This window comes from Furipterus horrens, unplaced genomic scaffold (assembly GCF_987537825.1).
Source record: "Furipterus horrens unplaced genomic scaffold, mFurHor1.1.pri manual_scaffold_7, whole genome shotgun sequence".
Classification (NCBI taxonomy): Eukaryota; Metazoa; Chordata; class Mammalia; order Chiroptera; family Furipteridae; genus Furipterus; species Furipterus horrens.
Genome location: NW_028327177.1, coordinates 21,612,159 through 22,188,874, shown reverse-complemented (window position 1 = coordinate 22,188,874; position 576,716 = coordinate 21,612,159). Strand labels below are relative to the sequence as shown.

The following is a 576,716-nucleotide window of genomic DNA, read 5'->3' as shown; positions in this document are numbered from 1 at the left end:
AAGGGGTTAATATCCAAAATTTATAAAGAACTCTTAAAATTCAAAACCAAAAACAAACAATTCAATTAAAAAATGGGCAAAGGACCTAAATATGCACTTCTCCAAAAAGGACATACATATGGCATATAAGTAAATGCACAACATCACTAGCCATAAATAGACATATAAATAGATGCACAACATCACTAGCCATCAGAGAGATGAAAATTAAAACCACAATGAGATACCATCTCACACCAATCAGAATGGCCATCATCAACAAATCAACAAACAACAAGTGCTGGTGAGCATGTGGAACAAAGGGAACCCTAGTGCACTGTCAGTGGGAATGCAGACTGGTGCAGCCACTGCGGAAAACAGTATGGAGACACCTCAAAAAACAAAAAATGGAACTGCCTTAAAACCCAGCAATTCCATTTATGGGTATGTATTGAAGAAACCCAAAACATTGATTCAAAAAAATACATACACTCCTATGTTAATTGCATTGTTATTTATAATACCTAAGATATGGAAGTAAACCAAGTACCAGTCAATAGATAGATAAGTGGATTAAAAACAAACAAAAAAAAAACTGTTCTACATATATACAATGGATATTACTTGGCCACAAAAAAGAATGAAATCTTATCATTTGCCACAGCATGGATGGACTTAGAGGGCATTATGCTAAGTAAATAAATCAGTCAGAGAAAGACAAATGCCATATGATTTCACTTATATGTGGAATCTAAAGATAAAAATAAATGAAAAAACAAAATTGAAACACACTTATAGAGAACAGACTGATGGGTGCCAGAGGGGGTTTTAGGGGACTGGGTGAAAAAGGCGAAGGGATTAATAAATACAAATTGGTAGTTACAAAATAGTCACAGGGATGTAAAGTACAGTAGAGAGAATACAGTCAATAATATTGTAATAACTATGTATGGTGTCAGATAGTTAGTTGAAATATTGAGAGGAAGGAGTTATAAATTATATGATTGTCTAACCACTATGCTGTACACCTGAAAGTAATGTAAAATAACATTGAATGTCAACTGTAATTAAAAAATAAAATTAAAAAAAGAAGAACCCACCTGTCTTCGATTAAGGAAGACATTAAAGAATTTGAAAAAACCTAAAACAATGCTACTTCTTTCACTAATTTTTTGTTTTGAAAGACATAGTTTATTGCTCATAGAAATGTTATTTATAATAACATAATGGATTTATGTCATTACATTAGAAAATTAATAAATTAAAATTTTCTCAGCTTCAATTTTTAATATGATAGATACAATAACATAACTCATGTCAACAAAAACTCCTTGGTGCCCTCCATAATCCCTTAAGTGTTAAAGGATCCTGAGAACTGCTGATCTAGGCAAAGGGAGCAACATGGGCAAAAGTTCAAAGCTTAAAAGGATATCACATCATTGCAAGAACTGGGAGAAATTCAGTTTAGTTTAACCACAGAGCAGGCGAAGAGAAGTTCTTTCTAAGAGACAAAATGGAAGAGGTTGGCAAGAACTGAAGAAAAGCATCCGTCAATATGACACAAACTTATCAGGGAGCTTAGCATCTTGTGTTTCACCATGAAGGCCCATTTTTATCACATATTTTAATAGTTTTAAACATTTTTTTTGTAAGCTCTCATTGGTTATGAGTCAATGTCATTATGAGGTCTGCATTTAGTGATAGTATAATAATAATTAATAATTTAGAAGAATTCCTTTGCCCTTTCCTTCCAATGAGAGGGTCTTGGTAAAGGGCAAGAGGTTGAATAAGGCAGCGATATCTGCTGCCTGCTTAACAATAATCAACTCGCTAACCTCATGAGAGTAGGCTGCATAACATCAAGAAACGTGCTGTTAGATTTGACATCCTCCAAATGCCGATTTAAACTATTTAGATAACATTAAGTTTCACTTGAATAGTCTGATTTTGCCTTCAACTTGGGCAGGCACAGGGTTTCTCCCTAAATAACCCGTGAAGAGACAAACTGAAAGCTCAGCACCTCTCTAAAAAGAAGTAAACAGGCTCCTCCATTTGAAGATGATTTTTATATGGAAATGTGAAAATATTTCATTGCTTCACAAAAAAAAAAAGCCACCTAGTTTTTTCATAACTCAACCTAGAGATATTTGAGATTTGAGCAATTAATTTTAGTCATAATCCATTTTTATCCAGGAAAACCACATCATGAGTTTGTTATAATTGCTGTTTTTATATTAAGGGGCATGACATTAAACCTGATAAGAAACCAAGATCTATGAAGCTAAAATAGCTCACATGACGAAGCAGCATGACCTTACATACAGAAAAAATCACTACAGGAGAAAATGTTGCAGATAGAATTCATCAGATATTAACTTATACAGCATTTAAAAATTTCTTAACCTTTATGTCCTAAAATTATTCTTACATTTATTACTCTTAATGGGAAAGATACACCACACAAAGATGCATTAAGATTAGTACAAACCGAATTATCTGAGAGATATCGGACAAGTGATTGCCACATTTTTGTTTAGAAGCTACTGATTTAAAACATACACAAACTGATCTCCTTCCACTGGTGCCTTTTCCTCCTTGCTTTAGTTCTCAGAACTGTTATCATTTTAACCAAAGCTAACCCCAATACTCTTGTGATAATTCTCATTAATCTTGGGAGAAAGAAAATAGCTCCTTTTTTCACAGCAGAAAATGAATTGGGGCAGTGGTTTTCTAACATGTTCCACATTAAAATCACCTAGGAGCTTTTAAAAAAGACCCATGTTTGGGTTCTACCCAGAAATTGTGATTTAATTATTCTGGGTAAGTGCTGAAGTATCAGTTCTTTTGAAACAATAGTTGTCAGCCCCCACTTACTATGTTACATATTACTTCATAATGTTATGTATTAGAATATATTTTGTTATCTATTTTACAACATTATATATTAAAATCACCTGGTGCATCTAAATTTGTAAAGCCATGCCCAACTGGTCCAACTCTCTCAGTGACATCCAATGATAGTAGCATTTAACAGCTCACAGGGCTTCTTACTGGCAGCCCAGGTTAAAAACTTCCGAAAGAATTCTACAAAACTGATGAGATCCCAAACTCGCCTTTAGCAGATGACCAGCTCTCAAGCCTTGTGTTGGCAGAACACGCCGTGTGCTCTGTGGGTCTGTCCACATGACAGTTTGTCAGTTATACAGAAAACAGTGGGGCTGCTGTATCTGAGGGATGGGATGAATTACAAGCTCAGAAGATTTTAGCAACCTAGTCCTGACATGTATGATTCATTTGACTATTGCCATTTTGAAAAGAATTCACTAAGAAGATAAAAAAATTTTCAAGGAAAGGGCAGGAGTTGCTACTACACAAAAACCAAATATTAAAAAATAGTAATTCAAGAGATAACTAAGATGATTATTTATAAGAGGAATGTAGTTACAGAATAGTAAAAAAGTTGAAAGCTCAATCAAAAACCTTGTGGCTATATGTCAGTATCAGATAAATTCTCTTAGCCTCTATTTCCTCATCTGTGCAAGGGATTAATACCTACACGTAGCTATTCGAAATTTCATGTAAATGTTTGAAGCGCAATGCCATTGCTACTCAAAGTGTGGTACTAGGACAGGAGTATTAGCATCTGAAAATGCAGAATCTCAGGCCCCATCTGAAACATACTGAATCAGTCTTTTTTTTTTTTTTTTTTTTTTTTTTTAAGATTTTACTTATTTTTAGAGAGAGGGGAAAGGAGAGAGAAAGAAAGGGAGAGAAACATTGATTTGTGAGATATATCAATTGGTTGCCTCTAACACACCCCCAACTCTGGACCTGGCCCACAACCCAGGCATGTGCCATGAGTGGGAATTGAACCAGTGACCTTTTGGTTCACAGGGTGGCACTCAATCCACTGAGCTACACCAGCCAGGGCTGAATCAGATTCTTTTGTCACAAGATCCCCCAGGTGATGTAAATGAACATTCAAGTTTTAGAAACTCTTCTGTGCATCATCACTGTTTTTAGTACTAGAGGAGTCATTGCAGAATGTCTTCAGTATGGATTTATATACACAGACAAAATAAATTTATTTGTGTTCCTCAGATTTTTCTGAAACAGTGAGCACCTATGAATTGCTGAGTTATCTGCAAACACATACTATAATATTGCAACCTGGTAGTGGCGTTTCTGTTACCTGGCCAGTCAATCATCAGGAACAACTCCTATTTTGAATCAGCTCTGAGTCCTGCACACATGACAATGATTCCTAGTGGACAGGACAGCTTATATTCAAATATTTTACACTCAGTTTTCCAAAAGAAAAGCCCATCTCCACATCCCAGACAAATACACAAGAAAATACAGTATATAAAAATATATAATGAAATACTCAAACTTTAAACAGAAGAAGTCCAGCAATTTGCAATAATACAGATGACCCTGGATGATAATGTATCAAGTGAAATAAACTAGACACAGAGAGACAAATGCTGCATGATCTCACTTACATGTGGAAACTCAAAAATTAAACTCATAAAAATAGAGAGTGGATGGTGGTTTTCCAGAGGCTGGAAGGAAGTGGAAATTGAGAAGACGGTGGTCAAAGGGCTCAGAGTTTCAATTGTGCTAGATAAATACATTCTGGTGATTAGTGTACAGCATGGTGACTATGGTTAACAACACTGCATTGTGTACTTGAAATTTGCTAAAAGGGTAGATCTTGAGTTTTCTCATCACAGAAGACAAAAAAGAAGGGAAGAAGGAATGGAGGGAGAGGGGAGGGACAGAGGTAGGGAGGGCATAACTGTGTTAAGTGATGGGTATGTTAATTAGCCTGGCTGTGTTGATCATGTCAACAGTGTATGCATATATCAAACCAACAAGTTGTATAATTTAAATGTGTAAAATATCAAAATTGTTTCTAAGGTTATTTGGAGAAAGAAAACAGGACATAGGGCTGAATTCCATCGACTTTAAAAAAACAAGAACTTGCTCAAGAAAGGAACAGATAGGGGATTTTGAACTGCCATAGAAAATAGAATGCTTAACCCTTAGCCATATAATGTTTCTCTCTTACCCAGGAGCCTTTTCTAAAAATTATTTTCGGGCCAATTACGTGGACTATAGTGGTTATGCATTGTTTTGGTAGGCACAGCCTATCTTCTGAATGGAAGTTTTTTCGGTCTAATAGAAGTTGTTTTTCTGGAGATTTGATATGAAAGATGAAATCGGCTACACATACTCTGTGACCATCCATCGTTCCTCTGGATAGGATGAGGCAGAGAGAAAAACACACAGACACACAACTCTCTGTGAATCAGATGCCAAGGCAGTGAGTGTCAGAAGAGAAATAAGTTATTATAAATTGTCAATATGTAATGGTTTTTTAAAAAAATATCTTTTTTTATTGTTCTATTACAGTTGTCTCAATTTTTCCCCTGCTGCTCTCCCTGCCCTGCCCACAGTCAATCCCTACCCCGTTGTCCGTGTCCGTGGGTCATTTATACCAGTTCCTCCACTAGACCCGCCCCTTCTTTCACCCTTTCTCCGCCTCCCCCTTATGACCACTTTTACAAGTCCCAACTGCAAAGAGGACATGACTGGGGGAATAAAAAGCTAAAAGAAAAATACATATAGTAAGTTAACAGCACATTAGTGGAAACTAAGTAGTCTGTGAATGTTCTCAAGACATATTTTATGCACAAACATTTTCCCAGTCCCCAAATAAAATGATAAACACTCTTGTTAAAGCCTGACTGGTCACAAATCTGGATAGCAGTGTACACTCTGCCTGGCTTGCAGAGAAGCTTTACTCCATTTGACCAGTCCACGGAGAAAGGAAATCCAATTACACACAGAATGAGAAAAATAAACTCACTCTGAGCAGGTTCTGATTCAAATACAGCCAGCTCCATTATGTATAAAGGTTTGAAGTTTCAGAGGGAAAGAGAAAAACAAAAAGGTAAAGACTGAGGAATAAGCTTTTGTTTAGGGCTTGGGATTTAGATCTCAAAGTATATAAAAAATGTAACCCTTTTTCATTGGCAACTAATAGGAGTATCTTTGTGGGTAGCATTTAAATGTTTTGCTCCCAGGCTGACACTAGATATATTCAACTGTCCAATACAAAGCTCTACTTCTGATATTAGGCATAGTTTCTTCGTTGTCGTTCAAGGTTACTCTATACTTAACTGATGTTTTTGACTGTTGCTTTTACCAGGTTCTGAAAGAAGTATGATGCAGTCTCCCTATATGATGATGAATGTTTCCATTTCACTTTGTTTTTTAATTTAATTTTTATTTTTTTGTTCTGAGGAATCAGTTTTTATTTTGTTTTGTTTACATTTTTAAGTATATTTTATTGATTATGCTATTATAGTTGTCCTAATTTTTCCCCCTTTGCCCCCCTCTGCCTTGTACCTCCCTTCCCTTCAGTAATCTCCCCCCAACCCCGCTTGCCCTTAGCTCATGTCCTTATTTTATATATTTTAGAAGCTATAATTCTAGTTTAGAATTATTATTTCTTCTGAGTGGATCAAACATTATTTCTAATGAAATGATTCCATAAAATAAGTCATCTTTTTTAAAGGTATTTTTAAAGTCTTTTTTTTTTTTTTACCTTAAAGCCTGTTTTGCCTTCTATTGTTGCAGCTATTTTCACCTCCTTCCTGTCAGTACCTAACCATATTTTTCTATTTTTTTCATTCAAATTTTAGTATCTTTTTTTTTTTTGGCCAATTTTCTCATAAATATCATAAAGCTGGATTTTAAAAATTTGGTCATACAGTTAATATAATGTAACTGGAGGGTAAATTTACATTTACTTTGACTATTGATTACTTTTTACTTATTTCTATCATCTTATTTGTACATTCTCATTGTCCCGATTTTCCTATTTCTTTTTTCTCATATATTGTCTTCTTTTGATTGATTATGATCAGTTATTTTTCTTTTTCTTAGTCCATTTATACTTACTTGTAAACTGTACACTTATGTTATTCTTTTAAATTAGTTCTATGCATAATTAAATCTAGGGCAAAGTTATTTAAGATCCTTTACTCTTCTGCCCAAATTTAAGAATCTTAAAACATTTCAATTCTGATAGCTCCTATAACTCATGCCATTATTTTGGTTCTGCCTTGTTATATTAACTCCACCAGTACACATTGTATGATGTGAATATATGTAAGGCTGTATTCCACTAACATTATACATGTTAGACTATATCTCACTATCCTCCTCTTCTCTTTCCCTCTCAGAGCTTTACATATTTTTCTGTCTATAGTCCAAAAACTTTCCATTATACTTTTATAGATTGTTTTTCACAACAAATGTTTGTTTAGATTTTTCTTACATAATTAGTGACATCCTGGTTTACCAGCTCTTCTCATCTATTACAGCTTTCCTGCAGCATAGTCTTTGTTCTGACTTAAGTATAGTCTTTAGAATATTCTCTATTATGGATTTATGAGTGATAAGTGTTCTCAGTTATTGTTGTCTAAAAATGACTTTATTTTACCAATATCTGAAAGATATTTTTACTATGAAGTTTCAGGGTGATATTTATTTTGTTTGGCAATTTGAAGGTATTGACTTTTCTTCTGGTTATGCTATTAAGAATTCAATGTCCATCAAATTTTCATTTCTTTAAAGTACTTTTTTTCCATTTGCTTTTCGCATCTTATTCTTGCTTTAAGCGTTCTATAATTCACTCTTCATTATCTAAATTATTATGATTTCTTCTTATTTAACCTATTTAATTTTGTGTCTTATCTTTGTATTTCTTTAATTGAAGGGTTAGTATCTTTCTAAAAGTTCTGGAAAATTCTTAGTATATATCCCTTTATCTATTGTTTTTTTTCCCCAAGCTCTCTGATTTCTTCCTCTGGAATTCTAATTAAATATATGTTAGACTTTATCTCACTATAATTTTTTTGTCTTATTCTCTGTGATACATTTTCTATTTTTTTGTGTATGTGGCTCCCTCAAAATTCAATTATTCTCTTCTCTTATTATTTCTCATTAAATTTAAAGTGGTTATGCTTGCCCTGACCAGTGTGGCTCAGTTGGCTGGAGTGTCATACCATAAACCAAAAGGTCACAGGTTCAATTCCCAGTCAGGGCACATGCCTAGGTTGCAGGTTCACATCCCGATCAGAGCGTGTACAAGAGACAATCAATCGATGTATATCTCTTGCATTGATGTTTCTTTCCCTCTCTCTCCCTCCTTTCCCCTCTCTCTAAAATCTCATGTCCTTGGGTGAGGACTAAATAAATAAATAAGTTACGCTTGACATATTTTTGGAATAGATCACATGAATCCAGATAGCAAACCTGCAAGAGGATTAATTTGTAGTACAAATAATCAAGGGACATATTGTCCCCTTCCAACCTCTGCCAAACGCATGTCCTCTTCTGTGCTTCAGGGATGTTGTTCATTTCCCATAGCACTGAAGTGTGAGTTTTTGAGGTGGCGGTTATAGCAGAATCTTCTATTAGATTCTTCACATTGAAGCTCTCTGGAACTTTGAAAATTGGGGTTCAAGTCTCTTCTCCCCTTTCTCTTTTTAATTAAAACCATATTGACTTCCTTCTTTTCTTCATCAACCACCATTAGGTAGTCCTGAACGAGGTGCCAAACTAGGAGAACAGTCTCTACAGGAGGGGATTAACACCCAGTAGAAGAGAACACTGGCTACACACAGGGAGACAGAGAGAGTAGGAACTAGCTTTCTCCTCAGAGGAGGAGGTGTAAATGTCAAATGCGGAAAACCTGGAGTAAGTCGTGTGTTGTTGGACTGGAACTGGAGATAATGATGTGAACTCATGGCTTTAAACATGTATCTAGTGAAAGGAATACATGTAAAGATATGTTCTTTGTGAATATATGTGTGTACATAAATACACAGGTATGTTTTCTAATCTCGCCACTGCTGGAACTTGGGAAGGGTGACGCCTCAGGAGCACCATTCACAACTCCCACCCAGATCTGAGTTTCTAAATATGACTCTCCACTAAATGTAACCAGGAATTTTTGGAAAATGAGTGAATCCGAGGCTGAGGCACATGAAAAGCAGGATGATCCTGAAATATTTTGTCCCAGATAGTAAGGAAATATCAGATAAGGGGGGTGGCACAAGCACTCAAAAGCCAACTTGAAGGCACTCCCATTGACTGAATCTGGGAAAATTAAAGCATCAAAACAAATAGTGATAGCAATGGGTCATATCCTAGCTAATAAAATAAGAACCCAAAAGTTCACCATAATATAAATAAATATAAAGAAAGAAATTTTTTACTCACTGTAGAAGCCAATTAGTATCATAAAAACTGAAGGGATGCTAGATAGTATTAGAAAAATTATCATTCAACAACCATACTAGTAATAATTCACTCAAACAAGAAACATTAATGGGTCCTAAAATTAGTTGGTGAAAGTTAGCTAAAAAAACAGGATTTGTGTTTAGTCTTCAGGTACTTCCTCACAAAATAATTATTGAAAAGGGAGGAAGATTTAGAGATATCTGGCAGGTATCATCTAAGTGAAGTGTTCACATTTAACACAATCCACCCACATGGATTCAATGATATATGGGCAAAAATACAAAATACATAATCTGGTACTGATGGTAAGGAAACACCTGACTAACTGAAATTGATGAGAAGTCTACAAAATGATTGGTCAAGAATCTGTAAAACTGCCAATGTCATGAAAGGACTGAAGTACTTAGTGCTTAATCCAGGACTGGCTCCTCTACTATTAAAAAACATTATGGGGACAATTAGCAAACTTAAATGGGGTCTCTAGGAGAATGATAAATAGGAGTTTTTAGTGCTATTCTTGCATTTTTCCTGTAGTTTCAAACTGGGTGGTAATAAAATATTGAAACAACCACTCTATCTCAAGCTCAGGGTTACTTTGGGTACAGCAGGTACTTCAGGACAAACTCTCACCTCCCAGTGTTTCTGGTTTCACTTTTTAAAAAATCTCTATGGATTTATTTTCTTGTCAGCTCAGTAATGCATTGGAAAAGATATTTATTATACTTTTTCAGTCTTTTCAGTTGTTTTCAGTGAAATATTCAGAGAATCTAATCCACAATGCTGAAGGAAATTGTAGCTTTATATATTTTAGCATATTCTTTCTTTTAAGGTTTATTTTATTCTCACTCAAGGGAGAGGAGAAGGGCATGAGAGAGAGAAACATCGATGTGAGAGAAAAATATTAGTCTGTTGCCCCCTATGTGCCCCAACCGGGGATCGAACCTGCAACCAAGGCATGTGCCCTGACCAGGAATTGAACTGGTGACCCTTTGGTTATAGGACAACACTCCAACCAACTGAGCCACATGGGCCAGGGCTTAATATATTCTCATTCTATTTTTTCCATTTTGTTCTTAGGAAATGTCAATATGTCTAAAATCTGCTCTCACTTTCTAGCACATTCTTTTTATTCCTTTTTTAACTCTATGATCTTTTTTATTCATTTGTTCAATTTCCTCAGACCTGTTTTTCATACCCCCTATTTCATTATCAGCAGTATCTAATCTTCAGTTTTCTTTTTACTAATTCTACTATTTCCCATTTCCAATGTACTTTTGTTTATTCCTCATGTTTCTTTCCTAAGTTCTGCTGAATTAATGTTTTTAGCACCTTCTTTTGTCTTATCTCTACTTTGAGCATTTATTTCAAGGTAGCCCTATTAAACTAACGTTACAAAAAATTTTTATCCTAATTTTTACCTGCTTCATGATGAAAAAATTTCCCATCTGTACCAATTTTCAGTCCTTTGATGGTCACATTCCTGCCCAGATTTTTTTTCTTAACACTATTTTGAGAGGTTCCATCTTAGTTACTTTCTGGTTACTATTATATTTTTAGTGCCAGCTATGTGGTTGAAAGATAGCACAGGGCAGAGCCTTAGAGAATAAAATAGTAAGCAGCTTCAGTTTCAGCTAGTTGTCCCTGTACATTTACTTCCTCATCAGCTCTCTGCCAATGAGCAAGTTTCCACTCCAGGAGAACAGAAATTTTCCCTGGCTACAGTGACACCCCTTATCCCATAAGCCATTACATAATGATTTAGTCCACTTCTCTTTAGATGACAACAATCTACAGCTACAAAATTGATTACAAGCAGCAGTTTACTGATGTGGCAGAAGAAAATAGTAGTAAAGAGGCATGGCACTGTATCTGCTCCTTTATGCCTGCCCCCAAACACTCTTCAGGGTCACAGTGAGTAATTCACACAGCAGAGTGGATACACACAAACACATCTGGATCACACTAACTCGCTCTGTTCAAGAAACAGCAGGAAGGCTGGAGTACATGGAAAGTACCAAATGTGCATGAGAGGAAGTCAGAGGAATGGATGGCACCTAGATTACACAGGACCACAAGCCCTAGGGAGTTTGCATTAAATTCTAAATAAAGTAAGAATTGATTGGCAGGTTTGAAGTAGAGAAGTAATATGATACATCTGACTTCACCAAGAGGGAATAAGAGAAGAAGTAGGTAGAGCAATTAGAATGGCATTCTCAAATGTAAACAAGAACCTGGATTAAGATGGTGGTAGTGGAGGAGTGAAATGGACTGACCGTAATTGGGGGAGTACATCTAACAAGACTTGTTCTTGGGTGAGGTATGGGATGAAAAGAGAACACAAAAGAAGATGCAAAGAAGCCTTGCAGTACAATTTCTCTAAACAAAAGGGAAAGTGTGTGGGTTATGAGTAAGAATAGGAGTAACTTTTTCAGGGGAAGGATCAGTACTTAGAATTGGAAATAAATTATTAAATAGATAAATAAATGAAGACACATTAGTTTCTGCCCTTGAAGAGCAGATAACTCAGAAGGGAAACAGAAACAAGCATGAAGAAACTTTCAAAGAAGTGTGGCGAGTGCTATAATTGGAAGTACATAGAGCACTACAGAAGGACCTACGAAGGGGACCTAAACTGTTCTTTGAAGATCAAATGATGAGAAAGAGCTTAGTACTTTATGGAGGCTGCAGGATGGCTCAGACAGAGAGCAATGCAGGAAATAGTGAGAGAAGGAATGGAGAGGTGAAGCAGACAGATCATAAAGTGTCTTAACCCATATTCAGAGTTTGGAACTTACCCTGAGGGCATCAGTATGTCAGGGTAGGCTCCATTAGCAGGGAAACCCAAAAGCAGATACTTCCCTCTGCTTATATTTCATTGGCAAGAACCAGTCACATACCTCACACGACCCAGGAAGGAAGAGGAGGAAGTCAGTGAGCAATAGTAAAGTCTACCACACAGGGAGACCAATTATTATGTAGATCATACGTACATTCTGTACCAAGTAACCAAATTCGTTCTTCTTTAGTGGAAAAGATACAGGGTCAAGAGTAAAAAAATGATCTCTTAAAATGAAATTTCAGTCAATGCATATATTTGCCTACTGCTATGGCACGTGAGTCAGGACATGCAAACTGTTGTTACGTTTGTATGCTACATTTGGGATGCGGGACTTTTAATGCAGGCTCTGCACCAAATGTACAAACGGCTGTGAGTGAGCAACAGGGAAAGCGCATCATGGAAGAGATTTGCTGAATATGTTAAGACACCACTGAGAAAGAAAACATTTGTTTCGAACCTGATCTGCAAACAGAGAACCCCCGGGGTGGATATGTCAAACTACCATGATGGGGCACAAGTCACTTCGCCCTGCGCACTCTGTGCATATGTGGGCCTTGGAGGAAACAGGGCAGGAATGATTTTGAACAATGGCTGTGATTCTCCTTGCTAAAAGTGCAAAAGCTAGCCACTTCTTGATATTATAAAGAAAGTTCCATCTATAGCTGATATGACTCTCTGCTGGAGCTATTTGATGTTGCATGAACTACATTACTTTTGCCTCGTGTTTAGGTGAGGGCATATGGCATGTGCCTTGGTTTGAACAGAATCCAAATTCACCCTGGGTTTCATCACCTACCACTAGCTGTGTGGTCTTGGGCAATAAACTCAACCTTTGTGAGCCTCAGTTTCCTCATCTAGAGTGTAGAATGGTGTGTATTTTACTATGTTGTTAGAAGGATTAATTTTAAGACCTGGGGACCATGTTTGCCAGATGGTGAAGGCTCAACTGATAGTGCTCCGATGACCTCATTTTTCAGTTCTCTGTGCTCAGTTGTAGTTTTTGGATAGAAGTTACTTTTTTGAGGTCGCTTATATTCAAAATAACATCATCCTTATTTTAAATGTACAGCATAATCATTATAAACTGAGGAATTTTTATAAAATTCATTTTAACAAACCAATTTTGTTATTTTAAAAAACATGAAACCTATTAAGGTCAGATCGCTTTTGTTTTTCATAAAGTGCTGGCAAGTAAACTCAAATGTTCGCCACATGTTCTCCCATCTGCTCGGAGCTGCAGATGTCCTGGCATGCAGTACAATGACACCCATGGTCATGCCCACAGGCTGCCGGGCTTAAAACGTCCAATGTATGGAATCAGAACTCAACTGTGCTCTGTGGCTTGGGAAGGTCTCCAAACATACAGCCTCCAGCGTTGGCTTAAGTTCATTGATGGACGCCTCAGGAACCCCCAAAATTCAGCACTGTTAAGTATAAACGCAAATAATATGTTTTGCAGATTCCCTGTGAGAGCTGATGTATTTCAGGGTTCATGTGGTAAACAGGTTAGAGAGGAAGAGATTCAGAATTGAGACGTACCTGACATTAGTGCTTACAAAGTAGTTCCAGAAAACAAGCAAGGGTAAATATAAAAGATATGTAGTGTCAGAAGGCACTACATCAGGCCTAGGCAGTGACCAGCTTGCCAATGTTAGCAAAGAGAGAGCAGAAGAGAACAATAAAGGGAACTCATGTACTGAAACTAGGGTTCAAAGAACAGTGAGACTGAATTAGATTGAGTAACACAATCTTTGAAACAGTGATGTTTGGCTAACGAGTAGCTTACTAACTAGTGCACTTTTGGTGGTCCTTTCTTCACTCTCTTCCTGTTACGTCGGCGTATGTGCAGGGAGAGGGGCAGAAAAGCCAACTTCTAAAAACAAGCTGAAGGGTAAAATTTACCTTTTCTTCTTACTTCCCTCTTTATTTGTAAAGATTAAGACTTAGCTTCCCTTGCAAGGTGAGCATTGATATGTGTAAAAGAGGTAGTGGGAAATGAAGGTATATGTGCAGGAGACAAAGACACATATCAGTTTACCAAGAGCTGGGTTTTCCTCCTCCCTTGGTGCCTGATGGAATGTGTGACTTCACTATTTTGAGATCTCTGTGGTTTTGTTTCCTAACATGTGCCGTGAGGTTTGCCTCGTTGGCATCTTGGTAAGTGACGATATATCCCAGGACAGTCCCAGTTAACACCTGCTGTCTCATAGTGCCAATAGCATCTCCTCTCACACCGAAACATGTCCTGGTTTGATTGATAAGTAATATGGTCCACCCTACCTCTTAGGTTGTCTTTTTGAGCTCTCAACTTCTATTAATTCTACTGCTTATTTATTCTTCTACCTCTAGAGCATTCATACATAGCGATGCTCTTCCCAGAAAAATAACTGAAGCCTATTTACCATTCTCAGTGAGCATGTCAAGGTAACTTTTCCTTCCACGTAGGTCCTTGCAGCTGGACTTTTGTTTTACGTACAAAATGTCATATCTGTCCTATAGGATTAAATTCCGAAAAACCTAAATCACTTGAACTTTTCAATGAGGTAAACAAATGCTATTTATTTATCTTCCTGCTAGTAAAATGCATCTTTATATATCCAGTGGCCTTTCACAGATTAATAAACTGTAAGGATTAGAGTCTTAATTCTTAGGTCATGCCTCATTTCCTATTTACAAGTAGTTAATTTACTTTACAAAGGTAAGAATTTTCAGATGCTAAAAGTCACTGAAATTACACCATTTTCTGTGAAATTAAAGTTTTCAAGAACACATTAATCTCAAAAGTACTTTGACCATAAATATATTTAAATAACTTTATAGTTTTTTCCCAAGTTGAAGAATATAATGATTAGTCACATATGTTTTAATGTGTTAACAAAACTGTATAAGTTAAATTTTCTGTCTGGACTTTTTATGAAAAACTAAATCTCAAACTTAGCAATTACAAACAATTTTAGTATCACATAAGCCAAACAAATCTATTTCTTGGCCATCTTATGCATAATTGATTATCTTCCTTGAAAATACAGACTTCCTTTCTTCCTTTTCCATGTCCTTGTCAGCTGTGGTCATCTTTTGGGACACTTCTCCCTCTGTCTGAGCCTCCTCCACCCTTCTCCTGACAAGTCACCTCTGGCTTGTCTTTCTGCACCCTTTAACTGGACCTGCTGGTAATTTATAGAAGTGATAACTGCTTTCAGAAAAGCTGAGCATCAAATATTAGCACAACAGTATTGGGGAACATCTATAGGCTGTCTTTTGCCATAAAAAGGAACTACGATGAATTAATTGATTAATCAAGGCCACTTCACCATTGTACCTTGTACTCTCATTCTTCTCCCACCAATTAATCTTCACACTTGTCACCATTCCAAAAAGAGACTCAGATACAAATCTTAAATTCATTTTTCATCCAAGGAAATCTACACCTCCAATCCGTAACTATTTATTACTAATAAAATAATTTCCTGTAATGATTATAACCTTTCTTCATCCCATATATGTTTCAGGAATATTTTTAGGGATTCATTTTGTACTTCAAAGTATGGAATATTAACAGGGTTTGATGAGTTATATTTCATACTCAAACATCAAAATACTTTGGAAAATCTCATAGTTGAATAATAAATAACAGAAGAGAACAAAAAAGTGAAACAAATGCTTTCAGATATGACTACAAAAATAGAAAGGAAACAAATATTTAAATAGTCAAGGCTTATAATAATTAGATCTTATGTTTACCATCAGTTTCTATGTGCCAGGTCTAGATCTAAGTACTTTGTGATGTATAATCTAAAATAATCACCACAACAACCCTGCAAGTTAACTATTTTGTAGATGAGGGAACTAAATCAAACAGAATGGGAAAAACTTCTGACAGTTCCCACAGCAAACAACTAATGGAAATGGATTCACTCCCGGGACCAGCTCTGTTATCTTTGCTCTTAAATCATTACACTCTTCTACATCGATCAGTGGTCTTCAATTCTATTAAGTTAAATACCCATTCTTAAAAATACATGTTATGTCACTAAAACTTCACCATTCTAAAATAAAGTGTATAGAAAATATAATCTTCCTACAGATACAATTAAAAGAAACAAAAATCCATAGAACTTCCTGGCTGTTATATAAAAGAAAACCAAAACCAAAACAATTTATAGTGAAATAATAACTAATTCAATATTAAAATACACTAGAAGAAATAATGATCTGAGGAGCCAAAAATGCAGACTGGCACGGGTGTGTTGTATTTTGACTCAAATATCACAAGCAGCTTTGTCATCAATGATGAGATTTAAAATAATGATGACAACTCTTGGTAAAGTTCCAAATGACACAAAATAAAATCTCTACATAGACAATGGTTGCATTCTAGCAAATTCAGTTGACATGAAAACACCTTGTGCTTATATGTAAAAAGATAACTTGGTTCTGCCTTCAGACCATTATAAATAGGTGCTTTACATATATGAACATCTGGTGGGAGTTCTAAAAGTCAACATTGTTAGATATCCTGAACATTGTCAGATCGCCAGCCTTCTGAGTGCCCACTCACAAAACACCCCCCACAGGTTTCCAAAATGTGCTTAGCAGCGGGACTGCTCCTAATGAGTAGTAGTACTGCCGTAGATGAGAGAACAAGCAACATGCTTAAAGCAGCGACTTTCAACCTTTTTCATCTCATAGCACACGTAACCTAAAAATATATTTTTTGCCAGCCTGACAAAAAATAGGTATAGTTTTGATTCATTCACATCAGACAGCTATTGTTGTGTTGCCTGTTGTCACTTTTTAATTTGACAGTCTAAGGGAAAAGAGGTCAGTGCCCCTGACTAAATAGGTATTGAGTGTTTTAAAACTTCTTGTGGCACGCCGGTTGAAAATTGCTGGGGTAGAGCACAGAAGACGCCACCTCTGTGAGAGGAAAATAAAGCACGAGACCAAATAAAGTTGGACGAGTTTACTTTAGAATGCATAACCTAAGACAAACTTACCTTGAACTTTAAATGGATACAAAAACACTCTTTCCAGCATTTTGTTTCCACACTTTCTCCATCCTGGTGACACCTGGCACAACTGAGAGTGGGCCTCTGGTCTGGGCTCAGTCTATTCTGTAAAGGGACATAAGTTGACTCTTTTTACTCTCTTGCTGTTAAACAACATTGCCTTCCCTCCTCTGACTTCTCTTTTCTCATCATTCTTCCTTGAGTCCTGGCAGGTACCCCTAAGGAGCAGAATGGGATAGAAATGAGCCCCAAGAACAAATATTTTAGTGATAAAGAGCTTAGTTGGCATAAAAGGAGACTATAATTCTTCTAGAAATTATTTCATTCACTCAACAATATTACTAAGCACCTTAGATATGCCGTGCACTGGATTTGGTACATACTGACCATCTAAGAGGAAATTGCATCACAGTAGGAGAACAGATAACAGGCCATTTCAAGATATTATAATAAATACCATGGGTAAGCCCAGAGTGATACTGATAACATGGAGGCACACAGAAGTAAGTGTAGTAGTATCTACAGAGAGACTCAAAGTCAAGATAACTTGATGGAGCCTGGAAATTGCAAGTAACTTAATGCTTCTAGAAGCAGAAATGGTGAGAAATGAGACTAGACAATGTTAGAAGAGGCCAGATCACACTGGGTATTATTTGCCAAACTAAGAAGATTGGACTTTATTTACTCTGAGGGCCATGGGACGTCTAAAGCTTTCCTTATGAGATCTGCATTTTAGAATGACCGTTGTGCTCCCTGGTGGAAAATAGATTCTAAAAGGGCAGTGATGGAGGCAGAGAGGCCAGTAACATGGATCTTGCACTGCTATGGGCCTAGATGAGGGTAGCTGAGATAAAACTAGTGCCAGTGGGAATGGGGAGTAGTGGCCAGTTTGGGAGGTTATGATGGACATAGGAGTGGAGAGGACTGAACGGGAGGGGTGAGGACAGGTCTCTGTGTCCGCCAGCTCAGTGGAGGACATTGCCATTGACTGATAGAGCCCACAGGATAAGGAGAAGTTTGGACACAGTGAAATTGCTGAGGGTGAATTTTGAGGTGCTATCCAATTGCTGTTCTGCTTTGTTACTAACATACCTAATTTTCTCAGAGATCAACTTTTCTGTTTAGAACTACTGAATTTCATAATGATGAAACCAAAGGAGGCTTTGGTTATCAGACATCTAACCTCTTCATTTTTAACATAAGAAAACTGAGCACAGACTAGGAGAGAAAGCAACTTAGTCTCGTACAACTAATTAACGAAGGCATAGTGATATAATGAAAAAAAAAAAAAAAAAAAAAAAGAATCAACCCTCTGATCTGCTACCTGTCAGCTATACAGTCTTTATAAGTCTCCTTCACTGTCTACCTAGTGGTGTGAAACAAATATAGTCACAGTTGCAAAATACAGCATAATGCTGGTTTTACAGAGCAAGATCTCAATGATATTTTCCTCGTTTCTCACCTCAGTAAACCTGGTCATTCCCTAGGTAAAGGGGCAAAGGATGAGTTTGCTAAAATTTAGTCTTCATCAGACTTTTACTTGAGCTTTGGATTTGGGGCAGAATAAGATTTCAATACAGATTCTGACATTCTACTGGATAAGTTACCTAAATGTCTTAAGACTTGATTTTCTTATTTGTAAATAGCATAAAAATCTACCTTATAGGTTTTCCAAAGATTAAGTGAGAGAACATGTGAGCACACATAAAGTAATACTAGACACATAGTAGATGCTCAGTAAATCCTTCCAACTAGATACATATGCTTGAAATTTTACTCTAATAGTTTAAAAAGCAGATCAGGATGAGATATCCAAATTAGCTCCTTTAAATACTGTTGTTGATATAAGACTGAGATCAAGAGTAGTTACCAAATTCCAGCCAAGATGGAGGCCTAGACTGACACGCTGTGTCTCCCCCTACAACTAAGAAGGACTACAACTACTGCAAAACCAGAAATAACCAGAAGTTCCAGAAAATAAAGCTACATGGAAGTCCAATGTATGAAGTTATAAACAAGTGGTGCTCATCCAGATGGGTAGGAGGGTTGAAGCCGGGGCAGAGAGGTCAAGCTGTGCTGGTGGCAGCAGCAGCAATGACCAGTGGCAGGACTGCGGTAAGCACAGACACCCCTATTTGAAGGGAGGCGAGAAGCACCTGGTAAGCACCCCTAGCTGCAGATCAAACCCATCAGCTCGCGATTCCAACACCAAGGAAGGTAGACCCTCATTGCCTCGGACTGTGACAGCCCAGAGGGTGTGGGAACGGAGGAGGAGGCACCTGGCCTCTCAGCAGAGAGAAAATAGCAGAAATCTATCTTGGGGTCCCGTCCCAACAAAAATGCCACAACGTGGTGACAAGGGTCACCTGGTAGTGACGAGTGCACAGGGCTCTGCCCCCGATAGTGCAGGAGGGATGACAGCCCTGCCCAGGAAGCAAAAAACTGCCAGGATGGCAGGAATAATGATAGAAATCCCAATCACACAGCTGACCAGAAAGCAAATACATGAGTTAACGGATGAACAGTTAGATAACGTTTCTGAGGCTCAGTTCAGAGTTATAGTTATAAGACAGCTTACAGAAATAACAGCAGGACTTAATCAATCTGGGGAAGGAATAAAGGCTAGTCCTGCTGAAACGAACAAAAACACGTAAGAAACAAGTGGTGATGGAAGGAAAACCAGGGATCAAATCAACAAATCAGAACATAGGGAAGGAACAAAGAGTCAACCAGTGTAGAAAGAGAAAAAAAAGTGAGGAAAATGAGGAGGAGCTCAGAAACCTCTAGTACAACTGTAAGAGAACAAACATCCGAATTATAGGATTGCCAGAAGGTAAAGAAGAACTAGAAATTGAAAAATTATGTGAAAAAATAATGAAGCAGAACTTCCCTGACTTGGAGGAGGAAATAGACTTACAGGTCCAGAAAGCACAGTGAGTTCCTAATAAACTACAGAGAACCACATCAAGACACATTATAATCAAAATGTCAAAAATTAAGGATAAAGAGAGAATCTTAAAAGAAGCAAGAGAGAAGAAGAGAATTATGTACAAAGGGGTCCCAATTAGACTATCAGCTGATCTCAGAGGAAACTCTGCAGGCAAGAAGGGACCGGCAAGAAATATTCAAAGTAATGAAAAGCAAAAACCTACAGCCATGATTACTCTATCCAGCAAAGCTGTCATTCAGAATAGAAGGGCAGAGAAAGTGCTTCCAGGACAAAGTAAAACTGAAGGAGTTCATCAGATCCAAACCACTGTTATATGAAATGTTAAATGGACTTGTTTAGAAGAAGGAGGATCAAAACTATGAACATTAAAATGAAAACTGTATCACAACAATCAACAACAGAAGCTAGGGAATTGAAACAAAGGCAAACTAAGTAGGCAATGAGAGAGGGAAAAGAATTATAGGTATGGGGAACATATAGGGGGGAGGTCAGCGGAAAGGGGAAAAGGGGAAAAGGAAGGGAGATGATGCAGGAATTAAGAAGCATAGTAGGAGGGAGTGTAGTAAACAGGAAGATGTTGAGAAGAACTAAAAGCACAACCAATGGGCATGAACTAAGGGGGGGCAACTGGAGGGAGGGGGGTCACTGGGGGGGCACAGAGGGAAAAGAAATTGGGACAACTGTAACAGCATAATCAATAAAACATATTTTTTTAAAAAAGTGGTTACCACATGACCCAGCAACTTCTTTTTTGGGTATGTAACCCCAAAATTTGAAAACATTTATTTGCAAAGATATATGTCACCCTTATGTTCATGGCAGCATTATTCATGGTAGTCAAGGAATGGAGACAACCAGTGTCCTTCACTAGAGAATTAGATAAGAAAGATGTGGTGCATGTACACAATGGATTACTACTCAGCCTTAAGAAAAGATGAAATTCTGCCATTTGCAACAATATGGATGGGCCTTGAGAATATCATAATAAGCAAAATAAGTCAGACATAAAAAGCCAGGAACCATATAATTTCTCAAATATGGGATATAAAACTAAAAGCAACAAATGAACAAACAGGACAACAAAAACACATAGACACAGACAACAGTATGGTGGTTCCCAGAGGGAAGAGGAAGAGTGGTAAAAGGTAAAAGGAACCAACTATCCAGGGATAGAAGGAGATTTGACATTGGGTGATAATCACACAAGCAATATACAGATGGTGTGCTATAGAATTATACACTTGAAACCTATAATTTTATTAACCAATGTCACCCCAATAAATTTAATTTAAAAAGACAGATTGGGAAAGGACACTTAAAGGAGGCACCTACTGCTAAGTCTTAAGGAAAACTTACAGTATTTAGGAAAGACTGGGGAGCAGGTAGTCAAAGAAGAAAAATAAAATCAAGGATTACAGCATAAAAACTAATAGAAGAGTTTAGAAGGTAAGTAAGGATTAGCCAAGTAGTAAATACACCACGGAAGTAAATAACAAGATAAGTCAAAAATACAATGAAGCATGCAAACTGGATGTGGAGGGCATGGGACGTCTAAGCCAGGAGTTTCAAAGTACTTTCGGGCTACAAAGTGAGGAAGTCAGGACACATGGACTGTTCTTTCAATAGTAGTCTCCAGGGTGTATATATGTGACTGGGTGGGTTATTTTTTGTTTTGCTGATTGGTTTTGGAGTGTGCACCTCTGTTTTATAGTCAGAGAATATTCTGTACAATTTTGCTTTTAAAACGTTATTGTAAATGAATGGAGCAGTTCCCATACAAGTCTATTAGTGAAGACTTTGACCTATATTCCCAAGACATATGATCGTATTACATAGTTTCATTTTCATAAAAAATATATTTATATATTTTGAAGTTAAAGAAGTATATTTTATACAATATATACACCTACATATGTCTTTTAAAGGTGAGATAATAAATAAATACAAGTAGTAGTTCCAAAAGCTCATTTTTTACCCTAACATTGCTTGGGATTATATCTCATTTTCCCCCAGATTCTTGGGCTAATTCTGAATAATAAAATTTCAAAAATATGCCATGAATACCTGATTGTAAATTATATTCTCAATGGGTGAAAAATGTGATCAGTATTTCAATTATCTATATTCTTTATTTTTTACATGTTTGATCAAAGTCTACTAGATGCATTTACTACACCATGGAAGGGACAGCCACAATTTCTCTATTGATGCTTTCATTTTACATATGTTGAAGTAAGATTATCCCTTGCATACAAATATATGATAATTTAACCATTCATTTGGATAACTTCCCTCATCAAAATAATAAATGTGTCTGTTCACTTCACAATTTACTTCATATGTCCTGTTTTGCAGAATGTTGATGTTGCCATGACTGCTTTTAATTTTTATGCTCTTGATCTCTCCTGCCATTTCTTTTACTCTTTACTGCTTCTTGTTATTTTAGTTTGTCCCTTGGAAACAGCATAATTTGTATTTGGGATTTTTCCTCTATTTTTAAATATAAAAGTGTAATCTATATTTATTAAGTTATAGAAAATTTGTTATTTAAGTTCTTTGTTTATAATTTTTCTATAACTTACCTTGTTTCTGTCTTCTGCTTTGTGGACTATGGCTATATATTCTCTGTTTTCATCAAGCAGAAGTTACCTAAAATGTTTTCAAAACTCAAAATGTGTATGAAGTCATCTTCTTCAATTATTGACGTTAAGAATGTAAAAGACTCTCTTGACTCTCCCATGCAAATAAGAAACAGCATGTTATTGCTTTCCTTAACTCTCTCCCACTTACCTATGTGAAATGTCCTTTTGAGGCATGCATTATTATTATTTTGTATATTCTGTTTGGGTATATTTTAAATTTGCACTATTTTTGTATTTAGATTTGCAGAAAGAATTTAGACTTGTATCCATGTGTCACTGGCATCATGTTTAACACTAATCCTTTTATAGCCTAATTTGTCCTTCTTTTTGAGTTTATTACTTTACATCCTGTTTCAATGTATATTTAAGTTAAAATTTTAAAGATGGATAAGTGATACAATTTTGAATCTTTAATTTTATGTGAATTTCTTTCCTTCATATATTTTCATATTTTATATAGTCACTTCCAAATTTCCCACATACCATGGAAAATGAAAGGAAAGCTGGGAGTGACCTCAGCACACAGGAGCGTGAGTCATTCCTCTTATCTCTCCCCTGTGATTAATAACTAACTGGACATCCATACCCAAACAAAAGGGCCTCTGCACCTTGTACCAGGATACCCAGGAGGTTTCTACCACCTGTGCATCCAAAAGTGGGCAGATAGGACCTCAGTAGGGCTGTGGATATGAGGGAGTCCATGCGCCTGCCCCACCCTCATCTGCCTCAATTCAGACAGAAAGGAACCTGTGGAGTGTGAAATTAGGTGACACCCAAAGGGGAGAGAGAATTTGTGGAAGCCCAGCCTGCCTAAAGAAGAATCTGGCCGTCAGAGTGGGACAGAGATGACTTCGGATGCTGAGGAGAGGGAAGAACTTACTAAGCCCTGCCCCCAAGCCCCCACCCCCACCAGTGGCTGGGCTCTTCTCGTGGAGGACATGAAAAGCATAAGTGGTGACTTCGCTACTGTTCCAGCTGTGTAGGTGCAGCTGGAAAGATCCATCTCTCTCCAGCAGCACCTGGATTTCTGAGGAGGAACCTCTAAGATTGGGTGAAGGGAGAGAGAGGGGAAGAGGGCGGATATCAAAGAGCATTGAAGGAATGCGTTTCCACCTTGCAGCTTTGGGGTTTATGCAGGAGGGCCAACCACAGACCTCTGGGAGTGACCCAACTGAGGATCCCCTCGCCTGGTCCATAGGCCCAGGTGCTGAATCCGCACTTCTCCCCACTCTGCTACTGGCTTTTAAAAAAACTTATTGTTGTTCAATTACAGTTGTTCCAATTTTTCCCTTGTTCCTCTCCTCTGCCCTGCCCACCCCCTCAACCTCCCACCTCCGCTCTTACAGTCAGTCCCCACCCTGCTGTGCATGTCCACGAGTCCTTTATACTTGTTCCTTGAATAGACCCTTCCCCTTCTTTCCCTCGCTATCCCCCTCCCAGACTCCGCTGATAGCTATCTGTTTGTTCCTTTGCTTGTTTGCTTGTTTTGTTCATTAGGTTCCACTTATAGATAAGATCCTACGGTACTTGTCTTTCGCCACCTGGCTTATTTCACGTAGCATAATATTCTCCAGTTCCATCCATGCTGTCGTGATGGGTAGGAGTTCCTTCTTTCTAATTAAAACCACAATGAGATACCACCTCACAGTAGTCAGAATGGTCAGAATGACCATCATTAACAAATCAACAAACAAGTGCTGGCAAGAATTCAGAGAAAAGGGAACCCTGGTGCATTGCTGGCGAGAAGGCAGACTGGTGCAGGCACAGTGGAAAACAGTATGGAATTCCCTTACAAAACTAAAAATGGAACTGCCTTTTGATGCTGCTGTCTTCTTGGGCACAGTCTCTAGTGAGTCTGAGGTAGGAGAAACCACTAACTTGAGCTATAGAGCCACCTTCTGGAATACAAAAGAAAGGTTTCTAACAGCCAACCTCTGTTGAATAAGAACTGAGGGAGAGATAAAGCTTTAATTAAGGAGTGGTCTGTTACTTTAAATGCAAAAACAGAAGTGTATACCTTCAAACACTACAAAAAATAAAAGAAATATGGTACCACAAGTAGAAAAGTATAATTCTCCAGCAACCAAACTCAAAGGCATAGAAAATTATAATCTAAATGATGGAGAGTTCAAAATAGCTATTATAAAGAAATTCAATGAGCTACAAAAAAAAAAAAAAAAAAACCCTCAAAGAATTCGATAACTTCAAGAATAAAATTAATGAACAGAAGTTCTTTACCAAGAGATTGAAATCATTAAAAAATAATCAAACAGAAATTAGGGAGCTAAAGAATCCAATAAATGAGATGATGACTGCAATAGAGAACACTGGCTAAAGGGAAGATCAGATGGAAGAATGAATGAGTGCCTTGAAGGACAGAAATACAGAAATAATTTAATTACAAGAATAAAAAACTATTTTTTTAAGTGAAGAAACAAGAGCTATTGGATTTGACCAGAAAGGCAAATATAAGAGTTGGTATACCAAAAGGAGAAATGAGGCAGAAGGGGGAAAGAGATTATTTAAAGAAATAAAGCTGAGAACTTCCTAAACCAGGGGAAGGACTTGGGCATCTATCCATAAAACTGAGAGTTCATTTTGGTATCTCTATTCAAAGTGACCTTATCCAAGATACATTAAACTGTGAAAAGTCAAGCTAAGAGGGAGAATTGGAAAAACAGCAAAAGGAAAAGAAAGATAATAACCTACAAAGAAACCTCAACTAGGCTATCAGCAAACTTGTCAGCAGAAACCTTCAGATCAAGAAAAAGTAGAATAATACATATATTCGGTATTGAAAGATAAACATTGCCAGCCAAAAAACTTTATCTGGCAGAGTTACCCTTCAGATATGAAGTTAAATAAACAGTTTACCAAACAAACAAAACTGAAGAAGTTTACCACCACTAGGCCTGCATTGTAAAAAATGCTGAAAGGAGTTTTTCAAGCTAAAATAAAAAGACACTAATCAATGGCATGAAAGTACACAAACCTCTGGTGAAGGCGAAGAACAGAACTGGAAACCCTATATTACAATGGCGTGTTAACCACTTACCTATAGTATAAAGGTTAAAGGAAAATAACACTTAAAATAACTACAGTTACTATAATTAATAACTATAGAGCATAAAAAGAGATAAACTGAGACATAAAAAATATAAAAGGGAAGGAGTAAAAGGGTAGAACACTTATAGGTGAATAAAGAAAAGTTGCTACAAGCATAAAATGTACTGTTTTATCTATGAGATGTTTATCATAAACCTCATGGTAACCACAAAGGAAAAATCTGCAGTAGATTCACAAAATACAAAAAATGAGGAGACACAGCATACCACCATGGGAAACCATCAATTTACAAAGACAGATAGAAACAGATGGAAAAAAAACAGTGGAGATGCAAGCCAACCAGAAGGCAAAAAGTAATATGACATTAGTAAGTTCTTGCATGTCAATAATGACTCTAGGTAGATTGAATTCACCAAGTAAAAGGCACAGAGTGCTGACTACAAAAGATTCATTTCAGCTCTAAAGATACCTATAAACTATGAAGTGAAAGGATGGAAGAAGATATTCCAGGCATGTTAGTGAAAACTAAACTAAAAGAAAACAGGGGTACCTATACTTATATAGAACAAAATAGACTTTAAGCCAAAACATTAACAAAGAACAAAGAGGGTTATTACATATATATGTAATTATGATATATATATATATATATATATATATATATATATATATACACACATACACAATGAGATATTATTCAGCCACGAGAGAAGATATCCTGCTATTTGAAACAACATGGATGGACCCTGAGCACATCATGCTAAGTGAAATAACAGAGAAAGACAAGTACTGTACAATATCACTAATAAGTGGAATCTTAAAGAAAAGCAGGCTTGTAAAAACAGAGAGTGAGATGGTGGTACCAGGTGATAGGTGGTGGGGAGATAGGACAGATGGTATCTGAGAGTACAAACTTGCAATGAGTAATAAATAAGTCCTAGAGATCTAATGCACAGTGTAGTGAATGTAGACAACAATGTTGTATCATAATCATCAAACTTGCCAACAGCCTAGAACTAAGTTACTCCAACCAGTAAGAAAAGATAATTATATAACTTGATAGATGTGTTAACTATCATTACAACGGCAAACATTCTACAATATCTAAATTCATCAAAGTAACATTTTGCATACCTTAAATTTAAACAATGTCATTTGTCAAATATATTTCAATTAAAAAAGCAAAAAATAAAAGGTTTTAAATAACAAGAAAGAAAATTGCATCACAACTTTTTCCAGGAGGGCATACTGTTGTGCCCTTAGAATCTAATACTAATATTGTAAAGTGTAAAACCAGTTTCATTTAAATTCATTTGTTGTTACCCTGATTTGCTTCTGTTTGTTTGTTTGTTTTTTCCGTCTGAACACTTAAATAGAGTGCTTTCTATTATAAAACTTATAAACACTTCATCAGGTTATGTCCAGGTCTCTTCATCAATTTTGCTGGCTACTTGGTGGTCCTACCTTACTTACAACTGTTCTGTCTTAGGCCACTAAAGCTTCATATATGCGGTCATATATTCAATTCTTACCACCCTTCACTTTTCTGATTAGAAACATCTTTTTCCAAATCGGAATTTTGATTATGCCCTGCACTGCTTCTATTAAAGCTGAGAATCATGCTAAGTCACTTTAGGTTTTGTACCAGGTTTTTCTTACTTTTACTTGCACAAAGGTCACTCCTTTATCATATTTCTTGTCATTTATATACATATACACATATGTATATATGTTAGTCATCTCTTATATATAATTTTTCCTGTATTTTATTGAAAGCCCAAGCAGACGATTTATAAAATTTACTTTTGTTTTGGTGTCTTAAACAATTTTTACAAGTTAGGTTTTTCTCTACAACTTGAGGAAAAGATTCCCATTTTTCAGATTGTAGAATCTTCTCATAAGTCCCATGTTCCTTCCACCTGATTTCCTATCTTTCAGTGAGTGAGGAGAGCTCTATTCAGGAGGAGTGTTTCCCACAAAAACAGCCTGAGAACATTCTCCCTGAGCCCTGGACTAGGTGCCCCGGATGCAGGGCACAGACCCTGCCCAACACCCTGCTGTCTAACATTCACTCTTCTGGTGCTAACGTGCTAAATTAACTAGAGGTTGCTGGAGATATTAGATCATCCTGAAACCAAGAAAGCCCCAGGTGGTGTTCACCAGCAGGAGGCCTCTTGATAATCAATCACAGTATAACACATCTGAGTCCAGATTCTAGAGTCGAATGGTCTATGTTCAAATCCTGGCTCCACAACTCAGGATTCTGTTACCTAGGTACCTGCTTTGGAGAACATCATCTGAGGATATGTTGGAAGAAGTATTTTATAAGCTTTAATTGTCTCATCTCTAAAATAGAGGTCACAGTTTCTCCATCATGGGTCTATTGTAAGAATAAAACAAGCTAGCATATGTAAAGGGCTTAATGCCTGGTACATAGTTACTGTTACATAGTTACTGTTACATAGCATGTTTGCCACGCACAGGAAACTTTAGCTTTCAAAGGGACTGTGTGGAGACTCGCAGGCTCGGCATTTGCACGGATCTATGCACTCTATCAAATAAAAACAGAAACAACCAGAACAATAGTAAGACAGTTATAGACACTTGCCCCGTGTGAGCAGAAATCTCCGTAACTGTCAGAGTCCACTCCACACTGAGGGAACTATCTGCACAGAACCAACTCCTTTTTGGGTGAAACACCATGTTTTCTCAGGTTGTATGTGTATTCATGCCCATGACGATCCTCATGCAGAAAACATGTCCATAATGACCTACATATTCTCATCACCTGGCCGGTAATGCACGACGAGGAGGACAAGATGACTGTGTTTCGGAATGTGAGACATCTGGGAGGACAGAGCAGAGCACTAAGAGGCAAACAAGTGGGAGGTGAAGAGATAAAGGACTGGGGGCTGAATAACAGAACAAACTTGAAATGAAATGATTATTACAGAGAAAAATACCTGTGATGTTTCCAAAAGACAATAGAGAGAACACAGGTTACAAGAGGATAACAATGCAGAGGACGGTGACAGCGCGGGCGTGGGTGCTGCCTCACTGAGCCCTCACACAGGGCGCCCCTGTGGCGCGCCAGACAGCTGGGAGAGTCAAAGCAGTGCCACACAGCATCCCCCGTGAACGAGAAGAGACAGGGGCTGTGCCTTGCACATATAAAAAAAGATTCTGCAAGGGAGGAGAATTAAGAGAGTGGTTCAGATTTGTGGTGAGGCAGAAGGACAAAGAAGGAAGAAAAGGTATCATACTGAGATCTGGTTAGCCACAAACACAGTCCACCTTATTCTTCTTGTGTTACGTGATTATACGCAGGTAAAGATGCCAAGGATCACGACCATATGCAGAGCAGCTTTTTGTTTCTTTGCCTGATCTTCTTCCCCTTTGCTCCTTCATTACCAATAGTCTTCTTTTTCGTTTCCAACCTAAGCATCATAGATTTTGAGAACACAACTTAGTTGAATAAAATAAAATTTGAGCCATGCCTACTGAAGAAGTCAAGAAAACATCACAGATTCTTTAATGTGCTTCCATTACAACCAGATCAAGTACAGGACACACAGAGTTTTCTGGTAATTTGGTTCAATACTGCTTCAATAATTGGCACACTTCAGGTGAAAACTCCTTTTCGTCTTAATAAATAATTGTCCCCATTCATGTTGCCTTAAAAAACAAAACAAAATAAAACTGCAGTGCTTCCTGCTGGGCTTAATAAATGGCCTTGCTCTCCTAGGCGTAGTGTAGACAGAACTGGTGCAATTCTCACTGTGCCCTCAAGATGGCAGGCAGGGATTTAGACTGAGCACAAGTTCTCCTGAAGACTTGACAGCTTCTTTTTTCCCCCCTGATTCAGGTCCCCTATTATTGAATTCATCAACAAATCCTTCCCCAACTTTATTGAGGTATAATTAAAACATTTAAAACTATATATTTAAGGTGTACAACATGAGTGGATACAATATATATATACTATACATTGTGGAATGATTACCACCACGAAGCCAAGTAACGTGTGTATCAGCTCACATAGTTTCCTTTGTTTGGGGGTGAGGACACTTAGATCTACTCCTTAGGAAATTTCAAGTGTACAATATGATATTATTAACTAGTCACCATGCTGTACATTAGATTCCCAGGCAACTGAAACTCTATACATCTTGACCAACATCTTCCTATCCCTCCCGCAACCCTTACCACCTCTCCAGTACCTGGCACCCATCATTTTACTCTCTGCTTCTATGAGTTTGACTTTTCAATAAATCTTTTGGGGGATGCATATTATGTGCCAAGAATTATGCTAGATTGTGTTGGGCAGTATCATCCAGTTGTGTTTTTGTTTTTGTTTTTTTCAAATTACCTTTATTATATTGTTTAGAAAACAAAATTCACTGACTATTTTGATTCAAGGAAAGGGACACATACACTAATATAATTACATAGTAAATAGGAGGCCCTAAAAAATGTGGGAAAAAAGTAGCGCATAAAACAATAATCAAAGTAGAAGACTAAGTGACTCTGGCAACTTTTAAAACTTCAGGATTACCACAGAAAAATCTGAAGTTTAACTAAAAAATCTCAATCCTTTTTATTTCTGAAAGTATTTCCTTTGGAATTTAACTTGCTTACAATAATAAAATTGTCAAATACATGTGTTTCAGAAACCAATGTTAACCTTGCCAATTGAGTTGAGTTTGAATTATTAACACTGAGAAATAAACCTTTGCAATATTACAAAAGTGGATAAATAGAGCTATATTTAAAAATAAAGGGGATTAAAAGGTCAAGAGATACCAGGGGAAAACATTCCCTTTCCAGAACTTGAAATTTAAATCTGATAAATTTCCTTTCTACCACACTGACTCCAGGCCAGAATCTTGCCAGGGGTTCAGACTCCTGAATCCTGCTTTTTCTGAGGCCCAGAGAATTCCTGTCCTTGGGCTACATGACACACCATGTGTTCTTATAGTGAAATTTCTTGCTGAAATTCATTTTAGTTGTTTCTGTTCTTTTCAACCAAAATAATCCTAACTAAAACATAGCTCTAAACCATTCTCTGTCTAATCTCTTACATCTCAGTCTCTTTGTGTGTAACTGATAGTTTAACAGAAAACAATTAAAAGCAATAATACCCTTACTGATCTGTATGGGGAGAGTTTTAACCACAGCTACAGCTAGTTGGGTTTCAGGTGGGGCTAGGTAGGATAGTGCACGCAGTATCAAATACTTTTTGTGTAAATTTTATTACCTGGGCCACCTTTGATAATGGTGATAGCTGAACCATGAAGAGGGTTGGCTCAGATTATATCAGGGTCCTAACTTATCTATTTGGAGAAAGAGTTTTTGGATGAGGCAGGACATCTTTCCTTTTATTATTTTGTTTGCAGCTAACAAAGAATAATGGTTTTTAGGGATGAGTCCATGTCTGAAGTAGTACTCAGCCTGCAAGGTTTTCTCTTCTTGCCAATCACAGGGGTCTCCACAATCTCTTGCTATGGTACAATGTTATCCAGAGAAGTGACATCATGCAGTGCATACATTAACGTGAGCCAAATCTCAGGATTCAATGTTTGCACATACTTTATCATGACCAATAGGAACAGAAATATCCAGTCATACAAAGAGTCATTGAAAACAACAGTCTGAAACATGCCAGTTAGTATGTCACCTACAGTTCCAGAAAGAAAAAATAGCAGCTTATCAGAGAGATGCAAATAAAAACCCCAATGAGATACCACTTTACACCAGTCAGAATGGCCATCATCAAAAAATCAACAAACAGAGAAACAAGATGGCGGAGGAGTAAGTGGAAGCTACACTAACTTCCTCCCAGAACTAGTCTGGATTTACAACGTAATTTTGGAGACATCATCTGGAATAACCAACCGAACACCAGCTGGAGAGAAGTCTTATAACCACAGAGAGACAGAAAAGGCCGCTACATCACAACGTGACCGGTAGGGAGTGCGGAGATGCGGAAGGGCTGGCTGGGCTCCCACGGGTGGCAGCTGAAGGGACTGAGAAACAGCTCAGCAGCTGGGGATTCCCCCTGAGAAGGGCAGGGTCTAAACCCCCAGCTGAGCGTCCCAGCCTACAGCAACAGAGTGGAAAGTAAAATAGTATCCAGCTGAGAAAAGTGAAAAGCCACAGGGTTTCTTGCTAGCCGGAAAGAAACAGCTGGAGAAAAAGAGCTCTTAAGCAGATCACATATGAAAATATTCTGCCCCCACTTACCCTGGGCACAAGCAGAGGGAAGACAGAGAGGACTGGAGATGCTTGGGGAGAGTTTGGTGTGGTGGCTTTGAGGGGAGAGCTGGGGAAGTGGCCGGCCAGATCCCAGTGCTGACTCATCCCCAGTACTGCAGGCAGACCATTCCCGGCCAAGTGGCGTCAGCCTGAGAGGAAGCGAAGGCCCTGCCTACAGGAATTAAGCTGCCATACCCATGGTCCTTAAGCCTGACGGCTAATCACAGATTGAATAGATTAACAACTAAGAAGCCAGACAAAGGCAGTAGATCCCTGGAAGTCTCCAACAGGCTGCCTAGGCCCAGACTGGTACAGGATCTGACGCCACCAGGGGCAGATCCAGGAAGTGCAGATCATTCTAAGAAGCACCAACAAACAACAGGAGTCACAAAAATGGGGAGACAGAGAAACAACCCCCCATCAAAAGGAAAGGTAGAGTCCCCAGAAAGAGTGCTAAATCAAATAGAGGGGTGCCAACTATCAGATATGGAATTGAAAGCACGGATTATGGAGAAGCTCAATGAGCTCAGCAGAAACTACAAAGAACTCCAGAAAAACTACAGTGAACTCCAGAAGAACTATAAGGAACTTACTGAGAATTATACCAGCATCAAAAAGGACATGGAAGCTATCAATAACCAGGAGGAAATGAAGAATACGATCTCTGAATTGAAGAACACAGTAGAAGGAATTAAAAACAGGCTAGAGGAAGCAGAAAATCGGATCAGCAAGCTGGAGGACAATGTAGACAAAAACTCACAGACAGTGCAACAAAATGAAAAAAGGCTGAACAAGACTGAAGAGGCTCTAAGACAGCTGCAGGACAACATGAAATGTAATAATATCCATATCATAGGAATTCCAGAAGGAGAAGAAGAAGAGCAAGGAATAGAAAACCTCTTTGAAAAACTAATGACAGAAAACTTCCCTAACATGAAGAGAGAAAGAATCATGCAAGTCCAGGAAGCACAGAGGGTCCCAATGAAGATGAAACCCAACAGGCCCACTTCAAGACACATCATAATTAAAATGCCAACATTCAAAGACAAAGAGAGAATCCTAAAAGCAGCAAGAGAGAAACAACTAATAACATACAAGGGAGCTCCAATAAGGCTATCATCAGATTTCTCAGCAGAAACACTACAAGCCAGAAGGGAATGGCAAAATATATTCCAAGTAATGAAAAACAAAGGCCTACAACCAAGAATACTCTACCCAGCAAGGCTCTCATTCAAAATGGAAGGTGAAATAAGGAGTTTCCAAGACAAAAGAAGGCTAAAAGAATACATCTCCACCAAAACAGTATTGCAAGAGATGCTAAAGGGTCTGCTTTAAGAAGATGAAGAAACAGAGAGACAGAGAGGAACACGAGTACAAAGGGGGAAAATGACAATGAATAAGTACTGAAAGAAAGAAGGAACTTCTACCATTTGCAACAACATGATTGGAACTAGAGAGAATTATGCTTAGCGAAATAAGCCAGGCAACAAAAGAAAAATTACCTTATGCTATCATCTGTTAAAGGAAACTAATGAACAACACAAACAAATGAACAAAATTGAACCACAGATACCCAGTCTCACACCCTGTCAACAACCAGCTTTCCCTGATATTACACCCTAATGGAAGAACACTTTGGAGAAAGATCATGTATTGGTAGAGGATGGTGGATTGGACATTTTGACCGAGACAACCTGATAGATGTAAAATACCTGGGTGAACTGTGAGACAGACCTAGAAATGGTTAGGTGACTGACCTTCAATCAATGCATAAAGATGGTACGAGCCAAAATGGGGAGAGCTTCCACGGAGCTCATAGGAGGGCAAACGCCCTGTCAAGTTGAGCAAATAGCATGGAGGAAACCTGACTCCAACCCTCAGACTGGCGCCTGGATCCAACAAGGTCACGCTGGCCCAGAAAATGTGCAGTTGGACTGAAGACCTGTGAGCAAGAAATAAAGCTCAATAATTCGGGAAAAAAAAAAATCAACAAACAACAATTGCTGGCGAGGATATGGAGGAAAGGGAACCCTACTGCACTGCTGGTGGGAATGCAGACTGGTGCAGCCACTATGGAAAACAGTATGGAATTTCCTAAAAAAACTAAAAATAGAACTGCCTTTTGAAATAGCAATTCCATTGCTAGGATTATGCCCTAAGAATACTGAAACCCCAATTCAAAAGAACTTATGCACCCCTCTGTTCATAGCAGTGCTGTCTACAATAGCCAAGTGCTGGAAACAGCCTAAGAGTCCATCTGTAGATGAGTGGAAACTAATTCTAAAGGGCAAAAAATCCATTTATCAACATGAGAGAGGTCAGTATATGGAAGGAAAAGTGAAAATTTGAGGCTGGAGATTTCTTTATGAACTCTTTTTTCACAGAAGAGCAGCTCTTTTCCAGCTCCTTTAGCAAGTATTTAAGTTTTTTTGACAAGCTAAAGAACATTGCTTTTATACAACTAGAAATGTCAGCTTGAGTTCTAGAGTTAATATTCTAGTTGATACTCCACTTTACAGAAGACAAGATCTTTAAAGATTCTTTCTTTGCAATGTTTAATCATTATGTTTGGAAAGCCCTAATAAAATAAGACCTTAATATTCTTAAGGGAAATAAAATAAAATCTATTTATTATTATAAATGATAAGACCACAGATATATTTTGTTCTGCTTAAACCCTAGGCTGGGCCTTGACAAACTTTTTGAATAAATAGTAAGATAGTAAATATTTTAGGTTTTGCAAGCCAAATGGTCTCCATTGCAATAGGGTCACAAGTGACATTTAAACAAATGGGGGTGGCTGTGTCCAATAAAACTTTATTTTCAAAAACAGGTGACAGACTCAATTTTGCTCACAGGCCATAGTTTGCCAACCTCCAACTTAGAAAATATAAACGTCACCAAAACACAAATGACTCCACATTCAATATTCTATTTGCATATAAATCAATCAAATATTTTATACTAGATTTTATGTAGAATTATTAATATACTAGATTTAATTAATTTTTTTCCTAGAAAGTTTCTATATTTTATAAATTTCAGCCAAACAGAGACGATGATCAGGTATCATCTTTAGGTATCTACATATTTCTAATTTTAAATGTAATAAATTTTTTCCAAGGGCCTGTGAGATGTATGCTTCTCCCATGAAGAGTCACCTTGGCATTCTGTGTAAATGATGACCTCTTCCCTCCTCCCTGGCTTTTAGAATCTATTGAAATTCCAACCATTTCCAATGTTACTTAAGGAAACTACCTTCACACTTCCTCCTATTGCTAATATGGGAGACTGTGGCAGGCCTGGGGACACCTTCTCTTACCAATTCTTCATCCCACTCAGGCCCAAGAGAACTTCAAGACTCCTCCCATCATTCTCTGGATCACTGAGAAACCCCGGGGAATAAGAGACAGGGCAGTCTCTGTCCCTTGGATGCACATTGTTTCCATTTTCAGCTCCCCACACCACCATGAACTTGGTGGTACCGGGCAGTTGGCATGCTGCTACACTATAAGATCTCAAACAGGGCATACCTGAACAGGCAAATTTCAATTAATAAGGAAATATGTAGCTATATAAACATTTATACTGGGCAGTTGTCTATGTATAATAGATAAGTTTTTAATTACTAAATGTTTGAGGTGAATAAGTACCCACTTAAAAATAATTGTTCACTGATGTTGTTATTACTTTTAGAAATTGTGTTTTAGAACTATATTGTCTAATGTGTTTTCTAGATAGCTTCAAGTACTCAGATGCAGTTCACAGCCACCTGAAACTGGAGGAAGATATATTCCTCACTTGGTCACAGGGTTCCCAAATTTCCTTAAGTGTTACAGAGCATAAAAGAATAAATACTTAAAAATAAAAATAAAAAAACCAGATTTCAGTTTTCATGAGATTCCATGCTGTGGTCAGCCTAAAGCTTTAGCTAAGGATACAAAAAAATACTATTGTCTAGAACAGCAAGAGACTAGGCATGAATCTGAAGTTCTATCAGAAGCAACTCCTTGCTTTGGCTTTCAGGCACTCAAAACAATGGGCTAGGACCAGCTTAGTGGCGAGAAAGATGCCCAAGTGAAAATCCCTTGCTAAACCCACCATACTCATCAGAAACATCAGCCATGTTGACAGAATGGGAAGTGGGAGAGCCTACTGGGACAGGAGCATATGGAAGGAACAAGAGCCAGTCAGTTTGCAGGTGGCATTTGTAAATAACATTGCCTACATTCTTGTTGATAGAGGATATGTCTATTGGAATAGCTTCAGATGGCCAAACAAGGGTTAGAGATAGAGAGGACTGTGAGTCCAGGCAGTATATATATATGGTTTCATCCTATAGAATTTCCAGGTTTTTGGCCCTAGCTTACTGCTGTGAGGAGGAGTTCACATGGCTCATCACCTCACAGCTTTCTTCGTACTTGACAGAGTGTCTGTTGGATGAGGCAGATATCTGACAGGGATTCACTTGGAGTTAAGCTTTGGGTGGGAACTGGGTGAAACTGTGCTCCCAGCTCATGTTCTACTTATCACATTCTCAGGCCAAATGAAAAACACCCATCCCTTCAAGGCTGACATACAACTGGGTTTTACTTCACATGGTGAGACTGGATTTCTGAGCAAGGACCATGTCCCTGGGGGCCAGTTATGGGTGAACTTTCACTCACCTCAAGTTGTAGAAGAAATCTCGGCAGCATGAAAATGTTTAGTGAGACTGTCAGCTCTCTTCTCAGAATGCAGGTCCTGTTTGAGATTTGTTGTAGGATGGGTACTTGTTCCTTAGGACTTTTGCCTTGGAGATTACAACAGTGAATGGTTTTCTTCCCTTAATAAGATACCTTCAACAGAAAGAATTTGATTCCTTAATCAAGGTGCATTCAATGTTATTTGCCTAACCCTCACTGGCATCAAATGTCCACATTAACTTAATTTACTTACAGCTTAAGGAATTTCTTCTAAGGAGATTTTCACATGATGTAGAATATATTTACTTGGCGTATAAATTTTTATTTAATTCTAAATTTGGATATAAATGTTTATATTCTTATTTTCTTATATTCATCACCACTTTTGTATATATTAATGCTTTGTGGACAAGTAGGTTTGACACCCATTATGCTGCCATTCTCTTATCATACATTGTTCCTGCCATGTAGGACAGGCATGGAAAATACAGTAAGCGTTTTGTTTTGTTTTTTCACTTACAGGTGTGCATCTAAGAGTGACATGTTTTCTTTATGGGGCTTATGAAGTCAGTTTTGGGATCTTGACAAGTCAAGCAAGTGTTGTGAGGATGTAAATTTTAAAAGTAGCCATATCAGTTCAGGGATCAGGTGGATTAGCCACTGAAAGGGCCATTTTGGGGCAAGTGACCGTCATCATGCTGTCATAGAACCATCTCTTGGCGCTCTGCAGTGTGGAAAATGACTTCTTTCCTAACATGTAGCCCTATTGTGATTCCTCAGCAAATACCTGCGTTAGGGGCCTGTAGCCCCTGCTTGGGCCAAGGTTTGACTGAAAATTGGTAAGAGTGGTTGCTGCTTCTCTCTCTTGGCTGCCGGCAAGACTAGCTATGTTAGAAAGTTGATTTTAATGTATTTTCCTCCAAGGGATAAAGGTGCCTCACCAAAGGCCAGTTCTTGACTTGCGTTTATGGTCACTATTAATAATTATGCTGGTAGACAGGTGTAACGTAAGACTGTTCCAGGCAAACTAGGATGAAAGTTCACCCTAGCTCTAAGGCAGTACAGGTGGTTTCATCCAGTGCACTGACCAGAGGAGAAATGTGCTGTCATAAGGTACACCAGGTGATGAATCAATGCCACACCCGTGCAAGGACCTCATCAACCACAGGTCACCAAGAGCAACAACACAAGAAGAAATTCACCCAACCTTGGTTTAGAATGAGTTCCTTGTTGTGTCACAGATATTTTTTGAAATATGCTGAAACCTAACAAAAATCTTATCCAGAAGGACACACAGACATGTCAAATTTGGCAGTTCCATAAAAGTCTCAGTTTCCTTGAAGCCACTTATGGAAATATGAACCCTAAACTTATCAGCTCTTTAAGGTGTGAACTACACAATGTATTTTATTATTTTCATCAAAGTGTTAAAAACAGTTTAGGAGCACCATGGCTGGGTGGCTCAACTGGTTGGAGAATCATCCCATACACTGAAAGATTACAGGTTTGGTCCCTGGTCAGGGCACGTGCCTAGGTCACGGTTCCGTCTCTAGTCAGGGCACGTATGGGAGACAACTGCCTGAGGTTTCTCTCTCTGATCACTGTTTCACTCTCTCTCTGTCTCTCCCTTCCTTTCTAAGATCAATAAACATGTCCTCAAGTGAGGACTAAAAAATAAACTTAGGAGCACATAACTTATAGAATTTACTGACATAGTTATGATCAGAAACCTTTGTGTATTAGGTAATTAACAATATGTGTATGAACATAATTCATGAATGGTTACCTCAAATTCACTTCTGCGAATACACATCTCTGGCACCTTTGTACTAATTGGAGGACCATTAAAGAAAATCATCAGAATTTAGTTTGCCTGATCTCAAGATTACTCCATTAGAGGTGTTAGTTTATAACAAGAATCATCATTTGGTAATACTCTTTTTTATTCATCCAAGTAAATTTTTTAATAAAAAAAAAAAACACTTGCTAATAAAGAGACTACATATTTAACAGAAAAAAAATTGTTAAAACTAGAAGTTAAAGGCACATTGAGGGCGAGTGCTTTTTTAGTCCAAATTTTTTGTCTACTAATTTGGGTCTGGAGGAAGGTTGTGAAATTCCTGAAAAATGTTTCTGCCCCACCCCGAACCCAAAGATGCCTCACACTCTGACCCATCTCTTCGCTGGGTGTGAAGGACCGCACACATTTTCATCCAATTTAAGGAATTAATTTAACATATCAATTAAACCAATTTCAATGAAATTATTTTAAAGTTTTTTTATTAATGATAATTTTAAATTGATCAATGGTTAGCTATCAATATGTCATAAATTTAAAAAATTCTACTCTCAAAATCTATACTATTCCTAGTTCTATTCAAAAGGCATAAATATATCACATGTCTAGTAAGAAAATGTAATAGGGGACCTAAAATATAGTAAAGTACTTACTACATTTGACATTAAGTAATCTTATCTTAGAACGTAGGGTGTTGCTAGGGAAATAAATAGCACAAGTACTTTAAAAAGACATCGTTGCGAGATTTTAAAAGCTTTTCATGTGTTTTCCTTAAAAAAGCAAAGGCATTCAGCCACCTCACTTATTCTGTGGGTGTTTCTTCACATTTTCAAGAGTTGACATAATATGCGTCCTCTTTATTCTCTTTCTTTCTCAATTTACTGAAACGAGCTAACGAAAGCAGTACCTAATTAAGAGCCACACAAGTACCTAGCATTTTGGCTGGTAAAAAGCATGTGATCCTTCACCCTAACATTACGTTAGTTGTTTTACGGTAGCAATTAGATCCAATAGCCTTCCTAACCATGTATATGAGTAGAGACCCAAAACACCAGAATTAATTTGTAAAAAGTTGTGTATCTATTCTCACATATATAAACTTCGAAGTACTCTTCATTTGACGCAATACCCCTATTGAGACATTTTCCCCACTACTCAAAACAGTTTTTGAGCCCATCAGTTTTGATGCCTTTCAGTGCTGCTGCCATGTTTTGTTTCACTCCTTCCTCATCAGCAAAACTTTTCCCTTTGAGAACTTTTTTCATCCAGAGAAACAACAAACAAAAAAGTCACTTGGGGCAAGATCAGATAAGTAGGGAGGGTAAGGTACTGGGGTCATGATGTTTTGGTCAGAAACTGCTGAACACTCAGAGCAGTGTGGGTGTTGTACTTTTAAATTACCCATCATAAAATAGGCTAATGCGTTGATTCTTAAAAAAAAAAAAATGAAAATCACTGAAGCTGAATGCAGCCTCTCACAACGACGCCAGCTGGTACACTGATACTAATGGCGTCCTAGGTCACCTAGAGGAGGAATCACATACTATAAGGGGAGTGCCTTCCAGAAGATAATTCTGTTTGTTGTCCCAGCCCTTCTTCCTGTGCTCCCTGCACACCCTTCTCCCTCAGGCGATCCCCACACCATTGTTCATGTTCTAGCTACTCCATTTCCTATACTGTACTTTACTTCCCCATGGCTATGCCATAACTACCTATTTGTACTTCTTAATGTCTCATCCCCCACACCCTCCTCCCACATGGCAACCATCAAAATGCTCTCTGTTCTTCGTTTGCTTATTTTGTTTTTTAGATTCAATTGTTGATACATATCTATTTTTTTTTTTACCATTTTATTGTTCACAGGTTTTGTAAATTTAATTTTATTGATTTTCAATGACAGTATCCTGATTTTTCCCCCATTGCTCTCCCATGCCCTGCCCTCCCTCCTCCACAGCCTATAGTTTTGATCTTCTTTTTCTTAAGTAAGTAACTTTGTTACCTTTGAATGAGTATCAGAAGGGAAATAAAGGCAGGACCCTCACCATTGAAGCAAAGGAAGACATGTCTCACCCGTTGACCCAGTAATCCTGAGCCTGGTCCGATAAGGCTGCCAGGCATTCTGAACAACAAAGGCAAAACTATGATAGTACAAGAGGGGGTTAGCCCTTGAAAGTGTGTGTGTGTCATCTCCACTAGCTGGTAAAAGGAAAGCCTTGAGACTGTGTATTCATCCCAAGGCCTGGGAGGCGTGGAGGATTATAGTGCCCAAAGAAAAGTCCCTAAAACAACTTTGGTTAACTGCCTGCCTCCTGTCACATATGCAAAATGAAGAAATAGTCTAGAGAAAGATAAGAATTTGGGATAACAGAACCCCACACTATACCTACGTTTCATTAGTCATGTCTCTCTGGAAAAGCTGGCAGCATCTTTACCCATCAATCAAAATGTAACTTTTTCACACGCGCCCCCCACCCCCCCTCCATCACTGCCAGCCAACTATATAAATCCTCAAACAAAGGACTCGCTTCTCTTTTCTCTTGGCCCTTTTGTCAGGCAGGAGGCCCTTGGCCTCCTGGCCTCTGGCTACTCTCTTGTCTGGACACCTGGTCTCTGGCCACATAGGTTGCTAGTCACCCTTTGGCCACCCTTGCTTTTGCCACCCTTGCTTTGGCTGTCCCATTCACTAGTAAACTTTACATGCACACTGAGAGGCTCGCTGATCTGTATTTCTTTACTGTATCGACAAGAAGGACCAGGGTTTTCTCTGATAACACCTTTAACATGATGATGAACTCCTTTAGTTTTTTTCTTGTCTGGGAATATCTTTGATGGGTAGAACAACACCCACTCTCCATGGGGGATCAGCTGTGCAGGGGCAGGATGATGATGCTCCCATGTGATCTCTATCTATCCACTGGGTAGGAAGGCTCTGGGGTTTCCTGGATGGTGCAGGCCAAGGTCAGTCCCATAAAACTATCTGAGATGGCTGCCACTTGTGCTGGGCTTGGACATGGCTGGCTGCTGTTAGGGCCAGGCCTGTGGCCACGTAGCAAGAGATACTGGGGAAAGTGGCTTACTGAGGCTGCCTGTTGTTTGATAAAGTCAGGAAGTTGTGAAACACCAGCCATAACCAGGCATTCATATGATTAACAGTTTGAGTGGCTCTGTATGTTGGGTGGGACAGAGTCTCAGGGTCTATTCAGGGCGGGACAAACAGTGTAGCCATTTTGATTGTCTCAGATATGGCACCTGCCTTGTGGCTCTGTTGGCTCTGTGGTGGGAGGGCTCAGAAAATGGACAATAGCCTCTGTCTGCCTTTCTGTCTGGGACACGAGGGACAACAGAAGACAGGAGATGAAAAGGAGAGCCCAGGCAAGAATGTGAGTTCTGCAGAGACATGAGCCCATGTCTTCCTCTGTTGTCCCCCAGCTCCTGCCTTGATGCCAGACACTTCCATTTCTCCCTGTATGACACTGATGCCTTTCCAGCTGCTATTCCTGTGCTGGAGTTCAGAGGGAGTGAGTCTGGGTAAGTCCATATGTGGGTTCTTAAGGGGAATGGAATGGAACTCCAGATGTTTCTTCCACCAAGTCATTCCCAATGACTTTTGTAGCCAGAATTTATGGGGACTTATCTTGCTGGCACTGGAATCTCGGGCTGAGGGCCTGGACTGGGGCTGGCTCCCAAGATATCCCCCCCTAATTTTTACCTATTGCATGTGGGTGTGGGACCAACCTGTTCCGCGTATCTGTCCCTTCTCCCAGTCTGGTTGGACATGATTTCTTTAATTCTGTAGTCATCAGACTTCCCTTAAACTTCATATGTGATGGTTATGAGTGATGGTTTTGCTATATTTCGGTTCTAATTTTGATGTCGTGTGAGAAGGCAAGCTGTGTTTACCTGTGTAGCCACCTTGACTGGAAGTCTACCAATGGCTTCCCCGTGGCTATGCTCTAACTACCAATTTGTACTTCTTAATGCCCTCATCCCCCACTCCCTCCTCCCAACCATCAAAATGTTCTATGTTCTTCTTGTTTGCTTACTTTTTTTAGATTCAATTGTTGATACATATGTATTCTTAGCCATTTTATTGTTCATTCATTTTTTAAATTTTATTGTTTTTCAATTACAGTTGTCCCAATTTTTCCCCCATTGCTCTTCCGTGCCCAGCCCTCCTTCACCCCACAGTCTACATTTTGATCTTCTTTTTCTTAAGTCCCTTTAATACGATCATGGTGAACTCCTTTAGTTCTTTCTTGGGGTATATCCTTGATGGTAGCTGGTGGATCAGAAAGGTGGTGAGTGGCTGGGTGGTTGTTCAGGGTAGGGGGCATCTGGTGGATTACTCCCGCCTATTCTGGCGGAGGGTACTGGGTTTGGGGATCTTGGGAGGGCGAGGATGGAATGTAGTGGGGTTGCCCTCCAACAGGAAGCACGGGTACTGCCGCTGATGGTACGGTTGCTGCAGACGGCTTGCATTTCTTTCCTCCGCAAGGACTAGGCCCTTGTAGAGCCTCTGGTGTCTTGCCGTGATGTCCTGCCTCTGCATTGCCGCAGCCATGGCCTGGGCTCCCTTGGTGTTATGTGCCATGACTGCTGGCCGCCCCTCCAGCCCAGCTCCCTGTGCTGTTATAGCTGGCAGATGGAATGGCTCAGCTAACCGGCTGCTGGAGCCTGGGCCTTCATTGGGAGCGACAGGCAATGCAGAGGTGTCATGCAGCCTTCTGGCCACGGTTCCCCGTGGTGGTAATCTGGGGAACCGGGTGGCTGCTTTAGGTGTTATAAAAATACGGCCGTTGCCCGACAGCTCAGTTCTTCCAGGGACCGCCCTGAGTGGCACCACGCTGCCGGTATGGTCCCAGCGGGGCGTGATGGTACCCTGTGCCACCCCCTGCTGTGGTCTGGGTGGTGCAGCCCTGGCACTCCGCCTTCCGGGCGCAGAGCTCCCCACCTCCCAAACACCATCAGGTGGCTTCAACAGGCCCTTCCCAACCACACACAGCTCTGGCCCCACAAAGGCCTGAGGCCTTGGTTGTGTAACCTGCCACATAGCGTACTGCCTTCTCTTTTTGTATTTTCTGATTGCTTTCCCAGATGGGAATGAGGAAACTTGAACGCCGGCCTTTCTTTTATAGTCAGGGCTCCATTGTGACCCTGCTCTATTATGACCCAGGCAGTGGGAGTAGAGCCAGCTGACCTCATAGTCAGCCTTGGCCCAGGCATGTGTGTTAGTGTTGGGGACGTATTTTCTTCAAACCAAAAATATTCAGAAGTTCTATAAGGTGGGCTTGTCTGCTATTATAGTCAGCTCCTGTAGCTGGGCTTGAGGTGCAAGTTCACATGCAGCTCAGTGAAGGCCTAGGAGATGCTGGACTTGGACTTGCCATTGAGCTTTATATTCTGGGCACTGAATCTGAGCTTTCTCATGCTTTTGTTAATCTTGCTTTCTTCTCCCCTTCTATAGCGGCATCTTCAATGGCTCTCCATACCACCCAGACAGTCTCTTTCCTGTATATTTATTTATGTATTTATTAGTGTTTTCTTATTTTTTAAAAATATATTTTATTGATTATGCTGTTACAGTTGTCCCAATTTCCCCCCCTTACTCCCTTCCACACATTAACCCCATTCCTTTCGGCAGTACCCCCCACCCCCACTGTTAGTTCATGTCCATGTGTCGTGCATATAATTTCTTTTGCTACACAATTTCCTGTACTGTTCTTAACATCCTTCTCTCTGTTCTCTATCTACCAATTTGAACTTCTTAATTCCTGAATCTTTTCCCTCATTCTTGCACCCCCCCCCAACTGATAACCCTCCATGTGATCTCCATATCCATGAGGAAGTTCTGCTTGTTTGCTTAGTTTGATTTCTGATTCAGTTGTTGATAGTTGTGAATTTGTTGTCATTTTAATGTTCATAGTTTTGATCTTCTTTTTCTCAAATAAGTCCCCTTAACATTTCAGGTAATAATGGCTTGGTGGTGATGAACTCCTTTAACCTTAGTGTCTCATTGTTGTTCCTGTTCACCTGAAACTTCCAGAAAGCTGCTAATCAATGCCTTTCTTTTTAGCTTGACAATAGGACTCCCCTCTGTTAGTCTTACACATATATGCTTAATGGTTCTATTCCAAATAGTATGTTTCTTTTAAAGTTTAAGTTCCTTGGAAGTTAATCCAAACTTGTGGCTCTACAAGACTTCAAGAAATAGTTTTAGGTCTCTGGCCACATAGGTTGCTAGTCACCCTTTGGCCACCCTTGCTTTTGCCACCCTTGCTTTGGCTGTCCCATTCACTAGTAAACTTTACATGCACACTGAGAGGCTCGCTGATCTGTATTTCTTTACTGTATCGACAAGAAGGACCAGGGTTTTCTCTGATAACACCTTTAACATGATGATGAACTCCTTTAGTTTTTTTCTTGTCTGGGAATATCTTTGATGGGTAGAACAACACCCACTCTCCATGGGGGATCAGCTGTGCAGGGGCAGGATGATGATGCTCCCATGTGATCTCTATCTATCCACTGGGTAGGAAGGCTCTGGGGTTTCCTGGATGGTGCAGGCCAAGGTCAGTCCCATAAAACTATCTGAGATGGCTGCCACTTGTGCTGGGCTTGGACATGGCTGGCTGCTGTTAGGGCCAGGCCTGTGGCCACGTAGCAAGAGATACTGGGGAAAGTGGCTTACTGAGGCTGCCTGTTGTTTGATAAAGTCAGGAAGTTGTGAAACACCAGCCATAACCAGGCATTCATATGATTAACAGTTTGAGTGGCTCTGTATGTTGGGTGGGACAGAGTCTCAGGGTCTATTCAGGGCGGGACAAACAGTGTAGCCATTTTGATTGTCTCAGATATGGCACCTGCCTTGTGGCTCTGTTGGCTCTGTGGTGGGAGGGCTCAGAAAATGGACAATAGCCTCTGTCTGCCTTTCTGTCTGGGACACGAGGGACAACAGAAGACAGGAGATGAAAAGGAGAGCCCAGGCAAGAATGTGAGTTCTGCAGAGACATGAGCCCATGTCTTCCTCTGTTGTCCCCCAGCTCCTGCCTTGATGCCAGACACTTCCATTTCTCCCTGTATGACACTGATGCCTTTCCAGCTGCTATTCCTGTGCTGGAGTTCAGAGGGAGTGAGTCTGGGTAAGTCCATATGTGGGTTCTTAAGGGGAATGGAATGGAACTCCAGATGTTTCTTCCACCAAGTCATTCCCAATGACTTTTGTAGCCAGAATTTATGGGGACTTATCTTGCTGGCACTGGAATCTCGGGCTGAGGGCCTGGACTGGGGCTGGCTCCCAAGATATCCCCCCCTAATTTTTACCTATTGCATGTGGGTGTGGGACCAACCTGTTCCGCGTATCTGTCCCTTCTCCCAGTCTGGTTGGACATGATTTCTTTAATTCTGTAGTCATCAGACTTCCCTTAAACTTCATATGTGATGGTTATGAGTGATGGTTTTGCTATATTTCGGTTCTAATTTTGATGTCGTGTGAGAAGGCAAGCTGTGTTTACCTGTGTAGCCACCTTGACTGGAAGTCTACCAATGGCTTCCCCGTGGCTATGCTCTAACTACCAATTTGTACTTCTTAATGCCCTCATCCCCCACTCCCTCCTCCCAACCATCAAAATGTTCTATGTTCTTCTTGTTTGCTTACTTTTTTTAGATTCAATTGTTGATACATATGTATTCTTAGCCATTTTATTGTTCATTCATTTTTTAAATTTTATTGTTTTTCAATTACAGTTGTCCCAATTTTTCCCCCATTGCTCTTCCGTGCCCAGCCCTCCTTCACCCCACAGTCTACATTTTGATCTTCTTTTTCTTAAGTCCCTTTAATACGATCATGGTGAACTCCTTTAGTTCTTTCTTGGGGTATATCCTTGATGGTAGCTGGTGGATCAGAAAGGTGGTGAGTGGCTGGGTGGTTGTTCAGGGTAGGGGGCATCTGGTGGATTACTCCCGCCTATTCTGGCGGAGGGTACTGGGTTTGGGGATCTTGGGAGGGCGAGGATGGAATGTAGTGGGGTTGCCCTCCAACAGGAAGCACGGGTACTGCCGCTGATGGTACGGTTGCTGCAGACGGCTTGCATTTCTTTCCTCCGCAAGGACTAGGCCCTTGTAGAGCCTCTGGTGTCTTGCCGTGATGTCCTGCCTCTGCATTGCCGCAGCCATGGCCTGGGCTCCCTTGGTGTTATGTGCCATGACTGCTGGCCGCCCCTCCAGCCCAGCTCCCTGTGCTGTTATAGCTGGCAGATGGAATGGCTCAGCTAACCGGCTGCTGGAGCCTGGGCCTTCATTGGGAGCGACAGGCAATGCAGAGGTGTCATGCAGCCTTCTGGCCACGGTTCCCCGTGGTGGTAATCTGGGGAACCGGGTGGCTGCTTTAGGTGTTATAAAAATACGGCCGTTGCCCGACAGCTCAGTTCTTCCAGGGACCGCCCTGAGTGGCACCACGCTGCCGGTATGGTCCCAGCGGGGCGTGATGGTACCCTGTGCCACCCCCTGCTGTGGTCTGGGTGGTGCAGCCCTGGCACTCCGCCTTCCGGGCGCAGAGCTCCCCACCTCCCAAACACCATCAGGTGGCTTCAACAGGCCCTTCCCAACCACACACAGCTCTGGCCCCACAAAGGCCTGAGGCCTTGGTTGTGTAACCTGCCACATAGCGTACTGCCTTCTCTTTTTGTATTTTCTGATTGCTTTCCCAGATGGGAATGAGGAAACTTGAACGCCGGCCTTTCTTTTATAGTCAGGGCTCCATTGTGACCCTGCTCTATTATGACCCAGGCAGTGGGAGTAGAGCCAGCTGACCTCATAGTCAGCCTTGGCCCAGGCATGTGTGTTAGTGTTGGGGACGTATTTTCTTCAAACCAAAAATATTCAGAAGTTCTATAAGGTGGGCTTGTCTGCTATTATAGTCAGCTCCTGTAGCTGGGCTTGAGGTGCAAGTTCACATGCAGCTCAGTGAAGGCCTAGGAGATGCTGGACTTGGACTTGCCATTGAGCTTTATATTCTGGGCACTGAATCTGAGCTTTCTCATGCTTTTGTTAATCTTGCTTTCTTCTCCCCTTCTATAGCGGCATCTTCAATGGCTCTCCATACCACCCAGACAGTCTCTTTCCTGTATATTTATTTATGTATTTATTAGTGTTTTCTTATTTTTTAAAAATATATTTTATTGATTATGCTGTTACAGTTGTCCCAATTTCCCCCCCTTACTCCCTTCCACACATTAACCCCATTCCTTTCGGCAGTACCCCCCACCCCCACTGTTAGTTCATGTCCATGTGTCGTGCATATAATTTCTTTTGCTACACAATTTCCTGTACTGTTCTTAACATCCTTCTCTCTGTTCTCTATCTACCAATTTGAACTTCTTAATTCCTGAATCTTTTCCCTCATTCTTGCACCCCCCCCCAACTGATAACCCTCCATGTGATCTCCATATCCATGAGGAAGTTCTGCTTGTTTGCTTAGTTTGATTTCTGATTCAGTTGTTGATAGTTGTGAATTTGTTGTCATTTTAATGTTCATAGTTTTGATCTTCTTTTTCTCAAATAAGTCCCCTTAACATTTCAGGTAATAATGGCTTGGTGGTGATGAACTCCTTTAACCATAGTGTCTCATTGTTGTTCCTGTTCACCTGAAACTTCCAGAAAGCTGCTAATCAATGCCTTTCTTTTTAGCTTGACAATAGGACTCCCCTCTGTTAGTCTTACACATATATGCTTAATGGTTCTATTCCAAATAGTATGTTTCTTTTAAAGTTTAAGTTCCTTGGAAGTTAATCCAAACTTGTGGCTCTACAAGACTTCAAGAAATAGTTTTAGGTCTCTGGCCACATAGGTTGCTAGTCACCCTTTGGCCACCCTTGCTTTTGCCACCCTTGCTTTGGCTGTCCCATTCACTAGTAAACTTTACATGCACACTGAGAGGCTCGCTGATCTGTATTTCTTTACTGTATCGACAAGAAGGACCAGGGTTTTCTCTGATAACACCTTTAACATGATGATGAACTCCTTTAGTTTTTTTCTTGTCTGGGAATATCTTTGATGGGTAGAACAACACCCACTCTCCATGGGGGATCAGCTGTGCAGGGGCAGGATGATGATGCTCCCATGTGATCTCTATCTATCCACTGGGTAGGAAGGCTCTGGGGTTTCCTGGATGGTGCAGGCCAAGGTCAGTCCCATAAAACTATCTGAGATGGCTGCCACTTGTGCTGGGCTTGGACATGGCTGGCTGCTGTTAGGGCCAGGCCTGTGGCCACGTAGCAAGAGATACTGGGGAAAGTGGCTTACTGAGGCTGCCTGTTGTTTGATAAAGTCAGGAAGTTGTGAAACACCAGCCATAACCAGGCATTCATATGATTAACAGTTTGAGTGGCTCTGTATGTTGGGTGGGACAGAGTCTCAGGGTCTATTCAGGGCGGGACAAACAGTGTAGCCATTTTGATTGTCTCAGATATGGCACCTGCCTTGTGGCTCTGTTGGCTCTGTGGTGGGAGGGCTCAGAAAATGGACAATAGCCTCTGTCTGCCTTTCTGTCTGGGACACGAGGGACAACAGAAGACAGGAGATGAAAAGGAGAGCCCAGGCAAGAATGTGAGTTCTGCAGAGACATGAGCCCATGTCTTCCTCTGTTGTCCCCCAGCTCCTGCCTTGATGCCAGACACTTCCATTTCTCCCTGTATGACACTGATGCCTTTCCAGCTGCTATTCCTGTGCTGGAGTTCAGAGGGAGTGAGTCTGGGTAAGTCCATATGTGGGTTCTTAAGGGGAATGGAATGGAACTCCAGATGTTTCTTCCACCAAGTCATTCCCAATGACTTTTGTAGCCAGAATTTATGGGGACTTATCTTGCTGGCACTGGAATCTCGGGCTGAGGGCCTGGACTGGGGCTGGCTCCCAAGATATCCCCCCCTAATTTTTACCTATTGCATGTGGGTGTGGGACCAACCTGTTCCGCGTATCTGTCCCTTCTCCCAGTCTGGTTGGACATGATTTCTTTAATTCTGTAGTCATCAGACTTCCCTTAAACTTCATATGTGATGGTTATGAGTGATGGTTTTGCTATATTTCGGTTCTAATTTTGATGTCGTGTGAGAAGGCAAGCTGTGTTTACCTGTGTAGCCACCTTGACTGGAAGTCTACCAATGGCTTCCCCGTGGCTATGCTCTAACTACCAATTTGTACTTCTTAATGCCCTCATCCCCCACTCCCTCCTCCCAACCATCAAAATGTTCTATGTTCTTCTTGTTTGCTTACTTTTTTTAGATTCAATTGTTGATACATATGTATTCTTAGCCATTTTATTGTTCATTCATTTTTTAAATTTTATTGTTTTTCAATTACAGTTGTCCCAATTTTTCCCCCATTGCTCTTCCGTGCCCAGCCCTCCTTCACCCCACAGTCTACATTTTGATCTTCTTTTTCTTAAGTCCCTTTAATACGATCATGGTGAACTCCTTTAGTTCTTTCTTGGGGTATATCCTTGATGGTAGCTGGTGGATCAGAAAGGTGGTGAGTGGCTGGGTGGTTGTTCAGGGTAGGGGGCATCTGGTGGATTACTCCCGCCTATTCTGGCGGAGGGTACTGGGTTTGGGGATCTTGGGAGGGCGAGGATGGAATGTAGTGGGGTTGCCCTCCAACAGGAAGCACGGGTACTGCCGCTGATGGTACGGTTGCTGCAGACGGCTTGCATTTCTTTCCTCCGCAAGGACTAGGCCCTTGTAGAGCCTCTGGTGTCTTGCCGTGATGTCCTGCCTCTGCATTGCCGCAGCCATGGCCTGGGCTCCCTTGGTGTTATGTGCCATGACTGCTGGCCGCCCCTCCAGCCCAGCTCCCTGTGCTGTTATAGCTGGCAGATGGAATGGCTCAGCTAACCGGCTGCTGGAGCCTGGGCCTTCATTGGGAGCGACAGGCAATGCAGAGGTGTCATGCAGCCTTCTGGCCACGGTTCCCCGTGGTGGTAATCTGGGGAACCGGGTGGCTGCTTTAGGTGTTATAAAAATACGGCCGTTGCCCGACAGCTCAGTTCTTCCAGGGACCGCCCTGAGTGGCACCACGCTGCCGGTATGGTCCCAGCGGGGCGTGATGGTACCCTGTGCCACCCCCTGCTGTGGTCTGGGTGGTGCAGCCCTGGCACTCCGCCTTCCGGGCGCAGAGCTCCCCACCTCCCAAACACCATCAGGTGGCTTCAACAGGCCCTTCCCAACCACACACAGCTCTGGCCCCACAAAGGCCTGAGGCCTTGGTTGTGTAACCTGCCACATAGCGTACTGCCTTCTCTTTTTGTATTTTCTGATTGCTTTCCCAGATGGGAATGAGGAAACTTGAACGCCGGCCTTTCTTTTATAGTCAGGGCTCCATTGTGACCCTGCTCTATTATGACCCAGGCAGTGGGAGTAGAGCCAGCTGACCTCATAGTCAGCCTTGGCCCAGGCATGTGTGTTAGTGTTGGGGACGTATTTTCTTCAAACCAAAAATATTCAGAAGTTCTATAAGGTGGGCTTGTCTGCTATTATAGTCAGCTCCTGTAGCTGGGCTTGAGGTGCAAGTTCACATGCAGCTCAGTGAAGGCCTAGGAGATGCTGGACTTGGACTTGCCATTGAGCTTTATATTCTGGGCACTGAATCTGAGCTTTCTCATGCTTTTGTTAATCTTGCTTTCTTCTCCCCTTCTATAGCGGCATCTTCAATGGCTCTCCATACCACCCAGACAGTCTCTTTCCTGTATATTTATTTATGTATTTATTAGTGTTTTCTTATTTTTTAAAAATATATTTTATTGATTATGCTGTTACAGTTGTCCCAATTTCCCCCCCTTACTCCCTTCCACACATTAACCCCATTCCTTTCGGCAGTACCCCCCACCCCCACTGTTAGTTCATGTCCATGTGTCGTGCATATAATTTCTTTTGCTACACAATTTCCTGTACTGTTCTTAACATCCTTCTCTCTGTTCTCTATCTACCAATTTGAACTTCTTAATTCCTGAATCTTTTCCCTCATTCTTGCACCCCCCCCCAACTGATAACCCTCCATGTGATCTCCATATCCATGAGGAAGTTCTGCTTGTTTGCTTAGTTTGATTTCTGATTCAGTTGTTGATAGTTGTGAATTTGTTGTCATTTTAATGTTCATAGTTTTGATCTTCTTTTTCTCAAATAAGTCCCCTTAACATTTCAGGTAATAATGGCTTGGTGGTGATGAACTCCTTTAACCATAGTGTCTCATTGTTGTTCCTGTTCACCTGAAACTTCCAGAAAGCTGCTAATCAATGCCTTTCTTTTTAGCTTGACAATAGGACTCCCCTCTGTTAGTCTTACACATATATGCTTAATGGTTCTATTCCAAATAGTATGTTTCTTTTAAAGTTTAAGTTCCTTGGAAGTTAATCCAAACTTGTGGCTCTACAAGACTTCAAGAAATAGTTTTAGGTCTCTGGCCACATAGGTTGCTAGTCACCCTTTGGCCACCCTTGCTTTTGCCACCCTTGCTTTGGCTGTCCCATTCACTAGTAAACTTTACATGCACACTGAGAGGCTCGCTGATCTGTATTTCTTTACTGTATCGACAAGAAGGACCAGGGTTTTCTCTGATAACACCTTTAACATGATGATGAACTCCTTTAGTTTTTTTCTTGTCTGGGAATATCTTTGATGGGTAGAACAACACCCACTCTCCATGGGGGATCAGCTGTGCAGGGGCAGGATGATGATGCTCCCATGTGATCTCTATCTATCCACTGGGTAGGAAGGCTCTGGGGTTTCCTGGATGGTGCAGGCCAAGGTCAGTCCCATAAAACTATCTGAGATGGCTGCCACTTGTGCTGGGCTTGGACATGGCTGGCTGCTGTTAGGGCCAGGCCTGTGGCCACGTAGCAAGAGATACTGGGGAAAGTGGCTTACTGAGGCTGCCTGTTGTTTGATAAAGTCAGGAAGTTGTGAAACACCAGCCATAACCAGGCATTCATATGATTAACAGTTTGAGTGGCTCTGTATGTTGGGTGGGACAGAGTCTCAGGGTCTATTCAGGGCGGGACAAACAGTGTAGCCATTTTGATTGTCTCAGATATGGCACCTGCCTTGTGGCTCTGTTGGCTCTGTGGTGGGAGGGCTCAGAAAATGGACAATAGCCTCTGTCTGCCTTTCTGTCTGGGACACGAGGGACAACAGAAGACAGGAGATGAAAAGGAGAGCCCAGGCAAGAATGTGAGTTCTGCAGAGACATGAGCCCATGTCTTCCTCTGTTGTCCCCCAGCTCCTGCCTTGATGCCAGACACTTCCATTTCTCCCTGTATGACACTGATGCCTTTCCAGCTGCTATTCCTGTGCTGGAGTTCAGAGGGAGTGAGTCTGGGTAAGTCCATATGTGGGTTCTTAAGGGGAATGGAATGGAACTCCAGATGTTTCTTCCACCAAGTCATTCCCAATGACTTTTGTAGCCAGAATTTATGGGGACTTATCTTGCTGGCACTGGAATCTCGGGCTGAGGGCCTGGACTGGGGCTGGCTCCCAAGATATCCCCCCCTAATTTTTACCTATTGCATGTGGGTGTGGGACCAACCTGTTCCGCGTATCTGTCCCTTCTCCCAGTCTGGTTGGACATGATTTCTTTAATTCTGTAGTCATCAGACTTCCCTTAAACTTCATATGTGATGGTTATGAGTGATGGTTTTGCTATATTTCGGTTCTAATTTTGATGTCGTGTGAGAAGGCAAGCTGTGTTTACCTGTGTAGCCACCTTGACTGGAAGTCTACCAATGGCTTCCCCGTGGCTATGCTCTAACTACCAATTTGTACTTCTTAATGCCCTCATCCCCCACTCCCTCCTCCCAACCATCAAAATGTTCTATGTTCTTCTTGTTTGCTTACTTTTTTTAGATTCAATTGTTGATACATATGTATTCTTAGCCATTTTATTGTTCATTCATTTTTAAATTTTATTGTTTTTCAATTACAGTTGTCCCAATTTTTCCCCCATTGCTCTTCCGTGCCCAGCCCTCCTTCACCCCACAGTCTACATTTTGATCTTCTTTTTCTTAAGTCCCTTTAATACGATCATGGTGAACTCCTTTAGTTCTTTCTTGGGGTATATCCTTGATGGTAGCTGGTGGATCAGAAAGGTGGTGAGTGGCTGGGTGGTTGTTCAGGGTAGGGGGCATCTGGTGGATTACTCCCGCCTATTCTGGCGGAGGGTACTGGGTTTGGGGATCTTGGGAGGGCGAGGATGGAATGTAGTGGGGTTGCCCTCCAACAGGAAGCACGGGTACTGCCGCTGATGGTACAGTTGCTGCAGACGGCTTGCATTTCTTTCCTCCGCAAGGACTAGGCCCTTGTAGAGCCTCTGGTGTCTTGCCGTGATGTCCTGCCTCTGCATTGCCGCAGCCATGGCCTGGGCTCCCTTGGTGTTATGTGCCATGACTGCTGGCCGCCCCTCCAGCCCAGCTCCCTGTGCTGTTATAGCTGGCAGATGGAATGGCTCAGCTAACCGGCTGCTGGAGCCTGGGCCTTCATTGGGAGCGACAGGCAATGCAGAGGTGTCATGCAGCCTTCTGGCCACGGTTCCCCGTGGTGGTAATCTGGGGAACCGGGTGGCTGCTTTAGGTGTTATAAAAATACGGCCGTTGCCCGACAGCTCAGTTCTTCCAGGGACCGCCCTGAGTGGCACCACGCTGCCGGTATGGTCCCAGCGGGGCGTGATGGTACCCTGTGCCACCCCCTGCTGTGGTCTGGGTGGTGCAGCCCTGGCACTCCGCCTTCCGGGCGCAGAGCTCCCCACCTCCCAAACACCATCAGGTGGCTTCAACAGGCCCTTCCCAACCACACACAGCTCTGGCCCCACAAAGGCCTGAGGCCTTGGTTGTGTAACCTGCCACATAGCGTACTGCCTTCTCTTTTTGTATTTTCTGATTGCTTTCCCAGATGGGAATGAGGAAACTTGAACGCCGGCCTTTCTTTTATAGTCAGGGCTCCATTGTGACCCTGCTCTATTATGACCCAGGCAGTGGGAGTAGAGCCAGCTGACCTCATAGTCAGCCTTGGCCCAGGCATGTGTGTTAGTGTTGGGGACGTATTTTCTTCAAACCAAAAATATTCAGAAGTTCTATAAGGTGGGCTTGTCTGCTATTATAGTCAGCTCCTGTAGCTGGGCTTGAGGTGCAAGTTCACATGCAGCTCAGTGAAGGCCTAGGAGATGCTGGACTTGGACTTGCCATTGAGCTTTATATTCTGGGCACTGAATCTGAGCTTTCTCATGCTTTTGTTAATCTTGCTTTCTTCTCCCCTTCTATAGCGGCATCTTCAATGGCTCTCCATACCACCCAGACAGTCTCTTTCCTGTATATTTATTTATGTATTTATTAGTGTTTTCTTATTTTTTAAAAATATATTTTATTGATTATGCTGTTACAGTTGTCCCAATTTCCCCCCCTTACTCCCTTCCACACATTAACCCCATTCCTTTCGGCAGTACCCCCCACCCCCACTGTTAGTTCATGTCCATGTGTCGTGCATATAATTTCTTTTGCTACACAATTTCCTGTACTGTTCTTAACATCCTTCTCTCTGTTCTCTATCTACCAATTTGAACTTCTTAATTCCTGAATCTTTTCCCTCATTCTTGCACCCCCCCCAACTGATAACCCTCCATGTGATCTCCATATCCATGAGGAAGTTCTGCTTGTTTGCTTAGTTTGATTTCTGATTCAGTTGTTGATAGTTGTGAATTTGTTGTCATTTTAATGTTCATAGTTTTGATCTTCTTTTTCTCAAATAAGTCCCCTTAACATTTCAGGTAATAATGGCTTGGTGGTGATGAACTCCTTTAACCATAGTGTCTCATTGTTGTTCCTGTTCACCTGAAACTTCCAGAAAGCTGCTAATCAATGCCTTTCTTTTTAGCTTGACAATAGGACTCCCCTCTGTTAGTCTTACACATATATGCTTAATGGTTCTATTCCAAATAGTATGTTTCTTTTAAAGTTTAAGTTCCTTGGAAGTTAATCCAAACTTGTGGCTCTACAAGGCTTCAAGAAATAGTTTTATTTTTATATCTGGGAGACAATTTTATCCACAATACATTATCACATCATTTTCTCAGAAAGTATTTTGATTTCTTTGGACATGACTTCTTGAGAGTTTTCTTATTTGAAAATACTTTCAAAGATGGTATCTTGTAAAGTTCTAAGGGAATGTTATATTGTGTCTACTTTGCAGATGGTAGAACTAAAGTTTTGAGGAATGAAGCAGCTTATTATACAACATTACACGGCAGATTGAAAAGTAACATTTCTTCTGGCTCCTTGTCCACAGTGCCTTCTGTGATCCCTTTACACATTACTTTCATCTCTGTTATATCACTTGCTTCTTAAAATAACAACATGCAGCAGGAACAGACTTGGTTCTCCACTTGTTTACACATGAAAATTTTGAGCCTTGAAAGGATTTTTGCCCAAGGCTGCACCACGAGAAATCTTTTGCTTCCAAGTTCATTTTCATTATAATTTGCTGGCTTTCCAACTTTAATAAGTCCTATATGGGTTATTTAAAAATTCTGCAATCTCTTGGTTTAAAAAAAATCCTTTTATTTTTCTTATATTTTAAAATACATATCTTACAAACTAAGGAAGCAATACATTATGTAGAGTTCCAACCTGAACTGTCTAGAGAACCTGAACTGCTCTTCTTAATACACTAGCAAATGCAGCAGATAGCCTTTAAAAAAAAAATTATAGTTGACATGCACTATTTTGTGACTTTCAAGTATACAGTATAGTGATTCAATAGTCATATACCTTACAAAGTCATCACCTCAGTAAGTCCAGTAACCATTTGTCACTGTACACAGTGACTAAAATATTAATGACTATATTCCCTATGCTATACATTACATTCTCAAGACTTATTTTACAATTACACTTATAATTGTACTCCTTAATCCTCTTTGTGTTTCCTGGTAACCATCAGTTTTCTTTTTCTATGAATTTGTTTCTGTTTTGTTTGTTTGTTTTGATTTTTAGATTCTATATATAAATGAATATGGTATTTGTCTTTCTCTGACGTAATCACTTAGCATAATACTCTCTAGATCCATCCATATTGTTGTAAATGGCAAGATTTCATTCTTTCTTTATTTCTTTATTTTATTTTTTTGATTTTTCAATTACAGTTGTCCCCTTTTCTCCCAATTTCTCTCCCCCACCCAACCCACCCCCTCTCCTGCAATCATATCCCTCCCTGTTGTCCATGTTCAGATTTCATTCTTTTTATGGCTGAGTAATATTCTATATATATATTCCATATATTTATATATATATATATATATATTGCATCATCTTTATTCACTCATGTATCAATGGACCTAGATTGCTTCCATATCTTGACTATTGTAAATAATTCTGTAATGAATATAAGGGTGCATATATCTTTTCAAATTATTGTTTTCATTTTTTTTTTTTAATAAATACCCAAAGTGGAATTTCTGGGCCATAGGGTAATTCTACTTTTAATTTTTGAGGAATCTCCATATTGTTTCTAATTTAGAAATCCACTACTGCTGCACAGGGTTCCCTTTCTCCACATCCTTGCCAATACTTATTTGTAGTCTCTTTGATAATAGCTATTATGACAGGTGTGAGGTGATCGTTCATTGTGGTTTTGATTTGCATTTCCTTAATCTACATCTGTTCTGTTGCCAATCACATGAATATTTCTTAGGTGATATGTGTGAAACAAAACTTTTAAAAATGTGGAAATTCTCTTCATCTGTCTAAGCCAAAATTAAAAAGTTCTTATTTTTTTCCTTAACAACTAATTAGCATTTGTTTAATACCATCATTATTACTGGTATTTTTTCAGAACATCTGATAATTTGCTGAATGTCCATTAGGAAGCAGTTCAATGTTTATTGCCAGGAAAATATAGGTATGTTCCAGTTTCACTAAGAGTAAATCGATAGAAAATGGAATCAGTGTTCCAGCCCCAATGTTATCCCTAAAAGTTGTGTGACTCTGACAAAGTTGCTTCTCTACCCCAAGGTCTTATATTAATTTTTCTATTGCTGTCATTACAAATTGCCACAAAATTAGTGGTTCACACACACATTGTCTTTTATTTCTGTAGGTCATAGTCTATCCCAGGTCCCACTGGGTTAAAATTAAAGTCTCCATAGGCTGTGTACCTTTACGGAGGCTCTGGGCTGGGATCTTGTTTCCTTGCTCATTCCACCTGTTTAGAGAATTCATTTCTGAGATCCCCATTTGTTTGCTGGCTGTCCACTGGTGGTTGTTCTCAGCTTTTAGAGCTCACCTGCATTCTAGTTTGTAGGCTCTTTTGTCTTTAAAGGTAACAATGACTGGTTTTTTCCTGCTTTCTCTCTTCTGCCTCTTTGTCTGCCATCACATCTCTCTGACCGCAGTTGGGAAAGGTTGTCTAATTTGAAGAGTTTATGTGATTAGAATAGGCTCATCTTAAAAATCTCAAATAATCTTCTCATCTCAAAATCCATAACCTTAATCACATCTGCAAAGACCCTTTTGCAAAGTCCCTTTGTCTCAAGTTTATATCTGCAAATTACTACTTTGACTTCAGAGAAATAAGAAATATTAGGAGTATTGTGGATCCTGTTTCAGGGGGATACAATCTTTCAGTTTAATCACATTAAAAATAACTTCCTGGAAAAATGGACTCTGTGTTCTTTTATGTCAAGTATGTAAAATAAAATGTGATTTTTGTTAATCGAGTCAGTTAATGCAATGAAAACAATAATACTCTTCTTTGTTTAGTAGCAAAATGACCAAAGGTCTCACTCACTTTCAAGAAGGCAAAACTGTGCGTAATCACAAGTATAAATGAACTTAAATCATCCACTGAAAGACAACATCAGGCTATAAAGAAATGTTAAATAATAAAAGATAAATTGTTGGTTTCCGTCCCTGGTTTCTGGCACACAGTTCCTAAAACCCTTAGAATCTCCAGTGACTAGAGTGTCTTTTGAATGCTAATGAGATGTCAGCTGGGGGCCCATGGAGAGCTTCAGGAGGGGGACCAGTGGCCAGAAAGACAGAAGTATGACCCAAGGGTTGGAACCTTCAGCTCCATTCCCTGACCTCTATGTTTTCTTTCTCTCATTTATTTATTGATGGTTATGGAGCCTTCATATTTCAATGTATATAATATCATTATTTTTATTTCTGTAAATTAGATTTTTTCAGTTCTAGCTGCTTATATCTCAGTTTGACAATATACTAATTGTAATTGCACTTTCCTTTGCAAATTTCACACAGCTATTTTCTAGTATGTCAAACAGTTTCAATATCTGCAATTCTTTCACTTTAAATCTTTGTTTTTTGTCTGCTGATACATTGTAGCTTGTTTTTTTTTGTTTGTTTGTTTGTTTGTTTCTGCAATAGGTGATCTTTATTTGTCAGCTCATGCTTGCTTTCAGTCTGTGCAAGACCTGTGAGCCTATGTTAGGGAAGCTTTCCTCCAAGGAGAGTTTGCTTCAGCCTGAACTGGTGAGTGAGTGAGTGGGCTATCCCAGGTACGCATCAGAAGAGGTATCTCAGACTCAACCTCCTTCTGGGTGCTATTGCTACAACATTGTTGTAGAGGCTGTGCCTCTCTCAGCCCCTGTGGATCTAGCCCAGCTCCCTGTCTGTCTAGATGCCCACTCCTCCAACTCTCTACTTTAGCCTAGACTCTCTTCCTCTGTGGGCCTTGTTCCTGGATGTTTTCATCTAACCTTTCAGGCAGTTCTGCTTTGTCTTCCGCCCGACCCTGTCCCCTGGAAGTCCTGGGATCAGCTTTCCTTTGTTTGTCTGCTTTGTCTTGGAGCAGGGGGGCTGTAGGGGGGAGGAGGAATAGGACTTCAGAAACTTTTGTGACACCAGTGTTGTCTCCAAGAAGGTGCAGTATATGGGTCTACTAGTGACCCTGAAAGTAAAAACCGGCTGTGGCTTCTTGACACTGGGATGCACAAGTGGGAATCCCAGAATACAATGGTATAGATTTGTGTACCTGGGAGTGAAGGAACTGTATTTGGGAGCTATATTTTTGAGAAGAAAATGTTGGGAACAACTATTTTACTTATATTTGTGACCCAATATTTAATATCTAATAACAATACACAGCCGGAAATTGGAAATGGGAATACTTCAGTTCAGTTCTTTAAATCATTTTCTGAAAAAAATGGAGAACACTTTGTAGGAAAATGAATGAATGCTGTTGTTGAATATTATACGTAAGATTAGGTTGACTTTTCTCCAAAATAACTGTATATTATCACGTTAGTACCATGCATAGCATTTTTTTGGTATTCTTCCCTAAAGAAATATTTTTCCAAGGGTGGAAATCCAATGGTTTCTTTTCTTTCAATTGACATTTTCTGTTTACATGGGACCAAAGCAGAGCACATAAGATATAAATGGATAGGGCTGAGACAGAAATATTTGGCAGTGGGGGGCAGGGGAGAAGAGTTGTATGGGAGCTCTTTCCTTGTGTTTAGGGGGCATAGGCATAGATGCATGTGCTGGAATAGTGTTATAGCACTAGAAACAAAGCCTATCACTGAAGCACTGTGTGAATTAATGTTTCAGAAAAGGATAATTTCTTCCATTAATTGATAACCATAGATATATTTGGTTTTTATTTCTGATCAGTTTTTAACAATGTGACCCAATTTTCCAACCTTGAAATTATCTATCTTCTATGTGTATATACAAATTGTAAGGTAAAAGGATGCTATATACTTTATTACCTTGAGGAAGTGGAGTGCTTTTGTAAAACAAAATATACTGTTTTAATGTTAGTGAGATTCCTCAGTTGATCTCTTTTCCAAGTTGGTCTTTTATATAGGGGACCGCCCTGCGTGGTTTCAGGAATTGTAGCCTAGCCACAAGCTAGGCCCCCCTGGGAGGCCTATTAAGTCTTGACCGAAGACCAGGAAGGCTGGATGGAGACAGACATGACCTGAAAACGCATTCAGGGGTTTCCCGTGGGAATTGAATTTCAGGAACGCATGTTCTGCTTTGAAACTTGCTCTGTTTTTCTTGTCTCTTAAGTTGGCTACAGACCCTATGTGACATCAAGTACCCGGAAGGTGTATGAAGCTTTCCATCTGACGTCCACATAGTGCCAGGATGCCTAATAGATCGTGACCCAGAATACTCACTGTGTTTCCTATGTTGTTATCAGTAATCAGTGATTGTTAACAGCAATCCAACTGTTTGAAATTGATTGATGATTTGTGTATCCTGACTCTGTATCCCCTGGATACCCTCCTCAATAAAGGGAGCTTGGAAGGCATGATCGGGGCTCTTCTCCACTAGAGATCAGCCTCCTTTCCTCCTCCCTGACAAAATACAGTGTTTGCGTTACCTATTGTCTCTCACGCGCTATCCTGAGACCACTGCTGGACAGTAAGTTTCCACTGAGCCGTGGGTGTTGGGGAAACCCACCTCACTTTTAATATTCTGTCATATGTTGTGTGTTTTTTTTTTTACAAGTGAATGTATACTGAAGTTATTTGTAATGTGAATGATTATCCAGTAATTTTTCTCCTTGGGAGATATAGACCAATTACATGTTCAATGTCATGGGATTCTGGGTGGAGCAACACATCTCTGGGATTAGGAATGTCTGACTCTGAGGACTTTGACCAAAATGACATGTCCCGTGATGTCAGTGGGGGCATAGGGCTCCACAGAAGTCCCACCCACCTTGTGAAAGGGAGGGCTTTCACCTTTTCATGCCCTGGTTCCCATGGTAACTTGGTATATTATTTGCCTTTGGCATTAATAGTGGCATTGTGACATATCATGTTAAATTAGAGCCAGGGGACTCAGCCGCAAATGCTTTTTGGTTTCTGATTTATGAGAAATAGCATGATTGAGAAAAAAGAATTTGTAAGTAGCGATTAGAGGAGCAGAGGTAAAGAGTTGAACTGAGATTTATTTTTTCCACTTAAGAGCAGTTAATGGTGCATGTAAATGGAAAAGACTTTCCATCCTTAAGCTAGCTGGTACATTCCCTGATTTAATCAAATGAACTGAAGTGAGCCTTTTACTTTCTACATAGTCTGACAAAGGTAATTTAGGATGGAGCTTTTAGATGAGTGTCAGCTGCTGCTGCCAGGACTTATGTCTTTATGAAGAAAATACAATTGCAGGTGTCTTCTCAGGCTGATTGATAGGCAATAAGAAAGTGAAACAAGAGCTCAATCTCCAGGATACGAGAAAAAGTTGTGTTTGTTAAATGGGGCAGAAAGATATCTGCTGTCCTCTTGTGATTTGGGGGATTAATTTAGGCCTGTGCAGGAATATCTGTGCTGCAGCACATGAAACCAATATATGACTGTTGGAACATGCTTCATTTGAATCATAACATTTCCACTGAACTGTGTATCCCTTAATGCTTCAGAGCCAGCCCAAAATTCTTGACTGATTAGAATTATTTGTGTTTAAGGTGTGTGTTACATGTTGTTGAGTCAGCTCCGACTCCTGGACACCCTAGGAATGAGTCATGTCCACAACGTCCTGTCCTTCACAGCCTTGCTCAGCTCCTGTAGACTCCATGACATAGCAGTTCCGGGGTGAGGGGGATTGGCTGAGGAAGGGGCTAACACCCAATTAAGTTTAATTACACATAATGGGAAATTTGTGAGAGGTTTTGGGGAAAAACCTTCTGATAGACATCCTTCTCATTCTGAGAGGTGTGGTGCGTTCATCTGAAGTTTGGGAATTGTTAAAAAAACAAAATTCAACAGGTAAATTTGAAGCTCTGATTGGCTTTATTAAGTAGTTCATGACTCAGGCAGCATTTCATCAAGCATAAAAGACCCTCTGAGGAGTTGTACAAAACAGAAGGTTTTTATAGGAAGAAGCATGAGGCAAGGGAGCTATGACCAAAGAAAAGAAAGAATTCATTTTGGACAGGGACTTCTTTTTTGGGATGGGGAGAGAAATGTTTTTATCATGCAGATTGCCTCTTCTTTGTATGGGGGTTGGAGAGAATTCATGTGATACATTACCTTAGTAGTGTTTGACCAGAAAATTCCAGACTGGTTGACTAAGATTATGTTTCTTGAGAAGTTGAAATGCAGTTAGGTCAGGTTTAGGTTCATGAGCTTTTAGCACGAGTGACACCATTTGGGGCCTGTGGTTTCCTGTTTAACAAACTGTTACAGCGTAGGATGAAACCAACCCCAGAGAATCAGAATAGAAGGAAAGAAACCAAGTTGTTGACTCAGTTGCCTAAATAAATTGACTCTGAAACCTGCACTTTAACTGAGTTTTTCTGTTATATTAATTTATACATTGTTATTGTTTAGGCCAATTTTGGTTGAGTTTTTCAATGTTTGCAATGGAAGTCATCTTGACTGACACCATCACATTACGAAATCAAGGTGTCAAATTTGGCAATTACAGTTCATCTTTACTAGAGCAACTCTGAGTGGAATGGTGGAAGCAGGTTTTAGTGGGTAGAAGAATGTATGGGAGATGAGAGAATGAAGAGAGTCAGCTCAATAAGGCTAAGCAGTTTTGTCTTTTAAAAGTGTTTATGACACACAGTGCACACCCAACACATACTGGCGAGTAAACAAATGTGCAAACACTCATGGCATGTTTCTCATTTAAGATGTGTGAGGAGAAGAGAATAGGGTGTGTGAAAAGGGGGTAAGAGTATGTGAAAAATAGTTTAAAACTGAAAAATATTTAGTTTGGCAAAGCCTTAACTGAGTAATTAGAAAAAATTCAAGAAAAGGGAAAGATGGTAGAAAAGGCTGTAAAATGTGAAGAATAGGCCTAGAAATTTTTGAGAAGATGGAAAATGCAAAGAGAACATCTTGTGAGTTTCCAGATCGAAAATATAGTTATCTATATAGACTACTTACGGTGGAAGAAAAGTGATACTGGCGTCCTGGAAGCAGGAAGATCAACGGCGGACCACTGTAGGAAAAGGACTGACATGAGAATACCGATAGAATTCCTCAGCTAAGGGAAAAGAAAGGTTTGTGGGTTTGTGAGGATTCAGGGAATATGCCAAAAACACACCCCAAAGGAAACCTTTTCTCGTACAAAACCTTACATCAGAAGAAATCTCCAAATAGGTGAAGAGAAAGAGGAGGAAAAAATGGGAAAAAATAAACTTAAACATTTTATAAGTAAATGTAAATATGTAAATGTGTGCCAATAGATATCAAATGTATGTAAATGATAGTGTTAATGTAACAAGCCATGCATCATTTAAGTGCTAAGTACAAACCGTTAACTCAGAAGGGACATAAAAAAAGGGAAAACTGCAGTTACTAAATGTTTGCCTAAAAACATAGATTTTAGATATTTGTGGAGTGGGGTACAGTAAAGAATGGAGAAGCAGTCTACAAAACTCATCACCAAGAAGTAGAGTAGGAAAGGTCTTTAGTGACCTTGTTGGGGTAGGAAAAGAAAACAAAATGGAGAAATAGCTCATCTCGGTTGGAAGGAATAATGTTTATTTTGTGGTTCCATGTAAAAAGAGATAAATAAGTGTTTGATTATGAGTGTTGGAAAAGAGAAGGTATGTACTGGTAGAATGGAAAACTACAGAATTTCAAGTTAATACAGGGGAAAGAAGGAATAACTAGTGTGAGAAACACTCACAATAAAAACCGGGACACAGGACTTGAGCAGTAAAGCGAGGCCTTTATTCACAAGTCTGCAGAGCCGGGCACACCCTCACAGTCAGGAGAATGTGCACACCAAATAGACAGAGGAACCTGGTTTTATAGTCTTGGCTTCCCCACCCTGAAATTGCCACCCTAAAGTGAGAGCGATTAGCTTCCCCGCCCTAACGCAACTAGTTTCCCCTCCCCTCTCCTTCTTCCCCATTTCTCCATGACGGAATACTCCAGAGTCACAATCTAATTAATGCATTCATCTAAATGCCCCTATTGTGACTTGTGAATATGCTAATTCTGTCTACTCCCTTCTCAGAGATCCTTTAATTACATTTACCCTTAAGACCCTTTAATTACATTTGTCCTTTGTTACCAATGACTTTTTACTGGTTTGGGAGTCACTATGTCCTTGTTTCCAACACTAGCAAAAGAGCAAAAGCAAGAAAAAAGAATGAGTAAGCAACAACAGAGTAAAAATAACGAGTAAACAGAGTAAGATGTAAGTAATAAAATAAAGTATATAAATTGTTACATTAAATATGACTTGGCTGAATTCGTTTATGGAAAGATAGAAATGAGGCTCGATTTTAAAAAAGAGAAATTGGATACATTAAATTTAATGAAATACTCTTAAAGTGATAACATCTGGAAATAGAAAAATGGAAAAAGCAAACAAAGGCAAACAAAAACAGAAGAAAGTAACAGTATTACTAGTTGAGGCAGAATTAAAGACTAAAGCATCAAATATGTGTGTGACCAAAGAATGAGTTAGAGATAGGTCAGCTTTCTGGGTGAGATTTCCATATGTAAGTGTGTGGTGCTTAAACTACAATACGAAAATCATTTGTATAAAACAGACCCCCAATCCTAGGCACGTGTGTGTGCACATCTGTCTGTGTACATGTAATTCCATGATCATGGGAAAAGGGGTAAAGGATGCATATAAGATATTTAATATCAGTTATCTAGAAAGGGTTGGGGCAGGTTGTGAAGGATTAGGTAAAGGTGAGGTTGAAGGAGGAAAAATCAAGATTCAGTAACATCTGACCTTCCTCAGATGCATTGGTGAAAACACCACCACCACCAGACCCTGCTAAGAACTCCAGAGTACATACAGGGCTTGGATAGAGGAGGAGACCTTGGAGAATGAGGTCCACAAGGACAGACAGGTTCTAAAGCAAAGGTTCTAGAACTGACCCATAGCTACCTGCTTAGGAGGGAAATAAACTCTTCTCTTATTTGGTGGTACAGAAGCATACAGTAAAACCTGCAGAGAGTTTACATTTTAAAAAAGTGTAAAAACAAGTGCTTAATTCTAAGACTGTTTGTGTTGTCTGTGTGGCTGCTTAAGCCAATACACATTAACGTACTCCTACATTATTGTCCTAGGTGATTACATAGGAAGGAGTGGTGTTCATTTTCCAGAGTCCTGATGTCACAGGGCTAATTTATGTCATAATGGTTAAGCATAGGAGAGCAGGGTACACCTTGAATCTCTCGGTCTGTACTCCGTCCTTTCGCTGACACTTGATACAGGCAGACTAGTGTTGAACAGACAGACTTAGACATAAGGATTTTCTTGTTGTTCCCTTGATCTGAAGGTCTGGAGTCACTTATTTGAGTGACTTAGATTTTAAGGAAAAGAATATTAAGTGTATAAAATCTCAATAATTCAGAATTTTTCTATATGTTTCAAAGACCAACGAGTATAACCATGACATATAAATATCAAAGGACACAGGTTTTCCAAACAGAACATAAAAACATTACCTTGTATGAATAAGCAAAGTAACTTTGTGTTAAGTTTATATAAATTTGTCAGAGATGAGATTAATTTTTCTTTCTAGAGCTACAAGAGGAAGCTAGCCAAAATGCTTTCTGTGCTTAAAACAAAATCCACATGATGAATTCATGAGTACAAGAAGGATGAGTTCATTAACAAAAGGCTGGATTGATTATAAGGTTGAGGTTGGTGAGCACATTTATAACTTTTAGTGTAAATTTAACTTCTGATAAACATTTTTTATTTAAGTAACTGAGTGTGGTTTCCTATAACAAATATTTCATAAGGTTTGTGGTCATCAAAAGCTTTACTGTTAAGTTGCATTCCTTTGTGATTAAACCAAAGGTAATTTAAGCAGTGGAATATTAAAGACAGGAGCTTTAATCATGCTAATAAAAAACAGCTTGTATAGGTTTAAATTTAAATAAGACAATTACTCCTTCTGGCAAAACTCTGTACTGCAGGCGAGCTTCGCTTTGTGTGTTTCATTGAGGTTCCACGAGGAAAGGCAGAGGCAGGGGCAGGGTATGGGAGACTGGGAGGAGAGTGGGCTGGGTATTTATTTTCCTAGCTCCCTCCCTGTTTGACTGCTACACATTGGCCGTGTTTGTCTCTGGAAGTCAAGGCTGTCCCATAGCCACTGAATAGGCAGTCCTCTCTGGGTTCAGTAAACACCCTTTCCCCTTGCACCCTCTGGCCTGGGTGTGGTAATAATGGCTCCCACTATGACTCTGTGCTACTGCAGGCGGCCCAGAGCTGTGCTTAGGACCCATTCTTGAGCAATCCTCAACCCCTGGTATGACTGTGCAAAATGTTTGCTTTTAGGTGACTAGTTCACAAACTCCTTGGGAACTTCCCAGGCATAATCTGAAATGGCCCCTACGTTCAGGGCACAGAGAGAAAGAAAGAAACAAGCAGGCCGCTCCAGACTGGTAGATGGCAAATTTAACAAGCAAGGGAATGTATGAGGCTTGTCTTGGGCAACTGCAGCCTGAATAAGTTTCTGCACCTGGCCACCAAATCTTGAAAGTTTGTATATGGGCCTTAACTGGGTTCAGTGATGTCCGCAGGGGGCCTTCAGCAGGTTCAGTTATGTACATGGGAGGCCTTAACTGGGTTCAGTCATGTACACGGGGTGGGGGCTTAGCTGGGTTTAGTTATATACCCCGCCCAGATAATGTTACTATCTCACGGCTGTGTCCTTGGAGCAGCTACTGGGAGTGCGGAAGGTGAATGAACACATGTTCCGAAGACATGAGATGGGGTGGGGAGCCTCTAATTTCCCAGGCCCAGCTTGCAGGTCAAACCAGAGGTCACATCTTCTTGATGAACTTTCCCAACATAGGCCCCTGGCCTTGTATTCTAATCTTCTCTTCTGCATCTTATTCAGAAGTGCAATTTCAATACAATACTTTTATAAAAATTTACATAAACAAGATAGATCTCTTCCAAATAATTATCAATAAACACAAGTGTACCTTACATTTTCACAATCAAGGCCAGCCAAAGAAATAAAAGTTTACTAGTCCCAATTTTCATAGTTATATCCTGTTTTAAAAATTTCTAATCAGGGGCCATCCAATTATGATGTGGATACTACGATCTATGTGTTTTATTACTGTATATGTTCCCAGGTTCACTACTGTGTCTCTTTAGACTGCAGAATTAACATGTTGCCATTTTTTGCTGTGTCTTTAAGAGAATCCTGAGAAGATCTAAGTGACAACAATGTATCATTGTGTCCTTGTTTTGGAGACTGGAAGGCTGATCGGTAGGAAACAAGCACATAGTGACTCCCAAACCAGTAGAAAATCATTAGTAACAAAGGGCAAATGTAATTAGAGGGTCTTAAAGGACACCCTGAAGGGGGAAAGATAGTCATCACCAGACAAAGGGAAAATGGGAGAAGGGAGTTGACAGTTATAACATATTTACAAATCACAATAGGGGCATTTAGATAATCACATTAGATTGTAACTCCGGAGTAACCAGTAATGGAGAAACAGGGGAGGGGGAGCTAATCACATTACTATAAAACCAGTTTTCTTCGTCTACTTGGGGCGCACATTCTCCTGGTTAAGGGTGCGCCTGACTCTGCAGACTCGTGAATAAATGCCTTGCTTTGCTGCTCAAGTCCTGTGTCCTGGTTTTTATTGTGAGTATTTCTCACAGTCCCTCTCAGGGTACAGAAGAGGATGCATGTGGATCCAAACCCCTCCACGAAAAGGCTGTCTGAGACTGTGAACTGTGGGTGGTGGTGGAGAGTGACTCTTCGACCATTCATTCATCCAGTTAAGAATTCCTGAATGTGTGGAAGTTTGAATCCCTACATAGTGAACTCTAGAGACATCTTCTTGCTGCAGATGCTTTAATCTAGCTGATTGTAAGAGAGTGGGCAGCAGCCTCAGAATTTGGGGGATGGGACTCAGTGGAGTACAGCCATTCTACTGAGAGATGCCATTTCTCAGTTATGCAAATAACTATGGCCACACCCATCCCAAGGAGTGGGAGGGGCTTTGACCATAGAATGGTGAGGGAAAGCTTATGGGGCCTGCATGAGATTCCTGGCGATGGTCACAACTGGTCATCCTACCCACTGCATCACAGGCCACACGGTTAGTATTTAAATGAAGGGCAGCAGCCATTCGGAGAGCAGAGCCATGTGGTTTTGAAAGGAAAGAGCTGGGCCACACGGTTTGATAAGACTGCAGAGGCATCGCACCAGCCTGCCGTGAGGTCTGGTTTGTAGGAAGAGAGCCATGATGTAGCAGCTAGGCAGCTTTGTAGTGAAGCTGGTTCACCATGGGAGAGGGCTGTGCAGTCTGGGCTAGGAAGAAAGCAGGCCTGCTGCTGTTTTGATCATGTCTGCTCCAGCTGATGCAGAAGCCACCGAAGACTCTGCCTTGCAAACCCGGACCCTATCTGGACTCTTGGAACTCAGGACGTGAGGAGAGGGCATGCTCAGGACTTGTGCCTTTAAGGGACTAGGCCATATTTTCTGAACTGTTATACGGAGGCTGATGACATCGTACCCCAGATTCTGAAGTAGAGAGATGACAGATAAGGAATGGGGAACTTCTGGGCATGTTTTGGCTTATAGCCTTTTGGGGAGCAAAGGAAGTGCTGAGTCTCGTGAGAGAACAGGGTTACCAGCCGAAGTGCTCAGAGCCTACCACCTACCCTTCCCCCATTCGAAATATTGTAAATAAAGACCTGTTTTTCTCAACACTAATTTTTTAATATGCTTTATTGATTATGCTGTTACAGTTTTCCCAATTTCTCTTCCCATTGTTCGCCACCACCCAGTGACCCCCTTCCCCCCATTTGTCCCCCCTCCCTTAGTCCATGCCCATTGGTTGTGCATATAGTTCATCTCAACATCTTCCTGTCTACTCCACTCCCTCCTACTATGCTTCTTAATTCCTGTACCATCTTCCTCCCTTTCCCCCTCCCCCTTCCCCACTGACCTCCCCACAAAATGTTCCCCATACCTATAATTCTTTTCCCACTCACATTTCCTACTTAATTTGCCTTTGTTTCAATTCCCTAACTTCCATTTTTGGTTTTTGTGATACAGTTTTCATTTTAATGTGCATAGTTTTGTCCCTTTAACATTTCATATAACAGTGGTTTGGATCTGATGAACTCCTTCAGTTTTACTTTGTCCTGGAAGTACTTTCTCTGCCCTTCTATTCTGAATGACAGCTTCACTGGATAAAGTAATCATGGTTATAGGTTTTTGCTTTTCATTCCTTTGAATATTTCTTGCCAGTCCCTTCATGCTTGCAGAGTTTCTTTTGAGAAATCAGCTGATAGTCTTATTGGGAACGTTTTGTACATAATTCCCTTTTTCTCTCTTGCTGCTTTTAAGATTATCTCTTTATCTTTAATTTTTGACATTTTGATTTTAATGTGTCTTGGTTTGGTTTTCCCTGGGTCCAGTTGTTTTGAAACTCTCTGTGTTTCCTGGACCTATAAGTCTATTTCCTTCCCCAAATTAGGGAAGTTCTGCTTCATTATTTTTTCACATAATTTTTCAATTTCTAGTTCTTCTTCACCTTCTGGCAACCCTATGATTCAGATGTTGGCTTGCTCATAGCTTTCCCGTAGGTTTCTGAACCTCTCCTCATAGTCCTCACTTTTTGTTTCCTCTTTCTGCACTGGTTGACTGTTTGCTCCTTCACTGTGTTCCAATTTGTTAATTTGATCCCTGGTTTTCTTTCCCTTACCACTTGTTTTGTATGTGTTTTCATTCATTTCAACAGAGCTAGCCTTCATTCCTTCCCCATCTTGTTTAAGATCTTCTGTTAGGTCTTTAAGCATTCATATAACCAAAGCTCTGAACTGTGCCTCAGAAAGATTTTCTATCTGCAGCTTCCTTAGATTAGATATTTGCTGTCTGGTCAGCTGTGTCACTGGGATCTCTATCATGATCTGTGCCATCCTGACAGATTTGTGTTTACCTTTGCTTCCTGGGTGGGGCTGTCATACCTCCTGTGCTATAGGGGGCAGAGCCCCGTTCACTTATCACTACCAGGTGAGCCTTCACACCACACTGTGACGTTTTGTGTTGGGGTAGGGGTCCAAGATGGATTCCTGCTGTTCACTCTCCGCTGAAAGACCAGGAGCCTCCTCCTCCATCCCCATGCCCTCTGGCCCTCATAGTCCAAGGCAACAGGGGTCTGCCTTCCCTGGCATTGGAATCATGAGCTGACGGGTCTGGTCTTCAGCCGAGGGTGCTCCCCAGGTGCTTCTCGCCTCCCCTTAAATATAGGTGTCTGTGCTTACTGCCATCCTGCCAGCGTTGCTGCAGCTGCCACCGCCAGCACAGCTTGAACTCTCTGCCCTGGCTTTGCCCCTCCTACCTGTCTGGACGAGCACCACTTGTTTATAACTTTATATGTTGGACTTCCATGTAACTTTATTTTCTGGAACTTCTGGTTATTTCTGGTTTTGTAGTAGTTGTATTCCTTCTTAGCTGTGGAGGGAGATGGAGTGTGTCAGTCTAGGCCTCCATCTGGGCCAGAAGTTGTCTCCTCATCTTGACAGGCTCCTGTGTTTCTTTGCCTCTGCGTCTTAGGTCTCTAAACGCTAATTTTTTAGTCTTACACCAAGGCACCATGATAATGAACCCCACTTTGCTTGGTAATATAATGACAGTGAGGTATTTTTCAAACTGAAAACATTCTATAGGATCTGATGGAAGATAAGCAACTCTTAATGACAAGTACCCTGACAGCTCAACATCCAAATTGCTAAGGAGTTTTTGTGACTCTTAATCGTCAAACTTGGCTTGCATTTAAGAAAAACTGCTGCCAATACAATACACTGTCTGAACTTTGATGGTCATGTAGCCTCTTCCTGACATGAAGCAGATGTTGAAAGGTTTCTGGATAGAAGTTTTAATCACCTGATCAGTACTGTATGGCTCAATGCTGGCACCTTTTTCTAGGGGCCCTGCCCAGAGATCAGAAGGAGACAGGATGTCCCAGCCCAAAGCCTGGCTCCATTCAGCAGCATCCTGGGAAAGCAATGGTGCAATGAACAGGAGAAATTTGGAACCCCAAGGCAATTTCCCTCTGGGGGAAAAGACAGAAAGAATGGGACAACTTTGGAAGATAGTTGAGTGGTTTCTTATAAAACTTAGCATACTTTTACCATGACCCTGCAGTCATATTCCTTGGTATTACCCAAGTGAGTTGAAAATTTATGTCCACATGAAAACCACACAAATGTTTTATAGCAACTTTATTCATAATTGCCAGAACTTGGAAACAACCAGGAGTCTCTCAGTAAATAGATGGATAAATGAGGTATGGCACATCCAGACAATGAAATATTACTCAATACTGAAGAAGTGAGCTATGAAAAGACATAAAAGAAACTTTAATGCATATTACTAAGTGAGAGAAGCCAATCTGAAAAATGCTTCCATATAGCGTGATTCCAACTATAGATAGGGCATTCTTGAAAAGGCAAAACTATGCAGACAGTACAAAGGTTAGCAGTTGCTAGGGTTTGGGTGGTGGGGGTGTCAAGGAGGGATGAATAGATGGGACAGAATATTTTTAGGACAGTGAAACTCTTCCATGTGGTGCTCTGAATGTCAGATACATGTCATTATACATCTGTTAAAACTCATAGACTGTAAAACACCAAGATTGAACTACAATAAATCTGTGGGCTTTGGATGATAGTGATTTGTCAATGTGGGTTTATTGATTATTACACATGTACTGCTCTGGTGCAGGGTGTTGATGGGGGAGGGGGGATGCTGTGCACGTATGGGGGCAGGGGATATGTGGGAAATCTCTGTACTTTCTGCTCAATTTTTCTGTTACCCTATAACTACGTTAAAATATAGATCTATTTTTTAAAAAAAGAAGTCAGGCTCAGATTTAAATGTGAATTGAACATGTTCAATAGAGTTTCTGACTCCCTGGTCACATGTAGATAGTGTTGGCATGACCTCAGTTTAAGCCCTAGGACCCGTCCACAGTGTGTGCCTTGCTAACAGAGCAGAGCATATGTCATTCAGCAGTCATGGGGTATACCTCCCCTGTCTTCTATTGAAGCATTCTACCACCATGGGGAGCTCAGCTTACCGATGGTGGAAAGATTAATAAACACACTCAATCTGTTAAAAAGTTTCTTTGCTATTGGTGGCATTGAGCTTCTTTATTTTCTAAAAATACTTCCTAAGTTATTGCTTGTGGCCTGGAAGTACTTGGGACTGTCTTATTTGTAAAAATAAAGAATCCATACTGCACAAGGTTTGTTTTTTTTAAAAAAAAAGAAGAAGAAAGTGAATTTGTATTCACATCCAAAACCCAAGTGAAATATTCTGTGCTATGATTGTACATGTTTGGAGTGCTGAGGTCTTTGACCAATGTTTTCTGAAGTCCTTAATTTTTTAGAACTTGTCAATTGGCTAAGAAGAAAATAGCAGGTAGGCACATTTCTGTATATTATTATTCATAAGGGTTTTGGATATTTCCCCAGAGAAATTGATGATCCTTTGGCAGATCATAGATAATTAACCCATCATCACATCCCTGCAGAGGAGTTAAAGAACTTTCCCGATTTAACAGATGAGGAAACATGAATAACAGTGAAGAAGAGACTGACCAAGGTCAGGGCCTGCAGGGAAAGATCACAGACCTTGTTTTGTGGTCAAGTTGAATAACTTGGACTACTGTATACTCACAGTCCTGCTGGCTGCTGCTGCAGTTTCCAAAAAAAATTGGCTTGTCTTGACCTTCTTGTTTATGTATAGGACAGCATAAATTTGGAGTAGAAGTGTTCCAACATATCTCATGCTGTGCATTCTTTCATCTCTCGTGAAAATTCAGCACATGCATTTATCACATTAGTGGTTGGAGAAAAAGTCCTAATTACCTTCCAAGTCATCTGATGTATGTCAGTGGGTTGGAGCAGGGCTGGTGATGCATTCTTCTTGGCTTAGGCTGTACATGTATTTAAGGGTTCTTGAAATCTAAAAATCACTGCACTATAAGCACTATAAGTAGTGCTACTGCTCAGATACAGATTTCTAATTTAAACAAATATCTTACTCCAAGCTGCAGATCTATCAAGAAGGAGATTATGGCAAATTCTACATTAAATTTCAGATTGTGGTGGTTTGCCTTGATTTTACAAGTTTAAATTGAGGGTAAAAAATTAAAGACACCTCTATCACACACACACACACACACACACATACACAGGCATAATAAAAACATCAACAAATCTAGCTAATTTTAGCTTCTGAGCTTTTTGTCCCATAGTTTTGTGTGACTGCTAGCAAGATAGTATGAGAAATGTGGACAAATGTCAGCAGCCTACTGGCAGGGGAACATTGGGATAATTTTTCACATATGGTCTGTTTTCCTACTGCATAATGACATTGGGAATAAAGTTCTATAGACTATCGACTTATGTCCTCTGTCTCCTGTCCTAGTTCAGCCTAAGCTAACTGTATTTGGAGAAATGGTGGAACATGGCCCTCTGATGAACTGCTTCTGACTCTAAAGACCCTACTATGGACTGAATTTTGTGTCCCTCCACACCCCAAATTCATATTTTGAAACTTAATCCCTAATAGGATGGCATTGGAGGTGGAGTAATTAGGTCTTAAAGTTGGAAGCCTTCATGATGAGATTAGTGCTCTTGTAAGAGAGGCCCCAGAGATCCCCCTCCTCGTTTCCCCTTGTGAGGATGCAGCGGGAAGACAGCTGTCTGTGAACAGGAAGTGGGCCCTTACCAGATACTGAATCTTCCAACCCCTTGAGCTTAGACTTTCTAGTCACCAGAACTGTGAGACATAAATTTCTGTTTTTTTTATAAGACCGCCACCCATGAATCTATAGTATTCTTTTATAGAGGCCAGCCTGAGCTGACTGAGTCCCAAATAGTAGATTATGTTTATGGCAACCATAGCAAGATGCAGGACATTGGAAAAGTATAGAGTGTGGACTATATAAAAGGTTTTGGACTTTTGAAGCCCATGACTTGAATGTCACCTCTGATTTGCAGTTGTTGCATGATTTTGGGCAAACCTTAATTTTTTTCTTCTGTAAAATAGTTTCAGTAAGAGATAAATGTAGATAATGCACTTAGCATAGTTGCTGGCCAATAATGAACAGTTAAAGTAGTGTGCAATAATAATGATATTTAATACTGGAAATAGATTAACTTGATTTTTGAATCAGAATCCTGTAGGCATTTCCAGAACTATCTATAGAGCAAGAGAATCTGAATATCTGAGATTAGGATCTAGACATCTGCATTTTAGAAGGTTCTATAGATGATTGTGTAGGGATTGGATAGAAAATTGCCCTTTTTGGGGTTGGGACAGTCTCTCTCAGTTTGGTCTCTGAATATTTGACTGAGATAACTTTATTTAATATTCTGTGCAGCTAAACTCAGCATTTCCCTGTTACTATACAATCTCTGCCTCATCCCAGAACACCTCCCTACAGGGACTAGTGAGAGGTTCCTAGGGAGACAGTATTTGGAAAAGAATGATAGTTACACTGAGGTAGGACAGGTCTTTTGTGTAGAAGATGCAACCTATGAAAAGATGTTAAATTTAGGAGTGGTACAATCATATAATATGTGATGAAGTTGCAGAGACAAAATTGAAAAGCAGACTTTTCTGATACATCTATATTATTACTGAAATAATTTTATCTAAACTCCACAATTCCCTTGTGTCTGGTGTGCAAGAGGGAATAAAGTAAAGTCCTTGCCTGGAATTTGCTGTGTTAACTCTGTTAGTTGTTTAGGGACAGTAGGCATTCACATATCCTGTTCACCTGTGTGTTTAGGGAATAGTGGTCCTTCCTGTTCACCTGTGAGCAATACCAGATAGAGGGCGCAGAACTGAGACTGAGTACAGGTGAGGAAAGCATAGCTGTTCACAGAGCATTCAAAGAAACAGATTTTCAGAGTCAGTGAACATCATGAAAAAGTGAAGACAATCTCAGAGACTGGAGAATGTGACCAAGGATTGGAGTCCTTGGTGAGATTTCTAGAAGTGGAACTTGGGATCAGAGGTCCAATCATAGGAATATGGGTATATTTCTGTTAAGTAGGCTCAGGAACACGGACAAAAGTGCCCCAGAATTAAATAAACAGACACCAAACAACAGTGAACAGGTTGCAAATCAAGAGAAATCCACTTGGAGGTACCACCTTCTCAAGTTAGGGACTAACTTAGTACTATAACTCATGCTTAATTTATCCCTCAGGATAAGGCATAAGTACTTCCTGTTTCAGGAAAACATGAGTCAAGGTCAGTAGGTGTAACTGTGGGGAAGGTGGACAAAATGAAGCCAAAGGCAGTGAGGAGAGGGCTACCTCCACTGGAACTTTCCAACTTTGAATTTCTGTAAATGAAATTTGCAAATTGCTATTGCAGGTGAGGATCGCCACCACTTAACATTTATTAAGCACTTACTCTGTGGCAGGAGCTGTGCCAAGTGTTTTTCATGTATCATCTCTTTATTCTTCCCAGAATCCCTGTATGTAGATTTTTTAATCACTGAGGAAACTAATTTTTGGGGAAGTAATGTGCTTAGATCAGAGTTGTCAGTGAAAGAACTATAGTTCAAAAGGAGGTCTGTTTACACCTTCTAACTTTAGCTCTACTTTGTTCATCTGCGCTAAATCACAGTTGTCATTCCTTAAGTAGTTGTTTTTTATTGCTCTCCACTTGTAATTACTCCAGTGTACCCAGAAGGAAGTGAAGGGACAGGAAAACTCCTAAGGACATGCATATATTATTCTTCTCTCCCCTCCAGCTGTCTTTATCATCTCTCTCTCTCTCTCTCTCTCTCTCTCTCTCTCTATATATATATATATATATATATATATATGTGTGTGTGTGTGTGTGTGTGTGTGTGTATATATATAATTTAATCCATATTATAGTGCTTAAGCAGCATCAATTATTAAATTATACAAAACTGAGGTCAAATTCAGTCTTAAACATTTAGTAAGGCAATATGAGAGATTCAGGCATGTAGGAAACATTGACCCTGAGCTCAAGGAATCTATAATCCAGTTAGGTCGATTAAACAAAGGTCATAATAACACGATGACTGTCATATGTATCACATGTTATGAGGTCAAGCAAACATAATGCTATAGGAATCCAAAAGAAGGAAGATCCCTTTGATCATTGGCATTGGCTTCATGGGCAAGGTGCAATTCAGTTAGTCCTTCATAGTATTCTGTAAAGAATCTGTTGACTCAAGTTAGGGGCTTTCTGTCTATACCAGGAGTATCTAGCCTGGTGCCTAGACATAGCAGGAGTCAATAAATATTTTGCATTAAAAGAATAAGTCAATGAATAGTATCTGTTGATCATTCAGCTCTTTTACTTTTTGCGACATATTTATGGCTGCATTCAAATAATTCCCTTTGTACAACTGTGTGTATTATTTAAAAGATAATTACATTTATTGTTAAGCCTTTGAATTTGATCATTGTCTAATATTTGTGTTATTTTAAGGAGTTCTTAAAACAAGTTGGAAATGGAAAAAAAGAACAAAAAACCACTTTGACCTGGAAAAGGAACTTAAAGTGTTTTGAATTAAACTTGTTAAATTGTGCGTGTCTGTATTTTTCCTCAAGTGGAAGCTTGCAAAATCTCGTAGACAAGCAGTTCTTAGTTATTGAAAGAGACTCAATCTAAAAATATTTCTTTTGTCTTTAGGAAACTAATATTAGTATGTTATTCTCTAATAATTACAAATAGCTTGAATCTTCTAAGTTTTTATTTCCCAAGGTAGTTGCATTAGTTACCTGTTTCTGTGTAACAAATTACCCCAAAACTTACCAACTTAAAACAACATTTACTATCACAGTTTCCGTGGGTCAGGAATTTGAGAACAGCTCAGCAGGGTGGTTCTGTGTCTGCATCTCTCATAACTTTGCAGTTAGGATGTCAGTCCAGGCCGCAGTCATCTGAAAACTTGTCTTGAGCTGACGGATTTACTTCCAAGCTCTATGATGTGTTGATGGGAAGCCTCAATTTATCACTGTTTGTTGGTTGGAGACCTCAGTTCCTTGCCTTGTGAACCTCTTCATAGGGCAGCTCACAACATGGCAACCTGGCCTCCTTCGGAATGAGTCGTCCAAGAAAAAGAGGGAATAAGATAAAAGCTTGCCTTTTTATGATCTACTCCCTGATACCTCATCATCACTTTCACTGTGTTCTTTTATTAGAAAGAGCAGGGAAGCAACAAGGGAGGAGAAGCAAAGAGTTTGTGGAGATGAGTTTAAAACCACATAATCACATGCAGATTTTGGTTTAAAAATTTATTTATTTATTTATTTATTTATTTATTTATTTATTTATTTTTTAGAGAGAGGGGAAAGGAGAAAGAGAGGGAGAGAAACATCAATGTGTGGTTGCCTCTCACGCACCCCCAACTGGGACCTGACATGCAACCTAGTCATCTGCCCTGACTAGGAATTGAACCAGTGATACTTGACTCGCAGGCCGACACTCAATCCACTGAGCCACAGCATAGATTTCCATTTGTCTCTATACATTGTCATCCTATTTCAGAATATGAGAAGATTTTTTTTTAAAGAGTAATAATGCATTTAGATATATGTCGCCTCTGTACTGCAAATGAATTGAAATGATGGCACTGGATTATTTTGAAGGCTATTTTAAGAAATGGACAGACCTGTGCGAAACTAATTGTTTATTATGCTGAGTAAAGAATAGTTTTGCTTCATCTGAACAACTAATTTTTACATTTTGGTCCCTGATGTTCTTTCAGATTATCAGGTTTCCCCTTCACGCTACCTGCAAGAAGATTCAAAGTAAAATTTCTGGCCTAAGTTTAATAAAATTGAAAATCTTTTTAATGTATTTTGAGAATTAATTTCATACCTGACTTCCTCTTCTTTTCTTACCTTAATTTGCCCTTATTCCCATTTTTAACTTTCAGTTTTGTAAATTTATATTATTGCTAAGCATGCAGTTTTGAAAATGCCCTCTCATCCTTTTTGGAACACAACAGTCTATAAATAAGTGCGTGTGTGTGTGCATGTGTGTGTGTGTGTGCATGTGTGTGTGTGTGTGTATCATTCTAAAATACAGCTATTTATGAGTGCTTATTATTTATAAATTATTTTACAGATATTATTTAATGTTAAAATAGATCCTTTGATGCAGGAAAGATTATGCACATTTACACATAATACAGCAAGGTTTTAAAAAAGCTAGTAATTGAGTAATTGACAGGATCAGGATTCAAACCCACATCTCTGATTCCAAAGCTTCTCACACACAAAAGAAAATGGCCAAGAGGCCTGGCCCCTCTGCCTCAAGACTCCCATGCAGCTGTCTTGGCAGTCACTACTGATCAATCCTGCTTGCTCAAAAGACATTAAGTTGCTGTTGTCTCTGGGTCATGTGCTTGAACTGAAGCCCCCTTTCTGTGTTATGAGGAGTTTACTCCCCAACTAGTTTCTATTTTGTACATCCCTCACCCCCAAAGAATATAAACAAAACAAGATAGCACTAGTGGAATATAGACTAAGAATTATATTTGGGAAAGGCACAAACAGCTTTGTGGACTTAGAATATGTGAAAATTATCTTCGAGGGCTCAGTTTAACTCTATAAAAATTTTTTTTCTCCCATTTATGTGTTTGGACTTTGAGATTGATTAGTGTATCACTTGATAGTCAGTCCTACTGCCAAAATAAAACTATGGCCTTCTTCCAGACTTTAAAACCAATCTGTACAAATGACTAAGCCATGCAGAGCTTCTACCTGTGTTAATAAACTGAAGATCTAAATTCAATAAGAAGGGAGACGTGGTGTCTACGGATTTGATCCGTTGGCTGATGAAAGCAGAGAATCAAGTTTATAAGATGTAAATTTCCATTTTGCTTTCAATCTATCTTTTTTAAAGTCTAGAGGAATATTGCTTTCACTCTGAAGTTTTCCTCATGAGTAGATTTGGAGTAATCTGTGTAATCACTCTATGACAGTTGACAGGGAGGAAAGTCCTTGATAGACATAAATTCTCTGAGCCACACATGGTTGGTAACATTCATCCACTGCCTTGGCCGGGAGGACTCAATGTAGTCAGTGTCGGGGTGTGTGCGTTGGGTGACTGTGGTGTGTTTCTTTTGCTTCATGTAGAGTTCGTTCTAATTTAGACCCTGGAATGTAAGTGCAGATTTGAAACTATTATACAAATAATTTGTATTTTTATAGCAGTCATTTTTATGTCTTTGGGACAGAATTCTTTTAGAAGATAGATTTCATAGAATGCTAACATATCTTAGGAGTTGAATACAGCAGTCAAAATGAGCCTCAGGAATTAAAGTAGTATAATTATTAGACTTTATCTAAAATGAAACATTCTGTCTTCAGAGCTCTAAAAGTGTAAAAGAAACAGCCTTCTCAGCAAATGACTTGAAAATTCTAAAAAATTCTTAGGGAGGATTTAGGAAAAGTGTTGGTGGGATGTTGGTTTTTTTACATTTTTTTTTTCTGGCACTAAACCTCTGTTTAAATTAGTAATTTCTGAAGAAATGAGCCCCAAAGGATTTTATCTGATACAGCCAAATAATTGAAGCCAAATTGGAATCTTGAATTAAATTAATCAAATACTTCCTTAAATTTCTCTTGTCACTCAAACTAACATCTAGGAGAAAACAACTATGTATTGGAAATGGTATAGAGTTCCTGGGATAAAAAAAAAAAAAACAAAAAAAACCAATGTCAAAGATTTTGGAAATTAATCAATCAATTAATTAATTAATTCAACACTTTTCTGTCTACCTGCTGTGTACCAGTGTTCTAGGGACTGGGGATTCAGCAGTTAAAAAAGTAAATAAGACAAAGACAAAAAAGATTGGTTTTCCTGGAGCTTACATTTAAATTAGGGAATGACACAATATGTGATATAAGTAAAACATATAGTTTGTTAGTTAGTGATAAGTGCCAAAGAGAAAACAGCAGGGAAGAGTGGAAGGAATGTTGGGGGTGGGGAAGATTGGAAGTTTATAGCCTATGGCCAGAGAGGTCTTCAATGAAAAGATGGCATTTCAGTAGCAACAAACCATGTTGAGATGTGTAGGGAACGTTTTCTAGGCAAGTGAACAGCAGTGCAAATGTCCTGGGGTGGCCGCCTTTCTGCCTATCGAACTCAAGGCAAGGAAGCCAGTGTGGCTAGAGAAAAGTAAGGGAGAAGAGAGTAATAAGAGATGAGTTAGAGAGGCAACTGTTTGGGGTAAGAGGCAGATGCTGTGGCTGTTATTCTACGCCAGGGTTTTCCAACCAGAGCACTTTTGATGGTTTGTTGCAAAGTTGTCCAGTGCACTGCTTCATGTTTTGTAGCATCTCTGGCCTTTGTTCATTAGATTACAGTAGAGCTCCCCCAGGATAAAAGTAAAAAATGTCTCCAGACACTTTCAAATATTTCCTGAGGGGTAGGGGGCAACATAACTTCTGAGAACACTGTCTTAAATATTATGAGAAGCCACTGGAAAGTTTAGAATGGAGGGGTGCATGATCTGCCTGAATATTTAGTAAGATCGCTATGGCTGCTATTTTGAATATAAACTTGAGTGAACAGGAGACTGTACCATACAGTCACACCTCGGTACTTGTCGGCTTCTGGACTTGTTAAACCCTGTACTCATTGCATTAAAAAAAAAATGCATATATACATTTATTTATTTTTAAAGTATATTTTATTGATTGTGTTGTTACAGTAGTCTCAATTTTTTTCCCTCTGTTCCCCTCTGCCCAGTACCCCACTTCCCTCCAGCAATCCCTCTCCCCCTTAGTTCATGTCCATGGGTCATGCATATAAGTTCTTTGGCCTCACCCTTTTCTATGGTATTCTTAACTTCCCCGTTTATCTTTTGAAACAAACAATTATGCTTCTTAATCCCTGTGTCATTTCCACATTTCTCCCCCTCCCCCCTTCCAGCTGATAACCCTCCAAATGATCCCCATACCTATGATTCTGTTCCTATTCTGGTTTGCTTAGTTGGATTTTGGTTTTATTTTTAGATTCAATTGTTGATAGTTGTGAGTTTGTTGTCATTTTAATGTTCACAATTTTGATCTTTTTCTTAAGTAAGTCCCTTTGACATTTTATATAATAATGGCTTGGTGATGATGAACTCCTTTAACTTTACCTTGTCTGGGAAGCACTTCATCTGCCCTTCCATTCTAAATGATAGCTTTGCTGGATAAAGTAATCTTGGTTGTAAGTTCTTGCTTTTCATCACATTGAATACTTCTTGCTGGTCTCTTCTTGCCTAAAAAGTATCTTTTGAGAAATCAGCTGATAGTCTTATAGGCATCCTTTTGTAGGAAACTCTCTGCTTTTCTCTTGCAGCTTTTAGAATTCTCTCTTTATCTTTCACCTTTGGCACTTTAATTATAATGTGTCATGGTGTGGTCCTCTTTGGGTCTAGCTTGTCTGGGACTCTCTCTGCTTCCTGAACTTGTATATCTATTTCCTTCACCAAATTTGGGAAGTTTTCCTTCATTATTTTCTCACATAAGTTTTCAATTTTTTTCTCTTCCTCTTCTCCTTCTGGTACCTCTATGGTTCAAATGTTGGCCCACTTAAAGATGTCCCAGAAGTTCCTAAGCCTCTCCTCATTTTTTTTTTCAATTTTTGTTTCCTCATTCTGTACTGGTTGACTTTTTTTCTTTCCTGTGTTCCAAATCATTGATTTGAACCCCAGTTTCCTTCCCTTCACCATTTATTTTTTGTGGATTTTCATTAGTTTCATTTAGCATAGCCTTCACTTCTTATGCGTTTGCCATACTTAAGCGTATCTGTCAAGCCTGTGAGCATCTTTATCACCAGTGTTTTGAATTCTACATCTGTTAGGTTGGCTATCTCCATATTGCTTAGTTCTCCCACTGGAACCTTGATCTGTTCCCCCTTTTGGACCATACTTCTCTGTCTCCTCATCTTGACTGGCTCCTGTGTTTGTTTGCCTCTGTGTCTTAGGTAGAGCTGTCAAACCTGTTATGTTGTAAAAGGCAGAGCCTTAGGTATTCATGAGTACAAGGTGACCCATTTCACCTTGTTGTGGTACTATTTGTGGGGGAAGGGCCTGAGAGGGAACAAGGCTGCTTGCTCAGCATTCACCCCTTTTCCAGGCACTTCTCCCACTTTCTTTGAGACTGGCACCTCTCTAGCTGTTGCCCTAGTTGGCATTCCCAGAGTGGGTGGGTACATGGATGTTCTAGCACTGTGGGGACCCTTTAAACAAGCAGACTCTGCTGAAAGACTGGCAGTTTCTGCCTCCATCCCGACCCCCACTGGTTTCCACAGTCAGAAACAATGAGGCTCTATTTTCCCCGGCACTGGGACTGTGAGCTGTACAGTCTGGTCTGGTGCTGGGAGTGCTCCCCAGGTGTCCCTTCTGACTTTTTAAAACATGTCTTTGCGTTTTCTGCCGGCCTGTGACCACCACCGCTGTGCTGCCACCACACTGTATCCTCTCTGCCCCGCCTCCGCTCCTCCTACCTGTCTGGATGAGTATTTCTTCTTTGTATCTTTGTTTGTTGGACTTCCACGCAGCTTGGTTTTCTGGAACTTCTGACTCTAGTTTTTAGGTAGTTGTATTCCTTCTTAGTTGTCGAGGAAAATGCAGTGTATCTGTCTACAGCTCCATCTTGGCCGGAATTCCGCATTTTGATGAGACAAAAATGTTTCAGTACTTGGTGCTTACTCAGAACTCGTCGCACTTGCTAGAACTTGTATGAATCATGACCTCACCCCGCAAAGAAAAATGCTTTACTGTTTGGTACTCATTGGTTTCCACACTCGTCAGGAGTTCTGGAACAAATTAATGGTGAGTACAGAGGTACCACTGTATTTCTGTAATTCAATAGATCCTGAATTTTAATACTGGTTGTTGCCCATGAGAATTCTGTTACTATACTAAGGACCCCTTCTTCCTGTATAATACCTGATTAGCTGAATAGTTAAAGCAAATTCATATCAATCATAGGAAATCCAAGTATGACATCCCACCTCTTCATTATGAAATAGAAATTTAAAAATTTTCTAACTATTAGAAAGAAATCTCTTTCAGATTTCCAATGTATCAGTAAACTAACGTTAGAAGACTTTGAATTTAACATAAAAATTTTAAAGCTTTTCTATTGCAAAATAGTGCTATAAATATAGTAAAATAAGGCAATTGACAAACATTTTGTATATGTAACAAATTTTTTAATTTATATTTGTATACAGATTTGTATATATTTAACTATATTATTTATATATTATATAATATACACACAATTAATATATAATCAATGGAAATGTGCCAAATCTTATTTAACTGAATTTGAACTTGTTCAAGCAAGCCATTGTGGCATTCTGTGGGCCTGCACCATACCTGGAAGGAAGGTCAAAGTTGCATTACATGACTTAAGACCCCAGTATTATGCATTCTGAGAAGTAAAATGAATGCCCTCGTCACTATTAATAATGTCTGAAACTCTGAAGAGGATAAGGAATGTCTTGGTGGGGCCTTGTATTTTGTCTTTAGTCTGTGTAAAGACATACGTGACCTTGATTTATACTTTGGGAATCTGTGAGGCAAGAAATTTCCAGGCTTTTTATCCTAATGGGAGCAAACTCTGATAAGGAATTGCTATTGCCATGGATTAGAACAGAGAGCCAGACCATTGTAAAAATGTGCAGGCAGGGCTGATTGTTGTCTAGGTCATCCTCCAGTGCTAAGACAGCTGTCTCAAGTCAGCCAGCAATGCCAACCTTTGGGTGTCATCTTTTATCAGGGATGTCCCATTTGGAGGATGATTGCTATGGGTTTCCCAAGTGGCCAGTGGGTCTGAAGAGGGGTGACCTCCTCTGGTGCTATTGCTTTTGATGAGGGAATGAGAATAGGAAAAGCCACTTCCTCTTATAGATAGAATGTACCAGAATGTCCAGGTTTGGCTTTATCTGTAAGTATACTTTTTTACTTTAATAAAAAGGTCTCTGTGGCCATACTGAGCCTTTGGGGTTCTGCCCCCATGACTCATGGCATAACAGTCAGTTAGCTATGGGAATTCACAGGCTTAAGGCTTGCAAGAACCTCCATCTACAGAAGGGTCCAGCATGTGGCAGAAGTTGTTGCTCTAATGGACTATAGAACGAGGCAGAGGAGGGCAGTTTCTTGTACCAGAAACACATGGGCAACTGTAGCCATTGTGGATGTTCCAGCAACTCAAGATGGCATGGAAGGAGACTGCTAAAGCCTGGACAGTGACGAGTTTCTGGGACATCAATGAGAGTACCTGTTGTATAGCAGTTTGGATAGATTCTAGAGCTTTTTTGGCACAGGGCACAATTTCAAGTGGGTCAAATTGCAGGTAAGAGCACAACTGGCCCTTCCATCAGTTACAGATGGTGCTGGAATTGAGACATATGATTCAATCTTGAGTCACGAGGATAGGTCTTGGCTAAGACACACAACCCAGGACCACTTTAGGGGGAGCCCCAATCCCATACTCTTGTCCCTAGTGTCATTTATTGAAATTTGTGACCGAGGTAGGTTGAGTCTGTAGTGAAGGCTAGGGTAGGAGTCTACAGATGCAGCAGAGTGTGTGGCAGCTCAGAATGCAAGTTCAACAGTGGGCAGGAACAGCTAGTTGGTAGACAACAGCTCCCACTATGTGCTTGCTGCAGACAGGTGATCCAGTCAGGAAGGCAAAGGCAAGAGAACAAAGAATCCCAGGTGCCGGCATCATCATCTAGGCTGTCCTGCTGACAGCACCGACTCTAGAGTGGTGCCCTATGAAGGGCGGGGTCACCCCTCACTCAAATTTGGCTCAGGTGCTGAGAAGGATGACTCCACACCAAGAAGAGAGGAAAAGATTTATTACTCAGATGATGGGACCATCCAGAATGACACAAGTGGCTTTGGTTTTTATTGGTGTTGGGGTTTGGGGCTGGAATGAGGATCCCTGGGAAGTTTGTGGCATTTGAATTCCACTCTGGCTCCAGAGGTTTTCTTCTGCGTTTACCCAAATATTGGGCAAAAAGGAGCAGAGGAAGGGCGGGATTTGAAAGCAGGGGCTGAACATCATAACTGAAGTGAGGTGACTTTTCATTATAATGTATTCGTCATTGTTTCATTTATATTGCAAGAATTAGAAGTAACCGAAAGATCCAAGGAGAGGGTTGTTGTAGATTCATGCAATGGAATACTGTGATAACTCAGTCTTTACTACATTTTTCATCCTAATTTTATTTATATTCTCCTTTAATGTATATTATGTCTGTAATTTTTTAAAGCAAGTTTCTTTATTATTATGGAGAGTTTTTATTTCCTTGAAACCTTTGGTTTATGTCATTTCTAGCAATGAGGCCACACATCTAGCTGAGGTGTGGGCCGACTTTGAATGTGTCTTGGGTCCTTCTGCCTGTGTGCTGCATCGTCTTGTTGGTCTAGCTTAAAGATGATCCAGATGCCAAAAATGCTCTGTTGTGTATATAGCTTTGCTACATGGTCCACTTAATTCTGATTTACCATGGTTCAGAACATCTTGAATTACTTTTGTATTTATTTTGTAACTTTATAAAATGCCCAAATTTTGGAGGTAGAAATATAAGATTATTCAGAATTACTATGGTAAATTACCTTCCCCTCGACTTTTTCAGTGCCTTGCCTAGAAAGTGATAACATCTTTATAATAATATCATTGAATTCTGATGATTGAATAGAATGGGAATTTGGTCCATTACAATGATTACTTCATTAGTAAAGCAAATGATTTGTAGGAGACATGAACATTTCATAACACAAATAAAGGATAATAAATTAGTTGATTAAAAACTACCCTGTGTGCTTGAAAACAGCATTGCTTTCTATTGAAAATGAAATACTATTTTTTAAAATGAAAGCTCATTAAACATTTATATTAATGCTTTTTAGAGTGGTAATACTAATTTACTAGTCATAATTACTGAAAAAAGAATATGTTTAACCGTTGTTTTAGTGGGTGATTCTAAAATTAAGAAGTCTTTATTCTGTGACATATACTTTCATATGTGAAAGTATATGAATATTAATTAAAGATAGAACAGAAATTTTTAATGAGTAATACTATAGAACCTTCTAAATCTGAAAAGAAAGGGCTCATTGGGTTAAAAACTCTTTGACAACAAATGTATTTCATTTTAATTATTTTAAAATTGATCATTTATATAGTAAATATTTACCATTTAAACATAGTAATCCATAAATCAGAAAACTTATTCTTCACTTGCCAAATATAAAGAATTTATATAATATAGTTTCCAGAGAGGTGAATGTCATAAGACTAGGAGAAGAAAATACATTCATTATTTGTCTGTTATGTGCCACACAACCTGAGTCTTTACCCATATTGCTCATCTATTCCTTGCTTTTTAACAATGAAATGTATCACTCTTACAACTCTTACTGAGAATCCATCCTATGCCAGCTTTAAGTTAGAGGTCACAGTCTCTTCCTTGTTAGAATTTATACCTGTCTGTATAATTTCAGCCTTATTACAAGTCTTCAAAAGAAGTATTTGTAGTTACACAATGGGCAGAAGCCATCTTCCACTTTCTTTTCTCATGCTCCCTCATAGCTAAGCTGTGGACATGTTGACCTCAGACTATGAATGAGAAAAGAGTATCCTGATGAAGCAGAAGCAACGAAAAAGTATATGCTTGATCTTGATTGTCTGGTCTTCCCTTAGATCCTGTGCAGCATCCATTATCCTTTAAATAAAGCCTCCCCTGCCCCCTAAAACTCAGCTAGCCTTAGTGTCTGTTGCTTACATCTCAGAATATAAGTCAGTTAACATAATTAATCTTATTTTATTGAGGAGGGAACAAAATCAGAAAAGTGTAAGATCCATTTGTCAGCAAAGCCAGTGCTTTGTTGAACATGCCATGCTGCCGAAATGGCTTCTGCAGCCAGCAGAGCTGCCTTTGGGTCCAATTTTACCACCTGCTGGAAAATCATGGGCAGCTTATTGTAGCCTGTCTGCCCTTCTGCAGTGACACCTTTCATGTGAGCAGGACAAGCTTTGTCATCCTAACTCAGGTTTTGTCTGTGGTGCTGAAACAGTCGCCAGTTCAGTCCATTTAGTGAGAGAAACAGAACAAAGGAACGGCTATACAAATAAAGCTCAGCGTTGTGGAAGTGGCTAGTTGACTTACCACTATTCTAATTTTCAGGGCATTGTTTTGCTATCAAGTATGAAATAACAGCTTAAGTAAAAGCTGGTCACTTTCCATTAGAGAGGGCAAGGCTGAAGTGTTCCAGCGCTGGCGCTGGGGCTGTGTAACAGGGACCTTCCTGCACTTGCCCCTGCTGTTATGTAGAACATGCTCTTAAGATTAATGTTTGTTTTGAAGGTAATTAGCCCAGTGTTAACCTTACATGTTTTTGATTAATTAGTTTCACACTGGCAGACTCTGATATGCATGCATGATCTCCGCTGACACAGAAAAGGGACAGCGTGGGGAGCTGGGGCAAAGCGAGGACTGGCCAACCAGCATGGAGTGGGTGGGAGGTCTTTCCCTAAAACGCGCTTCGTTCTCTTCGCTCGCAATTGTATCCAAACAAAATCTTGAGCACACTTTACACTCGCAGAGAAAAAGTCTGTGCATGACAACCCATGTATGATTTCACAACCTATTGCATTTCATGTCTGAACTCATTTCTGACAGTTACAATATGCGTGCGTTTTAACCTTCTCGGTATATGGTTTGCCACCTTTTGATGGTTGTTATATCTCTTTTGTGTACCAGAGTCCCTTTTGAGAAAATGCTCAGTTTCTCAGATTCTGTCCTTTCCCCTTTTCCTTTCCTAAGTGACTACTTGGCCTTTGGGGCAGTGTATCTGCGGCAGTGGTGGTGGGGGTTGGGAGCATGGAGTGGTGGTAGGGAAGCTTTCAAATCTGCATGAAAATCCCATATTTGTTTTCTGGTCGCTTATTGGTATCTGCTTCTTGGTGACTCTTGTCCATGAGGTCACTGTTTGTCCTGCTGGCCCTACTGCTAAAGCCAATGGCTGGAGCATGTATTAAAAGAAGTGGTCACTGCTTCTCCCCCTTTTTCCCCTCCCCTGCTTCTCCCTTCCCTTCCTCCCCTCCACTTTTCCCAGCCCTGCGCACCTTCCTCCTGGTTTCCCCTGCAAGTCCTGCTCCCCAGAAGGAACCATTCAAATTCTGTCCTCCACAGGGTACATGAAGACCTTTGGATACCCTTTGCATCATATAAGGGCAGCAGGCAGGAGTTCTAGAAAGATGCACTGCTCTCCTGCATTGCACCACTCCATGTGCTTACTGTGCGGTGGCCACTCCATGTAGGTCTCTTTCCATGGGACAAAATGGAAAACCAGGCAAAAGCCCTCTCACATCATTTCCCTTCACTCTAACAAATGTGCCTCTTGACCCAGCCTAAGATTTCGGCTTAAAGTAGAAAGCAGACTTTTGACCACTCATCACAACTAAAATCTTTTCCTCTTTATATAGTCTTCTAGGCTTCTAAGAAACTTCTTTCTCCTTCCCAACATGACATCTGTCTTGTTACCATCCCTGGATCATAGTAGATGGTCAAATTGCAACAAAAGATATTGGCTTATTTTAAGAGACATTTCAAAAATTTTATGCCTGATGTGTTTGTGCAGTTAGTTCTAGTGAAATTAGACACGTACATTGTATTTTTCTGCACGTTTTAGTTGTATCGTAATAGCATATCTTGCACACCAGTCTCTTGCTGAAATATGTATACATAAACACTTCAAACAGTTTTCAAAAAGAAAGGAGACTGGCTTCAATAGATAGTGAAGCAATAGTTACTTGGCTTTCTCTTCCCTATTTCTCCTCCTGTACTGCAGAAGGAACCATTTTTTAAAACACAATTTCTGTTTACATTTTTCTAATAATTATCTCTATATCACTAGACAGTACAGTATCATTGTGAGGAGGGAAGTTGTTAGCCTAAATGAACTTCTCATTTCACCTGGAGACGAACGTAGAGGTGAGTCCAGGGGTTATGAGTTGATGCATCAGTTGCATCTGCTATGCTGACTCTGGCAGACTTATAGCCATTTCTCACTGAGAACTCATTACATACTAAATATATGGGTATGATTAAATTTACTATAGCATTTAAATTAAGCATGCCCAATTATTTGCAGATGTCTTAAAAAGTGAAAACCACAACATTTATAATAAATATTACATATATATATTAGGTATGTGTAACAGATAAAATGAATGTATGACTCATGGCATGTGATCAAAGCTTTGTCTCCCAAAGGTTCTTTCAAACTTTATTCAGTGGGGGAAGACTTTCCTTGGCTACTCAGTAGAGTTACTGAAGCAACAGTCTATCCTGAAGTCAATTTATGTCACAAAACAGTCACAATTCAAAAAATTAAAGCATCTAGTCCAAGCTATTAGTTAATGCTTCAGTATTTATTCTAAGATATGTCTTCTCACCTTCTTCCAACTAGGGCCTGAGGTACAGTGATCACCTACACTCTTTCTTTCCTATTTTATCCTCCAGTGGATGTTCTCTACCACACCAGTGAGGAGGCATTGGGAAAGAGGAAAGGTAACGGGATATAAACTTAGCTGGGTGGCTTTGTGCCCTCTGGGCTCAGCACAGTTAAAGCTCACTTATTCTATTATGGTTCTTTATGTTGGCTCTTTTGAGAATTCCAAACTGGGGACTTTTTACTTGCTGTTCCCTTGATGAGATGTTGACTGTTTGTCTAATCTCCCTAGTGACATGAGCCTCCTTCTAGGTTCTTGCTGCGAGATCCCTGCTCCTTCTAGAACGGGACCCATGATGACCCCTCACCAGATCTCAATTTATTGAGGCTATAGGAACTTACCAAATATTTGCCAAGTGGACTTACAGGTAAAAGAGTACATATCACATAGATCTTGAGAATGTATGTTCTTGCAAGTTGAAGTAATTTCTAAAGGAACAGAAAGCTAACCACATAAAGAGAGGGTGAGAGAAAGCTAATTTTACAGAGAACATTCTTATTGTCAAAGGAAGTAGACATGGATTGTATGGAGACAAGGCAAAGTAGTGTCTTGGAATTGAATGAAAATGATACTCTGGAATTATGTGTTTTTTTTTTTTTTTTCTCCCCTCCAAAGCTAGTCAATAAAGGAACCAGTAAAAGTATCATTAATAATTTTAGCTATGAATAAAATCATTAAGCTCAAACAAATCAATAATAATGTAGGACTTCTGGTCAAGATGGAGGCATAGGAAGACCTGGCTCACCTCTTTACATAACCACATCAAAATTACAACTAAAATGGGTGAAGAGGTGCAGGGATTAAGAAGTACAAATAGGGACTTCTGGCCAAGATGGAGCCTTGACAGACATGCTGGGTCTCCCTCCACAACTAAGAAGGAATACAACTACCTCAAAACTGGAGATAACCAGAAATTCCAGAAAATCAAGCTGCATGAAAGTCCAACAAACAAAGATATAAAGAAGAAATACTTAACCAGACAGACAGGAGGGGCGGGGCTGGGGCAGAGAAGACACAGTGTTGTGGTGGCGGCAGCGGCAGCAGCAACAGGCTGGTGGAAAGCACAGTCACACATTTTAAAAAGAGGGGAGGGACACCTGGGGAGCATTCCAAGCTCCTGACAAGACTGCGCAGCTCACAGTCCCAGTGCCAGAGAAAAGCAAGCCTCATTGCTTTTGATTGTGCAAACCAGTGAGGGTTGGGGTGGAGGCAGAAACTGTGGGTCTCTCAGGAGAGTCCCCTTATTTAAAGGGACCCCATGGTCCTAGAACATCCGCAGACCTACCCACTCTGGGAATGATGGCCACGTAAACAGCTAGAGAGGCACCAGTCCCATAGAAAAGTGAGAAAAGTGCCTGGAAAAGGAGCAAGTGCTGAGCAAGTGGCATTGTTCCCTCTCTGACCCCTCCCCCACATACAGCACCACAATGTGGTGAAACAGATTGCCCTGTACTGAAAAATACCTAAGGTTCTGCCCCTTACAACATAACAGGTGCGACAGCTCTACCTAAGACAAAGAGGCAAAGAAACACGGGATCCTGTCAAGATGAGGAGACAGAGAAGTATGGCCTAAAAGGGGGAACAGATCAAGGTTCCAGTGGGAGAACTAAGCAATGAGGAGGTAGCCAACCTAACAGATGCAGAATTCAAAACACTGGTGATATGCTTGACAGATATGCTTGAGTATGGCTAATGCATCAGGGAAGAAGTGAAGGCTGTGCTAAATGAAACTAAGGAAAATCCACAGAAAATCAATGGTGAAGGAAAGGAAATCAGGGTTCAAATCAATGATTTGGAATATATGGAGAAAAAAAAACAGGCAGCCAGAACAGAATGAGGAAATAAGAATTGAAAAAAAAAACACAAAAAACAAAAAACAAGCAGAGCCTTAGGAACTTCTGGGAAAACTCTAAATGTGCCAACATCCAAATCATAGGAGTGCCAGAAGGAGAAGAGGAAGAGTTGGAAATGGAAAGCTTATGTGAAAAAATAATGAAGGAAAATTTTCCAAATCTGGTGAAGGAAATAGACATACATGTCCAGGAAGCACAGAGAGTCCCAAAGAAGCTAGACCCAAAAAGGACTACACCATGACACATCACAATTAAAATGCCAAAGGTGAAAGATAAAGAGAGATTCTTAAAAGCAGCAAGAGAAAAGCAGAGAGTTACCTACAAAAGGGTGCCGATAAGACTATCAGCTGATTTCTCAAAAGAAACTTTGCAGGCAATAAGGGACTGGTAATAAGTATTCAGTGTGATGGAAAGCAAGGACCTACAACCAAGATTACTCTATCCATCAAAGCTATCATTTAGAATGGAAGGGCAGATGAAGTGCTTCCCAGACAAGTTAAAGCTAAAAGAGTTCATTATCACCACATCATTATTATATGAAATGATCAAGGGACTTATTTAAGAAAAATAAGATCAAAACTATGAACACTAAAATGACAACAAACTCACAACTATCAACAACTGAATCTAAAAAAAATAAAAACAAAATTCTTCTAAGTAAATGAGAATAGGAACAGAATCATAGGGGAGGGGGAAGGGGGAGAAATGTGGAAATAATGCAGGGATTAAGAAGTATAATTGGTTGGTACAAAATAGACAGGGGGAAGTTAATAATATAGGAAAGGGTAAAGCCAAAGAACTTATATGCATGACCCATGAACATGAACTAAGGAGGGTGGGATTGCTGGGGGAAGGGGGATACTGGCCAGAGGGGAGCAAAAGGAAAAAAAACTGGAACTTTTGTAACAACATAATCAATAAAATATTGATGGCACTTGATAGTCACACTGATTACAAGGGCAGCTCTAACCTCACCTTTGCTTTGAAGCCTGTGTTCTCTGCTTCTGGGGACACCTATGGTGTGACCACAGGAAGTGTGAGGAGTTAAAGGAGTAACTTTCCCCCCTTTGCAATTTATATATGGGTAGGTAGCCCCAAACTTCTTCTTAGAACTGTTGCAGGAAGTGACTGCTTGTCAAAAAAGATGGCAAAATTATTGTACATCCTCTTGGTAGGAAGTCCTAAATTTAAGAAGCCTCTGTAATCAGGGTATAGACTGAGGAGAGACAAACATGCATCTCTTCCTGATGACCTTTCTTTCTCAATAGCTGGTGGTGATTCAGCAGATCTCTCATGTGAAACTTCTGCAGGCAGTTGGCATTAGAGAATAGAATGTTTCTGGACTTTTGGCCAAGATGGAGGCCTAGACTGACATGCTCCACCTCCCTCCACAACTAAGAAGGACTACAACTACTGCAAAACAGGAAATAACCAGAAGTTCCAGAAAATAAAGCTACATGGAAGTCCAACGTATGAAGTTATAAACAAATGGTGCTCATCTGCACAGGTAGGAGGGGTGAAGCCGGAGCAGAGAGGTCAAGCTGTGCCAGCAGTGGCAGCTGTGGTGATGGCGGTGGGATGGCGGTAAGCCCAGATGCCCGTTTTTGTTTTTTTGGTTTTTTAAATTATTTATTTGTTTGTTTATTTATTTTATTTTTAGAGAGAGGGGAAAGGAGAAAGAGAGGGAGAGAAACATCACTGTGTGATTGCCTCTCACTCACACCCCCAACTGGGGACCTGATGTGCAACCTAGTCATGTGCCCTGACTGGGAATTGAACCAGCGACCCTTGGCTTGCAGGCTGATGCTCAATCCACTGAGCCACAGCAGCCAGGGCTCAGATGCCCAATTTTAAGGGGAGGCAAGAAGTGCCTGGGAGCACCCCTGGCTGCAGACCAGACCCATCAGCTTGTGATTCCAATTCCAGAAGAGGTAAATCCCCATTGCCTCAGACCACCTGAGGCCCAGAGGGCATGGGGACAGAGGAGGAGGCTCCCCGTCTCTCAGCAGAGAGAGAATGGCAGGAATCCATCTTGGACCCCTACCCCCACGCAAAGTGCCACAGTGTGGGGAGAAGGGTCGTCTGGTAGTGATGAGTGCGTGGGGCTCTGCCCCCGATAGCATAGGAGGTGTGGCAGCCCTGCCCAGGAAGCAAAAATCTGCCAGGATGGCAGGGTTAATGATAGAGATCCCAATCACGCAGCTGACCAGAAAGCAAATACATGAATTAACAGACGAACAGATAGATAACCTTTCTGAGGCTCAGTTCAGAGTTATAAGACAGCTTACAGAAATAACATCGGGACTTAATCAAGACGGGGAAGGAATGAAGGCTAATCCTCCTGAAATGAATGAAAACACATATGAAACTAGTGGTAATGGAAGGAAAACCAGGGTTCAAATGAACAAATTGAACATAGGGAAGGAACAGTCAAGCAGTGCAGAAAGAGGAAACAAAAAGTAAGGAAAATGAGGAGAAGCTCAGAAGCCTCTAGGACAACTATAAGAGAGTGAACATCCAAATTATAGGGTTGCCAGAAGGTGAAGAAGAAGAACTAGAAATTGAAAAATTATGTGAAAAAATAATGAAGCAGAACTCCCCTAACTTAGGGAAGGAAATAGACTTACAGGTCCAGGAAGCACAGAGAGTTCAAAAAAAACTGGACCCAGGGAGAACCACATCAAGATACATTAGAATCAAAATGTCAAAAATTAAAGAAAAAGAGAAAATCTTAAAAGCAGCAAGAGAGAAGAAGAGAATTATACAAAGGGGTCCCATTTAGACTATCAGTTGATTTCTCAAAGGAGACTCTGCAAGCAAGAAGGGACTGGCAAGAAATATTTAAAGTAATGAAAATCAAAAACCTACAGCCGTGATTACTCTATCCAGCAAAGCTGTCATTCAGAATAGAAGGACAGAGAAAGTGCTTCCAGGACAAAGTAAAACTGAAGGAGTTCATTAGAGCCAAACCACTGTTACATGAGATGTTAAAGGGACTTGTTTAGAAGAAGGATGATCAAAACTATGAACATTAAAATGAAAACTGTATCACAACAACCAACAACAGAAGCCAGGGAATCAAAACAAAGGCAAACTAAGTAGGCAACGAGAGTGGGAAAAGAATTATAGGTATGAGGAACATTTTGGGAGGAGGTCAGCAGGGAGGGAGAGGGAGGGAAAAGGAGGGAGATGGTACAGGAATTAAGAAGCATAATAGGAGGGAGTGGAGTAGACAGGAAGATGTTGAGAACTATATGCACAACCAATGGGCATGGACTAAGTGGGGAGGGGGACCACTGGAGGGATGGGTCACTGGGTGAAGAGGAGCAGAGGGAAAAGAAATTGGGACAACTGTAACAGCATAATTAATAAAACATATTTTTTAAAAAAGAATATTTCTCTTGCCAGAAAGACTGAATAGGATGGTGATCTCAGCTCCTGTTTATTTCCTTTATACATGAGTGATGTGGCAGGAATTGAGGTCCCATTCCAGAAGCACAGTGTGTCTAGCCATGGCTGATTCTAGCACACCTCTCTGTGGTGGTGGGAGTGAGACAATACAAGCTGAGTCCTGGGACTTCTAAGTTTTTATGGAGTTGGTCTTCATTCCTTGTTTGATGATGGTCTTGTGGTCCTTCAAAGTTTTATCTGGAAAGTGAGAAACAGGCCATTTTCAAGTCCTGATTTCATAAATCTATCTGGGATCCATTTGAAAGTTTCCACATTTAGTTCCTCTCTGTCCAGATCTATCTCCCTAAAGTCTAGAGTCTTCATATGGTATGGCTAAGTGGAGGTCAATGAAGGATGTCCTATTCTCATGACACACGTTCCTAAGTTCATGCTAGAGGCTCTCAAGTGGAAACATGAGAGCTAAATCTGGCCTTTTAGAGTTAATATATGATGCTTAATTTGTTAAATTTAAATTTGCCATCATTCAAAAATTAGTACATATCATACATAAATCTGGATATCTATTTGTATGTGTTTTTCTTTAAAAATTCGTGAGGTCCGATAATTAATTGAAGCTAAGCAGTGGCTGAACATTTGATGAAACATGTCCTCTCTAGGTTATTATAGGCCCCACATGACACTATGATTGCCATATATTATCACATATGACCGAATATTTTTCTTATAGTCTGAAAGTATCAGAATCAATAATTTTAGCTGTAATTTTAATAAAGCTGAATTGAGTGCTTCAGATGTTCCGTTGAATTTCCATAGGGAATTAAATGATTGGCAAAGAATTGAATATTGGGATAGAATTAACATGTAAAGTTAAGCCTTATTATATATACTTTAAAAGAGCTATGAAATAGTCATTTATTAAAAAGGGTAAAGCAATTAGTTTAGTTGTAAATTGCCACAGTAGAAACCAATAACTATTGCTAAAATGTCTTCTGATTTTTTTCTTTGAAGAACACTGTTAAAGGACATGTGAGAAATGCCTGAATCCCTAATGTTCCAGATACAACTATGGCTCATTTCTCATCCCCTTCAGTTCTGCCCAACTATATTATCTTATCAGTGAAGCCTTTTCTGACCACCTTACTTAAAATTACAGCACTGTTTACCCTTGGGCAGACTCATTTTGCCTTCTCTGATTTTTCTTCAAAGCATTTATTACCTTTAAAAATACCATATTTTAAAAATACTTGTTTATTATTTGCTCCCCTCTCACCCTAACTAGGATGGAAGTTCTGTGGGGGCAGAAATTTACACTTCTTTGGTTCATTCTCATCAATATATTTCGAATGAATAATTGTTCAACAAAGAATCAGTATTTGTTTAAGGAATAAAGAATGTGTGCCTCCATTTAATCAATAACCTAAACAAATATTTTCCAACATAGACTTTTCTAAGATTTGAGAGCTCTGGGGTGGGGAGGTTGGGGGAGTGGAGGGGTCAAGCAAAAAAGAAAAGACTAACGGACAACAGTGTAGCGAGTGTGGGGGTGGAGAGAGGAGAAGAGGTGGAGGTGGAAGGGAGTAAGAGCGGGATAAATGGTAATGGAAACAATACAATAAAAATAAATATTAAAAAACTAATGGAACACAAAATTGTGATTTTTAAAAAGTTGTAAATTATTTAAATACAAATCAGTTGTATTTTACTGTATTATTTTTGCATTGTTTAAGATGAAACAAAGGTTATCTCAAGGGTGATTATAGAAGATTTGTGCTCCTGTCATATTTTTTGATGTAGAATTTTTCCAAAGCATGAACATTCTTTCTATGATCAGAAAAAAATTCATAAATATGGGTTGTAGTGATTATTTTTAGTGTTTGGAATTTGTAATATTCAGACTAAGGACAGATTCTGAAGGTTGTTAACAAATGGGCTTCAATTTTACTAATTTAGAGTCATTGGAATCTCAATATTCCTCATTAATTGTGTGCTGTTTTGCTATGTATTTACTAAGGCCAAGAGTGAAATTGCTAAATTCAGAAAGCATCTGCACCCTAGGAAAATTCTGTATATATCCTCAAAGATTATTATAAGCAAAAGTAAGCTAGTCAGAATGAAAAGGAAATGGCACATTTAAACTTCTATTTCTCTTTACTTAATTCAGAACTTTGGGGTTTTTCCTTTCTAAATTGATTTTTGGCATGCATTTATTTTGTTTTTATCTGTGCTTAATGTTACTAAAAATGTTGCTTAATGTTTGTTCTGATTTTTTATGACTTTCTTTTACTCTATTTTATTAAAGCAAGAGAATGCTTAAGATAACACATATAATAACTCATATGAAGCCTGTTTAGAAGGAATTCTAAGGTTTTTATAAAAATTGTCTTGGCCCTGGTTGGGTAGCTTAGTTGGTTAGGGCATCATCCTTATATGTCAAGGTTGTGGGTTTGATCCCCATTCACAGGGCACATACAGGAATCAACCAATGAATGCATAAATAAATGGAACAACAAATCAATCTCCCTCTCTCTCTCTTTCCTTCCTCAGCCTCTCTAAAATCAATTTAAAAAACTTTACCTGGCTGCTGTGGCTCAGCGGATTGAGTGTTGGCATGTGAGCCAAGTGTTGCTGGTTCGATTTCCAGTTAGGGCACATGACTAGGTTGCACGTCAGGTCCCCAGTGGTGGGCGCGAGTGAGAGGCAACCACATGGTGATGTTTCTCTCCTTCTCTTTCTCCTTTCCCCTTTCTCTAAAAATAAATATAAATAAATAAACAAACAAATTATTTTTTTTATCTCATTATATTTAATGATAAGATAGGATCTATTTGTACATTCTCAGTTCTATTATTTTATATTATGCTTTCTGATCTTTTTTATTTTTATTTTATTTTTTTATTTTTTGGTTTTTCATTTACAGTTGTCCCATTTTTCCCCCATTTCTCTCCCACCCAGCCCATCTCTTTTCCCACAATCATATCCCTCCCCGTTGTCCGTGTCCATGAGTCATTTATACACGTTCTTTGACTAAACCCTTCCCTTACTTATCCCCCTTCTCTCCCTCTCCCCTCCCCCCTATTGACTGCTATTCTGCTCTTTGTTCTATTTAGTTCCTATGTTTGTGTTGTTCTTTAGTTTCCTGTATTAGGTGATATCATATGGTATTTTTCTTTCTTTGCCTGGCTTATTTCACTAAGAATAATTCTCTCCAGTTCCATCCATGTTGTTGCAAATGGCAGGAGTTCCTTCTTTCTTTCTGCTACAAGTATTCCGTTGTGTAAATGTACCACAGTTTTTTGATCCACTCATCTACAGATGGGCACCTGGGCTGTTTCCAGCACTTAGCTATTGTAAACAGTGCTGCAATGAACATAGGGGTGCATAAGTTCTTTTGAATTAGTGTTTTAGGATTTTTTGGGTATAACCCTAGCAGTGGAATCGCTGGTTGAAAAGGCAGTTCCATTTTTAGTTTTTTGAGGTAATTCCATACTGTTTTCCATAGTGGCTGCACCAGTCTGCATTCCCACCAAAAGTGCATTCTTTCCACATTCTTTCCAACACTAGTTATTTCTTGTCTTTTGATGATAGCCATTCTAATATATAAGGTAATATCTTATGGTTTTTATTTGCAATTCCCTGATGATTAGTGATGTTAAGCACCTTTTCATGTACCTGCAAGCCATCTTTATACCTTCTTCAGGGAAGTTCCTGTTTAGATTTTCTACCCATGTTTTATTTACTTATTTATTATTCATTTTTGCTATTAAGTTATATGAATTATTTATATATTTTGGATATCAGATATATGATTTGCAAATATTTTCTTTTATTTGGTGTATTGCCTGTTACTTTTTGGTAGTTTCCTTCCTGTACAGAAGCTTTCTAGCTTGTTTTAGTCTCATTTATTGATTTTTGCTTCTGCTTCCTTTGCTTTTGGTGTCTAAAGATATTTTATTGATTTGAATAATAGTGTAGAAAGTAGAACTGTCATATTTACATTTTACTTGTTTAGATTTGACTACATCTGATCAATATAAAAAATAATCATTTATCTATTCCAAGATGGACTTTATATGTTAGCTAACTACTTTGTTTTTATTTAATGATCAAAAACGAAAACAAACTAAAGCCAAGAGCGCAATTCAATCCCATGTTGGAGGCAAAGTGTGCACAAAACCACAAGTGTAGTTTGTGGAGATTTAGTGGTTACTGTGGCTAATGTTTGACAACCTGCAGTTTTCTCCTTGTGCACTTATTTTAGAACGTAACCCACGTTTAGACGGGATTGAGTATTAACGTAAATGGTTTCTGTGAGTTAGATTAATTTTGCATAATCTAATTCATAGATTTGTGTCAGTGTTTTACATTCTGCAAAAAGCTTTAGTACAGAATTGAATTTCTTTACAGTGATATGCTTATAAGTCTGTTATATAGTTTGCACACATGTGAGATTATTCATATATTATATTCACATGTATATAAAGACATTATTATAAATGGTGGTTACTGCTCCCCCAATCCCAGACACTGTAATATACCTGAAATATATCCTCTACATTTATAATAAAAATAATATACTACCAACTTGAAAGTGAATTACCCTGGATGACTCATAAAGCAAAAAACCTACCCATAGAAATGTTTTGAAAGTATTGGAAGAAGTGTGCCATCAAAACACAAATATGTTTTCATTTAAAAAGAAAAAAAATTCTCTCTGGAAACTGGTTTACATAGCATTTAGAGTTAACATTCCAGTTTTTCAACTGATTGAAACCATTGGCTGTTTTATTTACTAATGTTCTTTGGATTTAGTACCATCTGCTGTTCATTGTTAGGGCATGCAAAATTCCTGGGATTGTATATCCTCCAGCAGATTTCTTTGTTATGGTCCATTTTGTTTAACCTTTATTGGTAGCTCCAGTATTCTTTTTACTGAAATCTGTGTTTGGTGTAGTTCTTCCATGACCTGAACTACAAATTCGTAATTTCCAGAAAAGAAAACAAAGCATATGTAAATTATAATAGCTTAAATTATTCTGACCCTGTAAACCACATTTTACTTTTTTGTTTTTAGTAACTAGATTTCTCCTTCTTCTCCTCCTCCTCCTCCCCCTCCCCTCCTCCCCCTCCCCTCCCCCCTCCCCCTCCCCCTCCTCCTCCTCCTCCTTCTTCTTCTTCTTCTTCTTCTTCTTCTTCTTTTCTTCTTCTCTCCTTCGCCTTCTTCTTTTTCTTCCCAAACTCTCCCAATTCTTTGTCTTTTTCATTGTTATTTTTTAATTCATGTGCTTCCCTTCTTTGACACCCATATATTCAAAATTTGCTCAAATGCCAGATTGTTTATAAAATTTTATAAACAATAATGTTTTCATGAAATTAGGGACATTTTCCCCTTATGTCCCATTTTAAGATTTTTAGTTCAATCCCAAAGGGCTAACAGAAGATTGGCTTTTTATAACCACAGTAGACATCAGGGCATATGTACTGGGAAGGTTTGTTAAATGAGTTATTGGAAGAAAACATGAGATATTCACATGGAAACTGAAATGCACAGGTGCAATGCTCTGGGGTAGGTGAAGAATTCCAATTTATGGGGAGATGCATGGTGTGTGGGGAAATTCTCCCTATGTAGTTCTGCCCCAGGTATTATAGCCAATGCAAAAATGTTATCTAATACTTTATCCTAGTTCACTTTTTTTTTTAATATTTAGACTTTGTATATGACATTTATTGGGGAGTCAGTGTGACTTAATTTATTTTCTACAAGTTTATTTTTCCCAACTCCATTTGAATAGAATGATCCATTTCTTCATCATTGTGCAATAATTCTTTTATCATATATTAAAACCTTAATGTCAGGAACATATTTATTTGCTGATTGATTTTGGAGTTATATTTATATTATTTTATTTATTGTAACTTCATAATAAATTTGAATATTATGCAAAGCACATCTATTTTATTAACATTTTTTGCTTGTAAAACATGTGAATTAGATGTTTACTACTCCAGATAAATTAAAATACATTTTTTATCTTTGAGTTTAACCTAAACATTTATTATAGTAAAGTGACATCTTTATAGTATTTGGCATTGTCATCATTTAAGGTCAATTTTTATTCTTTAAGAAAATTGTGTACTTTTATTTACACAATGTATTTCTTATTGAGATCATTTATAGGTACCTTTATTTTATTATTTTTCCTTCATTATATTAGGGGAATGCTTATTCACTTGGGAACATTTCATTTTTATATACTGAAGTAATGTTTCAGTTCTAGTAGCTCTCAGTCAATTTCCTTGAGTAGAGAATTTTGGAAATAAGACTAATTTTTATTTTGTTACATCTATGTTTTCTGATTTGTCTTTTATTATAATTGGCTAGAACTTATGAAAAACAAGAAATGATGATCAGAGTGGGTGTCTTGTTTGAATGAAAATTTCTTTAATGGTTGCATTGAACAGGAATGGGTGTTCTTTCAGCTGCTTTTCAGTTTCTCATCATATGATTATACAGTTTTCCTTATGTGGTTTATTGTTTTGATGTCTTACATTATTAGATTTTATAAACTTTAAAACCTTCCTTGCCTTATAGATGAAATCTAGATTAGCATTTTATAAAATTCACAAAATGAAATAAAATATTCTAGGAAGTATCTTCTATATAGATACACCATGGCTCATCTATTCACCCACTGGACACTTAAGATGCTTCTGTGTCTGGCTATTGTAAATAGTGCTGCAACCACCACCGGGTTGAAGAGATCTTTTTGAGTTAGTGGTTTCATTTCCTCCAGATGCTTAACCAAAAGTAAAATTGCTGCACCCTAACAGTCTCTCAGGATCCTTTGAGTTTCTGTGGTATCAGCTATAACTCCTTTGTTTCTGATTTTAGTTGATTCTTCTTTTTTATTTTATTATTATTATTTTTTTGTCTAGTTAAAAGTTTGTCAGTTTTGTTTATCGTTTCAAAAAACTAGAACTTGGTATTATTGATATTTTTCTTTTTTTAATTTCTGTTTTCTTCATCTCTGATCTTTGTTTCCTCCCTTCTACCAACTTTGAGCTTCATTTATTCCTTAAAGGGAAAAGTTATGTTATTTGAGTTTTTCTTCTTTTTTGTTTGTTTTTTGAAATAGACATTTATTGCTACAAACTTCCATCTTAGAACTGCTTTTGCTGCATCATAACTCTGGTATGTTGCGTTACCATTATCATTTATCTCAAGGAATTTTTTGATTTTTCTTTTGATTTCTTCTTTGAACCATTTGTTGTTCAATATCATACTGTTTAATCTCTACATATTTGTGAATATTCCACTTTGTTCTTGTAATTGATATCTGGTTTCATACCACTGTGGACAGAAAAGATGCTCAGTAGGATTTCAGTATTAAATTTATTAGGACTTGATTTATGGCCTAACATAAATATGATGTATACTGGATAATGTTCCATGTGTGCATGAGAAGACTGTGTATTCTGTTACTTTTGCATATAATTTTCTGTATTATATCTGTTAACTTCATTTAGTATAACACATCACTTAAGGCCAATGTTTCCTTACTGATTTTCTATCTGGATGGTCTATCTATTGATGGAAGTGGGGTTATTAAAGCGCCCTACTATTATAATGCTGCCTGTTTCTCCCTTTAGGTATCTTAATATTTGCTTTATATATTTAAGTGCTCTTGTGTTGCATAAATATTTACAAATGTTATAGCCTCTTGTTGACCCCTTTATCATTATCTGATGACCTTTGTGTTTTATTACAGTCTTTGTATTAATGTCCATTTTGTCTGATAGAAGTATTACTGCCCCAGCATTCTGTTGATTTCTATTCACATGAAATATCTTTTTTCACCCCTTCATCTTCAGTCTGTGTGTGTCACTATACCTGAAGTGCATCTCTTGTCGACAGCACATAGATAGGTCTTGTTTTTATTCATTCAGCCACTCTATGTCCTTTGATTGGAGAATTTAGTCTTTATTTTTAGTAATTATTGATAGGTATGTACTTATTGCCATTTTGTTAACTGATTCCTGGCTGTTTTGGAGTTCCTTTGTCCCTCTCTTCTTCTCTTGTTCTATTCCTTTTGGTTTGATGATGTTCTACAGTGGCATGTGTAGATTCATCTCTCTCTTTTTTTTGCTGGCTAAACTATTTATTTATTTTGCTTTAGATTCATGTCTCTTTATCTTTCGTGTATCTCTATAGGTTTTTGCTTTATGTTTATCACAAGACATGAAAAAACTTATAACGGTCTATTTGTAGGTGGTTACAACTTAAGTTTGAGAGCATTCTAAAGCTGTGCATATTTACCCCCTACCATGTTTTATGTTTTTAATGTCATAATTTACATACTTTATCTATTTTATTATAGTTATATTTACTACTTTTCTCTCTAATCTTCATATTAGCCCCATAAATGATTAATTTACCACCTTTACATTAGATTATTCTGAATTTTACTGTATATGTACCTTTACCAGTGAGTTTAATACTTTCACATTTTATTCTGTCACCAGTAAGTGCCCTTTTGTTTTAGCTTAAAGAAGTCCTTATTACATTTCTTGTAAGGCTTGCTCAGTTGTGAAGAATTCCTTCTTTAGTTTTTGCTTGTATGGAAGATCTATTTCTCCTTCAGTTCTTACTGAAAACTTTTATTCTTTCTTTTTATAAGTACTAGCTAAAAGTCTTTTATTGTTTCATTCCTCTTAAATAACTGATGAAATTTGGGATACAAAGTTACTTATTATATATCTTTGTCATTCTATACCATTTGATAGATACTGTCATTTTTATTACTCTATAGATTTTCCACAACTTTGGTTTCAGATTTTTCTTTGTTCTTATAGGGAGAGAACTTATTTTTAGTTTTCATGGTTGGGTTATGCTTTGTTTTATGTTTTAATGTTTAACATTTCCATGTTATGGTAAATTATAGATCTTAAGTTTTCTGTTTAAATTTGAGGAGCTGATAAACTTTAGTAAATATGTCATAAAAATGAGTTTTTTTTTTTTTTTCTAGAATGGGACGTTAGTCATATCTCTTTGTTTAGTCCAGGATCTAAACTACAATCATGCATTACACTTAGTTTTTATGTTTCTTTAGCCTCCTTTAACCTGGAATGGTCCACTAGCAATTTCTTTGCCATTCATAACTTTGGCATTTTGAAGTATTCAGGTCAGTTATTTTGTAGAACATCCCCCAATTTCATTTCGTCTGACGTTTCTTTATTATGAAATTCAGATTATGCAGCTGGTGTAACAATGTGTCACGAACTGGGGGGTTTGAACAACAAAAACGTATTGTTTCACAGTTCTGCAGCCTAAAAGTCTGAGATCGAGGTGGTGGCTTCTTCTGGGAGGTATCAGGAAGAATCTGCTGCATGCTGTCTCCTACATCTGATGGTTGGCTGCCATTCCTTGGCTTCTACTCTGTCACCCTGCTCTGTCTGCCTTTATCCTCACATGGCGTTCTCCCTGGGAGTATAACTCTGTAATCAATTTTCCCCTTTTTATAAGGACACTAAGCACCGAATGTGGGCCCAACCCACTTCAATATGACCTCATTTTAGTTAATTTCATGTGCTATGACCCCATTTTCAAATAAGGTCCTATTTGACGTATTGGCGGTTAGTACTTCAACATGAACTTTCAACCTGACTTTTTTCCCCCCTGAATTTTGGAGGAGGACACAATTTAGCCCATAACACTAAGTATTGCCAGGTATGTGGAGTGGTGCAAACTCTTGGTCATTGGTGGAAACATAAATTAGTACTATTGATTTAAAAAGCAGTTGGACAATATCATTAAAATTGATTATATATAACTATAAAATTTTACATCTAGATGCTCTTCCTAGTGCCACTATTACACATGAACATAAGATAATGTGTTTGTTTAGCATTGATTGAAATGGAGAAAATAGGAGACTGGAGAAATGAACAAATGAAAATGAAAGAACTGGTACTTCATGTTTCAACAAGGATAAGTGTCAGAAACAAGAGCTGAGTAAAAAAGCAAGTTATTTAATATTTATGCATGTGGTCTATAGCTCTCTGCACATGTAGGAACAGGTAATAGATCCAGGATTAAAACTGTACATAGCATCTTCAGGAGGAGAGAGGGAAGGTGTTCAGAGCCATTGGTTGGGCTGCAACTTTATTTGATGTTTGGCTTTCTTAAAAACATAATAACCTAAAGAAACTATAGTATCATGTTAATATTCATTGTATCTGGGCTTGGGCACATAGGCTTTCATTATGTTAGTCTCTCTAATTTTCCATATGTTTGAAATATTTTATAAGAAAAATATTTTTACAAGTCTCAGCAGGGTTGAACAGTGTGCTGACCATAACAAGATAAAATATAGAAGAAATGAATGAAAATATTCTAACCTCAAATCAAATAGGAACCCCACCAATTGGATGTATACACAGTAGGGGGGCATGTGGGTTAAATGAAGAATTTGTTTAAATATCTATGATTTGATTTGACTACAGTTTCATGTACCAATACTGTTAAGGCCTGCCAACAAATATAATTTTCCATAAAGCCGAACAGTATGAGTGAAATGTCTAAAACAGAAAAATGACAGTAGTGTTCGACTTTGCTTTAGTCAGAATGTGTACTCCTCAGTTTCATAGAAATTGGACGATGTTTAGAGGACAGTGACTAAAATTATGAGAGCTACTCCAAGCCGTGTCATGTGCAGCACCAGCAAATGCTTGGCTTAGGGAAGACAGAGTTCAGGGTGAGCACAGTGACTGTCATTGTTATTCCTGTTCTGTAGAAGTGGGTTTTGGCTCATTGGCGGTAGCCTGAAGGGTAGCACAAGAGTCAGGAGCCAAGAACTTGCAAGGAGAGAATTACAAATGTTATGTTTTACCCCTACATAATGAACTCTCCAACAGGACTGGCCAAATATGACATGGTCTTCCTCAGAAAGTGGTCGATTTCTCACCATTTCAGTTGCTTAAGTAAAGACCCTGATTATTTGGTTTTGAATTGTTGGTTGTTGGCTAGGCTAGAAAAGTGGCAGAATTTTGGGTTCCATGTACCAGTAAAACTTCAAATGAATAACTGGAGAACCAGCAAAGTTTCCTAGCATACTAATTTGTTAAGGAAGATTATTACAGGCAACTGAAAAACATACACAGACATTACTTATATCCACTGTACTTTAACACCAAAACTGATTAAGCACATCATCCCAGAATATATATTTTTTTCTTTTTAAGAAAAGAACATTGGCCACTTTGCAATACTGTTTAAAGTATGTATTTAAATATTTTTGAATAGAGGAAAATTTTAACATATTTTGGTTTTGTTAGATGGCATTGCAGTTGTTTTCTTGATTAAATATATCAGTCCAGGAGTTCACACACATAGTTGTATACTATGAAGTGGAATTCAAATATCCAAGCTATTCTCGGAATTTATTTTATTTATAGTCATTGTCAAACATACTGCTTGGCTTAGAGGTAGAAGCAAATTCCAAATGTCAGTTCACTCAATTTAGATTATCATAGATGGGCTGAGAAAAGCCAAAGAACAACAGCTAGCATAGCTCTAGCCTTCCCACTCCACCTGCCCCACTTTTCCTGTGTTTTTCTGAAGGACAAAGCAGGTCAGAATCTGAGAGCCAGGTCTGCTGGAAGGAAAGAGTAGGGCTATAGGCTCCAAATAATTGCTTGCAAGTAGGACCTCCCAGGTCACAAATAGGGAAAGATATCGTCCCCTACACTTGCATGCATACACAGCAGGGACAATGTGGCTCCAAATGGCTGCTTACAGTGAGGAACCCAAGGTCAGAAATCAATAAGACTGTGCTTCTTCCCAAATTGGGATGATCCAAGGGACATTTACAGTTCTCACCCTCTGCACTTGATATTTTGGGCCAGAATGCTTTCTTCTCAGGGGCTGTCCTGCGCTTTATAGGATGTTCTGTAGCATCCCTGACCTCTACCCATTACCTGCCAGTAGTGTAAGAAACAAGGAATAGTGACTCCCAAACCAGTAGAAAGTCATTAGTAACAAAGAGCAAATGTAATTAGAGGGTCTTAAAGAACATCCTGAAGGGGTAAAGATAGTCACCACCAGACAAAGGGAAATTGGGAGAAGGGAGTTGACAATAGTAACATATTTATGAATCGAAAAAGGGCATCCTGAAGGGGGAAAGATAGTCATCACCAGACAAAGGGAAAATGGGAGAAGGTAGTTGACAGTAGTAACATATTTACAAATCACAATATGGGCATTTAGATAATCGAGTTAGATTGTAACTTCGGAGTAACCAGTAATGGAGAAACAGGGGAGAAGGAGAGGGGAGGGGGAGCTAATTGCGTTAGGGAGGGGGAGCTAATCACATTACTATAAAACCAGTTTTCTTCATCTATTTGGTGCGCACATTCTCCTGGCTGAGGGTGCGCCTGACTCTGCAGACTCGTGAATAAACGCCTCGCTTTGCTGCTCAAGTCCTGTGTCCCATTTTTTATTGTGAGCATTTCTCACAGTAGCATGTCCCCCAACTCCAGTTGTGACCATCAAAAATGTCTCTGGGTATGCCACATGTTCCCTATAGGACAAATTGCTCCCAAATGAGAACCATTTGTTTAGAAGATCTTTAGACTTCCCAGCCTGGAAAGGTTAGGATCAGTCTTCTTTAACTGCACTGACCTGTATCAAAAATGGTTTCTAATAGTAACCCTAGAATCACTCACTTGCTTTTTTAATTTATCATCTTTAAGCACAAATGAAGATCAAGAGGGGATGAGGGTGGGCAGTTTTATGAGCCCTCTCCCATTTAGATATCTGTCTTCTTTTGGACATGGATTAAAAATATCTGGGAACAAGTTTCAACTGCACTTGAGTGTAGGGAAACTGGTGAACCTTTACATACCACAGCTGCCCCCTGTGCATTAATCAGTCTTGATGAAGGCTGTGGCCCTTTATCATGCTGTTTCTTCTTAAAAAAAAAAAAAATTACCTCAAAGTATTTGGAAACCATTTTTAAACTTTTGTAGTCTGACCAGTACATTTCCATCATCCTCCAAAAATGATCAAAAAGTTAACTTCATTATTTGGGGGAAAAATCCCTACTTACGTAGGCAGCGTTTTCTCAAACACATACATATGGCCTCTCTTATTCTAGGTTTGGCTTTCTGCCTGAACTGAAAGTAGGACCTGATCTGCGACTGCCTTTGAGAAAGGGATTTGTAACCCGACTTTTGCTTTTCCTGTGTCATTTTAAGAAACCTGCAACTACATACCACGCAGATGTAAGTTGTGACTTTTGTTCATTCTAATGGAAAATTATACTTTGTATGGAGGGACTAAAATGGTGTCTGCTAGACACCACTGGGACTTGTGAGAACAGCGAAAGGAATGAAGTACTGTGCCAATTATGTGCATATTTTCAGGGATTTAATTATACAGAGTGAGACAGAAATAAAGAACACACATGTTGGTGCAAAGCATTATTTGCATGAAGATACATTATTTGGTGCTAGAAAAAGCAGATCATAGAAATAGTTTCATGCAGGCTAAAATCCATCTTGATTTCTCGATAGAGCTGTACCTGGCATCCAGATCCTATGCTTCCCAGAATGTTGACTCTTGCTTGTCCTCAAAATCCCATTTATTCTAATAGGAGAAAGAAACCTAAGGCACCAATGAATGTTAGGGAGAGGTAGCTCAAAGCAGGTACATCCAGTAGCCAAAAAATTCCAGGATCTCCTAATCCCATAGTTTGAAATCATTAAGTGCTTAGAAAACTGGTATAATGGGAAACAATTAGAGTGGTCGTTTTTTGTTTATGTGTTTTTTGTCTGTGAATGGGGCAAGACCTTTATGTTTCAGATGTAAATATTGCCAGAGGCAAAAACAGAAACAAAAAAAGCATTTGTAAAACAACACTTAACATTTAAAACCTTCCCTGCAGGTCCCCCCTCCCCCGCTTTGAGGTGCTTTAGGATGAGGAATGGCTTTTCAGGAAGGTCAGTGTCACCAACTGAGGTTTGGGTTGACAGAGTTCTTACTCTATATTCTCTCAGCCACTTTCCCTAGGAAATTATAAATGGTTATGATCTCATCTCTTGCTTTTTTGCTTATAATTTTCCAATATCTATCTGAGTACATATTTGTCTCATTCTATTTTTGATGCCTTGCTCACAGTTGTAAGAAATTTTCCAAATATGACTTGTGCAAATGTTTGACTTATTTTTCATTCCTTTTCTTTTTTGTAGTTCTTTTCAGATGCGAAGAATTTAATGATCATTGTCTCTATGTTTGTTTTTTTGTTTTTCTACACAGTTGGTTTCAGGAAGGTTCTTTGCATGACACACAGCTGGGTTTTTTTTTTTTTTTTTGCTAAATATGAGGGCTTTTATTACACTCCTATAAATACCCCATATACAAATTTTGTTTTCATAGAAATCATGCTGTTATCATATTTTCATTGTCTTTCTTTATTAGGTTTTTCTTATATGAAGATAGAAACCTTTTCTGCTCTCAAACTAGCCATGTGCTCCTTTGATGCAGATGTTACTTTGGATTAGATGGTTGTTGGTAAACTTACCAGACTCAGTGACTGCTTGAATATCCAAGAGCTCAGTGGGAGCATGGCAAAAAGAGAAAGAATCAGACCTATAGAGAAAGTGAAATAGGCAATTAGGAAGGGGTAAAACTATGATTCTGATGTCTGCAAAAGTAAGATGAGAGGAAATGAATTCTCTTTCTGGTGACACTGGGGGAAGTTTAAGCAAGTGAGTACGTTACAGAGCAGGGGTCTCCAAAAATCCACAGAGCCTCTGGGTTGGGGGATGGGGAAAAGGGAACAGCTTTGGGATGCCTTTGCATGACTATGGCTAGTGGCTAGTGTCTTTGTTATGCAAATGGTGTGGTTCTTCCAAGGCCCCAAGAAGATGGGAGAGGTTTTGACCATGGAATGGTGCAGAAAGAGCATACAGAGCCTGCGTAAGGTTCTGCGAATGGTCAGAACTGGTTACCACGCCCAATGCATCACAGGGCACAGTCAGGGGTTTAAAAATAGGTGGCAGACATTTTGGCCAGGAGATCTCCGTGCGGCTTGGAAAGGAAAGCAAGAATTCCATGCAGCTTGGAAAGGGGCAAGAGAGAACCATGTGTGATCCAATGCAACATAGCACATGTTTTCCTGGACTGTTATATGGAGGCTGATGACATCGTACCCCAGATCCTGAAGGAGACAGCTGACAGATAAGGGATAGGGAACTTCCGGGCATGTTTTTGGCTTCTAGCCTTTTGGGGAGCAAAGGAAGTGCTGGGTCCTGTGGGAGAACAGGGCTCTGAGCTGAAGTGCTCACTGCCCTCCCCAGGTTGGAATATTGTAAATAAAGACCTGTTTTCCTCAACACCAGTTGTTGGGTTTTACACCAAGGTGCCACATGAAAGAACCCCCTTTCTCTCTGTAACAGTTTGGTGACCCCAGATGGGACTAATGGAACCTGTAGGCAGGTTTGCTCTGTAACAAGTATACATGGGAAAAGCACATAGCTCAGGCAGTCAGGGATTATTAGTTATAATGAAGACTTCTCTACAGAGTCAGTCCCTTGTACACTAACTGATGCAGCCTCACACCATGAGGAATTTGATATATTGGCAAAAGAGCAGATTGTTAGCCTCTGAACAAACTAGTTAATGCCCTACATTAATATAGTTTGCTAGTAGATGTTCCAAATAATACTCCTTAGAGTTTGTATGTATTTTTAGTCATTCGACTTCCTTGCCAACAATAGATATTCTCAGAATTTTAATTTTTAAATATAACACAAATAATAATCTCATTGTGATCTTAATTTTCACTGCTCTGATTACTATGAGGCTGAGCCATTAGTATTTTCTTTTATTTGAAAGGCCTGTTCAGTCACTTACTAGTTTTTTCCCCCCATTTTTGTGAGTTGTTGGTGGTGGGAGGTGTTTGTCTTTTTCTTGTCTTTTTATTGCTGGTTCATAAGAATAATTATACTTACTGGATACTAATCCTTTCCTGAGTCTATATGTCACAAATAGTTTGTATTTCCACGTTCTATTTTTTATTTTTAATTACATTTTATTGGTTATGGTATTACAGTTGTCCCAATTATTCCCTCTTTGCTCCCTTCCCTCCAGCAATCCCTCCCACCCTTAGTTCATGTCCATGTGTCATGCATTTAAGTTCTTTGACTTCTTCATTTCCTATACTATTCTTAACATCCCCTTGTCTATTTTGTATCTACCAATTATGCTTCTTAATCCCTGCACCTTTTCCTCCATTACCCTCTTCCTCCTCCCTGCTGATAACCCTCTAAATTATCTTCCTATCTATAGTTCTGTTCCTGTTCTGGTTGTTTGCTTATTTTTTTCTTTCCTTTTTTTTAGATTCAATTGTTGATAGTTGTGAATTTCTTGCCTTTTTGATGTTCATATTTTTGATCTTCTTTTTTTTAAATAAGTCTTTTTAGCATTTCACATAATAATGGCTTGGTGAAGATTAATTCATTTAGCTTTACCTTGTCTGGGAAGCACTTTTTCTGCCCTTCCATTCTAAATGATAGCTTTGCTGGATAAAGTAGTCTAGATTGTAGGTCCTTGCTTTTCATCACTTTGAATACTTCTTTCAAGTCCCTTTATGCCTGCAAAATTTCTTCTGAGAAATCAACTGACTATCTTATGGGTACTCCTTTGTAGGTAACTCTGCTTTTCTTTTGCTGCTTTTAAGATTCTCTCTTTGTCTTTTACCTTTGGCATTTTAATTATGATGTGTCTTGGTGTGGTCTTCTTTGGGTCCAACTTGTTTGAGACTCTCTGTGCTTCCAAGACTTGCATGTCTATTTCCTCTGCTAAATTAAAGAAGTTTTCTTTGGTTATTTTTTCAAATAAGTATTCGATTTTTTGCTTTTCCACTTCTCCTTCTGACATCCCTATGGTTTGAATGTTGGCACGTTTGGAGATGTTCCAGAGGTTTCTAAGCCTCTTCTCCTTTTTGTATTCTTGTTTCTTTTGTCTGTTCTGGTTGACCGTTTATTTCTTCTTTATGTTCCAAATCATTGATTTGAATTCTGGCATCCTTCCTTCCATTGTTGGTTCCCTGTAGATTTTTCTTTATTTTACTTAGTGTAGCCTTCATTTTTTCCTTTATGTTTTTGTCATACTCAATGATTTCTCTGAGCATCCTGATCACTGGTGTTTTGAACTCTTCATTTGATAGGTTTGCTATCTATTTAATTTAATCTTCTTCTCAGGTTTTGTTCTGTTCTTTCATTTGGGCCATATTTCTTTGTCTCAATTTGGCAGCCCCACTGTGTTTGTTTCTGTGTACTAGGTAGAGCTGCTTTGACTCCCTGTAAAAGGCACCTATAAATTGTGTGGGGCAGAGCCTTAAGTAAAGTGCCAGTGTGGGGCAACCTGCTTCATCACTACTGTGGTGCTGTGTGAGGGGAGAGCTCAGAGAAGGAACTGTGCTGCTGCCTGCCTTCTGGAGATTTTCCTGGCACTCCCATTGCCAGTCACTTCACTTATTCCTGTGTATTCAACTTGTGCCCTCCCAGCTGTTGCCCTGGTGTTGAACATGAGAATGGGTGGGTTCGCATCTCTTTTAAGACCTTGTGGGCCCTTTAAGTGAAGTTTCCTGAAAATCTGGCAGTTTCTTCTGCCACCCCAACCCCCACTGATTTTTACAGCTAGAAGTTATGGGGCTTTATCTTCTCGGTGCTAGAATCTTGGGCTGTGCTGTCTGACTTGGGGCTGTAATCGCTCACTCCCAGGGCATCCCTCCTGATTTTTATCCATCACACATGAACGTGGGACTGCCCGTTCCAGCTCCACCACCACCTCCTGCATCTCCTAGCCTCTCCATCTCATCTCCTCCCCTTCTACCCATCTGGATGAATGTGGCTTCTTTAAATTCTAGGCTGTTAGACTTCCATACAATTCGATTTTCTGACAGCTCTAGTGTAATTTGTTTTGAGACTTAGTTGTAGTTCTTCTTCGTGGTTGTGTGAGGAGGTAAAGCATATCTACCTACACCTCTATCTTGACTGGAAGTTTCCATCTTATTTATGATATCTTTTGATAAATAGAAGTTCTTCCTATGAATGTAGTTAAGTTTAGCTATTTTCTTCACTTAAGGTTAACATTTTCCCTATTTTGAGATCATAAAAATTATCTTCTATATTTTCTTCTAAAAGTTTTAAAAGTTTCCCTTTGGATTAAAAATTTTAATCTGCCTGGAATTTTTATATATGTGTCATATAAACAAAATATAAATTTTATTGTTTATATTATAGTTTAGGTCTTTTCTCCAGTGATCAGTAATATTGTCTTTGTCACTATCAAGTTCTGTTATGCATAGGTCTATTTCTGAGCTTTTATTGAGTATTCTATTCCAATGGTCTCTCCTTGACTTAATTCACACTGTATTTTTGACATAGCTTTATAATGAAGCTTGGTATATGGTTGCACAATCTTGCCCACCTTATCCTTCTTCAATTATGCTTTATCCACTATTGGGCCTTTGCTTTTTCAAATAAATTTTAGAATTGATTCATTAGGGCTTTTGCTTTTTCAAATATGTTTTAGACTTGTCAAGTTCCTCAAAAACCCTGTTAAAGTTTGATTAACTTTGTAGTTAAAATTTTAAACTGACACTTTAATGATACTGAGTTATCCCATCCATGAATATGGTCTATTTCTCTTTTTATATTTATATTTTAAAAATTGCTTTCAATAAAGTTTTAAGCTTTTCTTTCTTAGTATTTTGCATATCATCTTTTAAAGTGTATATTTTATCATATTTTTATTTTTATATTATAAATAATACATACTAAATATGTTTTCTAAATTTGTAACTGATGTACATTGGCACATTTATATTTTAATGTTGTTACATTCAGTCTCCTTGATAAATACTAATTCTTGATTTTGTTGGTAGATTCTTTAGGTTTCTATGTAGATAATCATATCGTTTGTTAATAGTGACATTTTAGTTTCTTTCCATATTTATAGTGACTCTTGTTTTACAAACTAGATTGTGGCTATTGAGCATCAGAAATGTAGCTAGTGTGATTGAGAAACTCAATTTTTAGTGTAATTTTATTTAAGTTTAAGTCTCAATTTGCCACAAATTGCTTTTAGTTAGAAAGTTTTAATTTCAGACCATCCTTTATGGTTACTTTAGGTCTCTGAGTTTGTAAGGCCACCATGTAGGCCATCCCTGAGCTTGTCAGGTTAGTATGTGGCCCATTTTCTTCCACATGGCCCATTTCATTTATTGTTAAGTGATTTTTAAAAAGTAATTGTGAGTTTATTTTAATTTTTGAGAATTCTGAAGGTCTAATATAGTTTGGCTTTCTGTCATATAGGATTTGATTTGCACCACTGGAGCCAAGGACACATGTATCTATAACCACATTAGTGTCTATGGAGCATCCTTCCTTACTCAGCATTCTCACCTTGGAGAATGGCCTCAGGGTCCCCTGAGCCTAGTACTGCTATTAGAATAGAGAATATTGACTTATATTTGTTTACTGGCACTAGTCAGGGTTTATCTCACTGTTCTTTCTCTTCTTCCCCCACTTTCTCTTTTCCATGTCTTCATCTTTGGAGACTTCCTTAAGCTTTATAATGAGCCCAACTGCTTCAAAAAAAGCAGTATCTTATAATTATGCAGGATCAATGTACATTCCCATAGGAGGACCATTTGGAACATCTATCCCATAATTCTGCTAACATAGACAGTACCTTTCTTTGATAGACATAGGCCTTTTCTAGAAGCCTGCAGCATTTCTGGATTATAAAGTACTTAATATAAAACATCCGGTATTGGAATTGGTTTGATTCACCTTATTTTTCTTATATGCCAGACTTTTTTGAACTTTATGAAAATCCAGTTATGTTACCTATCGCATAATTAAACTAATTATTTTCATTAAAATGAACAAAACAAAATACTAAATTATATCTGAAAAGAGGATATAGGTTTTACATTTATGGATGTCTTTGGAAAAACAAATTTCAGAATGGGTATACAAATATTTTCATTTCCCCAAATTCATCCATCTGGCCTATATTATCTAAGATTACAGGAAAAGACAGCTTGTGGAAAGAGTACTAAATTTGTAGTGAGAAAAATGACTGTAATCTCAGTTTCATCAATAAGCATTTGATTTTCGACAATGCAGTTAAACTCTAAGAGCCTAGGTTTTCTCATTGTATAATGGAGATTATTTCTATTTCACACAGTTATTATAAGAATCAAATCAGTTAAACAAAAGAGTATATGTGGAATTATCCATTATGGTGCCCAGTAAAGAAAAGCAGAATATGCCACCCCAGAATATGCCTTTTTGGCTCAAGGATTATCTTGAGCTGGTTATTTTTAAAAAAACAACAAACACAGGAGAAGCCCCAAAAACAATGCAGAAGTTGCCCCTTCTATAAGAGACATTTACATTTATAAGGGGACTCATTTCTCCCATATTAAGTGTGTTTCCCTCCCTATACTAGGAAGAGAAGGATGACTATCAAGAAACTCTTATCATTGGAGAAAGCATCAACTTAAATCTGCATAACAACTATACCCTTGTTTACTGTACTTTGCTTGAAAGTACATAACTGGTCCTTCCCCCTCCCCCACCCCATCTTTTTTTTTTTGTATATATTTATTGAATATGTTGTTACAATAGTTCCAATTTTTCCCCTTTGCTCTACTCCATCCAGTACCCCCCATCCCCCAGCAATCCCACCCCTCTTAGTTCATGTCCATGGTCATGCATATAAGTTCTTTGGGTTCACCATTTCCTATATTTTTCTCTTTTTAATTAATTAATTAATTTTTTATAACAATAAAAAATATCAATTCCCCCCCTCAGACTTAAGACCCTTTATAATCTTATAAAGGACAATGGTCAAAGGTCTCATGCTCCTCTAGCTGCTTCAAGCTGGACATGGTCATCATCCTACCTACCCTTGGGACCAGAAATCCCTAATAAGAGTAGGGGTGTTGAGGGGAGGGTGACCTTCCCACATGGGGAAGGATCTTGCAGACTCCAGACCAGTTGGCCGTCCCCGACCATGGCATGCTTGGTTTAACAGGCTGGCATCCTTATTGTATTCTGGGGCAACAGATATGGCAACAGGGTTAAAAGGCATCATTCAATCCATAACCACTAGATGACAAAAGGCAGGGATTAATTTTTCAATGTCCCATATTAGGAGGAAAAAAAGGCTCTTTGGAGGAAGGTGTGCAAGGCACATCATACCTGTCCAAAACCCTTTTGCCCACTATACTTAGTTTGGACTGCGGAGAATATTTTAGGTTTCCCCCATCTCAGACCACTGGGCCCTTTCTGTCCAAGCCTTTAGGATAGAAAAAAGAAACCAGTTTTAAAGTGAAGCCCACAGACCACCCCATACTTCACCAACCCAGCCACTTAGTTCAGCCAAACCATTGAATCTCAGGAGGCAGTGATGCAGACTAGATTAAGTGAGGCCTATATGTACAGATATTCACTCAGGTAATGAGATCATAGGCTTATGGCCTATAAAAACAGAACACACATGTTAATTTACACAACATAACCCACAAACCAGTCTCTATATCTGTAAGACTCTCTTATTGGAAAGACATCTAGTTGCAAGGCACCTGACATTCTTCTTGCCTGTAAATTAAGCATCTTTGATGATGTCACAGACTTAGTTTAACTTTCAAATGAAATCAAACTAAATTAAAATAAACTTTAAAGACAGTTAGCTGCACTACTTTATAGTCTACCATTGAGCATTGTGGCTCCTTGAATCACAATTTTTCTCCTTAAGATTACCCTCCTTGTCATTAAAGAGACCGCATTAAGTCCAGTTTTAATTTATCCTGTTCATTTGCATAAATAAAACAAGAGCAGCAAATGATCACATATGATCTTTACATCTGCTTTGCTAGAACTTACACAAGGAACCTTTAGGATGGCTTTCAGTCTGCCCTTCAGGGCACAGGAACTGAGTCACATACCTGCCATTCAGCCTTGCCTGTAAACACCTGTCTTTTCCAAGTCCTTCGAGTTTTTAATTGTGCTTTAAGTTCCCTTCTAGCCATCTTTCAGGAACGCAACCTTGGTTCCTTCCCTGGAAAGATTGCCATGGACTGCACAACCAACCAAAAGGTACCAGGCCTTTTTTCTCATGGGCTTTTATTACCTTCAAAAGTCAATCCCAGTTCCTCAGGGCTTTTTGGTAACAACCAGAGCCCAAGCATATCTTCTTTAGGCATGACATTCCAATCAAAGTCAAGGTCAACAAAACCCCTATTAACAACTGGTTCCTCCCCGATCTTCCTTTGTCTTTTATCTAGAGATGGTATTTAAGGTGATAGGTAATTAGGTCATGATTTTGAGGAGTTACTCAGATATCCTGGATACAGGAGGTATACATGCTGTTAAACCTCTGCCTCTCTTGTTAATCTATATTTTATGATGGAGAAGGTTGGGGGAATTCAGCCAAGAACCTAGAAGGGGAGAGAGAAAATTGCTTTTCTTTCCTATATCAGCACATATAGACACTTGGACAGTATTAATTTTTCTTTCCTTTCTACAGGATCTTTGAGCTAAGGTGATTAAATGTGTGATTTCTAAAACATTTCTTGATTTTTAAAAATATTCACTTCTTTATATGGCCAATATATCAGCCTTATCTCTGTATTAAGTTGAGTTAAATTTTAAAAATAGCACAGAGCAAACTCTATCTATACAAATTAAGTTACTTTCAAGATATGGGAAGTTGGTTCTGATTGTAGTTAAAAATGTGAACAATGCTTATGTAGCTTTAGTTAGGCAACATCTGGAACTGATCTCCAGAACTTTGATTAACAGAATCAGCCTGATGAATCCCAGATGTTGAAACATGGCTGTGTTTCTTAGGCTCACTGGATTATGAGTGTGAATACATGGAAGGAAGGAAAACATTTATAAGAACTAGGTGTCAAAGTGGCTGAGAGGGTATTTGGGTGTTAGCTTAGTCACAGCGCTAGGAGGAGGCCTTTCTAAATGAATAATCCCTTTAAAGTTTTATGCACATTATTAAGAAAAAGGTCCAATCTTTGATAACCTCAACAGTATGTCTTAATAACTTCACTCATATTTTCTCCTGCAAAAATATATTTGAGCATCTACAATATCTATAGTCCTGTGGTTATGTCACAGATGGGTACAGGTAACCAGGTTCTTAGTGATTGTGAATGATGAATTGAACCAAACACACAATTTATAGCAGAAAGAGAGAGAGCAGATTTATTAAGCAATAGTACACTCCACAGAACATGGGAGCGGGACAACTCTGAACAGAGATTGACCCTCAGTGGCTGGAGGGATTTCCTGGCTAGCTTTGATGGGCTTTTATTATGTACGTACAAGTAGTTATATTACTTTTAAGCTACTGTGTATGTGGTCTCCCATGATTTTCCCAGATTGGCCACCAGGGGAGGGGGACCCACATTGTTAATTTATTATAATGCTATTATAATGATGCAGGGGTCATGCAGCATCTTCTGAGCAGTCATGATTCACCATGATTCAGTGCTTTTCCAGAAAGCAGGGGGCAATGTGTCTTAGAACAGGGTCTCTGTTCTGAATCAGTGTCCTTTGTTTTAGCCCTAGGGCACCTCTGGAGTTTCCTCACTCTGATCTCCTGCCTCAGTTAGAAAGACAAATACTAAATTTTCCCTGCCTTTGAGTCACTCAGTTCAGTGAAGGAGGCAGGCATGTGAACAATAATTACAATGAACTGTAATTGCTGTATTAAAGGGCTGAGTACAGAAAGTAACCAGGGCTGCCAGGGAAGATAAGAAAGTTTACAAAAGAAGAAGACATTGGTGTAGATGTAAGAAACATCCAAACAAGTAGAGAATTTTTATGAGCTTATGTGAGCCAAACTGACAACTGCCAAGATGCAAAATCTCAACAGATTGAAAAAATGCTCTGGAGAATGCTAGTTTTATAGCCTATTTTATACATTACAATCAAAGGAGGAGTCCTAAGGGAGGTTACATGAAATTCATTGGTGGTAGATCAGGGAGGTGGAAGAAAGCAAAGTAGGGGGAATCTCTGAGGTTGAATAAAGAGTAAAATGGAAAGACACAAACCCCCTTTACATTAATGGATATAGAACAGTTAACAATGAACATTTACAGCACAGAGTTGGTATTTGGGGAACAAGGTAACAATGAGGGGTTCTTTGGTCTGGTGCATGGGAGTGTCCTGAGGGGTCTGGAAAAAGGGGGTTATCTTAGAAGCAAAAAGATAATAGACAGGCTTAATTAAGGTAAAGATTGACTTTTGTCAAGATGGAGGCATAGACAGACATGCTGCGTCTTCCCCCACAACTAAGAGGGAATAAAACTACCTCAAAACTAGAAACAACCAAAAGTTCCAGAAAATTGAACTACATGGAAGTCCAACAAAAAAAGATATAAAGAAGAAATACTCATCCAGACAGGCAGGAGGGATGGAGCCGGGGTGGAGAGGATGCAGTGTGGTGGTGGCAGCAGCGCTGGCAGTGGCAGGTTGGCAGAAAGCACAGTCACACATTTTAAAAAGTTGGGAGGAACACCTGGGGAGCATTCCCAGTTCCTCATCAGACTGCGCAGTTCACAGTCTCAGCACTGGGGAAAATCAAGCCTCATTGCTTCTGACAGTGCAAACTAGTGGGGGTTGGGGTGGAGGTAGCGGTCTCTCAGCAGATTCTGCTTGTTTAAAGGGCCCCCACAGTTCTAGAACATCCGCAGACCCATCCACTCTGGGAACGACCGCCAAGGCAACAGCTAGAGGGGTGCTAGTTTCATACAGAAATAGAGAAGTGCCTGGAAAAGGGGCAAGTGCTGGGCAAGTGGCATTGTTCCTTCTTAGGCCCCTCCCCCACATACAGTGCCACAACATGGTGAAACAGGTTTCCCTGTACTGACAAATCCCTAAGGCTTCACCCCTTTCAACATAACAGGAGTGACAGCTCTACCTAAGACAGAGGCAAACACACACACAGGAGACGTCCAGCCAAGATGGAGGCCTAGACTGACATGCTCTGTCTCCCTCCACAATTAAGAAGGAATACAACTACCACAAAACCAGAAATAACCAGAAGTTCCAGAAAATACATGGAAGTCCAATGTATGAAGTTATAAAGAAGTGGTGCTCATCTGGATGGGTAGATGGGGTGAAGCTGGGGCAGAGAGGTCAAGGTGTGCTGGTGGTGGTAGCAGTGGTGATGGCTGCAGGACGGTGGTAAGCACAGACACCTGTATTTAAGGGGAGGTGAGAAGCACCTGGGAGCACCACTGGCTGCAGACCAAACCTCTCAGCTTGCGATTCCAGCGCTGAGGAAGGCAGACCCCCATTGGTTTGGACTGTGAGGCCCGGAGGGGGTGGGGATGGGTGAGGAGGATCCCGGTCTCTCAGCAGAGAGTGAAATGCAGGAATCCATCTTGGACCCCCACCCCCACAGAAATCATCACAGCATGGTGAGAAGGGTCGCCTGGTTGTGAGAGTGCACGGGGCTCCTCCTCCTATAGCATAGGAGGTGTGACAGCCCTGCCCAGGAAGCAAAGGTAAACACAAAACTGTCAGGATGGCACAGATCATGATAGAGATCCCAGTGACACAGCTGACCAGACAGCAAATATCTAATCTAACGAGCAGCAGACAGGAAATCTTTCTGAGGCACAGTTCAGAGCTTTGGTTATAAAAATGCTTACAGACCTAACAGAAGATCTTAAACAAGATGGGGAAGGAATGAAGGCTAGTCGTACTGAAATGAACAAAAACACATACAAGACTACTGATGAGGGAAAGAAAACCAGGGATCAAATGAAGAAATCAGAACATAGGGAAGGAGCAAACAGTCAACTGGAACAGAAAGAGGAAATGAAAAGTGAGGAAAATGAGGAGAGGCTCAGAAACCTATGGGACAGCTATAAGTGGGCCAACATCCAAATCATAGGGTTGCCAGAAGGTGAAGAAGAACTAGAAACTGAAAAATTGTGTGAAAAAATGATGAAGCAGAACTTCCCATTAGGGGAAGGAAATAGACTTACAGGTCCAGGAAACAAAGAGAGTTTCAAAACAACTGGACCCAGGGAAAACCACACCAAGACACATTATAATCAAAATGTCAAAAATTAAGGATAAAGAGAGAATCTTAAAAGCAGCAAGAGAGAAGAAGAAAATTATGTACAAAGTGGTCCCAATAAGACTATCAGCTAATTTCTCAAAAGAAACTCTGCAGGCAAGAAGTGACTGGCAAGATATATTCAAAGGAATGAAAATCAAAAACCTACAGCCATGATTACTCTATCCAGTGAAGCTGTTATTCAGGATAGAAGGGGAAAGAAATTGTGTCTAGGACAAAGTAAAACTGAAGGAGTTCATCAGATCCAAACCACTGTTATATGAAATATTAAAGGGACTTGTTTAGGAGAAGGAGGATCAAAACTATGAACATTAAAGTGAAAACTGTATCACAACAACCAACAACAGAAGCTAGGGAACCAAAACAAAGGCAAACTAAGTAGGCAACAAGAGTGGGAAAAGAATTATAGGTATGGGGAACATTTTGGGAAGAGGTCAGCGGGGAGGGGAAGGAGGGAAAGGGAGGGAGATGGTACAGGAATTAAGAAGCATAATAGGAGGGAGTGGAGTAGACAGGAAGATGTTGAGAAGAACTATATGTACAACTAATGGGCATGGACTAAGTGGGAGGCAACTGGAAGGAGGAGGGTCACTGGGTGGAGGAAAACAAAGGGAAAAGAAATTGGGACAACTGTAACAGCATAATCAATAAAGCATATTAAAAAAAAAAGATAGACTTTTGTCAAGGAAGCTGCAGGCCTAGATGTGACTACCTGCCATGACTCTTTTTAGTTACAAAATTTTACCCTCAGACCATCCAGTGTAGTTACTTTCAGCCTCTGAGTGTGTACGACCCACCACGCTGGCCTCCCCTGAGCTTTTCAGGTTTAGTATGGCCACTTTTTCATTCACACTGGACTCAGGATTTTTATATATTACTTCTACAATCTGTATTCCACTGTGCTAATATAATATGTGGGAGCAAAATTTTCTCTACCCGCTTTTGGCTGGTCTAATAATCAAATAGACATGAGGCAGATTAGCAAATGAAAATATCCAAATTTAATACATACATATGATAACCCTGCATTCAGGAGTCAGAGACCCCCACATTCAGGAGAGGCTCAGAGACAGAACGGGGAACATGAATATGTAAGACATCCTGAGCTAGAGATGAGGTAAGGCACCTTGGGGGCTTCAAAGGGTCATTGCAGAATAAGAAGTGCAGACACTTAGTAAACAGAAGTTTGTTCTGCCTTATGGATAGATCAAAAAATGTTCTCTCTCATAACCTCTCCCTATGGGCAAGGCTCCTAACTGAAGTTCTTCTAGGTAGTCAAGGGGGGTGGGTAGGCAGATGTTTCCTCTGGGCCTGCAGCTGAAGTTGCCCTTAGCTCAAAACAATGTGTACCACAGAAGCACATCTTGGGGTGACTCTGAACCCCCACAAAGACAACTTTCATATACTTGTATGTTCCATAGATCACAGGACTATCTGTCTTGTCATAAATAATATAATTAAACAGCAGTTTCTGAAATTATAAAACCAAAGTATTTTGGTACTCCAATCTGGTTTTACAATGGTAACAAATGATTAATAACTATATAGACTTCCCATTCTTTGGTAAAGCTTCTAGAAAAACAAGTAGTTTAGTCTTTCCCTCAAAATTTTTTTTTTAAGTGAAGGAATGTCTTTGCTTTTGCAACCTTTTTCTTGCTCTCATGCATGTCCAATATTGTGGACAGAAAAGGAAAACCAGAAATGTTTGAAGTTCAGAATTATTTTAGAAGATTCTGGGGGGAAAAGTGTGACTGTTTTGTGACATACTTTAGTTCTTATAAAATCTCCATTTTTCTCCAAAGGAATTTTCAACTTGGAGTGAAAAGAAATACCTTCCCCTAAGGAGAGAAACCCAATTGCCCTATTGACAGCAGTTTGGAAAATAATTAAATGTATTGTTATTAGATGTTAATAGATGCTTTCAGAGGTAGAAGAGGGAGATTAAATATTAAATATTAACCCGATGACGAGGAGAAAAAGGCTAGTTCTTAAGCAAAGTTTCCAGCACATTTGATCCATGACGGTCAACTCCTTTATCCCTCCATGACTAACAATTCTTAGCTTTTGTTTTGTATTTAATGTCTCAATACCACCTTTACTAATGCTCAGACATAAACTGCTCACTTACTTCTGTAACTTCTTTCTCTGAAGTAACAAAAATACCTGTTCCCACCTCCAGAGAGCCTCCACCAACAGACCTGGGCTGATCCCTCTTCTTAGACAGTCTTCTGAGCCTTCAACCCTTCACCCAGAAAACGCCTACTTACCTTTTAAAACCTGGTTTAAATGTTATTTCCTCAGAAAAGACTCCCCCAGTCCTTCTAGGCTTGGTAAAATCCACTTGCTACATTTGCTGATATACCCTATCAAGTGGACCTCATTACATCTGTAATTGCAAGCTCAATATCTGTCTTTCTCACCTAAATGTAAGTTTCATTCATTATTGTATCTCTGCTTCACTGTATTCACACAATAGATACTTGTTTGAAAGAATACACTCAAAATCTTTACCACTGTCACAGTTTGTGCCCTTATAATATCTTGTCTGACCTTTCTGGAAGGTATGTCTTTAACACACTGCTCTCTTTGTCTGGACCAATTTTCTCATAAATGATTATTTCTTTACATTCAGATCTCAGCTGAAACCCTCCCTCTTCCTGGAGATCTTCCGTCACCACTATGAGTGAGTTATTTTTTATTACTTTACCTCATTTGTTGTCTTCATGCTGCTCATCATGATTTAGAGCAATACACTAATTTTTTTTTTCTTATTCATTAGCTACATTGAGGGTAGGAATGTGCACCCACTGGCTAGCCAGGCACATGGGTGAATGATTGGTGAATATCGGTGAGTGTCTCTTAAATATACTGTATGCTTCTTAGGCACAGAGGCTGTAGCATTTTGGTATCTAACATGCTTCTTAATATATATGAGGAGTTCATACACTTTTAAAAATTAAATCAATATATAAATGTTTTAGAGTCATCAAAAAGAACTTTTACAATGTTTTATTATATAAAGCCTGTCATTTATATTCTGTACCTATTAGAAAAAAAATCCAAGTGAGGGGAAGGGCACATGTAAGAGAATTACCAAAACAACTATGTAACTTTTGTTCAGTAAATATTGACACTTGATGTGCAAGGTGCTGCTGACCTTTCTGATTAAGACAGAGACCATCTACTCAAGCCATTTTATTATTGTAACTGGGGTTACTATCTCCTCAGGATTTTAGGGGTGTTACTATTGGGTTTTAACCCATCATGAGATGAGATGATTGACACTTCTCTCCTCACCTGTTATGAGTAGTAGCAAATCCAAAATAACCCTCTTTCCAGAGCCAGACTCTTAATGCTGCCCTCAGGAACAAACAGGTACCTCCGATTGGCAATTCTGATGTGCAGAGCCTGAGGTCCCCAGGGAAACTAAGGCCCATCCTCTGCTGAAGCTCTTGAGCAAGGTCATCAGACATTTGTAAGACACCAGCTAAGCTGGGTTCTCTGTCAAAGGTGCTGTTAGGTGCATTGGGCTGATGCCCCTTTAAAGGTATTCTCTCTTCATGTGACTGGCACGGTCACTTCCCAGGCCAAAGGGCTGTGTAAGGGAAGAAAGATAATTTTATCCCTACCGTTCTAAGTTCCCGGTGGAGACCCTGCCACCCCATAATAAAATACGGACGAACAGGAGAAAAACAAACAGAAATTTAATAACATGTATTCTTCCTGTGTACATGAAAGTTACCCAGGGAAATTCAGTAAAACTACCTAAACTGGCTTCACCAATCATCTTAAATATCATCTCCAGCTTACAGACAAAGGAAGATACTGGGAGGGAAGCCATTTATCAGAAGTTATCGGACAAAGCATGGTAACATGGGTAAGGTTTGTTATGCAGATTTAAATGGTTGCCTTTTCCATTGACAAGTTTCTGGAGATTGAGGGTACAATGAGAGAGATACCCTCACAAATAGAGATTTTCTTTCCAAAAGTAAATGTCCCAACAAAAGGACAATTTCTCTGTTTTCAGAGATTCTCCTGCGTCTGCTGTTTCTCAGAAATAATCAGCTCAAAACAATTCTTATGCCAAAGTGGGCGGCACAGTCTGCTCCCATTCAGCAGCTTCTGAGGGGTGGGGCAGGAAGACATGAGCCTCTGCCAACTCTCCCAAACCTGGGCCTGCCCTTATTTCAAATTAGGAAATGTAAAAGCTCAGCTTTCCTCCCGTGGACCATGGAGCCACTCAGTATCACAAATCTTTGTTGAGTAAATCAACTTTTAGTAATTCCAAGTATTTTTCTCGCCTGAGGGTAGAAATGATGACTCGTTGTTTGCAAAGGGGATCCCCACCTCAGTCACCCACCTAGTCTCCTCTAAAAGAGGTGGGCCACATGCTTTTTTTTTCCCCCTTCAAAAGTGTCTCTTGTTGAAGCAGAAAAGGTCAAGATTCCAAGTTTAATCTGTTAGTATAATGCAAATACAGTAATGTGAGACAAGATTAGATGTTTATAGACAAAGAATCATGCATGCTGAAGGTACCCATTTATGTCACCCCAAGTGGCATATGGATTATTTTGAGCTAAAGATCATTGAGAATGAGCAGAAGAGAGAGAGAGAGAGAGAGAGAGAGAGAGAGAGAGAGAGAGAGAGAGAAAAGAAAAAAAAAGAAAAGCTATAAATATAAAAACAAGGCACACATTTTCTTTTTGTAACGGAAATTTATATTTATAAATGCAATTTCTACATGTAGAGAGGTGTCCCTCTCTAGTATCAGGAAGAGAACTCTTAACTTCTATCAGCAGAAAAGGCACCATGTTAAATCTGCATGACAAACCATACTAAACAGTTAGTTATTTACCATATTCTCCCTGGTTGCCTTCCCTTAATTGCCTCCTTTGCCCAGAATCCCCAAATCCATTAACCTCTGTTTAGCTTAAAATAAGCCTCAGTTCTAATCACTCCTTTGGGTTACTCATTGTTGGGTGCTACCTTATGTACATTCTTGATGCAAATATGAATAAACTTCTCTTTTCTTTTCTCTTGTTAACCTCTCTTTGGCCAATCTAATCTACAGAGTCCCAAACTGGAGAATCTAAGAAGGGTAGAGAAAATCATTTTTCCTCCTTTACAGTGCCATAAAATTAGTAGAAATGTATAAATAACATCTGACAAGCTCATGAGTGGGAGAAATAACATTTACTTGCAGGAACCAGGATAATGATGAAGAAAATGTCCTTGGAAGTGTATCTGGAGATCAGGATGCACTTGAACCTGTGGAAAGGTGTCAGAACCTCCAGGGGAATGTAGTAATAGATGGATATAAAGTCACCGTGAGGAGAAAGCATGGGACATGACCAGAGAAGAGAGAGCTGCAAAGTTCCTGCTAGAGACAGATCCTGACATCCTTGACTGACAAAGTAAGAGATTTGACTTCAATTGGAAAATAAAAAGACTGTGAAGAAGGGCTGTGGTGTGGTTGTAGAAACGATGGGTTCAGCAGCATGGCTGCAGACCTTTAATATATTCCAGGGAAGGAGTTAATGAGAGCTTGATTTAGAGTAGAAGCAGAGGGACAGTGACACACAGCGCTGGGTGTGCTGGAAGAGCCGAGTCAAACAATCCACCGGCTCCTGATGGGAGATCAGCAGGCATCATAGCGTGACTCAGCCCAGGGGTTCTGGTTCCTGTTCTGCCCCAGGAAGCAGTCATTTTTAACCTCTTTTCCTAAAAATTTCCTTAATTTTCTTTCAGAGCTAAAACATAACTTACACAAAACTACTTCACCTGCTCAAACGTCTTTTATGAGCTTGCCTTTGGTGCTGTGTTCTTTCCCAACAAGCAAGAGTTCATCTCTCCTGAGGAGTCCTCTTTGTCCTTTCTTTATCAGTTAGGGAAATAATAGCTCTTAACATGCAGTCGCTGTTAAAAAGACACTTAATAAGTGGGATGTGTGTACCTGTTCTCATTTCTTCCTGGTACGAGCGCCATGGTAAAGGCTTTGCCGCTCTCATAGGTGAGAAGTGGTAGACTTTGTTCAGAGGTCACACATGTATCTGTGTGACAAGCACCGCTAGCATGCTGTGTCAGAGTCCAGGTTCGTAGTTGGATCTGGGAATCTACCTTTTTGGGCAATTACCAGCTGCACGACCTTGGGTGATTTATTGAGCTTTTCTGAGCTGTAATGCTGTTACAGAGTCCCAGCCTATGCTGTTCTGAAACAACTGTGGGGTCCGATTGCCTGCCCCGAAGAAACGTGACTCCAATACAAAAGTGGTGAAAAAGTAAAGGGAGTTTTATTTAAAGGTTAAATACAGACTCAGAATAATGGCAGATTTCTGCCATTAAGTCCCACTCCCTTTAAAACACCCAAAAACATATAGTCCTGCCTCTCCTTGCCGAACCAGGCCAGTTTCAGAATATGCCAGTTAGAGGTACCATCTTTCAGAAAAGCCAAAATCCGTGGCTCAGCATTCCTGGTGACAGTTCCGCATCTCAGGCATCACTACTCTGTGCTTTGTTATGCAGGTCCCCGCAATTCCAGCCTCATCAGCCATGCCTCCGTGTTCTCCAGGAAGGTTTCTCAGTGGGTCTCTTCTTTCTTACTCCAACTCTTACTCCATGTGGCACCTCTCTTCACACCAGACCTCACAGTGGATGTGGGGACTGGGGGGTGAGCTTCTACATCTTTCAAACCTCGTGGCCCCCTTTCTCATGGCTGTCCTTTCTCATGGCTGGCCGCCCCAATTTTAAATGCTGACCCCGAGCTTCCTACTTGACCTCATACTCAGCCCTACATATACTGAAAGTCACGTAGACCTTTTTACCTGGGTGGCAGCACAGCTTCCCTTCAGGAAAGGCTCAGCTATCATCTAGGTATGGTTATGAAAAGTATCTTAAGCTGCGTCATCTGCTTCTTCCCTTCCCCCATCCTCTAACCATGGGCTCTGGGGAAGATCTGTACCCCATTTCAGTTCCCTCATCCATATAATGGGATTACAGTAAGCATTCTCATTAAGTGAAAAAAGAAATTCTAGTATCAGTAACACCTTGTGCTGAATTTCTCGTTTACTACGTGCCAGACAGTCACTAAGAGTTTTACATGTGATATCTTAGTTCAGTTTCAGAATAGCCCTGGGGCAGATACTAGCAGTATTACCATTTTATGGATGGAAAATTGAAGACCTTTTAAATATGAATTTGCCTAAATTACAAAGCTAGTGAAGTGTCTAAGCTAGAATTTAAATCTATGTTGGCTGATATTAAATTCATGTTTTTAACTATTATTCTATATTATCTTTGTATGGTACTTAATACAGTGTCCAGAATGCAATAAGTACCAAATATATATTACTGTTATTCTCATTATTTTCTTTTGTCTTAAATCAGATTACAACTTCAATTGTATATGGACTCTGCACACTGTTTAATTTTAATGGACCTAAAGTTTAAGTGAAAATGTCAAGCAGGGCAGAATTAGATGAAAGTAACAAATAGCATGAGAATGCAAAATGGATTTTAGAATGGATTGGTGAGTGAAAGAGAAAAGTGATAAGAAACCCTGAAAAGAGTGACTGAAGTGGGGGGAAGACCAGGAAAGGAACACCATCAGGACAGCAATATCACCATCTGCCTTAGTGAATTGGGAAAGCAATGGCTGCAACAGACCCATCTACAGGCACAAGAGTCCACACTACAGACAACAGATGATTGCACCACCACCAGATGGCCTGTAGCCAGCCATCTTACTGTGCAGACTGGGGAGACGGTGTGGACTGCATGTAAAAAAAGCAAGAACCTCTACCATTAAAATGGTAATTTCAGATTCTGTGGGACTCTTACTTAAGTGCTCCACACCAAGAGGCTCTGTGAAGCAGGCAGCGGCTTGAGGGAAAGCGTGGACTGGAGCTGCCCGCATGCTGGAGAGAAGCCTTAGCTTGTGAAAGGGAGAGCTCTATCATGGGGGATCTTGAAGGCATTGGTGAGAAATTCTTCTGAGGGCTTGAACTTGCTGTCTTGAAGCAGTGCAAGGTTCTAAGTGGTGTTGGCCCTCAAGAGTGGAGCAGATTTTATAGCATTTCCCTGTAGTCTTAGCTGAATCAATAATCCGAACAGGGCAAGTAACCAGGTACTTAAGGCCATCATGGAGTGACATTAGTGCCTTATTTCCTGATTCCAAATAACTTCAGAATATCTTCATGAAACTTCATTCTGCATTAAGTTGGACTTCACAGTTGAATCTGTATCGCCTGTATTGGCTGCTGACATCTGAAGTGTCTGGGGCTCATGGCTTCCCCAAGCAGCATTATACTCCTAAGCCCAGCTCAAGACCACTGTACTTTTCACACCTTCCTCTGGCTGACCAGAGTCAATTTTCTTATAGAAAAAATGGCATCAGATGGAGATTAAACTTTATGGAACATAGTCATTTCTAAAAGGATAGTTGAATTCACACTTAAAAAGTTTATAATAATCATCTAGATATTATATTATTTTGATATATATATTTTTAATGATGACAATTGATTAGAAGATTGTAAATTTGTCTGCACACAAACAAGTTTGATTTGCATGGCAAAACAACTGTGCTTTAGTTTCACTGAACAGACCAATATTTCTATTGATTAAACTAACAAGTCGTTTTTGTGCTGTAGAATCTACATGTGTGGACGGGGTTAGTGTACACGAAGTCATGGCACAAATAAGCAGAAAATGTAGTTGCTATCCTCAGGAAGCTCACGTTGCATGTGCTTTAGTCAGCATTGTCCGCGTTCACAACGTTAACAAGAGCGTAAAACCCCACACTGTGAAGCTCTTTCACATTATGAATTCCAGTGAAAAAAAAAGATGCAGCTGCTTTTTAAATGATATGTATGGACAATCCAACATGATTAACTTTATACCAGCAGCATCTTATAATTTTGTTTCTCTTCTCCTACCTCCTTGCATTCTAATAACAAATATGTCTTTACTTTTTTCCAATGCTACTTCAAATCATCAATTTGAGCCATAAAAAATACTGGAGCATTTCACCTCGAAAGAAGTTTTTTGGCAAGTTTTGAGTAAAAACAGAATTATAATAGAAACCACTATGCATACCTCTACTGCTGAGAGCAGCCCTCCTGTTTTCATAGTCACCCAGTGCTAATGCAGCAGGAGGGCCCTGTCTTAGATTCTTTGTGGCTCCAGACTACTTTATTTCCTTTCTTCTCACTGCAGGAGAATGTTTTCTTTTCCCTGTGTCTTGGGGCCTATGAGACAACATTGGCCCTTCTGGCTTTATATCTTGCAATTTACCTTTTTTGCTTTCTTCTGTTTCAGTTCTTGGATTTTATTCTTTCTGCTTCTGTGTGAATAAGAACTCACTATTAAAAGCTGAGGAAAGAATAGTTTATTACCACTTTTGAACACCTGTTATGTGCCAGGCCCTGTAGGTGCTTTGCATACTTTAATAAAACAATCCTATGAGCAAGGTATTAATATCTGCATTTTATGGTTGTGGAAACTGAGGTTCAGAGACTAAGGCAAGTGCTGAAGGTTATGCAGTTGGTAAGTGAAATTGATGCAAGACCTCAGGACCGTTGCCTTCCAAAGGCTGCATGCTATCCTTGAGTCTGTCCACCTCTCCTAGCTTAGCATGGGTTTCCTTCACAGGCATGGGGCCCTAATCTTCCAGTGACCACTCTGGCACTTTTATCTTTATCTAAGGATTAAGATTCTTCTTTGATTTTGCTGCCTTTCTTTTGCCAGTCTATCTGTAAACTATAGCTCTTACTGAGACCCTACAAGATTGTATATTCCTGTCTGACTTCAAAGGCTCTTCTCTTTGCATCTTGCCAGACTTCCCATCAGCGTGATTGATCAGTTATCACCCATCCACCAAGGGCTGGAACCTACAACAAAGTTTGAACTTTAGTGGCCGAGTTTCTTGGAAATGCTTTCAAACTTATAATGGAAATTTTCTGATTTACCTTAAACACATTTCAGCTGTTCTCCCCTCAGTCTTTCCTGAGATGGTATCAGTCAGGAGAGATTTATAATCTAGGTATTTGAAGCAGAAAGTGATTCAAAATAAGGAAGCAATAGCCTCCAGCAGTAACCCTCAGAGTAACAATGAGGTCTCCCCAGTCAGAAGAGCAGCTTCTGTCATGATCAAGGGCTAAGAAGAATAAGACCACCTCTGCAAATGCTCCTGGGCATGCCCAAGGCAGCAAAGAGGCACTGGATGCCAGTTCAGAAAGACCCAACAATCCTGACTGTGATAGCCCACAGAAAACAGCAGTGAAGTAGGTTATTGGCTTCCAACCACTTCCATCTTCTGCACATAGCATGAGTGCATCTCATTGGGTAAACCCTGCCTGGTATCTAGAACCCTAGCTGCAAGGGGGATTGAAATACAATTTTTAGTTTTCCAATCTCTGCCACACAGACACATTTTACAAGACAGATGGCATAGAGGCCCAGGAAATGAATTATTCTTACTCAGCGGATGGGTAGTTTGTAAACACTGTTTGTTTCTTTTGTATTAAAGTAAGATAGAGAATTTTTGGCAACTAGTTATTGTTAGGTTTCGAGGGTTGGCGGAGATAGAGAAGGCCAGTAGCTGAATGGTGAACAAGATGGTTTATTGAGTATGTGACACAGTGGGCTGGGGTTGGGGTAGACACCAGCAGCGAGGGTCAGGGAGGAGTGAGTTTTTAAGGAACTCTGAGGCCTTGAATGCATAAACAGTACAGGATAGGCTAAGTTGTCCCCTTATATAGCCAGCAGGTTGGTGGTTGGACAGTTGCCATCTCCTGAAAGTTGATTGAGGGCAGAGGTGGGTAAGGTGAGCTGCCTCATGGCAGACTTTTGTTTGTAATGGTGGGCTTTTGAATGGCAAGCTTCTACCTCACATTCTAGACTTTTTTTATTTGTTTCTAGGGGTTATGGAATGGTGGTCTCCTTCTTCTATAGCTACTTCCTGCTGGGAAGGGGCATAAAACTGTCCCTAAACAGGGTCTTAGGGTACAGGTTCCTATGGAGAGACCCAGAGTTAGGAGCATGTCGCCGACAGCTTGATTTGTGGCAGCCTTCACTGTCCTGAGGACAACACTTATTAGAAGGTGTAGGAGACAGGGACCTATTAAGAGAAAAAAGCAGACTGTTATTATTGGAGTTATTAAAGGCATTAGTATGGCTCAGAAGGGAGAGGAGAAATAGAAGGTCTCAAGCCAGTAGGGGTCACTGGCAGCGTTAATTTCTGTATATTTGATGATGTCAGTGTTTTCTTTTAAAACTTTTAAATTTTCTACAACTTGCCCACTAGTGTTGATATGAAAACAGCCCATTTCATTTAACAGAGCGAGCGCATGTTCCACCTGCCTCAGTAGCAAAGGAGGAGAAGCAAGGCTGTCTCTATACAAATACTGGGGGGGGGGGGGGGGGAGGTGAGCTTAGAAACAGGCTGACCTGCCCTAGAATGGGGGGGGGGGGGGCAGCAACCAGCTGTTTCAGAAGCCAGTAAGGAGTCTGAGTAGCGAGCTAGTTACCCTATTGTTCCTTGGAACTAGTAGTTCCTAGGTTTAGAATTTACAGTGTTTTTTAAGACTTATTTCCTTGTTTGACAAAGCTTTCCACATATTTTAAAATGTATTAAGCCTGATCTGTCTAAAATTTTCTTTTTCTGTAAAAAGAAAATAATAAATCCTTGAGATATTTCAAGGGCCTTTTGAAATAACCCAAAGCCATAAGGAAAAGTCTTATAAATTTTGAGCCCCGGAAGTGTTGTCAACCAAGGAATACATATTATGAAATTATATTTGACGATTTAAAGCATGTGACATCAATAGAGGCTGACAAAACTTCAGTTCTTGGTATTGAGAGACATGAACGTTTTTTGAAAGGTAGTCAAGTATCTGAGTGACATACCATGACACAACTATTTTACTAAACAGAACCTTGGTTTTTAGGCAGATAAAGGAAAAACCATTTTATAGCCTTCCTGTAATATGCGGTTCATCATAGTTTTCTTTTTATTTCATTCAGAAATAAAAGTTCCTCTTCCCTGTTGAAGATTAATGGCGTAACGGAATAGCCTTTGAAGATGTTACCCTGATGCTAGAGGTCAGAAGGGGTGGGTCTGAGTAAGTCCATGTGTGGGTTCTTTAAGGGGAACTGAATGGGACTCCAGAAGTTTCTTCCACCAACTCAATCCCTACTGGTTTTGGAGACAGAACTTATGGGGTCTTTTCTTCCTGGCACTGGACCCTGGGCTTGGGGCCTGTTGTGGGGCTGGGTCCCAAAATATTCGTCACTCCCTAGATATTTCTCCCTAACTTTTACCTATCACATGTGGGTGTGGACACAGCTTATTCCGCATCTCCGCTCCTCCTACCAGTGTGGGAAGACATAGTTGACCTCTTCAGACCCTATACTATGCAACCCCTTACCCTACCTGCAGCGGCCTCTGAGATAAACAGGACGTACGTATCAGGCTGAAACCACATCCTGTCGTGAGGAGCCTGTCGCACCCACAGCTGCCAGAAAGGCAGACTGCCTGAGAAGGCTCACAGAAAAGGCCCCCTCTGTGCCCACCCCCTATAAAAGAAACCCCCTTCTACATTAGAACGGCGGAGTCCTGACCCCCTGCGTCAGGTGTTCATGCTTGCTGATTTTTCTAATTAACTGCTGATTTCCAGCTCGTTGCGTCTCAGTGGTCATCTGAGCTATTCCGTTCATAAAATGGTTTCTTTAACTCGCTTGGTGGTTGTTCAGGTTGGAGTCGTGTGGTGGATTACTGATGCCTGCAGTGGAACTTGAAGCTGAGGGTAGTGGGTTTGGGGATCTTTGGAGAACAAGGATGTAGGACAACTGGGTTGTCCTCTATCTAAAAGACTGGGTACTGCTGCTGGTGGTACTGTTGCTTCAGAGCCGGTACGCTGCTCTTGTCTCTTCGCTGCACTAGCTCTAAGCCCCTCTACAGTCTTGGGTGCCCTGCAGTAATGTCCTGCGTCTGCATTGCCACCGCCATGGCCTGGACTACCATACTCTTATATGCCATGACTGGTGGCCGCCCCTCCCGCCCAGCTCCCTGTGGTGTTACTGCTGGCAGATGGAATGCCTCAGCGAACTTACTGCTAGAGCCTGGGCCTGCACTGGAAGTGACAGGAAATGCAGTGGTGGTGTCATGCAGCCTTCTGGCCATTGTTTGCCGTGGTTGTAATCTGGGGAACCGGGTGGCTGCCTTAATTTTTAAGAGCTCCTCATTGCTCCAGAGATCAGTCCTGCTGGGGCTCTCCTGAGTGTGAAGAGCAAGCTGCTTGTTTGGCCCCAGCAGGGTGTGATCTTACCCTGTGCCACAGATGTTTGTCGTGTAGCCCTGGCACTCTGGTGTCTGGGAGTACTGCTCCCCACTTCAAGGACACGGTCAGGTGTTTTCCACAGGCCCTTCCCAATGACACACAGCTCTGGCCCTTGAGGTCATGGTTGCCTGACTTGTCTCCTAATAGGTAGCTCCCATGAATGTTTGCTATGTCTTCTTTCTTCCTACTCTCTGATTGTTTTTGCAACTGGGAATGAGGAAACTTGAACACCGGCCTGTCTTTTAGAGCCAGGGCTCCATTTTGAGCAGGCTCCATTTGGACCCAGGCAGAGGGCGCTGAGCCACGGTTGGGGTCTGGGAAAGTTGTGAGCTTCTTCACTCTCCAACATACCTGCTCCCGTTCATAACGGAATAGACTTTTAAGATGTTATTGTGGTCCTAGAGGTCAGAAGGAGTGTGTTTGAGTAAGTCCATGAGTTGATTCTTTAAGGGGAACTGAAAGGAAAACTGAGGTTTCCTGGGGAAAGTTAAACTTAACTATATAGAAAAGTGAACAAGGAAAGGTATAAGGCATGAAGATGCAACTTTAGTGAATATTAGAAGGATAAGAATTTTCCTTCACATTGTATATTTTTCTCTCTACCTGATTTCTCTAGAATTTGGCGTTCTGAAGAAGTAAGTAATTGGCATAAGGTTTCTTTGAATGAAACTAATAAGACCAGCTGTTAATAGAGGTTTTGTCAACCAAGACTTTGACTGGAATGTTATGCCTAAAGGAGGCTTGCCTGGGGTCTGGTTGTTACCAGAAAGCCGTAAGGAACTGAAATTGACTTTCAAAGCTAATGATAGCCCACGGAAGAAGGAGCTTGATACCTTGCTTGGTTTTATAGTTCATGGTAATCTTTCCAGGGAAGAAATGAAGGTTGCTTTCCTGAAAAATGGCTAAAAAGGAACCTTAAGGCACAATGAAAAACTTTAAGGACTTAAAGAAGCAGGTGTTTACAGACGAGGCCAGATGGCTCAGCTTCTGTGCCCTGAAGGACAGACTGAAAGTCAACTTGAATGCTCCTTGTGTGAGTTCCAGCAAAGCAGACTTGAAGATCATCTGTAATAAATTGCTGCTCTTGTTGTGCTTATGCAAACAGTCTGAATTAAAACTGGACTTAATACAGTCCCTTTAATGACAAGGAGGGTAATCTTAAGGGGAAAAATCATGATTCAAGCAAAATCACAATGCGTAGTGGTAGACTATAAACTAGTGCAGCTGCCTTTAAAACTTGTTTTCATTTCAATGTTAAACTGAGTTTGTGACATCATCAAAGGTGCTTGATTTATAGGCAAGAAGAATGTGTCAAATGTCTTGCAACTGGATGTCTTCCCAATAAGACAGTCTCACAGGTTCAGAGACAGGTTTGTGGGTTGTGTTGTATGAATTAATACGTGTTTTCTTCCTTCTGTTTTCATAGGGCATAAGCCTATGACCTCATTACCTGAGTGATTATCTGTATGCATAGGCCTCACTTAAGAAGCCCATCTGCATTGCTGCCTTCTGAGACTCAATGGTTTGGCTGAACTAAGTGGTTGGGTTGGTAAAGTGTGGGGCAGTCTGTGGGCCTCTCTTTAAAACTGGTTTCCCTTTTCTACCCTAATGGCTTGGACAGAAAGCGCCCAGAGGTCTGAGGGGGGAAACCTAAAACAGTCCCCTCAGCCAAAACTAAGTATAGTGGGCAAAAGGGTTTTGGACAGGTGTAACGTGCCTTGCACACCTTCCTCCAGAGAAGCCAGTTTTTCCTAATGTGGGACATTGAAAAATTCCTGCCTTTTGTCATCTAGTGGTTATAGTTTTAATTATGCCTTTTAACCCTGTTGCCAAATCTGTTGCCCCCAGAATATGACAAGTATGCCAGTTTGTCCAGCAATGCCAGCCCTTGGAAACCAAGCATGCTGCTGCCTGGGGACAGCCAACGGACCTGGACTCTGCAAGATCCTTCCCCACATGGGAAGGCCACCGTCCCCTCCACAGCCCCACTCTTATTAGGGATTTCTGGATCCAAGGTTAGGTAGGACGACTGTCATGTCCAGCAAAAAGCAGCTAGAGGAGCACAAGACCTTCATCCATTGTCCTTTATAATATTCTATAGGGTCTTAAGTCTGAAAGGGAGGAATTGTTACAGAGCGGGGTCACCCAAAATTCCCCACAGCCTATGGTCTGGGGATGGAAAAAAGGGACTCAGTGGAGCACAGCCATTTTTCTGAGCGATACCTAGTTTCTTAATGTGTAAATAGCCATGGCCATTCCATGTGCCAAGGAGACGGGAGGGGCTTTGACCGTAGAGTGGTGATGAAACGCTTACGGGGCCTGTGTCAAATTCTACAAATGGCCACGACTGGTCAGCACACACTGACTGCATCACAGGCTATGGTCAGGCATTTAAAGATGCATGGCAGCCATTAAGCAAGAAACACCTAGTGGGGTTGAAACAGAACAGAAAGTACCTTACCAGCTGGCCTTAAGGTCTAGTGGGTAAGAAGGTGCCACATGGTTCTGGATTAAGAGCTGAAAAACACCACAACACAGGCAAAGCCTCCCCAGTCAGGCACAAATAGATTTGGAGCTGCTGGTAAAGCTGAACTGTGTCTGGGAAATACAAAGCCATGTACTTCGGTTTCCCTGGAGGGAAGTGGTACCTGATTTTTCTCTTCTAAAACTAGCCTGGTTTGATGGGGGCAGGGTGGGGGAGGGGGAGAACTATGTGTTTGTGGGCATTTTAAAGAACGTAAGACTTAATGGCAGAAATCCGCCATTAACCTAAATCTGTAGAACCTTTAAATAAACAATTCCTTATCTTTTCACCCTGGTATTGAGAGTTATGCTTTTTGGTGGTGGGCAATCAAGCCCCTCATAACTGAACAGCCCATGAGTTCTGTTTCAAATATTGATATAACTACTAAGCCTGTTACGGTTCATTTAATTTCACCACAAACTCATGCACATTATTTCAGCAGGTGAGTTAGCAAGTTGTATATCTCCATTTGAATGGCAGCATGTCGGAAATCAAAATAGAATCTGAACTCTGGATTTTAAAACATAGATGCAAGTTATTACTATCAGAAGTTGATGACAATCACTTATTTTCAAGAGAGTTACAAAGGATGCTTAGTTTTTATTTAACAGTTTTCATGTTACAATACTCAGATGCAGAGCCTGAGAGAAGAATTTAGATTCAGATTCTTTAAAAGAATGCTCTTAAGATAAAATCTGTAACAGGGGGAGTAAGTCAGGCTAAGGAAGGGGGACAAGAGCAAAAAGGGCTGTAGCCTGTGGGGTGACACATCTTCTGTTAGTTGAGGACAGTTCCCAGGAGAAGGGGGACAAGTACAAGGCTTTAATAGCCACACTCACAGGAGCTTGGAGGTGGGAGCACTGACTGGGGAAGGAATGTGGGATGGAGACCACAGATTTATTGCAGGAACTACAATTAGCATGATTCACAACAATCCTAATGGTTGCTTCCCTCTGACACGATCTAAGCTGAACTAAGCTGTTAGCAATGGCCGTGAAAAGGGGTGAGTGTAGATGATCATCTTTGTACCAGAGGATCATCAGACTATAGGTGACTGGAAGACCAGGGCTAGGCCTCAAACAAAGAGCATCAGATCTATATGTTGACCACGAGCTATGATAAGACAAGACTTCCAAGGTGACCAGGAGTGGTCCACTTTTTTAGAATATTTGATGTAGGCAGTACTGGGATCAGAATTTGAAAAGTCAGAGAGATCATGTTATAACATACCTGTTAAAGCTGCAAAGGAGGAAGAAGGTATGAATAAGCAACAACCATGAGGTAGAGAAAAGGCACGTAGCATGGACTGAAGGAACCATTTGCTGGGAAATGCAGAAGGGGAGACAGAGTGGCAACATCCAAGGTAGCTGACTCATATTGGTAGATAGAGCTCCAGAGCAAAGAACTGCAAACTCTGATGCTACTTTTATTTCATCAGACAGGGGAAGATTTCATAGAACATGATCAGGAGACACTAGACTGAATAAACTGTCCTCTGGTGAGGCCAGTACTGTTTTCTCCGTGACCTTGTTTTGCCAAACACTGAAATGCATCTGGTCTGCCTGAAAGCAGAATTTTTCTGTATGAGACAGACAAAGAAATCGAGGCCAGGACACAGCCAGAAGAAGAACGTGAAAGAAGGTGGCTTGAGAATATAGACGCTTGAGTAGGACTTGACAGTTGTTAATGGTGGAGTGTGTGATATAAACTGACTTATAGTGTCTTTTTTATTTTTTATTTTTTAAGTGTGCTTCAACTATGGGGAGAAGAAATTGGGAATCATTGACATCTGGACTACCCAATGTTATTTGGTAAATGTCCTGAGAAATGGATAGAGGGGCGCAAAGAATTCTAATAAACTCATAGGAATAGCACTTCCCAATCATGAAGGAATTCTAGAAAAGCAGGAGTCAGAGACTGGCTCAAAGATGGATGGTGGCTGGCCTGGTGAAGAGGAGAGTACAGGTCATTGTTCCAGACAGTAATAAGAAATGTCAGCCTTGATTATTTCTACAGATTTTGCTAACTTTGAGTCAGTAACTCTCTATAGCATTCTACTTCAATATAAGATCTTGGGCATGCTGCCCTACCTGAGCAGGTAGAGAAAAGAGCTTGGGTGGTCTGGGCCAGAGTTTAGTAAGGGGAGTCATGTGTACTATGCTGTGAGGTTTCTGAAACGGTGATACGGTAAGGAGACTGGAGTCTGATTAGGTTATCACAGTTTATTCCCTCTCCCCTAAGGGAATGTCTATAAGAAGTATTTAATATACAAACTTTTAAGTCAAACAGAATGAAAAAACTCAAGGAATTGTTAGATCTTCCATAGCATTTGAATTATGAACTGTTTGACCCAAGAAAACAATTTGCATGTATGTGCGTGAGCATGTAAACATACCCATATATTCACTTTCATGAGGTTAAGATAAACTTAGACATACTTTGTGGTTTCTGCATTTGTGATTTGAGTTTAAGGTTTGGTCAGTTGATCCCCGATATGCCATTAAAATGATCTCATGGTAAGAATGAAGAAGCTACAAAATATACAATAACATGAAATAATAAAACAACAACAAAAATGATTAGGTGTATGAATTGAGAGCCAAGTTCATAGCATAAGGAGCCTTCCTTATGTATGGTGGCGGTGTTTGTGTGCTAGTGTGTGAGTGTTTGTGAGTGTCTAATTCTGTGGTAAAAGAACACAACATTAATTCAGCAGAAACATTTCAGTACTGTAATCTGTTTAGCTATGAAATTCTTGGGTTCCTTTTGGAAACACTATATAAAATTGCTGCAGAGCTTTCCTCCACCCTACTTTCTAGAGCATATCTGAGGGATAATTTTACAGTTTTTGGTGCTAATAATGCTTGTCTTAAATACTTAAGAGTCCTTAATTATAAATGGAATATTTTCTATGTTCCCACTGAGTGTTGTAAAAAAATGAAATACCACCACTACAAGAAAAATAACTAATCAGACCAGTTCAAGGTCAGAACTTAAGTGAACTTAAAAATCAAACTGTATGCCCCTAATGTGATAATATGTACTTATACAGAGCTTTGTGGTTGATGCGATCAACCACTTTTCCAAATCTTGCCAATAATATTATTGCCATAAAAATTGGAGAGTTGATTAGTGGGTTACTTAAAACTGTAATCTTAGCCTTTAGAGGATTTATTTAAATCTAATTTAAAAAGTTTTTTTAATATTTATTTTAACAGAAGTTTACTTAAGAATTTAAGATTAGAAATGGTTTCAAATGAGTTCTGTTGAAACTAGAAGAAGTTGGATATGTGCCTTTTTCCCAAGGTGATTATATTTCCCTTATGGCCAATTTGTCATTGATAAAACATCTGTCCAAAATCATTCATGTGTATTTTGAGAACCCATGATCAATCAAGCTCCCCGTCTGGATAGGCAACTATTGTTTTCTAGGGAAAGATGAATGATGACAGGGGGACATGATATTTTTAGGCCAATTTCAATGATGTCTATTTTTCTGAAATTGGTAAAATATCAGGATGCTGTCTTGTGCTTACGCCTTATCTCACAATTAAATTCTTACTGGAAACTCAGTAAAGGAAACAGTTTAAGGGTACTTAGAGGTCTTATGAGATTTTAAATTTTGTGCTAAAGGCACTTTCTTATGGAAGAGTTTGAATATACTGCCAACAATGGAACTGGATATTTATAAAAATAAATAGATTTTTTCCATCTTGAAACTTTGTTATTTTTTGAAGCGCCCAAACCATGATGCCATTCTACTACTTGAGAGTCTATATGTTCTACTTCCTGTCTCCCAGCTCTCCCCTTCTCTATTTTAGCCACAGCACAAATAGGTATATGGTGCTGATATTTACATGAATTGGAATTTTAAATCTTTGCTGATATAGGATAAATGATAACTTTAAATTGGAATCTCTAGAAAGGGACATACTTTATAAGTCAAGCTTTACACTTAACCATTACTTCATTTATTCACTAAGTGTTCATTGACCATCTGTTCTCAAGCACATTTTGCATTGTACTGTAATTAGTTGTTTAGTGATTTATCTCTTTTATCAGACTGAGAACTTTTATCTCAGTGGCTAGATTAATGGCTAACATTTATATATTTTATACTTGTCAAACAAATAAATGAATGTGAAGATCCAGGAATGATTTTTTTTTTTTAATGAAGAGAGAAGAGACGCCTAACATTTATTTAGCATGTAATATATGTTAGATGTTTTGTGAATCTCTTTGCTTACATTATTTTCTTTATTCAACTCTTACAGAAAATCTTTGAGGAAGTATAAAGATAAGTAGAATCATCAGGTTATGAATTATTTTAAAATTGAGGGCCTGGATGAGCTCACTTAAGGATTGAGTATAGAGAAGAGAAGAGGTCTGAGGGTTGAGGTGATGAAGAGGGTCCAAGAAAGGATCTTGGGGAATAAAAGGCTATTGAAATAGGAGACTTAAGTGTCTTATGTCCCAAAAGTCAAGAAGACAGTATTTCAGAAGAGGGAGTCATTAACATTGTGAAATAGTGACATTGGGTTAGAAAGGAAGGGGGTTAACGTTGGATTTATTGATGAGGAGGCTGCTGATGTCTTTGTCAAGAGCATTTTTGATACAGTGGTGGCAATAAAAGTCCATTTGAAATGGACCCAAAATAGAACAGGAAAGATATGGATAGACTAGATATAGTGAACTCCTGAATTTTGTTCTAAAGACAATAGCTGATGGGAACATGTAAGATTAAGGGAGCGATTATCAATATGCAAGATATAGCATGTCTATGCTCATGAGAATAATTCAGTAGAGAGGAAAAATGTATAATGCAGGAGAAAGAGGATCATTTTCTGGAGTAAGGTTTTTCAGTGAACAAGAAAGCATGCAGTCCAGTATATAAGTAGAACATTTGATTCCATGAAAAAAAAAAAAAAAAAATATATATATATATATATATAATGCATTTTAGACATTGTAAGAGGAAAAGTGACTAGCATATGAATTAGAATGTGGAGTGTTGATAAATTTGGATGTTGGGTTAGGTAGAAGTTCTTTCTTGATTGTTTCCATTCCTGCATAAAGTAAGGAGCAAAATCATTTACTGAGAATGAGGAAAGGGGGTGTTATGGGTGGAATTATGTCCACTCACCCAATTCATATGTTAAAGCCCTGTCCCTTAATGCGGGGGACAGAATTTGGAGATAAGAACTTAGAAAATTAGATTTAGATGATGTCATCAGAATGATGCCTTTGTGATAGGATTAGTGCCCTTATAAGAAGAAATACTAGGAAGATGGGTTCAAGATGGAAGGATCTTGAACTTGCCTCTTCTTATGGACATAACAAAAGTATAACTCATAGAGCAGCTCTCTCTGAAAAGGACTTGAAGATGACCAGAACAGCTATTCCACAACTAGGGATGACGAGAAATGGCAACATCAAAATGGGTAGGGGTGGCAGAGACAAAGGCTTGTCAGGACGCACACCCCAGCTTAGTAACCCACGAGCGGGAGGTATCTCACAAACTTGCAGCTCCCAAGGAGCAAGGGGTCCAAGCCCCATCATATCAGGCACGCGAGCCCTGAGGAGGCCTGGTATGACAAGAACACAGAACTGCCAGGTGCTGCACCACGCTTGGAAACGTTATATAGTTAAATTATATGAAACATTTACAGCTAAAACTCATAAACTGGGAACCAACCTTTTCATTTCAGGTGGTAGGAATTAAGTGGAATAAAATAGTAGTTATAGCTTGCATACATGTGGTGCTCTGTGTGTGAGACACTCATTTTCTAAGTGCTGCATACATACCAGCTCATGTAATCATTACAACAGCCCTGTGAGGCAGGTACTATTCCTAATTTCCAAGCAAGAAAATTGAATCACAGAGAGATTAAGGACTCGCCCAGAGTCATAGTGGATAGTGACAGGTAAGGTCACACCAGAGATTAGTGGAGGTCAGAACTTTCATTCTACCCTAGCCTCTTGAATTACCTCAATGTGGTGTGAGCTCTGCTATCTGAGAACTTCACCCTGGAAGATACGGGCAGGTGACAGTCGGGACTAATACCTACAAGGTTCTCTGAAGAGGAAGGTGGCAGTAATTCATCCTGTAACTAACTGAATGCATCTGAATTATTGAATGTGGAGAAAATCAGCTCCATGAGCTAAGTAAGAAAAACTGACCTTGTCATTATTCTTGTGGATTGCTGGGTTGTTAGAATAAGGCTGACCGAGTGGCCCAGGGATAAATTGTTGAGTGAAACACGTTGTTGAACATCCTGATCTTATGAGCAGGGCATTGTAGTGCCCACCAGCACGACACTCCTTCAGCTCCCTGTCATCCAAGCTGGCTCGCCTCACCTCACAGACCCACAGTCAGAATGAAGTGATGTCGTGTTGCTCCAGACCCATAAGCTTGTGTTCTCACAGCCAAAAAATAAGGTGGCAACAGTGGCCAGGCCATGTTCTGCCTCTGGAGAGAAGGAAATGGTTGATGTATGTTGGTGGGGAGGGAAGGATTTGAAGGATTACTGTTTTTCATAAAAGGCCTTGTAAGGATTTTAAGTCTTTATATACATGTCTGTCTGATATAGAAAATGCACTAAGAACTATAATGAGATCCGATGCTTCAGAGTAATTGCACCCCTGAGAATCCACCATAATGAACTAATCCCAAATATAGAAAAGGGCTCTACACTAACAGAAGTTCATAGGATCATCATTAATAATTGTGAAAAGCTGGAAACAGAATATCCAGTCATAAGGAAAGGATTAAATGAACCGTGGTACATTCACTCATTAAAATATTATTTACCACTAGAAGTAATTATGAAGATTACATAAGAACATGGAAAATGCTAATGAAATAATGGTAAGCGAGAAGAGTAGGATATGAAATCATATGTACACTTGTATTTGTCTTCTATACTTTTGACACACATTTGTGTCAAAGGCTCAGAAGACAAAACACCAAGACAGAAAAAATTGTTGAAGGTAGCTGGTAGGACAATTGATTTACTCCCATTGTTCCTACTTGTCTGGATTTTCAAATGTCTGTTCATAAATGGTTTTGAATGAAAAAAAGTTATATGGAATAACAGTAGTGCACCCATAACAATAAAGTTAACCCTTGGAAAGAAAGGGGAACTATAATATACAAGCCTGAGTCCGTTAAGTCTGTCATCGTTAAAGCCAAGGGAAGTCCCAGCATTTCAAAAATGTAATTTAATGTTCCCGTTATAGGTGTTACAGGAATAGCTTTCAAAGTGAAGCTCATAATAGAACCTAAAATAAATAAATGTTCTAGATATGTGGCAGAGCTTGATTTATCCTGAATCACTTGACTCAATAGTTTTGTTTGGTTAATGTGCACAGGTAAGCTGGAATTAAACTTGAAACTTTGGTTATATTGTGTCCATCTTGCTTATTCCAAGGAAAAAACTAACATCGTGCTAGGAAATGTGGGGGTGGGAAATGAGGAGAAATTACAGACAAATGTGTTTTAGATCAGAGGTTTTTCTAGACTCTGGCTCCAACGTGAAATTAGTCACTGGCATGAACGCTCCTTTTCAAAACTGTTCGTGGTGCAGAAGCAATGGCGTGGTGTGTGTGTGTGCCAGGTCCTCTCATGGTCTCTCACATTTCTGTGTAATCAGGTGAACTGGGACTGGGTTCGGAGATGGCAGCCAGGGCTTCTCATGTGCAACCCACTAACATAGTACTTTGTCCTTTTTAAATTTCTTCTGAGGAACTGGTTGCTATTAGTACACAGCTTTTCCAAAATGTTTAAAAGTACAATAAATAGCATTTCTTGTTTATTGCCCTAAAACGAGGGTTTTAGTATAACTATACAACGCAGCTAGGACAGGCTGCTGATTGCCAGAAGCAGAGGCTGTGGGTAAAGTGGGTCAAGGTGTTCAAATGGTACGAAGGCGCCAGCTTCCAGTTACAAAATAAAGGTCCTGGGATGTAATGCACAGTGCAGTGACTACAGTTAACAACACCGTATCATATATATGAAAGTTGCTGAGAGTAGACCTTAAAAGTTCTCATTAAAAGAAAAAAAATGAAACTGTGTAGTGATGGATATTAACTAAGCTTACTGTAGTAATCATTTTGCAATATATACACAGGTCGAATTATTATTATGTACACCTAAAACTAATACAATGTTATAGGTCAATTTTATCTCAATAAGAAGATAAAAAATTAGAAAAACCAAAATAAATAATGCTTTTGGATCTATAAATCTGAATAACACCGATGGAACACCAGATACTATATATATAATTTTACTTTTGTTAAAAGTTCTCCTTGTCCTTCTTTTTCAAATGTGGCATTAGTTATTATTTATTATGAAGATAACAAAAAATATATAAAATAGGTCCTTTTATGTATTTTGGACATTTGCAAACTTTAGAAAATAGACATATATATCAGGTCACTACATTGTTCCCTTCTCTCTCTCTCTCTCTCTTTTTTGCACTCCCAGTGAGATAATTATATTACAGGAATTTGTACATTCTGTCTGACATTACCTACTATTTTTACAGCAGAGCTGACTGCTGCCTTCAGCATTGTGCAATGTTTGGATGACATGGTTCTGGCTATGTCAGGAGTTTCTTGTATTATACATTATTGCAATAATTTTTTTTATTGAGTCCAGATATGTTTATATGTGTCTTTCTTGTTCTCAGTTTCTGGAGGTTAATATGTCTAACAGTGTTGCTTTTCTTGTAGAAAGGAATCTGGGAAACCTTGACATCTGGATGAAACTGACATTAACAAGGAGAAAAAAATAACTGAATGAACTTGTTGAAGAGAAAACAGCTGACTGACTCAAAGGAGGTTTGAAAAATCTCAAATGAGAAGAACTTTTTTTTTTTTAATGTAGAGTTCCTTCTTCACATTCTTGCTGAGTATCAGGAGTAAAAAAAAAGAAAAAGTGTTCAATGATAAGTTCTTAAATATGAAAAACATTGTATAGGTTTCTGAAATGGAAACTAGCTTCATATTTGACCAGCAGTGTGGCAAAGTGGCTGGGGCAGTAGCTGGTGACACTTTTCCTGGTTCAGCAATATGATGAACAGGTGAACACAGATGAATCTACCTTGAAAGCTGTTCCAGAAACCTGGTTGTCATAGAAAGGGCTCCATTTTGAACTCTATTCCAATATAATCGATATACAGAGAGGGCAAAAGAAGGTTTACAGTTTTTTTGTGTGGAAAATAATACAATAATTCATAAATAATACAAGAATAAATTCTGTTTCATGCTTTCATGGACTCACAACTGTAAACCTCCTCTTGCTCTACCCTGTATGAGTGCTTATGAATCATGGGGTATAATCTAAACAGTTTTATTTTTAGCTCTTATTGCTCCTTTAAATTTTTTGTTGGGGAAAGATTTTCTCTGTCTACCAGTTGAAAACTTAGCAGATCCCAAAATGTTTGTGCTCATTTTGCAGTATCATTACTTTAAGAGACAAATTTTTAAAAATCATCTAGCATAAAAATTGATTAGACTTCTGATTCTTTTTTAATCCAGAAGAAGAGGCCCAGGCAGGGGCATTTGGGGAGGAGAAAGAGAAGCTGGACTTGGACTCGTTGGGCTTAGATCACACTATGCTTGTACTGGAAGAAGGAAAGAAAGGGCTGTAGGAAGGGGAAATCCTTTCTGTGCTCTATCATTGGAAGCTGGCATCTCACGGGGGTCGTGGCAGGTGTTTGTAGCTGATGCTCTGCCCTGGTGGTACTCTGCAACGCCTGAGTGGTCTTTTCCAGTGAAAGTGCTCGTAGGATGGGTCATCTCCGTCCTTCTGCCCATGGCCCTGGTGCTGTGCCCCGCGTCTGGCTGATGCACCCAAGTCCTTGTGTGCTCCGGACCAGCTGCCTCCTCCATAAGCCCACATTTGTTCCATGGGGATTACACACTTCTTGACTTTTACTAATGGAAGTATAGTTACATTGCAAACGTAGTGCTGTTCTCACTTCATTGTCCTGAACAGGCCACTTTCACTTTCTCCCTCCATGGTGTCCCCTGATCACAAAGAAGAGCGGGCCCTCCAAGAGCTTCGGCTAAAGTCCTTATTTTCATTGAGGTGCCAGTGACAATCTCCCCATTCCCCTTGGGGAGTTGGGGTGAATCTCAAGCCCAGCTTCTTCCATTGAAAGGTTCCTCACAATATCTTCTTTCATTATCTGCATGTTCTGACCTTTTTACATTCTTTATTTTTTTAAATCCTCACCCAAGGACATGCTTATTGACTTTAGAGGAGGGGAAGGGAGGGAGAAAGAGAGGGAGAGAAACATTGATTGGTTGCCTTTTCTCCATGCCCCAACTGGGGACTGAACTGCAACCTAGGCATCTGCCCTGGCCAGGAATTGAACCCATGACTTTCTGGTTTGTGGGACTTTTCCCAACCAACTGAGCCACACCAGCCAGGGCCTTTTTTATATTCTAGATCTGAATGAGGAGCCCAAGAAGTATGAAACCAATTTTTGTACATTTTATTTGTGAATTCTGCATTTTGTCTGGCCCCTAGCTTTGGCACATAGTACCTTTTATATTTTATTCCCTGCACCAAAACTTCAGTTAACATCTGTTATACTGATGTGGACTCTAATGGTAGTCATGTTACTTAGGTCTTAGCCTAATATTGCCAGATAAAATACAGGATGCTGATTTAAATTTGAATTTCAGATAAAAAATAAGTAATTTTCCTTAGTTTGTGTATCTCCCACACACTGCTGGAAGCATATGTAAATTAACAAAGTATTCAATGTTTAAATTCAAATTTAACTGGGCACCCTGTATTTTACTTGCTAAATTTGACAAGCTTCTCCTAGCCAATATTCTTTAAATGCACATGAAAAATAGTTTAATTAACATTTCATTATCTGCAGGCGTGTATGTAAGTATCTATGTTTCTGATGTCCAGTTTGAATACTTGGGTATGACCTGTACTAGAGGTATAAAATAACTGTTCAGCAGTCTGTTTGGGTGGCAATCTGTATGGTTCTGCTTCTGGCTACATAAGGTTTGCTAGCTTCCCGACTATTAATTTGTTTTCTACCTACGCACATGTAATAAATGTTGGGGGTAGTGCAAAGCCCATTTTGCATGTGAGGCCTGTTTTTAGGGGATTATAATACAATGAAAATCACCTTGGTATAGGGAATGAGCTGTTGGTTCTGCTGTTAAAACACTTCTTAAGTGCTTGCCTTTATTTGCTCTTTAACTCATACTCTATATTTATAATGTGTCTTGTAAGGACATTACATTTGCATTACAAATGTCTCCTATTAAGGCTTTCTGATTCCATCGTTGATGGTATTAGATACTGTTCTGTGATCATGCTTTTCACGATAAACAAATGGGTTGAGCAATGAAGTTACAAAAATCGTAGAACAAGAAAGTGATTTACCAAATCAAGTGTTCTACCTAACGTTTTTAGGTCACATCATGAGATTCATTTAATAACACAGTCTTTGTGAGCAGGACTCACTTTCTAGTTCTGTCTGTCCTGGAGATCCTGGTTGGCGGTAGATGGAGAGACAGGATTTCTACAGTAAGATGGCTGAGGTGTGTTTAGAGTATAGAGTGCCTAAAGCAGAGTGTGGAAAAGCATCTCATGGAAGATAGAATTCTCCTTCTCTGCAAATTCTGAAAATTTTAGCAGGAGATAGTGTGGTGGGCAAAAGAGAATTTATGGAAATTACTTAGGTGATACTGTAAATATGTAACAAATATTTCTAATTTTTAGATGGAAAATCTTATTTTTCTTTCATAACCTGAGAGCTTTAACATTACCACTGTAATATTTCACTATTTTAATTCTAAACTTCAAAGGGCCAGGGTATCAGTGAAGTTATATTTGTGAGAAATGTATCGAAGGGAAGAGGAGACAACTACTTTCGAGGAAGCTAATGTTGAGGAAGAAACTCATAAATCGTAAACATAATCTGGTAATTTTATATGACCACAAATCCAACACAAGCTAATGATGGCATGGCACTGGATAAAACATGGATGAAGACCTGGTCTTAAGCCCTGGCTGCTGTGGCTCAGTGGATTGAGCGTTGGCCTGCAAACCAAGTGTCGCTGGTTCGATTCCCAGTCAGGACACATGACTAGGTTGCACGTCAGGTCCCGAGTTGGGGGCACGAGTGAGAGGCAACCACACAGTGATGTTTCTCTCCCTCTCTTTCTCCTTTCCCCTCTCTCTAAAAACAAACAAACAAGTAAATAAATTAATTAATTAAAATAAAAAAAAAAAGACCTGGTCTGCAACAATGGAAATATGCGGGTGTGGCCACCTCTGTGTGCCTGCTGAGTGTAATGGAAGAGGTGTAAGGACCCAATGCTTACGTGAAGAGAAGATTTAAATGGGACACTCTAGCTTTCTTACAATATTCAGAATGCTTCCTTTGAGGGCATTGGATGGAATTAGTGTAGTTACAGAATAAAACCACAGAGTCAATGACTGAAACTTACCAGGAGACACACTTTGCTCTCACTGGCTAACAAAACGGAATGATCTAAAAATGAAAGTGGCTGCTCTGGCAGCAAATGGCCTATTGAGAAAGAGTTTACCTGAAGCTCAGATGCTCACCTTTCAAAAATATAGTTTAAACAGGGGGTTAAATTTATTTTCAACTCTATGATTCCATGATTCTATGACATTCTCACAGAACATGAGAATATTTAAAATGAATATAGCACATGCTCTCATCTTCAGACACTGTCCTAAGCACATGTACTCATTCGTTCATTCATTCATTCATTTAGAAATTATTACATAACTACTAGGCATTGTTAAAGGCCCAAGAGTTATAATCAAATTCTTGTCTTCATAGAATCATATTCTAAATAGCATAAGTAAATAGCTTACATAGTGAGTGAGAAAATGATACAAGTTAAAGAGAAAATTAGAGACAAAAATGGGATGAGGGGTCCTCGGGGAGGATTTATAATTTTAAGTTGGGAAGGCCTTGATGAGAAGATCATATTTGAATGAAGGTTTGAAGGAGATGGGGGAGCAAATCATGTGAATATTTAGAGGAAGAAGGATTCATGTAGAGGGACTAGCAAGTGCAAAGGCCCTAAAGCAAGAACTGCCTTTTGTTCTGGATGAAGAGCGGGGTGACCTGTGTGGTGGAGACAAGGGATACAGAGGGGAGTAGTGGAGTTAAGGTCAGAGGTTTATTCCCAGCTTTTGCACAGTCTTCCATGTCTTGGTTGAGAGGACGCTTTTTCCTCTGAGCAAGATGGGCAGCCATGAAGGGTTTTGGCGTAATGTGGCTTACAGTGTGATTTGCAGCAAACAGCCTGTAGAGACCAAGGGAGAGAGGGGGCTGTTGCAATAATACTGGGAGAGATGGTGGCATCTGGCACCGAGTTGTGGCAATAAAGCAGGTGAGAAGAGGCCGGAGCATGCATTTATTTTAAAGAATCATCCCTTTAATCACCTTAAAACCCTTTGAGGTTATAATCCCCATTCTATATACGAGGAAACTAAGATAGAAGCTGAAGAACTGGGCATCTTTCAAAGGGCCAAAGATTTAAAGAGGCACCTGGCTTAAGACTTGGCTTCTTAACAGTGATGTTACGGTGCCTCATAATAAACCTGGTTACAATGTGGCCTCACATGCTCCTCAGCAAGGAGCAGACGGCAGACTTCAGTGACAGCCACACACTGACTTGTAGGCAACGGTAGGAGGAAACATAAGGTACAGAAAAAGGAAAAGACTGGAACTCCAATTCTGAGCAAAGACAGTGATTCCTGTCTCTTACCAATTATTATTGTGGAAGAAAAGCAATTTGTATAAAGAGACTTTTCCTTTTAGCTCATTACTGAATTTAAAAGAACTGTTTTTATATAATCTGAAATTGATTCTCTCATTTATCTAAATTGAGATCAGAGGTCCTCTTTTTTTCCCAATTAAATGCTTTCATTTTTATTTTTAATCATTATGGCTATCACTTTCATTATAACAAAACTTTTAGATTTGTATTATATACATAGCCATGTTCCCTTTTTTAATAAATATGAAAGATAATGTGAAATGTAAAGCAAACTATTAAAAACATAATCATGGTCACATGAATGATCATATATGAATGATCTTTTAGTACATTTCCTTTTAATATATTTTCCTTCAGTATTTTTAGCATCCATGTGTATAAATGTTATACATGGTAGATATTACACTATATATGGAGTTTTGTACTACGCTTTTTTACTGACATGATAATTATGACATCTCTCCCATTCATAATTCTTTTAAGACTCTCTTGTTGAACTGACACATAACTTTGTAATGCCTTTTTAAAAAGACTTTTTTTTTATACATTACTAATATTCTCTAAATTCAACTGTTGGTGTTTGGAATGAAAAGATGTTATGATGACTGCACTGTCTTTGATGTGCTAATGTTGCTGTAATGTTCTCTTTGATGGTGAGAGAGAAAGTTTGCCAACTGATAAAGCCACTTCACAGGGAACCATGCTTCCTGCTCTTTGACAATTTGGTATCATTAAGCTCTTTTCCATGTCAATAAACGTTATCACAGGCATCTCTTAAAAGCTAGCAAATAAGCGATGTGCTCCCTGCCAATATTTGTAATTTTATTAGTCTTTTTGGGATTTTTATAAGAAGCAATAAGTACAAGCCTCTCCAAATAACAATGTGAACTACAATTTTATTTTAATGATATCTTTCCCCACAAAGTGCTGAAGTGTTTAATGTCTTTAAGGGATTAAAAACTAAGCTATTGCTAGTCCGTGATGAGCACATTAGGATATATCTTAATTTTGAAGTTTGGGGAATTAAAATTTACTTTGTGCTCAGGAAGTAGTCTCCTGTGTTTCCACATGTCTAATGAATATATTCTAATATTGATCTGTTTCTAATTAAACAAAATTTTAAATCAAATATAAAACAACTTCTATAACTTAACGACCAACCTATAAAGATGCCATGTGCCTCCTTTATTTTTACATATGTTATTTAAATTACACCAACTTTCATAAAGTGTTTTTAGAAGCTCATGTTTAGGTCAAGTCTATAACATCAAAAAATAAATAAATAAATTTTAGTTTCTTTAACCTGATTTAATAAAGAGGTATTTAGTCAACAGCATATTATATTTAAGGGGAACACCTATGTAATAAGTAGCTGGCCAATTTTTAAAGTTAAATATGAAAAATATATCTAGAATTAAGATTATTTTGAGTAGAGATAAATCTGATCATTTATACATGGGTATTTTGATTATAAAAGATTTAAATTATACACATCAAATGCTCTTGTATTGTGGATATTTTGAAGTTTACTAAGAAAAACCCAAGAATATTGGAGTTGAAAGGGCCTATTGATTAATCTAGTAAAAACCTACTAATAAGTTTGAAGAATGCAGAGCCAGAAATAACCTCCAGGATGTCTAACGTCTCATTCATAGGTTCATTCCGTAATAACGCTCTCCCTTATGAGGCACAGGCCTTTACCGATGACTTAACATTAGGTTAATAAGCTTTCTTGTCCAAACATCCTGAGAGAAGAGTGATGTTACTAAGATGGTGACATAGATTGTTCCTAATTTCACTCCTCACAAGCAAAACAACTAACAACTATTCAAGAACAACACATCACATAGAGAATCCCAGAATATGGGGGTGAGGCTGAAGCAACCCATGAACCACAAAGACCAAGACAGACTGCATTAGAAGTGTAAGAGGCGTGGTTACAAGCTAACCACATTGCCCCTCCCCCAGGCCAGTGCAACACCACAGCCAGAGGTCTCCCCTGAGCCCATGGTTTCTCCAGTGGGAAAAGAAAGCCTCGGATGGACATCCAGCTCCCCCCAGCACAGTGGGTTACTCCTTGGGAGTCCCCACTTCAGTCTCACCCCATGAGATTGTAGGGGAATCAGCCAAGGCTCAATCACTGAGAATCTAATTGTGATAGAGAGGTGGGGAGAGAGGGGCTTGCAATACCAGTGTTCAGATCTTGGCAGACCAAGTTCCTATCTGCAGTGCCCAAGTGGTAGTTCAAACCAGTGTATTCCCACATCTACAGAGCCAAGTTGGTGATGGAGTGACTGGGGAATTTGGCAGGGAATATGTATGTCTCATTAAAGTCTTCAAACAAGAGCCTTGCCAGCCCTGAAACTTGGTCCAGTCCACAAACAAAGAGCCTTTCTGGCATTGGAGCTGGTTCTCCCTCTTTGCCTAGGCAGGTAAGTTAATTTGTAGCATTGTGTATTGCTGCATACAGCCTTCAACCCACCCAACCAGAGAACTTAACCAGAGCACATGGGAAGCTCTATAGCCCATCCAACAGCCCTTTGTACAGTGGCTCTTGAACAGACACCAGTCTGTGGCTTTCCCTGTCTGCAGAGCAAAACCAGTGGCCTTATCTGGCCAGGGAATTCAATGTATAGTCTGTCATGATTTTGGTCCCCTAACAAAATGGGCCAGCCCTAGGACCTATTTTGCTCCCTTGTCAGCACAGGGAAAGAATTCATAGCCCCACCTACTGTTGAGAATAACACCCAGTCCTGACATCTAGGAAGTTTCAATAGAGAACTCAAGCAACTGAAGAGCCCATCCTTCAGCCTTTTTAGGAAGGAAAGCTACAGGTTAATATCAATGATGAATATAGATGTAAAAATTCTCAGTAAAATGATAGCAAAATAATTCAGCTGCACATTAAAATGATCGTTCACCATGTTCAAGTGAGATTTATCCCTGGGATGCAAGGATGGTTCAACATATGCAAATCAATATACCTGATATATTACATTAATAAAATGAAAGAAAAATCATATTATCATCTCAATAGAGGCAGAAGAAATATTTGACAAAATTCAACATTCATTGATGATAAAATCTTTAAACAAATTAGATATAGAATTAACATGCCTCAACATAATAAAGACCATATATGACAAGCCCACAACTAGCCTCATACTCAATGGTGAAAGGTTGAAAGCTTTCTGGCTAAGATTAGGAACAAACCAAGGGTGCGCACTCTCACCACTCTCAACACTCCTATTCATCATAGTGCTGAGAATCCTAAACAGAGCAATCAGGCAAGATAAAGAAATAAAAGTGCATCAGAATTGAAGAAAGAATTAAAATTATATATATTAGTAGATGACATGATTTTATGTATAGATAATCCAAGATTCCTCTCAAAAACTGTTAATGTAATAAAAAGTTCAGTAACATTGTAGAATATAAAATTTACATAAGAAATCAGTAGCATTTCTATATAATAGCATAAATTTTCTGGAAAAAAAATAAAATGATTTCATGCACAATAGCATCAAAAACAATAAAATACTTGAGAATAAACCTAACCAAGGAGGTGAATCATGTCTGTAATGGAAATTATAAGACATTGACAACAGAAATTAAAAAGAACACAAACAAGTGGAAAGGTATCTATTTACATAGGTTGGAAGAATTACAATAATATTGTTAAAATATCCATATTACCTAAAGCCATCTATATATTAAGGCAATCCATATGAAGATTCCAACAGTGTCTTTTACAGAAGTAGATAAAACAATTCTAAAACTAATATGAGACCACATAAATCCCTAATAGCCAAAGCAAGGCTGATAAAGAAGAACAAAGCAAGAGGTATCACACTTTCTGATTTCCAGCTATATTATAAAGCTATAGTGTTCAACACAGTATAGTACTGGCATAAAAGCAGACACATTGCCCAATGGAACAGAACTGAGAGCCAAGACATGAACCCATTCATATACAGTCAACTAATAGTTGAAAAGGGAGCATAGAATATCTAAAAAAGACAGTCTCTTCAATAAGTGGTGTTGGGAAAATTGAGTAGTCATATATAAAATAATGAAACTAGGCCCTTATCTCACCCTATTCACAAAAAATAAATTTGGGATGGATTAAACACTTAAATTTAAAACTGGAAACCATAAAACTCCTTGAAAAACACAACAACAGGAAACAAACTCTTTGACATGGGTCTTTGCAGTAATTTTTGGGATATGATACCTGAAACTCAACAAAAAAATAAGTGAGACTCTATCAGACTAAAATATTTCTGCACAAAAGAAATGTTCAGCAAAGCTAAAAGGTAACTTAGAATGGAAAAGTATATATGTAAACCATACATTTGACAAGGGGATAATATCCAAAATATATTTTAGAAGTTTATAAAACTCAATAGCAAAAACCCAAATAATCCAATTTAAAAATGGGCAAAGTACTTAAATAGAAGAGCTAGAATATTTTTCTAAAGAAGGTATCTGAATGGCCCATAGGTCCATGAAATGTGCTCATCATTACTAATGGTTAGAAAAATACAAATCAAAACCACAATGAGATATCTGCCTCGTACCTGCTAAAATGGCTATCATCAAAAAGACAAAATATAACAAATGGTGGAGATAGTGTGGAGAAAAGGAAACCCTTGTGTGCTGTTGGTGGGATTTTAAATTGGTACAGCCACTATGGAAAACAGGATGGAGGCTTCTTCAAAAATTAAAAATAGATCTACCATATGATCCAACAATTGCATTTCTGAGTCTTTTTCCAAAGAAAATGAAAACATTATGTTGAAGAGATACCTGAATCCCTATGTTCAAAGAAACATTATTTATAATAACCAAGATACAGAAACAACCTATGTGTTCATCAATGCATGAATTAATAAGAAGTTATGAGATTATATACACATATACACACACAATTGAATAGTAGTTAGCCATAAAAAAGAAGATCTTGCCATTTGCAACGACATGGTTGGACCTTGAAGGCATTATGCTAAGTGAAACAAGTCACACAGAGAAAGGCAACTACTGTTTGATCTCACTTGTGGAATCTGATTAATTAATTAATTAAAACCAAACTCATTGCAAAAGAGACCATATTTATGATTTTCTGTGGTGGGCAATAGAGAAAGGGGGAATTGGATGAAGGAGGTCAAAAGGTAAAAACTTCTCGTTAAGTTAAATTAGTACTAGAGATGAAATGTACAGTATTGTAAGGACAGCTGTGTGGTATATTTAAAAGAATAGCATAAATCCTAGGAGTTTGCATCAAAAGAAAAAATTCGCTTTTTCTCTCTTTTGTACCTATATGAGATGATTTATGTTAATTAACATTATGATCATCTTTTCATAATATATGTTCTCCACCTTAAATTTATATGGTACTATACATTAATTATAGCTCAATAAAACTGGGGAGAAAGATCTTGAGAGAAACATATATGGCTATAGTTTTGATGATATTATCAAACTACTGCCATATTCCCCCAGTTATAAATGCCATGTTTGATAAAATTGGTCTAATAACAGTAGTTTGATAAAATTGGTCTATCTAATAACATTACTGATTCCAGAAAAAGTAAAATATATATCTTACATTCAAAGGTGTAATCACATGTGCCTTAGGGGATACTTGTGGGCTTTTATATGTTTAGGCCTTGTTGAGACAATTTAAAGAGACCCCTTATTGACCTGTCCCAATAGGAGTGCCCTCTGTTATGTGCCTTTTCTTTAAATCTGACTGATTCAGCAGAGTAAATATAGCTGCATGTGGGCCTCTTCATCTACACGCTCTTCCTTAACAGTGTCTGAACAGGTTCTTTTACTTGATTCTTTATAAGATTAACAAAATAATTACTTGAAACTTCAACTCCACTCTTTACAATATTCAATTTACGTAAGTCAGGCAGAGAAAGACAATACCATATGATTTCACTTATATGTGGAATCTAAAGAACAAACTAAATAAAGAAACAAAAACAGAAACAGACTCATAGATGCAGAGAACAAACTGAGGGTTTCCAGATGGGAGGAGGGTTAGGGGACTGGGTAAAAAAGGTGAAGGGATTAAGAAATACAAATTAGTAAATTACAAAACAGTCATGGGGATGTAAAGTACAGCAAAGGGAATATAGTCAATAATGTTGTAATAACTATGTATAGTGCCAGGTGGATACTAGAACTATTGGGAAGGGGTCGGGAATCACTTCATAAATTATATAAATGTCTAACCGCTATGTGTACACTTGACATTAAAATATTGAATAGCCACTTTAATTGGACAAAATATTCAATTTACAATTCACAGAGGTTGAAGACAGTTATTTCTTGCAGTTGTTTTCTAAGTTTTGGATTGCAAATCCATGGCTCAAGTGCCACTTCTTATGGCTCTTCCCCTATGGACAGGCACTGAGCTAAAATGTGGAGCTTATGTGGAATTAAATCCATGAAACAGAACTGTAGCAACTGCCACACTATGATCTGAATTGGCTCTTCAGCGAAAAGCTGTTTATCAACCCTCTATTGCTACTGGTGAAGCCCCCTAGCTGGGTGTGCTTAGAATAATGTATTCGCCTAGATCCGTTCTAAAGCTTTCTTCTTAGGTCTGTTTCTGCCTCCAGCCCATACGGTTTGCTTCTATACCCTACATCTGGGCTTCATTGAGAGCAGCAAATGTTTGCCTGCCGTTGTTCAAAGCTTCACTTGTAACGGACAGATGTCTGAGCTCCATGGATTCTGTCAACTGTAATTCGACTGCTTCTTCTCTCTACTATTGCTCAAATCAATAAAAAGGGCAGTTTCAGGAAGTGCCGTTCTCTTGTGAAACTCTTTCCAAATGCTCTCAAGTAATAAGAATGACCAAAATGCTTTAAAAATAAGTTTTGGCAGGAAATTTAATATCGCCTGTACCAAGAGCTGCCGGGATTCATTCTCCCATGGTGGAAATCCTTTCTAAATCCTATTTCTTTCATAGTTGTTGGCTCTTTCACTTAAAACCAATATAAGTAAAAATAAACATGCAAAAAACCCCACAAAAAATTGTTGCCCTGTGGCTCTGTATCTGCAAATGGCTAGATTAGAGTTTTGCTTATAATAACATGTGAACTACGTTAGGGTCTCCAAAACACACTCTTTAAAAAAAAAACTTCAGGTTATTTGCAACCCATGTAGAAAAGAGACTACTCATAGAAAACAGTTGTTTCCAAATCTTTGAAAAAATGGCTTCATGGTAGTTCTCAGTGATTCCAAGATCCACAGCTGTTTCTTCAGCTGAATAGATTGCAATAGAAAAGCAAAAAACAAACAAACAAACAAAAAACCAAGAAACAATTAGCAACATCTTCTTCCTGATAGTAGGCCAAAAAAATCCACAGATATAATTTTCCCAAATTCAAGTTAATTCTGTTTTTTTAATCTTTGGTGTTTGCTACTGTTAGAATACAGTAGGGCAAATGAGAGACCCAATGAATGAGGAAATTGCAAATGAATGTGAACAGGATAAAATTGATCATACCTATTTTGGTCACTGACTCTCCTATGGATTTGTGCATCATGACTACTTGTATTTTATACATTTAGAGAGAGAGAAAAAGAGGGGCAGTTGTACTCTGGTGCGCAGGTGTGAAGTTTTGTTTAGAAAGTTATGGCCCAGCACTGATGGCTTCTGTAGACATTCAGCCTGGCTCGAGAATTTGGGGTGGCATCCAATATCATTTAACCTCAGCCTCTTTCCTCCCAGTGCTGTGTCTGTTCTCCATCTCATAACGTTCAAACAACATGGGCTTCTTTCTTCACCCAATAAACTGAGGTTTTGACAGTACCTTGTTAACATTTTCAGAAACTACACCTGACTTAATAAAACAACTGCCTGTTTGGAAACAAGAAACTTGAAAGAATACCAGGCTTCTAACTCTCCACTGGTCTTGAGTCATTGTCCTCAAAACACAAGCTCATTGTTGATGGTAAATACTTGAAAAACAAAACTAGTCTGTGCATACTTAATTGTGAGCTCAGATTCCATAATTATGTTCATTAAAGGTAAGGTTTTCTAATTATTTTGAGCTAAGAAAAACAGTCAAATGATACTGAGTTTTAGTGTTACTGATTCACATTATCTGTAATGACTAATAATTATAGTCATCATTACAAGTAGGTAAGGTTTTGTAGGACTTGAATTTCAATTTAGAAACTCTCTAAGAAAAAGAATATGTACAATATTACAAAGACAAAATTAGGTATTAAAGTAAAAGTAATTTTAATAAGCTAATATATTAAAGCAAAATTAAAAAAATTAAGTTGACATACACCACCCAATCACACAGTACTAGGGTTTGTCTCAGAATCTTAGAAGGGGTCTCAAACAAACGAAGTGACCAGAAACATATATTTTATTAACTTCATGGTAAATCCCACACTGGGAACAATTTTTGGGCATTTCCTATATGATAGATATTGAATTAGACACTTTATATTTGTAAAGTCATATTTGTTGTATCATGCTTCAAATTGTCATTTTATCTGGAGGTTAGGAAGGTAAAGCTCAGAGAGGGCAAGAAACTTGCCTAGGGTCACACAGCTAATCACCGAGAGCAAAAATTCTAATGTATTTAAGTTTGATTCATTCCAATCCTTTAATTGTTTTTTATAGTACTTACTTACATTTTTATTAATACATAATTTAAAATGTTACTTTATGTTGTGTTAGTTACACTTAAATGTGAAGAGGCAGACATATTTCCTTCCTTCTTCACCCATCCTTTCAATTTACTTCACATGTAAATTAAATCTTGACCACGGTTATATACTTTAGTAGCCAATAGTTTGACAAATATTACATTTGTACTTAGATCATGAGAACAATTATATGTACTATAGGAGATCCTGGGTAAAAGTCAGGCTATGTATAGCACTTATAAAACCTCAGTAGTGCTAAAAAAACTTAGGTGAATGACTACATTCCACTTAATGATCTGTTGAAAGGTGAAGCTCTTAACATGTTTGTTAGATTTGTCCTGGAACTGTATGTTCTGGGGCAAAGAATCTTTGAAAATATTGACTTCAGACTTACTTCTTTCAACTGAGTCCCAGCTCTGAGTCTTGTAGAAACACAGAACACCATAATTTTTTTCTGCTCTTTGATTAATATCTTTTCAGGTTATTGATTTGTGTGTTTCTCTTCTAGCCTTGAGTTTGATGTTTATTATGCCTGGCTATATGACTGCAGAATTCTTTAAGTTCCAGGCACAGGGTAACTTTCATTTGGTAGATTTATAATTTTTCAGACTTCTGGGTGGGTTAAAGTCAGAGGTGAAAAGAAAAAGAAAAATAATCTTCATAACATACATATATATGTCGTCGTCGTCGTCGTCGGCAGCCGTCCGTCTCGAGAGACGATGGCGTAGCTTCTTGAGAGTCTATCTGCACCGCCGAGAATGGCTGTGCAGTCCGATTCGGGAGTGACAATCCCTGCCGCACTTGGTACAGGTGAAGGCAGATGGCCGTTGTTGCTGCTGTTGACGCTGCTTCCGCCTCGATCTTTTCTGGACCGCCTCCTCGTTGCGCGCAGCCTCTGCACGTGACGTACCTTGCCTGACCGCGAGCCTCCAGGCTAGGCGGTCGTCTGCTTGAACTTCCCATGTGTTGAGATTGATGGAGCATTGTGTCACGTCCTTTTTGCAGATGTCTTTGAACCGCAGTTTTGGGCGCCCTGTCATCCTCTTGCCTTCTGCTAGCTCGCCGTAGAGGAGGTCTTTGGGGATACGGCCTGCATCCATTCTTTTGACATGGCCGAGCCACCTGAGGCGTCTCTCGCTAAGAACTGCATGCAAACTGCTCATATTGGCTCGCTTCAGCACCTCGGTGTTGGGGACCTTATCCTGCCAGGTGACATGCAGGACGCGTCGCAGGCACCTCATGTGGAAGCTGTTGAGTTTCCTTTCGTGCCTTGCGTAGGTGGTCCACGTCTCGCTGCCATAGAGGAGAGTGCTGAGTATGCAGGCTTGGTAGATGCGCAGTCTGGTTTTCTCAGTGAGGCTGGAATTGTTCCACGCTCGCCGGTTCAGTCTGGCCATAACTGTGGCTGCCCTGGCGATTCTCCGGTTGACCTCCAAGTCGACTGACAGAGAGCTCGAGATGGTGGACCCGAGGTAAGTGAAGTCGTTGACAACCTCCAGGGTGTATCCGTCGATGGTGATGCATGGGGGAGTCCCCGTGCCTTGAGCCATAACATTCGTCTTCGTCAGGCTGATGGCTAGTCCGAACTCTTTGCATGCGTGGGAAAGGCAAGTGACTAGCTGCTGGAGTCCCTCTTCGGAGTGTGATGTCAAAGCTGCGTCGTCGGCGAAGAGCATCTCACGGATGAGCACCTCTTTGACTTTGGTCTTGGCTCGTAGACGGGCCAGGTTGTAGAGCTTGCCATCGGATCTGGTGTGAATGAAGACACCCTCGCTGCAGTCCTTAAAGGCGTATTGGAGGAGCATGGAGAAGAAGATTCCGAACAGCGTAGGCGCGAGGACGCAGCCCTGCTTTACTCCGCTGCTGACTGGGAAGGCCTCAGAGGTTGCGCCGTTGTAGGACACCGTGCTGTGCATGTTGTCGTGAAAGGACATGACCACAGCAAGCAGATGTGGTGGACAGCCAATCTTCCGTAGCAAGCTGAAGAGTCCGCTTCGACTGACCAGATCAAACGCCTTCGTGAGGTCAATAAAGGCGAGGTAGAGTGGTTTATGCTGCTCGTGACACTTCTCCTGCAGCTGGCGTAGGGAGAAGATCATGTCCACTGTTGATCGGTCAGCTCTGAAGCCACACTGGGACTCTGGGTAGACGCGGGAAGCAAGGGTCTGCAGGCGGGCAAGAGCAACCCGGGCGAATCCTTTGCCGACGACGCTGAAGAGAGAGATGCCCCGGTAGTTGTTGCAGTCGCTGCGGTCTCCTTTGTTCTTGTACATGGTGATAATGTTGGCGTCTCTCATATCCTGGGGGATGTAACCCTCCTTCCAGCAGAGACAGAGTAGATGGTGGAGCGGCTGTAGCAGGACTGGTTTCCCGCTCTTTAGGATTTCTGGAGGGATTCCGTCGCTTCCTGGTGCTTTCCCGCAAGCGAGGCGGTCGATGGCTTTGCCGAGCTCTGCCGCAGTAGGTGGGGTGTCTAGCTCCTCCATGACTGGTAGGTCTGGGATGGCTTTAAGAGCAGTGTCTGTTACGGTGTTCTTCGTTGCGTACAGCTCGAGGTAGTGCTCGGTCCACCGCCGCATTTGCTGTTCCTGGTCAGTGATGACCTCACCTGTCTTGGACTTAAGGGGGGCGATATTGGAGGGGATTGGGCCTGTTGCCTTCTTGATACCCTCATACATTCCTCGTGCGTTGCCTATATCGGCGGCTTCCTGAATGCTTCTGCACAGGTTTAGCCAATAGGTGTTGGCACAGTGGCGGGTGGTCTTCTGGACTTTGTTCCTGGCAGCCCGTAGAGCTTGAAGTGTACTGGGAGTGGGCGTGACCTTGTAAGCCAGTAGGGCCTTCCTCTTAGCCTCGATCACGGGTTCCATTTCTTCCCAGTGAGCCTCGTACCAGTCAGCGTTCTTCCGCTCTTTCTTCCCGTAAGCAATAATGGCGGAGTTGTATATGGCGTCGCGGAGACGTGACCAATTGGATTCGATAATGTCATCTGCCGCCACTCCCTCGCCGAGTGCATCTTCCATCTTGTTGATGAATTGCTGGGTCTTAACTGGGTTGCTGGCACAACTGGTGTTGATGCGTGGGCGACCCTTCATCTTGGAGTGGTGCAACCTCTTCGGCATTATGTGCACCTTGCTTACCACGAGGGCATGGTCCGTGTCGCAGTCTGCACTGTGGTAGCTGCGGGTGAGGAGGGTGCTGCCAATATCCGTTCTTCTGGTGATGACGAGGTCAAGCTGGTGCCAATGGCGGGAGCGGGGGTGCCTCCATGACACCTGGTGGATCTCTTTGCACTTGAAGAATGTGTTTGTCACGCACAGGCCGTGGTGACACAAGAGCTCAAGCAGTCGCTGACCATTCTCATTGATCTTTCCTCTCCCAAAGTTTCCAAGGCAGGTGGGCCAGGCCATGTGGTCGGCTCCTACTCTTGCGTTGAAGTCTCCAAGGAGATAGAGAGCGTTACTTCTGGGAATCTTGGATAACGCTTCGTCCAGTGCATGGTAGAACTGTTCTTTCTCTTCGGTGGTGGCGCAGAGGGTTGGGGCATACGCGCTAAGAATGCTGACTGGGCCGAAAGTTGTTGACAATCGGAGGGTAAGTAATCTCTCTGTGCCTCCTGTGGGTGGCTCTATGGAGTTAACAAGCGTGTTCTTCACAGCGAACCCAACACCGTGCTGTCTTGGTTGGTCCGGAGACTTCCCTTGCCAGTAGAAGGTGTAGTTGGTTTCTCTGATAGTTCCGTTGTCGGCCAACCGGGTCTCCTGTAGAGCCGCAATGTCGATGTTTAGTCGTGCCAGTTCCCTATCGATGACAGCGGTTTTCCTGGCACCCTTGATCCACGGAAGGTCTGCAGTAAGTCCGGGGCACATGGTCCTGATGTTCCAGCTAGCGAGGCGAAGAGCCGGAGGCTTCTTTCTTGTTGTTTGCTTGGAATTAACTGGTGCGGGTGTTTTGTGGCCCACTTTTCGAGAGGCGCCTCTCTGATCCCCACGCACCCAGTGGGGCAGGCGAGCCATGGCGAGACAGTAGCTGTCCAGTGAGGTGCGATGACCTCTCCCACCGTCAGAGGAGACCCCTGGCGCTCGTTTCCTTCACCAATCGGATGAGCTGATAACCGGTATCTGTCTCCTCCCGTGTTGAGTCGACATCTTGCGATGACGCTGGAGTGTCCTCTCCAGTGAAACTGAAGCTACAGAGCCTGGGCAGGGTGATATGGAGGGTCTGCTGTTGCCCATGCAGCAGACCCCCCCTCTCTTCGCAGCTGAAGGATCCAAGGGAAAGACAAAGTCAATACAGCTTGGCTTCAGGTGCGCCGCAGGAGTTGCCGGTGTTGACTACAATGTCAAACCGCCTTAGGGACTCCGGCTCCGGATTTTCTGTCGGGGTTTACTCCCTTAGACATATATATGTATACATAGAGTATTTATATATTTACATATTGGTAAAGGTTATTTGTGTTCAGATGTGGTTGTTCTTGACATGATGATCCATTAGACCCTTTCCAGTGGAGATGTCATTGCTTCAAGGGCATGTCCTGGTTTATTTGCTGCTTTGGGTCCTTTGGCTGTGTGATCCTTTGTTTTTACCCTTCGTTTCATGGTAGATCTTCCAGACTATGCCGTAACTTAGTTCACATCATCTTGACTTAACTTTAATATATCACAGATCAAATATCTAATTATAGGCTTTCTTGCTTCCTATGACCTCACACTACTGGTCTCCTGTCAACACTAGGATTTTAATTGAATTCCTTTCACAGCCGTGCCCCTGACATTTATGTGTATACACACACACACACACACACACACATGCATACGGCATATGTATAATATACATATAATTTTCCCTGGAGTTTGGCCATAGATTTTTCAATATCTGGGTTTTAATCAAGATTTTAATTTTGTTTTCTTAGTGACTTCCAATGGTAAATTCACTACATTTCCTGGGCAGCACTTTGGAAAGGGAGACATAAAGGGAATTTTGAATTCTTATTAGTGGAAATTATCGATGTAATAGATGAGTGATATAGAATTTTTGCCCCTTAAAAAGGGTAAGATGGTGACTGCTCCTTAGGTAAGAGTGGGGGAACCACACTTTTACAGGATAAATATTTTTTTCTTTATTTGATGCTCAGTAATGAATTTTCTCAGAGGAAGGGCATAAAGCAAGCAACGTTAAAAGGAAATTAGAATCCCATTACATTACATTAGTATCTCAATTTTTTATTTTGTAATATTACTCTAGAAAATGGTGTTATTGAGATTGAGAACCGAAAGTGATTTAAAATATACATGCCTGATACAATTGTGTCTTTTTAAAGCCTTTTCAGAAAATTGCTTGCCTCTTGCTAAGAGTATTCAAACCTAATCATTTCTGATAAGCTTGAAATTGAGAAAATGTGAGATAACTCAAGTTTAGATTCCAATAAACAATTCTTGAAAGCCCACTGTGCAGCAGAAAACATGTTCAGTTCTAAGAATATGCTAATGTGGGCCCCCACCAAGGGCTCACTATCTGTTAATGATGAAATAAACCAGTAACAAAAAAGGAGATAGACTGTTTGTTAAAGAAAGGAGACATGATGGCATAATAGTTTTATCTTTCAGAAACTGCAGTAAAAGTCATCTTAAGAAAACACATTAACTGATTATATCTGTTCAATTACATTGCATGACAAAAACCAGAACAATGCATCTCTACAAATTTATTATTTCAAAGGCAACAGTGAGGAGGGAGTAAAACGCTGTCACCTGCTGTCAGGCAAACCTCTGTATGAATCTAGGTTCTACGTCCTACCTCTCTACTTTGTTTTTATATCTGTAAAAGGAGGGTAATATCACATATTGATAGGTTATATTATCATGAGATTATCTACTATATAATGTTTTGATAACATAAGCCTCCAAAAATATTGTTTATTGATTTGATCACTATTACTAGTAACAAATGGTTTAGAGACCTAAGACTGCTAATCAAAGTAGCCAGCTCTGGTCAACAATGGGTTGTGTATATGACAAGTGGTCACATAAGACTATAATGGAGCTGAAAAATTTCTATTGCCTAGTGACATCACAGTCATTCAAATGACATAGGCAATACATTACTCATGTGTCTGTGGTGATGCTGGTACAAATATGCACTGCCAGTTGTGTGACAGCACAGCACATACAATCGTACATACTACATATTACTTGATTCTGATAATACATGATTATATTGCTGTTTTATGTACTTACTATTTATCATTATTTTAGAGTGTACTGTGTGTATATACTTAAAAACATGTTTGCTGGAAAACAATCTGCTATGTTATGCTGGCAGCAGCCTCATACTCGTCCATCTCATATTTACTGCTTCTTTTGATCACATTATTTGCTCTTGTGCTTGATTTAGTCTCATGTTTTTTGTACAGTAACAAGCTATCGGCTTGTAGACTAGAAGCAATAGGATATACCAGATAGCCTAGGTGTGTAGCAGGCTGTCCCACTTAGGTTTGTGTAAGTGACTCTCTCATGTGTGTGCAGTGATGCGATCACCAGATGATGCATTTCTCAGAACGTATTCCTGTCATTAAGTGGTGCATAGCTTGTATGTTTTCCATAAGCTGACCTTTATTTTTAACTTGTTTGGGGAAGTAAGTGTGTTCTATCCTAAATGTTTTCTTAATTTGGTAGGAAAGATAAGAAACATTCATAAATATCCGTACTTGAATCCATACTACAATGAAGGTTGCTTCAGTGTTTGAACGCTGTTTAATACAATTTTGCATTCATAGTATCTAAAAATATGCTTGGTATATGCAAGTGTTCTATAAATATTAAAATCGCATTAAAATTATTACAATAGAACAAAGTCAAAGTGACCAATCTCATAGATGAAATAAAGATAAAAATAACCTAAGATTTCATAGAAGAGAGTGACTACTTCTAGCTGGAAGACTAAGAAATATTGTACAATAAAGATGGAATTTGAGCTAATCCCTTGAAGAATGAATAGAATCTAGACCTGCTTGGATGGAGGAGTTGGCAGTATAGGGAACTCTAGGCAGAGTAAATAACATTTTGCAATATGCAGAGACAGGAAGTGTGGGATATGTATACGGAGCATCATATAGTCCCTTTTTACAAAAAAAATGATAGAAAAGAGTATAAAAATTTTTGAAGATATACCATTGAAGAATAACAAGCCTTGAGCCTAAACATATTCTATGAGTAGTATAGAACCACTTTATGTTTTGGACAGGAACTGAATGCTTACTGCTAAACTCAAAGAAGAGCAATTTGCCAAGTATAAACTATATTGATGAAAGACCCAGAGAATGTGGGAAGAGGAGGGCAATCTGGGCTTGAGAAAATTAGAAAAAATCAATTAATAGCTATGAGTATGTTTAATGAGGTGTGACCACCAAAGAATGATAGAGAACTGTCATTTAGATTTAAAGTTTGACTTATTAGGAGAAAAGCTCATTCAAAGAAAAGTTTAGAGCAAGGAGCATGAAGCAAGTATACCCATTCAAGTTTGGAGAAACCCCAGATAAAAGCAAGATCAATGAAAAGTATCTCCTCCCTGAAGGAACTGCTAAAGACTGGAGGAGTTAATTGCTACTTCAAATGCAAAATCAATGAACAAAACTCCAGGGAACATCAAGAATCAAGAAAACATGACATCATCAAAAGATCACAATAACCTTCCAGTAATTAAACCCAAAGACAGAATTCTGTGATTTAACCAATAAATATTTCAAAATACTTATTTGAGAAAGCTCAATGAGCTACAAGAGAACACAGACAATTCAATAAATTCAGGAAAACATTACATGAAAGAAATGTGTAATTTAACAAAAAGATAGAAATCCTAAAAACAACCAAGCACAAATTTTGAGCTAAAGAATTCAATGAATGAAATTAAAAAATGCAACAAGGAGCACCATCAGAATAGTACAAACTATTCAGTGAGTTAGAGAACATGAATTTTGAAATAACTAGAGGAGAATATAGAAAAAGAATGAAGTAAGCCTATGTGACCTAGGGGTTAACACTAAAACAAATCAAAATCATTGGAGATCCAGAAGGAGAAGAGAGAAAGGAGATGGAAAATATATTTCAAGGTAATAATAGCTGAGAACTTCCCAAAACTGGGGAGAGACTTAGACATCTAAGTTCATGAAGCTAATAGTTTACCCAATTATTTCAACTCAAAATGACCTTCTCCAATATACATTAAACTCTCAAAAATCAAGGAAAAAATAATTTGAAAAAGAAATGAGATAAAAAGATCTTAAGCTAAAAAACCCCGTTGGGCTAGCAGCTGATTTTTTCAGCAGAAACCTTACAGGTCAGGAGAGTGGAGAAATATATTCAAAGTGTTGAAAGAAAAGAATTGCCAGCCAAGATTACTCTCTCTGGCAAAGTTATCTTTCAGAAATAAAGGATAAATAAAAACTTTCCCAGACAAACAAAGCCAAAGGAGTGTATCACTAGTAAGCCTTCCTTATAAGAAATGTTGAAGAGGTCTTTAAGCTGAAATAAAAGATGCTAATTAGTAACATGAAAACATATGAGTGTATGAAAAACACTGGTAAAAGTAATTACACAGTCAAATTAGATAACTCTAATTTTGCAATACAGTGGTATGTTAACTATTAACTATGATATAAAGATTAAAGGAAGTGTACTAAAAATAGCTATAACTGCTATAAGTTAATTAATACACAAAATAAAAAGATGTAAATTGTGACACCAAAACATAAAAGAGGTGGAATAAAAGGGCAGAAAATTTGCATGCAATTAAGTAGCCTTCAGCTTATATTGGACTATCTTATCCGCGAGATGCTTTATGTAAGCCTCATGGTAAGCACAAAATAAAAGCCGATTGTAGATACGTAAACAACAAAGAGAAAGGAATCAGAGCATACCACCATAGAAAATCACCAACTCACAAAAGTAGGCAAAAAGAGAGGAAAAAAGAGTAATGGAACTACAAAACAGAGAACAATTGATGGTATTAATAAGTTTTTACACATCAATAATTACTATAAGTGTAAATGGATTGAATTTACCAATCGAAAGGCACAGAGTGCACCCATCTAGTGGATATATTGATAAAAATATAAATGTACAATTATATGCTGCCTTCAAAAGTCCACCTTCAGCTTTAAGGACACTTGAGGATCCAAGTGAAGGACAGAAAATGATATCTCATGTAAATGGAAACCTAGAGAGAGCTGGGATAGCTATACTGATATCAGACAAAATAGACTTTAAGCCAAAACAAACAAAAAACCAATAACAAAGACAAAAAGTTCACTATATCATGATAAAGTTGTTAACTCATCATATAGCTGATGAGTTGCATATATGCATCATAAATACATGCATACCCAAGGAAAACTCTGACTCCAAAAAACCTCCGCTGCCTTGCGGCATACCTCTTCAGGGGAAAGGCTAAGGGAGTAAACCCCGACAGAAAATCCGGAGCCGGAGTCCCTAAGGCGGTTTGACGTTGTAGTCAACACCGGCAACTCCTGCGGCGCACCTGAAGCCAAGCTGTATTGACTCCGTCTTTCCCTTGGACCCTTCAGCTGCGAAGAGAGGGGGGGTCTGCTGCATGGGCAACAGCAGACCCTCCATATCACCCTGCCCAGGCTCTGTAGCTTCAGCTTCACTGGAGAGGACACTCCAGCGTCATCGCAAGATGTCGATTCAACACGGGAGGAGACAGATACCGTGTCACTCCCGAGTCGGACTGCACAGCCATTCTTGGCGGTGCAGATAGACTCTTAAGAAGCTACACCATCGTCTCTCGAGACGGACGGCTGCCGACGACGACGACGACCCAACACTGTAACACCTAAATTTATTAAGCAAATTCTAATGGATTTTAAGGGAGAAATAGATAATACAATAATAGTAGGTGATTTCAATACCCCATTTCAGCAATAGGTAGAACATCCAGACAGAAACTCAACAAGGCAATATTGGACTTGAACCATACTTAGACTAAATGGGCATAACAGACATATTTAGAACATTTCATCTAACAACAGCAGAATATACATTCTTCTCAAGTGCACATGGAATATTCTCCAGGAATACTATATGACTGGCCACGAAGTAAATATTAGCAAATTTAAGAAGACTGAAATCATACCAAGTATCTTTTCCAACAATGATATGAAACTAGAAATCAACATGAGAAAAACTAGAAATTTCATAAACATGGAAACTAATCAACACAGACCTGAACAAGTAATTGTTCAAAGAAAAACCCAAAAGGAAAAAATAAATTTTTAATCTCAAAACAAATGAAAATAAAAATGGAAACACAACACACCAAATTCTAAAGTATATAGCAATAAATATATATATTAAGAAAAAGAAAAACCTCAAGTAAGATAACTGCATACATCAAGGAAGCATAAAAACAAGAACAAACTAAACTTGATGTTAGCAAAAGGAAGAAAATAACAAAGATCAAGGTGGAAGTAAATAAAAAGGAGACCAGAAAAACATAAGTCAATGAAATTAAGGGCTGGTTTTTTCAAAAAACTAACAAAAATGACTAATCTTTAACTAGATTAAGAAAAAAGAGAGAAGACTTAAAAAAATGAAAGAGGAGACATTACAACTGATAACTATAAAGGCTTGTAAGTCACTACTATGAACAATTATATGCTAACAAATTGGATAACTGAGAAAAATGAAGTTAGAGGAACAGACAGCTATTGAAGTCAGTTCTTATTCTAAGTTCACTGCCTTATACTCCTTCCTTAAAAAACTGGAGGCACCTTAAGGTCTTTTGTCTATACTTATGGACAAGAGTGGACAAAGGAGTGAGTAGGAGTGAACAAAGGCAATTTAGAATGCTTTCAACAATTCAAGTTGAAAGCAAAAGGACTAAATCTATTAGCAAACATAACAGCAAACCCAATTATGCACATTACTGGGGTATTCTGATAGAATACAATTCTACTTCATGTAGTTAAGTAGGTTGTGAGCACCCTCTTCATATCTCTATGATATCTAGTGCCAGTCTCGTAATTATACCTACTTAAAGTTGAGGAACTGAAGCATAGTTCCTCATTTCTGACTGAAGACTTTGATTAAACCAATCATCTGTACTTGCTCTTTTGGGAGAAATATTTGGTGTGATGCACTCAAGTGAATGCATTGTTGGATAAAGGACTGTGGATTTCCTGTGGGTTTTGGACCTTAAATAGCTATGTTCTCTCCAACCCTTAAAATACTGACTCCTGCCTTCCTCCAATATTAGTACATATTTACCTTGTGAAAGGACAATGTACCCACTAAGCAGTTTCAAATTCTTTCATTTGTAAGCATATTTACTTTTTGAGAAGATAAACTCTAAAGGAAGCAAATTTAGCTGTACAAGAGATTAAGAAAATTTAACCTACTTATATTTCAGTTGAGCTGATGGTAAGGATTAACTCATGGATGAAAATTCCAAGTTGAGCCTGGCATTCTATCATATCTAATACAATGTAATGGTTGTGAATATGTGACTTAGAGCCAGATTTCTGGTTTTGAATTCTGGCCCTATGCTTATTAGCTGGGTACCAGGGACAATATTAACCTCTCTGAAAGTCAATTTTCCCATCTATAAATTGGGGATAATGATAGATCAATTTCATAGAGTTGTTTTGAAGATTTCATGGGTCAATATACAAGGTCTGGAAAAAGACCAGCTATTGTTAATATAACAAGAATAGTTTACATTGATGTAAACTGGCAGTCGAGGAGAGTGGACTGGAATGTGTATGTGTGAACAATGACAACTTCATTGTACTAGTCCGTGGGTGATAGATGCCATGAGTGAGCACATGTACTGTGTGGCTGTCGCATTCAAGATAACTAAGTAGAGCAACAAACCTGCATCAAATTTTGCATTAAGCTTGAACATTTCTCCATGTAAACTATTGGGATAATTCAGAAGGCTGCAGCTATGGGCAACTGGTGATTGGCAGCTTCATCACAACAATGTGCCTGCTCATGCTTCACATCTCTTGCAGAGTTTTTTTTGGTGAAACATCAAGTCACCCAGGTGATTCAGCCCCCTACAGCCAGATTTGGCACCCTGTGACTTCTGACTTTTCCCAAAACTAAAATCACTTTTGAAAGGGGAGATATTTCAGACCATCAATAAGATACAGGAAAATACACCGGGGCATCTGATGGCAATCGGGAGACCTCTGTGAGTTCCCACGGTAACTACTTTGAAGGGGACTGAGGCATCATTGTCTTAGGTACAATGTTTCTTATATCTTGTATCTTTTTCAATAAATGTCTCTACTTTTCATATTACATGGCTGGATAGCTTCTGGACAGCCCCTGTATGCCAGGAAGCTGATATATAAAACAGTGCCCATAAATAATTTAAAAAATTATCTCCTTGGAAGTGTCAATGCAGAGATTCATGATCAATACTATTTATGCCATAAATCCTCTAGTAATAAGCAAATACTCAAAACTAGATCAAGCTTCCCTGCCTGGGGTATGTGTGATTGTGATCAGAGCATTCATGTACTCCTACTGAAATGTATGGAACCTGAGCTACTGCCAAGGGGAGACAGGACATGAAAGATAGCCATTAAGAGGGTAGAGCTGGGAGCCCTAGCTGTAACCTGAGTCACACCATGAAAAAGTTGAAACAGAGGCAATGCATGCAAGAGCAAATTCCTGGCGAACAAGGGAGGAGAAAGGTGTCACCGAGGGCAGCTGGGTGGCCAGGCAGTGCCTTCTTGCAGTCTAGACATCAGTTTTGTGGAACTGATTTACTCCTTTCACTTTCTAGGCTGAGATCCCCCAAGGAAACAGTTACTGTTATTATTTTACTTAAAAAATATCGTTATGCTTGGCCTGTGAACAGATGCTTAATAATTAAAGTAAGCATATGATCCATTTGCATGGGAAAAGCTTAATTTTTACCTATTGTCTCAACATAATTAATAGCATTGCAATTTCACTCTCAAAAGTAGCTCAACTTGGTTAACCAATTACACATTTTTCCTATTGATAATGGTAGCTGAATAAACAAGTATCCATACCTCTGTCTTCTACAACTAATTTGCTTCCCCACCTTCCTAGCATTTTTCCCTACAAATAATTAATTAACAAAGGAAGTGTTATATTCAAGCAGAAATAAGCCTTTAAGGTATTTTTAGTTTTCTTTATTTTTCCTTTTTACAGAATTGAGAGAGAATAGTGGAAAGTTTTACAATGTGTTATTTAATGTAAAATGCCATAACCTTCATGAAAATTAAGAAATATAAAAAGAAAAAGCGATTTCATAAAAATTATGTGGAGAGGCAGTTTTGCAACCTTAACAAAATCATATAATTATCAAAATGGAGTAAAAAATAAAACACTTAAGTTTTCTTGATTATATCTCCACATACTCAAACTATCTGTGGACAGTTATTGTTTCAAATGGGTTTTAAAAAATTCTCACCCAAGGATAGGTTTATTGATTTTTGAGAGAGAAGAAGGAAGAGGCATAAGTGAAGAGAGAGAGAAAAACATTGAAGTGAGAGCAACATTGATCAGTTTCCTTTCCATATGCATCCCAACTGGGGATTGAACCAGCAACCTATATATGTGCCCAGATCAGGAATTGAACCTGCAAACTTCTGGTGCATAGGACAATGCTCCAACCAACTGAGCCACCTGGCCAGGGTATGAAATAATTTTCTCAATACAAGAACATTTTGAAGAATGTGCAAGCACCAAACTGATTTGAATATAATAGGAGTTTTCTAAAATGTTTGCTTTTAAAAGGAATGCAATAATTAGCTCCAAATTGGAATGTCCATAATTTCATGAAAGCAACTAAAAAACAACACCTATAAAAATTTTGCTAGTATAGTTAAACATTGTACAATCACATTCACTTCTTTATCCATTCATTTTTACAAGTTATAATTTGATCCAGGTATTTTACCGTCTTTTACATAATATCAGTTGAAATTCAACCAACCAGGATATTGCAATGACAGACACAGTTACCAGTTATTGAGAACATTGTTCAGACTAATTGTGCCAATGGAAGCAGTTAGAATCCACCTGGGGGCTTATTTTCTCTCTCTCTGTCTCTCTCTCTGTCTCTCTCTCTGTCTCTCTCTCTGTCTCTCTCTCTCTCTCTCTATATATATATATATATATGTATGTATGTGTGTGTGTGTGTGTGTGTATACACACACACACACACACACACACAAACAAAAAATAATCAAACTAACAATATTGGTGGAGGTAAGGTATGGCCTTTCCTCCTCCAAATTCTCTCCCCATTCTCTAGCTTGGTTTATTCTATGGAGAACTTCTTATAATATTTGTGTAATTTAATTTCAAACAAAATTACATTGATTTAAGTGAGATTAAGACCACAAATATTAGTCCAGATATGTTCCTTTGCTTTCTATTTCTTTATCCTTTTCTCCAAGCAATGTAAGCAGCAGCTCCAGTGTTTACCTAGTTTGTAGGTTAAGTTACAGAGGTGAGTATTAGAGGAACATAACTGCACAATTATTAGTTTCAAAATATCCACATATTTTAGCCGTTAAGTACTCTCAAATGACAAGAATGCTTTTATGTGGTATTCCAATGTATATTTTTAAAAAATTACTAAGAAAAAATTCAGGAAAATATTTAAATTAACATTTAATCACACATTTGCTACATATAAAATGGGGTAGTACTCAAAAAAAAGAACAACAGGCCCACGGTGGAGTTACTCATACCCAGGACAGCTAACCAAGATTTAATTGCAATTTCAGACCCTCCCCGGTATGTGACCTTAAACCAATGGTTCTAGAATTTCCTGATCAACACTAGGGAGGTGATCTGCCTGATAAGATCCCTGTTGTCCTTCCCCCAGAGAAAGGTGACCTTGACTGAAACAATCCCTTCACTCTTTTGTTAATAACTTTCTTGGGCCCCCCCAGTTTCTGCCTATAAACAAAACCTTCCATTTTGTATAACTTTGCAGAGCTCCCTCCTAGTTGCTGGTTGGGATGCTGCCCAGCTCATCATTATGCCAACTAAATCTCAAATCTCTCAGCTGAGTTCTGTTTTTCAACAGCTCTTCTGCTTTAAATTCCTATTTTAAAATTCTTTGCATCATGGTTGTCTAAAAAGTTTATAGATTTTAAACAGTATATTTGTTCATCTTTTTACTTCACAGAGTTTAAAATATAGTGTGTCATAGCACTGACATTATAAACCACTCTTGACAACATATTTAAGAGGCATCTTAAATTGGCAATTCATTTTGATTAAATTATAGAGTAATGTGTTATAGATGAACTGACTTATTGGTGGCTAATTTTCTCCATGTTATAAAGCCTTACTTTCTTATATTTAAATTTTTCTCAAGATAAACAGGCAACCACTGCTTGAAAAGCCTGACCAACTGATACACAAACAGAATAATTTCTCTACTATGTTTGGTTACATCATGCAAATCAGGGTGGAAAAAGTAGGTTTCCCTGGCCCCAGGGATGTCTGAATGCTATAATACTGTAGTAATCATCTGATTACTCACCCCTTTTGTGTTGTCAACATGATACTGCTTTGCCAGATTGATAGTTATTTTCTAGCCGAATAGTAGATTCTGCAAACAGATGGGTGATCTGTTTGCTGTTCACGAAGGCATAACCTGTGACCAGCTAAGCTTTACTGAAGAGAAATCATAGAAGTTATTCTCTGAGACCTGGTTTGCTGATTAACATTGTAAGGAACTTTATGTAGCTATGCATGTAAACATCTTTGTGGGGAGTACGATCTGAGCTTTTACACAACCCTCAAAGTAGTTTGAGACCCCAAGATGCCTGAGAACCAATGCACTGCCAGTTTAGCCATGAAGCACTCTCCAGCAATTGCCTGTATTATGCCCACTGTCTGCCCAAAGGTTATTTGACGGATTTAGTCACTCTATGAGTTTTGAGTTTCTACAATGTGCCAGATCACGAGGACAATAATGATTAAGTATAATGGACTTTCTACTTTAGCAGCTTATAGTCTCGTAAGGGAGACAGAACATTAATATAATAGAATGTGATAAAAACCTATGACACAGGTATCTTCAAAGTACTGAGAAACCATTCAAAGCAGGCTGGGGTTGATAGTGTGGAGGCATGAAAGTCTCCCAGAGAACAAGCCATTGGCCTAGATCTTGATAGGTGAGAATGGACACAAAGGAATTCCAAGCTTTGGAAACAGTATAGGAAAAGGGTAAAAGAGTGAAAAAATTGAGGAACAGCAAGAGACTGGAATATAGTGGTGTGGGGGAGGGGGGATAATTAGGACAGAGGCAGAGAGGGACGCAGTGCGAAGGGTTTACATGGCAGGTTAAGTATCTGCACATCTATTTAGTAAGATAGTGGTTCACAATTTGAGGGCTCATGTAACCTTTCTAATGAAAGGAATCTAAACACTACTGTCAGTATTCCAAAAAGCCCATAGAGATAGATGTGTGCTTAAAATAAAAACTGTTAGCCTCGTGATGAGGTTTTATTTAAAAGGTACTGATTATTAGGTAATGTATTTTTAGGAAGCAAAATGTTTCAAAATATGGGGCTTGTGAAGGAAAAAATTTAAAGACATCTTTTGCAGAGTTTGCAAACTGTTGCTTTTGAGTCATTAAAGCACATGAATTCTATATTTAAGTATTTGTGTCTACTTAGATGTGGAGATCAAGAGAGAGTGGATAAATTATATCAATTCCCATCTTTCTAATCTATGTATAAATAGATAGATAGATAGATAAATAGATAGATAACACACTCAGAATAAAAGAGACATTCAGTGTCCACTGCTGGAGATTAAGGCTGGGTGTATCGTTTTAGTGAGTTATTGGGAGAATATACAATAAAAAGAAAATCCTTGGTGAATGTTGACATTTAAAAGATAAGTAGACATGTGAGCTAAATGCAATGTGTGATTTTTAATAGATCCTAGATGAGGGGTGGGGTACAAAGGATATTATTGGTCAATTGGGGACATTTAAACATGGATTATGGATAATAAAATTACACAATGTTAAATTTCCCAAGAGTAATAATTGTTTTCAGGACATTCATGCTGAAGTATTTAGGGGGAAATGTCAAGATATTTGTATTTAGCCCTCAAATGATTTTTTAAAAGCCCACTATAAATGTGTATGATATGTGTATGTGTAGGGGGAAAGTGGAATTAGGTAAATGTGGAAAATAGTAACAATTAATGGTTCTAGATGGAAGGTATCTGACTATTCATTATAAATTCCTGCAACTGTCCTGGCTAGTGTGACTCACTGGATTAAGCACCAGCCTGCAAACTGAAAGATCACTGGTTCTATTCCCATGCCAGGTTGTGGGCTAGGTCCCCAGCTGGGAGCATGTGAGAGGCAACTAATTGATGTATCTCAAAAAAACACGTACATTGTATTCAAATGTTGGTAATGGAAACATTCACCACTGATGCTCTTGGTAGGAAATTCATCTCTGAAAGGAAAGAGAGAAACAGTATACAGGGAAGAGACCATTTGCAGGAAACTAGTTGAAGGCTGATATGAAACATTAAAGAAAGGGACTTCCGGCCAAGATGGAGGCTTAGACAGACACGTTTGGTCTCCGTCTACAACTAGAAAGGAATACAACTACCTCAAAACAAAAGATAAACAGAAATTCCAGAAAACAAAACTACATGGAAGCCCAGCGTATGAAGTTATAAACCAGCAGTGCTTGTCCGGATGGGTAGGAGGGGCGAAATCAGAACCAGAATGGAAAGGTCAGGCAGCGCTGTTTGTGGTAGCCGCAGGGATAGTGGCAGGGGGAGCAATCCTGGCTGCAGTCAAGCCATGGCAACTCGTGACCCCCATGCTGGGAAAGGCAGCTTCCCCCATTGCCTTGGATGGAGAGGCCCAGAGGGCAGGAGGACGGATCCTGGTCTCCCAGTGGAAAGTAACAGCGGGAATCCATCTTGGACCTCCAAGTCCACACAAAGTGCCACAGCGCGGTGAAAAAGGTTGCGACCGCCGCTGGTCACTGGGTAGCGATGAGTACACTGGGCTCCGCCCCCTATAGCCTGACCAGGAAGCAAAGCAAAACACAAAACTGTCAAAATGAAGCAGACAACTATTGAAATCCCCATGACGCAGCTCACCAGACAGCAGATGAGGAACCTGACAGACGAACAAATAGGAAACCTTTCAGAGGCTCAGTTCAGAGCTATAGTTATAAGGTGGCGTACAGAATTAACAAAAGATTTGGAACAAGGCAGGGAAGAAATGAAAGCCACTCATACTGAAACAAACAAAAACACATACGAGACAAGTGGTGAGGAAATAAAATCCAGAGATCAAATCAACAAACCAGAACATAGGGAAGGAACAGTCAACCAGTGCAGAAAGAGGAAACAAAAAGTAAGGAAAGTGAAGAGAGGATCAGGAACCTCTGGGACAGCTATAAGAAACCGAACATTCAGATTATAGGATTGCCAGAGGGCCAAGAAGAAGAACTAGAAATTGAAAAATTATGTGAAAAGAAAAATGAAGCAGAACTTCCCGAACTTGGGGAAGGAAATAGACTTACAGGTCCAGGAAGCACAGCAAGTTCCAGAAAAACTGGACCCAGGGAGAACCACTCCAAGACAGTATAATCAAATTGTCAAAAATTAAAGATAAAGAGAGAATCTTAAAAGCAGCAAGAGAGAAGGAAAGAATCATGTACACAGGGGTCCCAATTAGACTATCAGCTGATTTCTCAAGGGAGACCCTGCAGGCAAGAAGGGACTGGCAAGAAATATTCAAAGTAATGATAATCAAAAACCTACAGCCATGAATACTCTATCCAGCAAAACTGTCATTCAGAATAGAAAGGCAGAGAAAGTGCTTCTAGGACAAAGTAAAACTGAAGGGGTTCATTAGAGCTAAACCACTGTTATATGAGAAGTTAAAGGGACTAGTTTAGAAGAAAGAGGATCAAAACTATGAACATTAAAATGAAAACTGCATCACAAGAACCAACAACAGAAGCCAGGGAATCAAAACAAAGGCAAACTAAAAAGGCAACAAGAGTGGAAAAAGAACTATAGGTACGGGGAACATACTGGGGGGAGGTCAGCAGGGAGGGGAGAGGGGGAGAGGGAGGGAGATAGTACAGGAATTAAGAAGCATAGTAGAAGGGAATGGAATAGACAGGAAGAGCTTGAGAAGAACTATATGCACAACCAATGGACATGAACTAAAAGTGGGGGGACAACGGAAGGGAGGGGGGCCACCAGGTGGAGGGGAGCAGAGGGAAGGGAAATTGGGACAACTCTAACAGCAAAATCAATAAAACATATTTAAAAAAATAAAGAAAGGGAGAACTGGAAGGAAGGAGACTAGCTATAAAATCTAGCTGGAAGGCTCAGGGGAAGATTCAACCAGAGTTTAAAAGCAGGCCAATATTCTGAAGGAAAACTACAAAAACTAGCTCTGCAAATTGTGTTAGTTTTGATGGATTTGCTGAAGGCAAAAATCCTTTGATATTTTTCCTTGATTTTTAAAATTTTAATGATTTGAGACTCTTTCAGAGTTCATTAGTTAATGCTTATACAACTCTTTCAGAAAAAGCCATTTCTTTCAGAAAAGATTATTTCAACATTTTAGTGGCAATAATAATAATATAACAAATAATAATTATACCTTTTGAATACTATCTTCTGGGTACTGGGCAAAGAGCTTTGGTTATATAACCAGATTTAATTCTTACAAAATCCTCTTTGCAGATGTTAATCTTATGAATATTCCAATTTTACCAAATTTACAAGGGAACTAGATAGGAAGATTTAATTACATATCTAAGGTCACACAGCTTGGAGAATGCAGAGCCAGGACTCAAAACAAAGTTATCTGACTCAATGTTCTGAAATATAGAATATTTATTTTGTTTGAGCACTATTAAAATCCTAAAGAGCATTGCCAACTCCTCATTGATTACCTATCATAATTTCAATAGCTTATTTTAGAATTACAATGATTTTAAATCTCATGTAATAGGTTTACAAACTTTCCTTCCCCATTTTTTAACTTGAAGCATTTTGCAAATTAGATTTTCTATTCATTCATCCACTCACCCATACTTTCACTCATATCCATTTATTGGGGAAATTGCTGTGCCTGTAAACTCATAACTGATAAGGTGCACTGCTATAAAGTCCCGGGGGAGGAGAGAACTGGGGAGAGCCAAGAATCCCAATAACTGGCAAAGGGTGCATCTTGGAATAGGGTGAAAAACGTCCCCATTTCTCCTTCACTCCCCTCCCCCAGAACACAAAGAGCCACCAATTTCCAAGTCCGGTGGGCCTGTCTCCCCCAGCCCACTCTTGTTTATCAAGGCTTCTTTTGAAGAAACAATGAAAGAAAATAAAAAAAGAACTCTTTGTTGTGGAAGGATCATATTAAATCCAAAGGCACTGAGAATTCACTCTTTTGAACATGAGTACTCCTGAGAATTCATATAGAATAAGAGAAGAGATGAAAATGTTGGCACGATTCCCAGCTAACCCAGATTAAAGCCCCAGCAGATGAAGCACAAGGGTGACAGTGTTGGTGAGAAATGATAAGTTGCTCCTGGAGGGTACAAAGCCCCAGAGATCAGTTCTCTTAGAAGAGACCTCACACTGATTATGGAAAATCCTAGTGGAAACATGAGTAAAAGAACAACCTAAGGGGAGAGCAATGGGGGAAAAATGGGACTACTATAATAGAACAACAATTTTAAAAAAAGAAAAGAAAAAGAAATCAACAATAAAAATGAGACATTTCAAATACGTGATTAGAGAATCTTCTAATCTATTTTATTGGCCAGATAATTTCATGTGACTTGTCACTCACCAGTGGAGTGATGTAATTACAGACTTATTGTTTCTGCCTTATTTTGCTCCATGGAAGATGAGCAAAGGTGACACCAGAGTTGTAGTCTCAAGTGCCTCACTGATTTAAATGTAAATGCAGATATAACATTTTGTAGTTGAAGAGGATCTTTGCAATCAACAGATGATAGATCTGAGACCCAGAAAGGTAAAGTCATTTGCCTTAAGTTATAAAAACAGATAGTTCCAAGATGAAACACATGTGAAGATTTCTGGGTTCTTAGCCCAGTGCATTCATAGCACACCATGAAGGCATCAGAATTTGTTTTAATTTTGTGAAGTAAATATGAAAGTATTAACATTGCAATGTTTAAGACTCTTTGTGTACTTCCATAGGACATGTTTTCCAAATGATTTTGGAAACTTAAAATTAATATCTGCTGCTTTTAAGTAAATGAAAACATTATTATTCTTTAAAAAAAAACAACCTATATGGGGTCAAAGATAAATATTTTTGAAATGGGAAACAGATACCTTGATTAATATTCTAAAGGCATGATATTTTCCATAAACTGGGCAGAAACATATCAAGAGGTTAAAAATAATTACCAGTGAAAAATCAGGGCCAAACATCTTTTGGTTGAGTAAACTCACATGTTTTCACCAGGGCTTTTTTCATTTCTTATATGAAATTACTCATTTAAGAGCAGTTTCAATTTCTTATATAAAACTACACCTGTGCAATTAGGCCTTATTCCAGGCTTTCAGGAATGGTCAGGCTAGTGATAGGCACTAAGGAAAATGGTAATTCAGCCATGGTCCAAAAATGGACTCAAGGCAATAGGATGAAGAAGTAAGGAGGGAGGAATACTTCAAAAGTCCTCCAGAGAGACCCAGGAGACTGTTACATGTATTTACTTGACCAGTGGATAACTGGCCAACAAGTCAACATTTTGGATAAATGTTTTTGTACAATCCAAATAAAACTTACCCATTACTTGAACGCATTCACTACTTAAAAAATTAATTTAAATGGTGTGATGACCTTGGAAAACAATCTGGCAGTTCCTTAAAAACTTAAACATAGTTACCATAAAAATTAACAATTATACTACCAGAGCAATGTACCCAAGAGAAATGAAAATACATATCCACACAAAAATTTGTACACAGAGATTCATAGCAACATTATTAATGATAGCCAAAACATAGAAATAATCCATCACTTCAAGAACAAAATATGGTATATCATGGAATGAAATAAAAGGAATGAATTATTGATACATGTTACAGCATGGATGAATCTTGAACACATATGTCAAGTGAAAGAAGCATGTCACACAAGACCGGATATTTCATTATTTCATTGCCATGAAGTGTCCAGAATAGGCAAATCTATAGACAGTTTAGTGGTTGCCTAGGGCTAGAGTGATGAGGGATGGTGGGGGGTAGGAGTGACAGGTATAAAGTGCATGGGTTTCTTTTAGGTCTAATGAAAAAGTTCTAAAATTAATTGTGGTGATGGTTGTACAACTCTGAATTATTGAAAAAACATTGAATTATACACTTTAAGTGGGTGAATTATAGGATCTGTGTCTTATCTCTCCAGAAAGCTATTATAACAAACCTCCTAATTTAGCTAACAGAGGCAAAGAAGAATTTTTTTAAAACAGCAATTATTTCCCTTGTCTACGATTTTCTTTTTACTGGTGGCTCTTCGTGAAGATGAACCAAGTTGATCTCTCATTAGTGGACAGTGGAAGAATAAAAGCTGTCGATGCATAGCTTACATTAGCTCTGGTTGGGAAACGGCAAGGATTAATAGAGAAAATACAAGACTTGGAATCAGGGAACCTGGTGTTGAAACTTGACTCTGGTTAATTATCTGGTTGACCTTGAAAAGATAAACTAATCTATCTGAGCCTCAGCTTTACTGATCTGTACAATTCAATTGAAAAACAGCAGCAACAAGAACCTTATATAATTGTAGATGAAAAGAGATAATAGGTTCCTTCATTCATTCAAAGTTATTAGCTGGTGGCTTCCAGGGAAACCCCTGGGGAGGTTGTGGAAGTCAGCTCTAGATGCTTTGAGAACAGATGGAAAAGTCACCTGACCCAGATTGGGGAATCAATAAGATAACCTTCCAGGAGAGGTAATGCCTCAGATGACTTTTGAACAGGCAGTATGTAGGCAAGAAGGCATGATGGTGGGGTTAGTATTTAAAGAAGAAGCTGAAAAAAGACTCAGAAGTGCATCTAAACAGAGTGCTCAAGAAATTTCATGTAGCGAGATATGATCTGAGCAGTGGTTCTCAAACTGTGATCCCCAGACCACCATCAACATCACACAGAAACTCATGGGAGACACCAATTCTCAGTTCACATCACAGACCTGCAGAATCAGAGACTCTGGGTGGGACCCAGAAGTCCAGGTTCTAACTGTGATACCCCAGTCAAGTTTGAGAACTGCTGGTTCTTGTTCTTGATTGTAGCAAAGATGTGTCTACACTAGGTGGATATATTTATATACACAAGCAGTTTTATAAGTAGATTTATAAACTATATAAATGATCACTTTAGGCTATTTATCAGAAAATACAGAAGAGGTTAAAATATAGTCTCTTTATCTCATTATGCATTTTGTTAATATATGGTAAATTATATAAATATATCTTCTCTTGCAACATTGGGCCACACATACATATTTTTGTATTCTGTTTTTGTTAATATTTTATGAGTATTTTCCCATGAATTCTGAATTCTGTCAATCGGTTCTAAAAATTCATGAGAAATATTTTTAATGACTGCAAAGTATTTCATCATGTGGATAGACCATAATTTAATTTACCATTTATTATTATTGGATATTTAGATTGTTTCAATAACTTTTATAAATAATACAGTGACGGAAAACATTGAACATACCATTTTTTCTGCATTTCTATTTTGCTATAATAGTCTTTTTAAAGTAGTGTTACTGAGTTTAACTGTGTCCCTCCTTCTTCTAGTATCAGACCCACCCTCTCTGGCTATAGGACTGGCAAGTGTCTTAGACTGGGCTAGTTAGGATGCCCATTCCTCTGACCACATAGCCTAGTTCAGGGACAGTTATGTGACTCAGTCTGGGCCAATCAGCTAAATGACTACATATTTCAGGGAAGCCATGCCCTTCTTCCTCCCGAGAGAATGAAGAAAGCTGTCAGCTGTGGGAAGTAATGAAATTAATTGGAAAACAGGACAGAGATGAGAGATATAGAGCATGCAGATTTTTAAAGGATTCTAGCTTATTTACTCTTCAGGAACAAAATCACTTAAAAACATCTAGGTCAGGTTGGATTTATTAGTCCTCACAAATGTAGAGCCTTGAAGAGCAGGAATGTGACCGCATTAAATCTGCACATATGTCTGAGATCATTGAACACCTATATAGTATTTAGCCTTCCTATTAGGAACCATATTATGTTTCTCCAGTTATTTGGATTTTATTTTATAATTTGCCACACAATTTTGTAATCTTCTTCACGTAGGAGCAACACATTCCTTATAAAGTATAATCTTACACATGTTATTTTTGGTTGCTTTTGTTATAATGAGCTTTACCCTGGTATTAGATTTCTATTGCTGCTCTAAATGATTACTACAAACTTAGTGGCTTAAAACAACATAAATTTATTATCTTACCATTCTGGAGGTCAGAAGTCCAAAAAGTGTCTAAAGATGCCAACTGTGCTTCTTCAGGAGTATTGTGGGAGAATAGATTTCCTTGCCTGTCCAGCTCCTGCAGGCCAGCTGCTTCCATCTTCAAACCCAGCAACGGCCAGCTGAGCCCAGCTCACAATACTGTCTCCTTGCTTCAGGTTCCGCTGCCTCCTTCTTCTGTATTTAAGAATTCTTATGTTAACATTGGGTTCACCTGCATAATCCCCTTATTGTAAGATCACCTGATTAGCAACCTTATTCCACCTGCAACCTTACCCTTGCCACATAACATTTTCACAAATTCTGGGGATTAGGATGTGGATTTGTTTGGGGGACTGTATTATTGTGTATACTGCACCCTTCATTATACATATCCGTTGGCTACTGATTTTTTTATATACCTATATATTTCTGCTTTTACAGCAAAACTCCCCAAACAACTGTATCTGTACATTTGCTCTTGACATTGACTCTTGGATGTATTGCGATTGTGTTTTCATTCTCACTATTCTACTATAAATTTATTTCAAGGGTTTCAGTTACCTACACTCTGCCAACCCAAGGGTAAACTCAGGGTTCTCGTCATGGAGGTTTACTGATGTTCGCGAAATCTCAAGGAAAGTTTACTTCTTGCTCATGTCAAATGAAAGTTGGAACTGGGAGACACCTGGGATCATTGTATGACCCAAGTCGTTTCCAAATAATGATTCCTTCATCCCCAGGACCCCCAGAGTCCTCCCCTGAATCCTTTACATACAGCTGAGAGAAAATAGAAGAAAAGTGTGCAACGTTTATTTTCCTTAAAGGATCTAGCACTGGAAATGATGTACAATACACCTTCCCCACCCCATTTGGCACAATCCAGTCTTGTGGCCCCACCTAACTGCTGGCCATCACGGGAAATTGGATCTAGTTGTGTGGTCAGGAGGAGAGGACAGTGGGGTCAGGGGACACACAGCACAGCATTTGCTGCATAACCAGCCATGTGCATTCAGTGCAGATGGTTACTTGCTTCTGGAGCCTTCGCTGCTTCCCCGAGACCAACCCAGATAGTGCCTGCAAACCTCAGCCAGTTCCAGGGCCCATATAATTTGCACCAAATTGAAGCACATGTGCGATGATATAATTCTGTACTTATTTTTCTCTCCCGAAACTTTTCCTTTACCCTACTTTCCATTTATTTTTGTGCAAGAACTGTGCTCAGATCTTCCTTACTAGTGAATTTTTTACTTCTCCCCTGACTGTGGCAGTATTTTGCCATTTTCTACATTTTTTTGAATCCATAGTCTATTGTGAATAGTTCCCCCCAACACCCACACTCATTGATCCCTTCAAATAATTTTCCTTTTATTTTGATTTTTAAAAACTTAAATATGGGCATTTCTCTGTGAGCCTCTGTAGTGGACAATAAACATTTCTTTTAATTCACATTAAAGGTCCAGAAGGGGAAGTTGGCATTTTCCTTAACAAAAACTCTGCTTGTTTTTTTCAGGCCCACATCCTCAGTAGTTTTGTTCTAAGCTTTGGCCATACAGGATTTAATATTACCATTACTACTAATAATACTAATGAAGATGTATAGCATTCATTACATTTGCCAAGCAGTGAAGTAAGAATTTATATATGTTCATTTAATCTACAAAACAAAAAATTCTTTTCCCCTTAACTTAAAAGAAAGAGCTCTCTCTCTTCCTTTAACATGCCAAATTTCATTGTATTCCACCTTATCATTATTATTGAAAGTTCTTTTCTGATTATTTATTTTCCTTCACTTTTTTCTTTTATTTTCCACTTATTTTTTAAAATTGTATTTTGATTATGCTATTACTGTTGTTCCAATTTTTCCCCCTCTGTCCTCCTCCACCCAGCACCCTTCACTCCCTCAGGAAATCCCCACACCTTTATTCATGTCCATGGGTCATGTGTTTAAGTTCTTTGGCTACCCCATTTCCTATACTGTACTTTACATCCCCATGGCTAATATTCAATTCTATTTAAAAAAAGCCTATTTGTAATGACAATAGCTAACATGTATTATGCCAGTTATGGACCATAATGTCAAGTGCTTTCTCACAACTGTCATATTTAATATTTCAAGACATTAGTACTTTTTACCCCATTTTACAATGCAGGAAATAAAGATGGAGAAATATTCGGGAACTTACCTGTGATTATGTGGTTTCACAAGTGGAAGAGCAAGACCCAGATGGAGACCCAGGTGGATTCTAGCCCCTGCAGATGTAGGCAGTTTCCCAGGTGTTGGTGCCTTTTACATTTGGCCCTTGACTCTTCCTCATGCCGACTGCTCAGCCTTGACCCTCATGCCTCCTCTTCGCAGCCATGACTCTTACCCCTGGATAATCTCCTATGCTGGATCTCTTTTTCCTATGTTGAAAATAATAATTTATTAAAATTAGAAATGAGGTGGGGATTTTTGTAGGTATTATTTTAAAAATAGTTGTGTTTATATATTTTCTTTTTTACTTTTGAATTTGCAGAATGTCTGTGGTACAATTAGGGATAGTTTTTACCTCTTTTTCCTCTTTTTTAATTATTTTATTGGATTTTTTTATTATCATTTATTCCACCCCCATACCGTCTTCTACCTCCACATACTGCCCTCTCCCCTGCAATCACCACAGTAGAGATAGGTTATGACTTTCATTATATCATCAATCAGCCAAATTTTAAAATCTGTACTTTTATTTATGGAGTGAAACTTTGCTAAATAAGATAAAATTCTGGCAGTTAAGAATAAAATACAACAAACAGATGTTTAAATATGCTAGGAAGTAATGAGGGTGACTTTTGAGAAAGATTTTAAATTCAAAGTTTAACAATAATGATGATGAGTATGATAAATAAAAAGGAAATTAGAAAACCAACATGTGTATGCCTGTATCTGGACAAGTTCACTAGTCCATGAATTTATTGCATGTATTCTAGAATGTAATAAGCACAAAAATTGTCTCATCTCCTTCTTGACTAATGAAATGCTTATAGTAAACTCTGTAGTAATGAGATTATACACAAGTGATTGTAAATCAAGTGGAATAAAACAGGCTATGAGGTAACTTGATCCAGAAAATCTCCTGGCTTTTCTCTGAACTCCATTCAATAAATTCTGATAATTCTAATTTAGACAATTTATGTGCCCAGATGAAAACTAATACAGATATCTTTTCCAGTACCTTTGTTGGGGAAAAATCTCCCCTGTTTATTAGTAGTTGAAGAAAATTCAAAAGATTGAGGGTGTGTTGAAATATCCGTAACTAAAATATCCTAAAAATGTTTATTAGGCTTTTGTTATAAGGAATGTAGGTTGCATTCTTATTTAAATACCATTGTTGACCCCAACCCAAGGACACTTGTCAACTTGGAAAGTGAAGAGTGTAAAACTGCCTGGATTTCCATGGTGATTTAACTTTGCTGACCCTTTTCGTCAGTTCTTATATTTGAGGATTTGTAGTTCAAAAAAAAGAGCCCACTGTTTAGCTCATGACAAAGTAGCATATGCTCAAATCCATTTGAAATGCACCAAACATTAACCTAGCTTTAGTGGATGTCTTTGGTTTCCTAAATAAACTGCTGCTATTTAGCAAATGCATTTTAGATTTTCTTCTACTTCCCCTGATGTATGTATAATTACATATCTATATGCTATTTAAATTTTTCAACAAAGGCCACAAGAATCATGTGAAATCAAGACTAGAACAAAGTCAAATATCCTAGTAATGCAAATAAACATAATTTTACCTTTAGTCCTACTACCTGTTAATAAATCCTGGAAGTTTGCTCTTCCATTTTGCAGAGTATTGTTTAATCCAGTCAATGTGTTGGTAACCAGAATATGTTACTGTCACAGTATAAAATTTTCCTGTAATTTTTGTTCTACTCTTCTAACCCCAAGATATTTTATGTTTGCATAAGTTTATATTAAGTCACAAAATGTTTGCATGTTTTTAAAATATGATATTTCTTTACCAGCGGCTGCACAAGTATCATAAGACCTTGAGCTTTAATAATTGTAGCATTTAAACTCTTCTGACCAAAACAGCAGTAATGCAATAAAGATATTTTCTAGTGTCAGTCACAAAAGTTTTGAAATAGAAGGAAGGTAGCTTATTTGGGGAGCATACTTCCCTTGGGTCTGATGCTGGTTAATTTAAAGCTTATAGCTAATGGGTCTTATCACCTCTTATGACATAGAATTGGCCAGAGGCCCAGACCAGGAGCATGTAATTGGATGAATGACTATTAATTCTGAAGATGATATAAATCAAAGGATTTAAAGAATGGGGTTGTTGTGTTCATCACAACTGGCATCTTTGGCAAATGGATAGCTCCTATCCTCCCAGCAATGGTAGAACAACTCATGCTAATCTTGGGAGGATTTCAATATAAGAAAAGTTTCAGTCTAAAATGATACCAAGCTCTGTGGCTCAGATTCCAGGCAAAGTTGATGTAACATTATCTGGGAGCCACCAGATGTCGTACATACATTGTTCATTATTTGGTTTTCGAAGCACTTGTAGTAAGCACTGGAAAGGAAAAAAAAAGGTTCTGCAGCTGTTAAAAGGTTAAGAGGATTCTATCCAGAGGAGTGTTGAGTTCACTGATAAAACGTCCTTCCTTTACTTTGGTACATGTATTGTAGTTTATAACAGAACTCCCATTTATTCATGGAAAGTATTTTAAGTTAACATGAAGCATAATCATTATTTTTATGATGATTCAATTTTCCTGAACACATTGATTTCTTTTACTTTCAAGCTGACCCCTTGCTTTTTTCTCATTCATTCAATGGACAACTCCTGATGGTTTTCTATTTAATCACCACTTGCTAGCTGCTGGGGATACACAGCTAAATAAGATTTTCCCTGTCCTCAAGGATCTTACAGTCCAGTCAGGGAGCTAAATAGAGAAGTAAAAAAATAGAACAAAGCTACAGGGCAGTCTCAGGGTAGGTTCTCTGGACACAGGTACTGAGATGAAGTTTGGGGTGCAAGATGTTTATTCAGAATGAATGCTAGTGAAGGATGGAGGAGGAAACAGGACTGGGAAAAGTCAAACTGATACAGGTCTGACAAAGCATGGGCCAACATGTTGGGACATTCTGGAGCAACTGCCTTTGAGAGGCAACCCATGTCAGGTTGGTTTTCATATCTCTTACTTTGCTCAGTGGCTGGAAGAAGGCTACCCAAGAAAGGGTAGGACCTTTGGTGAGGTTATTCTCTGAGGCTGAGGCAGACTCTGAAGCTGTTGGATGAAGGCTGTCTGATGGCCATACTCCCTGTAAGCAGGGAAGCCAGGCCTTTCTTGCGGGAGCATATGGGTGGCACATCTCTGTGTGGACCATACACCGGATGCTAGGGGACCCCAGAAGGAAGTCAGCTCAACCTTGAAGGGTAGTTCATAGATGGTTTAAAGTGAGGCCATGATGAGTCTTAGAAACAAAAATGACCGATAATAGTTAAGATTTATTAAGCAATTAATGTATGCCAGGTATAATATAAATTCTTTGCATGGATTATCTCATTTAATATTTACCACACACTTAGGGGATAGATATGTAACTACCATTCTTAGGTTATAGATGAGAATATGGCGAATGAATGGTTAAATAACTTCCTCAAGGCTACAGAGTTGGATTCAATCCCAGGCTGTGTGACTTCAAGACCCTTGGGTATAAGAATATATACTCAGGGGTGTGGGCTAAGCTGTTACTCTAGGGAAGTAGTGCATAAAGACATGAACTGCCTATCAAAGTTCCTAACCTAGAATGTGAATGTAAGTATTTGTTGAAGAAGAAATACTTAATAGAAAGGGAGGGAGAGAGAGATGAGGGGATGAAGGAAGGACCAGAGAAAGGAAAAAACTCAACTTTAAAGGATGATAAGAAGATGGATATTGTCAGATAACTGAGTCTCAAGTCGGGTTAAGAAGCTCCCAAATTTTTCCTAAAAAGAATCGGATGGGTATCAGGCATGTTGTTGTCTGTGTTCTGAAGAAATGGCATGTCAGAAAAATCAATTTTGATGGTGTTGGAGGATAGGCTTCTGGACCCCTAACTTCCAGCAGCATTTAAACTTGTACTGGAAGTCCATTTTTAAAAATGTACAAGAATCTCCATAAGAGAGAAGCTGGACCTCTGTTGCAAGCCAATGCCATTGGCCCAATCAAGGCCCTGTGGATGACTGATTTTCTGCTGAACACTGGTGCTCTAGACAGGCACCAGTGTGACATCTGAGACCAGAGCAGGAGTTTTACCTGGAGTGAAATTTAAGAAGCAAGACTGGAATAGTGAGTGCTGGGGGAAGCATATGCTTAGCTTCAAATACAAGGTTAAATGAGGGTTAGTAGACAAAAAATAAAGGCAATCAAGTACAGAACTGAAAATAGTGTTGGCCAGGGCAGGGGGAGCAGATGGGATGAAAAGTCCAGGACAAAGCTATTTAACAGAGGCAGGGTTTGGGGAGTATCTCCCATCCAGTTCAGGGAAGGGGTCTGTTTACCTGCACAAGGTATTAATAATGGCTGTGGAGCGTGGTTATGTTGACAGGCGCAGCAGGAGAAAGAAGGGAGTTATGTGATCTCAGAAGGCACATTCTACTTTATTTTCCGTTTTTATCTGATATATTTACATATATAGCAGTGATTTTCAAAGCACTTTTATTTTACTACTGGAAAAAAAGTCCTACACGAAACCCACATTCAGAGAGAAATAAACGCAGAGCACCGGTGGTTGAAATGGAGGCGTGGTCGGGACAATGCCCCCTCCTCCCCTGAGAGGGCCTCCAGGAAGACCCTGTTAGCGGTTTCTGTTAGCGGTTTCCATTAATGGTTTCCGACGGTTTTATGGTACTAGGGAAGAGATGTGGGATTGGTTCAAAGTGAATTAAAATTCTAGAATGTTTTTGTGTAGATATTTTGCATGTGCTATTGATTAAATGTAGTTATTTTAGTAGTCTTTTTCTTTGAATGGAATTAAATTTAATTTTTTTGGTAGTATTAGGTCATTTATGTCATAACATATAGGTTGAGCGAGAATAAGTCTAAATCCAGACTGCCTGGGATTTTGTCCCAGTTTCACCACTTACCTTAGACAAATTTCTTATTTTTTCTGTGCCTCGGTTTCCTCACTGGTAAATTATACCTACCTCATAGAGACTATTAATAGGATTAATACATATGAACCACTTAGGATGGCCCTTGGCGTATGGTGCATGTTATATATAAATATTTTCTTGTTTTTATCATTACTATTGTTATTTTCTGTCCCTTGTATTTGTAGTCAAATTGCAAATGTTATGAAATCAAAGCATGATTTATGTTTCTGATCTTGAATTACAAGAATAGTATTCTGTATGTAACAGATGTTTAGAAAAGTAATTGATAAAATAACCAACTATTAACTGTAGATTTGCTATGATACAAAGGCACTTTTAGGGTTTGAGAGCATAAAGGTGAATAAAACAGGACTCTTGAAAAACCTGCAGTCTAATGACCCTAATTAAGTAAAATACGACAATTAAATATAATTAATTAAATTTAATGTAAATTATTGCAATAAAAGAGGTATAATAGAGGTGTGTAAAAACTTTAAAAAACCCTTTGGGAGAGAAGACACTTGGATGAATTTTTACTTTGAAAACAGTGCCCTGAATTTTGTTTGAGTTAAATGTTGAAGAATGTATTAAGCTGCTAGATCTAAAAGTGTGAAAAAAGATGTTTGCCCCAAAGAACACATGTATGTAAAGTTATAGAGGCAAAAAGCAGCAAGGTACTGGAAATGACAAGGCCCGTGGGTCCTGAAAAAGTAAGAAATTGTTACTTGAGTAAGATGTAAAGATAAGTAGGAACCCAAACACAGACACCCAAGTATGCCAGTCTAAGATTTAGGACTTAATCCTGGACTTGTGTAATTATGCAGGTTTCTCTGCGTAAGCATTTGTGGATACTGATGGTTTCTATTCTGGATTGAACAACTCTGCGGAACTCCCTTTGTGGCTTTTGGATCTTTATATGTACAGACTTTTTAAAAAAAATTAAAAAATTAATATGAAGGACTTTGCTCTTTAGTGGCTCCAACGAAGTGACATTTAAGGTCATGACAAATAACTGAAAGATTGTAAGTTTTAAACTATTCACTCTTCCAGGTTTAATTCTGAAATCCTGTTCTGTACAGAAATTTGATTGTTTTCTTTTTATTTAGTAAGACGTCAGGAACATAATTGTGGGAAGTTTTCACTTGGACGAAACCATTAGTTCATGGTCTACTGTAATTTTGTAGGAGGAAGAACAAGAGCTGTACTTGGCCATAATGCATTATTCTAGATTTAGGAGAATGAAAGCCATCAAAATACATGAGGTGACCTGTGGGAGATTTTGTTAATTTAGATGAATTTTGGTCTTTCCTTTATTTATCTTTATTACTGGTTTATATATTTATTGTTTCATTAGGTATTTTATAACTTAGGTTTCTTTACTATGCTTAGCCATAGTAAAAATTCAATAAATAGTTGTTATTTAAGTGACTAACACAGTTTGACTTTCCACACCAATTAATTAATATAAAATCCATGACAAATAATAAATTTTCCAATTATAATACATAGAGAAGAAGAAAAATCCCACCAAATCTCCATCTTTTTAGTATTATGATAACAGTGGAAAAGGAAATGTTCCTTCTTAAGCTCATCACCAAAGGCCTTTCCCATTCTTCTTGTGTCTTACAATGCCAATGACCTTGTAGTCTTTCTTAGACCCATGCTTCTGGATCCCAGGAATGGGTCACTTTCTCAAAGTAGACCTCTAACAGGTAATATGTCTTTTTTTTCTTAGAGGAAAGGGAAATGGAAATTTTAAAAGAAGGCAAGAAAACCTCTACCTTCTTTGTCAGGGCACCTACATTTTCCAGATAAGAACATTATCATGCGTTGAAAAGGAGGTGGTTTTCAGAGTTAGATCTGGGATCAAAATTGGGCTCTGATTTTGTGTATCCAAGCTTGTGACCTAGGTCACTGTACTTTCTCAACCACGGAATGAGGAATAATAGCATCTATCTCACAGGGTTGTTTTGAAGATGGAAAGGGAAAGAGGTGTGGTCACAGGTAGCACAGTGAGCATCGTCTGTTACAGACAGAAGGCATCCAGTACCCCCTGAGTGCCTGACTTCCGGAGAACACTCTCCTTCTGGAGATCTGAATCATTAAACTTGTTTAGAAATAGTTATTGTAAATAACAATCTACTGAATTCTTTATTATAGTGTACACTGAGTGGCATGGCAGACCTTTCCAGTATGAGTAGCACTCTTTCTTGCAGACCTGTAGTTGAGATAACCCTACTCACTCCATTTATATATTACAGAGGTGGCCACACACCAATCAGAGTATTCCTTACTTTAGCCAAAGAGATTAATGGATGGGCATGTGACATGTGATATCAGTCAGGACGATTCTTCCCTAGGGTTTCACCATAAATGTTAGTAGAGCAATCTCTTTTTGTCGGGCTTGATAAATTGGCAAGATCTGGTTCTGAGGGTGTCATCAGGCCTCTTGAGTACCACATGAAGAAGAACGGTTTGAAGGGGGTGGGGAGGGAGCTGGAGGAAGAGAGAGAGAATATCTTATGGTATTAGTTGAATCCCTGAATACAGACATTCCAGAAGCCATCTTATCCCTAGACTTCTTCCCTTTAGTTGTAAACTGTTTGAGATGGGTGTCTGTCATTTGCAATGAAAAGAATTCTGAAAACACAGTTTGACTCCTAAAAGACGTGACTTCGACTAAATAGATAAAATATATCAATTAGCCCTTTCAATGCATCTATAATTTTCTAATGAAATGAAAATTATATATTGGAAAAGATATATACAAAAATATTTGATATCTTTAGGTCCCTAGTATTAATAGCTAGACTAAGGTTTATAAAGAGGAATCAGCCTTGCTTGTGTTAAGGGAAGTATATTAATATTAAGTATGGGTGACTAATTCTCATATTCAAATGCACCTCAGAAGCCACTTGGTTTAAGTATCTCAAGAAAAGTGAACACCAGCATGAAAAAACAAAACCACTGACATGCTGAGAATATTCGTAGGTGTTAATCAGGACAAGTGCTTGACTAAGCTGCTGGATACAAGCCCATGACAGCTTCTGTAGAAACTCAGAAGTATCTACAGTGTGGTACTCTACACCTCGCCACTCTCAGGTGACGAGGGTTTAATACAATTAAGGTGGAGATATTGAAGAGAGTAAATTTTTTTTTTAAATCAAGAAAAACAACAGATTATGATGATATACAAGACTAAACATTTGTTTTCCCAAAGTCACAAAATCCAGGAACTCAGTCTTCTTGGAGACTCACCATCAACTGTGACATGCTAGTTAATAATTATCCAGTGTTCATTTACTCTTCTATTCAACAGATATTTACTGACTTCCCAGTAAGTGCTAGTAACTGTTCTAAACACTGGGGATACAGCATTGTACGAAAAGAAAGAAGCCCCTGCCCTCATGGGGATTATATTCCAGAGGGCAGACAATTTAAAATAAAAATAAGTAAAATATGTAATGTGCTGAAGGGTCTAACTGCTCTGGGCAAATCATACTATACAGGGGTGGGGGATTTACTTTGAAAAGGATGAATGGAAGAGACTTCACAAAGAAGAGGTCAGGGAGCAAGCCATTGAGATATCTGGGAAGAGGATTCAACAAGGTGGGAGGGGCAGGTGTGAAAAAAAAGCCAGCAAAGAAGTCAATGTGGCTGGTGAGAAGTGAAGGCAGGAAAGGTTATAAAAAAGGAGGCTTGAAAAGTAGGCAGTCTGAGCATGGACTTTTTTATTCCACACAGAAGGGAAGTCACTTAAGAATTTTAAGCAAAGGGGGCTCATGATCTGAGATAAATTTTGAAAGGATCCCTCTGGCCACTGTGTTATAAGGATATCTGGTGGGAGAGGGGCAGAATCTGGGAAACCAGTTAAGAAAACAAGGCAACAATTCAGGTGCATTATTGGTTTCAGTAGAAGTGGGGATGGGGAGAAATATTCAGATTTTGGATTTGTTGAGTAATTTTTAAAATCTGTAATGGTGACAATATTATAGATTCAATAAAGATTAAATTACGCATAATGAGTATAATAAGTCTACAGTGTTTATCAGTATTAAATATGTAACGTCTAAAGAATGTCTTACCAAGAATTTCATGAACTAGAGCTTAAAAAAGGAAACCATTCCAAGCTGAATAGTCACCAGAGAGAGACTTTGGGAAGTAAACTTCCTTCCTTGCTCTGCCTTTGGGTGTGTGCCCAGGGGATTTCTAGACCTCTCTCTCTCTGCCTTCCTCCTTCTTTTCCTGTCTTGCTGACACTCATATATGTAAATATATATATATAACACACACACACACACACGCACACACACACATGTGTGTGTGTATCTCCAGGGCCAGCAACATAATTTGTGACAACAGTGAAAAATGAAACCACAGAGCCCCTTGTTCATAAAAGCAGGGAGAAAAGACATTAAAATATAAAGATACTAAAATATAAAGCTTTTCCTTCTTATCTGTAGTTTCTCTCAATGTGTCATGTGTTTGTTTATTTTAAGATTTTATTTATTTATAGAGGGAGGGGATGGGAGGGAGAAAGAGAGGGAGAGAAACATTGATGTGAGAGAGAAATGATGATGGGTTGCCTCTCAAATGCCCGCAACTGGGGACCTGGCCTGAAACTCAGGCATGCGCCCTGACCAGGAATCGAACTGGTGATCTTTCAGTTTGTGGAACAATGTTCAACCTACCGATCCACACCAGTCAGGGCAATGTGTCATAGTGTTTTTAAAAATTTATTTATTATTCTATATAAATAAAATTAAAAATTTTAATTAGAATAAATATTAACTCTGCATCTTTGCATTGTGCAATACCAGTTTTAAATGCAAATATAACAGCATTTTCTTCATATGTAGAATCATTGAAATTATATAATTTGAATTTGTGACTTTTATAGGCATATATTTTGAATTACCAGAACAATGGAAACTAACTCAACTTTTTATTTCATTTCTTGATATGTGAACATTCTACCAACATTCCTGGGCCCTAGGCTTACTGATCAGTAGGGAAGAACTGAAAGAAAAGGGAACTATAGGTCATCTTACCTTTACCTCCCCTTCATTGTTAACATTTTAGTGTTACTGGTGGGCTAATACAGAGAAGCAATGCACATAAGAAGACACATGACAGGATTTCTTGGTGATTCATGCTTCTTAGAAAGCCATTGCTCCTTTCTGCATTGGAAGGAAGTTCTGTTTGAACTGAAAGCGAGTTTTCTAGGGGCTGCCATGACCCCGCTTACTCAGTAGTAGATGACATGCTGAACTCCCCCTCAGAGTAGGTCTATGGGATTTCTGGGCTCATAGAACATTGAGACCCTATATGCAAATGAAGTGCCAAGAAATGACAGACATGCATATTATACATATCTCCTCTGCTCACAAACATGCTCCATTGTCCCATTGGACCCCGCTTGCAAAATACTCCTTTGGAGGTTATTAAAAATTTCAGGACAACAACAGCAGAGCGCTAAATGAAGTATGGAGTGACCACGTGGGTCCCACACCCAAGAACCAACCCTGTCTATACCTTACATTTCCTTAGGACCCTCACCCCTTTCTTTTAAAATTCAAGATGAAAATTCCTGGATTCTCACGTATCAGAGGACAAGGCTCACAATATTCACTAAACAGTTTCCCCTACTTGTCTGTCTCTCGTTTTCACTTCCCTCACTCTCGGATTTGCTTTTCAGTCTTTCCTGGAATTGCATAGCGCCTGTCCTCATTGCCCCCTGCCAACCTGATCTTTGCCCAGCCCAGACCCAGGCACTGGAGGGGAGCACACTCTTCCAGCCACATCTCTCCTCAAATACACCTGCAGTAGATTTGCTTCTTAATATAGTAACTTGCCTAAGAGGGAACTGACTGTCATTTAAGTTAGTTTTCTTCAGCTCGTTATCTCATTACTTCTATATAAATGTATTTTTTCACTTTTACACGTTCTTGAAAATGTGATACAACTTAAAATCAATGTGTACATTTAATATAACCATGTTACTTGTACGTTAAAATTTGAGGGGGGGAACTGTGTAACCTAAGATCCACTTGAGAACATCATGTGGCCATTGAATGAACTACCTGATAGAGAACACATTGCATCCACCCCCTGCTCCTGACTAGGAGTTCATATATACCTTCATGACAATACTCGTCCCTCAAAGTTACAAGTATTTACACTGTGTCTGTCTCTTCTACTGTACTGTGAACACTCTGAGGACACAGATTGTGTCATATGCAGATGTACATCCTTATTTCCACCTACAGTACTAATTTTAGGCTCCTAATAGAAGGTATTTGGCACTTGTATCCTGAAAGAATTAAAGACTGTTTCTTACTTCTGGGGTTATAATTTTAGTTGAGCTTTCAAGAATATATTTTAATATTTATATGGCATTCTTTATAAACTGCTCTAATCTATTTTGTTGATTTATGGGGAAAACCATACCTAGGAATGTGTATGGTTCAAAAATATACAAGCACAATATCTTAAGCATTTTGCTGCATTTTTACATACACCTTTAGTCTCTCCAATCTGTGGAGATTTTTTCCCAACATTAACATTAGATAAAAGGTTGATGGCTTGTGCAGCAAAATTACAGTCACCGGGCTACCCTATTCCTTATTTCTGGGCACTGCCCAGTGGAAGTGTGTCTCCATTTAAAGGTATATTTTCCTCTGACTTTCAAGGTCACTGACAAGACACCAGGACAAAAAACTAAATGGACACAAAAGAGGAGTATATAATTCTATGACCACCCACATTCATATTTATTTTATAGAATCCTCAAATTGGGAGCAAACTTGAAAATGATCTAAGTTTGACTTTTTTCTTAATGTAGAAATCTAGTGTATATCACTTCTGACAAGTTTATAAAAATTCATCTATAAGTTCCAGGCTCTGAACCAAGCTTCAAAAGTGTGTGCCTGGAAGAGAAAAAGAATGTGTTTCTGTCTTATACTTAGAATGCCTCTTTAAGGTGGCATTTCTCAGTCATCACCATAAGCTACATGCCTTTTGATTTCATAAGACCTCAGCTTTCAAAATATATTCCTCTTCAAATCATAGTTTTAGGAAATTTGAGACCTTTCTTTTTCTTTCTTTCTTTTTTTAAAAAATTTACTTGACTCTAAATGACAAAAGTTACAACTCTGAATATAACTATGGATTTCTTTTACTTATTAAATATGTACTTATACCTAAGGCTAGAGTATGTGACCTGAAAATCCCCATCTACTCATTAATTAATAAGTACTTAAGGCACTACTAACACTTTTTTTTAAAGATAGGAAATGAGTGGGAGAGAGAAGGAAAAAAACATCAGTGCAAGAGAGAAACATCTATTGGTTGCCTCCCGTACATGCCCTGACAAGGGACCAAACCTGCACCCCAGGCATGTGCCCTGATTGGAATCGAATTCGCAAGTGTTTGGTTCACTGGATGACACTCCAATCAACTGAGCCAAACCAGCGCGGGCGAGGGCCTACTAATGCCTTTTTCTACGTCCTGGAAATAAAGTGATGGTCTCAAAGCTGTGCCTTCTGTCTTCAGAAAGCTTATAGTTTTGAGGGTAAATAGTAATTAAACAATTAATCCTGATGGACTTTAGGGAGCTTTGTGTTGTGGGAGAGTATCTGTTAGAAACACCTACCTAGTTCAGAATGTTCAGACTTTGCCTGGACTGTGAATGTTTATGCTGATACCTGGAGAAGCAGAAGTTGTCAAGATGAAGAGAGAAGGGAACCACATATTCGCTGGCCCAGTGACCAGAGGGATCATGGTAAGTTAGGGGAACTGAAAAAAAATACAGTTGGTGTGTGATTAAAGGAGGGCATCAAATGAGATTGGAGAGGTGGGCCCGAGTCGGAGTGTGGAGAGCCTTGTCAATTCAGTGGGGGATTTAGCACTTAGGGCTCAGGAGAATGGGAGCTCTTGAAGGTTCTTAAGTGAGGTAATGGCAGATGACCGGCCGCGTGGAATAGTGCATGGAGTCCATGGTGGGCTTGTGCCAAGTCGCGATGGTGCAAGGCAGCTGATGGTTAAGTATTCAGGAATTTTACCACCTGGTTGTTGCTAAACTGTCCATAGCCCGAAAAAGGCCATGGCGGGAGAATTTACATATTGGAAATTGGCAAACACCACAAATACGGGTTTTGTTGTTTTTGTTATTGTAGGAAAGCTGGGTTACCAGCCCACTGCTGGACAGATGTAAGCAATGGGTAACGTGATGGCCTAGACCAGGGTGGTAGCAGTAGGAATGAAAATCTGTAGTCACCTCTGAGAAATATTTAGGTATGATCTGTCTATGTGGAAGGAGACGGAGAGATAGAAGAAATGCAGAGCAGGCACCAGGCTCATTTCCAGCCCATCTGTGGGCTTCTAACTTGACACCCTTCAAGTAGCTCCAACTCGAAAAGCAAAGGTCAAACTCTTTGGGCATTCCATTCCACATTCAGTCATCCCATTTGTTTCTTAAGAAAACGTGCATTAAATATCTTACCATAGGTTTTCATGAACAAATTAATAACACTATACTTCAGTTTTGATAATACTATCAGTTACACAGAGCATACACCTTTTTTCTATCCAGAGATTGTTGAACTCATCTGGCATTTATGGCTGATGTTCTCCAAGCCCTCTCAGACAATGCAAACACCAAATGTGGAAGGCAACTTGCACATTAAACTGTATGTTCTTATGTGATTTGCAGGATTTGCAAAGATGACTTTTCTCCAGGGTAAGGCTGAAGCAGATGTTACAATTCTGTGAAAGTTTTATTTGTAATTTTCCTTTATTGGCATGCACAAAAAGCTGTATGGCATGTTCTCATTGGTTTTCAGCAAGAATTACACATTGTACAGAGAGGTAAGAAACAGAAGAGAAAATATATTTATTTTGGCCAATTCAGTTGCTAAGTAGATTCATTTGTATCCTGGCTCAAAACTATCACATTTTGAATGTGAATCAGAATATTTATATTTTTTTGTGTCGTGTCAGGTTACAGGGGTTGAATTGCTTCACCCATAGTTACCCTTTCTGTGACTGAAAAATCATATCCTGTCATTTTTATGCTACAAAGATGATTCTGTTTAGATAAAGGGAAGTGTCAGGAATGAAGCTTTCTGACAGCAGGGTGAAACTCTCTCACATTGAAAGAATTCTCACCAGAGGTGTTTGTAATCTCCCCCCAATTTTCCCTTCCTCCTAAAACCTGTTTGAAGATAAAGCAGAGTGTAACCTGTGCCCTGTCAACTTCCTGCAGGGTGTTAACTCAAAAACCTCCGTCAGTCACAGAATGCATCATTTAACAAGTTCCTGGTGATTGGGAATGAATTCCAGATCACTTTCCATAGCACTGATTGTCCATTGCCCCAGGCCACCGTAGCTATTCATTAAAATTTCAGAAGGCGGCATCTAGATTCAGGATTAAAGAATCTTGAAACAAGGCACAGCGTGATTCCTTGTCTGTAAATCCATCTCATGTCCCCAAAGCTAGTAAGATGGGAAATAGTTTCTGAGAATTTGATAGCTTTTTAAAAATAGAGTATGAGAATACCCTTGATATCCAGGATTTGTTGCTATTGTTGTTTATAGTCATAATTTTAGTTTTAAGATATAAGGATGAGTCTAATTCATTTTCTTTTTTAGTTCAATTTTTTAAAAAATCCTCTCATTATATATTTTACCTGGATATTAGGGCTATCTTGGTGAACAACACAAATCAATTCTTTGCCCCAATGGAGCTTTCACTCTAGGAATACATGATAAACTAAGTGAAAGAATGACGTGTTGCCTGCTTGAAGGCAGGGCGTGAACCAACTTTTCACTTATGATTCTTTCCAGCTCTTTAAAACTTTTTCTTTTGAAATAATTTTAATTTTAATAAGAGTTGCAAAGATAGTATGAAGAATTATTCCCCTAAGGTTAACATCTTACATCTTGAATGGTAAGATGATCAAATCCAAGATAATAATATTAGCAAAACACTACTCAACAAATTGGATTTTATTCATATATCCCCAGTTTTCCCTAATGTCTTTTTGCTGTTCCAGTGTGTAAGTCTGGATATCACACAGCAGTTATTGGTCACGTGTCCTTAGTCTCCTCCCATTTGCCATCGTCCCTTAGTCATGTCTTTCATGACCTTGACACTTTAGAAGAGTTTTGGTCGCATATTTTGTAGTATATCCCTCAATGTGGGTTTGTCTGGTGTTTTCTCATGATGAGACAGTGGTTATGAATTTTAGGGAGGAATACTGTACACAGAGATGCAGACTCATCCTCTGAGAGGGTTCTTGATACGAATATTTTATTATCCGTGATATTAACCTTGATCACTTGGTAAAGGTGGTGCCTGCCAGGTTTTGCTACTGTGAAGTTACTATTTTTCCTTTCACAAACTCCGTTTTGGGGGATTGAGTCACTAAGTCCAGCTTACACTGAAGGGGGGGAGGATTTAATTCACCTTCTAGAGAGGAGTATCAAAGGACTTGTGGATGTATGTTGAAACTACGCAGTAATTAATAATTAGGGTGAGGGAGGTACTTTGAGGCTATGCAGATTTCCTACTTCTCTTTAATTTAACACTCATCTGTGGACATCGCTTGCAGTAGTAATTACTGTGGTGTTCTACTAGTGATTTCCTATTTCCCTCATTAATTCAATATTTATTAATTAGAATTTTTCTGTGAGAAACAGCTGTCCCTTTTCTCATGTTTGTTTGCATCGTCATTTATTTACATCAGTATGAACTCATGAATTTATTTTATTCTTTGGGCTATAATACAATCTTATCGTTATTGTATTGCTCAAATTGTTCAAGTTTTGGTCAATTTGTCTTTGGTTTGAATGCTCTGCTTTTTACAATTGAGGGTTGGTGCTGTCAACTTTTTTTTTTAAATTTCCTGTATGAAGTAGAATTTCTCACCATGAGTGGCAATTGTCTGTAATTCATGAGCTTCCGAAAGAAAACTGAGGTTAAGAAAATCTCCTCATTAAATTTGAGAATTATTCCCACATATATTTGAAACATTCAACTGCATTTGGATTAATAGAAGTAATACCATAACAGGAAAGAATAATAAAAACATATATATTGTAGGTTTGTTTACCCAATATTACAATAGTCACGCCTTTCCTTAAGTGAGATACCACGTCTTGAATATAATTGTTGATCCTTGAAAGTTTGGTCTGAGCCTAGTAAAGTGTCATGCAGGCAAAGCTAACTCTCATTACTTACTGAGCTTCATCTTTAAATTCTTCACTGTTCCTTCTGGCATGGGGAAAGATAGAAACAGACGTGCTTGTTGACTGAATAAACACTGACTAATTCCTGAAGAAATGTAATGTCTGACAGTGATACAAGATGAAAAAATGTGAAGCAATTAATTCAGAGCACACTATTACATATATAGGTAAACCTACATTAAATGGAACAGATAATAAGGGATGCTCCTATTTGGAGACATTACATTTTCCTTTTTATTGTTATGATTAAGCTATATTAATTGTGGTTTACATTGAAAACTGGAATGGTTTTAAGATGTAGTTTAGTTTGATTCGTTTGTCTATTATAAGAAAGCAGACAATAATATGTTCCAAAATAAAAATCAATTTCTTTCCTGTCACCTAGAGGCATAATTTAAAATTGTTGTGAATAATATTTGTAGCTTTAATATTATAATATAATATAGTATATTTAAGGAATCTCTGAATGACTTCTTAATTTAAAAATTTTATTGATGACATTGAGTAAAGAGCAAAGTATTTCATTAACTTTGTTATTTAGATTCTACAAGTAAGCAAAATCATATGGTATTTGTCTTTCTCCATCTGCTTATTTCACTTAATATTCTCTAGGTCCATCCATGCTGTTGCAAATAGCGAGATTTTATTCTTTTTTATGTCTGAGTAATATTCCATTATATATGTACCACTTCAAAAGTGAAGGGATTGAGAAGCAAAAATTGACAGATATAAAACAGTCATGGGGCTGTAAAGTACAGCACAGGGAATAAGGGCAATAATGTTGTAATAACTACATATAGTGTCAGGTAGGTACTAGACTTATTGAGGAAGTCACTTTACAAGTTGTGTGTCTAATCACTGTGTTGTACACCTGAAACCAATATAGTATTGTATGTCAAGGATAATTGAAAATAAAAATATAAATTAAAAAATTATAAATAAATATCAAAGTGTTTCAAAGGAGCTCTGTTAAGATATCTGCAGTGTACTTCCTCACTCTAACTTGGCCTTATCCATCTACATCACATGAGGATGGATGATTATTATTCCATGGGGACCCCCTCCAGTGTCCAGATTGAGGAATAGCTTACTTTAAAGTGTAAACACAAAGCCTCCTGAAGATGTGTGTGCTTGTGGCTGCTAGGCTCACTCACTCAGTCACTTACTCATTCTGCATTGAAAGCTTATATCCCCCATAATAGGTTCAGGAGTCAGCCAAGGTACAAAGACACAGATACCGTGTATCTGGGTGGGATCACTCAGGAATACTCAAAATGGTAACTTTAAATCTGAGAATGCCAAACATGTAGTGCTCCTTCAAGGCAATATTTAGAGAAAGAATATTTTTCAATGTCAGATTTAATTCTGTTACCAGGTTCTCATGGTCTTTACATTTTGCTATTTTGAGATCCCATGGTTGGGGTTCTGTATTTTCAAGGGAATTTGACCGTCAGTGAAAGATTACAAGCCCTTTCTTAGTCTTAGAGTAAGATCTTTCTTGAGATATAGGAATTCAGTTTGGGCAAAACTAGCTTTTAAAAACAAAGATTCAGGCAGCTGCTCTACATCCATGATCTGATGGAATCAAGCTTGTGAAGAAGGGGTAACGTAGGGGAGTTTCCCTACCAGAGCCTTTGAGAATGTGCTTCCCCCACATCTAACAATATATATTAGCGTGTAATATAGTATGGTATAATAAATCTCATTTTATCAACTACCATGGCTGGCCAAACAATTCTTGTATTTTAGAACAGAGCACCATAAAGATAAGCACCAGAACTGAATAAGTTGTAGGTAAGATTAGGAAAAAAATGATATGAAGAAACTGTTTTCTAGAGTCATTGTTGGATGAGACAGATTAAAAATTGCTGACATAAAAAATCTTATGTTTCTCTTCTAAAAGGTGAGGGATTTTCTCTCAACTCATACATAGTTTTAGTCTCCTTTATGCTCCCCAGTCAAAATGTAACACTCCAGTGCTGTTATTGGTGGGATATTTCACTGTCTCCTATCTCCTCACCTCACTGACAGTACTTACCTCTTTCATTCAATAAATTTCAACATCAAATATACAGGGTGGGAAAAATGTTGGCTTACAGTTGTGAGTCTATGAAACACTGAATTTATCCTTGTGTTACTATTTATTAACTATTGTGTTATTTTCCATGAACAATTGTAAGCCTACTTTTGGACCCCACCCCCATCATTGTCATTCATCTTATTACCAGTTGTTTTTATGCAGAATAATAATGGGTAAGAAAAAGTGACAAGATTTTTTTTTTTCAAGTCCTAGGCTTATATACTTAGATGTTAGCTATTTTGGATGAGTGGAACCAGGTGATATTTCTCACTTCAAAACTTCTAAAAATTACTTGTATTCCCATTCTAATATGAGAAATACCTTTTGGCCATGGTGATCATTAAACAAACAAACAAACAAAAAACCAAAAAAAATCTCAAAACAGAAAAAAGAAAACAAAACAGAAAATTCTACCACCAACATCAATGAGGGAATTACTATTAAGAGCCCCCTTTTTCCTTTCTTAAAAATGCTGGTGTGGGAGGTCTAGCTTCTAAGTAGCCTGCTTATCTAATGAAGTAGCTCTACATAAATTGAGACTTACCACTACCCAGCAATTCGACTAAGTTTTGTTACCAACACTCATCTTATTGCCCTTGGGTGAAATTTCAAGGATGCAGACATTTGCCTGTTTCTGATCATGCAGCCTCTGCTCTGCATAGTCACGTTTAGATTAGAGAAGTTTACATTACAAATCTTATTTAAAGTGTGAGTGCCACTATGATAAGAAGCTCATAAATAAGAACAGGAAACACATTTAAAAATATGGAGCCTGAGCTTTACAAAATAGATTCATTAACAGCATCTTTTTACAGAGTGAGTTATATATGGAGAAGTTCTCTTGATAATGAAAATTACTACTGCATTCAAAAATCAAGATTATTTGTCTTGTGGTAGCAAAGTGAATGTTAACACACAATTTCACATTGTGAGTCAAAGAACCCACTTATTATTTCATCTGAAAATCCTGATGTAACATTATTTAGTTGACATTATAGAAGTTTTAAAATAGGATCACATTTTATAGAATTAAATGTCTGTGACATGGGAAAACAAGAATCCTGTGTGGATTACATTTTTATTTTTAAAGTCTGATGATATGTATTTTTGTTGAATTTAATATCAGTACATGACATTTACCTCTAATGTCCTTCCTCTAAAACATCATTAAAAATGGACCCTTTTCAAGGATAGCTAAATGTTTATAACAAAATAAAATTGTAATAAAGCCTTAAAAATAGGTTTTAGTCTACAATTACTTCATGGTTAGCATAACAGATCATTATGTGTTATGAAATCATTATGTGAAACATTCAATTAAAAAATATGGACTCATAAAAGTGCTTATGTTAATTTTATACCTTTAAGACTAGTCCATGGATTGTTATCAAATTGAAGATGCTTGTCTAAAACGTTTCACGTGTTCCTCGACTTTTTTTTTTTTTTTTTGCCGCTACCATTCTATCCAGGCCCAGCTTCCTAACTGCTTCTCTTTTCCCTGTTTCTTTCCCTTTCATTATATCTTGCACGTCTACTCCATGTCATTTGTTTTTACTCACAAAGCTTCAATGATTTCCTATTCTTTACTGTGTAGTGTCTAAATTACTATTAGCTCTTAAAGTTTTACATAACCAAGCACAGTTTGACCTTTGGAATAGAATCTGGCACTATTTCCTTTCACACTTTTCCTCAACTAGTGCAGGTTTTTCACTGCCTCTTAAAGGAGACACACTCATTGTTGCTTCTATAACATTTCTTTTAATTATCTTTTGATTAGAATTTGTGTCCCACTTCTTATGTTTTTATTACCTTTAATTCCAGTTACCTTTTCAATTACCCTTATTTCTAGGTCCCATTCAACTCCCACCATCTTTTAGATAATTTCAAGCTGTACTAACCTCTCCTCCCAAGAATTTATCACGTTGTATCAATCTCATTCATTTAATCTCATGATGATGTTTGGCATATCTTATGCTTTTTAAGTCTGCTATGGTTTAGTTCTTGGGATGTCATGTAAGTGCTTTTGATTTAATTTATGTTATAAAGAGTCCGTTAGAGAGGCACTGCATATGTTTGCCTTTGGAATGCTATGCATAGAACAATGCATTGATTTTAGAATAGATGATCCTAAGATTTGAATCTTGCATCATTACTAAATCAGGGCCATTATTTAACTTCTCTCAGCCTCAGTTTGCTCATCTCTAAGAATGGATGAGACAAACAAATTCATAGGATTGTAGTGAGTATGGCGATGATTGTATAAAGCACTTAGCGCTCAATAAATGTTCTTTTCCCCCTTATACCATATACAATATAGTTGTTCCATAATTACTTGTCAACTGCATTGAAGAAGCATTTGATAATGGTTGGTTGCCTCTATCTAATTATTAACTTAAGAATTAAATTAAATCAAAATCTAAGCCCAAAAGAGTGGAGAGTTTCATGGCTCTCTGTGGAAAATTATTTGTGGACAGTTCTTCCCTAAAACATTTCATCAGCATCAGCTCTATTCTGGGCTCAGTTTCATGTAAATAGGATGAGGTTACCAGAAACAAAAATTGGGAACAAGTGAGTCATCAGGATGCTCAAAGCCAGCTCTGTTAAGGTGGCCACATGGAGAAGACAGATGATTGCATGATTCCCACATAATAGCACAAATATTTTGACATGAAGTTGACTATGCAGCAAAATCTGAGAATCACTATATTAACATACGGCAAAGCACTTCAAACAGAGCACCATAGGTCAGGTATTTTAATAGTTAGAGCAATGGAGATGGAAGAATTTATATTTAACTCTGTGGGTCTGTCCAGTCTATGAAACAATGAGGAGGAGCCCAAACCATATCAAATTGTTAGCAATACCTGCATAAACATGATAATGATATTTATTATTATAGAAAGTAATAAATTAGAGGGCTTTCATTGATCTTTAGAAACCACACTTGTATATGTGAAGTACTGTAATAAATATATCATATTTAGGAATATATGTGTGTAATCTAAAGAACATTGAAGTTATTAATCAGTAATAAATCTCATATAAATCAATTTGTGCTCAATACGTAACTTGTCCAGCAAATGATTAAAAGGATGTGAGAATTCAATATGGTACACAGATGAATAATATTTTAAAAATCTGTTTTGGCCACAGAGATATCACGTTAGAGAATATGATCTACCAGTTAAAAAAAAAAAAAGAAGAAAGGAAAGCATTTGAATTGCAAGGGTGCTGATGCAACAGTGTTATATTTATTTCCTTTAAAAAATACTGAGTTGTTCCTAACATGTTTTCAAATTATTTCTATATCAGGAGTGAGTACTCTTCAGAATGCTTAGAAATACTTCAAAAGGTGTCCATCATTACTGTTGATAAATGTCATTACATTGCTACTGGTAAATAATTTACCCAATTCATTTAAAGTTGTAATTATTTTAAAGGATTAAGAAAGCAAGATTATCTTTTTGCTTCCAAAGATTTTGATAAAGTAAAATGTTTAGTGTTCAACCTTCTGGGTAAATTTTTTTTCCAACATACTTTGCTGTCCTGGTAGCACCTAAGAACATTCAGCATATTCTGACTTCACAACCCAAGCAAGGATAAATTGCACGGGCATTTATCTGTCTTTTTCCCTAGTAAGTTCAAATAATGACTTTCAGACTTTATTTTAGAACCTGAAGCTCATGATAACCTAACTAAATGACTAGGCCAATTCTCTGAGCAAGAATCACTTAAATAGTTTTATGTAGTGCTGATCCCAGCTGATTGATAACTGAGTGATTCTCCTCTTTAACTGGCTGTCCCGGCCTCATCAAGATACAGAAAGAGAGAGGCTCCTTGGCTTTTGATCATTTGCTACTGCAGTGGTGTGGCACTAGTGTGTCTGGGGCTCAACCACATTGGCTCAGAAACCAGCGGCAGTGACGTCTGGACATTTTGTATACTTTTTAATCTGACCCTACCTACTCTTGTCACTGGGCTGGAGTAGACAGGCATCTCATTGGTTCTCTTCAGAAAGGACTCTTATGGATGGGTGGGTTGTGTTTTTGTTTTTCTGCTTTTCTTTATCTGTAATAGCAGCTCAGAAGACCTAATTCATAATGTCGGTCTGATTTTTTTAAACATTACCGTAGTGAATAGAAAGTGCACAGAAGAAGGAAAGGTCAAGCCTTCTGTTTGTCAAGCCTTTACCCAAAGGAAGTCTGTCGGACAGGAAGTTTTCCGTAAACTGACAGGTGGTTAGCTGGGGGTCACTCTAGATCAAGGTTTGTTGTTGTCGGCATGCTACTTGAGGTGTTGTGGTTTGTTTTTTTCTTAAGAAAAAACAGTAGTTTATAATATGCCTTGAGATATTTAATTACACACATGAACCAGTAAATTCTAAAATAATAAAATGTCTTTAAATAAGGAAGTTTATAAACCAGGATAGCAATAGAAGAGATGGTAAATCTCCCCAAAGACCCAAGCCATACCAGGGAAAGTAATAAGTTATTAAATGTTATGTTTTTGAAAATACTTTTGTCCTAAAATAGATATATGTACAATTATGTATGTATATGTAGATATACACACACATATGTGTATATTTACATAAACATATACCAACACACTTCATTAGAAAACACAAAGTTCAGTTTCTATTTGCATCTTTAAGATATTCAAATACATTTTGTCCATTACATTTAAGTACTGTCTTAGTTATTCAACACTCTTTTCCTTGATCTTTAAACCTTTCAGACAAGCCAGGAACCAAGAATGAACAAGCCAAAGACTCCAGTGAAGAGCAAGAGGAATCCTTAGAAGCTGAGTGAAAGATGCTAAGATGCAGGTGGAGCTTAGCCTACTGGCCAGGAGATACAATCAGCACTTGGTCACAGCCAAACCTCACTCATGCTAAGTAGAAGATGTTTAGAAAAACATCTAAAAAGCAAAGAAAGCAGCTGCACCGGCAGTGTGTGTTGGGCAGCGAAGCAGCAGAGAGCAGCTGATGTGATGGTGATTAGCAGAAGTCACACGGCTTGAGGAAAGCTGAGAAAAGTAACATCAGTGAACAGATCTGTAGGCAAACACCTTAACTTCTCTGACTCTCAGTTTATTCATTGGTAAAATTTGGATAATAACAGTGTCTATCTTATAGGATTACTATGTTAGTTAAAAAGATATTTATGTAACAAATAAAAAATGTGTTTGGATCATATTTACCGAGTTCTTACTGTTAACTCTATAACATGAAGTCTTCAAAAATCAGCGTCTCTCCTGATGTTTCATGTCTGTCCACCTACCTGTGGTTTATGTTGATTGTATGTATTACTTGTTGGTGGGTTGGGTTGTGCATTATAATTTTCCTATGTGGCAGGCTAGTTATTCCAGGTCACATCCGGTATTGTGATGGGCACAGTGTTATAGATAAATTAGTGGCTATGGAAGCTAAGATTTTAAAGAATGGTATATTCTCAGAGAACTGTAAAGAAGTTCAATATAACACACATATCAACTAAACAGACCAGATGCTGACTCAATTTGAAAAGATATCAGTTATACATAACTGGAATAGATGTACCACTGTGTACCAAGAGAGAATCAATCTTGCTTCTGTGGTTCCAACTTCAGTTAATGTGTTGAGAGGCAGTTTCAGGGAGAGAATTCTTGTGGGTGGAGGATCCTCTGCTTTCCATCCGGTATTGTGGCCTTAAAGCAGGCATCTACCTAGTCATTCAGGGTCTCTAGCAGAGAAGAAAGGAGGGAAGAGAAAAGGGAGAGAAAAAGGGAATGAGGAAGAGAGGGAGGGAGGAAATGATAACAAAACCAAAGAAAAACACCAAAAAAATAAGTTTCTAGGTAAAAATTTTAGTTTTAAATTTTTTGATTTAAAATCTAATGATTAGCTAGCTTAAAATTGAAGTCTTTTATGAGTGTTTGATTTATTAAAGCCATAAAAATAAGTAATACAAAATAATTAAAATTAGGAAGATATTCTTTCTTAATTTGAGTAATGTGTTATTAAGTTCCCAAAGATTAAAAAAAAGAGGGGTTGCCTCCAAGGGGACACAATATTGTTTTGATTATTGAAATCCTGCACATATTATAAATATTTATGAAAAAAATCAAGTAAATGTAAATTTAAACAAATTGGTTTTTTTAAATCTTGAAAAGTCTGTGTGAAAAACAACAAAAGGAATGAAGACATTCAAGAAGATGCAGAAACACTCAGAAAGGCATTGATCATAAGAGATTTGATCACTGGGTACACTTCTCATTAAACTGTTTCTAGGGGAAGGGGCTTTAGACAACCTAGACTGAAATAAATGAGCCAAGATCTACTTGATCCAGCAAGGGTGTCATGTCACATCATAGGAGAAAGACTTCCCAGGTTCATCAGACCTGCTGCACACCTGATTTGAACGTCTAAACTGTGAATGTGGTGTGATGCAGGTGGGCTTAGGGATCCTGTAAGAATATGCATTATCATATCTAGGACCAACTTCTTATAAACTTAGGTGATACTTGGGTACTCTGTTACTATGTTCCACTAATGAACTGTCCCTCCTGGCAGTCCATTTTGAAGCAGTTCATTAGTGAAACATAAAAGGCAGAGGAATGAAACTTATACTATCTGGAGTTTTGCTGGATGTTGATGCATGAATGGGACAAGTTATGCCCAGGAAGTTCACTGCTTGGATGAAAACATGACCTGGCATTAGCTTTAAATGGTTCTGACTGAGCTCTATGTAGATGAAGGATCTGCAAGAAAGTCTGAATGGTATATTAGCATATCACCCAAATATATTACACACTAACTCTAGTCTTTCCGAGGGAAGGAATTAATGGAACAAACCATTTAGTAACTAATGTGACACAGCATTACACATGGCTTACAGGCATCATGAAGTTTGAGTTGGCTGATATGCACACCCAGAGGAGTCTATAGCTGCTCTAGAGGACCAGATTGTTGTAGACACAGGATTCTCTAATACAGGTAAAGATACCTTTTATTAACTATAATGAATCCAAGGAAGACCTATAAGGCCAGAGGCTCCATTCTTTTATTTTTGATACTAGGTTGATTGCAAAATAACAATTGTGGTGTGAGTCCCAGTTTTTAGCTTCCTAATTGAAAAGTATCCTTGGTGTATCATATGTTTAGATGAAATCTAAAGTAAAGGACAAAGTGGAGCTGCAATCACAATACTAGAAATAAATGCTTTGGAAGTATTCTGTCAGAAAATACAGTAAGGGCAGGCAGTCCTCATTTGGCATGACACTGTGTTAAATGACACATGTGTGGATCAAAATAGTTTCATTGTTTGTGTGGTTCTGCTATACAAAGCCATGAAACCATTCTGACATGTGTAAGTTGCCATTAACATAATACATGCCAAGTGAGGACTACCTGTAGTTACTCTGGAACATAGTGGGTCACAGGTAGGTGACAGTATAATTTATTATTCAAACTGGAATGGGTTTGAGAGTGAAATTGGGGCCTATTTATTATCATACAGGGACAACAGGTATAACCCGGCCTTATTCTAGGCAAAAATATGGTCACTGTGATCTTAGGTTTATAAACCAGGTGAGACCAAGAACAAATGGGCAAGAAGAGGTGATAGCGCTGTGGTGCCAAGAGCTCTGTCTGTCCAGACACAGGGCATGGTCTTGAGATGATTACTAAGCCAGAATGCCAAACCGCCATTTCCTTGACATCTATTATATTGTGCCTCCAAAAGCTGGTCTTGACCTGCCCTGTATTATATTGGCAGCTGAACACTCCCCCAGTTGGGAAGAGGTTTAGCATTAGTGGAGGTCAAGCCTGAGCTTGCACTGTCCCTAACACTGATAGAGTGTGGTATTTACTAGAAATAGGTGTGATGTACAGTGGATTTGCTCTTCCTGTTGTGTATGGTTATAATAATTCAGTATTCTTGGTATGTGAAAGACATTCAATAAATAAGCAAAAAAATAAAATCCAAGGTGCCGTCCTACAATTTCCTTGACAAAGTCATCTAAACTCTGTTAGATCTCAATAGAGCACCAACTGTGACAGAAAATATACAATTTCATAAGGAGTCAATTTCATTGTGAGCCAACTCTGGTTCTAAAATAGTCTTTCTTAGATTATGTTGATTTTTAAATTTGTCTTTCTGTACTTCCTTCACCGTCTGTCTTCTGAATTAACAAAGAGCAAGATCCTTTCTCTTCCTGATACTCCTATGTTATTCTTTAGATGATTACTTTACTTCAGGAAAAAAAAAATCCCCATTGCTTCAACCATCATTATATGATCTGTTTCTAGCTACTTAGGAGAAAAGTATATTAGAAATATCATGGAAAGACGCATGACATGTTCTTGCTTTGTGTCAGAATTAACAGATAAGGCATACTATTTGTTTTCTTTATGATATAGGGCATTAACATCTTGATTCATGAGCTGTACTTATTACTGGTGATAAATTTTAGTGTCCTGTGCTGTTAGCTATTATCTTTGCTTTTTCTCATTTATCACTTTTTAATCTACTTTGTGAACAGTCAGATCTGTCACTAAAATTTCAAGAAACTATTAAATAAAACTGTTTTCTAAGAAAATATACTGTCTTTGTCACTGCATTAAAAAGGTTTTGTTTTCATAAGGTTTACAATGTCCCTGCATCACCATTCTGCTCCCAATTGACCATTGCTCCAGTGTTATTAAATGAAGCTTTGGCAGATATACTGATTCTTTTAATCAGTCATTATTTCCACGGATTTTTTAAAAGAGTATACACTGTAGATGCACACTTGGCATATATGTTGTCAAGTTTCCGGCGGGGAAATAAAGTTAAGTCTGGATAAAATTTTTTTTTAAATTGTGTGTGCAAACCACAAACTTTTCACATGGTGATTAGAGACCTAATGAATAATTTAGGTTTGTAGAGGGGACAGACATTTATAAAATGCCTCAAGGGTTAAAAAGCATTTTTGTTAATTTTATGTTATGTGGTCCTAAACAAAATTCTGGAAGTCTGAAATAAAGGAAGCTCTCAGAGCTATTTGAAATCTGAAGATGTTTTCCAGAATATATTTCTAATGTTTGAAATGCAAAGTTATATGACAAATAAGAGGAGAAAACCACAATTTAGTGACCTGGGTAGGCACAGGAAGGTTCTGCTCAGCATGTGCACGCGGACACACACACACACACACACACACACACACACACACACACACACAAGCCATTCTTTGAAATTAGCTACTCTGTGATTTCTGTTCTTTAGAGCATATTCCCTTTGCCTAGTTTTGAACCAACAAATTTTCTATAAACACTAGGTGTCCACAGCAGGATTCTTCGCAGGTATTTCAGAAGCAGGGTAGACAAGAGCCATTGTGTATAGATTGAGGTTATTTGAGGATCAAATGTTAGTAAGTTGGAGACTTGAAAAGAATCAGATCATAGGAAAGTGCATTATTCCAAAGGCTGGGTGTCTCACTTCTCCCCAAACACTTTAACTGTAAACCTATCAATTTTTAAATGACTCTGGTTTGTAAGAAACACATATTTAGCTCTAAGACAGTAAAGGGCTTGAATTTGCCCCTAGGTCAGCAGTTGTGCTCTAATTGCTGCCATGAGGTGAATACTAACCAGCTAAATCACGGTGGCTCCAGACCATTTTAAGGAGCTGTGTCTGCACAGCATACAGCCTCATGTGCAAAATAGCAGGTCGCTTCTGCGAGCAGAAGAGTGCACGTGCAAATTCCTCTTTGTGTTGAGAGCTGCTTATTTTGTACAGATAATTACCAGGCCGCATTCCCACTAAATATATTCTGCTGCTTTAAATTGGGAGTCTTAATTGTGAAAATTGATCCTTTGAAGAGATGAAACCCTTTGAAGGTTTCTTTCCTGACTGCAAAACTTTATGGGTTTTGTCTATAAATTGAGTTGTGCAGGATGACTAGGCTGATGGATTCTATAGATTGAGGCCCAGCGGTGTCACATTACCCATTTTCTACCAGAATACTATCTCTGGCACAAGGGTCCATGGGCCATGAATTGATGGTGACCTTAACTCTCCAGGAAGTCAGGTCTCTGCTTTTGGACATTTTCCTCATTTGGATAGTCATTCATTGTTGGCAGCAAAGGAATTGGAAAACATGGTTCTGTCTATTAGAATAAGCTATGATATTAGGTAGTCCTAATTGTTATATGAAGATGAAGGGGTATTAACATTAACAAATGATTATATTTATTACTTGTGTAAAAACTTTGAGCACTGGAAAGAAATGTCTCTATCAAGTCTAAGGCTTATACTTTTCTTACATGGCACTTCTGAGAGAGATGGTTGACAAGACTAGCATCAGATCCCCAGATGTTTCCATAGTGAAGAATTAAAAGTGATTTCACATGTAGGTGCTGACACCATCCACACAGACAGGCATTGTTTGCAGAGTTACCTTTAAGAACCTTAGTTCAGGCCCTGGCTGGTATGGCTCAGTGGATTGAGCATTGGCCTGCGAACCATAAGGGTCACCAGTTCAATTCCCAGTCAAGGTTGTGGGTCAGGTCCCCATTTGGGGCTGTGTGAGAGGCAACCACACATTGATGTTTCTCTCCCTTTCTTTCTCCCTTTCTTCCCCTCTTTCTAAAAATAAATAAATAATTTTTTAAAAAAACTTAAAAATAATCTTAGTTCAGCCTTTATGTGGAGGGCTTCTTTGTGTATTTTCATTTCTTTCTGTCTCTGCTCTTCTAGTGTTGTCCTATAGGATTTAAACATAATCCTAAAAGTGATAGTACTCACCCAGCTGGGAAAAAGAATTTTTTAAAATGAACATGTGACTACTAGAAGCATGTAAGGTAGGCATAAATAGTTGTTTGTGGTCTGCACTCTAAGTCAGGGCTGCTGCTCCTGCTCTGTAACTGTGCTTCAAACATGTCCCGAATGAGACCCTTCCTCATTGCCATGTGCCAGGCTGCTGTGCTGTGGCCTGGAAGCCCACATCTATGCCGTGCTGTGAAGGTGGTTCACATTGTGGTTCCAAAAAACTTTTTAACATATGTCATGTGTGAATTGATGCAACCTTTCTGGAGGGAAATTCAGCAGCAGCCATTCAAGGACTTAAAAATACCTACATGCCATGACTCAGAAGCTTGACTTCCTGGAATTTATCAGAAGAAAAAAATCAGTTGATGTGTGTGAATATTTATGAATATAGCTGTTCTTCAAAGTGTTAGGTACAATTTAAAATTTGAAATTTATTATGCTGCACAATGTCAGATTGTTCATATAAATTCCACAGAATAGATTGGATTGGAGACATTAAAAAATGGCTGCTGTGGCTCAGTGGATTGAGCGTCGGCCTGCGAGCCAAGTGTTGCTGGTTCGATTCCCAGTCAGGGCACATTACTAGGTTGCACGTCAGGTCCCCAGTTGAGGGCGCAAGTGAAAGGCAACCACACAGTGATGTTTCTCTCCCTCTCTTTCTCCTTTCCTCTCTCTCTAAAAAATAAAATAAACAAACAAACAAATAAAAAAAATAAATTATTAAAAAATATCATTACATAAAGGAGTGTGGATATTAAGAAATGTTTATAATTGTTTAAAAATGGAAAAAGTAATTTTGGAAAGTCTGTTCACTTTGAAACTATTACTTTTTGTAAAAATAGAGGTAAACATATAATCACAAGCATTAATATATTATATAATATTTGTGCGTATGTGTATAATGTTAAACATTATCATCATCATGTTATTATTATCATTAATCTGAATTTTTTTAATTTTCTTTTTTGTGCATTTTGGTATTTTACAAAAAACTAATAATGATCATGTATTAATAGCACTATAATTAAGTAAACAATAGTTGTTCTATTTCCCCGCTCATATAGAATTTCCAAGGGTAGAAGTGGTTATGGAGGAGCCTAAAGGATAAACAAGAAATAAGTAGGTCTTCAATTAAACAAATCCTTTATTACTACACAAGTAGTCTAGCTAACATACCCTCTCATCTGCCTTCTCCCTTCCTGTGTGCAATAAAAATGGATGCAGTTTGATTCTGAAATTATTGTCCGTTCCTTTCCAAACATTACCAGGCTGCAACACTACATCCTCCAGCACCTACTCTGCTGTGAGCCTGAAATCAACAATGCAGCCTCTGCAACCACAGCAAAGACCACACACACTTCAGCCCTAGAGGGGGTATGCTTTGATGAGGCTGTTTCTGTTACACTAGAAATAGAGGAAATGGGACAAAGCAAGTTCGAAGTCCAAGTTCCTGGTTTGGGCAACTGGTGAAACGGGGTGCCATTATCCAGCCTAGGGAGAAAGGAGGAGGACCAGGGTGAATGAAAAAAAAAAAAAAAAGAAGGATTTGATTCCAACCATTTGTAGTATGAATAAAACAGCAATGCCACTTGCAAGTAAATGTTGCAGGGTGATTTTTGCAGATGGACACTAAAGCAGTTTTTCTGGTAACCATACTGCAAAAAATAAAAGGGTCCTCTTGCCACTTCCATTGGAATTCAAGTGCCTTGTATTTTATACTCCAAGTACTACTGCGCTTCAATACCACGTTCCATCATTGATGTATCCACTGGTTAGCATGCAGGGTCTTGGGATGCGGAGATGGCTAAGGCACTGCTCTCCACCCATGGGGATCTCAGTGTAGAAGGTGAGAAGCAAATAGTGTAATGCAGTGTGGCTAGTGTATTAATTGACATGTGTACTCTGTACTGCCAGCTCAGAAGAAGGAATAATTGCTCTCTGAATACTAAAGCTCTATTTAAGGTCCAGAATCAGGGGGATACTTGGTTTGGATCTTGAAGATTGAGTAGGCATGGAAATGTTGAGTTCTTGCGAATTATGAGTACCAACAAATTATGAGCGGTGACATGTGGCCATGTAGTCCCCATCACTTAAGGTTTTCTTAGGCTAAAGCAAAGATCAAATTTGGTTCAGTCAAGCAAACCATTAGTAAAGGTCATTTTGAATTACACATATACAGCCTTCTCTCAGCATACCACCTAAGGAATGCCAAAGGCTGCACAGCTGTGAGAAAGGACACAAGTCTTCTACATCAAAGCTGCAGGGCACCCCTCCCTACCCCCACAGTCGGTGAGTAGTTTGTAAAGCATAAACTTCAGAACAGGAACAGATAAATGCTGGGGAGATGAACTTTCAATCATTTCACCAATTTATCATAAGTCTCAGTGTTTCTCAACTTAATTTTTATTGTCACTTCCCTGCTGAGGAGATTTTTTAAGCTTTTTAAAAATTGTCTTTCTTTCTCCTCATGAAATTTAAATACCACAGATAAACGTTATCTGTTTTTCCCAACCACATGCCATTGTAACATCTGAGAGTCCCTCCCTGCACTGAGAGAGCTCATTTTTACCCCATTGGGATTCACATAGCCCCATCACTTATATGTGATTTAGTTGAAGATGTTAATGTAAAACTGTCCTAGGTTGCTTGGGGCCCAACATTATTTTAAAAGAGATCTATATTTTGTTTTGTTCTTTACAGCCTCAAGCATATAAATCACAAGATAAACACTGATTGATATCAAACCCTTTATGTGACTCCAAACCCTCATTCAAAGCAGACATTTTGTTCAGATTCCTTATGAAACCATTTTCAATTCTGAAGTGTAGTTCACCCTTGAAGACCTTGACTGCTTCATATTTCTTAGATTTTCTAACAACACCTCATTTTTGTTCTCACAATATCATGGGCAATAAATAAAAATAGAGAACACAAATTCTTCATATGGACAGTCCTCCTTTTTCTGGACATAAATTTCCTCTGGCTAACCTCAACTATACAAAATAACAGCGACAAGCAGTTAGAGCAATTTCAAAGAACACACACACTCACAAACTAAAAAAGAGGCATAATTTCACTTGGCAAACACAAGCTCTGACCAAAATTGTTATGTAAAGTATAATGCTTCAGAAAATAGCATACCCGCAACTATGCAGTAGGGAGGCTCCTCTGGAAGAAAGCAGAGATCAGCTGGAGGAGAAAGGGACCCCCAATGGAAGATGGAAGGGACCCTTTCTGGGCTTGGAAAAGTTCCAGTGGACAGGAGATGGGTTGAGTACATCAGGTGAATGGAAAAATGTCCCCTCTTCCCTGGACATGTTTAGAATCTGAGGAGCAAAGGGCTTTAGATCTTTTCCTAGGATAGATAACCAACCTGTGCTTGAGGACAGGGGCATTTTAAGGTCAGTTGAGGCCCCGGGCACAGAAGAAAATATTGGGCCCCTTGAAAAAAAAGAGAGAGACAGGGAAAATAAAAATACATGTTAATCATATTTTATGCAGCGTAGTAATGAATCCAAACTTGGTGTCATTAGAAAAAAGTGTAAAGTTGGGGTTTTGCGGGGCCCTTCAGAAGTCGGGGCCCAGGTTGCATGCCCGGTGCATCTGCAGTTAAATCTGTTTCTGCTTGAGGGGCCTCAACCAAATGCAGATGAAACCCATGGACCCCAAAATAGGACTATCCTAGGGACCAAAGTGTGAATTTCAGAAAAACATGGCGGAAACCAGAGGAAGACTTCCCGAGATTCTACCATCATAGTCTGACTCACATGCACCAGAATTTTGGAACATCAAGCAAATGATTTTGCTAGTTCCACACATTAATCATGAATGAAACATTATTAAAACCATTAATTAGAAACTATGAATAAAATATTTAGACATTTTTCCCAGGAGTAATAGAAATTGGGATGAAGGGCTGGGGAGGGATGGATCTATGTCATCTTGTCATGTGTGGGAGTGTTTACATGAGAATAATTCAGGTGGGAATGACCTGAGATGGGATCTGTACACAAAGCACGCCAAAGTCCTTGTCCCTTCCCTTGGTTTCCCCTTCACCTGTGGATCCCTCTATCACTCCCATAAGCCCTCAGGTGCCTGTTTTCTTTGCTGCCGCTAGGCGAGAGAAGAGTTACCATCTCAGACACAGTGAGCTTGCAGAGTTCTAAACTTTCTGTTGGTCTAGGGCATAAAGTTCATAAACTGCTGTCCCAAAAAGATAATAGATGCACATAAATAAAATACTCCATGGGAGAGTAATGTTGGGAATCTAGGATGAATAAACTTGAACAGCTTTACCAACATGCTGACAAGCACTTGATTCTTCAAGAGGAGCATATAGTGTATATAGTTTCCTAACATACATTGGAAGATAGTCTGAGAAATGCTAAAGTATAATTCTGTTTGGCTTTCAGATTGATGAACAGAAACAAATATTTGTCAACGAAAATTTTAATTTTAGGTTAGGAATAGAAGTAACTTTTGGTGAGAAAAAATAACCTTGTAGTTATGTGATATCTGAACTAATATTCAATTAATTAAATTTAACACATTTAAAAAACTTAAAACTTAGCTTTCTTTTAGCCTTTTAATTTGACCTATAGATCTTGACTTTTTATCAGTATAGCTACTATTTATAACATAAAAATAAAATCACTTTTCATGCATCAAAAGAGAATCAATTAACTCAATTTGAACAGGCTAAGTGATTCAAATGTATGACAGTATATACGTATGACCTTCACTTGCAAAACTCTTCTAAACTCTTATAGTCAAACAGTTACATGGTGCTTACTCTATGCCAGGTACTGTTCTAAGCTTTTTACATACATCAAGGTATTTAATCCTCAGCTCAATTCCATAAGGAAGGTAACTATTCTGAGTTCTATTTTAGTTGAAGAAACTGAAATATTAAAGTATTGAGCAAATTGGTAAAAGTCACCCAGATGATAAGTGGCAGGCAGAGGTCTTATTAATACCTTAAACTTAGTGTAATGAAATCATGTTCTCTTAGACATTCCAATACTCCTGACTAACTAAATTCTCTAATAATGTTTACTTAAAAATTACAAAACTAATATGTTAGATTTTCTCAAACATACAAATGCCTTATTTGGAATTTCACATAATCTTTTAATACTAACGAATGAGTTTAATTTTTATTTCTAAGTCTTCCTAGAGCTTAAAAGGCCCAGATAAAGGAGAGTTACAATCTCAGATTCACTGAGGTTATGAACCCATAAAATCAGGACCACAATATTGTTACTTTTCGATATGAAATCAGAACCTGGGGCATGGGACCAGGAAGCAAAAAGCTTCTACACGATGCTCCTAGAACCACATTGGGAACATTAGACCATTGATTTTAATACTGCCTATGAGGCATCAAGTCTATTATGTTCAACTGAAATGGTAGCCTGCTTCTGAAATTAGAACCAACTTCTCCTGGTGCATGCTCACCCATGTGTATCTAAGGAATGCTTGGCTGAATTTATGTACTTTTATTTTACTGTCTCATTGAGTTCTGTACATTTTTTATGTCTTCCTTTTAGCAACAACTAAATAGTCCTTCTAATGATAAATTATTATCAGTAGTTTGCAAACAAGGAAGCTGAGAATCTGAGGATTAACTTGCCCTGAGTCCAGTAGAGTAGTAGATGAATGGTAGAGTTGAGACTCAAGCCAAGTCTTTTATATTTCAATCTATTGCTTGCTCAATGATTATAATTGGTCCCTTGTCCCCCTGTTGTGGGTGCACAGGTTGAACTTCCCACTGGTCATGTGACAGCTCTGAATCTCATGTTGAAATTACATTCTCTTAACTTCTTTCTGTCATCAGTGCCTTTGAAAATATTCAGTTACTATTAGGTACTACGTTCTTTCCTCAGTCAGTCACGAAGTATTTACTGGATGCCTGTCATATGCTGGGTACTGATTTAGGCACTTGGGATTTTATGAAGATAAACTATTAATTTATACCGAGGGAAGGGTTAGACTTTTGTTTAAACAGACCCCTCACTCCAATATTTGTTAGCCTTCCTCTACCCCAAGTAAAAGAAATACAACTTAAATTTAGAGCAAATGTATTGATTTGTGTAACTGCAAACTTTATGAGCAGAAAGCCAATCCTTCCCATGTGGCAGTATCCAGGGCCTGCAGGATAGGAGGTCAGAAAGCCCACCTTGCTTCCTCTTACAACCCATTCCCACACAGTCTCTGTCTCCAGGTCTCAATCTGCTATCTCATGAGTTTTGGTTTGATTTTTTCCTGCTGCTGAATATTTCTTCCATGTGTCAAATGAAAATGACTGCAAATTCTTCATTTGTGTTTTCACCTTGTGATTTAAGAGAAAACAAGAGCATCTTTCCCAAAAGCACTCAGAAGGGAAATCTTGGAGAGAATTTTAATTGACTCAGTTTGAGCCACCTGCCCATCTCCGAATTATAAGTCACGGTGAACAGGGATATGGAGAGCCTTGGACCGCTTGGAATGGTGTGGGTGGTCATTTAAAGAAAGGAGGGTAGGTAGGCAAATCTACTGACTCATATGTGTATTCATTCTCTCTCTCTCTCCCTCCTTTCCGTCCTTCCTTCCTATATTGTGTATAGAGTCAGGAAGAAGACATACATAGCCCTGCTTCTATGAAGCTTAGTATACCAGTAAGGAAGATAGAGATCAAATGACTAGTTAATTACTCATCTTATTAATTTGAATTGTGATGAATGTTAGGAAGCAGAAGTGTAGGATATCAACACAGTATATAGTTAAGAACATAGTCTGACCTGGAGGGTCAGGAAGGCTTTCTTAAGAAAAACATGACTGAGATATTTGTTGAGCTCCCAGTAAAAAAAAAATGGTAATTAACTAGAGAAAGAAGAGAATGGAGAGCACAGCAGGGAGAAGGAAGAGGGGTTGTGAAGACAGTGAGGTGGGCAGAACAACGGTGATTCAATGAATGAAGAGGCTAGGATGACTGGGCTGTGCTAAGCATGGGGGAGAGAAGCCAGAGATGGAGTCAGGGGGGTAGTGACTACATCCCCCGGTGTGTGGCCCAGTGCTGAGCACATAGGAGGTGATCAGTAACTATTTATGAATAAACAAATAATGACAATATGTCTGACTGATATTCACTTTTCCAGATATATCCTTAAATCTGGTGATATCTTAAAATTGTACTTGGTCTCTGCTTGAAAACTTGCTCATAATGGGCTCTCAATAGGATTTGCGGAAAGGAATTAAATGAAGAAAAATAAATCCAGGCTGTTTTTAGAATGGCTGAGCCATGTAACTTTTTTTTTTACACATAATTTGATTAAGAGATCAAAGCACAGCAGAACTATCCAAGTAATCTCCTATTAAATTCCTCCCCATGTAGAGTCACACATTCATGACCTCTGTTCCTGTCTCTGAACGCCACTATCACAAGGATGCCTGCTGCTGCTCCTGGTGGGGGATGAGACACGCGGAAGAGGGGACAGAGACTCTGGGCTAAAAATAACCTCATCTCCTCTGGCAAATACTTGTACATAATATTCTATGGCTCAGCTCTTGTCTGTCAAAATCTTCTAAGACATTTTAATTTATTAACTTTTCAGTATTTAAATGCTTCTCAATGGAAGAGTATTAAACACACACATGCACAAATATACATTTCTCATTTGCTGAAGACGCCTCTCGTGTTTAGTTCCTGTGCCAACCAAAACTCTTGAAATTTTATGTTATCTGTTAACTTCCAGTTTTCTCTTGGATAAACATCACGTCCAGGCCCCCAGTAGTAGCTGGTTATAACTGCTCTGTGGCCACCAGATGAGATTTCAGTGATACTAAAATATTCATGGCATTTGGACTCGTGACTGCTGTACTCGTCTAGAAGGGGAATCTTGAAGATGAGTTGACATAACTCCATGAACAAACATCCCACCGGATGTTTTCTTAAGCATTCTGAACAAAGTTCAACTGCCTTTTGGGAGACAACACACATTTCTTTCTAATTTATAATCTTTGGAATGGCCCCAACCAAAAAAATCTGAAGAGTTCATTAGAGGAAAAAAAGTGTCCAAATATAACATAGTTGTGCATTATTTCACAGACCCATATAGCTCTTCTTAAGTATCTCAGCAATCAATTACTACCAGTTCTTATGGAAGAAGACAGGATATACTAGCCTCATTTTAAAGATGTTTTAGAAGAAACAGGAAAGCTTAACTCTTCTGAGATTAAGAGCCTTCCTGGAAGATGGTTAGCTTCTTGGAGAATGTGTTAATAATTTTAGATCATGCTTGAGAAGCAATGCAATGCATTACTAATTTTAGCTCTGCACAGGAACAGCGGAAGTAAAAATGATCTATACAGACTTATTTTTCAAATACGGGTTGTTTTATGGAGTTTGCTTTAAAACATGAAGGACCTAGTGATTTAGAAAACCTGTAATATTCATGTACCTCTGTGTGGAAAACATTTATGCTTGGTTTAATTACATTTGCACATTTATCTTACATTTCTTTAGGCCACTGTAGCCAGTAGTGCACTATAGACCAGAAACAAAATAAAATAATATTTTCTGACTATAGCCCTTTCCAGCAATACCACTGAAACCTGAGTGGTCTAACACATTTTCCTCCAGTGTAAGCCATGTAGCCATGTTTGGTTTTTCCTAGGTATTCACTTTTTCAATTTCCTGACAATCATCCTTGAACTTTTGTTTGTTCTAAATGTTCACTGATTAACTCCCTGCTCCTGAACCAATGCCATTTAAAAATTTATGGATGTTTCTCTCACTTCTGAGCTGCTCTCTACTCCAGCAAGGGCCATGGTGACAGACAGCCACTGGGCTTCATCATCGCCATGTTGAGGAGGGAGAGTATGATGGACTCTCAGGCAGTTTTTAAAAAATACAGAAACTATATTATACATTGAATACATGTATCAGTTCAAAATTATATATAATATATAATATAATGTATATAACAGTGAGTATAATATACTTGTATACATAAACCGCAAAAACAACAATAATCATAGAATGACCATGCAAGAACCCACCATCCAGCTTAGAAAATAGAAGCTTACTAACATCTTTAAACCATTCTGTGTAGCCCATCTCATCCCTGCTGCACAGTAGAGGCAGAAACCACTAGCCTGAATTTTCCATTACTCATTGCCTTGTCTTTCTTATTATTTCCCCACATATATGTATATCTCAAAAGAATATGGTATTTAGTTTTGTCTGGTTTTGAAGTTTACATACATGAAATTACAACCTATCTGTTCTTCTCTGACTTGCTTATTTTGCTTATTATATAAGATATATTTTAAGACTATTGTTTTCAGAGCCATTTTAGGTTCACAGCAAAATTTAGGAGAAGGTGCAAAGATTTCCCATATACCCCCTGCCCTCACACAGGTATAGCCTCCAGTTATCAATATCCCCCCATAGAATGCTACATTTGCTGCAATTGACCAGCCTATATTGACACATCCTAATCACCAAGGATCATAACTTACATTAGGGTTCACTCTTGGTGCTATACACCCGATGGGTATGGACAAATGTAGAGTGACATGCATCTATCATTATGGCAGGCGGAGTATTTTCACTGCCTTCAAAATCCTCTGTGCTCTACCTATTCATCTCTCCCCCTACTCCAAACTCCTGCAAACCACTGACCATTTTATTGTCTCCATAGTTTTGCCTTTTCCAGAATGTCATATAGTCAGAATCATACAGGATATAACCTTTTCAGATTGACTTCTTTTGCTTAGTAGTACGCATTTAAGGACCCTTCATGTCTTTTCATGTCTTAATAACTCATTTCTTTTTGGTGTCACATAATATTCCACTGTCTGGGTGTACCATAGTTTATCCAATTTACCTACTGAAGGACATCTTGGTTGGTTCATTCACATTGGTGTGTATAGCTGAGGTTTATTCTTATTGCTGTATAATATTTTAATGTATGGATTGCCACTTTAAAAATAATTTCTCTTCTTGATGGACTTTCAGGTTGTCAGTACTTTTTTTTTTTTTTTAATTTTATTTATTTATTTTTAGAGAGGCAGGAAGGTAGGGAATAAAGTATCAGTGTATGATCCTCTCCTGCGCATCCCCAACTGGGGACCTGGCCTGCAACCCAGGCATATGCCCTGACTGGGAATCAAACCAGCGACCCCTTGGTTCACAGGCCAGCACTCAATCCACTGAGCCACACCAGCCAGGGCTGTCAGTAGTGTTTTTAATAATATGAACAGAGCCATTGCGAACATTTGTATTCAGTGTAATTTTGTTATATTCCTTATGAGTGAAACAGCTGTTGTAGAGTTAACACAATTTCATTTCAACATTACTAGGTAAGGCTCATTTGTCTTCCACAGAAGTTGACTCTATTAATATATTACCTAACAGTGAATGAAAATGTATAATCTCATCAATGTTTAATCTGGCATTTAAAATGGTTGCAGGTCAAGTAAGTGTGAAATATTTTATTATTAGCAAAGCTGAGTATTTTTTTACATTTTTATTGGTCACATTTCCAGGGAAATGACTCTCCATGTCTTTGCTCATTTTTCCTTTGAGTTGTCTTTTTTGGATAGGCTTGTAGAAGTATTTTATAGTTTGCATATTTAGAGTCTTGTTAAAGAAATTCTTCCCTAACTACAGCTTACAAAATTATTCTCCTTCATATTTTTCTTAAAGTTTTAAAGTTTTCTCTTTCAGATTAAAGGGCTGATTTAATCCATGTGGAATTGTTCTGTGTATCTTATGTGGTAAAGGATCCATCTCAATTTTCCCCCACATATATATTTCATTTTTAGTACCATTTATTGAACAGTAATCCTTCCTTTTCCCAGTTATCTGCATTGTATCTATGCCCGGCATCATATTTCCATGGATTTTGTGTCATTTACAAACAGTCTATTTGGTTTCATTAGAATATTTGTCCCATTTTTCACTATCACATTGTCTTGTTAACTATAGCTTTGAAAAGTTCTGATGCCTAATAAGTCATTTTCCTCTAGGCAATTATTCCAGAATGTTTCAGCTCTTCTGGGCCTTTTGATATTTCACATAAATTTAATATTCATTAATGTTAAAATTTTACACATTTTTATTAAATTATATATTTGTATATATTTACAACTTTCTTTTCTCACCATTCATCACGTATCACAGGTATTTGTCTTTAAGGACATCATTTAGAAGTTACTTTCATGTAAATCTTTGTGTAATAAATCTCTCAGTTTTTGTTCACCTGAAATTGTCTTTATTTTGACCTTATTCTTAAAAGAAGGTTTGATTAGATATAGCAGCTGGCAAATATTTTAAATGCCACTTATTTTTTTTCTCTGCACTCTAAATATGCTTTTGCACATTCTATGTCTTCTATAAGTTTGAATCATAGCCCCAGTTCTGTAGCCTGGTCTAGTTTCAAACCAAGGCAGGGTTACCATTTGTTGAGAAGCATTTTTTTCTCTGGCTCTCGTTGCACCAATGAACATCGTGGCAATTGAGCATCTCCTTCAGAGTCTCTATTCTATTCTTGGGAGTTCCTTGGGGATGTCTCAAGTAGGCCCACAAAGAAGCCACTTCTGCTCTCATGCGGCAGGTGCCATCTTCTCTGCCAGGTTCTCTGCTTTGGCCAGGCCTCATATGCCTACAAACCCTCATGAGAGGATGAACCACTTATGGATGTACCCACCTCACAGGACTGATATTCGTGCTGTGTCCGGTCTCCTGATATCCATGCCCTTGCTGGTCCTCCTCTTATGCCAATGACAGACTGTGTTCTCCAGAGACCTGTGATGGGTTATTCATGCAAGGGAGAAACAGATCTCTCTGTCTTACAAGGTCTTACAAGGATAGGGGCTAAACATCTTTTGGTTCTTGTTTTGTTTGCTGCTTGTTTTTGGTATGATCAAACTGCTTTCCCTAGGCCTCAGAAATACATGGGTGGAGAGGAAGGGAAAGAGGGCAGGAGGTCTGGAGGATGATCTTCTGCTGCAGCGGGGGCAGGGGCCGGGGGTAGGGTGGGTTGTGGGCGAACTCAGTATATGGCAGACGTTGAATGAGATACCAAGCTCTTTTCAGATGGGTCTGAAATGGCTAATGTGTTGTTACTGGCTAATTCTAAATCATGTTCTTTTCTTCTATAAGATGAGCTCTTTCCCAGGTAGCTCTTTCTCCAATAGATGAGTAGCCTTCATACCCAAGCACACCTGAGTCTCAGGTTAAGGATGTGGGTGTTAATTTAAATTGAAGCCTCCTGAACAGCATAAATGGGGTGATTGGTATGTATATATATTTTAATATGACACTCTCTCACTGATTCTTTTCAGCATCTTCCTTAATTTGCTTTACACTGACATACAAAGACTTGTATTGTTTTTCTAAAATCTCCCTACTGAGGCACATGCCCTTTATTTAGCTGGCCTCAATCTCTGTCCTTCAAATAAAATTAAGCTCCTCTTTCTTCTATTTTTTGGTGGTTCCTTCTCATATTTAAAAAAAACAATTTCTCCTATTTTCTTAATTTCCTGTTTTCTATTTGTATATTTTCTAATTGATTGTGTTTTTGTGTTTTGAAAGTTTAGTTTCTTGATGTCTATTTCATCTTTTTCTCCTTCCTTCATTTGAGTCTTTTCTGCATTTTTTATTCTTTTTCCAATGTTGTTAAGACTTCCTTTGATGATTTACTCCTAGTCCTCTTCATATATTTAAAAATTAATCGAATAAAGATTTTTTCAGAAGAAATTTAGTCTATCTTATTTTATATGTATCTTTATTTCAACTTTCACTTAAACTTAATTTGAAGCTTATAAATATCATTTAATCTAGTCATTTCATTCATTTCTATCATTTCATTCTCAAATGAAAATAAGAACCATGCTCATTGTATTGCAGCTAATGCCTGGTAAGATGAGGCTCACCTCATTGCTCAAGAATGCTGGCCACACTGGTGATACCCCAGAAAAAGAACAAAAGTGAAGTCTCTACTGCATAAAAAACTTGGCTGGAACTTGCAAAAATACAAATGTTTGTTCTTTGTTCTCACTTTAATATCAGAGTTCAATAGTAAAGCTCCCTGTTTTAAGTTATCACATTTATCTTCTGTGCTCAAAGCACCCTCAGAACAAACATGGAACATTAATAATCTCCGTTAGTGGAATCAACAACCCTTAAAGGCAATCATAGTATGTGTGTATGTGTGTGTGCATGTGTGTTCATGGGAGTAGAATCTTAGCCACTTTTTGTTTTAATTCTGCCATTCATTGAGCTTCTTATATTTCCTGGAATTCTATGTATATCTTAGCATATATATGTTGATATTGTGTAAAGTGATTTAGAATTTTGCCTCAAAATATGCATGTATCTACAAAGAACAACTGAATACATTTATTCCTGAATGTACCTGGTTGCAGGAGGTCTTTGGTTTAAGCTTTGTAAAAACCTCTTTACTCTTACCTAAACATTGAAAGTGTATTAGTGCTGGCTCATCAGTCACATGCAAGTCCTCCACAAGAAAGTGTAGAACAATCTTTTCTGCAGAACAGGCTGCTCACAACAGTCTTATCTGGTGGCCACCTGGAGTTTTTCTACCCATGTCTCACAACCATGCTCTCCTTTGCACAGTCTTTCCCTCCCATGGAGTCCATTTCTTTGTGGAGGGTTCCTCTTCCTTCCACCCTTCACCATTGGCCTTCTAAGTCAGCTTTCAGAGAACACCTTCCTTCTTCTCCCATAGTCCTACTCTGCTTTCTCCTTCAGCTGAGGATATCAATCATATAGTTCCCATAGTTCCCCTTCCCACCCTGAATGAAACTAGAGAGGCTTCAAATCCAAGGAGGGCTTGGGAAACTGAAGGAAGCCAATTAGAAAAACTCTTACTGATCTTACCTCAGTGCCAAATCTCTACAGGACTAACAGATTGGGGCAATAGCTAAAATCTGTCTCTTGCCGGAAACCTGTGCATTATTTAATTAAAAAGACCCTCTGTCTCCTCTCTTGCTCTCAGGTTCAGGAAAAAGAGTCTCCCTTTTGTTGTTCCGGCTTCCTAAAAGCACGTTCCAGAAGAATGAGGCTTTGTTTTATGTTCCAGTTGGGAGTAAGGAGAGAAAACCTCCTACCTCCACAATTGCTGAAAATGAATTTGAACACATCAACAAACCCATCACAGATGGTGTTGGGCAAACCATAAGTGGAAAATTGTAACAATCCTCTGTATGTTTTGCTTTGCAATCTGTTGGCTTAAAATGAAGTTGGGAAAGTAGATCTAGATGAGCAGAAGAAAGAAGGGTGTCAAGTCTACCGAAGACATTTTCCCAACCCGTCCTTGAGCAAGCCATGCATGTGTGTGGTCAGAGAGGAGTCTGTGGCTTTTGAAAGAAAGTTGCATTTGTGGCAGACTTCCAGCTGGTTGATCAAATAATAGTTCACTCTACACCTGCTCAGCTTACTGGACACTTTCAATGCTTTCTGCACTCCACTGTGCTCTGGAGTTAGGGACATGGGCTTGAAGATTTGATTGTTGATGTGTGTGGTCATTTGAAATATTACTGGATTGTCTCATCTGTTTTTAGCAGAGCTCAGTTAGAAACTTAAGCTCAAACTTCTTAAGGGAAAGTAATGCAAGTGCCAGTTTTAAATGCTCTTTGGAGATTTAAAAAATACATTCATATGAAATTTTCTATATTGGTAAAATAGACATTTCAAATGTAAATGAGACATGGCTAAACTCATTACCATTGAATTTTTAGCCTATTTTTTATATGAACTCTAGAACATACCCTGGGGTAGTATCTAATTCTTATAACAATGTATTTGACAGCCATTATCTAATTTAAGGGATGCCTAAAAAAAATCTGGGACAATATTCTTCAATAAACAATGAGTAATTTCTTTTTGTTGTTGTTTACTTTTTATATTTTTACCTTTTTATTGAATTTGTTGGGGTGACACTGGTTAAAAAATTATATAGGCTTCAGGTGTACAATTTGATAATAAATCATCTGTATTTTATGTTCATCAACCCAAGTCAAGTCTCCTTCCATTACCATTTATCCCCCCACCCATCCTCTTCCACTTCCCCTCACCTCCTTACTCTCTGGTAATCACCATACTATTGTCTGTGTCAAGTTTTTCTTTCTCTTTTTGTTTTTGCTGAATCCCTTCACATTTTTGTCCAGCATTGTGACACCCCACCCCTCTGACTGCTGTTAGTCTGTTATTTATGAGTCTGTTTCTACTTTGTTTATTAGTTTATTTGGTTCATTAGGTTCTACATCTAAGTGAAATTATATAGTACTTGCCTTTCTCTGAAGGGGTTATTTCACTTAGCATAATTATCTCCAGGTTGATCCATGCTGCTGCAGAAGGTAAGATTTCCTTTAAAAAGAAATGTATGGCCAAGTACTGTTCTGTTGTGTAAACATACTACAGCTTTATTATTCATTCATCTACTGATGGGCACTTGGGCTCCTTCCAAGTCTTGGCTATTGTAAATAATGCTGCAATGTACATAGAGGTGTGTTGTGGGAGAGTGACTCAACACTAGTTCTTTTGAATTAGTGTTTTGAGTTTCTTCTAATATATTCCCAGAAGTGGAATCACTGGGTGATAAAACAATTTCATTTTTAATTTTTTTGAGGGAACTCCATACTACTTTCCATAGTGGCTGCACCAGTCTGCATTCCCACCAACAGTGCACAAGGGTTCCCGTTTCTCCACATCCTCACCACGCACTTGTTGTTTGCTGATTTACTGATGATGGCCATTTTGATAGGTGTGAAGTAATATCTCATTGTAATTTTTATTTGTATTTTTCTGATGATTAGTGATATCGAGTATCTTTTTATACATCTATTTGGCCATCCATATGTTCTCTTTGGAGAAGTATTTATTTAGGTACTTTGCTCATTTTATAATTGGATTTTTTTGGTGTTGAATTTTATAAGTCCTTTATAAATTTTGGATATTAGCGTCTTATCAGTTGTCTGAATCTGGCCACTGGGTGTGTTAATTCTGGGCCTCTTGGGAGAGACTATGGTGCAGGTCAATGTCAGACTCTGCCTGTAAGTGGCCCTGGGAAGCCTGTTTAAATTTACAAGGGACCCATAGTTTATGGCTGCCTCTTCTGGGCCTGGGTGTGCACAGGAAGGACCAAGTTGTGCACCAAGGCCAGCTTTTACAAGCACCAGACCCCAGGGGTAGATCAGCAAATGGCTTAAGACATCCCGAGATGCACCTTCACCTGCCTTTGCCTGCTGGCTGCCTATTAGGCTCAGTCACTGAAAGAGTCTATAGAGGTACTTGAGTTGCATGAGGTAGGTAATCAGTGAGTTCCCAGGTAGGGACAAGTGGTATTCACCAATTGATACAGGATCAAACTTGGTGTGAGCGCTGGGTCTAAGGCTACTCAGCAAATGTCCCTTGGTATACCAAGTCTAGCTGCCACCTGCTGGGTGCTTGCACACCTCTGTGTTGGGGTGGAATCTCAGGGAGTCTAGGGTGAGGCCAGCAGAGTTTATCAGGCCCCAAAAGACCATGGTTTGGCTGTGCAAATGGAGAGCTCCACTCTGGTTGTGCATGTGAGGGAAAAATGGCCCCTGTCCTAGAGCCACACAACTCAGACTATTCCAAATTTAGCCCCAGTCTTGGCACAGCAGAGCCACTAGGAGTCCACTAGGAGTCAGACAGGTGGGGCTGCCAGAGCCCTGAGGGTGGGTCTGCAGGAAGCCTGAGGGTGGGGCTAGTAGATCTCCCATGAGGAGGAAACCCCAGTCACGTTCACAGGAAAGTGGGGGAAAGGGCCCCCACCTCAGAGTCACACAACTAAGTCACTGGTAACCCCTGTGTCTGTCCAGAACTCCTTACACCCTGGCCAAGGTAGCTGACTCCTCAGCAGAACATAAGCTCTGCAGGGTGGGGCTATTTCTTCCCCCCAGGCTCATGCCCTATTGAGGGAATGCTCTACCCAAGCAAAATGACATCTATGGTGTGGGAGATTAACTCAGCATAAGGATCCTTTTGGCTATCCCTTTAGCTCTCTCCCCAGAGCCACAAACCCCACTCCCCTTACTAGACTCTAGTCTGCTCCCTCCAGGGTTTATGGCTATGAACAGAGTTTTGTGAGTTGGCCTTTTAAGAGGACACCCTTGTCTCTAGCAGACTTTTACCTCTTCCTTATAGACAGAAACCCACTGTTTTTCAAAGCCACACATTACATGGGTAAATCTTCCAGGCTCTGGTGCTCTAGGCTGGGGAGCCCAGCTTGGGTTTGAGACCCCATACTTCTCAGGGGGAACTCCCCACCACCACAGCTGAGATATCCCTCTGGAACTTCATCCACCACCCAGGAGAGAGGAGCCACTCCTTTTCATGTCTCTGCCCTTCCTACCAGTGTGGCTTCTTCTGTATATCCTTGGTTATAAGACTTCTCTTCAGCTACTCTTCATGGTTTGTTATTCGGGATGATTGTTCTATAACTTAGTTGTAATCCCAGTTTTGTCCTGGGATGAGATGAGTGTCACTTCCACCTACTCTGCCACCATCTTGGATTCTGTAGTAATTTCTTTATCTAAGGAGTATGCACTAGTCCTTTATAGCCTAATATCACACAAATGTCTATGCTGATGATACTTTAAAATTCTCTCCTGAAGAGCAGCTTAGGAAAAGTAACATATACATGCTACATAAGGTTCCCTAAAACGAATGGGATTAGTGGCTCAGATACCATGGTTGACATATCTCATTAGGCCTCTGAAGCTTAGACTCATCCAGTGCTCATAAAAGTATATGTGAGGCTTTTAGACATGAGTCCTTAAACTACAGATAACCTGAATAATGTAAAAACTGTTTTTTGAAATGTGAGCTATAGAATAATAGTATCTAGGAATACTTATACATGTTAATCACACAAAGTTGAGTTTTTAAATAAATTTGAGAAAGTTCAAATGAATTTGGATCAAACAAATTCAAACAGAATTCTTTATGGAAACCATGTAATATGCTAAGATGCATCATGGCTCTAGATTGCATTCAGGCAATAAATATTCATCCAGTTCCTACTGTGTGCCAGGGACAGCACCATGCATTGGTCAAAGAAATGCCAACAACTCAGACATGGTTTCTGTACTCAGTGGGTTTCCAAAGTAATGGGAAGAGAGAGTTAAACAAATAGAGACATAAATATTTAGATAGCAGGATATTGCATTGTGCCATGAAGAGAAAGAATAAGATGTCATTAGAATAAAGAAAAAGAGATACCAATTTAATTGGAGGATGGATTTAGGAATGGTCTCTGATAAGAAGTGAAATTTAAGCTGAAGCCAAAAGAAGTATGAATTAGCCAGGTAAGAGGAGCATCCCAGTCCAGTGAATGGCAAATCCAGAGCTGTGAGGCAGGAAGGAGTTTGCTACATGGGAGGGAAGAAAAGGTCGATGTGGTCAGGGTGTGGTAGACAAGAGACGCAAGATGGAGCAGGAGAAACAGTGAAGGGTAAATTCCTGCAGAATCTTCTAGGCCAAATAAAAGATGGTTTTTATTTTAAGTGCAAAGGGTTTTAGTGAAGGGATTGGGGTTTAAAATACCATTTTCCTGAAGAAAAATATAGTATTTGACCATGGAAACAGTTTGATGAGAAACTTCTTGGGAGCAATATCTTTGGAAGAAGACACACTGCCAATGCTTTAAGAAACCCAGAATGCTGTCTCAGTTAGGGCTCTTAGATTATAAGTGACAGAAAAGAGTCAAAGAGACCTTACCACTTCAAATGCAGTTGTCAGTACCAGAAACATTCAGAGGCAGGGCCATCAACAAAGATGGATTTGGGACTAAGTTACTCTTCATCTGTCAGCCCCTCCTGTTCATTTTGGTTTTATTCTAGAGGCTCGGTAATATGACTCGAGCAGCTCCAGGATTTTCCACTGTGGTGGCAAGTTGGCTGAATCACCTTCTCATGTGCCCCCAGATTGCATGCCAGTGGGAAGGAAAGGGAAGCATCTTTCACAACGTTCCCAGAAAAAATTCCCTTGCCTCTTGTTACCTCTCATCGAGGTGTCCATCTGGGAACCAATTACTCAAACAAAAGTAACAGGACATGCACATCAGCTGCCTATTTGGATACCCAAACATAAATCTAGGAAGACTCCTACGAGAAAGAATAGTGTTGGGGAGGCAGAGAGCAAAACTCCAGTAGAGATTTCTTCTTTTAATTTTAGTGTTTTAAGTTATGTGGATATATTTGGGATCCTCATGTTGTATTTCCAGTTGAAGTATAAAAGGGAAATGCAATAAAATTTCTAAAAAAGCACAGAACATTGTGTTTTTGTTGTTTCTGGGTGATTATAGAAATATTACAGAATAATAGAAGAGGATACCTCAGTTATTACTACTGCTAACAATTCACCTCCATCTATGACATTTTTGTTGTTCCTTTCATCTACATAAATTTTTTTCTACCTAGATAGTAAATCACTAAATAAATGTTATGTGCTTCATGTAAATTACTGGCTGCAGCTCTTCCATTGCGTCTTCCAAATACACATATATACACAACCACACATATACCTATATATGTATAATATATATATGTATATATGTGTGTGTGTATAATATATATGCCTTTACAACAACATAAATCCTGAAGATTATAAAAAATGATGTTATGGTCAGATTCCTTAACAAAAATATTCTCTAGAGTACTTTTAAGACAGTCATAAATATTGGAATTTATAGTAGGCAGTGAGTCAAACTCCTGAGAATGTAAAATAAATTTCAGAGGCATAAAAGGGGAAAATGCTCTTTTATGAGAAGATAGTAAGGTCTGAGAGATCAAAATAAAATTAGATAAACCATGGAGATTGCACTAAACCACAGGTCAAGGAAAAGCTATGACCCTTGCAATATTAACTAGCAATATATTTTTAGTCTTACAGATGGTGGTTAACACTTCTGTTCCTTATTTTATGACTGTCATCTAAAAATAGTTGTGGCCTTAACAGGGCAGGAATTGTTAGGGAAGGCTTTGTGGATAAAAGGAGACTTTGGGGAATTTTTTGAAAGGGGGTGCTGGAAGTACATGGTAGAGCACCTAAAACGAAGACAAATAGAAGGGGAAAGCAGTTTGGCAAATGGAACCTCACTGTTCCCATCTCAGATTCTGTTTCCTTCAGATCTCAAGGACAGCCTATAGCAACTTTTTCAATGCTCTTCAGACTAGTAGACAACCCAGCCTAGATTAAATTTTCTGATTTCATCCTAGATGGTTGTGTGCCTACAAATTCTCCTCTAATCTTAGAAAGAGAACTGAACTGGATTTGCCTTTAGAAGTGAAAGGAATGGCAAGTATGCTCTTTTCTTTGTCCTTTTAATTAGATTTTTGAAACTCCTTTTGAATTCTGTACTTAGGTACAAATGTTTGAAAGCAGGTGGGTTTAAGCATAAATATTGTGTAATTGTACTTTATTATTTAGCAATCATTGAGTATTAAAACACTTAGTATACAACTTATAGCTATCGGTTGTACTGTGACATTTCTTTTTTTGATGTTTATTCCTAAATATCTTTATCTTTAGACTTAAAAAAAAAGGAAATTAATTTACTAATTGTCACACAGCTCTGTGAAGTAAAAAGAGCATCTTTGAAAAGAGTATTAGAATATGTTATTAATGTAACTTTTACAACCATTCCCCGAATCATACAAAATCCCATGCATAGTATTCTGGAGCTATAATAAAAGTATTTTAAGAATTTATCAAGATATATTAATTCAAGCCATATATGTAAATGCATAATTGTTCATTTTATGAATAATTAATGGAAAATTAAGTATTATGCGTGTTTGTACCATCTTTGTTTCAAATGATAGATTTTTGCATTCTGTATAAGAATATTAACATTAATATACATAGTTAACTAAATTATGCTCAGGTGCTGCATTAATGTAAAAATATTTTAAACAGATGCCAGCATATAAAAGCTTTGGCAATGCCATATACTATTAGTCATCAGATTATTAAACTATCAGCATTAAATTTTTTAAGGAGGATTTTCCCTTGAGATTAATAACCATGAATCTAGCTGTTTAGAAAAATGACGTGTTTTTTTTGGTTTATTGAACTATAATTTACATCTAGGAATGTATATATATTGTATATATATTAAGATGTATGACTTGATCTGTTGATATATGATATGTGAAATGATCACCACAATCAAGCTAATTATCATAGGTATCAGCTCACACAGTTACCATTTTCATTTCTTTTTTTTTCTGTGATGAGAACATGTAAGATCTACCTTCTTTGCAATTTTAAGCATACAACACAGTACTGTTAATTGCAGTCACCGTGTGGTGTTTTATAAGCAGAGAAAAACTGTAATGTGATACATTTTGCATTGAACACATGCCTGAGGATTTTAATCTGCCACATTTGGAGTGTGGGGTTCTTTTTCTTTTAGATTCTACAAATAAGTGAGTTTATACAGTACTCACCTTTGTCTGACTTATTTCACTTAACATGATGCCCTCAAGTTCCATCCATGTTGTCACAAGTTCCACATTATTTTTAAAACAAACAAACTAGGAGGAGATTATGAAAAAACTTTGACTGATATAATGGCCAAATTCACAAAATAGAACTCAAGAATTCTGATTTTCTTTCTTTTAATTTACATAGTATTGTGAGTGGCCTCTTTTTAAAAAAATTATTTATTCATTGGTTTGTTTATTTTATTTTTTTAGAGAGAGGGGAAAGGAGAAAGAGAGGGAGAGAAACATCACTGTGTGGTTGCCTCTCACTCGCGCCCCCAACTGGCGACCTGATGTGCAACCTAGTCATGTGCCCTGACTGGGAATTGAACCAGCAACACTTGGCTCGCAGGCCCGACGCTGTGAGTGGCCTCTTAAAACACAGGCTGTGCACTAGAACATTGCTTTTAGTTCATTTTCCTTGGCCTCATTAAATGAGTAAAACAGAAAAAGATGTATCCTTCTCCACTTTACCTTCCCTACCTTAAGATTCCACATGGCAGGTTCTATGAGCACCTACCATCCCAGCATGGGCCTGTGTTCTCATCTCTGTAGGCTAAGACATAACTAATTCCTCCTATTCTTGTTAAACATGACACACAAATGGACTTATCTACCTATGGTCTGGTTCCCAGGATTCTCAAACTGTCTGTTGCCTTGGTGCTAAATCAGAGTGAACTCAGCAGAAGTTGAACAGTGAATATTTTACAGTTGCCCCCCCTCACCCCCAAATCCTCCCTGGCCTTCAAATGCACTGAATCATGCTACCTATCACCAAAAGCACAGAAACTGAGGAGAAATATCATTATTTTACCAAATGCTGATGTTTGTTCTCTCCAGCATCTACATTGTACATTCCTTCCTCTCCATCTTCATTAATTAAGGTGTGATTATGTCCCATCTTGATTCCTGTAGTCTACTTTTTAAACATTCAAATTCTGGTATCAACCCATTTTTATTAATTTTCAGTCTTTTCATTTTGGAAAACACAACATTTCCACTCTGAAATCTTGCACTGTTTTCAATTACATTTTTCTTTTTTTTAAAAAATTTAATCTTCATTGTATTTTTTCCATTACCAATTAGCCCTCTTATACAACCTCCCCCCAGAAAACACCACAATGTGATTCATGTTCATGAGACCTTTTTCCTTTTCACTCAATTCCTCCTTCCCCTAACCCCACACTCCCACTATGATTTTCAATGAATACCACTTTTCTAAAAGTAGGATGGCTACAGTAAGTAGATTTGTAAAAGAAGTTTTGACATATAATTGGTAAGGATTCTTCTCTCTATGATAAAGATTATTAGAACTGTCTTAAATAAAAAAATAAAAAAAATTAAAAAAACCCTTCATGCATGGTTAGATCCAGGGGCACAAAAAATGTCAACTGAACTTCACCTTACTCTAATTATCTTTGTCTCATCCTCGTCTCAGTTTGGCTTTCTTCTGTGTTGGCTCTACTTTCCGAAAGACTCTTTTCCTGGGTGTTGTCACCAACTTCATCTTACAACTTATCCTTTCAGCATTCTATCTAATAATTATAATAAATATCTTAAAACTCAGTCTCATTGGCTCTGATTGGGTCACATGCTTATTCCTGAGCCTGTCACCATGGTCAGTTGACTCCAGGGCTCCGACAGGCTACGACTTGGTTACATGTCAACCTTTGGATCTAAGGGGGGAGCCATCTTCTATGGAACCACATGGACTAAAGTGGAGAAGAGGTGACTTTTAAAAGATTAAAGTATTATTCTGAGAATCCCAAAACAAATAGGCATGAACTATGTATGAGAGAAGAAAAAAACATATGTAGTGTATCAATAGAAAGTATATATAAAATATGAACAAATAATCATGAGGCTCAGTACATTATAACATAGTCTTGAGAATATTTGACTTTAGGTGGTAATTATAGAGTAATCCTCACATTTTCCAAATACATAATACTTTGGCTTATTTGGAGAATCACCAAAAGGTAAATGAAAGAATTTCCCTTTACATCCTCTCTACAAGTGTTTAAATTCTACACCCCACCTGGCCTCCAGAACCAGAGATCCCTTTCCCTTTAGAAATGGGCATAAAGGGTGGATTATCTCAGAGTCACAGACACATTTACAGTAAGTCTCAGGATGTTACCCACAGTCTTCAATGTTATACTTTTTTTTCTGTCCTCACCTGTAAATACATTTCAAAACTGATGTTAATGAAATTATGAATATATGTATTAACAAAAGATGCGAACTGTAAAGTGCCCAGCTAGTGACCCACATTAGAGAAGAAATAAAAAGAGTATTAGAAGAAAACAGGAGAGAAAGAACATTTGTGAATTGCAGTTGTCAAAAAAAAAAAAAAATAGCCTAGCTGGCCTTATTTGTGAAGCATAATTGCTTTTAGCATATGGAAGTATTTTTTCACATTTTCTTTGTATAAAATTTGTATTAAACTTAAATATCTTTTTTGAAAAAAAAATGTATTAACAACAAGGAAGTTAAGAAAAAATGGATAAGAAAGATAATTATTATAATCTATAATTTAAATTCCTTTTAGGTATACTTCGTTGCCTTTGAGGTAAAAGCAAATAAAGTTCACTATCGTGGGCAGCAGCTGTTTTTTTTCTGAAGCTGGATATAATCAGCAAAGTTATAATTAGGGTAGGCTAGGCAACTACTCGTATCAAAGAACAGTGCTCCAGACCCAGAAACAACCGTGTCATGTGAAGAAAGAATTGGATCATAGTAGTGATTAGCAATCACGAAATATCCACTTTAGTTCAGGAGGAAGAAGACTTGTCTTCAAGTCCAGAGACCTGGCTTTTGGTCCTGACTTATTAACTTATTGTGTGATATTAGCCAAGGACTTCAACTATATGGGCATTAATTTTCTTATTTTTAAAGTGTGTGTGTGTGTGTGTGTGTGTGTGTGTGTGTGATTTCTGTTTTCTAAATTCACTTTCAGTGCCAAGATCCTCTAATCCATGGGGATAAAGAGAGATGAAGGCACGTGGATCAGATAAACACTTTTGAGAACCTGTAGGATGTTGCTGTGTTGCTCCAGTAAAGACTGTAGAAGGGTTCCATGCCTGGGTTCTGAGTGACATCAACAACAATGGTAGCCAGAATCACCAGGAAGTGACTCAGTAAAGGGATCATCTCTCCTGACTGCACATGTCCCAACATTAGAAGAGAGCTGGACAGACAGTTGTAGAAAGCTGGCGAAGTTCATGGCCATCTATGCAATTCCTTTCCTAGAAACTAACGTGTTCCTTCCTACCACTAACCCCTTCCATCAACAAGATTGTAGCAAGAGCAGTCTGGCCTCAGTTACTGGTCCAGCAGCGGGCTCAGGAGCCAGAGTGGATTAGTGAAGCTTTCCCTCAGGGATTTGGATGTGGCAATGAAAAAAGAGAAGCAATTTTTCCCTCTTGAATGGCTGACCTCATAACTCTTGGGTGATATTAATGGTCATGGCTTCCACCATATGGTACAGAAAGGGGAAGAAACTAGAGAGGAAGAGAGAAGGATCAAGTGCTTATTCAGAAATGTGAGTAGATGAGAAACAGAGAGAAGCCTACTGGTTGTAAAATTTCTCTTCCAGTTCTTCCTGAGACCCAGTGGCATTCTTGTTCTGGGGTTCTATGAGACACCCCAGATTTATTTTGAATTATTATCAATGAATTTTTAAAGTTAATTTGAATTAGTTATAATTCTTTTCAGCTTGTGGAGCTGGAGCCAAATATGTGTTTGATTATAAGTTAAGGTTTTAATATTTTTTGTAACTATATTAGAGTTTTTTTGTTGATAAATGTTTAGGTACTAAGAATTAAACATAGATTGTTATCTTTAATACCCCTAAATTCTGTGAAATAGGCAATGTTATCCCCTCTGCACAGATGAATAAACTGAGGTTTAGAAAATTTTTCTAAGGCAGCCCAAGTTTGACAACTATTAAGTAGTGAGGCTATTTCCTTAATAGACTTCCAAATTGGATTCCAACTCTAATCAGTTTAACCCCAGGCCCATGTTTTTAACAACTATTTTGTAAGACTTGGTAAGATAAGCGTGGCTAGTGGGAAATCTAAGATAAAATGTACAAAATTCCGATTTTCTTAACACTTAGAGTTTTCCAGAAAAGGAAATCAATATGGTTCTGAGTCAGGAATGAAGCTATGAGAAGAGAGTAGATGGTGTTTAGGGGAGTCTGGTATCAAAATGTATCTTTTTATGTCAGATACCGTAATTCTAAAAATCAGAGACTTTATGGAGTTTTTAAGGAAAGGACATTATGTAAGGATTAGTTATTTAGAAATGAGGCCTGTGAATCATTTGGCTGGTATTTACCAGTGCCAGAGGTCAAAAGCTACCACTTGAAGCATTAGTGGATACTCCCTCAATGAATTTCTCCCAGGCTGCAGGACCTTATAACACTTTTCAAGTCTGGCAGTGGTGCCTTCACAAGTATTTTTAATCACAGACATGCAGTTGGCCACAAACACATTCCTGTACCATTCCTTCATCGGTGTCTTCTTAAGAGTGAACTGAACTGTTAACTTACTTTTAAACAAAACTGAATAGTTGAAATGTCTGACTGCTTCCTATCAGTATAAAAAATATGAATTTGTACAACAGCTGCAACTTGTTTCGGTAGAATTAAGTTTTACCCAAAGAAGGACCAAAAAAAAAAAAAAAAAAAAAAAAAAAAAAAATGTGGTCCGTAACAAGGAAAGACTAATGTTCTCAATGGAAAGAAATGAATATGCCCACAGCTTTTTAATGTTGGTTAACATAAAAATGGCTTTGAAGATTAAATGAGGAACATCCTTTCTATTATAATTCATCTCATTGCCAGACAATTAGTGGTCAGACAATAAAGATGGTAAGTTTATTAAAGAAAACAGAGGAGTAGGATTTGAAGTATGCTACAAAAATTCAAGATCAGTCACTAAAAATGGTTGAATAAACTTTATAAAATGTCATGGCTGCTTTATACAAAATGGTAAAAATATGCCTTCGTGCTCTTTCCTCATTGAGAGCCCTTGTAATCTTTTCCCATGAATAAAGTAATTGGTATCTTTTCAACTGTCCCAAGATATATAACAATAGTGAAGAGATGTGAAATATTGTGCAAGTGCTTATAACCCACCACTGCACATTAACAGCTCTCCCACACATGTACCGAGCTGTAGCAGTGAGTGAGGGGGGATCCGCAGTCACTGTCTAGAGCCTTTAGAGCTAGTATCTGAACTGAGTCATGGATTCATGATCACGTCTTGCTCTTTAAATTAAGAACTGTGAATTCTCAGCCAGCATAGAGATGATCAGGTTTTTAGTAGCCACCGTGTTCACCAGATCGTTCAGTAAGTCATTCAGAAAGCATGGCACAGACGACAGGAAAAATGTACCAAGGGCAGCTGTCAGATGTGAATCATACTTAGCTTTCCCACTTGGGTTATGACTTAGCCATTGTGTGGCTCAGCTTCATGCACAGCCAAATGGAGATAATACTAATTTCAACCTCACAGGATTGTTATGAGAATTAAAGATATTAATAATTAGGAAAACTGTAGGACAGTGCCTGGCATATTGGTGAGCACTATGCAATTGCTGAATATAAAAATGAAATTCATAGATTGGTTCCAGCAGTATTTCTTGTGTGCTTACCCAAGGTCAGGTGCCATGGGTTACTCAAGATTGATAAAGTACCTGCCCTCATAGGGCTCACATTCTGATTGGAGAAGGCAGACAATAAAAAAAGTAACCTGTGTCCCTACTGCTCCCTTCTCAGAATCTTCTCTTGGCTCAGCCGTGAGTTGTTGTTTTAACTGTTGGGTTTTTTTTTTTTTTTTTTTAACAATTGTAGGGTAGAAAAACTAATTCTTATATTACATGCATTCTTCTCAACTCTATTTGTTATATACACCAATTTAAATTTTGGTAATCAAAAGCCAGACTTTAGGAACTCAAAAATACTCTATCTTAACCCAAATCATTTGCTTAGTGATTTTGTAATGTATTGAATTTATTGGGATGTCATTAGTTAATAAAATTATATTGGTTTCAGGTGCACAATTCTATAATATATCGTCTATATATTGTATTGTGGGTTCACCAACCCCAAGTCAAGTCTCCTTCTATTTATCATTTATCCCCCCTTTACCCTCTTCTATCTCCCCTCTGTCCCCTTTACCTCTGGGAATCATCATACTGTTGTGTGTATTTATGAGGTGTTTTTTCTTAATCCCTTCACCTTTTCACCCAGTCTCCCAAGCTCCTTCCTCTCTGACAGCTGTCAGTCTGTTCTCTGTATCAATGAGTTTGTTTCTATTTTGTTTGTTTGTTTATTTTGTTCATCAGATTCCACATATAAGTGAAATCATATGGTACTTGTCTTTCTCTGACTGGCTTATTTCACTTAGCGCAGTACTCTCTAGATCACCTATGTTGCTGCAAAGAGTAAGATTTCTTTCTTTTAATGGCTGAGTAGTATTCCATTGTGTAACCGTACCACAGCTTTTTTACCCATTTATTTACTAATGGACATTTGGGTTGCTTCCAAATATTTTTAAAGTTTTGTTTTGTTTTGTTTTGTTTTTTTGAGAATTGACTTTTCTCTTCCCTTTTCTGGTGTGCCTTTGCTTCCCCAGAGAAGTGAACCCAATCCACATTGGCTGATGTCTGAAGAACCCTCTACAGATAAAAACACTGTGTGTTCCAGATCATTCTCCTTCCTAATTACTCATAGAGTCAACAGGCTTAAGTTCGATGAGTCTCTATGTTTGGCTTAATGTTTAGACTTTATCTCAAGTTAATTAAGTTCCATATGTTCTTGCTTGCTATCACTAATGCCAGCACTTTTTGCCAATATTTCTGTTTTGTTTTGTTTTTAATAATAAAAATAAAATGCAATAAAATATATAATCACATATAATTTTAAAAAATGTCTATGCCATGTCACTAACATACTTATAAATTACACAACAAGTATTACCACCAAAAAGGTAACTTATTAGATGGGGTACAAACTTATAAATATAGGACATAAAAGGCAATTGTAAGCTTTTCAAACCTGATGTCTAAAAGTGAGGGAAAGGTTTCAGGCTCAGAGGTTATTGATGAGGAAACATGGGGGCATTTAATATTTATTGTTTGTCTGATCTCTCTGCAGATGTCCGAAAGCAACCAAGGGAAACATGAATAAATTGTAGAGACTTGGCAAGAGACAGCAAAATCTGCATCTTTATGAGTAATGAGACCCCAAAGTGACTATGGCTTTGTGAACTCTAGAACCACTTTCAATACACAGATGATCTTATCTATATATACAAGTTGCTTTCAAATTATGCATTATCATTTCTCTCTTAGATGTTTAAGAAAATGGAACTCAGAAATAAAGAACTTACTCAGGACCAGGATGTTTACAGGTAGCAGAGCTGGGTCTCAAACAGCTATTTCTGACTTGAAAGTTTACATTCTCTCCACTGTGCATACTGTCTTCCTGTAATGATTGGAAAAGGAAAGAAAGAAAGAAAAAGAAAAAGAAAGAAAGAAAGAAAGAAAGAAAGAAAGAAAGAAAGAAAGAAAGAAAGAAAGAAAGGAAGGAAGGAAGGAAGAAAGAAAGAAACCAAGCTATTGTATGTGCCGTGTGACACATACAGGCAAAACATTCCTTTCTCAGTACTTGCGTTTCTCATGACCTAGATATTAGAATTCATTATTAATAAGCCTATAAAATGAAGTCCCTAGTGAAGAGTTTTATTCTCACCCAATTTAGATAATCCTCAGTATGCTGCTAGAGTCTGATGATTTTCGATGTGGTTTTCTTTAGAAAGTGGGAGTTCAGATGTAGCTATCACTTTCAATGTGTGAATAAATGCATATGTGCACCCCAGTTGTTCACCACCAGTTCATATGGCACACAGATGAGAGCAAAACCCTACACTTCCCACGGCGCACAGACTACTAGCCTCTTGCAAGTATTTTCCTTAATGTTTACAACAAAATGTGTTTCCCGAGAAATTATATTCTTCGGAAATCTGGACATTATCCTACTTAAGAAATTTTATGAATTTCGTCCTTTATTTAAAAAAAAAAGAAAATCGAGTCTCAAAAGTAGAAAGGAGAGAGGGTGTTATAATATTGCAATAGAAATACATATATCTTTGGTGAATTGAATTACATGACATTCAACTGATACATGTATCAGTTCTGATGAAATTAAAAATTTGATTTTTGTTGGAGGGAATGTGATAATGCATTAGGTTTAATTCTGAGTAATTCCATAAATCATTAGAAAAAAAGGGAGGGGGCATTGATTATGGGCAAAGTTAACAGTTTTACAAAGAACCTGAGTTCAGTTGCCTGCTACTTACACGTGGGCCAGGCAAGCATAGCTAATTCATTTGTACACTGCATCTGAGGGTGTGAGTTTCCCGGGGTGGTCTACTGTAATCTGTGTGTGCTTCTGTGTCTCTCTGAGCCCGTCTGAATGGCTTGGGTCGATGTGGTGAAGGGATGATACCCCCTTGCACTTATTCTGACTGGCTAAAAAAGTCAGCGAAGTTTCAGAAAATAAAGCCCCCTTACCGGAATTAAAAATTTTAATCTTCGATTCCCAGTCAGGGCACATTACTAGGTTACACCTCGGGTCCCCAGTTGGGGGCGCAAGTGAGAGGGAACCACACAGTGATGTTTCTCTCCCTCTCTTTCTCCTTTCCCCTCTCTCTAAAAATAAAATAAATAAACAAACAAACAAATAAATAAATAAATTATTAAAATTTTTTTTTAATCTTCATGCTACACAATTGGGGTTTTTATTGAAATGCACAAATGTAACAGATGCATATTTATATAAATGTATAATTTTATAAATGATATGCATTAGCAGAAGGGAAGGAAAAAGACCCAACTATGTCTGAGAGTCACTGCCTTATAGTTATGAAAACTTTTCCAAACTAATGGCCTGAAGGAAAATGAAGAATAAATTTTGCCAAGAATTTTTCCCTCTAGTATTTTAATCCCAATAAATTCGATGATTCTCAGAAAATGAATACATTCTTTTCTAAGATTAATTTGTTAATGCTCCTGATTTTCTCCATATTAATTTGAGTCAAAGTGTGAAACGCAAAATTAATTCCAAAAAGATGCACATTGAGTTTTGTACTTGCTTAGAATCCAAATAGGTTGTTCTAAATATTTGAGGTTTTTCTTCCTCTTTTAACAATCATGAATAAACTACTGTCTTGCACAATGTGGATGATTAAACGATAAAACTTGGAAGTAAATTCAATAACGGAATAACAATGAGAACTGGTGAGGGTGTGCCAATGCTAGGCCCTGGTATTTCATTGAAATGGTTGGTGTTTCTTAACAAATAATGTGTCACTGCTGTGTGGGAGGCCGACTGACTGCTTACAATTTAGCAAACTGTTAGAGTATTGTAAGAGAAGAAACTTGTTGAAACAAATCTTCAAGTCAGCACTAGAATCTAAAAATATTGCAAAATAAATTCCTGTCCTGTTCTCTTAGCTAGGAATGCGTTACCCCCCCACTTCTCCCACCCCTCCCTGCCACCTCCACTTCCAGATGGTCAAACTCTTTATATTTCTAAATCCAGTTCAAATACCACCTTCTCCATACATCCCCCCATATCCTCCTCGCTCCCTTCAAGTCAGTTCTCTTCTTTAAATGCTCACATTATTACCTGCATCTTTCTGAAGGCATTTTACACCTCTTTATTGTGTTCATTTGAATCCGCACCATATCTCCCCTACTTGATTCTAAAAGATCTTACAGTTCAGGTTTACTATCTGAGTCACCTTTGAATTCTTTGCTGGGTTTAGGGAGTACTTTACCCAGGTTGGGAATAACATAAAGAGAGCTGGCATTTATTGAGAGTTTCCTATCTGCCAATCAGCCTGAAAGGTGTCATTTAATCCTTCAAAAACCATACATGGTAGGTAATAGTATTGCTTCTATTTTACAAGTATGAAATCTAAGACTTCAAGAGAATGAATAAGTAGTAAGTATTCAAATATGGGGCTCTAAGCCAGGCAGTGTGACTTCAGAGCTAGTGATGGAATCAGTACAAAACAGAAGTTAAGATCGTGTTTTTCCACCTTCTACAAGATCATTCAAATAATTCACATCCTCCTTTTCATGCTCTAACCCTCGCTGAGCCATGATGAACACAGCACTCCACACTTACCCTCTATCTATGATTTTCAGGTCAGTTTTATTCTAACCTGGCAGAGCCAGCATCTAAATCCAGGCATACTGAAGTCCAAAGCCCGGTGTTATCAGCCACTGTGCTAGGGCTTGCTAATCCCTCCACACCTTATCCATAACTTCTGTTGTGGAACTCATCTCTGCTGTGCTCCCCTGTTGCCCTGTTGACCACGTTCTAGAACCTCTCCCTTTAAAGCCTGTCTTATATACTCTCAGGCTCCTCATTTCTCCCCCAGCCTCCTGTTTCCAAAGTCAAAAAAGTCACCTTTTCATTCTTCTCTGAAGGTCAAAATTTTAGGCCTTGCAACGTTCTTGCTGCTCCTCTCTGTGCCCGCTTCAAGTTACGCACACATGATATTAATATTAAGTGACTGCTTTGAATTACTCAGTTGTTGATGTAATAATTTTCATGTGCATTTTTCTGAAAACAAGAATTGCACGGCTGATTCAGTAACTCTGCTGTCATGAGCATGAGTATAAAATAAACACAAGGGAGCAGATGAGAGTTGGGGGAAGTAGCTGCCAGCTGGACCTTCAGAAAAGAATGATGTTCTGTAACCTCAGGAGCCATTGAGCACATTGAACCTTGTCTATTTTGGGCAACATATTAAGGATACATGTAATATTGTGGCTTCCCTTCCCTGCCTATCCTTTTGGGGTATATGGAACTGATCTGGGGTATAATGGTAAGCAGCCTAGTAATCTTGGTTGCATGGCACTTTGAGTTACTGTGTAGGTCAGAACTATTTTTGGCATTTTCTTCCTATCAAAATTCATAATGATATAGCAATCCTGGACACACATCTTTTCTATGTTCCAACATTTCTGTGCTTGTGCTATAAATATGACCCAACATGATTTTTCTTGTACATAGGGCACACATATTTTATGAGGTTTTTACATACAGTTTTAGCACTTAACTTAGTTTTCTTTTTAAATTAGCCTCTGTCAAAATACATGGGAGTAAAGAAGAATTTCTACGTTTTCTTCATGTACCATAAAATACAACACCATTCCCTCCATACTCTTAAGGGTTTTACCTTTAACTTGACCTTCTCCAACAGAAAAAAAGGATATAAAAACAAGTACTGAGTAATTATAAAACACAAGTCTTAGCTATTGTCATAACTGCTATTATTATAGTTATTATTTTTTCATTATTAGGCAGAGAAACAGTCATCACCAGCATTTTCTTATGATTCTTCGCGATTTAATAATTTAATTTTTTTATTGTGGTGATAAGTTTCCCTAAGAAGCCTCACCTAATTACATACTCAAGTTCATCTTGAATAGGTCCTAATCCATGTATAATGTAAACAGGTCCCTGCATTTCCTCCTTTTGGTTTTGATGTTTTGCTTCTAATCTGCTCTCTTACCATTTTTTGTACCTCACCCCCAATGTTGCCCTTCTTTGGGACACTTCTCAAACTTTAATGTGCATATGAATCACCTGGAAATCTCATTAATAGTCCCATTCTTAGTGGGTATGGATTGTGGCCAGAGATTTTGTATATTGCTAACAAGTTCTCAGGTGATGCTGCTGCTACCGATGGTCCTGTGGACAAAATTTTGAGTAGACAGCAACCTTATTAACTTCTCTATTAAACCAATGTAAAAGGTATCCTTTATTCTTCATTCTTACTAAATGTAGAACTAATCAGTCATTCATCCAACAAATAATTATTGAAGCCCATTATGAGCCGGGTAAGTCAAATAGTCTTCATTCAAGTGCAGAGTCATTTACATTTTTCCATTTCCACTGTTATTACCACCCAAGGTCACACTACTATTATCCTTCTTCTGGATTTTTGCAGTAGCTGCTGAATGCATCTCTTTGCATAACATCCTTACTCCCTTCTTCAATTCACTTAATAGTAAAAAAAAAAAAGAAAAAAAAAAAAGGATTTTAATAAGTGCATTTCTAATCATAGAATTCCAGTGTATCAAATAGTTTAAAACCTTCCCATTGACTTTTAAGATAAAATCCCCATTTTTTAACCTAAAAAGTCAGCAAGATCCTGTTTACAGTAACACCTTCGTTTTTCTTCATCTCCTTCTGGCTTTTTATGCTCTAGTCACTTTGGCTCTCTTTAGGTTATTAAATTTGCTAAGCATCTTCCCATCCCAAGTCTTCTGCACACACTACTCCTTTGCCTGGAATGCTCTTCCTTCTCCTCTTGATCTAATACTGTTTATCCCTTGTAACTCAGTTACATGTCACTTCATCAGAGAACCCTCATTGGTCCGTTCAGATTAAGTCAGGATGTCCTGTTACAAGTGCTTTTAGTGCCACTTACTCCTTATTGAGGGCACTTTTTACAGACAGAATTACAATACTAAACAAGCAAATTAGTTTGCTTCCTCTGATAACCAGTTGTATGAAGGCATGAATCTTGTCTTTTTCTTATTTTATGTATCTAGTCCCAGACACAGTGCCTGGCAGATAGTAAATGTCAACAAATATTTCATAAATAACTAAAACAATTGAAAGAGTTGAAACATTTCGGTCTATCTGTATCCCTCTGTGAAAAACAGAAGTAGTTTGCCAATTTTCAGCGAATCACTCTGTAACAATATACACCTCATTAAAATGTTATCCAGTCTCTTAGATGTGTTCGTAAGGTGTTTCAATATCTTTCAGTGCTCCCGTGTCATTAATATGGTATCCACTTTCCTCTATATTTCATGAGATGACTAACAGTAACTTAAATTTCTTATATATGAAGAAAAACCCCCAGATGTTTATGTATTTGAGAAGTTTTTTTTTTTTTTAAAGATTTTACTTATTTATTTTTAGAGAGAGGGGAAGGCAGGGAGAAAGAGAGAGAGAGAACCATCAATGTGTGGTTGCCTTTTGTATGCCCCTAACTGGGGACCTGACCCACAACCCAGGCATGTGCCCTGACTAGAAATCGAACCGGTGACCGTTTGGTTCTCAGGCTGGCATTCAATCCACTGAGCCACACCAGTCAGGGCTGAGAAGTTTTTAATACACTGCCACATACTACCTTTTACTGCCTCATAAACTGTTTCTGATGACACACTGTCTTTACATATGGTAAATTATGACATGTGTTTAAGAATCCTTTGTCAAAAAGAAAGATGATCTCTAGGATCTACATCCCAGAAATCTTTTGTAATTGCAGTGTTTGAGTATTCTAAGAAGCTATGGATGCATCTTTCCCTGGTTGATAAATCACATTTGTGAAAATGCGTGTTGACTCTCTTTCTTGAAGTTCTACCACCACCTTGGGGAACAAGGGGAAGGGCATGGGGGGGGGGGGCTCCTGATGGTGATGGTCCTTGAGCCCTGCATGCCCCTAGGTATTTGAGACAATAAAGATGCTGGTCTAGGACATCCTGATGAGCTCTTCAGTAAACATTATTTTAGAAATAATTTTTGAGGTCTGGAATTTTACCCTTAACTTTCTGAAATCAGTGGAGAAGCAAAAATAATTTTGGAAAATTCATTTATTCATCTTCTGCATAATAAAAAAGAAAAATAATTCTAATTGGTAAACTGAACTAATATGGTTTATGGCTTGGTTCACATAGCTTCTGAAGGCCTTTATTACCATGTGACCCAAGAGGGTCACAAGCAAAGACTTCAGTCCTCCCTGGGCTGACACATTCTGCAACTCCAAAGTGGTGATTCAGCTTTATTTTAAGCCCTGAATGAAGTGGGAGCTTTATTCTCCTCAGGTCCATAGTGGGCTTCAGGCCAGCAGCAGCTGTCAGCTCAGTGGGGTTCAGCTTGCGGCTCAATGCAGACTGACTTAGAGCCCTTGGCAGGGACGAATGAGAACCCTGTGCTTATGGGAAAACACTTAAGTTGTCTACTCTCTTTTCGTAGCTGTTGTTTTACAGCCCAAGTCCCACTTAACAGACATGAGGAAAAAGCTGCTCCATCCTCAGTAGCAGGGGAAACAGCCATTCTCACTGGTACACGCTGCATCAATGCAGCTTAACTGAAGATCATTGAACTCCTGAACCAACCAACCCACAGGGTGAAGGCAGGCGCTCTGTAAGGGAAGGGACCTGACTACTCACCAGCACAGGGTTATTCTCAACCACATTCTAGCTCCAGTTCTCACTCGTACTCAGTTTCTCCCATACACATCCTTAGACTGACCCCGTTCCCAGAGGTTTGGTAATGTGGTTAACATAAGCAGTGTTTTTTACTATTTCTTTCTCCTAACAAATTTCATTCCCATTTTTGCCCTCCAATTTCATTAATCATTTGAGTTAACACACAAAAGAGGTTAGAGCGTTAATCTTCTAGCTGAATTTCCCAATTTATAAACAAAGTAACTAGGTAACTAAGGTAACCAGTCCACGAGTGAGCCAATAGTCTCAGCTAGTATCTGTAGAGTATCTCAAGACTTTTGTTTCTGTAGCAATTTGGATATTCCCCTCTGATTTTTTCCTTTCCCTCCTAAGGTCAGATCCCATAGTTATATCCCGAAAGCGTCCTGGGATCTGCTAACACATGCTTTCATTTTGTCCATGAAGATTTTGCGGGGAAAACAAAGGGCTTGAAAATGATCCGCAGAAAAAATCTCATCCGAATTCTCTCTTCTCTCCTGCACTCTGAGCATGTAACTCTCTTCCTCTCGCCTTTCCAGGTCACTACAAAACATTTGCATTCTTCTCTTCATTCACTTATCCAACAACATTACTCTAAGGCTTACCACATTTCAGAAGCCGTACTAGGCATTGGGGATGAAATAATGAACAATACATACTTTTTCCTGCCCTGTTTACATTCCAGTGAGGAAGACCAACAGTAAACAAGTAAACTAAGTCATAGTCAGGAGAATAGGATTGATACTACAGATACTAACAGAGACTGATCTCTTTCTATTTGAAGTAGACACTCTACCGAAGGTTCAGAATCTTCTCTGCAGAGTGACATTTAAGCTGAGATCTGAAGAATGAGACTGACTTGAACATGCGAAGAACACGGGGGAAGACATTTCAGGCAGAGGGAAATTCAGGTAGCAGGAAAGAAACCCAGCACGGCTCGAGGAGAGCTCCGAATGCCCCCTGTAGAGCCTGGTGAGCAAGGATCACATGAGAGCCCTGCAGGTCACAGCAAACTCTTTAAGAACCGTGTTAAGCTTTTGGTGAGGACTAACCTTGTGTGGCTAGTAAAACCAGGTGATAGCTCCAAGGAAATCATCAGCTTGGTACATTATGTATCGACATGTTCACATTGGACAGGGGGTAAGCATCAAGGGAGAAATTCAAGAAATCCATTCTCAGTACTCTTGTCCACAGAGACGTAGCCAGAAGAACCAACTCTCATTTTCAAGAGTATATTGTGTAATATTATTTATGCAGTGCTAAATATTACAACACTAGGAATGTGTCCCCTACATTACGTCCAGTCTTACTTCCACCCGCTGGACCCACCACTTCTCTGTATACTCAAGATCTATTTATCAGGTACCAGGAGTAGGTAGGCCAATGTAAATCTCTTGGCAAATTTGGTTGAGACCAGTCTACTTGAATAGAGACTAAAACAAGTGCAGGAAACTCTGTTTAGATTTTCATTCCCATGGTTCTTTCCTATGTGAGTACCTACTGGGTTTGTACTTTGTACAATATCTCACATCTGTTAGTATTTGACTCCCCCCCCCCCCCCATTCTTAATGTGCTCTCATCACCCTCCCTGGTCCCATGTTACAATGTGATCATTTGATTCTGAAATCTCCCCCTTCTTCTTGGTTTTTGTCAGAGGATTACCATCAGGCTCCTAGTACTTTGGTAATAGTTCTAGAAATTTAAAATACAAGTGCACTTTCTGCATTATTTTCCAAAAAAGCATTTTTTAAAATCTTACTTCAAATGAACAGTTTAATTGACTTCCTTAGGCTCTTTGAATAATAGGTTGAGCCAAAGGTGAAATAATGTCTTATTATTTGCATTATTGTATTGCAGAGCATGTGATTAACTCTGGTGGAGAACTAGGAAAGTTACATATAAAGGACCCAGATGGTGGAAACACACATGTTCTATGTCTTAGTATGAGAAACAGCACCAGCAAGTCAATTATTCCCAGATGTTTATTACCATAGTCCAGGTCTGGAATAATTACTGTGCTTCTGGCAAGAGACAAAGGTGGAAAATGGACATTCAAGTAAAGTTAACATAAAAGGAATTATTGCATTCTTTTCTGAACATAATCACCTGTAGCTGGAAAAGTAATGGTTCCACATGTCATGTTCTTTATTGATTTCTGTTAGATATTTGCATTTGTTTGACCCTAGTATAGGTTTAGAATGTTGCTAACCTAGATATTTTTGAGAACTTAATAAAACCAAATGGCACCTGATAATAGAGCAGTATGTTTAGAGTACCTAGAAACTAATATTTCCAAAAATATACATAGCATACCTTTGTTACAGTATCTAACATAATTTTCAAACAGATGGACATACATTTTCCCCACTTTGTGCAAACTGTACGTATATTTTGCTTTGTGCATATACGTACTTCTGACTATATACGGCGAGCCTCTTTTTCACGGCATTTCTTAACAACAAGTCACTATTTTTGAGCTAGCATCTCAGTATCTCAGTATCTCACTGATGATCTTATTTTCTTCTTAACAAATACATCATTTCTCCTATTGAAACTACCCAGATTATTTGAATATGTTTTTGTGGCCCAGAATAAAGATTATACAGTATGAGAGACTTTCAATTAACAAAGCTATTAGCTTTCGGAAGAAATTCAGATATGAGTAAATGGACCAATGCTGGTTCCAGAAAATACCTTGTTTCAGTTGAATACCACGAATAAAGTACATTCTGCTTCCTTTAGCATAAAAACACATTTACATAGAAGAGACAGCTACTCAGAACTCCAAAGAGAAAATCATACATGAACAACTCTGTGCATAAATTACAGCTCTCTTGGCTTTGATAGTATGATGATGGGAAAGAATCCAAATATTTATCCTACATTTCCTGTATGAATTTCATCTTGAAGTATCCAAATAGTCTATGAAGAGAGTTTTTATTTATAGAATAATACAAACTAGTCAACTCAAGACAGGGATTTTAGAAAATCACCCAAAAATATCCTTGAAAAAAAAAAAGTGTAACTCAGGCCAGAGTGTCAAGATTTATATTCAGTTAACAATTTTAAAACTATCCTCAACAGAATTTCAAACACTATTACAAGAGCTCCTTTTTTTTCAGCATGGAAATTCAGATCCACAGGAGGAAAGGGAACATGGCCTACATCATATGGGAATTTGGTGGCTTACTCACGTTAGGATCACATGCTAAGTCCCTTCAATCCTGATCTTTTGTCCTTTTAAGATAACACACTGCTTGTTATTTTGGTGCTTTCTCTATAGCACTAGGAGAATGGCCCTTATGATTCTACTGGGTAACAAAGGCAACGCGCTGTAATATAGCTGCTGTCTTTACTTTAATTCTATTGGGAGAAAGAGTCCCAAAACGAAATAAAGCAAGTGAAGACTCTGAGTGAGGTGGACAGAAGCCCACGTTGGCAGTGTGTACGGTGGTCAGAATCATGACTGCCCAGGCAGTTCCAGAAAAAAATCTTTGGTTCTTCATAATTAGTGGGTCTGCAGGAACAGAGAATCTCTAACATATTCTTCCCAGGCTTTTCCCTAACTCTCCATGGCTCACAGCTCAGAGACGAGGCAAAGTATGAGGAGAACAAATAGAGACAGGCCTTCATTGTACACTGGCTCTTGGGCTGCCAAGTCAGCCGGCTGGATGCAGAGGCAATTTCCTTCGAGTTTGTGGCCTCACACTGACTTCTGCACAGCGAAGTTGGGCAATATTTATTGTTGAGCAGAGCCCCGGGAGGTTATTCTTGGAAGGAGAAACTTCTGTGAACCTTTGTGTGTTGACTGAAAATCTCTTATAGCCAGGGTTTCATAAACTAGATGTGATTGCCTCCATCCAACACAAAAATAACTGGGAAAGAGGAAAATTCCTAAAGTTTGGAAATCCAGACATGGTTTCTTCTTACTCAAGGTGATTTATATATCTGGAGCACTGGGTTAGGGAAATGTGGAAATAAATGAATAACTTCAAGATACTGTGAACTGCTCTCTAGGATTTTGTGAAAGATTGAAATTTTAAAATATTCATTCATTACTAATTTCCAGGGGATTTTCTGTTTTAAGCTCCCTTTCTATGCAGTCATGGATCAGGTAGTAGAAGAGATGCAAAGAGAAAAAAATGTCTAATTCTTAACGTTAAGATGCTCACACAGTTCACTATTATCCCATCCCAAAATCAAACAATAAGAGTAAATAAACCACCTGGAAGCAAGAGTAGTCTAATTTAAATAGTCCATTTAAGTGTCATAAAATAGTCATTCACATACCACCTCTTGTCACTCTTTCTTTCCCTAAGTTAGCATCTGAATGTAAGGACAAAGGGGTGCCAGCATGTAACCTTAAGTTAATGGGAAGTGTTGGGGCCTCAGGCTCAGTGCTGTCTGTCACACTGGGCTCTAGGACAATGTCCCTCAGGTAGTGGGTGCTGGTAGTTCTCTCGCATGTCCAGCTGAACTGTGCAGCTGGCGGGACACACGAGCTCGCCTTTCTCAGTGCAGTCAGGGCTGAGCAGCCTCCCTGGCAAACAGAGGAGATGGTTGTGGTCTGCCTGGTTGTGGGGCCTCCATTATTCTAACCTCACCAACATTGGTCTGGGCCTTCCCATCACAGATAGCCACATAATTACCTTCTTCGTTAGTGTTAACTTGAACCTTCTTTTAATAGCTTCATCGTGGATGAATGAGCTTTCAACAAAACAAATGTATCTTCCTTACATATATTTCTATGGGAATCCTTGTTTTATAGTTACAACACATGATGGACATGTTTCCTTTTCAGAAGTATTTTTTTTTCCCTCAGTCTTATCAAAACATAGATCTGTCAACTACATGTATGAAATATTTATTTTAAAATATCACTAACAAAATGTATGAGTCTGTATATTAAGGCTTATGAAGCCACTTTCATAAAAAAATTAAACCTTTTAAAGGTGAATATCATTAAACATTCTCCACCAACTTAGGACCAGCTACTTCCTATTCTTGCTCTGGGAAAGTCCTACGTATTTTCTCTCCTTCGAGTCATTGAAAGCGGCTCAGGTAAGATGTGTTGGTATAGAATGATGTGTTGCCGTCATGCTGGGTGGGAACTTTGTTAACTACCAACCTGCTCTGTAAAAATCACTGAAGGAAAAAACACTGCCTTCATTTTTGTTCTTGTTACTTTTAAGAATTTGTTTCTTCTGGTAACTTTAACCATAGCAATTACCTGAAACAAAACTGTAACTGATTTCCTTCTCCCTACTCAGATGCAGACTAACCATGTACTCTGGGGAATTTACTATTACTTTTTATGTTTTTTATATCTTAAATCTTCTGATATTTTTGCTTATGAAGAGATCACTCACAGAGGAAATGATAACAACAGAACATTTTCAATTAGTGACAATAATCATTCATGATTTTATTTGCAGAGGTTTTGAATATATGAAGCTTTGGATTATTATTTCCAGGATACTACCTGAGGTATATCTCCCTCTATCTATATCTATATCTATATTTATATCTATATCTATATCCATATCCATATCTATCTGTCTAATCTATATATATGTTTAGAAATTGATATGAATATAGATATAGATAAAGATAGAGAGCTTCAAATTTCAGTAAACTAAAATGGTCAAATACATTCAGTTGATTGTGCTATTTCAGAGAAGTTCAGAATAAGGTCATATTTGAAAAGTGAGCCTTTTCTGCATTCTGGAGAAAATGCCAGTTTGGAATTTTCATATTTAAAACACCCCCACCCCTGCCAATAAAATATAGGTTACATGATTCTAAAGTTTTCAGTGACAAAGTTTTGCTTTTATGGCAGAAGAAAACTGCAAATTATTATAGCCAATGGTGTGTATTTAAGGATAATTGTGGATAGCACATAATTTCAACTTATTTCTGGACTAAATTAATATGATTATATATTATTTCATACCACAAGAGTAAGATTATTCTTTCATAGAGGTCAATTCTTCTCCCCAATGAACTGGATGGTTAGCTATTTTGATCAATATTTTTGATTAATACCACTTCCAGACAGATAGTTTAAGGAAAGAATAAATTCACATTGTCACTAGTGTCATTTCAAATTAGTAACAAGAAGTAGGTAGCTTGCAGGGTATGTGCCTGCATTAGTTTGAAATCACGGGAGGGGGTCAATAGTGGTTATCTGTCTACACAGCTGACCTAGAAGCATCCAGTCATTAGAGCATTTTAGGTTTAGGCGTATAGACAGATAACCACTAAACACTAATTAAATATGTCTGACCTCTTGAAAGAAAGAAATGAAGACTTGTATGGGAGGCATTTGAATAGTGAGGATGCTAAGAAAGACTTAAGAACTAAGATCTTAAATTAATGAAGTATGTATTTTAGAGGGCACATGCAAGTGCCCTCCTACTGAGAGATATTTAGGAGATTAATCACCATAAACTTACTCAAAATGAATTGAGGTGCTCTTATTCAACCAGGTAAATGAGAGAAAGAATTAGAATTGAGAAACATGCTTGTTCTTATATTATGTGGCTGTCTTCTTCCAGCTAACCCACCAGGTCAGTTGAAAGAGAGGCCTTCCTAAATGAAGAAAAACTGAAGTCTATAATATAGAAAATCATAGCTCCTGATGTGCTTGAACGAAAGAAGATGCAGAGAACTTATCTACTGTCCACATTCACTGGAATTGGGATCTTGAGCACAGCTCCTTAAGAGAGTTTACCGGAAACAGTGGGCTGATGGATACCTGTTGATGGACTGTGCCAGACACCCTAGGAGAGGTGCACTGTGCAGAGAACCTAATGCTCCTTCATCTGTTGGGAGGGAGCCCCTCTCTGGGAAGCTCATAAGCCAAAGGGGACTGACAGTCATTTTCCTAAGTGTGACATTTTGAATAAGTCTTTCTGTTTCTCTTTTTCTTATCTTAAAAATCAAATAGATGCTCTACTTAATAAATTTGACTGCATATTAATTGTTAGGTAAAATATGTGTTCAGCTAAAATAAAACACTGAAAAACAAGTTGAGTAAAGTACATGTAGCAAATATGAATAGGTCTTATCCATATTATATTAAAGGATCATAAAAACAGTAAGAAAAGCCTCAAGAATCTTGACAGACACATGTTCAAAATGTATAAATAACTAGTTCATATTGAGAGAATGAAAACATTTTGACATCCGTAATAAAAGAATATAAATGAAAATGACCACATAATGCTATTTCTGGTAAAAAATAAAATAAAAGGAATATTCTTACCTCATTGATTGAAACATAGAAAAATGATTACAGTACCCTCCCCCTTATCTGTGGGGGATACATTCCAAGATCCCTGAAACATAGAAAATACCAAATCCTATATATACCATGTTTTTTCTATACATACATACCTATAATAAAGTTTAATTTACAAATTAAGCATAGTAAAAGATTAACAACAATAACCTATAATAAAACAGAACAATTATAACAATATAAGATATATGAATATGGTCTCTCTCTTTCTCTCAAAATATCTTATTGCACTGTATTAACCTTTTGTGTGTGTGTGACGGTGTAAGGTGATACAATGCCTACACAATGAGATAGAGTGATATGAGTGACATAGGCATTGTGATGTAATGTTGGGCTACTACAAAGGTTACTTGAACATAAGCAACTTGATATTGCAGCAGTTGATCTGATAACCAAGACAGCTAAGTGACTAACAGGTGTGTAGCATATACAGCGTGGGTACATGGGACAAAGGAATGATTCACATCTCAGGAAGTACAGAGTGGGAAGGCGTGAGATTCCATCACATTACTCAGAATGGTGTGCAATTTAAAACTTATGAATTGTTTATTTCTGGAATTTTCCATTTAATATTTTTGAACCACAGTTGGCCACAGGCAACTGAAACTGTGGAAAGTAAAACCATGGAAAAGGGTTTAATAATTTTTTGGATATGTCTCCTTGGGCAAGGGAAAGAAAAGAAAAACTAAATGGGACCACATCAAACTAAAGAGATTTTGCAGAGCAAATGAAGCCATCAACAAAATAAAAAGGCAGTCTACTGAGTCAGAGAAGATAATCACCAATGATATAGCCAATAAGAGGTTAACACCCAAAATATATAAGAAACTCATACATTTTATCACCAAAAATAAATCCAGTTTAAAAAATGGACAGAGGATCTGAACAGACATTTCTCCAAAGAGATCATACAGATGGCCAACAGACCTAATAAAAGACACTCAACATCACTAATTGTTAGGGAAATACAAATTGAACCAGGAGATATCACCTCACACCTGTCAGAATGGCTGTCATCAATAAATCAACAAATAACTATCATGGATGAGAATGTGGAGAAAGGAAACCCTCACACACTCTTCATGGGATTGTAACTCATGCAGCCACTCTGGAACTCAGTATGAAGGGTCGTCAAATATTAGAAATGAAACTGCTATATGACCCAGAAATTTCACTTTTGAGTATTTATTCAAAGAAATCAAAAACACTAATTCTAAATTATGTATGCACCCTTATGTTCACTGCATCATTATTTACAATAGCTAGAATATGGAAGCAATCTAGGGGCCCATCAATAGATGAACAGATAAAGAAAAGTGGCATATGTACATAATGGATTATTACTCAGCCATAAAAGAAAATGAAATCTTGCCATTTGCAAAAACATGGGTGTGTAGAGGGTATGATGCTAAGTGTAATCAGTCAGAGGAAAAAAAAATACTATGTGATTTTACTTATAAACAAAATCTAAAATAAACAAACAGAACAGAAACACACTTATAGATACAGAGAATAAATTGATGACTTCCAGAAGTGAGTGGGGTTGGGGATTTGGTAAAAATGGTAAAGGGCAATAAGAGGTACATACTTCCAATTATAAAATAAATCAATCATGGGAAGGTAATGTACAATACTGGGAATTTTGTTGATAATATTGTAATAACTTTGTATGGTGACAAATAGCTATTAGACTTACTGTGGTGATCACATTGTAAGGTATATAAATGTTGAATCACTACATCGTGCACCTGACAAGTTTAGATACATGAGCCACTGAGAAGTAACTTAAAGATAGTAAAAATACGCCCTGTCCTGACATTTCCCTAAGGCTCCACCCCTTAAATGTAACAGGAGTGACAGCTTTACCTAAGACACAGAGGCAAACAAACACAGGAACCAGTCAAGATGAGGAGATAGAGAAGTATGGTCCACAAGAGGAAATGGATCAAGGTGGAAGAACTAAGCAATGAGGAGATAGTCAACCTAACTGACACAGAATTCCAAACACTGGTGATAAAGATGCTCACAGGCTTGACAGATATGTTTGAGTATGGCAAATACATAAGAGAAGAAGTGAAGGCTATGCTAAGTGAAAAGAAGGAAAATCCACACAAAACCAGTGGTGAAGGGACGAAAACCAGGGTTTAAGTCAATGATTTGGAATATAAGGAAGGAAAAAAAGTTAACCAGTACAGAATGAGGAAACAAGAGTTGAAAAAAAGTGAGGAGAGGCTTGGGGACCTCTGGGACAACTTTAAATGTGCCAACATTCGAATCATGGGGGTGCCAGAAGGAGAAGAGGAAGAACAAGAAATTGAAAACTTATGTGAAAAGATAATGGAGGAAAACTTCCCAAGTTTCACAAAGGAAATAGATATACAAGTCTATGAACCACAGAGAGTCCCAGGTGAGCTGGACCCAGAGGGCAAAACACCAAGACACATCATGATTAAAATGCCAAAGGTGAAAGATAAAGAGAAAATCCTAAAAGCAGCAAGAGAGAAGCAAAGAGTTGCTTACAAAGGGATGCCTATAAGACTATCAACTGATTTTTCAAAAGATACTTTGCACGCAAGAAGGGACTTGCAAGCAGTATTCAATGTGATGAAAAGCAAGGACCTACAACCAAGACTACTCTATCCAGGAAAGCTATCATTTAGAATGGAAAGGCAGATAAAGTGCTTCCCAGACAAGGTAAAGCTAAAGGAGTTCATCATCACCAAGCCATTATTATATGAAATGTCAAAGGGACTTATTTAAGAAAAAGATCAAAACTATGAACACTAAAATGACAACAAACTCACAACTATCAACAACTGAATCCAAAAAATAAGAACAAAATCCAACTAAGCAAACCAGAAGAGGAACAGAATCATAGGTATGGGGCTCATTTGGAGGGTAATCAACTGGGAAGGGGAAGGCGGAGAAATGTGGAAATGATGCAGGGATTAAGAAGCATAATCGGTTGGCACAAAATAGACAGGGGGAAGTTAAGAATAATATAGGAAAGGGTGAAGCCAAAGAACTTATATGCATGACCCATGGGCATGAACTAAGTGGGGGGTGGGGGGATTGCTGGAGGGAAGGGTGTTACTGGGCAGAGGGGAGCAAAGTGAAAAAAATATGGAGCTACTGTAATAACATAATCAATAAAATATAATTAAAGAAAAAAATGATAGTAAAAATAACATTAAAGGAGTTACAGATGAGTAAATTTTTGTTATTTGGGTGGCAAATCTTCTTAGATATAACACCAAAAGTACAGACAACAACAACAAAAATAAATTGTACTTCATCAAAATAAAAAACTTTTGTTTTTTAAAAAGTACCATTAAATATATGAAAAGACAACCTATATAATTTAAGAAAACATTGTATTGGTAAGTAAATTGCATTTAGAATGTATAAAGGATTATTACAACCTAATAATAAAAGAACCCAGTCAAAAGTGAATAGATATTTCTACAAAGAAATATGCAAGTAGTCAATAAGCTTATAAAAAATGATGGTCATCTTTAGCCATCAGAAAAAAAACAGAATACAGTCAAAACCCTAATGAGATACCTTTCAAACCCACCAGGATGGATTTAATTAAAAAGTTAGATGATAATAAATGTTAACATGGATGTGCAGAAATAAGAACACATCTATTTCTGGTGGGAATGAAAAATGATGGAAAATAGTCTGGTAGTTTCTCCAAAGGTTAAACACAAAGTTAACACATTACCCAGTAATTCCACTCTTAGGAATACACCTAAGAGAAATGAAACATAATTTCTCACAAAAACTTCTACACAAATATCCATAATAGCCCCCAAGTCAAAGAACATCAAATTCCCATCATCTAAAGGACAATAAACAGAATGAAATATGACTATCTTATATGAGTGTGTGTATCCATGCATGCATATGTATATACATCTAATATGATGTATGATTCCATTTATATGAAATGTCCAGAATAGACAAACCTAATTGAGACAGAGAGTTGATAAATGGTTGCCTAGGGTGGTAAAGCTGGGTCAAAGTGGGGAGTGACCATTAATGCATATTGGGTTTCCTTTTAGGATAATAAAAATGTTATGAAATTTATTGTGGTAATTGTTTCATAGTCCTGCAAATGCACTAAAAATTATTGAATTGTACACTTTAAATGGGTGACCTATAGGGTATGTGAATTATATATCATAAAGATGTTATACTGAACTAAATTAATAAATAAAATGCATAATAAAATGTGCACAAATGCACATTAATATATCTTTCTCTAAGAGACAGACTATTTTATAAAGTTCCACTAGTGTTAAATACAATTCCATGAGAATAGTCAGTAAACAGAGAGCATATAAAGCTTTTTATAGTGGCAAATTAAAAATAATCAGACAGCAAAGTATGAAGAGAGCTTAAGAATGAGGAGGGCTTGAATATATACAGTGATATATAGTGGTAATTCATCAATAAAACTGGGGGGAAAATGAGAAGAAAGTGGTAAGATTTAGGTTTGCCAACTTTGGGAGAATATTGTTCTCAAGAAGGTAAAGCTTGATGGAATCCTTAACAGACTGGAGTAATTGGTTAAATAACAACTCTACCAGGAATAAATGCATTTTGTTTTGAAAGGGCTCTGTTCTCTTAAGTATAGCTGCTGTGTTGTCAGGAATTTTTCAATGCGTCTTACACACATTGTCATTAGCTTTCAAAAAACAAATGTTACAAAAGAGAATATTGGAGCTTTTAAAAAAGTTAACTACCAATTTTCACACAACTAATATGTGGTGGAGTAAAGACTAGAATTCAGGAATGCTTATGGAATCATCTATGTTGATACAGTAATTAAAATTCTATATTATTCACCAAACAGTTTTTCTCAAACATCTTTTGCATGTCATTTGATTCAAAACAAAGGGGAGAGACTTGAACTTCATGGTTAAGTCATTAATTTATGTTTCCTGAAGTTCACCCCCAAATTCCTAAATTCCTTAACTATTAATATAAATAAAAAGTTCTTAAATATGAAGCCTTAAAAAAGAAAGACCTTGGATCATGTTAGGAATTTTGCAAGTGAAAGTAATGCATTTTTTAGGGTCTCTCAGTGAAGAAATCTTGGTCACATTTATGAAAAATCCTTGAGATTGCTTTTTTCTCAGACTGGAACAAGTAATATGCCCAAGTAGTTTCGCAGCTTAGTGTATTATAGCAATATGCCTTATGTAAATAATATGTTAACGTGAATAATATATAATATACTCTAATGCTGCACTCACCTTTATGATTTAGAGTAGATATTAACAGAAGAAAAACATCAGGCTTATGAGGGTTTTAAAAATTTTTTAAATGTTCGCAGTGATTTCACAGGAAATGTAAAACTGTAAAATTGCAAAAAATTTCTTTACATTACAAGAAAATGATTGTTTTTTTCCCAGTGGAGAAGTAAACCAGCAATAGAATGTTGACAAGATTTACTTGATTCCAATAATAATTTAGATCACAAAGAGTAATAAATGTATTAATTCTAATCTCCTGCTTGTGTGAGCCCCTCAGAATTCCTTCCTATGGAATCCCCGGAGAGGTCATGCCTTTGCAAACATGAATGCACCACATCTGGTAGAGGATACTTTCTGTTTGACTCTGATAGGCTGAAGCAGGCAGGACTATGCTGATTAGAGGGGAGAGCAAGGGTGTGCTCAAATTAAAGTAGCCAAAACTTAAACAGACAAGAACATTTCTTTTAGAAATTGGTTAATTTTACATGTTATAAATTTATAGAATTGGATCCATTCACCCCTGTGGAACCCCAAGTGATTCTCAGACCGGCAAAATGGCCAACATGGCTTTGAGAATAGACATGTACCTTACATGACAGCTGTTTATGCCTTTTAATATAAAGGGGAGAACTTTTTGCTTTGATTTTGGCAATGACATACTCTCTTTGGCCAGCAGAACAGAGATATTGGGGATTAAGATGAAAGGTAGATAGAGCAAAAGGTAGATCATAGGAAGCGATCACAGGGTGATGATGAAACAGAGCAGGAAATGCTCATTTAGATAAATGAGGCATGTTAAAGGCTAGACCATCATTTGTGGTGATCCTCATCCAAAAAGGATGTTAAACTCTAAAACAGATTGAGATGAAAGCACATGTAGCTTAAAAAAATTTTTTTATTTAAAAATATTATGTAAAAAAAGATGATACTAATTAAAATCCTGCCACTGCACCAAAATAAATGTTATAGAAAGGCTTAACAATGGAGCAAGACATCTCTGAGTTTCAGTTTTCTTATCTATAACAGTCACAATAAAAATACGTGCTAGTTTGAACTGGTGACCTCTGAGATTCTTTCCAAATTAGTTTTCATGATTCTAGGTAAGATATACTTATAGTAAGTTCAAGGTGTCACATGTACCAGGAGCATAAGAATTCTGACAAGTAATGAAGAGGCTTCAATACCCAATGGGATGAGTCTCTAAGGACGAACTATCATACAATCTGACAGGTCTGTGACAGACGTTTATGTGTGTGGTAGGGGAAGCCATCCCACAACCCTTAAATCATACTGCCGTTTTCCAGAGCAAATTCTAATAATGAATTCTCGAGCTTAGCTGCACAAGAGAATCTGAGAGCTTTAAAAAGCCTCATGTCCAGGCCACACCACAGATCAATTAAATCAGGATCTCTGGGGATGGGACCTGCATATTAATATTTTTTGAAAGCCCTAGAGGGGATTCCATTGTGAGCTAATGAACAATGAGCATTACTGCCTCTGCATTCAGGTCAAAAGGAGAAAACTTGAGATCCTCCTAGGCTAAGTGACTGAGTTGAGTTCAAGGAATTGGTGATGAAGTCAGGACAAGAGTCTCCATCTCCCAACTCTCCACCTATTCTTTCCACTGTAGCATCCCTCCTACCCCCACTTCCTGCCCCCCTCTCCCTTATTTCACATTGCTGCTTCCACATCAGCCTGCCTCTGGTCTCAATTTCAGATCTCCCATTCAGTATATATACACACTGCAGAACAAAGCTGTGAGCAGCCTCTTCCAGCACGCTTTTTGCATATTACTTTTACTTTTACAGACATTGCTTTCTTAGGCTTGCCAGGTTAGAGTTGGCCCAAATTCTCTCATCTTATTAACGAGAAAATTGAGCACCGGAGAAGTGAAGTGACTTCCCTACGACTCTCCTCTGGTCACTCAATCCAGCAAAGAGCCAAATCCAGAGCCAAAATTATTTGACATTTTACCCAAGTTCTTTCCACCCTTCCGAGCCTCCAACTTGGATGATGGGAGTGTCCTGCAGGAGACACTGGCATCCTCTGTCAAGGCACATTTGTATGGAGCAGAGAAGCTGCATGAGGATCAGGCAGGGGCTGCATCTGTGGCAGCCACCTTACTTTCTGTGTTTGGAGGCAGGACAGCCCCAGGTGTGGCTGCTGCATCTGACATGCATTACTGCTTATAAACCAGCTCTACTGCTCAGGGGCAGCTGCTCAGGCCACAGTGAGGTTGGCGGCTTGGGAACCAGGAGACCCTTGCAGGTTCTAGTGCTCCCTTGTGGGGTTTGGTTCAAATCAATTTTTCCTTGTTTTCCCATCCTGTCCATTCTCCTTTTTTTAACTGCTTATCTTCTGAACTTCAGATTCCCACATCAGACACAGAAACAATAAACAACAGCTTTCTATGTAACCAGCTCGGACAACTCTGTAAGGTCAAGTCTCTATGTATCTATATCTCCTAGGGGTTATTCCTTTCCATCAGGACTCTGACCCACGTAGGGGACTAGAAGGGGAACAGAGTCAATTGGCTGCACTCTCTTGGCCATGACTCCCCTCTGTCTACAGACACAAACCCAGAACTGAAAAACTTCCAGTCTGACACCACTAGTTCTCCACTGAACTTTTGACAACAACCTGCTGGGGTAGAGCAATGACTGCCTCTGCCCATTTTGCCACTGACTCCATCTATGTCTGTGACACCTTTACAGTGGCTTGTTTCATACATTTGCCACTTGCCAGCCTGGCCCTGTGGGTGTTTGCGTTTGCGTCCTCCCATCTCAAGTCTGACCAACAATACTCAGCTTTTGCAATAACCTTTTCTTGATCTCCATTTTGAGCATTTTTCTGTTTTTTTTTATGCCTCTGATTCCCATGTCCTCAAGCATGCTTGTGTCATTCATAATGTTCTCATTTGTGCTACTTTGTTAAAATTTTAGTTCTTGAATTTAGAATGCTACAATTCTTATACCTCTTTTTAGCTGTGTAAGTATTAACATGGAGTTAGGAATGTAGCAGAGACTCACTAAATAACTACTGAAATTAATAGATACTTATTAAAGATCCACTGTTTCCATATTAGCATGCTTATTTGGTTGGAAGGGGGCTTGCCACTTGTCTTCTTGCATAAGCTTTAAACACAGAAATAGCAGTAATCTAGAGTGACTTCTGTCCATGTGTCCTTAGGGCATTTTAACACAGAGACATGGCTGATAATTTGGTTACTTACTTTAGAAACATAACTACCACATAGTCACCCTGCAAATTTTCATAGTCAAGTGTTTTAAAAGGAAAGAAATACTTTATACCCAATCACATAAGAGTAGAGAATAGGCTTTTTGAATACTTTATTTTAGTTTTCTATTTTTAGGGCGACATCATTAATTTTTTTAAAACATGATACTACATTATATGATATACATTATTTATCCTTGTTTTTGAGGTCTGAAGTGATGGACTTGTTTTTAAAAGTTGCAACCTACAATTGATTGGTTCTTTGCATTTATAATCCATGTTTACAAATGCTTATATAACTATTCTGCATATTTTAAAATAGAAAAATTAAAACTCTGACTTATTGTAAAAAAAAAGGTATGCAAAATGCAAAAACTTGAAAAACAAAATAACTTCCCCCTCAGAGATACAGAAGTGTTCATTTAAGTATATGTATGATTAAGTAGGTAAATAGATCTTCATTCCATAAGTGAAGTTTCATAGTCTGCTCAATTTTTACTTAAAAATATAGTAATTTTATATTAAAACATGACTTTTTTGTTTTTTAAAAATAACTTATTTGTTTGTTTGTCTGTTTATTTATTTATTTTTAGAGAGAGGGGAAAGGAGAAAGAGAGGGAGAGAAACATCACTGTGTGGTTGCCTCTCACTTGCGCCCCCAACTGGGGACCTGACGTACAACCTAGTCATGTGCCCTGACTGGGAATCAAACCAGCGACACTTGGCTCACAGGCCAACGCTCAGTCCACTGAGCCACGGCAGCCAGGAAAACATGACTTTTAATGCCCATATAATATTTTACTCCATAATCCATAAATATTACCAGTTTACTTCATCCCCTATTGTAAGACATTTGATTAATGGTTCAGAAAAGCCTCTTTGTCCATCAATCCCATTGCCTATGATTTTAATAATAATCACAGTATGAAAAATTTAAGGCCAAGTTCCTTAAAATACATGTGCATTTAAAAACTTTTGATACATATTTTCTGCTTTCTCATAGAAACAATATACTAATTACAGCTTGATCAATAATTTATCCTCCTTTTTACTTTGCCACATTGATAAGTCCAACTTAATTTGCATGTCTTCAAACCTAGTTTCAAGGACAATAAATATTTTTATACCTTGAGATAACTTGTGGTTTGATATGCTAAAAGATGTATTTTTTTTGTTTAAGCTTTCAGTTTATCGGGTTTTTTATATACAATAAATAGTGACAGCCAAAATTGTCTTCAGAAGAGAAAAAGGATAATTTTTAAATGAGAGTAACAGAACCTGAGGAAGTAGGACAATTGCAGAACAGGATTTCTCCCCGCATCCAAAACCCACGGTGGCCAGAGAGGAGTGAGATTTGCCTGAAGTGGGGATTAAGTTGCCCTGGATATCAAATGGAGAGTAGGACTGTGCTAACGGCTTTGGCTGGGACTCTGCAAGTGTAAGATGTTAAAATCGACAAGGCACCAAGCCAAACGTTATACATCAAGGCTGATAAAAGAAGTTAGAGTAGAAACTGCAGAAGTGTCAGTGGATCTTTTCACAACTTTGCTGAGCTCAAAATGAGATCCCTGAAGACAAAGACAATGATTAACATAACCTCATTATGATAAAAAGGGGGAGGGGCTGAAGAATTACTCAGGAATTACACATCAATCTATTCTAATCTCACTCGGGAGAGAAACTGTGTGAGCCTTTTGAGCAATCCCATAGAGCTACACTTAGTAAGCTCATGGTTTGCCTGATGGAGAACAGCCCCATTCTCTCACTCCCGGGCCAATCAGAATTCTTTGAGAATTTCATTACTGCAAAGGCGCTAAGCTCTTTTCTGAAAAAGAGAAAGCATAGTGTACTCTTAGTGGCTTTGAGTGGAAGTTTGTGTGGGTTTGAAGCTGATACTGGCTATTGAGAGGAGACCAAGTTTATGATCATATACGAACTGTGAAGTATTTCGGTCCTTCTGAAGCGGTGTGTAATCTTTTTAGGAATTCTTTTTGGCTTTCCAGAATTTTGGTGAGAAAAATCTTCCTCTAACAAGGGAACTGCCCTTCTATAAGGAAGAGCTGAGCATATGGGCATTTTGATAAGAGGGGGCTAATGTGGCAAATGTGTGAGGTGGCTTGCAGGCAGCCTAAACCTACAGCTTCTCCAGTATCTCTGGGGACCTCTAAGAGGCAGAAGAGCCGAAGACTTGAGTTTTGCCCAAAGTTCAAATGAGGGGAAAGAAACCCCAAGAGAGAGCAGGACTTAAATGGTAGGAGAGAACATAACACCAATAAATCTCACAGGAAGGCTTCTAAGGACAGTATTCTTCTACCCACTCTTCACTCCCAGTTTGAGTCTTTCTTATAACTAAATCCCCCTGGGCCCACAAAACTGAGCAGAAAATTTTCAGCAATTTCTTTTCTTTTCTTCTTTTTTTTTCTTACAGGGAAGGAAATAGCCAGAGAATAAATTAAAAGGAGCACAATACAGGTAATTAACTATTGAATACACGTGTCAACAGAGTCAAGACATTATGCCTAATAATAGAAATGACAGTATTCTGCCTGAGATAGTGAGGCACCCTGTCGTTCCATGGACCTAGGCTTGGACAGTCCAGCAGCTCTTTAGTAAGCAAACAAACTAACAGCAACAACAAACCCAAATCCTCTTTAAATATCTGAGTGATTATTATTATCCAGGAATCTATCTTGATTGCTTCTATTATAGATTTTCTGTCCTAGTTTAGATATAATTTTCTGTAATCCAGATTTAATGCTTGTGAAATCGAATAACCACAGAACATTTACAAGTCCCTTGAATAACGTACCCTGCCTGGGAAACAGTTTCCTGCCTTTGGCTACAGCTCTGAAGCATTGATCGGGGCATCCTTGGACAGGACATGCTGCCCTAGCACACAGGGTGAACACAGAGTGGACATGACTTCCAGGTGCCTCTGCATGTTCAAGGACACCCACAATTTATGCTTATTTTCAGAAACAATGGACAGTATGACTGCATTTTAATTAAGCCACAGTCCTAGTTGTGGGAGATCATTGAGATCGAATGTATTGGTCTAGAACAAGCATTGGCAAGCCTCTAGGAAGAACATGTCTTTTCTGTCCTAGTTGAGTATGTTTCCAAGATATTTCCTCAGTTCAAACTGGGGTCATCCAACCATAACTCCTTATGGTAATTTATTTTATTAGCCAAACCTTACCTTTCACCTGGATATGTCCAGCTCTGTATGAGTTCCTGAAGCAGCTGAAACATTTTAGAGTGGGTACAATAAAGAAATTATGGCCACTGGACTAAACAGATTCTTGTATCAGTCACCCTTTGTGCGAGGGTCATGATAGTCAAGAGGTGATAGAGTAGCTAAGAAATGGAAAAAGAGGATTTCAGGATTGCTTATGTTCCCTATCAAATCAATAACAAAAGATTTTAGGGTCAATTCAAAAGAAGAAAAGCACAGTACAACCAGTAGGAATGTTTCTACAATTAGGCAAAGCAAGCAACTGTGTGTTTAATTACCAAAACTTTTTTCACCATCTCAGCATGGAGATTTGAATTTCCAGTCTTCATACTTTCACATGACATCTCTTTCTGTGTCTTAAACTAAACATTTCCTTATGACACTATTGCATTACTATAAGCAATTTGAGGGCAAGTACAAGCCATCACAGAATCTGCAACAGTGCTCTGCAAATAGTAAACTTTAACGGAAAATTTTTTTGCTATCTCACTGGTATGAATCTGTGGATATCAAATAGCTCATTCTCTCCCTGCACATATTTAAATAGTTTCCATCCTAAACACTGGGCATGTTACTTGATTTCCCAAGAGTCTTATTGAGAATTTATTCTAACTCTTCTTGAACTTTTTGACTGGTAACTTTGATATAGGCATGTATCTTTTGCTTAAAATCAAATCGCACTCAATCTTGTTTAAATCTGGAATAATAACTCTTAGACAATTGCTCACTTGCTCAGTTAGCTTAAATAGTGAGTCGTTGCACCTTTCCCTGAATGGCGTCACCACCTGAACTATCATGGTGTTCCTTTTTGGTATTTAGGAGAGAAAAAACATTATTTTCATAAAACTCAGGGAGACAAAAAAATCACCAAAGTGGTTATGGTCTATACCCCCCTAGTATGCATAGATATTCAGTGTTGGAAAGAAAAAATTCACAGTCAAAAAAACAAAACAAAACAAAAACTACTGCAAAGGCTGTAATCCTCAAGGGAAGTACTGGGATTGCAACAGAGGAAGAGGCATGTTTCTAATTGAGAAAGCTCTGCCCTGCTCACCAGCCCCGCCCACCGGGAATCTGAAGCCTTTTCAAGTTTGGGGAAATCCACTCCCTAGCTTCTCACTTCATTATGAAGGCTTTGAAAGTTCTCCACTTCTCTCTGGCTCTTTCAGAAATAATTAGTACCCTCATCAATTTCCCTGCCCTTGCCCATTTGACAAACAAGTGCCACTTGAGTGAAATGTTTGCATTCTCTGCTGAGCAGAATTTGGGGGTTTTCTAATTCTATAGCTTTCACAGCACTGATGTTCCCTAGAGAGTCATAAGTGAATTTGTGGTAACTCAAGCAGTTTTTGACAACCAACAGTGTTGTGTTACCTCTTTGAATTGGCCTTTTATTTCAGTGATTAACAGGTGTCTGTGCAAAAGTCTTTAGTTTCAGCTCCATTTAATTCAACAGCCTGCTTCTGCTGTGCTACCAGGTCTAAGAAACAATAATATCAGGCTGCCAAGAGAGTAGCTTCATTTCTACCTATTTAGATATTTCAAAAATTACTTAGCTAGAACAATCTAACACATAGCACCAAACAGGCACTGTTTCTCGACTCTTTGTTTTTACAATTTTATAACTAAAATAATTTATTCCAAGCTATGTGTCTAAACTAAACATTTCTTTTTATATTATATGATAACACATAATAAATTGTGATTGTGGATAAGATTAATCGTGAATCATCAGCATAAGGATGAGCCATTCTCCTGAATTTTTCTTTGTTTTTTTCCCAAGTGTCTGCACTTGGGCAATAATTCCAGAAAGTTCCTACTGCAAATGCTGACCAGAAAGGAGAGTAGAGGATTTAATAATAAAAATAATTCATGTTACTGTTGGTTTGGAGGGTTAACAAAGAGAAAGCGTCTGTGAGGGGACAAGACAACTCTACTGAGAGGTTTTCCCAAACTGCTTCGATGCCCCTTCATGCATCACTCATGTGTGAAGCACCTACTGCGTGCGGAGCATTGCAGTTAGCAGTGGGTGAGACATCAGTGAATGAGAAACAGGCCAGTGAGACATGAAATAAAGAGTAGTACAAATAGTTAAAGGGGTCAGGAAATTCAAAATAAACTGAGTGGCATCCTGGAGCTGAGACTGTCAAAAAAGGTTTGGTTTTGTTTAGTTTTGTTTCATTTTTAACTTGAGGGAAGCGGAGGGAAAGGCACTGAAGGCAGAGGGCACAGAAGCAGGAGAATCAAGTACGTGGAGCACAAGGGTAAGGCTGAGGCAGCTGCCGCTGCTGAGCAGCACATCATTTGCGTGGCCATGGAACCAGCTGTTCTCAGGAATAATGGCATTTGCCACGAGAGGGAAACTCTAGTTCTTAATCAGAGAACTGATGCAGAGAGATTTTGTGTATTTCGTTACTGCAATTTAATTAGACTTGATGTTCATTTATGAAAAAAGTCATTTGATGTACAGAATCTAGCATCAATAATAACATGAACAATCAAGGAAGTGTTCAAAATCAGCTAACTTGGGTTGCTTATCCTGGGACTGATATCAATTAAAAAAGACTGAAATTAATGCATTTATTTGAGTTCCAAGTATCTTTATTATTTCAGAGTCACTGTGGCCATCTATGTTTCCAAATGATTCACCTTAAATAATTATGAGGCAAAATTATTACCTGAGGTTTGATCAGATCCAGACACCTAAGACAGGAAACTTATAGAGCAGCTATTAACATATTCCATTCCTTATCATGACACTTGAAACCCTTGGGGTGGGGTGGGGGGAGGGGGGCTTCTTATTCACAGGTCTATGAAATTCACTGGAACCAAGGATGACCCGGTAATCCCTGCAGTCCCTCTTCAGAGAGATCTCACCAACAATATAACAATTTGGAAGTAGAGTTGTCATAAGATCTGGACATAAAGTCAGGATTTATGGTCAGTACAATATTTGTGATACACCTTGCAGTGTGAACTAGGCTTTGATATAGTTTTGATATTCACTAGAGGATATTTTAAAAGCAAAACTTGGCTTTAGTTTTAGTCAATAGTTTCTTCATTATCTAAAACAGAAGAAAACATTTTCAATGCATCAATCAAAGGTTCAGATATCTCAGAAGGCAAAATTATATAAGGGCACTCAAGAGAGCCATTGCAAACTGTCTACGTAAAATGACTTCAATGTTATTTTTATTTTTAATGTGAATACTAAAGTTATCTGATAATAACAACTTTGTGTTATCCTTACTCAAGGACAGATTCATGAGCCTGCTTTCAAGCTGCATTTAAACCTTAGAGAGATTCCAAAAGTATAAATGAAACATTGTGATCAATACCATCCTTTTGAAAAGACCATGGGAAATAAGTTAGAAATTCCATTTCTCTAAAATGAAGCATAAATTAACAAGATTTCCAAAATGTAGTTTACATGTTGTATTTTGGCTACATCTTCAATGTTGTTTTCAAACCACAGAAGTTAAACTATTGCACCTTGAACTGAGAACCGTGCATTCTTTGGAATCAGAAGGAACACCTCCTTGTGCTACTACTTTTTTGCATTATTTTCATGTTAATTAACTTATGCTGCAAATATCAATTTAGTACTTGTTATGCATCAAAGATGATGATGGGTGCTAGGAGACAAAAAGAAGTAGGAGGAAAAACCCATTTTGCCACAATCCATCCTCCCATCATTTGAAGGTATTCCTTCCAAGTTTTTAGGCTGTTTGGCCCATGATTCCTTCCCCCCCCCCCCACGGGATCTAAAGAAAGTTTCAGCTAAATGAATGCATTGTTAAACTAGGTTGATTAATGGAAAGTTGGAAATTAATATGCCTCCTGGTCTCTTTAAGATTGGTGTCGTAAGAAGGCTAGCTGCTTTAGTCAATTCTTGATTTTGGAAGGACAAGAATTCCTAAAATAGTTTCTAACTCAAGAAAAAGATTGTACCAGATTGCAGGATGCTGTAAAAGAAAGGACAGTGCTGATTAAAGGGAATAAAAGGGCTGAAGGTATGGCACCGTCTATCTTGATTCCAGGAGTTGGAAGGAAGGACACAGAGTACGAACAAGGATATGCATGTGACCAGCTTTGAAGCCACTCATGTTTTAAGAGTTTATAATGCTCTGTAGAGAAATGGTGTGTGTGTGTGAGAGAGAGAAAGAGAGAGAGAGAGAGAGAGAGAGAGAGAGAGAGAATTAATCATGTTAGAATCTTTGACAACCACGTTTAGTGTGCATAAAAAACAATCCAGATTAAATGGACAAAAGAAAAGGGGGGCCAGAGTTACCATAATTCCTCCATGTGCTTAGCAGAGTATGGATTTAATCTTTTTTTTTAAGATTTTATTTTTTTAAATTTATTTTTAGAGAGAGGGAAAGGAGAAAGAGAGGGAGAGAAACATCAAGGTATGGTTGCCTCTCGTGCGCCCCCAACTGGGGACCTGGCCCGCAACCCAGGCATGTGCTCTGACTGGGAATCGAACCAGCAACCCTTTGGTTCACAGGCCAGTGCTCAAATTCACTGAGCCACACCAGCCAGGGTGGATTTCATCTTTTATGGTGAATGTGAATATGTTGTAAGTATTATGGACAAAGTATAGGAGACAAAACTGAACCAAGAGAAATGCCATAAGCCTCACACAGGCTACCTGTGAGAATTGCAAAGGTGTGAAGCTCATACTGCAAATGAAGACAAGAAAGACGGGAGCCTGGGCTTGGTGGAAGTAGCAAGCGTGATGTTGTCTATTTGATGATAGATTTGCAGGCTGTGAAAAATGTGGGCAAAAACATCTGAAAGCTTAAAGTGCAGGTCTGGACAGGAGGAGTAGTAAGGCTGGCTTAGAAAGGTGGATCTGGGAATGATCTGCATCAACAAAATGATGCTGCTGTAGCTGGGAGAGTGTAGGGGTCTGCCAGGGAGAGGGAGGTCTGGGCGCCACGTAATCCAGGAACCAAGCCAAATTGGAGATGATCCCAGACACAGAGTGAGGAAGGCTGGGGTGGGAGGGCGGAGTTCCTGGGGTCTGGAGTTTCAGGATTCTATATCTATTCTAATCCTGTCTCTTCCTGTAGCTGCGGGGGGTGGGGGGGGTGGGGCGGTATTTGCAAGTAAGAAGTTCAAAGTTAGGGGAAATAAAATCTAAAAACAAAGAGAAGCAATGCTTGCAAAAATTTGGACCAGCATACAAAATAGAGATGTTACCATAGACCAAGCACAGTGAGGATGAGCAAGTGGAATATTCATTTGATGTTTACATTACTTTACTTTTTCATTTTAGGCAATTAGTTACATCTTATTACCAGTGCATGTTTGATCCAGGTTTGGATTGCAGTCGCGCTCATTAACATTATGATGGATATTATGAATCAGCACTTAATCTAATTTACTTTTCCTCCGCAGAGTACCTTGCTAGTTTCCTGGGTTGCACAGAACCTGGCTTTGAGGAGTTGGCAGGCTGGCTGAGAAACTAAGACCGGTGAAGGAACATTGAGCAGAGTCCGAAATATGTGTAACTAAGGAGTAAATTGTTATAAGTTAATTGCGGTCACAGAATTTCACAATTTGCAGAATCAGTGCAAGCTAGGAAAATACAAGGAGGGTTAAGGCAGCAGATTCGGAGCTGGGCTTTGAAGGGTGGGTACGATTTGTGTTAATGAGGAAGGAGAAAGGCATTACTGGTATGAGAAATGACATGAAGATGGACGAAAAATGGCTTATTTGAGGTCTGGTAAAATAGCCAGTCTCTCCATAATAAATGGTGGGTGTTTATAGGTTGTGGGAACTAAAGTTATCTAGATGGAGGGCTTGGGAAGCTTGGAGGAGGAGTTTGGATTTTAAGCTACGTCTAAGTGACTGGCTTTTACATGTGGAAAGTGAGGTCTGATTGAGGCTGTTAACATTGCTGATTTAGAAAACCAAAGGAGCCTAGAAGAGGTGGAGGGAGACATGGGTTCCTTCCGAGGCCACAGCCAGTAAAGAGCCAGTTGAGCTGAAACTCCACTCACTGCCCCAGCAGCCAACAGCGGTCCCTGCATCAAAGGAACACCAACCTGCTTCCCTTCCTCTCCTCCTGAGGCTCTTAGCTGCAGTTCTAATGTGCAGTCCCATCAAAGCCTTCTGTTTAAGACCTGGTAACTGTATAGTTAATTGAAAACTGGAAATTTAGTTCTTAGCACAGAAGGCTGCACCTGGTAAATGGCAATCAATGGATCACGTGGCCTCTTATTTCCCTGTAATCAGTAAATTAAAATCCAATTTGAATGCTATAATAGTCTTTATTTTTTTTAAACTGTTTCTGGCTCTCTATTCTGGACAGCAGTAGTCTACAAAGAGCGCTCAGCTGAGGAGCAGTGTCAGCATCACCTGGGGACTCGTTAGAAATGCAGGTTTTTGTGCCCTGCCCCAGGCCTGCCTAATCAGAAAATCTGCAGGTGCCACCTCTGTTTCAAAGAACCAACCAGGTGATTCTCGTGCATGCTAACGTAGAGCCACTCACCTACAGGATGCAGCGATGGCTCAGAAGAGCATCCAAGTTTCTTCACAGTCTATTTCTAAGTTACTTGTCCAGCCGAGTTCAGCCCTGGCCTGCAAGCCAATCCCAACACCGAGCACACATGTACTGTAGACACATGCACAATTTGCTGGGTCTCCAGACCACACCAAACTCTTTAATACATCCCCGGGTTTGTATTATTGTCCCTACGATCTGGTCTTGACTGCACATCCCTCACTTGGTAAACCCCTACTTTTCAAGTCCACCCTCAACATCCCTTGGCTGTGGCCAGCAGTAACTCTTGGCAACAGTACCGAAGCCCTTTGTTTATCCTGCTAGTATAACAGTTAACACAATGAACTGAATGATTCATTTATGTGTCTGTCTAGGTTAAGAGCAGGAATCTTATTTTCAGTTCTGAATGCTTACCCACATTAGAGTCAGGACAGCAGGACCCAGTTCTGATCTACTGGGTGTCCGCTGGCACATTGCTCCACCTCCCTGCCCCAGGTCTGCATATGTAAATGAGGGATCTACATTTCCAAGGAGCAGCACGTGATTCTTCTGCATTCTGAAATTCGATAACCACTGCTCCTGACCTCTCTACTTATAAAATTTAAAGGCCTTCAGCTACGTATTTAGAATGATTTGGTCTCCTTTTGCTCTTGCTGCTTTAAGTAACTCAAAGTCCTAGATTCCTGGCGTATCAGCAAACCTGGAGTAAACCAGCCCATGTACCCTCCCTACCATCAGCTGAGTCTCACCTGCAGACACTTCCTCCTTCTTTCAAAAGTTGGTGGAGGCCCAGCAAAGAGCTTAATTGGATGCTCCTAATAATTATTGGTAACTTGGAGATGGAGCTGAAGTAAGACCTTCGAAGGAAGCAAGAATTAAAACAAACAAACAAACAAATTGTTGTGCCCTGGCTGGGTTGCTAGGTTGGTTAGAGGGCTGTCCTGGTAAGCTAAGGTTGTGGGTTCAATCCCCACTCAGGGCACATATAAGTCAACCAACATTAGTGCATAAATAAGTGGAACAACAAATCAGTGTTTCTCTCTCTCCCTTCTGCTCTCTCTGTCTAGAATCAATCAATATAAGAAATTATAAAAAAATATGTTGGGCACAATTCTGTTTGTTTGCCCAAATTAGAGGAATTGTTTAACAAGTCAATAAGCATATATCTCAATAATTAAATTAGTCCCCAGTTAAAGATAAAATGACATAGCCTTTCCAGACCTAGTTTCTCAGGGGCTGGTTGTTACAGTTTTTGTAAAGTGGTGAGCAGCCAGGAATGTGTATATATGAACTCTAACTATATTCTTTTGCTTATCAGCAATGGCTGATTCACTGGCAAAGGCAGGCCACCCACGGTCCCTTGAAGCAGCAGTTTGCTACCAGCAATGATTTGGTTAACCTTTGATTAAACGTAGGAATTCAAAGCATGAAAAGGTCTGGAACCCAACACAACCCTTTGACACCATGCTGTCTGTCATTAATGATAATCCAGCATTAGATGTTCAGCTTTGAAAATGAAATTAGACGACTTCAGTTTTCAACCCTAACCTTGCTGTACTGTAAACTGAACCCTGCTGTGTTTGCAGACTTCCTGATTTACTGCTTTGCCTTTTAACTATTTTCAGGCAAATGGGAGTTGGGGGCAGGGTAAAGAGTCCAGGGATCAAGTGAGTACAAACAAGCCATCTCAACTACCATCAAGGGAAGCGACTTTCTGCTTAGATAAGTCACCAGGTCAAAGGAGCTTTATTCCCACAGTTGATTTAATCTCCTTTTTTTTTCCCAAACTAGGTGTACAATTTTTTTTTGACTGGGACATCATGCAAGAAATATTTGGTATCCTTTTTCACTTCCTTTTAAAAACAACAGCAATAATGTTAAAGAATCCCTGGGGACCCTCCTTTCTAACAATATATTGGTGTGTCTGAGGGCTCCGCATCACATTTCACACACAGGGCGCTGTTCAGACCAGGGTGAAAGATATATCTAAATGCTTGTTGAATGAACAAATGACCAGCTCTGTCTCCTGCTTCAACAGACGTTGTTTGCACGCAAAAGTTAAGTTTTAAACAATAATAAAGTTATAGACAGTTGACCCAAACTGCTTCCTATTAACCTTAATTTGTTACTTTTAGGTTCACATTTTTTGGCTCTTGTGTCTGGCTAACCCTGTCAACTCCCACCCATAGCTTTATAGTCAATCGAATTTGGGAATCTTTCTCAGCCCTTTGTTGGGTTGAATCCTGGGATTCAAGGTCCAGAGAATCTTCCTTCTGTCTCCACCCTGAGGCACCCCCCCCAAGGGAGGACTACAATTCCACTGCCCCATTCTCTGAGGGGAGAGAGATTTGGCCATCATATTCCATCTATTTAGTGAGAAGAACTAGAGTAAACTAGTATTTGCTTGGGCTCCTTCTCAGCTATAGAGATTGTTTAACATAACGTAATTGTATCTTTTCTGTTTAGCAACATTGTATGGCCGCAATGCAAAAACCTTTTAAACTGTAATAACGTCCAGGAAATTTATGTTTCTATTGAAGTGATGACATTACCTCACTACTGACTACAACATCATTACTCGGGGAATCTGGAAGCTACTCCAGATTGAACCATGAACCACTGTACTTGGAAATTTTATTTTCTTTAGCAAACACAAAGCATTTCTACCATACCCTCCAATAATAGGAGAAATTCTTTTTTCTCTATTATTAATCTATTATTAATAATAAAATCATATATCCTCTTATTCTTTTATCATTGATGCTATTTAATGGTATTATTAATTTTTCAGTTTTCTATAACTTATTTTTTTTTGAGAAGTACAAGATGGAGTCAGTAGCCAGTCAACACAGTGAGTGGTTATGAGCACAGACCCTGCAGTGAAGTTCATGGGACCCTCATCCCAGCTCTGTATGTAATTCATTACCTGAGTACCTTGGCTAAGTTACGTAACTCTGTGTCTCAGTTACTACATTTTGAAATAGAATCAATAACAGTACCTACCTCTTGCATTGTTTTGAAAGTTAAATGAATACTTATGAAGCACATAAAACAGTGCTTGTTTCATGGTGTGTCTGGTATGTATTTTATCAGACACAATTTTGATATTAGTTTTAAAATGAAATTACTGTTATTTTTTACTATGATGTATTATCACTACACTAATAGTTGTTTTTATATTACATATTATAAATATAGGGGTGTGTATATATATATATATATATATATATATATATATACACATATACATATATAACATAACTATATTTTAATCAGCCACAATAAGTTCAGCGGTTTTATATAGGTAAGTCATTTGTGTTTCATAAAACACTGAGTTTAATTAGCTAAAGCTAATTACTCTAAATATTTAATTCTTTTTAACATTTAATATTTATTGTAACTTTTCCATTACCATTTAGAACCCTTACACCCCTCTTCCTCCAGCAATCACCACACTGTTGCCCACGTCCATGAGTCCTTTTTCCTTTTCACTCACTCCCTCCACCCCCTAACTGCCACCCCCCAACTGGCTGTCATCTGCTTCAAATCTATGTCTGTCTCTGTTTTGCTTGATGTTCAGTCTGCTCATTAGATTCCACATATGAATGAAATCATGTGGTATTTCTCTTTCTCTGACTGGCTTAGTTCACTTATCATCATGTTCTCCAGGTCCATCCATGCTGTTGCAAAGTATAAAACTCTCTTCTTTTTATGGCAGAGTAGTATTCCATTGTGTAAATGTCCCATGGTTGTTTTATCCATTAATCTACTGATGGACACTTGGGCTGTTTGCATATGTTTGTGATTGTAAATAATGTTGCAATGAACGTAGGGGTGATTATGTTCTTTTGAATCAGTAATCATTGAATTCTAGCGTCAGAGAATTGGAGCTAATGTCCAATTTCCCTCTCATTGTGGGATACTGAAGGCTTCAGAGGTTATATGACTAGTGCCGGCCAATAGGCCCTGAGCAGACACGATGTGTGTCAGTCACTTACTTCCAGGCCAAACATGAAAGAGTGGCTGTGGGATCTCCATGGTACTCTTCTCTTGCTTTGCCAACCAATGATGCCGTGGATATAGATGGTTGCAGCTACAATAATGGGCCTAGCCTGTGTCCTCGAGTGACTATGTGGAGTAGAGACCCTCCACCTCCACCTATCCCCAGATGGTCTGTGATGAACAGGAGTATCTGTGACAGATGACCTTTTGTCGGGATAAACCACAGAAATTCAGGGGCATGTCTGTTCATGTAGCACACGTGTTCTCAAAGCGTGTTCCTTGGACCAAGAACATTAGTTTCAGCAAGGAACTTACTCAAAACACAAGTTCTGAGGCCCTACCCTGGAATACAGAGTCAGAATCTCTGAGGGTCAGGACCATATATAGATTTATATATGAAAAATCCCTCCAAGATATTCTTATGCAAGCTCAAGTTTAATACTGCTGCAGTAACACAATCTAGGCTATCCTGTCTGATACTTGGTGAATAATCAGCTGTTGTAGCTGCAGTATAGGATATGTGAAAAGGAGTAATGGAAGAGAAGACTGAATTAAGGTTTAGGCCACATCAAGCATGATGTACGTACACTTATTTCTCAATAAGAGATGGTTATCTTCCTCTGTTCTTCAGCTTCTTGCTACTTCTTCATTAGACTCGAGCAAAAACCCCCTAATTTTCTTTGCTGTGTTGTTTTTCTCCACTCTAGTCCCCCCTACATTAAGTTTGCAGCAACCTTTCCGAAGTTCAGTTCTGATGACATCATTAGTTTTTAACAGTTTGTTGTGGTGTATGTAATTCCCATCCAGGAACTTCTGCCATTTAGTGGAACTGATCAGAGTAGCTCACTGTGCCTAATCTGCTTGCACAAAAAATGTGATTTATGCTGAACTGCTTTCCTTTTGGGAGTTTTGTATATGCCAGGCAGCGTCTGGGTGATTGGAGTCCAATAAAAACTAGTCTCTAATGAGCTTCTCTGCTAGACAACTTCCACATGTGCTATGTGAACATGTGGCTGGAGGATTTATGCATCCCATGTGATGCCTCTGGAAAGGGACTCTTGGAAACTTGCACCTGGTTTCCTCTGTACCTCGCCTCCTTCACCTTCTGTCTTTGCTGACTTTACTTTGTCACTTTTCATTGCAATAAATCATAGGCCGGACTACAACTATATGCTGAGTCCTCTGAGTTGTCCCAGTGAACTACAAAACAGAGGGCAGATTTGAGGATCTCCAACATAACCTCTAACTGTTAGTTTCCACTAATTGCAAACTGATTGCTGTACTGTTTTGGACAATGCCCTTGGGAATAAATTGTTCCACTGTTTCATCCAATTAACGTCCGGCCCCTTAGTAGGGAGGGTAGGGTATTGTCAGCCCTTGAGGCTGCTGCACCCCATCAGGGATCCTCTTAGCTAACTCCTTCTCAGTTTCTGTTTAACTTTCAGCTGGTTTACCATTTTGCTTATTGATACTAGTATCATGGAGCTACCAGTTTTCTCCCAACTGCTTGTCATTAAAGTTGCCAATGTTTGTGACAACACCTTCAGGCATGAACTTACCTACAGTCTGTTCCAAGTTAAGTCTGTTTCCTTAGGGCCCTCTGATCTTATGGCTGCCATACATGCTCTTTGTCCAGTCCCTTCCCCTTCTTTCCACCATAGTCCTCCTCCCCCATCTCCTCTGGACACTGTCAGTCTCTTTCATGTTCCCATGCCTGTGGTTCTACTTTGTTCATTAGTTTATTTCGTTCATTAGATTCCCCTTATAAGTGAGATCATATGATATTTGTCTTTCTCTGACTGGCTTATTTCACTTAGCATAATATTCCCCAGTTCCATCCATATTTTAAAATTTGATTTTATATATAATTTGACTCCATATGGTATCACCATAACCAGGAAAGAACAAGTCTGTTGTTCCTTGAACATATTTCATGCTGTTCACACTGTCAAAACTTTCATTTCTTCTTATATCATAACACATAATCATAGTCTTCATTTCTTCACAATAAATACTCCTTTTTGTATCCTTTGCTAATTTTTCAGCTCACAGTTGCCTCTCCCTATAAAAATGTGTTAGAATTGAAAGACACCAATCACTTTCTCTTTTTCTAAGTTTGTACAAGTATCAATAGAAGCTATTATTTACCATAGTTAGCGTAACACCTGACACATAGTAGGTACCGTAGAAATATTTCTTGTTCCATGAACAGATGGCTGAATGAGAACAAATCAAAGCAGAAAGAGTAGCAAATAAGGGCTTGACCATATTTATGGAACTTTCTCACACATGCATTCCATTCACTTGTCCCAGCTAAAATGGTAGTCAAGGTTGTCATTATTACTCCCATGAGGAAATTGGGGCTTTGAAGTTTAAGATTACTACCTAGGATCATATGGATGCTGAGTAGCCATTGCAGATCTGAGTTCAAAGCCTGTGCTCTTTTAAGAGCCAAACTCTTTCTATATTGAAAGGGATCAGAAAAAGAAAATGCTTTCGACCACTGAGGTCTGCTCATTTTTCCATCAGAAAGGAATAAGGGTAACTTTAAATTAAGGATAAAATAGATAAAGAAAGCCTTTAAAAAAATTTTGCTTAGCTATCTAAAACATATACGTAAAGCTTTGGAAATGAATGTTGGTTGTATAATAGATGAGAACAAAGTAGGTCTATTCTTCACAGAAATGCTCTGTGCTAACCTAACCCCAAGGCCATTTTATCACAGTGACTATGTTGTTTTGAAAAATAACTCATTCCACTGGAGATGAAAGATAAGTGGCTGTAGAATGTGGAGCAAAAAGGGGAACCTTTGTTGTATGTATGAACAAGGGTAAGGTTGGGTGAGCATAGATGAAGAAAAGGATTTTGGAAGGAATTAATTTCTGGGTGCTGGTGCATACTATTTAGAAATGATATTTCACTCTCCTCTTTCTTTACTTTTCTTTTTTAATGGAATCACATAGTCACTCACTGAGAACTACCATACCCCCCAAAACATCCTGTTAGTCAACGCTCAGATTTTGTTCACAACCACACATAGCAGTGTGTTTGATCTCTCCACTTAGGGAGTTACCAGCCTAGGAAACTTTCTTATAGGTGTTGGTTAAGAGATTGAAACATGTCTCTTTATGTGGGCTTCTGGAATGGCAGAACAATATCATAACATTGTACCCTGTACCTTGAACCCTGAACCTTGAGTATCACTTTTCCCATCTTTAAAATGGGTATCGTATCGCTATTTATATTTTGCCCTAAAGATTAAAAAAATGTGAGCATTTCTAGCAAGATGCTTGGCATGATAGATGCTCACAAAGGTTCTGTAGCCTGCCCTGCCTTCCTGTCATGGCTGCACCCAACATTCGGTCCCAGGTCCTCTGATTGGTTTTACCAAACTAGACAACAATATATAAACAAGAAAGCTGATGATGCAATACTTTAAGAGGGCTTGAATTTCCCCTCATCCACTTCTTTTAATCGTGCCATTATACTGGTGGTAGGAGTAGCTGAGTAGTGAAGCAAACTGTGGAAAAGGTGTATTTACAAGAGATTATAAAAATAATAGATGATTTATCCTGTGTGCTGTCCAGGTGAAAAAATATTTTCATGTACATAATCTCACTGGATTCTCCCCAGCATGATGATGTAGGTATGCTTATTCATTTTAAAATGGAAGAGAACCAAGTTCTGAGAGGATTGATGATACACTAAAAGCATTAGAATAAAAAGATCCATGTGGGTGACCAAGTTTTCCATGGAGAGGGAAAAAATGGTCATCTCATAATCCCTTGTAGAAAGAAACTATGCAATAGATAGGAATGAGGTGTTATAGGTGTTTTTATACTTGGAATTGCTGAACAAAATTTATCTGGAGACTGTACTTGCAATTAGGTAACTGTGCTTGCAATTAGATACCTCTTTTAAAAAATTTTTCATCCTCCTTTTCTTATTGATCTTTAGAATTTCTGATGAATACACATCAGCTTCCATAGCAAAAACATATGTACTTTCACTTATCACATATTCATGTATACAAAAAAGCACTTATTGAATAACAATAGGAATTTGGGGTGGTATGAATGAATTGCATTTTATTGACTGATTCCTTACTTTTAGTTCACTTCTAATGAATGAAGTGAAGCATCCAATGAATGGGTTGAAATGCTTTATTTTATCAACATATTTTAATTCTCTTTCTTTAATGTTAAGTCTCTCTGAAGCTTCTGACTTCTTGAAGCATTGTTTTTTAAATTCTCTATTATTTGATGAAGATTGTTTACAGTTACAACAAGAAGTGGGTGACCGTAAGTATTTATTATATTCAATTTTATAAACATGGAAAGATTTCATAACAAAATATTAAAGAACCAAAACAAAAAATGTTCAAGATAAAAAATCTTGAAAGTAACTTAGGCAAATCTTAGTTTTGGAGAAATAAAATGAAATAACATGAATATTTTAGGTTTATGGTTTTCTATGTTAATGATTGAATTATTTGGAAAAATTATTTTCTTTACATGGCACACTATTATTACTATTATCATTTTTTGATTACATAAAAATATAATTTTAGAATGCATAGATAGAAACAAGAAAATTTAACATGAGTTTAGTAGTGAGTGTTTCTCCTCCCTGGAAATATGTATTAAATTGCATTCCAGGTTCACCATAGAGAAAATTAAATCTTGGTTTATTTTTAGTCTGATTTTTGTTAAAAGATTAGAACCCCCTTAAAAAAAAAATTATTGTCTCTGATAACACTGCCCAGAACACTTGCTGAAGATAAACACAATGGAATCAACACAGTAATATGATATTTCCTCATGGAATACCAAGCTTATCTCTCATGGGACACAAAACCCATAATCAACTGTCAGGGGTGGGAAGGTCTTTCTTACACACTAGATTGATCAGATAATCCATATCATGTTTGGACATATTTTATGTATTACAACTCATATTCCTTTGCTTTTATGGCAATTGATGGCTCTGTAAACTGCTGAAACACTAGGGGAAGAAACACATTGGCAAAATGCTTAGGTTTCCATTTCTTCATAAGATAGAAAAAGCAAGATACTCAATGACTAGCTGTGATGATGTGACAGGAGATTATTTAACTATTCTTGACATGCTCCCATGTAGCCAGGAAGCGATCTTAATTTGTTAAAGGCCTGCATTGATTTAAAAACAAACAAAATTAAAAGAATTATTTTTCTTATTTTAATAAAATAATAGTTTTCAGCATAACAGCATGCAGCACTTTTTGGTACAATCACAAAAATGAAGCTTTGCAATTTTGAGTAGCCATATAGATTTTAGTTTTTAGTCATTATGCCTCAATGATACAAAATTGGATTTTTAAAAATCTTAAGTTTTATTTTTAATAATTTACTTATTTATTTTTAGAGAGAGGGCAAAGGAGAAAGAGAGGGAGAGAAGCATAACTGTGCGGTTGCCTCTCACTTGCGCCCCCAACTGGGGACCTGACGTGCAACCGAGTCATGTGCCCTGACTGGGAATTGAACCAGCGTCACTTGTCTTGCAGGCTGATGCTCAATTCACTGAGCCACAGAAGCCAGGGGAGAATCTTAAGTTTTAAAAATCTATTTCTTCATAATAAAACTTTCTTAAATATTTGCAGCTTTTTAGTCACATTCTTTAGTTTTATTAATTGGCTAATAACTTTTATTATGATAGATTAGGGGTTGGTAAACTATGTCCTATGAGCTGAATCTAGTCCAATGTTGCATTTGTACATGTTGTGAGCTAATAGTGATATTTACATTTTAAATGTTTGAAACAACTTTAAAGAATATTTCATAATACATGAAAACTGTCTGAAATTCAAGTATTAGTGTTCATCAGTAAAGTTTTATTGGGACACAGCATGCCCATTTGTACTGTAATAACATACCTTAACAGCTGGGACAGAGACCATATGGACCACAAAGTGAAAATATTTATTAACTGACCATTGACAGAAAAAGCTTGCTGGCCTCTGAGATAGTTACATCTAAATTACAGATGGCTACTAAAACACACACACACACACACACACACACTGGATGTGTATCCTGTGAAAATGTTTTCATTCCTAACACTTTGATTCATGGGGACTATCATTTATATTTTGAATATTCTTTTCAGGTTTTAACATTCTTAGGAAAATAGGCTTCTATCTTAAACATCAATATTAGGACAGTTTAAAAACTAAAGACAGCATATTATGTAAAAATAAATCACATGGATTAAATGTACTTAAATCCTGTGGTCACAAATACATTAAAGTAATATTGAAGCATCTTTATTCTTGTTCTTTATTTCCCACCATTGGACTAAAACATTGATATAGTTGTTATTAGGACATTTGTTGTCTACATGGTTGATACTATTATTCAGAGTGGTATATTGGATCATTACTGAAAAATGATAGACTCTAGAGTTAATTTAATTTTAGCAATTTGTATTATCTCAACTGGAAATTCAATTATATGTTACTTAACAGTCTTATGCCCAATTGACATCTTATCTCTATGATACGACATAGCTAACATTTTACACACTGATCTGTATTTTCCAGAGGAGAAAAGAGCTCAACTGAAAATAGCTTTCAAACTGTGAGACTTCTGGGGAGGGGACAGCTTCAGCTTATGGAAGAGATACATACAAGGAAGAAGCCAGAGAGCTCAGGCTCCTTCACCTTTGCTCCTTTTGGCTAGAGAAGCTTTATTTTTGTTTTCTGATATTGCAGGTCTTATATGAGGATTTTTTTAAATGGTTCTACTGTTGCTAAGTGCAATGCTTTTATACTGTGTCAACAAAACCTAATTAGAAATACAATTTCTAGAAAACTCTTCTTTGTATGATTCCAGATTAGGGTTGGCCACAGGAAGTTTGCATTAGATTTGGTAGACACCTGGAGAAGTATCATGCTCTGAAGTTCATTCAGTGTGGGGAGGGGCCAGCTCACACATGTCACTAATCTGCCATATTGCCTTGTTTGCCTGAGATAGCAAGTGCTCTGCAGGTCCTCCAGCTTCTCCATATCCTGAGCAAGTCACGTGCAACTCCACTATGATGAAGGGAGCAAGCTTCTTCTGTAGGCCACCATCTAGGTTGGAGGTGATGAGGAGCAGAGGCAAATACAAGTTGGATTTCTGTTGTCCTTGAGGATTTCAGTTTGTCCACACTATCCCTGTTTCATGTTCAGGATTTCTTTCCAGGTGTTGATTCTGTTGACATACAGTAACTTTAGACCCTCTGCCTGACACAGATGCAACCTTCCACAGACATCTTCAGAGCTCACACCTTCGTATATCGTATAATACCAAAAATACGTCCCTTATTTCAAATCATTTAAAGAGGCTCTGCCTATCTAGTGATTCCAGGTCCACTACAAGTGTTTGAAAGCTACTCATCATTCATACACATTGTTTCTTCAAATGAGGAAACTGAATCCAGACAAAACAGCCAGTAGTAGTCATTCACCCTCCACACAGAAGTAGTAGTAGTAAACAGTTACATAGTGCTTACTCTGTAAATACTTTAACATGTGATGTCACCTAATCTGCATTATAACCCTATGAGTTAAGTGTCACTATTTTTCTCATTTTGAAGGCAAGAAAGACTGAAGCAGAGAGAATTGTGAATTGAAGGTTTGAGGTTATAGTTACTTACATGGTGAAGTTAGAATTTGAATCAAAGCAGTTTGACTCAACTTCAGCCCTAAACCATAGTTTATCTTTGATGGTAGAGATTGGTAGAGACACAATGCACTCCCCCCCCGCCCCCAGCTCTCTATTCTCCCAGGCAATTGCTTGAACAATTCACAAATATTGATTGAGTACCCACTATGGAGTCTCTTCTTGGCCAGTAGGACAAATACTGAGCTAGAATATATTTTCCTTCACGTGCATTTGTGAAATGAGAATTGTGCTCCTGTTTGAGTCTACATTTGTAGCTGTCTCCCCAACTCTGTTTCTCTCTAGGTAACTATATTTCATTGCATTCAAAATATAAATATATTAAAGGGGGTTTGAGGAAAAGCATAGGCATTTAGACTAAATGTATGGAATAACAAGGAATAATAAAAATGTTGTAGTTTCCCAAGTATTTAAAATAGCATTTGTATTTTTACAAGTGGTAACACATGCCATGAAAATAACAAAACATATAATTTGGGGAGAAAATTATACAGGTACATTTCTTGATTCACAAATGAATACATAGGTTCATTATGTACTGAGGTTGATCATATAGTATCATAAAGAAGCCACAATAGTAAAAACTCTTTAGACACTTATACCTTTTGGAGAATCCTGGTAGGGCTCCCTCTGAAGATTCTTGATAACATGTGCACTTGACTATAAATTAGAGTCACTATTACCTCTGGCCCTGGTGTGGAACTCAGTTATCCAAGTATTGTCTTTCCAGAAAACTCAAGATCCTGTAACAAGTTCCAACTTTAAGTGGTCCCCTAAAAATGTGCCCTTCTTTGCTTGTAAAGCAGATGCACTTGGTGGCAAAACAAACCTGTGGTGCCTGTTGTTAGTCAGCCTGCCATGCAGAAAATAGCTTTTCGCTGGCTGGTGCTGTCAGTAAAATGTCACTGTGCCATACGTTAATTAGCAGGCTTGTAAGAGATGTGGCAAGAGACCAATGAAGCAAGAAGAAGAAAAGAGGGGGGAGGGTAAAAAAAAAAAGAAGAAGAAGAAAAGAGGTTCAGAAGAGGTAAGAAAGCAGTAGCATTAAGATTCCACCTACAGTTGATTACAATTAGAAATGGCAATAGGAGGGGTGAGGGGCAAACATTGACTCGGAGGGAGAATCACAGATAGGAACTGCACGGGAGGAGATCTAACACTTCTGATTGGTTATCTTTTAAAGGACATGGATCATCAAGGCATAACTCTGTGTGTTGTTGGATGAAAGTACCTCCTTTCCTTGGCTTTCTGTTTCCGTTTGTGTAGCATCCCATCTTCTCTTTGCTCTCCGACTCCCTTCTCCTTGCCAGGTTTAGTGACTTATTTGTAGAATTTTCATGGATTGATTATCTGTTACACCTTTCTTTCTTCCTTTCCTCTCCTGCTGTTGGGAGGATGTGTTCAGGTTGACTCGCAGCAGCAGTGGGATGGATTTAAAAGAGAGAGTTCTGGCTACAAGTAGAGGGGAAACCTGTCTAAGTCTCAGGTTCACCAGTAGGAAGTCCACTATTGCATCAACCATCAGATCAGGCTGTCCTGGAATTTGGATGGAAGTATCCTCTGTTCTCTCACTGACAGACCAAGAGATTCCTGGGAGTAGTGGGGAGGATGCATGGGAGATGTGGCTGTATCTAAGAAATTGCCTCCCAGCCTATGATACAACCACATTCATACCTAAGGGATCCCATCAGCACTGGAGTTTGCTAGTGGCATTATCATGTTATGTTACAACGAGAGCAGCAGTACACTGAATGTTACTTACAATGCTCATGACAAGAAAGAAGCCACATAGAGAAACTTGGAGAGCTCTCTTCTAGGTTTCAGAAAAACATGCTCATTCTTCTTTGGATTCATTTCTTCCTGTCTCTTACCATTTACAGTGATGAGAATATGAAGACTGAGTTTGGACCTGAAACACAGATGCTAACAAGTCTGCTTAGGAGAATCTTAGGCAAGAGTGTCAAAAGGACACCATATGTCTCTTAGAGTAGTCAGCCTAGTTCGTTTCATAGAAGACCAAAGAGAGACTTGGAGCTAAGTCCTATCAAGTGAAAAAGAGTGTTTTTTTGCCCAGAGTATCAAGTGAGCATCCCTCCCGGTGTCAGGGTTAGCAAAGGCACATGGTTAAGGATGCGGCATTTCTCAGTTAGGCCTATGTTTCCTTCTTTGTCTCAGAGATGGTTCTGATAAAATTGCTTCCTTATTCCCATAAATAAATCAGCAGAAGCTCTAGGTCAGTGTTTCTAAGGAAATAGACTCTGGCCAAAAGTGTGTTACTATTTTGAATTCTGCTAAACCTTTCTTTTTTTGTATGACATGTGACAATCTCAACTCACAAAGTATCACCAGCTAGGCTAACACTGCCACTTCTCTCTTTAGAACCCTTTTTTTTTAGGCCTCGTGTATATACTTGCAGAAAGGCCCCCAGTCCTTATCATTTGTTTATTCAGACCGCTGCCTTGAAGAAGTTCTGCAAAATGTTGGCCTGGGCCAGTAACTCCCAGACATGGCAGTCGCCTGTTTGTGTGCTTCAGTGGCTCTCTGTGGCCTGAACGCTCTGCTCGTTTTGACTGTTCTTTGCTGGGTGTGCTGTATTGAGGCAGGTGAAGGCTACTTTCTCCTCCTTGAGAAGAGAAGGGTTTCTCACTTCATTATCAGGGTCAGTGTTGAAAACTCGATCCTCCATTGCATGGCACTGTGCAGAGGTGTTTGAGCAACAACATGGCAGTCAGGTCAGGGGCGCTGCAGTTAAGCGACTTCACACCCTCTCTCATGTGGGATTTGGGATTTGGGGCCTTGGTCATCTGTATTTCACTCCTGTGGCTTGTTGAACGCATTAGAAACCACAAGATAAGCCACAACCTGGTTCGCAGCACATTTATGAGCATGGTAACATTGGTTGTGCTGTGGATGCCATACTCCACACTCTGCGGTATTTTCTTAAATGTGCTCTAAAGAGCATGCGTTTTGAGACTTTTGGATAATAGTTCAATGAGAAAAGTGTTTTGATACTTGTAAATACTACATACACAGTGGGGCAAAAGTAGGTTTACAGTTGAGAGTATGCAAAACACGGTTTATTCTTGTATAATTATTTATCAATTATTGTATTATTTTCCATATGAACAACTGTAAACCTACTTTGCCCCACCCTGTATTACAGTTACCTCATGGAAAATTACAGCTATACTATCAGATTAAAAGCAAGTCGTTCTACCATAAATATGCCTATTTAAAATATTTAATCTAGTATTTCTGGAATTTATTTGAACACAGGCTTTTTGTTGTTGTTCCCATCAAATCCTTTTTTCATTTGGAATAAAAATATTCATAATATTGAATGAAAAGCAAAGTGCAGAACCCCATTATTGATTTTGCTCACGTTAAGAAAGAGAATGGACATCTTTTTCATCTGTAAGTGTAAGGACAGGAAGAGTCTCTGAGGCACTATGATACAGATTCATTCCCCATGTTTAATATTAAAATTAAGAAAGGACAGTTCTCAAAAGACCTCAAAGACTCACAGACTACTTGAGTGAAAAAGATATGATTAAACTCATCATCTAGTGACATGTCAAAACTGTGTCCTGAGGACCCTTTCAGGCCACCGTGATAACTATGGTGGACATTACTGAGTTTTGTCCATACCACTTCTCCTAATCTGTCAGACATGTGAAAGGCTGTCCACCTCAGTCCTCTCACTGTTGGCCGGGCAGTGTGACAAGCATTGGTCAGTGAAATGTGAGCAGTAACACACTTCACTTCCTGGTAAAGGCAATGAAAGACTCTGGGCAATTACCTTGTCTCTCCTTGCCTGCCCTCACGCCCAAGAATTCTACGAGCTTCTGAAAGTAAAGCAATGAGATGGTGGAATCTCCTTCAACTTGAATCCCTGAGTGACTTTGTGGAACTGAATCCACCACCTCTACCTTTCCACATTCCATTACCCCACTTACCTATCTCAGACATATAGCATGGGCAAAAAACTCCTGTTGACTAAAATGATTGAAAATGTGAGATTGCTTCTTACTGCAACATAACCAAACCTCTCCTGAGTGCGTCTGTGTATTGTGAGGGGATGGTAGGCCTCTCTACTCTATGTCCCACCTCTTTAAACCCACCCCCACTATAATTAGAGAAGCTATATGTTGATTTGTTTATGAGATTAAACTTTTAAACTACATTTTTAAAAGAATTCTATTGGTAGAGTGTTGAAATTCACTGTTCAATATCATCTCTATATTTACAAATACTGAAGAACCACTCAAGTGAACAACTCTGAAAAGTTACTTCTGACAGTGATGGAATCAGAAATATAACTCATATTCTTGTGTTTTATCTTATTTTAACTTTATTTTGTTGCACTATAAAGTTGGGAGTTAATAGTGAAAATGTTTTTATATAATACAGAATGAAAGGATAAAAAAATAATATCCATAGGTCCACCACATAAAAATAAGCACTCTTAATTTTTTCGTGTAGTTCTTTCTGCTCTTTTAAATTAATAACGATAGCAATAATCATCTGTGTTTATTGAGTCCTCCCATGTGCCAGACACCCAGCAGTTAAAGACAAAGCTTTCGGAGTGAGACTGTCTGGTAAGCATTCCTACTCCTAAACTTACCAGGCAAGGGCCTTTGTGCAACTGTCTGTACATCAGTTTCCTTGTTTTTAAGATGAGAATTTACTATGGCTTTATGAAGATTAAATAAATTTAAAATATATGTAAAATACTAATACTTGGAAGAGAACCTAGATTACTGTAAGCACTCAGTAATGTTAATAATTTTACTTTTCAATTTTTCCCTAGTTAGTGCTCACATGCTATGCAATAGATATTACTATCCACCTTTTATAGATAATATAAAAAAAGGATTAGGGAAGTTAATAATTTGTCAAGGTCACAGAGTTGAAAGGCAGATGAGGTTTATTCCAGAACCTGTTCTCTTAATAACTATAATATGTCATTCTGTGAATCATTAATTAATTAATGCACAAATGACAGGCATTCCTTTTTCTGATTTTTCACTATTATAAATAATATCTTGAATATAGTGAATGAACTAAATATACCTTGATTAGATATTTTTATAATGGCTCTTTAGGCTAGATTTCCAGAGATGATATTAATTCATAAAATAATGTTTTTAAAAATTCTTCACTCATACTCCTAAGATTCTGTCTCAAACTATTTATTAGACCACCAGTTCTAAAGATGTGCTATCAGAAAAGAAGTATTTGCTGTGCAGATTTCAAGGCAGAGATGGTGGTAGTTAGTCACACTGGTTAAATAGGGGCTCCCTCTTTAATTTGCAGTGTTTCAGTGTGCATTCTTCAACCAATAACATTTTATTTTTTGTGAAGTTGTAGAGGATCAGGTGCTCAAAGGGAACGTATTAAGGGTCCTGAGCTCTCCTTCGGTTGAACCAGAAGTTCTGCAAGGCTGTATCCTCTGCCACCAGTTCTCCTCATGACTCACTCAGTCCAGAGATGTCATCCACACCTGAGACGTGCCTGTCATTGCTGTCCCTCTGATGGCCAAGTCTCCATATCTACTAGTCTCCAATCCAGATCTTTCTTCTGAGCAGCAGCCCAGACATCCACATATGGTCCAAAAATGCCATCTGTTGTTCCCTCTGTACTTGAACTGTCCCATGTCTTGCTTATCTCCTTTACATCCAGACTGGTTCTCACCTTGTTCTGGATGTGGTGTGTTGGTGATTGGAAGAAACCATCTATCAGATCGCCCAAACTGAAATGAGTGTTTTTCCTTGACTTTTCTGTTTTCCTTACACTCCCTGACACATCACTTCTGGGCCCTTAAATATTCATCAAATCCATCCCTTCTTTGCACCCCCACTGCAGCATGTATCACCCTTTGACTGGAATCAATAAACTCTGGTTTCCCTGCCTCCTATCTAGTTCCCACGCAATTCGACCTTCGCACTACCTCCAAAATGAAAGAATATGTCCATCCTCCCACAACATCTCCTGTTTAAAATTCTGGAAAGTTCTCTACATTGTTTATATAATGAGACCTAATTTCCATCATCTGAAAAGGGGGGTGCCCACCTCCATCATCATTCCCTGCTGCCTCTGCACCCTCCCCCTCACCCCATATGTGCTCTGTTAGAGCAATAGCTTTCAAATCTGACTATACATTAGAATCACCGTGTGGGCTTCTAGCAAAGACCAGAGTCAGGACCCCATGCCCAGAACCTCCAACTTAATTGGCTTAATGACTTTTAAAACCCATCAAGAGGGTCCACTGTGCTGCCAGAATGAGACCACTTCTCACCAAATTAAACTATTTGAATTCCTCCAGTGCTCTTCTTCTATCTTGCTTTTCTGCCAGGGATGCCCTTGCTTATCATTTCAATCTTGCAAACCTCAGTTCGTCCTTAAATACTTGATTGAAATGAGTTGTGGCACTGAATGGGGAGAGAGACTTAAGAGTGACTTTGGTACCCCACCCCAGAATGTGTCAGCTCCCCTCCACATTTTCCCTCTTGTGAACAACTGACATTCTATCACTCTTCTCTAAAGTGCTACACTGACAAACACAGCTCTAAGCCAGCCACCAGTGACCAGATTGCTCCCCTAGGGCTCACCTAGCCAGTAATTCTCAAGCCACTTGTCCACATGTTCAACCTCAGCAAAGTCTCTTCTGTCCCTTGGGGACAGTGCTCCTTCCTGTAGGAGTACCTGGCACCTTTCATTGTGGCACTCTTTGATGACCCCTGTCACCATGCTGTACAGTAACTCCTCATCTGAATGTTTTTAGGGACAATGGATGGGACAAAATCCTAAGGTGGCTAAAGCAGAGTGTCTTAGTCATCTCTGTGTCCATACGGTCTGACCTAGCGTCTGGCTAGGTAATAGATATTCAGTAAGTGTTTCTCCAGGGCATGTCTTTGATAACCAACCCAGCTGCTGCCAGATCCCTAAGGGTTGCAGGTAGGTGAGGAATCAAGTCATAAGGAAATAACTCTCTGACCTCTTGAATCTTGGCTTAATTACCAATTTCACCTTGGGGTTGTGTTGCATTTCTATTATTAATCTTTATTTTCAAATCTTTGCAATGTATCTGGAAAATATCCTTTCCATGTGTTTGAGTTTAAGTGAAATAATTTCAAACCTTACAATGATGGTTTCTGCTTCTGTAGTATTGACTCTGCTTACTCCATTCTTTCTGTAATTCAGGAGTTTGGGAGTTATAATAAGTTCAGGATGTGCATCTCTCCAGTTTCTTTACATCTAAATAAATCAAATTAATGAAAAGTCATTATTTACTGTGTTTTTAATAAGGCTTATAGTCTTTAAACTGGGATAGTTAGGGAAGTCCAATTTATTTCTGCTTTTCTTAAGGGAAAATGTGCTCTTTAATCTTAATTAGCTTGTAGGAGTGTTTCTCTTTTCTATGATTTCAACCTGACTGAAGATGTCTGAGTTTGTTGGTTGATAATCCTTACACCTGACCCTCTGCACTCTGCTAGGGCCCCATTAAGCAACAATCCTCCCCTTGAATTGAGGGTTAATAGAAATAATAGTAATACTATTAGTATTACTACTATACTGATTGCTCTGAACAGACAATGAGTGAAGTACATGTAATGCATTATGTTATTTAATCCTACTGCTGAAGCTCAAGAGGTAAAGTTATTTCTCAGTGTCACGTACCTACTAATCCATTGACCTGGCATTGCGGGCATGACTCAAAACCAAGCTGGGCTCCTTGAAAGGCTGCTAGATATCTAACTAATGCCTAGAACCACCAGGCTGCCCTACTCTAACGTGTGGGTGTAAGCTGCTAAATACACCCAAAGAGGTGGCTCCAAACAGAAGTCACCCAATGCAAGAAAGTATCTGAGCTTTTCAAACCAAAATGTTTTCTTGTGTTTTGTTATTATTTACAAAGCATGTAAGAAAATGGTAAAGAGATGTTGTTTAAGACATAATGTGAATTGTTGTATCTGGTAAATGTGACCTTTGTATGTTTGCATTTAAAGAGAGTTTCTGATAAAGTAAGGACTGTTTGTTGAAAGCTAGCCCCCTAACAGCATGCAGTATCAAGAAAATATGAAAGAAAATTTTAGGTTCAGAATTGGTTGCCCTCTAATAAATTACACTTTTATACATTATATATAATATATATATATTATATATATGTATTAACCCTGGCTGGTTTGGCTCAGTGGATTGAGCGTCGGCCTGCGAGCTAAGTGTCGCTGGTTCGATCTTCCAGTCAGGGTACATCAGAGAAGGAAAACTCTGACTCCAAAAAACCTCCGCTGCCTTGAGGCATACCTCTTCAGGGGAAAGGCTAAGGGAGTAAACCCCGACAGAAAATCCGGAGCCGGAGTCCCTAAGGCGGTTTGACGTTGTAGTCAACACCGGCAACTCCTGCGGCGCACCTGAAGCCAAGCTGTATTGACTCCGTCTTTCCCTTGGACCCTTCAGCTGCGAAGAGAGGGGGGGTCTGCTGCATGGGCAACAGCAGACCCTCCATATCACCCTGCCCAGGCTCTGTAGCTTCAGCGTCATCGCAAGATGTCGATTCAACACGGGAGGAGACAGATACCGTGTCACTCCCGAGTCGGACTGCACAGCCATTCTCGGCGGTGCAGATAGACTCTTAAGAAGCTACACCATCGTCTCTCGAGACGGACGGCTGCCGACGATATATATGTATTAAATATGTATATCAGCTGATTTATTCATTAATTAGTTAAAATAGACTTAATGTTTATTGTCTTAATTTCACATAGATGCCTGTTGACTAATGTCAACAATGTTCAAGAAAAATCATTACTGACTAACTTTTCAAAAAAATTAAATTTCCTTCTGAGTATTAGTGAATCTGCAAAATAAGAAATCTTTCTTTGGTGGTTATGTATTGATGGCATGGACTGCAGTGTGGTGACTATCAGGGAGAGGTGGTGGGAGAAGGTGGAGGAGGGTATGGGGGGGATAAATGATGCTGGAAGGAGAGTTGAAATGGGGTGGTGAGCCCACAATACAGCGTACAGATGATGTGTTGGAGAATTGTGTACCTGAAACCTGTATAATTTTGTTAACCAGTGTTACCCCAGTAAATTCAATAAAAAGGAAGAATGCAATCCTAGAACAAAGACCAGGTAGTGTATTTGAAATCACTAGACTGGAATGATATTAGAGCAATGGCTGGATGAGTTCACCAACTGCACAAAATATGAAGAAGAGCATCGTGGGGGAAGTGTTGATGAATATATTACTCAACAATGTAACAAGGGGGATTTTATTCAGAGGCAGCACAACTGAGAGCGCTCACTATTTATGTTGAGAAAACAAATAAAAAAGGTTTTTAAGTACAAAAAAATAAGTTTTTTTCCTGAGTGTTAGTGATTCTGAAAAATAAGAAATTTTTCTTTGGTGGTTATATATTGATGGTATTTACTTGCTTTAACAAATACAATGTCATACATTGTGTTAACACCAGGAGAGTTATATACGATTAGTGATTTTCTGATAATGGGCTGGGGGAATACTGTGTATGGACTCATATCACGGACTTTATTTTAATTAAAAGTGGACTCATTCTCTCAAGGGAAATAATTTTATAGCGTTCTCTGTGCAAGGAGATAAAATTGCCTTTCATTTATCAAGAAGTTTTCCCCCAAGACAGCTTGATTTCTGTAACTGGTGTAATAATTATTCTTTTGTTTAAATTTCACACTACCAAAGAAACTGAACCACATTTCTCAAGGATGACTAATTGTTTGATAAAGATGTTAGTGAAGGATTTTTCTTTCTTCCCCATCTTCCTTCCCTCCTGCCCCCTCTCTGCCTTTTTTTTGGGTCTAGTTTCTGAAATTCTCATTGAGTACATACAGTCTCATTGTCTATGAATGTATTTGAGCTCATACTGTCTTACATCCCAAACCTACAATTTAAAACAAAAATTAAAATCAGCAAAAATAAGAGCAGCAACAAGAAGAAATAATTGTATTTTGGAAATACTGTATCAGCATAACCTTTATCTGAATTATTAAATCACTTCAAATAATTCCATATCTTGTGGTACACTCCAACCCCCTCTAAAATTAAACACACATGAAAGACACCTGGTTTTGAATTCTGAGATGAAATGTGAACCAGATGCATTTTGTTGAAAATGTGATTCTCGACTCTTATCCTGAAATGGGAAGTTGATTTTTTTAAATGACATCTACAGATACACATCTAAGAGGCAGCTTTTGTTGGTCAGATGTTAGAGCTCTGGGGTTCTTGGCCCATTGCAAGAGGTTGTCCTATAGAATATTAGGCTTCATTCATTGAATGATAGAATGAAAATAAAGTTTCTGCTGAGACATTGTATGGAAAAGTACAAAAAATTTACTCCTTTGTTTCCCCCCCAAATTTTGAGACAGCATCATTGCCTTAGCATAGGAATTAAAGTCATCAAGAGGCAGAGAAATAAAGTAGAAATTTTAAACTTAAGACTTTTTTCAAATTAATAATATGATTAAAATGTTGTATATTATAACAGTAACTAATTTTTGAGTGCTTACTTTGTGTCAAGCCCTGGGTATATAATGGTCTACAACCAGATTTGGTTCTTATCCTCATACAGCTTAGTCTTGCGGAACTATCTTGTTCATTGTTTACAAACAAATAAATCACGAGTCAACTTCCTGAAGAGAAGAAATCTAATATATATCAAATACTCACTCTGTACCAGGACTGAACTAGGAACTTTAAATGTCCCAATAACCCTGCAAGGCAGTTACCATTATCCTCATTTTATAAACGGGGAAACACAGCTAGTTAATTAGCAAACGGCAGAGTGAGCACTTGAACACAGGTGTGATTCCACAGTTTGACATATCTGTGATAGTGCCATCTGTGCTCTATAGGGTTTTGATTCAATAAGACAAATTGCTCTTTCTTTTGCCCCACTAAGTGATTTAACTTTCTCAAAAAAAAAATATACTGTAGATCACAACATATCACCTAAAAACATGGAAATATGCATTTCCGATACTGTCATTGACATTAGAGCTTTGGTATTTTTTTCTTTGACTTTTCTCACAGGGCCGAGGAAATTGAGTGAGTAAATGCACCTCATGCATTTAGAAATTAGAAGTCTATATAAATAGGAAGATATTTTTTCTTTTAAGTTTAGAAAAGAGACAGTATTTAATAATCGCCTTTTGATTGTTTTGGTTACTTGATGGTGTTTTGAGGCTGAGGTCTTTGCTGGGTAAGATGGGACTTTGCGAAAGCTGATTTCCACTTAATTTTATTATTTCCTCCAGAGAGATACTCTCCATGGAGACTCAAGTCATTTCAGGCCAACTAACATAAAACTTAAAACTTATTTTTTTCATATAATTCCTGAATTTTCTCTATAGCCTACTTGCCAAGTGTCTTCTAGCTTTTCTTTTGAATGTCTACAATAATAGAAATCTCATGACCTTTTGAAAGGGCTCATTCCCTCTTTGCTTGGTTCTGATAATCAGATCATTTTCTCTCACAATTAGACAATGCACATGTAGTTTCTAGGTCCAGAACATATTTAAATACTATTCTGTGTGACAATCATTCAGATCTATCCTGTACAGGACATATCTATCTTCTGTGTGGCAGCCAGTCATATTGATAACTATTTAAAACAAACTATAATGATTACTTTTGTTAAATATCCCTAATTCCTTATCTGCTCCTGTGATAACAGAACCTGATGTTTCTTCACTTGAAATAAAGATGGTAGCTAGAAGAAAGCCCAGATTCCTACTGCAATTTTACATATAGTGTATCAATTCTAAACTCTTTCCCCATATGCTAATATTTCTTTAAGTAAGGTCTAAGTTCTCATTAATATATTTTGGAAGTCACTTCTTATTTTGGCTGAGACTGAATCTACTCTCAACTCAAAACTTTTCTTTAAACCCATGCTGAGTTTCAATTCTCAGCATCACCTTTATATTGCCCTTTGCGTGTTTTCTGTCAGTCTAATTTTTCTTCCTTTCATATTATCTATCTTTTCTCTCTTCGTGCTTTTAAAATGTATTTTTAGGGTTTTGTAGTTTTATTATGAGATCCATAGTTGTAGGTTTGTTGTCTTTCTTGAAGGTAAGCATTCATATCTTTCATTAGTTTTGGAACTTTCTCAGCCATTTTTTTCTTCACATTTGCTTCTCCCATATTCTCTGAATTTTCTGTTTCTAACTCTCCAATATGATATGTTAGACTATTTTATATCGTCATGTCTCATTAGCTCTATTTTATGCTTCTCTTTTACTGTATTCTGAGTAATTATCCAGGTCTATTATATATTTGCTCCATGGAGATTTTTTTTTAAAGCTGAGTTTGAATTTGGATACTTTTTAGGAACATTCTAGTACAGTGGTTCTCAACCTGTGGGTCACGACCCCTTTGGGGGGTCGAATAACCCTTTCACAGGGGTCACCTAAGACCACCGGAAAACACATATATAATTACATATTGTTTTTGTGATTAATCACTATGCTTTAATTATGTTCAATTTGTAACAATGAAAATACATCCTGCATATCAGATATTTACATTACGATTTATAACAGTAGCAAAATTACAGTTATGAAGTAGCAACGAAAATAATTTTATGGTTGGGGGTCACCACAACATGAGGAACTGTATTAAAGGGTCGTGGCATTAGGAAGGTTGAGAACCACTGTTCTAGTAGTTTACAGAGATTTTTATTTGTTGGTCTGCTATTCTACTTTTGAAAGTTCATACGATATATAAAGCTTTGCATATAAAAATGTTCATTTCAATATTTTATATAAACAACCTGAATTTCAATCTATCAGAAATTAATTAAATACTACTTAATAGATTGTTATACAACTGTTGACAAGAATTAAGTGTGTATATGTGTATACATACATATACACAAACATATGTATGTACCTAATATGTGTACTTATATTCACACAGAAAATGTCTAAAAGGATAGTAAGAAACCTTGAAGAGTGATTATATTTGAGGAGTGAGTAGGAGTCTGAAAGGCTGGGACAGAGTCTCATAAATTTTACTTTATAGCTTTCAGTTTTGTTTGATATTTTTCTAAAATTGGTTTTTATAATAAGCTTGCCCTTTTATAATTAAAATATAATTTTAAAACACCCTATTGAATTCATCTCCTCACCTCATTTATCTTTTTTTTTTTTGTGGGAGGCATACATCTGGCAGATGGTCAATAGGTTAGATAGGCTTCTCTCCTTCACGTTGTCTTAAATTGGTTAAACATGAATCCTATAACATCATCAGTCACTGGTAAAAGTTGGAATGCCTTTCAGAAATCTCCTTCCAGGGAGGTCTTATCAACTGGTAACCCTGACACAAATAAAATAATCTGAATCTATATCTCTTTCTTTTCTTTCTCCTTTCTTCCTTTCTTTCTCTCTTTCTTTGCCTCTTTCATTTTTTCTTCCTTTCTTTCTTTCTTTCTTTCTTCCTTTCTTTCTTTCTTTCTTTCTTTCTTTCTTTCTTTCTTTCTTTCTTTCTTTCTTTCTTTCTTTCTTTCTTTCTTTCTTTCTTTCTTTCTTTCTTTCTTCTTTCTTCCTTTCTTTCTTTTTCTTTCTTTCTTTCTTCCTTTCTTTCTTTCTTAATGTGAAAGAGCTCACTGCCAAGTACATTTATTCCTTTTAGTCAAATTTAATATAAAAATATTGCCACATGCACTTAATGTATATAAGAATATATGTATTCTTATATACATATTCACTATGTATCATCTTTCCTCTAGTATCAAAATTACTTGGGATTATTGAATGGTAAAATCTATACTTTGGCCATTTTACAAATCTTTTAAGTATCTCACTCTATTATGTCGAAGTACAAAAGCATTCTTGACCTACATTTCCTTCTTGACCCTTACAAACTCTAAGATACAAGTCTAAGAGAGGAGACCATTTTAAATGAAGAAGAAGAATTGTGATTACAGGCCACATAAACCTTTGGTTTGAGTCTTTCTGTGTCATACTTATTCAATTTTTCATCAAGATAAGATTTCAAATTAAAATGAAATCTGAACTAAATTTTTCTAAATCGGAGGAGAGATGTGAAACTGCTTGCTAACACATGAGTTTTCCATAGTGATTAAATTGGATTTTCTCTTGAGTGAGGCTGATTCTGAATATATTCCTGTGAATTACCAGAGTCAAGAAGGTGAAAGTGTTTCTTTAGTTACTGTTCATGTTTGGCTCTGTAATATCTTTTCTAAAACTCTCCAAGCCTTGTGGCGTGAAGATCACTGGAAGACCAGGGAGGAGATTCATGCCTCTAAGCTTTTCTATTAACTTTCTAGAGCAAAATTGGACCATTTTTTCCAGTCATTGTTTTGATTGTGTCCATTCCGAGGTACTATGCAAGATGTCAGTTTGAAACTACACCTTTGTGTTATTATAACTTATTACCTTTGGGATCTCTTCTGCTCCTTCTCCACATTCCATGAAGATTAATCATTTTAATCATCCCAGTTGGGTTCAACTATTTTGGAAAGTCTGGTGTGAGGATACTGTTCTTTGGAGTCCTCTGATGACTTTCAGAAAACAATGAGCTTATCATTTTAGATCACCTGTCCCTAGGAAGTCTAGAGAATTTGACATTATTTTTTTAGAAGTGTGGTTTTATCTGCTTCATTTCTCAAGACATGGAAAGTCTTCACAAATTAAAATCACTTTTTAGGTGGTGTAAACCAACCTGAATAGGTAGGAATAGTAGAAGGCCCAAATAAAAATTAATGATGTATTATTTTGCTTATAGTTGGTGAAGCTTGGTTTCCTGACTGTTATTAAATTAGGCTTCCGACACAAATGATAAAATTTTGTGATTTCAGAAACAAGTCTAATTGAGGTAATGTTTACAGACAAAATTGGTCTAGCCATTTTGACTAAGAGCTGAAACTAAATCCACATACATCCCACACATTAAAAGTAAGCAACGTTTGCCAGAAGGGACCCATTTTTTTTTCAGGTAAACTATCTTGTAAAGTAATTAAAACTGTTGGTTTGGTTATATATCTAACCCAATATGAATAAATAAAATCAGCCTTATTTTTCTTCTATAAATTTACAAGGCTGTAAAACAATATGATTAAGTCGACTGTGCTAAAGCACTTTACAAGATTTATTTTATTTTATCCTTGATATAACCCCAAGTTAGAAGAATTAACATTCCTGACTTCGTATTGCATATGAGGAACTGAGGCTGGAAAAGGTTAACTAAGTCTCAGGGTCACCAGCTGACAAGTGGAAAATTTATTACTGAAGTGGAGGTCTAGATCCATGCCACAGTCCAAGCTCGGAGCCGGTGTGCCAAATAACTTGTTAGTATTCTCACCTTTCATGCATCATGTGAGTATTATATTTACTGGTCTGTAAACTCCATACTAAAGAAAAAATCAAGTTTTCAATTTAATTCTAATCTAGCTGATACAAGAACTTTTTTTTAAAGGTAAGTGGTTGCGTAATAGTGGCTCTCTGTAGAAATCATATGGTATTACAGGTCAACAGTTACTGAGGAGAATTTCAGAGATGCTCGCATGAGGTCTGGTTCTAATTAGTAGTGCGTTGTGAAGAATAGTACTAAACACAGACAGGCACTCAGGACTAAATGAAAAAGAGAAAAGGCCATTTTATCCGATGGAAATCTTCTAAACATCGTCCTGAATAAATTGTTGCACACTTAACCTTTTTTTCCTGTTGTTTATTACAGGATGATGCCCAAGGATGCCTATTTGGGGCCCAGCCAAAAGTTTGGCAGTTTCCCTCTGATCTGGAAACATTCTTGTCAGATTTTCTTTTGCGTCATCAACTTTTCCAGGCATCACACAGTTGAGTCAATTAAAATAAAGTTAATTGGTATTTTTTTCCTTTGTCAAATAAAATCATTCCATATGGAGGGGCTTGCAGATTGTTGGAGATATCTTTCCCAAAGGTGAAAGTTCAGAGGTGAAGGCCAAGAAACTGTTTTACTCCTTTGGAATAAAATAAGTGATCGCTTTCTAAAAATAAGAAATGTCATTCAAAAATAATCTAGATGCCAACCCTTGGAAAAATAACCTCCCGAGTCTCCTAGGGCTTTACTTAAGTGTGTGCCCACAGAGGAATGTGAGTAGAAGTGATCACCATTATCCTGAGAGCTGTTCTCTTTCATAACTGTTTCATCATATTATTTTATTTGTTACCTTACATTCTTCATTTAACTCTTAAAATACACATTTGGAAATTGAGCTATTTTGTGGTGAATTTATGTAAATTTTAGTTAAAATATTTATGTATTCAAGTAACTTCTTGGTCTTTTCTTACAAGCTGTCTCACATGGTTCTCTACATTTCTTTAGCTGGTTCAGGACCAGAATGGTTATAGGTTCACTGTGTTCTTTTTCTTCTTTACATCAAAATATTAGGTTGCACTGGTACTTGTTATTTTAACAACTTGTTAATAACTAAAGACTATATTTATTTGACTTACCATGTATATTTTTCTGGAATGTGAAATAAGTTTATATATTTTCCCTTAACCCTTATAATGATTTTGTGAGGTAGAAAATGTCCCATTAGGAAAATGAGATCCAGACAGGTTAGGTAATTTTCTCAAGGTCACACAGCTTTAAGGGGCAGGTATTCAACTGTTCCTCTGCATGTGAAACTATTGTCTTCCCAAAGCTCATCTATTTATCCTGAATATAGTTCTTAGTGGAGGCAGAGAAATACTCAAAAGGTTATATTTACTAGTAATGAGAACTGAGTGGAAGTTTTGACAATATAGAGACACATCCAAATGACTTACATGAGCAAGAAGGAAAGAGTACGTAGAATGAGAGTTTAAACAAATAATTGTGCCTGTCCTAATGGCAGATGAGAGATGTCCCTGGCTGCAGTAGTTAATGTAGAACAGGAAATGTGCCCCAAAGAAGGCGGCAGCCATTGAGAAAACACTGAGGAGCCAACCCTGAATCAGGAAGCATCCATCTCTTGTCAGAATTCTGTTCCAATGTGTTCTTTTGCTTCTGACCATCATGTAGGAATTTTTGGCACCATTTTTTTTTTTTTTTTTTTTTTTTAGCAGAGAGAAGTGTGCACTCCATTGTTACCAGATTCTGCCCCAACAGAACTGTACTGTCTTTGGAAACATTTTACACCCTAAAGATTTTAGTTCATGGAATTCATCTTTAAAAATTATTTTTATTCATTACTGTCCTAAATTTTTCCTCAATGTAGATATCCTCAAAAGAATGTGAACCTCTGACTGGTAGACATTTCTGGAATAATCTTAGGATAATGTTTGGCACATGCTTGTACCATCGTGGTATCAGCGATGAGAAAGGGATGTAGGATATCATAGAGCGGCTGTGGCTCTCATCACAAAACAAAAGAAAGTAATATAATTTTAAGAATTAAATCAGATCACATTGCTCACTGTTCAAAACTCTTCACTGCTTCCCAAGGGTCCTGGAACAAAACCTAAATCCTTCAAATATGTTATAAAGACCTACGGGTCATAGTTGCTGCCAACTCCTGCAAACTTCTCCATCACCCCTGCATTTGGCTGCTGTCCCATTGACCCCCTCTCTCTCCCTAGCTCATGCTTGTTTCCTCCTCTAGGGCACTGTCCCTGAGCTGTTGCTCGGTTCACGTTTTCATATTCAAGTCCCCGAGGCCTCTTTCTCTATTGCCTGGCCACGTTGCCTCAAGCAGCCCCTCACGCTCTGCCCTTCATTCTCACGTCCTCCCCTGCTTTACTTTCTTAATAGCATCTTTAGTGATCTGAAACTAAAGCAAATGATTAAATAATCATTTAACTATTTATATATTGAGTCCCCCCACAGAAAAATACAGGTTTAGTGATGGAGAGAATACGTCAGCCTTGGGCCCAGCCTAACATTTATTCATGGTATTCACTAATCAACAAGCAAACAAATGTTCCAGGAAGTGACTTCTAACTGCCTCTACACACTCCCAGTAGGGCTCTCTGTCTCCATATTTTAGAGTGAAGCCCTAAAAGAAACAAAGATTTCCCTCTGGTCAACCCAAGGTTTGCCTTCTATATCAGCACTTCCTCTCCGGGGTTTTTAACATGAGAACATTTTCTGCCCTCAGGAGAAAAAACATCTCTACTTAGGCACTATTTATTATCCATGACAATTTCCTAAAACTAGTTTCCTATCTTATTACTGGGCTCCCACAGCCTCACCCACTATGCTACCCCGCATTGGGTTTTGCTGTTCTGCTTTGTTTACAGTCTGATTTCCAAAAATAACTTTGGGTCAACTCCACTAAAACGTAAATATGATTACCTGCTCCCCCAAGCCACAGCTCAAAGTTTCTTTTTCGAGCAGGCATCCGTTCCCACACCTACCTACATATATACTCATATTCAATGCCTTCTTGTAACACTAGTGTAATTATTGATTCTGTTTTTAGACATACATTTAACTAGTGCTTGTTCCCCAATGCTCTTGTCTTTTTAAACCGAGTCTTCCATTATTCCTGGCATACTATTTGCTCCTCAAGGAGACATATTCATCTCTAGTTGGGGATGACCCTTTCACTTACCATTGATTATTCCCTTGATTTTTGATATGCCCTTCAATAAATGTTGGAAGAGCTTTCCTTTCTCTTTCTTTGTTTGAGAATTTCGGCCAGCTCTTTGGGAGCCAAGCCCTAACTCCCATTTACTGTTTTATAAAGGAGAACTAAGAGCCTTTATGCAAATAGAACCCAGGAAACTTGCCTTACCATCCCAACCACTTAGGGTGGAAATAAGAAATACATTCTGTCTGGTTGTTGAGTATGTTGCAATCATATTCAGGGTGTTATAGAACTGTGGATGAGGCCTTAGTATTGTAGAAAAATAGAAATACTTGAGTGAATTCACCTGTTAATGTTGCATTCAATTTCATATCAGAGTGACCAGCATGATACTGAGGGCTGACTCAGTGGTGTTCCACTGAATTGTTCGTTCCTTGTAATAAAATGCTTACTTTGTATTTAGTTATCCACAGTGCCACTATAGCCTTTTCCACACAGTGGGTGCTCTATAAATATTGACTGCTTGGAATTTGGAATTTCAAATGTCATAACTTAAGAGATTATTGGCTTCTTATAATTACATCTGTGAACTACAAATATAGCTAAAGTTGGATTTCTACCTTGAGAAATTTCCATTTAGCTTCTGGCCCAAGTTATACAGTAAAACCTTACGGTAGGAATTATCCTTTTTTAATAGCTCCAAGTCTATTATTTAAGGTCAATAAATAGTGGTTAATAATGGAGAAGTCTTAAATTTCAGGCATGTTTCTAGAGACTAAACCTAATAATAGCATTAAGTGAAGGCGAAGAAATATTGGCTTTGGTCATAGACATTAAGTAGCCAAGAGAAGCACACATATGCTCAGAAACGGTTTTGTGGTTTGACTCTTGTTTCCTGAAATGTAGGAAGTGGTAGGTAGAATAATAGATTACTTTTATGGTTACAGTCTACCTTTTAATTAACAGATATTTGTAATACTATAAGTCAGATTTCAGATACTTAAGGATAGCTTGTTTTTAAGAATTATAATAAAATGTAGCTCTCAATGAAACCGGTGTTATTGTTAAACACTGATATGTCTTTAATTAGTTCATTAAAAGGTGATAAAATGAACCTTAGATAATAAACTAAGTAAACTACACAAAATTTTTCCTCTGAAAGAATAAGAATATATATAACATGAGATATACTATTTCAGTTCTGTTTAGTCTCATAAACAGTTATTTAACTTGTGCCAAATACTGAACTTGGGTCTAGGTTTACAAAAATGAATAAAACATAGTTCATATCTAGGAGGACCTTACAAGAGACAAGTAGTTTCAGAGTGGGGTTCCTATACCAGGGTTGGGCGGGGTGGTCTGCAAGACAATTGTTCGATTACAGGGAGAAACATTAAAAGTTCTGCGTCTGTTTATGAAATAAAAGGAAACAGTGTGGTGATTGCAGGGGAAGGTATAAGGGGACTAAATGGTAATGGAAAAAATACAATAACAAATAAAATAAAATATAAAATAATTTAAAATAATAAAGAAGGAATCAGTAAAATATGAAAGCCATAGTTGTCCAATGCAAAGAACTTAAGACTTACTAATCATCCACGTGGCCCTGATGTTTTGATTCTCTCACATTTAGCCTCAGGAAGTTTGAAGGAAGTGGTCAGAACATAAAAACAAATATCTATACTTTAGTGTAATGTTTAAAGTCATAGGACACTCAAACAGACTACAAAATTTTACTAAATAAAACAATTAATGTTCAAAGGAGTCCTTTGAGGTTTGTTACTTAATGATGAAAAACAGGAAGCTAAATACTTTTAGGGATATGCTTATTCTTCTCACCACAGTAAAATGACTAAAGTAATATACATATTTAAATGCCTGCTTTTGTCATAAAATCATTGAAAGCTGAACAAAATTGACATAGATGAATAGACACGAGTATTAGAAAGAACCCACCCGAGTTGGAAATTTTGCAATGTAGTTGGAAAAAGGCACAAATGTTATTAACATGTCTCAGCTAATGGAATTTTCTCAATTCTATTTCAATAATGAAATACACAAAGAACTCCTTATTTTATAAACCACCAAAGGAAAGATGTAGCAGAGATTAATGCATTCTCAGCAGAAATTTATTTTGTTAATAAAAACAATGTTTTGTGGAAATAAGTGTGAAATGTAACCACTGATGAAGCAGCTGCTTTTTATTGGAATATTTCAAAAAGATTCCAGTGAAATATTGAGCAGAGAACATCATTTCCCGAATCCTTCATAGGTAAGCTATTTAGGCTAAAGGCTGCATAAATCTAGAAATGCTTAGAGTGATAAACTCTTAAAGAATATTCTCTACATTAAAGCAAGGCCTCTAAGATATTGTAGAATTAAAAAAAAAAAAAAAAACCCTGTATTGATATCAGGAGTAGTTATGAAAATCTTTTGTATAAACATGTCATAATTGCAAAGGTAAAATGCTTTAAAGGAACTTTTAAAATAGTGTTGTTGGACTGAAAGCTAACCTACACACTTATTCTTCCACATAAAAAATTATTAAAAATTTGTTGATAATTAAATATTACTAAAATAATAATGGATAAAATTTTAAAAGTTGCATACATTATAAAAATTAATATTCAAAGGAATATTTGTTATGGAAAAATTATTTTGGAAAAGAAAATTAAAAGATTTTTCCAGATTTAATTACTTTGTTTCTGAAAGTGGTATGAGTGTGTTTACTTTGAAACATTAATCTCAATACATTAAAAAAAATTGGAAACTTTTTTCACTTGTTAAACATTTTATAAATAAAGAGTTCTTGTGTGTTTTGAATTCATTTATTAAAATATTCCAATGTAATATTTTGATCAGTATTCAAGAAAAACTGATCACACCAAGAAAGATGAAAAGTTAGTAGTAAATTTCAACAAAAATTTTGCATAATTTGTGAATAAGGTAAAAAAATGAGTTTCTTTATTTAATAAGTTAACTCTCTGATGCTCTTGTTTCATTTGGACTTGCATGTCATTTAAAAATTTCTTTTTCAAAATTTCCTAATTATCTTATGAATATATGGTACAGTTTGCACATTTAAGTAGGGATCCTAGAGGGCATTATGCTAAGCGAAGTAAGTCAGATAAAGAAAGACAAATAACATATGATTTCACTTACATGTGGAATCTAAAGAGCAATATAAATGAACAAACAAAACAGAAACAGATTCATAGATGCAGAGAACAAACTGATGGTTCCCAGATGGGAAGAGGTTTGAGAGGCTGGGTGAAGAAGGTGAAGGGATTAAGAAGTACAAATTGGTAGTTACAAAATAGTCACAGGGATGTAAATTACAGCACAGAGACTGTAGTCAATAATATTCTAATAACTATGTATGGTGCCAGATGGGTATTTGAATTATCAGTGGATCATTTTTTAAATTATATAATTGTCTAATCACAATGTGTACACCTGAAATAATATTGAATGTGAAAAAATACAACCCCCTTCCCCCCCAAAATCCCAAAACAGGGATCCTATAAGCTGGTAGTTAGATCCAGAGGCTGGATCAGATTTATTATCATTACCCATGTTTAATAACTGAAGAAACAGTTTCAGAGAGGGTAAGAAAATTTTCCAGGGTAAATACCAATGCTAGGTTATTGGCATAAATTGTATATATATAATTATATATACACACAAACACATATATATAAATCTATGCATATATATATATATATATATATTCAGCTGAGCCATTTACCTACAGATACTTGCCATCTGTTGAAGATTATATCCCAAAGATTGTATCTCAAGACATTAACTATATATATGACAATGTTTCATTGTACAGGCCTAGTTCCAAGACACTATATCCTTTTTTTGATAAGAAAATATTATTATACCCTTGGTTATATTGGTGGTAGGCAGAATTTTATGATGGTTCCCAAGATTCCCTACTCCCTGTTGTACTTGTCCTGTATAATCCCCTGGACTGTGAACACCATGGATTCCTGTCTCTGATTTCTAGACCTAGATTTAAAATGATCATGTGATTGGGTCAAGCCCTTATAGACAATCTGTCCTAAGAATGGTTAGGAGCTGAATATGGTCCACAGCTCACATCAAGCAAAAACAAACCAACCAACCTCAGTCCTACAACCTCAAGAATTTAATTCTGCTAACAGTGAGCTTGGAAGAGGATCCTGGGTTCCATAGGAGAATGAAGTCTGCTGTGGCCTTCATGTGAGCCTTGTGAGACACTGAGCAGAAAGCTCAGTGCAGTAATACAAAAGAACATGACAGTCTGAAATAAATATTTTGATAAAATGCTTCTTGGAACAAATTAGGTTTCTATGTTGTAAAACAATAAAACACTGAAATATTTTAAGCCAGATATATGTTTCCCACTAAAAGTAGTACTGAAAACCAGCTTGAGTTTTCATTGCATTAGGTTAAGAACATGTAAGAGTGAGTTATACAGCTTACAGGACTCAGAATGTTGTGTGTCTACGTAACCAGGGAAGAATGAGTCAGGAGCAGCAGAACGGTAGCAGGGAGAAGGGGCTGAAGCAGTGAGCGGCCTGCTGCAAAGGAAGAGTAGAAAAATGACATAGAAGCAGCAGGCCTACTGGCTTCAGTCTAGGCAAATGCAACCACCCCATATAGGGTGCATTGAAGTTGGGAGCACTCTAAAGAAATCTGAGTTCTTCGTTAATCTGAACAATTCCAAAGTTACTGTGGGGAAGTACAGTCTCATGAGAAAGAGCAGTATGACTTGGCTGCTCTAATTCATGTCTCTTCAGGTTCACTGCCCCTTAGAGAATGTCTCAGTTCCTATGGTCACCCCCCAAATTGCCCCTTAGTGATGATTATTTTTAACTATTCTATTCTAGCACAAAGTGGGCATAAATCCTTCTCTCAATTTTCCACGGTCCATTTGATTCTAGCTTGGCACAGTTAACAAAACTTTTTAAGGGAAATATAATGATACCAACTGGTGTTTAGATGACTGCTTCGCTTTCAGAGACCAGCAGTTCTTACTGGAGACATCTCTCTTTTTCAAGAATATATATAGGCTTCTCTAGGTTTGGGTTCTGCCAGAAGCACAGCATGAGAAAAGGATTTAAAGCAAGTAGTTTATTTGGGACGGGATTCCAGGAAACACTGGTAAATGATTGGAGATAAGACATGGAAGAGAGTAAGACAACACAGTGTGCTATCAAGCTCGCTGCCAAAGTGAGCAACTGGAGCTCATTTTTTGCTGGGAAATCTGAAAGATAGTGTAGAATACACCTCAGAGTCACCTTGATTAATGGGGAAGTAAGCTGAGGTATTTGTCTACAAATATCTACCACCTGTTGAAGACTGTTTCTTGAGACATTAATTACACAGCATTTCTAGTTCGCCCCATGTAGGTGCTGAGCATGCTCTCCTGGCCACAAACAAACAAACAAACACAAAAGAACTCCTCTTGCTAGAGAATTGCAGGTTTCCCAGTCAACAGCCTTTCCTATGTAGAGGCAAACTTTTTCTACGTAGAGATAAATGCAGGGACGGGGTTACCAATACTGTCTGCTGTGAGACTTCTCAGAATCTTGAGGCCCAGAGACAGCCAATAAACAAATTTTATTGATCCGTCTCCACACTAGGCATCCTCTTCAAGCGGCTCATTCCCATTCTTAATCTACAGTTTTGTACAGCAATGATATAGGAACATAAATAGTCCAAGAGAGAGCGCAGTGGGGGCTTTTGTATTTTTGTACAATAATGAAAATCCCCTTATCTCCCTTTCCCCCTTCCACTGTCCCAAGACATGCTGTAATCTTGCCCCCTGGGTCTCCCCTCCTGCGGGGAGCTCAGACTAGTGTTGCTGCTCTCTGGACACTAGACTTACTGTATATTCACTAGTTTGGCCATAGGCAGCTCAAATATTATCAAATGGTTTTTTCAGACTAGGAGTCAGTGCTTGTTTCTGGTTTGTTTTTTTTTTCTTTCTTATACTTTAAACAAAAAATCTTTAATTTTGAAGAAATGTAATTCACATGATTCTCATTAGTATATAAATAATCTGATGTTCTTTTTACATGAGCTCTTTGATGTTTAAAAAAATGTGCCTTTGTAATCTTTTTGTTGAAAGCAGGAAGGCATTTTTCTTAAAATACAAACTCCCAGGAACAAAAAGTGATTTGGTAGATCATTCTGGGCTCCTCTCATTTTCATTCATGTGTCAGGGGTCCATCCATCCAACCACACACTCAAACGACCAAACTTTACTCACCCCCTAAGTCTCCTTAGTACTATGCTTGGTCCTGGAAACACAAAGTAAAATAAGACAATAAGAACTCAAGGAGTTTATGGTATGAACCAAAAAAAGACAGAGCGAATCATTAATTGAGATTCAAAAATGTTACAGGCACATTAGTAGGTTCTAGTAACACAAAACTAATTAAATTTGATACCTGCTCAAAATGTTTATTATCTGGAGAAGGAACAAGTATGTTAACTGTTGACTAGAAAGCAAGGCAAACTGTGAACATCCTGTAATATAAGTAAAGGTAAAAAATGCTGTGGGGCACAGAAGAGGGAGAGTAATTGAGTTTGGGGAAGTTTGGGTGGACTTCAAAGAAGATGCAATATGTCCTTGGTGTGAACATTCACAGGTACAGATGTGGACTGAACTAGACACTACATGTTATAAAGTGATGTATAGGTGGCAGAGTGAAGCTATTAAGCAACGTGATGGTATTCATTATTTTGACACATGAAAATCACTGAAAAAAGTGCAATAGTCTGTTCATATTCATGATTTCCAATCTCAGTTAAATGTTGAGTAGCACTTGGTAGAGCTGGAACTCCTCTGGTCAGTTAGTTCTCCCATTACCTTAAGTGGCTCTTCTGAACCTATTTTCAAACACTATTTAATTGTACTGCCTATAGTCTCATAAAGTCTCCTTCCCTTCCACTTCCTCTATAAAACAGGCCATTAGGTGGCTGTTCTTCCTATGGCAATTCATTCCCTCTCAGTCTTTCTTAGAGGAAGAGATGCTCCTCTTGTTCAAACTAAGCCTCCTCTCACTCCCTCCACTTTCAATCCCATGTCCCCAGCCACCTCAAAATACTTGCTCCATCAAGGACTTTTCTGTTGCTTCTTTCAACCACAGCTTTTCTAAAGGCCCATTTTCCTTAGCCTGCAGACACACTCACACACCTCTCATCCTACAAACCATCCTAGCCTGTCCCTGTCCCTCTGGTGTCCTATTTCCTTCCAATCTCAGTCATAGTCTTGAAAGCGTAATCTTAAACCAAAGCTTCTCAAACGTTAATGCTCATAAGAGTCACCTGAGGATCTTGTTAAAATGAAGGAAGGTTTCAGCAGTTTGATAGCCTGGAGTGGGGCCTGAGATTCTGCATCTCTAATCAGAGAAGTCACTCGCAATAGCAAGGGTCTATCTACTTCTCCTCAAATACTTACTTCCCATTTATTCAGAACCCGCTTTTCATCTGGCTTCTAACCTCTGCACCTCTAATGCTGCCTCGTGAAAATCACCAATTTGCCCTTGAATGCCAAATCCAATGGACCCTTTGCAGTCACAGTGCCTCCCTGCCTCTGAGGAGAGTCACTCATCTCTAAGTCTCAAATTATCTCCTGTGTTGGCTCCTGGTTTTCCTCATGTCCATCTTGCCATCATTTCTCATCTCCTTTTTGAATTTCCTAATTTCCTTATATTTTTTTTATGCTCAATCAATTCCTCCTGAGTTCTATTTTCCTATACACTCTCTTGAAATTATCTCACCCAGTGATTTTCATTTCTACCTAGAAACTATAGAGCCCCAGACCTTCCACTTTAGCCCTGCTTGAGCTCAGACTCATATATCCAGTTGCCAAACTTGAATCACTGGCATCTCGAACTCAATGTGTAAAAGGCAACTCATTAGCTGCTTCTCTGAACCTCTGTTCTTTATTTTGGACATTTGCACCACCTTCTAGCTAATTAACCAAAACATAAACATGGAACGAACCTGATCTCATCATCACCTTCCACCCAGTCACTAAGTTCTTCTGAATCTTTCTCCTTAATATCTCTCACAGTCCAACTTCTCCACCCCATTCCTACCGTCACTGCTGCATAGATCAGGTCCTCCTCCTATGAGCTTGTTGATAGTATCCTCACTGATCCAGACATCTCCAGTCTTACCCTCTTCCAGTGCATACTGATTGCAGCAAGTATAGTCGTTCTCAAGTGTGCAAAACCCTGAATGTGTCTCTCCAACAAGAAAATAAAGCCTAAGCTTTAAGTCCTGCAGCATCTGGCCATATCTCCAGCCTCATCTCCTGCTGCTCCTCCAAAAAAATAAACTGTACAGTCTACTCATAGTGAACGGCTTGGAGGCCCCATAACTCCATGATTTCTGACATCTTTATGCTTTTGCAGTTCCTCCTCCGTCTCCCTGCAAACTACCAGTAAACTTTCAAAATGAAGCTTAGAGGACATCTTCTGTGAAATGGATGATGTAAATTGAGGGAGGCCTACATTTTTCTTTTAAGTTTAAAAAAAAAATATATATATATATATAACATTTACTGTTGAATAGTTTACTCATTTTCCTACACACATTATTATCATACACAATTGCACACAATACAGCCTTCAGCAACTTAATCACTTTTGTCTCTCTATTCTCATTGCAACTTAAACATACCTATATTAACTGTAGTAATTTAATTTTTTTCTACTGTTCATTAATGTTTATTGCTTGTTTTTCTCACTAATTGTGAATTTCTTATGCCTTAATCATCTGTATCCTTAATACCTTTCTAATTCTTCATCTAGATGCTAGTAATTGTTTAATATGTTTGTTAAATATAATTCATACTCTATCATTAAATTAAAGCTATAATTTTTAAAGGAAAAGCTTATGTAATTATAATCCAGCATCTTATTATGATTGTGATGGTTGTACCTTTCTATTAATAGAAATATTCAAATTAATGTGGAGCCTTAATGATTTTTTTCTCTAACCTTTTACATTATTGTTTTTGTCTTCAGACATTGTATTAAAGTGCACACAAATGAATATTTGTTGCTTATAGTATTTTATTTTAAGCCCATTTTTAACTTACAATGGTTTGGTATGTTTTCTAGTGTATTTTAGTTCCTTACAGCATGTCTAGGAAAAAGATCATTAAAAATTGATTTATATAAGATAAACTTAGGTAGAGTAGTCACAGTTCTGATGGCAGAACTGGCAGATAGTGGTACTCTTAGCTCCTACCATCACAACATGCACATGGGCTCTCTGAGGGCCAAAACAGAGCTGACAGATGGGCAGGAGGAAGATTGATTGGTCTTATGAGTGGATGAAGAAGGAACTTGCCAGTGAAGGATGACATCAGATGCCATTCTACTCCTCACCAAAACCAAACCAAATAAATACCTTCTCCCATTTTGATGAGAGTTAACACGTCTGATTTTGAGATTCTTTTTTCTTGGTTAAAAGGTAAAGCCCTAAGAATTAGTAAACCTTAACCAATATCTGTCATTTGGGTAAGTTTACTGTTTTCTTTCTTGAAAGAATACTAGAGCTATAACATCTTGTTTAATGTCAGTAGTTCATAGGAATCTTTTTATTGTGTTCACAATCATAACCTCAATGGATAATATACAGTAGGTAATCAACAAAGTAATGATCAAAGGAATACTGAGCTTGGGTTAGAAGAAACAACTTTTACTTAAAGATACAAATTAACTAAAAAGAAAGGCTTCAGTTGAACCTTAAATACTAAGGCTAAAAATAAGCTACCCAAATATATATATATATATATATATATATATATATATATATATATATATATCTCAAATAAAAATATTTACCTTACATTAAAATAACAATAACAATAATTGTGTAATTAAATGAGTACTATTTAATAGTATGTTTCATATATCAACATTTTTTAAAATTAAAAGAGGAGTTAGACCTCCTTTGCTCTCTATAATATATATGTTCCAGCAAAGTTGGTAAAGAAGTGGATTTCTGAGGTGACTCAGGTTATAAACTTGGACATCTTTTTCTTCTGGAAGAGAATGGGCTCATTTTAAAGTGGGAGAGTAAACACTTTAAGATAATGGTCAAATCTATGAATAATAGACTTTTTATAAAGAGGAGGGATTTCTAATCTTTCAGAGGAATTCAATTCCATTCAGCAAATTCTAAGGGTCTACTAGGTGCTGTGCAGTATTAAAAGATAAGGAAGAAACAGACTTTGATGGAACAGCAGGGAATATAAGACAAAGCTCATACAAAATGTGCTAAGGGCAGCGAAAAGTATGTGCGTGGAGGGAGGGAGGGAGACAATTCATAGTGCGCATCAGGAAGAATGGCATGAAGCAGCTAATATTTTTATGTCCTATAGAGAATTGTTGAAACTTTGGCCATTCTGAAGATGAACAAACATTTTAGGGAGTGGTTCTGAAACCTCAGGTAGTATAAGAATCTCACGTGTGTGCGAGGGTGTGGGACTGTATTATTCTGTATCAGCTAGCTATTGTTACAATAATGATGTTTAACAAAACGCCCCAGAATGCAGTGGCTTAAAACAACCACCCCTTACAGTTTCTCATGATTATGCATGTTAGCTGGGCAGTCCTACTGACCTAAGCCAGGCTCAGTTCATCTCAGCTGAGATCACTCATGTATCTGGGGCCATCTGGTGGGTCAGCTGGGGTCTGGCTCAGCTGGTAAACTCTGTTGTGCTTCCTGTGGCCTCTAATCCTCCATTAGGCTACTCTGGGCTTTTTCTCCTGGCCCATCTCCTAGGGTGGAACTGAATGACTCTTGAGACCTAGGCTCAAAAGTGACATACAGGTCCACTGCATTATTTTGGCAAGAGCAAGTCTCAAGCCAGCCACTTGGAGGATAGGGAAACAGACTCTGCCTCTTTACAGGATGAGCGGTAAAGCTACATTATAAAGGCATGCAGAGAGAAAAGGGAAGAATGGGTCGTTTTTGGTAATCAGTCTAACACAGAGGCTTCTTCATTTTTATTGGAATACAAATAGGTGGAATGGAGCTATCTGGTGATGCAGGCTGAGGTTAACCCGACATGTTTATTTCAAATGTAGGCACTAGTGAGGAAATTTTGAAGGGTTTTCATCCAGAAGAAACTTCTTCAGAAGTCTGGTGTTAAGAATCAAGTTGTGTGGATACGGGGTGAATAGGAGCAGAGAGTAGCAGGAGAACGAGTATCTTTTTCATTCACGAAGGTGGAAGTTAGCAAGTGTTCAAGTCAATGTGGTGGGAATGGGAGCAGAATCAAAGAGGAAGGTAAGAAACTTCCTCATAGGGACTTAACTGGTAAGACCGCTGATAGCTAGGACACACTGGGGTGAGTAGTATCTCCTTTCTGTTCTCTTTCTTTTATACCAAACTCAGATATTCAACACACACCCTATTATTCTACATACAGACTTCCCAGATTTTATTGTCAATCTCCACGTGATAACACATAACAATTACACAATAGAGCTGTGGGAGTCAGACCAATTGCTTTGATTGACCATTATAATGAAGCTAAGCTTTCTTACATATCCCAGACTCAAAGATTTTCAAAGATTGAGGCTTTAGGTCATTTAGTAGGGTTTTTTTTTTTTTTTGATTCCATACTTCCATAGGTCTCTAATTTTAAAACATTTATTTAAAATGATATAAGGTTGCACAAATACATTATTTTCAATTTTATTTAAATCAAATCTGTGACTAATGTGAAGAAATTTGCATAGAAACCACATGAATTTTATTGAAATAAAAATTTAAAGACAAAATCCTCATAGCTAATTATTTTATCATGAAATAATTAAATGCAAAGGATATACATGTTAAATGGCCAAAAACATGTAGGCATTACACAATAACATTAAAGTCATAAAACATTTTATACTGCTTTATTATAAATAATTGGAAACAATATTTTATTTTTCAAACCCAGTTAACAAAACAGTAAATATCATGCTTTATTTTTATTTTTTTATTATTTCACTTTAGTGATGTAATATGAGTTGGGAAATAGTATTTCTTATCAAAGACTGGTTAAAAAAATCTGTATAAACACAAAAGAATTAAAAACTCACTTTCATTCTTTTAAACGAGAATAATTAAGAAGGTTTTTAGAGGGAGAGGCTGAAAGTACTATGAAGGAGTCACCAAGAATAGAGAAACTGTATACTACCTGCATATATCACATGTAAGGCAAAACAGATGCATAAAGACTTGATAGTAAATTTAAAAAAATTTTTTCTATATAGTGTGACTAGCTCTATTCTTCCAGATAGAAAAGAGCCATGAAGGCATGATAGATCAAGTCACCAGGTTTGAAACTGGTATTGCAGCTTTGAAAAAAAAGCTTTTATTTTTCTTAAAGGATACCCAATATGTATTTCAATTTTCTTATCTCATATTTTGATAAAACCTGTTCACAATTGTAAACTTGAACACCTAGAGACAGTAGTAACTTCCAACTGCAACAAACATGTATGCCCCAAAACACACTGAAAATAGATGATCCCATAGGCATATTTTCATTAAGAGATTTACAGCAACTGGCAGTCAGAATTTTCTTATTTAATAAGTGACTATGATTAACTTTTTGTGTATTTTCCTTATGTATAATACAGAGTTTTGCCGATTTACATCACTCATACTAAGTTTTGAAAAATCAGAAACTGCTTAAGAAAACAGAGCCTGAGGGAGAAAATATATGAAAAAAATAATGTATTTCATAAACTAATGTAGTAGATTTCTTTGAAAACTTGTGTTTATTTGCATCATATAGACCAATGTTGCATATTCCAGATTAAACAGCTATTAGATTTACTGTGGATGTAAACACGTTATATACAATATAATTATTTTATTTTTCATAGACTTCAAAGTGTGTCTTTTACAGAAACTGGAACAGAGTAATTCTGGAAAACATGTTTCAGTTAGTTAGCAAATATTAAATTAGCATGAAATAAAAGGGTGAAGAATTGAAGATCATTATTTTAAAAATAATGAAGTTATACTTACATGTACACATGCAAGAAAATACTGTAAAATAAAACTGTTCCAGTTTACTTGGTTTTACTTCAATGTAATACACCCTCAAAAACTGCTTTCATGTATAATATCATGGGAAATATTAAATGCATGTATATTATTTTAAGAGCTTGATGATATATTTCACATTCTTTAAACTTTACTCAGGCTATAAATATATTTATATATCAGTCAGTCAGTTTTTAAAGTAAATGAAAACTGTAGCATAGGGGGATAATTTTTCACTTTATTTGCCCAGATTTGATTATGTCCATTTTTTCTGAGAACTGTATCAAAAACATCAAAGAGTAATGGAGCATGTTCTGACATCACACTGTTATTCTTTATGCACTACAATTCATTACCGTTTAACAAAACAGAATTTACATTTGAAGATGGGTTAACTGAAATCAACTAGGAAGTATGATTTAGGAATTAAGCTTCTGATATCCATCGACATTTAACCAACTCCAAGAGCAATGCTGTTCTTCCTGAATTTTTATTAAAATTGTGCAACAGTACAAAGTTATTGTGAGCAGGTTTGCATAGAAAGAACACCATTTTACTGGTGTGATACATCTTTTCCAAAAGATAATGGCAGGCCTGTTTCTATGCTTCATGTATATTCTTTTTGATGTTGTTCATTTTTCTTTTTCTTCAGTTTTACACAAAATAAACTCTGTTGATCATCTGGCAACCACAGTTCCAGAATAAGATCCAGTAGTAGTTTGAAATGCAGTGAGCTGAGCAGTTTCTTCCCTTTTGAAAGCATCCCCTATAGTTGAGCCCTATGAACACCGTCACCACAAGGAGAGACTTTTGTGAATTCAAAAGGCTCCAAATCCACAGTCAAGAACCTTGGTGATTTCACATAACGGCCACTTATTGCTGGATGGGGGACAAATTGCTTTGCTTCAGAAGTTTTCAAGCAGTTTCTCATCTGGTAGCTTCTTCAGACTTCCTTGTTATTCTCATAACTGCTTCTGACATTGTGCTTTCAAAAATCCAAAGGCCGAATCATCATAGTTGCAGAATGTAAGGAATAACTGGGTCCTTTGAAGTAATGCCACTTTATCCCATTCAGTTTTCCCAGGTTTTGTCCCGCTGTATAGAACATTCCGTTTAGATTGGATGGACCACAAGCATCAAACCACCAGCCTGAAGAATTAGTTAATAATGAAAGAAAGAAGAAACAATTACAAAGAAATTGAACATTTGGAAAACAATGGCATCAACTGAGGGGATCACACTTGCAACTAGGAGGCATTCAATAAATACCTTCTCTGTGGTAGGACTGTTTCAAGCAATGTCTGATTTAGGCAGTATATGAGCAACCAGAGGAGGGAATGCACTCATGGAAATGAAGTCTCGGTGTCACTCCATCGGGACACATTTTTCACTGTAATGAGGGGAAGTTTCTAGGCTTCGAGAAATGACCTCAGTCAGGGCAAGTAAAAATGCTGACACCCTGAGAGGCCTTCTACATTCAGCTTATTATTGGGAATAGAACAACAGATTATCAGGGAAGAAACTCAGACATCGAGATAATTGACAACTAAATAGAAAGAGATGTTTTCCATCTACTTCATAATGTTGCCAAGAACTGGCCCCCAGCTGCTTCTGAAATTAATTGGATACTGGGCAATGATTATATGCTCAAGCTAAATTTGAATTGCTGTGCCATCTCTGTATTTAATAGTAATACAGGAAGCGTTCACCAACAGTGGCCATATGTTCCTATGTAGCAGTCGTTTTCTAAGACTGTTCAAACTCTTTCAAAACTTAGTTAAGAGAAAAACCAACAACTTGGTCAGTGACATGGGACTCTGATGCTTGCATAGCTCTCCGTAAGGATAACTCAGTACTTTATTTTTCTAATGAATTAAGTTCTCAGATTTTTAGATAAAACATAGTACTTTTTCTTCCTCTCCTGAAGTAACACTGCTGAAATCTTCAGGGAGAAATTGATGCCAGAGACGTTCTGGCATATTTTTATTTGGATACAGTTGACCTCCCTTTGATTGTAGAGTTAAACCTAAGGGACTAATAGCTAAAGAGAATGCTGTACAGCTGATGTTTAACTGTAACATGAGCATCATCTTGCAGAAACTTTTTAAAAAAGTTAAATGTAGAAAAGCTAGTTCTCATTTTTCAACTTTGGAAGATGAATACAGCTGGGTTGTGTTTGTAAAGTCATATTAGAGACATAACAAGCTGTATTAATTACCAGTTCACACTGAGAAACAGTAAGGTATGCCGCCGAATTTGCAGACATACTGTATTCAATGTTGTTTTACCAACTGTATGCAAACAGTATAGATGTCAGTGCAGCGAAAACACAAGGGACAAGAAGGTGCTTTGGCAAAGAAGGTGGAACTACAACATTCTACCTTTTCTTCCTTAAGATGAATTCCTTTAAATTTTTTGGTAAGTACAACTAGCAAATATATGCTATTTATATTACAAAAGACATTCTAATAATAGGGTATTTATTTACTCTGAAGACTCTCAGAGGAGAAAATGAAACCCAACTTGATTGCTTCAGAGTTTTGACTTTCTCCTCCTTTTCTGTGACCTTCCTGAGGCACCCTTCCTGCACGGTAATGACCCGTTCATAGTCTCCCAAATATCTGCCATGCTCTCCGAAGCAAATTCAGTTACTCTGTTGTTGAAAGCTGCTAAAAATCATAGAACGATCCTCCAAGTTACATTACAATACTTAGGGTAAAAGTGTGGGTTTGCTTGGTTTACAGAACATCATAGGAGTTCTGGAAGATTATGGGAAGGCAGAGGTCTGTTTCAGCAGCAGCTTGGCAGTAAAGGACCCAGGCCAAAGGACACATTCACTGGGAAATTTTGGATGAGCTTAAGAAAATGACAAAGAACAGTAGGAGTACATGAGAGAATCAGATAAATTGATCTTGTATATATTTTCTAATGAGTAAAGTGGGGAAATGTTTGTGGTAAGGAGAATGGCATTTTAGGGATATTGAAAGAAGACCTGTGGCTGGGTCAGAGTCAACAAGAGAAATGACAGCCTAAAGACCAAATCACAGAGTCTTTTGTTCATTATCCTAAGAGAAACAGAAAGGCCTGGTCTATATATAGGCACTTTCCCCGTACTTAGTTACTTAGTGCTGCACTTAACAGAGTGTGCTTAACAAATGACTGATGAGTGACTACAGGCTTGTTGGTAGATTGACTGACCTTGACTGTTTCTTCTTGTAAAGCCTGAAGTTGTTTAGGTTACTAAAAATTTACATTTGATAAACCATCCACGCTTATTATATTCATTTTCTCGTTATTTCTTCATTCAATATGTAATTATTGTTGTGTTGTTGCCACACAATATTCAATAAGAGAAATGTAGCCCCTGCCCTCGTGGAACTTACTTCTAATGTAAAAAACAAAAAGTAAGCAAATCAATAAATCTAATTCGTGAACAAAGAAAAAAAATAAAAGGAAAGCATTAGAGAGCTATAAAGGAGACCAGCAGGAGATCTACTTAACTTTTTACAGTCATGGAAGAATTTGATATTTAATGCGACCTATAGGACGACAGGGAGGCAGCCACGTGAAGACTGGAAAGACTCTCCTCAGCAGAGTACTAATGTCACGATGAAGAAAGAAACCTCGGAGTGTTCAGGGCCTAAGAGAACGTCAGTGTGGCTGTTAGAGTGGAAAGGGGGAAACTTAGTAGGTGTCAAGGTGAGACGTTGGTAGGCTTGGTAGGAAGTCGTATGATGTTCATGGAAACAAGGAACTGATTCAATCTACTCGTCCAACATCAGGTGAACAAGTAAAACATTCTCTAGGATTGGGGATCCACCTTTAACCAGAGGACCTAGATCTGCCAGGTTAAATGTTTAATATGGAGAGCCCTCATTCTGTAACTACAGTCTGCCAAAGCCACCCCTAGCATGTGCGGCAGCATGACAGAGGGGAGAAAAATAAACCTAGAATCAGTTAAACAAATATTAACCAATGGGCAGACATATAGGTCAGAGTCAAGGAAAACAAAATTTTTGACACTAAAGAGTGCACAGTTTTGTGGAGGGAAGAGACAACAAACTGTTAAAAAAGGAAATAATAGCTATTAAACAGAGATTTTTAAAAATCTTATAAACAGAGGCAGAAAGACCTATTTGTGGGCCCAGAAAGTCCACTTATTTACCAACTGAGCTGGGTCTGGAAGGATGAGTGTCTCTGGACAGAAAGAAAATCTAAAAATAATATGTAGGTACCGTGGCAGAGCTGGAGCGAGTATCTTCCAACAACCTGGGTTGGCTAGCATGCCAGTGAGTGAGGGGTTGGAGAACTAAGGCTAGCAAAATAAACAGGAGTGACAAACACGAAGATTTTTATTGTATGTTTAAAATTTTTCTTGTGGGCAATGGGGAGCCTGTGAGCACCAGACCAGAAATTAGAAGACCCTGATTTTGATGCTGACTTCATCAACTAATAACCAAGAGATTTTAGGCAATAATGTAAATAATATATGATATTTTTGAACAGTTAATATGTATCAGGGACTCTGCTAAAACATTTATCTGTACTTTTATCATGTTATCCCCCAAACAGCCTTCTGTGGTGTGGTTAGTATCACAGTAAAGACCTAATGCTCAGGACACACCGACACTTAGCTCTTCATTCATAAGACTTGATTTATAAATGCCTGATCAACAATTTTCCCAGCACAGTGCTTTGAGAAATTATCCAGGAAGTAGGGCGGAAGGTTTAGATCAGGAACAAAAAGGATTATTAGATCTTGTGGGGGCACCATAATGATTAAATAATGAAGACTAAGTCGTGAGTACCAACATAGTTCCTTATTTGCTTGGTAGGGTTTATTAGAGAAATGTGAAAATAATTTAGACCTAAATGAGTATAGTTGCACAATGTTACATTGTAAAGACATGGAATTTAAGTACCCAATATGAATTTTGTTTTCAAATATTGGTTTCATTTCATGAAGAAATCAAAAAGCTTAAGGTGTTTATTATTTATTGTAAGACCAGTGGGCCATGCACACTGTGAACTATCAGAAAGCAAATGATAACAGGTGATGAATTAAGATGACAGAAAACAAAATGAAAGGGCATTATTTCTCATGATGATATCAGTTGTAGTGTCCTTTATAAAATACCCTGAATTTCAAGGTATCAAAATTAGTTATTTCTGTATAAGCAAGTATTGTGTTTTCTCGGACACATGGATGGATGGACCTGGAGAACACTTCGCTAAGTGAAAAAAGCATAAAACAACAAATACCATATGATTTCACTCATATGGGGGATCTAATGAACAAACTGAACTAACAAGCAAAACAGAGACAGACTGATAGATGCAGAGCAGGATGACAGCTAAAGGGGGAGGTGAGAGGGTGGAGGGACTGAGCAAAAAGGGAAAAATAACTCATGGACATGAACAACAGTGTGGTGATTGTGGGGAGGGAGTATAAGGGGACTAAATGGTAATAGAAAAATACAATAAAAATTTATTTTAAATTCTTTGTATCAAATATTTCACTTTGCCAATTTTCTACCTTTCTGAAAAAATTAAGCATGAGTTAGCATGACCAGGTCCTAAAAAGACATGGTTTTAAAGCATATGTATAGGGAACAGGCAAAAAGAACAGCAGACTCCTTTTTCCTCAGGTGTTCTTCTTGGCATTTGTAGATAATCATAGATAAGTTTGCATGGCAAGGTGTTCTCTGTGAACATAGAGTATGCCCGGATTTGCAGTTCCTCTCTGTTAAGTTAACGAACGGCTTAATTATATATCCTTTACAATCCTGGGGAAATGTCCACTTTGTACTTTGTTCTTTATGTGTCAGGGAATAACAAATAAGCAATATGCTAAGGAAGTTAATTTAGGAAAGGGACTTTAAGCTTGAAAGAACTCAGTGATGTAAGCAAAGGATAGTAGAAAGCAGGAGCTTCCATCTGCTGTTGGGACAACTGATAAAATGGCTCAAATGCTTTAAAATTGGCAACTGCTGAGATGTACTTTGCCAAGCATTTTTCTTCATAACCTGTAACCTTATGTATATTTTAATAAGAAATCTGAGATCGCGTTTCTAATTCATTTACATTTAACTCATTAAAATTTAGTTTTGTAATAACTATCCTGGACTTCCCAGGACTTTAAAAATCATTCAGGTCTTTTATCTTTGAAGCAGAAAATTCACATTTTATCACCAATAAATAAAACTTTGCCCAGAATATAGGAATTTGATTCTAAACTTTGTACTCAGGAAGTTCAAATTTATTTGAAAGTCAGGAAACCTAACTCTAAAATTCTGATCTAAACAAAATGTCTTTCAACACTTCTTTCTAAGGTAAAAGGTATAGCAAAATAAAAATAAATGTCTGTTTTATAGATTTCATTCATTGATTTTCAATGCATGAGTTCTCATCAATGATATGCAAAAAAACTTGCACAGAAAATAAGATTTTCCTCTTTTATAGCTAAGGACGAAGCTGAACTAAACTGATTGGTGCCACTGTTATAAATGGGATCACCACAGAAAACTTTTCACCAAGTTGAAATGTACAATTTTGGGCCCAGGCCAAGGACTTGGCTTTTTTCCCTTTCTGTTCTTTTGGTTCCAAAGATGAAAAGTTGTTTATCCTGGCAAGTAATCTTGAATTCATTTCAAACCTCTAGGTGTTCTCTTTCTGTCTCTTTTCTACCCTGGATTTCATTTCATGACAAAACCTCATTAAAATGTGCTGCAAACAGTAAAATAGAGCTATGCTCTTGATTTTGAATGCCATTCCTTTAAACAGAGGCAGTGGAAGGAGGGAACAAGGTGATGGCTTATGCGAAGGCTGCATTGAAGTCCTACCTCTGACACTAAATCTGTGACCTTTGGCAAATTATCTAACTTTTCTGTATCTCAGTTGTTGCCAAAGGCATCACTATCATCCATATTTCAAAGGGTTTTTAGAAGCATCATGTAAGTTATTAAATATAAATCACTTAGACTAATGCAAAAATGCCTGTTAGATAGTAAGACTGTAATAAACATTCACTATATCATTATTAGAATAAAATACAAACAAAAATGTTGGCTTATTTCTCATCCATTGTCAATTATTGACCTTTGATGGTTGCCTCATGGTATAGGGTTAATGCTTCCAGTTCACCTTTTCCAATATTTTTGAATATTCTTTGCTCTTTTCTAATAAGTGAAAAATTTCCTGAAAAAACAGGAATATAATTCTAATCTTTGCACTTAGAATGTTAAAATTCATTTGAAAGTCAGGAACCTAGAAGTCAAATTCTTGGAATTCAGAAGTTTGATCTTCTGGGGTTTAGTATTCTTAATATTTAGTACCAATTTTTAATATTCATCCCTTTGTTCTGTCTGTACATGCAAATGCTGTGTATATGTATATATATATATTTTTTAATCTAATTTTATGCTAAGTCACATTCATACCCATGTTGATTTATTTTTATGTCTTCTCACTGGGATTATTTGTAATTTTGTAGTATCTTTTCAGATTTGGTGAAAACATATTCATTCACTTAACCAATATTTATTGAGCACAGACTATATTCCGGCACTATGCTAGGCACAGAAGATACATGGTGGATAGCCTTTAGTCCCTGCCTTCAAGAAATGTGCATTTTTGTGGCGCAGGCTTATGGAATATGTACTAAATTAGAAACTGCTTTGAAACAAAATAGTACAATCTAGATTTCTGTGATTATCCTTAAATTATCCACATGGGTCTTTTCTCTCAACATTTTTGCCTTAAAATCAAGGGAATGCCAGTTATCTGACAATGCTTAGCACACTCTTCCTGGGTTTTTTAAAACTCTAAGATGATTATATTTTCCCCAAGACCTTTTCATTTCAAGCAGTTGGAGAAGCTACTAACTTCTTTCATTTTCTTTGTCTTTTTCAAGATTATATAGGAGGTAAGACAAGCATTTATCAACTCTCTGCTGCCAGCATCTGGTAAATTCTAGGGCGAACTAAGAAATTTATGTTTATAGCTTTATCCTCTCTTTCAGGACTGAACTGAGAGATATCCTTTGTTGGCTTTAGCTAAGTCTTGTCTGTCAGCTGACATAGTTTATGTGTGGGAAAAGACATCGAAGTTTCCACTACAACAGATTTCTTTCTGCAAAAGGTTAGGCCACATTTTTATATAGCTTTTATGTTATACACTAAATATGGAAATTGTGTTGAAAGAAATGTAAGGTAAGGGAAAGAATTTAAAACAATACCATGTTTTGTTTTTGTCAGCAACCTTCTGTAACCATAGTTTCTAAAAGACTTTTAGAAATACTTATTTTGAAGAATGCTAATTTAGTACTAGACTGCATTTTCTTTGAATGTACGTTTGCTTTGAATGTGACAATCTAGTGATAAAAGCTTTTCATTTTCATATTTTGTAAGTCAGAGGTTTTTGCATATTTACGTTTATATATAATACATCCATTGAGATTATATTTTCATTTTCTTAATGTCGAATAGTAGATAAAATGTTAAGTTGATAAGATTCCTTTTGTTGACTGAGGAGGGCACAATTGCAGCTCTCTTGTGGGCTCGAAAAATATTCCCTACAGTCATCTTTTAAACTTATCCCTCCTATTACTTAAATATGCATATTTGTTATAATATGCTCTATAAAGGGAGAAGCCTAAGGAGAAAACTTACATATTTCCCCAAGGTCAATGGAATCACTGCGCACAGATTATTTTTGACTTACAGGTCTATGCTGAATAATCATCTCTATTTAATGATTAATAGAGGGGTCACTTGCACAGAAATGCGTGTGGTAATATTGACCTTAAATATATATAGTTTGATTCCATAAGAAATGTGTAATGAAACAAAAATTATTTAAAATTTAACTAGGATGGAAGAACTGCTGGCTTTCTGGGAAGGCAGGAATAAGTACATGTGCTTCTACGAAAGGACGAGAAAAGCACTGCAGTGTCTAATCTGGTGGGGCTGCCTCAGCTGACTACACCTCCTTTCCACTCAACAGTGCACTATTAATTACAACCCATGCATTGAAATTGTCGCTGCAGCCACAATGAGTATATGGAATAACAGAATCATAGAACCAGAAGAAAATGTAAGATACAATCTTTTCTTGATCCCCAACTACAGGCACATGAATAAGTAAACTCTTTCATATGAACAGCTTTATACTTGCTTTGTGAAGGTGTCCAGAACTAGAAATGCACAATCCTCCCTGGCAACTCCTTCCAACCTTTGATCCCCGGACACTCCATCTACAGTCTCTTCCCTATCCCTCCCATAAGCCTATCCCATGTTATACTGTGTCCCTAGAACTTGCGTTGTTTTAAATTGTGTTATTTCTTATTTACTTTTTTGGTGGATGGTCTCCCTCAATGGAGGCAAGCTCTAGTCTATCTTTCTCATTTCTCTAATAACAGTTGGCCCTTAATACTCATTAAGATACATTAAATTGATAGATGAAAGTCAAGAAGTTAGAATGTTAGAAAACAAGAAAGATCAAAATGTTCTACCATCTGTCTAGCTGAAATACCTTCTGCTTTCAATTAAGGCCATCTCCTGTTTTTCAGCCTTTGACAGATAAGGGTAAACAACAATACCTCATTCTCCAACTAAAACCCCTGCATGTACTTGAAGAAAACTATTGAGGACAGTTAGTGGGCTATAAATCTTACTTTATCCTTAATTCATTTCAGAAGAAACAAAGCAAAAACATAAACAAGATTAAAAAAGCTTTAATTGATGATGACAGAGAACTATAAATTAGTTTCAAAGAGAATGGAATTTCACTGCTTAAATGAGACTATTTTAAATAGGCAACAAGTTCAAATACAAATTTAAAAAAATGAAACATCATTAGATGAAGAAAAGTGGTTCTAAGGGAAACTGTGATGGAGAATAGACAGCAGTGGAGAGTTGCTAAGTCGATGCGCGTCCCAGGCAGTACTCAGGTTACCTGGACTGCCACTGACTTTCATCCTTACGTTCTCCAGGGCTTAGCTATCGAAATCTCACATATTAGCTTTGTAGAGTGAATAGCTGTGCAAGACCTGGATCCTTTCAAAAGGATATTTGATAGGGTAATGGCATTTATTACAAAAACACATTACTTAGACTATTTCAGCCCAAGCAATAAGTGGAAATTTTCTCTCCCCAACATATGTGCTTATTGGTGAGTAAGAAGCAGGTCCAGGAATGATTATGGATGAAAGAACATGGAAAGTACAATCATCTGAAGCAGAAATAAAATAATAAATGTGAGTAATGAAGTTTTCACATCTACAACCAAGAGGTGCATTCTCCTCTTTACTTTGCTCTATGTTTTCATTATTATGACAGAAATAGGAACATACTCGATGCTCTTCTAAGGAAACATTTGAAAGATTTTACGGTTGGCCTTTCATGTGTTGTATTTATTTGGTAAGAAAAATTATCTGTAAAAACAGACATGAAGAAAATGAAGTGTATTTCAATATTAAAATGGGGAAGGGAAGTGAACAAAGCCCTTTTATCTTTGTATCAAGTTTCTGACAATTCCATTCATGGGATCAGAAAGGTAACAAAAAGAAAAGTGTTCTCTCTGGAAAAAAATGTAAAACCTAATCAGTGGGTAAAATTTAAAAAATATTCTGAATTTCTAACGACTGTCTTGGGGAGGGGTCATAACATTACACATAGAAGACTTTTAACTATTTGATGAGTCTGAATGTGATGCCAAGTGGCATGCTGCAAGCTTGGGGAGAAAGCTATGATGGAGGCAGAATTGTAATGGGTTGGAATTGATAATACTAGGGCTGGCCTCGCATGGAAAATATATGAATACAAACAATGTGGATGGGGTCAATGGGATATCATTTGGTGGTGGTACTAATGGACAGTTTGGGATGGGGAGGAAGGTAGAAGGCTTTCTCCAAAAGCTTCCCTCCATACCCTTCTATGCTTTGTTAACTGATGGGAAAAATCTCACCTAATGATTCATTCATTGGCTTCAAACTCTGAAAGTGGTTTCAAGGATTATAAGATAGTTATTCATTCATTCATACACCATATTTTTTACTGAGTTCCTACGTGCAACAATCTACTGCACTAGACGTTAAGGATAAAATGGTGAATGTTATTCACTTCTGTTTTCTTTATGTACAAAGTGGAGATCAGAGTTTCTCTCCCTCCTTATCTCACAGAGCTGGTTTGGAGTTCAAGTAAGACAGTACAACAAAGATAATAATATATAGTAATAATGGTAGTAATATATTTTGGGAAGAAAAATGTAAGATTTAAACAGGTTTTTTCCTTCCTAGGATGAAAAGGGGTTTTGTTGTAGAATAACGAAGGCAGAGAATCAGAACAGTTGAAGGTGGGGGTGATAGCTATTTCATTAACAGAGGGAAACAACACTGAAAGTGTGAGGCGAAACACTGGGAAAAAGCTCCCTTTCCAGTTTTGTTTGGTGGCAACTGGCTTTGCCAGAGCCTCTAACGTTCTTGAGCTACATCATTTCCCATTGAGGTTTAGCTTAGTGCTCCTCCAACTTTAGTCAGCCATCTATCAACTTTGCCGTTTCTGCCATATCTGCTTAGAACTTTTATTAATACCTAATAAAAATATTTTTCTTTAAATCAATTCTTTAAATCTCAAATATTGCAAATACATTTTAAAATGCTAAATGTATAACATTCCTTTAAATAGAAGATCAGTACCACTTGTTATAGTAAAAGGTAGATATGAAGCTCAGTATGATTAAAACAAAATCACTTTATTTAATTCTAGGTAGATGCCATTGCCTAAGCAAGGCCTAGAGCCCGCAGGCGAATGTTTTGCTTTTTCTTTGCTAAGAAGGGTGATTATTGAGAAAGTGCTGAAGAAGCCTTATAGATATACTAGGATCAAATTGAGAATTACCCTCTTACACAATCAGAATGCTGAAAAATCTGGAAAATGTGCAAAAGGCTTAACTTTCTTACTCAGAGATACAACGTTATTTAATGACTTATCACACCAGCTCACACGTCTTGCAGAAGTCAATAGAATGTAATGCAAAGCCCTGGTATAGCTGGTCTGAAATGTATAACTTTAGATCTAACTATATCTCTTTATTCTTCTTATTCCATTTCAGTAGATTTGTCAATGAACTCTGCTGCACAGTGGCAAAACATCTTGTAAGATATTTTTTCCAGTATGCCGAATTATCAAATTGTTGTTCATTCCACTATGGGTATCGTTATAATTATTTGAAGGTGGAATAACTGGGACTTCAAGAGGCTAAAGAATTTATTTGGGACCAAGCTTAGCACACCCCATCTTAGATGCTGGGAAAAGCAGTATCTTGTAGAGGAATACATGGTAAATTTGTGGGCAGAACAAATGATCTCCGGGGACTTGCTCTTAAGTTTCCTGACCAGAAGATCACAGTTCTTTCTCACAGGTAAGAAATCTCAAGCCTCAGACCCATGAAACATAACAGAACGGCCCCACATAACTTACCTCCTGTTAGCATGAGGGCGCATTTGCACAGACAGTTGTCATTATCAGCGTCCTTAGTGCTAAAATCAGCACCATGTATGACCAGGCTGCTCTGCTGTCCTGCTGTCCCAGTGTGACCCTTTAAATACAACCTGAAGTTAAAAAAAAAAATGAAAGAAAGAAAAAGAAAGATAAGTCATTCAACAGAATAAAAGAATCCAGAGGACCTTTAGTTGAGTGTTTGCTTTTTTCATCATTTTCTCCCTTCTTTTTCTTCCCTTTTTTTTTTAGGGAACAAATTTATTTTAATATTTTGGAAAACATCAAGAACGATAAAAACCAAGTTCAATATTTGGCCATACCAAAAGCAAAATACAAGTAAAAATAACATTTAGACTTCATGTTTAGCCTTAGAGAAACATGTTTTAAAATACCAAGTTTAACACTCTTTATAGAGCAAAACAACTTTACTAAGTCACAGTGCTGAGGTGGACTTTTAAAAACTGACATAACTTTTAAAAATAAAAATTAAAGAAAAAAAAGCACTCAAGTCTAATCCTGGAATCTCATCATTTACAAAATAACATGCTCAAGTGTCAGTGAAAATAAACAGTTGGTAAACCTGAAAACAAATCTTTCACTGAATATATTCAAATTTTGACAGAATACAGAGCTTTAGAGCTGGGGAAGAATAGCTCTGATCACGCTCAGCTCTTACCAAATATAAATAAATACAAAAAGAGATGAAAACAAACTACTAAACCAAAATCTCTCTGTAGAATAGCAGCTTTCTTTTACAAAGTAAAAGAAACTCAGAGCTGTATGTTCTGTGAGCACATGGCCAATTTTATGCCCAGAACCCCAGAGTCTTGCACTATTGAAATAAAAGTAATTTTTGTCTCGGAGCAGGTCTAATGAAGGCATCAAAATCCTATCCTCTGTCTTCCCCCAAATGATACTTACACTGCTCTTATCATCATTTCAAGATGACTTCATCCTATTAAAGTTAACATTCTAAATATGTAAACATATATAAGGAAGTTCCAGCTCATCTGCATTAGCAAGGCCCTGTCTATTCTCTTTTTCCCTCCCAAATCCTTCTAGGCTGGTTTGCCAGACAGGACCCCTAGGTAGGTGGATAAAGATACATTCATTTGCAATTAAGTAAATATAACCATTGTTGCGGGAAGACTTAACATTCATAATACTTACAAACTTTCTATTTAAGAAGAAATCCATCTCCAAAAATTAATCTCACAGCCCCTTAATGTGAGCAATCTGCATATTTTATTCTGCAACCATCTGTGGTGTCTGTCTTTCTTGCTTTTGTAACAAGTAGTTTTGTCCTGGAAGAACACTTGAAAAAACTTTCAAATTAAGGGAACCCTCATGGTATGTGAGTTGTGAGCACTAGCCAGGGTTCAGAGTGTTCTATCTCTTCTCTCAGACAAAATCTCAGGCTGAAGATTTAGAGAAGGGGTTCCTCTCCCAGCCATACACATGGAGGGGAAATGGTACTTAATTTGTTTCACAGCTTTACAAGGAGAATTTTAGTTAAAGCTTGAGAATCGTTACTGGCTCTCTTCATTCTTAAGCCCAAGTGGCTGTGGGAACATTTCCAGAGTTCCTTTGGCAGCGTGACTGTTTCCCAGTCCATTTCTTTTTAATCTAAGAATCTTGTCACTTTTAAGAGGAAACATTTTCTCCAGGACCCTGCAGAAACTTGTTCATTTGTTCACCAACAAAAATGTCTGCTAAGTAAACTTGTTTCTGTAACTATTCCTCATCTTCACTGCCTTCAGTAAAATCTGGCCCAGTGTCTTCTTGTTCACCTTTCAGCTCAAGTATTGCACTGAGAACTCTACCTTTGATAAGCCACTGGGTTTCTGTATGTAGAAGAATTATGGACTCTTTGTTCAGGTTTTAGTTTGGTTTAAAAAAAAATGTTCTTATGTAAACAGGTCTTGAACCAAGTTAACCATTTTTGTAGCATTACCCAGAACTTCCTTCATTTCATCAGAAGCTGTGTATATCAGTACCTCTCTGTGCAGAACAGCAGTGTGCTGTAACACCAACATCAGGATTTACTTTTTCAAAAATCAGACAAAACTTGTCATGAAGCCAACTACTCACAGGCATCAGGAGTGTAGATGTCAGACTTTTGTTTTTCAGCTATGAAGACCTATGAAATTTATATTGGCTTTTGTTTTGGGAGGCTCCTAGCAGCAGAAACACTTTCTTGAGTTTCATTCATCATCATTTACAAATCTTAGAAATCTCGCTATAGCATGTCAAATATTGAACTCTGCACTTGTCAACCCCAATGGAAAAGATGCTACTTTTCAGTTAATTACATAAAACTTCTTTAGCATTATATGACATAAGTCAATTTATTAAATTGGAGCAAAGTCTTTTTAATTTTCTGTACTTCTTGCCCTAGCATTTTAGTATTGACATTATTAGCTTCTTACCAACGACGTGAAATTTTCTTTTCTGGAATAAGTTCTACCAGATAAATTTTTTCCTAAATCTTTTCAGTGAATGTAATTTTTTTAAAACAAAAGCTATACTGTTTTGATATTCCAAAAGCCGTTTAAAATAATCAGCATCTTTACTTATCAAACAGCTATGATTTATAGTTACAGATGCATTCTACAGACAATATACAATGGAACAGGACAGTGTGGACTATAAGTCCATATAAAACCATTACAAAGGAGCTTTCATTGTAAAGAAAGAATTTCTTTCTGTTCCTTATTGCGCTAGTATACTGAAGTAACCCAGAAGGCTGTAATGGTTCATCCCTAACCTTACCAGTGAAGTCTGCAGTTCTGTGCCTAGCACGGTCCTCTTCAATCTTACACCTTGCCTTCAAACACTGCAGCCCTGGGCTGTCAGAGTTGTTTGTAACAAACCATGTTAATAAAATACAAAAACAGGCATAACAGCTAAATAAGAAATCACAAAAAAGTACAAAAACTTCACAAAAACAAATCACTTCTGCTCTGTGTGACCCATGTTTCTGCAATGTTTACAGCAGAGTGGCAGAGGACAACTGAGTTACAACGCATAATAATTTCTTCCTTAGGATGAAAAGTTCCCTCTAAGTTTGTACAGCGCGGGCAAAAGGAAGTTTACAGCTGTTCGTATAGAAAAATAATACAATAATTAATAAAGAATAATACACGAATACACTCCATGTTTCACGTGCTCACGACTGTAAACCCACGTTTGCCCCACCCTGTACTCTAGAGCTTCCTTGCTCCCATACATCAATGGGCAACGCAGAAGGAGAGGCTGGGGGAGGGGGTCAGGAGGGAGAGGACAACGCCGTGCTCCTACCACACTCCCCTCTGCGTACCAGCGGTCACTGATTGCTCACCGCTTCTCCTGGCCCAACGGAGGTACGGGGCCTGCTGCATGATGCCGTGCAGGTCTGGAAAGATCTCGAAGATGATCTCTCACAGGGCTGCTCAGTCCCTGTTCCCCACTGCAAAGTTAGCATTGTGCAGCCCAAGAAGTTCAAAAACAGTATTTTAAGTCACAGTTTTATATGGAATCTCAGCAATATCTCACAAAATCTCAGTAGAGAAACTCCCCTCCAGTACAAATGTTTTTTTTCCCCCTTGGAGAGGTCATTTTCATTTGGCTCAGGTCCTTTATGAGTTGACCTGCAAGTTCAAGGTTACCTCCTCCCTCATTATCTGACCTGGGTCTCAGATATTGTCTGTCTCAGCTCCTCACTATTCTCTGGTACCACCTGCTGGTCATTTTTTTTCTCCTTCTGTTGGGTCATTTTGATTTGTTCTGTCACCAGATTCCAACTTAGCTTCTTTCCCATCTACTGCTGTGGGGCCCTCTTTGGGTTAAGCTGTGACAGCTTCTTAGGGCTCTTCGCCAGCTCCTGGAGATGACATTTTCTGCACAGTGTGTCATCCTTCACAGCACTCAGGCAACAGACAGCTTCCATGGCTTCTACTACCGTTGTGTACTGTGGAATGGTAAGGTCCACTTTGTTTTCTGAATCGAGGATTCCTACTATTCCTGCCAATTCTTTGATAACTTCTCTATTTATGCGAGATTTGCATACGATGTAAAATGCCCCTTTGTTTGGAACTTTAAACGGGGTTCCAAAAAAGATATTTTTCATATCTTCTAATAAACCCTGAATGTGCTTGAAATTGTTAATATTCAAAGAATAACCTGAGTCATCTTCTTCATGATTTCGCACATACCCTGGAGAATACAGTGCATCATTTTCTCAGTTTCTGTCCCAAGTACCCTGATGAAGACAACACTTTTTGCTTCCATCTCCACTAATTGGGATCTTCTCAGCTTCATCTTCACAGATGCCTTAATGTAACCCACGTCTTTCTTCCATCATTGTCTTCTCCCTCACTTTCAAAGGGCCGCTCATCTAAGTCTATAAACTTCTCCAGCCCATACAAGTATTTGCTGGGCAGGCTGTTGACTTCCTTCATGCACCTGCCCCTCGTGTATTCCTGTTGCAGGTGAGGAGAATGCCTTGTAGCCCAGGTCCCAGCTTCCAGGGCCGTACACAGCTCTGGAGTCCCCACTCCTGCAGGTGTGAGCTGGGTACCCTTTCTCCTTCTCTGAACTCAGCCCTTTCAATAGACTTCTATGAGATCCAAGCTCTCTGAAACCAAAAGGAAGGAAGGAAAGGGGAGAGATAGGGAGGGAAGGAGGGAGGGAGGGAAGGAGGAAAGACTCCAAAATTACACAAAGACTCTATGGCTTGTGTGCTTGATGCTTATTTTACTATGCATTTTCAAACTTATACAGTTCACAACTAATGCAGATTGATGAAAGAAAAATGGGTTTATTTTATTACTTAAGGATTAATCTTTAAATTTAAAAAAAATATGCCTTTTAGAGTACGACTATAGCATATCACTCATTGTGTTAATTTTGGGTACTGGTGATGTGTTAAACATTATTATGAATAGCAACAGGAATAATAGTTCTCATTGATTAAGGACTTGCTCCGTGCCAAGCACTCTGCTAAATATTTTGCAGTTGTTATTACATTTAATTTTTATATTAAATCTGTGATGCAGGCATCAATATACCTGTTTTGCATAGCAAGGCTTAGAGATGCTAATTAAGCTGAAATTTAGCGGTGCTTTTAAAATCCAAACTCTTAATCTATATGCATTCACTGGAAAAATGTTTGTTGAGCACATACTATATTATAGAAATTGTTCTAAGCACTTCACATAGAGCAGCAAGCAGAATAGATAAAATATTTTAAAAAATAAAATGTTCCAAGGGGCTTGGATTCTAGTGGTATTCTTAAAATTAAGTTCAAAATACCAATAGTTTAGCCTCAAGAAAGCTAACCTCACTCTCTATTTCTTATGTAAAATCTACATTCACCTAGACCAGGAGCTCTCCAACAGTTGTACTTATAACAAATCATTTGTAAAAAAGGCCTTTCAACCAGCATCTCGGATTCCTCAGACTGTTCAAGGAGGACATTTTGAAGAATATTAGTCTAGAATTAAAAGAAACAACAACAAAAACTGGTGTACAAATTACGATAGTTGCTTAATATAGTTCCCGGTCTGATGTCTGCTCATTTCCTATTGACACTACACGCTGCTTTCAGATCCACCAGGCACTCTGAGCAAATGCAAACTTGCTCAGGTTGCTCAGTAGCTCCTCAGGGCCGAGAATAACCAAGCTAGGGTTGCCAGTAGCGTCAATTATATTCCTAAGATCTTCCCTGGTTGAGACTTTACCCCTCCACCTAACTCTACCTAACACTCTGCTCCTCTGACCTTATCAAAATAATCTAGCAATATTCTCTGCAAATCCATGTATGTGACCACTTCTGTGCTGGAGTCATACTTATGAACCCGATCCACCCACCATATAGCTAATGAATAATTAATATCTCTGTCTCAGTGAGACATTACTAGGACCTAGGCCAGCTCTGAACAAAACTTTACATTATTATTGAACAGAAATAATGAAGACCAATTACTATTTAGAGATGTATATTGATTTGTGTTTGCATCTAAGTACTATATGGGTATGTCCCTTATTTATTTGTGAAATTTGATATTATTTTTAGCAAATAACAGTATGACTGTATATTTGTGCCAAAGCATTTTACAAATGTTCTGCAGAGATATTTTTTAAACCAGAGCAAAATATTGCAATAATCAAACCCTAGTCAAGTTTTCTTGATTTCAATGATGATTACAATTTGTAGTTAACGGTAGACTGAAGGAAGTTCCTAATGCTAAATTATCACATTCAAGCTAGCATTTAAAAAATTTTGAGAAGCAGGCTAAAAGACACTGGTGATGCAAAACTGTAGAATTTTTTAAGTACAGATTCACATTTTAGGTTGTGGGCAGCCTATGTGAGGTGGATTTCACCAAGGAAAGTAAGGTGACAGGTTACCATTGGGAGTCCTAGGGCAGGTCCCTGATTGAATTCACCACCTTCCAGAACAGATCAGAAGTTTTAGTTTGATATTTGATCACTTTCTCAGTCTCTCAGAGACAGACACACACACATAAAAACTAAGGGAGACTTTTGTCAGGTCTCCATTTACAGTCAAAATAAGAACATATTGGGGCCCAGTCCTCTGGTCTCCTTAGGGAGAATTTCATGTAGAAAGCCAAGTTTTTCTTAGAAACTGGTTATATGGTGAACCCAGAATCAGGGGAAGATGAATGATCCCAAAATTAAGTAGCTGTGACTGTTAGCCTGACATCTCCTGCTCCACTGGGACTTGGTGAGTTTAGCCCTCAGGTTGGTCTTTCTTGTAGGAGCAATACTGATTCCAAGTCTGTTTCTTGGATTCTCTATGATTTGTGATGACTTTCCTTCTTTCTTAAAGCAAGTCAATACCATTTTCCATGTGGTAGCTTTAAGCTCATGAATAGGAACAGGCTTACCAGGATTCAGTGATTTTCTACAGTGTCTTTTGCAGGTAATTCAGCACAAATATTCAAGTGCTATTAAGTGAGTGACTGCTTTGTGCTGGATATAGTTTATACCTTTATCCTTTCACATTAGGGTTATGGGTTAAGCTTTATAATTTATAAATTGTGTTACTGAGGCAATTGAAATACATAATTATAAATTCAGGAAGTAGAGAAATACAAAAATCAACCTAAATCTCATCTCCGAATATGACTATTCTTCATATTATGGTTTATATATATTTGGTCTACATAGAAAATAGTGTTTATTTTTAAGTATACATATAATATCTGAACATGTTCTTATAAAACTTTCAAACAATATGTGTAAAGTTTGTACCCATAGCCCCATCTCCTCTGCCTCTCTAGAGGTAATTACATATGTCAGTTTTGTACCCTTCAAATCAGTTTCTCCTCATGTATAAATACAATTGAAAATGAAATCATATTATACATTTTTTTTACAACATGCTTTTCATAGTAATTTTATAAGTATTTTCCCATGCAATGACATATTCTTCTCCAGTATCATTTAGAAGCTATTGGACGATATCATCAATTGTCATAAATTTAAGAATGTCTTCACGTATCTCTAAATAAGTACTCAAGTACATATGTTAGTACCAGAATGAAGTCTACAATGTTTTTTCCTGATCTTTACCTCTACAGACCTCATCAATGATCTATGTGAAGGACTATGAAAAAAGGAGATACATTTTTTTCCAGATACATTTAAGGAAGATTTGAAGGTCAGTCTTCTTGTCCTGGCAACTCTTCTCTGTATTATTGCAGGAGCCTTATAACAGTTCTCAATGCCTTGAGTCTTGCTCCTTTTTCTTCCTTCTAAAATACATGCTCCATGAGGCTCATTCAAAAGCATGCATTTCTCCATTCCTTTCGTCTGGTTAAAATCCGTTAGTGTTTACAAGGACTTTGAAGATCTATCCCTCCTCTACCTTCTTTTACATACGCCACCCTCCCCACACCAGCTCCCATGTCTTATTATTTTCTGCACACATATATCACGCTTCAGACTTACCAATCTCTTGTTCTCTCTCTCATTTCTCTGTCCATTTATATGTGCTGTCCCCTATTCTTGGAACAACACCCTTTCCAGCTTTGAGTAGCTGCTGAAATATTATTCATCCTTTAAGATTTCAAGTATAACCTCAAAGAACATCAGAGAAATAACTTTGTGATAACACATATTGTGCATACACTTGTGGTTTTATTTGTTTTCTCCCATAATAAGCTGAGCTCCTTTAGGCATAAACTGTGTCTTACTCATCTTTGAATCAGCAGACTCTAGAACTGTTTCTAATCCAGAGGAGGAGTTCAATGTTCACTGAATAAATGGATGACAGTTGTGCTGAGTAGTTAATACTCAGTAGGGGGCAGATAGCAAGTAAAAGCCAACTCAAATATCAATAACCCTAATTATCAAAATATACCTGGTCCATGCATTCAGAGGCATAGCTTTTATATCTCACTTAGCTAAGTAGTCAAGATCTTACTCAAATAATTAAACACACACACACACACGCCTTTCTACATCCTTCTTGATCTTCTTTCCAGTTCTTTTTTCTTGTTGTTCCCAGAATATGAAAACATGTCCGATGTTGTATACTAATAGGATAAAGTAAGAAGGGCTCTGTCTTAATTCTTATTAGTTTTTATGCTTTATTGAATGATTTATTTGTATTGTGTGCCTAACCAAAGGATATCAGAGAGCAAATTCAAAAGAAAAATCTTTTAAATAAAATTATTACGGAAAAAAAGCCTAATAATGTATAGAAATATTTTCTTAAGGTCCTGCCCAGGCTAAAAATCTTTAAAACAAGAAGCAGAAGCAGAAGAGTCCTCAGAGGGTAAAATGTAAACATTGGTTTATGTTTTGGTTGTTATGACTTAAAAGAAGAAGAGACCCATATTTTGAAGAATAATTAATTTTCACTGTATGAGACTGAGCAGAACTTGTAACATCTGTATAACAGCACCCATTCTCCTGATGTGCATGCCTTTAGCCTGTCTCAGAGGAGCTGCTCATGCTCTTCTAAGGAACAGGCAGCCCTCTGGCACAGTTACGCTCTTGCACTGGGAAACGGAGAGGGCGTGTCATAAAAATAGTTTTTCTTGACATTATTTTAAGAAGCTTGTAAATGAGGACAACTATGCTTCTGTAGAATCCCATAAGAATTCTGGGAGCACTGTGCAGTCCAGGATAAGTCTTCTGCACACTTAAGGTGCTCAGTCTTCCTGGGCAGCAATTTAGCTAGCAGAGTACAGCAGTTATTGACCCAAAGCCAACAGCCATGTCTGGTTATTGGATACAGGCAAACTAAGGGCAAGCTTTTCGCTAATGCCAAGTATTTTTTAATTAGATAAGAAGCATTTAACTCAAGGCTCAAACAGAATATTTAGGTGGTTCTTTTTAATAGTGGCTCTGGCTCATTTCTAAAGTCCTTATGTATATTTAACTATCCATAGCTTTCTCTATTTTGCTTAAAGTTGTTCCAAATGGACCTTCACTTTACAAAAGAAAAGTCAATATACAGAAGGGCCAAAGTTAGCTTTGCGTCTGACTGTAGAGAAAGGGAACTTGAAGTGTGAATCATTACAGAGAATACTTCTCCCAAAATAACACCATGGGAAGCCTGGACATTTATTTCTTGTCTTTAGCCAGTGTAGATGTGGCTTCCATGAAGGAAGATGTAGAAAAAGATAAAAAGAAAATGTTATTCCCGAGTAAAGTAAATGCTATAGTGATATAGCATTCATCTGTGTGTAAATTATTTCATATAGGGAAGAGTTCTGATCTGTACGTATGGTTCTTATTGAAAACAAAACTGGATGTGCATTTCTGTGATGTTATGAATACATTCCTACTTTATTTTGAAACATTTGCCAAACTAAATACTACAACACAGTATAACATTAAAAATGTTAAAGGACTGTTTAGCATTAGAAGTAGACTGTGTCCCCAAATTCTAAAACAACAACTTATGTTGTTGCTTGTATAAAGCCTAGTGATAATTAATTTTTAGACTAATTTCCATGGTGCCCTGTTGGCATTAGCACTACCACTGTACCCTGCTGTATAATAAACAATCTTAGACATTCATCAACTGTTGATACAAATGTTAGCCCCTAACCACTTTTTATATGTTTTACATTTTTGAAATTCAAGTGTACCTGCCATAACATAAAATAAACACTAGACTGTATCATACACACACACACACACACACACACACACACACACACACACACACAAAGAACAAAACCCCAAACAATATGATTAGGTGTGACCCAAACGGCAGCCATAAATTAAAATCACAGTTCATCCTTTTAAACCCACTTTTTCCTAATAAAGGAAAAAATCATGAGTACCATTTGATCAATGACTGTAAAGAATGTCAGGACTTTAATTTTTTCATTAGCATCTCAAGGGAAGATGAAGCAGATAATGCACACTGAAATTGTGTCGTGAATCTCTAGTCTTCCTTGATGAAAATAGTTATTCCTTTTCTCTCATTTACAGAAATTCAATGAAAATGGGGGTGCATGTATCTTTTTGAGTTTGTGTTTAAATTCTCTTCAGACAAATACACAGAAGTAAAATTGCTGGATTGTATGGTAGTTTTTTTTTTAAGTTTTTTGAGAAACTGTCATACTAGTTTTCCTAGTGGCTGCATCAATTTATTATTATCCCACCAACAGTGCATGAGGCTTCCATTTCTCCACATTTCTATGTTCACTGCAGCACTATTTAAAGTAGCCAACATATGGAAACAAACTAAGTATCCATCAATTAATAGATAAAGAAGATGTGGCACATATACACAATTAAATATTACTTAGCTATAAAAAAGAATGAATCTTGTTATTTGCAACAACATGGATGGGCCTTGAAGGTATGCTAGTGAAATAAGTCAGGGAAAGACAAATACTGTGTGATCTTTCTTATATATGGAATTTTAAAACAAAACAAAGGGAAATCAAGGTGACAGATACAGAGAATGGACTGGTGGTCACCAGAGGTGGGAAAAGGAAGTGGAAGAAGTGGGTGGAGAAAAAAAATCAAAAAAATTAAAATTAATGAGTAATTTCAATAAATAAAAAATTAAATATATTTCTTAATGAATATAGAACAATAATGAGTTCTATTGTAGAAGCACAAACTTCAAACTATACCATATATGAAAATTTATAATTCTGTAAGTTTCTTTTCTTTAAAATAGGCAGCCCAATCTCATGTATCCAGTTTCTCACCAATTTCATCTACTTAAGAGACTGCCATACTTCTCACATTTTTACATCTTCACTATATTGAGGGGGACAGGAGTCACTTTCATTATCCAAGGCAGTGGGAGTTGCATGTATGACAAATTGAAGTCTGGCCTCAACTCTTTTAAACAGTAGACAAACTCCCAGATATGTGAACTTTAAGGTCCTAGGTACTGACAAGCTGATCTCTGAGCTCTCTCCTTTCTACCATATGGAACTAGTTTGTCTTTCTCACAATCACTTGAAGAAAATGCAAAATGACCCCCAATGGTTCTCTTTCAGAACCTGGTGTTAATGACTCAATCTGACAGTTTCCCAACACTGCTGTCTTTTGGTTGCTGCTCCAGGGCTGTCTCTGCTTTAACCACCCACCCCTGTCCTGCCCCTGCCCTGCTGAAAGGGCTGGGCACCATTAGCAAAGAAGGATAGCATAGCATGTCTTTCTGAACTGAATTTAAATGATACTGGTAGCATCCTCTGATAAAAATAAAGACAACACTTCTCTGGTCAATCTATATTTAGAGAAAACAATGTTTGCCTTTCTGTAGACCTTTAGCAATATTAGCATTTGTTTAGCATTGTGAAGACATCATTGGGAGGTATACAAATAATTAATATTGTAGGACAAAGGGTGGGTATTCATGTGTTAGCCATCTTTGTGAACTATGTATATTATATACATGACAGGCATTCAATAAATATTTATTGGGTCATTTATGAACTATGAGTTTAAGTTGTTTAGAATTTGTTTTATTAATCTCAAGAGATGGCTTATACATAGTAACATTTTAACTCTTAATAATGTTTTACAATTCAAGTCCCATGAGCATTTTTTTCTGGTTTGAAATATTAATGATTTAGTGATATGGTCAAATCATATTGGAGCACTGCCAAATGAGGATGGAATTAGTTTGTGGCTTCTGACAGACATTTGAAGAAACAGCTCATGGAATAATACATTAAAATAAATACCAGAGAGTTCATATAAGAAATGAGACCATCCAGTTTTACAAGGGGACCTATATCTATACATGTGACAATTCCATTGCATAATTCCATTTGGAACCCGGGCATTCATTAAAAAAAGTTTCAAAAACTTTATCTTCTTTGTAAGAGGAGAGAGGACTTATTTCCAATGTTAAGTCTTAGAGGCCTGTGATCTCTGTTGGAGGAGGCTATGTTAAGTTTGTGTCATTATGTGCAATACATTTTTTCATGTTGTAGATATAGTCTGTTACTCTATTGTTCACAACAGAATTATTTACTTATTTGCAAGAGTTTGTCAATGAGAATGTGAGAAAATGATAGAAAAATATATGAAGCAAAGTCAGTGCATCTATGAGAAAATGAGTGGATAACAGCTTATGATAGATAGTTGGAGGACAATGATCTATACTCGTAGATATAAATCTATAAATAGAAGAAAAAGTTCAAAAGAAGTTTAAAAGAGTATGTATGTAAGAATATTCAATGACCTATTAATGTACAATTTGGCTAATCAAGAGTTAAGGATATGGGATTTATAAGTACATAAAAAAGACATAAAGATCAGCAGATATAGGTGGTTTGGCACAAAATTAGTACGAGTGAAGGACATAACTGACAATAAAGGCACCTCCCAAAATTCTTCCCTTTTATTCCTTTCCTCTCACCACTCCCACTAAATACATACATACATGCATACATACATACAACATCAGCTTCTGAACAGTGTAATTATGTCTTGAGAGACAGTATAACCGAACAGAGTTTGGAGTTTGTCTCGGTTTGAAACCTTACTCTTATCCTCACTGACCCTTAGTTGTCTCATCTGTGAAATGGCTCTAACAATAGAAATATCATTATCAATATTGGGAAGATTAAAGGAGGTAATACATATTAAGTCCTTAAAAAGACTGTCACATATAGAGTGAATACTTGATGACTATTAATAAAAATAAACAAACTAAATTTCCTTAACCAATAACCATAAAATACACCATAGCTCAGTAAACACGAGTTGTATTAATGACAGTAGAAATTAGACCAATATCAATATATATGACATATGATATGACATATGCAAGCATACTGAGAATGATGAAAATAATGAGATAGAGATGTAGCTAATTAAGACATGCATGTAGGCAATCAACTGGAGAAACGAAATATGAAAAGGACCATGTTTCTCAAATCCATAAGGCCCCATTTCCTTTGAAGGTTTTTTTTCACTTTATATAGAGCAAGCAAATACCAAGCACAAAGAATAAGAAACCAAAGAGCTGTTTTGCTGACTGACAATCTAGATTGAGGTCTACTTTATTTCAAACCAAAATGCCTTAATAATGATCCTTTAATTAAATGTTTATTCTTCAATAAATTAGAATTCCAATATTTTGAGAATCCAAGCTTTTCTTGCATAATAGTGCACTTTATTGGCTAAATCCAGCATGCATTTTTTTCCTTTCTTTACCCCTATTTGATATGTGAAAAATCTCGGAAAAGATCCCCCCATGCTGACCTGCCTACAACTCCCACATGTATTTCATGAAAGCTTTCTTTATCACAATCCATCTTCCTTATCTCATGTCATTTATTCTCAGATGAAATTGGATCATTGGGAAGGGACTAAAATTTGGGTATATTAACCTAACCATTATGCTAAGAAGGGGTACATTATCTTACTTGCTTCTTGGGCTTCAGATGCCCTGAGGTAAACATGTTATATATCTTTGAATATGTTCAGTGGAAGTTGAGCAAGTGTGAAAAAAATGCCTGAGATAGTGAGAGCCATGGAAATCTGTGCTGCTATTGAGAAAGGAAAATTTCCACAGTTCCAGAAAACATCAGCCCTAATATTGAGAAACTTCAGAAAATCCAGTTTCATTTTTTCTCTGATTCTATTAAGATTATTTTGTATATTAGCTTTCTTTATAGATATATAAATTGTACACTAATTTTTTACCTATTTAAGTTTTTTTATTATTGTTTTTTTATCCTCACCCAAGGACATTTTTTCTTTGCTTTTAGAGAGAGAGGAAAGGAGAGAGAGAAACATCGATGTAAGAGAGAAGCATCAACTGGATGCCTCCTGTATGTGCCCCGACCAGGCACTGCAGGTGCCAACTGGGGATCAAACCCACAGCCCAGGTATGCGCCCTGCCTGGGAACTGAACCCACAACTTTTCAGCTATGGGATGATGCTCCAGCCAACTGAGCCACACCAGCCAGGGCTCATCTATTTACGTTTTGAAGGTATATATTTTAATGTCTCTCCCTTGACTAATAAATTAATATGATGTAGAACTTTGATTAAAATGAGTTTACCAACCATCCAGTTCTTAAACTCTTGACACTGGGAACAATGACTGCTATTTCAAAACCCCAGTAAAATAAAGTTCTCAGTGTTTCTCAGTGAAGATTGCATATGTTCAAAACTCATGATGAATTTTTCCTCCAAAGAAAATAGAGAACTCACATACTGTTATCTCTGAGTTCCTTGGCATAGTGATGAGAGAGTACACTCTATTCCGTACATAAAAACAAACAAACACAAACCAAGGAGAAAAAACTCTAACTTATTTTATGAAATCTGTGACAATGAAACCATATTTCTTAAAGTTTATAAATTCAAATTAGTGATTCCGTTTTTAGTTCTAAATAAAATAAAGTTCGTTCAGTATTCCTCTCCTTTTCTAAGAATACGTTAAAAATTTGTCAAAATGAATTACATGCACTAAGACCCCTGTAAAAAATACAGTCTCTTAAATGTATTTCAATTCCCTTGGCGTCATGTGTGGCTGACTGTCTGCTCCAAGTGAGTGGCTCATGGACCGGACCCTCCTTTGGTGCCTAAAAGACCAGGCCAATGGCCATTTCAGAGAGTTTATGGGTTTGCTTTTTCACCAAAAATTAAGTCAAGACATCGTAAAACTTGTGATAGAAATTAGTGACTTTTTAAGTATAAACATGTTCAAGGGAGGTAAGCTAGTTCTCATTTTTATTTCTGTTTAAAGAGCAGCAAGAAACTTTCTTTCCAGCATTCTCAGGAGGAAGAGAGAGGAAGGGTGAGGAGAATTTTGAAAACCATTGAGAGGCATTGTCTGAGGTTTCTTTGCAAAGAGGAAATACTTTCTCTTGTTATATTTGGACAATGTGTTGCTATAAGTTCTACAAATAAGGCTTTAGCATACATAAGCAGATTCTTCTGTTGACCAGAATCATCAGTGTGCTTATTTCTCTCCACGATTAGTATAAGATCAAGTTCAAACACCTTATCATGGAATATGGCCTCTGTTTTCTGCAGCACAGTGAACCACTGCAGAACAAGACACTTGCTCTTCTCGAAGGCAGCCTCTTTGCTACTTCTGGGGCTTGTCCACACTGCTCCTTCTGGCAGAATATACAGATCTTCCTCCTCTGCCACCACCCTCCATATGAACAAATGTTCGTCATGAACACTTACTCATACTCCACAAATCTCTATGGATTTCCTCTGGGAAGCTTTTTCTGGCCCTTCAATCTCTTCCAATGTACCCCATTCAAACTCAACCCCAGTTGATAAACAACTTTTCTTTAGTGACCAATGATAGCCTATTTATAAGGGCCCATACGCAGGGCCTGTGAGTGTGGAGCTGAATCACACATAAATGTAAGCAAAATTTTGGGTTTGTTTATTTATTCTGGAGAGAAGACCCACAGCCCCATTAAATTTTTAAAAAGATCTGTAATCTCTTCATCAAAAACCGGGACAAAACAAAACAGGAAAAAAAAAAAAAAAAGACAACCAGGCATGCCGATACATACGGCAGCTAGAAGTTTTGTTTCAAGACAACCACCCTATGTTTTTTTTCTTCCTTCTCCTTAACTATTAGCCCAAGAAGACCAACAAACATGGTGTCCCTTTTTAGGGCCATTAAAGTGGTGTTGCTACATTAGCATTACCTGGGTGTACTTGCTAGGACTGAGATATCTGGGTCCTACCCCAAGATTAGAATCTCTGCATATGGGAGTCAGAACTATACACTTCAAATACTCTCATTAACTATATGAACACTCAGGTAAGGAAATGACTGGATAGTACCCGGGAAATAATAGCAACATGGTAAGTGTTTAGTGTCAGACTGGCTGGCTGACGGGATAATGAATGGATGCAGAGCATAATTTTAAAAGAATTATAACAACTTGTAAGAAAGTAATTTTAGTGAAGTCATATAGATTAAAATATAACTATACCCAATTAAAAGAGAAATAAAACAATTATGGATATTGAACTACTACATATTAATAATTATTATATATTGCCAAACCAAAAATAGTGACTTAATGTCTCTAATTATCAGCGTAACTTCTAGATTAGGAAACGTTAAAGAAGCATACAATATTCAGATGTAATTCCTCTGCTAAGGATACTATGTGTACATAAAAAATCAGATTATAAATAGGCACAGCTATTTATTTGAACTTTAACCCCATATATTATTTTTAAAGTATAGTCCAGTGAAATAATTATTTTATAATGATAATGTGGCCTCTAATTGTTTATATAATAACTTCTGATCCTCACATATAGAAAATTTTCTCTAGAATTATTCATAAGGGCATGTGAGAAAAAGGAAGTTGTTTTTTATTTGCAGGTAAAAGTGAATAGGACCAAAATTATTCCTCATCCAGCTATTTATCTAAACTTCCAAATGAGGCAGGTAATATTTTAATTGTTTTAATAGAGCATGAGCAGAACAACATAAATATTGGCATTTGTGATGTTAATGCCAAAAAAGACATATCACTTTGAAAATATTTGGAATTGAATAAATGTTCAATCAATATTAGTTAAAGTTGAATGTTATGATGCTCTTGTCAATACAGGGTTTGCAGTTGAGGCATTTAATGTTGCTACTTGTTGATATTTGATGGATTTATGATGTTTATAGTTGAAATGGGTAAAGGCTCTTGTAAAAGAAATAGATCATCTAGAGAGAAAATGGATTGTATAATTTATAGGGTAATCAATATTTTATAATGTTATTTTAATAATTTTAAAATATTTCAAAACACTAACTTGAAAAAATATGTGCACGCTTATGTTCATTGCAGCATTATTTACAATAGCCAAGATATGGAATAAGCCCAAGCACCCATTAATAGACAAGTGGATAAAAAATCTGTGGTACATATGTACAATGGAATATTTCTCAGCCATAAAAAAGGATAAAATCTTATCATTTAAGACAGCATGGATAAACCTAGTGGGTATTACACTAAGCGAAATAAGGCAGACAAAGAAATATTGTATGGTTTCCCTTATACGTGGAATCTAAAGAACAAAATAAATGAACTAACAAAGTAGAAAGGGACTAATAGACACAGAGAACAGACTGATGGATGCCAGAGGGCAGAGAGGTCAGGAGTCTGGGTGAAAAAGGTGAAGGGATTAAGAAGTACTAATTGATAGTTACAAAATAGTCATGGGAATGTAAAGCAAAGCATAGAGAATATAGTCAATAACAGTCTAATATCTATGTATGGCATTAGGTGGGTACTTGAAATGTCAGGGGAGGGGGGACACTTTGTAAAGTATAGAATTGTCTCACCACTATGCAGTACACCTGAAACTAATACAAAATAATGCTGAATATAAACTGTAATTAAAAAATTAAGTTAAGAATATATAATGAACTAAATCTTATGCTTTCTGTTAAGGTCTCAGTTATTCACCCATGGTGTGTTCTATAAAATCAAGCTATCAAAATTGCAGGCAGAGTACCTAGTCCCTGTAACCCACAAATTACTTACCAGTACCTTTTTCTAGGAGCAGTTGGCCTATGGAATAAGGTATGTTGTGTGTCTACCTTATTAACATTTTATTTCATTTGCTTGGCATCACACAATATAAAAATTCTTGAATATCTTTGCAAGTTAAAAAAAAGAAAAGAAAAGAAGAACGTGAAGAGCCAGCAGTTCAATACATCAGGGAAATGAGTCTCATCCAAGCAACAACCCAAGGGACTAAAGGACAGAGCACTTTATTAAAAATCTTACATGGAAACTATAATATGCTGCCATCTTATACCATAAACATCTGGGGGCAGAAATTTTGAGTTCGTGGTCTCTGAATTTCTGGCATCTAGATCAAAATCAGCTGTGTTTCTTGAAATGCCTTCGTTGGTATACCTTTCACATATTTATTAGAAAGTGCTTCCTTTCCAGACATGTGCCAAACATTGAAGAAAGATCTCTGCCCTCCTAGGGAATAGCCAATTACAACCCAGTGTGATACGTAAGGACTCTGATAAAGGCAGGCACAGAGCTCAGGGGGAGCTCATGGAAGGAGTTCCTTATCCAATCTGAAAAGCAGAGCTCTACAGACTGAGTTCAGACTTAAAGGATAAAGAAAATCGGGTCCGGCAAAGAAGTTAAATTCCTAAAGGATGGAGGTTGAATTCTGTGCGGTTTTGTTTCACACACAATGTCTTGTACATTGTTGTTGCTCATATTTAATGAAGAGAGTAATCAAAACATTGCGAGAAAAAAATGATTGAGATGTGATAGTAGACCATTTTAGATGTGCTGTCTTCAGAGGCTATCACTAGTTGCCAGCCCAAAGTCTTCCAGATACTATACTATTGCTAGTTGTCTGGCTCTTCTTTGCTCTTAACATCATGCTTTGTCATTTTGCCTTATACTCTATGCTTAAGGGATTGCTTAAGGCTATCAGGATATATCTATCTTGATCAGTCCAGGAATGCTGTTAAGAAGTAACTTTCTTAACAAGACTGCTGGGCCTCACTTATAAGCCTTCACATATGCTATTGCCAATTCCACTTCCAACTCTGAACCATTTCTCCAGCTAACTTCAGTTTGCCATTTTTATGTCAACTTAGATCACCCCTTAGAGGCCTTCCCAGCTTCTCCAAATTGGGTAGATTCCACCTATTCATTAGTAAGCTTACTATGTTCATGGCATTGTAATTACCTGTTTGCCTGTGTACTATCCACCCCTTCCCCTATCCTACCACATGTGTGTATGCACATGTATGAACATACATACATGACTATAGTGAATGTTTGTGGACATTTTATTTCAGGATAAAACATATGACAAATAACTCATCCACTGAAAATATAGCCTTCGTCTTTTCATTGGTGAATGGCACTAGGAAGACCCAGAGCAGGGGATCACATGATTATTTCCTGGAGGCAGTGATAGCAACCTTTGCCAACCTATAAGTATCTGGGATAGCAGTTGTTTGAGTCCCACCCAGCATTAATCATTTGGAGCAGGAATCCTCCAGGAATTCTTAGACCTAACAGCACTGGGGCATTTGTTTTTGTCAGCTTGGAAAAATACAAGACTCTAGAGATTGACATTAATCTGCGTTAAAGTCAAGAGATTTTTCTGACCCTCAGAAGAACTGAAAAAGTACAAAGTGGCTTTGTATGACCATGCCTTTTTCCTCTTGAACATATCTCAGTCAAGGTGTATAAAATATAAGTTTGTTGACTAAAACAATTTCTTCTCTGTTTTAAGAAGTAACCACAGTAAAAATTATAGTCTAAAAAATAATATACCTCCCAAGTTGGAGAAATAATTTGAAAATACAAATAAAACTACTTTAAGTATTGAGTTTTATATTGGGGCTAAAAATTCAAGAGTTCAGAAACTGCTAGGAGATTCCCTATATATATATATATATATATATTTTTTTTTTTTTTTACCTTGATTAGTCCAAGAATGCTGGAAAAAATAACTTTCCTTTTAACATTTCAACACATCTGCTACTGGGTCCAGCCAGGACCATGTAACCCAGAGGATTAGAGAAATAAAAACCATTTCACTAAAAAGAATGAAACAAGTTTTGCAATACCTATAAAAATGCACAGTTTAAATTCACATGTGAGGCTCAAGAGAATTCTTTTCAATCTGCACTAATTTGTTCTGTCCTTAAAATGCATACACAATATGGGAGTACTTTAAATTTTTTTTTTTTAAGAAAAAGAGTCTGGAATTGGAAAAAATTGGAAAGACTTTATCCTTACCTCCTCATTTTACTTCTGAAGACCTGAGACTTGGAAAAGTGAAGTAACTTGTCTAGTCATTCAGAAAAGTATCTGCAGATCCAATCTAGAGTTTGTGGCTCTTGATTCAAAATATAATGCTTTATTCACTAAATCAAACTTTTTCCCAATAAAAATCTTGGCCCAAATAAAGTTTTCACAAGAAATATTTAATGACAAAGTTATTTTCAAGGTTTTTTTTTTGGGGGGGGGTGGATTTTGTTTCAAACATTCTATTAATCTCTTCACATGGAATCTCTTCTAGAACAAGGCTTTGACATAGCCATAGTCAGTTATAACCTGAAGGTATTCCCAATAAATACTATAGATAAAGTATGAAAAGTATTTCAAAATTACGCATTATAAACATTATAGTAGGATTATAATTGTAATAGAAGATGTTCATTATAGTGGTTAAACATAATTCAGACATTACTAATACAAATTTTCTATTGATTCAAAGGAGGGGTTATCTTTAAGTCTCTCATTCGATTGTGCACGATAAAGAACTTACTAATCAAGTTAATATTATAAAGATACAATTTAGGGAAAAAAACTGTAACCAAGATCTGAAAAATGTAACATGCAAAATCACTTTACCTAATGAAATACATTCACTAAAACTGTGCCTTTCTAATGAGGCTAGAATTAAAATTGTTTTTTTATTGATTGATTTTAGAGAGGGAACGGGAAAAAGAGGGATGGAGAAAGAGAGAGAGAAAGAGACAGAAGCATCGATTTGTGGTTCCACTTATTTCTGCATTCATTCATTGCTTCCTGTATGTGCCTTGACTAGGGACTGAACCTGCAGCCTTGGTGAAGCAGGACAATGCTCTAACTAACTGAACTACCTGGCCAGGGCTGAGGCTAGACATTTTTGATATATATATATATATATATTTATTACTGAAAGCAGTACAACTAAATTTATTTCCAGTGGGAATATCTTTACTTGTTTAGTTATAATAACATGACACATTGGTTTTTAGACAATGACCTACAAATATCTGAGGCATGAGCAAGGGGAGGGACAAAGGGATATTGTATTGATATTAGGCTCCATAGCCACTTCAACTAAAGTAGATCAGCTTTATGTGATCTTTATTTATTCATTTATTTATTAAGAGGGGGAGGGAGGGAGAAACAGAGGGAAAAAAATATCAAGGTGTGGTTGCCCCTTATGCGCCCCCAACTGGGGACCTGGCCCACACTACCAGGCATGTGCCCTGACTGGGAATTGAACCTGTGACCTTTTGATTCACAGGCTGGTACTCAATGCACTAAGCCACACCAGCCAAAGCCTTTATGTGATTTATACATTATGATATTTTGTAAGAATTTCCTTTAAGAAAATACATATTCCATCACAAAACAGAAGCAAAACCTTAACAAGTGAATGAAACTTAGCCCAAGCAATAGTGAAAACTATGGACTTTTGTGACTTTGGATTTTAAAAAATAAAAAGTATTATGAATCAGTTATATAGCATTGTTATAAAAAAAATCTAATTTGAATCTCATTGCAAAGAAATAATTAGATAAATCCAGAAAGAAACATTTCTGAGGAAAACTGACCTGGTTTCTTCAAAAATATTAATGGTGGGTGTGTAGCAGACTACTCTAGGTTAAAGGTGACTAAAGAGACCAAAAATGCAATGTGTGTGTCTAGACTGGGTCCTGAACCCAAATATAATAATAGATCACTAAAACTTATTTTGGGGAGAGTGTGGGAGTGAATTTTATATAGATATACGAGGTCTGTCGGGAAATGTCCAGCTATTGTTAATATGACAAGAACAGTTTGTGTGACATCAATGTAACCTGGCAACCAAAGGGAGTGGACTGGAATGCACATGCAAGAACAATGATGACTTTACTGTACTAGTCAGTCGGAGGCAGTAGACACTGTTGAGTGAGCATGTGTACTGTGCTCACGCATCATGTCTCATGCAGTTTTTGGTGAAACATCAAATCACCCAAGTGACTCAGACACTCCTAAAGCCCAGATTTGGCACCCTGCAACTTCTGTTTTTTCCCCAAAAAACTAAAATTATCTTTGAAAAGGAAGAGCTCTCAGATCATCGATGAGATTCAGGAAAATATGACAGGAGAGCTGACAGTGATTGGGAGAACTGTGTGAGGTCTCAGGGTGCCCTTTGAAGGGGACTGAGGCATCACTGTCCTAGGTACAATATTTCTTGTACCTTGTATCTTTTTCAGTAAATGTCTCTATTTACCTTCTGGACAGTACTTGTATAATTAAAAAAAAATTATTGATTCAATTATAAGTTTCTTGGGTGAATAAAAATAATCACAAATACCAAAATATTTTTCATAGTTGTATGGGATTTTAGTTTGTTCAATACAAAGTGTGTTTGCATACTCTTTCTGATTTGGTCCCTATAACAGAGTGGTACAGATAATAGGAGACAATATTTTTCCCACTTAGAGATTAAAAAAATTGAGGTATAAAAGTAATAGGTGATTTGCTCAAGGAATAGAGCTAGATTATGCTATTGTTCCCCTTGGTTAACCTGGGAAATCTGTTTCCCGGACTCTCCTCCCTTCTATGGTTCCATGTTAGAGTTGGCCAAAAGAGGACTTGTGAGATTCTGACGGTAGACATGAAGCAGCAGCCTGATCCTGAGACCTTCACCGGATATGGCGATGTTCAAGGGCAGAGCTGCCCGGCAGTTCCCAGCTTTCTGCCTCCTCTACTCTCTTTCCTCCTTGACTTCCCTGGGCTGTTAACGGCTCCAGACCCACCACCAGATGCTTAATTGTACAACCCCAGGTAACACAGCTACACTGAAGCACCAACTTTCCTTCGATCTACCCCCTTTTGGCTGGAGGTACTGGATTTCTGTGATTTCCCTATAAGCTCTTGGTTGTCCACCACATTTCAGCTGTTAACCATTTGTGGTAGGGACCCTTTCACTGATTTTCCACCTTCACCTTCCAGACATTCACTTCTCCAGCTCACCTCACATTTGTGTAAATTTAACTTTGTATAACAAATCCCTTACTTCCATAACAACCATCATGTCTGTTTCCCTGACTCAACACTAATACAAGGAAGTTGGTTTTATGGATAGTAATGTTAGTTCTCCCTATTTAATAGCTTCCAAATTATCTGATCTCTATGCCAGAGCTCTTTACAGAAGATCATATCATCTTTGCAACTGGACAAATAATGTTATTTTTAAAGCATTTATCTTGGTGGTGATGGTTGTGATGTATTTGTTAAGTCTAAGCATTGGGAATAGCAATATTTCTAAGAGAAGTAAAAGACCACTCTGAGCCCTAAACTGATGGAAAAAAACTCTTACTGAAGTATTTATTAGATCAAAATTTAATCATTTATCAAAGAATTGAAGGGCCATTAAAAAAAAAAAAGAATTGTGCACATAAAGGTAATTCTATCCTAGAAAATAACTTCTGAGCTCAAGGAGCTTTACAATTACTTTAATTTATAAGACAGAAAACTGAGAACCAGAGAGATGAGATGTGTCCATGAACATTCATATTATTAAAGACAGAAATGGGATTAGAAGAAACAAGATATCTCTTAGAATATGTGCTTTGAGTGTATTTAATTCTAGAAGTTAACTAATGGATTTTCCTTTATTAAGGGGTAAATATAAGATGTGCATTTATGAAATCAAAGCTCAGATCTTGATTTCTACTCATATTAATACCTGTGACCGTATGCAAAGTATAATGCCTCAATTTTCCCTTATGAAAACAAGGAGTATAGTATGTATTCACTAAATATTATCTATTAACTATCAGCTAATAATTTGGTAAATTTAGGTATATATCTTGAATTTTAATAAAAATGGTTCCTAACCTCTAGAAGATTAGACATAGTGGGAAAGGACATACACACAGTTATTTAAAAAAAAAAGCACACACTTATTGATGAACTTAGAATGTGGATACTGAATAGTTAGGCACAGAGTGTCATGAATATATGAGAGCACAGAGCATCCAAATTAGTGTGAGAGTGAGGGTCACACATGTCTCTGGGAAATCACGGTGGGGAGACTTATAGGGAAGTCCTCTTAGCAAAGCGAGGAAAGCAATACTGAGCAGAGGGGAAAGCTGGGCTCACACACAGTCACAGTGAAGACCTCAGTTAATCTCAAGTGCAACTATGGACCTTGGATAGCCCTTCAGAATTGCCCCAAACCGGGGCAAGGGGATCTTTATATACCCCTATATTGACCAGTTATTGAGTGTAATGTCTGCAGAGAGGAGCAGTGACTTCAGGTGATGTGACTTTCTTCAGCCCCAGGCAATGCCCAGGTAGGGGACCTTGGCTATAAGCTGTTAGCTAGCAACCCAGGAGGAGTGAGGAGTATTTTGGTTCTGAAAGGAGGCAACAGGTTAGTGGATCTCAGTATCTACCATAGTAGGTATGAGGGAAGACTTCCAGGAATGAGGGAGAATCTTAAAAATTTATAAGATGTATCAAAGCCTGGTGTATGTATATAGGGTAAGGCTATAGCATAAGCAAAGGCATAGAAGGTTTAAGTAAATTGCAGGTAATTACTGGGACATAATCATAATAAAGGAGTGTCTGGTTGGGTGAGATTAAGGGGAGAATATGATAGCAATAGTTGAAAAAGTAGATAGTGGTCAAATCATGAAGAGTTTTAAATGGCAGACTTTAACCCATAGATATTTGAACATTGTTGAAATACATGAAGGAGAGCAGAGACCAAGTCAGATTGCCTTTTAGCAAAAACATCCCACAATAGTGTGGAAGATATATTTGAGAGCATCGTGACTGGAGGCAGGCAGGCTCTGTAATACTCTGGGTGACAGGTGACAGGAGTCTAGATAATACTACCTCTCCAGAGGAAGTATTTAATAATTTCATATTGATTACATGTTATTTCACATGATGTGCTCACCATGACACTCTTACATTATTGGTTTTTTTCTTAGTTATATTCTTCTGGGTACTTTAGATTTTATTTTCTATCTGAGAAAATCATTTGAAATGACCTTAGAGGATAAAATAAAAAATATGTGTATTACATGCACATTTGTAAGCTTATCTATCCATTCACAACACTTACTTTCAGTCAATATGTGTCTGGAACACAAGGAAGAGTTTTTTCAAGTTAGATTTACACAGATGACTACAGCTATTACAAGAGTTTTTAAAATATAACTTCTGTTAAGATAAAATATTAAAAATTAAACTCTCAAAGAACTTCTGAATTTAATTTGAAAGAGAAAAAGTATAGGAAATGGGAAAAAATTGGAACTATTGTAACAATGTAATCAATAAAATATACATTAAAAAAGTATAGAAAATGTAAAAATAAAAAACAAAAACCTAGCATAAATTCCAGTTTTATTTCAGTTGAATTTAAGCAGGCCAATTGACAGATAGCTCAGTATTTATATCTTTAAAATGTGTCTAAAAATACTTCCAAGTCAATGTCAGGATTAAATGAATAAAGTGATAAAAATATTTCATAAATTATACAATACTATACAAATGTCAGGATTAATACTTTTCATAATTTATCTCAACGATGCATCCTAATTCAGAGAGAAACCCATGAGTGCAGGAGAAGCACAAAGGCTAAGCTGGATGCGTGGAGTTCTGACTTGGGGCCACACGAGACTTACTAGACCTGCGAAATCAGTGCTGGGCATGAGTGAGTGATGACACCAGTGGAGAGGGAAGCCACAAGGGTGCAGCTTCCCCTTTCCAAGCTTCTGTTTGATTTTCTTTGAGAGTGACTAACACCATTTCACAGTGTGCTTATTTTAACTAAGCTTCCACCAGAACAGACATTATGTTTTAATGAGTTCTAATTTCCCATTTGATGCCAACATGAATCTGAAAAGTTAATTGCATGAGAAAGTGATGATTACAGACCTATTTTCTGCTGAGTCTTGGCAGGAAAGAGGGCCAGAGCCACCAACTTTATGACAGCGGTATGATAGAGTGGAAACCACACTCAGCTAGGTAGGAGTCAAACATCCCACATTTGAGTCCTTCCCCTTGGGCAAAATACTGCATACTTCTGAACCTCAGCTTTCTTTTCATTAAAACCAGAGGTTTGAAATTGAATTATTAAGTTCCTTCTGGATTTATAGTTCTGATTCTCAAAGTTCATAATACTCTCAAGAAAGAGGAATGGGGATCTCAGAGTGTATGCCTCATTCTTGCTGGGAAGAGTAACTTTTTAAAAATATTTTTTATTAAATTTATTGGGGTGACACTCGTTAATAAAATTATATAGGTTTCAAGTGTACGATTCTATTATTCATCATCAGTATAGTGCATTGTGTATTTATTGTTCAAAGTTAAATCTCCATCCATCACAATGTATTTGACCCCATTTACCCTTTACTGCCTCCCCCCATTTTTCTTTCCCTCTGTAAACCGTTATACTGTTGTCTGTGTCTAAGAATTTTTGTTTGTTTGTTTGTTTTATTTGTTCATTTGGTGGTTTTCACTTTATATTCCACATATGAGAAATCATACTGTTGTTGACTTTATTCATCCTTTTGATAATAGAACTTCATCATATGGGTAAAGGACAGAATTACATAGTGTTAAAGGAATAGGGACTGCTCAGTGAGAACGGTGGGCACTCAAAGAGGAGGGAAATGCTCTTTCCTCATGCAGATACAAGAATGACATGGATTCCAGACAACTTACAGCCTACTTCAGATGCCCATAGTCTTCCTTAGCCTGCTCAACGACTGTGTCCCCTTCATACCTTAATACCACTCCAGCCTTGCAAGCACAGGCATGAATGCAAACACACACACACACACGCACACACACACACACAAGAACTGAGAGACATTTTGGAAAGGAACCAAAGAAAATTCTTCAGGAGCCTAGAAAAAGACTAGACTAATTATTTGCTAGTCCTATTGTCAGGCTGTCTGACATCAGCCAAGTTTCATACAGTTTCAAGTTTCAGGTCAAAACATTTACATAAGAGTACCCCTGATGTTTTACAGTGGTTTTTCTTGTTATAAAAATCTCAAAATATTGACCTCCTTGGAAACATTTCTTCTTACACTCCATTGCATTTTATAAATGTCTCTTCTTTGGTTTCTTGAGTTGCCATTATGTACACGCTCACTACCCCCCATGAGACCATAAACTCTTTACATCAATTTCTCATCCTCTGTTGATGTGGTGACATCATCACTGTTTGTTAAGAAAATGATTATTATGTCTCCAAGGATCCAATCCCATACATAATTCATTAAAATACAATGAGATGTGTTCATGAAAAAGTAGATTCGAAGTCCTAAAGAATGATATGTCTCAAAAAGACAAATAAGCAGCAGAAACAGTTGAACTATGAGGAGGGGGCCACACAAGTTGGAAAAAAAGCAGAAGGCTCTGGTTACTTTCATTGCAGTTTGCTTGCAGCAATGTGCCAACCCTTTAATGCACACAATTGTGTTTCCCTGGCTGTTGGAGCATCGCCACAATATTGAGAGTTTAAAATCACTGCAATTCTAATTTACTGATTACAAAACTGAGGCACACACAACTATTAATAACCTTCTATTTGCCAAGTATTGCATTAATGGGTAGTGATATAAAAGTAACTAAAATATATTCCCACATGTTTAGTGACCTAGTTAGTAACAGAGTTGGACTGTGAGGTCTGGGAAATAGAGATCTCATCACTGACTGCAAAATTGCTAGTGAATAGCAGAGTTGCTGGAACACAGAATAACCCAGAGAGTGTAAGTGAAGTGAATTTACCATACCGTATTACTCGCTTAACCATTTTTAATGTTTTTTTCTTTTTTGGTATATGAGCTGCTCATTGGAAAAAAAAGAGGTGTTAACAATTAAGTACGTAGATTGTCTATTTTTATAGCTGTAATGATAGACTGTGTATATTGATGCCATTATTTGGATTTTTGTCTTTTACATTATTTACCAAAAAATCTAAATTATGCCTTATTGTAATTTTTATGTCAATCATTCAAAAACATAAAACTGTATTCCTCTTTTATCACATTCAAAATAATGTGAAAAACAATAATTTAAGAAAGGTAAATAAGGAATGTATAAGAAGAACATCTTCTGATAGAAGGAAGAGAGTATTTATTTCAAGCCACTGAGTTTGAGTAAATTCTCTGTCATCAGCTTTATATGTATGAATCCACTGAAACTTTATAATAGCAACAACAGTAATAATATTGTGCTTGACTTAATTCACTATCTTCAAAAATCAAGCCAACATCGAGATAATCAGTCTGTGAAAATTGGAATTCCAAGCTTTTAAGAAGTATTTACAGGGCTTTTTGCATATCTATTAGAGGCCTAGGTAAACAATCTGATTTTCAGTCTGAAGGTTGACTTGCATCATTTCTTTTTTTTTTCACACTTGCCCAGTTAAAACTATTAAATGGGCTAGGTCCAAGGCAATTGAGCACTACAGGGAAGAAAGACTTACCTGTAGTTTTGCTTTTCATTTCCTATGTGGAATCTGTCATATTGTGAATAGGCTTGGTTTCCTTCCCAGTCCATTAACTGGATTCTTAGGGTGTACTGCCTCTGACTGGTCATGGCAAAAATAAACTCATTCCCCAGCCAGTATTCACCGGAGGGATTTCCAAAACCCTACGAAAGAAGACAGAGAGGCAGTAGTTATGCTTCAGGGAGAAAGTCTGTTCATGTTCAGCATTAACTATGTTCTAAGTAATAATAAAATATTTTTTAAAATAAAGATATTTCTTTCACATTTTTACACACTTTTTCAATTACTGCCTCAATATTTTTCTGTTGTGTTTCCCTCCATTGAGGCTTACATCTAATTCTTTTTAGGGTAAAACCTTGTATTCACATGTGTATAGATTGGATGTTTTTAGATTAAACAAATCTGATTAATGGGTTTAGCCAGTAAACACTTCTCTACTAGAGCTTGCTTTTGAAAATGTTTATAAAATACTAGTTAATGGAATATTTTTTAACATAATTAAATATTTTCCAATGAATTATCAGGGTAGTATCAGATAATTATTTAACAATACTATTATTATTTGTGTTTTCATTATTATTCAGCTTTAACATTCTCATTTTTTAAAAATTAATTTTCAATTACAGTTGACATATAATATTATATGTTACAGATATATAACATAGTGATTCAATATTTATATAACTTTCAAGGTCCCCCAATAAGTGCAGTACCCATCTGACACCATATAAAGTTACTACATTATTATTGATTATATTACCTATGCTATACTTTACATCTCCATAACTATTTTTAAAACTGGCAATTTGTACTTCTTAATCCCTTCACCTTTTTGACATATTCCCCTCACCTCCCCTCTCATTTGACTACTATCAATTTGTTCTCTGTATCTTCAAGTTTGTACCTATTTTGTTTGTTTATTTATTTTATCTTTTATAGTCCACATATAGGTGAAATCACATGGTACCTGTCTTTCTCTGACTTAGTTCAGAAGAATATTTGCTAATGACACATTAAATAGAGGAATGAATATCCAAAATATATAAGGAACTCATATAGCTTAACACTAAAAAAATAACAAGATGATTAAAAAATGAGCAAAGAGCCTGAATAGACATTTCTCCGAAGAGGAAAAAACGATGGCCAATAGACACATGAAAAGGTGCCCCACATTACTAATCATCAAGGGAATGTAAATTAAAACCACAGAGAGCTATCACCTTATACCTGTCAGATGGCCATCATCAATAAAATCAACAAACAACAAGTGTTGGTGAGGATGTGGAGAAAAGGGAACCCTTATGCACTGTTGATAGGATTGTAAATTGGTACATCCATTTTTGAAAACAATGTGAAGAGTCCTCAAAAAATTAAAAATAAAACTACCATATAACCTAGCAATTCCATTTCTGAATATTTATCCAAAGAAATTCAAAATACTAATTTAAAAAGATATATGCAACCCTATGACATAATGTTCTCATTATAAAATAGCAATTAGCAAACCTGTAAATCCAGGTATGTAATCATTCACTGGCATGAATTTGGATTTTTGAGGCAGAAGGCTCAACATAAGAGCTAGGGAGTGAAACTAACTGGTCGCTCTGTGTGGCTTTATTGTTTTTTTTGGGGGGTGGGTGGGCAATCCCAGTGATGGTTATTAAGTGTTCAAAATAGTTTCTTTGTGTTGGGGGGGAAGTTGTCCCCAAAAGAAAGCCAACTCTTAATGCTGGACATGTTAATGATAGGAAAATAAAGAACCCTAAGTCACGGTTGGCATTCTAGACTTTGTGTATTCACAACTGCTTCAGAAAGTATTCCTTGGTAAGTCTGAAGTTCGATGTAATTGTTGTTCTGCATGTTTGCCTACTGATCAGACTATGAGTTCCATGAGCTCCATGAGGACAGAAGTTGCGTTGTATTTGTGAATCCTCAAAGGCTAGTGGAATACCGGCATAGCCTGAGCATGCCATATGTTTTACTGAAGTTCAAAGGAAAAGGAGGAAGGAGGGAAGAAAAGGTGAAAGGAGGAAACAAAGAAAGGAAGGAATGAAGGAAGAAAAATACTACAGCAATTTGTAATGGCATTCAGAGATGTAATGTTAAAACATAATTCTTGTTGGTAACTTGGTTGAAAGGTGTTTTTTTTTTTTTGTTGTTTGTTTGTTTGCTTTGTTTTAACAGAGAAGGCAAGAGAAAAGAAGAGAAACATCGATGTGAGAGAGAAACATCAATAGGTTGCCTCTCCTACTGCTGGGACTGGGGATTGAACACAGCCTGAGGTATGTGCCTTGAGCCACACTAGCCAGGGCTCAGGAAAGTGTTCCTTGAAGTGCCCAACTGAATCATAATCACTGGAGACTGAATTGAAAACAAAAATTCCTGGCTCCACACTGAACTAAAATATCTGCCCCACAGATCTGCATTTGAATAAACTCCTAATTTGTCTTCTACACATTCATATTTAGGAGACAAACTTCCAGTAATAACAAGATATGTTCTGATGTTTCAGAAATAAAAAGAATCTGGTTAATTGAGATATTCATTAATAAAGGTTTTATTTTATCTATATTAAGAAGAAGTATGAAGAAAGTAGTAAAATAATCACATAAATCCTTATTTTCCCAACACGGAACATAGAATTTGGAAAACCTTTACTTTCAAATTTCATGTATATCAACTATCTAGAATTCTAACTACGTTAGAAGTGTTCTTAACTGCCTTCTCCTTTAACTCACCTGACACATGAATCAGTGTTTTTCATTCCTTCTTTAAAATATATTAATGCCAAGAGTACATTAAAAGCATTAATACTGTATTCATGCACTACTGTCTCTGCTAACTGAGTTACTTAACAAAGCCAGTTGTGTTTGGTATCAAACATGCGTATGCCATATCTGTTATTGTAATGATAAGATTTATAATGTTATGTAAATAAGTTAAATATTAATGGGTAAATCAGGTTTAAAAAAATTAAAACCTAATTTAAATATTATGTTTACTTAATAAAAGCAAATCCCTAAAAATTGCTTTTGAATTATGTGTTGTTGAAACAACTCTAAAACACTGGGAAAAATAAAACATTAGAGGATTTTTAATTGCTTTGCATGTGTCTTACTTGCTCTAGTTTAAAACAATGAAAATAGAAATTTGATGCATTTCATTATGGGAAAATTTATGAAAGAACCACTTACGCAGAATTCCAGGGTTTTGTCCTACATTTAAAAAAATGGACAAATGACAACATATTTTTAAATTTAAAGTTAAAATAAAATGATGTAGGCACACTTTTAAAGTTATTCTCCAACTTAACTTGGTTTTTGATGAACTGACACCCTTTGTCCAGATTGCACGAGGTATATGCTCCCCTGAAGACCATCTCTACCTTAGCTCAGGGTAAGATATAGGACCCCGTGAAGTCAGTATCCAAGTGGCTCCTTCTCTATTCCTAACATACTCAAGTCACATTTGGGAAAAGTTCCACAGTGGCCAGAAATATTAGAGCAAGTTAGGCTGTGCTAAGGATTTTACACATTCTTCTGGCAGTTGGTGCCACACAGCAAGGAGAAGGGTGAAGCTTACCTTCTCCAATGGATAAGCAAAACAGAAAGTTACATAGGCCTGAAGTCAGAGAATTAGCACATTCTCAGATGCAGCAGCCACTGGGAAGGGAAAAAGAAAAGACTGCTGGGTTTTCCTTGCATTTCTTCTCAGCTCAGAAATGTCAAAACTCTCCCTCTAGCCACTTGACAATTCCCTCTTCCATGTAGTCAGAAGGGATTCGGCAATTGTACTAAATGTGAATAAGGAGGCTGGGAATGATGAAGTGTTAAGTTTTAGGTCACATATTTCCATGCTGCTGAAAGCGTTGCATGGATAAAACTCTCCAGCTGCCCCAGGGAAATGTACAGGGATCTCCAGCAAGCCTCAGAAATGGATGAGCATTAATGTCATTCCTACAAGCCTCCATCCCTGTCTTGGCATGCAGACCTGTACCTCCCTCTAAGTGAGATTAACATCCTTTCCTAAACAGTTTCTTTTTTTTCTCTCATTGAAATAAAGAAGAAGAAGCAACTGAAAAGTAAGCAACACAATTTGTTTTGGGAAACTAAAATTTGACTTCACGCACCTTCCTGAAAAACTATCTATACATGCTCTCCTGTGGGAGCAAAACATTGGGCTACAGTGAATTAAAATGGCTATTGGAGAGATAGTGTAGGGAGGAAACCTTCTAATGGCTAAAAGTGCAGTGATGCAGAAACAACTGTTTCATCATAAAGATGAAAACTAAAGGAAAGAAGGGGAACTGGGTTCCCACATTAGTAAACTGTCTATTGGATAATTTATCAGGACGACCATAAATCTGATGCCTAGCAACAAAGGCTTGGCTTTGATTAAATAACTTCTACTCCCTGTCTCTGTTCTAATTTGAAGCCTTTCTGCCACATGTTTGCTGTGGACACTCTTAACATTTTTTTTCTGAGCCTCAGTTTCCTTCTGCAAGACACAGCTTAAAATATGGCTCCCATGCAGGCTGTTGTGGGAAAGAACTGAGATAATGTACCTAAAGCATTTAGCTCAGAGTTGATACATGAGAAGCACTTAACAAAATTCTAGCTGTTATTATAGTTAGAGCATATATCACAATGCACAGTAATTTTCTGTTTACTTGCCTCTCTCCTATGAGACTGGGAGCTATTTGAGGGTGAGCAAGTCCCTTTCTGCTTTGTATGAGAAAGGGCACAAAAGTAATCCAGAGTCTGTTTTAGCCTAAAAATTAGTAAGATGATACTGATACAATTATTTAAAAGGCTTTCAGATGCTAGCAACTAATATATTCTTAGGACAAGTTGAGTGTTGATTTATACCAATGAGTAGTATCATTTGAATCGAAAACATTAATTATTGAATAAGAAATCAAAACCAACAGGCTGCAAATGAGGCTAAGCTATGACATAAAGTGTGGACCGCCTTCTCATTCTTAGTTCTGCTTCCTAATGCTAAGGAGAAGCTGTCTTCAACTTTCCTCTGTTTCCATCTATGTTAATCACTTTCTCTTTATATCTCATACATTTTAGGATCTACAAAAAAGGTAATTTTTGATATCTTAAGTCCATGCCAATAAATTGATAGTTCTGACAGTTGCTTTCAACTTGGAGTGCATATCAAAGCATATCAAAAACAGCTGTGGAACTTTTTAAAAATATAGATGACTTGGTTTCCCTGTGTGCTGGTCCTGACTTAGTGTGTCTGGGGTGAGTTTAGAGGTCTGCATATTTAAAAGTTTCACTGCTGAGCCTGCTGTGTACCAAAGGTGAAGAATCATATAACCCTGATGTGAAATAACTATTCTGAAGGCAAATTAGAAAAAATATATTAACTAGATCAAATTATCTGAGTGGTGCACAGGGAAGAGACAGACAAAAAACCTCATCTTCATATTCAGGTCCATGTTAAGGGGCAAGTTTTGATTATATTTTATGGATTGTCCTTGAAAAAATTCATGTTCATGACAGAAATACAGAGATGGCCAATGGTCTTTTAAAATAGATTTATGCATTATTGCACACATAACAGCTACCTACTATAGGTCTATGTTTTACTCCAAATAGCCTGTAACATCCGTAAAAATAAAAAATAAAAATAAAAATAAAAGCTTAAACAAAATTCAGTGCTGGAAGCCCTGGCTGGTGTGGCTCAGTGGATTGAGTGCCGGCCTGTGAACCAAAGGGTGACTGGTTTGATTCCCAGTCAGAGCACATGCCTGGGTTGTGGGCCAGGTTCCCAGATGGGGTGCCTGAGAGGCAACCACACATTGATCTTTCTCCCCCTCTTTCTCCTCCCTTCCCCTCTCTCTAAAAATAAATGGAAAATATATTTTTAAAAAATTTTAAAAATGCAGTGCTGATACTGAAAAAGCAGCAAATTCTTAGTGGAATTACTATACAATAGTAATAAAAATAGAATTTATTTTTTATAAATGAAAACTAGGAATGTCATGCCATAGTCTTTCATGAAAACTACTATGTTTAGTTATGCCAATCACAATCACATAAAAGATTTTTATACCATAATTCAGATAGATTGTTAATTCTATTTCTCCTTTACTTCTTTAATAAAAGACAAAAAATACACTGGAATTCAACCTAAACTAATGCTGACTTAAAACTGGCCTTAAAAACCACATTTTGTTTTAAAAATGCACAGAGGAAAGACCAATATTCATTAGTTTTTGCTAAAACCTGCAGAAATGTTCAGTTGTGGTTTGTATTTTTCCAATAAAATAATTGTCTCAGATATTTTATTTGTTTTTCTGATAATACTCATAGGAAGTGCTGACTTTTTATAGCTGAACACAATTGAAACCAGACATAGTCTATGTATCCTACTGGTTTCATCTCTTTTCATATAAATAATTAAAGAAAACAGATAAGAAGTCATGGTTACTGAGCTGTGGCTTCCAAAGTTGCTTTCATTCACAGTTCAGTCATGCATCTCCTCTAACTGCCGAGACACTCAGCCCAAGAAAGATCAAACAAATCATTTCTTTCCACGTTTTAAACTTCTAATAGATTTTTCTCTTTTTAATGTAAAGATGTTAAAGTGCAGTTGAAAAATGTGCTCTTAATTTCTGTCCAGAAACAAAGAACTCCCAAAAGGTATGGTGTTCAGACTGAAATGTTTGTGTTAATAAGAAGCTCTGTTTATGGGTGTAATTGTTTTCAATACAAAACCAGGTTGTCTCCAGGGCATTAGTCACTGCCTTCCATAAAGTCAGGCCACTGGGGGACTGTTTGGAACTCCTAGCTTGATTGGGCTTTATGTGCAAAAGTACTGCTGATAAGTGTTATTGCTGGAGGCCACTAAATAGTATTTGCATGGCTTGAAGGAGTTAATATAGTTTCCTAAGTGCCTCATTAAAAGGGTCCACTGCAGACTTCCTTGTCAGCAAACATCTTTACAAATCCATAAATGAGAATTTGCTGAATCTCCTCATAAGGAAGGTAAAGCAAAAACAAAGCTCAGGTAAGAGAGTTTTGTAGGCTTAAAGCCAAAGAATCAAGTAGCAAAGCTTCCATGTGAGAGGTTGAAAAATGATAATCATAACATATAATATATATTTGTAATTTCATGTGTTGTTCATTTTAACATACTTTTTTTCTTGAAAACCTTAAGAGGCAAGAGGTAGCCCTTAGGTATCAGCCAGTGGGAGGGGAAGAAAGAGGAAAGGCAGAAAAGAAGGCGGGATGAAACTTCAGTTTTACACTCAGGGCCTGAGAAGAAAGTGAAGCATCTTAGGTTGTGTTACAGTAGATTAGTGAAGATTGAGGAGGAAGTGGTGCGCGCCAAGGGGTTCTTGGTTTCCCCAAGAAGGTACACACCCTAGCAGCCAGTTCTTCTGATGCAGGGAGCACAAGTGGGCGTGACTGATAACAACTGGCATAAGAAGTCTACCTCTATTCCTTGTGGAGTCGTGTTATTTTGTCTTTGGGTGAAAGAAAAGCTCTGGAGGAAACAACTAAAACACTTTCTGCCATGTGTTTTGGTGAAAGTTAACCAAGTTAGAACATATGATGAATTCTTTTAATTAAGACAAATGTCACCAGAGTCATTTCTGCCAAACTTTTTTCAGAATTTTGGAGCCTTGTCTCATTTACTGCCCATGTAGAATTGACACTTAGCTGATAAACTGTTCTAGTTTGAATAAAACATGATAGTCTTTCTATTTGGAAGATGGTGAGGGGAAACTTCATAAAAGTTACGATTAAAAAATAATTCATTCTCGTTCCAATAATGAAAAATGCATAATTAAAAAAATATATTGCAGGTAAATACTTATAAGACATAAGTCAATACCGTACTTAATATGTCAGTCTCTGTTACTTAATGTGATTAGTTTGTCAAGGCAGCAGCAGATGCTTACAGCCAATTCATCATTTGGGAAGTCACCGTGATGGCACCTTTATATTAATTTTTTCTATTATCATTAATATTCATAGTAAGGCATTGTAGATTTGTCTAAACCTGTATCTGTAGGATGAATCTCAGGTGATGTCTTCACATACCATTTTAGTTGTGAAAGTAATCATGAGTTAAGGTGGTTTGCAAAATAATACTTTTGACAGAATTAAGTAAAAAATTTGCAGTCTTTGTTTATTGAACAATCTGTGCCAAGCTTTTTACTTCTATCTCATCCTCACAACATCCCTGCAAGGCAGGTGAGGTATTATTATTACTATTGCCTTTTAATGAGTGAGAAAGGTATGTGTTAAATGATTTGCTAGAAATCACTTTATTTGTAAATGACACAGTGAGGACTGGAAGTGTTAATGTAATGCAAAGTCCTCTTTTAGAACTTAGGCTGCTTTCCCCCCAAGCCCCCCTATATTCTGAGGAACACATGGGCCGAAAGAGACCTTAAAATAAAACCAACATTCCACTTCTCTGTAACAATCCCGAAACACGGTGATTTACCTTCTACTGGGGTGTTTTCACTGAAGAGCAGCGGTCCTTATCACTTAACAGCCAGTGCATTCATGTTGGAAAGAACCATTAGGGAGTTTCGTTCACACTTAGTCAAATTTTGCCTCTCTGCAATGCTCCTCCAATCATTATGGAAATTCCTTCTTTAGAACAATGTTAAAATGTAGATTCTAAAATTCAGGAGGTCTGGGGTGGAGCTTCAGATTCGGTATTTCTATTAACTCCCAGACAATGCTAGTGCTGCTAGTCCCTAGACCATACCTTGAGTATCAGGCTCCAGTACCACGTGGCTCTATCCAGTCAATTAAAACAACTATCAGCTTTATACCTAATTCTTTTTTCTCCAGGTTAGCCACCAACTATTCACCTGCTCCAAATATTGTTTCTGGATTCCTCCCAGCCTGCTTGTACCCTCTGGTATGAGTTCACTTGTTGGAAAGCCTTCAGAATTGAAAGCATATTTTTGATGTAACTAGACCATGGCAGACACCAGGATGTTCTGCCTGTTTATAAGTAAAAACTTTTATTAATGTAGACTGTGTACATAAGTCTGTTTTTTTTTTATTTTTTTATTTTTAGTAGCCAGCAACATGAAATGAGCTGATAGCCACATAAATCTCTCCATATTTCAAATACTAGGCTCTTAAGCTAATCACCTTTGTCCCATATTTTCCCAGTTAATTTTGCATATTTTTGGTCTAGTTAAAAGACTTTACATTTATCTCTGTAGAACTCTATTTTTTGTCTTCCTACCTTTCTATCTTTAGTTTATTGTTTATTGAAATCATCAAGATGCCAATTTCGTGCAACTCCAAACTTCATTACCCTACATTGAGAGTGTACCACTGGGTATCTGATAAAAATGTTGTAGGCACTGAGACAACACTTTAGACTTCCCTTTACTTATTAAAACCCATTATTTACTGTCATTCAACCAACAGTGAACCTACTAATGGATGAACTATGATGGCCAACAACCCGTTTTACACATGGTTTATAAGACAGAACTTAAGCTGGTAGAGCACGTCTGAGAGACAAATCTGTCAAAAAATGGTCAAGAGAAGAATTACTCAAAAGATTCAGATGTAAAAAACATGAGAATTGGTTTATAAACGAAAATCCCTTTCCATTATTGTGCCTAGCTTAACATTGTGTCAACAGACTTTAATACTTATTATTATAGGTATTTTTTATGTGATTATTGAATTATGAATTATTTCAACCATCTATTATATTACCTTGAAAAAGTTCGTTCCAAACTTGTTCATTTTCCTCTTAAAATTGAGACAGTATTAGCAATAATTGCTAGGTTTAATATTAAAAAATAAGGTAAGAATTTATGTATAGGACTGGCACATGTTCGCATTGAAAAGGTTAGCTGTGAACATGGTGATGATGATAATGATGTCTGCTGTTATTTTGGGGACCCCAATGAACCATGACTCACAGTTCAGACCCTTGTGTACTCCTCTCGCCTTGAATCTGGATTGGCTCTGTCACCAACTTTAACAACAACAAAAAAAGTGCAGTGAATGTGAAACCAAGCTATTTCTGTATCTCATAAACCTTAAAAAGGCCTAGAAGCTTCCATTTTTGTGCTCTGATGCCAATTGCCACAGAACTTGTCTGCTGACCCTGGATCATTGTACTCAGAGAAGTCCGACCCAGCCACATGAAGGGGCTCTCAGTCAACAGCCAGCAATGACTTGCTAGCCATGCGAGTGAGTCTGTCAGTAGTAGCTGTCCTGCTCTACAACCACAGCCCTGCACAATTCCCTGTCCTAACTCAAGTACCCAGCCTGGGTCTGAGTTCTAGCTTCCCCCACACTCATTCAACCAGGAACAAACCCAGGCAATATATAACAGTTCACCAAAGAATTTCAGTAACGCATTTTTCATTCTAATGTACACATGGAAATAATTTACTAAAAATGATTTATGAGTGTCTTGTGTTAAATGAAAATAATGTCACTAATTTATCATTTTATTCTTAAAATAACTGAAAAAACACCTAAAAATACAAGGGTTTATCACATAGTGTGGTGAAGATAACCTTATGATAAAAACAGCAAAAACTACTAAATTATTCCATCTTACCATTTTATATTCTTTCCAGCCTCTTTGGAAATCCACACTTCCATCTTCACGATGTTGTATAACAGTCCAACCTCCCCCATTAAGATCCATATTGCAAAATACCTGACAGAAAGGGGAAAAGAAAGTCAAGTAAAAAAAAATTATGTCTGTTTTAAAGAAACATGTATCAGATATGTCTTAAAATAGAAATAGAAAGGATAGGCCTATAGATAAAAGAATAAAGATGAGTATGTTGAAAAATGTTACTTTAGACATACTGTTGGTTATTCTTATATTTGAGTTGTTTCTGATTAATTTCCATCAAAGGTGCATTAATTACTTATAAATATTTAAATCCATCATCTGAAAACTGCCATAGCCTCAGATTATAAAATTTAAAAAAAATTTTTTCTTTTATTTATTTATTTTTTTCACTTAAAATTTTCTTTTAAATGGCAGTAGGTAGTTGTGTATGTTTAATTTTTAAAAATGATGCTAAAGTTTCCAAAAGTATGGATCATTTCATCATCAAAACATAAGACTTGAGATTTTTAAATATTTAATTGAAATGGCAACATAGTAATAACGTTTTAGGAAAACAATTTAAAAAATCATTTATATTTTGTTATTACATATTTCATTGCATATTAACTTCTATGCACTTCCATAACTACAGTAATTATTCCTGATGGTTCAGTGTTACAGTAGAAGCAGAATTTTGTCCTTGACATATAGAGAATGCATTATTTGCATGTATTTTCATCATGAAAAATAAGAGGGGAACATGACATACTGTATTCTTTCTGACTGCAACAAGTATTTCTTTCCCATGTGGAAAAGTTATCCAAATCTTTCAAAGACTGATGCTTATTTCAATTATTCTAAATACAATAGTATTTATATGGAAATTGATTCATTTCCCCCAGAATCCACCCAAGGAGAGAAACATATCTGCAATGGGATTACCTTTGGAGAGCAATCACTATAATTGATGCAGCATGAATGTGGCAGTTTGATTATTCAAGGACTCAGCTATGGGGAACTCCATGCCCCTGGCAATTCACTACAAAAGCATTTCAGAAGCTGGCTAAAGGTGCAGATAGGATGCATCAGCAGCAGGCAGATTGTGTGGGCATAGGGCTAAACTCTGATTAAAGGAAGAAAACTTGAAATGTTTTCCTTGAGGCATTAAATTTGGGGCACAAATAGCTAAAGGGTAGGAAAACAATGGCAAGAATTGTCATTCAAAGGACAAATTATCCATGTACTTCTCCAGAGTGAAAGGAACTTAAACATGCATGCCTATTTGAGAGTATATAAATAGGTAAACTGCTCTCCAGAGGGCTGGGTGTCCCTCTAATTTGACAATGGCCACCCATCAGTATGTCTTCATAATCCCTAGGAACTGACTCACTTCCAAAATTATAAATGTGAAATTTCCTTCCCTGGTTCCCTGCCTCAACCAATCCCTTAACCCTTCTGTCCCTACTCATTGTCCTCAATATAACCTCTGGCTAGTCTTTTGTAATCCTTAATTCTAATTCATTTATTCAATTATTTTTCACTCAACAAGCGTTGGCATTGATTCTGTGCTACAACTGGAGATATTAATGATAAATAAAGTATGGGTCATGTCCTGAAAAGTGCCTAGAAGTTCCAACAATGACTGCTCCTGTGGGATTAAGAAGATTCAGGAGTCTGCAGTTTCAGCTCTTGTGACCTGAAGAATGATAAAGACAGTGATCTAAATGAGAAATTTAAGGAAGAGAGCTAACATATAAGAAAAGAAAATGATCATGGTTTTGAACATGTAGAGTGTGAAGTAGCATAGTCATCCACAAGCGAATGTTTACTGGTCATTTACAGACGATTTGCTGAAGGCAGACCAATGATAGACTATGGATAAGAAAATATGGGAAAGGGAAGAAATAGCCATTAACAATAGCATGCTTGTTAACCAGATACTTTAAACTCTTAACATGCATTTTCTAACTTATCTCACAACAAACCTATGATGTAGGTATGATTATTATCTCCATGTTACAGATGGAAAAAACTGAGGCTAGAGTACATCAGTAACTCATTTATGGTTATTATTAATAGCAAGGTTTGGATCTAAGATTTGAACTCCAGGTCTACATAATTCAAAATGGCATTGGGAGTAATACGCTTAAAAATAGTAGTTGATAGCTTGAAGATAGGTTATCTAAAGATGAAAATAAAGAAGTGGAAAGAGATGTGTGTGGGTAAGAGGGTGAAGAACCTGAGAATGGGCAACTAATGGAGATAAAATAAATCAATAATCTAAGAGAGCAGTGCCTAACCTATAGTGGGTACTAAATGAATATTTGTTGAATAAATGGAGATGCAAGAGGAAAGATAAAAAAGAAAAACTTGATTAATTTAATGCAATAAGAGAAGGGGATGGATTTTTAGTTGGGGAAGTGACCAAGTTAATCAAATATTCAAGAGAAGTCAAGACAAATAAAGATTAAAAAAATACACAGTCAAATTAAAAATGAAGGAGCCATTAGTGACCTGGAGAAGAGAGAGTACAGGATTGCTGTGACAATAAAATCCAGATGGCACGGGTTAAAGAGGGCACAGGTGGTGATTCAAGACCAGTGGCCAAGGGGCAGCTCGACTGCTGAAAGTTAAGAGCGAGTGAAAATGCTAAGAACGCATTTTTCTGGGGGAAACCGATGTCACCATTTTTTAATTAATTTTTTTGACTTGTTAATTAAGAATTTTGTTTTCCAATATTTTATATTTGAATGGGCATTGATTGCCTGAAATCTTGCCAAACTGTGTCTGCAAACCTATAAAGTCCACTTACATACTTGGGGAAAGAAAGAACTACATTTATGAATGTAGAGTGTAGAGAAAACTATTATTTACAGTTTATTACTATTACTTATATTATTAACATTTCATGCAAAGTTTTAAAATCACTCACAAAGTTTAGAAAAGGACAACTTCCCTTTAAACAAAGGTATCCGGTGACTTGAAAATGTTAATATATTCTGAGAGCCCTTCTTAGATAAAAAGCCAGAGAAAGTCAGAGAGAGCTGTGTGGGAGACAGAAGTTACCCAGGAAGATTACTGTGTTGGAAGCTGGTGTGCAGAGAAGTTAACCAGTTGGACATACACTCCACAATTCTTATTAGGCCTCAGTAACAATGGAAATAAGAGCTGACATTTGTGGTGGCATAATATTGTAGAACTGAATGGCACTTTGGTTTAGGGCTTGGACTTGGCTGCTAGATTTCCTGTGTTCAAATCCCACCTCTGTGTTCTCTATCTCTTAGATCTTTTGCAAGGACTAAATGCACCAATGCATATAGAGATTTTAGAATAGTGTTTGGCACATATTAGGCTTTATTACTTATATCTCTTAGATGTATGCAAGATATGAGATAATATTTATGTTATGCATTATATACTCTGTATATATCTCATATTATAGTATACTATTACATGTAACTGCATATAATTTATTTTTTATAACTTTTTATAATTTATAAATAATATAGGAAGTACAAAGCCAAACTATGAATAAATTTAATAAACTGTTCTTATGATTACATTTACCAAATTCTTGTTAATAATACTGGCAATACTAATCTTTGAGCATGCCACTCTTTATTATTATATAGTTTTAAGAAGTTGGATTTACTCTAGAAAAAAAAGTCCATGTTCTTTCTAGCCAGAAGAAAAACATTAATGAAATGCCTATGCTTAACAGGTAAAGGAAGTTCAAGAAAAAGGTTGTTGGTTTCAAAAGATTTCAGACATGAAAGGACTTGAAGAGTTCATTTGCCAATACTGTGTGGCCTGTGCTATCTTCGTGCAGACAAGGGCCCCTCTGCATTTACTATGCTGGTTGCATTTATTGATCATATGACTTGGGCTTAACTCTATCCAAGAAAAAATTGAACTGGCTCTTATCCCAGGCAAGGTCAAAGCTTTCAAGCATTAAATACCTTTTAACATAATATGGAGATTTAAACCCAAACAAAAAGAGGAAATTTGACTCACATAGTTCTTATGTTTTTATGCTCTGTACAAGTTGGAATGATTATCCTTGTGGATGTTAATTATTTTTCCTTAACCTTAAATAAAAAAGACTCAGAACATTTGTTATAGTCCTTTTCTAAGAGTTAGAAAAATTATGAATTCAGAAATGCATTTTTAATATCTTACAATAAGCAGAGTTATGATTTAATGGTTTGTTTTTTTAGATGAAACTGAACTAGCTACATAGGGCATTTGGTTTAGAAACTTATGAAATGAAAAAAAAAATCTTATTTCCTACTACTGTTCATTGAAAGGAATTGAAAGGAGAAAATAACCACAAGCTATTAATAATAATAATAAAGTAAAAAATTATAAACAATCCAATTCTCATTTTCTATCTATTTGAAAAATTAAATAGTCCAAAAAACTGCCTTTGGCTCCCATATTACATTTGAAAAGATAACGCTTTCCTAACTTTTGCAGACATTCTTTCTTGGCAGGGAATGATGGCAGTCAAAACAGAAACTGTGTAACAATTCTGTACACTTGCAATTCTCACTCTGCCAGAAGGTGAATAATCCCTGTTAATAGTTATCCTCAATTGCCTAAATAGCCAATTTTATTGATTGGCCCATATCCCATATCATACATGTTTGAATTTTTAGTTTACTCTTCTTTTGATACAGGCTTGCCTTCAGTTTCTTACCCTTGCTCAGACTTCTGCAAACATTACAATGAGCAAAGCTTTTGCTATGTATGTCCAAAAGTGTCACCAAACCTTGTCTATACAAAGCATAATCTAAAGACTCAGAAAGGTGAAAATGCTGAAGATAAATTTTCTAAGCACTTTTTAAAATAGGGTTGAGGGAATACCAATGATTTATATCAAACCAGAAGAATCAAATGGATTACAGGGTAAAAGGGAGGGAAGTGGCTTATAATCAGAGAATAAATCAACTTTACATAATTTTCTGAAAATAAACTCCTCTGAGTCACTTACATAAGTTTATATTAAAAATTAGGAGTGGTGCAACTTCAGTCTTCACTAATATAAGTAACTATCATACTTAGCCCCCATGAAGATGGCACAGTCTGGAGTTGATTGCTTTATTACAAAGCTTATATAGAATATTCACTAACCATATGATTTGGGAAAATTATTTTTCTAAAATAGAGATAATGGGAGCATCTATTTAATAGAGTTATTGAAGAGTAAATAATTGATATGCATATCTTAGAATAGGACCTGGAAAACTGTAAATGATTAATACATTTTAACTATTGTTATATTAATCATCTCCTAAATTACACTGGGTAAATTAATGCAATATTTGTTCTAATTCCAGGACATGTGAATATAATAATGGATAATAATGAACTTTTAAAGTTTTTTATTTATTTATTTTAGAGAGAGAGGGAGGGATAAAGGGAGGGAGAAAGAGAGAGGAAAAGGGAGAGAGGGAGAGATGGAGAGGGAGAGAGAGAGAGGGAGGGATGGAGGCAGAGAATAGAGGAGAGAAGGAGGGAGACAGAAAGAGAGGGGGGAGGGAGGGAGAGAAAGAGGGAGAGAAAGAGAGAGGGAGAGGGAGGGGAGGAGAAAGGGAGAGAGAGGGAGAGAGAGAGAGATGGATTTGTTGTTCCACTTATTTATGCATTCATTGGTGGATTCTTTTATGAGCCCTGACCAGGGACTGAACCCACAACCTTGGCATATCAGGATGATACTCTAATCAACTGAGCTACCCAGCTTGGGCTATAATAATGGACTTAAAACCAAGTTTGCTACCTACATAAAAGTGCAGGTATGTCAATCAAAAGTATTCATCTCCACAACAGAACAATGTTACTTGAAAGAGGATTCATGACCATAAAGGGGAACAAATAGAATAAGATAATGCATACATAAGTCAAAGTCTTTCTCCTTTCTCCTCAGTTACCTCCCTCTCTCACCATATTCTGCTATTATTACAAAAGTAAATCTAATATCAGTCCTGACCAGATGAAGAGTAAATGGCCATGGAGCCATTTCTACAACGATGAAATTTGTTACAGGCTTATATTAACTTCACTGCTACTCTGTTCAGGCTACTATGTTTTCCTGGGCCCAAATCTCAGAAGTTCAATCCAGCAGATATTTGACATTTGTGAAGTTACTGTTTCAGATTTTGTTTATTTGAGAACCCCGAATCTCCGTAGTATGCACAATTCATCAGAGGTGTAAGTTTAAATCATGCTATCCTCCTGAAACCAACAGAAGAGGTAGCCACTAAACTAATGAATTGAATCCTCCAATCTATTCCTTTATATTAATATGAAAAGCAAATTTATTCAAGTTTATGAACTATTACACATAACGAATTAAGGGGGGCTACTTTTCTTCCACCCTAAAAAGAGCGTGGTTCTGCAAATATTCTACGCATCTTGTAAATTACCCTTTCTTCTTTACTCCTATACTTGCCATTGTAACTTCACAGCTTTTTTTTTTTTTTTTAAGCCATGGAGCACTTGATTCAGTGAAATGTTTTACTGAAGCCCAAAATGAAAAATAGGTGAAACCAAACTTCTCCGGTAGGCGGCTCAGGTAGCAATATACAGACCTGTGCCTGCCATTGCCCACCCTGGTGCTTCTCTCCCCCACCCCCCATTATAGAACTACATGCAAGGCCTCTTTTTAGGGTAAAATTTAGTCCTAGCAAAGGAAAGAAAAAGCATTGAGCTAACTTAAACCACTAATCCTTATTGAAATCATGAGAGAGGGGACACTGGTAGAGGCTCTCCCTCTTGACAATTGTGTGACATCTGACAAACTGGTCTCCAAGATTCATTTCTGCCTCCAGTCAAAGGAATCTAACAAATAGGAATACTAAATAACTTAGGCTTAGTTACAATGCACTACATAGAAGTGTTAATATTACCCATCAGCAGGCCACTTATTCACTCATTCATTCATTCATTTCAGCAGATATTTATGGAGGACCTAGGACATGCCAGAAACTATGCTGAGTCCCAAGAAATCAAAGATAAAAAGGTACATACAATGGAATACTACTTGGCCGTAAAAAGAAGGAAATCTTGCCATTTGCAACAACATGGATGGATCTTGAGGTTATTATGCTAATTGAAATGTCAGAGGAAGACAACTATCTTGTGATTTTACTTATTTTTGGAATCTAAAAAAATGAAACAAATGAACATATCAAACTCATAGATACAGAGAACAGACTGGTTATCAGAGGGAGAGGGGGTTGCAGTGTGGAAGAGTCACCCACATGATGATGGATGGTAAGCTGTCACTGAGGTGACAACTTCATACCATACACAATTATCAAATTACTATGTTATACACCAAAAACTAATATAACATTATAAACCAATAAAGCTTACAATCCTTGGCCTTGTAGAATCTGGTAGGAGAAAGCCGTGCAAATGTGTTTAAGGGACCAGGGAAGGCCTTCCAGGGGCACCTGCACAGCACCCAGAGGGAACGGGGACGTGGCTGGGAGTTTAAAGGGAAGAGAGGACAAGTTGTTCTACCCTTGGATGAAGCACAGCAACAGCAGGCAGTCTTCTTAGCCTTTGGGCATCTAGCTAACTAACACTATGTTGAAGACTAATCCTCTTCTCAAGGCTCTCAAAAAACCCTGCTTCAAACAGAGTGTCTCTATCACTACACTCCTGCAATGTAATTATCTGTGTAATTACATTTCCACCACACACTAGGAACTGTTTGTTTTCTATTATGTCCCTAGTCAGGGACTGACAAATGAATCACATACACTTAATATGTATTGACTGAAGGAATGGACTGATGATTTAATGAATAAAGAGGGAGGAAGAGTATATAAAAGAAATGTGACAGCAGGAAGATAGTGCTTTCTTACTTCGAAGTTTACTTTGGATCCTGTTCAAAATACTGATGAATCCTGTCCTCCAACCCACTCTTTTAGGTAAATACGAAAAGCAAGTTCTTTCAAGATTATGAGTTAACATAGAATGTCTTTCTCTCACCCTAATAGAAGCAGTGATTCTGGAAATATGTGCCTAGCTGCCTCTGCACAGTATCTGGACTGTAGATGATTTGTGTCATCTGGGGCCTTGGGACTCTTCCCCATGCACTTGAAGTACAGATGACTTCGACTTGTAATCTGAACAAGGCAAGCATTTATAAGCAATGGGACATCCCAGGCATGAGAAAGAATAAATAGAAAACTTTGCGCAAAAAAGGGACAGTAGGTGTGGGAGTTGGGGGGGGGGGTTGTCTGTACAATAGGTTTTCATCTTTTATGATCTGGGAAACAGAGCATCTTTCGAGAGAAAAGAACTCAGGCATATATATTTTCAGTTTAACAAGGTCACAAATCAATCTGATTATTCAGCAATTCAATGAGGATCTGCTTTACATCTCGTAAACAAACACTTCCGGTTTTACCTTTTTGGGTTCTGGCATATTATTAATATAAATAGTGTAGATTCCACTTTTATTAAAACCAGCTTGATATACATCTGCACAGTCTCTAAATGGTTCCTCTTTCTTTCCTCCCTTTAGTAAAACTGCAAAATAAAAAAAAGATTGCAATATGTAAATAAAAATATCAGTACCATTAGTACCCAAGTGGACTTAAAGTATAACTAAGCAAGTCTTCATTTCCTCCAAATAAACATCAATATTGCATTTATTGAAAAATCTATCATTAAGACAACATTAGATTTCAAGGTGACTCACAAAATTACAAAGCTGAAGAAAAAAATATGTAGAGAAATTTTCAACTGAATACTTGTTATATTTTGCTTAATTTCTTAAATTTTGTTTTTCTCTAAAGGTTCTCCAGAACATCAACTCAAGTGACATGATTATGTAATACCTCCAATCAGTTACAATTATGTGAATACTGCAAAATTTCTAAAAAGTTCTTACCTATATTTCATAGGAAAGTTTTTAAGAAATGCTGAAGCATTTTTGGAGGAGGAAGAGACTAAGATAAGAAATTCAAACATAAAAATACAGTATGGAGATTTAAAACACTGAAGGTAGGTAGTACTGTTATTCCATGGCTTTAGATTGAAGAGGTCCTAGAAATTTTTAATAAAAAAAAAAGAACCTCAAAATAATTAGATTTAGAAAGTAAAAAATAATCACTGACCCAATTTAATTATCTAGAAAGACAAGGAAACTGAAATGTTTTTTATTTAATTCCCTATCATTAAACTATTAGGTAGATGATACACCATTAACAAAACAAAAGTAAATAAGGTTTGAAATTAAGTTATATAGAGGAAGAGCTCAGAAAATGCTAAAAGTCAAGTAGAAAATAAATTTATTAGAGATAGTCTTTACTGAGAACTGTAATTTATCTGCTAAGCTTCATTCATTATTAAGTTCTTAATAATGAGATCGAGATACAAATATGACTCATTTAGTAGTCTTCAGCTAAAGATATGGGTGGCATATTTATAAAATATTCATGATGTAGTATTTCCTAATAAATATATATTATTTTAGTAATCAATTTTGTTAAGCCTTTTCTAGAAGATTAATAATATTTTATCATCTTGTCCATAAAGTCTTGTGTTATTTACTAAATATCTATTTTCAATCACTTTGAGTTACAACTGGCTTTTATAATAAGAATATAAAAAATATAAATCAGTGTTTTTAAATGAACTTTAAATTCTCTATCAATCTAAAATACTAGCCTGATTTAAACTTAAGATGCATGATGTTACTAATTTATAGGTAATTAAAAATAAACAGTCCAGTCTTGGTAGAGAGAAGGACTACCTCAATATAAATATTTCAAATTTTCAAAAATTTAATTATGTTTCAAGAAAATGAACCATCCATGTCAGATATGTTTCCATAACAAAAATATAGAATTATTTAATGATATCATGTTTTTTTCTCATAGTTTACCTACTTGTATTAATAATTATATTTAAGCACCACCATTACAATTGCAATATCTACACAGAAAAAAATAATCAGAGGATTATAGTTATGATAGTGAAAAAATACTGCAAAGAATGCACGCAAATAATTTAAAAATAAATAGATAAATGTTTACTCAAAAGCCATTTGAAATGTCATTGGGCATGTCAACAAAATATATAAGGGTATTATTTTCAAAAACATCAATGCAGTTCACTTGTGTTCACTATTTTAAGTTAATGGATTGTTATTTTCTAAAAAGAAAAGTTTTAAGTTCCAAATGCTTGCTCCTCTGTTGAAAAGTGGAAAATAACCCAGTTAGATGCAAAAGGATTGTAAAGAAATACCAATTAAAATTTGTGATATTTTAAGAAGATGAACAACACAGGAGGATGTGGTCAACAGAAATTCAATGGCAAACCCATTATTCTTTTTGGGGTGAAATATAGAGAAAGTCATTTATCTCAGGGGAAATGCTTCTCCTTGCATATACCACTTCCTGCCCTCTCTTATGTAGGGAGCATACATTCCCTCTGCCACATCCCCTCCCCTTTTCTCTTCCTCTTCAGGAAGGTGTGGATAAAGAGGCTATTGTGTGGGAGTGGGGAAGCTATTTCACATAATTTGAAATAACAGAGAAAAAAAGGTATTAACTTGTTTTTCTGCAAACTAATTGTATGATAATGATGTCCAAATCATGAATGTCTTATAACTGGAAAAATGGCTTGAGGATTCTACAGCTAGTACTATGGCTATGCTACGGACTCATTGTTATGGCAACATATCTAATATAGATATTGCGTTTCCCTGAAATATAGTTTGGTATTTTTGAAAAGTTGAACCACTTGCATTTTTTCCCAGAAGATACAGTCTTTTTTTCTAGGACAAATTAGATTGCTTGTTCTTATTTAGTTATTAATTAGTAAACATTATGCTTGAAAGTTTGATCCAGGCTACATTTTAGAGGATTAAGGCATTTAAAATCAATTTAGAAGCTTCATTCACTACTTACTTTTCATATTCATATGATAAACTGGTTTGAAGAAGTCCCCTTCTATGAGGGTAGATTGACTTTCAGCGTTTTTCTTTCTTTTTTTAAATCTACAAAGTGGGGCTGTTATACACATCTCTGAGGTAAGTGTGTGAACTATTTAGCAGAGGCAAGCGATTGAATTACAGTTAAGTACGCAAGAAATGATCATTATTATGGTTGTGGCTATGGTAATATAATATTATTAATAATAACATTATATTATTGTCATTTTCTCTTATGGAAGGACACTAGTAAGCTGCAGAAAGCCAGTAAGTCTAGCCAATGGCGTGGTGGATGCTGTTGTCTTTTATACCCAAATGAAAATATTGTAGCTGACTAAATACAGGGCAATTGCAATTGTACAACTGACTGGTTACATGTAAGATCAGAATTGGACTCTTCTTGTCAAAGTTGGCTAATTGCTTACTTTATTCATTGATTACATCAGGTAATACCATCACTGTTTAAGTCTTAAAAAACAAAACAAAAGTGTTAATCTAATCTTTTTGTATATTGTAAGCTTTATCTGAATACTTAAGACTTAAAGATTATTTCAGATGAAATGATATGTGATGCATAAACCAATATGTTGATTATAAAGGTTTTAATCTCATAATTTAAATTTGCAAGACTAATTATTCTCTTTATTAAGTACTAAAGAATTCTGAAATTCAGTGTTATGACTACATATTGTAAAACTGGACTCCAAATAGACATTTTGAAATACAGAATGACAAGAACAAACATGAATTCACTGAAGATTACAAGCATCAGAAATAAGGATACATTTTTTTAAGAGATCTGGAGGTGCAATAAGATGGAAGGTGTTAGAAAAAAAACAAAAACCCATGAATGGGACCAGAGCTGCCATCTGAGAGGAACTACATGTCATGCTTCTCCAACTTTTGGAACATCAAAACAGGGCGAAATAGCCTTTGGACTAATCCCAAACAACTGTTTGTAAAGGGACAAGGAATCAGGCATTATGACTACTGGACTGAGAGCTACCAGACTGAAAATTAAAAAGATTGTTTAGAATTAGTCACCATGTGAGCTTATGTGCCCCAACAAAAATGTCTTTCTTCTAGTATAATTGTCCCCCTTCCCTTTCTCACAGATGCCCTTGGCCTTTGGTACTGCTGGGTTTGTGCCTGAGTCAGTGCTTCCCAAACAGTTGTTCCTTCTTGATTTCAAATAAATGCTCATTGTTTGTCAGTTTGGCCTTTCATAGGTTAACAAAGATAATGTCTGGAGGAATGTATGGTAAATGACAAAAGACAGGTATGCAAAACCTGGTGGAAGAGGATAAAAGAAGCTCAGCTGGACAGAACCGGGGAGAGAGATCTGGAGACCTGATAGAGGTGTTTATCTATCTGTTAAAGTGGTTTAAACTTTTTGTAATAATAAACTGGGTTAAAAGCATGAGTTAAAAAATAATTACAATTGTACAATTGACTGGTTACATGTAGGAGGAGAACTGGCCTCTCCTTGTCACATACTCATGTTTTCCGCTCTCATTCTTTAATTCTGAATGAGTTTGTCTTTTCTCTAAGTGGGAGTCTAGATCCCACCATTAAGATCAGCCCCTTCCTAGCCACCATTTTCTTTTTTCCTCATTTTGATCTCAGAGTCAGGCAGTAAAGAATGATTCAGAAGACATAACACTTGAATGAATAAAACATGTAAAAAGAAGCTATCCGAACTATATATTAAGAGCCTGGCATGCCAGTTCAAAGACTTTACCTATACCCCTATCAGCAAATAAAATCTCTTTTTTCATTTAGTCTTATCTGCACAATGAAATATTCATGATCTAAAGGGAAAGAATAGGAACACAAACAGGTGATTGTCTGTTTTTCACATGCCAATGTTCAGTCAATAAGCAAACTGAGACCCTGACTCCAGCAGCTATTGATTTTATCAGGCTCTTCTTTTTGTTTTCACACACAGTTTCAATCCAGATGGCATATCTGCCATCAAGCTGACTTCAGGGAAGAACCGTGGAAGTTGAAGCAGAGGGTCACTTCAATTCAGATGAACCCTCAAGAGAAAACTTCCTGGAATGTAGAATTGGTCATTACGAATCTCAGCACTTAGTAGAAAACACAGATGGCAATTCGCCTTGCTATAAGAGACAATGTAAAAATCCAAAGCCCTTGAATTCTACTCATATCCTAGTAAGCTGCTATAAAGAAATCGATTCTTCAAACATTCTTTTTATATCTTAGATGTAGCTAGTTCATATCTCTCCAGTATTTAGCAAACATCAGAGCGACCATGGACCAAGTTGTTGGTTTATGGATCATCTCTGTGGTACTTTTAGGCCATCATCATCAAGCAGGTCACAGTACTAGGACTTTCCCCTACATCTGTGGTTTTCAACACAACAGTTCACTGAAGTTAACTCAGCATATGGATAAAAAAACTGCGTGTCTCAAAGGTGAAAACAAGCCAACGATTGATTAGTGTGTACACTTGAGACAGCTGTGTGGCTATTTCATGGAAAGCCCATTTGAAGATACTACCTTGAATTCTAATTTATTTAAAAGAACTTTCAGAAGTAGAAGAAGGTAATTAATACCTTGCATTTAAGGTATGTGGTAAGATTAAAAGAAAGTTTCTAGGCAATATTTAATATTTCAATGTTTTGTGGATAGGTGTGAGGGTGAGAGAGATTTACCAAAGATTTCATAACTATATATCACATATGTATCGTTACACAAATACAGAAATGCTTATGCTAAATTGAAAATTTCAAAGTTGATATCTTATCTCATATAAAATATATGCATTAAACCTAAATATCTCTGGGTTGATATCTCAGCATGATTGATTTTAACTGACAAAAGTGGCAACTGCATATGGTTTAATCTACTTAATTAATTACTTAATTGAATTTATTGTGGTGATTGGTTAAAAAATTACACAGGTTTCAAGTGTACAATTCTATAATATAGTATCTGTACATTGTATTGTATGTTCACCACCCCAAGTCAAGTCTTCTTCTATCAACATTTATCCCTCCTTTAACTCCCCCACCCCACTTTCCCTTGGTAATCACCATACTGTTGTCTGTAAATTTTTTTTTTCTTAATCCCTTCACCTTTTTCAACTTGCTGCCCAAATCCTGCCCCTTTGATGGCTATCAGTCTGTTCTCTGTATCTATGAGTCTGTTTCTATTTTGCTTGTAGGTTTATTTTGTTCATTAGATTCCACATATAAGTGAAATCATATATATACCTACATATGCATTGCTATGAAACATTATAATAGACAATATATTCTATCTGTAAATAATTTGATTCTTAAGTCTTTGGTTAAATAACAAGAGACTTCCCTTTTAAAAGTCTACTATTCCTTTTCCCACAGTCCCCCCAACCCTGATGTAAGAGAACACTTGAACATAATTTACTTGCTGCATTACTATTCAAAAAAAAAATTTTTTTTAGAAAAGGACTGTTTTACTCTCATTTAATTCCTTATGTATTATTTTTTCATGGATAATCTATAAAATCTTAACTACCCATTATTTTCTTGGTGTAACTATAATAATCATGAGCATAATAAAATCAATTAGCATTAATTGAACACTTTGTGTGCTCAACTCTGATTTCATGTGCTAGGTATGTTTCATATGCTCATTTCATTTAATTCTCATAAATATCTTATGATGTAGGTTGTCAATATATTGTTTGATATAAGGAAACTGAGGCTCCGAGATGCTATCTAACCTCACGAAAACTTATAAGTAGTAGAACTCTTTAACTATGAAGGCAAAAATATTAACTACTTCTTACTTCTGTAGTAAAGTCAAACCCAAATAGAACTCCAATGAGTCATCTGTCAGAGTCCCCAGCAACACTTATCTCAGCTAACAATGTTACCCGGGGTCTTGAGTGAATCAGGACAGGCCTGAATTCTGAATGGGTACAGACTCTTGAAATGGAAGCAGGAAGTATGGGAGGAGTGACAGGAGGCAGAAATGACAAGCAAGAAGAAAAATGTTCAAATAGAAGAGAGCCACATGTAGCAGAATTGTCTGAGAAAGGGGAACTCTGAGCCGAAATGTAAAATGTAACTTCAAAAGCTAACAGAGAATTTGAAAGTAAAAGGTCTTTAGGAAGCCATACTGAATTTCATAATGTCCATACCTTAAAAGTGTTGCTAACCAGGATTTACCCCATTATTTTAAGATATTACTTTCACAAGGCTAATTACCAATTTCACAGCCTCTGGACTATTAGAAGGAGGGGTGGTGTGGGGAGATCATAGTAGGCCTGTGTGTGCATTTGTGAGTGTGTTGGTATTCATCTGTTAGAAACAGGCATGGAAACAGAAAACAATTGATATTAAAAGTTTTTTTGTATGTATGGGGAAAAGACAGCAAAATTTTAAAATTAAGCAAAAATAAGAAATGATAATAGTTTGGGCAGTAAGGGATAAATTATATACTTTTCCAAAGACATCATGGTATTACGATGCTTATAAATTCATGCTAATGATAATATATTTAAAAACTTGTTCAAAGCTTTAATTTTTTTATTCAATCTTTTCTTCGAGGAAAAAGAGAAAAAAGGATAAAGACAATGCAGAAAACTAAACATCACAATATTTTAAAATTTTCTTACAATTTTACTAAAGAGATACATTGTAATGATCTGAACAATATATTACGCATAATGTATAATTTTATGTGTATATTTAATAATATTGAAATATATGTGTAAGGTACATAAACAATCAAATTTCTATGGACATGCAAAGCACCCTATCATACATAGGTGGATTGCTAACTTAGTGGTACCTTTTTTAATTGTTATTATTATTTATTATTATTTTTATTTTTATTATTATAAATGAAACATCAAGTAATTCTTATATTTCTACTTCAGTTTGATTTGTGTATTCAGATAAATTTTCTCATGGTCCTCTAATGTGAAATGACTCATATATTCAATGTATATTACACATAAAACAACTATAATGAAAAAAAATCAACTGACAGTTGAAAATGGATTTGCACACAACCTTTGTTTAATCAAGTGGTCACTCCTTTTTCAAAAAATTTATTTCTGTGTTTTTCTTTTGGGCACCCTGATGGGCAGTTACGAGGGCTAAGTGACCATTGCCATTTATTTAGAAGACCATTTCATTAAAGATATTTCAGGTGTTTCATGTGTGTTAATTTCTCATGTAATGTTTTTTTGACACGAATGGAATATATTGATTTTGAACAAAAGATTTCCTAAGCATATGAGAAAGCTTAAGGGGAATCTTTCATACTTATTATGAGTCCAATTGATTTCAGCAAGAGCCATTAAAAATGGAAGGAAAGTCCTTGGGCAATGATGTAAACATAGAAAGTAGTTCCCAAATGCTTTTGAAAACTGACACACACACACAAAAACTTCCCTTTGAAGTTTTAAATAAATAAAGGCTGTCACCACAGGTATGGGACTTTGTTTCTTATTCTCATAGTGAAATATACTTGAAGAACAGTTCTTGATTACTAGCTGGGGTTATTCACCGAGTTCTGCTTTGAACTTGGGGATTCTCCTATTATTATGAGTGATACAAAACCAAGAGAAAATACGGAATGACTGATAAAAGTTATAAAATGTGCATGTTTGTCTAGGCCACCAGGCAAATTCCCAAGGCGTGTGGTACTTTTCTGTTAAGCAATCTGGCAGCAGTGCCAGGACTAGAATGCAGATGTCTTGATTCGTGTTCCTTCTAGACCATCATGCCCTACCCTTCCGATGACACATGCCACAGCTGTTCCAAGACACTGGGGGAGAAGACCATTTCAAACTAAGTCCTAGTTTTAGGGACATGGGCTGAATTAATTATGGCTGAGATTTGGTTTACTTGTGCATTTGTAAGTGTGTATATGAGGCCAAAACAACTGGAAAAGCCTTCTATTAGAACCAAATCTCCTCTTAAAATTAAACCCAAGGCTTAAATTCACTGTTTTAAAGGAATCCACCATAGTTATGAAAACGAAATGTTCACACCTAAAAATAATTATGAGTTCATGAAAGAACACAATAAAATGAAAAGAGATTCGACTTAATTGGTTTTACATGTAACAGTTTAACTTCATCATCAATACATTGAAAAGGTAGGTTATTTATTCTTGGTGGGTCTCCTTTTAACATGATTCATACTGAAGGTGGCTCCACTCAGAATGTGAACACCTCAGCCAGTAGCAGGAAGAGATTCCAGTGTACTTAGAATTAGTTATGATACTGGTGTCTTTAGATGAAAATAAATGATGAGCTCCCATAGATAGCTAAAAATGTTTTTAATCAAGTTTTAAAGGTTCTTTGCAATTGACTTTAGAAAAATCTTATGCTAAAAATCAATATTTTATTTATAGGTATTTAAGCCTAACTATAGAGTTGCAACATTTTTCAGACTTTATTTCTTTTTTTGCTCCCTTCTTAAAGCACAAGAAATATCATGAGGGATTCCGTCTATGGCTGATGTGATGGATACACACTGAATAATGTTAACAAAATGTGTTTTTTTTTTTTTTCTTACTTTCTCTCTGAGTAATTATGGGTGTCATTTGACTCAGTGTAAAGTGCCATAGCTTATCTGTAACTAATGTCCAATGTCCCATTACATCCCCAGACTCAGAGAATATCTGGTGAATTTGATTTGAGTGTGGATGAGTGCAGGAAATGACTTAGTTAAAATTCTATTCAAAATATTTTGTGCTTCTTTGCTTTAGACAACCAGGAGTGGAGTTTACTCACAGTAATGTTGGAACATCAAGGCAACACTCTTTTCTGTGGCCTTTCACCCTGGTAACTTCCAGACCCAGCTGGAACCAGAAGGTATCCTTTTTCACGTAGTCTAGTTTCTGAAGTCGAAACTCTAATTCCAAAAGAGAATTAACCACAAAATTTCAAATCTCCCTTAAAAGATGTGGTTTAGAAATAGTTCATGGGAGAGGTCAAGGACTGTATTTTTTTAATTTTGTTATCATTGGGTTGGCTATTCACTAGTCAATTTTTTCTACAGAAAGTACAACTTTTCAAAAGTCAGATAGCGTGCTCCATCAAAAAGGAGAAATATACCATTTCCAAAAATAAACAGTCACTTTTTCCTTAAGCCATTGGGTTTTATGAAAGGAAGTGCTAGAAAGTGTGGTTCATTTTAAGGAAATTGTAAATGTTTGACATATAATTTTCTGTCAAGATAAAGTGTTTCCCTCATTAAAAGGGAACAAGTGTTCACTGTTGTGTTCAGCAGATGACTTCCTGTATTTTTCTTTTTACCTAATGTTAAATTGTGCATTACACACAGTCAATGAAAAACCAAATATTTTACTCAGTCAATGAAAGTGATATTTTCTTTTTTTATCAATGTTTATGTGAGTGACATTCAAAGGCTTTTAATTTCCTCCCATTGCTTCTGATGTTTTTAGAGTCATTCTTAACTCAAGGGACTTGCAGGAGGAGTTCAAACTATCTTATCCGTTGACTGAATGATTTACTTCACAAACTCAATAGACACTGCACAGGAGGTAAATTCCTTTCAGATGGTAGAATTATTCTGAGTACAGAGCCAAATGTCTCCTCAGTACTGGGAAGGAAGCAAATGCCTCATTTCCCCTTTTCAGAAGGCCGGACACCGAAAGTAATGATCAAACGTTCCATACCACTGCAACCAGCCTCTGGGAAAGACACTAAACCAAATAACTTAGATCACTTAAAAAATTACTCTATCAGTCAGTATGTCTCTCAGATGATGTGAAAGAAGTTCTTAAAATGAACTTCATGAGAAGCTCCTTACAATGTGAAATTTGAACTTCATAATAGGGCACAAAGTATATTAACATGCTCGTGTCTCAGTATTTATTTTTAAGTTTTTTTCAGTCCTCTCTACCTTGTGTCCCTTCTGAGCCAAAACTGTTATCTGTCCTTTCACATTCAAGTTTTGGGGATGTGGGTAGACAACATTTTCTACTTTTACTTCTTACTCATTCTAGTCTTCAACTTATGCAGTTGAGCCATATATACACTTCACCCAAACTCTCCCTATGGAAGGTCACCCCAGTTCCAAAATTCAGTTCTCAGTATGTTTTTGTTCACTTGGCTTTCTTCTTATCTGCACTAAAAAAAGACCTTTCACGACAGCCTTTTCTCCCTGTCATAACACTGCTCACCACCAGTTTCCCCCCAATCCTTTTCTTTTTGGTCTCCGTTTATCTGTCCCATAAAGAACTCCCCCACTTTTTTGTCTTTGATTTTACATTGTTATTATTTTTAAATGGGTTCATAATCTTAGTATGGCAGTCCCCCGCAATTGTACATAAATTTGTGCGTGGGTACTTGCACTAGATGGGAAAGAAAGGTAGGCTAGTTTTGATCAGATTCTGAAATGGATCTATAACCTCCAGTGGTTGAGTGGTTGCTTTATATGCACCTCCAAGGACTTCATCTGTTTTGGGGCTTTACCACTTTACCCTCGAGGAGACTCCCATCTGTATATGGCCATCCAGATGGCACTCCTGAATTTCACATTCCTGTTCCTCTGCCTGAAAGATTTTAATTGTCCCACAGTTACCTCAGTCAATGTGCCCCATGCTAAACTCATTATCTTTACCTCTTAAACTTGTTTTTCTTCATACATCGCTGACTTTAAAGAATGTCACTGACATTCCCTCAGTTACTCAAACCCCAAACTTGAAAGTTATGTTTAACTCGACTTCCAACAAGTCACTATTTCTTATTGATTCTAAGTCTCCTTCGTTTACAAATTCCTCTCCATCTGCCTTTCCATTTGCCCCTATTTGGTCTTGACCTCGTTATTCCTTGCCCAGGAGAGCCTTTTGAGAATCTGATGAAAACCAGCATCGATTATCCCTTTGCTCCCCAGCATAATACAGACTCCAAAACCAGACTCTCTGGGTTCAAATCTCATCTTTCTGGCAGTGTGATATTCAGAAACTGTTTACCTCTCTGTGCTTAGTTTCCTTATCTGTCATATAAGGTTAATAATAGCACCAAGCTTATAAAGTTGTTATTAAAATTAATTGAGTTAAGATATGTAAAAGGCTCTGAAGATTGGCTTGTACTCTCTAAGTACTTGCTAATATTTTAATAATGACAAAAAGACCCATCTTGTACCTCTGCTTCCAGCTTGTCAATTTTCCAGTACATTCTTTCTACATTGTGACAGGAGTAATATTTCTACAATGCAAATGCCACCATTGTCCTTATATTCAGGCAATGACTCCTTATTGCTTCAAGGGGAAAATGCAGCTTCCTTGCACTCCCTGAGCACACCTCTCTAACTTCACCTTTCACTGCTTGCCTACCTTTGATTCTGAGGTGTAGGCTCTGTATCTGCCCAATGCCCACCCTGCTCCCATAACTCCCGGCAACTATCTGCATTGTTTGAGCTCTGAGTATACTGTGCTTTCTTCATTTTGAAGATGTAGTCATTATCTCCCCATAAAAGTCACCCTACCTATGTTTTAATCCTGGATCAATCTTTTCCAGCTCTGTTACCTTGGACAAACTACTCAAGTTCCCTGTGAAATTTATAAAATTGGACTAACCATAGCAGTTTCCTCACACTGCTGTTGTGAAGACAAACTGAATTAACACACAAAGCTTAAGCAATGTCTTAATCTTAATAAGCATTTTTAAAAATCCTTAAAAAGACTCTGCAGATGTTGTATTATGCCTCCCTTCTTCTGTCTCTGCCATGATTTTGCTGTTCCTTCTGTGTGTTTTGCTAGTGCCCTGGTGCCCTGGCTTCACCTTTAGCAAACAGTTACAGTACATAACTGTTCACCCTTCTTCCCACAAAATTCTACTTTCCTTGAAACCAAAGTCTAAATTACATCTTTTCGCTTTCCAGTGTTCTGAAGAGTATCTGGCATATTATAGGAACTCAGCAAATATTTGGTAAATAAAAATGGATGAATATCCTTATCCCCAAAAGGAAATCTGAAACAGAACATTCATTGAGTAACAATTTTTTGAATGAATGGATAAATTTCTGGATCCGATTTTGGTATAGCAAGCGTATGCTCTGAACTGATTTGGACAATAAAAGAATTAGCTCACATAATTTTATGATGGAGCCTAAATATCATTTTCTTTTAAAATTTCTTCTTTTTTTAATGCTTTGTTAGTAACTAAATTTGTGATCAGACTTTTGCCTTGTGTGTGTTCAACATGAGCGATGATGTGTTAATTACCCCTGATCATAGATGACTGGTGAATGTTTAATAGTCATTATCCTCCCCCAAAGAAGTCCGAATCTTGTTTCCATGTCATTATCAATTTCAACTACTTAATTCCCACATTTACTGTGAATTGCCAAAAGCATGAGGCAATCAGCTAAGCTTTGACGCTGTGGTAGCACTGAGGGCAATAGGCAATATTTCTTTAGTGAGGCAATGTTCCCAAGAATAAATGTGACCAAATGTTGGCTGTCAAGGGTTAGACAGAAATAAATTTTACCGCTAGTCTTACAAAGCGGATGCGATTCAGTTTGAAATGGTTGTTTACTGAAGACACTACTATTATCCCTTCAAAACAAAAAGGTTTGGTGAATTATTTCAGAAAAAGTGTATATTAACTGTACTTAGCTTAAACGTATCTCATGACATAGATGTTTCGGTAGGAGAAATTCTGTAAAACTAAACAAAAATACTCCCTACATACAAAAATAGATTTATAGTTCCTGGACCAAACACATGTCTGGGGAAAGATAAATTCCTAGCCAACACTTCCTAGGAATGCTTTTATCATATAATTTTAGTTAGTTATAAGCACTTCAGCAAGCATAAAAATGAAAGCAACTACAATTTTTTGAGCACTTATAGTCACACATTGCTTAATGATGGGGATACCTTCTGTGAAATGTGTCCTTAGGATATTTTGTCATTGTGTGAACATCATATAGTGCACTTAATACAAAACTAGATGGTGTAGCATACCATGCATTTAGGCTAAATGGTATAGCTTATTGCTCCTAGGCTACAAACCTGGATAGCATGTTGCTGTAGTGAATACTGGAAGCAACTGTAACAGAATGGTAAGTATTCGTGTCATCTAAATATACTAAGCATAGAACAGGTACAGTAAAAATATGGCATAAAAGCTTTAAAATGGTAGCCCTGTATAGGACACCTAAACGTGAATGGAGCTTGCATGACCGGAGGTTGCTGGGTGAGTCAGTGAGTGGTGAGTGAGTATGAAGATCTAGGATGTCACTGGGTACTACTGTAGGCTTTATAAACACTGTACACCTAGTTGACACTTAATGCTTTTTTCTTCAATAGTAAATTAACCTTAGTTTACTATAACTGTTTTACTTTATGAACTTTTATATTTTATTTAACTTTTCAACACTTTTGTAGTAACAGTTGAAAACACAAACATATGGTACAGCTGTACAAAAATATGTTCTTTCTTTATACTCATATTCTTTTTATAAGCTTTTTTTCTATACTTTTTTTTCTTTTAAATGTATTTATTAATAAGACACATCAGCACACCTATGTCTACACATGGTCAGGGTCATCAATGTCACCCAGTGTCTTCCTCCTCCACATCCTGTCTCACTGGAAGCTCTTTGGGAGTCAGTACTCTCATGAAGCTGGCATCCCCTCTGATGGCCGTGCCTTCTTCTGGGACCTCCTAAAGGACCGGCCTGGGGCTCTTCTTGAGGAGGTACCACTCTTTCCAGAAATATATCTATGGTGGTTTGACTTGTTTCATTTTTTCATCAAACAGATAATGTACCATGAACATTCTTCCCTATTAATAAAAACATTTTGGTGTTGGGCTACATTTTTTTCAAAGTTTTTAAGAAGCTTTTTGAGGTCTGCCAAAGCTTCTGCTAAACCTTTCACTGTGAAAGTTCTTGGGGTTCTTCTTTATCTTCTCCTGAAGTTTCCTTTTTCTCCTGCCTGTTTTTCAGCTACAGCATTTCTGTTCCAGTTCCAACAGCTCCTCGTTAGCCAATTCTGCAGGAGCCACCTCTAGGAGAGCCTCCATGTCACACACATCCACACCCAGGATAGTGTTTGCCATCCCAACCACACCCTTACTGATTTTCACAACCTCCTCATCCATGGCAAACCCTTTCAGGTCATGGATCAACCTTTTGAGAGTCCTCTTTCAGATGCCATTCATACACTCTTTGGTGACATCACCACAAGCTCAAGCAAGTTTTTTAATGCAGTCACAAATGTAGTAATCCTTCCACAAATGTATCGGTGTTTTCTCAGTTGCATCAATATTCTGGGCAAAGGTTCTCCTTAAAAGCTGCTATAATTCCTTGATCCATTGATTGGATCAAAGAGGTGGTGTTTAGAAAGATAAAAAACTCTTGGTATTGGGGTAAATATCCTCAATAAAAGTAATATTTTCAACAATGAGCACAGTTATGAAAGGTATATTATTCTACAAATACTACTTCTCCATTTTGCTGGCACAGTGATTCAAGAGGACATTTTGGAAGAGGAACTGGGTCATGTAGGACTTCTTACCATCCTGTAGTAAATTGGCTATATGTGCTTATTGATATGCTTGAAGGCCCTGGGGTTCTCACTGTGCCTGATCGGGAAGGTGTCAATTAGTAGCTTGCAGCGTTGCCCCTAAGCAAGGCTGTTAGCATAAAACCTGGAGCTGGGTTGCCCTCCTTATCAATGCAGGTCATTTTATATACCCGTTTTCAGTACAGGGAAGTTTCATCTATATGGAATAGCTGCTCTGGCAAGTAACTTTCCTCCACAGTCAGCTTACCTGGAGTTTCCAAACATTCTTCAGCTGCCTTCACATCAGCACTCACAGACTCACCACTTGCTTGCACATTACGTAATAAATAATGATTCTTGAGTTATTTAAACTACCCAGAGCTAGCAGTAAATTCAACATCACAGTCAGGCCCAACTTTTCTTTCAACAACCTTGTTGCTCTAGCTGTGGTCATCATGGCACATAAAGAGATATGCTTCTGGGTCTGGTCTTCAATCCAGGTCATTAGAAGTTTCTCCACATCTGATACAGGTCCTTCTTGAATTTTTGTTCATCTTATTGCATTCAATGAAGTAGGTCCTTTGATAGCTTCTGTCACTTTCCTCTTGTTCTTCAAGGTCATAGCTATAGTGGAACCGGACATGCCCGACTAGTAAGCAATGAGCACCACTGATGTTCCACTTTGGTGTTCCTTATTCACCATTAATTTCATTACTCTGTTAATCATTCAGTGTGGTCTCTTATGATTAGAGCTTATGGTTAAATCAAGCACAGAAGAAAATGATGCAATCAAGAGACTCCATAAACACGAGGTGTTATGAGGCTCCTGCTGGTGTAACTTGACATTGTTTTATAGCAAACCATTTTTTAATGAGTAGAGAGTACACTCTCAACTAATGATTAAAAGTATAGCACAGTACATACATAAACCAGTAGCATAGTCATTTATTATCATTATCAAATACTATGTAGTGTACATAATTGTATGTGGTATACTTTATATGACTGGTAGCACAGTAGGTTTCTTTACACCAGAATCACCACTAACATGAGTAATGTGCTGTGCTATGATTCTGAGTTGGCTACAACATCACTAGGCAATAGAAAAATTTTAGCTCCATTATAATCTTATATGCTACAGTCATATGTGGTCCATTGTTGACTGAAACATCATTATATAGCACATAACTATAGATAGGCACTATTTATGGATAGAAAGTATTTATACAAACCTATTTCAACTCTCACTACAAAATCATCAGTTATGTATTATGACCGCATTTTAGAGATAAGAAAACTGTGGCTAAAAGAAGGTGCTAAGACGACAACAGTTAGACATTCTAGAGCATTGTATTCAGACATTTTCCATGAAAAACATTTTACTTGTAGATGGCACTTAGTAAATTTGTGTTTAATTGACTCTTGTTACTTGAAGGGGAAGGAAGCACCTAAAGTCTCTTTGCTTTTATACGTAGTAACTAATTTAATTATTTCCCTATCACTGTGAAGTAGACCAATTTTCCTGACTTCATAAATGATGAAGCAGCTTTGTACAGGTTAAATTAGTTGCCAAGGACAGATAAATCTCAAAATAATCTTCTCTTGTCTTCTATTACATTCAGGCTGTTGCCATAAATAACCGAGTCAAGTCTGAACAAGAAGATGCATAGGGTCAATTAAAATTTTTGCTTTTTGGATTAAAACATAGTTTATAATGTTTTTGAAAAAACTTTCAGAAGACTACTCTTTGAACCATAGTTTGGAAAACTGATGCATTTATTGTGGTATACTTATATATACTGATATATGTAGGTATATTTAAATTTAAAAGTAGAATATTTACATATAATCTTTTGATAAATGAACTTTAGTCATAAAAATTTTACTTATGTGTTTTAGAATTAGAATAAAATAAGTTAATTTTAATAACTGATATTTAGCCAGTATTATTCTAGCAGTGATTTAAAATTTTAAGTTTACCATAACTAAAGACAATGGTGCCAGTTAAAATAAAGATATACAGAAGGTTAAAATCTTGGTGGAAAACTTAGTGAGAGGCACTTTCCATTTTTGTGTCTCTTTAGAATCCTTAAATGACCAAATATTTACTTAGAATACTTAAGTGTGGGATTAAAGAAAAAAAGATTAACAAGAAGCATATAAAATCTATTATTACGAGAGCACAGAATCCATTGGAAAACAGGGCAATACACTTACATTAGGACCACAAGTACTGTAGTTAAATCAGAATTTATTTTAGGATTGTATCATTAAAAAAAAAATAAATATTTAGAGCCTGAAGTATTAGACAATTTATGTCTCCATTATTATTACTTAGGTAGGTTATATCACAGAATTGACACAGTAGACACAGTTACTTTTATCATGCCCTGAATGGGTATTATGGGTAGCATCTAGCAGAAGTGCCATCAAACTGTTCAATAAACGTTTCTTTAATTGAACAGATGTTTGGGTGTTTGCTGTTGCATCCAAACTCCAAACCTAGCCAGCAATTTTGATTTTGAAGTTATCCCCCAGCTTCTAAAAGTTTAAAGACATATTTATTAGACAAATACTCAGAGAAGAAGTGAAATTATGATAAGTAGGCAGACATATGAGCTCTGTGAGAATCACCAGGGCTTGATATTTCTAACATCATGAAAAAAAACAGAACTACTTAACTCCGTGTGCTTTAAGTCTCAGGATGATAAGAAAAATATGTTTTCAATCTTTCCCCAAATGTATTCAGTTCAATATGAGAATAGATATGTCTCATATTAATACTTAATTTCTAAATACTCATGAGCTCTATTAAAATTCTCTGGCACAATGCTACCATGCTTTCCTTCCAGTGGACTCTAACTCAAGGTTTTGGCAGGCTCTGACTCATTAGCAGGTTTTTTCCTTCCCAGTCACATTTCTGAGCACACCCAAATGGATCTCTGGGAACTCACTGTTTAAAAAATATTCTTCACGGAGAATATTCAGGGCTTATTGAGACTATCTAAAGGCAGTATAACTCAAAGTAACAGAGTATATAAATATAAAATGTCTTTAAAACAAGATCCCTTAATGTGGAGTTACCCTCTGCCTTCATATCTATACATGAAAGCATGGGACTGAGCTCATTTTTCATACAGCCCAAGCCCCCTATTAAATTCAAGGAGCCTCCACTTTATGTTTAGTGCATATGCACACTGAACCATTACATGAATGGTCACATAAGCCACACTTAATGACAATCATAACTTTCAGATGTAAGTAAGTGGTGTTCTCTTTCACTCAACACCCTTTACCATTCCATCTTCACTCAGAGAAAGGCTGATTAGCAAGCAAAACTACACAAGATGACCTTAAGCTCTAAACTTTGAAGAGCTCTCCTGAGGCTCAGGAGAGGTTCTTCTTGAAGTGGGTAAGTACACACAGAGGCCCTGATTTGAAAATCATTACGTGGATGGATAAACGTATGGATGAATACTTTCTAAAGAGACGCAGGCCTGCAATATTTCCAGTGGTCAAACAGTTCCAGATATTCTAACGATATTAAAATTTTGTATTTCCACTATCATAGAGACCCCAGAAGAAATATGCTTATATGCCCTGGTAAGGTCTTTTCTACAGAGAACTAAGTATTAGTGATATGGACTTTACAAAGTCTTAATAGGTCTTAAATAAAGACATATAATAACAAAACTTTCCCTCTCATAATAGTTTTTGGGAACTGTTATATTTCCTTTTCATTGTAGGCAACTCTTCTCTACCATCCATGAAAGAAACAATTAATATTAGTTTTAAAATGGGAACCCTCCTGAAACTCTCCTTGTCATTCTGAACTAATCTTTAACACTGGCTCATTTCTGTCCTATATAATTATGTCTCTAACACCATAACACCAAATATTTGTCTGTGACATAAATTTTATCTGAGGCTAAAAAGACCAAGAAAGAAGGAAGGAACAAGAAGGTTCTTTCAGAAAGACATTGTGAATTCATGAATTCAAGCTTATGAAAACATGAAGTTAAAAATATGAGAAAATTGTCAGTGCAAACTTCATCAGATGCTTCTAAAAATAAAGTTGTTTTGCTTCTTTTACACAGCAATCAATGCAACATAGAAAGTTATGTTAAATATTTACTTGCTCCACATTAAATAAAATATTTACTATCCCAAAGCGAGAAAGAAATTCTTACCACCTTCTTTAGTGAAAAGGTTGACGAGGTTATGCACTGTGTCCGTCAGCTCCAGCTGCTGCTTCTGGAGGACGCTGTTGTTGGTGGTTGCTCTGTTCAGTTGCTTCCCTAGCTCCTGGATTATATAGGTTTGACGAGTAACCAAGCCTTGGAGAGTCTCTTTCTCTTCCTTTAAGGTGTCCAACTCTTCTTTGTGCTTTCCCTCCAATTCTAAGATTTTATGTTCTAATAAACTATAAGGAAATGAAGATAGGATTTAGTTTTTAAAATGACATACACAAAATTGTGATACAACTAGTTCCTGAGTTATTTAAAGTTAGAAAATTTAAGTAGATATTTCGCTGTAGAAATATTTTGTGAGAGACTCAGGATATACACACATAATTTAAATCCAGGTGGTGTATCTTATATCCAGGGTAGATGACTTGATCCCAAACAATTACAGTCTAGACAAGTAAGAACAAAATATAGAAACTATCTTATATTTACTTCGCTTCATTCATTTGGGATGCTTGAAGCATTAACCGTGATTAAATTTCACAGTAGTCCTGTGGCGTCAGGGAATAGCGTGTTGGCACAGAAACAACAACACCAGAGGGGGAACTATGTAAACATCACCATGAATTAGATTTCCTGGGGTTTTTGATACCTGCTCTGCTACCATAACCACTAGCTTACTTTATCTCTCAACCTCAGCTTCACAATGAGGCCTACAAGCTGCATGAATTCCCACATCACTGTATAAACGGCTCCAAAAAGAAAGACCACAGGCTGGTGGCGGGGTCTCACAGAAGGACTTGAGACGCTTTGCTCAGGGCGACGCAGCCTTCAACCAAGAACCTTCCTTCTCTCCGAGCTCTTCAGGGGACACTCCCCTTGCACATTAAAAGTGACAGTGAATGTAGAAGCACTCTTGGATCCTAGCAACTGACTGGAAATAAAAAGCATTTACATTTTATAGAGTGCATAATGTACTGGTATTCCTCAGGGGAAAGCGTTATTCCGTTTTCTCAGTTCTGTTTTCAGAAGGTTCAACCAGTTTTTAGTTTACAAGGTGCTATTCAAATGTAACATACCAGACTGGGCTCTTAATTTACCTTGGAGAAATATAGCACTGAATCATTTCTATAAGTTTTCATAAAAGCGACACTAGGGAGTGTTTTAAACTTAATGCTAAAATAATAAAATAGAGCACGTTTGAAGAGCCAAATTTTCCAACTCCATGCGCTGGGAGACGAGCTGGAATACCTGATTATCTTTTCTGTCACCGATTAAGTGTGAAGAGAACTGCTCGTGGGCATTCTAGATCCTTGCCAACAAATCTGTTCTCCAAGAGAATGTGGCCCACAATATGGCAGGAGAGTTGCCTGTTGAACCAAGCCTGAAAAGCACCTGGATGCATTTGAACATAAGACCCTGTTAATTTACGACACCTTTGGTACCATGCCCAGATTCGCATATGAGAATTTCACACCAAGACTTGGTAAGGGCAGCTCTGTGACTTCTGCAAGATAAGAAAGGCGAAGCCTCTATTTTGAGTTGCTTTCATTCTGCAGGACACCATCAGTGACAGGAGCTCTCCCCTGCCTGATCCTTAAGCAACGCAGTTTGCATAGATCTAGGATATAGCGATTTGGGGAAGATGGGATAATCATGAATATCTTTTAAAATGTTTTTTTTTGGAAATGAAAAATTTAGGCAAGGAAGTTAGAGTAAGATGAAAGACAGAGTCTCTAAGGAGTAGGTATGATTCAGAGTCCTTCAGCATTTTCTTCTGCGTCAGTAACTTGCAGCTGGAGAACTTGGTAGTTAAAAAACAAACAAAACAAAAAACCTTCTCTATTGGTTAAAAAGTTCATCTCATTCACTGGTTAAATGATTAGTGCATTTCTGTGGATGTCAGAAGAGGTTTTCTTTGTGCCTATTAATATATAGCCTTCAGATCTGAGAATTAACCATAACTGATGCCTTAATTCATTCTCAGATTACTTTTTAATTATTTCTGTTTCTCCTAGGATAATAAGATACAAGATGCTCCTAATATAGAGTCAGCTGACTTATAAAAAGTTGTCTTTTAAATTCAGAAGTTATAGCATACTACCAAGGAACCTCAGAATTAACTATTAAATTGACAACAGTGTGAAGATCAAAATTTGGACATATTACTAGTCATAATTACTAGAGAAAAATTCTGAATTACTGTTTAGTTCCTGAAATAAGATAAGCATTGGCCTTTCACTTTTCTTACTCAGTAGGCAACATTTTGGTTTGGAAAATAACATGCTATAGTTATAACTTTCTAAGTGCCAATAGTGTTGTCAGCACTATGCAAAATATAAAATAACACTATTATTCCTACTTTAAGAATTTATTTTTAGAGAGAAAACCTCAAATAAAATAACAGCAGCTATAAGAAACTTCTATTTCAGATATAAAACTTAAAAAAAATTTTTCACATCAATGCTTTTTCACTTTCTCCTTTTGATGCATCTCTTGTTCTAGAGGACGTATAAAGATGGCCACTATCTGAGATGTGAAATAGGAGTTTTGTCTGTTTTGCTTTGATTTTCAGGATATTCTGAAAAGAGTTATGATTAGAAAGTTCATTAAAGAAGCTCTGGTGTCAAAGAAAACAATTTTGGACATTGGTTTATGGAAGAAAAATGCTTGCATTTTCTAAGTAAAAGGAATATACACTTAGCGTGTTAGAAAGGACATTAATTTTCATAATTTACTAAACACCCTTTAATGTACCATGACTACCAGGTATCAAAATACATCAACATAGCTGTCATTTGAAAATAAATATTCATGTAAAGAAGAGGCAGCTCATGCAAGAAGCCTGTTCTGCATCACAGACATCTTACAGAATTCGGAATAAAATATATGCATAAAAAATAATATGTATGAAAACAACAAGCAAATTGGAAACCTGTCACAATGTTTCCTAAATGTCAGGCCTTACCAATTATATTTCTCACTTCTTATCGTTTTTGTCACCTCATTTCTTCACTTGGAATTACTTTATTAACTATTTTTAACTTTAGTAATTCTCTACTAACTTTATTTATAAGGTATATCCTTTATATTATTGATAACTTTTTAAACTTCTTCAGGCAAGACTGATCTCTTCTTGACCCTTCCATTTTCTTTGATACTATGCATCCCTCCTTCCCATCTTCCCTTCATATTTGGCTTCCAAAAAATGATTCTATTCTATTTTCTTTGATACTTCACATCCCTTAGTTATTATCTACTTGGGAAGTCAACCCTTTGTCCTCACTATTTCTAAATTGGTTTGAATCCAAAACTTTCTTGCCAGAAAAATGCATATGCTATCTCTACTTATTAATTACATTGTTGCAATATACCAAAATAGTTGTATAGCATTTTAAAACTCTTATGTCCTTTGATTCTTAAAGTAATACAGTGATATAGACTGAGTAGATATTATAAGCCCTAGTTTATAAGAATCTAAATATCTTGTCCAAAACTATGCATATATTGAGTTAGAACTAAAATAAAGAGCCATGTCTTCTAACTCGTCAAACTAGAAATCTTCCCACAACATCCCAGTGCTGTGAAAACTAGTGAAAACTAAATCAAATCTCTTTGATTTAGGATAATATGATCTCTACCTATTTCTACTCATTTATATTTAAGAATCAAGGCATCATCTTAACCTCATCACCTTAGTATTTGCTGCTTTCCACCTGGTTATTCTGGGGGTTTGTCTTGCACAATATCTCACCCTACTTTTACATTTATAAAAAACAAACACCTTAGCCAAGCCAGGTTTTCTTTGTAACCTCAATGATATTTTCTTAGCACCACTCTGCCTTAACAGCTCTGCCATTAAATTTAATTTTCTTACTCAATAGATCAATCATATCCCATTTTGTCCTGAAGCCTTTTATTTCTTCTCTTACTTTTTCCTTATTCTGGTCAGTTGGAAGAGGTCACCTCAGATAGGCACCAATACCCTCTATATGTAAAGGCTGATCCGAGGACATTACAGTTCCACTGTCCTAAAATTAGAGAAGCAAAGTAGGCATATTTCCCATGATGATGGCCTTTAGCAAAAAAGTTTAGTTTAGGTTTATATGCATAATCCAAAACCTAGATGTTGATTCCAAACTTCAGTGCCCAGTTTTCTAGACTGCGTTCAGTATTTTTATTAGTTAAGGTTTCCATTGTCAAGTTTTTGAGAAGCCTAAAGAAACAGTTTTTATTAAGATGCATCTTTTAGAATTAGTTTCTATGGGACAACAATTTAAGAAACTGTGCACTTACATCTTGATACACAAACTGAGCTAGAAATCCAAAGACAAGAATTTCTCACAGGATTCTCTGTACTTCCTGTTTCCCATCTTTCTGGAAACACTTTGAGAAGAGACATATATAGAATTTTGGCACTAAACTTCTAGTTTGAGGCAGAGGTGTACTTTAATGAAGAATAAAATAAACACAATAATATAGGTCTTGAACCTCAGCAAAAGGTTCCGAGTGTATACAAAGCCTTATTTAAAGTTTTTGGTTAAGTTTTTCCCCTCGTTTCCACATTCTGCCTCCTCCAACATATCTTATTGGAAATATTTCAAATTATTGAACACATCTTGAAGCTTTCACAGAAAAAGCTCTCCTTTTCAGATTGTTTCCCACAATAGAGTTCTTAACATAGCAGCCCATGAATTCACAGTGGTGACAGTTGCCTAAGCTCTATATGTGTAAATATAGCTCTTAAACAAGGAGAAAGATGTTAAAAGTATAGAAATCTCATTTTTATCTGTCTGAACCTACTTACAGATGTTTCAATTTTTTAATTTTATTTTTAGTATAAAAACTGTCAACGTGTGTTGCAAATATGATTTTAAAAAGTGATATTTCCTCACTCAAATAAGGGTATAGTAAGTTCAAGTTAAATTTATACTTCTAGTGTATATTTATACAGAGCAAATCTTCTCTCAAAATATGAAGTTAAATGTTTTTGTAATTCAATGAGGACAGAAGTATAGGCTACTACAAGTAAACATTGGCAAACAAATAGTTTAAGGTTTGAGGCAAATAAGAATAAGTTGAATATGTTGTAGAAGCCAGAAACAAAAAAGAAAAAGTAGATACAGCTCATGACATAAAATGTAATATTTCTTTAAATAATAGATTGGACAATAAATGATAGACTAGAGTAACTACTTGCAAGATATTATGAAAAGCTTTCAATATTCATTAAAGAGTTATATGAGTTAATAAAGCAAAGATAAGGCTAGTCACAGATAAAGAAATACAAATGGTCATAAATGTGAAAAGATGTACAAGCTAGCCCTGTCTGGTGTGGCTCAGTGGATTGAGTGCTGGCCTGTGAACCGAAAGTTGCCCATTTGATTCCCGGTCAGGGCAGATGCCTGGGTTACAGGCCAGGTTTCTGGTTGGTGGTGTATGAGAGGCAACTGATAGATGTTTCTCTTCCTCTCTTTTGCCCTCCCTTCCCAACTCAATAAAAATAAATAAATAAAATCTTAAAAATAAAGATTTACAAGCTAACTTCTCAGACAAGGGTAATAAAATGGCTAGCAAGGTTTAGGGAAATTAGCAAGTCTATGCACACTTGATGAAAATATAAAATTATAGTACATCTATAGCAATGAATGAGGTATATCTGTATATAGTTACATGTGTAGTATATCCATGATAAATTGTTATGAAGTAGAAATAGACTCGGCATTTAAAAAATAGTTATAATCTATACACATACATCATATAAATATGTACTTGTGCGTGTGTGCAATCGTATAGGGGTGTGTGTGAAAAGACACACGTAAGTATGCACATTCTCTACAAACATGTATATCTTAGTATTCATAGAAAAAATCTGCGAGAATAAGCACCAAACTATTAATCTTTGGGATTCTTTGCAGGGTGTGGTGGAGGATATGGAAACAGGGAGACTTTGACTTTCAGTCGTTACACTTCCATATAGTTTAGCATTTAGATCAAGTTTGTATTAATTTTTAAATTACAGAGATGTGGCAAGCAGTCATGAATCTAGAGTGTCTGGGAATATGCTCTCTAGAGATTTAAAAATTAGGCTGAATTAGTGAACCTCAGAATGTGGATTGATATTTTGGGGTGCCATGCAATGAGCTTTTGGGGATGCAGAATAGTAGTTAAATACCATCTCTGTTAATATATTTATGATATGTAATGCAAACTCTGTGATTTGTGTTTTTCACTGAAAATATTTTTCAACTGTGCACATGTATACAAAGAAAATACATTTCTTGGGATAGTTACTGGGACATTTATCAGTCCATCATTCATTCACCATTCAAAAAGCATTAAATACTAAATGTACTATGTGTAGAAAACTGTGCCTGAGAGCACAAAGACAAAGATAAATAAAATACAGTCTCTGTGTTCCAGAAGTTCACACCTAATAGTAGAGAGATAGATAAACACATACACACACATACACACACTCCAATGTGATGGGATAAATGAAATAATGGGGGGAAAACAAGGCACAGTGTTATCATATAAATTGTAATGAATGACTATTTGGTAGAGTGAGAGAAGGGTTCTTGAAGTGGGTAATGTCTGCAGAAATATCTGAGTTTTGAAGGGCAGGAAGAAATTTGTGAGTTGAATAAATAACTATAGGACATTTCAGATAAGTCAAACATCAAATATGTCTGAAATAACCTCAAACTTTCAGTGTGATACTAACAACTGGCATATTGAACACTTACGCTGTGGTCAGTCTTTGTTGTCAGTGCTTCATATTCGTTAACTCAATCTTTCATCAACTCCATCACTACTGTTTTTTAAAAATAACTTATTTATTTGTTTATTTATTTTAGTTTTAGAGAGAAGGGAAAGGAGAAAGAGAGGGAGAGAAACATCACTGTGCGGTTGCCTCTCACTCGCGCCCCCAACTGGGGACCTGACATGCAACTTAGTCATGTGGCCTGACTGGGAATCGAACCAGTGACACGTGGCTCGCAGGCCAACGCTCAATCCACTGAGCCACAGCAGCCAGGGTTTCCATCACTATTATTTTTATCACTCCTATGTTACAAGTTAAGAAACTAAAGCACAGAGAGTTAAGTAACTTGCTCAAAGTCACACAAATAATATGTGGCAGAGTTGGTTTTAATGTGATCAAGGAAAAGTGAAATTTGGGCAGTCTGGCCTCAGAGTTCATGCTTTTAGTTTTCAGACCAGACTTTGCCAGATTGCAGAAGGCTTGGGGAAGTAAGGCTGTGAAATTAGGATTATAATGATATGGACTATGTGTTATCCTAAAGAACTTATGCTTTCTTTGGGCACTACAGAGAATCATTTGGGGGGTTAGCAGATGCTGACTAGAGATTGAAAAGTTGGGCTGAATTCGTGTATGGGGCACCTAAATAGAAGGGGAAAGTAATCTGACTTGCACTTTAGAAAGAAGGCTGTGGCACTGCTCTGAGTGACAGGTTTGAGAGACAGTAAGTCTTAAGGCACAGAGGTCAGTGCAAAGGGTAAGACAAGGACTAATAGTTTCAGCTAAGATAGAGTACAAACAGAGAGAACAGGATAAATTGGGAGAAATATTTAGGAGATGAAATTGAGTGAGGAATCAGGGAAAGGAAAGAAGAATTAAGGTGGCCCTTGGATTTCCAGTTCGATTCAGAATTGTTTCACTGTCAGATCCTAAGGTTAACAAAGTTTAAATGAAAAAAAAAATTATATAAGTAAATTCATTTTTAGAAAAACTAGAGGAGAAAAAAGTGTTCTATTCAGTCAGTGCCTGTAGGTGTTCCATTTACAATGTACAGAATAGAGTAGTCTAAATTCAAATACTTTTCCTTGATCCTTTCTATATATAACTAACACAATTCAACCTAATTTAATGCTAGAAGTTAGAAAGATTTTACTTCAGTATTTTGTAAAGAACTTATCAAATGGAAGACAGCTTTACTTAATAAGACTGTGATTTAGCTTTCCATTTCTTTGGTCAGATTAAGTACTAAAAATATCAATATTTTATTATGCCATTACACTACGCTGTTCATAAGGTATAATTTAGTATTTTGAAATCACACACACTTCAATAAGTTAAAATTAATTAACATAGTAACTTCCCATAAACTCCAGCTAGAAGATAGATGAGACCTGTCAAAAAAGTTCAGTGAATTCCTAAGGTAAAATAAATAGTTTATATTTCCTACTCCAGTATTAGGAGGAATAAATAATGATCTATGCAGGAATATGCCAAAAATAACTAGCCTATTCCTCTCCTCAAATTTATATTTGTTTGTGTTAAGAGGATGACTTGACAACCACATCAATTAATCTTGAAGCTGTATCATGTTGAAAAAATATTTTTATAATAATTAAGACAGAGAATCATCATGTACTTGAACCCTAACATTGCCATACACTAGCTGTTTGGTCATAGGCAAGTTACTTGACCTCTGTGAACTTCAGTTTCTTTATATGTAAAATGGAAATAATTACAAAGGCTTTGAAGGATTAGTTGAAGGACTAATGCAGCATAAAGCAGACACTATGTTAATATACCCGGCCCAGGGGGCCACCTGATATTAGGTATCCAGGAAGCATATAGCTTTGCTAAAACTATGTTGGGATGACCACCACATGTGCACTTCACTCTGGATGGTCTTATTAAAGATTTCCTTAATCTTCACTCTGTATATTCAACACAAGTAGCAAGTGCTCCATCTTTGTATACATGAAATGTTCATTTCACTTCCTGTAAATCCTAGTGAGGCAGACATTCTTTTGGAATATTTTTTCACCTGGTTATGCTCCCACAGTGGAAAAAGTTGAGGTTAAGTTAGAGATGGGCAGGTGCCTTGCAATCTGGTCAGCTGACCAGATATTTAGATCAAAAGATCTATTTACATATTTGGTTCAGCTGAAGCAATTTGCATTATACATCTTTCCCTGTTCACTTCTGTTCTACTGTTTTGAGCAGAAGTGGCAAGAAACATACTGAGGGAATCCAACAGAAGTTGACAATGATATGTCACACTTTGTGGTCATACCAACCCCCTATGTGCAAGGTAAATATTAATGCTTCCCATTTCTTGTGTTCTTGGTTGTATAATTTTAATTATATGGGCCAGTTACTGATCTCTTACTTCCAAGTACTATTTCCTTGAGGTAAGAAAGAAAACCAAGTTTTGAGATTAAGGATAGCATCCAACAAAATAAAAAATATCTTAAAGAAAACAAATTGGAAGCTTCTTGGCCTCTCCCACACCAGATTGTTAGGAAAACAGATAGAGCAAATGTTAATTGTATTCCTGCTTTTTGCCTTGTGCCATTAAGGAGATAAAGGAGTGAATCTAATGAGGCCCAAAATCCATTGTCAACCATACAAGTGATGCATTTAATTTGTCAGAATGTAAATCAGCAGGACCTCTCAGCATGATTGTGTAGTATAATCCTATTCATAAAATATTCCTCCTTGTTCTGCCAGAGAAATGGTGGACCTTCCTAAAGGCCAGCTCACCCAGTTGGCAGCTGAGGCCCCATCATACTCAAACCAGTAAGTCACACACCCAGACACGCCACTGACATTCCTTGGGGGGAAGCAAAGCTTAATTTAGATAATCCCCTTTGCAAAGTGTACTAGGTGATCTAAACCAGACCTGGCTGTCTAAAGGCATATTGTTTCTACATTTCAGAGATGCCTCAATGTAGAAATAGATTCTTTTCCATTTGGGCAATTAAGATTCATTTATCGAATAGGTAGGGATGATCAATGAGCTATTTTAAAATATATGAAACAGCTTCATGTTTGACTTTGAACTTCTATCCACTTTCATGGGTTGAGGTCCCACATTTCTTTCTCTAGAAAGTGCTTGGCTGAGTTCCTCTAATTCTTTTTCACATATGAAAATAAACAGTAACAATAAACAGAATAGGGAAGTTATGCTGTGTATCACAAGTCGGTACTTTTGGTTTCTATAAAAAAAAAATTTTAAAAACGGTTCATGGAAGAATATGCCTGGTTTAAAACTAGATGTCCCACCAACACTCCCTTTCACACACTAAATTTTTCAACAGGAAGACGCAGATAACTACAGAAATACGGCAATGCCAAGAGATACAGCACACTGATGCAGAAATACTCCCTGGAACCACATGTGAGGTAATGTCATAACTGAAGGTCAAAAAAGAAAGGGGTGCAGAGTAGGAGTAAAACATGTATATTTTTTTCAGTATGAGCACATAGATAAATTTCAAATTAAAACAATTCCTTAATTTATTGTGAAATATCTCTGTTGCTGGAAAATGGAATGGTTATAGTCTTGGACAAATATTATTAGCAATAAATGGTATGATTTATATATGTAAGAAAACCTGAATTTTCCTTAGAAATTATAATTCAATGTGGGAAAATTCATCAGCAGCAGACATGTGTGTGCTTGGGATCGGGAGTCAGATTCCCCCGAGAGGCTGTGGCGCACAGAGAAGCCTCTTCTGCCTGAGCCACAGTGGAGTTCAAACCTTGGCTTAGCTTTACTGATGGAGCAAAAAGAACAACTTTTGACCAGTTTCCTTTAAAAAAATAATATTCTATGTTGAAAATTCCACGGTAGGAAATATATCAGGTGTCATATCAAGAATTGTGATGGAAAGAAGAAAAGTTTACAATGATATAGAATTAGGGTAGAAGAAGTGTATTTTTTAAAAAGAAAAACAAAGTATGAATATGAGCAGGAGAGAGGAAAAAGAGAGAGAGACAGCTCTACTTTATTTTTATATTCAAAATTAATTTGGCTTTCTTCCTTTCCTTCCTTCCTTCTCTCCTCCCTTCCTGCCCGCCTTCCTTCCCTTCCTTTACGAATCACTTCAATTTTTTAAGAGCAAAGAGTTGGAAGATATCAATGTCATGTTTAAATATTTTTGGAATACAACAATCCTCACCTGTTTTTCTCATGAATCTTTAGGATTTCATTTGTCTGTTGAAGAAGTTGCTTCTCTAGCTTGTATGTTGATAATGAATTCTCCAGCAGTTGTATTTCAAGTCGAGATGTTTGATTTAGCATCTGAAGTTTAAGATAAAAACATTTCAAACTTCCATCACAAAGAGTAAAAACAATTATTCTGTTTTTTTTTTAATTTAGTTGTGTTTTCTTTTAAATTAATATTTCCTCTGGAGTATTTAATTAAATGTCTGCATTGTACAAATTAATGCTTTACATGTCTCTTAAACATTACAGTCATTTGAGATTGAAGTTGCAGTGGAATGAGAAGATTGAGTTGTTAAATCCATTTTCATTAAATTTTTGTGTCCTGAACTCCTAGAACATTTCACTGTGCTAGTTGCTTTATGTATATTACCACCAGTATTTACAAGTTAAAAACAAAGAATATTAGTATAAGGTCTTAAGATATTGTGTATACTTAAGAATAATTAATAGGCATGTAAACTATGCCTGCCTGGATCCATCACTTTAGATACACCGGTTAGATATGTGTAAACAGTTTTTGACATAGTTTAGCTAGATTCCTGATCACACTTTTATTGAACACCTATGTTAGGTCAGTCAGCCCTTCCAGATATACCATTTCACACATATGGGCACCTTTTGAAGGAGGAATTATCATCATTATTTTACAAATGAGGAGGTTCAGCAAGAGACAAATTCACACAAGAACTCATGGAAGAACTGGTTTTCAAACCCAGATACTGTGAGTAATCTAATGCTCTATACAGAAAACCAAGGAGAGTCAGACTACTCTATTCTGGGTATTAGCCTGAAGAGATGAAGTAACCAGGTACCTAGATCACAGTAAGAGAGATTGTGGTTCTCCTTTCAGATCACTACACTGGATCCTCTAGAAATTACAAATATTTGACTCATCTGGAATCATAAAGACTCACATCGCTAGTTAAACTTTAACATAGCATAGAGTGTGATCTGTGAACCTGAACACAGACATCCTCTGAGCAAACATCACATACTCCAGTCCTAGAAATTGTTTTCAAACTGTGCCAATGTTCTTGTCCCTCCCTAGCTCTGTCGTGCCCCCACCCTTCTTCTTTAACAGAGGTAAGAAGAGCAAAGAAGAGGTATAATTTGGTTTTTAAAGTTCCCCATGTCACTTGAAAAATTTTTAGAACTATCACATCTTTGCTACAACTGCTTATTAAAAGGGATCTGGGAAGTCTTCTAGAGGGTCAATATGAATGCAAAGTGTCTTTGTCTAACAATGTCGCCATTAGCGCTTTCCTCCTTTTCTGTAGCAGACCTAAACATATATCAGATGCACAGAGAAACCTTTTAAAACTAGACCAACCGACATGATGAGGTCTGGCCTTGGGCGACAGGAAGTTGTGGGGGAAGGAGACATTTTCAGGGGAGCAGGACAGGGACTAGGGGGATGAGAGAGGCAATTATTTCAGTTGCTAAATTTAAGGAGGTGCCAAAAGCCTCAGTAATCAAGATAACTAATATTTTAATACAACACTTTGAAAGGTAAAAATTAAAGGAAAAATCCATGTTGAACATAACACCTTCAGAAGGATCTGCGTCTGAATATGTACACATAACTCAGTTTTGCGTTGCTTGTTCTCATTCCCCTCCCCCCAGTCCCAGTCCCTGGAGAAGCGAACAGTGACACGGAGCATTTGTGCTTTAAAAAATGCAAGGGCTGTGACTCCTTTGTACGATTGTCATAAATGTGGATCTGAAAGCCAGTCTAAAAGTTACTACAACCTATCAAAACTCCTATTTGTGGAATGTTTTGAGTTTTAAAAAATATTTTACTATTCTGAGTCATTTTGTTTGAGGGAAAACATGAGCAGGAGAACCTCGGATTTGAAGATACAGTTAGGAGCATTCCAGAGGAAGAACTGGAAGAGAATATAAAGACTGTGAATACACAAAACACAACTCTCAACTATTAAACATATTTTTGTACAGACAAGTTATTTGTGTATTAACTAGCATGACAATTTATCAAATAATTAAATAGGGGATGAGACAGTTGCATTTTTTCGTGACAGCGCTTGGCGCAGAGAAGACAGCACTTGTTGAATAGACAAAAAGGTACATTGTCTCACTGAATTAAGCATATCATATGCCATTAAATAAAATATTTTCTCTCTTAGTCATCATACTCTGATCACACTTCCTAATATTCTCAAATATCAAAATTTTTATTTTACGAAGGACAGAAATTGTTCTTCTCCATGTCTGAGAAGAGCATGTGAGAAAACTGAGAAAAGAATGAAACCATCTAAAATTAAAAATGAAGCTGTCTATATCTAAGTCTGGACACTACTACAGCTCTTAATGTTCTTCTACTTTGTCGTAACTTTAATCCACTTGTTACACAGCAACCAGAGTGATCTTTGTAAAAACATAAATCAGATCATGCTATCTCCTACGTTAAATCTGCTAATGGCTTCCCTTTGCAATTAGGATAAATTCTGAAGTTCTTAGCCTGGCCTACAAGGTCCTATATGATCTGGACCTAGGTTACTTCTCAGATTACTACCCTTCCTGTTTATTATGCTTTAGTCATATTGGCCTGCTTTCTGCCACCACAACTTGCTGAATGAATTTCCACCTCAGGGCCTTTGCATTTGGAGTTTCCCCAGCCTGGAATGCCCACCCCTTCCTGGAAGCACCTCTAATTTCTTCTCATCATTCAGGTCTTTCTCAGGGAGGGCCTTCTCAGCCAATCTCTGTAAAGTAGCTCCCCCATCATCCTCCATCAGGTCCCCATTTTTTAAATGGAATCATCACTATTTGAAATCAATCTGTCTGTTCACTCATTTGCTTTGTTTCCCATGAGGCTGTCACCTGAACAAAGGCAGGACTAGTCCACCTGGAACCCTCCAAACCTCCAGAGCCAGGTACGGGGTCAGAGCTCTTAGTAGAATGACATGCTGGACGAAAGACAGTGAGTTGTTCAAGTTGGATAATGGTCAGAGAGAGAGTAAGAGGCCACGTGAACATCAAACTAGACTGCAATAATAGCCCAAATCTAAAGCAGCATCTGAATGTGGAAGGAGGGGGGGTCAATCTCAGAAGTCTAGGCGAAGGGTCAGGACATCTTAAGCTAGTTTTGACTGCAGATGCTAATCCCTTATTTTCTTTTCCACATCACCTTGACCCAATAGCTGCTTTATTTCAGCTCTCTCCAGTGATGTATTAAAATAGGCCTTAAGTTCAAAAGCGAGCAACTGAGAGAACTATATAGGAAACTATGATAAATTGACCACTTTCTTGCCATGTGTCTATGGAACTTGCTGCTTAGCAATAATCTAAGCGTTCCATTAAAATGACAAAAGGCATTTCCTTCTTTAGCTTGAACACATTCCAAAAGCACATCTCTGCAAAATTGAAAGAAAGAAAGAAGAAAAAAAAGAACGAAAGAAAGAAAGATGAAGAGTATATGAAACAAGACCTTACTAAAAAATTTCAAAGCTTACATATTCCAGAATATACCAGATAATAAGGAGGACTTAATATTTTAAACTGAGGATTTATGGACTACAAAATTTTAGTTCTTTCTTTTAAAAATAAACAGAAATTTAAAATAAAAATTTCTAGTTTCTTGATGAATGTGAGCTAGAGAATTTCAGCCACCTTCCCTTTAATCCATTTAAAAGTGACTCTCATCTTCCTTAAAAGGAACATCTCCCACACACACAAAAAATTAATTCACCAGCATATCAACTTTGAAATCAGCCTTGGTTGTAGGCTTGTGTTTCCTTTTACTTTAATCATGTTTTTTAAATAAAAAACAGTACACAAATTATGATACCTTGGCAATTAGATTTTTACAGAAAAATAAAGGCTGATACATGTACAAGGAATGAGAGTTAGGAGATCACCATTTTACAAAATCAATGAAATAATTTATTTGATCAATGATGGGCAATGTAACACAGTAACAGTCTGAAGATTATTTGTTAATTCTCAAGGGGAGAGTGGATGATTGGGATGAAGAGCTTGGGAGGCTTCTAACTAACCTTAAATTAGTTTGCAGCCCAGCACTTGATCCACTGAGCCACATCAGCCAGGGCCTAACCTTAAGTTAGAAGAGCATCACTGAGAGTGTGGCAAGCTAGCATTTGTGCCTGCTGATGAGATGTAATAGGAAGTATCCAGCAATTCTACAGTACTCCCACCACCATAATGTTCAACTCAATCTAATTGGGCCTACAGGCTTAATTTCCAGCTTAAATAGACCATGAGAAATGGAAGAGTTCATTTAAAAGCATTTTTATAAAATATTCAGACAAATTAAGAATATGGGACAGCTTAAAAAACAAAATTTCCTAGAACATAGCTGAGTACAAATTATATTTTTAGAGGTGAATTGTAATATAGTTTGTCTATTATTGTGCCTCTAATCAAACTTGGCCTGAAGAAGAAGTCAGAAATAGACTCTCACTACAGAAAGGGACATGAGTAATGAATAATGTTGGAAACTAACCCCTTCATATTGTGCACTTGGAAAGAGGAACCAGAAGGAGAGGAGATATTGGTACAAACTGGTAACAGAGTGAGAAAAACATTGCAAGCTAGAATGGAGAGGAAGATAGAAGCATGGGGTGGGTTCTGATTCTTACCACCATGGCCAGCAGGGTTACTTAAATGTGCTCATTATCTGTCTCCTTTCTGATCATGATGCTTACTGAGCACAAGAGTATTTATAAAAGCCATTGCAAAAAACCATGGCTCTAACACCCTTTGCTAAGTTTAAGCATAGAAGGTAAGCAGAGGACTGGAAAGCAGTGTTACTTTTCTTTATAATGTCATCACGTAAAAGTGAGGGCATTAAATGTATTTCAAAACCATTGGCATGAGCTCCTAAAATAACTGAGGACCTGAAGTCAGTTTCAGAAAAGCAGCTTTTAGCAACCAAGTGCTAAGTAGAAGGAATATTGGTTTATAAATGCTTATTATACTGAGATTAAGAAAAAATTCAAGATTCATCTTGTAACCTTGGTCATGCATCAGGACTTGAGTGCATTTTAAGGGTTATGCCTAAGTCAAATATGTCCCGCTGCAAATGTTCAAATGAGCGTGATATAGGTATACAGTCACAGGGAAAGGATTTGGAGCCTTCCTCTCATTGTGAGTTGTAATGGATTTTTATTTTATTTTTATCATGTTTTCAAGGTTTTAGCTATCTTTAAATTCTTGGCATCTTTAAAACTTTCAGTGGCCTTAAATGACTACTTAATTTTAGTTGCTCAACATAGGGAGTAGGTTTTGTCCCTATGAATTTTCTGTACTACTTTTCATAAAGTACATATCCCTTAGCCTTAAGGATGCAGAACAAGTTGTTTTCTCTTAAAATCTTACATAGCATGTATCTTAACAGTGATTAGTATGCTAACAAAGGGATTTTTCCCCCCACAACTTTAATTCCTAGGTAGAAAGACAACAAAAACAACTCAAGGTTTTCTGGGATGAAAAACATAAAAACAAAATCCTGTCATGTTTGTCATAAAACTTGTTATAATATTACAACAGAAATGGATATAAATTTCAAAGTTTAATCAAGTATGTTAATATTAATTCTGTGTTTCAGTTTTTGAATATATATAATGTTTTGTAGGAGATGGCAAGCATTCTGTTCTAATGAAAATAGAGAAAATACACTCACGTTATTTATACCACAAGAAGCCAATGTTCATAGATCACCCAACTTACTATGATGATAAACGAGTACATAAAGTCTCATAAGTTTTGGTTATAATACATAGTTTTCCCTTCCCCATCCCCCATGGTTATCTGATGATAGTGTGCTACCATCAAAAAATATTTTCCAAAGCCTATGTGATTTATCACTCCGATGTAATCCATATTTAAGTTCTCTTTCAATTACTTAATTAATCAAGTGGGACAAACAAGGAAATAAATAGGCATGCTTCAGTTAGAGTCCCAGATTTGATTTACTATATAAATGTGAGAAAATCGCTCGAACTCTCTGACCTCCTCTCTGCTCTAAATGGTATTCATAAAAAGCAGTTCTACATGGGAAAGTGGTTTGTGTAACATAAACTGCTCTATACATATAAATTATTATTGCTCTTCAAATAGCAACAATGTAGTGCTATTAAAACAAATGAAACAAAACAGAAATAAGGTTGCATCTTACTTTTAAATTTATATTGCTTAAATAATTAAACAAGGAGGACATCAGACTGAGGTGGCTCTAATGCTTTGAATCCAGGTAAGCAAACCAAAACCTAAGCCAGAATCAATGCACTTGAATCCAAGAAAATGAAAGTTAAGAACAAAAAAATCACCAACAGCTAACAGGGCTTTCCCAAATAAGGCAACTACTTAATTTCTTGGCTTTGCTTCCGCATTTTCTCTGTTAAAACCCTTCCCGTAGCTCCCGTGACAGAGCACTCCTAAACACTTTTGGTTAGGCATCGCCCATTTCGAACCAATGTTTGCTCAAATAAACTCTTAAAAATGTTAATGTGCCTCAGTTTATCTTTTAACAGTATTATCTCAGCTTTGTTTCCAGAAATCAACTATACTGGGTTTCAGAATGGTAACTGAAATTACTATTTTCTTTTATTTTTAAGTATATTTTACTGGTCATGTTATTACAGCTGTCTCAGTTTTTCCCCCTTTGCTCCCCTTCGCACAGTACCCCCTTCCCTCCACTTATTCCCCTTAGTACATGTCCATGGGTCATGTATACAAGTTCTTTGGCTTCTCCATTTCTTATACTATTCCTCATATACCCCCTGCTTATTTTATACGTACCAATTATGCTTTTTAATCCCTGAAATAACTGTTTTCATGGTTTAAAGCAGACCAAAAGATCAACTTCTAGTTATAAAAAATGATATTTTCACTAAACTGTAATAATAGGTTTCTGACAGCAATGATTAAAGGGCATTTTACTGATTTGTACACAGATAAGTATGATTGTACATAAATAAGATTTCTTTTCCCATAATAGGGTAATATATATAATACATATATATGTCCATGCACGTATATGTATTATGCATATAAATGAAAAAAGAGTTTTCATTGACTCGTTACAAAGCCATGCTGAATAAACAAACAAACACAGAAACAGACAAACGCCACATTTCTGATTCATTCATTTGGGGCTTTCATTCCTATTCCCTGAAAGCACAAAACCTCTGCAGGTACCATTATGGCTAGAATACTACCAGAGACAAAATGGAACACATCAAAAATTTACATAAAAGGTACCAATTTGACTCAGATTGTAGCTGCAGTGTTTATTTGAATTTAAACACCGATTAAGTCCTTTGCCTGCCCTGTTACTATAAACACATACAAAGCTAAATATACCAAACTTTATTTAATCCAAAGAAACATGCATAGCGCATCAGGCAGTCATTGTTGTTATTACTAATAAACAAAAATGTATATGTTTCCTCAGTCCCAGTGCTGAAATGTGCTCTGTGTTTATGGAGTTAGCTGAAGAAAAAGAAATCTTTCCCGGCGAAGAGTTTGTCGACTGGCCTAGGGGTGTACCTGGGTCTCCACATCTGTCAGCTTTCTGGTTTGCTCTGCGCTCTGAGAAAGGAGGCTGGTTCCTATCTCGAGCATGGTGGCCGTGTGATTCTGAACTGCATTCTGCTGTATCTGGGCCATTTCCGACTTCATATTTTCCACAACGTAATTCTCAATCTGCAAGAGATGAAGGACAAAATATACTACATTATAAGCAAAGCCTCTCGGTTGGAGCATGTAATATTTACAATGACAAAACGAGACACAGCTGGCAAATCAGCCATCTGGCAGGGATCCTCTGCAACTCTGGGAGTCAGGGAAATTGGAGCAGAGAACACAGAAATCCAGTTGTTAACAAACTGCTAATATACTGATACATATATGTAATCATCACAATCATAATAAAAATTTGCACTTCGATAGTGCTTTCTTGTTTTTGACATCATCTCTTTTAACTCTCAGAGCAAAGATGTGAGAGTTAGGCACAGATGGTCTCATTGTTCTTTTCATTTTATAGCTGAGGAAATAATAAGAGGTCAACAGTGAAACCAAGATCACCCAAAAAGAATGCAGCAGAGTTAGCATTAGATAATATGAATCTAAATCTTGCTTCTCTGGTCTTTCCATTACACCATATTGACCACTCATCTCGGAAAATATTCAGCCTTCTTCTTCCATTTCTATAATGAAAAATAAAGAGCATGCTGTTAGGGGAATGGAACGAGGGATGGGAAGAGGGCAGATGCTCAAAACACAAGCCTTTAAGGGAATATTAAAATATAGGCAATGGTATATGAATGAGCTGCAGAGTTGTGGAGGTAGCTAAAACCATTCTCATTGCTCCTTTGCAAGCTCAGAAAGAAGGCACCAAAAGTAGCCAATAAAGCTGCATTTGCCCTTCTTACCTTGGGTAATATTTAGTTTTATTATGGTGCCATTTTAGAGAATACTATGGTTATAAACTAAATGGTATACCATAGGAGCCAAGAATTACTAAGTGACCTACTATGAGGGAGTCTGGTAGGCATCTGGGAGAATACAGCTAAGCGTACGCACTGCTTGAAAAATACAGAAGAAGCCTGCACCTCCCTGTCAGTGCACTTAACTCTCCCCCACCACTGCGTGGTGACTACATTTTATTACCCAATTACTCATATGGGGAAATTGCATCCCAGGGAAGTCAGGTCCAAGGCCACACACCACAAAAACAGCCAGACTTAGATTTGAGTGCTGAAGTCCTTAATTTTCATACCAACACTTTTAACCACTTGATAGCTCTGCCAAGTTGTGCTTCACAGGCTGAGTTCCAAATCATTAACAGCTACGTGATTTTTACTGATTTAGTGATCCATAATACATACATTATTTTATAATCCATAGTAACGTTATTGTCATGTAACAAATATAGTCTAAAACTAAATTCCCCTTTGTGAACTTTTGGCAGCGTACTTTCTAACACCATCTCTTGGTTATTTCTATTCACCAAATACAAGCAAATCTGCCTCAAGCTAAAGAAGACGAAAGGTTAGAACCAAACTCATATTGTTAATCAGAAATTCTTTTGTTTAAGGTCAATATAAAGTAACTTCCCTTCATCTTTATTACTAGATTAGAAGTAGGGGGAAAAAAATTCAACCTCCAAAATTTATTCTAAAATAAATACAAAGTAGGTTAAAATAAATATCTGGAAATTATCCATACAGAATGTAACATCTCTAAGCCAAATCTTGGCTCTATTTTAATTGAACTAATACATTTAAGCAACAATGGAATGGTGGAGTAAAGAAAGGTCGGCCATAGTATTCAACATCTGTTGTTTTGGATTCTGCATTATATGTTCCCCCTTTTTCTACTAACAACGCTCCTTAAATTTCTTTTGGGAAATTATCTATCCACCTTCAAAATAAATGCTTCAGGTAGAGTTGTCCCACCCTAGGTTCAGAAGTGGGTAAATGTTTGAGCCTGAAAACCAGTTTCTGCTCTTACTTCAGGTGAACAGTTCACAAATAGGAGAAGATTGTAAGTCTCAGTTCTGGAATTTGGTCCAACTATTTCACAAAAGAATTTCCTTTACCTCTGTGTTTAGTTAGGCTGGTACCTGTATGCCTGATTGATACTTCATCAGAAAACCATAGCTAGCCTAAGAATGAGGCCACTCAGAAAGACAGACAGACAGATACACACACACAGGTGATACAGATAGGGTATCTTTAGAGCACCTTGATCTAGTCATGTTTTTAGCCAGATCTACCCTTGAACATTCAACTACAAAGTGTGTGATCTAAGAATCTCCCCTTGAGCAGCCCATTTTTTTCCCCTTTTAATTACACTGATTTAGATTTCTGACACAGGCAAAAGGGTCTACACTACTTTTGATAGATGTTTAACAAAGGAAGCCTCAGATAGACAAACATTAGCAGTATGTTCTTTGCTTCTCCAGGAAATTTGAAGCCATACATGAACATGCATGTTCTAAAATATGGAAGGTAAATCTACATGATGGAGATGATAACTATCATATATAACTGATATTTATCAATTGTTTACTCTGTGTCACTCAGGTAAGTGGGATATATATATACAGTATTCCTTTACTTATCGAGGGCATTATGTTCCAGAACCCCCATGAAGTAGGAACCTTACATTTATTCTACACCCTTAAACCTACGTAACTTTAACAACATACGTATATAGTACTGCAAAATCCTGCAATATAGCAAAAAACCCACGATAAATAATTAAATATAATATTTTTAAAAATCCCGCTATACAGTGAGGCTGTGATAAGTGAGTATAGTCTGTCCAGAAAGTACTAAACATGTAATATGAAAAATAGAGACATTTATTGAAGAACACACAAGATACAAGAAATGTTGTACATAGGATGATGATGCCTCAGTCCCCTTCAAAGTAGGCACCTTGGGACCTCACACAGTTCTCCAAGCTTCTCTTTCACTGTTCAAAACATTCTGCAAAATCCTTTGTTGGAATAGCCATTAGCTGCCCCATTGTATTTTCCTGAATCTCATCAATAGTCTGAAATCTCTTCCTTTTCAAAGGCAATTTTAGTTTTGGGAAAAGCCAGAAGTCACAGGGCACCAAATTTGGGCTGTAGAGGGGTTGAGTCACCTGGGTGATTTGATGTTTTGGCAAAAACCGCATGAGATGTGATACATGAGTGGGTGCATCATCATGATGAAGCTGCCAATCACCAGCTGCCCATAGCCATGACCATTTTTGTTGTATTGCATCTCTCAATCAATGAAGAACATTGAGATGGTGACCCTTATAAATTGCTTGGCCTTGAGGGTTGTACTCATGGTGCACAATACCTTCCCAATCAAAAACCACCGTTAACATGGTCTTGATCTTGCTGGGACTTTGCCACGTCTTCTTCGGGTGAGGAGAATCAGGCAGCTTCCATTGGGACGACTGGACCTTTGTTTCTGGATCATAGCCATAGACCCAGGATTCATTTTTGGTTATGACCTTCTTTGTGAAATCTGGTTCACTGGTAGCAGTTTGAATCAAGTCATTAGCAACTAAAGCATGATGTTCCTTCTGCTGTGGTAGCAGAAGCCATGGAACAAATTTTGCCATGACACGTTTCATGCCAAGATCCTGCATCACAGCTTGGACACAGTAGTTTTTGACATCTCCAGATAGACTTCCAGTTCTCTGTCAGTTACCAATCTTTGTTGATTGTAGCCCATTCAACATTCTCAGGTGTTCTTTTGGTTGCAGGCCTTCCAGAACATGGATCACTTTCAAGAGATTCTCTATCATCTTTGAAGCATTTGTACCACACCTTTATTTGTATTGCACTCATTGCATCATCCCTGAAAGCCTTCTGAATCATCAAAATAGTTTTTGTGGAGGAATGTTCAAGCTTAATGCAAAATTTGACACAGAGTCATTGCTCTACTTGCTCAGTCTTTTTGAATGTTATAGCCACACAATACACATGCTCACTCAACAGCATCTACCAAGCTCACTAACTAGTACAGTGAAGTCAACATTGTTCATGCATTCCAGTCCACTCTCCTTGGCTGCCAGGTTACATTGATGTCATACAAACCATTCTCCTTATATTAACAATGGCTGGACTTTTTCCGTACAGACCTCACTCATATATATATGCACTTTTTGCAGACATGTTATAGGTGAAACTATTGATGCTTAGAAAATTCATAACTTTCTCAAGAAGAAACAAGAACTCAACCCCCAATGCCAACCCATGTTCTTAATCTCTGACCTATTCAGCTTGGCATTACTAAATTACTCTACGCATTTTATTATGTAGCTCCTAAACCTTGTGTCTTCATCAAAAAACTATACGGAGAGTGCTTTAAAAATGCAGATAAAGGCACCACACACCAGAACTCTGAATCAGAATTTTCAAGGGAATATTACTAAAAAACTATATATTTTCAAAGGCTTCTGATTGTACTTCTGATTCAGGCAAAGACCAGTGCTTCTCAAAGTATGTTTCACAGATAACTGCCTGTATGAGAACTATTTGTGACAGTCTGCTGCGAGGTAAGGACTTGTGCCAGAGTGAAAATTAGAGTCACTAAGCACACTGTTGAACTCATTTATACTATCTATCTATCTATCTATACAAGACTTTCTCAATGAAGAAAGTGATGTTCTAACACTTTATATTCTGGTGTAAGCTTCTAACATTATTCACAAAATTTCCTTCAGTGTCACTAATTTAGTATTCTGATATGTCAGATTTGCTGTTTACAATGACATTTCAAATAACTTGTTTTCCATGTAGATTTCACTAATCAGTGAGCTCCAATATAATCTGCTTGATAATTACACATTGACTATTTTGTGCAGTTGGTTACTGTGAGCCAGTTCCCAGAGCTTGACTTGCTTTCAGTGAAATAATAATCATGTGCCCCAGACTCTACAGAGGATGACACCTCTTGTATAGGGTGTACAAGGTTCCCCTGTTTTGTGATCCTATCTATGATAGAGCCTGTCTATCTATCAATCTATTCTGTATCATTGTGCTTTTTTAACTGTACAAGTTAATACCAACAAAGCAAAATAACTGCTTTATGCCAGCATTCATCACAAAGAGCCTCCCAATTCTGCTCACTCAGTTGTAGAAATAAAGTAGGTCTCCAACCTATACTAAAATTCTCATTTGAGCTGCCATCATAGGTAACATGAATATAACCCTAGCTAATTATTTTTTAATGAAATGGAGCTGCTTTCTTTGAGAGTAACTGCCTCCTAATGCAAAAGGTAATGGCACACTTAAGTAGCAAAACCCAGATGTAGTTGATTTAAAGGCTGAGGAGAGAGGCAGAAGTCAAATATACAATGTGTGATTAATAAGAAGGACTACTTTCATCTTATCTCTAAGCATTCCTCTGTAGATGCATAACTATGAAATCCATCTTGATGTGCCATGTCAGCTGAGCTCGGAAAAGTTTTGCAACAAATTTGATTGTCTTCATGTATTACCTACTGGTTTTTACAATGTTTACAGAATAAGATAGCTACATCAAGTTTCAATACCTTAAAAGTATCTAAGATAAAAATTTTAAACTTAGAAGAACTGATGGGTTATAAGGTAGCAGATTCCCAATCTGAATCATATAATTATTTGACTATACTGCCACACTCAGTGTTTGACTCTAGAGTTTTATAACTATTGGCCAAAATACTTATTAATAGTATGGAGGATGTGATTTTAAATGAAATAATGAACAATAAATTATGCTTTTTTTTAAGTAGGGAAATACTGTTACATCTCTAGAGTGATTTAGTGTTTACAAAGAACTCTCATACACATTGACCTGATTCTTATACCAACTTTATAAAAGGAATCTTTTATGGTTTAAGAAATGGGTGTCCAGAGACCTTAGGTGACTTGATAGAGATGAAAGAAAGGACTCAAATCTATTTTCTGATGTTCCACAGCTCAGGGCTGTGGGAACTTCCCTTCTGATGGATTGGTTGGCTGGTTGATTGACTAATTAATTGATTGGTTAATTTCATTTTTTAGTTAGGTCATTGAGAATTCATTTACTTATTCCTTTAAGAAAAAAATGCATCATTAGAGGGTGATTACTTCACTCTGCTTCACCAAGTTGGAAGCTAAGTTAATCTGAGGTGAGGTGAGGGCCAGGGATATGAAAAGTATACTTTTCCTGCACATTTAATGCAATAGGTCATCAAAAATCCTTTCATCAGTTCCTACCGTTTTTTTATTAGTATGTAGTTTATACTAAGTTTGCTTACTTCTTTCCATTCTTTTTCTATTAACCATTGTAAAACATAATAAAAGGAATAACAATAACAACAAATACACTAAGCCTTGGACTAAGGCTGGATGCATACCAGGTTTTATGAATGTGTAGCTCGTTGACTCCTTATAACAATCAAGACACTCTATTCATTTTCCTCATTTCACTGATAAGAAAACAGGCTCAAGGAGGTTAAATAAATTGTCTATGATCACACAATGAATTGGTGGAAGAGCTGGCATGTTGCTTTGAAAGTGGCTACATGGCTCCACAGGTTGTACTCCATTCTAAAGGACAGTCACCCATCATGCACAAGCACATTACCGCCAATATCACAGACATAAAATTCATGCAGGGAACATATAAAATGAAGGCTACAGAACTGATGAGGTGAAACTTGTTTAAAGATAGTTCTCATTTTTTCCTTTAATCATTTTCATACTGATTGATGTCTATAATATCTTAGCAAATGTTACAGGTGATAAGAAAGCAAATATACAGTCAACCCTGTTACAAATAGCATTATTAATTAGAAAAATAATATATTTAAGAAGTCAAGCTTATCATCCATTTGTAGTTTGCTTGTATATTGTTTACCCATGTCTTAAGCCCAATGACTAATAGAGAGTTAATGCTATCTTTTTGTATTGTAAGAAAGTTTTAGAAGAACTCCCTTACTGGAGCCTTAAAATTCTTGCTCCTTCATGTTCGTGAGAACCAAAATCTGTATGAGGTTATGACGTCTTGCATGTGAAATACATTCCCTATCATTTCACTTCAAGAGATCACTTCAAGGGAGCTCTTAAATGAGAGTATATCTTAAAGCACAAAGAATAGAATTTCTCCATGCAATTCTTAAGAAAATAACATTTTAAGCCCTATAAAAATTTACAAAGGCATTTTTCACTTCAAATATGTTGTAGATTATGTGGACTCTCACTGAATGTTGGTGCATGTGGTACTACTCAGTTACGGCAAAACAGCCATGAAATAAAGTAACAGGGTAAATATAAGAGAACAATAAAAAGGCAAAACCATGCAAAAAATGCCTTATCATTGTTTCATAAGTCAGTGGAAATATTGAAAAACTAGGTTTATGGTTATATAATAAAAATGACTGAGGCCAAATATATTATTTGCAGGAATTTCTATTATTACATCTCCCAGTATACTATTTCTTTTACTAAGAGGATAAGTATAATTGTCTCTTTAGAAAAAAAGATCTATTTAGTTGACATTTGAAACAGTTTTCATGCTGATATGTGTGACATGAATCCCATTTCTCATTTTGGTATATGAAGGAACACTTACTGCTTATACAAGAAACATTAGGATAAGTGAGCTAGAAGAGACATTAAATATTATAAGCTCCAAGGATCTTGTTTTATAGACATGGTGACTGAAGTTCAGAGAGGTTACAGAGAGCAAGGTGAAAAAACTAATTAATGTCAGATGTTGGGCTGTGGCCACTCAGTGTGTGGGGAACTCACTTACATCAGCATGCTACAATGGCTGCTAGTATTGCTGGCCCACCCTACATTTCTTTCCCAATTCCTTTCTTTTTCTTACTACTTGCTTTACTTCTAATGGCTCCTCATTTGAAGCTCCCCTTTCATAATATCAATTAATTACCATCAATTTGGGAGGTGTTTCCTGCACCCTATCCTTGTTTCTCAGTACTGATGCCCCCCAGTTGATCCTCAGTCATTGAGCCTCAGTATCCCCCCGATTCTGTTCTTCCTATGTCTCACCTGACAGAGTGGCAATAAACCAGGACCAGACTCTAAAATTAGTTCAGGCTTCTTAACACCACATCAGTTCAATTTAGTCCTAGAAAATATAGGATAAATGCATCCTAAACCTGGTACCAGATAGTACAAGTACAAAGAGTTGTCTTATAGAAAATAGAAAACATATAAGTGGGTCATTCAAACAGAACTGGTGAACACTGTCATGGAGTTTACCTCTAACTACATTTCTCCCTGCACATGTTCTTATCTCTGTTAGATAGGGAGAAGCTCTCAGTTACTGACATTAATAATGTGAGGGGATGTTTGTTACATTGCCTCCAATGAAGTGGTAGCAACACACACATTGAGGCACATGGAAAAGCTAAGCTATCAAGGGTGCACCAGAAAATCCCATATGAACAGAATCTTCTGAAATCATTTTTCTTGGTTATGAAGAACACATTTTTGTGCCTTATGAAAGTTGCCAGTCACATATAGTGTCCCATATTTGGGCCAGGATCCAAGAACGTGATTCTCTCTTCATATAAACAGAAGATATGTTTTCTGTGCCAAAACACATTTTACTAGCCTGGCACCTCTCTTTTACATCTACCTTCTCACACCCAGAAAAAATCAGAGTCATGAAACTTTGAAAATGTTTCCAAGTGTCTGCTAACTTTTTTCCCTTACATTTGTAAAAGGCAGATGTATATTAAAAGCACACTCAGCCAGGAGCCAGGTTATCTGGATTCTAATCTAAGTACTATTGTTGATCTACTCCATGAACTTGAGCAAGTCACTTAAGCAATTTTGGTGTCAGATCTTCATCTATAAAATGAAGGGTTGGATTAGGCTATTTATAGTATTTCTCTTAAAGTTCTCAAGTTACTTGATTTAAAACTTTCCTTATAAAGTACAGGAGTCCATAAAGTTTTAATTTTTATTATAGAAAATTAAAATATGGATCTTCATGTGTATGTCTATAAATATGTAATATTCATATATATCCTTAATGGCAGTTAGGGAACAATGATATAGAAGCACAGTAGAAAAGCCCTGGATCAACTCTCTAGGGCAGGCACATCTGTTTTAAGATAAAGAGCTCGAATTTCTGATTCCCTTAATCCCCAGGCCCCATTCTGTCCAAAATATATTCCTTGTCATTCATCAACCCAACCTGGCTTTCTTCCTATGTTGCTTCTATCAGTGAATGGCACCACCACCACCTACCCATTCATGCAAGTCACAGGGGCCATCTAGACTTCTTTGTGCTTTCATTTTCTACATTCAGTCAGCACCAGACTTTTACTTCTGTTTCCTGAAAGGTGCCTAGACCCATCCCTCCCCAACTGCTTCCCTTTCTCCCTACCACATTTCTTTATCTTCACTGGCACTGACTTAGGTCAGACTCTCATCATTTTTCTTCTGGATTTGTTAATAGCCCCGTAACTGGTCTCCTGACTCCAGACTTGCTTCCTCCAATCCATCATCCATGGCATAACCAGAGGGATCTATTTGAAACATAAATATGGCCTCATCATGCCACTGCTTAAACCCTTTTAGTGGCTTCCACTACCTGCAGATAAAGCCACAACTCCTTATTCAGCAGAGAAGAATCTTTATAATCTGGACTCAGCTTCCTTCTCCCTACTTGCACCCTATGCTTCAGACATACCAGATTATTTGTATTCTTACAGACACACTATTTTCTTCTGCTTCCATGCTTCCTGCACATGACATAGCTTTGACTATAGTGTTCCTTTTCTACCTCATTCTCCCTTTTCCTGGCCTAGGTCCTGTTTTTTAATATTCAGTTCAAGCTGTTCTCCGTCAACAAAACTTTTCTTGACCCCCCCTCTATAATACCCTTCCTTTGTACTTCTAGAGCATCCTATGTCTCTTTTTTTTCACCACCCCAGTATACCATTAGCTTCTTGAAGGCAAGTACTATCTTGTTAACTTTAGTATCTCTTAGTGCCTGGCACATGTGGTTCCTCAGTAATATTTAGATTTAAAAAATTAATGCATGAATGAATAAACTGCCTATGAAAATACTAACAGTCTCCAAAAGTGAGCTTAGCTTTCTCACATTCATTCCTGAAAACAGAAATTTGTCAAATTACCAATTATTAATGATGTCTTTTTGAGTGTCAATGGGACCAATGTAAATGAGGCAAAACTAGACAGTTGTGAAGACATATATCCTCACTCACTGGATCACCATTTTGTCTGAACTGTATCTTCCTTGTTTTTCTTTCCCCACTCATCCCTCTTATGGGTAATGGTTTAAATTAAGTAAAATCCAACAAACATATTGACACTAATCATGTTTTCATCACTGTGCTAATAAAATTACAGAAAAAGCATGATTAAAACTTGATTCTGATGACCAAGACTGCTTATAATGCAACTGTGTTACAAGTCCTGGAACGAAGGCTCAGGTGGCTAGCCTGCCTGCCTGCCTGCCTGATTGGGAAAAATGAAGGAAAGAATGAATCCTCTAAATGAGCGAATAAAGGAAGTCTTCCCAGAGGAAGTCCCAAATGAATAGAGCAGGGAGGGCATAAATTTCTTATGTCTGCCTTAATACCCAAAAACGTGTCCTGGAAAACCTGGAGGCTGGGGGCATATAGAAGGAAGCCAGTGGACTAGGATAGCATACAGGAGCTGTGCTTGCTTAGGTGAGATGACTTTCCTGACCAGCTCCTGGAATGTGCCGTTCAGAAAATCAAGAGATCAATCAGTCAGAAACAAGGACATGTCATTGAGACCATACACACAGGGCTATGACATTTGTAATATGAAATACATATAAAATATGTAGATAGATAATTTCTTTACCATATTTTCAAAACACTATGCATAAAGTTCAACTTCCTTTAGTAACAAATGTCAGTGCATGTTTGTATGTATTCACTTGTACATGTATGCTGTTACACACACATGTTCCCATACTCCCAACCTATGTGTGCCAGGTTCTCTATTCACACCTGTGATATTGTTCATTTTTTTTATAGTTTATTTTATTAAAGGCCCATTTAAAATAACCAATGAATCCCTTTCCTTTGGATGGGTGTATTTTAAGTCAAACTTAATCACTATAGATCAGTGATTCTCAAACTTTTCATATCATGGCACACATAAACCAACTGCTAAAAATCTGCAGCACACACAAAAATATATTATATTTTTATATTTTTACCAATATGATGAAAATAGGTATAATTTTGATTCATTCACATCAGATGACTATTGTGTTGGCTTTTGTCATTTTTTATTTGATAATCTAAAGGAAAAGAGATCAGTGCCCCTGACTAAATAGTCAAGTGTTGCATGCTTCAAAAATTATTGTGGTACATAGGTTGAAAATTGCTGCTATAGACAATGTCTGTTAAACAGTATGCTGCCTAACAACTGAGAAACCTTTTCCCCAAATTTGGAATTAATAGTTTAGTAACAGAAAAATTAGAAGAACCACAAAGCAACTCTCTACACATTGTTTTTATATCAATGAGAGTAATAGTTTTTGAATAAAGAAGATATTGTTTGCAATAGAAAAATGGAAACTTATCTTCCTTTAATGCTTTTAGTTTCTTGTTTATCTTCTGAAATGAAATTTAACCCTCTGAATGCTACAAGTAAATATGTTCTGATTCACTTGAAAGACAGAAAAAAATACAGAAAGAAAGAAAAAGAAAGAGGAAAAGAAAGAAAAAGAGAAAAAGAAAGAAAGAAAGCTTTGCCATTTGAATTAGAGACCACCACAGCAGACAGTGGACTGTGGGAGTCTGATGCCATAAAAGAGACTCTCCACAGGATAATTCCAAGAAATATCTTTGCAAACTACATTTTTTTCTTGTATGACAACTGACAGTGATGCAAATGAATAGCTTATGATGTTCAGCTTTTAAAGACAACCTCGTACATTAAATGAAACACTGTAGGAGAAATCATGCAATTTAAATACTCAGCAGATGATACAAGGTACTCAGTTACAGAAATTCAAAAGTCTTAATAATTAAGGGATTTATAGATTTTTTTTCAAGAATACCATTACTACATAGAAAATTGCCATCATTTTACTCTGGTATTTCATATGAAATTGCAAGGTATTAGCACTTAAAATCTAACCTCATCCCCCGTTAAATCCCTCTGTTCAACATTCTGAATTTTTAGGCGATTACTTTTCCATGTATGTTGCTTCTTTTTATGAAATAAAGTTGCTCTACTAGTCCTTCTTCTCTTCTGTAATATCTCTAAAGTTCATGGCTGCTTTTTAAAAATTAACTTTCTTTCATTTGCTTAAACAGGGTAAAATTAATAGTGAAAGTGTGTGTGTGTGTGTGTGTGTGTGTGTGTGTGTGTTTTCTCTACAATATGGGATTGCTCAATGGAACATACATAAGTTTGTCCAGGCATAAAACTGTCAATGTCATTGTATAATAAACATTCCAAAGCATTATGTGTGAGATCTAACTAATTTTTCCTAATGAGTAATATTTGCTGAGTGGTTCTAATTTAAATTACCCTTGGTCCAACTACTGGAAAGATTACTATGATGAAAATAGTCTTTCAAAGCATAAGAAAACGACAATGATTGCTGACATCTTATAAATGAAATGAAATCCCTGTTTTTCCTCACTTTGATCAAAGGACTACAAACACCATGGGGCATTGTTTCTTCTTTTACAAAGGCCATTTTGGTATCCTGGTGATGCTTGTTATATCTCAAGTACTATTAGAAGAGAGCCCAAATTAACATTACAATGATTTAGTCTCTTAGAATTCACCACACACCGCAAGAGGGAATGAAACTAAGCATGAATAACTGCTAGAATACCTCTCCCACTACCACATGCATTAACAAAGGAATTCTGTAAAAGTCCATTTTGAAGAGTCACTAATCTAGTTTTGGGAGCTGCACAAAAGCTCATAGTGCTCCTTCTGATTTGATCCCCTTGCCCAGGAAGCAATGACCCCTCAAAACTCATATTTTTCACTATTTGAAAGAAGACTGGTTTAATTTATTGGGAAGTCTAAATCCTGGAATCTTAGAAGTATTTTAAAGTCATGAAACATTGGTAATAAACACTATGATGTTACCATTAAGGTTGAGCAGATGTCATTTCTGACGTATTTGCTTTGCTCTTGTTTCCTTTTAGTAAGAAATAAAATGTAGCATAGACAACCAAAGCACCCCCTCTACGCACACACCAGAATTAACCATTATCCTGAAGTTGATGTGGGTTTATGCTACATAGGTATGTACCCAAAATAATAAACTATACCACTTAGTATATTTTCAAGAATTACAAAAACATTACTTTATAGCAGCAATTTTCAACCTTTTTCATGTCATAGCATACCTGAACTAATAACTAAAATTCAGCAACACACCAAAATATATATTAGATTTTTTGCTGATCTGACACATAAAAAGTAGGTATAATTTTAATTTAGTCACACCAGACAGCTATAGTTGTGCGGGTTGTTATGACTGCTTAACTTTGACAATCTAAGGGAAGAGATGTCAGTCCCCCTGACTACATAGTCAGGTGTGGCATGTTTTAAAAATTCTTGTGGAACGCCAGGGTGCCATGGCATATGGGTTGAGAATCTCTGCCTTACTGTATGATTCCTTCAACTGTTTCATTTTTTAAATCAGCATTATGTTTTTAAGACTTAGAAGTATTACCAGTGTCATTTTATTATGAGTTATGGGACAGAATTAGTAACGTTAACTGCTAATAAAATAGTCATGTACCTCAAAGCCTGACTTATTCTGAAGAGAAGAGTATGAACTAGATAAACCCATTACTCAGAGTTGTAGTTCTGTCGCAACAGGAATAAATTGTCCCTCAGCCTCTCACGGAACCCCTAGGGTTATTCTTCAAGAAGTAAAAGGAAGGCTATGTGATGAATCTTCCCCCATTCATAGACTCTACCTCAAAAATTCATGAATAACTTTTATCTTTGACAAATTGTTATCTTCCGAAGTAAATTGAGAGAGCAATTCGGGGGTTGAGAAAAAAGGAGAAACAAGAAAACAGTTAATGAAACTAAAAATGAATTCCATAGTCCTTCTCATAAATCAGTACATTCAGATTTTAAAGTAACCATGACTGCAATTGTAAAGACAGCCCTTTCGACTTCCCTGAACATATTGTGTAGTCTAGATTCCAAAGTACAAAGTGACTAAAAAGTACTAGCCTTACATGGCATAAAAAACTTTCTGCTCAATGTCATAAGTAGTACACAAAATGATATATTTAGTACATTCTCAATTATGGGTCAGACACATTTGTATGCATGGGAAAACAGGAAAGAAAAAACACTGAATTGTGAACAGTGGCTATCTCTGGCTGATGGAATACAGGTGATTTTATTTTTTCTTGAAATAATTAGAAATTTTCACTTTCTTTAAGAAAAAATCAGAATTTAATTTTATATTCAGAAAAAAAACCCACAAGAATAAAAGAAACACAGAAATGTGCTTAGATGCATTCACTAAGTAGGAACTTACAAACATCTGGCAGTTTAGTGGCAGCCTGGTTGGAGCAAACCTGGAAAACCCCATTGTGATTCACAGATGTGCATCACTGGTTCTGCTGGTTTTTCTTACCTAGAGCTGTCCCCCCTGTTTTGGGGAAAATCTGTAACAATAGCCATGGTTTATTGAGTACTTCCTCCAAGTCAGCCAATGAGTTATGGTTTCTATATACTTCCTTAAATTATTTATCACAGCAGCCCTTTAAAATAGATATTGTTACTATCTCACACCAATGAAGTTCTGAGCAATTAAGTAATGTGATCAGAGTCACCGAGCCCAGATGCTGGAGCTGGTACTCAAATCTAAGTCTGTCTGATGCCCAAGTACATTCTCTTTCCACTTCAGTCAGCATCAGCTCCTTGGTTAGTGCAAGGATCACAAACAGGCCATTTCCTGCCCAAAGCTGTTCAGCTGAAATGTTTTTGTTTGGCTAATATGTTATTTTTTAAGTAGTGTCAGGCCTTTAGCCTCCAATTAACCACTACCCCTACCTCTCTTTCTAGGATGTAAGACTCCTGGACCTTTCAGTTATTAAGATAAGCTGCCCTAGCAAAAGACATTTGAGTTGCCACCAGTTTTGGGGTGGGGAGGGAAAGTCAAAGCACTAACATTTGACTATCACCTTCCAATGTTAAAAGAAAGAAACCTTCTTCATTCACTTGTTCCTCCACTCCTTATTAATACAATACAAAGTCCCCTTCACCATTATCATGCTTAGCAATATTAAAAGAATGATTGGGTCAATAAGTAGTGGAGGCCTTCTTAAACCAAGCATAAATTATTTTATGTTATGACAAAGTGACTTTTTCTTTCCTCAGCTCCATGATGATGTGCTATTTATGGCCTCATTAATTATCCTTGCTGAAAAGTATGAGTATTTTCTTTCATTTACTCAACCAGAACAGTGATACCATCTTCATATGGTATATAGGTTAGTATCATGCTTGTTGTCCTGTTCATTACAACATCACATCTTCAAATAAAATTTCAATTAAATCCTTACTCTAATGTTCATATATATACTGAAAACTTTTTCTTGTAGTGTATGCTATATTAGAATTTTTTAAAAACTTACCAAAAACATTTAATCAATAATTCTCAAATAATCCTTCTTTCCCTTGGAAATAAATGTTTTCTAGGTTATAAATTAAAACATGCTAAACTATATCTAAATTGAAACTACCAAACTGAAATAATTTGTGCTCAAAATTTTTAATTGTTAAAAGTAAAGATGTACTTATACATAAATATGCTTATAGAAATTTAGCAGATTCATGTATTTATATAGAATACATACATATGATGAAGTAGTAGACCATAACTGTTTCCCTTTGGAAACACCATGACTTATCAAGCAGGTGTAAGATTACGGACTAGATTAGATACTGACAAAGACATACAGGCACATACATACACAGATGTGGGTGTGTAATTACATACGTTTATATAATATATACATTTATATACCTTTCCTATTAGACAAAACATAGTTCAATAAATATCTACTGAATCACTTCTATATATTTTCCTGTTAGGCCATGCACCATGGAGGTATAAAAATGCAAAAGACACAGTTCTTGCCTAGTCCCTGTCTAGTGGGAAAGACAAGTATATAAACAGACAGCATTATAATGTGGTAACAGAAAGGAAGAGCCTGTACAGATTATGAAACATATTCCCAAGTTTATGAAATCCATGAGAATTTTATTCCATAAACTCATAGAAAAGAAATAAAGAATTTGGTAGATGGTCTCAGTTAACTCAATGTGACTGAGCACAGACCTAATTCAGAGGAAGCACGTGCTTAATCAGCCTCTTTTCTGTACTGATGTGATTCCCACCCAGGACTGGTTACTCTCAGAATTCAGTTTCATCACAACAATCTCTATATTAAAATTATATCAGCATCACTATTTCCAGTAAACCACAAAACCCAAACATTACATATGTTATGATTTCACTGAGGCCTGTTACATTCTTAAATTCTAAAAGCCAAGTGTTCTCATACCATAGCATGAGATATCTTATATTAAAAAGTCAAGTCAGTTTGTTGGAAAAACACCATCATATCAGAAAATCACATTGTTTTCTCACAACATTTTCATCTGTAAAAAAAAAAAAAAAAGTAGAGTCAGAGATAATAGGTAATTTCCCTAAGATACACAGTTAATTAGAGCTAGCAGCAGAACCAGGATTCCCACCTGCCTTGTCTAAATCAGAGTTTATGGCTGCAAATACACTCCATGTCTGTCAGCTCACTTGTGAGGGTCTCTCATATCAAAAGCTGAGATTCCTTATGGTCTACCCGATTTCTTCCAAAGTGGGAGAAAGGTCTTGGTGAACTCCCACGGGCAGGTGGAATCCTGAGGAACGATGCGCTATCTTTAGTGTAGTGTTGTGGAGAGCTCCCAGAATGTGTCATCAGGAGACTTGAGTGATTTGTTTTTTCACTTATCAGCCATGTGAACTCAACAGTCTTTTACTGATCTGAGATAAATATTTCTCATCAGTAAATTATCTTGCTAATTGTACCTGTTTTTGGTATTTCATAAGTTAGTTGTAATAATCAAGTAAAACTTGTGTGAAAACACTTGCTCAGTTAAATGATGCTATGCAAATGACAGATACTACACTTTGGTCTGGAGCCAAAGTGGCAGAAGCAGTTTTAAAATCTGTTAGAATGCTCTAGTATAAATATAAATACACAATGGGAAGGCAATTAACAGTTAAAATTATCCATCATGTTATTTCTTTTACTAAATTCAAATTTATAGGCACATGAGAGGTAGCACATGAGAAGACGCCATGTGTGAGACAGAAGAGGAAGCCCTGGGCTCTCACAGCTTTAGACTGACTGAGCAAGTTGCTTTCCCTCTCTGTGTTCCAGCTTCTGCATCTAGAAAATGAGAATAATGATGTACCTACATCACAGTGTTGTTTGAGAACTAAAAAAGAAAAATCATGAACATACCTACACTGAAAAATAAAATAAGCTTCTACTAGAAAAAAAGCAGAGTTTGGACCTCCTCATTAGCTATGGAACAATGAGGTGTTGTGGGAGAGTAAAAATATACATGAATGAGTGATTCATTCTTAGAGGCCTATCCTCCTAACACTTATCAGCATTATGACAATGAAGAAGTCACTTAACTATTATGGATCTTGGTCTCCTCATGTGTAAAGTAAATGCTGTAATACTTATGTCAAAGCAGTTTTGTAAAGTTAAAATAAAACCATTTTGTAAACCATAGCTCTACAAAGCTAAAGGATTTATTACAGCATATGTTAAGCCTTAATACTACTTGCCTGCCTAAAGCTAAAGACTTTTGCAAATCTTCATTCTTAAAGAATTGTATCTTTCCTGTTTATACTAACTCAGGAATCTATGTACTATAGGGTGGCCAAAATGTCTGGGAACAGATAATAATATTTTATTGTATTTTAATTTAATGTCAGAAGCCATTTATTACACATATTCACTAATTCTTCCAGACTTTATGGCCACAGGGTATAAAAAAACCTCCTGTACAACATGTGCTAGCTGTTTTAAACCTTCAGAGGGAACATTATCCTTGAGTAATTTTAACACAGAAATATCTATAATTATTATTTTGATGATGATTAGACTCTGAATTGCTAGGCCAGCAATGAATAAAGTGAGAGACTGCAGTGAATAAAGTTCCCAGATGTCTTTCATAAAAATATTGTGGGGTGGGGAGGGGAGAGCAGGATTTGAGGAAGACAGTAAAAAGGGGGAAAAAAGTCTTAAAAATTTTTTTTAAACATTATAGTTAAATACAACTAGTTGAACATGTGACTTAAAAGCTAATATATTAGAGTATAAAATTAGTCACATTATAAAAGTATTCATCGCTTTACTTAAGATAACAGGAACTTGGAAATTAACCATATTGCAAGTGTTTAAGTTTTGTTTTCTGATAAAATGATTGATAAATTGAAGATGAAGCATTTTAAGACACTGATGATAATTATCAATAAAAATTTAAGAGAAATCAAATGTGACAGTAAAACAATAAAAAGAGAATTTACTTATATGGTTTACTACTGGACATTTGGCAAACTTGGCTATGAAAGGCCTCACTTGGTTCTTTCTTCCATGAGAATCGCTGCCTCTTTTAAGAAAGACTGATGTTTAGAATTTCATAAAACTCAAGGGCTTAGCACTTCTTTATTTAACCACACAACTAAAAAAGTCCTGTGGTTGCTTGCTATATAAAAGATCACAAACAATTAAGTCCATTAAGATTTCTGAGCTTCCTATGATGCTTACCATTAATGCATTTGCCAGCACTTAACTATCGGGCAGGAAGCAATGAGCCTTGCCCTTGCCTGGTGTGTATCTAATGACATAACATGGGAAGATCATGGCTCTGTGCATATTGGGATTTCATCTTTAAGTGGGATTTCTAAACAGGGAGAGGTTCTCCAACAAGGAGGCACTAAAATACTGCACAACTTCCCAAACATTTATGGAGATATAATCACTAGAACAGAATAAGGTTTGTTCTCCTCAGGAGAAAACACAAATGTAACAAAGTCACATTAGAGTGGTGGCTCTCACTTTTTCATTATTATTGTGACCCCCAAAAGAGTCTTAATTAGAACAAGAAACAAGTATCCCCCACCTCCCCACACACCAGCTTATATGTGCATGCAAATACAAAACAAAGGTTTTATTAAACAATATTTACCCCACTAACACAGTAAATAAAACCCAGGTCTTGACCCTCTGAGACTTCGTTATTTCATTTGTAAAAGGAGATTGAACTCAACCAATTTTTTTAGTATCACAACTTACTAAAAGCTCATTAAGTTCAGTGTAAGAACCCTGGATTGGGAGCTATATTGGGTTCCTAAACCCAATTCCACTGGCCAAAAAGCAAATCTCAGACAGCGGCAGAGTGTCCAAGAATTCAACTCAACTCTGACACTGCCCACCAAGAGACAGCATCAGATTCCACAGGATTAGTTAGGGTTCAGTCCTATAAGACTGCTCCCCCAAACACACACACACACGTCACATACCAGTCACAATCTCAAGCTCTTTGTGCTTCTGACCAACTGGTTAAAGGCTGGAAGTTCCCATGACCCCCTTGAATTCAGAATGACAATCACAAGTCCAAGTTGTTAATTGCACTTCTGACCAACTCAGATAAATCAGTGTCCATGTAAGAGATATCCAAACCTGTGGAGACAAGCTGATGAACACTGCTGGGAAGCAAAATCTCAACACATTGAGAAAATGCTCCAGAGAATGGCAGTTGAGCAGCTTACTTCATATATTAGGAAAAAAAGGAGACTTAAGGTTGACGTGAAATCCATTGATGGTAGATGAAGGGGACAGGAGAAAGCAAAGTGGGGATATCTGTGGAATTAGATAAAAAGTAAAATGGAGAGACACATCTTTCACACTGTTGGGTATAGGATAGTTAATAATTAACATTTATAGCACATAGGGATAGTACTGGGGGAACAAGATAATAATGAGGGGCTCTGTGGTCTCCTGCTCTGGTGCTACGGTTGTGCCCTGAGGGATAAGAACATTGTTCTGACATTTCGCAGGTATATTATCTCAGGTGCAAAAAGACAACAGACAGGCTCACTTCAGGTCAAAGACGCTACAGGCCTAGGATGTGACTACGCGCCATGACCTACTTTTAGTTAGGAATTTTACGATCAGCATCCTACTTGGTTACTTTTGGTTTCTGGGTCACTGAGTTTGTAAGGCCTGTCATGAAGGCCTCCCCTGAGCTTGTGGGGATTAGTATGTGGCACCATCTTCATCCACAAAAGGTTCACACAACTTCCTCCTTGGGTTCAAGTAATTAGTTGGAACTGCTCACAGAACTCAGAGAAACATGTTACTTACTGGGTCACTGGCTTATTGTAAAATGATGTAACTCAGAAACAGCCAGATGGAAAAGATGCATAGAGCAAGGTATGTGGGAAAGGGCATATAGCTTCCAGGCCCTCTCAGAGTGTACCCCTCTCCCCAAATCCCCACGTGTTCACAAACCCAGAAGCTCTCTAAATTCCATCCTCTTAGGTTTTTTGGAGGCTTCATTCTGTGGTCATGACTGATCAAATCATTGGCCATTAGGGATTGATTTAATCTTTAGCCCCTCCCTCCTCCCTGGAAGGGGTAATGGTGGTGGTATTGAAAGTTCCAACTCTCTAATCAAGTGGTTGGCTCTTCTGGCAACCAGCCTCCATCCCAGGTACTTCCAAGTCACTTCATTCACATAACAAAAGACATCTTTATCACTCTCAACATTTTGGAAATCAAAGAGTTCAGGACCTGTGAGCTAGGAATTGTGAATAAAGACCAAATATATTTTGGCCATCTGAATGACCAAATGTACATTTCTTACAAATCACAATATCGCGGAAGCTGATATTCATAACTACTACGTATTATGTTCTCACTGTGTGTGAAGCAATGTGCTGAATAGTTTGTTCACATCATAGTATTTAGTCTTTGGAGGTGAATGCTGTGATATCTACTTCATAGCCAAGGCACTTGAGGTTAGAATCTGGCTTCGGCTGTGCAGCACGGAGGTGTCAATGTTATTTGGAATTATCTTCTTCATACAATACCACTGAAAAGCCCAAAATTGATTATTTCAGGACAGGCTAGACAGAATTCTGAATACATTAACACAAAAAGTTACTTCTATACCTATACAACAAGTAAGTTATATGATTGTGGGAGAAGGGATGGGCTGGGTGGGGGGAGCAATGGGGAAAAAATGGGACAACTGTAATTGAAAAACCAAAAAATAAAAGAAATTATAAAAAAAACAAAAACAAATAAGTTGGCAGAACCTAATATATGTTTATTTTTTTAAATCATTGAACATATGTGCTATAAACTCAATACAGTTATCACAACATGGGTTCACTTTTTTTTCCCAACAGTTTGTTGTCATTATTTTAAGGGACCAGTTGTAGAACTTTTTCTGTGCATTGTTCTACAAAGACATTTCAATGGGATGGGTTCTAGCCGATTATTGATTTCAAAGACAACTTTAGTATGGTAATCAGCCTCTAGATGGTCCAATAATCCCCTCCTCTTGGTACTCATAGCCTTGTGTCATCTCCTCCTGCATTCTACCAGAGTTGTCTGTGTGACAATAGGATATGACAGAACAGATGAAAGGTCACCTTAGTTAGAAAACACTAGGACCTCCATCTTGGTCTCTCATGACTCATTCTGGTGGAAGCCATGTTAATAAGCATCCTCGTGTGGTGGGGATTTGAAGCCTTTGCCCAATAGCCAGGGGAATAAACTTTGAATGGATCCTCCAGCCTGTCATGTCTTCTGAGATGAGAGCCTCAGCCAACAGCTTGACTGGACCCTCACAAAGGATCCAGAGTCAGAACCACCCAACTAAGCTGTCTCCAGGTACCTGATTCTCAGAAACTACATGAGATGATAAATGATTGCTGTTTGAAGCTAGTAAATGTGGACATAATATGCTAGGCAACAATAGATAATTAATACAAACAGTTACAGCTTAAACTTCCAAGGATGCCATCTCAACAGGCTTTTGTCTGCATGTGGTACATAGCACCTTTAACAGCAAAAATGCAGTTCAAAGGTAACAGAATACTCAAGTTGGAGAAACTAAGAAAAAAATTAAATCATGAATGGTTTAGGAAATCTGATAGTTTATCACTAGGCTTTCAAGTCAAATTACACAGTTTAAACTAGAGGCTAGTGATGCAATTTATGAATCACTGAGACCCCTTATCCCAAGAACTTAATATAACAATTTGTCAGTCAATCTCCAATGAATCAGCATTTCCTTTATTCTTATTCTCCCCAATCACTGGCTATTTTAAAAACCCTGGCACATCTCACTTGAGGTGGAAAAAAGACAACTGAAACTGAGTTCTGTTACTCTTTGTAGCTTCATGTGCCGCTAGTCTTTGGAACTTGAAAAGTAGGCAAACCTGGGCACCATTATTCTTCTTGAATCCCCCTCCTGTTGAGGAGGATTCTCATCCTATCTTCCAGCTTCCTTGCCCTTTCTGCTTTGGCATTCACTCAAGTCTGCCTTTCCCCACAATGACTTCTCATTGAATGAATGCACTCAAAGGCATGAATAAATAATTTCCAAATTATTGCTCTTCTGGCTATATGAATTTCCTAAAAGATTCTTGTTTGTTCAATTAAATTCTGATTTTGTGGATTTCAGTGAATATTACAAGCAGAAATGAAAATTTCATTATTTAAAAATAAACGTATCATATCTGTGTCATATGGACCAAAACTGAAACTCCTAGAAAATTTTTTTTAACTTATTTTACAATGTTAGGGCTGTCATTCAATTGTTTATACATTTAAATAGGGTTTCTCTACTTCAGCACTATTGATATTTAGGGTAGGATAGTGTTTTGTTGTAAGTGAATGTGTGGGAGGACATCTGTAGATTGTGGGATGTTTAGCAGCATCACTGGCCTCCACCCCATAGATGCCAGTAGCAACCTCAGCTGTGACAACCAAAAATGTCTCCAGACATTGCCAAATGTCCACTGGGACTGAGGATCATGTCCAGTTGAGAACCACTAATATAAACAATTGCTGCACTTTGTAGCAAGTATGTGTGTATATTTATGAAGAGGATATAAGAATAATTTCAGGAAGTGTTGTGGGGTTATTTAGGAGGTGACCACTCTCTGGGTGCTCCTAAAATTACAATCATATCATAGAACCTGATGTGTTTGTCTAACTCTTATCCTGCATTCTAATAAAAGGCAGAGACTGAAACTGATTTTATTTTAACTCTGTTATTTAACTTATCAGATAACTGAAAACTCGCCATATTTACACAATTCAAGGGCTGGAAAGGTTCATGGCTGCTGTCTCCTGATGTTCCTTGTCCTTTAAAAATCATGCAGTAAGGACAAGAATCCAAGTCTCTGACCTTCACCTGCTTTCCAGTGAGGTGAAAACGAGACACTTTCCTCTTGGTTAGTAGCTCACCAACACTATATATAACGTATTTTTTTCTCCGGCTTTCTGTGTTATACATCCTATATACTTAACCTAGAGGCACCAAGCAGAAGACATAAGCTTGACAGCAGACTCTACCATGTATTTGCATGACCTAGGGGTATAGGTCAATTTCTTAGCTTCCTCATCTTTAATAAGAGGGTAACTATCATGTGTGATTAAAATGTGGATTAACTGTCATGGCACAATGTTTGAGATATTTATACAAAGGGTGAATGCATACTAAAGTTTACCTCAGACAGAAAAAGTGATAATCCCAACGCTGTCAAAACTGAATTTACAAAGAGCTTTGTTGTTGCTTCGATAAGGTGCTAAAAACAGCCTCTTTGACAAAGTGTAAATCCTTTTCCATTTCCTAACTGTTCTTTTCAATATCTCAATTCCCTACTCTCTTAAGTGGGAATTAACTTCAGCGCTATTTTTAGTTATGTACAAAATAGATTTTCTTCATCAACAGAAGAATGTATTTGAAAGATATGAAAAAAATTATATGATTTTTGAAGAAGCATGTTCGTTTGTCAGTGTGTTTCTAAGTCACAACATCATATTGAAAATTCAGAGGTTAAATTTTAAAATATGCTAGAACATGAAAAATAGACAACTGACCACTCTGGGAATCAGACAGCAAACGCAGTGATGGTGTGTCTGACTACAAGTGTGTTCGCTGTGCTGGAGGATAAAATGAAATATAGATTTAAGTGGTAAAATGATGTTAGTTGCCCATGAGAGATCATTCATAAAAGCATTTCCTCTGCAAAAAGATACTATTTACCACTTGACCCTTAAAAAAGTTTGATATATTCTACACTGAAAGTTTTTCCTTCCAGAGGCTCTCTTGAAAATCATCTTTAATGCATCATTAATTTCTGATGGGCTGAAAGATTCCTAGATTTCTCTATATGCTTCACTTTCCCCTAGGGAACAACCCCAGCTTTCAGGAAAAATTTGATTTACCGTATCTTATAAGGGAGTAGACGAACCTAATTAAGAATAAAGAATTAAATAGATAAATATAATGATCTTCTTATGGTTTCTCATCATTCTTTGGAAGACATGACCTAGTTAAAGAGAATTGACTTGGAAAGACATCACCAGTGCTTTGCACCTAACTCTTGAAGAGTGCCTTTTTCTCTAGTGAAAGTCAGCTGTTTGGTTTCCTTTCCAAAGAATTTCTGAACTTAGCACCACTTCATCTGGCTGCGTTAAGAATGCTGACCTTAATTCCCATTTAAGGGAGTGAAGGGTTAGGATTAATGTTTCATTTTTATATATGCTGCTTTGTAAAACCCTTTCCATTTACTCAGAAGAGAAGTTTGCCAACCTTTTTCTTTTTATTGAAAGGATTAAGACTAGGTTATTTCCATCCTAAAAGTGTGATCAAAGATAGTTGTGGTAATCAAAGAGGAGACCAGGAGAGCCAATTGCAATAGACTGTAATATAATGCTACAGACTAGTTTATTGAGTATATTTATCAGGAAATTATTATAAGATTTTAAAGTATAATATTTACATTTCATTATAACTTACACATGTCAGTTCTCATGAGGAAGTACACTTTTAAAAAGGCAAATTAAACCAACATGCTCAAATGCACTATATATTCTGGCCTGGGTTCACCACAGTAGTTGTGCGTGAGGAGAGGCTGAAATCGGTCCACTTTCAGCCCTCTAAGCCTTGGTGCTGGGTGCAGGACTGGGGCATTTTCTAATTCTCTCAAAGCATTGCATGGGTTAGTGGTGGTCACTTTTGGACTATCTGAAGTCCCCAATTGCCTTTCATCTAATGGTCCAGATGTAATCTTTCTCTTTTAACAACACTCCAGCAGAGGAAAAGGGAGCACATGGCTGTAGGCCATGACTTGCATTTCCCAACCTGACATGATCCCACACTCAGTCCCCAAAAGGGACTAGGGGAATCTAGCCTTCACTGTCAGAAATTCTGGTAGAAATTAGGGTGGTATCAGATGATATGTAGCCAGAGGAATAACAAATGCTTAAATCCTTCGTTTTTTTTTCTAGACAAAACCCTGTCCCCTTGAGGAGTCTTAGGAAAACACAGTCCCAGGGACAGTGGCAAAAAGAAAAGTTAAGTTCCAAATTATTATTAGTTGGGCTTTTCTGCCAAATTCCAACACAGAGCTCTTAAGATTAACTGTACCGGAGCATAAAACCTCGCACTGAAGCATAGGAAAGCGAGCCCATCCTCCACGGTAATGAAAACTCAAACCTGAAGAGGCGGAGCTTAATGTGGCCTTCCTCCCACGCCTATACTCTGTGCCCTTCTTTCTGAATACACTAAGCTGAGCACACTGAAGAAAGTTAAATTCACACTTCCTGTCCCAAGTGGTGCACCGTGTGGTTGTAAAGCCAGGATCTATGCCTGTGGTAAAGCACAGCAAAATTTTCACAAATAATTTCAGTATGTACTATGTGAATCCTATGAATTTATTGCAAGAGAGAATACTGTAATTTGGAGGAGAGAAGAAACTTTTCACAGGAAATGTAGAAGATAATCTGAAACTTGATGAATATCTAGGGAGGGTGAGGGAGGGAATTGTGAGTTAAAAGAACAGCTCTTACAAAGGCATAGAGGCCATAAAAATGCTTCATTTGGGTGCAGGTGGGAGGAAACTGCATATTCTACTCCAGCCACAGTGCAGGCTTGGTAAAGGAATGTAGTAAGAAACAAGGAAAGGCCCAACGTGCAGTGGGTATTTAATGTTAAGCTAAAGGGAATTTGAAATTTATCTCACTGGGGAAAAGGAAGAGAGAGAAAGGAAGGAAGGAAGGAAGGAAGGAAGGAAGGAAGGAAGGAAGGAAGGAAGGAAGGAAATAAGGAAGGAAGGAAGGAAGGAAGGAAATAAGGAAGGAAGGAAGGAAGGAAGGAAGGAAGGAAGGAAATAAGGAAGGAAGGAAGGAAGGAAATAAGGAAGGAAGGAAGGAAGGAAGGAAGGAAGGAAGGAAGGAAGGAAGGAAGGAAATCTGAGGATATGTGCCTTCAAGCCTGACTTTCAGCTCTCATTAAATTATAAAACTTTTAAAAATCTGTTATAACAACTGGAAACGTGATTTCTGGGTCAGTGCATTGGAGAAATAGAGTATTTCCAAGATTTTTGAACTTGAAGTTTAGGAAATTTCCAATTTTGAAGCAAATATTCTCGGATGTTCCAAAATATCAAGTACAATTTAAAAAAAAAAAATTCTAACGCTTGCTCTGCAGCGCTGCATCTCAAAGCACAGCTCATCACTGATTGTCCAAATACTTAGAAGCATGGCTCATTTTTAGTAGGTAATGAAGTGTAAGGGTGAAGCCTCAATGATGCAATCTACCCAATGACTAGCCTTACATAAATAAATAAGGGACCATTTGTTTCTTTTCACTTCAATACACACTTTTGCAAGGGAATGTTCTATTTCTTTTGGCACACAAGAAAGTATACATCAACATCTTTTTACTGTTGAAATATAGCTTTTGTTTGTCCTTTATTCAAAAATAACTATACGATAAACATACTGAAACATTTTGGGTGCCTTGTTCAAAAATGAACAGGATGAATTTCCTCACCAGATGTCTCCTGACATTGGCAGAGCAGAGCAAGAAACTCGCAGACTGACAGTCATGATCCCACCTGACTGAATCTGCTGCATATGCTGGCCAGGCTAGATCTCACCTGCAGATACTGAACTTTAAACCATCTTCAAACCTTATGTTGGGACTTCCCTACAGATAGTCTCATGGGAGGAGAAATTTAAAGGTTGCTACCCCATGGGACTATGTTAAAAGCAGGTAAGTAGACTTCACAGAAGAAAAACAATGATCCAAAGATTGGTATCTGTAAACTCAAATTAATATTTTTGTTAAATTGACATAATCCGTAGAGGGTATATCCATCCAAAATAAGCTTTGATATTGTCACTTTAAAAAATTGCATCAGTTGCCAAAATTGACTCCATTACATTGGTAAATGTGCTCAATATGTCCCAACTGACTGAGCAACTTGGCAAAGCAGATAGCTGGAAAATTACCCATTGGACCACTAATGGTAACTAGTCAATCTTGATAACTTACACCACACAATATGACTTTTCCATATGATGCTTAACGCTGAATTGAGATAGATTCACTACTCCATTATCTCAGCCTTTATAGGGCTTAAAACACTCTTGAGTTTTTTATTTTTAAAAATGATGGAAGGAAATATTCCTTAATTCTGTTTTTGTTATTATCAGTATTGTTGTTTTAAGAACTATATGTTTTAACACGCAACTTCCTCTGAAAATGTCTATTTACATGATTTGAGGAAAGTGAATTTGAACATTTTACTAAATTCTAATCTCCAATGAACATCATGTGTAGAGTATAAAGACAAAATGCAGATGCCATTGATATGCTAATTATGCAGGGGTGGGCAAAAGTAGGTTTACTGTTATGAGTACATGAAAGAGAGTTTATTCTTGTATTATTGTCCTTTATTAATTATTGTATTATTTGCCATAGGAACAACTGTAAACCTACTTTTGCCCACTCTTGTATATATGTACACAAACTCATTCAATACTATCTGTATACCTAGAATCTATTCATATTTTTGTTAAATTTTTAAAAGTTTTACAAGTTCTGTAATTTTATTTTTCTTGTTTTAATTCCAAAAGCAATGTTACAAATATTGAGGGCAATGGGTATTTAGGGATGATAGATGGGAGTTATCTGCCCTGAGGGAAATAATATTTTATCACTGACATTATTTAGAATTGCTATTCCTTGCTGATTATAATACACAGGCCAACTTCTAGTTGGTTTTGCTATTAGTTTTAAATTCTCTACTAAAAGACACCTGGAGTGAACTGCCTCCCTGGACCTTGCCTGGTATGCCACTGACTGAGGTTCCTTAAAGGTGAAAATCACCATGTTTACATGTCTTGTTTCCTTATCTTTAAAGTGAAACTATTAATAGAATATAGGAATAAAGTGGATTTTTATACATTAACTTTGTATCCTGCAACTTTACTGTATTTGTTCACTGTTTCTGATAGTTTTGGTGGAGTCTTGAGGATTTTCTATATAAGGAATCATATAATTTGCAAAAAGTGACACTTTTATTTCTTCACTCCCAATTTGTATACCTTTTATTATTTCTTTGTCTTCCCGAATTGCTCTGGGTAGGACTTTCGGTACTATATGGAATGAGTGGTGAGACTGGACATCCTTGTCTTGTTCCTGATGTTAGAGGAGAAGCTTTCAGTTTTTCCCAATTGTGTATGATATTAGCTGAGGGTTTCCCATATATGGACTTTATTATGTTGAGGTACTTTCTTTCTACACCCACTTTATTAAGTGTTTTAATCATGAATGGATGCTGTATATTATCAAATGCTTTTTCTGCATCCCTTGATAAAATCATATGATTTTTATCCTTTGTTTTGTTAATGTGGTATATTACATTAACGATTTGCATATGTTGAACCATTCTTGTGCCCCTGGAATGAACCCCACTCGATTGTGATGTATTGTTTTTAATGCATTGTTGTATTTGCTTTGCTAGTATTTTGCTTAGGATTTTTGTAACTGTATTTATCAGAGATATTGGTTTGTACGTGTGTGTGTGTGTGTGTGTGTGTGTGTGTGTGTGTGATCCTTTTCAGGTTTTGGTATCAGAGACCTAAAGATAAGATCTTAAAACAATTAATTACATAGAAGGAAACACAGTACTAAACTTACAGACTTTGTTCCTACAAAAGATTTTATGAATTTGACCCCAAAGGCAAGGGGAGTAAAGCAAAAACAAAAGAATGGAACTATATCAAATTAAAAAGCTTTAGCACAGCAAAGGAAAGCACCGATAAAACAAACAAAAAACACAACTGAATGGGAGAAGATATTTGCAAACAACAGCTCTGACAAGAGGTTAATATCCAAAATATATAAAGAACTCATACAACTTAACCCCAAACAAACAATCCAATTTAAATATGGGCAAAGGACCTGAACAGACACGTCTCCCAAGAAGACATACAAATGACCAACAGCTATAAGAGAAGATGCGCATCTTCACTATCTATTAGGGATGTGCAAATCAAAACTATAATGAGATACCACCTCACCCCTGTTAGAATTGCTATTATCAACGCGACAAGTAATAACAAGTGTCGGAGAGGTTGTGGAGAAAAAGAAACCCTCATTCACTATTAATGGGAATGTAAACTGGTATGTACACTATGGAAAACAGTATGAGGATTCCTTAAAAAATTAAGAATAAAGTTACCATATGACCCAAACAATGCCTCTTTTGGGTATTTAAAAACATTTATTTGCAAAGATATGGGCACCCCTATGTTCACTGCAGCATTAGTCATGGTGGCCATGACATGGAGACAACTGAAGTGACCTTTTCTAGATGACTGGGTAAAGGATACGTGGTACACGTATACAATGGGATACTACTCGGCCACAAAAAAAGATGAAATACTGCCATTTGTGAGAATATCATACCAAGTAAAATAAGTCAGTCAGAAAAAGCTAAGAACCATATGATTTCACTCATATGTGGGATATAAAACTGAAACTCATAGACACAAACAATAGTATGGTGGTTACCAGTGGTAAGGGGGTTAGGGGGTAGTAAAGGAGGCCAAGTATATGGTGACGTAAGATGATTTGACTTTGGGTGGTAGGTACACAATGCAATATACAGATCATGTATCATAGAAATGTACCCTTGAAACATATGAAATTTTATTAACCAATGTAGCCTCAATAAATTTAATTAAAAAAGAAAGTGGAACTAGAAGTGGTTACTCCATAAGCCTGCCATGAAAATTAAATAAATTACAATCTGGAAAATGCTTAGAAGAGTGCCTCGCATGTAGCATGTAGCAAGCATTATAACACCCTTCACTTAAATTTAAATATAGATAGATAGATAGATAGATAGATAGATAGATAGATAGATAGATGAAAGGTATGAGGTATGAACCTACCAATTTTATAGATGAGGAAACTGAGTCTCGGAGGGGGTTAAAGTAATTTCTCAAATATCAGAGTGATAAAAGCAGGGTTTGAATTTAAGTTTATCCATACTAAATCTACCTACTCTTCTTCTTCCACACACAATAGGTGTTTTATGTTACCTATGTGCCTACTACCACATCACTTCTCTAGCTTTTATTGAGTATTCCAACTATTTCCATATTTTGCATACTGACTTACCAAATTGTTTATCTGCATACATATTTTTAACCTAAAGTTTCATGTTCTTTCAAAATAAGTACAATTGAAGTATTATAATGTAAAAGCTGATATTAAGGAAAATTTAATTGTATTCAATATTTTAAGTGCCTAAAAGCATGAAAATTACATTGTTATTGTTATTTTAAGAAAAAGAACATTTTGTATTGAAAAAGTGCGCCTTTCCAAGAAACCATTAACCAGATGTTGGTGTCTTGAGATATCCCATAGGGATACTGGTAGAAGAAAAATGATGAAAGAACTCCTTCCACACAAAAACCAAGAAAGTACACACATATTTTATAACTATGGACACTGCAAAAAATAAAAAAAATTAGCAAATGTGCTTTATCATCAGATACCAGAGCCTCGGAATATCCTAGTTTTGAAAATGTGGTTTAACAGAGAAGGAAAGCACAAATACCTAAGAAAAATTACCAGGAAAATGTTAATGCAATAATTAAGTGGGCTATAGAGCAGAAATACCAAATATCTAAAGTTTATTACACACATATGCCAGGGACTTAAAATCTGTTCATTGTAATGAGCTGTTCAGTCTTTGATTCTATTTACAAAGAGAATTTAAAGGCCACATGATGTATTCACCAGCCAGCTATTTGTTATCAAATGTTTATTGAGTGTTTATTATGTGTAGAGCACTTTACTACATACATACATATATAAATATATTACGTTATGTATAAAAAGAGAAAGACACGCATGAAACTAGATGCTATTTTAGCTTATGATTGTTTTCACTCAACTTTTTGTTTTTATTTCATTTCTTAAGGTGATTGTTTTTTAATTTTGGTTTGGTTTGGTTAGGTTTGTCTTGGTTGACTATACATTAGGTCTCCAGAACTTATTGGGTGATTTTTTTTAAAGATTTTATTTATTTATTTATTTAGGGCAGTGCGGGAGGAGAAAGAGAGGGAGAGAAATATAAACGTGCTAGAGAAACATCAATCTGTTGCCTCTTGCATGCCCCCAACCAGGGACCTGTAACCCAGGCATGTGCCCTGACCAGGAATTGAACAGGTGACCTTTTGGTTTGCAAGACGATGCCCAATCCACCAAGCCATACCAATCAGTGCTTAGTGTTTTGTTTTGTTTTGTTTCTAAACAGGTGAAATTGATAGAACTAGTGTGAGTTTACCCTCTGAACTGTAACTCCCTTTATGCAGATTAATTTTTTAACTAACTCATCTGGTGCCATGTCAATCCTTTATCATTTTATCAAAAAGAAAATGTATTTCAAAAATGAACATATTATTTGAAAAAATCCTTTTCCACCCCATTTTACCCCTATTTTATCTACGTATCTCCTCTATTAATGTGGGGCAGTCACAGTACAAAAAGTTGAGCTTCACTCCACTTGGGCCCCTGGCTGGTTTGGCTCAGTGGATTGAGCGTCGGCCTGCAAGCTAAGTGTCGCTGGTTCGATCTTCCAGTCAGGGCACATCAGAGAAGGAAAACTCTGATTCCAAAAAACCTCCGCTGCCTTGCGGCATACCTCTTCAGGGGAAAGGCTAAGGGAGTAAACCCCGACAGAAAATCCGGAGCCGGAGTCCCTAAGGCGGTTTGACGTTGTAGTCAACACCGGCAACTCCTGTGGCGCACCTGAAGCCAAGCTGTATTGACTCCGTCTTTCCCTTGGACCCTTCAGCTGCGAAGAGAGGGGGGGTCTGCTGCATGGGCAACAGCAGACCCTCCATATCACCCTGCCCAGGCTCTGTAGCTTCAGCTTCACTGGAGAGGACACTCCAGCGTCATCGCAAGATGTCGATTCAACACGGGAGGAGACAGATACCGTGTCACTCCCGAGTCGGACTGCACAGCCATTCTCGGCGGCCGACGACGACGACTCCACTTGGCGATCACTGCAGGGAGCAAAGTGCCTATAGGACCCCACCCCTTTTTCATCTGTATTTATTACGCAGGGTCTGTGTGTGCATGTTTAATACTTTGTCATTAGCAAAATAAAACCAAGTTCCTCTCTGCTGGGAAATGTACTGAATACTCTTCCAGATGGATTTCACTAATTCTTGGGAAGGCCTGAAGTTTAGATAAGTGGAGACGGTGGAAAAGTTGTATTCTTCCTGTTCCTGGTTTCCTTAGTGTTTTAATTTCATCTCCTAGTGGGCAGCTTTTTGTTTTATGTCACTGGGCAGGTGGCCATTGGCTCTCTTTCTGGTTTTATTGGAAGTTGCTTCAAATGGCTGTGGTAAATTTCAATGAACTTTTTTTTATCATGCTCATTTCATTTAATTTGGTAGTTGGGGAGTTCCAAGTCAAACAGAAATTTCAAGCAAAATGCTAAAAGGGAAAAACTGGAATCCAAATCAGCAGGACTTAAAAGCAACACTGTGTGTGCCGGGAACTTGCCCAGAGATCAACGCTGCTGGATAGTGATAGGCAGCTGTGACATTACCTGTCAATGTTTGCTTCTCCAGAGGTTCCCCAAAAGCACTTCATGCTTACTAAAGCCCCACTTCATAGCTTGGAGCCTGAGTAACTGGATATCTTTGGACGAGAAGACTAGGTGCCCTCCTGGAGGCACCTTGCTGGGTCTTGGCAGAAGTATGAGGGCAGCCCTGAAGAGGAATTATACTCCCGGAGTCCCCTGAACACCCTCTTTGTGAAATCCCATCCCCTTTGTAGCTTGCTTCTGGCAAACTGAGAGCATCCTGAGAATGGGTCAAGATCTTTCAAAGGAGTCCCTGCCAGCAAGATCGAATCACATTTCCAAAAGCAAACTGAAATATTTTTTCATGTCAGACTGGGACGTTATGACAACTGGGTATTGAGACTGTGGGTATGACAGGAATGGGAGATGAAACAGTATCCCGCCCCCCCCCCCCCAAAAAAGACAGAATATGTTCTACAGGGTATTAATTTTAAAAACCAGATAAGGTGCCTTAGTTGATTAGAATAATGCTGCTTCTCTGCCTGTTCCATCACTTTTTCTTTCTCTTTGCCTATTTTTTGTCTACATCTGGGTGGTCAAAAAATTTCTTTTAAGACATGAAGGATAGACATTTAGGAGTCCTGGAAAAAAAGAGCCAGATTTGATTCATATCGGGGATTGTTACTCTAAATTATTGACTCCATTATTTATTTCTGTCTCTACATTCTGAATTGGCCCAAACAGTAGGTCAGTTAATTATTTCAGACACATCAAAGGAATTTAATTTTTAAATTGTATAAAATGGAAGTAATATATGAATAGGCCATAAATCTGAAAAAATAAAAATAAAGAAAAAGGAATTTTGGCATATGTTTATAAAACCTCCACTTCCCTATAGCATTTTAATTTTTTTCCAACAAAGTAAATTACAGGAACATACAATAATTTAGATAAACCACATATGATAATTAAGAAAGGACATCCAAGTGAAGCTGAAGCTTGCATGAATCCCAACTTGTCTCAAGATTTAATATGGTTTTCCGTGAGCTGGGCACTACAGCAAGTTCCCAGTTATTATGTACGTGCTGTGCTGGTAAGTTGGTTCTTCCAAAAAATATGGCCCTATTTTAGTGTGTGCCATTTTCTGCGGTGTAAATGCTCCCACCATGGCAGATTTCAGTCTAACAATTGATGTTACCAGAGTTGGGAAAGATGTGCAGAATTGACTCTTGTGAGCCTTTAACAGTCAACTTCAGCATATTACATGTAGACATACTTGGAACTAGAATGCAACTTACTCCAAAAAGCCCTAATTTTTAAAAGTAGGAAATGAGGCTTTGAGGTGGAGTGTTTAAAGCTATAGATACTTTACATTATTTCTAGTTCAGGGCCCCTTCTATTACACTAAAATATAATGAATGAATCTGCCTGTGCATCTTTGTATTTCAATCTGTACAATGATAAAAAACAAATGAGTGGTCATATTTTTAAAATGGAGATAATAGAGGTTAACATATTGAGTCAGGCACTGGTGGCTACTGAAAAGCTATCGTTCTTCCCACTGTAAAAATGTAAAACAGTGCCGCTCTTCTCACTAAAAGTTTTTGTTTTAGAAATAGTTATTTTTGTTTAAACATATCTATATTAGCAAGTAGGTATATCCCTGTTATTTTTAAATAAATATTTTAAAATGTCTCTATTTTAATTTCTAATATAATAAATATTAATAGATAGAGCCCATACAGACAAAAGAACCTCAATAATTTTTTAAGACTGCAAAGGGGCTCTATTATGAAAAAATTGCAGAACTTCTGATCTGAACTTACCATTCCAAAGAGATCTAATTGAGGGGTTAAAAGGGGAATATAGAGAATGTGTGACATTCATTGATGGTTTCCATTAATCCCTTCTCTCCCTTTAAGGGTATACTGCTCCTAACATTGAGAGGGGAAGTCTGTTTCCTTTCTCTTTAATATGGGATGGCCTTTTGACCTGGCTTTACTGATACAACCCAGCAGAAGTGACATTCTGAGATTCAGGTCTTAAGAAGACTTGCAGCTCCTACCCAGGTATCTTAGAATGGTCATTCTTGGGACACTAGGAAACCAGCCATAAGGAGATGTCACATGTAGTTTCTGTGGTCATTAGACCTACGTGAGTCCCCAGCCAATAACCAACATCAACTTCCAGTCTTTTGAGGAGGTGCTCTTGGATGTCTGGCTCACTTGATGGCACCATCTCCATGTGCCATCTGATTGCAATTGCATATGAGAAGCCCAAGCAAGAACCTCTAAGCTGAGCCTGGTTAACCTCCAAGGACAATAAGATATAATAATTTACGTTAAGCCACAAAGTTTAGGGGTAGATTGTAATGCACCAGTAGATGACCAGAACAGGGAGGGAAACTACAAGAGTATTTGCTACAGAGTGTAGCTATGAAGGTGGCTCTGATTTCAGGTAAACATGTGCTTATCTACCAGGCCCAAGGACACATAGGCAGGGAGTAAGTAGGTCAGCTTGAGCGCTAGGCAGGGAGTAAGTAGGTCAGCTTGAGCACTACGCAGTGAGCATTGGGCTGCTCATAGAGGTCCAGCAAAGAAAAAAGTGATCCAAGTCAGAGCTCCAAGAAAGAAGTGAGCATACAGCTGAGATTGCAAGACAGAGGGCGAACTGGCATGTTAATCACAGCCAAAACTGTAGTCCAGCCTTCGGAACTGTACAAACACAGCTGTGTTAGAGAACAGCTTCAGCTGAGCTTATCAATATCCATAACTCACTCTTGTCAGCCCCAGCTGCAGGTTTGCCACAGCAGAAACATCAGCAGCAGCAAGTCATACTTCAAGTCCCACTGGTGGCTGAGTGTGAAGGATCTGCCTACCACAGTCAGGGTCATTCAGAATTACTTCAGAGGTAGTCACTTAGTAATGCACAGCACCTTTAAAACCCACAGTTACCCTGAATATTTTCAGCCTGAAGAGATACCTAAGAGAGTTAATCCAACATCAAAACTTTGATAGAAAATGTTAGACTATGATGAGAAACTCCAGAATTTTACATATGAGGGGTTAAAGGTCTACACACTTGGAAAGGATTGAATTCTCTTTAAGGGACAATTGCCCAGCAAGCATAATGTTTTATGGAGATTGTTTAGTTGGGAAGCTCTGTAGGAAATGACAGAGATTTCAGTGTGTGTGCGTCCTATTTCCCACAAACCTCTCCATTGCACCTCCTCTCTCTATAATCTAAATGAGATTTTTCAGAAGAAGTTTAGGCTATCAGTAATTGCTATTCTTCATCCAAATTTACTCTAAAGACTGAACAAAGAACCCTCCACTGCATGTGTGGCAATGTAATTAAGAGTGTCAGTAACCCTTAGAAAAAGATATCCCCAGCAGTTTGTGTGAGAGGAGGTGAACATAGTCTACCATGGCTTGTGAAGTCAGAAGTCCAGGACTTAAGGTTCAGCTTGAGTTGTGGGTGATTCATTTACCCCAGTGGGTCTCAGCTTCACTGCACATTGGAATCACTGGGTGAGGGGAGGGGTGCTTACCAAAATGCCGATGTCTTGGTCCAGCCCAGAGATTCTAAATTAATTTGTCTTGAGTGGGCTCTCAGGTATGAACTTGTTTTTTCTTTGTTTTAAGAGACCCAAGTGATTCTAATATACATCCAGAGTTGAGAGCCTCTGGTTAACCTCTCTAAATCTCAGTAACCTTCTGTGTTAAATAGGAAAGGTAACATCTAACTCCCAGCAATGTAGGAAAGAGCATCGTAGACATCGCATATGTAAGTTCTTCATAATCAGGAAAGATAAGATATAAATGTTTTTTTTTATTATCTGTATAAACTGTAAAGAATAAAAATAAGAAGTGATGTAATGTTTTTTACAATAGTAAAATATCCTTAAAAATACATATTTCTATAGATAATTGTTTTTTCTTTAGTAGTAGCAAGTCTCAATGATTTGTTGTACTTTGCTGGGGATTATTACAGGAGAAGGGGTAACAAGAAAAAATACTACCTTGAAATTTAAAGTCATCCATAAGCTGCTGTTACCCATCAGGTGGAGCATCCAATAGCATATTTGTGAGAAATCAGCTTGGTCTGGTGGTTAAGAACAATGACTCTGGAAACAGCTTGCCTGGCACTGAATCTCATTTTTTAAAACATATAATTTTAGTGAGGTATTAATGATGTTAATAATAATTATATCTTAGAATTTGGGAGAAGATCAATAAATGTTAAGTGATCTTAAATTCTCAGCAAGTTGTAGCTATATTTATACACCAACAGGGTCTTACAAGTCAATAACTGGTTAATATGCATGTGCAGAATGCTTTTTTTCTGGTACATTTGAAGCAGTGTCTTTTAGAATATATACAGTAGAAACTGAGTAAATCTAAGGGCTACAAGACATATTTTTTTACATGGGAATTCATTCATTTTAAAATCGACAGACACAAATTGTGTGCCAGGTATTGTGCTAAATGCTAGGTTACAAAAATGAATTAGATTCCTTTAAGAATTCATAGCTTAGTGGACTAGACATGTGAAATATAGGGACTCATAATTAGAGTGTGTGCACAGCAGTATGAAAAGAGAAGAGGGAAGACACCGTGGATTGTTGGGAAAGTCTCTACAAAGAGGGTGACTTGTGAGTTAAGCCTTGAACAAGGTTGTAGAAGGGAAAAGAGCATACAATGGCTCAAAGGTGCCAAATATCAGCAACATTGATGTAATAACCTAAAGATACTCTCCAAGTTCAGATTCCTTTGCTTGTACCAACTCTGCTTTATTGAAATTAATTGGAAGTTGCTAACAACTCACCATGAAAATTTTCTCTGTTAAGCCCATTATTAAGGCATTATTGACATATGCTACTGCTCCAAAATGCTAGCAAATACCTCCTTCTATGCACTGCAAAATTATAGGGGCAACAGAACTTTCATACAGAGTTCCTAAACTTACTAAATTACTTTTTATACTTGATAATCATTTTCAGAAATTGTAATATTATCAACAATCAATTATTTACAATCTTGAGCAAGGTTAAATTTTGAAAAGACTTCTGAAACAGAAAACAGTGGTAGAAAAAGTTGAAAGATTTCAGATCCTGAATGGGGGTATCTTTTAAAGACTTGTTTCCAATGAATGACTGTTAAAAAATAATAAAGACTTGTTTCCAAGCAACACTGTAATATCAACATAGGTTAATTTTTTTAAGATGAAATTTTGTACTGTATGAGAAACTACTGAAATTCCCCTTTACCTCTTTCCCACAGCTCAAAAAGTAAATTTATATCTTTCAAATAAATTATTAAAATGTCTGGATCTCAACTCCTTTCTAAATATCCAGTGTCTTAAAGAGTATTTCAGAAATTGATATATTATTTCTTCATTTTGGTCTACTATTTAATAGTACCAGTAACTTGGACAACAATTACTAGTGATATATGCTAATTATTTCTCAAGAGGCTTGCTCGACTTGTAATGACAAACTGAAGGTTTTCTATGAAAGAATAATTTTGTATTTTTATAACCTGGTTTCTAACACTGACTACATAAAAATCATAATTGTAAAGAATGCATGGTAACCTTGACAACTTTGGTAAGGGTTCTTAAAAGAAAATATTATGCAGAATGTCTTGATCAATGATCAATATGCCCAAAAGGAGGCAAGTCCTATTTTGTAAACAGAAATTTGTTCTGAGCCTTCCTTCCCAGAGCATTTTAGTTCACCATCATTTGAATAAAGAAAACTGCCCAATTGTATCATCTTGTACATCACCCTGAGTGGGACTCACTTATTGAGAATTGTCAATGCACATCCTTGAATCTGTAAAGAATCTGAGGCAGTAACCTTCTGCACCCCATCAAGACTTAATGGTATGACTGAGTTGACTGGCTGAGAGTGTGAAGCATTGACGTCTGCCAAGAACTCTTCCTGAATTGTACATATTATATTAACGCTAGAAAGTGCTCCTTTAGAATACTAAAAAAAGAACTAGAAAGTTTCTACATTATTTAATAAAGAGATAATATGAAAAGTGATAAACGTTTCTTCTTTAAAAATCACTGGAGCCCAGTAAATCCTTGAAGTAAGGCACAAAATGAGTGCATTTTTATGGGAAAGAGAAGAGAAAAAAAGTAAAGGTAAGGATGTCATTCTAATCAGTACAAGGAGGAAGAAACAAACCATGAGAAACAAGAGGAACAAAAAGGAAGAGGAGGAGGAAAAAGAGTGGGAAGAGGAAGAGGATATTCATGGAGTTCTTACAATGCCTAGATACCATTTTCAGCACTTACATTATTCTGTTTATAATCTTAGCTTTATTATGTAGGTACTATTATTTTCCTGTTTTGTAGATAGAGAAACTAAAACAATGAGCTAAATTGTTGTGGACCTAGTATATATTCCAGGTAAAAAATAAATAAAGTATTTCTTTATTAATATGACATATTGAAGCATTACCAGATAGAACATTTTCAAAGGTGATTATAGACTGGCTCAGAGGACATTGCAATATTCTATTGTTTAATTTACACATCTGTGTCTACATGGCTGCACACATTGGTAATGCATTCATTCACACAATTAATACAGTTTCTGGGATTCAGATAGGCCAAATGGACGTAATATTTAAATTCCACGTAGTCTACTATTATGATGACCCAATATTAACACGACTTTCCAGAACAAAAATATGGTGACATGAAAATAGAGAATTATTGAACCTCGAAAGTTGGATTCTAATCATGACTCTGACACTACCTCATTCTATGACTTTGGGGATAATTGTATAAAACAGGGAGAACATGTCTTCTACCTATATCATGGGTTTGTTCTGAACAAGGCAAAACCTATATATGCTGTTTGAATGTCCAGTATCCAATCCTTGATTTTCTATGGGAATATCTAAACCTACCATGCATAACATGTTGGAGTTCAGTTGTCCCAAATCAGGTTAGTTTGGGAATTGAAGAGACGGATAATCCTTCAGAGGTCTGGGAGAGGTAAATTTGATATGTAAAGCAATTGCATTTCATAATAATGGATGTGGAAGAACTTTGACAGGATAGCAAATTAGAGAGGATCCTTAGTCTCTGTTAGTTCCATTGCAAATCCTCCCCTGGGGACTCTTCCATTTCCAGATTTGAGAACTGGCTGAATTTTCCTGGACATCTTTTGTCTGTTTTAGCTAACAGTAAGGCCAAACAGAGGATAACATATAATAAAAACAATTACATACTGCCAAAGTAAACCTCTGTGAAAAAGAAAGGGTTTGTAACTCTTTAGAAACATTTAAAATATAATTAAGAATATATATATATATATATATATATATATATATATATATATATATATATATATATAATGCACAGAGTAAATCCAAACAACAGTGCTGTAGAAATTGATTGTGGCTACTCACTCCATCTAAAAATAATTTTGACCCAGGGAATGTGGTAGGGGTGCTGTAATATTCTTTTGCACATTCTTACATTACATGCCATAAATATTAAAACAGGTTTTTTTTCAGACCAAAAAAAAATAAATAAATAAAAACAAGGCATATTGCAGCAAGAAGCACTTTGAAAATAGCAGCAAATCAGTATCTTATGGTTCCTACTTACTTTCTAAAGTGTGTGGTAAATTACAAATTTCACAGGGTTCAAACCTAAACTCAGTAAATGCATTCCCTTTAAGGTCAACAAGCCAAATACACCATGAGGAAAACTACTCATAATAATTTTTATCACATCATTTACTCTTTTACTTATTTATTCACTTCCTTTTGATCCACGAACTGTGCTATGTATTGCTGGGAGGGCTACAGAAGTATATAAGATGTAGCTTAATTTCCCTCCCTCTTTCTTCTTTTATATTTGTTTCAGATATATAGCATCACATCGCTTAGTCTTCAATGATTTCAAGAGTTCCTTATATTAAATCTTACGCTCAAAAGACTCATTTCCATTATCAACCCACCCATTTAATATCTGTATGGCTATGGGAGAGAGGCCTACATGCACATAGTTGCATTTAATTAAACTGAGCACACTGACCCTGGAGTAAACAAGAATATACACTTGCTTATGATTGGAAAGCAGAACCAACTTCATTATGACCAGAAGTCTGGCTCTGGAATGCATGCTCTGATACCTCTGCTATTTATTCCCTTCACTATTAAAACAGAGGGGCACAATGGGCACAACCAAAAATGCTTTTGACTCGGAACCCCAATGTCTAATATTTGCCCGCATTCATTTTTTAAAAGGTAGCATTTTTAAATTGGTATATCATTTACCAGGAACCACTGCAATAAAAAATTTTAATTAAAAAAAATTAACTACTATTCAAGAATTACTTTAACTAACAATTATAATTATCCAAGCTCCAGTCCAGACTTCTGTCTGTGACTGTGGCCTCGGATGAGGTGTGTCTTCACATATCTGGCTCCCATGATAACATGGGCTTTGTCTCCTGAGCACGGGGGAGCAGGTTTCTCAGTATATGTGACAGTCTATTTATTGTCTCTGGCCCCAGTTCACTAAGAAGCCTGACTCAGTCTTCTTATTTTCCCATTCATTTTTTTATTAGCTTCAAATTTTACATGTGTTCATTATAATAGAAGCAATAATCCAAAGATATATTTTCTAAAAATAATAATCTCCTCTGACACTCTTGGGATAACAGCCTGACATTCTGGTCATTCTGGTGAGCATAACTTCACAACTTTTTCTATGTTCATACGTACAAATGTATTTACTTTAAAACATATGCTCACTGTTTTACAAAAGTGAGATCACACTGTACACGTTGCTGTGCAATGTGGTTTCTCAAAATAACACAATGAATATCCAAGCCAACCAATAGATATGTCATTTTTTTCCAATTTTAAGAGAAAGTGTATTTAGAAAGTTATAGAGGTAGTAGACATGAACCAGCTGGTCTGTGTAGGCTCAGGAAACACCTTACAGAAGTAAAAGAAGAGCCCTTGAAACTTAGGAGAGAGAAAGGCAAAGGCCTTTACACTCCTGAGTATAAAGAGCCTGCATGCTCTGGAGAGGGAGGGTGTGCTTGATCATTTGTTTTCTAGCTACATCCTATTTTGAAATGTATATGTGTCACAACGCATTCAATGATTTTACTCTGAAAAGAACTTCAGCTTGTCTCTTGCCCCTTAGAAAATAATGTAATAAATACCTTTGAAAATAGTCTTGTATAGAAAGATATGAGTACCGGTCGTCGTCGTCGGCAGCCGTCCGTCTCGAGAGATGATGGTGTAGCTTCTTAAGAGTCTATCTGCACCGCCGAAAATGGCTGTGCAGTCCGACTCGGGAGTGACACGGTATCTGTCTCCTCCCGTGTTGAATCGACATCTTGCGATGAAGCTACAGAGCCTGGGCAGGGTGATATGGAGGGTCTGCTGTTGCCCATGCAGCAGACGCCCCCTCTCTTCGCAGCTGAAGGGTCCAAGGGAAAGACGGAGTCAATACAGCTTGGCTTCAGGTGCGCCGCAGGAGTTGCCGGTGTTGACTACAACGTCAAACCGCCTTAGGGACTCCGGCTCCGGATTTTCTGTCGGGGTTTACTCCCTTAGCCTTTCCCCTGAAGAGGTATGCCGCAAGGCAGCGGAGGTTTTTTGGAATCAGAGTTTTCCTTCTCTGATTATGAGTACCGGTACTTTGATTGCAATAGGACAGATTCCTGTAGTGGTATGTAAAATTTCAGCCTTGCCATTTTTTTTCAGAATGATGAAAGTAATTTGCACTCACCTCAAGATGTTAGAATATGTTTCCCCACATCTTCATGAAGCATTGGGTATTACCCCACCTTACAATTCTGCCAATGTTATAAAAGAAAAAAAGAACTGATTGTCATTTTAATTTCAATTTTTACTAATAATGAGGGTGGACACCTTTATATTTATCAGCCATTGGGGTTAAAAATTTACTGAGATAATGCTGTTTTTATCTTTTGATTATTTTTATCAGTTTTCAGGAAATTTTTGTATATGAAAGATGTTTACTCTTTGACATAAATCATCTTTATTTTTTTTACCTAGTTTATATCATTTTTTTTTTTTTTTTTTTGCCATGCAAAAATGTCTCTGTCTGATGCATGTGTCTTTTTGGGTTTTCTGTTTCTCCTAGGGATATCTTCTCTACTCCTATTCTTCTCCTAAATTACTTTCTAATATTTTAATAGCATTGTTTACATTAAGCATTTTCAATCTATTTGAAATTTCATGTGTGGTGTGAGATAACTTAATTCCCCGTAAGAAGAAGAGCTGCTTTGCCAAACTGTTTGCTGAATAAAACGATCATTTTCACTTGTACTGAAATGACAGTCTTGACATTTATTAAGTCCCCATATATGCATAGAGCTGTTTCTGGCCTCTTTATTCCATCCCATCAAACTCTTTGTCTATTCCTAAACTAAACTGTATTGGTTTGATTATGGTGGTAGCTTCATTGTTACTGTTGTCTGAGTAGCGTCTAATACTCAGTAACAATAAATGTTTGAACAAGATGTGTAAGTTTAGAAGGAAAAAAAGTTAGTGTTCAAATCAGAAACTGTAAATTGCAATTTTCATACCAATCACATTACTTTTTAATAATTTGTTCCATCAGCTCTTGCTGATGTCTTAACTTTTTATTTATAACTATTTTTATTCTTAGTATTATTTTTATCTTTTGAGTGTTAATCTTATGTAAAAGGCAAAACTATAAGGACTAAAAATAGATCAGTAGATGTGCAGAGTTTAGGATGCAAAAGGGAGATTGAGTAGAAAGGGTCACAGAGGTACTTCTTAGGTCTGTGGAGATCAATACATCTTGATAGTGGTGGTGGTTAAATGATCATACACATTTGTTGGAGCTAATCAAACAGCACACTTACAAGTATAAATGTAACTATATCTCAATAAATTTTAATTAAAATGTATGGGTGGAAATATATCTTTTTGTGTGTGTGTATATTTTAGGGGTAAAATCTGATTTATTATACTTTCTGCAATAGACTTTTTGGAGTTTCAATCTAATCCTGACTTTGTTTTAACTCCCTGTAACAAAACGAGAGCAGAATCTTAAGTGAAATTTGGTGGGGACTCTGGCTACTGATGCATTTTGCCTTTCTGTCTTTTTAAGAAATCTACATCTGACCTGTTTTAACTATACAACTACTCGCACTCTCTTACACAGGTTCATAAATTTTATTACAGTTCCCAAGAATTCTAGGAGCCTTGAAAGATACTGACATTTTCCTAAAGCTAAGGATTACACCTGAAGGTCTGGTCTTTGGTAGCATCTAAGCAATAATCTTCCACTTAAGGAAACTGAGGCTTTGTGACATTAACATTGGCAGAGCCATGAGTTACAGTGTTCTTGTTCCCAATTCCTCTTCTTTGTCAGTACATTTTAAGGAAAACCCTTCTCCTTGCTGACTCTTACTAGAATATACAGGCAAGAAACTAGGCCATATCTCAGAAACCAGAGGCCAAAGGCAAGGGAAGATTAATGAGCATTTCTGCAGAAAGCCAGCCCCAGTCTCTGTCTCAGACATAAGGCCAGGGGGTTCAGTATGGTGATCAATTGAAATAGTCCTGATGGTAACTCCAGATCTAATGTTATCAGGGTTTATCCTAGAGAAGTTAGTTTTCAGAGTCAGAACAAGGAGGGGGGAAGGGGAGGATGCTAGGTTTAAAGATATCATGACAATGTGCCTGCTTTTCCTCACTTGTGAAAATGTAGGCTATTTGGAGGTAAACTGATAGGAGCCATTTGAATGAACAGTTTATCACCAATACCTTTTAGCCACTTACGCTAAACTGCAGAATATATTTATGTGATTTTTATTCCCAATACCATTTGGTCATCAGATGGTTTTGCTGTGTTTTCCCTTCTACATTCACATTTACATTTTATTACATTAATTTTTATATTAATTTGAACAAGATAACCCAGCATATTAAAAACAATGTAGAATGTTAATAAGCCATTGCAAATAAGATGGCTCTTCCTATCACTTCCTTATGAATCTTCTTTCCCCTTAAAAAGTCCAAGGGTGATAAAGTTTGGCATAGTAGTCCTGGTATTTCTTTCAGGTGGTATATTTCTTTTTATATATTAGAGACTATCAATATGGTATTAATAATAATTAATAATAAAGCAATAAATCCATAAGCATACTCTACATGTTAGATATTCAAAACAGAGTGGGCTGCCTTCAGAAAGGAATGCCTAGAAATCTTAGCTAAACCTAGATGCTTTCTTTCTTTTGTTCATTCACTGTACTTTATTGAGCACTTGATGATTCTTGCCAGGCATGTGGTTAAAGTATTTCATGCTGGTAGTAAGACTAGACACAATAACCTTTAAGGTTTCTGCCCTTTCTATGCTTTTTGATTTCATGTTTCCACATATTTTATTAAGAATTTCCAGTGGAAGGCATGAGACCATGAATAAACCACTGGTTTCATAATTTCACCTTCTACTGCTTAATAATTTTCCACCATGTCTTTGCCAATTAATGATAGTAAATAAAAATACCTCTCATCATATTTCATTTTGGCCTGAACTATAATGAGGATATTTCATAGCATCTAAAACAAAAATGTATGTCACATCAATACATAGAAAATAAGCTTAAAATATATAAATAATTATTTATGTATGTGTTTATTTAAAACATATCATATAGATTTAAATTTGCGTCAGTGTACACCTATAAAAAGCATGTAGAATACGTACTTCCCAGTGGCAAAAAAAAAGTTAGAGTTGCCAGGAAAAATCCAGGATGTATTTCTTAATCATTATGTACCCAGAGCTAGAAACTGGGGACAAAATAATTTATCTCAATCATATGATCAGAGATTAACCAAATATCCAGCTTGCATAATACATTCCCAGACAGTACATGCTATGCTCAGTACGATTACTCATCCAATTAGCTGAATTAATTTTCATTCTTCTCTGCATCTTATCCCTATTCCTATTGGTCTCCCTATTGCTTTAGTCACCAACAGACATTAAAGTCCAGATTTTCAACCACAAAATAATAATAAACAGTCATTATAATAAGCAAGTCACCATTACCTTTAGAAAAGGAAGATAATAAACACATGTAAGAAATTACATTCAAATGTAACTAAAAACAGCTCTTTTTAGTTAGATGTTTTCAAACACTGACTAAAAACCATCAGTGCTCACAGTTTTATTTCCTTCTTAACATTTTATGAGACAAACTAAAAGTTAGAAGTGTTTGACTGGCAGGTCAACAACTCCTGTTTGCACTCTCTTGTGAGTACTGTAAGGGAGGTGGACAAATGCTGCTAGAAAGGAGGAAGAAACAAGGAGCAGGGAACCACAGACCTGTCCTTGAGAACTGTGGCAGTGTTGCTGTTCTATAAAGAGGGACTTAAAAGCTCAATTAGGTAACTTTAATCACTTGCTTTCAACTTTTTAAAAAATGACGTTGGTTACATATAGAAAGAAGATGTGATATATTTTTAAATTTAGCAGCGAAGTACCACAAAAGCATCTTTCCTAGAGAAAATGCACACGTATTTTTTTAAGTGTTTCTCACCTCCTTCTCCTGGAAAGGCCCGTAAAGACAACAGGACAGGGACATCGGAAACGCCTATGGCAGGCAATACAAAAAATGATGCTAGCTGGAAAATTGTAGGCGCAAGCAAAATAAAGCCAGATGCTTCTGACCCATACAAACATTTCCTTTTTCTTATGGTGACATGAGGGCCCTCCTCCTTAAAAAAGGTCTATTTCCCTCTTTGTATGAGTTACACATCTGTGATAACTCCCCCAAATACCAGGTGGTTCAGGCACATAACTTTGTCATTAGAATGGTTCCCAAGGACCACTTCTTTTACAGTTTCCAGATCATGGAAGCTATATTACAGAGTCATACAGCACTACTTTCTTCCAACCTAAAGTCATATCTGGAAATACTAAGGAAGGTGATCAAAAGAACTAGTCAGGTCTCAAAACCTTCCATCCACATTGGAAGTATTTTTTCATTTGTCTTCATTTCCCTACCCCATTTCAGTCCCATAATCTTGCTTTGGGTTCTGTTGAGATCCTTTTATCAGTTCTCAAAGGCCACATGGAACCTGGTTATCAGAGTTACGTGTTCACACTCAAAACATTTCTTTCTATCCAACAAACCCACCAAATACCCTGAAAGACCAACTTGCCCCTGCAGGGAAGGGCTCTGGCTTCCTCCGATTCAAATACCTTGAAATAAAACCAAATTGAATTATTATCAGATTATTAGGATTTGGCTGACTCTTTGCCCTTCATCATGAAGCAGATGAATTCTGAACTGACTTACTCCCAATTGCTGACAATACCTTTGAGGGTATTTTGGGAGGGACAGAAGTGTTAAGTATTTCTGAAGGATTTGTATGTATTATAAACATGCAGCTACCTGAGTATCCATAGCCTACTAATATGCCCAAAGGGGTAGAAATAGTTTTCACAAATTTAGTTCTTATTTATGTCAAAGCATTATTTCCACCAAAGATTGTAAGTTTTACAATTGTTAACTGATTTTAAGCCACATAGAACATAAAAATGCCATTAACAATCTGTGACAATTTTTACAATCCTTATCACTTTCTCACGAACTGCCTGAATTTGAGATAGTAATGGAAAATTCTTATTCTGTCCAAGTAAATAATTTTAGATTTCCTAATTGTAGTGCTGCAAAGTGTCACTTACCTCATTTTACTAGTTGTTGAAACTGAGCGATTGGTACATAAATATTCATTATGCTGTGTGTTCTATTTTTGTGTGTTTGAAAATTTCTATCAGATAAAATTTAAAAATACAATTTAAAATTTAAAAACTGTTCTTAATCCCAGTTTTCTCAAAAGAAGCATCAGGATTTTATGCAACAATTTGCTTGATTGCAAAGGCAAATAATCTATAGACTTTAAAATTCTTTACAAGTTTTAAATTTTTACCAAGTATGAAAATTATCTGTGAGTTAGAGTCAAAGATTTTGTGTGTGTGTGTGTGTGTGTTTATTTATTGCAGTACTCACAAGTATGAAACATCTATTGATGGTTCATATAATCCATTCTCTAGTCTAAAAGCAGACTTAAGTCAAAACTGTTCTGAACAGAGTGGTCTAGCTTTAATATATATGTATGTATTCTTAAATCTCCAGAGAAAGCTACATATACTTCAGGTATTATTATAAAAACCAATATTTCCTATTTGGTTTTTCAAGTCTACTTTTAGAGAAGTAGGATAGCAAAAAAAGGAGAGGAGAGACTATTACCATTAGAAGAACAAGTAATCATTATTCCATTAGGAAAGAGCCTGAGAAGTCACTGGGACATTTTCAGTATTCCAAAATTCTAACTATTCCGGGAAAATCATGAGAAAGATTCTTTCAGACTTATTTTAGTAGCTGTGGTACTTAACCAAATGAGAAGTAACAAGGTCAGACAAAATGTAAAATAAATTAAAATATATTTTTAAAACACACAAAAATCACACAATTTTCAAAGCCTCCATTGGTGCTCCAAAATATACAAGTCAATTTTAGTTTGAAATAAATTAATTTAATGTTTTAACAAATACATAAGTTTATTAATGCTATATTCAGTGGCTATAACTGGGGACCAACATTTGCACAAATCACTAATTACTGGAGAGGAAGTGGGGCAACTTCATGGGTGAAGCTCATTCCACCTTCTATTCTAGAAGCTTCTCTTTGTTTTCTCTCATTTACTCTCTGACCTATACTTTCTCCATCACCAGTATCAGCCCTTTCCAAGGTCAATGAGCATAAGTCAAGGACTATGATAGACTTAAGGGAAAGAGTAAAAAAGACGGAGAAAGTTGGCACCTTTTTACATTTTCCTTGAAAACAAATTTGATTCTGAGTGTTATAATACATTAAGTAATTAAGTTATCAAAAGTTGGTTGCAATTTTTATCGCACTACCAAAAGCAGCTGCTTTAATATTAATCAGCATTAAGAAATATATATTTCTTGTCCAAAATGGTTTATGTTTACCAGGCTCTTCATTTTGTGCCCCTGAAAAAGTGTACCATTTTAAATACAGGTGTTCCATTGACTCACAGCAATAAAACAGTAAAGTCCTTTCAAGATCCTTTGCAGGCAAGGAGGGTAGGGCTGACTTGAGAGTTTGTCACAGGTTAGTGGCTGAGGCAGGCTCCAGCCTCACAGAGTCTCCCTCTCAGGATGCTCAGGAGTTCCAGTTCCAAACTCTTTCCACCCCACCCTCACAAAAATGAGGCCCTGATTACGCAGCAAAAGGACATGACTTAAAAGCGTGGACATGGTGGTCAGACACATGATCTCACTGATAATTTAAGAAGTCAAATGCCATTCGTGTAGGGTAGAAAGGGCTTAGAAAATGTTAGGGTAGCTGAGATGCTGCCACACCAAGACTGGCCCTCAGCAAAGAAGAGTCCAGCACGAGAAGTAAGAATTAAGAGAAGGAGGTCTTCTCTCTCTTTCCATACTACAACTTTGCCAGAAAGAGAGTAGAGCCACCTGAGCATCATTAGAAAGAGGATGGGAGCTTTATCGAAAATGTGTAAACACTTACTAACTGCATACCAACTACTGTTCATCTACTACTTTTTAAAAAATAATTTGTTTGTTTGTTTATTTATTTATTTTATTTTTAGATAGAGGGGAAAAGAGAAAGAGAGGGAGAGAAACATCACTGTGTGGTTGCCTCTCATTCATGCCCTCAACCTGGGACCTGACATGCAACCTAGTCATGTGCCCTGACTGGGAATCGAACCAGCGACACTTGGATCGCAGGCCGACGTTCAATCCACAGCAGCTAGGGCTCATCTACTACTTTTATAGTTCATCTATACTTGGTTCCAAGCTCTTTTGTGACATGGGACATTGATATTAAAATTCCCATTTATGGGATGTCAGATCAGGAAAGAGCAGAGTTACTTCCTTTCTAATTACTTATGCAAATTCATTTTAAAGTATACTTCATAACATAGGGGAACAATTGAAAAATAATTCCTGTTGAGTTCAATTTTTCAGCGGTTTTAGGCTTAAATAGGCATGCTGATTTCAAAACTGCAGTTAGTTTTCCTTTAACACATCAAAATTTTCTCTACAGCTTATCTTAATGCGACCACTCTAGGCTGGATCGAGAGAAGCACTAGTGCTTTCCTATTGGCTGAGAGCAAACCTCCCTCGAATGGGGAGGGGTGGGAGATGTCCTTGGAGACCAGCGACAGGTTCATACTTATCTAGGCTATTCAGTTACACAGGAAACAATGTGGTGAGAGGTTGTGTGCCACTCTATATAGTGAATCATATTCCGAAGTGTAGTCCGAGTTCTTGTCTGTATACAAGGAGTTAGCAGAATTTATTTTTTATTTACACACGTACTTATTTCCTTTCCTTCAGATCATGTCTGCCTCTGCTATTTCTCATCATAAGTGCCTGAACAACCCTGATTCATTTTGTTATATCTGTGGCAGTTTCACCATTCCCAGTCAAAGGGCAAACAACAGTGCATTTGTCAGGCAAGCCTATTTTGCATATTTTAAAGTAAAACTTGGTGATCAAGATAAGTCTTGGGCCCCTCATACAGTGTGCAAGCAGTGTGTCAAGAGTTTATGGATGTGGACAAAGGGAACACATGATAAATTGCCATTTGGTATACCTATGGTTTTGCAAGAGCCCAGGGATCATTCAAGTGACTGTTCCTTTTGTATAGTGAAAACATCAGGATATAACAAGAAAAATAAATGTAAAATAGAGTATCCTAGTCTACCATCAGCTATATGCCCAGTGCCTCATTCAACTGAAATCCCAGTGCCAGTTTTCATTGAACTACACTCTTTCTAAAAACGAGTATGGTGAAGAACTAAGTGACAGCAATGATGAAGTTTTTGAAATTGAAGATGATTCATTTCATAAGGGATTTGATCAGCATGAGTTGAATGATTTGGCACGAGATTTGGGACTTTCCAAAAAGGCTTCAGAACCCCTAGCATCAAGACTGCATGAGAAAAACTTGCTTGAAAAAGGAGCGAAGGCATCCTACTTTCAATCAAGAGGAAGTGCATTTCTGCAGTACTTTCGAAGTGACGGTGGCTTTGTGTATTGCCATAACATGCATAGTTTAAAGGAGGAATTGGGAATTCCAATCTATAATGCAACTGAATGGCAACTGTTCATCAATAGCTCAAAGTGGAGCTTGAAGTGTGTCCTCCTCCACAATGGTAATTTATTTGGTGCAGTCCCAGCTGGCCAATCAGTTTGTTTTCGTGAAGAATATGAAGACATAAAGGGAGTCATTGATCTGTTGCAATATCACAAGCACAATTGGATCATCTGTGCTGACCTTAAAATGGTCTGCTTCCTTCTTGGTCAGCAATGCAGATACACCAAGTATCCCTGTGTTCTGTGTATGTGGGACAGCAGAGCTCACGAGAAGCATTGGGTGGAGTCGAATTGGCCTCCAAGGTCTGACCCCAAACCTGGTGATCCAAACATGCTACATGAGCCACTTGTTGACAGAAAGAACACTATATTCCCACCTCTGCACATAAAACTGGGTCTCATGAAGCAGTTTGTTAAAGCTTTGCCAACTAAAGGAGACTGTTTCAAGTATCTCATTTTGGCATTTCCTAGCCTGTCGTTTGAAAAGATAAAATACCTTAATATGTATGTTTCGTAGCAGAACTTTACTACTTGTACACAATTGACTTGCAGTAACAATATATAGCCTTTATATGAATAAAATAACTCTAAACAAACAGTAGATTCAGATAATTTTTTTTTTACTTTCCTTTGTATGTACATTTTGTATGATTCTGGGGACAAAGGGAGGGTATCCTATACCTTAAAAAGTTGACGTGATAGAGAAAAACTGGGGTCATTTTTGGATTCAGATGCCAAAAGTTACTCAAAAGCAAATGTCAGATCTAACTCAGTGAACATTGTGTTCCCCAGTGTTAATTCTCATCCCTAAAAGCATGTTGTTGAGTGTTATTGAATACATCCTGATCTCTCAGTCAAATTGATTGATTCAGTAGTACCTTTTTTGGTAATGCTCCCTTAGAGCAAGATGTTTTGTCCGATTTATTCCCTGGTACATTCCAAATACTGAGAACAGTGCCAGGCACATAGTAGCTCCTCAATAAACAATTGATGAATAAATGAAGGGAATACATTTTTTTTTTTACAGCAGTAGACATCAAACATTACATTTGTCTGGAAAATAGTAATTGTCAACTAGAAAATACAGGAAGACAAATTGAAGCTTTCTAAACATGGGTCCTGTCACTTAAAATTTAAAAAAACACAAACAAAAACTTGAGAGTATGTAGATTTACACTAGATCCTGCTAGGAAATGACTGATCTTTTTAAAAAGTACATGAATGAACACACACTACCACCACCAAAACATCAATTATTGATTTAATATAAAATGCTAGTTTCTAACATTTATGTGTGTTGTATAAGTTACTTTTTGAAATGTATTTCTGATGCTTCTGCAAACTGTTTTGTAGCTTGCTGACTGGCAGTCTTTTGAGTCCATAAACTTTGCTTTTTGGGGACCACAATTTAGATATTATATCCACAACAGTCTTTACTTTAAGCCCTTGCGCTGCAACTTTTCTACTGTTACATGGTTCATTCTGGGTAATCTATTAATATTAACTGATCATCTGTCACTAGAGCAAATGTAGAATATGCATTTCTTTTCCTTTTCTTGTCATTAATTATATTTTAAAAGTTTAATATCCAGATACAACTTTTCTTTTCTTTTTTTTCCTTTTTTCTAAATAAAACTACTCTCAAAACCAATAAAATGCAAGAGTTATCAAAGAATCATTGTAATAATCTTGGGTGTTTCTACAGGTTGGAACAGTGATTTCATTTTGGTAGCCTTATATACTGTCAAGTAGATTAGAGAGATGATATAATGTGCTAAAGATCTGAAGTGACCTGCTTTTAAACCCTCAAAAGGATAATACATAACTGAGGGCAATGAGTGGGTTTGATGGATAGTTATTAGCCAAAGGGTAAGATAGTTGGATGTCACATAAAACTTCCATTAAGTTCTACAGTCCTTTGATGTAGGATTATTCTATTTGCACTTAATAATATGGTAAAATTTATCATAGGAAACAAGGGTTGTGTGTTCACTGTAACACACATACACGTTTGTATGTATAAAAATGCCATATATTTTATGTTCTCATTGTTAATTTTATGAAATCTATTTCTCTGAAAAATTACTGTAGATTTTTAAAAAGCAACCTACAGTTGATGCTTAAAACTATAATATCTAGGAAATGTGATCTTTGTTTCAGTTAATGCTTATGTTGGATAAAACAACATTCTATCAATGGTCTTCATCCACCTCTGAGATTTTAAAATAATAATGGAGAGAGTCAATCAGACATTGGGTGATTATCTATCTGGAATATTATGGAGCAAATTGCTTTATTGACTGAAAGACCATAAACTATAAAAATTCTTCTCTTTTGAACATGCAATCCTTCCTCACTACTTTGATTTTCAAAGAGCAAGTTGGCATTTGGGAGGAACAAAAACAGTTTTTGTAATTCAATGTGCCCATCCTAAAGCTGTTTCATATTTGACCATGTTCTGTGTTAAAAATCTACACTGACTCTTAACTATAAAATGATAATCCAGCTCAATTTATGGTATCAGAATAAAAAACAAATAAGATAGGCAAAAGCAAACAGAATGCATTGCAGAAACATTTAGTCCAGGTAGTAACCTTGGACTTACTCTTTTCTTTACTTATTTAATAAATATTTATTAAGCAATTTAAAAATATAAATTACTAGGATAGGGTGTGAGGCTACACAGAGGAACAAAGAACCCTCAGGCAGTTCTAATAGTTTAATGGGCACCTACTTATCTAATCCTCACACACACACACACACAAACCAAATAATATAGGAACTTTTTTTTTATCCCTATATTACATGAGCAAACTAACAAAGAGATAAGTAACAGGCCTAAAATCAGCCAAGTACAATAGTAAGTAATGTGGGCAGGAACTCATCTATCTCCTTAATCTCCTAAATTAAACTACTGCCATAATTAGAAACTATAAGAACAGGGAATAGAATACTAAAAATTGGCTTACATGCCCTTAAAATATTTTAAATTTATCTTTAAAGCGAGCCTAACTTTTGATCCAGGAATTCCACTACTAAGAATATCTCAGGAATATACTTGAACAGAATTACAAAATTATATATTTAACAACGAACACTTCAGTTTTGTTTGAGATACTAAAAAACTAGCAATAACCCTATTTCAGTTGGCTTATATTGGCTGCAACAAAATATTTGATTAAGATAGATTAAAATAGTACTTATTAGCCTGTAAGAATTCCTGAAAAGAACATTAGTTCAGTAGCTCAGGAATGTCATCAAAGATTCAGAATCTCAGTCTTCACACCCTAATATTACACTTGGCATAGTTTTGTTCTTAGGCTTCTTTCTCAGAATCACAAAAAAAATCACCTCACACAATAACATCTAAAGTCAAGGAGAGGGCAGTTTCTCCAAATCCTTCTACTTTTTATCTAGGAGGAAAATCTACTCCAGACTTTCCTTGATCCCACTGACCAGGTTTAGGACCTCATGCCCTATGCCTTAGCTGCAAGGGAGGCTGAGAAAGTGATTAACTGGCATTTCACACTCCATTATGGCAAGTAGGATTTCCCAGCTGGAAGATGAAGAAGCTGTTGTGATGACAATGATTTGGGCCTGTCAGAAACATCAATGTCTAAAAGTAGATTACCTATGTAATATCAGCTTGTGCATGCTGTTGTTCTAAAAGAGAATATGGTAAGGAGTAGGTTACATGAGGAGAATAAACAAGGTATGAGAAATTTGAAGTCGGTCGGTCGGCAGCCGTCCGTCTCGAGAGACGATGGTGTAGCTTCTTAAGAGTCTACCTGCACCGCCGAGAATGGCTGTGCAGTCCGACTCGGGAGTGACACGGTATCTGTCTCCTCCCGTGTTGAATCGACATCTTGCGATGAAGCTACAGAGCCTGGGCAGGGTGATATGGAGGGTCTGCTGTTGCCCATGCAGCAGACGCCCCCTCTCTTCGCAGCTGAAGGGTCCAAGGGAAAGACGGAGTCAATACAGCTTGGTTTCAGGTGAGCCGCAGGAGTTGCCGGTGTTGACTACAACGTCAAACCGCCTTAGGGACTCCGGCTCCGGATTTTCTGTCAGGGTTTACTCCCTTAGCCTTTCCCCTGAAGAGGTATGCCGCAAGGCAGCGGAGGTTTTTTGGAGTCAGAGTTTTCCTTCTCTGATGGAAATTTGAAGTACACAAAGCATATATACAAAAATGCTAACAATGGTTATCTCTGTGATAAGATTAGAGGGATATTTTTATATCTTCATATTTTTTGTATTGTCTAACATGTCAAAATTAACACAAATTACCTTTTAATAAAAAATAAATTTTTCAGCTTTGAAAAACAATATAATTCAAAGAGAAAAATTATTTCCTATCAAAATATTAATGTTCTTTGGCTGAGCTTGGAAGCAGAGAGTTGAGCCATCAAAAAAATGAACAGGACATTTTAATCAAAATTTGTTTTGCATTACTGTCATGAAGAAATGAAAGAAAGACAAAAGAGAAATCAAGCAAAAATGGTCACTGGAGGATTTTAAAACTGGGAAAATGAAAATGTTTTGTTAAGAGATGAAGATACAACCAAAAGCCTTAAAGAACAGGCTGTTGCAACCTAATAAATTGGTGGCATGGCTCTATGGATTTCTCTTCTTGTTAGAATCCTTTTCACTCTTGCCAAGATCAACTTTATGCTAGCCACAAAAATTAAAATAGTTTAAGGGAAGAAGGAAAATGCTTTTATTTGGGGGAAAGTAATTCACAGTTTTAACAGCATGATGATATCTGCCAATATATTAGTGTTTATTTAGAATGAATGGCTAACACTTTTCTTGGTTCATTTAACATTTTAAATCATTTTAATTATATAAATTAAACATGAATACTTCTCATTGCAAATGCCATCAAAGAATTAAAATAAAAAATAAAATTTGTTTCACTGCTTCAAACAATCCTTAGATCATTTCCCTCCAAAGAGATAACCACTGTTAAATGTAGGATTTATATTTTCAAAAGTTTTCTATAAATTCACATTTTTTAAAACCTCAGTTAAATCATACTATTCACATTGCTGTGCCATGTGCTTTTTAAGACATAATAATATGTCCTGTATATCTATATATCTATGTCATTACATACAGATCTCAAAAATTTTCAGCAGCTACCAAATCTATTTAAACACTTTTCTTTTGATGAATATTTAGATTGTCCCTAATAATTTGCTTATATTAAAAAGTACTTCAATGATCATTTCATATATCCAATTTTGTTCACATGGGTGGATATTTTAGCAGTACCAATTCCTAGAAGTGAAATTGCTAACTCTGAACATATGTAAATTTTAAATTTTGATAGATTGTGACACACCACCCTCCGAAAAATCTGTAGTAATTTCACATTCCAGCCAGTTGCCTTCGCAAATAAACCACTGTTCTTCCCATCTTCAGTGCCACTGAACATCAACAGATGTAGAGGAAATCACTTGACTTGTTTTATTTTTTTATTTTTACTTTTATTTCCTTTTCCATCGCCCACCCCTCACACTCCACTCTGGCAACCATGGCACTGTTTGTTGTCTGTGTCCATGAGTTTCAGTTTTATTGCCCACATGTGAGTGAAATCATGTGGTTCTTAGCTTTTTTTGAGTGATTTATTTCATTTAACATGATATTCTCACACGGTACTTGTTTTAATTCACATTTCTGTAAGTAATAGTGAGGTTGAACTTCATTCATGTATCTACTCAAATAAACATTTACACTAACAGCAGTATTTTGGACTTATATTGGGCTCTTATTTCCAGAGGACACCATTATTATTTCATCTTTATTATTTTAGCCATATTCATCTTCATTTTATAAAAAATACTTTATATATTTCAATTATAAAAGACATACATACATATATTAATGTAGTAAATTTTTATGTGCAGAAAAATTAAAGAATAAAGCAAACTTTACCTATAATTCTATCATGTTCAGATAATTGATAATTATTTTCATATTCTATTAGATAATATATACATATATAATATATAATATAACTGTATTATACATATACCTACATAAAAGCCACTTATTTTAAGAATTGAGATCACACTGTATATATTCATTTCATATCCTTTATTCCATAACAGGATATTGTAAATGCTATATTGTTTTTAAATTAATTGGCTTGAAAGTATGGCTGTCATATGGCTAAATAATAAATTTGTTAGCTAGGCTTTTATGTTGTGCTGAATTTATAAATTATTTAATATTTTTAAAGTCAAAATAAGATTTGCTAAATATCCTTATAGGTAAAATTTTTTATTCCTCATATTTGCTCCATATAAATTTCTGTAAGTAAAATTATTGGCTCAAGGTATATAAACACTGCTAAGTGTTGGGATTTCTACCTATATTTTAACTATATGTACGTGTACATATGGTTAATAATGTATACTCCCACAAGTGATATTTCAAAGTGCTCCTATTTCTATATCCTTAAACAATAGATATGAGGCATAGTTTTAATCCTTTATACACTAACAGATTAAAGTATTATCATATTGTTTGTCATTCCTATAATTACAATCAGTATTGAACATTTTATCATATGGGCTTGAGTTTAAGGATTTCTGTTTATTCTTTATTGAATTCACTAGACATATTCTCTGTTCATTTTACAATTTTGTTGTCTACATTTTCATATTGATTCATAAAATCTCTTTATATAGTAAACACATTAATCTATGTCTGTTTTTTAAATTTTTTAATATTTACTTCTTTAATAAACCTGTCACACATGTAATGTACAAACTTAAGCAAAATTATATGACAGTATAAATACAAAACAAATATTAAAAAATAAACTGGTCTAGGTTTGGAAACCTTGGAATACATGTGGGCAGTGTACATGCTTCAAATATGCATCCCATTGTGACATTTTCAAATTATTAGAAATGACCTCCAACAGCCACAATTAAATGAAATTTCTTTTGAGTGTCCCAGAATCAAACTACATGTGCATTAATAAGCTCTTTAAGAAAGTTTTCAGTATATAAATGAAATTTAAAAGTGCAATATATATGCTTTCAAGACTAATGTTTAAGTTTTGGAGTAAGATAAAGGCAATTCAAATCCTGGTGCTTTGTGAACTTCAACAAGACACTTAACTTCTCTATGCTTCCTTGTCCTTATTTAAAATAGTACAGATGAGTAATAACATTACCTATCTTATAGGGTTGTAAAAATAAATTATGTATTTTATGTAAAACACTTAGCATTGTACTAAGTTGAAACAAAATTGTTACTTCTTAGATTATAATAATTACTATTTTAGAATTATTTTTATTGCTTACAAAAAATCCCAACTACCATACAAGTCTGTATCTGCAGCAAACAAAAAGCAGTTTTACTTAAAGTCTATCTCCTTTGGGAAACTCCTTTAAGTCAGTTTATGTCTGATGAAAGCCGGCAGTGAATTGGATCTTACAGAGAGAGTGAGCATCTTTGAAGTACTGGTGACTCAGATTGATGTGTTCCTTCCTCTTTGGTGCTCATTCTTAGCCCTTGGACAATTGAAACAGAAAAGACATGGCCGGAGGGCATTCTTTTCACAATGGTGCTTCCACAGATTTGACCCAGGCTACGCATAGTGCTCCCAGTAGGCGGATTTTATTTAAATAAATGAGATTGTGTCATGTTTAATTCATGACACAAGAATTTAAAAGCATATGATAGAGAGGGTAGATCAAAACATAACTCAATGGGGATCATATTTTTATAAACTGCAGGCTGTCTCTTATAAAGTAAGTGGATATATAAAATACCAAACTGCATAATTCAAGAAGTATCCTCATATTTAGACCTGTATGTAAATACCAAAGACTGATGAACTGCTTTTGAATTTCTACCACTACCTTCATGACTTTCACTTCTGCTGCTCACTGACGAGGCTTCAGGCACAATTTAAAAGCCTATTTTCAGAGGAAAGAGGATGGAAACATTGTGCTTGAACATCCTGAGAATCTGGCAGCCTACCTGGACCTCATTCAAGTGCTCTGCTGCCTTGCATGGAAAAAGGTGGTTAGCTCTAAGAGAGGAAAGAAAACATAAGATGAAAGTTTTTCTTAAAAAAACCACACACACACACACACACACACACACACACACACACACACACACACACAGACACACATCTGAGAAAGCTCAAATGAGTGAATAAGAGAAAACAGTCAACATTCAGCCGCTTCAGGTTGATCACTTGGGTTGTTTTTCTTTCGTCTCCCTCCTACTGCCTGCCTTTTCGGTACTTCACTGCTCCTTGGCACCCCTGGGCCGGGGGTAGGGGGGGGGTAGGGGGGTGGGGGGGGTTGTAGGGTCAGATAGGGGAAGGGAGAAGATCATCAGTCAATTCTGAATCATGCTAGTCATTCTAGAGAAAGGTTGGGTTGAAAGAGAAGAAGACAATGAGGATTAGGGATTATCTGTGACTTTCAAAGACCATTGTTTCTCCATTATTATGAAAACTCAGCAGAGGGTTTCAAACTCGCTCTTATTTATTATGCACATGGAGACAGTGAATTCAGTAAGCATTCTCATGTAGTCCAGAACTCACAGCTCTGAAAGTAAGAGAAATGTACAGAAATACCATTCTCTTTTTAAAAAAATGACTTGGGTCAGACACAATTAGAGAAAGCCAAAGTCCAGCTGTTTTCAGGATTTATCCAATATTAGTAACATTGTGGTTTTGCAATAACAATATGAAACATGCTTTCAGGGGTGTTTTTCCATTTAATTCACTAACTCTTAAATGTTTCTATTTTATCCATATGTTTCTAGTTTGTGTACATTGAATATTTTTAAAATGTCATTTTGCAAGAGCTATTTGATGTTCAAATAAGTTTTTTTGGTTATTGTTAGAAAGCAGAAATCATGATTTGTAGACAGAAATTTTACAAGTTTGAAAAGATTGCTTTTGAGATTTTCCTTCATTTCCCCTGATGTCTTTCAGAGAGAAAAATTCACTCCTCTGTCTGACGCTAAAGACAATCTCCATGCTGGAAATAGGAAAACAGAGCAGGAGATAGGGTAGGAGGAGAACGTTCTGCTGTCTTTATGAACTGCTACTGTTCAAAATCAACCCATCTAACCCCTTGAAAGTACAGCTTCAGCAATGAAAGATGGTTAAATAGTGATAATGGATTGCAAATAAAGGGACTCTTATCTTTGGAATTTTGAAGTAGACACCAGGAAGCAGTGCAAATTTAGTTTAAGGCTTACCCCAAAGCTGAACTTTCATCTTTTGTATGTCAGTCTGTGCTTGGATGCTTCAGGAATACATAATGTAACTTTAGAAGGCTGACTAATCACATATATAAACAAAACTTAGAACACTTTATATAAAATCAAGTAATTTGAGGTAAGATTATTTTTCATTCTCCCAGAAGCACAGTGTCAGACGAATGAAGAAAAGATGTGAGAATAGCACATAAATGTGTCAGGGAGAGCAGAATAATAAATCTTACTCAGTCATTCATTCATCCACTCACCATTCATTCATTTATTCACTCATTTAGTTATTACTCTACTATTGATAGTTGCTCCACAAATTTAGAAAGATAAAGTAAGTATGATCATAGATAAAGCTAATTTTTATTAAGATTCATGTAACTCCTCTCTTTGATTAATCCAAAGGCAGTTGATAAACAGAAAATCAACTGGCTTCAGAAGTGGCAAAAAAGATTCTAACCAGGAGCAAATGAATTTTTTCTTTAAAATAACTGCAGTTTTTCCTCTTAATTATTACTAAACCAGGAGCCCCAAAGCAATTCTTTCATCTCTGATTGATATAATGGTCTTAACTTTCCATTAAAAAAAAGAAAGAAAGAAAAAGAAGCACACTCTCATAAAGTTTTCAACATTTTTCAGTTACATTTTGCTCCTGCAGCCTGTCTATTCTGCTGGGATCCCTGAGATGCATCATCCCATCAGGTTCTCCAATGAAACCCTGGCTGATTGGTTCTGGAAACCCTCCTCTGGGCTCCTCAGTGTCCTGGCCAGGCCTCTAGCTCAGAGGCTGTCTTGGTCTGTTCAGGCCCTCTCTGTCCTAGTCTCCACTCAGCCCATGGCTGCATGGGCATCAATCAGGAACTCAGTTTTCCTTTCCTTGAGCTGGTTTCCCTCCACGGAGAGTTCCTGATTCTCTTTGTGCTCTACTTTTACTCTTCCGTGGGTGAATTCTCTACGCACATACCCAGGGCCAATAAGATTGTAATGTTTCATCCTGCCAATATCTTTGCATTTCAGCTGGGCTCATTTGTTGTATCAGAAATGCCTTCTTTGAAAGAACTTTTTAATGTCCCTTTCACTTAGGACCCTGTTTACTTCCTTCTAAACTTTCAGAACCCCCCACTTATAACTGCTATATTTATTTTATCTTCTTTTCTCTAACTACATTTGGAGCCTCATGAAAAAGGGAAAAGTATTGATTGTGTTTACTTTTGAATCCTCTGCATTTTGCATGGTACCTGGCATGCAATAACTACTAAATACATGTGTGCTAAGTAAATTCATCCATCCATTCATCCATCCATCCATCCATCCATCCATCCAAGATTTATTAAGCCAGATGTTGTGCTAGGTAATCGGTAAGTTTTGACAGACCCAGGGGAAAATAATTAGGGCCAAGTGGGCCTCTTGATGCCCTTCAAATCACACTCTGCTGGCAGCTGCTTACACCACTTGTGCAGTCCAGCCCTGGACAAAGGTTAGAGGGTGAAGCACAAGCAAGGACAGATCTCACAAATCATGGCTCTTGACACTTGGAACAACTTTGAAAGCATTTAAAACTGTTACCTTCAACTTCAAGGCTCTAGTACTCACCCTGCTAAGAAGGCTTTTGACACTCTAACCCCGTAACTTCCTCCCCCACCACTGACTCACAGAAATTGGCAGATCTCAGGATTGATGGTCCAGGAACTGGGGAGAAAGTCCCTAGGTCAGGGTCCTAAGGCTCTGGAATTCCTTTCCTCTCAAGCTCTGCTTTCTTCTTCATAGGGCAATGTGCCAAAAGAGCCCCTTTCATTCCTAGTCCGAAAGGGACATATGAATATCAAAAACTTCATTTCTGACCCTCTATATGTTTCATTCTGCAATTGGGCCTGAGTTGTTTGGATAGCTGAAAAGGTTCTGTGTTTAAATGGTGGGTACTTATTTGAACCTCAGGACCATCTAGAGAAAGCAGATTAACTAAAATTTTCCCATGCTATGTTTATTATACACAACAGGAACTTTCAGAGTACACCTAAAGTACAGCCATATCAAGTGACTTCACACCATGAACAAACAGAAAATGAGGTAGTTTCCCCTGCTATTAAAAATGTATAGTCAGCATAAACTAAATTTAACCACTACATATTTTTTTTTTGTAGGTAGATGAGGCTACTTTATTTAACGACTGATCCATGTAATTGCCAAGGCCACTATGTACAGGTAAGAGAGGTGGAGCTTTATTTCTTGGTCTCTTCCTCCTTGGAGAGTGTTTTGATGATCTCCTCCTTCTTGGCCTGGAGCCGCTCTTCACGGCGCTTGCGAGCTTCCTTGGTCTTAGACCTGCGGGCCTCAGCCTGGTCAGCCAGAAGCTTCTTGCGAGCCTTGTCCGCCTTCAGCTTGTGGATGTGTTCCATGAGAATCTGCTTGTTTTTGAACACGTTACCCTTCACTTTTAGGTACAGGCTGTGGTACATGTGGCAGTCAATCTTCTTAGATTCACGGTATCTTCTGAGTAGCCGGCGAAGAATTCTCATCCTCCTCATCCAGGTGACTTTCTCAGGCATTCGCGCATTGGCAGTACCCTTTCGCTTACCTATGCCCATATGCCTGCCCTTCCTGCGGGCCAAGGTGTTTTTCCGGCATCGAGCCCGGGAATGGACAGTCACAGGCTTCCGGATGATCAGCCCATCTTTGATCAGCTTCCGAATCTGTTGACGGGAGTTGGCATTGACGATTTCATTGGTCTCATTGGGGTCCAACAAGACCTTCTTTTTGCCACAGCGGAGGACACTGGAGGCAAGCCTCTTCTGAAGCCTGAGCATACTCATGGCTGCTACCCCAGTGGCGAAAGGAAAGGCCTAACCACTACATATTAATCAAAGCGATATCTAAGTTGCTTCTTTAACAAAACTTTAGTAATTTTTGGATATATTTCTCAAAAACTTGTCTAGTTATCACTTATCTCTTATAAAGCATTATTAAGATTTCAGCTTTATAAAATGTTATATAGTTGCTTGTGGTGATTAATTCTCATTTTAGTTTTTTGTAGGCCTCTACAACCATTCTCATTTTAGAGATATAATGAAAACAAAACTTTAAATGGATTTGAATAAAATTAAAGAATATAAAATTGTTAAAGGGTTAAGAACTCAAAATCCTGAAGTCTTGATTCTGCTATTCTGCAAATACTTAAAAATATATTTTAATACTAGATCTAATAAGTATAAAAAAAAAAAACTCACATCATTCCACTTGTTTGTTTTTGTCCAAGGAGAGGATAGCTAGATGTGCTTGTGGTGAAAAGAACGGTGGCTCATCTATAGGTTTCAATCTCCTAAAACAATAGCTTACAGAATAAATTTTGGTTCTTATGTTGTCTCCAACTTGTATCAAATGCTGTTGTATAATTTTCAAAAACCAACTAAATGTAAGGAATATTAATATTTAAAAAAAGCATTGTTTGGTGAAATTTATTCTTAATCTCACAAATAAGTGTTTAGTCCTTATTGTGATCTATCATTAAGTAAAATCTATGTTATTCAATAAAACTGATAAAGAATACTTTAAAATATATGTATTACATATATTCAGTGCAAAATATATAACTCAAACTAAAATAAAAGGCTATGTAGAAAACTTGAATCCATATATGCAGGTGAAAACAATTCTATAGTTATTAAGATTGGATTAATCTTTTGGTTGAAAACCAAAGCAACTGGATTCGTACTGTTTAATATATATATATATATATATATGTATATAGGTCCCTGGCTGGTTTGGCTCAGTGGATTGAGCGTCGGCCTGCGAGCTAAGTGTCGCTGGTTCGATCTTCCAGTCAGGGCACATCAGAGAAGGAAAACTCTGACTCCAAAAAATCTCCACTGCCTTGCGGCATACCTCTTCAGGGGAAAGGCTAAGGGAGTAAAGCCCGACAGAAAATCCGGAGCCGGAGTCCCTAAGGCGGTTTGACGTTGTAGTCAACACCGGCAACTCCTGCGGCGCACCTGAAACCAAGCTGTATTGACTCCGTCTTTCCCTTGGACCCTTCAGCTGCGAAGAGAGGGGGGGGTCTGCTGCATGGGCAACAGCAGACCCTCCATATCACCCTGCCCAGGCTCTGTAGCTTCAGCTTCACTGGAGAGGACACTCCAGCGTCATCGCAAGATGTCGATTCAACACGGGAGGAGACAGATACCGTGTCACTCCCGAGTCGGACTGCACAGCCATTCTCGGCGGTGCAGATAGACTCTTAAGAAGCTACACCATCGTCTCTCGAGACGGACGGCTGCTGACGACGATATATGTATATATATATTTGTGTGTGTGTGTGCGTGTGTATTCACATTTATATAGGTTAGAATGCTTTTAATGGCTATTTAAAAATAATCCAGCTCAACTGGCATAAGCAATTGGGAAATGCATTGGATTAGATAACTAAAGTCCAAAGCCAAGGCCAGATTCAAGATTAGTTGCTAAAACTACCTGGAGATGTAATCAAGAGCCCATAATCTTTCTTATTATTCTTTCTAACATCTACAGTATTGAGGTTCAGCCTAAAGCTAGTCTTCCTGTGGTTGTCTCATGGTAGGAGCCATCAGAGAGAGCTACATGCTTCCTTGTTTATATTAGGTTAGGATTTCTCCACCTTTTTATATCATTGATACTAATGACATTTTGGGATAAGTAATTCTTTAAAATACTATGCATCATCATTGGCCCTTATCCACTAAATGCAAGTAGTATCCTAAGTTTTGACAATCAAAAATATTCCAGATATTGCTAAATGTCCCCTATGAGGCAAAATCAAACACAGTTAAGAACAACTGAAGAAAGGCCCTCAGGCAAATAAGTGGAAATTTTCTAAGAAGCCTTTATAAAACATCTCAGATTAAATTGACCTAAATTGGTTAGCCATACCTAAAGTAATCATGACCAACAAGATTACTTTTATTAGAATGAAGTGAGTTAAATTCCCAGCAATAGAAAAGGAGTCAGCATCCCTTGAATCTTAGGGGGTATGGGGTGTGGTGGACTCCTGAACAAAATCAGAGTTCTGTTAGGAAGAAACAAAAGAAACAAAGAAACAAAGGGGTAACAGATTTAGAGTAAATAACCAAAAACATTCACATAGCAGTTTCTCAGAACAAGAGCAACTCTGACATTTCTATTTAAAAGAAATTATTCAGGTAGGTTTTCATAGAAGAAATACTGAGAAATGTGATTTACTCATTAATTTAAACCTGCATTGAGTATATACCATACCCCAGGCCACTAGGCATTACAGACAAGGTGGTGAATATGATGGATACATGGAACTCATACAAGATACACTTGAAAGAGTTACAAAATGTATGGTGAACTTTCATGTTCCCTGTGCCATTCGATTACAACCTCACCTGCCTAAGAATAGAGGAAGGCCTCTCTAGGTTTTGGCTGTCTTGTTCACTCTTCAGTCCCAGCAGACAGAAAAGTGGATGACTCATAGTCGGCTCTTTTAAATATTTATTGAGTAAACAAATATATGAATTCCAAAATATGAAGCTCCTACTATGTGTCAGGCACTGTTCTGGGCAATAAGGTTAAAGCAATGAACAAATTAGAAGAAACAGACAACAAAGAAATAGATTTGGTGACAAGCCTAGCTTTTGAAATCATTAAGAACAAGTGCTTTTCTGCCTCACCCTTTCCCTTTAACATTAGTTGAAGGAGGCAAGTTTACTCAGCCCTGGATGACACGGCAGCAGGCATATGACTATTCTATTAATTCTTAGGTAATTCAGCCTATGGTAACTTCAAGTTGCAAGTATAGCCCTTTTTCCTCCATGTTTTCCTTTTTAAATTAAATTTATTGGGGTGACATTGGTTAATAAGATTATATAGATTATGAGTGTACAATTCTATGATCTATCACCTGCATATTGCATTATGCGCCCACCACTGAGAATCAAAACTTCTTCCATTGCTACACATATCTGACTCCCCTTACCCTTTACTGCCTCCCCACCCCCTTCCCTCTGGTAACCACCATACTGTTGTCTGTGTCTATGAGTTTTTGTTTGTTTTTCTTGTTTTTTATTTTGTAATTTTGTTTCTTCTAGTTTCATACCTCACATACGCATTATATGGTTAAGTTTTTCTGTCTGACTTATTTTGCTTTTAGCGTGACATAGTAGTCTCAAGATCTACCATGTTGTCATGAATGGCAGTATTTCATCTTTTCTTATGGCTGAGTAGTATTCCATTGTATCTATGTACCACATCTTCTTTATCCGATCATCTAGCAAAGGGCACTTTGGCTGTTTCCATGTTTTGACCATCATGAATAATGCTACATTAGAGGCACATATTTCTTTCTAAATGAATGTTTTCAAATTTTGGGGGTAGATACTCACAAGAGGGATTGCTGGGTCCATCTTGTTTTCTATAGTGGCTGTACCAATTTACATTCCCACCAGCAGTGTAGGAGGGTTCCGTTTTCTCCACAACATTCCCAACGCTTGTCATGAACTGTCTTGTTGATAATAGCCATTCTAATACGTGTGAGGTGGTAGCTATCTCATTGTAGTTTTGATTTGCACTAATAGCTAGTGAAATAGAGCATTTTTTTTTTTTTATATCTGCTGGCCATTTGTATGTCACCTTGGCTACCATTTGTCCACATACACAAAAAATAACTTAAAATAGGTCAAAGACCTAAATATAAAACCTGAAACAATAAAATATATAGAATGAAAATAGAAAATAGGTGCTAGTCTTATGGATTTTGGTCTTAAAGATTTTATGAATTTGATCCCAAAAGCAAGCAAAGCAAAGGTAAAAATAAATAAATGGGACTACATCGAACTAAAAGGGTTCTGCACAGCAAAAGAAACCACCAACAAAACAAAAAGGTAGCCAACGTAATGGGAAAAGATATCTGCAAACATCAGTGCCAACAAGGGGTTAATATTCAAAGTATATTTGAGAATTCTTACAACTCAAGATCAAACAAACAATCCAACCAAATATAGTCTTAATGCAGAATTGAGTGACCAGTCCAAGGTAATTATTAAAACTTTAAATTTGACTTAGTGTTAATCTTCCATTCCTCTTTTGAAACAGCTTCAGACTGGAAGGCAAAGTCCTGATTCCTCTGCTTTCCCTGTGCCCATCCTCTAATCCTTTGTAGCTATTTTGTCCCTGATTTAGATAAAAGCAAAATTTAATAAAGCACTGTAATGGGGGTTTGGGGAACATTGTTGAGACTAGGGTGAAGTGAGTGAGCTACTTGCCTCAGGCACAAAATGTCACCAAAAATCTCAGGAACCAAGATAAAAAAACATTTAATGAAATATTAAATATTAAGTTGATGTTAAAATATTAATTAATGTTAATATTAATGTGAAAATATTTTAAAACCAAGAAAAATTTTTTTAATCTATGATGAAGAAGGTATCAAATGGTTAAATGAAGACAGCATCAGTGATATTGCCTTGGTGAGCAATATTAAAGCCTCAGGCAAAAGGAAAATAATCAGTAATACTAAGATAGGTGGATGAATTTGGAGATCTTCTATAGGTAGAATGGTAAAGATTGGTGAATGACTATGTGGTAAGAGGCAGAGTCATTCTAATTATTGGGAAGGGAAATATATAGGAAGATAAGCAGGTTTGGTGCTGAAACTAAATTCAGAAAAAAATAATGGTCAAGTTGCGATTATGGCACCTAACAATCTTTCATCTGATTACAATGTCCAAAGGGCCCCTGATACATGCATGTAGGGTTTATAATAATGCTCTTAACAGCATTAATTGTTCATCAGGAGCCTTCCACAGGCTCTGAAAGGAGAAAGCACAATGGAGGCAATTTTTGGAATCTGCTAGGAACAGATCAATGGAAACCAAATACACAGCTTCTGAGAGTTAACTATGATTCTGATTAAAAAACAGATTAAAATCAAGTTAATGAGCAGACTAGTTAAAGAAATGAAGGGACTATATGGCCTTGCAATTTTTTCCCATTCACAACGTTTCATTCAATCAACTTTTTGATAAAAATCAAATAGCAGACAAGTTGAGGTCATTACCTTTGGAACAGGCTAAGAGTTCAGATATTTGTGTTGCAGATTAAGAGCAGATAAAAATCAACTGACTAGACAGTATTTTTTTTCTTTTTAATTATAGGAGTCTACGTAAACTTTTTGCCAAGGCTCTTCTAATAAATAGATAGTGAGATGGCCATGGCTGTGATACATTTTGCTGTATAGTTTTTAAATGAGACTTCACTATCAGCACTACAGAAAAAACTCAGCCCTCTGACAACAAAATACCTGATTATGACCAGTTCTGGGAGGAGCATAACTTTCAGGAAAGTTAGTTGTAATATGTTGTAGTAAAGTACTAAGTGATCGTGGACAAAACAGACGATAATAAATTAAATTTATAGAAATAGTGTAAAGAATCTTGTTTTAGAGAAATTGATCTTAAACCATTCTATCTGATAATTGTTAGGCAGCAGGAGTTTTCACTTGTTGATGCCACTCCTAATAAATTAGTAACAAAAATTCATACATAAATCCTGTATTAGGGCATATGGGGAAAGAAATACAAATTTTAAAGTGTGACAAGTCAACATTTAAAAACAATCGGTTTCAGAAATTATTTGTAATTTGAGTTTTTACTTTGCAATTTTTATAAAATACATAAATTAACCTATATAATGAGTATAATTCAATTTGATGTGATATACACAGTGTTAAAATACGTACATAATTAGTAGTTCTATTAAGAGATAATATTGACTATGACTTCTTTAAATTCTCGAATAATTGGGAACTATGATTGAAAACTTAGTTCTCTGTTCTAAACCTCAAAGGATATAAACTCTCAAAATAATTAAAACAAAAAATAAAACCTCTTTAAATATTTTTGGTCTTATTAATACTTTGTCATGAACAATAAATAATAATTAACCATATACATTACACATTAATTAGTGAACCATAGAGATGAATTCACTTATGAATTGTTTCTTTGGAAAGTCATTGTTTTGCTAAGATTTCTTATATCTGCATTAAAGGCAATTTCCTAAGAGAACCAACCATTGGCCTCTTTGAACAATTTTATTATTAATCTCTTTGTCAAAATGTTTTTCAGACTGTTTCTTCTATTTAAAGATTTTTCAGGCTGTGAAAAGTAAACAATATCTGAGTCAGTCAGCATTGATTCTGACTGATTTAAAAGCAATTTGTTTCCAGAAATATACAAAGCACACACTGGTAGATAGGCATCTGTAGGAATAAACATTTTTTACTCATAAACAAATATAACTAAGATGAATTATTGATTATTACAAGATTTTTAGTAATCTTTGTACTTGAAAAATATAACACAACTGGGTAAAAATTATAGGAAAACATTAGCAGTTAGGAAAACATTTATCTCAACCACCAACATTCTCCTCAAAAGGAGACTATACTAGAAACCCTAATTTTTAAACAGAAAGTGAAAATCAAAATTCATAGTCTTAGGTATTTGGGCCAGTGACATCAGATGTGAAATAAAAATAAGAAGTAAGACTTTTGAACAGAGGAGACAAAATTATTTTTAGACTGTTCAGAAATTCATTCATTCAATATCTTTTACTGATGTTACAAGAATTGTTCTAGATGCTGGGAATACAATGATAAACCAGACAGACAAGGTCTAAGATCCTTTCCGTCTTCAGGTCTCTCTGTTCCATGATTCATTATTAGTCCACTAACTGCTATACTGCTCTATGGGGTATCAGTACAACCAAAGATAACAGAGACCAAAAATAAAGGGGCAGAAACAACATGGAAGATTATATTCTTATATATAAATGTCAAGACTCAGCTGATTAGATCTATAAAGGAAGTTCTGCTCAACAAAGTCCTTAGAATCCAGATTGTTTCCAGTTTTCTGTCCGACATCCCTAGAAATAATTCTTTTTTTTTCATGGTCCTAACTGGAACTCCAGTTATCACATACACATTCCACATAATAAGATGGAGGAAGAAGGGAAGAAGAAACAGAAAGCACAAGTCTTCAGTCTTTTAAGGCAATTCATGGAAGCTGCTGCATCACGTTTCTGCTAGCATCCCATTTATCAGAATTTAGATACATGGCTTCACTTATTTGAAAAAGAGCCTGCAAATGTAATTTTTTGTCTTGTATTTTTTTATGAGACATCCACAGGTTCAGAAAAAAAAAAATGAGGGTTGTAATTCAGAGAAAGCAGGTCTCAGGGCAGAAAACTAGCAGCCTTATCCAAACTAGGCAACCATAAGAACATCAACCTCTGTAATCTAGTCCAACACCTCACATTTCCAAATGCCTGTTTGAGCACTGAATTCCAATTGAAGCATAATAAAGCTACATATATGCACTTAAATCTTTAACATTTTTGTATGTTTTGTTTGTCTGTTAAAGGAAATCTATTAATAGTTACTGGATATGAGAGGAAGTTTGAAGAAAGGAAAGGTTATATGATGGTCACCTTCCAAAGATTTGCCACTCTTTAAATTTTGTCAAATTGGTTACACTGCTATCATTATAAACTGCTTTGACACACAAAACAGATAATCATAGAATGCAGGCCTAAAACACACTGCTTGTTCTAAGTTTAATTTTGAGGGTTGCTGAATGAGGTAGTTGCCAAATCCAGTTTTCACTGTCCTGAGAAGGAATGTGGATTGCATCATACTAAACCATCATAATTTAAAGATATCTTGTACAAAGGCAGTAGTGCTAAAATTAGTTGCTTGCCTGTGATTCTGTTCACCATGATTATATGGTAAAGTGTATGTGGACATTTCCTATAGAAGAGGGTATGTCTAAGTGGAAGGGTTTTCTCAGAGTAAACTTTAGAACAAGACTGTCCATTTTGAATGATCTGGAATGAAAGAACCCAATAACTTCTAACATTATCTAGGCTTGTGTTTAGAGTCAGATAAGATTTCTTTTAGTGACATTTTAGGCTAAGTGAAAACCACTGATAATTTTATAAAACGAACCTGAAACCTTTCAAAGACCATACTCAAGTTTCCCATCATAGAGCTCTGTATGTCAGACTGAGTATGTGAGTTTATTACGGTATTCCTTGTTGCCAGGAAAGGTTTATTTTACCCATTTAAACCTACTCAACTGGATATCAAGTATCTCTTGTGTCTTGTTACATGATGTAATTTAAGTCTGAAAATGTCCGTGTTTTGCTTTAACCAGAAAGTTAAAATCTTTCTCAATGAAAGCAATAGAGTATGTCACTGATAAGGTGAAGGTGATCCGGTAAGGGCCATGACTTAGCCCTTTCTGGACAAACAATGAAAGGAAACTCATCTGCTCCCATGTTATGTGGCATCAATACTCCTGTCTACTTTAACACATCAAATCTCTTCCGGGCTTTGGTGCCAACCCTTCCATATACACAGTATTAGGTGGCCACGGCAGGCTTCCCATTACAATGTAATCATGTTAGTGCCATAGAACAATTATGTGCAACCATGTACTAACCACTGAGGGAGACAAATAAATGAATAAAATATAATCCCTATTTTTAAAGACAGAAATAGAAGGAATTTGACTAAAAAATATATAAGAATTCTGACTCAAGATCCCTATGACCAATGTCATGAGAGAAATAAGATAAGTAAGGGAAAGGTCACATTGGTCTGAAGGAATAAGAAAACCTGTAAGGTGAAGTTGGCATTTGAAAAACATCTTGAACAGTAGGTAGACACAAAAAGAAGGGCTCTGGGGAGAGGCTATGAGATGGGGGAAAGAGGGCCATGATTAAGATATAGTAGTCGATTGCCTGGAACATACGGTAAGACTCGAAGCAGAGCGAGGAAAGGGTGGACCGATGAACGGTTACTGTACTGAGATTACTGTAGACACAGATGAAGAAGTGAAAACTTTTCTTGATTTATAACCACACAGGTAATGATTAGAAATTTTTGCCAAGAGGAAGTCATGATAGAGCTGTACCTTTGGGAGAATGATCTGATCTCAGGGTGTCAGGCAGAGAGGATGAGAAGGCCAGTTAGAGGTAATTGCCATTGTTATCACGTGCTACAATGCCAGAACGTCCTGGTTATTTATGGAGAACTCTGAGACAAGTGAGAAAAGGACAGTATTAGCATCTGCAAAATTTCTTCTCTTGGGAAGAATGGCTTCGAAGCTTGGCAAGCTAATTCAAATCTTCTTCAATCAAGAAATCTCTCCAAATTAATCCTTTCATTTCCCATTAGTTTCACACCTGGAAAGAGAACCTTGCATCTGTCCATCTTTAAATATTAATTTCCCTCACACAGATTGTGAACATGCTAAAAGCAGCTAAGATAAAGGGGACTAAATGAAGCTGCAAATTCATATGGGAGAGTCAAATCTGGCCAGAAAAAAAATTTTTTTTGAAGGGTATGTTATTCTCTCCAATGAAAAGATGGAAGTTAAAGGATGGAGCAGACATGTTCTGTGACTGTGAATTTGATCAGTTTGTTTCAATCCCAAATTACTGAAACACAAGTCAGTATTTTTAAATTATATAATTCTGCAGTGGGAAAGGAAGACCTCAGGGAACAAGATTTCCCTTACAGTCATGGTAAAATTATAAAGGCATCAAGTAAGGCAAATAGAATCATTCCGTCTCTGCAAATTGCCGTGTACATGTTCACCTTCTGTAACATGTTATGACCTCACCACTTACTAGAAACTATAACTTCACAGCATCTTCAAGAAACTGACATGCCATAACATACTTTTCCTTTTTATATGGAACAGATATTCATGTTTGATATAAGGAGAAAGGTTTAGACATTTTTAAAAACGTCAGAGAACATAAGACAAAGTTTGCAGCAAACGTTATTGAAACAAATCGGATGGAAAATAGTGATTTACTTTATTTTCTCTAGACAACCCCCTTCCACTTTTTATCACTTTCCACGACAACACTTTGGTTGAACATAATTTAAGTTTTTTACCCCGAAAGCATTACAGCTGCTTTTCCTTAAACAACATCAACAAAATCCAATGAAAGAACTTTTTAAAAAGGAGAGAGCAGGGTGCATGAATATCTGTGTTTTCTTATTTGTGATGATACCAAAATCACTTAGCAATTACATGACATTCATCTGAATTTGGTATTGGCCTGTGATGAATCAACAGATTTGACAAAACAATGAGCTAATCTGGGTTGGCAATTTCCATGCTTTTCTATTTAATAACTTGAAAAAAAAACCCATAAAAATATAGTGTAATATTTGCTGATATATGCCAAAACTACATAAAAGCAAGAAAGACAGTGAAATTAAAAAGGCTGATGGCTTTTGAAGGTGTAAGTAAAGTAGCAGTTCATATATGAATGCCAGGGCCGAAGAAGGTGAAAGCACATATGGCTCATGCAAAATAGGAGCTTTGGATCCAGTCTAGAAGTTTGCATTATGTTCACGTAATGAGAGCCAGCTGAGGCCAGGCAGGGATAAAACTCTGTCACCAGCCATAAAGCGCTCAAGTGCTTCCTTCAGTGTTCCTGAATTAATAGAGGTTTGTTCCTATTCAGACAAAGTTGTAAAACTGCCTGATAGCAGCAGTTTTCTCATAAGGAAGAGAAAATAATCCTGTCTCTGGAATTAGTTGATGTATTCATTGCTTTGTACAAAAGGCAAATATGTACCTTTTACTTCTCTTCTGATAAAGTAAAATAAGTACCCTAAGAATTAATTCATCAGTTTTTCATTAATATATGTTCTAGGTCTAAAATCAACATGCCCATCCCCCCATCCTGTTGTGCACACAAGTGAAAGAGAAAAAAGACCTGTAAATTTACTTAGGACAAACTTCAATCCAGCCAAAGCTCTGGGTTATTTCAAAGCTTTTCTGGTGAGTGGAAAAGATCAGCTATCTAGGTTTAATTAATTCCACAGGGCTTCACAGGACAATGCTTCTTCATTGCCATTATAAATGTCATGTATTGTACTTCTATTCTAGGTCAACCACTGTGCTAAGTATGTTACACTTATGACTTCATTTAATCACCACAATAACCTTATGAGTAAATATGTACCCATTTTACAGAGGGAGAGAAATCTTAGGCTTAGAGAGGATAAGGGTGGAAGCCAAGATTTCAACACAGTTTTGTTTGACTCAGACTCCCAAGACCATGAACCATGAAGCTTTCAGAGAACACATATCATAATTGCTTTTATACATTGATAGTTGCTCATGGCTCCTAGTAGTTTATTTGATAAGCAATTAATTATTTATCTCATTTGCCATATGAAAGTATGTGTCTATAATTATTTATAGGTGAACAAAAAAGGACTCGCTGGTGTGATTGCCAACAGTGAGCTAACAGCCTCTGATCAGCAGTCAAAAAGGACACCCGAGCTCTGCTCAGTCCCAGTCCAAATGTTAAAAAAAAAAAAAAAATCAAATCCATGGCCATATTAAGCACAAACTATAAATGACAGAGCCTATTAAGTTCTTAAAAACAAAATCTGCTGTTTTGTTTCCGAGTAGGAATCAGCAAGATTTATACTATTATTGCCTGTCTCCAAGCAAACAACACAGGTTCATTGTTAGTCATTAGTATCCCTTTCATTTACTTGACTTTTCCATTCATAAATTCGATGGAGTATGTTTTTTTTTTAAGTTATATTCATTCCCAATCAGGTGGAGAAGAATAGCCTGAGGTTTCATACCGTCTCAGACATATAATAATCTTTTTGTCAACCTTGAAGGAATTAAGAATCGGCCTAAAACTTTTGTTATTATTTGTCATTTATATCATAATTCATATACGATCTATGGAAAATGAATCACTAGATATCTTGTTTAGGAATGTACTTTCATTATATGAAAACACACAAGTAGTTCCAAAAAATTCAAAATAAAAAATTTTAACTGTCCCAATGCTTTTTATGTCTAAAAATATGTCATAAATGTAAAAACATATAATCTATCAAGTTCACACAGCACTAATCATTACAAAAACTGAACTCATATGAAAATTATAGTTAGTCATTAATATTCCTTTTAATATTTATATTTGTTAATATATAAGTTAGAATATGTGTGAAAAAATGATCCTTGAGAATGTTTAATTTTTTACAGTTCATCAGAGTATTTCTTCCATCTGGAATTTTCCTAAAGATAGGCATAAATTCTAACAATCTGATTTTATTAGTTCTTGTAGTAATAGGAAGATAATAATTTTCTAAATTTTGACAATACAATATTACATATTATTGGATATACTTTTTAAAACTTTTCAATTAAATAGCAAGAGCCTTGAAAATGCATGGAAAGATAAAGTGTATTCCTTTAGCTAGTAGCTGCTGGCATTTCTCATTGTGAGTGAAAAATTGTCCTTTCTTCTCTTGTCAAAATAACAATGAAAGCAGTATTAGTCACAGTTTTCATGAAAATCTGCCAATAGAAGAAAATTAAGTAACATTTCTCTCCAAGCCTAATAAAAATGTCCCATAGCTTTTTGTGAGGACATAAAGTATGACTCAGGATATCAGCCAAAATAATGTAAAATTGGAGGAATAAAAAGAAAAGATAGTAAAGTCTCACTTTTTCTGCACCATTTACAAGTATCCTTTAAAAAAAAATTAAGAATAAGAGAAATGCAACTTCGGTATCTCTGTCAATCCTCTCCTGAGCTATGAAAAGAAAAACAAAACAAACAAAAAAAACACCCTCCTCCCTCATCAGAAGTGTACAAAAGAGGAGTCTTGCTGGTAAGGTTAGCATCTGTCAATATCAGGTCTGGAACAAAAGCAAAGCTGCTCTTTGAATTGTTTGCTTAATGAGATCTCCCAGTGAATGGAGTGTATCTGCAGCTTGTGGTTTTACAAGGAATCAGTATGGTGTGTGGGTTATTTTATGTAGGAAAGAAGTTAGTTTGAGCAAAGCAAGTGAGAAATTGTAAGATAGTCATTTTGAGTGTCTGCGCTGAACACTATTAAAATAGTTTCTCCTATGCAATGTCCATAAGCATGATAATTCATTTATTCCATTCCAGCCATCTGATTTTTTTCTGTGACATCTTATTGCTACTGGCTTCGATTCATTGTTTGTGTTCCATTTGTGAACCACTGCTATAGAATTTTAATGAGTTCTGTGTTAAACACCTATTAGAATTCATTCTTCAGAGCCTGTCTATAGGGAGCAAGCCCATAAATATTCCCTGAGTTTACTAATATGTTCTACAAATGAAAATAATGAATTCCAATTTGAAAGGTAATTCCAAGAAACGTAAAACAATCTCTTTGTTCTACTGAAAACTCCATATTCAGTTACAAAAGCTCTGCTTCTGACAATTTTCATCATTATAATTTATTATACACATGTATGCAGGCAATCTGATGCATGACTTAAACTTGTCAACAATGTGTAAGAAAGGCATTACTTTCCCTTGCACAGATGATAAAACTGGGGATCACAGAATTTGAGCATTTGCCCAAGGCATACAGTTATAATTCCAACCTGGACATCTCATTCAATAAACCTCAAGCTCTCTTATTATACTACATTGTAGTTACTCTTACTACATTTGTAAAATAACTTTAGCTTTCTTTTTAAAATTTTTAAAATATATTTTATTAATTATGCTATTACAGTTGTCCCAATTTTCCCCCTTTGCGCCCCTTCATCCGGTACACCCCTTCCCTCCAGCAATTCCTCCCTTAGGTTCATGTCCATGGGTCATGCATATAAGTTCCTTGGCTTCACCCTTTCCTATATTATTCTTAACTTCCCCTTGTCTATTTTGATCCTACCAATTATGCTTCCTAATCCCTGCACCATTTCCTCATTTCTCCCCCATCCCCTTCCCTGCTGCTACCCCTCTAAGTGATTTCCATATCTATGATCTGTTCCTGTTCTGTTTGCTTAGTTTGTTTCTTGAGATTTAGTTATTGACAGGTGTGAATTTGTTGCCATTTTAATGTTCATAGTTTTGATCTTCTTTTTCTTAAATGAGTCCCTTTACTGTTTCATGTAGTAATGGCTTGGTGATGAAACTCCTTTTCAGCTTTACCTTGTCTGGGATGCACTTTATGTGCCCTTCCATTCTAAATGATAGCTTTGCTGGATAGAGTAATCTAGGTTGTAGGTCCTTGCTTTTCATCACTTTGAATATTTCTTGCCAGTCCCTTCTTGCCTGCAAAGTTTCTTTTGAGAAATCAGATGACAGTCTTATGGGAACTCCTTGTACGTAACTCTCTTTTTTTTCTCTTGCTGCTTTTAAGATTCTCTCTTTATCTTTAACCTTTGGCATTTTAATTATGATGTGTCTTGGCATGGTCCTCTTTGGGTCCAACTTGTTTGGGACTCTTTGTGCTTCCTGGACTTGTATGTCTATTTCCTTCACCAAATTTGGGAAGTTTTCCTTCATGATTTTCTCACATAAGTTTTCAATTTCTTGCTCTTCTTTTTACCTTTCTGGCATCCCTATGATTCAGATGTTGGCATTTTTGGAGATGTCCCAGAGGCACCTTATACTATCCTCATCTTTAAAAATTCTTTTTATTTCCTGCCATTCTAGTTGAATGTTTATTTCTTCTTTATGTTCTAAATTGTTTATTTGAATCCTGACTTCATCTCCTCCACTGATGGTTCCCTGTAGATTTTTCTTTATTTCACTTAGTGTAACCTTCAATTATTCCTGGGTCTTTTGTATTTTGTTGTCGTACTCAATGAGTTCTTTGAGCATCCTGATCAACAGTGTTTTGAATGCTGCATATAATAGGTTGGTAGTCTCTGTTTCATTTAGTTCTTTTTCTGGAACTTTGTTGTTTTTTCATTTGGGCCATATTTCTTTGTATCCTCAATTTGGCAGCTTCCCTGTGCCTGTTTCTGTGTATTAGTAGAGCTGCTTTGACTCCCTGTCTTAGTAGTGTGGCCTATTGTAGAAAAGGCACCTGTAACTTGTGTGTGACAGAGACTTAGGTAGTCACTAGGATAGGGCAACCCACTTCACCACTTTTGGGTCTGTGTGGAGGGAGGGCTCAGAGAAGAGACAATGCTGCTGCTTGGCTTCTGGAGGTTTACCTGGCATTTGCCCTGTGACACTGGCACCCTTCCAGCTGTTGCCCTGATTGAATCCCAGAGGGGGAGGGTCTCCATATATTTTAAGTCCATGTGGGCCTTTAAGCTGCGTCTTTTGAAAATCAAATCTGGCTATTTCTTCTGCTGCTTCAATCCCCACTGGTTTTTACAGCCAGAAGTTATGCATATTTATTTAACTGGTGCTAGAACCCTGGGCTGTGTGGTCTGGCCTTGGGCTGGGATCATGCACTCACAAGGAATCCCTCCTCATTTTTATTCACCACATGTGAATGTGGGACTGCCCATTCCTATGATGATGCCTCTTCGCATCTCCATGCTTCTCTGCCCCTCCTACCTGTCTGGATGAATGTGGCTTCTTTAAATCCTTGACTGTCAGACTTCCATACCACTCAATGTTCTGAAGGTTCTGGTGGTTGTTTTGAGGTCTAGTTGTAATTCCTTCTGTGGTTGCATGAGGAGGCAAAGCATGTTTACCTACACCTCCATCTTGACTGGAAGTCAAATTTCTTTTTCTTTAAAGACTTTTTTAAAGAGTAGTTTTAGATTCACAGAAAAATTAAGAGTGGAATGTTCCGAGATTTCCCACATGCATATATCCCCCACACCTAAACACACATGGCCTCCCTCATTATTGGTATCCCCAAAACATAAAGGCCTGGACTTTATGACATACATTTTACATCTAGAGTTTAATTAGCATCCAGTCCAATTTAAATTTTATTTACACTACAGAAATCACTGTATTTAGATGTTTCTTTGAAAATTTGAAAAGCATGGTTTCACTCAAATGTAAGAGACTGAATATGTGCAGGTAGGTATAAGTGCCACTGTACAAAATTCTATGGTAAATACTTTTGTATAAAAGTTTGCAGTTGTACACAGAAAATTGCACAATGGATTTCTTATATGTGCTCTCATTTCACAAATGGAAATAGCTTTTACCAAAGGCTTAATAATGATTAAAGTGGATGTTCTGGAGCCTGCTCATACTTCTGTGCGCTGATTGCTGCGCATACCACTTCCTAACGCTGTGTTCACTGTCAAGTTGATAACTTGAAATTAGTCATGGTGAGGGTATTACACCATGGAAATTGACAAATACTACAAATTAAGCTTGCTTCTGCCTTCCCCCTATTCAGATCCAGCTAGTAAACAGTTATCAGCACACTGATGAAGTGGGATAATACATTAGAGAGGATACAAAGTGTGACTTGATTCCTCCAGGTGCAGGGAGTGTTGGCTATTGATGGCTGTCAGCTGCTGCTGGCTGTCAGCTGCACCCTTCTGAGGACTGCCCTTAGTGAAAGGTAGTTGTCCTACTCAATATCATGCACCTTTTTCTCTGGACAGCCTAGTTAATGTGAGGTATAAAGACCTAGGCCCTCCAAAAGTCATTCCACCTCCGGAGTTTCTTGTCTCTTTCAATTGCATCACAATTTAACTACTCCCTCCACCCAGTCCAGCTCCTCTCTCTCCTTTACAGGTGTTACTCCTAAGAGCAGACCCCCAAAAGTTCACAAAAATCTCTGTGTTTTTTCTCAGGGAACATTACCTGGCACATGGTAAGTACTCAATAAATGTTACTTGTTAATATATTTGTAACCATTCTTTCACTGTTCCTTTGCATCTAATCTAGTTGTTACAGACAGCAGAAAATTGTTTCAAGTAACTTTCCCTCTTTTTAAGTTAAAAAAAATGCTATAGACAAAAACAACAAAATAATAGTTGTCTATCATCTTAGTTAACTCTTAAAAATGCTGGACCTGAATGAAGTATATATTTGGGCCAAGGAAACACCTAGGAAATTCCTAGGGAATTTTACATAGTAAAAAAATCCCTTCAAGAGTCAGAAAATAAAAGGTAAAATTTGACTAAGGTAGTAAAATAATTTTAAATTTGTCGAATTTTGATTGCTGAAACTTAAGCAAATATAATTTCTAACTAAGACACCCCACTTAGGAGTCTTTAGTTATAATATGAATGCCAATTTGCTAACATCACAGTTCTGAGAAGGTTGACTGAGAGGATGTTTCCAAAGTAATCTTATTAGCTTATAAAACTGTTTTTGGTCCATTTAAAAGAAATTGAATATTATGGACACATTATTCTCCTCCTGAGATTTCACAGGACCTAAGCATAATGCATCCCTAGGGAGCACTGGCCACAAATCACAGCTGAAACACATTAGACAGCCATTCATAGCCATCCTATAAAATAATATTTTGTGTACAGTCTTGGTTATACATGACTATCATAATTACTACTAAGGGATTAATTATTTTATTTGGAATCATAATATTTCTTAGCACCCCGTAAAGAAGTTAACAAAATTAAGTCATAATAATTCACATATTGGTCATATATTAAAATAAAATACCTCCGACACATTAGAAAGACTACTTTTAAAACTTTCCATGCGTTGGAAAATCACATTAAGGGAATACTGTTTGGTATCTGATGTCTAGTATGGAACTGAAGCTCAGTTAACAATATAATGGTTATATACTATTACCGGAGTATGCTATCTTGATATTTTCTTATTCATTTGCTTATTTATTAGTTTATTCATACAACTCAATTAGACAAGATATTACAGATGGCACTGAGGATAATGAGAGAAATGAAAAAGATTATCCCTCTTACAGAACCCATAGTTTTATGCAAGAGATACACATGAAAAGAAATAAATTCAAAATTCAAGTAGAGAATTTTGTAGCTATCAGCTCTGCACATTTTACTTGCTTTTGTAGATAACATCACACTGCCCTCCACATCCTTTATCTCCATTATCCTTTCTATGTGGCTCTGTTGGGGGCTACCAGTCACAGAAACTAAATCTCTGGGTACATGTCTCAAGCTGAGTCTATCAGAGGCATACCCTGAAAGTGTCCCAACCAAGGTTTCCTGCCTTTTGGATGTGGAAGGATGTGAATGCAAGGCTGCAGACAGTTATCTTCCCACCACTCCAATGATAAAGTTAGGGCAAAGAAAGATAAAATGGGTCCCAAGCTCTACCATAATAAACCAAGAGCTGGTTTCTATCACTGATCCTGGAAGCAATCTGGGTATCATTTCAGAACAAGCTTGGGTCAAGTCTCTCCAACTCTCAACAGAAAGTGCTCACTACTATGCAGGTACCAACAGTGGCTCCAGGTTTTATGAGTACTGAAGCTTTACTATTTGGGGATCCTCTAAAAATATATAAAATTATAAAGGTACAACCAGATATAAATGTGATTATTTTGAAAGAGAGAGGAAAATACAAGTTACTGGACCCTTGGAGGGTTATTTCTTTGGTAGTTTACTGGACTGTGCTTACATAGAAGTGCTCCCTAGCTGCAAACTGGTCCCCCTTCCCACAGAGAACTACGTGCAACAGCCAGCAACTCCTACGACACTAAAAGACACATGCAAGTGAGGGGCCCTGAAGCTCAGGCTTCACCAGATTTAAGGTAAGTCTGCTTGCAGTGGGACAACGAAGAGAGGAAGGGTGACCCTGGGTACTGGGAAAGCTTTCTCAAAGGGAGAGCACCCAACGGATAATTAATTTGCATCTGGGTGGGGCTCAAGATTGAGTATTTTTTGCACTAATGAAAAAATGTTTATCTTACGTTGTTGACCAGTCACCAGTTAACTCATGTTTCCCTGCTCAACCATTGTTGACCAGTCACAAGTTAACTCGTGTTTTCATGCCCAAAGATTGTTGACTGGTCATGAGTTAGCTCCCGTTTACACTTGTATTAGCTATTTCAATTTCTAATATAAGATATTATAAAATATTTCTTCATCTTATTCAATTGTGTTTACTTTATTATAAAAATATTACTTTTCTTGATATTTAGGTTTCTATCACAATTTTAGTATTACAAAAGTTTCAACCATGACAGATCATGACGGTGAATAATTTTTCAATGAATTATATGCAGATGCTTTCTGATTGTCCGAGTGATTTTGAAATGTATTGTAGTGATTTGGAAACTGATAGTTTATCAGAAGACAGTTATCAATCTGATATTAGACCATCAAAATGGCAAAAAAGAAATGTAATAGAATCTGAAAGTGAAAGTGATTTTTGAAGAAGAGTGGATTGAAAATGATATTACAACAACTTTGGAGGATTATGTAAATATTTCTGGTATAACTGTTGAACTTAGTGATCCACAGAGCATCAGTGAAGTGACAGATGTACTTTTTGATAATGATTTTTTTAATTTAGTTGTTTCTCAAACCAACTTATACCACCGCCAAATGGAACAATTTTATAATAATTCTTCTAAAACTTTACCATGGATGGAAGTTACCACTAGTGATATAAAGTTTCTCGGTTTATTGATATTGATGGGACAAACTAAAATATCACATTGGAGAGATTATTAGTCAATGGACCCTGTGGTTGAAGCACCAATATTTCCTAAAACTATCAGCGGAAAGAGGTTTGAGCAAATTCTTACATTTTTCCATCTTAGTGAGAATTCACAAAATATATCTAGCAAAGACAGACTATTTAAACTTAGACCTCTTTTGGATTACTGTATTCCAAAATGTCAGTCTTTGTATATACCTAAATAAGAGTTATCCCTATCTGAAGCAATGGTAAAATATGGAGGATATATCAGCTTCAGAACATATAATCCGGCAAAGGTAACAAAATACGGGATTTTTGTGAGAATGCTTTCTGAAAGTGAGACTGGCTACATTTGCAGCTTCGAGATCTATTCGGGTGAATGCAAGAAGCTACAAGAAATTATATTATCTGTCTTAGAACCATATCTTGATTCTTGGCACCATGTATATCAAGATAATTATTGTAATAGTGTTTCTACAGCTGAAATATTATTAGAAAAGAAAACACTAATCTGTGGTACCATAAGGGAGAACTGTGTTTGCCAAAGGTACTCAAAGAAAAGTGAAAGAATCTTCAGAGAGGGGAAATGACATTTTTATGGAAAGAACCCATTGTCCTTATATCATGGAAAGATAAAAGACTAGTGAATATGACATCAACTATTCAGGATGCCTCTATGAAACCCACTGGAAAGCGAAAGAGTAATTCTATGGAAGACATAGTTAAACCTGTGTGCATATTGGACCACAACAAATACATGAAAGGAGTCGATTGAGCAGACCAGTATTTGGTGAACAGCAGTATCTTTCAAAAAAGTATAAAGTGGTATAAAAAAAGTAGCAGTCTTTCTGATCAATTGTGCTTTGTTCAATGCATTCAAAATTTACTGTAATTACAATTTTCAAAATAAAATAAGATACAAAAATTTCTACTAGAAGTAGTCAGGGAATGGATAGCTGTTGATTCAGATGAATGCAGCACAGAACCTGGCACTTCCTCTGGGACCTCTGCAAGAGCTCCTTACATTGATTCACCACTCAGGACAACTAAAAGGCCATGTTTTAGAAAAAATAGTCACTGGCATAAAAAAGAATCCACTAGAACATGTAGAGTATGCTCTTCAAAAGGGAAGTGCAGCAAAACCAGATATATTTTCAAAACCTGTTGTGTACCATTGATCGTAGGTGATCGCTATACAGTTTATCATATCAAAAAAGTTATTAAAATTTACATAGAAGATATGTACAAAGTTTCACTTCAATTCATCGTGTATAAATAAAGCTTACTGGAGTTTATAGGATTGTTTCCCTTTCATACTCATTATGAAATGATAGCCGGTGACATGAGATAGTTTCTGTGTCAAGTTGCCGGTCAACAATGTGTTAACTGTGAAGGAAAGGTGATGGCAGGGTGGCAAGTTCTATAATTCTAGAACATGTCTGTTAAGTGTGTGGTTTTCCTCCCTTCCTCTTCTCAGATTTTGCCCTCCTTTCCACTTTTGTGGCCTTTGAAAGAGAATACTTCAAAGCTTTCCTTCCAGGATTTTTATGTACAGCATATGCTTTGTATTTTTGAGATATTTTACCAAATCCCAATATTTTGTCCTTGCCCTTAAAATAAACACAACACTCAAATAAGGAGAGAAAAAAGGAGCAGAACAATAACAAATGACAACGCTTTCCTCTTTCATACCAACACCCTTAGATATTAAGAAGCTTAACAAGAATAACAAATGCTACCCTTTTCCATACAGGAACTATGTCACCAAGAGTTCACCTATGTGGTGCTGAATGGAGTGTGTGGAAAACCAGAGGAAATATTTTAGGTCAACAAACATGACACCCTGTATTTTTAAAAATTAAAATCAAATAAATTCAACTTTTCACAGACTTTACAAGAGACTTCTAATATAGAAAAAGAATGTGGGTCCACACTCTGCTATCTATACAGTCTCCCCCCCCTCGATTCATCTTTAAAAAAACAAAACAAATAAGCAAACAAAACGAGATAGATGAATTTGGTGAATCCTGCTAACCATTAAAACAAAAGAGAAAATGTCGGTCCCTGGTCCCTCGCATTGAGAAGGGTACCTCTGTGTGTTCCGGAGGAATGGGGGTTTTAGGGCAGCAGTCTGTTTAAGGTCCAGGGCTGAACTTACTTTGAAATTTCTATAGCAAGAGGATTTGGGACCCTGTAAGAATTCCTGCATCATCCCATTCTTAGACTGTAAGTATCCTTCCAGGGATCCTGCCCAAACTGAGACCACAACTCATACATCAGAAAGCCAGGTCTGAGCCATTTGTGAAGCAAACATTGGTGTTTGCAGAGCATCCTCATCCATTCCATCCTGCATCAGCTATCTGTGGAGGCACTTCCTCCTCCTTCCATTTGTAGAAAACATTCTGAAGATGCTCCTGTCTACTCAGGACATATGGACACACCTGGGCGTGCCCTTTAGGCAATGTCCCGTGTTCTGTATCTTTCTTGATCCCATAATCCACAGCATTTCTCTGTTTGAGTCCCCTTTGACCAGGTAAGATTTTCCAAAATAATAATAATCACTAAAGAAAGATATCTCTGCTACTGTGTTTTTGAAATTGTATGAATTATTTTAGACAGTTTTCTGGCATAGAACACAGGTGTGGCCTTTGATAAGGGCAAATTCCTATGGGTAAGGATCAGCATCTTCTCCCAAGAAGAGGGAGAAGAGAAAAAGTTATTATTCCCAATGTCATTTGTGGGGAAGATGCAGCTCCTAAGATAAACAAAACAAAACAAAACCAAAAAAAACAAACAAACACTGAAATTAGGAAGACAGAGACAAAGCAAGGCATTATGGGACTTGCAGAAGGCAAGGTTGCCTGAGGTATCTACCCAGCAAGTAGATCAAAGCAAAGGGATCTCCATATTGCAGAATGGAGAAGCCATATTTTGAAATCCAACATCTCCAGTAGGTGAATTTATAGGGGCTAGCAGGACTATGCTTTCCATTTGTCTTTTCATGTGGCTTTTCTTCACTTATTTAATATAATATCAACCGTGAAGCACCTGGGCCTGATCCTTGGGGAGGAGGTATGTTGTCTTGCAAGCTACAAACAATGAACTATGGTATATAGGTTTCCTTCCCAGATGACATTCATCTTTTAGGTGGTTATCTGTCAACTACATTTCAGTATATATGAATTCAGTTAGCATGTGTGGAATGTGTCTTAAGTGTCTAGCCCATGTTAGTGAACCTTGAGAGATTATAAGACATATACAAGGTCCAGGGCCTGCCATGCTAGAAACAGGTTTAACTTCCATAAGACTTTTTAATGAAATAACAGGCCTTGCAAAGTCTAATTAGAGGCCAATCAAAACAAAAACAAACAAAATGGTGCTACTGCTGTGTGTCAGAGAAAACTTTTTCCCAGGGTTCATCTTTAGCCCTGCTTCTCTGATCATCTTACACATTCTGTTTTAATGATGCCATGGTGACTAGGTCGGTCTCTCTCGGTCTTTTTGTTATGGTGACGTGGGCAGTTGTTTCATGTTGCTTTTCCTACTGCTGGTATTGAACAAGAACAATCACTGATAATTGCCAGGTGCTTTTATTAGCAAGGGCACACATTTTGACAGTAATTGGGGATAGCCATGGCTAAAGTTACCCGTAGTAATTTTATAAGAATCACACCTGTTATTTTGACCTCTTAGCTCATTCCTTTAACCAAGTTGGCAAAATTTCCAACCCACACAGAGGCATTTTAAAAAGCACTCCTCATATCAAGTGCCTCCCCCTAAACCCTCAGGCTAAGCGAAGGAAGAGCTATTCATTCAATTTTGTTTTTCATGCACTTTGAAACTTTGAATTCATTTCCAAATATGCTAAAAAACTAACCTAATAGTATTTTGCCATTTTAAATCCTAAGTATCATGTCATATAACATGATCTGAGAGTTATTTAAAAACAAAATTAAATTATAGGCAAAAATGGCAGTATTAAAGCTATTTAAGAGAATGAAGGATAATTGGCTATGTATCACTCTAATCAACAGATGTTTACATGTTACAGCTTCAAGCTGTGAGATGATATGGAACCCCTTCCATGGGCAAGAGAGAAACAGGGGAAGAATGACTTACAGTATGAAGGAGCACAGTGAGCACACATAAGGCGTGCCTGGCTACTGCGGTGAGTGAAACCAGGACTTCCCAGGGAGGCTCTGTAATCAGCATTTCATCACTGAACAGTTCAGTTAACAAATCTGGACAAAAAAAGCAACTGAAAACTTCATCTCTAATTATGAAACCCCCTTGAAGCTTAAGTTCCCAAAGGCTTTTCTAAGAGAATGGGTGTCACTAATCAATAATGACACCAAGTGAGTCACTCTCAAGGAGCTCTCTTTCTTAGAAGTGTTTGTTAACTCAGCAGGAAGAGTCTGCAGTGAAATGCTTTTCACTTCAGGGTTAATTATTTGTTTTTTTCTCCCTGAAGCCAATGGGAGCTTGAAGAAAGTATGAAAGCCTATGCTGAATTATAGGAGAGCAAAAAGAAACAACTCTGCTGGATTCCCAGCAACTAGTTGGGTTTGGGATTGCTTTCTCCTTGATGAGGGAGAAATTCCTGAAGCTTGTTTTATAGTGTAAATGTGTTTTTCTGTAGAAGAATATAATTTTAGAAATGCAGGCCTTCACAAACCTTTTGTTTTAGGACCTCAGGCAATGAAGGCAAAAGCAGTAGAGAGGTAACTTCACACACACACACACACACACACACACACACACACACACACACACACACACACACCTGGGTTAATAACTGGGTTACATTTCATTTCTGAGGCAAAAAAGTTTCATTGTCAAGTGGGTTAGTGTTCATTTAAGTAACAGGCTATGCAGTCACAAACATACCAATGAACTCCTTGGTTAGAATCTTATTTCTGGAATATACTTAAAGGATTTGTTTTTGTCATTGTTACTGTTTGTTTGATTAAAAATTTTAAATTTAATATAAAAAAGTTCTTAAAAGCATTTTGACTCCTAAGGTAATACTCAACGTTTTGAGAATTTCACAAAAATCATAAATATAATAATAAGTTAAAGTTAAGTTTGCTATTTTCTCAATAGAAAATTGTTTTGAGATGATGGCCTCTATGGGTGGGTCCTGATAATATTTCAAATACAGGAGAATACTGTGTGGCTCTCCCTATAATATCCTCAGGCTGATTGTTAAGTACTCACTGTGCACTCTGTAGCATCTTGACCCATTTTATTGTCATACAGGTTAATATGCCTGAGTCCCACTAGACTCTGAGCTCTTTGAAAGAGGAATTCATGCCTATTCAATCTTTCTTACCTAGAATATAAACATAATTATTTTTCCTAGATTGTATCAGTCCTTCTATGGTAAGCTAAATAATGGCCTCCCCCAAATGTCCTAAACCTCAGTAGCTATGAATATGTTACCTTATGTGATGAAATAGACTTTGCAAATGTGATTAAATTAAGGATCTTCGGATGGAGAGGTTATCCTGGATTATCAGAGCGGGCCCAAAGTAATCATAGGGTATTTGAAAAAGGAAAGAAGGAGCATCTGTGTCAGTAGGGAAAGATGTGACCACAGAAGCAAAAGGCTGGAGTAATAAGTGGTCAGCAAGCCAAGGAGTTCAGGCAGCCTTGCAAGAAAATGAATTCTCCCCTCAGGACCTCCAGAAGGAACCAGACAGCCAAAATCTTGACTAAGTTCGACATGATTTGTTACAACAGTAATATGGAATTAATATAGTCTGTTATTATTTGGTGAATGAAAATCATCCATTCTCCATGAGTTCCCCTCTGATGAACCTTACAGTATCAGGTGTTTTTAGAAGAGGCAGTATATGAAAGACAAAAAGTCTTGGGCTGTAAATCAAATACCCTGGGGTCAAGTCCTGGCTCTATCCTAATTAGATGTTATCCAACCTCTCAAAACTTGTCTCCACACTGGGAAAATGGGGATAATAGTAGTTCTGGCATCACAGGCATGTTTTTTTTTTTCCTCTGAGAAATGAGATAGAGGAAATATGTGTGTATTTAGCACATTAGTATTTGATCAGTGATTTTGTTTTTCAATTGAAAATATAAGTATAAAAATAGAGACTGTATCTAAATAAATCACATTAGAAAAACATAGATTCTGGTTACAAGTCACTTGTTGCTTTGCCCAGTTGTTGTCACAAAGCATACGTGAGCAAGAATTTTTGTAGTGCTTAAATTTCCTACAGGTTTGGTAACTGAAGACAGATCCAGGAAACACCATGACTGAGGCCAAGATGAATCCAGCTTTATTCTGGCTATGTTGAGCATCTACAGATTCCTTTACATCGCATGTTCGCCTGCGCCTCCCGAGCCTTCAACATGTCATGTGCCACGTGCCCTCTGCCAGAAATGTCCTCCTGTTACAACTACCAAAGTCCTTTACCCTTAGCAAGAATCTACAATCTCTATGACATCTTTCTTGCCTTCACAAGTCCCCAGTTATGAATTTTTCAATTCTCTCAACATACTTTCACAAGAATCCCTTTGAATTTTGTATCTACCCCTCTATCAGATGTTCAGGGTGATTACTTTATCTTTTTTATTTTTTTAATCCCTGAATATCATGCTAGGCACTGAAAATACAATTCAAGAAATTCAAAAACTAGGTTATCTGAGAAATCTGTCCTTGAGGATGAAGTTATTTAAACATATATATAAACACATATACATCCCTCCAGAATTATACACAATTATCTCATAATAAATTTGCATCTTAGAATAAAATTCCTTGCCCCCAACATTTTAACCTAGAAGAGTAATTGTACTGGTACATATTTCAACCAACTGTGGTAAGTCAATTTTACATAGATGTTGGCATGAGAAAAATTTTTGGTACCCCTCAAATAGCACGGTGAATTATAGTAACAGAATAAAATTGAAAAATGTTTTGCTATGTAATAGAGGCAAAGACATTTAAGGGTTTTGTGTTTTTAAAAATATTTACAACAAGGTTATGCAATTAAAATAATAACTGAACTATGAAATTCTTTAAAAATAGAAATCAATTTCACTTTTCTCCAGAGACCTTATAGTAAGATATAAATTACACATATGCTAAATAAATAATTTTGGAAGTATGCCCATTCTATAATGATGCTATAATTGAACTCAGGTGAAATAACCAGAATTATTTTTCTGCTAAATTTTCTGTAACATAGCTTCTAAAGAAAGCAAAAGCTATCTGCGTGTTTAACCCATCTGTCAGACTTTAAATAAAGTGTTTAGTATGTATAAAGACATCTCATAATGCTGTTAATAATAGTTCTCTATTTAAAAGGATATAAATAATTGAGATCATCATGACAATATGAGAGAATTTCTATGTCTCATTTTCTATGTTTTTTATAAAATCTCCTGCTTTAATCCTACTTTTTTCCTTAGACACTTATTTCTGTAGGTATTCCTTCCAATTTACAATTTATAATTCTTGGCCTTACAAAGAAAGGTCTTATGAAAACAATAATGTCTTGATTTGTTCAAAAAAAACCTCAGTTTAATACACATTTATATTTCACATTTATGGGGAATAGTTCTTTTTTTCCTCTCCATTTTTATTAAATACTTTTAAAGCATTGAACTTTCTTAAATAGTGGTTAAGATTATTGCCCAGTTGATGGGGATGTAGGTGAACTTGAGGTGCTCTTTTTTTATTCCCAAAGTACAGAGTTGATACATAGTGGAGAAACATAGCCAGAAGTAAATTTCAGACCTTCCATTTGGTACCACACAATTCTTTTTCATTAAACACAAAGCCCTATGGCTTCCAAGTAGCAAATAAATGTTAGGGAAGGAACATTCTATTGCAAGTGGGTTGGAGTGGTGAGCTCTTCCCCAGGAAGCCAGAGCTGCCTTATGAAATAGTTCTGTGGCTTTAAAAATACTGTGCAGAAAAAGGGCATTTCCAGGAACAGTAATTAGGTTATTAAGAAGAAGACACTGAGTCAAGAATTAGAAACAAAACCCAAACCCCTGCCAAGCAAGATCAAAAAGAAAATGGTAAAAATAAAGATACTGGGCAATATTTTCCTCATCTGGAAAATTTGTGGATGGAAAAAAAATATCTTTCAATTCCTTTCAGCTATTAGACTTTATGATTTTAAATGGATGGAACAGGATATTAACTTCCATCATAATCTAGGCTTCTAGGATCAAGTCCACAAAAATCTCTTGTTAATGCTTTCCCTTATCTCAGACAGGAAGTTTAAAAGTTTCAATAGATACCTTTCTACAAAAGGAACATACACAAAAAAGGACAAAGTACTCTTAACTGGAGAGTTGGAAGTATATGTCTCATCCAGATGTCAGAGCTATTCCAGGTCCAACAATCTTCAAAGGCAGGATTTCAAAGAGTCCCTTATCCGTTCATGAATTTATACATCCTTTATTAAGCTCCTACTAAAGGTGGTAAGAACCCATAATTAACTGGCATTATCCTCATCCTTCTATACAATAAATTTGAGTGAAAATACAATGTTAACTGAGTACAAATGAAAAAAGGCAATTCTGATTGAGGAAAGGGGTGAACATCGGAGAAGGGGTTATAGAAGCATTTGCTGTTGTCTAAATGATGAGATTTGGCTGGTTTGGCTCAGTGGATTGAGCGTCGGCCTGCGAGCTAAGTGTCGCTGGTTCGATCTTCCAGTCAGGGCACATCAGAGAAGGAAAACTCTGACTCCAAAAAACCTCCGCCGCCTTGCGGCATACCTCTTCAGGGGAAAGGCTAAGGGAGTAAACCCCGACAGAAAATCCGGAGCCGGAGTCCCTAAGGCGGTTTGACGTTGTAGTCAACACTGGCAACTCCTGCGGCGCACCTGAAGCCAAGCTGTATTGACTCCGTCTTTCCCTTGGACCCTTCAGCTGCGAAGAGAGGGGGGGTCTGCTGCATGGGCAACAGCAGACCCTCCATATCACCCTGCCCAGGCTCTGTAGCTTCAGCTCCACTGGAGAGGACACTCCAGCGTCATCGCAAGATGTCGATTCAACACGGGAGGAGACAGATACCGTGTCACTCCCGAGTCGGACTGCACAGCCATTCTCGGCGGTGCAGATAGACACTTAAGAAGCTACACCATCGTCTCTCGAGACGGACGGCTGCCGACGACGACGAAATGATGAGATTTCAATACCTAAGAAAGGATCAAAAAGGACATCACCTCAGAGGAAGAGAAGAGCCTGAGCAAAGATAGGGAGAATGTGTGATGTTTTTGGCAAGTTTTGAAAACAGTGAAAAGTGTAGCATGTCTAATAGGACGGGTGGGAATGTAAGTGAAGCAAGCAATGAGACAGGAAAAATAGGCTGGACCAACTGCGCGACAGGAAGTTTAGACTTCATTATGCGGGCAATTTGAAATCATGTTAAGATTTTATAGCAGAGGATTTGAAATACTTCCTTCTGGGCTTGGGAGAGGAGAGTACAGGGGATAAGTCCAGAATGACTGAGGCCAATGAGATAATTTACTGGCCTACTCGTAAAGTCCAGGATCCTAAGAACCTGAATTCAGTAGAAAACTCCAATGAATAGAGAGACTTTTCCTGAAGAAAGCCAGTCTCAGCTAACACAAACTTCTAAAAAAATCCCAAACTTCAAATAGCAACAGAAGTTAAAGGTTGTGGGCTGGCTACCACTGGCCCTGATTAGATAGCAATGATCTGTAATTTGCGTATTAAAGAAGACTAAACTCTTCTGGCTTCTGTTTTTGTTAGACTGATAATGTTTGCTTGTAAATGTGTGCCCAGTAACTTTAGAAAATAAGCTATTTGAAAATGTTTTGTTCCCTGAAAGTGGTAAACATTCCACTTGAATCACATTGGAACACTTAGTTGTTTAGCAAATCCATTTAGATGTGGTTAATGCCAAGTTAAACCACAGTGAAACTCATTTAAGAATCACTTATTTACTGCACTGTAAATGTAAGAGATATATTTGTTTGTTGTTTAGTTATTCTCTATCTAAAATGGGGAATGGCATGTAGATATTAAAATACTGTTATTATAGTGGTTGGGTTTAGAGGTGAGGTTGGAAATGGGGAATGACTGAAGATGGCACAAGGGATTTCTTTGTGATGAAAATGTTCTGAAATGGGATTGTGCTACTGTTTGCACAACTCTGTAAATTTACTAAAAGTCATTGGATTGTACACTTAAAAATGGCTAAATTTGTGGTTATGTAAATTATACTTCATTAAAGCTGTCAAAAAACATTATTAATGTACAGGCATTAAGGATTCTAAATCTGCTAAATGTGATGACTTGCAGTCATTTATCCAATACATAGAGAAAAATACTAGGGATGGGTAAGTTCTACGCCAGTGCTTCTAAGAATTTAATGTGTCTCAGAATCATCAGTGGATAGTAAGTGTAGATTCTAATTCGGTAAGTCTCAGTCTGGGTCCATAATTCTATCATTTAAACAAACTTTCAGGTGATGCCACAAGGTGGCTGAAAAACCACATTTGAATGTCAAGGTAAGGTTCTAGGAAGGAAAATGGGTAATAATTAAGTAAACAAAAGCTCAAGATAGTTTCTCATATATATTATATAACCTTTCTAAATAACCTTGCAATTCAATATTCTTCCAAAATATTTGATTCATTGCCTACTATGTATCAGGCATTATGATAGGCAATAGAGAAACAATTGTGAACAAACCACTATTTCTGATCTCACGGAATTAACAACCTACTGCTAGACTTACCTTGTCCTCAAAATAACCCTATGAGGTATGTAATAAAATAGTTTTTATTTTACAGAAGTAGAAGGCCACACAGCTTAAATCAGTGCTGGGTCTCAAACTGAAGACATCATCTCAACACTACACTAGACTATACTTTCCTCACATTCATTGTTACACTTAAGAAATGAGAAATTTAGATTGCATTTATCATTATAGAATACTGTGTCCTTTTGGGCTTTGGTGTCCTTAGCAAGTTGTATTGTCTATTTGTGCTGTTTATTAGCTTGGCTCTTTCCTCTTTCTGGGTCTCATTTTATTAAAGTACTCTTGTGCTTATTTGGGAGGTCATTATTTAGGTCTACATTTCTTTCTGTTCTTTGCTACCAATTTCAGCAACCTTCTGAGGATCTATTTATACTCTCATCTCCTGGGAATTTGAAGTTCATCTTCACTTATCATCTGCAGATGTATCTGTCTCATACCACTTACTTCCTTTTTTCAGTGCACTAATCATGTTAAACAATACAGAATCTAACACTGACCCATGAGGACAGCTTCTCAGATTCTGAGCTCATTTTATGTCAACAATCCATTCTTTCAACAATGTCTTAGCTTAAAGTGCTCATACTGGGACAAGAACAACCCACTGTAGTTTACAAAATATCATAAATTCCTAGATACATACAGGATAAATATTTGAAAGTCAATAAGTTATGAACAATGGTGGGAATATAAAATGGGATATTATATCCTAGTATATTTGAATAATTAACAGTAATTAACACTTATTGAATGTGAACAATCACTTAATTATATTATTAGTATTTCTACTTTAAAAATTATCTTTCAATATAGTTACATTGTCCATCACCACCATTATTTTGCAGGCCAGACACTGAGAGCCAGTATTATAAATTGCTGTTATATACTGTTTAAATTAATACTTATGCTTTTGGTTGTTATTTTAACTGACCTGTTAAGAAACTAACCATACTGCCCTTCTAATCTGGAATATGAAACTTGTCAATACTCTCCCAAAGAATACTTGATTTGGAGAATCTGAATAAGAGTATGCCTCCCCAAGGAACCAGTGATTCTATAAGAACCAATAATCTGAGTTGTTACCAGTTATCTTGAATTAAGTTTCGTGAAACAAATTCCAGTTTTTATAAAGCTGAGGAGAATAGAGAATTAAATAAAAATCCAAGTATGTACACTGCCTATAGTATGGTTTCAAGACAATTATATTAAGTACACAAATCTGGTTTTAATGGAATGCTTAGAAGATGGGCAGAGTGCTAAATGTGTAAGTAATTATGAACTTGGCACAGTAGCTCTGTTTATTTTAAGCTCTCTTTTGCTGCTTTGGTTGAGAATGTTTACTTAACCAGACTCTATTAAACATGCTAAAAACATTATTGCAGATTTTGTCTCTGTGAGCACTTTCATTTGACAAACTACAGAAGCAATAAATTATCAGGCATGGTAGATGACGGCAGATGGGCTAAAGCAGACACAAAGTGGACAGGCAGGTATCTCTTTAGCTTAGACTGAAAAAAAAAATCAGTTAAATTAAGTGTTTCTGAAAAGCAAAGGACTGGAGACTGAACTCTTCTGTTTTCCAGACACCAGGCTCTGTGCCGGGGAGGGAGTTCTTCTCTAGCATGCTCTGACCCACTGGAACTACATGACCAGCCCTCTATGGTGTCAGGAAAATCCCATGCTAGTAACTACCGTGTGGAATGTAGGCTCTAAGTCTATACTTAATGCAGTTACTGTTTGAGTTTGATATGAATGTAACACTTTAACCATCCACAATGCTATCTAAGCAGAGGAAAGAGGGAGAGTCCTAGGTGCTCCAGAGCGCAGGAACAAGGAACTGAGAGATCACAGAAACTTCTGTCAATAATGATCCATGTGGAAACCCAGTTTTTAGTTTTATTATTATTTCTTTTCCTTTCCCTTCCTCCTCTTCCTCTTCCTTTTTTTTCGCTGTCATCATCTTCATTTTCTTTGTTGTTTCTATCTGTATTCAACTTTACTGAGGAAGGAGATTTCTTACTTCCAGTTTAAATAATTCCAATGGTATTTCCTGATAATGATTGGTTAACCACATACAAACATTTAAACTAGTTATTAAAAATAATTTGATCTTTTCTCTATAAAATTTTAAAATATTAGGTTCTCACAAAGTAAGTTCACAGTAGAGAGGCAGCGATTTTAGTCTAAACAAGGAAACTGAAAAATTTTTGTCATACACTGTATTTATTATAGTGAACTTGAAAGGCAGTGAATTGGCAGGCAAGAAAAAAAAATAACATCTGTTTATCTTTACGATTTACATAAATCTCAACCAGAAAAAGATTTTTAGCCATGGTTATCACAGAAATTATCCGATATGTTTTTCTGAAGTTTATTGACAAAAGCCACTCCAGTCACAACTCCATTTTATGTGGTGTGTGGTCTTGGAGAAAAAAATATGAGTTTTATTTAGTCGAAAATGAGCATCCTAAAATAGTCCTAACAAAGTTTATACAAGACCGAGATTAAAAAATAAAATTAACACGAGAGAACGGTTATACGCTATACCCTTTTCAAAAAAGCAGAATGTGATATTTAAGTAACAAAAATGTACCTTTTTAAATGAATTCAAAAATGAAATGAATTTTTGAGATCCAAATACAATATATTATTATTATATAAAGTTGTGTGTGTGTGTATATATATGGTCCCTGTGTTCCATGGAGTACTGCTTACAATAAAGTTTATAATCTAAATAATAAACTCTTTATGTCAGTAACCATAGCACCACTTAGTTATGAGAATAAAGAAAATCTAAATACATATCAATCACTTGTACTTAAAGAAAACTGCTAAGTTGTTATAATACTGAATTAATGCCAAAAATTTAGGAACCATTAAATTCCAGTATAGGCCAGTGCAACTACGGAGTAGGACTTCAGAGTCGCACAAACCTTGGGTAAGCTAGTTAACCTCTTTGAACCTTATTGTCTTCATCTGCAAAATGGGGAGAATAATTTCATTAGTACAAAGTTTTCAGAAAGGTTATCATTAAAAATACTCTTCTGTATATCTGGAGGTTGCTAAGACAAATCTTAAAAGTTCTCGCCACAAGAACAACTGTAACTATGTGAGTTGATAGATGTGTTCACTAACTTTATTTGTGGAAATCATTTTTGCAATATATATGCATGTCAAATCATCATGTTGTGCATCTGAAACTAGAATAATTTTATAAGTCAATTATATCTCAAAAAGCTGGGAAAAAATCTTTTAAAGACTTACATGAGATAACTTATGTCATGACCTAAGTCCAGTACCTATGTGTACTCAACTAAATTTAGTTTCCTTTCCTCTAGAAAGTGGGAGGACTCTTTCCAAGGATGAGAGCTATGTTTAATTTATATTTGTAGCTGTCAGAGTGCTTTGTAAACATCTTATACCTGCAGACATTCAATAAAATCTGTAGGAAATAAAGGAAGAAGAGAGGGAATGACTCAGTTCAAATTCTAAACTAACTCCTGATCTAGTATAAGACAGAACTTATATGTGTTTAAAATTTACATATAAAATAAATACTACCTTAAAGGCACATATCAGCTGCTAAATTATTAAAGTTAGGTAAAAGATTTGTTTTGTTGTTCAAAGGTATTTTAATCAGAGAGTTCTGTCTCTTCATAGCATCCATAAAAATAAGGAAAGAATACAGGCAGAAAGGCTCACCAGGAGACCCTTAAAATAACCTGGGTGTATAGGGTATGGACCTGGCTGAGACTGTGGAAATGCACAAGTACAGGAATTTAAAAACACTGAGTAGGCATCAGCAGGACTTGGGGGCAGTCTGGAATGGTAAGAGAATGGGAGTGAGTAGGAGAAGCCCAGAGTCTCTGCCTAGCAATGAGGGTGCACAGGGAGCAGAATAGATAGCCTAAGGGGAGACCATGAGTCTCCCCTCCACTTTTTTCATGTTTAAATTTAGGTGATGGCAGAACATCTCAGTAAAGATGTTCCATAAACAGAAAGAAATCTGTGATGGGAGACTATACAAGGTCAGGGCAGAAGAGGAAGGTCTGGAAATTGTCTGCACAGAGGTGGGTGATTGGTAAAATCGGAGGCTCGAACCTCCTGACTTGTTCAGAGGATTTGAGTCACAAACCACATATTATTTAAAAGAAAAACTTCCTATTTTAATTACACTTTACCAGTTTTTCATTCTTATCCATTTACAGCTAGGGGACAACTTGAGAAATGTCTGGTCCAATTCCTTCCTTTTATAGACAGGCAGAAGGCCAGAGGTGTGAAGTGACACGTGCAAGGTTATTGAGCAAATAAGTTTCCATTTGTTCACTCATTCAATATGTGCAAATATATATGAGCACAAATATGGGATCATGTAAAATGCTAGATTGATGTGTATTTCTATTTACAAATCCTCAATCCTTTTTATGACTATAACTTAAGTCATACTTGTGCTGAATTAAAGTATATGCATATTTTTAGTGATTGGCCTAAAGCCATATACAATACCATAATTGGGAAATCCAAAGTTTTCTACGAACATTAATGTGTCCTTTAAAAAACAATAGGCTGATGGTAATGAAACATATTCACATTTAGAAACACTTCTTCATTTTATTTGGATTGAGTCAGAATAACCTATGAGTAATAAAGTGTGTTTTCAAAACCTCAATTTGAGGACATACTAGATTCTTTTTTTTTTTAAGTTAGTCCCACCCATGTTATATGTTTAAGTTGAAATGTATAATATGGGCACTTGAAACTAGAAAAGAGAGTATACTTTCCAAATCACCTTTGTACACTTGGATAAAAAACAAAGGGAAAAAAAAAGTCTAGCAGAAAACCAGCATGGCTATAATCTAAGAGGTCAGCTTTCAGTTGTTTGTTTGGAAAATCACTCCATCATTGTCTTGGTACTGCACAATTTACTCAGCTGACAGTAGCTGGAATTTTTTAAAAGGCAGATTAATTAAACTACCACTTTTACATTTGATTGTTTCTTGGTAACAGACTCTCAGATAATTATACAACCTATGACTGATTATGATGACCAATGACAGAAAACTGATTAGCTACAAGGCAAATGCAAAATATCTTTGTCTCTTTGGAAAATTATTTCATATAATGACGTTTACTTGCAACTTACACATACATATATTTTTATATTCTACCTCTATGGATCCTGAGAAGCAATCATTATATTTCCTTTGGCCTGCTATCCTTTCACTATTTGAAGAAAGCTCCCAGGTTCTTTCTGAATCTCTTTGTATCCTGGTCATTCCTCCTATGAATTGTCCTAGGTGCCTTGCTCAGTTGGTTTTTCTCCACAGAATTTGCTCCTGTTCATTTCAAACTTTCTGCAATGAGGTACAGCATAGCAGAGTAGACAGAAGTTAACTCAGCAGTTGGACAGATCTTTGAGTCTCTAACAGTCTGTTTGCTCTTATATAACTTATGTGAGCTCCATAAGCCTCAATTTTCTTACCTGTGAAAGCTGAAATAAGAATAATGATCTCAGAGTCCTGTTGTAATGACAAAGTGAGATCATACATGGTCTAGTGCTTATTCTAGCTTTCATCAAACGTACACCTCTAAAAGAAGTCAGACCTGTGCTAGTAAAAAGAGGAGCCCTATCACCTCTTTGACCCAGATATCACATATTATTCAGAAACCAAGGAGAATTAATAGTTTATTTACATATTTGCCTGTTTCACATGTGTGCACACACACCTTCACCATAAAGAACTCTTGAGTGCAACTTCACAAAAGGTGTTCACATTGAATATACTTTGCAATATAAATGGGTAAAAACCCAAAAGGAAAAAGAAATACATTTTGGCAAAAGGTAGTATAGAATAATGAAAACAAACTGACATCAGTCATGTTGCACTCCTCAATTTTTTTTTGTTACCATTGAACTTACTTCCAGCAGTACTACTTTTGTACTTGTCTTCTTATTCTAATTTATGTTTAATTTTAAGATTTTACAAATGCCATATCTGCCATTGTGCATCTCATTACCAGGTAATATATGAGTCAAGAAAAAAAATGTAAGAATAAGCAAATCAAACCCCTTACAATACTGTCAAACATTGTGAGCTGCTTCTCTTCTGAAGGGATTTCCTTCTGTAAGACAATATTTGTTCTTGAGTCAACTTGATATTACTTATATGAGTACCTCCATACCTTCTAGTTTTCTTGGCTCTCTTATTCCCAAATATAGTCATTTCAACCTATTGCTTTGAAAGATGCCCATGATTGCATTTACACAGACATACAACCTGTGCAGTAGAAGAATATTGCTGACACTGCCTAAATTTCACTATGTCCCACGAGTCTCATAACTGAGCCTGTTAAGCATCTGCCAGTAAGAAGATGCCGCATTTTTTCTGCATAGGGCAAATAAGAAAACATTCTTTCAGCTACACTCATATTTCTGGTAACATCTGCACAACGTCTTCATGTCAGAGACCAGAATTAAATATTCTTCCCCTAATGTGGAATGCCCAGCCCAGTCTCTTTTTCAATATCCTCAAGACTCATTCTCTATTAAGCGTGTTCCAATTTCTAACCAGCATATTAGATGATTTCCCATTTTCTACTTTTATATACGTCAATCATAGTATCTATAAAATCTAAAAGCTCCAATTTGTTTATTTAGGTGTCTTTCTCTTTAGACCATAAGCTTTCTGAGGGAGGGAAAAGTGTTTTACTAATCCCAAAGGTCTGGAACATTACCTAGCTCAACATATTTTTCCCTTCTGACTAGCACTGGAATTTAGAAGGCCTGGGTTTCAGTCCTGGTACTCTCAGTTATTAATCGATGTCTTTGGGAAAGTTAATTAACTTCTAGAAGCACCTAAAACAAGGAGGTTGAGCTAAGTCATCTTAGTTTCTTTGGATTGAAAATTCAGATTCTCAGTACTCAAGAATCTATAATATACTTTATAAGGTAGTGGAAGTAATGACATATTTTTGAAAGTATATTAGTATATCATTCTAACCAATAAGATAAAATGAGATTGGGTCATTAATATTATTGAATATGAAGTTACCACACAAATGGACACAAAATGAACTCTGGTTAAGTCTTTCCTCAAATTTTAAGTACAGGTTCAGACTATTTGGGTATGATTTACTATACTTCATGGCTATGCCATTAAGAGTGCCTGAGAAGAGTTGATGGCCTTCCAGAATTGCTCTCAGAATATCTCCTGTGAGGAGAGAATCTGGCTCACCATGTCCGTGGGCTATGTGTGGGTGGACAATGTCTGAGTCACTGGCACCAGTGCCTAATGCCAAACATAAAACCCCTAAACCTCAAACTACTAAGTGTTGAGCAAGATATTTAGCAACAGTGGGAACTCCGAAAGTACATCTTATTTTGGCTTGGGATACTTAGGGGAAAGAACAGGTTTTTAGGTTTAAATTGAACATTGAGCATCATTATCTTTCACTTGGAAGCCAGGCTGTTAATGAGGAGGAAAAAGCAAAGCACTTACTTTTCAAGGATGCATTTATATGTGGAGTCATAGGCCACCTTCTTCTGTTTCTGTCAGTTGGTCCAAGTTTTTGCTAAACAATATTACTGAACACCCATAGGAAGTCAACATTCAAGCATTAGTTCTTACCCCTTGTTCTCAGTAAAATGAAACAGCTCTGTAAACTTATAAGAAGATTTTGCACATAGAGGTAAAACTTTATATAGCTGCCATCAATAATGTCTAGAAGATTCCTTAAAATTTGGTTAGTTCAAGTTGATATGGAATAGAAAGAGAGATACAGACCAACAGACTATGCTCTTGGAGGGTTTCCTAAATATTTATGAGTTTTAGCAGGGAGCCCCTTTAGTCTCAGATTTAGGTATCAGTTTTATTACTTTACTACACTATGAGAGTGAAAAATTATTTAGCCCAACCAAGCACACAGGACAGTGATTTGTAGATCAGATGATGGCTACTAATTTATTATGGAAGATAAATTGTGCCTCCTTTCCTGAAGGTCAGAGCACTCCTGAGACCAAATAACAAACTCAAACCCTGTTGAGTTAACCATAAAGGGTGAATTCATCATGCCAAAGAGATTTACATCAAATTAACATATCTTGAGATGTTATTCTCCTTCCCTGCAGGGGTATTTCTGTCTAGACACCTAAGTATAGTCATTAGAATCAACGCACTTCACCCTGAACAGGCCTGACAGTATGTAAATAATTGGCACCTTCTAACTCTTTTCTACAATAGTGTTTTTCCTGCATATATTCCCTGTAGTAAGTTACATCACATCCCCTATTTTATTAGAATCTTGTTTCTTAGAGACAACTTCAGAAAGCATTTTACCGCCGTCTCCATTAAACTATCCATGTGGTCGATGCTGGTCTTATTAGATCTTATTGCTCAGAGGACACTTTTTAAATTTTATTTCCAAAACCATAAGGGTATTTTCACACAATGAGGAGAGAGAAAGAATGAAAGTGGAGAGAATAATAAACTTACAGTCACACTTAACCTATTTTTATCCCTTGGAAATATCCCTGGGTCCCTAGAATTCCTGCAAAATGTACAATGTTTAGTTTATTTAAAGTTATGTACTGTTATATTTTGTATCTTTCACAGTTGATTAAGAAAAATAATTGAGTATTAATCTCTTAATATGTAAATGTCATTAAAATCAATGTAATAAGAAATCACCTGAAAAAAGTTAGAAACTATATCCAAGTGTCTTTGCAAAAATTAAATTAAACATTTTACCTATAAAGTTATATGACATTATTAATTTTTACTACAAATAACATACTATTTTAATTTGTAATTTGATCTTGAATGTACTCCTTTTAGAAAAGAAGTTGAAATAATAATACAAATAAGTGATTAGCTCAAACTTTGGCTGACTTAGGCAAAGTACTTGGGTTTCTTAAATATATATTACGGACCTCCTATAGTTGATTCTTTTTCAAATTATGTTTATGTTATTAGCAATTTGTCCTACAGATCAGTGTGTGAGGACAAGCATCAATCAGAAACTGATAAACTTTCAATTAACTTTTATTAAGCATCTAGTCAAAAGTCTAGTGGGTCTTCAAAAGAAGAATCAAACATAATTTCTGTTTCAAAAACTCAGACCCTTTCAGAAAAACAGATATGTGACTAACAGATATGTAATCACACAGTGGTATGCATGCTCTAAGGCAGCACTGTCCAGTGGAAGTAATTGCAAGCTACATATGTAATTTTAAAGTTTCTAGCAGGCCATATTTAAAAAGTAAAAATTAAACAGATTAAGTTAATTTTAATATGTTTTATTTAACTTAATATATCCAAGATAGTATGATTTCATAAGTATGTACAATTATTAATGGTACATTTTATATATTTTTGTACTAAGTATTTGAATGAGATGTGGATTTTACATTTGCAGCACATCTTAATTTGGACTTGTCACATTTCAGATGGACAGTGGCTATATACGGAAAGTGGCTGCCATATTGGGCAATGCAGAAAGGAGCATACAAGCTCTGACTGAAGATGGGGGGAAACACATGAATTCTCCCTCAACCATTAGAAAAACCAAATGAAAGAGTTGACACTTGAGTTTGGCTTGTAAAGATAAATAGGACTTTATTAGGTGAAATGAGACTAGATTGTGGCGAGACTGTAAAGCTTTACATTCGGTTTGGGTTTTGCCTTTTAAGATCTGGCTAGGTTTTTAAGCCAAGGAGTAATAAATAGGATCAGACTTTTGCTTTCAAAACATAAAGTTGGAAGAATGAAAGATGCATTGGAAAATGAGACAAGTAAAACCAATTAGACCGGTTATATAGTTGTTGCTGAGTATGGGATATGAATTTACATATCATCTTTAGGCTTAAGGGCTCCCAAATTCAACACTTGAACCCAGATCACTGTCCTAAACTCCAGACCTGACAATTTAATATCTCCCTTCAGATACACAGTAGCAACCCTGACATAAAATAACCAAAACACAGCTCCTAATCTTCAACCAAGACCTGCTCTACACACAGCCTTCCCCATCTCAGCTGATGCCCCACTTTCCTTCCAGTCTAGCTGCTCACACTGAAAATTTTAAAGTTAGTTATCTTTCATTCCTCTTTTCCTCTTCATCTTCCATATCCAATCCCTCAGGAATTCCTGCTGACTCTTACCTTCAAAACAGATCCACAATCAGATCACTTCTCTCTACTTCTGTTAGCACCCTGGTCTGAACCACGACTATCCACTCAATTGTGATAGCTCCTACCTGGTCTCCTTGCTCTTACCCTTGACCCTAGGATATATTTTCAGCACAGAAACCAGATTGGAACTTTTGAAATTTAAATCAGATTATCTCCTGAGACCTTCCAAAGTCTCCCCATTTTACTCAGAGGCAGAGTACCTATCTGGTAGATTAGACTATTCCCAACTTATCATTTCCTCTCTGCAATAAAATAAGGCATTTGTCATTCATGCTCTATACCATGTGAGCTTCTATTATGTCTCACAAGAGTAGCCAAAGTATTCATTCCTATCCCACTGACTTTAGTCTTGGCAAATGACTATCTTTGTTCAATGATATAGGCGAAAGAGATGATGTTTCAGTTCCCAGTCAAGGCTTCAAGAAACACCCTGTGTTTTCACTCAACCCTCTTGCACTATGACATCTGCTAAGAGAACCCAGAATAAGGAGACATATGAGACTCAGAACAAGGAGACATATGAGACAGGCTTGATTTCAACATGCAACCTGGACCCACAACCAGCCAATCCAAGCCAAGGTTAGCATAGTCACAACTGACCTGCTGACCCCTAAGTGAGAAACAGATGATATTGTTGAGGATAATAAGTTTTGGGTTCTTTGTTATGCATCATTATCACTGTAATAGTGGCCTAATTACCCTATAATGCCCTATAAGACCCCCTGATCTGTACACATCCTCTCCCTTCTTCTCTCTTCCCTATTTACTTACTATTCTCTGTTTTATTTACTTCACTGTCAATGCTACACCCTCCTTATTCCTCAAATATACCAAGCATGCTCCTCTCTTAGGGTCTTTGCACAAGTTGATCCCTCTGCCTAAACCACTTCTCCTCTAGTTACCTGTATAACTCACTCACTTATTTCTTCCAAGTTAAATGTCACCTTCTCAATGAGACCTATCATGATAGCCTATTTAAAATTGCATGTCTACATCCTACCCCAAAGATTAAAGGTGAAGGAGTATGAGTAAACTTTCTGGGATCATGCAAGTGTTCTATACATGGGTATATATTATAGAAGTATATACATGTGACAAAGATTAATCAATTTGTACATTTAGGATGAGTGTACATCATTGTATATAAATTTACAGTAGAAAGAAAAACTAAATGTTGAAAATATTGAACTCTAGTTAGTAGGTTTTCTTTTAACAGTTATCAATTCTGAAACTATCTTTTTTATATTTGAGTCATAAGCAAATGAACAAATATGTAATGAATACTGAAAACTGAGTCCCTTCTTTGGGAGAAGACTGTTACATATACACGTATGGGAACAAATAAGAATAGATGGAAAGTACCTTCTAGTGCTATAAAGCAATTGAATACAGAAACACTTAAGTTACATGGACAGATTTAGATGTAGATACAGAAATAAATATCTAATGATAAGACAGATATCTTAACTATTCATTGGGAGGGCCTAGAAGCAATGTCACACAAAGACCAATGAATATAATTAGTGGCCAGATCTTGGTTTCCATACACCATTCTCTACTAAAAGAAACCACAGCTCCTTATATAAATGACTAACTCCCTGGTGGAGGCAGGGAAACTGGAATGTCTTGGTACATCACAAAATACAGACGTGCTCAGGGCACCATGGGGATGTCTCAAAAGGCCACAGTAACCAGCTTGAAGGAAATGCTACTGGCCAAATCTGTACATCAAAATAATGATAAAAGTGGGTTATATTCTATTAAATATAGTAAGAATCTATGAGTCTATCTGTTATAAATAAATAAATGAGAAAACAGGCAAATAAATGAAGAAAGGAAATGCCTTCTTTACAGTAAAATTTCCATAGATAATGTAGGAGTAATAATGGATTTAAAAAACCATCAATGGATGTAAAAATGTGATGAGAAACAGATATTCAAATATTCTTAAAGTATCTCCCTACAAATTACTTACTAATTACAAAGTAAAAGTGTTGACATTAAAGTGAAGAAGCCCTTAGATCACCATCAGGAGATCAAAGCTAAGATCAACACTGGAACAAGCCAACATCTTTTGACACCTAACATGAAGTACTGAGAAAGACTGAATATCATTTTCATACTTTTCCTGTAAAAATTGCATAGCATTATTCAAGTCAAGAAGAGACATAGCAAATCCATGTCAGACATCATTGGCTGAACTCCTCAGAATGCCAAGAACAAGAAACACAATTAAAACAGGTAAAACTTGACAACAAAATTCAGTACAGGGTCCTGGATTGATTTCTGGGCCAGGATTTTTAAAAAAAAGAAAAGAAAAGAAAAGAAAAGAAAAAGGTTATAAAGAACATTATTGGGACAACTGATAAAATTTGAATAGGGCTCTTGGTTGGATAATAGTACAGTATCAATATTAAATATCCTGACTTTGATAATTGTCATACGATTATGTTTAAGAATGTCCTTATTCTTTGGAAATACACATTGAAATATTTAGAAGTTAAGGGATACAAGATTGTGTATCCCAAAAGTTTAAGAAAAAGATCTGTATATTTATATGTTTTATAAATAGGAAGGAAGGGAGGGAGGAAGGAAAGGAGGAAGGAAAAAGGAAAAGGTAGGAAAGAAAGGTGTTAGGAAGGTAGGGAAGGAAGGAGGAAGAAAGAGAACATGAGAGAGAGAGAGAGAAAACAAATGGAGCAAAATGTAATCAATCGGTGTATATTGATAAAAGGTATGTAGGAGTTCTTTGTACCCTTCTTGCAACTCTTCTGTAACTCGGAAATAATACAGTTTATTAAATGACTCCCACTGCTCATAATCCGCTCAATTTATGCTATTCTACTTCTTCTTTTTTCCCTAGTACTTGCTACCTTTTAACATATTGTATGCTTATTATTTTTGTCTATGTCATCTACCTAGAACAACTAAAGTGCAAATCCTTGGGGGCAAGGACATGTGTGTTTGTTTCACTGATATATTCTAAGCTCCCCAAAAGAGCTTAGCACAATGTAGGCTCTCAATAAATCTTTCCTGCATGAAAAAAGAGAGATGATCAAAGGGAAAACTAGGAGAGTGGTGATGGTAATAAAGAAGTTACTGAGTCAACGAGAGCTGATAGCATAACAACACATGCTTTTTGAGCACTTTCTATATACCCAATGTAAATCTAAGTGCTTTACACATATTACTTATTTTAATCTGCCAAAATCTGAGATAGGTACTATCATTATCTTCACTTTACCAATTAGAAACCTGAAGCAGAGAGAGTAAGTAACTTTCCCAAGTAAGTGGTAGGGACAGGATGAGAAACTCAGGTGTTTGGCTCCTACAGTTCACACACGATTCTGCCTTCTGAGGCAAAGGAAGAGGCAGTGAGGGGCAAAGCAAAGGCAAATCATCAGGATCAGACACACTCGGGGGTGGGTCTTGTGTCTGACACGTATTAGCTGTATCACTTTGAGACAATAAATTACTCTGTCACCAAGTTTCCTAATTTAAAAGAAGCAATTGACATCTACTACATAGAAATGTGAAGCTTATATGAGATAGTGCCTAAAAGTGCCTGGAAAATCATACTCAATCATTATTAGTTCTACACTTCTTTAAGTGAGTGATTCACTTTTGTTGTCATTTGCTTGTGTTTTAGGCTGACCTACTATATGATGAAGTTGAATAAGCTAGAAAACAGTTTTTAATACGGTTAATTTCCATTTCAGGAATCACTTGCTGTTGGACTTCAGCAGTAATAGACACACATTTTATGCCCCCCTTTGGCCCCCCTTTTTTTGACCCCATATTATATGTACATCATCCCTTCATGTGCGGGTAAACACCTGTCTGAGGATTACCTGTACTAGAACCCAAATACCCAGGTGCAGCATAACTTGAATTTAAAGAGGAATGCTCTTACTCTGTTGTTGAAATAAAGATGATCTGGGGACTTCCAGAGGGCCTGTGTAAGTGGGAGATAAAAACAAAATAGCATTTCTTCCCCGAAGTGAGTTATAAATGCAGAAGAGTGGGAGGAATGGATATGTCTAAATGCTACATGAATACTGCTATGATTTTATGAAATATATTTATTTAATGTCAGTGCAGTTCAGTGTGATAATAAAACTGTCAATGATAATTACTATCCTATTTATTATGTCACCACGGTCTCCTTCCTTGGTGATGCTTTTGGTCTATTACTTGCATATATGACATAGCTACCTATTTAGTGAACTACATGAGTATATTTCAATCTCAAGTGTAGGTAGAGTTTTTGGCTAACTTTATAAGTCTCTTATTAACAATGCAAAAGAAAACAAAACTTTTGATGTTCTTAAGGAAAATGTATTAGAATAGCAAGATCCCCAAATCAAGAGTTCCACTTGAGATTCTGTGGCCCAAAGATGACAGAACAGGTATGCAAGAGTGTTTGTATATTGGTGCTTAGACAAAATTTACTCAAATGGAGATGTACCTTACCTGTTGCAGAATATAAATGAGTCCTATTTCTCTACCTCTTCATCAATTTATGTAGCCACATGTACCTTTGCTTGGAATCAATGGTTTCAACTTTTGCAAGACTTCTTGCATTAGCAGAAAAACATTTTGAATTAAGGTCACTTTGTAATATTTCTTGATTTCTTAGTTTGTACAAAGTACTTTTCTTAATTCTTTACATGTATTAATTCACATAAACCTGGTGACATTAGGTGTATCTTTTTGCATATTTATCTTAGATCGTTAGATTTATCGTATTCTTTGGGTTGGGGTTTCCTTGTTTCAATTTGTTATAATTTGAATACACTTAACAGAATTTAGGAGAGACTAAAATGTCTAATTTTAAAATTCAGGCTTTAAGATTTAAGAATGAATTCAACACTCAACTGTTAAAATCTTTAAATTATGACACTACATTAGTTTAATTAGTGTTTTGATTAAAAGCACAAAATTAAACAAGAGTGTGGCAAAGTGTCCTATTTGAAACCAAAGGAAGTTAACATAAAACAAAAAATGACTTGAGTTTGTAGAGGAATCATATGATACATTAGATACTGTTAAAATTTTTCAAATTTTTAAAAGTGACTTTAAAGCCACTACACTAGATATATTATCTGTATTATTTCTTGTTAGTATTCACATTTCATGGTTTCTACAGCTAGTTACACATTCTAAGCATCTGCTAAAGCTCAAATTCTGCTCAAGCTTCCTGTAGAAGAGTTAAGGATTATTTGCTTTTATATGGTTCATTTATGTCTGTGGTATGTGATAAAGGTGGTGATTTCTTGACACAGCAATATAGATGGGTTTTCCCCATTAAAAGTTTTATGGGAGGAGGGAACCCTGATAAATCACTGTGTGGTCTTATAAATTACGCAGTGTTGTTGTGAGGTATTTTCCTCCCAGGTTTGGAACAGAATAATAAGTATGCATGAAATTGCCAAGTGCATCCAAAAAGAAAGCAAAACCACCCAAAACAAACAAAACATTGTCTAATATTATTTTAAGAAAAAATGCTAAAATATTGTTTAACCCAAATAAAATATTTCTAAGAATGTTGCCAAGAATATGAATGTGAGAGTAGGTATATGTACTCCTATTTTAAATAACAATATTATAGATATTAAAATGTAGTAATGCCAGTAACAGTAGAATAAATCATATTTATTGAGCACTAACTCTGCTTGACACTCTGCTAATTGCTTTCCCTTGATTTACTTTGTTTAATCCCCACAATCATACCATGCAGTTAGCATCATGTTACAGATGAGAAAATTTATGACTGCTTCCCGCATAGTTACTAGAATATTCTGTAAATGTGCCATGATACTTTTATTTCAAGTCACATCTCATTTAGGTAAAAATTATTTGACGAGATGTGATCTTCCTCACTGTTTATGGTTATACCTCTAATTAGGGCCAAAAAAAGTATCTTCATTTCTACATTTCTTAAATCAAAAAAATACACTTCTAGGATTTGCATTAACTCTTCCCTACCATCAGTTTACTAAATAATGACTACGAACAGCAGACATCAATTGAGCGTTGACTGTATATGAAGTCCAGATATAAGAGATTAAAAGTGAAAGAAACTGCAATCTCAAAACTTACACATATACACAAATACACAGATACATACACATACAATTTTTTAAAAACTATGGTAGTAGGTAGGGTATCTTTCAAAGAATACCCTAGCTCTAAAGATATTAAGCTTTAATAAAGATTGAACTTTATTTGTAATAAGGGAAGATTTTGTATCATTGAAAAATTCTGGCTCGTTGTTACATTTGAAAATACCTTAATACTATAGAAACAGAACCGTATTTACATAGACGCATTTATTCATTTCACATTTCCTCAAAATAATTAAAATGGGTGACTCCTTTAAACACTGACTTGTTATTTTATAAATCTTTTGAACAGGGATTTGTGGGAGGTTCTATCTAACTAGATCATTCTACCGGGAAATAGACATGAAAATCTCATTGTAACAGGGATGCTGCTGTGGAAGTCATCCTGTGCCTATGGTCATCTGTTGAGCAACAAGGGAGATCTCTCTTTTCAGATCACTTTCCTGAGAGTATGAGGAAAAATGTGTTTCTCCCGAATTGCTAAATTCTTATTCCTGATGTGTTTGCCTTTTCTTTTGACTGCTAGGAAATTTAGATCAACTTTTGGTTCACCACTAGCAAATTTTTTTCTTTTTTAAAAACTTATTTATTGTTTTTCTATTACAGTTGTCTCACTTCCACTAGCAATTTTAAAGAACTAAATAATGTATATTTCATCAGACTGATGCTATTTTTCTATCTTTATTTTCTCTTTACCTAATTCCCAAATGTTTGCTTTATACTTTACATGTGTATGTTTGTGTACTTATATATATATACAAATATATGTATGTTATGTATGTGAGTGTGTGTGTTTATGTACTATAGCTACATCAAGGTATTTATAAAATTAACAGAATAAGACAGAATATTTAGAAAAATTAAATCAACAAACATTCTGACAAAATGCTCACCACAATACATGATATTTTTATATAATATACATTCTATTATTTTCCATAGAGGTGTGTGCCAAATTTTCTTGTCTCTAAATAAAAAATGAAATTAAAAGACAATATAAGTAATGAAACTTACTCCTATCCTTCACAATTAAGGTCCTATGAATAGAACACAGATCATCAAGCCAAACAGATGTGGATTCCCAGTTCATCTTAGGTTAGGCCACTTTGTGAAATAGCATGAACTGCCCAATACCCAAGAACTTAAGATTCCTCATCTCAAAAATGAAGAGAATATTTGTTTTTTTACCAGATGTTTGCAAGGATTAAATGAGATTAAATACATTTGTCACATAGTACAGGCTCAATAAATGATGATTCTGTTCTTGGTCTTCTTCCTCACAGATTTCTCCACTCACTAGATTTTCCCTAAATACACACTACACGTTCTGCAGATGTTTAGTAAATTAATTAGGATGCAGAATTTATAGGGACCCATCTTCCCTTACTGGAACTGGCTGCACAGAGAGAAATTTATTATAACTTTACATCCAAAAGCAACAAATGCTTAATGAATTTTTTAAAGATTGGTGCCAGTGCTTGCAAAAATGTATATGCAGTGTGTGTTTCTGCTTGTTGAGATGTGTTCACTCTCCCATAAGGCTATGTGAGTATATATTAATATGCCACAGATTGTCTGAAGAGGTCTTTAGACTTGTGCATGTTATTTACCTTAGTTAGACCCAGAAATTTGATTTTTAATAATTTTGATGAAGAGTAATTAAGAATAGATACAGAAATATATTTACAAAGAAGTTCATGCAATACTACTTATTCATATAAAATGGGTTTGAAATCTATACAATCAAGAGTAGATGATTGGGTAAAGTGAAATGCCTTTAAATAATTGAATTTTTAACTGGCCATTCTAATGAGATGGCAAAGCACATTTTTTGACATGAAAAATGTACATAGTATATTGTTATGATAAAATAAAAATAATTAGAAACTTCATATATAGAATAACCTGACTTTTTTGGAACTAATTCATACTTCTGTGAAGAAAAAAAATTGAGTATATTTTTAAAAGTAAGAAGAATGGCTATGTTTGTCTCTGCAAATGGCAGTGACCTGTATTTCTTTTAGCCTACCATATTTTCTAATTTTTCAGTAATGAAGATCTACTACTTATGGAGTAAGAGTCATTAACTGAAAGACAACAACTGCTGAAAGTCCCTTCTGCATTTTGCTTCACTGGTGTTATATGTTAAGGCAAATAGTTTAGAAAGGGATTGAACATAGCTTGCTGCTTTTACAATGTGGTCCACATTCCTGTCCTTTTTCTTTTTTTTTTAAATAGATGTAATTGACTGACCTTAAACAGCCTAAACATACAAGAATTGAGAAGGGGTTTTGTGGGGAGAGTGGCTAGGCCTGTGAGATGTTATCTGCACCATTTAGAGTCTATCTCTTTTCTATTACTGAAGACATGCTGCTATTTGACAAAACTGACCCTCCTGTTTATTTGTTAGAATAGAAATCAATTTCAGACATATCATTTAGTGGAAGTTTTGAGCAGTTTTCTGTCACTTTTGAGTAGCTGATAGGTCCTATAGGCCCCTTGATATAAACCTTCTACTGTTTATTATTTTTAGTTGTTAAAGTAAACTGATATCTAGACATCCTGCATACACAAAATAAACCATAGAAGTACACTCTAAGTAGTAAGTAGTGCATTTCTACTCAAAAGAATTATCCCATATTTTGTTAACCAACCTAAACAACATGCCAATAGATTGAGATATAATACACGATCTTTGGTATCTAACTCACTACTCTGGAAGGGGTGGAATTTGAAGTGGGAATGTCAGGTTTCTCTGACAAATGTCACCTGCTTCATGTTGTTTCTGGCTCTTTAATTCAATGTAATAGTCATTTTCCTGTATTTAAAAAAGTAATAAATGAATGAATACACTAGGGCTACAGTGATCTGTAAAATGCATTTGTATGTTCTTGTTGAGAAGGCAAAAAAAAAAAAAAACAAGACCACCACACACAATAAGAGGGCCATCTAAGAGGTGTAAATGGCTAGTGTGTACTTTCCCAAAACATTGTCTATACTTGTAAAATGAAGCAGTTTGGAAATAAGTTCCACCCTCTTCCACTGACCTTTGGCTCCCATACATCTTCCTCTCTACCCACCTTCTCAAAATATTCCCTCAGAAGCCTTTTACTCTACCTAAAAATAGCTCCCAGATGTCTTGCTACCTCACTGTGTAGCCTCTCTCTCCTTCACTGAGATTGTATGATTAGGAAAGATAGCAGAAGGGGTTTAACAATAGGACCTTCTTCGGGTTCAAAATAAGTTCATTGCATAGCAGTTCCTTTCTTTATCTTTTTATGAATACTGCAAAAATGTAGAAAACTGTTTTCTATAACTTATAAATAAGGTTTGGAAGTTTTAGCACATTTCATTGGTTTATAGTTTAAATTTACATGTCACTCTCTAATTTCAGGTGACACTGTCTCACATATTAAACTAAGGAGGGACTTAAACTCTAACCATCAAGCTGTTTACTAAATGTCTTAACTGAGTTCTTCACTTACATTGCCAGAAAGTATATCCTATTTTCCCACATCCTATAATTAATAACTATTACTGAATTCCCTGGCAATGTGGTGGCTAAGTGGTTTAACCTTGAGCTTCCATTCTAGGAATAAAAGTCAAGTAAATTCAACAGCCTTTGCAGAATACAACTTGGTGAACTAGAATGTTTAAAATGGGGCAGAATGTTTCAAAGGAGAGTTTGTTAATAAGAAAATAGCTATCTGTGGTAATTCCTGACCTCTCCTCATGAGTCACTGTGGATAAAGTTTGTAATTTTGCTGTGGTTATTATAAAATATCCCTTACCTGTGGCCAAACCTGCAATAAAGTATCTCCAACAAGAGAGTCAGTGAGCCCTGATCACATTCACAAGCGAAGCGTTCGTCTTGGAGAAAGAATCTTGTTGGAGAACCTCTCTCCTTGTTTGTCTCTTTTGTCAACATTTTCGAGCATGGAAACAGACGTAGAAAGGCCCAAAGTACATCACTTTGGGATTGCAATAAAACTGTAAAAATCATGTTTTTATAAGAACAAGAAGTCAGAAAGTTGATCTTCATTGGTTTTCTGCCTACCACGCAGAGTGGACCCCTGAGACCTGGTGTGTGCATCAGTATGCCAGCTGACGGTAAAGCAGCAGCATCATATTAAAAATGAGGATCACTAAGGCTTTCTTTCAAATGAACAACGTTTTAGAAAAGCTTAAGGTTTAAAAATGTTTTTTGTGCTGTTATAATTAGGTCAACCAAACACTATTTGGTCAACATTAAAACAGAAAGCTGGGTAGCAGTTGAAGTCACAAATAGTTTTCTGTGAACTTGGATGTCTTGAGAAAGGCTGAAATGTTTGCATAATCTCTTCTGTAGCAACAACATTCCACATGCATATTTCTCTTTAAAAAGAAACTCCACGCACAGTGGTATTCTGGGTTCAGGGCCTGAATAAAAAGCATCTCAAGTCAAAAGTCCTGTTCTAAAAATTAAGATGTAAAGAAGGTCATAAGTTGTTTGACTTTTCTTTTAAATCATTTATGGATGACTAAAAGTCACATTGATTCAAAGTACACATTTACTTAAATCTCTGAACTTGAACTTTTAGCTCTCTAACCCAATTTCTCAAAACGTTCTCAAGTGTTTGAGGTTTCTACAAACAAAATAAGTCACTACACAAAACCAAGCAGAGAGCAATGAGGTAACAAAATGGGACAACTGTAACAGAAAAACAAAACAAAAAAAGGACCCTAAAATAAAAAAAAGCAAGCAGAGGAGGAGGTGAAATGCACAATAAATTTGCTTGCATAATTTTTCTCTAGGCCTTCAAATAAAAATGTTAAATATACCCTACCACTTTCATGGCTTTTTTCCAATATACAAGTCTCCAAGTATATTCAGGGGGTACCTCCCCCCAAATGGAATTTATTTATAAAATATTGTGTATTTATTCTTTCATGCTTAAACTTCAGTCACCTTCAAAGTACTCTCCATGTGATGCAATACACCAATCGAGACTTTTTCTTACTGCTCAAAACAGCTTTTGAACTTACTGATTTTGAAGCTTTTTAGTGCTTCTGCCATTTTTTTGTTACCTCTTCTACACAGGCAAAATGTTTCCCTTTGAGGATATTTTTCATCCGGGAAAACAAAAAAATAGTTGCTTGGGTCAAATCAGGTGAATATGAAGGGTGGGGCAGTGAGGCCATGCCATTTTTGTTCAAAAATTGCTGAACACTCAGCTCAGTGTGGAAGGTGTGCTCATAAATCACCCATCATGAAATGGGCAAATGTGTTGAATGAGTCTTCAAAAATAATTCACTGAAGCTGAATGCAGCCTCTCACAACAACGCCAGCTGGTACACTGATACAGATGAGTTTCTAGAACACTCACCTTGTGGGGAAAACCTGTCCTACAAGGCGCCCACCCTCCAGAAGATAATTCTGGTTGTTGTTTTTTGAGTCCCCTCTTGTATACAATATTTATTACTTTAAAAAGAAATATAAAACCTAGAGACCCAAATCTAAAATATAAAATGCAAATTTCTGAATTATATTTACTTTGAACATCTTACTTTCCCAGGAGTTTGATCAAGACAGCACTTAATAAAGCAGTATTTTATGATAAAATTACTTTTCTTTTTGCGTTGAGTGAGTGGGAAGTGTGCCCTAGATTGTAATGCTTCCCCAATAGAGTTGTATCATATGCCCTATTAATCTTATGAATCCAACTACATGATAAGTATAACTTCACTAGTGTGGTGAATAATAAAAATTCCACACACTACTTATCACAATTATTTATTATAGGTTGTATATTCATTTGATTATTATACATTAATACATACATATCACTGCATAGTGTTGCATATACAAATCCAAAACCCCCGAGTAAGATTGCTCCCAATAATCTAAACAAAAGAAAGTAATTGCTGCATGCTTATGTGTCCTACCTTTTTTGGAAATAATGATAATTACCATAATAATGATTATGTTATAAAAGTCATAGCCAACAAGTTATGATAAGGGGTGAGGTAGTCAATCAATTAACCAAGATGCCTTTTTTTTAGGAAAATTAAACATACACCACTGGGATAAATGGTAAGATGATGCTCAGGTTAACTCAGATTGCCACATGAGACCTCTTTTGTGGTTGTTGAGGTAAAAATTGATCCTAATCACTCCAAATTGGTGCCAGTAAGCAAAATTTAAAATGAATAAATCTTTGCTGACTCTAGCCTCTCTTTTCTGAGAGGTAAATAGCAAAGTATAACTTCCAGCTCTGCCTCTAAACCTTAAACCAGTCAACTGACATTTTTATTATCTCACAGACTTAGTCAACTAAAACTATTAATATTAATATCTGGTAAGGCCTTTATCAGAGCAAGTAATCTATTTCATTGTGTGAAGTTTAAACCACTCACTATGCTTCTCAAGAAGTATTTTTATTTAGGAAATATCACACACACACACACACACACACACACACACACACACACCAAAGAGCAGGGAAAAAGACTAAGGGAATTTTTTCAGGACAATGTGGGTGAACATCAATCAGTAAGTGAATCTATTTTAGCTCCTTTATCTAACAAAAGCTATTCTGTACAAAAAATCAGATTCATACTGAATGTAAAACCAAAAATAAAATAGAAGAATAACTGATTTCTGTTCTGTCCAATAATTACTTTCAAATTTCTGCAAGTGAAGGTCAAGTTGGGAATAGAATAGTTCCTGTCTGTGTGCACTTGAAATTCCAGTACGTACTGATAAACAGGATTTGACTGATGTTTCTGACATTAATTACAGTGGTCTGTTTACTGGCCTTTGGACTTGAGTATTTTATGATCATACTGTAACATGCAGAAGATATACAAGAATAAACCATGAGTTTATTTATCTTTGAGGTTCCAATTACTGCTGTTTCTCTATTTGAATGTATTACAGAAAAACTGCTAATGGAGAATATGATGTTAACTTGCTTTGTGACATAAATAAACTTAAGCTCATCAAAGTTCTGAGGATAGTCCCTGTCAAAAGAAAGTAAGAGTTCAGTTCTTTGACCTAATTATAGGTTAGAAATACTTATAATCAAAAAGCAGAAGTATCACAAAGTGCACAATATTTTATAACCTGAAACAAAGCAAAATAATTTCTTAAAATTTTGAACAAGAATTTGCAATTGTACCTAGTAGGTAATCTCTATTCTGGTGAATGAAAATGACTAATTGTATCTAAGGAGTGAGGGAATATTGAAAGAAAAATACAAATGCATAAAAATGTTAGATTATGTTTGGTGTAGCAATATAGCTCTTATTAAAAGGAAAAGGTAAATTATTTTCTATAAAATATCAGTTTCTCTCACTAAATAAATATTAAATGCATTGAACATGGCTCTAGAAGGTTTAGTATCATGTTAGTTGCCAGGCATCTATCATTTCTTTTAATCTTCCTAATAACCCCATTAAATAAATTGTATTATGCTCCTTTTACATATCACATTTGACAAAATTAAGGCCCAAAAGAGTTAAGTAAGTAAACAGAAAGTCACATAGTTAGCAAGTTCAAACTCAGGATTGTTAAACTTCAAAGCAAGTGCTTATAACTCTAAGATAATTTGAGCTCTGTTCAGCAAGTTCCTATGTTTTGGAATGCTCAGTTTATTCTAAGGGCTCTAAATATGTATACTTCTGAATCTCAGTTTTTTTGTTCTCTCTCTCTCTCTCTCTCTCTCTCTTTAAATTTCCCATGGGATAATCTTTAATTTCATTTCATATTCAAGAAACAGACTTGCCTATGTGCCCAGAAACTACATGAAATACAGTATGGAACACTTTAATTAAATAAACAAATGTAATCAATAAAACAAAATGAGAAGTGGATTAAAATTCAACCATTAGTATATGAGAAAAGTGCATGAATAAGAAGACCCACTCAAAATGCTTACAATAGTTTCAGTTTTCATAACTCAGAAATAACCACTTTCACTTTATATTAACCAATACAAGTTTTAGACTACTTGGTTACATGACCAAACCAGTTTGCATAAAATAAGTAATTTCTTATATATAACCTTAAACCTGTAAAAGCTGCTTGATTGTTTTTTCCAGATTGTCATTGTAGTAAGGGAAAAAAATGGTAGGCTCCAAAGACACATCAAATAAATAGCACAGGGAATTGAATGAAAATGCAAATTTACTCTAAATCTAATTTTCAATTTTCTGCCCTTCGCTTTAGAAATACATGAAAAGAGAGCAGAGGGTTTTTTGGTGACTGAGTGCTAAAAACTTCTGTCATAAGTTTCATGAGCTCCAAGTGATTTTCCACAGATCGAATCTGTCCTGTGAAAACATGCAGAAAACATCACCATCATTTCACTACTCTGTTTTGGAAAATCATGTCTCCTTGTTATGCTTCCTTTAAAGAGACAAGGACACATTTATCTGAGTCTTTAGCAGTATAAACCTGATGAAACATTATAGGAATCCTCCAAGTAGAAACACTCAACAATTTGTAAATACAGTGAAATGTAAAGGGCTTATTTTTAGTTAGGTATCTATAAGCATATTCGATAGCATGAAAAGATTTTCTTTATTTTTTGGTGTGGGGTAAGGTTGAGGAGTGAAGATCGGGGTTGAGGTGGGATCAGGGCTGGTAAAGCTTAAGCAGGAGATGTATGTACAGACCATGTCTTTGGATGTATAATAAACGGATTACTGGCTGTCTCTTTGGATGATGGGACTAAGACTAAAGATGAAAGAGGATTCACATCTCACAAAATAAATTAAACTAGTGAATTATGACTCAAACTAGTGAATTATAAACTAGTGAATGAGTGAGCACTTCTCTGCTGTTGGACAAATGAAAAACTGCAGATCTTAATGCAACTGCCACTGTTTTTCTCTAGAGTCAGTTTAAATCCTTTTTGGACAAGGAAAGGCTTTCTAAAGAAACATTTCCGCAATACACATGCAAAAGATACTCAGAGAACATTAAGTGCTGGTCAGCTTGGTGCCTGATTAATGCATACTGAGGTGAGGAAGAAAACTAACATTCAATTCAATTATGGGAGATTTTTATGATCAAGCAAGGCAATCCCAGTTTCCTCTCATTTAGATATAATTTTCAGTTAAATCCTAATAGATATAACTTTTCACAAGAAGGCATTGCCTGGATGGAGTCTAATGCAGATAATTTATGTTAATATACTTCAATGAGACTAAGCAATTTATTTTTGGCCTTTTGTCAGTATTTCTTTAAGTAAACAAAAGTCATAAAGATCCTTTGCTAAGACTCTGGTTGCCTGAGTCTCCAAGGGCACTTGAACTTCAGAAGCACATTTCAGTACCCCTAGAACACACAAAGCCACAGGAAAAATATGGAACATCTTTTTAAGTTAAATTTATTTAAAATGTGTAAATAAAAGCACTATTTTATATTAAAAGAAACTGATAGTTTAACATATTTCTCACTCATATTAATATTTATAAATATTGTGTTGGGCGAGACCATTTCAGGCTATCCTTGCCAACTCTTGAGTTCCACTCTCCCTCTCCTCTAAGGAGCATTTCAGTGGGAAAGTTTGAGAAACTTGGGTGATTAATTACACTAGGAAAAACCTAAATTAAATTTTAGTGAAAGGCACTGTACTATTAAAAACTTTAAGCTGCAGGCTACATGTCAGTATTCATAAGAGACACTTAAACAAAGCAACTCAATGTTTCTTTATTTTTGAATTATTGCTATTGATCAGCTTGAGATTCAGTGCTATAGCATTTTAACTTCTCCAAACCAAGATACATCTTAATCAGAGCGATAAGAAATTAGTTTCATAGTCGAATTGGAAGTATCTTTATTTTTTAACAAAAATAATAATGCTGCTTACAATCATTGGTGTTTTGAAGTCAACATAATGTATTAAAAAAATCATTGCACAACCCTGCTATATTCTCAAGCTTATCATTCAAAATACAGTTACTTTTAATCTATATTCAAATGGGACACATGCTGTGACCAAAGTATACTGTAAACAGTCAATAAGCTCTGGATGCCAATTATATTTTGCTTTGTTGTTGGTTCTATTTTAATAATACATACATACATAAATGTATATTGGTGATATATGGGCTTTCTGTACACACTGAAACATAAAAATCTTTTAGATATCTTTCTATATTCAAAACAAGCCAACTGATATTTTACTTACATTCGTTTGTTAACTAAAGAACACAGCAAACAAGTGTAAGAAGTGTCAGTTTAATAAACAAACCACTAATTAAGAACCCTTATGTGTCAAAGTTTTACTCATTAAGTATAAAATGAGCATATGACAACTCTGTCTTGGACTATAAACTTTAAGGAGGACAAATGAGGCAGAGTATGCCTAGTTCCCTTTTCTTGGAGGTTAGGTAAACTCTTTACGGCTTAATTGAAAAATATGTGCATGCTTTTAGATGATAATGACAGTGACAATGATGATGGGAAGAGAGAGGAAGCAGACAGAAGCTGAAGGTCAAAACTGAAATTTATCCTAATAGGACTTCTCGATATTGTCTCTTAAGCAGCACAGATTGGCTCTAGGTAGCATGAACATACACCTCCATGGAAGAGCCAACATGAGCTACATAATTTGGTTCAGCTGCACAAAAAATATTGGGTCACAGAGTTAGTATGAAAAATAGACAATTGCAGATGGAGCCTTAGGATAAGATAGTAAGGAGGAATTTAGAAAACGAGAGATTAAATGTGTAAGATCTTTACATTGAGGTTGCTGGCACACATGCCCCATCTCACTGGGGCTCACCAGGCATTCACAGTTGGGAGTTATACAGATCCAGGAATCAAATGGGACTCTTTTTGGTTTGGAGAATCATTTTGTAGTAAAATCTTATGAATCACAAAACAGGACACACAAAAAATAATTTCTTGATGCTGCTCAACTATAGTATATTCAATATAACCCCAGTAAAAGCTTAAAATATTTAAAGGAGCTTTTATTTTTCTTACAGTCTATAAACTAATAGAAAGCATAAAAGAACCAAACTAATCAATCAACTAACTGCCCCCTCGCAAAAAAAATCCAATAAAGAAGGAAATTATAATTTGAGTGCTAAAAAAAATAAACATTTAAATTAAGCTACATTTCCTTCTCAGTCCCTTATACTCATAAAAGAAAGTTTCTGTTTCTATGGTAGGCAGCTTCTAAGATGGCCGCCACTCTTCCCCTGCATCCTAAAATTATACACATTCACATAGAGGTATAATTTCTTCTTCTGGAGTATGGGCCGGATCAAGTGACTTGCTTCTAATTAATAAACTATGGGAAAATTCAGGGAATGTCACTTATGTGATCAGGTTGCAAAAGATGGTGACTTTCAGCTTCCTAGAAAACCCTGGCTCTTGCCTGTTCAGCATGCATGCTTTGATGAAATAAGCTATATTTCAGAGAGGCCTATGTGGTAAAAAACAAAACAAAACAAAACAAAACGTGGCCTTCAGTTCAACCACCCACAAGGAACTCAATCCAAGTGAGCAATTTCCCCCAACATTCAGATTGGACTAGAACCCTGGCCAACATCTTGACTACAGCCTCATAAGGAATCACAAAGCAGAGAAGTCGTCTAAACTGTGTCCAGATCTCTGAATCACAAGACTGTTAGATAATAAGCTCCAGACCTGATGTGTCCCATGCATTCTGCGTAGGTGAGAGAGAGAAAACAATTAAGGGAATGGTTTCTAAAACCAAGGAAGACTGAAGGGCTTCAGCATTTACCTGCGCACTGACTGTTAAAAATTATAATGAAGGAAACATTCAAATTCAATCCCTTACACTCCAGTGCTACTGTTACTACTTCATATCCTCTTGCTGGATTACAAGTACAGTGTTGAAATGCTAATCCTTTTCCATGTCTTAGTCAACATGATGGCTTGACTGAAGATTTAGAACATAGACTAATGAAAAGTACAGATGACCAAAAGTTATAATTAAAACATAACTTTTTGAAAAGAGGCTAAAGATTCTTAAAGTTGTTAATGGGCTGAAACAGTAAGCCCACCCAAAGAAACACACAATTTACTATAGATATCTTGAAAGTCCTTCAGTGAGTTTAAAATGGAATAAGAAGAATAGATGAGGAAGGACAGGTATAAAAGTTGATCACCTAAAGAAACCTAGGGACATATTTGGGATAGTATAATCCAATGGTAACATCTAGGTTAAAGTAAAAGCAGTATGTCCAGACCAGTGAACAAAACAGTCCAGTGGTTTCTTCGTTAGGACTACATGTGGATACTGTGTTCAGCTCCATAATTCAAGGTAGAATTGACTAGACAAAGTCTATTTAGAACAGATGATGAGGCAAAACATGCCTAGCTGTACAAAAGAAGTTAGGGAAGTAAAACAACCACACAGCAACAGCAAGACTGTAATAACTGCAACACTGGTAAAGTAGTGTTATGTGCTAGAGACGCCTGAAACCGGTTGTCCGCTTTGGCTCCTGCCTGAAACCTAGGAGGTAACAGTACTAGCTACCCTTTTTCAGGTGAGGAATCTGATTACTTTCATACTAAGTATTTGAAGGCATTGGTGTAGAAGAAAGACTTGTTCTTTCAGAGGGAAATAAATGGAAGCAACAACTTAATACAAAAGAAAAATTCCTAGGATTCATAACTGCATTAGAGTCTAATTGTCTGCCTGTGTCTACCTGCTCAGTAGCAAGTTCTCCCTTGCTACGCATGATCAAGCTGAGGTGAACTGCCAGTAATAAAATTTGTAGGTGAGGTTGGTAAGCTTCAGGTTTTCTTCCAATATGTTCTGATTCTGAGAAATGGGCACTTTTGATGCCCTGGTGTTATACACTGCCACTTAGGTCAAATAAAAACATATCAAATACAAAAAGCCATTCAAATCAGTTGTTATGCTGATATGACAGGTCTCTTCACTCAAAATAGTTGTTCCAATTTATCTGTGTAAACACATTCTTTAATCTATTTCTGTGATTGGTCACATTTAATGTGGATTTGCTCTTTTTTAAAAGCAATTCTATGAATATCACCTACATATTATATTGTAGCAAGAGTAATAACATGGTCTTTATCCACAGGTTACAGAATAAAATTACTTCAAAATTTGTCACTGCCCACCCTGGATATTTGCTGCTGAATGGGGTGAGTCTCTAACAAGCTACTTCTGAATATGCATTAATGTAATAACTAACAGAATGTTTCAGCCAACATTTGGCAATGGAAAATAAGAATCCTCTACCATTTCTTGAACCTGTATCCTCCTTGAAATGTAAACTAAAATATCATATGAGGCTTCTTTTGGATGAAGAGCAACCCTCCAACTGAGATCAAATTACAAAGTATTCATGACAGAACTGGCACACCTGAGCTATGTGTAAGAACTAGTATCCTCTGCCTTTCCCCAGTTTGTGCCAGTTGCTTAAAAGTCAAACTCAACTGGTAAAAAAAAAAAATGAATTGTAACTATGGATTGTGTGCATGCAGCAACAATAAAGAAACTTGAAATAACCCATAACAAACACTTGTTACTTAGGGGAGTAAAATCACAAAACTCTAGGGTTTCCCTTATATAGACACAGAGACAGACATAGAATAGAGACAAATTGGGCTCATTCATTTAGTTCTTTCCTTCTGTATTTCTTACAGTAATTTTTTGTAGTGTTTGAAGCATGTCGGTAGCTGAACAATTCAAATCCTGACCAAGTCCAATCTTTTATCTTAGACTCTCACTGTCCTATGTATCAACCTCTTCTTTATTGTGACCATTACACTAGTACCAATTTTCTCACTACATTGTACACCTTATGAGGGTAGGGATTGTGTCTGTTTTTGTTCACCATTGTACCCAGTGTGTCAGCATAATGCTTGTCACATATGGTACCAGTCAATAAATACTCAATGAATGACAAAAGTAAGGAACGCAACCTTGAAGAACAAATGTTGATTTACCACAGGCATTATTAACGATGTGCGCAAGCTCTGGGACAGACCTCATCACATATAAAGAACGTCTTCACAAAAAAGTTTGAAGTAGAACCATTTTCACACTGTTGGAAAATACTATCATTAATTGTGTCATCTATGAAAACTAAAAAGGGCAATAACGCCCACAAAGAAGCCTAAGTTGGCCAAAGTCTAGCATGTTTTCCATCCCTAATGTACGCAGTTTTGTCACTGGAGAGCCTAGCCAGATTCCTGGCTTTTCAAATTGTACTCCATAAGCTCCTAGCTAATGCACAACAGGTTTGTTATGAGTTACCAAGCAATGAGATTTGATATCAGGCAATATGGATAATACCATACCACATCTTAAACATACCTTTTCATGAGGCATACAAAAGGATAATCTGAGGCAGATTTTGCTGGCTTGCTTGAGTGTTACCTTTAACCACTTTCTGTAAGCTAAATAAACAGAGAATGTTTCACAATTGATCTGTGTACAATTTGCATAATGCTCATTATAGCTGTTACAGTACAGAGAGGTCAAAACTATATCCATATTCACTAACAATAATACTTTACATATCTGTTGTAATATAATAAAATTTAAGGCTATTTTGTATATAGTAAATATTTCAATTAAATGATATAGTTCTGATTTCTTATTCTGTTGCAACTTGCAGGCCTTTTAATGACAAAGGAAATTAATATACTTTTTGGAAGAAAACTTTATCTTAAGGTTTCTTACTAAACGTATAAATCTGCAACCTCAAGGGCCTGGAAGAAAAATATTTATAGAGGCTGTAATGTTATGTTAAGTAACTGCTATCAGCAAACTTACTGGAGTGTTTTCATTTGTATTATTGTAGGAGGGTAATAAAATACATCAGGTTGCACTTAATGCATTCTCATTTTCACACACTCATGTACGACTTTGTTTTTCAAAAGTATAATTTCTTCTGCATATAATGACCACATCACCCATAAATATTAGGATGTGTACCAGGTTTTTATGCCAGGTAGGAAAAGCCTTATCATTCTTTTTTCAGGAAGATTTTAAAGAATTCTTCAGATCTGTGAATTTGAAATCTAATGTTTGCAGGTCTTTTCCTTTTCAAACAATTCTCTGTAAGGAGCAAGCACTGCCCAGCAGAGTTATTTCTCATATTCTTAATGAGAGTCCCCATTTTACATCAGAATTAGGTGATATGTCTTCCTCACATATACAGAAATTTATTCAGAATATAATCATGCACACCTATCAAATCCAAGGCAGTGCACGTTTTCGCCAGGATGTTTGTGTGTTTCTTTATTTGTTTATGCATTTTATTAACTAAAGTCCATACTTTGTTCAGATTACCTTAGTTTTACTTTTTCATTCAGGATCCCATCCAGAATGTTGTAAGACATTTACTCATCATGTCTCTTTAGGCTCGTTTGCCTTTTTTGATGACCTTGGTATCTCTGAGGAGTGTTTGTCTCTATTTTATAAATATCCCAAAGATGAGATTTTTATAATGCTTTTGCTATGATTAGACTAGGATTTGGGGAGACCACAGAAAGTGTCATTCTGTGCTATTCTTATAACACTGAGAAGCACACATACTATCAAATCAACATAACATCACTGTTGATACTGACTTTCATCACCTTGCTGAGGTAGTATTTTATTTGTCAGGCTTCTACACTGTAAAGTTACTCCCTTTTCCCCCTTTCAATATTGTACCCTTTAGAAAGAAGACAATAGGTGCAGCCCACACTTAAGGAGTGGAGAGTTGTTCTCCACCTCCCTAAGGCAGGAATATCTATATAAATTATTTAAAATTCTTCTGCACATAAGATTTGTTCACTAGCATTTGAACAAGGGAGTCTTAAAGCAATCCTTATTTGATTACTAACAAGCCATATAGCCCGAATAAAGTCATTTAGCTTTGTTGGACACAGTTCATAAAGAAAATGTTTAAATATTTAAAAAATAGTTGTAATTTACTCAATATATGCTTTGTGTCAAGCAGGTAGATGCAGGCAGACTTTGTCATAGGCATTTAATGAATCTTGTCCCATATAATCACTATAACAACCTTATGAGGAAAGCATTATTATTCTCATTTCATAGATACAGAAATTTGAGGCTCAAAGAGGTAAAGCAGCCTGCTCAATTCACACCTATAATCCATCACATGCCAAAAGCTGAACTACATACATGTGCATGTGAACACACAAATACATACTATATACCATGAAAATAACACTTTCTCATATTTAACAAAGGCAAGAATCATGTCAAATTCTGGTTTTTCTTTTTTAAAGAGGAGAAGATGACTAAATGGAGATTTCTAATTTGTCCCCATTCATTCCCATTATAATGAATATAAACAGCTTCCCCATCCCTGCTGACACTAGAACTAGTCATCACCTGGTCTGAGGTGTCCAATTCTGTATGTGTTGTGGTGACTTTAGTAAATAAGACTCCATGATATAAAGTCATGAGAATGTAATACGAGTATGTATTTTCAAGAGGGCATGAATTTCCCAGTGAGCATATTTTATTGCGAGGCATAAATATGCATTTGTTCAAATATCCACATATTCCATGTTACAAAACCATTATTCTTACTCAGCAAACACAGAATGTCAATGTTTTTATAGAACCAGATTTCTACTTAAATGTTTTATCTGAAACTTGCATGACTACTAGGGCATGCATATTCCTAATATTACCTGGGAATCTCTCTCTGCTATGCAAAGTCACAAAAGGCATTATAAGGCATCACCTACTTGATAAACACTAAAGAGTAGTTCACATTTTGTTATTAGAAAGTACACGTGCTTACAAACGTATAATCACATAATTGAAAACACACGGTTCAATTTAGGTCGTTTAAAACAAACAAAAATGCCACATAAGACACACAGGTCAGCAAATATCACATTATGCCTTAATGTCTCTCTGAATAAAGAACACCCCTCCATATTTACTTTGCTTTGAGAACAGTTATTTTTTAAAGTCATGGAAATTTTAACATGGTTAAGGTCCCATCATTTCCATTTCACTTCTGCTTATTTGCATTTGGCCTCAGTCTAGGTATATCTATTTTCTTTAATAAAAAGAAAGCTTACATTACTTTGATTATAAAAGTGGCACATGCTCATACTGTACAATACATACAATATGCATGAAAGATAAAATGCAAAAAAATATTCTTCAATTCAACCATTAAAAAGGAATTGTGGGTGTGTTTTCTGTCAATGGTTTTACGCATGTACTTTACAAATACAAACCCCTCCACCACCCACTATTGTTAAACAAAGATTTTCTAAAATGAGGACAAAGACAATATCCATGTCAGAGTTGCAAGGATCAAATAAAATAATGCCTTTAAAGTGTTTGTCCCGGATTTGGTGTGTATTAACTCTTCAAAATATTAGCTATTATTTTTATTGTCATAATTATTTATGTATATAAATGTATTCACTCAACATCTTGTGGGAATTTCTCTTTTGAAACTATGATTTTTAACAGCTGCAACTGTGGTGTCACTGAAGGCATGGCCTTTCATCAGACAATCCTTGGTTGGAGTGTCTGCTGGTTCTGCCTTTTACTGTTTGTAGAAGCTTGTGGGTGGTTTCCTCATTCAAAGCTGTAGATAATATTGTTTATCTTTTAGAGTTTTTTTAAATAATTAGAAATCATGTGTGCAATGTATCATAGTAAATACCAAATAAATAACATCTATTGTTTCCAATGTTCCTGCTATGATAGCAGCAATGAACATGTACATATATATTGCTTTTTCCTTTTTTTGAATTATTTCCTTGGGAATGATTCCCAGAAGTAAGGTTGCTGAGTTAAGGGATATAAAAAAATTATGTTCTTTTTATTTACTGGTATGTTGTTTTCCAATGAGTTACAACCATTATGTAATGTAATTAGCAAAATACCTCATATATTTAAATAATGTTTCTATACCTGATTCATTCAAGTCCAAATCCTGTGCTCATCAGTTAAGAAGGGGAGAATCTGGGATGGATTTTATTGCACAAATTCCAAACTGGTGGGAATTGAACAGATGCAGCTAACTCATTTTACATTTGGGAGACCACCAGTTAGCCTTGCTCAATAACACGTTTCAGAAACATCTGGATTTAAACTTACAGCCTAAAAATGCCTGGTTAAGCAGTATATGTATAGTTATAAAATAGCTTCATGTCTTAATTTTCAAAAAAATTAATTCACTGAGATTTTTACAATTTTTAAGTGATTGACAAAATTGCAAACAATGTAAACATTAAGATCCACATAAACTATACAGTATATCATTTTGGTATTATGAACGTCTACTTGAGTTGGAGTTTAGAAGGGCTCAGAGGATTTTTTACAAATACTATTTTGAAGTTAGTAAAATTCTTCCTAGTAACTATTTTACTCAGAGGAGCACAAACATGAATGCAGTTTTCAATTTACATTTATTGAATCTTCATTTATGTGAAACTAAAATAGTTCTGTGATAAGAACAAAGAAAGTAGTAAATATATTGTCTTAAAGACCGACATGTATGACATTCTACCCATGTCATAAACCTGGAAAGCACAGCTCACAGCTAATGTATTGCTCTTCAGTGATTACTACAGTGATACGTACCACAGTAAGCTCTGCAGCTATGCTTAAGTAAATGGTGGCTGTTCCAGTCACTACTGTTGTGTTAATATACTATCCCCAAATTTAGTAACTTGTAACAATCATTCAATTGTGCTCTTTAGGCTCACACGCTATGTATCAGGATTTCAGACAAGGTACCGTAAGGGTCAGTTGTTTCTACTCCATGATGCCTGGGACTTTATATTTGGAGGTAATGACATAAGTGGGGACTGGAATCATCTAAAGGCTCATTCACTCAATTGTCTAAAACCTGGGCTAGAATGACTCAGAAAAGGCAGATTTGCTCACCAGAGCAATTACTTACTCATGGCCTCTCCATGTAGCTTAACTCCCTCACAACATAGTGGCCTCAAGTTAGATAACCTTTCTAATGTGGGGGCCAGGACTCCAAGCATGAGTATTGCAATGAACAAGATGAAAACTGAATTGGCTTTTATGTCTCAGACAGATTCAAAAGAAGGGGAAATTTTATGGGATAGTGGTATGTAAGAAATAATACTATTTATGACATAGATAGATATACATATAATACTATTATAACCATCTTTGGAAAATACAACCAACAATTATCTTTTTTCCTACTTTCTATGTATTTAACTTATAGTCTTTCCACCTTGTTAAATTAAGAAATTGCATTTTCTTAGCATAAAACAGTACCCAAACATGGAGGGGAATTTTTAGTTCTAAATTTAAAAACTATATATAATTTTTTAAATTACACCTTCCTCAAAAAGTCTACTATAACCCCACTGAGTGGACAGGTAAAACTAGTGTGTCTTCCTGATAGAAAATCAATCCAGCTATTAATTTCTCAATTGCCCAGCAATCAGAGAAGGACCAAGCACATTTTATCTCATTTTCCACAGGAGATATTTTGTATTTGACAGAAGAGAAATTCTCAAAAAACCTGATAAATTATTTGAAAAATAATCAATTTTAAAATACTCTTATAGAGTTTACTTGAACTTTTAGTTACCTATGATATATTTTTGGCCATGACTTTCAAAATTAGAACCAGCAGAAGATGTTTCAATACAGTAGAATAATATGTAGGGATAGTTTATGTTCAGGATAATTCATTTCCATAGTGACCTTTTCCCCTGAAAACTGTACAAGTTTGATTTGTGAACTCAAATTATGTAAGCTTTAGTCCCATATGAAACATAATGGTCACAAAATAAAGAATTACCCTTTCGCTATGACATAGAGGCTTCTTAGCTGTAATATGTACTCAATTCTCAGTTAAGAGCTTTCTTGAGGGCCAAGTGTAGGATCACTTCTTCTACTGTTAACTTTAATCACTATTTGAACTAGTCTCTTTAGTCCATTAGTTCATCTTGACTATAAGTAAGATACAATAACAGTTTTACTTTAATGAGGGTTTATTAATTTTCTGTTCTTTTTTCTAAGCATAAACCTGGGATCAACTATTACTTTCACACACTGAAGAACTAAACTAAAGCAAAGTTAAAAATACATATAGGATATGGTCATTTTCCCATAAATACTATAAACAAGACCCATATTCATTAATGTTGAAATATTAATGAATTGACTATATTTTATCACTATTTGGTCCTTAACTGAAAGAAATACAACTTAGCACTATAATGTAGGGTTTATAAGCCAAAATGTACATAAATCAGTTTAAAATACTGTCTTTATTTGTATACTCATATGAGGGTAAGCTCAACTAAGCAGTTTGTGCAAGCAACTCACTTATTTGGAAAAAAAAAAGTAAAAATAGCAATTATTCATTGACCAGACATAAGTTTACATAAAAATTTATATCCAGTCAGGAATGAGGCTGGGAAGTAGCTGTTAGAAGAACAGTGGCTTTCTTACAGCAATTTTTATACATGGATGGCAAATTATTCTGATCTCCAAAGTTTATTTATTCTGGATATATTCTCCAAAAACTTGGAGGAAAGCATCATTCATTTGAGCCTCTTCCCGACTCTCCATCAATCAAAATGTGTTTTAATTTGTGAAGAAAAGTGAAAGAGGCATTAACAAGAAAGATCTTCAGATTTAACCACTCGGAATACCTGGGTTCAAGTTCTAAATCTGTCTCAGAGTAAATATGCAATCTTTTAAAAATCATTTGATTTCACTGGTCCACAGTTTTTATCTATAAAATGGATATGATAATAGCTACTATTTGTAAAAACATATGCACTTAACTGCTTGGATGATGATACTGCCTAACCAAGGTAGACTTATTAATACCCTATTTGTTACTAAACACCTTTCTTAAAATAGAATATCATTTTCATACTCACTTTAGTAACAGAATATCCTATATCCACTTCCATCTTTGCAGATAAATTGATTGATTTATCCCATACACAAAGCAATAGCAATTTTATTATTAGGAAATGTTATATATATACATGAGATAAATCACCCTGGCTGGTTTGGCTCAGTGGATTGAGCGTCGGCCTGCGAGCTAAGTGTCGCTGGTTCGATCTTCCAGTCAGGGCACATCAGAGAAGGAAAACTCTGACTCCAAAAAACCTCCGCTGCCTTGCGGCATACCTCTTCAGGGGAAAGGCTAAGGGAGTAAACCCCGACAGAAAATCCGGAGCCGGAGTCCCTAAGGCGGTTTGACGTTGTAGTCAACACCGGCAACTCCTGCGGCGCACCTGAAACCAAGCTGTATTGACTCCGCCTTTCCCTTGACCCTTCAGCTGCGAAGAGAGGGGGGGGGTCTGCTGCATGGGCAATAGCAGACCCTCCATATCACCCTGCCCAGGCTCTGTAGCTTCAGCTTCACTGGAGAGGACACTCCAGCGTCATCGCAAGATGTCGATTCAACATGGGAGGAGACAGATACCGTGTCACTCCCGAGTTGGACTGCACAGCCATTCTCGGCAGTGCAGATATACTCTTAAGAAGCTACACCATCGTCTCTCGAGACGGACGGCTGCCAACAACATGAGATAAATCACAGCATAGTCATGTGTTCACATAAAGTAAACAACTATATAACTAAATATAGGAGGTCACTTCTATTAACACATATTTGCTATTTTGTCAACGAGCACTTGAGAGAGATGAAAAGTATCAAACATAATAGATAAAAGATGAACAATATGGAGGAGATGAAGAAAGAAACCCTTAAAATTGAGAAAGGCATATTCCTTAATTTAATACAATAGTTTCTGCAAATTGGGAATAGGTTCTTGTTATTCAGCATTAGTACTAGACTCTTTCAGACCACTTCATGGACCAAAATGAGTCCCATATAGTTTGAGCACCACAGTGTGCATTCATTCATGTATATATCCTACCTCTATCTATGAGGCACCTGCAACATCGACATGCCATGTACTGCTGATCCTCAGCATCCCACAGAGAACTCGGGTCAAGCAAGTGGATTCCCACTGAGTTGGGTTTTTTTCTCTTTAGTGTGTGTTAATCTGTTTCACTAGGCAAAAGTGGATGACAAGCATGTCTGAATTCTATTTTGTCCCCATCCTGTTTTGTCCTCTATCCTCTTTGGGACAAAGGGACATTAGGGTAGCCTGAAGTCTTTCCACCTCATACAAGTGATACTCAGCTATGAAGGCAGCAATCCTCAAAACTGTGGCATCTGAGTGGTCAGGCTTTGGAGATCAGAAATAAAGAGAGAAAGAGCCATCACAACTGCTGCAAGTAAAAGTGTTTTGGCCTTGGATCAAAATACCAGAAATATTTTAATTAATAGGAACAATGATAAATATAATAGGAAGTGAGATAAGAGGTCATTGCCTAAGAAAACAAGGCTTTTCTTCTCATTTTTACAACTCTCTGAATGACCCACAAAAGAAAGTGCATGCAAATAATATTTTAAGTTTCAGGATGTCCTTTTGCTTTTCCAAGAAGGATTGCCCACAGATAAATCCAAGAGGGAGGTCATTCGATTGAACGGAAGATATTTAGAATAGGCTGCTTCACCCCATGTAAAGCAATTGTAAGCTTTTCTTTGTGTTTTTAGACGTTTTTAGATAAATAGTCAGATTCGATTAAGCTCTGTAACTTCAAGAGATGGTGCTTCTAGGAAGATAGGCGGGAGGGACTACAGAGGAGGGACTGCAGACTTGGGATTCCTCTATTTGTTAACAGACCTGTGGGAGGGCAGGGAAAATTGGGCTATTGTGCTTCAATCAGCAGCATAACCTACATGTCACAGTCAATTTAACCGTGGAGCTTTAGAGTTGGGATGGGGACAAATGGCTGCCTGAAACAGACCTTGAGAAAGAGGATCTCATTTAGAATGAAAGAATTAAAGTTTGAAGATTGACAAGTGGGGACATATAAAAATTGCTGTAGCTAATCCCATGTTTGGTTAAGAGCATAGATCATGGAGCCAGACTGATGGGAATTAAATGCTGGCTACTGGGTAATACTGGATAAGTTACTTCCCCTTCTCTGCCTTAGTTTTCTCATTTGCCATGTGGAAAAATTATACTACTCTCTACTTCATATTGGATTTTGAAAATATCTAATAAATTAATATATGTGAAGTCTTCCAAAGAGTCTGAGAGTTGGTGAAAGTGCTCAACATTAAACTATTACTGTAACCCAGAACTGCCCCAAGGAATAACTAATATTTACTTAGCATTTTTCAATATGAAGGAACTTATACAAAGTAATTTACATGAACCATGCTTATTCTTAACAATCACTCTATGATGTAACTACTACCTCAATTATACCAGTCATGAAAGTAAAGCACTGAGAAGTTAAGGAATTTGCCCAAGGTCACACAGCAAGGAAATGGTGCTGTCAAGATGAAAATCCGGGCAGCCTGGCTCTAGGTACAACATACTTTGTCACTGTTTGTTACTGCCTGTAGACTTGACAGAGGAAATAGTGGACACAAACAATGCATTTACTCCCATGTCTATCTATTTCAGTGGATTTAGGTATCTCAACAACACAGACTGCAAGTGGATTCATTGTCACCTCCCAGTCCCTAGCAGACCACCTTGCATGCAGTGCATATTTAATTAGATAACTGGCTAACTAGCTGCCTGTCCTTTGTTAAAGGCAGGTGCTTAGCTCTATGACTTGTGCCTGTATCCTAAAAATCCCATGACAGAACTCACTGCCATCTCTTCTGACACTGCCATAATCCCATGGCCCCTTACTGTGACCTCCTCCCCAGCCTTCAATAAAGGAAGAGTCACTGGTCTCCCTGTTCATTTGCCTTCCCTCTTGTCTATCCTCTTTCCAGCACTTCCACTCAATGGACAGTATAAGGAGGATCACACAGGACTTTACTGGAAACAAAACCAGAGGAGAGAAGAGTAATGGAAAGGAGAACCCAGCCCAGGAATAGAGTTCTTTGAGTCCTCTTGTCTGTCCAGCCTGAGGACTGCCTCACTCTTCTCTTCTCTAGCTATCGAGTCTCTGAAGTCTCCAAAGTACAGGTTGTACAAACTGGTGTTTGGAAAAAGCAAATCATTGGGAAGCCAGGAAAAATATTAGAATTTTCACATCTACAATAATAAAAAAGCCAACAAGAAATTCACATAAGCCCTTATTTTGGAGCCTTCACTCCATCAGTGTATCAAAGGGTCATGCATTATTCATCTCCTAAAGAAAGAGCAACAGCTCCACAGAGCTAATAGAATTGAAGGCAGCGACATGATTGTTCCTTTTAGCATGATGCGATATGTCGACGCTTAGGTATGTTTGGGAAAGTAGGTTCAAAAATGATTTTATCTAGTCTTAACTATGTTAACCTTCACAGCCCAGACCAGTGTCTTAAAAAAATAAATAACCAGGACATAGGAACATGAAAATAGCAATTGTGAGATTCTTATTCTTGGTGTCATATACTCCTAGTAAAAACAAAGATTAGTTAAGTAGATCTAACAAGAACTATGAAATTTTAAAAACAAAATTCTCAAACACAAAATTATAAAAATATTAAAATACCTACTTATAGTTCAGATTTCTTTTCATTAAACTTAACAATGAATTCTGTTCTATGTGGATAGTATAGCTTGAGATTTTAGGTAACCAATATATATAAGTGATATTCTTGAATTTAAAAGAGAAATATAAACTATCATAAAATTGGATACTTTGGGAAATAAGGCATAGAGTTTGCCACTAATAATCTAAGAGTTGTCTATTTCTTAACATGTTTGGGTCATATTTAACATGCATGGACATTATCATATTTAAGACTCTAGAAAAACCTGTATTTCTGTAATTTATACATTAATATTTTTAAACTCTTTTGCATTAGGCAAACTTGGACATTTTTACATCAGTTTTCCAGCAAACATTCAAACTATCAAGTATTATATTTCTTTCTGCCTGCCAGATTGGTTTTGGCAGCTTTACCTACCTAATATTTGATTATTTGGAAGTTTTATTGCAGGCATTTTGAAATGGTATTCCTTTGAACATAGAGGGTCCCTGAGGAGGTTGCTGGAAGAGGAGCTGGGGAAGAGGGCCCTGGCAGGGCCTCACTCCACTTCTCCTTCAACCCTTCCATTTGTATCTATATTACATACTAAGCTTCTGCCTAATAATTTACATAAAAATAAGGTTCTATTGCTAAGAAATATTTTACATTCATTAGTTCATTTCTTCAAATATAGGGTGGAGCAAAGGTAGGTTTTACAGTTGTGAGGAAGAGAAACACAGAGTTTATTGTAATATTATTATTTATTATTATGTTATTTTCCATACAAACCAACGTAAACCTACTTTTGCTCCACTCTTTATATTAAAACTTCATTGTTTTAACATTTTAATATTATTAAATATTCAATTTATTTAGTGCATTATTCATTTATTGCATAAATATTATCACTACTGCTTATGGTAGCTCTGTTCTTGTTATTTACAACTGAGTAAAACTGGAAAATAAAGAAAAGGCTGGTGATATTAGTAATAAGGACACACTTCTCACCTCTTATATCTGTACAATTGAGATAAAGTGGATGCGAGTTCTGCTGGGTGCAGCAAATTTTTAGTTGCAATAAATACCCACTGGTCCTTAGTCATCTGTATGTGAATAGTGAAGACAAAAAAGTGTTAAAATCTTGGAACTATACTTAAAGGTTTAGAAGTGAAATGTAATTTGGAATTTTGAAATATTTATTTGTTTTCTTGAAATAGAAACCCTCCAATAATCTTTAGGATCTAGTATTATAATTCAACTCATTCAGCTTTCATAAAAAAAATAGATACTATCTATAAAGTATACCTAATGAGTTAAACTACAAATGTCACCAAACTTTAAGATAAACTATCATCCAAAGTTATCATTAGCCATTCAATAGAAATGTATGGTATAGTATGTTTACCTATTTGATACCAGTAAGTTTGGTGGTATATATTATTAATGATTTGGGACACTCACATTTCACTTGCATTTTATTAATATTTCAGCTCCTGGTTTACTTTAGATACAGCTTTGATGCTTGTGCTAATTTTCATGCTCTTTCAGATAGTTCAACACAAACTTAGAAAATACTGCCAATGTAGAACTTTACTAATTGACCTGTAGAGTCATGTAGCATATAGAAAAAAAGTAACATTTATTACATTTATTTCACTTTATATTCTGCAATACTTATTGCCTAAAAAAAAATCTAGATATGCACAAATATATTATTGATGAAATTATTATCTACCAGTAGGGTTGTATCTAAATTTATATAATTTACATCACATTCTCTGTTAAATATCACCTTTTCAATTGCTTGAAGGGAGAAATCAGATCACTTGGATAGGCAACTAATACCAAATAAACCTGAAACTCTCTCACTGCTAATATTTTTATGTAAGAATTAGAAAATATAGTTTAGGTACAAAGTTTCCAAATATAAAGAAAAGATAATCCACAGAGCATTTCATTCTTTAGAAACCTCTTTGATAAGGGAGGGGGCACATCTTTTGTATATTTTATAAAGAGATTTAAACACTAAGAGGCCCTTTCTCCCTCAGACCATGGAGCCAGGACCAAAGGGGGTCTGGAGCTTCCAAAAGTCACAGCGAACGGTAATCTTGTATTGGAACAAAAGACAAGGATGACTCAGAATGTAATTAGGCTTGTGCATCTAACCAAAAGACACAATATAACTTGTGGCATTAAAAAAAGAAGAAGAAGAAGAACACAAAGCCCAGGAAAAGACTGCTGTTTCCACACAGAGAAAAGGCCATGGCAGAATAAAAACAAAACCTCCTTAATTATCAAATTATATAGCAGAGGATGATAAACCTCTGTATTTTGTAGCTGAGCAACCCACTTGATTATCTTCTCTTCATCCACACAAGTGGCAATACTTGTAATGTTTATATCTAAACAAATGACAGAGGAAGAAAGGGTTTCTAAATAGACCAAATGTAAAAGGCTGAGCCAAAGTCCAATTCCTATGGAAACAGAATGCTTCCAATGTTTTGTCAATGTTGCTGCTGATGCCACAGCCAGCAGGATGAAACAGGCACACAAAGCAGAGAACCCTGGCAGCCATCCTTGTTTATCCAGAGGCTGCTGATCTGTCCTGTTATTCAGGTGCTTCTCCTTTTTAACATGTATCTGCTTTCAGAATACTTCTGTGTTCACATGATGATGGACAGGGGAAAGAAAAGACATAAAATTTCCCTGCCCATACTACTCTAAAATGTCACCTCACAGCATGTCTCAATATCAAGCCAAGAAATAGCTTAGTCAGGCTCTCTGCCAACTGGCATGAACCTGAAGATTACTTGGCCTCCTGGAGGGCAATCTTTTTTCCCACACAACAAACCTCACAATTTACCTTGAAATGGTTCTAATATTAATACTACAAACCTTTTGTGATATAGAACAAGGGTGAGCAACCCTTTTCTGTAAAGGGCTAGATATTAAATTTTAGACTGTGGGCCATTTGGTCTCTGTTGCAACTCTTCAATTCTGCATTTGTTGGAAGAAAGCAGCCATAGATAATATATAAGCAAATGAGTGTTACTGTTTCAATAAAACTTTATTTACAAATGCACAAACAATATATTAAGGAATGAGTGTGGCTGTGGTCCAATAAAACTTTATTTAAAAATACAGGTGGCTGGCAGTATTTAGCCAAAGGACCATAGTTTGCTGACCCTTTATATAGAGATGGAAACTCAGAAGATAAATTAAAATTTTTCCTATTAGACAGTTTGCAAGCTAATAGATGAAATATAGCTGGGTCTCATTTTCAGACATGCATTTTTTTAGTCCAAATTTTCCCATAGAATTCATTCACTTCTCTATTCATTAGAAAAGGTAACTTGGCCCTGGCTGCTGTGGCTCAGTGGATTGAGCGTCGGCCTGCGAGCCAAGTGTTGCTGGTTCGATTCCCAGTCAGGACACATTACTAGGTTGCACGTCAGGTCCCCAGTTGGGGGCGTGAGTGAGAGGCAACCACACAGTGATGTTTCTCTCCCTCTCCTTCTCCTTTCCCCTCTCTCTAAAAAATAAATAAATAAATAAACAAACAAACAGAAATAAATAAATTATTATTTTTTTAAAAGGTAACTTTTCCAACTACATTCCAGGCATTGTGCTAGAAAAATAGATCTGATATCAAAATAAAAGCTGGCGAGCAAGACAGGCACAGTCTCTACCCCATAGACTGTAGAATCTGGGGGAATATATTCTGTAAATGTTTAATGAGGTTCTACTTTGTGTCACGTCCCTTCTAGGAGTAAGGTATACTATAGGAAACAAGATAGACAAGAAACTCTTGTGGCATTTACATGCTTAGTAGAAAGAGACAGAATAAATCATGTGACGAACATGAAGACATAAAAGGTCACACCGTGGTAAATAATATAATATGATAGAGAGTCACTTAGCAGAGTGGGGGAAGGTGGCAGGTAATGGTTCTTGGAGGAGACTTTATGAGAAATATCGTGAGCAAAGACCTGGAATGAAGAGAAAGAGCTATCTATGCCAAGATCTGGGGGAAGGATTTTCCAAGTTAAGTGAACAGCATGTAAAGTCCCTGAGACAGGAATGAGCTAGTCTGCTGGAGAAATAACAAGAAGGCAGTTGTCTCTGGAGTGACTGGAATGAGGAAAAGGTGGTAAATGATAAATCCGGAGAGAAGTGTGGGAACAAATCATATAGGGCCTCATGGTAAAAAAAAAAATTGGATTTTATTTTTACATAATGAAAAACTGTGAGGGGGTTTTAAGGAAAGAATGACACATTCTTATTCATTTAAAATTACACTGAACCCATAATTACATACAAATGCTAGTAAAACAAGGCTCGATGTGAAATGGCACAGTCAGGGGGAAGGAAGGGCTGCAGTCACCCCTAGTAAAGGACCTGCCTGCCATGGTCCTAAAACTGGAGATCTGTCAATGGGGACATGTGGGAAAAGGCTCGCTCCTTTCTACAGAGAAATCCAAAAGGCCTTTATCGCCCCAACTGCCCACCTTCTGGGGACCAAAAAGGTTTTTATGCCTTCTTGGATCTTTTGATTCTAATATCACAAGCAAACAAAAATACTCAATTATTTCTTGAGATTTTAATACAGGGGTATTAAGTAAAAAGCTCCTCCTTGGCTTGAAAATCAGGGGTTACTCTTTAAATAAAACTAGCTGAGCACATATCTACAGCTGGATTTAAAAGACAATTATTCCTATTAACCTTTCTTGCAATTGTCATTTTTTTCTATCTCTATGCTTAATTATATTGTATATTTTCTTCAATTTCAGTGATAAATTTTTAAAAATATATTTAACAACTGTCTGCTTATTTCACATGTTCGGGAAGTCTTCCCCGCATGTATGAATAAAATACAGAACCTCCCCTGTGGCTCAGCATCACACAGTCAGCAGCCACCAAAACAATGCACAGATGACAATCAGTTTGAGTCACTTAGAGTCTCATGTGCAGATATTATGTGTAAATATACGTCATTGTTGTATGCAGTAAATGGTGCCTACTGGTCTGGAAGTACAAAATGTTTTCCTCGCAAAGAAAGACCTAGTTGACCTTTAAGTAACTAGCACCAAGGATTAAAGCAACTTAAGCATCTGAAAGCAGTTACAAGATCCCTTAACTTGCCTTATTTTATACCCAGCACCACACACTTGAGCACTTGATGTTTTTTTATTTTTGGATTATGATGATAATGGAAATATTGTTCAGACACTTAATAAACATCATAGGAGATATAAAAATGGATAAGGAGACATCCACGACCTTATTGTCCAAGTAAGAAAACAGGGCTTGAAACGAATACTAAAAATGACAACAGTCACACAACACAGTGCAGTGCTGACAATGATGCCTACGATGTGCTTTGATAACACTGGGGCGTCAGCCTGGGAGGGGACGAGTGTGGGTAGCTTCCCAGCAGAAAATGGTAACAAAGCTGATTCCAAAAGAATAAGTAAGAGGACCAAATAGAATGACTGTAAAAGTTTTTGAGGTCTTAGGTCACTGGACAAATACAGTTTGAATAATTAACAACCATTTACTCTAAACTCAATTACTGCTTTAATTAACATTAGGACAAAGTTATAAGATGTAGTCTTTGCCTAATTGACACCTTACAATCTATTTTGGGAGGTAGGTGTATATCCAAAATAAAATGTTAATAATATAGACTTCAACACACAACAATGTATTTATTTGTTAATAATATTTGTTGTCTACCTACTAGGAACCATATACTGCTCTAGAACTGGGGATATGGCAATGGACAAACACACAAGGTCACTGGCCTCAGGGAGATCACATTCTAGTGGATGCTAGTATGGGTTTATATATGTACTATTTGGTTTTAAAAAGATCATCATTGTCAATAACATGTTTTAGGTAATAGCATTCTAAGTCCTAATTTTCTGAAGCAAAGACTAAATATACAAGGATAGGATGCTGTTAAGCAAAAAAAAATGATGTCAAACAGAAAAATATTAACCAAACATTCCAGTAAAGTATTTTCATTTGTTAAGATATTCTAAATGGCAATTCATAACTGCATTTTCTACAAATCATCTTCAATTCATCCATTTTAGGTAGTATGAAATATTAATAGTATATAGAACCTATTCTCTAAGTGATGTTTTTACTCAATTTATTTGTACCCTAACCAAAAGAAGATGCCCTTTGGCAAAGGCAAAAAAGACTTTCCTCCAAATTCTAAAACATATTATAAATTTTAATATTTTAAGTACATATATTTGTGAACTTTTGGGAAGTGGGAGAAATAAAATAGTAATTCAAAAAGTACAAGATGTGGAGTAAACAGTAAATATTAGACATTTCTCTGCCACAGAAAGGTTGAAAGGAATCACACAGAAAAGGTCAAAGCCACAAAAGCCGTTTCTACTTGCTGTTACTATCCTGGTAGCTGGTCACTCTCAGGTATTGAGAGTGGTTTGCTAATAGTTCTGAAAAGAGCTATATGATAGAAGAAAGTCAAACCTAGACATTTAGCCCAGGTGTTTCACTCAATGAAACTATGATTTTTGAGCACATTATTTATTGTTCTTCCCCATCTGACAAGTGAGAATAATGCTATCAACCTACCTGATACTGGTGTGAACAAGTTCCCATGGAAAGTTGATCTCCGTGAATTAAATTCATTACATCAAAAGACCAGTGCCGTAACAGTTAACAGTTGCAGCACTTACAGTGACCAATACATCCTTTGCCCACTTGCATACCTTGCTTCTTATCTTGATCAGCTGCAAGACCAGGAAAGTTTTGAGGAATGAGATTTGAGAGTGTATCAGAGGTGACTTTTAGTGACAATCAGTGTCTCGTGAAGAATATTTAAAGAATGCAATCTATCAAACCTCAAGGAAGGTAGCAGATTAGTATAAATCAACATCTAGCTACATCTAGCATTGATAACACACATTCTGCATCAAACACTTTCCTGATAGCGATTCCATGAGCCACATAATAATCACCGTGCTTTAATTATTGTGTTGAATAAATGGATGAATTAAGTGCACTTACACACTGAGAGTCTCAGTTTCTACAGTGTAGTGCTTCTTATCTTAATGCAACTACTTGGAATCAAAATAGTACAGATTCCAGTACTATGCATACCAAATGGTTACAGTAAAAAGATTCCCATTTCAATCATCAAAATAAATACATTACATGAAATTTAGAACATGAAATGAAGAAAGCCTCTAATTAAGGGAACCTTATGAGAGCCTTTAGCAAGTTCTTTGCTGAATACAATTATTTGCTTCCTTCATCCTCAGACCAATTGCATTAACAATGACAAAAGATATGCAAATTTAAATAGACAATGGTTGAGCCAAGCTGCTCTGACTCATATCAACAGAGACATTTACAGCAAATATTCAGCTTGATTCACGCTAACAAAGATCAAGCTGAATATTTGCTGTAATAGTTATGCTTGGCTATAATCTGAAAACTATAAAATAGTCATTGACCAAGAACAATACAAACAAAAATCAAATTTATTTCACATAGTAAATTAACAACTGAAACATGTGAATGATTTAAGCCCAGTAGAATCATGTATTTACCCTGTCACTGATGAATAATTGCATGGCAACAAAAAAATAATCATTGTTATATCTAAATCACCATTTTAATTGAATATTTTAAGAAAACAAAACATCACATTTTTTGGTAAATAGCTGATTCAAGACAATTAAGAGCTAAATTTCCTTTCCTACCCCTTTCAAATAATCCAGACTAGTTTAAAATGATTAAATTCTCATTAAAAACTATATAGGCAGTATATTGAGAATAGTATTAAGTGATTCAACCAAATTCAATTGTTTGCTATGCAAATAAGCTTTGCCAAAGGAAAAAAAAAGATATCCTATTATAAACATCTTTTGTAATTAGTATCTAAAATTTAAGTTACAATTATCAAAAGACAGCAAAATTCTGTTTGCTTTCTATTCTTCTGCCTGTCTCTACAATGAAAAGATTAACTACAATTTCAGGTTTGAGAACTCTAAAACTACTGCGTTTCAGTTAACTTGTCAAATAAAACAATAGTGATCTTAGTTCAGTCCCTAGTGGACAAAAGTAGAATAACTGTTACTCGGCATGATTCAGCAGGCGGTGATCTAGGTGAGCGTGACCATACTGGAACAAAAAGGAGAATTTATCCTTTCCCTATCTTTTATCTTCTTAAAAGGTTTGCTCTGTTAACCAACTAACTTGAGGAAGAGTAAACTGGTTGCATCCCTATCTGCATGCATGCACCAAGTGGATTTTCTGCAAAGATCCCCAGGGGGTGAAGGGGGAGGTTTTTCACAAATAGGGATATTTGCCCCCCTTATAGTGACACAGTTGAATACACTTGTTATCTGCTGTTTACTTGTTACACAATTAAACAGAACAGAGAGAGGATGAACTGCAGAAATTGTTTTCTATTTTAAGAGGCATATTTTCAACAAAAAAAAATTTAAATAGCTTATAGGGAAATACTGAATAAAATGTTTCATTGGATTTCCATACATTGGGATTACATGCATACTCAATATTAATATTCATCTGGATACCTACACTCCCACATGGCACTGTCTGTAACTATCATGTCCTGAGGGGGAAAAAGGCACCTCAGGAATATAGCCAAGTCTACACGTTGTGTTCAGTCCAAATCTGCAGGTGCACGTCTTGGGGAACAGCCACCATCAGCTCTATTTCTCCTTTCAAAATGGGCAAGCAACCTCTTCCTGATGCAGTGACATTAAAATTTATCCTCCTGATTTTTTTCCCTCAAGGACAGAATAGGGCAGAAATCAGTCCTCTACTATTCTACTACTTGCTAAAATGTAGTTTCCTTTACAAACCTATACAATCTCTCCAACAAAATATCACACTTTATATTTACTCTCATTACATGTTAATTTTAGTAGAGGTTGAAAAATAAGTATTTGGTGATAATTTCCCATCCTGGCTGCACAAAATTTCCTGGTGTAAATTTGACCCTGAATTAGTATTGTCATTACTTTGTTTTTGCCAGCTTGCTCAAAACGTACATATTTCTAAAAGATTGGGTTTCAACAGTCAGAAGCCTCAAGCTAAATTTTAAATAAGAAAAAAACATGTAATAAAAAGTGCCATTGCTAGGCTCACAAACAGAATACCTACATAATAGCAAAAACCTAAAAATCTTGGCTCATCCATGAAGTCACAGAGAGAAAGCCCTCTTGTATTTGCAAACACTGCCCCCCTGGAGTAAAAGGTAAACACGCACACGCTCCCCCTAAGGATCTCTAAGTTAGCTCCAGGACAAGAACGGAAAAGTCTCCATGCAATTAGAAACCGAAAGCAATCACTTACTTTTTGCAGCCACTGAGTATAATTTTCCAGCACATGCTCCAGATGTTGAAGTTTCTGGGAAGAGAAATCCGGTTCCACGTGTGGAGCATCTCTCTGCAGAGCGTTTGTGTTGTACTGGTCTGTCCTGCTCTCACGACAGTTCCCGTCGTGTTCTGGAAGAATGAACGTGTAGGCACATTGCCCATACTGAATCCGGCTATATCTTCTCCCACCGTTTTCTGGGCTTCGGCGCTGGTTGCTGCACCCTACGTGAGTCAGAACGGCAGCGAGGAAAGCTAAGGAAAGGAAAACTGTCATTGTACTGCCCGCACTCTCTCTCCGTGCCTCTCGCAAAACCTGCTCCTTTCTTCTGACCTTTACACTACTTCTTTATTCCAGGTAAAACTGCTTGTCTCTTTAACTTGCTCCCGTTCAAAGAAAAACTTTTGCAGAAGAATCACAGAAAACTAGCCATTTGTTAGCTTTGTTCTAAAATGTTATTTTTTATTTCACTGTAATGGTAGTTTCCTTAGTTAAAACTTGAGATATTTATTGCATAGTAGCTGAGATTTATTGTTTCCTCTCTGTGTGACCGTTCAGCGTGGAGCCTGCCTGAGTCAGCTGCGTGTACATATTCTAGACCCTTTCCTCTACCCTATCTGCTGCAGATCTGCTATTTTCTCCCAGACCTCAGTGAGTTTTATTAAGGTTGCACATCCAAGCCAAGCTGGAAGCAGACAGGCTTTCACAAGATGACTTGACAGGAATGCATGAGGGTGCCCCTATGCAAGGATTGCTGATGACTTGGAGCAGCAGGATCGTCTTACAAATTGGCTAGATGCGCATGACCTCGATCATGTATGGCCCTCCCGCCCCTTCCGCAGACAATTGTCTGGAGCCTTTAGCAGACTCATGGCAAATCAATAAATAGAGCAGTCCACCTTAATACACTCTTAGTGTGCATGCTGACCTACTAAAATCTAGCAAACTAGCAGTATGCTTTTAAAGTTTCTATTTAATTGTGGAACCCTAGGAAGAAAATTGCCATAGTGTCTGGTGAAATTATTTTTTATTATTTTCTAATGATAAATCTGTATAATTATTAACTTTTAAAAAAATTATTCTCGACTCTGGGGAAAAAGATATTATAAATCATTTTTTAGAATTGGTATTCTTTCAACTGTATTGACTTAGACTTTTAGGAGTTGGAGAAATTTATCAGGAAGTGTCAAATCAGCAAAAACATTGAATATCATCACTCAAAGGAATATAGTATGTGCATATTAAGTAGAAAAATATGAGCATATTCTGAGATATGGATTTAAATGAACTGGTTCCTGATTAGAATGCAGCCCAATGTGTTCTCTGTATATAAATTAAGCAACATCCTTACGAAAACAGTGTGGTTACAATTTAAGACAGTAGCCTGAAATTATTAATTCCTGTGGTATATCCTAATAATATATTTCACAAGGACCTCTGTGGTGTTACTATGGCTATCTTTCCTACTGGTAAGGAAGTTCCATAGACCTTCTCCTGTGGCTGCATGGAAAAACTATTTGAGACGCAAACATGCATCAGGTGTGCCAATGGGCCAGGAAAGGGCCATATGGGAGAATTCTATAATGTAAAAAACAAAAATTATCAGAAAGTGATTTCCCAAATATGGGGTGTAAACATCTGAACAAAGAGACCAGGAAACCATAAAAAAAAACAGGTGATAATTATAGAATTAAGGTTACAGCACTGAGACCTTTACTAAGTGTGTGCAGAAAACATGAATTATGAGCAGGGGCTTTCTTCAAGAACTGGGAGGGATTTTAGGGAATGGAGCTTCTCAACTGCAGTCATGGTGTGGAAACAGAAGCCACAGATGTTTATTCTTGTGTCCTGGAAAGGTGAGACTGGTGTGAAGGTGATGCACAAGGAAGTGGGTGAAGGGCAGTAGAAGTTAAGAGATTGGCATGTTGGGACAGGTTAGAGGAGAGAGCAAAACAAATTTCAGAAAGAATGTGGGTTTTCTTTTGTTTTTGGGAGAAATAAAATATGGTGAGATTTATCAATCCTTTTCACACCAAAACACAATTTTCTCATCTGACACATATGGGCACAAGTAATATATCAAACAGAGTAGTGAAATCTTTAAGCCACTTTTGCCAAAAGGCTTCCAAGAGATCTCCAGCTGCACTGATTCACAGTTCTAAAGCAGCATAACTGGTGGTACTCAGAAGAAAAAGAACTGATTAAAAGCCAGTTTATGTTGCCAAGGTGATTTAATCCTTTCTCTGTTACCCAAAAATCATATAAACAAACAAACAAAAATGACAGGTAACCCATATAATCAAGTTTTTAAGGGCCCACAAGGATGAAGTGGACTGGCAAAGCACAGATTTGTCTAAGAACACTTTCCAACACTGCTTGCTTTGAAAATTATCCCTAGAAAGAAGAAAGTCCAAAACCAACACCTATAAGTGCTTTTTTAAGAACTAAACACAGCCAAGAATCGGCAGAAGACACATGAGTGAGCAGTGAGGGCTCTACTAAAGTGCTCCTGTGTTTTTTAACAGCCAAGATTGTTAAAATCTGTCCCTGTGTGTGTGTTGTGTGTATATCTACGTGGGCTTGTTCATGTTAACTTTTCCAACTGAAAAATAAAGAGGAATGCACAATTCCTGAGGGAAAAGTAGACAAACTAAGATAGGAAAGCCTGAAATGAGAGTAAAAAAGGAGGAGGGGACATAGACACAGTGAGAGAAAGAGACAGAGATTGATCTATATCTTTCTAGAAAAACAAAGAAACATAAAAACATGACACTGAAAGTGTCAATCTGGAAAAAGAAAGTCTCAAGATTACCTTTAAGCAACTGTAAAACACAGGGACATGCGGAATGGACTCATGCACTCCGGGACTCCAACTGAGGAGACACTGGGTACATTTGAGGATTCTAATGATATGCTAAAGACCACATGCTTTCAGGGAGCTGAACCTAACCAATAGCAATACTGCTACTGTTGTTACTATGGCACTCATAGTAACAATATGGCTATTGGTGGTGGTGGTTTTTCAGAAATGGTACACTTTAGGAGACTTTAGAATTTAGGCGATAATATGAAGAACAGGTCATATATATTTTTTAAGTTCCTCTAGGCCCTGGTTGGATAATTTAGTTGGTTTGAGCACTGCCCAGTACACCAAAAGGTTTTGGGTTCTATCATCAATCAAGGCACATATTTAGATTATGGGTTCAATCCCTGGGTGGGGTACATACAGGAGGCTGCTGATCAATGTTTCTCTCAATTTCCTCTCTCCCTAAAATCAATATATATCCTTCAGTAAGGATTTAAAAAATTCCTCTACCATACTTCCAAAAACAATTAAAGAAGATGTTCTAAAGAACTAAATAATTCTATTCAATTGTATACTGATGGAGCTTGATCTTGAAAACTGTATCTTTGTATTCTATTTGCATTAGCAGAGCTCTGGAATCAAGGAGGGGTATGCTTTAAGATTCTCTTCTCATATTTACAATAGCCCCAGTAAACATTAGGCTCACCCAGAAATTACCAATGAGATGGGAACTTGATAGCCCTAAATCTGTCCCAAGACCCAGTCTTTGTTACTTCTTTTGTGACGCTTTCTCCAGGCCCAATGAGTGGCTCTCTCTGATGTATTTCAATAACCTTTTCTTCATATCTTCATAATGGCACTTCTCACACTGCTTTCTAATTATTTCTTGTTTAGTTTGTCTACCCCTTTAGCTGTGAGGTAAAGTGATCTCTTCTCTTTAATCACTGATTTCCTAGCACTTAGTATGCACTTTGGTTAAAGGAATGAAAGAATAAATGAATGAGTGAATGACCTAACTACTACCTACTACATAACTGGCCACATGAGTTGCAATATTGGGATGAGTTTGCCTAGAATTGGAAATAACCAAACTTATTCTAAAGAATGAGTCAGACACAAGAACATACACAATAATAATGCAGAACATTTTAACCCTTAACAAATTAATTTCCTCATTTAATATTCATAGCACCCAAAATTATGCATTATTAATCCCACTTTGCAGACAAGAAATTGTACCATACAGAAGTTAATTGCCTATGATTTATGATCTCTTATGTAGCAGATCAAGAAGTTGATTCTCAATCCATTTAATTCTGGGGCTCACATTCACATCCCACTGAACTATAATGCCTCCAACAATACCTTAGCATTAGCAAATGGAAAAAAATCTTAAAATTTGGGGGACAGAAACAACATGACATATATAACAAAGGGGGTTTCCTCCTCCTCTTCCTACCCAAGGCCTTCATGGATTCATGTTATGACTTTCAAAACAGAGCTAATATTAAGCAATATGGTTGTCCCAACTGCTAACGAACATCCAATCTGACTGTTTGGTTATATTATACTTTGGGTCCATTCTGAATGGTTAGTCTTGTGCCATATCACCTATTATCGTCGGCAGCCATCCGTCTCGAGAGACGATGGTGTAGCTTCTTAAGAGTCTATCTGCACCGCCGAGAATGGTTGTGCAGTCCGACTCGGGAGTGACACGATATCTGTCTCCTCCCGTGTTGAATCGACATCTTGCGATGACGCTGGAGTGTCCTCTCCAGTGAAGCTGAAGCTACAGAGCCTGGGCAGGGTGATATGGAGGGTCTGCTGTTGCCCATGCAGCAGACCCCCCCTCTCTTCGCAGCTGAAGGGTCCAAGGGAAAGACGGAATCAATACAGCTTGGCTTCAGGTGCACCGCAGGCGTTGCCGGTGTTGACTACAACGTCAAACCGCCTTAGGGACTCCGGCTCCGGATTTTCTGTCGGGGTTTACTCCCTTAGCCTTTCCCCTGAAGAGGTATGCCGCAAGGCAGCGGAGGTTTTTTGGAATCAGAGTTTTCCTTCTCTGATGTGCCCTGACTGGAAGATCGAACCAGCGACACTTAGCTCGCAGGCCGACGCTCAATCCACTGAGCCAAACCAGCCAGGGGGATCACCTATTATAGGTCTTGATTATCACCCATGATCTAAAATTAAATTAGACAATATAAAATAAAACAGACTTCATTTCTCAAAAACATCATCAGGTACTTCCCTGGTATTCTTATGACACCCTATGATGGTAAAAGGGGTGGGAAAACATTCTCCTCCCTTGCAGACTGAACACAACATTGTTCAGCACATATTCTATGGCTCCACTCTGGCACTTGCAGGGATCAAAAATATCAAGAGGGCAATGGTCATGGCAGCCATGTATAAAAGGAGGGCACTTGGCTGTAATCCCTGAAGGCAGAGACAAGACCCCTTCGCTCAACTATACAGGCAACAAAGGTATCCACACCAGATGGAAATACCATAGAGGGCTGAAAGAGAAAAGAAGAGGGAGGCTATCACCTGACTAATAGCACTTCATGAGTACATGTGAAAAATCTGTCAGGAGATCCCAAACCAATTGGGAAGAACTTGCAAAGAGCTGGCGGCACTGCAGCGAGTGAGAATGGGCAAGACACTCCAGTGTGTGGAGACATTAAGTAGGTGATGTAATAAAAAATTCTAATATAAATATTCCCTTGCCTTCTGATGAGAGAAACTCCTGGTAATTGGTGGGTACCTTGCTTGCTAAGTCAGTTTTTAATTGTAGCTCTGCAAGTTGGAAAGAGCTGGAAAGAGCTGAGACAGAACTCCCTTGCTCTACGTAAGAAAGAAGTGAAGGGACTCAAAGATCTGGAAATGGATGACTGGAGCTGGAGAGGTTTAGGGAAGAGTCAAAGAAGACAGAGCCCTGGGCAGGTGGCTCAGTTGGTTGCAGTGTTATCTCATAAACCAAAAGCTGGCAGGTTTGATTCCTGATCAGGGTACATGCCTAGGCTGCAGGTTCAATCCGTGGTCAGGGCAAGTTTCTCACAACAGTGTCTGTCTCTGTCTGTCTGTCTGTCTCCCACTCCCTCCCTCCCTCCCTCCCTTTCTGTTCCTCTCTCTCTAAAGGCAACTTAAAACATGCCCTCAGGTAAGGATAAAAAGTATTTTTTTAATAAGTAAATAAAATGAAAGAGACAGGAAAGTTGTGGCTGTGTGGCTGGCTATAAGAAACTTGTGAAGATATATCAAGTACAGAGGTTTGAAGTGAAATGGTGTTTCCTGTGAGATAAACCCCCGCCCCTTTTTTTCCCAGTAAAACATACCCTTTGGGGTAAGTGACTTTTTTAGTGTAAATGAGAAGAATTGTTCTAACCGTGGGGACAGCTAACATCTGGGTTATGCAGACTGTTAATGTGAAGGGTCCCTTGGACCCTTCAGCTGCGAAGAGAGGGGGGGTCTGCTGCATGGGCAACAGCGGACCCTCCATATCACCCTGCCCAGGCTCTGTAGCTTCAGCTCCACTGGAGAGGACACTCCAGCGTCATCGCAAGATGTCGATTCAACACGGGAGGAGACAGATGCCGTGTCACTCCCGAGTCGGACTGCACAGCCATTCTCGGCGGTGCAGATAGACACTTGGGAAGCTACACCATCATCTCTCGAGATGGACGGCTGCCGACGACGAATGTGAAACAATTAAAATCATTTATTTTATGTTGGTCTTTCATACTAGATTAGAGCCTCTCTTGGAGTGGGACTGTGTCTATCACTCTATCCCCTTTTCTGGCAACATAGGAAGCAAATGATAAATGTTTGTGACCCAGCTGACTGACTGACTGATTCATTCACTTTAATTGTTGATGATGAGATTTAGAGACACAGAAGCATCACACTTCCCTGGACGTGTTCATGTGCTGATACTGCTTAGACCTCAAGACCTCACATTCTAGAGAATCACATAAGAGACTCAGTGATCATAGATTCCAAAGCAAATCCAAGAAGTGACAATGGTGTGGCATCTAACACTCCCAACTATCCAGAGATATTGCCATGGTTGAAGGACAATTTAAGAAACATCACAGGAATACCTTTCAGTGTGAGGTTCCTCGTTAATTCTACAATGTAGGTAAGTTCTACAAGTGTCCAAATCAGAAACGAAAACAAACAGCTGGAGACTACCAAGTAGAAATGCATATGCCAACATTCCCCTCATACCAGAATAAAGACAGATTTCCACTGGAGACCCAGTGAAATGAGATTTTATTACAGGAAAAAGCACAGAAACCACTTCGCATTTGCTAAGTGTCTCCTTTCTCCTTTTACCTACAGACACCTTGATTCCTTGGAGAAAAATGCAAAAGGTCTCTGTCTGTACTTTTCCAAATTCAGAAAGAATATGTATTTGAAAGGAATGACTGCAATCAACATGTGGTTAATTATGCACACAACAGCACCTGGATGGTGGCTAATCATTGTAGCCAAAGCTGATATCTGCTCTTGATTAAGCAATGACTCAAAGATACAGGACTTTTTGTGATTTTGTGTTTATTGGAGAGTTGTGACAAGCTTTGCTCATCAAAGATGTAAAAAAAGGATCGCTCACCAGTATTTCAAATTTAGATGACAATATGGAAATAAGATCCCTGAATTTTTCTGAAACCTATCATTCTTTTTGAGTCTTATTTTCGTCTGGTAATATAATCTTATTTTCCCTTCTCCTTTTTGCCAAGTTGGATAAACTGTCTTACATTGGGTTGAGGTGGAAGGCAGATTGTTTCATTTTTATTTCTGTTTACTTCTTGTTTATACTATTAAACAAGATTGTATTACATTGATCAAAACATTTAATTATTCTAAGGTCAGTTTCCTCATCCATAAAATGAGGACGATGATACACTGCCTTTTTATATTTTACAAGGGTGATGTGAAGATTAAGTAAGATAATGAATATAAAGTACTGAACACAGTGTCTAGAGCAGCATATCAAGAGCTCTAAACATCAGTTCTTGTTTCTAAATGTGAGTTCTCTTTCTTGTACTCAAAGATGGTCCTACTTTTAAAGTTGTTAAATTAAACTTGACCATGTTCACCTAACTCAATTCATTATCATTTTTTCTCATAATTGTTTAAAATCACTTCTGAACCTCTTAAAAACCACAGTATTTAAAAGGTACATTTTAATATGGGCAGGTGATGATGTTCACAATGACAGCTCACATGAACAGCTCTAGTTCCCCTGAGAACAGGGACTGCAATGTTTTTCCTCACTGCTGCATCCCAGCAGGCACCTGGAACAGTCAGTGCCTGACCCATAATAGGTGCTCAATACATAATAGGCTGAATGAATTAAATAAATTTGAAACAAGTTAGTAGGAATATATTACCCCACAGAGACCTTTAGCAGGGAAGACATAGATAGAAACCAATCACATTTGGTAGTTTAATGAGAATTTTATTCCATGAAAACCATGGGAGCAATGTGGATGCCATTTATAGCTTGTCACCACGACTTGTTATCTGAGTCATTTCCGGCCAATTCAACTGAATGACCTTATTTTCAAGAGCTTCTTTTATGACTAGGCTTATGGCATATATCGCCTCATTCTGTTTCCTGGGATCGAGAGATAGAGTAGCAAGTGTTTGTCTCTGATAAAATGAAAAAGAATTGAAGCACTCTACCATTAATCTTATATGAAATATACAGTTTGACATGACTTCTACAAAAGCAAAGGAAACCTTATTTTATTTTTTTCTCCAAAACTAATTTTGTTTCCCTTTAGGCTCTAATTAGATTAGGAATTTGGCAATTAAATTAGAAAATAAATTCTACTAGTATATAAAATATGTGAAAATATAATGGCTTTAACCAGGCTCTTAGTTCATAAATTGCAAAGCAAAGACCAGTCATTTTAACGATAAACTTAAAGAAAGTGTCCATTATAAATCTGAAAAGTTTATACTTTTTTTTTCACTAAATATGGGTTTTGGTTCTTTCTTCTTTATCTTTGTCATATAAAAATTGTTAAAGGGCAGAACTGTGACAAGTAAAGAAAGGCGAAGACAGAAGACAACCATAAACGACTAAAATATGGAAAAATATTGTCATAGCCACTTCATTCTCTACAGCTGAATGTTCCTTCTACTGGTTATACAATATACAGATGGATCCTTTTTAGCTCCGGAAGTACCAAAAAGCCTGCATAATTTGCAAATGTTTCCCAAATTTGTATCATGTTTATTCTCAGTGTATTTACCAAACTATATACATGTCCCTTGTACTATCATTTACCTAACAGTTTCCCTAACTCAAATTTTAAGCTTTCTACATGTCTCAGATTTACCTTACACAAGAGTATCAGGGAACCCAAGCACTTGTGCTTTTTCCTAATGTACATTAAAATAAATACAGAATATTAAGATGAATTCTGTCCACATGCTACCCACCAAATACTTCATGTCCCCAGTGCAATGTGTACCAGAGATTGGGAAACATGACCTAATGCTATCAACAGTAGAGTCATCCTCTCTTGCAAAATAAATAAAACAATACTTTCCGCCAACATCTGTGGAAAAGACTGTTGTAGCTGAAGTTCTTCAAGATAAGTTTGCATCTTGTCCAAAGTGTTTGGAGATTGTTTCCACTCTAGTCAAATCAGAAATACAGAAAAAAAATGCTTTTGAAACAGAAGCTTCTGCACTTACACTGCCAGAGAGCACTTGAAGGATTTCCCTGCGTCCCAACTAGGTAAGTGATGGTGGGGGACTGGCAGCAGCCCTATTTGTAAAGCTGTCTCCTGACAGGGATGCCCAACTGAAGGTCTGAAACTGAAACGAATGATTGACCAGGAATTTCAACAGCTCTTTTCTTGACTCTGAAAGTGGGAAGAATAATGAAGTATTTAGTGTCTGAAGAGTATATCTTCACTCTTTTTTCTAGTCTTGCATTTGAAAAAGTGATAGGGAAATAGTAAACACATTTCTTCTCAAGAGTTGCATTCCCCTTGGAGAATTTACATTCCTCCTTGATATCTGTCAAAGAGCCATAAAAACACATCAGTTCAAAAAAAGGGAACAGAGAGTTAATATTTAAAGGAAAAGTTAGGAATCAATTATCCTCAGTTTAATAATAGCTAACATTTATTGAGTACTTACGATGTTCAGAACTGTGCTAATCACTGTACCTGAATTATCTGTTCTGTTACAACCACAATAATTCAATATGTAAGAACTTTTATTGCCATCATTTTACAGAGGAAAAAAAAACTTAGAGAAGTTTAAAGCAGGACACAAACCAGAGAGTTCTGACCCCAGAGTTGAAGCTTTTAACCATTACATACATACAAAGTCTCAGTTAGACCTTTCTTTGAAAGCACCTGTTCATTTAGATTCACAAATTATCTTACTGATTTCAGCATAGCTTTCCTTATGTGTTAAACCAATAAGAAACACAGAACTTGAGAGCCAATAAGACCGAAGGAAAATTGTAACAGTTGCAAATGAAAGCTATCAAGAAATTGTTAAGAAAACTTAACAATTATAGTCTATTTACTATATGAGAAACAGCCCTGGCTGGTTTGGCTCAGTGGATTGAGCGTCGGCCTGCGAGCTAAGTGTCGCTGGTTCGATCTTCCAGTCAGGGCACATGAGAGAAGGAAAACTCTGACTCCAAAAAACCTCCGCTGCCTTGCGGCATACCTCTTCAGGGGAAAGGCTAAGGGAGTAAACCCCGACAGAAAATCCGGAGCCGGAGTCCCTAAGGCGGTTTGACGTTGTAGTCAACACCGGCAACTCCTGCGGCGCACCTGAAGCCAAGCTGTATTGACTCCGTCTTTCCCTTGGACCCTTCAGCTGCGAAGAGAGGGGGGGTCTGCTGCATGGGCAACAGCAGACCCTCCATATCACCCTGCCCAGGCTCTGTAGCTTCAGCTTCACTGGAGAGGACACTCCAGCGTCATCGCAAGATGTCGATTCAACACGGGAGGAGACAGATACCGTGTCACTCCCGAGTCGGACTGCACAGCCATTCTCGGCGGTGCAGATAGACTCTTAAGAAGCTACACCATCGTCTCTCGAGACGGACGGCTGACGATGACGACGACTATATGAGAATCACTTTATACACAATATCAAATTAAACCCTTAAAACAATATCATATCCACTTCACAGAAGAAACTGGAGTCTTAGAAAATAAAGAACTTGATCAGATTATACAGAAGAAGTGGTCTTTTAACCCAGCCATCTGACTTTAGGGCCTGATCATCTTAATTAATATGCTAAAAAATGTTCTAAAATAGGTGAAAAAAGTCACTTTTGAGGCTTTTATTTGAAGGACTTTAGTTAGTCATATCCTCATTTTCAATGCACGGAAAGTGCAGAGGTAAAAGATTATGGCACGCCTTAGTGGCCAGTTTGAAAATGTTGTTTTTTTATTCTGAGATGGAAAGCCATTATGAATTTTTGAACAGAGAAATGTGATCTGTCTTGTACCTTAAAGGGGTATAGTTCCTCTGTAGAAGCTCAAAGACAAAAACATAGATCCCAGTGAGGGAAGTTCTCTCAGTGACCCAGGTGATGGTGGCTTCAATGACAGCTCTGGCTGTGGAGATGAGATGTAATCAGGTAAATGCTTTGAAGGTGAGGCCAAAAGTATTTGCTGGTGGCTTGTATGGCAGGTGGGGGAGATCTCTCAAGGTTCTGACCTAAGGAAATGGAAAGCTGAGTTCTGTTCACTGATAGGGAGATGACTGTGAAGAGAGAAAGAATGACAGCTTAGTTTCAGACATGCCTGTAATGGACATACAAGTCTGGATCTCATCAGGGAGTACTTAGATGACATTTAGATGCCATGAGAGTAGAGGCAATCACCAAGGGAGTAAAGGTCCCTAGGGAAGAAAAAAGCTCTAACATTTGGACTCCAAGGGGCTCTCGTGTTAAGAGATTAGGAATATTAGAAGAAATCAGCAAAGGAGCCTGAAGAGAAATAATCAGCAAGATAAGAAAATAACAGGAAGGTGTCTTAGCAACCAAGTGAACTATGTTTCAAGGAGGAGGAGGATCAATTAGGACAAATGTAGCTCTTATATCAAGGAATATGAGGACTGGGCTCCCAGTCAGAATGGTAGAGTAGGTAAACATTGTGCTTGTATCCTTACATGCTCACATCAAAATTACAACTAAATTATAGAATGACCACACTGGAGGGCCACCTGAAACTAGCTGAACAGAACTCCTATAACTAAGGATACTAAAGAAAAAGGAAAAAGTCCAAACTGGTCCCACACCCACATGTGGCAGTCAAGAACTGGGAGGGATATCTGGGCTGCAGAGTTCCCCACCGAGGAGTGAGGGGTGCCAGTCCCACACCAGGCTCCACGGCCCAGGGAACCAGTGCCGGGAAGTGGAGTCCCCACGACAGCTGGCTGTGAAAGTCAGCAGAGATTCAGTCCCGGTGAGATGGAGGGCTGCTGTAGACCCAGGCATCCTCTTCAAAGACCCGAGCACAGACTCACTTGCTCATAAATATTTGCCGAAGCTCCAGAGAGGGAACAGCAGCTCAAACAGCCCTGGGGACATATGAGGAAGAACTGAATTGTGTGGCTTCAAGGCAAGTGTGGGCAAATACCATTATTCCTTTGTTGAGCCCTCTCCACATACAGCCTGCAGGTGCAGGTGGGCACCAAGTCAGAGTCTCTATCAGCCTGGCTAACACTGCTCTCCCCCAACGTTGGTCATTCTGAGACCCCAGCATAACCAATTCACACACCTGGCCAATTGCAGAGGCTAATCCATGTAAGTGGCTGTCCCGTGTTTGTGTTATGAACTTTCCTAAATTCTCTCAAAGGCCCACAAACTCCAAACAAGCAGCAGCTGGCCTCCACATGCTTTGTAACTCCTGTTAAGCAGCCCCAATCCCAGAACTAGTGGCAGCCAGCCTTAGTTTACAACATAACCACTCACAGGGGCCTCTAAACCCAGCCCAGGCAGCTATCAATTGCAGATCACTTTGTGGCTTCTGCCAGGTGCTCCTGGGCCAGACTGAGGCAATGGATGACCTTGGCTGGCACCAGAGCCCATTCAAAGAGGCCCCAGAACCAACACACTTGGTGGCCAGCTTCAAACCACACCAGAGCACCCCCAATTAGCACCACAAAAAAGACACACCCGAAGGATGGACTCAGCAGGCACCAGAGCCCTGCTAAAGTAAATGTCATTCTGTGAGGTCAGCCACCTCATAAAAGCTTGTCCACTGTAGTTACTTCTAGTCTTCAGAACCAGTCAACCTGAGGGTTAATCCCAAACACTGACGTGTCAACAGCAATCAAGATACAACTACAACAGGAGAGCACATGCAACCCACACAAGAAACATACCTGGAGCACCTGGCTCAGATGAACAGGAAGTCTGCCCCACTGGGCCCCAGCAGACACTCTGACAAGGCTGCTCTGACAAGACTGAGAGTCATAGTAGATCTACGTAATACATGGAAACAAACACAGGGAGGCACCCATAATGAGGAAACAAAGAAACATGTCCCAAATGAAAGAACAGGACAAAACTCCAGAAAAAGTGCTAAACAAAATGGAGGCAAACAATCCACCAGATGCATAGTTTAAAATGCTGGTTATAAGGATGCTCGGTAAACTTAGGGGAATAATAGATTATCTCAGTGAGAACTCCAACATAAAGATAGGAAACAAAAAATGATATAGAAAGCACAGAAAAGAACCAGTCAGACATGAAGAATACAATAACTGAAATAAAGAATACATTAAATGAAATCAACAGTGGAGGAGATGAAGCAGAGGACTGAATCAGTGATTCAAAAGACAAGATAGTAGAAAACACTCAATCAGGAAAGGAAAAAAAAAAAAAAGAATCCAAAAAAAATTGAGGGTAGTTTAAGGGCCTCTGGGACAAGATTAAGCATAACAGCATTCACATCATAGGGGTACCAGAAAAAGAAGAGAGAGAGCAGTAGATTGAAAACCTATTTGAAGAAATAATGACTGAAAATGTATCTAAACTGGTGAAGGAAATAGACATATATGTCAGAGAAGTGCAGAATCCCAAATAAGATGAACCAAAAAATAGCAAAGATAAAAGACAAAGAGAGAATCTTAAAAGCAGCAAGAGAAAGATAGTCAGTTACCCTACAAGAGAGATCTAATAAGACTGCTAGCTGATTTATCAACAGAAACTTTGCAGACCAGAACGGATTGGCACACAATATTCAAAGTGATGAAAAGCAAGAACTTACAACAAAGATTACCCAGCAAGGCTATTGCTTAGAATCAAACAAAAGATAATGAGCTTCCCAAACAATAAAAAGCTGAAGAAGCTCTTCATCAACAAACCAGTATTACAAAAGATGTTAAAAGGACTTCTTTAAGAACAAGAAAAAAAATTGAAAATATGAATAAGAAAATTTCAAAGGAAAAGTTCTGACTGACAAAGGCAAGCATGTAACAAAAGCAGTGGGTCAACCAACACTAAAGCTAGTACAAAAGTTAAAAGGCAAAAGAAGAAATACCATGTGT

The 576,716-nt window shown here is 37.3% G+C and overlaps 1 protein-coding gene, 1 long non-coding RNA gene and 2 pseudogenes across 4 annotated transcripts; 1 reads left to right on the top strand and 3 right to left on the bottom strand.

The window, feature by feature from the left end:
• Positions 1-41,988: 41,988 nt before the first annotated feature.
• On the top strand, positions 41,989-52,895 carry LOC150004106 (uncharacterized). Its single transcript, XR_016512270.1, has 4 exons — positions 41,989-42,072; positions 45,585-45,683; positions 49,196-49,294; positions 52,807-52,895. It is a non-coding gene; the product is annotated as an uncharacterized LOC150004106 (long non-coding RNA).
• Positions 52,896-295,887: 242,992 nt separating this feature from the next.
• On the bottom strand, positions 295,888-563,031 carry ANGPT1 (angiopoietin 1). Of its 3 annotated transcripts, none has more exons than XM_090282765.1 (9): positions 562,337-563,031; positions 418,331-418,486; positions 410,754-410,875; positions 399,816-400,048; positions 380,584-380,705; positions 372,159-372,260; positions 361,554-361,720; positions 332,829-332,959; positions 295,888-295,979 (listed from the first exon to the last, which is right to left on the bottom strand). In XM_090282765.1, exons 1-9 carry the CDS (start codon positions 562,631-562,633, stop codon positions 295,948-295,950), a joined length of 1,362 nt encoding a protein of 453 aa, XP_090138891.1. In that variant the 5' UTR covers positions 562,634-563,031; the 3' UTR covers positions 295,888-295,947. The 3 variants fall into 3 exon arrangements, with proteins under 3 accessions (XP_090138891.1, XP_090138889.1, XP_090138890.1); XM_090282763.1 differs by lacking the exon at positions 295,888-295,979 and adding an exon at positions 320,476-321,498; XM_090282764.1 differs by lacking the exon at positions 295,888-295,979 and adding an exon at positions 320,476-321,498 and having other exon boundaries at positions 399,819-400,048.
• On the bottom strand, positions 336,508-360,878 carry LOC150004105 (THUMP domain-containing protein 1 pseudogene; annotated as a pseudogene).
• Positions 481,181-481,819, bottom strand: LOC150004104 (large ribosomal subunit protein eL19 pseudogene; annotated as a pseudogene).
• Positions 563,032-576,716: the final 13,685 nt, after the last annotated feature.

Bases quoted from the DNA above. Each gene is read 5' to 3' on its own strand.
- ANGPT1 (XM_090282763.1), bottom strand. From the start codon at position 562,633: ATGACAGTTTTCCTTTCCTTAGCTTTCCTCGCTGCCGTTCTGACTCAC. The intron at 380,706-399,815 runs GTAAGAATTTCT...TTTATTTTGCAG, and splicing joins CCTTTTCACTAAAGAAGGTG to TTTTACTAAAGGGAGGAAAG. The intron at 361,721-372,158 runs GTAAGATGGAAT...CTTCTTTCGTAG, and splicing joins GCTGGAAAGAATATAAAATG to GGTTTTGGAAATCCCTCCGG.